This window comes from Chrysemys picta, chromosome 14 (assembly GCF_011386835.1).
Source record: "Chrysemys picta bellii isolate R12L10 chromosome 14, ASM1138683v2, whole genome shotgun sequence".
NCBI lineage: Eukaryota > Metazoa > Chordata > Testudines > Emydidae > Chrysemys > Chrysemys picta.
The window spans coordinates 25,905,474-26,313,270 of record NC_088804.1 but is presented as its reverse complement, the minus strand read 5'-3'; the positions used below and the strand labels follow the sequence as shown (position 1 = coordinate 26,313,270).

General features: G+C 41.8%; 2 protein-coding genes and 1 long non-coding RNA gene across 9 annotated transcripts; 1 reads left to right on the top strand and 2 right to left on the bottom strand.

The window, feature by feature from the left end:
• The first annotated feature begins 6,144 nt into the window (after positions 1 to 6,144).
• On the top strand, positions 6,145 to 122,373 carry LOC135975623 (uncharacterized). 2 transcript variants are annotated; one of them, XR_010592593.1, is made up of 4 exons: positions 6,145 to 6,219; positions 10,666 to 10,768; positions 106,507 to 107,032; positions 119,114 to 122,373. It is a non-coding gene; the product is annotated as an uncharacterized LOC135975623 (long non-coding RNA). The 2 variants fall into 2 exon arrangements; XR_010592594.1 differs by having other exon boundaries at positions 6,154 to 6,204.
• CHST8 (carbohydrate sulfotransferase 8) lies at positions 43,177 to 321,251 on the bottom strand. Of its 6 annotated transcripts, XM_065567190.1 has the most exons (5): positions 320,713 to 321,251; positions 261,467 to 261,694; positions 68,345 to 68,471; positions 49,078 to 49,115; positions 43,177 to 44,800 (listed from the first exon to the last, which is right to left on the bottom strand). In XM_065567190.1, exons 4-5 carry the CDS (start codon positions 49,099 to 49,101, stop codon positions 43,649 to 43,651), a joined length of 1,176 nt encoding a protein of 391 aa, XP_065423262.1. In that variant the 5' UTR covers positions 49,102 to 49,115; positions 68,345 to 68,471; positions 261,467 to 261,694; positions 320,713 to 321,251; the 3' UTR covers positions 43,177 to 43,648. The 6 variants fall into 6 exon arrangements, with proteins under 6 accessions (XP_065423262.1, XP_005289976.1, XP_023959922.1 ...); XM_005289919.5 differs by lacking the exon at positions 68,345 to 68,471; XM_024104154.3 differs by lacking the exon at positions 68,345 to 68,471 and having other exon boundaries at positions 43,177 to 44,797; positions 320,713 to 321,247.
• Positions 183,321 to 186,156, bottom strand: LOC135975622 (mediator of RNA polymerase II transcription subunit 15-like). Its single transcript, XM_065567193.1, has 2 exons — positions 184,513 to 186,156; positions 183,321 to 183,966 (listed from the first exon to the last, which is right to left on the bottom strand). The coding sequence occupies exons 1-2, from the start codon at positions 185,051 to 185,053 to the stop codon at positions 183,464 to 183,466; spliced, it is 1,044 nt and encodes a 347-aa protein (XP_065423265.1). The 5' UTR covers positions 185,054 to 186,156; the 3' UTR covers positions 183,321 to 183,463.
• Positions 321,252 to 407,797: the final 86,546 nt, after the last annotated feature.

Here is a 407,797-nt window from a genome sequence, read left to right as displayed (position 1 = left end):
GTTATTGTATGCTTTGTCCTGTGTCATAATTTACCTCTGTACTTGTTGCCCTGTTGTATTATGTCTGAAATTAGGTTCCAATCCTGCCTTTACTAAAGTCAATGGTAACACGCCAGGTAGGATCAAATCCATAAATTATACATTTCTGGGGTAGGCGCCTTGCCTTTTCATGTTTCTGTAAAGTGTCTAGAACACTTTGGGATATTTTTAATAATAATAAATAATAACAATAAGTAAAACAGATCACTTGTGATTTTTTTTAAAAAAAACAAGAATGAAACAGTGAAGGATTGAGAGCTAGATGTCTGTCCCTTTAAAACTAATGTCTCCATACAGAATTATATTTCTTCCTACTCATGGCTAAGAAACCATTACATTGTGGGTGCAGTTTTGCCTGAGGGGAAAGTTAGAGAGCTGAGCAAGTACCTTGTGAACCAGTGCTTCAAAAATAATTGTTGGACCCAAGTGTGTCCTCAATCAATTAAACCTTGGTGTCTTTGATGAGTTTTCATTGGTATGGCTGAGGGTAGAATTTTGCCTTCTGTCAGGGTAAATAAGGCCAAACACAGAAATGAATAAGGAACAAGACACATCTCCTGGTGAAGAAAGTATAGATGCCAGGGGACTTGTAACCAGCACTAATGCTTCAACTGGTGAGAATGAGATGGAACCAAAAGATGTGAAGAGGATGCCAGTTCAGAGAAAGTTTTATATGGAAGATGTGCTGCGTATGTGGAGAAGCAGTTATTTTAGTAAGATACTTCAAAATATAAGTATCAGAGGGGTAGCCGTATTAGTCTGGATCTGTAAAAAGCAACAAAGAGTCCCGTGGCACCTTATAGACAGACGTATTGGAGCATAAGCTTTTGTGGGTGAATACCCACTTCGTCAAATGCATGTTGCATCTGACGAAGTGGGTATAAGGTGCCACAGGACTCTTTGTTGCTTTTTTCAAAAGATTAAAATACCTGGACATCCCAGTACTTCTGGTTTCTGTCAGCTGGCCTGATGTGAGAAAAGAAAGAATTAAGGGCATCAGTTCAAGCAGGTCAAACAGCGACATGAACTGGGTTTAAAGCAAACTGCAGTGCTGGTCATTCTGTAATAAGGAGTCCAACGTGGTGTTTGCCAGTTAACTGACATTACATACTATAGTTTGACATTGGCTGGCTGAGGAGGGTTGTCCTGGGAGCCTCAACTGTGGCCACACAAATTAGAAAATCTGCAAAAGAGAAAATCTCTTCCTTGGGTATTCTGCAGTTCTCTTTAGTAAAACTGTCTATCTGCTGAATGAATTTACAAGCCATTACTTTATTAAAATGTCTAAATACAGTTAGATTTTTTTAAATTACCCAGCATACAACTTCCAGTTTACAGCTGTAAACAAACTTCACAACACCAGCATTATATATGACGTAATCTTCAGTAGAGACTGCAGGGTCCAAACATTTTAGGCAAACTAAATTTAGGCTGGAAATACAATCTGGATTAAATGTTTGCCCACTTCTCATCTTCTGGTCCTGACTGTTACAAGCCAAAAAAAGTACCCAAAATACAATTTTGTTGATCGATATGTACTGCACCATTTTGGCATACAATATTTCTCAGATTTTGTACTTTGCCATTCTGTTATGTTCTCTGACACTTTTTACTGAAACAATTAATATTAAGAGTATTTTTAACTTACATGGGTAAATTGCATTTAATTAGTCTTTTGTTACTTATTAAATAAATAATATCCATATTATATATGTCACAGATGAAAAACCACTTCTGTTGATGATTGTAAACCATTCTCTGGTTTATTATAGACACAAAGTCCTCCAGGAAGTGTCACAAAGCCACATGGTGTTCCTGAGTGCTTGATTTTGCATTTGGATCACTGAATTAACTGAATGATGTGTAAAATCCAGGGTAGCAGACAGCTCCCTATTAAATACACATGTAAGAGAGGTTGTATGTGTTGCTTATTCCAGCGAAGGTCTGCAATAAGTTATACTCAGAAAAATGATTCCTGAATGATAGGATACAAAGAACTGGTGAAAAAGGCTACAGGCTCTATTTTGATTCAAATCATGATCCATTTTCAGAATCTTTGGGCATAGGCATATCTGGAATGGAACCCAAGATGCATCTTAGTGCTCTCTTCTTTGGGCAAATAATGGATCGATTAATGCAGTAGTTCTCAAACTGTTGTGACCTCTTTTGGGGTAGCAGTCCAAGAAGTCAGATTCGGCCTGCAAGACAATGCTGTCTACCCCCAAATGTGTCCTGACCTGCTCCATAAATGCTGTGCCAGGAAGCTGCCATTTTCATCTACAAATTGTCAGCCTTCACACACCGAGACTTTTCACATATGGTGTGTTCTAGGACACTGTGAAGGCCACCATTTTGTAGATCAAAATGGAGGCCTTCTCACAGCATGACCTTACGCTTGCAATACTTGTGAGGTCATATTGCATGGAGACTGCCATTTTTCCTGGCTTGGATTTTTTGGAACAGGTCCGGAGACACTCACTGTTCAGATGCCATTTTGCCATTTTCACCATCCAGCTGTGCAAACATACGGGTGAGAGACTTGAATCCAGAAGATCCTTATCTGTGGGCAGCAGCCTTATTAATAGAGAATCCTCTGCCTTAGCTGGTAGGAGGCTGTACTAGCCTTTTCTGAGATGGGAAAGCAGTGGCTTGTAAGCACCTTAAGTCAGGGCCCATATTTTCTTTTATGCTACCCTGAGTACCCTGTTGGCAGATGATAAAGAATCATGGTAAGTCACAGGTGATGGCTGAGCATCTCAGCCCGATGGAGGAACAGTTTGCATCTTTTTCCCTCTGTTGGACATGGCAAAGTATGATTGGGTAAAAAACCGCTTTCAGTGCAAGCCTGATACCATGGATTTGCCAGCAGCTGAAATGGAAATAACTCATAAAAATTTCCTGCAACCAATTCTTGCGAGGATCAAAGGCCTAACTTACTGTCCTGGAGTTTTGGGTCACTGTCAAGAATGAATATCCTGCACTCTCAACATGTGCCTTGAAACTGATGGTGCCTTTTGTGAGCGCATATTTGTATGTAGCTGGATTCAGTGCACTTGTGTTCATTAAGTCTCAGTATCCATCTGCTGTTGATGTCACATCAGAGATTAGATATGCAATTTCTACCACATCACCAGATTTTGAGAAACTGTGCTGCAATACAAAAGCCCATGTGCCACATTACAGAGCATTAGATAACATATTTAAGATGTAAATTCCGGAGATTCCTTGTTCACTATGTTGCTTCATTGCTGTCTGGGGTCACAAAGTCTCAAAATGGTTGTCACATAGGCAAAAAGTTTGGGAAGGGCTGGATTAATCGTTTTACTGGCTTTTGTGTGGTCCGGACCCTACATGAGAGATCCGTAGCTCTGCTGAGGCTCGCTGACAATGCCATAAAAATGAAAAACAAATTATTTCTTCCAGGGTTGAAGGCCGTTAGTGATGCAGGAAGTGGGGTAGGGCAGCCAATGGGAAAGGAAGGCAAGACTTGATGTAGGTGGCAGCAACTGAAGCGGTTTCCTCCTAAAATCAATGTTAAATGAGATCAGTTCTAAAATAAATGATTTACAAAGTGTTGTGACCCCTTTGGACACTCTGTATAGTCTTAGCACAAGGGTATAATTTCTTAGACAGATGATATAGTGAATTCTCAACTATTAAAGCGGAGCATGAATTTCACAGCATGTGAGCAAAAAGTTAAACACACATCTATGTTGTGTAATGAGAGATAACAAAACACTGAACTGGAGTGAAGAATACCTCAACATTAAATAATTTAGTAGGGAAAGGAGGTGAATAGTGAAGTGTGGCTGGTTATGTTGGGACCGAGGATGACCTGCTGTGGCAACTGTCCAAAGAGGTGAGGGTGGAACATGTTGTGCTGCACTCATCAACAGCTAGCATGTGGTCTCTTGGGGGCCATTGCCAGCTGGGATCTAATGTATATTGGTCCTGAAAATCAGGAAGCCTTTACTGGCTTCTCGATGGCCCTTCTCTTCTGCTGTGCTGAGTTCCACATAGCAAATAATCTGGGCCTTTAATTTTTCCTGACCTGGATCCATAGACCCATGCACAGACATGTGCTTCATTTGTGGTTAAGGCAGAGGCAAGTATTCTGCACATGCTAAATTTAAAGTAAAAATTCAGTGAGCTACATACCTGAGGATCCTATATCTGCACAATTTTTGACATGTCTAGCACCACTATAAATGCATTAGATTAGATGAATAAAGCAGACATCCAAAACTCTGAGAGTTTGCAAACAATTAAAGAAATGCATATGTGTGCTAACATGCATTTGGAGGATACATGTGCTGCAGTATCACAAGCAGGTCCAGCTCCAGGCACCAGTCTGGCAAGCAGGTGCTTGGGGCGGCCACTCCGGAGAGGGGCGGCACGTCCAGCTATTCAGCGGCAATTCGGTGGACGGTCCCTCACTCCCGCTCGGAGCGAAGGACCTCCCGCTGAATTGCCACTGCAGATCACGATCGCGGCTTTTTTTTTTTTGGCTGCTTGGGGTGGCCAAAACCCTGGAGCCGGCCCTGATCACAAGATGTACTGATAGCTCCTCAAACATTGTTATGCCACTTTTTGAGTCATGTGTAGCTTCTCATCTGAAGTCAGAATCTTGCTCTGAACAGAATGCCTATGCTCTTGTGGGTATGAATGAATCCCTTAACTTTATGTAAATTAAGGGTCTTATTCTTATTTTGATACATGTACTGATTCTTCTTGACATAAAAGGGAGATGTACATCAAGAAGAGAATAAATGCCACAGTTTCTGGAGATGATTCATGTAATTATTCAGCTTTCTTGCTCAAACCTTTTTATTTATTTTACTATAATGTCACTATTTTTGCAATCTTGTCAGTCAAAATCCTCAGTCTGGAAAGTTATTGAGGGAAAGCAATATTACATTTTAATATTCAGCTTTTGATCCATAATCAATTTTTGAACTGTGGAATTTGCAGAAAGAATCTGTAAACAGACCAGGTAAATTTAGTTTGAAATAAAAATGATGTGGTGTTACTGGACGTGGTATAGTGCACTTATTAACATAGTTTATAGTAACAATTACACTGTTATGTTTCTGTCCATTATAAGCTCACTTCAATGTGGTGGAGAGAAAATTAATATTCAGTGAAAACAATTATTCAATCAGTTTAACTTCCTGCTGTTGGTACTTCCTGTGAGCTAGGAGTGGAAACTGATTTTCCAACATAAAATGTTCCATTGTGAATAGGTGTATTTAACATGCTCTAGTGTCACATTGATTTTTGTCTGTTTGCCATATTCAGTTTTTATTGTTGCCCACCGAATCCTGGCAATAGCCAATGATTGCCCATTTGCCTGCTTCTCTCCCAAAGGTCTTGGCTTAGGAAGTCCCTCCCTGAATTACTCTGCTAAACCACTAACTTTTTTTCTCAAATCCTTCCTTAAGCCACACCTCAGCTGTAGTGCCCATAAGAAATCAGCCAATCAATGATGGGTAGATTGAGTGGCAATCAGGAATTGCTGATTTTATTTAAATAAATAAACATGTAAAAACAAACATCTAAGATGATTTAGAACCATCAAGTTGTGCCATAGCTAATTTACATAATCATATCACTTTATATAATCTATATTATCACATCACCTGTAGCCTCCATTCCTTCCTTTCCTCCTTCCATTTGTTTATCACACTCACTTATTGCATCTTATTTCAAATTATATTGCAAATTCTTTTGTCAACTGCCCTCTTCCTATGTTTTTATGCAGGAGCCTAGCACAATGGCAGCCTGATCCTGGCTGGACCTTCTAGATGCTACAATACTCATATTAATACCACTTATCTTTGGTATCAGCTGTGTATGTTCCTTTGCTTTAACTTCAGGCCTTGCCACTGATTGACTTTTTATCAACTCTTCATATTTTATCTGATATCCCTTTAAAGCCTGTTATCAAGTAAGAAATTTTAAATGGTAGGCAGCATTTGCCTGAAACTTCCACTATCAGCAGTGGGGATCCTGCTGACAAAGGGTTAACTGGGTTCTGCTCATTGAAGCAGGTGGTGACTTACCCCACCTGTATATAAGGGGGATGGGTGGGGCTTTTTGGGAGAAAGGATTTGAGGTGTAGGCTGAGCAGTTCTGGAGATGGGGGTCTTAGGAACACCTACATCAGTAAGAAGGCTTATGGTGAACTTTCTTACCTTATTTTTAATTGTTTGTTAATAAAGGTAAACTTCAGCAAGAGGGTGAGTTCTGATTGTACCCCATGTGCAGACTTTGTTGTGAGGTCCCAGTCTTTCACCTTTGAAGCTTATCATTCACTTCAGTTGCAGCAGGATAGGCCCCTGAGAGCAGAATTTGATCTCTGGGCCAGATATTCAGTTAGTGTAAATCAATGCAGCTCCATTCGCTTCGAACCTTCTAAATGTGGGTTCCTAAAGTCACAGTGTATTTTACCTGTAAAGACACAACTTGTCCAATGGGGTTACACAGGCAACCTTTAAATAACTCAGCCAAAATAAAAAGAGGGTATAAATGAGATGATGTGTGTAACAAGGCTATGCTGTAGCAAAGATCTCTGTATATGGGAAGGGGGGGGGGAGCTGATGGCCATCTTTTTTTCCCTATGAATGGACATACCCTAAGTTTCCTTCCCAAATGATCTTATGTCTACATTGCAATAAAATAACTCTTGCATGGCTGTGACTAGCCCTGGCTCAAGTAACTTGGGCGCCTGAGGATAAAAATTGCAGTGTAGATGTTTGGGGTGGAGCCCAGGCTCTGAAACTCTTGAAGGGGGGCGGGTCTCAGAGCATAGGCAGCAGGCCGAGCCCCAACTGTGTACGATGCAATTTTTAACCCCACAGCCTAAGCCCCTGAACCCAAGTCAGTTGCCCTGGCCTCTGAGGGTCTGTGCTGTAGTTTTCTTTATTGTAGTGTAGTACTTCTATCCGGACACCTCTTTCATGGACACACTGTGTGTTAACAGAGAATTCTCTATCGTTTTATTCTATTGTTTCACAGTCCTTTTCTGCTGAAAATAGTGAGATTCTATCTCTCCTCTCACTTCGGTTTTACATCAATAAATGAGAGGAGCATTATTGACTTCATTGGAGTTCCTCCTGGTTTAGAGGTGTCAGTGAAATCAGAATCAGGCTCATAGCCTCCTTCTAAAAAGTGAATTACCAAACACAGTTTAAATGAATCTTGAATTGCTCTTGAGAAAAATGTTTTTAATGACTAACAAGGCAATGGTTCTTATTTTGGTGGTGTTTTTGTAAATAACATTCAGGGTATGAATAATGCAAGTGTTGTGACTCCCTTTTCTTATTCTTGTTTTAAAATATGGGACTTCTTGGTGAACAGGTAGAAGAACACCAAGACAGAAAGAAAAGTTTGTTATCTCATTGTATAAATAGCTTATGCAGAAAGTGCAACAACAAAGGCTGTCCATGTTACTCACAGCAGAGCCTTTTAGACTCTTTGCTTACAGCTGCGTAGAAATGTCTGCAACACTGTATCAGTCTTGTAAGAATTAAATGCTTTTGTGATGAGAGGTACCTTTGGAGGCTCAATGAGGAAACCCTTTTGGGCCAGAGGTATCCCCTTACCCCAGTTTTTCCTCTGAGGTAACACCTCTCCCTTCCCCCATCAGCTGTATAAATGATATAAGAATGTTTTCAGGCCACCAGTGGTTGCCTAGGAAACCAGCTGCTGCTCCCAGGGGACCTATGGGGATTGGTTTTGAATCAGGATCGTAGACCGTTCTTGTGGGCCCCAGGACTGGTGCTCCTGAAGATGGTCTGGCCAGGAGTTTCTTCCTCCAAAGCTTGTCTGGGGTGAGGATAAGCAGTTGTGCTAGTCAGAGCAGGTTGACCTTGTAACCCTTATAACCATTACAGGAGAAACCTTTTTTTCATTAGGGGACAGACTGGGAGTATCTGTGGGGAGAGGAGAAGGCTCAGGAGATTGCTCAGTGTGTGTGCAGTCAGGTGTAGCTCAGACTGGCTTGTGGTGTTTATATTAAACTATCTGCTAGCTGCATAAGGAGGAATATTGTACTGTAACACTTGAATAGTGACTCACAAGAAACCAATACACAAAAGTCCTGGCTGGGAAGGGGTATTTTGCCCAGGGTCCTATGACCCCTAGCTGTTCAGTGGCACTAAGCATGGCCTTTCAGGAGGGCATTGTTTCTTATTTGTAATTAATACACCTAGATAAAGCTCTACTTTATACATCTGTAACAACATATAGATTAATTTACAGTATTTCTTGTGTGTTCTCATTAATACTTAAGAGCAGCCAAACTACATCTTAGGATTCAACTAACTGGAAACCATTTTGTGTTATATAATAATCCTCATATACCTGAAGAAGAGCTCTATTTAGCTTGAAATCTTGTCTCTTGCACCAACTGAAGTTGGTTCAATAAAAGATGTTATCTCACCCACCTTGTCCCCCATATGCCAACTACTCATCCTCCCATTATATTAATGTCATTAATTCTGCATTAGGGATGGTTTCACCTCTAGTTCCTAATTCGCATACTGGAAGAAATTATAAATAGACTCCAGACAATAATGAATAAGGGCCCATCTACACTGCAAATATAATTGTCAGAGACCTCATTACAGCACTGTCATCCCCTGACTTGGTTATAAGATAAAGTTTATAGTGGGCCTAAAGCCCTGGCTGTCCAGGTGATGTGCTTAGGTTCTGCCTCAGCCCACATTCTAAATGTTAACCATTGTTGATAGACACAGAAAGTGAATGAACTTAGGGCAGGTCTACACTAGAAACACTACATCGGTGCAGCTGCACTGGTGTAGTATGTCTTGTGAAGATGCTGTATGCTGATGGGAGAGTGCTTCCCCTGTCGGCATAATTAGTCCACCTCTGTGAGAGGCAGAAGCTATGTCAGCGGGAGAAAATCTCCTGCCGACATAGTGCCGGTGTGGATAACTCTTAGGTCGCTGTAACTTGCGTCGCTCAGAGGGTGTCGTTTTCACACCCATGAGCGACGTACATTAGATCGACTTAAGTGGTAGCGTAGATCTGCCCTTAGTGTTTATTACTGGGTATTGCATGTTATGGTAACTAATTTTTGTTTAATCTCAAAAATATACTTAATCACACTTGTTGGAAAATTGATTATCATCATAATTAAAAAATAAATTCTCAGGCAATAGAGGCAGGGTATTGAAAGAGTGATGGATAGCCATGTTTATAGTGACAGCCTGGTTCTCACTTAACACCAATAATTAGTCTGGTAAAGTAACCTCTTACCTGGATGAAAAGTGCTGTAGAGTGGGCATGAATGACTGTAAAGTTGTGCAGACTGGGCTAATGTTAAGAGGTTTTCTGAATCCTTTGAGTGAGTTCCATTTTGAGATTAATAATAAAATATTTTGGTTTCTCTCAAAAGTCAGATCCAGAAGAATACTTAGTTTGGGAATTGGATTTAGCATGTATAATAGTGAAAGAAACTCAATCACCTTGACAGCAGTAAGCTCCCAAATTTCACACTGCATTGCAAAGTATGGCAAGCCTTTTTTAACTGTTGAATTTCTCAGGAGTGCTTTGCAAGTAGTACTGACACTTGGATTTCCAGAAATAGATGTTTAATCAAAGTGTCTGGAATCATGAATTCAGATGGCTATTTATTTAGGTGCTTCAAAAAATATGATCTGATTTTAAATGAGTGATGAAATAGTGTTTCTCTTCCTCTCCCCGTCTGGATGATGAAAGATAAAATAATAAATAAAAGAAAATAAAGAGTTATTCAAAACACGAATTAAGTGGCACTCACATTACAAACACTTTATATTTTTGAATTTCTCTATTTCAGAACAAGGCACCGCAACCAGTTCACCCACCCCAAAATTCTTCTCTCCAATTTGGCAAGATGCTTTTTTTTTTTTTTTTTTTTAAATAAATCTTGTGTAGATAACACAGCTGCAGTTCTCTTCATCATGTACAATTTGAATTATTATGTTCCTTAAAGTGTTTATCCAAAGCATTAGGATGAAGGAAATGCATCACTATCCAATACAATGGAAATTTCTGCTTTTAAACAGCAACAGGAATATTGCCCCTAGAACTTGTTAGAATGCACTTGTGCCATCTGGATGTAGAGCAACCAAATGCATAGTGGCAGATAAGCTCTTCGAATAGGACTCTTGTCCAGAACTGGAGAGAGATGGCATGAGCCATCTTTCTCATCAGACCTTTGTTTTAATCCAAAAGGTACTAGGGTTTTACTGCAACCACGATGTCTTGATTTTTGGTATCTTTCTTTCACAAATGCACAATCTATTCCACGCTGGCTGATGCGCGGCAGGAACACCTCTCATTGAAAATACTGCAATGTGCTAATTTCACACCAGCCTGAAGATGATACTGAATAGCTGACAGAATTGTTAAAAGTGGCTGTCTTCTGTCTCGATGAAAATACTTATTTAATGATTTAAGATTGTCTCATGTGCTTTTGGTAGAAAACAGTAGCTACTAAAGAGAACATGAGGGAGATAAAGCTATAATGCAGTATTTGAAACTTCTCACGCTCTCCTTTACAAAGGTAGTCTCAGTGATTGCTGATTGTGTTTCATGGTTGGTTTGTACCTTTTTCAGGAACTGACATATGTGGTCATCCAGTTTTGCTGCTTGTCTCATCAGAAGGCTTCTTCCCTGAGAGGAAGACATTGCTCAAGCGCATCTTGGCTTCATGTCTAAGGTAAGACATCTTCACTTCCAGGCACTCTTTGAAATACTTCCATCACAGCACTTGTCTTTATTGGGGTACTGAATTGCTGCATTGCATATTTAAATGAGCTAATGCAAATGCCCCTTCAGCACTGCTGTCAAGCCAAAAGGTTTGGCAGGTTCCTTGCCACGTTTGGTCAATAGTTTGATGGGGAGATCCATGTTTAAACATCCAAATCCTTGGGTGGTAAGAGCAGAGTCCATTCTGAATAGTTATATTTGTATGTTAATGCCGTATTTGGTATCTAGATGCTAAGGTGCCTTTATGAATGTATTGGATGGCACTAACTTTGCCATTAAGGTTTAATTTGCCAGGAACAACTGCCTGCCTTGGCAAGGCTTGCTGCCCTTGACCCACCAATTACAGCGTATTGTCTCTGATTTCCGTGTTAGTGAGGCAAAGATGTGCCTGTTTGAAGTTCATAGATAGCAATGGGTTTTGCAGATGTAGAAGTTCCAGGAGCCCTAATTTTTTCACTATTTCATAATCAGAAAATTTGCTTTTTGGATAAAAGAGTTATTTAATCCTTAATCTCTCAATGAACAGCTATAATATGGGGTGTGTGAATATATATGTGATGTGTGAATTGAAATATGCTGTACACAGATAATTTGTAACTATTCTTTTATATCAGAAGTGATATTTTTTAGGGCCAAAACCTATTGCCAGCTTTGGGAGCTACTGCCATGAAAATATTAATTTGTTTTGCCTGTTAGATTCATGTGCTTAATAAAATATTAGTCTGTACAAATCAGACATGTCTGTTTTGTGGTCAAAATATTTCTATTTACAATATAGATTCAGCCTTTTGCTCAATAATTCTTCTTTTGCTTGACCTGTTATTCCCAGGGTCTGGTCTGTGGTGAATATGCCCTAAAGTTTAACTCATTAGAAAGAAAACTTGCCTTTATTTAATAATCTAGGGAGGAGATATCAGGTGAGTACTAAACACACTATCACCCATAGTATGAGATTATTAAGGGGAACTATAAACTATACTTGCACGGGGATGGATTTAGTGATCCTGTATGTAACTTCTACCTGAACATCCAGGACCTTGTGAGCCAACATCTGGCCTGATGTACACCCTTGTGCATCCCCAATAAACTCAGTGCTAGAATTTAGCCCATGTATTTTTCTTGTGCACTGATGATCATGGTAATGTAGTGATAACTTCCTGATAGGTAAATATTTATAACGTTAATCACAAAGCTGTCATTAATTTTAGCTCTATTGTGTTCGAGGTTTGGGTATGCTGTTTATTGAGCAGAAAGTTAGATACTATATAAAACCCTTCAATATGAAAAATGTTACATTTCTGAGCAGACAGTGAGAAAATTACCTTTTAGAGGTCAAAACTCCCCGTGCCTCTGGCAACATGGCCTCAGATGTCATTTGACAAGGTGGAAACACAAGCCCTTCATGGAGCAAACAGTTCATTTTGTTAGGAGGTCTGTCTTACCATTGCTCAGTGATATTTATTATGTAGAGTAATGAAATCTGCTCTGTATTTATTAAAAAAAATCTTTCTTATGCAGTCTGTCTTGCATCTGATGTTAACTAGCTAAATAATAACTTCTCCTTTCTGCAGAATTAGCAGAGAAAGTAGTAAGTGAATCCCATGACATTTCATGTGCCCTGGTGACACCTGAACCTCTTAGAGATGGAGGGAGGGAGGTGAGAAAGTGTTGGCACCTGGTTAGCGGAACATTCTCTTCCTGTCTCCCTCCTTCCGTACCTTTTTAAGGCTGTCTGTTTGGAAATGCTCAGCTGTTTTGTGATGTGCAATTCTTAGAGAAGAAACATGGCAGAGACCAGCAGACATTCATTTGAAATGATCTTCATTCACTGTATTCTGGAATGGACTTGAAAGCAGGTCTCAGAGGCAACTTGTATGTACCAGTTTGTCTTTCATATTTATTTATGACAGACTTGAATCTTCAGGATGGCTTTCTATCAAGTGACATACCCGTTCAGTGTGATATGTGTCTAAAAAGAGGTCATTGTAAAGAACAGGAAAGAAATTATATCAAGTTATAAACTAAACCTTTGTAGTGGAATATTAACAGCACATTTGTCCATCTGAAACTGAGACAATGAGGTAGTGTGTTGGATATTCAAATTAGTGCTTCATGTGGATTAATTTTTAGCATATTAGACATTTTTTATTTAAAATAGAAAAAAGCTGGCTGCAGACTGTTCAGGTGGCTTCTTTTAGAGATACTGATTACTTTTGCATAGAACGCATGAAAAGATTTTGAAAATGGCTAAAATCTTCCAATATGTGGGATAATAGGACTAATGGACCCAGTTCTGCTCTGTTACACAGGTATAAATCGCAAACATTTCATTGACTTAAAATGAAACAAACACAGAAACACTGTCTTCCATATTTTGAAAATCACACCTCTTATGTAGGTGCTTAAATAAGGATTTAGGCACTCGGTTTTAAAAATGTTATCCCTGGTCCATAGAATCATAGGACTGGAAGGGACCTTGAGAGGTCATCTAGTCCAGTGCCCTGCACTCATGGCAGGCTCTTGATTAATAAGAACTGAATAATTAAATTCCTCCTGCTTTGGAATAAATATTGTGTATCTAGCTGAAAATAAAACCACTAAGAAATATGGGCCTTAACTATAGTATGTCAGTAGGGGTGGGGGATTAAGAGAGGGAGTTTTGGCTGTTCTGATCTCCCATTCACACTCATATTTAAGGATCCTTGGAAACAAACTGTCTAAAGGATCAGAATGCAAATTAATTCAAATGACTTGATGCCCAGCTATAAGTTTAGTACTTCAGGATGCTGGAAATATTAAATTGCTTTTCTGGTTGTGATACAGTTCAATAGCTCCTATTTAAATTAGGCTGGGAATCGAGGTATGCACTATAAAAATACCTTCTAATGTCTACCTTAAGGTTTATTACGACTGCCAAATTAGAGTGACTGATATCTGAGGATTTATTCGGGAGGTTTGCAGTAAGAGATGAATAAATTGAGAATGATTGTGCACAGATTGTGCATGGGGGGAGGGATAGCTCAGTGGTTTGAGCATTGGCCTGCTAAACCCAGGGTTGTGAGTTCAATCCTTGAGGGGGCCACTTGGGGATCTGGGGCAAAATAAGTACTTGGTCCTGCTAGTGAAGGCAGGGGGCTGGACTTGATGACCTTTCAAGGTCCCTTCCAGTTCTAGGAGATATCTCCATTAATAAAATAAATAAATAAATAAAGATGTTTGTGTGCTTTTAAAAAAAAATTCTGTTAATGTGATCTGAAGTTAAACCTATGTAAAAACTGGCAAGAAATAAAAGGGAAGTGTGACATCTGGTGGAAAGATGATCTCATTGGCGTGCAGGAGTTCTGCAAACAATAAGCAGGGATTTCTTGTAAAATTTGAAATTTACACTTTTGAATATCATGCCTTAAGCATAAATATCAGTATTTTAGCAATGAAGTTGATGTGAGATTCTTCCCTTCCAGCCTCTAATTCATATTATCCTAGCTAATAAAATATTGAAAGATTAATATATTCTTAATGAATGGTGGAAAAATATTCTGATAAATAAAACTTCTGTAATATCTTTTTTTCCAAGGATCTTAAAGCCCTTACAAACATTAAGTCTCAGAACACCACATGAGATACAGAATTCAGCCATTTCAGATATGTAACAGTTCACAATGGTTTAGGACAAAAGTAGAAATTACTCTACATTTCCTAACTTGTTTCTAGAGCAGTTATAATGCAATATAATCTGGCCAGGACACCAGGGTTAACATCATTATTTACTCTTGTGAAAAGTACCATGGAGTCTAAAGGATGATAAATGATCAGGACTTTAGCTTTCTTTAAAAACATCACCTGCAGCACAGTACCACTGTTTCTCAAATGCGGCCACTGTGGCTGCATGCGGCCACCAGGGGCTTTTCTTGCGGCCACAGCCTCCTGGGCTGTGGGTGTTGGGGGGCAAAGAAGCAGCCCCTCCCCCTCTCTGTTGCTCCTGGATGCACTGCCTTGGTGTTGGTTGCTGCGGCCACCAGCAGAGATTGGGGCCTGCCCCCCTCTAGAGACACCTGGGGCACAACGCTGAAGGAGCAGGCAGCTGGTGAGTTCCCCACCTTCCCAGAGGCAGTGGGACTCAGGCTTTGGGCTTCAGCCCTGGAGTAGAGGGGAGGCAGACTCTGACCATGGGACTTTGGGCGCATGGCGGTGGGCCCCAGGCTCCGGCTGTGTAGCTTTGGGGTCTGTCCTCGGGCTCCGTCTCCCCATAGCCTGCCCTGGCCACCCATCCCCATTGCCCCTGAGCCCCGCTGCCTCCCCCATCCAGGGCTTAATTTGTCCCCAAGTTTGCTGGGGCTGAGCAAGACTTGCTAGCAATACATAAATTACAATGATTTGGACATGTATATGTGCATATTTATTGTTTTTTCCTAAAGCTAATTAAGTATTTTAGGAAAGTGTGAGAGTGGCCACCAGCAAGAGCCGGTGGCTGCACTCTGAGGCCACTAAATAATTTGTCCCAAAATCCCTATACGATGAGAGGTGCTGGCTCAAAGGAAGGAGTGGTACCTATTGAATGAGCAGTGCCTCTTGGAAGCACCTTGGTCTCTCATTCAACTAATACCTATCTTATCTTGGAAGGTATGGCTCCAGATATACTAAAGAACAGCAGTCTCTGAAATGGCATTGCCTTATGCTTCCAAACTGAGAAAATGTTCAGATTATCTGATATTTAATGAATGTATATTCCTGTTTATAGAGCATGTTGAATAAACACACCAATGCTCACTTCTGCATTTAGCACCCTTGACTGGTGGAGAATGGAAGGTGGAAGAAAGAGAGAGCAGGAGCCCTACAGAAAGAAGAGGTGGGGAGATTAGTTGCCCGTTGGTTAGTGTCTTTAAATGCCTCAGATAAAAGATCGTGCAGTCTTTATGCCAGCAAAACTCCCCTTGAAACCAAGATAGGCTTGGAGCCAAAGTCTCCAAAAGTAAAAAATACTCTGCAGAAGAAATGCCCAATGAATGCAGCATTGTGGCCTTTTCAAATTGTTATATGCAGAGCTTGAGGGAGATTCTTAACAGCCAAGAGCAGGTAGAAAAACTAATGAAAAAGCAAGGTGAGTCACTTACACCACTGCTGTAAAATCTCTTATCTGATCCTTGTGTTGTATTCTCTCCATATGGTATTACTAATTCCTTGATATTTTAAGATTTGCCCATTTATCACTTTTCTGTTGTCCATTGCATTATCCTATGATCCAGTATGGGCCAAATTATACTTTCTAGGTCAAGCCCATCTCCGGTAAATACCCTTACCCTTCCTTTTACATTGGGATTTTCAAAAGCGCATATGTGCCTTAGATGTACAAGTCCTATAGGCTTTTAATAGGACTTGTGCTCCTAAATCACACTGGTGCTCATATTTCATTTTTGTTGCATACACAACACTGGGAGTTTAAATGCACCATTTTCCCTTTAGATGATGGATGCTGTAACCTGAGCAAGTTTGTGTTTGTCTGTCTGCTAACTTATGTTCCCAGAGTCAAATTGACAAAAAAGAGTTGTGAAAAACATGACATTCAAACTTCCTGTTTGCTTTCTGCTATACCTAGATTGACAGAGTTTGAGCAGCTGGATGTGCAACACATCTTGTAAGCAGCAGTGTCACCGATCTCCTTCTCAGGTTCCTCAATCAGTGGGTGTGGGGGAGGCAGGAGCTGTTTCCTGAACACCTCAGAAGCCAGGAAGGGGGGTTCATGGGAAATGAGGTATTGGAGGGGGGAGGGGTTGTTGTTGGAGGGAGAATCTAGAAGAGGATTTGTTGGACGGGGGGAAGGAGCCTGCTGGTGGTTGCAGCAGAGGGAGGGTTATTGTGGGCGAGTGGGAATTGCTGGGGATTTGAGGGGCAGTGCTCCTACTTTTTCCTGCCCCCAATCTCCTTGCCTTGCTGCCAGCAGCAGCTCCCTGTTCTGCCACTGCTGCCTCCCTGGTGCCCAGACTCCATGCTGGTCAGTGCCAGCAGGGGGAGCAGCGGCCACCTCGCTGTTTGGAACAATGCACCAATGTTGCCCTCCATGGGCAGGAGGAGCAAGTGCAGCTGTCTGTCTGCAGCCCTGCCAAATGCACGAGGCCTTGAATGGGTTGCCAGATGTGAGTGTCACTCCAGATGGCAGATGATTGGCAGCTCTATACAAGTGCACAGATAAAGCCAATGATGAAGGCTGGCCTTGTTGTGGCTAAGGACCTGGACTGGGACTCAGGATAATTCCCTGCTACAACACAGACTTTCAGGGTGACCAGGGGTATGTTACTTAATCAATCTGTTCCTCAGTTTCCGCTCTGTAAACTAGAAACATTATTCTCCCAGCTTCTGTCTTGTCTATGTAGACAGTATGATGTGCAGAGCAGGGCCTGTCTCTTACTGTCTGAAAGTATGCTATGAACCGAGGCCTCAGTCAAGGCACTGCTATTATGCAAATAGTGATGTAACTGAGTGATCGGTTTTGCTGCTTGGGAAGGACCACGACTGTTAAAGAGGTAGCTGCTGCGGGTAGAATGAGACACATCTGGGTTGCTCTTGGGTTTGACCTGCAGTGTAGAATAGGAAGCTTGCTTTTGCTGGAAAATGTTTTCTAGAGGTCTGCCTCTACCTGTCATGGGAAGATATAAAAGATTGGTGGGGAGAGTTGGTATCTTGGAAAGAAATGTTTCAGTGGAATTTTTATCTCCATGTTCCTGTTCTCAATTTGATTTGCTCCTTGGAAATCAAGCTTCAGCATCTGTCGTGGAAGATGTTGTCTTGAAGATCTGTTTCCTCCTTTTCTAAGCCCTACAGGTTAGGACTGGCATGCATAAATGCAAGGTCACAGAAGCTCTGTTGCTCCCCCTGTAGGAGAAATGGAGGGAACAGAAGGCACATTTAGTAACTAGCAAGCTAAATTCACATACCTATCATTTGCTTCAATATAGTTTAATAAACTTTATTTGGAATTTCTTTGTTAAATTGGCCATGACAACATTAAAAGGATTGCTACAGGGAAAGTGGGCCATCCTGTTCTGACTGTCAGTGGACTCAGGTTAGGTAGTTCAACCAAAGTAGACGAGAGAAAGTTTTTAAGTTGTGCTGATCTCCCAGTTGATGTGAAGCTCCAACCCAGAGTATTGGACTCCATTGCAGAAACAGATTCAAGTGTCCTATTGGAGCTGGCAGCACTGGACAGGGACACACCTGGTTAAGTAGTGGTTATGAGCTGAAAGAAGCCATCCACCTCCTTTCTCCAACCCATTTGACTACAATGCTGTTGAACTGAATTAATGAGTGAGGTTGAGGAGGGTATTGATTTGGGGGCCTCAATGAGTAATAATAAAGACTGGAGTGTGTTCAATAGCTCACATACATGTTTTTTTCTTGAGCCTTATAGTTATACCACTATATAACAAGTTATACCACTATCACTGTACCGGTATAGTTAGCTGTACAGTCTTCTAGTGTCAGCACAGTTATACTGTTATAACTTATTCCTATATATGAAACTGATTAAGTTATACAGAGGCAGCCACACTACGGATTATACTGGTATATCAGTAAAAAACCATACCTCTAATGGACATAGCTACACTAGAACAAATACTGGGTATAGGTCAGGCCTCAGTTTCTTACTAAAAGAAATGCTTTTTCCTTTCCTAGATAAGATATATAAGCAGGTTCTCAGATAAAAGGTAGCTAGGTAATTAGGTTCCCAAAGACTCCTTTGGGGTGGCTGAATGGGATTGGAACACTGGTAAAGATGACCAAGGGGGTTAGTTTTAACTTCCTAGAATCCATAAGTGTGAATACGCTTCTAAGTAGGGGCTCAAGACAAGCATTTCCTTTATTTAGAAAGACTCCCATAAATATAATCTATATATCAAGTGCACTTTAACCCAGTCCTTTTTACTGTTCTTTGCCTCTGGCACAAGAGCTCCATATGAAATTAATTTATGCCTATTTACTTAACAGTTCCCTCTTTCATTGTATAGTTGGCTGACATGAATACTTTGAGAAACTTAAAGGTGCTGTGTAATTACAAAGCGCTTTACAAACATTAATGAAGCCTCCATATACCTGCAAAGTAGGAACTATCATTTTACAGTTGAAGGAACTCAGGCACAGAAGTAAACTGATTGACCAGCCCAAAGAAAACATAGTGAGTCACTGGCTAAAGTGGGAGCTGGACATGTGGGTCTTGGTTCTCTGTTCTGTTTTAATCACTAGACACTGCTCCCTCTCTCATTCCCTCTATTATGATGATAGATATTTGTGAAGTTTGACTCATCTGTTTATGCTACTGATACTGTCACAGAAAGCTTTTTGGCTGGTGTCTTATTTCAAGTGTGAGTTCACAGTCCTGAAAATCTACATTTATAAAAAAAAATCCATATGCAAGACTAATGTTACATTTAATGTCTGTTCTGTTCCCTGTTTTGGCAATGATAAAAGGGCAGCAAAAAATGATGTGTGTTCACATAGCGATATATAGAAACGTATGTTCAAATTGTTAATTGCATCTAAGTATATTCCTGATATAACAGTTGATTTACTGTCACTAAAATCAGCGTTTCTCAAATGCAGCCACCATGGCTGCATGCGGCCACCAGGGGCTTTTCTTGCGGCTGCAACCTCCTGGACTGTGATTGAGGGGGTAAAGTAGTGGCTCCTCCCCTCCCTGTTGCTCCTGGATGCACCGCCTTGGAGTTGGTTTCTGGGGCCACCAGCAGGGGTTTGGCCCTGCCCCCCTCCGGAGACACCTGGGGCACAATGCTGGAGGAGCCGGCAGCCAGTGATTTCCCTACCTTCCCAGGGGCGGTGGGGCTCAGGCTTTGCGGTTCAGCCCTGGGGTGGTAGGGCGGTAGACTCTGTCTGTGGGGCTTCGGGCTTCATCCCCAGACTCCGGCTGCATGGTGGCAGATCCCAGACTCCAGCCACATGGCTTCGGGCTCCAACCCCAGGTCCTTGTCCCCTGGCCATGGGGCTTCAGGCTTCAGCCCCCTGCTGCTTCCCTGCCCCCCCCCCCCACCCATTCCCATCGTCCCTGGCCCCTGCTGCTGCTCTCAACCCCCTATCCGGGGCTTAATTTGTCCATAGGCTTACCAGGGCTGAGTACGTCTGCTGTGAAAAGTGATACTTTTGTGTTTGTTAATATCACTTTTCACAACAGACTTACTAGCTAGCAATAAATAAATTACAATGATTTGGACATGTGTATGTACATATTTATTTGTTTTTCTTAAAGCCAGGGCCGGCTCCAGGCACCAGCCCATCAAGGGGCGGCACCTGGAGGGGGGTGGTGCGGCACGGCGCTCCGGCTCCGGCCGCCAGGGAGAGCGGAGCCGCGACCAGGCTAGCCGCCCTCCCGCCGGCGCTCTGGCCGCCGGGGAGAGCGGAGCCCCAGCCGGGCTCTCTGCCCTCCTCCCGGGGCTCCGGCCGCCAGTGGAGCCGTGGCGGGCTCACCGCCCTCCCCCCTGCGCTCCGGCCGGTCGGGGAGAGTGGCCCCCGGCCGGGCTTGGCGCCCTCCCCTGCCGCTCTGGGGGGAGGATGGGGGCGGCGGGAGGCTTTTTTGCCTGGGGCGGCAAAAAAGCCAGAGCCGGCCCTGCCTAAAGCTAATTAAGTATTTTAGAAAGAAGTGTGAGAGCGGCTACCAAAAAGAGTTGGTGGCCGCACTCTGAGGCCACCAAAAAATTTGTCCTGAGAACTCCTGCACCAAATGATCAGGAGACAGGAGAGTAACCCGAAGAGGGCCTAACTGAACAGTACAGACCTGGAAATGTATCTGCTGCCATCTTGTGGACTTAAGTGTAAAAAACAGCTGAAGGGCCAGGAGACAGACTTAAGGACCCCAAAAAGCAAGTTTATTCTCTGATAGCTGGAAGAGAGAACTCAGACAGCAGGGTTTCAAATTTCTGAAAATAAATAACTTGAGAAAATGTTCAAATCTAACTTCATCCAGTTTGCCCATACATTTCAAAGGTACCTCAACCTAGCTTCCAAACTTGCAAAGATAATTTTAAATGCACACCTATTTGTGCAAGACCAAATTTGCATGCGAATCATAGAAATATAGGATTGGAAGGGACCTCAGTAGGTCACCTAGTCCAGTCCCCTGCACCGAGGCAGGTTTAAGTATTCGTGTAAATAGCTTTCTAACTAGCTAACAGATGCACATACTGTATTAGTTCTGCTGACACACACTCTCTTTTCCTGGTGCTAATGACTGCATGGGTGCTGGAACAATTTGTATAGTGGGGGTGCTGAGAGCCATTGAACCAAACTTCAAATCCTGTATATGATGGAAACCACTTAAAGCTGGGGGTGCGGTAGCACCCGTAGTTCCCAGCACCTATGTATGACTGTGTCCAAAAGTGAGTGCATATTGGAAAAACAGTTTTGGAAAATTTGCTCCATAGAATATTCTGATGGATGGCATGTTTAGTGATATTTTTATGCAATATTCTTCTATAGAAATATACCACTGGATGCCACTGTTGGTTCATACAATAGCATACAAAAATAGCAGTGCATCTGCCTTTTTTTTTTTTTCTGGTTTCCCTCTCACAACTTCTCAGCGTCTTTCTTTCTTTAATTATTGTTCATATCAAAGGAAAGGAAAAAAATCATGCCCCACTTATTCTCTCCAGCCATGACGATACAGTTCCCACATCTACAAGTGACAAATTGTCACAGAAAAAAAAAGGGGGGAAAGCTTTGGGGGTGACACAGGTTTCTCTTTCCAGATGTAAAATCTTCCTGAGAAGACACGGATTTGGATGAAAGAGTAGCTAAATTTACTTTTAACTAACTTGCTTCTTTCTGGCTCTAACTCCCATGTTAATCACTCTGAGATAAGTGTGCAAAGGCTTTTATCCTCTTACTATAAAGGGGATACAAGGCTGGGAGAGAGGTCGCTTTCCCGAGTAAAAACAATTTTGTGTCTGAAAGAATGTATTTTGCTTAGCACAAACAATTTGTGTCCCCCTGGGGTGAGGTGGGGGGACAGTTGAAGGTTATAAGGTAAGTTTTGATGGCTATAATGTATTTTCATAAACTCACTTGTATTCACCTGATCAGCTGCTGTGAATTTATGGGAAGACAGGTTATGGGTGTCTTAGGAGGCGATTTATGAGAAATACTCCCCAAAATGCTGTAAGTGCAGAAATCTGCTCCCTCTTTCCACTTTTCCCCTAATTTTTCACTTAATTCATATTTTTTGTATTCTGACCATTATATTTTTATCAACTCTTAAGTGCTGGGGAATGGGGGCAGAGAGGTGGACAGGTGGTGGGAGTGAGGGACTTGGAATGCTTCTGGTGTTGTCCCTTAAGCCTAATAGTTGGCTTGTGCAAGCTCTTCAGAGCAGGAACTGTGTCCTGTGTACTTGCACAGCACAATAGGGCCTCAGTGTTTGCTAGGGCTTGAAGGTGCTAGCATACTGCTAATGATAACAGAAATGTGGAAAAGGCATGGGACCCTCATGGAAAGGAATTGTTCAAAGGGGTTAGAGACAATCATGAAGATTGTAAAAAGCAAGTTTATTCTCTGATAGTTGGAAGAGAGAACTCGGATAGCAGGGCTTCAGCCTAAAGGCCTTGGCAGTGCCATGGAAACTGTGTGTCAGGAGCAACATTTCCCTCAGGCTACCAAGTCCTCATGGTTTTATTGGGGATTTAGTAGGAGCAGCATCCACATGACCTACATTAAATGGTTGCGGAACAGAGAGGGTTAAAATGTACATCTGTTCTGACCTGTCCACCCCCAATTAGCTTCTGAGGTGAAGTGAAAGGAGGGGGAGGGAGACAGACAGAATAGCAGCTGCAGCCTGCTCCCCTGCTCTGAATGTAGAACAGCCAGAGTTAATTAAGCTACTGGCTGTAGATGGTGTTAGTTTCATTGCTGGGACCTGGGATGAAGCTTTGTCTAAACCAGGGGTCGGCAACGTTCGGCACGCGGCTCGCCAGGGTAAGCACCCTAGCGGGCCGGGCCAGTTTATTTACCTGCTGACGCGGCAGGTTCGGCCGATTGTGGCCCCCACTCGCCGTGGTTTGCCGTCCCAGGCCAATGGGGGCGGCAAGAAGCGGCGCGGGCTGAGGGATGTGCTGGCCGCGGCTTCCCGCCGCCCCCATTGGCCTGGGATGGCAAACCACAGCGAGTGGGGGCCGCGATCAGCCGAACCTGCCACATCAGCAGGTAAATAAACTGGCCCAGCCCGCTAGGGTGCTTACCCCGGTGAGCCGCGTGCCGAACGTTGCCGACCCCTGGTCTAAACTAAGCATTGTCTCTACCATGTCCAGTTAGTAAAACTGTCTCTAATAAGGTGGTGTGATAAGCAGCGAAATCTTCCAGCAGGGAGGGCAAATGATACTAGCATTGATGCTGCATAAACTTGTAACAATGACCCAGATAACATTGTGTAGAGTGACCAGAAGCAAATGTGAAAAATTGGGACAGCGGGTGGGGTGTGGGGGGGTAATAGGAGCCTATATAAGAAAAAGTCCCAAAAATCAGGACTGTCGTTATAAAATCAGGACATCTGGTCACCCTAAGCATTGTGACTGACCAGGAAGTTAGTGTATTGTATTAATTTATATCAGTGGCTCTCAACCAGAAGTCTGGGGCCCTCTAGGGGGGCTGCAAGCAGAGTTCGGGGAGGTCAACCAAGCAGGGCTGGCATTAGATTCACTGGGGTCCAGGGCAAAAGCTGAAGCCCTGTCATGCAGTGCTGAAGCCCCAGACCCTGCCACCTGGAGCTGAAGACAAAGCCTGAGCAATTTAGCCCCGGGCACTTGTCTTGCTTGCTACCCCATAACCCCATCCCTGGCTTTTATATATAGAAAAACAGTAGTTGTGGCACTGGTGGGCCATGGAGTTTTTAGAGCATTTTGGGAGGAGGGCTCAGAAAGAAAAAGGTTGAGAACCCCTGATTTAGAGGGAATATGTGGGCTAAAGGTGTTAATATAACTCTGTTACTGTCTCATATTTAACAGTGTTAAAAAGGATTTGGAGTTTGGTATACAGACTTCAGCCTGCTTAGTACTATGGCAAACATTATTAAAAATTCTTTAAACTTTTGTTATTAAAGATAAAAGAAGGAAAAACAGTTAAAGCATTTAAAATGTAAAGTATTAAATAAGGCTTTCATTAAAACAACATTTCTTCTTTCCTTTTCCTTTAGCTGGAAATCATTTTAAGAAGGAAAAACACCCTTGTTTGGCAGTATTTTAGATGGTAATAACTTTTTACCCAAAAGGACAGAAGTTAGTTGAGATGAGCTGAAGCTGTTAAAGTCTGATTCTGTTTCATTTTAGGTGGTGGTTGGGATTCAGCTGGAGCTGGTAGGGGTGACGTTGTTATCATACATCTGCTTGGCCTGGCCTGGTCAGGACATCTCTCAGGATTAGGATGACAAAGGCCTGGGGCCCAGTGGGGGTAGCTAGTGAAGCTTGCTCCAGTAGCTTAATCTGTTCTTCTGTCTTCCCTCACACGAGTCTCTTTAAGGACTCAAAAACGGGAGCGGTGGGTGGAATAGCCCATCCCCTTTTGATTTTGTCTGCTAATTAGACCTAGTTTTGACACAGCAATTTTGGTTTACTTATTTTTGGACTCACATTTTTTGTTTACTAAGCATGATTTTAACACAATCTTTGAATTATGTTTAGACAAATTCACTTTTTCTCTCTCCCTTTTGTATTTTTCCCATCAACATATTATAGTTTATTGGGACACTTTATGAACTTTTATACACTTTTTTCCGTTGAACTCACAATTAGGGTAAATTTGTTGGCCCAGTTATTACAAGTGTCTGTGGAAATGACTGTCCTGGGCTATGGTGTCTGCCCTTATGCCCCATCTACACTTGGAAACTGACTCACTGCTACAACACTGGGGACTTTGACCAGTGCTTTGAGGTTTATAAGCTAGTTATTTCAAATAGCCTCAGAGAATATGTACATGAAATTGCTCACCTACTTTATGGGTGAGCTCTCTGTGATGGTTAATTGGGCTCTGTCACCACCTACCTTTTAAGAATTCCATCACCTAATGTCTGAACCTCTTGCTGTAATGGCCTCTTGGGTATGGAACTTGTACGCCCTCTGACTGCCCCATGAGCCTATCAGTCTTAACTTAAACAATATACTAACACCTCCAAACACACATGACCCTTGCCATGGCCCCACCCCCAAAGAGAGAAAACCCTCTTCAGTGACTTTCTTTTAATCATTAAACATTGGTGTCCCCAAAGACAGGACTTCTCCTCTTTCCCTTCTGTTTTCCTGTTTTGTTGGGCCTTTACATTTTATGGACTCAACACGCCAAAGTGCAGCCACCTGTTGGTTGATTCTTGGTGGTGTTGTATCTCTAACTTGCCGTCCCCGTACCCAGGAAACTGTTATAGTCTTCCTGCTCTTCATCATAGAAATATAAGACTGGAAGGAACCTCGATAGGTCATCTAGTCCAGTTCCATGCACTGAGGCAGGTCTCTTTATTATATAGACCAGACGTGGGCAAACTATGGCCCGTGGGCCACATCCGGCCCATGGGACCATCCTGCCTGGCCCCTGAGCTCACGGCCGGGGAGCCTAGTCCCCGGCCCCTCCCCCACTGACCCCCCCTGCAGCCACACCGCTGTGCGGGCCGCGCTCTGGCCCGCCGCTCCCACTGGGCAGTGTGGGGAGTGCAGCTGGCTCTGGCCGGGTGTTGTGGCTGTGAGCTCCTGCTGCTGGTAAAGGGGAGGAGTGGGGGGGGGGGTTGAGTAAGGGAGCGGGCGGTCCTGGGGGGCAGTTAGGGAGGATGGGGCGGTCAGGGGGTGGGAAACAGGGAGGGTTGGGAGTGGGAGTCCTGGGGGGCCTGTCAGGGGGCGGGGACGTGGATGGGGTTGGGAGGGCAGTCAGGGGACAGGGAGTGGGGAGGGTTGGATAAGGGGGTGGGATCCTGGGCGGTAGTTAGGGGCGGAGGTTCCCAGGAAGGGGTGATCAGGGGACGAGGAGCAGACCGCGGTTGGATGGGGGTGGGAGTCCCGGGGGGGCTGTCAGGGGGCGGGGCTGTGGATAGGAGTTGGGGCAGTCAGGGGACAAGGAGCAGGGGTGGTTGGATGGGTTGGGGGCTCTGAAGGGGGCAGTCAGGAGGCGGGAAGTGGGAGGGGGCAGATAGGGGATGGGGGCCAGGCTGTTTGGGGAGGACAGCCTTCCCCACCCGGTCCTCCATACAGTTGCACAACCCCGATGTGGTCTTCGGGCCAAAAAGTTCGCCCACCCCTAATCTAGACCATCCTTGACCAGGTGTTTGTGTAACCTGCTCTTAAAAACCTTCAATGACAGAGATTCCACAACATCCTAGGTATTGGGTAATTTTTGCTACTTCCCATGGGGAAGGGAAAAGCACACAGCCCTCTTACTCCACCCTCTTTACCATGTGGGAGGGCCAATGTTTCCCAATAGTCATCAGTAGTTGATCTCTGTGCAGTCGAGATGCCGAGGTGTGGCTCCTTTCCTGTTTTGAGAGACATTGCTGTTTGCTTCCCCGTCTCTGCATTAACTCCCCCGATGATTAAGACCCTTAGTGCTTCTTTCTGCTACATGACTAAAATGGGAAGAAATTTCTTTCTATTTTGCTTGCAGCAGGATGACTGCAGATTGACAGAAATGAGCACAACTGTGCACTAAATTCTTATTTTGTACAAAATAATAGTTCCGAATCCAAATTTTAAGAAAGGGGTAACATCATGTTGTGGGCATGCACTATTGACCTCTGAGGCTGGAGTAAGTCAAATCTCAAATGCATTGGACAGCATAGCTTCAGGGTGGGAGTGGGGAGCTAGGAATTCCTGTGTCCACCACATAGTCTCTGGCTTTGAGCAAGAGCCTTAATCCCTCATCTTCCTCATCAGTAAAATGGGGACATAACATTTTTCCTGGGAAGAAGAATTAGTGCAGCTTGATCCTGCACTTCAGAGGGGCTGAGTTTTGCAAATATTAGCACAAAATTTAAAACATTGAACAGGACAGAGTGCAGGAGAACCCAGGCCTGTGTTAACGAAGGTGCTGCTGTGTGGCTAACAAGCTACTCCTGCTTGGTACCAAGGATAAAACCAGAGAGAACCTCTGATCAGATAAGAACCTCATTTGCATGTTGAGAATCATGTTTACGTCAATGTCTGCCTAGACACATCTGTTCTTAATGTACACTCCACCCCTTCTTACCTTTTAAGTGAGTGGATACACACGCAGCTCAAGCCGAGCACACTGGATTACACGTAGGCTTTACCCTTACTTACACACATACGTAGCCGCTGCTCACACTTGTGCTGCAACAGCCTTGAGTTTGTGCTGAGTATTGCACAAGGATGCGCAGGATCCAGCCCCTGATGAGTCTAAAGCATTTTGAAGATGAACATTCATTATTGGTTTGTAGCTGTCTCCTCTTCCGTTGCCTTGGAGTCTGTAAAATATATATCTGCTGTAAGCCCTACTACCAGTGATCTCTAATATCTAGAGATCAGGAGAATCTGAGATAGTAGAGGAGGAGCAGATGTGTTTCTGGAGGAGAGGATATGAGTTCTCTTCTCTGTGCTGCAGGCATGCAGTTGGCAGAGGGGTGTGTGTGGGGGTGTTTGTGTAGCCATGGTTTATTAGAGCAGGGGTTGGCAACCTTTCAGAAGTGGTGTGCTGAGTCTTTATTTATTCACTCTAATTTAAGGTTTCGCGTGCCAGTCATACATTTTAATGTTTTTAGAAGGTCTCTTTCTATAAGTCTGTAATATATAACTAAACTATTGTTGTATGTAAAGTAAATAAGGCTTTTAAAATGTTTAAGAAGCTTCATTTAAAATTAAATTAAAATGCAGAGCCCCCCGGACCGGTGGCCAGGACTCAGGCAGCGTGAATGCCACTGAAAATCAGCTTGCGTGCTGCAGGTTGCCTACCCCTGTATTAGAGCATGATCCAGTTGTTATGCCATGTGAGCCTCTATTCGTCTGTCTGCTTGAAAGCCACAACTTATTCCCTTGCTTTTTCTTTGTGACCTTCATGATTTAATGTCAGTATAAATTTTACAGGTGACATCCTTACACTGTAGCTGCTCTTCGCTCCACAGTTGTGGAGCATAATTGTTTGTAGTATCTTCACTGTAGGCAATCCCTGTAACCTCAGTTCCTAATAGGGATGACACCAACTCCAGGCATATGGATTGTACCTTCAGTACAGAAATGTTTATGGCTCTTTCCTGCCATATTATTGGATCCCTGTGTTACTCCAACATGAGCCTTCTTCCCAGGTATTAGGATGACAAGATATTTTCAACAGGTCCTGGGCTGTAACCAACCATTCTTAAATCCTAATTCTGCTCCTTAAGTCACTAATTCTGCTTCTACAGGTCCAGTTCCAGGTGAGCAGATTCACTTAGGCCTTGATCCTATGAAATAAGGCACAGCTTGGTGTTGTTGGCACTTCCACAGGCAGATCCATAGGCAGTATCTTCCCCTCCAGTCAGTGCTGAATGTATGGGGTAAAGGGTCACTGGAGGTGGCATCACATGGAGAGGATGTAAAACTGGCATTAAGGGGTGGGATTTCAAAAGTGCCTGGCTGACTTAAGAGCACAAATTCCATTGAAAGTCTGGTACTCCTAAGTCACTTTTAAAAATCCCACCCTAGATGGGTCACTTTAGACGAGTAAGGGTTTGGTGCTTCCTGTACCATACCTGCATTTGCCCTGAGGTTTCAGTTATATATGGTATTGTTTTTCCTAGACTATCCTAAATTATCATAGTTAAACAGTTCCTGTATTTGTTCCAGAAAGGGCAGCATTTCAGCAGTAGATGAAATGATTTCAGTACTGCAAAATGTCTCGGGACAAAAAGCACTAGGCAAATGCATGAGATGATGGGAGAGAAGTACAGTAGGACTACATGACATTATTAAGAAATAATAATAATTTAGTGTAAGTCTGTGTGCAGAGTGTCATTTTAAAAGCTTTCCGGGGGTAGTTTTAAATTATGCACAGATTTTAAAAAAGGGGTCAAGTTCTTGATTCAGATAAAACATATGCACTGCCCACTGAATGCAATGGGAAGTGGGTGAAAATAACTGAACAGAAATTGGACATAGTGATTTTAGAAGGGAGAACATAGAGCTGGTTGGAAAAACTTCGATGGAGTCATTTTCCATCAAAAAATGCAGTTCTGTTAAAATCTAAATGCTTCCCGGAATTGTTGATTTCACAAACTTAATTTTGGAAAAAAACCTGGGTTTGTGTGGGGATAGGGGGTGATGGAGGAGTGCATGTGGTATAATTCAATATCCTGTCAAATTGAAACAATGTTTAGATTGATCCAAAATGAAGATTTGTTTGGAATTTTCTTTCATGGAAGATTTTGAAATTGTTGGGTTTTGTTCCGATTCAAAACAAAGCCAAACTTAAAAATGTTTGACATGGAATTTCCATCCTCTGCACGGCTCCAGGAGCATGAATGTAACTTGCTCAGTGTGTCACTGCTCCCCTTTAGAATACTGGGGTGGTTGAAAGAGTGAGACGTGTCCTAAGGGACCAGAATTTTTTAGTGTGTAGAAGGCCTTATAAACTGAATGAGATGCATTACTATGCTGCTTATTTAAAGTACATAATGATTTAGAATCAAAGATGTACAAAGGCACCAACTAGTGCCCTAAATATCCTCACTATGATATCAGATTGCTGCTTTGAGGAGAAAAGCGCATCCTTTGAATTGGTAAAGAGCAGTTGTATTATTATATTTAGGCTGAGAATGATTATATTTTTATTGGTAAATGTAAAATGTCAATTTTGGTTTGCACACAGAAGAGAAAATATTTCCATCCAATGTAATCAAAATTCACAGATAGGCAAAGTAAGAAAAATGCTGCTTTAGTTTGATTGAAGGATGTTTACTTTGTATATTTTGATATGTTGATATTTTTTTAAGTTATAAAGCTTTAACTCTTTCAACTCTTTGAATCTCACCGTCTGTCCTTAAATGATTGCCTGACTTCCTTATTGTCTGCCCCCATAACTTCCCACAGCTGTGAAGATTTAACTAGATAAAAATAAAAAAAAGTTTAAACATCTATATTATCCATCAAAATTATTAAAAAAAAAAAACCAAAATGAATCTGCCAAGCCTAATTATATTGCATACTTACTATGTTGAACACCATTAAAGTAAAGCTTCAGATTTTAAAATGTTCAGTTCTTACTATCCTCATTATTAACATCCATATTCTACATTAACGCTGCTGGCAAGAGGTAAAAGGCATCCAGGGTGAAAAGAAATTAGTTTCATTATGCAGTAATTATAGGAAAAATTGTGTTCGCTGGCTTTAGTCACCCTCTCAAGTTATTCCAGCGCTCCTGGTTAAAAAGATCCTGATCTATGATGTTCAGCTAATGATCAACAGTTTTAGAAATGACATTTTCTAGCAGCACAGTTTCTGTATTATTGGGATACCATTTTCTGTTAGGCAGCTGCTAGATTGTTCAACACTGCTAGGAAGTTTATGAAGGGTGTTTTTATTTTTGATGTTGCGATCTCTTGGGATGAAAAATAATGGCCATTTCCTTTGAAAATCGAGAACATTTCCTTCAAGACAGATATCTAAACTTAATATCAATCTAAGACCAAGTAGAAAAAAAATGGTTGTTAGTGCCTTAATACCTTCAGAACAAGGTAAAGGAAGATGAGAGAGAATCCAGAGAAAGAAATGGGAGAGGCAGAACTGGGTGTTAATGTCGCAGTTGGCTGACAGTACAGTAAGCTCAGTATGGATTCAAACAGGAAAACACAGCTGACAAACTAAATACCCAGCTGAGAGAAGGAAGAAGTCAGCTCACCAGGCAATGCTGAATGAGAATGGGAGGGTTGTGTTTTGAGGCACTTACCCTGGAGGAAAGAGAATTTACCACCAATGAAAATTATGAGGATCTGGCTCATTTAAGTTTCACCTGGTAAATCATCACCCTTATGGACCTGCTTTTTATTTAGTCCAGTGGATAGGATGCAGGGCCTGGAACAAAGCTGCATACTATACCTTATACCTAGAACCTTGCACATCAATGAGATGAAATTGTATGCCTAATTTTCATGAACAATTACTGTATGTACATAAATTGGATATTAGCAAGTGCAAATGAACAGTTATGGGTTCAAGTGGTCTTTAAGTGTCTCAGTGACCATTTATACATGGAAATGTTCTATTTGCACATGAAATCATAGTAAACTGTGTACTTATTGTCCATACAATCTTGCAGATACAAGCATGCTTTTTTTGGGAGGGGCAGGGGTGTGTTTGATTTTTCTAATAAGAACCAGGAAGAACAGCGATGGGGTGGGAGTATAGGGCTACTATAGAGTATAGGAAGGTGTATATGCCAGAGGATTTGGAGAAAAATACATCTTCTGAGCCTAGTGCATGGCTTTGCCAGGCACCTCCCATGTCTCCACTACCATGGTGGGGACTTAGGGCATCTGGTTCCTCAATGTTTTTCTATCCTACTCACTGTGGTTTCAGGATTCATACATATTTACACCACGCTCATCCCTGATCTCTATATTGTTTCACCTTGGATTAATTAGAGGGATGGTGGGGGGAGTAACATCTGGTGCTATGGAGTAACAGTGGTCTCTTGAACTGGCGGGGGGGGAGGAGAATCATGAAGTAACATATATAGCGTATCTTGACTCTTGGGCAGTCTCGGTCATGCAACTAATGCGCTCGGTTACACATTAGTGCTATTAGTTCTTACAGTTATAATTTGCTCTCACCTCATCTTTGAAGCAGTTCCATATGTATGAACTAGAGCTCTTTCAGGTGGTTCTTAGTAATGTGCTACCAGATGAGGGCAGCATCCTCTAACACCACTCAAATTTATTAAAAGAATAGATAGTAAAAGCCTTGCAATTTCTTTTGTATAATAATCCTATTAAATACCTGTAGCATGAAGAGTTATAATTTAAATGCTCTTGGTTTAGCAACTTAATTAGATTTTTAGAACCTTATTTCCATACTTCATCTTCCTCAAAATAAGAACATTGGACTTTGAAGACATTAAAACTGCAGCAAGATATTTTACATGAATAGTTTCTATCTTCTGTTACCAATCAAGCCAGTAGAATGTCCAGATTCTTTCAGGCATTTGGATACCATAGAAATGATTCCAGAACAAGTTACATGGGATTTGCCATAGAGCATCGGGCCACTGCTCTATCTAGTCTGGAATCCTGCCTCTAGCAGTAACCAATATCGAATACTTCAGGGGAGAGCAAATATGAAAACCCTTCATAATACACCTAGCAATTGTGCTATGCTGTGTGTGTGTTGGGGAGAAGTTCCTTCCTAATCCCCACACAAGCAATCATTTTATGTCTTGAGGCATGAGCTTTGATTTCTTCTCATTATCTTAGCTGGCTAGCTACAAGTGCCTACTGCTGGAAAATTATTCAAACCTTTATTATTTTTTTTTAAGTGAGTGTCTGGCTGTGGTGGCAGTGAATTACACAGCTGACCAAACAATGTGCACAGTAGTATTTCCTTTTTTGTGCTAAATTTATAGCCTTTCATCATAAGCTCTCGCATTCCTGTAGCATGGGATAAAGTAAAAGGCAAGAGTCAACTGGTTTTCACTGCATCCTTTGTAATTCTTCTTTAAGTTGTTGTTGCAGAGTCATCTCTGGCCAGTCAGTGCTTGCGCCAAGCATTGTTAGTCAAAAAATAAATGCCCTGACGCGCACAAAGTGACTATCTACCACTGGTGTCCTAGGGAAGCAGCATGAACTTCAAGCAGTCCACATGGGGCGCTTGTTCCCTACTCGGAGGTAGAAATACCCTCTCTAATGTTGGATGCCTGTTTCCCTGGCTGGAGTGTGTGACTTCCCCTAGCACAGTGAATTCCCTGAACTCCTAACTTGGAGTACTTTCCACTTCCTACCAAGTTCACCTCTGTCTTACAGAGGGTAAATAAGCTTGATCCAACTGCATTTCATCCAGGTACTTATTTCTTTTAATATCCAGGCCAACTGGGTGATGGCTGTCTCTCTTTTGATGAAGAAGATATATAGCAAGGTGTCATCAGTATATTGCTGACATTTGTCATCTGTAGCAGTCATGCTGAAATTTAAATGTGCAATAATTGTGTTCCTAATTAGATTCTAAATTTCACTTAGGGTCATCCACAGAGCGTTTTTTTCTCCCTTTGTAATCAAATCTACGGAGTCTCAGGATGGTGCATATTATCCTGTATACTTTTAGCTCTGTTAAAATCAATTCACTTTCTGCTCCCGTTGGTTCATGGTTCTTCCTGATCTGCGTACTTGTCCAGATCGGGCCAAGCTTTTCTATTGATTCCTGAGTGTTGATTTTTAAAAAGATTAGTGATCGGGGTAGTGTTAGTTGGTTTAAAACTTATTTTGAAAGAACTCCAAAGATAAACCACTTTTTTTGACTAACATCTGCTGCTCCATGCTCCCTTGGAGTACAATATACACCTGGCATTCAGTTTTCTTTGGGATGAGCTAATGATCTCAGACATATTTCAGATAATTAAAAAAGCCCTGCTTTGTTGCAGAGACAAATATGGATAAACTGTCAAATTCATAATACAGCTCATATTATATCTGCAAAATTTTCCACCCTACTTGAAATGGTCATTGTGTGCATGATTTATAGAGAGAATATCACCTTGAGTGCACTGTCATTTTGGCAGGATTTGTCTGTATGGATTTCAGTGCAGAAATCTAGCACCAGGCTATATAAATATTATGCCTCTTTCTCCTCCATGTCTTCTTTCCATTGTTCAAAGACTGGTGAGGTCATGGTGACTAACAGTGGTGCTTTGTGTTTGGCATTGATCTGTGTCCTTTTTCTAAAAGGGAAAAGTAAGATCTCACTGAAAAAAAGTTTCCATAAAAGCGAAACCCCTTTTATCTGTCCTTATGTATTACTGGGGATGAATAATACTTTGAGATCATCAGATGAAAGGCGCCGTTGAAATGTAAAGCACTTTAAAAACACTATTTAAGCCTTACCATAGCTCTGTGAAGGATGGAAGTATTCTCCCCATACTGCAGGTGGAGGACTCAAGCACATTGTGTCCAAGGCCCCATAGTGATTCAGTGGAGCCTAGGAGGTCTGATGTCTAGTACCATGCCCTAAAGGCTAAATAAAACATTCATTTGTGATTGACTGCAGTGACACTCTTTGGTAAGAGTTACTCAAAGACTGCAGAATTAAACCGACAATTTGTTCTGACCATTATCATCATACAAGCCATCTACAAAGGTGCCTTTCACGGTCTTCATCAGTATTTGACTTGTATGTGTAAGTACGCTGATATTCACAGGAGTTCTGTGTGTGGCTACATCATAGGTTACATTGACTAAATGGCCTTGAGTGCACACGTAAAACAATGGCAAAATTATTTTTTTGATCATATATTAAATTCATAAATCTGAAGGTGAATGGTAGCCTGGACAATTCATTTGTTAGCTAAGAAGCGGTCTCCATTAGTGCGGCATGGATTGGTGCAGGCTGTAACAGTGTAGTCTTGTGTCGCGGCTGCATATGCTGATGCATCAACTACTAGAAATTAATCTTAACACCCTCTGCCAATGCATGTGTTTGGGTGTTTATGGGAGGGAAGAGAAAACTGAATTTTCATGCCCCAAATAGGGATGGGTCTGGACAAATCCCAGATCAGAGCACCCATAAACTCTGGAAAAATTTGGCTGTGGATCAGAACTTGGCTGTTCAGGCTCATCTCTAATTTCATATCTTGACAATCTCACTTTAAGTCCTTGCACACAGGGCTGCCCGGTGGGGGGGGGGGGGGGGGGAACAATTGGGGCAATTTGCACCCGGTCCCTGGGCCCTGCAGGGGCCCCCACGAGAATATAGTATTCTATAGCATTGCAACTTTTTTGTATGGAAGTGGCCCTCGAAATTGCTTTGCCCCAGGCCCCCTCAATCCTCTGGGCGGCCCTGCTTGCACAATTGGGATATCTACAGAAAATATCACTGATCACTTGTGAAAGTGAATCCTATGTAGCTGAGTAGGGAACACAGTCCAGGACTCCTGCAGTGGTAGAATCAGAACAGAGAGGAACCCAAACATCAAAGATGGGTTGCTTTTATGTGGTATGAATTTAATGGAATTACATTAGAGACAAATTTGTTCAATTAAGTGCTCAAGAAGAGAGTCAATAGCATAAATGGAAATGGGTGGCAGATGCGTAAGGAAGAGCTTATTTGTCTGTTCCACTGGATAAAATTAATTAAACAAATCACTGTAATATAAAGTCTTCTTGGGTAATGTTGTCAAAGATCAGGCTATGCAGGAGGTATTGGCTGCATATATATTTATCATCTGTGTTAATTTTTCAGTAGCAGCTGTATGCACACACTGGGCTTCGAAAGATTTTTTTTTTAAACTAATTAGCTGGTGTTCTCATTACAGCCAATTCACAAAATATTTCTGAAGAACTGCTCCCATCAGATTGGCCCCAACAGCAGCAGTGCAATTTATGTGACTTGCATTTATGAGGCAGCTGATGTGCTTAAACTTGATTTTGAGAAGAGAATATTTCTTCACTGCGTTGATTATCCAGATGGATTGTCAGCTTCAAATATGACCCATGTGACGGTCTTCCCTATCAATGTTGTTGCCTTCTGTAACACTTGGCACTGACCTAGTTTCTTGCTTTAAAATCCCTGAAAGAACTTGGCAAATGCTAATTAAGCTGCCCCTGTGGTCACTTCAGTGGATAAACTCAAGCAAGGAGGTCAAACTGCTGCTGGCCTTTGAAAATATGGAATCCATGAGATCCAGGCCAAATCAGTGGGAGATGTGAGTGCTTGGCACTTCTGAAATTCAGGCCCAATATGTCTCAGGCTGGAAACTCAAAAATAGAGGCACCCAGAATCTATGGCCACTCTGGAAAACTTTGGCCTAACATGATTTACTCAGGACACTCAGCAGACAGAGCTAGAAATAGGCCTGGCTTGAGTGTCCATTCTAAACATTAGACCAGATCTCCTCACCCATACTTGTGGGAGCCAATATGAACAAATTCTGATTGTTTCTTATGCTTGAGTTTCGATACATCCTCCTTAAAGTACAGCCTTGGAGTTTGTTCAAGATACAGAAATATTTATTTACAGGTCTGCCTGCTCGGCTCAGTTGCTTTATCCTAATGGATAAGAGTTAAGGGACCTTCTTCACCAATAGCTCCCCCTTTGGGAAGAAAACAAATTGTACGCATCTTGCCATATGAAGCCTGAGACACTTGTTCAAGTCTCAGCTTTGAAGTCACCACAAATAGCATCATCAACACAAAAATAATCTCTTAATGCAATATGAACATGAACAAACTGTGCCGTTACTTGTCTCCCACACTGGGCTGTGGAAATAAACTACTGTGGCTGCCTGCAAATGTTACTGCTTTGATATTGATGGAGTATTAAGTGTAGAGGCCAGGTTAGGATTTGTGTTATTCCTTTATTTAGTTATACCTCTTTTCCATGTGGCCAACAAAATTCTGTCCAGATACCTATGCAATTGGTCGGTTTTGGGGGAAGGAAAAAAATGACTCCAAGCAAATTGCATAAAAGAATAATAATGATAGTAAAAAAAAGAGCCTGTAAGATTTGGCATAATACCTTAGGATAACATGGCAAGCAAGGGCATGCCTTGAGCTATCGCTACACAATAAATATGAATGAATAACCAAGAAAAACACTCAAATTATTGTACAGCTGACTTAAGTATTCTCCCAAAGATAATTAATAAAGTTAATGAAAGGAAGACTTTTTTTCTGGAGCATCTGTGAATGCTGATATTGAATATTGATCTCTGTTTATAGTGTACACATGGTGAAGGCAGTCCTTTGTACTGGCTTTATCATGCACATCAGACTTGCATACATCTATTATAAATATCCATAGGTTCACATATAGAGTGAATAATGTGTATACACACTTGTAAATCACTAACTCCATTAAAGTTAGTTACATCAGTGTAAACTAGCAGAAGAGATTCCAGTGTTAGATGCAGGTGTGCTGTGTGTGTACATAGCTATACGTGGGAATAGATATTGAAAACATGAAAGGCAGTGCATTAAACACTATAGGTCTGTCTTGACTAGTTAGGTATGATTGGAGTATCAACAAAGAAGCCTTAAATGTGAAGACTTTTAGTTCAATAGACACTCTTCCACGTTGTTATTGTCATTATTTTTACTCATTTTTATTTTAAAGAAAACATGAAGGTGTCTGAGGGGGAGATCTGAATGTAGCTTTTGTTACCTTCTCTTCATTCAGATCCCTCCTAAAAACCTCCATCGGGCCTTTGAAAAATGACTTGCATCAAAATGGGAGGAACTAAACAAAACGACGAAAAGAAAGTTATCTCCTCATGTGGATTTCCTATCTTTAGACAGTAAGCTCTTTAGGACAGGAAGGGACTGTCTTTATTTTTTGCATATTGTGTTGGGCTGAGCACATTGCTGATGATAAATAATAATGTCTCAAAACTGGTATGCACTGTACAGACGTATAGGAGAACAGAGTTTGCTAGGAGCCTAGAAATGATGCTAATTACAAAAGACCGTAGGCATTAAAAAAGATAAGCAAGCTCCCTCTCCCACCATTTCTCCTGTTTGTACCTTTGTTTATATTGCTAGATTACAATATTTCTACATTTTTATAAATGACAATGAGCCATAGGGCCAACTTTATTAAGCATGCATTTTTGATTCAGCAAGACCAAAGTAGTACATTACATTGTTTTATTATATTGTTTCTCAAACACTTATGCACTTTTCTAAGGGAACAGAATTTGTCTTTTACATTTTATAATGAGTTTGAGATTCAGCAAATCTTAAAATATTTCAGAAATGCTTAATTTATATACATTGCTGGTAAATTACCCATTAAATAGTACAGAAGGATTGTCAAGGGCTATTAATTTACAGCTTTTACTACCTAGCTTTGAGAATGCAGCTTTATAAAATGCACCTTTTAAGGGCAAGAAACCATCTGGCACAAACCTTTAAGTGGAGATATAAGCAGCACTAGATCTTCAGCTTGACTGAATTCCTAACTAGAGACATTACAAAAAATGGGATCTTCCTTTGATGGAAATTTTGACACTTCAAAATTACTTTTCATTCCCAACCAGGAGAAAAAGCTGCAATATTGGAAATGTTTTTTCAAAATGAAAAATTCTGAAAGTTTGAATTGGAAATGTCAAAACTGAAAACTTAAACATTTTTCCATAAGAAGATTCTGACGTGTCAAAGTGGAATTTTTCATTTCAAATCACCCAACTGGAAAATAAACAATAGTTAAAATTGACATTCTCATGAAACACTTTAATTTACATGAAACCACATTTTCCAGCAGGTACATTTATTTTGGTCAAAAATGTTGACCAAATAGACTCTTACCTCAGACTGAGCTTCTGATCAAATTCATTGGGCTCTTTAACTGGGGTGAGAGCTAGGACTGGCCGATCAGTTTTATATTTCCCTGGTTCCACCCCTTATTGGCTTTGGCCAATCAGCTTTCTCCATTTCTTCATACAGTTCCCCCTCCCCTCCTTTCTTGGCATGTGTATGTGTATGTATATTTCCTTGCCCATTAGAACACTCTCCCACCACACTGCTTATGGTCAGTTAGAAGTAAGAGGCCCCAACCAACAAACCACCCACAGCTAACAAACCTATATTAAAACAAACCAGCCATCTAATATATAGCAGAGTCCATGCTATGGGGAGATGCCATTTTTGAAATATCATATTAATTATCAGTTGGTGCTGTGTACAGTTGGTCATTTTTTTTTTAATTTTCCTTGAATGGCCTCTTGTTTTTAAACAACATTTTTCACAAAAAAATTGACGTCAAAGATTTCATTTTTTGTGGAAATTCCCCCCCCCCTTTTTTATTGAAATGGTTAATGTTTTTTTTTGGAGGGGGTGGGGGAGGGGAATGGGTGGGAGGGGATACTAGTAAAAGGTATGACTTTTTAGGTGATAAATGGGTCCACCTTGTATGCTTCAAAATATAAGCAACTTCAAAATTTAGAAGTTTTTCATAAAATAGGTTTTAATTTTTCGACCAATTCTACTGGTATATAAATAGCAGTTCTTGCAGGTCCCTTCGCATGACCCAAATCAGCACAGCAGCAAATGCTGCCTTCCCTTGAGGCCAGAGAAAGTTTTACCAAGTGTTGCTCTAAGGTAAGGATGCCCAAATCTCTATTCTCTCAGGTCTTGTCTACACTCAAAAATTGTACCAATCTAGATATACTGGTATAGTAAAGTCGGTACAACCCCCCCCCCACACACACACAGTCTGGATGCAATTATACCAGAATAAGACACTTATAACAATACAATATATCCCCATATGGGAAGCGGAATAAGCTATACTGGTATAACTGTGTTGAATGAAGCTACAAGCCCAATGCTTCTCTCAATGAGAACGTGCTCCCATTCAGGTAAGCGGGTAGGGTTCAGCACTATGCAGAAGTGTATCTGGAGGAGCAGCTGTGACGTTGTGCAGTCTATATGGTTTTATAAAAACTTGATAATCAATATAATGTAACTGAGCTGGTTTTAGAGAAAATACGGTAATAAGTGAATGTAACGTAACTGGGATATGCTTCATGCAAAAGGTCTCTTGTAAGGTATCATTACAAAGCTTATAATCTACTGAGTATGATCATCTGATTGGTATAAATGTACCACTCTTGTATCTAAAACTAGAAATATAAAATGTAACTCTGAGGGCCTATTGTAATTGTGTAAAGTGTGGACCATTAATGATGGTTTGGAATCTTGATGACTCCCATTGTCTGCAGATGGCTGTATTTACCTGTGAGTCTTCCTGTATATGTGTGTGCTGGCAAGTGAGTAATGAAGTCTTGCAGTGACATGTGATCATGTCACCTGAACTGGAATCCATCTTTAACCTGGTGCTTTTCCAGTGAGGGGGGGTGGAAACCCAGAGAGACAAAGAGTTCCCGCCTTATGCAAAAGATATATAAAGGGGGGAAGAGAAGAGAGAGGGAAAGAAGCCATCATGAAGAATCCCCTAGCTACCACCTGAGCTGCAACAAGAGCTGTACCAGGGGAAAGAATTGTGCCCAGGCCTGGAAAATGTCCAGTCTGAGAAAAACTTACTGAGGCATCTCTGAGGGTGAGATTATCTGTATTTAGTTTGATTAGGCATAGATTTGCGCATTTTATTTTATTTTGCTTGGTGACTTACTTTGTTCTGTCTGTTACTACTTTGAACCACTTAAATCCTACTGTCTGTATTTAATAAAATCACTTTTTATGTAGTAATTTACTCAGAGTATGTATTAATACCTGGGGGAGCAAACAGCTGTGCATATCTCTCTATCAGTGTTATAGAGGGCGAACAATTTATGAGTTTGCCCTGCATAAGCTTTATGCAGGGTAAAATGGATTTATCTGGGTTTAGACCCTATTGGGAGTTGGGCATCTGAGTGCTAAAGACAAGCACGCTACTGCGAGCTGTTTTCAGGTAAACTTGCAGCTTTGGGACAAGTGATTCAGACCCTGGGTCTGTGTCTGGAGCCAGACGGGAGTGTCTGGCTCAGCAAGACAGGGTGCTGGAGTCCTGAGCTGGCAGGGAAAACAGAAGCAGGGGTAGTCTTTGCACATCGGGTGGCAGCTCCCAAGGGGGTTTCTGTGATCCAACCCGTCACAGGGTTCAGCACTATGCAGAAGTGTATCTGGAGGGGCAGCAATCACATGTTGAGTGCTCTGGTTCTTTGTGATCCTTTTGGCAGCTTGCCGGGTCAAATCCAAAATGAGTAAATTACATTCATTTAGAGAAAATGAGCTCAGACCTTATCACATCCTCTTTGTGTTTCTCAGTGACTCCTCCAGATTTCCTCTAGTTATAGCCAAACATAATCATGTTGATTAGAAAGACACCTCTTTTTTTTTTTGGCATGGACTGAATTCCAAGGAAGGTGTAATAATGAAGAACGACATTTTCAACTACATTGCTGCCTAAAATTACTATTGCCTAGACCAAAACTTGCAGTGTCTCTGATTTTAAATTCGGGAATTTACATGCATAGATTTTTGTAGTATCCACTGCATAAAACACCTCTATCTGTGCTCAGTCCTGCTGAGCACTTTAGCCCAGATCCAGCAAAACACTTAAGAATGTGTTTAACTTTTAAAAACCTGACCTTCAATCCTGATTTTCCCATTGACTTCAATAGGGTATTCAATGTGTGTATACAAAATTTGTTTCTGCATCCAACCTGTGGTCCGCAGATATAAAAAGGATATACGCAGATTTGCAGGGCTCTGTCAATAGGATGCTAGACACACACATACCTGTAAAACTTTTTCTGAGTGAAAAACATTCAAGGAACTTCTTTAAAGTATATTCTGTTTTTAATGGCAGACATTTTAGAAATCATATGTTATATACAATATTGTATTCCTATTTATCCTTTTGTTAAAAAAAATTAAGATAGAGTTAAAATACGATGATTTTAGTGGGACTCTAATGGAAATAGTTGTAGTGTGTAAAAATATGCATGTATGTAAATGTTTGCAGGATTGAGTCCTAAAATTGTAAGCTCTTTGGAGCAAAGAATGTCTTATACTGGGTTTGTTAAGCTAAGTCTACACTAGGGAGGGGGGTCGACCTAAGATATGCAACTTCAGCTACGTGAATAGCGTAGCTGAAGTCGGCGTATCTTAGGTCGATTTACCTGGCCATGCGGACGGCCGCAAGTCGACCGCTGCCGCTCCCCGTTGACTCCGCTTCCGCCTCTTGCTGCGGTGGAGTTCCGGAGTTGACAGCAGAGCGATCGGTGATCGATCACTACCTGCCGATCTGGCGGGTAGCGTAGATATACCCTTAGAGCAGGGGTCGGCAACGTTTGGCACGCGACTTGCCAGGGTAAGCACCCTGGCGGGCTGGGCCAGTTTATTTACCTGCTGACGCGACAGGTTCGGCCGATCATGGCCCCCACTGGCCGCGGTTCACCATCCCGGGCCAATGGGGGCGGTGGGAAGCTGCGGCCAGCACATCCCTTGCCCGCCCTGCTTCCCGACGCCCCCATTGGCCCAGGACAGTGAACCGCAGCCAGTGTGGGTTGCGATCGGCCGAACCTGCCACGTCAGCAGGTAAATAAACTGGCCCGGCCCGCCAGGGTGCTTACCCTGGCAAGCCGCGTACCAAACGTTGCCGACCCCTGCCTTAGAGAGAGAGAGAGAGTGGATGAGGTAATCCTTTTATTCGACCAACTTCTGCTGGTGAGAGACGCAAGCTTTCCAGTTTACACAGAGCTCTTCTTGAGGTCTGCATTATCCAATGTTTATACAGCACCTAATTACAGAACCTAGAACCTGAGTTGTAACTGAGGCTTACAATTTTTGGATTGACTAATGGAGACTGATTCAAATGTGCTCACCTAACTGAAAATAGCATTGACTTCAAAACCAGTACAGCTGGTTAACTGGCCACACATAGACAGCAATAGTTTATATAAAGTTAACATGGATGTTCTGCTGCTGTTGTAACTCTCCAACATTTGAACCTCATGGAAGTTTCTACTTGAGAGAAAACATAGCAAAACTACAGTTAAATATAGAAAATAATGAACAAAATGAAACAACAAACAAATATGCTCTGCTTGTTGCTGTGAACTGACATCTGATTTTAACCAAAATAAATCCTGATGGGCAGGAAGTTGAATTTACATTTATTTGTCACGTTAAAGGAAACATTTGATATTCCTGGTCACTATACAAACTAAATTAAAGATTTGTTAATGCAAAGGATTAAAAGAATCTTAATAACATGCATAAAGATGTAAATATTCTCTTGCATTTTATTTTCTTGAAGATCAATGTGGCATAAGGGGAATATGGAAGGGAGACCATACATTCTCACTCTATGAATTGCAACATCTGCTTTAACACTGCACTCACATGGTTACTAAGTATTAATGTTTTCACTAGAACATGTTTCAACATTGTACTGTAATTGTAATGCATTTTCTCTTATTCTAATTAATTTGGTAATCACAGAAAGTAATTAGAAATCTGTGTCCAGCTTCAAATTTATAAGGCCTTCCTGGTGTATGGTTGCATGCATTGCAGATTGCAAGAAACTGTAAAGCTGTTAATGAAACAGCACTTTTTTTTCTTATGGTATTTTAAAGAGCTCATCATAACAGGAATTTAATAGACTATTGGATCCACCACAGGATTTCAGCTGCTTTCCCCACCTCTTCACCCACTCTGCTTGGCACCCTCCAATGCAAACACAAATAACCACCAGAATGGAAAATCATGTGCTTTATTTAGGAGCCTTGATGTATATTGTTATCACATGGAGAAACCGTAGAAAAATTATGATTTAAAGGAGGAAGTTAAGGGGCAGATGTAAACGTCACTAATTGTAAATCATTTATGCTCTGCTACTTATTTTTTGCTGCTGTGGAAATGCTCTTTAACTGACCCTTTGCTAAACAGACGGTAACATCTAGGAGACACCACATGGAGGCATAAGGACTTTGTATTTCCCGTTTTTCTTTGATATTTCAGGCCAAATGTAAAAGTCAATTTTTGTTATTTATGGTAAATTTTCTAAAATGAGATTTTGTACATGAAAAGCTATCAGTTTTACTATGTCGCATGAATCCACTGATTATTCTTAGAAAATATAATAGTGATGTGCTTCTAGAGCATCAGTGTACCAAGACCAGTATCTATTATGTAATTCAGCTGATATGAAATAGAAGTGTCTCTTACTTTCTAATACAAATCTTCAAAAGGTTTTGAATAGTTAAACATCAAATAATCCATATAATAAAAATCATAACTGTGTTGTCTTTGAGCAGGTGAAAGCTGTGCAAAATAGCTCTGTGTAATTTTAGTGGTGGTTCGTTCTTCATTGGAATGTCTGTCTTTAAACCTAGGGAAAGTTAAATTTTGTGGAGCACCAATTAAATGCAGGAAAAAATTTGCATCTTCTTCCATGCTTTCAAATTTCCCTACAAAGTCATAGTCTATTAAACATGGGCTGCAAAGCCTGTTGACATGATCCCAGTGAATGTCCATGCCCACTGGTCTATGTACATCTAGAAGATATTGAATGAACTCTTTAAATTTGACTCCGGAACCTGTCCTTAATGCTTCTTTGGAGGCATTGACACGGTATCTCGAAATAATAGCTTTTCCAAAAACAGGGTGGTAGTAATTGTTCGGATGCTCAAACTTGTCCCGAAATGCGGATACCAACTTTTCAAAGGGTTCGCGAATGAAAAGCATCTTGGTGTAAGTGTTGAGCCTGTGATAAATCCCTTTGCGATCAAACCCATCCAACCTTTTTAAATAATTTCCATAATGCACTGTGTTGTGCTGTATATCTTTTGTGGAGGAAGCCAACCCATTGAGAACCATGAGCACTCGTTTCCAGTTAGAACAGCCAGCTTTTGGAACTTCACAGTATAGAATTCTGTATTTATCTTCTACAAATATTCTGGAAACGTGATAAGGAGTGATTATCCGTCTGTTATTACTCTTGTATTTGGAACAAGTATCTCTCATTATTCTCTTTCTTTCTCTTTGGATCTGATAAAGACTTTTCCAGTTGTTGTTGTTTCTGTCCTCAGATTTAAGCATAGGCAGGTTGAGAGAAGAACTGTTCATAGCAATCAGTATAGGACTCTTCTTAATGATAAATCTCCTTCGCCGTTTGTGGAGCCCGATAGGATTAACTTCTGCATCTTTTTTTTGATGGTCTTTCATCACAAACATTATATTTTGTTTTCTGTCTGTACTTTGAAGCTTAGTAGGTGCATTCACAGGTGAATATAATGAACTTCTCTGGTTTCCCATTGCTAATTCCTCTGCAGAATATTTTCTTATTCTTACGTCATGATTGTTGCTAGAAGTGCAGTCCTGCTGGAAGAAAAGACCCAAGAAATGAGATAGTATTTATCACTATTGATAACGTGTACAGTTTAGTGGCAGATCTATTCATTGACTCAGTTCAGCTAAATTATAAAATGATGTGTATTGCAGCATGTCTGAGACTCTGCTCCTGCACTAGACTTTTCCATTTCCTTCTCTTTCTGTTTTAGGTGTGTTTACATAGACATCAAACCTAGAGGTGAGCCTGAGCTGGCAGATGGAATGTTCCCATAGTTTGGGGGCTATCTGTAGCCAGGATTCTGGTATGGATCCGTCTCTGAACTATCTATCTGTAGCATGAATAACTCTTGTACTCATTGGAAATGGAGGGGCAGGCGGAGGAATTAATTAGCTGTATGGAGCAAGAACTAACACTCAATGTGTTGCTGTTTCTCTGTCTAGTGTGATAACTTTGGAATGCAGTGTAGCAATTCCTAAATTGCAGGGAATGTTCTAGGCATCATGGGCACAAGCCTATTGATTTTTGTGCAAACTGAATAACCAGAAAAGCCTGATTAACAGGAATATCCAGGCCCTCAGACTGCATGGTGCTGCAGGCAGAGGAATCTCTGTCTGCCCCTTGCTGCTACCTTAACTTGTTGCATGAGAACACAGGGAGGATTTATCAGGGAAGCTGCAGTGCTTAAAGTCAGTGTGTGCACATGTGCACTGAGGGGGGTTGCATGCCCCTCCATTTAAAAATCAAGCTGAGTCTCTGAGGAGCACACGGTAAGCACTGTCTCATCAAAGCTGCCGCTCCCACACTTTTTTCCAGACCACTGTAAGCACTGGACAACAGGGATGCAGGTGTGGGGAGGAGCCCTGAATGAGGGTAGGAGGGAAGCAGCAAGTATCAGAGGGATGGGAGGGGCAGGAACCTGGGGCTAAATCGGGGGTTGGGGGCAGGGGCAAAGCAGGGACTGAGACAGTAGATTTCTAAGTAGACTGCACTGGTTAATTCCCTTCCAGTCCCCAGCATAGGCAAATTAAGTTCCTTCCTACCATTTTGACACACCTAAACTAAATTTCTGTCTGTCTCTCTAGGGGTGAAATTTGCTCTTGTAAAGAGATGCTACATCATTCAAGTTCCACATCAGCCTTGTTTTGAAGGCTTAAGTAGGGCAACGACCAGTACAGGCTACCTGCATGGGGGTGAATGTCACCCAGGGAGAAGTCATTTTCCAGCTACTAGCTAGAGCCTGATGCTCTGGCCCCTAGAAAATGAGCCATCTGCCTTAGAACATGTTCTGGGAGATGGCATCTTATACCCATTCTCACTCTGCAACAATTTGTGCCATTCCTTGCACTCCGCAAGATCTTGCTGTCTTTAAAAATATGCAGGGCCGGCTCTAGCATATTTGCTGCCCCAAGCAGCAATTAAAAAAAAAAAAAAGTTTCGATCGGCGGCAGCTCCACCGCCACTTCATTCTACGGTGGCAATTCAGCGGCATGTCCTTCGCTCCGAGAGGGAGTGACGGCCCCGCCGCTGAACGGCCAGACGTGCTGGCCCCCTCTTCATTGGCCGCCCCAAGCACCTGCTTGCTACGCTGGTGCCTGGAGCCGGCCCTGAAATATGCATATTCATATTACAAGAGGAACACAACATAGGTTATCCAGGTGAGCCTGAAAATGATGACCCAGATAGGTTACAGTTCTGGCACACAATCATTATTCAGCATAAAATACTACTTTTTATTATAGCTATTAATGGAGGCTTGAAATAATGTCACCTTTCAATGATTTCACACACTAGGCTTTTCAGGAAGAAGGAGAATCCCACACTTCCTCACTTTGACTTGTTTGCTCATTAGCCATTGGAGTGTGTTTCAAAGTGAACGTTTATAAAAAAATTAACATTATAGCTCTCATTATGGCCCCAAGCCAAAGGTCAATGAAGTCAATGAGAATCTTTCCACTGACTTTAATGAGCTTTGGATCTGGATTTGGAGTGAAAAATGGTGAAGCGGTTGCAAAGCAAAGACAGTAGCCAAAAATGATGGCAAGCCAATGGAGGTTAGGCAGCTATTATACCCACAGAGGAAAGTTCCACCTGTTGTTGCCATTTTCAAATAAGCCTTTGTACAGAGATCTCTAATAGCAGCTTGTACAGGTCAAAATGGTCCTAAATTTAGAAGGGGAAAGATAGATTACATCATACTGCCTCTGATTGTTGTGGATGTAATATGCGTCTGGGAGGCTGGAACGCCTGAATTTTTATCCTAGCTCTACCTGTGACTCTTGTTGACCATTTTCCTATCTCACCGAGGTGGGGTTAGGGGCGAATTATATGTAGTAATTAAATAATATGTTTGCATTATCATAGAAAAGCTATGTCTTCTGCTTTGACTAAAATTTTGTTTAACTGGTTTATTATTGATGTGGTTTTCCAAAGATTATAGTTCAGATGGAAGAAGGAATGGGAGGGCAGGGAATATGCACATATAGCTGTTCAGTTGGTGAATACTTTAGCTGAAAATACTTTAACTATTAGAGGTAAACTGTGATGCAAATCACAAACTCTTCTATATTTGCCTTTCACCTGCTCCTTGATGATGTTAAAGATGTCCCAAACTTAAAAAAGCAGCTTTAGATTTGAAATGAGTATTCTCTTTCTTCTTCATGGTGAAGCATTTTTACGGATTATCATAGTGATGTCACAACTCTTCCTCTGCTCATCTGAGAGAACAGGCAGGAATCTGCAGTTTGGGCTTGATCCAATCCCCTTGAAGGCAATGAAAAAACATCCAGTTGACTTCAATGGGAGTTAGATTAGCCTCTCTGTGGCCCAATAGAAATCTTCACAGGGCTTTAGATTAGGCTGTCAAAGAATAACAACAAGCTTTTTCTGCCATTCAGTTACAAAGGGGAAGCTGCAACTCAGGCTACATCCCCATGTGGCATCACTACTGATTTTCTATATCTTGCCAATTTCCTTCTTCAAAGGAGAATGGATTTTTCTTTTTCTCTTTTTTTCTGGAAAAAGTTGATTCAATATTCATCATAAAAAAGTAATGAGCAAAAATCCAAATCGTGCTAGTAACCTATTAAGTTGTGTTCAAAAATAAAATAGAACTTATCAGTATTAAACAAATTATAAAAGCGGCTGTGCATAATAGAGGAACAAGGGTGAGGTGGAACACAGTCTGGGTTGTCCCTTCACTTCTCTGTATACAGTACGCTGACTAAGACCCAAACAGAATAAGATGTTCTTTACACTTGCTTCCTTTTGTAACTGTTCAGAAAAAGTTATACTTTTTTCTAGAATGACTTGTGTTAAGTTTTTACTACTGCCTTGCTATTACTATTACCATGTGATATAGGCTGACTTGGAAAAACTCATTCTGGTACTCCCGTGTATAGTTGCCTGGGTATATCCTAAACTGATGGGACTATGCAAGTATTTGATTGCTATTCAGTTGAGAAGCTTACCCTGATTTAAATGCATCAAATGTATATTTCGGTCATCTTGTATATGTAAATGGCCAGTTGTTTTATTCTATTTACTACATATTGCTCTTTACTGAGTGATGTAGCAATCATATGAGGAAATCAGACTGTTTGATATTTCATACTTATTCCATGCTAGGGTACAGTCTCCCCCTTCCCCCCCAAAAAAACCCCCAACACCCCACATTGCTGATGATGAATCTAAAACTACCATTTCCATCATAAGCAAATGTCATAATTTGAATATCCTCTGTGGACAAAATTCCTATTCACTGCCATTCAAAAGGTAAATTGAACCTGCAGAGATGGAGCGATATGAACTACATCTCACTAAGTTCCCCCTGGAATTTGGATAAATAGCTGATAAATTCTAGCATTCTTTCAAGTAGTCGCATTCATCCCTTAAACTTCAAAGAAGTAAATGAGATATAGTCACAGCTACTATGAATGACCTAGTAGCCACTAGGTGGCACAATAATACCAGTATTTTTCTTTCTAATATTCTATGTGATACTCAACCAATTCTTTTAGCAATAAAATTTTATACCAAATATGAATATGCAAATCTTTCAAGTTTACAGTATCTTTTAGGAATATCTAGTCTAGCAAACAACCATAAAACTAAATTTTCATGGATTACCAAATTCGTATTGTAATAAAAAAAAATTTGCACTCCAGGGAAAAGCTTTAATGCTTCATTCCTGTTTGATACTTTTACTTCCAGTCAAATGGTTTGCTCTGAGCCTTCTCCCCCTCATCCCACATTCTGTATTGCAAATATGTCATGCTCTATTTTCTTGCATTTTTTCTGAAGAACTTACTTTTTTGGGTTGTTGGGGTCCCATGTTATATTTTATCCCTAAAGAAAGAAAAGGAAAATTACAATAATATTTGGTAAATACACGTGACATGCTTATCTTGCACCACTGAGATCAACAAGAGTTCTACCTTTAACTAGAATGTGAGTAGGAGCAGTTCCTATTAGAACAATGATATTAAATAGACCTGCAATGTTTTATATCCATGGATAGCCCATAGTAATAATACTTAGCTCTTGTATAGCTCTTATACCTGTAGATCTCAAAATGCTTTACAGAGTAGGTCAATATCATTATTCCCATGGGGCTAATGGGGAAACTGAGGCAGAGGTGAAATCATACAATCATAGAAGATTAGGGTTGGAAGAGACCTCAGGAGGTTATCTAGTCCAACCCCCTGCTCAAAGCAGGACCAACCCCAACTAAATCATCCCAGCCAGGGTTTTGTCAAGCAGGGCCTTAAAAACCTCTAAGGAAGGAGATTCCACCACCTCCCTAGGTAACCCATTCCAGTGCTTCACCCCCCAGTGAAATAGTTTTTCCTAATATCCAACCTAGACCTCTGCCACTGCAACTTGAGACCATTGCTCCTTGTTCTATCATCTGCCACCACTGAGAACAGCCTAGCTCCATCCTCTTTGGAACCCCCTTTCAGGTAATTGAAGGCTGCTACCAAATCTCCCCTCACTCTTCTCTTCTGCAGACTAAATAAGCCCAATTCCCTCAGCCTCTCCTCATAAGTCATGTGCCCCAGCCACCTAACATTTTCGTTGTCCTCCGCTGGACTCTCTCCAATTTGTCCACATCCTTTCTGTAGTGGGGGTCCCAAAACTGGTCACAATACTCCAGATATGGCCTCACCAGAGCCCAATAGAGGGGAATAATCCCTTCCCTCGATCTGCTGGCAATGCTCCTACTAATGCAGCCCAATATGCCATTAGCCTTCTTGGCAACGAGGGCACATTGTTGATTCATATCCAGCTTCTTGTCCACTGTAATCCCCAGGTCCTTTTCTGCAGAACTGCTGCTTAGCCAGTCGGTCCGCAGCCTGTAGCAGTGCATGGGATTCTTTCGTCCTAAGTGCAGGACTCTGCACTTGTCCTTGTTGAACCGCATCACATTTCTTTTGGCCCAACCCTCCAATTTGTCTAGGTCACTCTGGACCCTATCCCTACACTCCACTGTATCTATCTCTCCCCACAGCTCAGTGTCAAACACAAACCTGCTGAGGGTGCAATCCATCCCATCATCCAGATCATTAATGAAGATGTTGAACAAAACTGGCCCCAGGACCGACCCATGGGGCACTCCGCTTGATACCGGCTGCCAACTAGACATCGAGCAATTGATCACTACCCGTTGAGCCCGACAATCTATGACTCGCTCAAGGTCACACAGCGGGCCAGTTGCAGAACCAGGAATAGAACCCACGTCTCCCAAGTCCCAGGCCAGTGCTGTACCCACTAGGCCAAAATACCATCTCATAAATGCATGTATTTAAGTTAACTAAAAATTGCTGTTAATTGTGCCCACTTTGGACAGCATGATAGTTCTGAATGTTTACCAGTCGGCATGCATGCAGTATTGTCCTATAACCCTTCCCCCCGGTGCGTAATGTATATAGGAGGTAATATTTGTAGAACATTTTGAACATACTATGGAAAGCACATATCACTTTTACAAGTATTATGCCACATGCTCTTAACTTTTAAAGAGGAATCCAATCAGGAATATAATGATAAAGGTGTGAGTGACTCTTAAGACTAAACTAAGAGAGCTTTGCAATCGCTTATAGTTTGTTGTATGAAGTGGTATTGTAGCCATGTTGCCCCCAGGATATTAGAGAGCTGAGGTGGGGAGAGGTAATTTTTTTTATTGGACCAACTTCTGCTTGTGAGAGAGAGAAGCTTTTGAGCTTACACAGAGCTCTTCTTCAAGTCTGGAAAATGTACTCAGCATCTGTACTTTGAGTACATTTTCCAGACCCAAAGAAGAGCTTGGTATAAGCTCAAAAAGCTTGTCTCTCTCACCAACAGAAGTTGGCCCAATAAAAGAGATTCCCTCACCCACCTTGTCTCACTTATAATTTATGACTACTGTTGCAGTTAAGCTAATGTGTATGCTATTGAAAACACTATTTTGTTTATGCAATCAGTTGAGATTTTTGGTGCATCCCTGTGATTTGGATAGTGCCACTTGTCACTGTCAGTGCTGCCTAAAAAGATTTCAGTTTAATTAATGGGGCTACATTACAAATCTGCAGCCATTGACAAGGACAATTGCAGGTCAGCATACCACTTTACAGTACCTTTGTACTACAAATTGAAGCACCACCGGAGAAGCTCAGTCCCATCAGATTAATTTTCATTACATTATTAAGGTTCTCATGAATACTGTGTGTGTTTAAAGTTATTCTATCAGTCCCCTGACTATATACCATTTACATTAATGAGTTTCTTGCAGCTATAGCACCTACTCCAACAAGCTGATCTTTGGTTATTTTTTCAGAAGTATGAACAGATATTAAGGGTTGAACCTATTTCTGCTGTGTTGCTATGGCTATGTGTACATGTTCCATACCAGCAATTTGTTAGCAGTAGGCATGAGTTAATGTAGTACTATGCTGCAAGGGCATGAGAGGATGCTGCGTATGTGTCTGATTCTGCCCCATTAAAGTTAAAGGGACTTTTGCCATTAACTTCAATGGGAGCAAAATCAAGCTGTACTAGAGGTGCCTTGTTTTTGATGAGATGCAAGTCCAAAGTCCCCTCTTACTCAGTTCTAATACAGTACCTGTTCAGCTGGAAGTGGAGATCTTAAGGGTTTTTTGTTTTAAACTCAGAAGAGTGGACACTTAACTTGCGGAGTCCTGGCCAGGATTCCTAAGTAACAAAACTGGTTCTGGTGTCCATGACTGAGCGAGGCTGTTGAGTTATTATTGGCGGCTACATTTGTTGATGCGGTCAGTGTAATACAAGCATTTAATCCATGGTTTTGTAAAATGCTGTGGAATAGTGAGTATGAAAACTACTATGCAAAGAGAGGCCTGGAATTCCAGAGTTCTAATCCACTTGTATAAGAAATATGCTTTAACCTATAGAGACATCATGGTAGTCAGCAGGAAACCATGATCTCTGGCTCTGAAGGCACAACTTTATACCATTTGAGATAGACCTCTATTAGTTGCTTGGGCACCACCCTGTAGTGAACCCATAGCCCAGAGGTGGGCAAACTATGGCCCACGGGCCACATCCGGCCCACGGGACTGTCCTGCCTGGCCCTGGCCCCTTCCCTGCTGTTCCCCCCCCACCTCCCCCGCAGCCACGTGGGCAGTGCTCTGGGCGATGGGGTTGTGCACTCCTGCCGAGCAGCATGGCAGCGTGTCTGGCTCTGGCCGGGTGGCGCGGCAGCCAGACATGCTGCTCTGAGCGGCATGGTAAGGGGGCCAGGCCGGGGGGCTGGATAAGGGGCGGCGGGTCCCGGGGGGCAATCAGGGGACAAGGAGCAGGGGGCAGTTGGATGGGGCGGAAGTTCTGGGAGGCGGTCAGGGGATGGGGGTGGGGTTGGATAGGCGTGGGAGTCCCGGGGGGCCCTGTCAAGGGGCAGTGGTGTGGATAGGAGTCGGGGCAGTGAGGAGGGGTTGGATGGGGATGGGGTCCTGGGGGTGGTTAGGGGTGGGGGGTCCCGGGAGGGGGTGGTTAGGGAACAAGGAGGGGGGGGGGTTGGATGGGTCAGAGGTTCTGGGGAGGGCAGTCAGGGGACGGGAAGTGGGAGGGGTTGGATAGGTGGTGGGGGCCAGGCTGTTTGGGGAAGCACAGCATTCCCTACCTGGCCTCCATACAGTTTTGCAACCCCAATGTAGCCCTCGGGCCAAAAGGTTTGCCCACCCCTGCCATAGACACTACTAATATATTTGCCTTTAAACTGGCAATAGTTGCTCAACTGTATAGATACAGCCTGTGGAATAGCACCTAAGGCTGTTCTCTCCAGAGACAGTCGCTTGAGTACCCCTTTTGACCTCTGCTGCAGCTAAGCACTAGAGGATGATATAGTCTCACACATTAATCATAACATTATACAGGCTTTGCATTGACTCCCTTTGTGGCCTTTGGCAAGTTTGTACCTCTGCCTCAGTTTCACCATCTGTAACCTAGGGTTAATAGCTACCTCCCTTCATTTTGAAAGCCTTTGCTGTGGTAAGTAAGTAGTTCAGGATTAAAGTACCGTAAAGTGCTATAAATGGCAAATATTATTAAATCAGATTTTTTTTACCCTCTCTAACTATGGTGCCCTATGGAGGGGAGGAATATTTGGAGCGAATGAGCCCTAGTCTGTTGTATGATTCTTCTGATCACTCCTGTAAAATGGGTTTCCTGGTAGCATAGATACAGGTTGAATCCTCCAGAAAGCTTGAATGTTCTTTTCCTTATCAATTCAGAATGTTGTAATGAAATCCCTTTTCGGTGTGGGGGGGGGGGAGAGGAGGCAGAAATTTTATATATTGAATACTGAAAAGTCAAATGTTTAATTAAAAGAAATCTGTGGATTGGGGGGTTAGGCAATTTGCTTGTTTTACATGGAAATGTTTGGTTTCTCATGTATAATTGCCAACATGCATTTAGTAATTTCCTTGTGTAATAGCATCATTACAGGCAATAGTCTGTTCAGAGTCACCAGTGTTATTTCTCTGCTTTATACTTCAGCTTTGGGCTTCATTATTTTTTAATATCAGATTCAGCTTCTTAAATCACTTCTCATCCTCTGTCACAGATACCAGAGATTTACTTTGGCTGTCAATACTGTCAACATGTATAGGCAAGAATTTACATATTTAAATATTTATCCTTGCGTGAACTAGTTATGCCTATCAATGTAAGACAGGAGAGTGGTTGTGTAACCTACTTCCCCCCCCTGAAATTATAAGATGTAATAACATCCAAGGGTGGTTTAACATTTTCAATACCATGGGTTGGATGCTAGTTTTGGGACAGTTCTGTGGGCCACACGCGCACACACATAATTCCTGATTCTAGAACCGGATCACTGTTTTTTTTTTAGGATTTATAATATAAGCACATTTTCTCTCTGTATCCCCTCCCTGAAAGCCTTCAAGCTTTCACAATTGAAAACAAGACTAGTTAAGAGAACTTGGTCACTCACCAAAATGCAAACCAGTATTTAGACAGACTTGGATACAATTTTTTAAAAATTTCTTTTGCCAAGATTGTAATGAAAGACTTAGGAGGTGGTTTCAAAAGAGCCTCTGAAGCACCTGGCATTGGCCACTGTCAGGAGACAGGATACTGGGCTTGATGGACCATTGGTCTGACCTGCTATGCCTGTTCTATTGTTCTTATGGGCATAATTTCAATGGTAGCAGAGGTGGACCATTGCTGGGAGCTTTTGAAAATCCCTTTCATAATGTGTAATTACCTATTTAACTTTCCTGAAAGAAGTAAGGATTGTTCTTCTACAAAAAAGATGAAGGTATCATAAATGCTGTCTGAGCTATCTGTTCTTAAATTATAAAAGAAAAGGAATTAATGATGAGTAATTCACACTTTTGTTGCTAACTACTTCAAAAGGTGACTTGTTTTTTAATAGAGTGGATATCTTGTATTTTTGTGTTGTACTTCAGTTATTATGTCTAATAAAGAAATTCCATTAGCTGGAGGGAAGAATGTGTATCAGAATTGAGACTTCAATTATTGGTGCTAACATGGTCAGAACAACAGCTAAGAGTACATTTTGAATGGAAGATGTATGATGGAGCTGGTTGCTAGTCACTTGAATGTTTTTTGAGGCATATGACTTCTAAATTTTGTCTCCTCTCAGCTCTCTCTCTCACCAGCAGCAATCTGTCACATCAGATTTAAACCTACATGGAGAAAACCATTCTTAGGTGCAGTGAACTCAGCCAGTAAAAACACATTGCACAGTTGTGCTCAACTAATCAGATCTAAGTTTAATGTGATGCTACACCCATGGTATTTTTGGCACTACTAGCTCCTAGACGGTAACCAAAATAGCAATGTAATGTACCTTTGTGCCATAGGTTGGACACTTGTGCCAACTATATAACTGAAATTGGTGATACTAAGGAATAACTTTAAAATGTGGTGCTAGCCACCACAGCAACAGACATCTTAGCAACACATAGATAAGTAGGAAATCAGATAGTGTCACTTCATTGTATGCACAACACTTCTGTTGGTTCTCTCTTTTTCTGCATGAACTTGACCTTCAAAGACCCTGCAGGGGCCTGACACTGATCTCTCTGTTCTTCTTGTCTTTTATTATGGCCAGCTCCACTCAGTCTTCTAATCTAACTGCTCCCTTTCCCTTCTTGTTCTGGGAATTGTTTTTTTAATGCCATTTACAATACACAAAGGAGCCTCTCTGCTGCACACCACCTCTTTTTCAAATCCCTCCTGGCTAGCCCTTTAACCCTGTTCTCTCCTCTGACACAGTACAGGGACTGGGCTTAAATAGAAGTTGATTTCACTTCTGTATGTGTGCCCCTTAATGTGCTTCAATGAGCAATGTTTGTTTGCTTGTTTTTTTACTGCAATATCACTGCAAAGGGAGAGTATCAATACTTGTGCAATTACATATTTGCAGAAATGGATACTTCAGAAGTGTTGTGAACACTTGTGCAAATATGTTCATGTCACAAATGACTTATTCAATGACTCCAGATTGTTTTTTATAATAGCTTGTCAACCAATCAGGCAGTGGGAATGATAACATTTGACTGAAGTGGCCAATCACAGCACCAATAGCAAATTATGTTAGTGAATTTTCCAAACAATAGTTTTGTGAGTAGCATTCAGGTTAAAATTTTTTTGCATAAAAATATTGGCAAACAACTTTGAAAAATGTAACTCAGCTGGTGGATGATTTATTAACAGAAAAAGGGGTTAAACTTTTTGACTAAGTTGTTTACTATGAATAGATTGCCAAGCCTGGTCTGCACCTAATCCTGTGCATAATCTTTTATCATGTATAGTATATTTGAGTTAAATTGCAAGCTCTTTCAAGCAGGAAATGATTAAGTATTTGCAAAGTGCTGTTACCATCTATGTTACTGCCACATATCTCATTCTAAATTAGAAATAATAAATTGTACATTTAAGAAAAAACTCCTTGTAAAAAGACTGACAAGATTTTTATTTTGAGATCATGGCCTAATCAATGTCATAAACTATATATATATTTTGTCCTTCAGTAATTTCTTATCTCTAAACTGATGTCTTATTTGACAATAACAAACCTTAATAGCCCCATCTCGGCCACATATACAGTTCCCAGTTTTAATACACAGAAAATTAATGAGATGAAGCAAGCAAGGTTTAATGAAAGCATAGAGTGCCTTGCATAAAGTTGCCATCAAGAAATAAGTGAATCTGTACAATGAATCTCTTGAGTTCTCAGAGAAGATGCAAATACTCAGTGACATTTTCCACAGATGAGAACTTTTACAGTGAATGTTTTGGATGAAGTGCCTAGCTCCGTTGAAGAAGAGTCAAAGTTAGATATCTCTTGGTGTCAAGATCCTGAGCATATTCTTTAGAGAGAGTCCTTGGACAGTATATCCATCTGACACTGCAGTGGCAAAGATGTCATAGTATGTATTTATGCTAATCTCTATGAATGGTAGCTATTACAAGGAAGACCTTGAGCTTCCTGATCTTTTAAGAACATATCTCTCCCTCTTCATATGAAATGTAGCCAAAGGCAAACAGTCACTATACTGCCTTGTATCATATATAGCACCTTCTTTTATTTGGTGATTGACTAATTATACACAAAGCAAGAATGACTCTGTGTCAATTGCAAGAGAAAGTGAATTATAAGAGAACTCATTTGTAATATACAGTTTTCCCCCAGAAACTGCAGGATTAGATGGTGAAAATAATTAATTCTACATGTCATTGCTACAGTACTTACACAGTGATTCCCCCCTCCCCCTCCCCCCCCCACACCTTAGATCACAAAGTGCTGCACAAATATGGTTCATAATTATTCCAGTTTTACAGCTGGGAGGCAGGAGAGGTTACAAGCCAAACTTTCAAGTGTGGTCTGACTTTGGGTGGTCATATTTTTGATTACCTTAATACTTAAGCTGGGCATCTTAAACTAGTCACCTAACAAGTGAGGAACCCCAAATCAGTGGTCAGATTTTAGGCTGAAATCCTAAGACAAGGATCATGTAGAAGGTTGGTGTTAGAGTCTAGACAAGAAACCAGGTGTCCTGACTCCTATCTTGTGTTCAGTCCTCAAGATCACAGCTGCCTGTCTACTAACTAGGTGCAGTTAATTAATGTGAGTCTTGCATTTGGATTACAACATTACAGACGTGCTTCTCTTTAGAATCATTGGACAAGAGCTGTGCAATGACATGCTACTCAGGCACTTGAATGATGTATACATGCTGCATGTCAGACGTTGGTGGGATCCAGGTTGGAAACCCTTCCAGCAAATCTGCCCCAGAGGCTGGCTCATGATGGGATGGGACCCAGCTGGACGGGAGACGCACTTTTCAGTGAGCTGCTACTTTCTGGAAGAACCCTGTGGCGTGGGAGGGAGAGCGGCAGTATCGCTGGCTCTCACCTGACTGATGCCTCCAGTGTGGCTGCTTCGGCCAGCATGGCTGCTTCTGTCCTGTGACCCTGGAGGTGAATCTGCCCTGATGCCTTGCAAAGACACTTCCACTTCTACAGATAATTAGCTGCTCCTTCCTAGAATTTAACAACCACCTGATCTCTATTAGGTTAACGTCTGACAGCTCCTTCATTTGTATCTTCCCCACCTCTCAATATTCATCCTTCCATTCCTCCTGTTCACTCCCTTTATCTTTCTCTGAAGGTTCCTCGGCTTCTGGTCTCAAGCTCTTCATGATCCAGTGTTTTCACAGTACAATGGAAACTGAACACATTAACATTCCTGTAATCAGGATGTGTGCATTTTATTAACTCCATTTTAGTTGGTCTGCCTGAAGTGGTGCCAGCTGAAGTTTTGTTATCTTCCTACTGTTCTTGGAGCTGTCAGTACTGAAAACTTCTTACACAACAGACAAAATTACTGGGATATTTCACATTCTGCAGAGACGTCAAGAACAAAATCTGACACAAATTGCATTTCTTCTAATAAGGAACCACACTCTAGTTAAAAATTAGTTATAGAAAACAAATTTCTTTGCTTCCTTTTTAAATAGAAAACATAAAAAAAACTATTTTCACTATTTACTTCTTTGCATTTCTCTTTTTGGACAATCACAATAGACTAAGTCAGTTTCATTTTTTGGCTGTCATGCCCTTTCATAATACTGCAATGTTTGGATTGCAAACGCTACACGGGAGTGCATTTTTTGTCATTTCTTTATAAATAATTGATTCCTCTGGAATGTAATTCATGGGAACATTTTTATTTAAATTTTGTAGAAGCTTTTTTCTTAAACCTCAATTTTAAACTTCATTTGTTTCTTCAGTCTTCATTTACATGGCTTCATTTACATTTGAGGCCCTCACTCAGAAATGGTGTGGATTGTTTCAGAACACAATGCATGGTTTTACAATACATTACTACTTTCACTGCCAAAAAGGTACAAGTGACAGGTAATCTTTCACATATCCACGGAATACTCACATTAAAGAGAAGGGGCCTGATTTTTGTCTCCACCCCACTGACCCAAACAGGCTGGAAACCCAGCAGATCTGGTCAGATGGGAATTTCCTCTGCAGACATGGATAGAGTTAAGGAAAGGGACATGAACAGGACATCTCTGGTGATTTCCAAACCTCCAGAACTTTGGTCAGTAGTCAGGCATGACCTGCAGCGGCCTTGATCTAAGTTATGATTAATGATAGACTGGGGAATGGCAATGCCACGAATGTCTAAGAAGTAGGCCTGTCGATTAATCATAGTTAACTCACGCAATTAACTCAAAAAGATTAATCACAATTAATCGCAGCATTAATTGCACCGTTAAACAATATAATACCAATTGAAATGTATTACATATTTTGGATGTTTTTCTAAATTTTCATATATATTGTATTCTGTGTTGTAATTGAAATCAAAGTATATATTATTTTTTGCTACAAATATTTGCACTGTAAAAATGATAAATGAAAATAGTATTTTTCAATTCACCTCATACAAGTATGGTAGTGCAATCTCTTTGTCATGTAAGTGCAACTTACAAATGTAGATTTTTTTTGTTACATAACTGTACTCAAAAAGAAAACCATGTACAACTTTAGAGCCTACAAGTCCACTCAGTCCTACTTCCTGTGCAGCCAATCACTAAGACAAACAAGTTTGTTTACATTTACGTGAGATACTGCTGCCCGCTTCTTATTTACAATGTCACCTGAAAGTGAGAACAGGTGTTTGCATGGTACTTTTGTAACCGGCATTGCAAGATATTTACGTGCCAGATATGCTAAACATTCGTATGCCCCTTTGTGCTTTGGCCACTGTTCCAGAGGACATGCTTCCATGCTGATGATGCTCGTTAAAAAAAAAATTAATTAAATTTGTGACTGAACTCCTTGGGGAGAATTGAATGTCTCCTACACTGTTTTACCTGCATTCTGTCATATATTTCATGTTATAGCAATCTCAGATGATGACTCAGCACATGTTGTTCATTTTAAGAACACTTTCATTGCAGATTTGACAAAACACAAAGAAGGTACTAATGTGACATTTCTAAAGATAGCTACAGCACTCAACCCAAGGTTTAAGACTCTGAAGTGCCTTCCAAAATCTGAGAGGGACAAGGTGTGAAGCATGCTTTCAGAAGTCTTAAAAGAGCAACACCCCAGTGCAGAAACTACAGAACCCAAACCACCAAAAGAGAAAATCAACCTTCTGCTGGTGGCATCTGACTCAGATAATAAATATGCGTCGCTCCACACGGCTTTGTATGGTTATTGAGCAGAACCTGTTATCATCATTGACGCATGTCCTCTGGAATGGTGTCCGAAGCATGAAGGGACATCTGAATCTTTAGTGCATCTGACACATAAATATCTTGCGATGCCGGCTACAACAGTGCCATGCGAATGCCTGTTCTCATTTTCAGGTGACATTGTAAACAAGCAGTGGGCAGCATTATCTCCTGCACATGTAAATAAACTTGTTTGTCTGAGCGATTGGCTGAACAAGAAGTAGGACTGAGTGGACTTGTAGGCTCTAAAGTTTTACATTGTTTAGTTTTTTTAATGCAGTTACTTTTTGTACATAATTCTACACTTGTAAGTTCAACTTTCATGATAAAGAGATTGCACTACAGTACTTGTATTAGGTGAATTGAAAAATACTATTTCTTTTGTTTTTTACAGTGCAAATATCTAATCAAAAATAAAGTGAGCACTGTACACTTTGTATTCTGTGTTGTAATTGAAATCAGTATATTTGAAAATGTAGAAAATATCCAAAACTATTTAAATACGTGGTATTGTATTATTGTTTAACAGTGTGATTAATCACGATTCATTTTTTTAATCACTTAACAGCCCTACTAAGAAGGGTAAAGATTGTGGTTGATCAATTTAGCAGAGTAGTTGGCCTCCTGTGAGAGCCCACTTGTTTTAAAATGGGAAGGGGAGGGAGCAGTGTGTAGCTAAAAGTACAAAAGAGGGTATCCTCTTGTTCCTGGCTCTTCCATGTACTGTAAAAATGTGGATATCTCTGGGGTTTGTGTAGCCTGAATTTACTAAAGCTTGGAAGGTATTTTTTAATAGAAGGCTCTATTAAAATGCAAAGTAGTATTTATTGCATTCAAAAGAAATCAGTTCTCCAGTTAACCTCCTCCTGTTTGACTAACAAACCAGCTTGGTGATGCATCCACTACCAAGCTTATGCCGGGTGCTTATTTAGACTCAAGAGAATGCAAATTTGTGCATGCTGCTCTTATCTTGCACAAAAATTACTGTTCACTTACTGTTACACTATCTCCATTACACCCATTTTGCCGACTGATGTGCCACCACTTCACTACCAGTGGACTTAGCCCTATGTATAGCTAAAGGGCTAACAAGAGCCTCCATTCAAAAATACAGTTGGATCTGAGGTATTGCTTTGCTAAAAAAGCAAAATAAGGAGGGAGATGCACACCAATATACTTGAGCTCCAAGACTCTTGGTAAAGTACTATTTATATTGCGAGAGTGCCAAGGAGTTCCAATCATGGATCAGAATCCCATTATGTTAGGCACTGTACAGACACATAACAAAAATGTTCCCTTCCACCCAAAAGCTTGCAATCCAAGTATAAGACAACAGCTGGATACAGACAGACAGATGAGGGAGCACAAAGAAACAATGAGACAATATTGATCATCAGGAGAGATAGCTGCCTCATCACATCAACTCCTAATCATTGTCAATTTTTTTGTAGGTATCATGCCAAAGGAATGCTTTAAGGAGAGATCTGAAGGACAATGAGATGGTTTTGCCCTATTGTTTCCTGGAGGGGGGAGTTTCTTGGTATCATATGAGGGTTGGGTCTTGTTCATTCTATGATGAATGAACTAGTCTCACTTTTCAACACCCACACGTCCGCCTTCCTTCCCAGTGCATCTTGCCAATGGTTCTGAAAATTGGTTAGCCCCCTCAGAGTTATGAAAATAGGCCCTACATTTTTTTTTCTTGTGACTTTAATTATTTTTAGAAATGCCCCCAAACAGGCACTTGTTTCCAATTCTTCCTTCCCAAACATAGCTGTACTTTGCAAATGGGTCCTCTCTAACTGTATTGAATGGAAAATCCAAAAATAAAAAAGGCAAAGGAAACTCAAAATGTTTGCTGTGGAAGCATGTTATGAATATTTTTGGAAAAGCTATAATTGTCCCCTCTAGCTGCTATCATGAAATTATCAAATTGATATAGTTTGTTGCTGTTACTGAAGACGACATTTCCAGAGTTAGCAGGAACCCGGGAAATAATAAAGCTCCAATTTTTATAAAAAACAACGTGTGGATACTGTTCCTTCAAACACTGATACTGAGAGCAGTTTATTTTTTATTTAAATCCCATCTACATATATTTTAATTTCCATTTCCGGAGTGGTTTCCCTGCACTGTTCTCCACACTACCCAAAATAATTCGTTAAGAATCCATGAGAGAAATATTTCACCCCACCCACTAAGAAATGGTTGTTTTCCATTTTGAAAGCGATTACATTAATAGTTAAGCAGAATTACAGACACTAAGGTATAATACAAGTATATGCCAATGATAATAAATAAGATACGAAATACTTTGGTCTGCCCTAATGTACTGCAGCTCTCATCTACTGCTGTTTTCCTTCAGAGTAAGTTATTTAAATGTTTCCTATTTATCAACTGAATAGAGATAGCTACTGAAGGGTATATATTCTGCTTTTTTACTAATCCTCATGGAGATTTTTTTTATTGCATTCGTGCTGTGAGAAGCTAGGGAAGAGTTTTTAAAGACTGGTTAGCATTTACTTAACATGGAATAGTGAAACGTTAGCACTTGCTACTGTCATGCCAATTTACAGCCTGCAGAAGTAGGTGGTATTTTATTGGAAGGGATTTTGAATACAGGCACCAAAGAAACTCTGAATAAATTCCAAGAGGCATTAGTGTAGGGGGATGTTGTATTTCATGTTCAGAACATATGCTTTAATTATGCTGGCCTTTTAGTACCTAACTAATCATTAAGAATGACAGGCCCAGTGCACTTTAAGGGCCAGATTCTCAATGGTGTAAGTTGGTGTAACTTCACTGAAATCAATGGATTAATTTATACCAATTGACGCTCTGACTCTCACAATGAAAATCACGCCAGCATGGAGGGTGTCTGCAAAGCCATTGTTCAGCTGATGCCTTGCATTTGCTCTCTAGGATGCAGGAACCTCAGAGTTAGTGGCCATAGAAGGGGGTCTGTGCCTCCTATGGACTTGCATTGGACCCATATGGGGGGGCATTGGGTCCGAGATGGACAAATGAAAGTGTGATTATAGATCAGGTGACCTGGAGGCAGTGTCTGCAACCCACAGGTTGGAATAGTGGCAATGGAGGATCTGCACTGCAGTATGGGTTGTGTACTCTAACCAATTATAGTACAATTTCTCCGGCTTTCAGTGACTGAAATGACATTGCAGCTTAATGAAGTATGGGAGTCTTTGGTCAGGAGTACAGTACCTGGGGAAAGTAATGCTATTCTGAAGGACATACAAAAATAATTGAGACACCAGGCTAATCCATTAAAATGAGCATGAAAAATTTACAAGTGAAGAAAGTCAACACAGAGATCAGCCGACATTCTTAAGGTAGCTGTTTGAATTGAGAAAATTGAAGACTTTCCCATTGTTAAAGAATTCAGATTTCATTCATAATAGAAGTGTCCAGTCCTGTCCTCATCACTCAGGAACCACTCCCAGAGAAGTGCAGGGCTGGACCACACTATGCTGCCATGTGGCACTGCACTTGCCCCATCTAGGGTAACCAGAGGTCCCGATAAAATCGGGACCGTCCTGATATTCAGTCGCTTGTCCCCGTCCCGACGGATATATGGTCGGGATGCCACTTATTCTGGCTTGGGGCTTTTGGGGGGGGGGGGGGGTTGTTGCTTCGGCGGCGCTCCAGACCTGCCCCCCCATGTGTCCCGATATTTTGTTCATGTAATTTGGTCACCCTAGCCCCATCTCAGTTCAACTTTTGGTTCTCCTGTTAACTCACTCATAGCCAGGAGTTTAGCATAACATTCCCCCTCTTGGAGTCTAATTTATTAAGTCCCCACAACAAACAAGGTTTTGCTTCCAGTTTCAACCTTCTTCTTCCTCAGGCTTTCCAATTTTCTTATTGCAGGACTTCAGACTCCAGCTCTTTCAGCTCCCTGGTTCATCTCTGCCAGCTCTGCACAGCTCTTCCCTTAGGTCTCATAGTAAGCCTCAGCCCCTGAGTTCAAACGTCTTCTATGCTATCTCCTTTGTGGGTTTTTTTAAGTTAAATATAGTAAAATTTCTAAATGAATCATCTTTTGAAAAGAAAAGTCAAAAACATTTCAGCTTTCTCTGAATTTGTATTTCTGTTTTTATTCAGCTGAAACTATTTGCCAAATTTGACCTGAATTTGCAGATAGTTGCATTTGACCAAGAAATACATTTTTCTGCAAATAGCCTATTCACCCCCCAAAATTTGCTGAGCTCTACTCCTGAGTCTGACTCTAGGCTTCCTCTCTGAGCTAAGAGCACTTCTTTTTAATCCTCAGCAGGGGATCACATGACTCCATTCTCTCTCCCCACGTCTAAAGCTGGTCTGGCAACCTGCCCTAAACTACCTATTCTCCAAGGCGACATGCCTTGGAATGGTGTTGGCCCAGGCTCCCACTGCCCTTAAAAGGGACAGACTACCCTGTTACAAGGAGTCTTGGATATGCAAGGACCACTGGTCCAGTGAGTGCTGCTTCTCACTGCTGGTGCCTGTTGAGTGTAGTGATCAGAACTGTACACAGTGGTTTCAGAGAAGCATGGAAAGGCAGCAGTGGTCACCTGAGTTCTACGTGCAGCTCTGCCAAGGGGTTATTCTGTGGCCTTGGACAAATCACTTCCTATCTGTGTCTCACTTTACTGGTTAGAAAAATGGGGATAATACTTACCCCTTTGTAAAGTGCACTTGTTAGCAAACTCCTAACCATGTAGAGCTTACCTAGTTTTCGGTTTCACTACCAGCATTAAGCTCAGACCATTGTTTGTTAAAAGGCCCCCTAGCCTATGGATTGTCTTTTGGTCATGTGAAACTCCTGTGTGTTTTTAAAATGTTCTTTCATGTGTTTCTACACCCATTCAGGTGGAAGTGGTTATTTCAATTACATTTTGCTTTGCATTTTGGCGGTTCAGTGGAACCTCAGAATCAAAGCAAAAGAGAAGATCTCAGCAAACTTATATGGATCAAAAGAAAAAGAAAATGCTGCTAGGAATCCCGGCCAAATGAAAGCCTCATGTATTACAGATCTGCAGTAACTTTGGCCAGCTATACCTCCTGAATGCACAAATTCTACTCATCTCATAAAATGACTTAAGCTATATTCAAACCTTGTAATAAAATATATATAAGACTTCCCATCTCTTACACTCTAAACAGACAAGATAGGGCCAACTTTTTGGAGAAGGAACTGTATGGAGAGTGCCTAGCACAATGGGGCCCTGATCTCAGTTTGAATCTCTGTTCTACCTTAATAAAAACAGACATGAGCTTGTGACTGTCATAATAACCCCATGTTCTAAAATATCCCAAACTCATCGACTCCATTCTACACACTTGCAATTTTTAAAATCAGTGTATTTCCTTGATAACCAATAAAGAGAAGGAAGGAACATAATACCTTTTTAGTGCAAACTTAATTGATTTAATACAAGAAGCTGCTGCTTGCAAATTTATCATGAGGAAGGTAGAACTACTTGTTTGCTTTGTCTTCTCTGAGCTAGTTAGGCATCCTAATTAGGGAGTGACATTTTCTGCACTTAATTTATATTCAATAAGAATTCTACAAAGAAAGCAGAAAAGCCAAGTCTGTGCTGTTGCATTTCCCATTCCTGTTATGGACCTATCCATGGGACTATCATTAATTAGCGTCATTAGCTTTCAGGCACTGTCAGCAGTTACTTGCAATTTCTACTTAGCACCTTTCAGTTATTCTCCATTGTCACATTTAATATTTGCATGAAGGCAGCCTTCATACACAGCCTGACTTTGACAAGGACGCTAGACTTTGTTCAGTTTTATTAAAAAATAAAAGCTAAGGTTTAAAAATATAACAATGCATTTATAATTAGTCACCTGCAGGAATGATCTTGGTATCCAAAAGAACAGTAATGAATTTCAGGCAAGCGCTATCTGCGATTCTTGCACGCAGCAGGGAAACAGTCACCCAAAATAATGCACCTAGTGTCCAAACCATTTCAGGAAATTGGATACACAGTACATTACATGAAGCTACTGTGCGCTGTCTATTTCTGCCTAATGCAGCAGAAAATGTCTGGGCTACTTTCATGTGGCTCCACTTCTGAAGATACTACTTTCCTTTCCAGAAGAAGAGAGATTGAAAGAGAGGAGAAGGCAGCAAGTAACACTCGTGTTGGTAAAAATGCAGCTTTATGCAGTGTTTTCTGGAACACTTTTTTCCTCCTCCCAGTGGATATAAATACTCATAGGGTACTGTCCATGTTGGCAGCTGACTACATGTGTTAAGTGGTAGTTCAAGAAAAGTCCTGTATAGCACACTTGGGAAGAGAGGTATAAAGATCATCAGCTGGGTAAATTGGTGCAACTCCACTGAAGTAAAGTAAAGTATGCTCATTTACTCCAGCTAAGAATCTGGCCCTTTGTCTTTATCTCCAAAATCCTGCTTAAGTTATACCCTCCCTGTGTTAGTGACCACCTCCCCTTTTTGCTCCCTCCAACTTTGGCTACATTCAGTGGGGCTGCTTTAGCTGACAGGTTTGAAATCCTGACTGTCAGGGAAAGGATCTCGTTGGAGGGGATAGTGTTGTTAGGGAGTGGTCTGTCATTGTGTTATCCTGGTGTGCTTTATGTGGCTTCAACTTTATCTTCTAAAAGATGCGGACTAAATCACCATATTCTCCTGCCCGCAGCTTCTAGACAGGGAAGCTATATCTATGGTACTTTCTCCAGCCCTCCACCGAACCTCGAATTTCATCACCTTTTAGAGCATGATGAAAGATACTTTAAATGGATGTTGCCTCAAGAAATATGTCAAAGGTACCCAGCATGGCTATCTGAAAAACATCCCCATGCCACCTGATCACTGCAACAAATGTGCAGAAAGGAGGGGCAGAAGAGAGTTCTTCCCTCTGGAAGTAATTGGTATAACTTTAATCTGGTGAAGCGCCTAGATGCTACTGTGATGGGCACTTTAAAAAAGTCATATACTAATATCCAGTAAGGGGAGCAAAGCCAAAGTGCAACCTAAGGAAAGTGACCTTGGGCCCTATGAATAAAATATGAAAGGAGAAGAGAATGACGGAGATCAGTCTAAGTCCTTGGAGGATTCCTTCCAGGTTATAGATAGAGAACATGAAGCCATGAACATGAACAGAGAACAAGTAAACAAGAGAACAGTCATGCCTCTTCCTGACAAAACAGTGCCAGCAAGAAAAAGAAACAGTCAGATATTGTTATTGCTAGTTGGGGCCACCAGGCATATCAGCAGGCAGCTCTCTGTCAGCAAGGTGGCAGTTTCCTGCCTCAACAGCACCTTGTGTGTTTGTATTTTTTACTTGGACATGTACATATCAGTAGAATACTGGCAGACACCTGGACACCCAAGCTTTAAAGTTAACTAGAGGACAATATCTCTCTCCCGCCTACCTACACATTTAGGAGAATGTTTGGGGTAGAAAAAGGGTAAATAAGGGTTTTTTAAAGAAAAAAAAAAGCTATTGCATGTATGGGATTTGGACGGAGGCAGCTACATTAGGGCAGACAGAGTCCACTTTGGTGTGGCTCCCTGGGAAAGTCAACCATTGAGTCTAGGGGACAGAAGAATCCCACAAGAATTGGGGAAAATGGACTTCCCTTGCTATAACCGGGCTATCAAAAGAAGGGATGTGGGAGTCAAAATCACCAAACCTCTGTCTGGGATAAATTTCTCCATTAACCCACCTAGAACTATGTGTCAGGATTGCCTGCTCTCCTTCAGATATTGCCAACCTCCACTGGCTTTTGAAAGCAGAAAGCTGGCTTGTTACGCAAGGTGAGGTTTTCTGTTCTCAGAATCCCCGTTCTTACTAGGGGATGACAACCTATTCAGCACTGAAAGGTTACATTTTCTATGCAAACCTATCTGAAATTGGATGGGAGTTGATGGCTTTCAATACTTTACAGGATTAGATACTGTATTAAATTGATCTATAAAAGATGGGGCCTCATTCTTTTTAAAGTCAACTGTTGTCAGAGGCTACCGGTGTGCTGGGGCAGCACACAGAGGGAACACACGCACGCAGCCGAGTGATATCAACAGGAGAAAGCAGAAGCACCACACCGGTAACCCGGGCAGTCGAGCACTGGAAAGCCCAAGCTCTGTTAGCACGGCAACAGGCGGTCCAAACTCTTTTTAAAATTCATATGGACCCCCCTTACTGGCAATCTAGTGGGTCCAACAATCATCAAACTCCGTGGGGATCATAAGGGAGGGGATAAGGGGGTTCCCTAGCTCGAGGTTTACTGCCATGTTAGATAGCGATTCTTACCACGGCAGTTTTGCTTACTCACCAGATCAGCGGTCGGGGTCACCAGTGTTGTCAGAGGCTACCGGTGTGGTGCTTCTGCTTTCTCCTGTTGATATCACTCGGCTGCGTGCGTGTGTTCCCTCTGTGTGCTGCCCCAGCTCTGCAGATAGCTGACACAGCAAACCCGATGAGAACCCCCAATAACCACAGAGTCTAGTAAGGTACAAAGGCACCTCGGCCAGGTTTATTGCGACCCTGACACAATTTCAGTTCCCCGTAGATTACTTAGTCTACCGGGCATACTGCTAGAAAGTGCCGCTCGGCAATGGATTCAGCTCAGTGGCGGGACTTTCCACTGCCCCCTCAGCCGGACAAAGACACCACCCCAGGGATACATTCTTATACACAGGTACAAACAAGTTACACATCACTCCTGATGTACTGAGGTGCAACCCCTCTACGTAGCAAGGTACAACCCCTCTACGTGGTAAGGTGCCGCCTCTCACCTTGTACATGTTGGTTCGATCAAAACAACTCTATCCATCATTTTACCCTTTTGCCCCTGTCATTGAGATGGGTCGGCCTGTTCCATGTTATCTGTGGAATGTTCCGGTATGGTATGTCTTGGTACCATGTTTATACTGTAACTATGCTAAATGAATATGTATTTCTGCAACATCAGCCCTTTCCTTGCCAGCTTCTGTGAGCAGGGCCTGCCTCTTGCTCACAGCTTAACTTTGCTTTTTGTTAGCAAAGTCTTGACCATTACTTTAGTTTGGTTCAGGCCTCAGGCCTCATACTGGGCCTTCATTAGGCCTTCACTTACTACATCAACTTTTGGGTGCCTGCCTCTTTTTGTTTCAATAAGTCCATGCTACATTTTAAAGGTACGCGAGAGCACAGTGTCAAACTAGGCAGGCTTATTTTGTGGAGGTTCATGCAAACATTTTCTTACATCCCATGACTTTGTGAAACTCATTTCAAACTGTGGCGTTTCACTGAGTTTTGTTATGTGAAACCCTGTAAATCCATGTGGTTTTCTTCTAGTTATGGTAACACATTAATCCAAAGGTAGCTCAAAACTTTGTTTGAAAGTTTTGCAAAACATGGCAAGCTGTTTAATTAAGCAAGCTGTGTTTTGAATTTGTAACAAAGCCCCAAACAGGTAATTTTCACATGCTTTGGGGTTTCATTGTGAACATTTTGTGGAGATTCTAATGTACCTTGCAGAGGGTGACGTGCACAATTTCTTGAGAACTAAATGGCTCCATCATCCAGGAATACTATTTATTAGAATGGTCTGGGAATTTTTCATGGAATGTTTTTCTGTTGGAAAATGCCAATGCATAGAAATGGAAACTTTTGTACAGAAACTTATCACTTTCAATAAAACTTCTATTAGGAAAGTTTCTCAGGTTCAGAATGGATTTTCTTGTGAGCACGGAAGAGAGAGAGACCTATTTACCCAGAATAGTTGATAGCCCAATGGTTAGAAAACTTCCCTGGGACATAGGAAGCCCTGGTTCAAGACTTGGGTTTTCTATGTCCTAGGGGAGTCCCCTAACCACCAGGTAATTGGCTTTTCTGTGGTGGCTCTCTCTTTATGAAAAATTTCATTCCAATGTAGAGTGTAAACAAACTTCAAAACCTGGAAATATTTTCTGAAAGAGTTCTTGTTCTGCATCCAGCCCTAGTAATTTACTTGCTGAAGGAGAGTCTTACAGAAGTTTCATTGTCCAAATGAAAGGATCCGGCCTTTCCGCTAAATTCTCATGGTTTATGCCCGTGGCTGCAGTTTTTGTTTAGTTCAATATTAATTGATTACTAGCTCATAGCTTGTCTTTCTTCTGGCACCCCTACCAAACCATTCATTTCAGTGACAAACATAAGACTAAGCAGCAAACTCTGAATAAATATGTTGGTCAAGTGATATGAAAAACAGGCCCATTTATATCTGGACACTCCAGTATGCTAGATTTCTTTTCCATTTAAACATATAGTATAGATACCCATGTAGTGAATATCTGGATTAGACGTGTTCTGCATATTAAATTAATGGTAACTTTAATACAAGTAGGGGAAAAATCTTTAATCAGTGTTTTAGGTTGGGATTTTCATAGGTTGTAATTGTAGATTTATTTTTTGTTTAAATTCATAAAACTGCAATGTAGGGCTGTAGTAGCCAGACAATCATAAACAAACATACATAGATCTCAGATCAAAAAGACCCGTACGTCCATGGAGAATCCTGGTCTACCCCTCCTGGTGCCCTATCCAGAAAAGCCTACCAATCACAATAAACCATGCAACCTGCCCCCAAAGCTGCTAAATCCAGGCTCTGTCAGACAAAAAGGAGAAGCAAATTCCAGAGTAGAGTGATCCTTCACTGATAACACGGTTCTACCAAACCAGTCCCATTAATACCACGAACCCAATGGCTCAAGTGAATGAATTACCATGACATCCCAGGGGAAGAGATGTATGCTCTGTTAAGTAGCTCAGACCATATAACTTAATAGGTTACACTCAAAATCAACACCTTTCACTTCAGCCAGAAAGCAAGGTATAGCCAAATTATTGTTGGCTAATAATAATAATTATTAGTTAGGAGTTTAACATATACTTCACCAGCTGAGAGATTAAGCCACTTGTTTTAATGTCGTCAAAACATTTCAGAAAAAGAGATAAGGTTTCTATTTTAACACAGAGCGTTACTCAGATTTCACTGTCATCGGAATGATCATAAAGTATTTAATCTGAGTTCAGAGGGATGTTATTAGTGCTTCCTTAGAAGTTCATTAACATTCTGTATGTGCTGAACATCAGTTAATGGACATCTAAAGTAAAGTGTTGACACTTTGTATTATATTACAGTTCAGATATTCTTCTGAGGCATTCAATTTATAACTGTAGATATTTTCTAAAAGATGAAACACTCCATTAGCTGACTGTATATTTTACACAAAATAATTCAATATTGCTAAAACTGTTTCCTGATGTATCTACCTGAATGTTGATTAAAACTTCAGGGCTGAAGCAGAAAACTGTGTGCATCCAAGACTCCACAAATATGGCCACTACTCATTGGCTAATTAGAGATTTACCTGAAATCCAGTATGGATGAGGTAAAAGTGTCAACAGACTCATGGGACCAAGTTATGAGCTAGGCACAAATGGATGCAACTCTAATTGATGTCCTGGATAGTTGTGCAAAATTGCACCAGGCGTCCACATAGGAATTTGTTTTGCAAAGTCTTGTGTAACATTATTTCCTACTTCTTCTACTTCTAAATCACTGCTTATGATTTTGGTGTGCTTTGCCCTAATTTTGCAACTCCAACCCCCTATAAGTGGAATGCCCATTGACTTTAATGTGTGTCTTGCAACAACTGACTTCTTAAGTTCTCATTGCAAATACATCTAGGTTAGAGTCTGTGTAAACAATAGATGTGACTTACTTTAAATGGTGCAAGAGGAATTTAACAGGAGATTTAACTGCAGAAGATGAACTTGTTTATCTGAATCTTTAATGTTTCTTCACTGACATACATCAATTAGGTTTATTGATGTGTGACGTTGTGCAGTCTATATGGTTTCATAAAAACTTGATGATAAGTCAATATAATGTAACTGAGATAGTTTTAGAGAAAATACGGTAATAAGTGAATGTAACGTAACTGGGATATGCTTCATGCAAAAGGTCTCTTGTAAGGTATCATTACAAAGCTTATAATCTACTGAGTATGATCATCTGATTTGTATAAATGTACCACTCTTGTATCTAAAACTAGAAATATAAAATGTAACTCTGAGGGCCTATTGTAATTGTGTAAAGTGTGGACCATTAATGATGGTTTGGAATCTTGATGACTCCCATTGTCTGCAGATGGCTGTATTTACCTGTGAGTCTTCCTGTATATGTGTGTGCTGGCAAGTGAGTAATGAAGTCTTGCAGTGACATGTGATCATGTCACCTGAACTGGAATCCATCTTTAACCTGGTGCTTTTCCAGTGAGGGGGGGTGGAAACCCAGAGAGACAAAGGGTTCCCGCCTTATGCAAAAGATATATAAAGGGGGGAAGAGAACAGAGAGAGAGAGGAGCCATCATGAAGAATCCCCTAGCTATCACCTGAGCTGCAACAAGAGCTGTACCAGGGGAAAGAATTGTACCCAGGCCTGGAAGGTGTCCAGTCTGAGAGAAAACTTACTGAAGCATCTCTGAGGGTGAGATTATCTGTATTCAGTTTGATTAGGCATAGATTTGCGCATTTTATTTTATTTTGCTTGGTGACTTTGTTCTGTCTGTTACTACTTTGAACCACTTAAATCCTACTGTCTGTATTTAATAAAATCACTTTTTATTTAGTAATTTACTCAGAGTATGTATTAATACCTGGGGGAGCAAACAACTGTGCATATCTCTCTATCAGTGTTATAGAGGGCGAACAATTTATGAGTTTGCCCTGCATAAGCTTTATGCAGGGTAAAACGGATTTATCTGGGTTTAGACCTCATTGGGAGTTGGGCATCTGTGTGCTAAAGACAAGCGCACTACTGTGAGCTGTTTTCAGGTAAACTTGCAGCTTTGGGACAAGTGATTCAGACCCTGGATCTGTGTTAGAGCCAGACGGGAGTGGCTGGCTCAGCAAGACAGGGTGCTGGAGTCCTGAGCTGGCAGGGAAAACAGAAGCAGGGGTAGTCTTTGCACATCTGTTGGCAGCTCCCAAGGGGGTTTCTGTGATCCAACCCGTCACATGATGAATATTTTCTCCAACTAGTTTAGGTAAGACAGTGCCTTCGGTCTCCTGATTTCTTGTTTTGCTCCTTTGGTCAACATAATTTCTGTCTTTAAAGTTGTTACTCTACTGCAGCTGCAAGTTAATATTAAATTTAAAGTGGATATTATTTTTCAGAAGCAAACATTTTACTGTTTGCAAACCAGATTTTACTCCCTTTCATGTAGCAATTGATACTCAACTCTTCACTTGATGACTGAGTTCCTTAAAAAATGTATTTTGCTCACAATTCATAAATGAAACATGTAATGACTGTAATCATAGCTATCTAGACAGTCGCTCCTCCAAGAGTCAGACGTGAAAGTTTAAAAAAAAATATTTTTGGTATGGTGGTGTAGCTTTTAATATTTAAACATTAGTTATTTGACTCCTCTTTGCTCTCCTTCATGGCCTAATCCTGCACTACGGGAACCTTGCCATTGACTTCAGCAGGATCAGAACCTTTATGAGCCAGTAGTAATGGTAACATGATGTTGCAAGGAATGATCACCTTCACTAAGCTTCTCAGCCACTTGCTCTGATAGCTGACTGTTCAGTTCCATAACACATATGGGTTGGTGGCTTAAATAAAAATGAATAGTCTACTGAATAGTCCTTTTTTATTCATTAGACTTGCTTTCAAATACTTTCTTGATGTTTTTCAACTATTCCAGTTGGAGGCAAGGGGGGCAGAAAGGTGTGCGTCTTTTTTTTTGTTTTGTTTTTTTGTCCCTTTATTTAAAAAAGAAGTACTGAAAATCCAAAAACTGAAAATGGAAAACTGTTATTTTTTTGGTTTCCAAAACTATAGCAAAAGAACACCAACTCAAAATGAAACAAAGATTTTTGTTCACAATCAACATTTGAAAACGGAATATTTTGTTTTAAATGTCCAGAGAGGAAAATAAAAACATTTAATCAAAATTGACATTTTCTCATGGAAAAATGTCAATTTTGACAAAATCACATTTCATGATGAAGCTCTAGTCTTCTACCTACAGAGTTCCTTCTTCTCGGGCCTAAAGAGGCTAAGATAACCAGTGTGGAATTACTTTCACACTATTCACTCTTTCTATCTCCTAAGTCACTTTGTTTTTGATCCATACTCACTGTCTTCCAATTTCCACAAACACTTAAAGCTTTCAGTGAGGCTGAGATTAATCGAAATTTAGGGGCATTTTATGCTATTTCAAAGCAGCTATTATGTATATAGTACTATACAGCATCACCACGGTCCATTTATTTTGAAACAAATATTGTAATCTTGGCATTGAACTTTAATATATATAAAATATATTCATAATATATGCAAAATATAAAATCAAAAGGCCTTATGTGCCAAAATATCCTGGATTACACACTGACATTAGAAAAAGCCCCTATTTTGATTGGTAAATAGGTCTGGTGATTAGGTGGTCCAATTAGTGTTCGTGAGTGAGGAAGAATCCATTTTACACATGGTATCAAGTCATTCAAATCATAGCAGTCTTGTCCTGATCTACTCTGACTACCTCTGAAATCTGAATGCACAGCATAGTTTTACTAGCAAACAAATGGGACTTCAGACTGCTCATTTACATCATGTGCCTTTTTCTTCCCATTAAGGAAGGTGGTAATTGCCAAACTGTTGTCAGTGAGTGCTGGAAAAAGCAATATGAGTGATTTCCTTGGTGACTGTCAGGATCTTCAGATGAGGCTGTTGAACTACATTCTTAATAACTGAAATACACTGTGGGAAAAGACGGATGACAGGGTCTTTAGCAAGCTTGTTTCATGTCGATACGCCCAGGATGCTCTTCCAACTCCCAGCCCTTGCAGCATGGTGCCAGTGTGTGAGCTTGGGGAACAAGCTGGAAAGCTTGTGTGTTCTGAATGATGTGCTGAACTCCTAATACATCTCATGGAAAGAGGTAGTAACATCCTTTTAAAAGACTAGACATTTGAGAGCCTGGATCCCAGTGAATTTGTGATCTTCTCCTAAAGGATTAATTATGTATTTTTGAAACAAGGTTAAATGTATCCAGGGCCGATGAGGGGAGGGGGAAGCTGGTACAAATTACTGGGGCCCGGCGGTCCGGAAGGGGGCCCGGGGCCTGGCTTCCCTGGCTTCCCCCCACCTCGTAGGCCCTGTTTAGCCGGTCCGCCCTCGCTGGCCTGAACCCACTCTTGGCGGCCCTGAATGTATCTATACAGGTCTCCAAAATTAAATCAGAAAGCAGCATTTTTCTGGTCTGAGTTTTCCTTCCTGAAGCAAAGTAATAGAAGGAATAATTGTGAGTTCTTAGACAACTGCTTTTGATAAGAGGCTAAAAATGTTGCAAAAATATCTTCTTACCACAAACTGTTTTCATGTCTCACCTTTTTCTATTTTTAGTGGGCTAAATTTTCAAAAGTTTTGAAGGCTAGTAGGTTTGAAACCCTTTGTGGTATAAAGCCATGAGCTCAGGGAGACCATCTCACCATGTGTATCGGGCAACCCATTGAACCTCTCTGTGAAAAGGGGGTAACATTTGCCTTCCTCAAAGCGGGGGGTTGGGTATTAATTGCTTAATAAGAACACAGATGTTGCCATGCCAAATCACACCAATGATCCATCTAGTCCAGTATCCCATCTCTGAGAGTGGCAAGGCCTTTGGAAGAATGTGTAGGAAATTCCATAATTTCTTCCTAAATGCTTTCAGATTGAGGTTGGTTTATGGCCTGAGGCATGTCACTCTCGCTCCCTTAGGGGTTCTTACATGGTTTATATTTAGCCTTTTTATCTAAGATTGGTGGTCAGATTCTCTGTTGACATGGCCATTTCTGCCAATATTCATGCATTGCACACTAATTTGATATTTTGAGTTTGTTTCCATTTACTATGAGCCGATGTTTTTAGCTGTGCAGTCTCTCTCTTTGGTCACACAGGGCTAAATCCTGAATGGAATTTTGCCTAAGGAGGTAGAAAAAGAGTAAGAATTTGAGGCTTGAGCCCCAGCTCGTTATGTTCCAGTCATATGCAAACACTCTATAGAATGCTGGAGCTTATTATGCAGTTGGGCCTCACTCAAAATTTCCATTGATCGCAGTGGGAGTTCTATGTGCAAGGTAGTTGCTGGCTCTGGAATATAGAGATTTTCACATTGTTGTTTGGGCTGAATGACTTCAGAAGATAAATAAGCCTAATATTATTTAAGTGACTGATTCTGGTTTTCTGAAATCATGCCTATACTTTTCAGACACGTTGCTATATATAGGCACTCAAATCAAGTTTTGCATGCTATGGCTAAATACCTTGCACAAGCCAGACTTGTGTGTATACAAGTTAGGTACACAACAGTTTAAACAGGTGCCGTTAGATTGATTTCTGATTAATCTATTTTTTGGGTTTACATAGTGTTCCTAAGCACTTTACTGGGTAAATTAGATGTCCAGTAATCAAATCAGCTTCTGAATATTTTTGAAGTATTGGCTTCTACTTGTACGCTCTTAAACCCTTCCAGAATAACTGCTTAAAATGAACTAGCTGCTGAAATGGTGAGTGGTGATTTCACTTCCACCCATCAGATAAGACAAAGTTCCTGCATGTTAGTTTTGGATCTCTGCAATCTTAATCAATCTGTCTAATATCTTTGTTTAAGTGATCTACCTTTATTAGCCTCCAGCAAGGAATTATTCTGAATTCCTATGCATCATTTGTCCCCATAGAACACTACCTGGTTCTTCTTTTGAGGGTCTTCTTTCTTCTCTACCAACACCCTAAAGGTATCATAGCAGCTAAAATGAATATACTGGAACATTTTGAGAAGGTAGAAATCCTTATTAGGATTTCTGATGTTCTGAACATTTTCTGCCTTCCCTTATTTGCATAAGGCTTTGTATAACCAACAAACCTTCACATAATTAGAAATACAACTAGGGACTTCTGCCGCCTAGAAACACAGCTAGGGTTTCTGATCCCTAATTCGCTTGATAGAAAGGATGTAGAGAAACTGGAAAGGATCCAGAGGCAAGCAACCAGAATGATCCAAGGGATGGAATGCAAGCTATCTGAGCAAAGGCTGAAGGAACTGGGTATGTTTAATTTGGAAAAGAGGAGATTAAGTGGGGGCATGATAGTGGTCTTCAAATACTTGAAAGGCTGCCATAAAAAAAAAGATGGAAAAAAATTGTTCTCTCTTGCCACATAGGGCAGGACAAGAGGCAATGGGTTCAAACTACAGCATAGCATATTTAGATTAAATCTCAGGAAAAACTTCCTAATTGTAAGAACAGTAGGACAATGGAACATACTGCCTAGGGAAGTCATGGAATCTCCTTCACTGGAGATTTTCAAAAAGAGGCTAGATAGCCATCTGCCTTGATGGATTAGACACAACAAATCCTGCATGTTGGCAGGGTTTTAGACTGGATGACCCTTGCAGTCCTTTCTAGCCCTATGGTTCTATGATTCTGTGATAGTGAATCAGAAGATTCCTTAATACTTGACAAAAGTAACAAAACAACCCTGGATCAATTGATGAACCCCATCCTTTGTTTCAATTTGATATACAGTCTGGTATATTTCCTTCAATATGAGTGTTTTAGAGAATCAAGTGATTTTTATTCACCAAATTGCCTGCTACAGGTCCAAACTATTAAGAAAAACCTGCTGTTCCATATAGAAACCTTTTATTTTATTGAAGGGAATACTGAGCTGCCAATGAAATATGGTATCCATTAGTGTACTTAAAGGGCACTGCCAATTTAATTTGGCAAATTTAATATTTTAAAAACATTTTGTAAAATTTAAGACTGCTTGGTGTTTAAACAATTTTTCTCCTGAAGTGTGAAACTGGAGGTCAGACTAGATGATCAAGATGGTCCCTTTTGGCCTTAAAGTCTGAGTCTAGGAAACCCACACAGTACAGCACTGAGCTCCTCAGTGGGAAATAGAATTTGAACAAAACGGAAAAGGACTTCACTGATATTTTTTATTGTCCAAGGTAAGAGAAATGAAAAAAGTAAACACAGAGTATAAATAGTGACCATCTAGATTTTGTATCATTCTTTCACTTTTGCATCTAAAGTATTATCTATAACATAAATAAATGTAGTTACTGACAGAATGTATTTTTTAATTTGATAGTGTACCTTTAAGACTCTCACACAATTCCTAGGCGCCATTCAGAGTCTGTAAAGAAACCTGAACCCTCCTTCCCTCTTCATGTTTTGTATGGTCTGGTTTCTAAAGGAAAGTTTACATTGCACTTATTGTTACTTCTGTTAACCTGGATACAGATGTTTTGTTGTAAGAATTGCCCATGTCACAACACAGACATGAAGATGTAAGTCTTGTAACATTTTCACTCAAGAGTCACAGCCCATTATTTATTTGTTTGATATTTACAGGTCTATAACTCTTCTTAAAGCATGCTATAAGATATACAATGGAAAATGCTGATGATGGCTCTTCAAACCCATAAAACTATCTTTATGATCTCTTGTAAAAGTATGTGCAGGTGGAGTCTCATCTTTATTCAACCCGTGAACCATATGCAGTGACAGCCTGTTTCACACGGACAAACCCTAGAATCCTTTGAACCAGTTTCCAAGGTGCCCCACTCACCCAGACCTATTTTGCCAAATGTAATTTCCTGCAAGCTTCAGGTTTTCCACCAAGCAAAATAGAAATGTTAAGTGGGCAGATGTGCATGCCTCATGGTGACCAATGGTGGAGGCCACTGCCAACTCATGGAAAAGGAACAAAGCGTCCCTGTCTGCTTCCTTACATCACAGCAGCTAATTCAGTAAATATGATTTTTCATCACCTACATTACTATAAATTTTGGTTTAATATTGATTTCAGATGTTCTAGATAAATCCTTAACCTTTCAGCTAGTGTCTCTCATAATCCCATATCACTGATGACTCCAGGCAGTGACAATTGGCACTGCTAAACTCTGCAGCTTCTCTCTCTCATTCCCTCTCCCCTCCCCCCCCATACTACTTCTTTGGAGGAAGGTGGGAATTGGGGGAAAGCCAGTGTTCCCCAAAGGCCACTCTTCACAAATAACATCCTCCTCCCATCTTAGAGTGGGAAAGCTGGTCTGTGAAAACCAGAAGCCACACTTGCAGCAAAATGGACGGACTTTGCTGTAGTCAGTTTATCAAAATTTGTTTTTCTAAGTCCGGTAGAGCACTTAGATACAACGGTGTAGCATTCTGTAGAGAAATGCCTGAGCTGGATGGATAGCAGTCTAAGGCAGGAACCAACTGTCATCATGAATAAACTGTGAAATGGATGTTATATTTTCAAAGGCTACCGACGGGTTTGGCCAAGTAGCAAAATGAACCTGGCAATATTTCTAAGCACAAACAGAAGGACCAGAAATATTTTTTTTTAAGACTTCCAACCCCATACTGCAAACCCATAAGGTTTATATAGGTATCAAATAAGTTGCTGAAGAGTAGAGTGTTCATGAAATGAACTTGAGCTTGCTACTGAAATTGAACTTGAGTTTGCTACTGACCCCACCCACTGCAAGTCAAGAGGGACCAAACAGGCATGACAAAAAAAAATCAACCCTAAGCCCATGGTGATGTTGGTGCTAAAGCCAGCAAGAAGGTAAATATGGCTAACAGTGGCCTTGTCTTCACTACCAAAACCAGTGTGTTCTGAATTCAGGTTAACTAAAATGAGTTACAATCCTAGTAAAGGCAAGGCACCTTGTAGTTTTCACACAAGTTAGCAGGCTAAGGGTATGTCTACACTACGAAATTAGGTCGAATTTATAGAAGTTGATTTTTTAGAAATCGATTTTATACAGTCGATTGTGTCTCCCCCCACATAATATCATTAAGACTATTAAGTCGGCGGAGTGCATCCACAGTACTGAGGCTAGCGTCAACTTTCAGAGCGTTGCACTGTGGGTAACTGCTCCACTGCCCATTGGAATTCTGGGTTGAGCTCCCAATGCCTGATGGGGCAAAAACTTTGTCGCGGGTGGTTCTCGGTACATGTCGTCAGCCCAAACGGCAGACAATCGTTTTGCGCCTTTTTTCCAGGGTCTCCGTCCACTGGACCCACTCAGCCCGCTGTCTGCTTGGATGATCGGAACCCCAGGCAGGCAGTGGGCTGAGCGGGTCGGCGGACGGAGCCCCAGACCGGCAGCAGGGTGAGCGGTTCAGCTCGCTGCCGGTCTGGGGCTCCGTCCGCCGGCTCCAGCCAGCCGGGGTCCTGCTCAGCCCCGCTCAGCTGGCAGACCTCCGTGAGGTCGATCAGGGGTGCCTGGACAGACATGGCTATCCTCCTCTTAGAGCACCGAATGGGAGTGACTCCAGATCATTCTCTTCTTTAAGTTTCGTCTCATGGAGATTCAGTCCTGCCTGGAATATCATGCGAGCTGGAGGCTTCTGCCTCAGGCTGCTCTTCCAGCCGGCATTACCGCGCGGTCGCACCTACCCCAGCCTACCCCTTGCTCCCATGTTTCATGAAGCCTGGACAGTAGTAAGGAGAGTTCAACTTGTGGAATGACAAATCCAGAACGAAGGATTGCACTCTATGGGTCATGTTAAGATTATTTCAGAGTCCTAGATAGCATTAGTCCCTATAAAAGGCTTCATGAAAATGTCCCCCCCGCCCCTAACAAAAATGTTAATTTATCTGAGCAGCTGAAAGGGTAAGGAACCCGGGACTATAACTGAGAGAGAGCTTCCATATTATTTAACTCATAATTGATATAATTCAAATTAAAATTTCACAGCACGGTCTGTTCTAAGACTAAAAATGCAAGAGGGGAGTCAGAAAAAGGAACAGTGACCTATTTCCACCCGGTTTCGAACTGGTGACATTTAATGCGTTAGGTGAACATGATCACCACTACACTACAGGTCTTTTGTGTGTTAGGTGAATGTGATAACCACTACACTATGGGGCTTCTCTTTTTTTACCACAGACTTTGCTGAATGCACAGGAATGTTTTCTCTAGCTACAGAAGTTACCTAATGCAATGCCTATATCTATGGCTTCCTGCTCACAAAATGGTCATGTCCTCGCCCAAGGCTGACACAGCGACCTGGCTTGGGCAGGATTGCTAGCAAGGCATGATACTTTTGCAGTTAAGCACACACAGCAATTCTTTCCTGGCCTCTGCCACTGAATGCCTCCATGCATTACGCTGTGCCATATCAGTGCGGGAGGACTGCATGAGCTCGGAAAACATGTCATCGCCAGTGCGTTTTTTGTCTTCTAATCTGAGATAACCTCAGGGACGGAGATGATAGGGTGAACGTAGAAACATTCTGGGGGGACTGCATGGTCACCTGTGCTGCTGAGTGCTGCTGAGTTCACCACGCTGGCCAAACAGGAAATGAAATTCAAAAGTTCCCGGGGCTTTTACTGTGTACCTAGCTAGTGCATCTGAGTTCAAAGTGCTGTCCAGAGCTGTCACAATGGAGCACTCTGGGATAGCTCCTGGAGGGCAATACCGTCGAATTGCGTCCACACTACCCCAAATTCGACCCGGCGATGTCGATTTCAGCGCTAATCCCTTCATCAGGGGAGGAGTACAGAAATTGATTTTAAGAGCCCTTTAAGTCGAAAAAAACAACTTCATCGTGTGGATGGGTGCAGGGTTAAATCGATGTAACGCTGCTAAATTCAACCTAAACTCATAGCGTAGACCAGGGCTAAGTTAAAACTTGGCTCATCCATCGTCTTTAACTTGATCTGCTGACTGATGTACACATTGTCTTGTCTTAACTAAAATGAGTTGCAATCCTCGTAAACTCGGATTAAAGGAGAGTGTTTTTTTAAGTGACGACAAGGCCAGTGTCATGCCCTTGCCAACCCACAATGACCCAGCATGGTGAAATTTTGGCCAAATCATTCAACCCCAATGGATGCAAGGACTGCTGAAGAGGTCTTTCTGCTGTAGTGAGTAGGAAGAGATGATTTGAATGGAGGGTCATTCAGCCGAATGAATGAAACAGCTCCATGTCATGAAGACAAGCATTCAGCAAGTAAAAGGCCTAATCTTCTAAAGTGCTTTGTGTTCTCAACTCCCAACAACCTTCAGTAGAGCTGAGAGCAATCAGTACCTTGCATGATCAGGCTCAGTCTCTAAATTTTCATGACGGTATTCAGCTGAGCCTTGTTTTCAATTAGCTGTAAAATGGGTATAATTATTCTTAATGACCTCTCAGGGATGTCATGAAAGTTAACATTTGCAAAGTGCTTTGAGATCCTCTGTTGAAAGGTACTCTGTAAGTATAAAGCTTCATTATTTTAATAATATAATTTTGTTTCTCTCAGAAACTATTCATTCTATTACATCACTAAGAATCACTGCAGAGATTTTGTGCTATTTATTAATTTATTTAGATTAGATGCTAAAGTGAAAGCTTAAACATACTGTCATCTTCAGACACTCAGGCAATTAGAGTGCAGCTTGTATTATAGTTTTATAATTCAAATTGAAGAAGCTTACTGAAGTAATAAATTAAGAAACTCATTAAATTCTCAATTGTGTTAATAGGAAAATTCAACTTATTAAATTCTTCACTAAAACCTAATAATGAAGTATTGAAAATGTCTTTATTTTTTTTCCCCATCCTCATTCATTCTTGCTGCCCAGATAGTTCTGAAACATTTTCCCTGCTCACAATTCGGCAAAAAGTAATAAATAAAACAACAGGACTAGAAATTGCATAACAGAATTTGGTTACGTAGATTTTTAATCAGTTACCCTGTGTGTCACATTTTAAACATTTGTTAAAAATTCCGGGTGTTTGAGAGCCTGCCCAATAAATGGCTGTAGGCATTTAGGCTGTAAGGTACCATTGTCTTTGTACTCTGTGCACCGTACTGCCCTGTTTACAGCAGGATGTTGAATTAATGACTGATCACACTTCTTTTGTTTAGCAGTACACGATACAGAATTTAATGCTATAAATCATGTTGTTGAAAGAAAAAAATATTTTAATATATCAGTATTTCCAGTAACTGGAATTTGAGCACGTATGTACTAGTGAAGGTCATAGGAATGGGGAGAACATTATTCCACTCAATAGGCCAAATCCAGCCCTGGTGAAAATGGATGCATATCTGTTAAAAGTCAAAGGGCAGATCCACACCTGCTGTAAATTGGCACAGCTCCATTGACTTCAATGAAATTGTCATTTAACACCTGCTGATAATTTTGGGTCCTAAGTTTTTTTTTAAGTCAGTGGAGTTGCACCCACTTACATCAGGGCAGAATTTGGCCCAAGGTGTTTGCTTGCATTTAATACATTTTTCATGAGCCCTGCATCAGTGCTCATTTCAGAGATATTTTTCACTCCCTTTGTCATTAAATTGCTGAAACTTGGTGGTGGAAACAATTACTAGCAGTATCTAGTGCAGGGGTTGGCAATGTTTGGCACGCAGCCGGGCCAGTTTATTTACCTGCTGACACGGCAGGTTTGGCCGATCGCGGCCCCCACTCGCCGTGGTTCGCCGTCCCGGGCCAATGGGGGCGGCGAGAAGCGGCGTGGGCGAGGGATGTGCTGGCCGTGGCTTCCCTCCACCCCCATTGGCCCAGGACAGCGAACCGCGGCCAGTGGGGGCCACGATTGGCCGAACCTGCCTCATCAGCAGGTAAATAAACTGGCCCGGCCCGCCAGGGTGCTTACCCTGGCGAGCCACGTGCCAAATGTTGCTGACCCCTGCATTATCACATGTAGCTATCCAGTTTGTGCACACAAACAGTGTGCACATAAACAGCGGTGTGTGCACATTTCCTCTTTTCAGATGCAATGGATATGCAGACAAACACATGGCCTGGACCAATAAAATCTATCTGTAGAGATGTACGAGCCCTATCCAATGCCCACTGAAGTCAACAGGGTCCTTAGTCAGGGACCCCATCAGATTATCAGCAGCTAGGATTTGTTTCTGCAGAACATGAGGTACTTACTCTTCATCCATATGTGATACGCCACATTTAATGAAGTATTATCCTTTAAATGCCCCTGTCCTTGTTAGCGGCATTGACATGCCTCACTGCCTCTGTTCCTTCTTACAGGCCAGCTAGTTGTTTTCTGGTTTTCTCCGGTGGAAGGTAATACTGTTGAGTGTGCAGAGTGTGTGCATTTGCTACCAATATTGAATGTGACGTGTCTCAGAAAGTTTTGGAACCTTAATGCAGTGTGTCAAATGGAAAAGATAGGTAGGTTTTGATTTGCTTTTATAAGTTAAGCCTCATATCTGCTTCATTTGTAACTTCGGCGCAACGGCTTGCAGTGAAATCCAGGATCTTGAAGAGGATCCAGTGGAAATGTTAGGATCAAATCATGATCCATGGTACACACATGAGCAGGAGGGTATTAGTATTGTGGACAACAGAGTAGCGGGACAGATGCCTCTAAAGGGCTGTTTTTTCCCATCCCATGCGTGTGGGCAGGGAGTGGTTTGGGAAGGGTGGAATGTGGGCAGTGGCTTGACTCCACCCATCTTCATGCCCAGCTGACCTGCTTCAAAGGGGGGAGGGGGAGGGCGGTTGGCTTACAGGGAAATAGAGTGAACCAAGGGGGCAGGTTTTCATCAAGGAGAAACAAACAGAACTTTCACACTGTAGTCTGGCCAGTCATGAAACTGGTTTTTAAAGCTTCTCTGATGCACAGCGCGCCCTGCTGCGCTCTTCTAACTGCCCTGGTGTCTGGCTGCCCTTAATCATTTTGTCTTTTAGAACGGAGTTCTGTTAGCACGGATTCATCTCCCCATACAGCGATCAGATCCAGTACCTCCCGTTCGATCCATGCTGGAGGTCTTTTGCGATTCTGGGGCTCCATGGTCACCTGTGCTGATGAGCTCTGCATGGTCACCTGTGCTGATCAGCTTGCCACGGTGGCCAAACAGGAAATGAAATTCAAAAGTTTGCGGGGCTTTTCCTGTCTACCTAGCTATTGTATCTGAGTTGAGAATGCTGTCCAGAGCTGTCACAATGAAGCACTCTGGGATAGCTCCCGGAGGCCAATACCGTCGAATTGCGTCCATGCTACTCCAAATTCGACCCAGCAGGGTCGATTTCAGCGCTAATCCCCTCATCGGGGAGGAGTACAGAAATTGATTTTAAGAGCCCTTTAAGTTGACAAAAATGGCTTTGTCGTGTGGATGGGTGCAGGGTTAAATCGATCTAACGCTGCTATATTCGACCTAAACTCGTAGTGTAGACCAGGGCTAACATGCACAGATACAGGCCCCAGGAAATCACTGAAATGTGTGCTTTGCTTCGAACGTTAGTGCTGAAGTGAAACATATGCTTAAGGGTTTTCCTGAATAAGGATACTTGAATCAGGTCTCGGTGCAGAGTGATCTCCTTTGTTTTGCATTAATGATTGTTTTATCTTAATTCTATGATGTGTAGAGTCATACTGAACTCTTCAGTTAAAGTAAGTGTGGTACTATGCATTGATTATAAGATGTGACAGCCTTTCTTTAAAGGCAGAGCAGTAGCCTTCATGTCTGACTTTTCTTCCTTTGTTATAAGAACATAAGAATAGCCATACTGGGTCAGACAAATCATTCATCTAGCCCAATATCCTGTATGAGAGTCACCACTGCCAGATGCTTTTGGCACTTGGAATGTAAGGGACATCCGGAGCATGGCATTGTGTCCCTGACCATCTTGGCTTATAGCCAGTATCCTCCATGAATTTACCTAGTTCTTTTTTCACCCCATTTATACTTTTTGTCTTCGCAACATCCCATGGGAACAAGTTCTACAGGTTGGCCATGCATTTTGTGAAGTGCTTCCATTAGCTGATTTTACACCTGCTGCCTATTCATTTCATTGGGTGACCTCTAGTTCCTGTATTACATGAAGGAGTAAATAACACTCCCCTATGCACTTTCTCCATATCAATCATGATTTTATAGACCTCTATTATACACTTAGTCAGTAGGTGTGGTACAATTTAAAATACGTTTTGGGTAGATCTTTGAAAAATGTGGATACAGTTATTATTATTCAATAATTTCACTAACCTTGGCCCATCCTTGCAATAAGAGTCGTTTTAATTGGCTAAGCGTAGTACAGATGTGAGATCAAGGATTACTGCACTCTGCCAATCTACAGGCAATGTGCCATTTTTAACGTGACAGCTGTATTCCAACAATCAAGGGTTACAGCTTCTGGCAGCACGAAATTCTCATTATGCCATTTCTGCTCTTCAGTAAAATAATTATTTCAAAGCAAGCTGCTTCCGTCTCACTCCCCACCTCAGTACAGAAGACTTCCTGTTTATTGTTTTGTGACTTTTCATCTAATTATCATCTACTGCAGGTGTATTCATGATTAAAAAGTTACAATGTTCTCTTAGGGTGGCCTAGGGTACATCGCTGATTAGTTATTTTTTTTAAGCACCACAATATCACTTCCCAAATGCATTGCTTCCTCAAGAAAATAAACTGAGAATAGGCTAAAAATCTTGGAGATAATTTACACCAGTTTAATTGTGTTGTACAAAAATTATTTTCACAAACCTATCTGTCTGCTAGCACGTGTGCTATCAAAAAGAGAGCTGTCTAACATGATCTCATCTAGGGAAGTTTAAAATAAAAGCCATGAATATATCTGTCTTTAGCAGTGGCCACAGCAGAAAGCGGAGTCGGCTTGATTAATTTCACTTGGTGTGTTAAAAAAGGAGATATTTTTAGTAGAGGCAGGGAGCTGCCCTTGCTTTTTTTCATGGGATACAGTACATTTCCTTTAAAAACCAAAGGGCACATGGACACACAAAGTGAACTGTTGAGAAATGCTGTGTAGTAGCAGAATAAAATATACTTCCAACTGTGAAAGTCAAAATCGTCAGTCAAGCTTTTGAAGTTTTTTTATATAGATTCTGAAATTGTTGGGGGCGATGTGTGTGTGTGTGTGTGAGAGAGAGAGAGAGAGAGACACACACACACACATTTCAGAGAATATGAAGCTTGTTTTTCTTAACCAAAAAAAAAGTGTGTGAGAATAGTCTTAAACAATTCTTGAAGTACTAGTGCATGATCAAAAACAGAGAATCAAGTTCCCTGATCTAATGAATGCAATGATTGGTGGTAGCTTGAATGGAAATTAGAGCAGCATCTTGCAGAGAACTACATTTCATCAGTACATGATTTTAAATAAAGCAGTGTTGAATTTTAATGTTTATTTGTTTCCTTAATGTGCTCACCTCAAGTATAACTGAGAAATCAATATCTTGGAATCTTCATTTAACTTTTGCCTTTTCTACTTTAAAGACCATATTTTGATTCAAATAACTGCAAATTTTTAACATTTTGCAATAATTTAGGAATTGTCTCTGGCTCAGAGAATAATATGGTAACAGTGCCCTTTGGCAACAAAGTATTTTGTTACATTACTCTTATATAGCAGAACGCATCTTATTAACAGTCTTATTAGTGAGCCACTTACTTGCAGGAAAATTGCAAGTAAACTGTAGCTTTACTCTCTGCCAAGCTTTTCTGTCTGTCTTCTGGCAATATGTCATTTTTTTAATGTGACAGAAATGTTCCAACAATCAAGGGTTAGAATCCTAACAGCATGGAGTCCTCATTACATGATTTCTGCACTACTGCAAAATAATGATTGTGAAGCAAGCTGTTCTCCATGTAACACAGCATAACTCATAAGACTACCCATTTACCAGCTTCTGGTTATGGATTCAATTACTTCATGCCTCAGGTTTGTGGATGTTGGAATCATGTCATGCATCTGTCTTGAACTGCACCATAAAAAGCATTCAAAGTGAATAAATTACAGGTGATGTTCCCTAGTAGCACTGTGAAGATTTTGCTTTTCCCCAAGCCACTGAAGGCCCTGTCTTCGGAAACTTTAATGAAGGTTTCACAAACCATAAAAAGCCCCCCATCCCCCGAATGTCATGATCTTATTTCAGTTTCTGATATTGAGCAAATCTGTTTTCTGCAATTAACAAGGAGAAGAGAATTGTACCTGAGAGACATCATTTAAATGCTACTTTTATGCTCCCAAATACATATTAAACCGAATGGAAGAGGTAAATAAACAATAATTCATATGAGTGAGAAGAACTCAAAGGGGTACTTTAGTTTCCTGATAATAGGCCTTTGTATCACAGGGCCCATTTTTACACTACATATTTAAAGAGAGAAACTGATCAAAAAGATTAATTGATAAATATATAATTCGATATAGAAGTTGATTTATGTAAAAGTAGAGTGGTCATGCATAAAAATGTCACAGTAGATAATTTTGTAGATAAAGCTATCTCAGTATTCTGTAGACGTATAGGGAATACTGCAAATAATGAGCTATTGTCAATTGCCTTAGATAACCAAATAACAAGTTTTAAGCCAGCCCACTGTATAAACCGTATCACAGTTACAGCTCAATTATTGATCACACTCTTATAAGAAATTTAGCATTAGCTGTTGGTTGCTCTCTGCTGCCCTGGAGAATGCAAAAATATGCTTATTTGAAAAAGGAAATAATGACTCCGGTTAGAGTCTAATTTTACTTTGTTCTTTTTTTCAGCAATGCCCTGTGGAATTTCACTGAGAATGAGGTATTAAATCTTCTAAAAATAATCTTAACTCTGGTCTCCATACCATCCAGTTAGTGTTTATATGCCGCATAGCCACATTTGTGCTCTTGGCTCAGACTTTGCCTTGCAATTCCACAGAGCTGATCAACAGTGCTAGGAGGCAACTACAGTGTCACATATTTCCATGACTTCCCAAGCACTGTGAAGGATATGACTGAAAATTAAGTTTGGCATGGTAAGCCTATTTCGATGTGACGGTAAGGGGGAATTCTGCACTGAGTTCTTAACCATTTCAGGAAATTGGCATATTGCAACAGGGTGCCAAATATTAACTAAAGAACTTAAAGGCAGTTTCCTGCCTCAGACGCCTGCCAAAGGTATCTGTCCCGTGCAATGGCAGTGCTGTAAAATAGGGCCAAGCGGCTAGAATAAGATTCTTATGTATGGAAGTAGCTCTTCCCATTCTTCTTCTGCTCTACAAAAGCACTTTTTTTGTGTCTCAGAAAATGAAGAATGGATTCCCAATGGGTGAAATTATGAGGGAATCTTTAGAACTAAACACATTCTCTCAAACTGTTGCAGCTATCTGGTAAATTTAATTTGTGGCCAGTGAACATGATGAAAGGATACTAACAAGGAATTCCCTTCATCTATACTCTCAACTAATAGGCACTTTTCAGTTTCAAAAGTGCTAATCAATCTGCATGACATTTCTGCTAGCTGGGTATTATCCTCATTACAAAGAGAGGTAACTGAGGCAAAGAAGAGAACTTGCTGAATACAAGACAGCAAATCAGTGGTAGAAGGAATAGAATCCAGGATTCTTGGCTTCTGAGCCTTGCTCAGACTAGTAGGTGTGTAACTTTACAAAGATATCATAGTTAAATATTTTTTTATTATTTTCCTCCCCAAATAAATTATTTTGGCAGCTTTCCAATTCTCCCTCTTTTCTGTTGTTTTGTATGATGTCCCTGACTTGCAGCACGAATCAGAGCTAAAAGAGATATGGTTTCATGTAATTAATTCCTTATAACCTTGGCATTTATACCATGCTTTGATTTTACTTCTTCATGCATTCAGCTTGACAAAAGATCAAGGATCATAAAAACCTAGGGATGCTGTATTAAAACAATTTCATTTCAGAAATTTCACTTATGCATACTTGTGTCCCTGAGAGGGCTTGAAGTGATTACTTGAATTTTGTATGCATCTAGCTAACATCCATGTGCCAGCTGTCTGCATATAAATGATGATGCAATATTTTACAGGACAACAGGAATGATGTTATCCCTACCTTTTGGCTATGCTAATATAATTAGTGGAAAACTGGTCATGTATGTTTGTGCATGAGGGCAACATACTGTAACCTTATCACCCACAAAATCATGATGCTGCAATGAGCTAAGAGTATGCCAATTGTCTGTCAGGTGTCAGAATAGCAAGCATTTGTTACTCTAAAATAAAGAGTACCTAGGGTACACTATTCCACATTCAGTACATATTGCATACATCCAGAAGATTGTAATTTATTTGCTAACATGCATAGAAATGCACAGGCCTTGTTCTTTTTAATATAGAAAATCATAAAAACAGTATATGTAAAGTGAAAATGAAGATCCCACAGACAGAGGACATGCATAAAATTGAATTAAGCTACTTTGGATGGATAGACATGGAGGATAGGTGACGTCCCTAAGGACTGGAGAAGGGCAAACAGGGTACTTATCTTTAAAAAGGGGAACAAAGAGGACCCGTGGAATTATAGACCAGTCAGCCTAACTTCAATACCTGGAAAGATACTGGAACAGATTATTAAGCAATCAATTTGTAAGCACCTAGAGGATAATAAAGTTATAAGGAAGCATGGATTTATCAAGAACAAATTATGCCAAACCAGCCTAATTTCTTTCTTTGACAGGGCTAGTGGCCTAGTAGATGGGGAGAAACAGTAGACGTAATATATCTTGATTTTAGTAAGGCTTTTGACAAAGTCCCACATGACATTCTCATAAGCAAACTAGGGAAATGTGATCTAGATGAAATTAATGTAAGGTGGGTGCACAACTGGTTGAAAGACCATACTCAAAGAGCAGTTGTCAAACTGGGAGGGTATAACTGGTGGATTCTATAGGCGTCATTGCTGGGTCCAGTACTAGTCATTTTCATAAATGACTTAGATAATGGAGTGAAGCAGACGACAGTAAGAGGGAGGGGTTGCAAGCACTTTGGAGGAAAGGATTAGTATTCAAAATGACCTTGACAAATTCGAGAATTGGTCTGAAGTCGACAGGATAATATTCAATAAGTGCAGACTACTATGATTAGGAAGGAATAATCAAATGAACAATTATAAAATGAGAAATAACTGGCTACGCGGTAGTACTGCTGAAAAGGATCTGGGGGTTATGGTGAATCACAGCTTGAATGAGTGAACAATGTGATGTAGTTGTGATAAAGACTAATAATTTTTAGTGTATTAACAGGAGTGTTGCATGTAAGACAATGGAGGTAAATGTCCCTCTTTACTTGGCACTGGTGAGGCCTCAGTTGGAGGTTTGGTCCAGTTCTTGGTGCCACACTTCAAGAAAGATGTGGACAAATTGGAGAGAATCCAGAGGAGAGCAACAAAAATGATAAAAGGTTTAAAAAAGCGATGATTAGTCTTGAGAAAAAAAGATTGAAGAGGGACCTGATAAGAGTCTTCAAATATGTTAAGGGCTGTTATAAAGAGGATGGGGATCAATTGTTCTCCATGTCCATTGGAGGTAGGGGCATAATCTGTGGCAAGGGAGCTTTAGGTTAGATATTAGAAAAAACTTTCTAACTATAAATGTAGTTAAGATCTGGAATAGATTTCCAAGGGAGGTGGTTGAATTCCCATCATTGGATTAAGATTGTTTTTAAGAACAAGTTGGACAGCCAGGAATGGTCAAGGTTCACTTGGTCCTGCTTCAGCCCAGGGGGCTGGATTTGATAACTTGGTTCCAGCCCTACATTTCTATGATTCTATGCCTGGGTTGTCCCAGTTTGGGATCTGAATCTAACCTTTAAAAAAAAGTCCTATATAAATTAATAGGAAATATCCCTCCCATAACTTGAGAGGTTTGGGCTGGATAGGGCAGGGGTTAGGGGAGAGTCCCTTAGCCCCTTGTTGAGCATTGAGCATCCTTCCCTTCCCCCATAAGGCTCCTGAGTGTTCCATGGTTGTGTGTGAATGTAAGAGGTTTATGAGAATGGATAAGGCCAGGTGTGGTGCTTCCCCCTCCACAAACTTTTATTGGCTTTTTGGAGGAGGGTATGGAGTTCTTAATCGATCTCCCGACCCCTTGTGGTTACCTAAGTCTCATCCTGGGCATGGGCTGCCATTTTTGGCACACCTTTTTTACTCCATCCACTCAGTCTATATCATCTTGATGGGAGGGGCTGCTGGATCTCCCAATGTGCTGGGGACTTGTTTGAGTGCAGTGTGGGTCTAGAAGTAATGGTTCCATGAGACAGACCTGGCAATGACAGTAAAAGTTCTTACTCTTCTCTCTTCCTACTGCTTCAGTAGCTCTGTCTTGGGGTGGGGGGTGGTAATCTGTTGCAATTTTTGGCAATGTAGTTCAGTGCAGACTGCAAGTTAGCAGGGGGCAGTTTAGGGACCATTTAATTCAAAGAGTGAGTGAGCCAGACAAGCACTGGATTTGGGCCTCTATTTTAGGGCAGGGATGTAGATTCAGTGTCTTGCACAACTTGAGACACTTACCTGGTCCCTTAGGCCTCACGTGAGATATGGGTATCAGGATGACAGCGGGGTTGGCGGATGGGGTTATATCCCTTTAGTTCTAGAGGGACTGCTAAGGATACCCCTACCCCCTTTTTTTGTGGGACACTTGGAAAAGCAACTGCTGGGTAGATGCGTGGATGTTGTTTATTTGGTTAAGCTGTTTATTTAAGTTAATAAAGGAGCAGCTTCTACTTATAGTCTTGTGTCTGTGCTTAATTCTCCTGCATCCAAGTCAATAGTCTTCTAGTAGTTTTTAGAACCATCCTATAGACTTCAGTAGAGAATCAATATCCCTGCTATAGAAACTTATAGGATGGGTCAAAAAAGGAAATGCTAGAGGTTTCTACAGTAATTTCTATGAAATTGCTGTAGAACTCTATTGGTTTCCTCATTACATAGGACTCCAACACTAGGAGTATGGTTGGCTGGAGGGGTGAAATCCTGTCTCTTTTGAAGTCAATGGTGGTCTTGCCATTGAGTTGAGTGGGGCCAGGATTTCACCCTAGATGTTTTAAACTGGTTTCTCAGACTGGTAAACTGCACGTGTATCTGCACATGAAGGGTACTGATTATATGAGAGACCCCCTGCCACTAAGCCAAGTATTGTAGGTCAAACTACTTTATGCAGCTGGCTAGTATGTCAAAAAGAAACAAAAACATTAAAATAAATGGGCCATTAATTGTAATGGGGTCAAAAGACAGAACAGTGAAACTACCTAACCTTTTAAAAAAGTCCCAATCTACTATAATCGAATATCTCTCATATCTCCTAGAAATCTCAGGACTTTCCTTTGTACCACTTCCTACCATCACTCAGCTTTTTCTGTTTCCTATCCTTTAAAAGGGAAAAACCATTTACTTGCTTGGATGCACAAGTGGATGCATCCTGGAGCATGAGTCTCAGATTCAGATATGTTATCACACATGTGGCGCACATTCTCACTGTCTGTACAAGTTATATACCTGCGGTTAGTTGGCACTTCACTGTAATGTGAAAAATGCCAGGGTTCAAAATTAGTCTTGTATCTTTGTTGTCACAGACAATACTTTCCTTCTAGCTTATTAAACAAGCTCTCTACAATCCTGTAATTATTAGTAGCACTTAAACCCCACAGTGATTTTTATCATAATACTGTGAATTTGTACATTGCTTCCACACATGGATTTCAAAGTGCCCTTGCATGCTTTATTCTACAGCTGAGCTTGCTAACTGTTAGTGTTAAGCCACTCCAGATATGGAAGGAAATGAGATATGCTGAGAGCTATTGAACACAGAATTTTCACAGTGGATCAGCACAAATTTATTTAGCAGAGGTGTCTCTGTAACTGATGCACTGTGAATTGTTCCATGGCACTCAGTGTGACACTTTCACCTAAGTGGTGTAAAGGGCAAAAGCAGGAACACTAAACTGGAACACAAAATGTAACAACATCTGAACTCACTCCTGGAGTTTGCTTTCCAGGCTACTTTGCTTGTTGACGGGTGGTTAGTTGCTTCTCTTAACAGAAAAAGCATTCATTTTTAAAAATGTCAAAATAGATTTTGCAAGACTAGTTTGAATAGGGAACCTCCAGTACTGTCACCAGTTTTCTGGGATGGGGATATAATGTGGTATATATAAACCACTACATAAATAAATACATTAGTCACTTTCCATGTCTTAGTATTCACTCTAAAAAGTAGCAAGTTTCAAATAGAAATATTGTGCTAAATTTGTATAAAATTAGGTGCACTGTGGTGCTTCAAACTGTTTGCACCATGACAGTGATTGGTTGGACAATTGTGGCCATTGTGTGCACAAATCACCACTTGCATGTCTTGACAAAACCCTTGTGTTTGGTACTCACTTTTCTGAATGGGGTGGGCTTACTCAGTGTAGCCCTATTACCACCACCTATCCAGTTCCATCCTGTTTGATCTCAAAGGTGGAGGATAAACTGCTGTTTGGTTAAAGTTATTCCTAAATGCATACACATAGTGTATTACCATTTAATTTAAAATACTGTGTATTACTAGTAAAAAAAACAAACACTTCCCCCCCTCCACATCTCGAAGGTTTGCAAAAGGCACCAGTGATGATGATATCTTATACACCAATGAAGAGGAATCAGATGGTCTAGGGCAGGCACATGCATACAGGTAGGTGCTGCCATAATTCCTTAGATATATTTTCAGAGAAGACCCAAAATTTACCACTTGTGGCAATTAAGGGCCCAATTATCAACCTTGCTGAATACTAGGTCTGGCTGAAATTTTCTCTCCAAACTGTTTTTGAGAAGACAGAATTTTTCATGAAAAGTTTCTGATTCTCTTGGGAAATGTTGACTTTTTGTCAAAAACCCGAATGGCTCAAATCCCAAAAATTTTGATTTGAAATACTGTTGCATTTCCTCATGGGAGCAATAGTTCAGGTACCTTATGCCCCCAATCTTCTCTGAGCTGGGTTCCCCAGCTGGACTAAATCTCCCCATGATTTATTTTGGCCAGACACTCCCATGATGCACCACAGTGACTCAACAAGAGGGGAGACCCTGGTGCATTATAGGAGATACATCCCAGCCAGGGAGCCTGGCCCATATAGGAGAGTAGGGGCATGAGATGCCTGATTTACAACTCCCATGAGGCACTATGGCAACATTTCCAAAGAATTTTGACTTTTCAGTTGAAAGTTTTTAACCAAAAATGTTTAGGTTTTGGTTTTTGTGCCGAAACTTTGAAATTTTCCGACTCTATCCTTCCCATTCTACTGATCACCCTTAGCTGTCACTAAGGCCTGGTCTACACTACGGGTTTAGGTCGACTTTAGCGGCGTTAAACCGAATTAAGCCTGGACACGTCCACACAACGAAGCCCTTTCTTTCGACTTAAAGGGTCCATTAAACCGGTTTCTTTACACCACCTCTGACGAGGGGATTAGCGATAAAACCGGTCTTTGCGGGTCGGAATTGGGGTAGTGTGGACGGAATTCGACGTTATTGGCCTCCGGGAGCTATCCCACAGTGCTTCATTGTGACCGCTCTGGACAGCACTCTCAACTCAGATGCACTGACCAGGTAGACAGGAAAAGACCCGCGAAGGTTTGAATTTCATTTCCTGTTTGCCCAGCGTGGAGAGCACAGGTGACCCCGCAGAGCTCATCAGCACAGGTAACCGTGATGGAGTCCTCCCAGGATCGCAAAAGAGCTCCAGCATGGACCGAACGGGAGGTACGAGATCTGCTCGCCATATGGGGAGATGAAGCAGTGATAGCTGAACTCCGTAGCAGTAAAAGAAATGGAAAAGTATTAGAAAAGATCTCCAAGGCCATGAAGGACCGAGGCCATAACAGGGACACACAGCAGTGCCGCGTGAAAATTAAGGAGCTACGGCAAGCTTACCACAAAGCCAGAGAAGCAAACGGAAGGTCCGGGGCAGAGCCGCAAACTTGCCGCTACTACGCGGAGCTGCATGCGATCCTAGGGGGTGCAGCCACCACTACCCCAACCGTGTGCTATGACTCTCTCACTGGAGAAACACACAGGGAAGACGGTTCGGGGAACGAGGAGGATGATGACGATGGAGGTACTGTAGGTAGCTCACAGCAGCAAGGAAGCGGAGAAACCGGTTTCCCCAACAGCCAGGATATGTTTGTGACCCTGGACCTGGAACCAGTAACCCCCGAACTCACCCAAGACCCTCAGGGCACACAGGAGACCTCTGGTGAGTGTAACTTTGTAACTATTTGTAAACATTACAAAAAAAAAGCAAGCGTGTTTAATGATTACTTTGCCCTGGCAATCGCGGCCAGTACATCTACTGGAAAAGTCTGTTAACGTGTATGGGGATGGAGCGGAAATCCTCCAGGGACATCTCCAGAAAGCTCTCCTGGTTGAAATGGGGTGATTTTATTAAGGGGACATTCAGAGGCGCCCGTTCCTGCTCTTCTGACCAGAAATGTTCCCCGCTGTTAACCACGCGGTGGGGGGAGGGGTGAAGTGATCATCCCAGAGAATCGTGTGTGTGTGTGTGTGGGGGGGGTTTACTTGTGTTTGTGCCGCATGTTAACCGGGAAACCGCAGCCACTCCTTTTACATTGAAACCCCATTTTAAATGGACAACCCAATTCATCCTTGATATGGGAAATGCGCTGCTGTTTGCAACCTTTCCCGCATGTTAAGAAGGTTAAAAAAGCCAAAACACTGTGGCCTACGATGGCTGCCTGCAAGCCGAAATATGCGACCTTGTAATGAAAGAGTGTACCCATTGTTCTCTAAAATGTGTCTTTTTTAACCACCTCTCCCTTCTCCTCCGCCAGCTGCAAATGTTTCTCCTTCGCAGAGGCTCGTGAACATTAGAAAGAGAAAACGTAGGACGAGGGACGAGATGTTCACGGAGCTGCAGATGTCTGCCCAGGCTGATAGAGCACAGCAGAATGCGTGGAGGCAGTCAATGACGGAGATGAGAAAAGCCCAATATGAACGAGAGGAGAGGTGGCGGGCTGAATCGCGGGAAGAACAGAGCAAGTGGCGGGCTGAAGACGATAGGTGGCGTCAGCTTGCAGACAGACGGCAAGAGGCAATGCTCCGTCTGCTGGAGCATCAAACTGATATGCTCGAGCGTATGGTTGAGTTGCAGGAAAGGCAGCAGGAGCAGAGACCGCCGCTACAGCCCCTGTGTAACCAACAGCCCTCCTCCCCAAGTTCCATAGCCTCCTCACCCAGACGCCCAAGAACACGGTGGGGGGGCCTCCGTCCACCCAGTCACTCCACCCCAGATGATCGCCCAAGCATCAGAAGGCTGGCCTTCAATAAGAGTTAAAGTTTTAAAATGCAGTGTGTCCTTTTCCATCCCTCCTCCCCCACCCATCCCAGGCTACCTTGGCAATTATCCCCCTACCTCTGTAAGGAACTAATAAAGAATGCATGAATGTTAAAAAAAAATGACTTTATTGCCTCTGCAAGCGGGAGGGGAGGGTGGGGTGGGGTGGTTGGTTTACAGGGAAGTAGAGTGAACCGGGTCGGTGGGGGGGGTTTGGAGGGTTCATCAAGGAGAAACAAACAGAAGTTTCACACAGTAGCCTGGCCAGTCACAAAACTCGTTTTCAAAGCTTCTCTGATGCGCACCGCGCCCTGCTGTGCTCCTCTAACCGCCCTGGTGTCTGGCTGCGCGTAATCAGCGGCCAGGCGAGTTGCCTCAACCTCCCACCCCGCCATAAAGGTCTCCCCCTTACTCTCACAGATATTGTGGAGCGCACAGCAAGTAGCAATAACAATGGGGATATTCTTTTCGCTGAGGTCTGAGCGAGTCAGTAAGCTGCGCCAGCGCGCTTTTAAACGTCCAAATGCACATTCCACCACCATTCGGCACTTGCTCAGCCTGTAGTTGAACAGGTCCTGACTCCTGTCCAGGCTGCCTGTGTACGGCTTCATGAGCCATGGCATTAAGGGGTAGGCTGGGTCCCCAAGGATCACGATAGGCATTTCAACATCCCCAATGGTCACTTTCTGGTCCGGGAAGAAAGTCCCTTCCTCCAGCTTTCGAAACAGAGCAGAGTTCCTGAAGACGCGAGCATCATGTACCTTTCCCGGCCATCCCACGTTGATGTTGGTGAAACGTCCCTTGTGATCCACCAGGGCTTGCAGCAGCATTGAAAAGTACCCCTTGCGGTTTATGTAGTCGGTGGCTTGGTGCTCCGGTGACAAGATAGGGATATGGGTTCCGTCTATGGCCCCGCCACAGTTTGGGAATCCCATTTCAGCAAAACCATCCACTATTGACTGCACGTTGCCCAGAGTCACTACCCTTGCTATCACCAGGTCTTTCATTGCCCTGGCAAATTGGATCACAGCAGCCCCCACTGTAGATTTGCCCACTCCAAATTGATTCCCGACTGACCGGTAGCTGTCTGGCGTTGCAAGCTTCCACAGGGCTATCGCCACTCGCTTCTCAACTGTGAGGGCTGCTCTCATCTTGGTATCCTGGCGTTTCAGGGCAGGGGACAGCAAGTCACAAAGTTCCATGAAAGTGCCCTTACGCATGCGAAAGTTTCGCAGCCACTGGGAATCGTCCCATACCTGCAGCACGATGCGGTCCCACCAGTCTGTGCTTGTTTCCCGGGCCCAGAATCGGCGTTCCACGGCATCAACCTGCCCCAGTGACACCATGATTTCCACATTGCTGGTGCCTGTGCCTTGTGAGAGGTCTATGTCCATGTCAATTTCCTCATCACTCTCGTCGCCGCGCTGCAATCGCCTCCTCGCCTGGTCCGGGTTTCGCCTTGGCATGTCCTGGCTCTGCATATACTCCAGGACAATGCGCGTGGTGTTCATAGTGCTCATAATTGCCGCGGTGATCTGAGCGGGCTCCATGATCCCAGTGCTAGCTATGGCGCCTGGTCAGAAAAAAGGCGCGAAAGTAGTATCTGATGGACCAGGAGAAGGAGGGAGGGCGGGAGGGAGGGAGGGCCGAGTGACGACATGGCGTACAGGTACAGGAACAGGGAGAAACACAAACAACTGTCACACAGAATGGTCCCCCCAAAGATTAAAATGAAAACCCTGGGCTTAGCAGGCCATTGATTTCACGGAGGAAGGGGAAGCATATGAATACAGAACAAATCTATTTTTTACATCTTAAGGTGGCAGCCGACGGTGCAGCATGAGTGACAGCCATACCAGTACGACGATGACGGATACCAATCATAAAATACCATCATCTGCCAAAAGGCAAGGGGCTGCTGCTGTGTAGCAATGCAGCCCCACGTCTGCCAGCCCCACGTCCGCCAGCACCCAGCATCGCCCTCGGCCTCTTCTGGGTGCTTAGCAGACAATACTGGGCAATTGGCAGAAAATAGTATATTACGACTGGTAGCCATCATCATCGAAACAGTAGCATGTCTGCCCAGGTGGCCATGATTGACAGCCACACCAATACGATGACGACGGATACCAGTCATAATATACCATCGCCTGGCAAGGGGCTGGTGCAATGCAGCCCTACGGCTGCCAGCCCCATGGCTATCACTCATGCTACACCGTCTACCGCCAAAAGGCAGTTAGCAGCTGCTGCTGTGTAGCAATGCAGTCCCACGTCTGCCAGCACCCAGAGGACATATGGTGACGGTGAGCTCAGCTGAGCTGAGCGGGCTCCATGCTTGCCGTGGTATGTTGTCTGCACAGGTAACCCAGGTAAAAAGGCGCGAATCTATTGTCTGCGTTGCTGTGACGAGGGGGGAGGGGCCTGACGACATGTACCCAGAACCGCCCGCGACACTGTTTTGCATCATCCGGGCATTGGGATCTCAACCCAGAATTCAAAGAAAAGGCGCGAACCGCTTCTCGGCTCTCTGAGCTGTGGCGCAAACGTAGTATCTGACGGACTAGGGGAAGGAGGGAGGGGGGCCGAGTGACGACATGGCGTACAGGCACAGGGAATTAAAATCAAGAACGGTGGCTGTGCATCAGGGAGAAACACAAACAACTGTCACACAGAATGTTCCCCCCAAAGATTAAACTGAAAACCCTGGGCTTAGCAGGCCGTTGATTTGACGGAGGGAGGGGGAAGCAAATGAATACAGAGCAAATCTATTTTTTACATCTTAAGACGACGGTGCAGCGTGACTGATAGCCCTCGGCATCTTTCTGGGTGCTTGGCAGCAAATACGGGGCGGCGTATGACGATGGTCTTCAGGCCTATTGCACAATCGGCTGCTCGGGGAAGACTCTGCTAATGTGCGATGACCCGACTTGTAATAGGACGGCTAATAGTCGTAATACACCATTTACTGCCAAAAGGCAAGCCCCACGGCTGCCAGCACCCAGATCGCCGATGAAGGCTACCAGTCTACTGCACCGTCTACCGCCAAAAGGCAGTTAGCAGCTGCTGCTGTGCAGCAATGCAGTCCCACGTCTGCCGACACCCAGAGGACATATGGTGACGGTGAGCTCAGCTGAGCGGGCTCCATGTTGTCTGCACAGGTAACTCAGGTAACCCAGGTAAAGAGGCGCGAATCTATTGTCTGCCGTTGCTGTGACGGGGGAGGGAGGGGCCTGACGACATGTACCCAGAACCGCCCGCGACACTGTTTTGCATCATCCGGGCATTGGGATCTCAACCCAGAATTCAAAGGGGCGGCGGAGACTGCGGGAACTGTGGGATAGCTGTGGGATAGCTACCCATAGTGCAATGCTCTGGAAGTCGACGCTAGCCTTGTACTGTGGACGCGGTCCGCCGACTAGAGCACCTAGAGCATTTTATTGTGTGGACACACACAATCGGCTGTATACAACCGATTTCAATAAAACCGGCTTCTATAAATTCGAACTAATTTCGTAGTGTAGACGTACCCTAACTCTAAATGGAGTTGTGGGTGCTCAGAACTTCTGAAAATCAGATCTCCTGTAGGAGTTTTCTGATGAAATAGGAATGATAACATTGGTGTCTGGCTGCCAGCTGAATTTCACTTTGGGTAATTATATTTTGGTTACCTCAATTTCTTCTGCAGTTTCAGTTGCATATGATATTTCAGTGTTGTCCTAAAACAGCATTACAGTGTGATGTTAAAACAGCTCTCTGGATCCTACAGGCAGCTGAATTTTGGTGAACCGCTTTTTTAAAAGTAACAGATTAAGGGAAAACCTCTTGTTTCCTGGGACTGGAATTCTCCTCCCCCACTTCACTGTGTCCAACTGGAGATCTGGGGTGCAGCCTTTCAGGCCAGGGGCACCTGGTTTCTTGTCTCAGGATTGACAGAGGAGGACAGTCACTCTCCTCCCCCACTATATTATAAAGCAACAAACATTAACAAGTTCTAACCTTTGCTGAGGTCTATCCAGTATTTATGGGGTCTCCCTGACTGTCTCTCCTGGATGTTTTGAAATACCATAGTTTATTTGGGATACCAGGAACCCTTTGCCTGAGGTCTAAAATGTCATCAAATATTTGTGCGGGTCTTAAAAACTATTCATTTTCTATGTAAGTCTCTGTCTACAACACAGTGAAAGGGAAAACAGGCAAGGCAATGCAAAAACAAAATACAAGGTGACTGTAAATAATTGAAACCAAAATGAGGGTCAGAACCGAAACAGAGTATCCAGTGTTGTGATAAATGTTCCTAGACCAATGAAAATTACTTAGTATCACAGATCTTCTAGTACCAACATTCTCTTTCTGGGCATTCACAGGAATAGAAAGGAGATCTTACCACTTGATGGCTGACTACCCAAAGTGAGCTAATTGCCATGGTGCTTTTGTATTGCAGACACTTGCACTAGGAATGAGAGTGAAACCACGCAAATAATTTCACTGAGACCACTGAACCTCTATCTGACGGTAATGACTTTTGGTTACTACAGACCTGTGTTAGAATCAAACCAATGACCTATAGATGAAAGGCTCCATATCCCATTACTATCCCCTGGGTTAGCCAATCTTGGCTTGTTTTTATACTCCTCTGCAAGCAAAGGAATGAGGGAATCCTATTGCCTCCAGAATTACTGACTGAAACAAGCAGTAAAGAAAAGATTCTGTTGCTTGTATTTACACTTGGGTTCAGTGATCAGAAATAAACGTGCTGAGCTAACAGGGCCTTTCTGCTTTTCTTAAATGTTTGCCATGATATAAATGTTACAAAAGTAGCAATTAAACTTAAACAACAGTACGAGCAGAGAGGGGCTGCTGTGTGAGCACAGGATAGGAATGCATTGCTACTGAGCTCCACACTGTATTTTTAAAAAAAAAAATCTATTTCAGCAACTTCCATAACAAAGCACATCTAGTTTTCTTCTCCTCATGTAATTCTAATTCCCATGCTTCAGACACTGAACCTGAACCGCTGCCGGGGTATAGTCAGTGGGTACATACCACTTTTAATTTCACTGGACTGACATCTTGTTTTTCATCAGACTTATTACTCTAACTCTGTCCATAGATAAGGGACACCTGGTGTCATAATGACACCTGCAGTGCAAATGATCATGTTCTGACCTGGTTCTGATCATCTTAAACAAATGGCTCAATCAAAGTCAACAGCACTAGTTGTTTGAGTTTGTACCTGTATTATTTTGAGAGCTATGGCACTGGAGTGGGACTCAGGAGATCGGAAATAAATTCTTAGTTCTGCCACAGACCTCCCGTGTGACCTCAGCTAAACTTTTCCTATTTTATAAGTGGGGAATTGAGGCATTTTATTTTTTTTGTATCCTGTCTGTAAAATGGGAATAACAATACTTCTTTTCTCCCACACGTTGTCTTAGCTATTTAGATTCTAAACGCTTTGGGGCAGGGTTTTTCTCTTACTGTGTGTCTTTATAGTGCAGGGGTAGGCAACCTATGTCACGCGTGCCGAAGGCAGCACACAAGCTGATTTTCAGTGGCACTCACACTGCCCGGGTCCTGGCCACTGGGCTCTGCATTTTAATTTAATTTTAAATGAAGCTTCTTAAACATTTTAAAAACCTTATTTACTTTACATACAACAATAGTTTAGTTATATATTATAGACTTATAGAAAGAGACCTTCTAAAAACATTAAAATGGCACGTGAAACCTTAAATTAGAGTGAATAAATGAAGACTTGGCACACCACTTCTGAAAGGTTGCCAATCTCTGATATACATATACATAGTGGGCCCTGATCTCAGTTGGGGCTTTAGACGCTACTGTAATACACATAAATAATAGTATTGTAATACATCTGGGACGTGGCTCATTGTGTGTAAAGGTATGTCTATTTTGGGAGACTGGGTACATACACATATCTACGTGGATAGCCTCAAGTGGTATAGTGCACTGGGTTCAAATTTGTGGTTGCTGGTAGCTCCATTCAGCAACGGTTTAAGGTAAAACATATTTCTCACATTTAGCAGAGCCCTTTCAGTGCTGCAGATGGTGCGCTAGTAAAATGTAGTTTTCACTTAGCTATAACTTGGTTGGCTCGGGATGTTAGTCTTCCCCTTGGATAGGTTTGTTTGGCCCCTTAGTTTTGTGCTATAGATGGAAATGACCTCCAACAGGGCACAATCAAAACCTGAGAGTTCCTTATGCAATTCCTTTGACCATAAAGAGCTGACCTAGCTGGCAGACTCATAGATTTTAAGGTCAGAAGGGACTATCATAATCATCTAGTCTGACCTCTTGCACATTGCAGGCCAAAGAATCTCACCCACCCACTCCTGAAATGGACTCCTAACCTCTGGCTGAGTTACTGAAGTCCGCAAATCATGGTTTAAAGATTTCAATTTACAGAGAATTCACCATTTTCTCAGCCCATATACCATGGCCTTCTGTCACGCATGTGCAAACTGGCCAAAAGAAAGCAAGTTTTATTAAGGCTGTTGTAAAAGTAAATGGTTTACTATACAAGTGCTGCTGAGTCACTGGTAGAGATTAATCTGACTTCCTATGTTTGAAAGGCTATAGCTCATTATGTTGATTTTAATAACTGAAAGTTTATATTTGGAAGCAGGGTTGTTCCAGGGATAAAATGAAAAACAACTTCTGTATTTACTCAGGCTCTTTTTGTTGTCTGAGTCCCTTTACGGGTACATGAGAGAGAGTCTGATGAAATGAATTATAGATATAAAAATAGCAAGAGTAACATGCATTTCAGATTTTTCTATTTGGTAAAGGGAGCCTTGGGAGTTTAGCTTGACAAAAATTCATTTTGTTATTGTTGCCTTTGTGTGAAATTGAGATGAGGACAAAGAATGCTATTAAAAACTAATTTTCCTGACTCAGAATAGGAAAGCTTGTGAGGTAGCAGGACAACCTGTGCTCTGCAAAAATTGTGTAGCAATCAATAATAATGAAATTTTGAACTGTAAATCATTTTACAAGCTGTACATCAGCAGGATAGTAATCTGGAGAATGCTTATGTAGCTTTCAAACAGCTGGTCATGTTCAAAAGTCTCCATTAACTAAAACTTAATTAATACTAATTGCCAGGGTATTCCTCCTGAAGAACATGCATGCCACCAAAATTCATGAGGTTGCAATGCATTCAAAGCTGTAGCTCTTAAAGTGCTACTGAGTAATACAGGGAGAATAGTAAACAAATACTGAAAACACAAGACTTTTGGTTTTTATTTATTACATATACCTTATTTAATAGCTTTACAGGTACTCATAATGGCTGACTTTGCAGTGGGTAATGACTCAGAAAAAACGTAAAGTATGCAGATGTAACCTAGAAGTGCAATTCTCCTGTAGTAGCAAAGAAAAATAAATGGACATAAAAGCTTTTAAAAGTCCATTTAGAGAAAGAGTGAGTCACTATTACATGATTAAAACATTTCCATTTGCTACAATATGTGATTAGGTAAGAAGTAGTATTATCTTTGCACTGTTGACTGAGCGGGTATTTTGAACATTCTAAAGGGCAATTTCTCCTTAAATACATTTTCCTCTAAAGTTCAAATTCTTTACAAAATGTGGACTGTGAGGAATCAAGTACAATTGTTTCAAACAAGGGGTGTCTGCAGGTTTTCTGGGGATGTAACTATCAAGTTAAACATAACACGGAGTCAACGTTCATTTATGTATAGCTAAGGAAAATGCAATACTCCTACACAAAGCAAAAGGAAAAAAAGAACCAAACCAACATGAAACAAAAAGTTTGAAGCAAACAAGCGGTGTGGTTTGATTAATGTTTGAGAGAACAGTTGGATAATGGTGCTCAGCTGATTATAAGCATCTCTAAAGAAGTAATTTTTCTCTGTAAAGTATGCATCTCCTTGGATTTGCAATACGATTTGTTTTATTTTTCACTGACATCTTGCTTATAATACAGAGTGGTCTTCTGCAGGAAAGAAATGCTTGGAAAAATTGGTAATGTATTGGTGTTGTGCAATTCATTTAAATATATTTCAAAGATTTTTATTAAGCTGTGTGAATGTTTGGGGCCAAAATCCCAAGTCATATTTCAGGTTTCATTCCCAAAATTAATCTCTTCCAGGTTGACATGAGCAGAACCCCATTTTCCTGCTGGCTCTGTTCTTCATACACTCTAATTGTAATCCTGCGCCAGACACCCACATTTGCCTTTTTCACTCTTCTGGGGCCTGATCTAATAGTATCTACTATTTCATTCTCAAAAGTTTTTTGGTAGTGATTAACTGGACAATATTTGGAGCTTTGGGGTTGTCAGCTGGTAGCCCATCCTATTCAGTATCTTTGGGTGGGCTGCCAGGAAATTCTGTTACTCTACAATTTGGACAAGGTATTCAGAAGAGTAGACTTCCCCCTCATCTGCTCAGTTAGCTGAAGTGGAACCAGGAAATGGTCTGGCCCTTTGGCTACTTCTGTCAGTACCCCTGACTTCAGTCTGAAGGCTGAGAAACGCCAGATAACAATGCAGTAATGAAAACATCCACCTGTGACTGAAGTATAATTTGAGGTAAAGGATGTTAGGAGGCAGCAGTGATAGCAGACAAGGATTTCCTGGTCTGCTCACACCTTATTGCCCTGAAGATCCTTCCTGTGGACTGTGAGCAGCAGCTAGCCTGTTTGCTAGCTTGTTTGCTTGCCTGCCTTAGATGCCAAATTGGGGAGCAAGTCAACTGGCTATCCATCAAAACATTAAGGGGAGGAGGTGCGATAAAGAGCCCTTCAGGACTGCAAAAATGAGTGGGGGGAATAGGGAAAGGACTTCTAGCATAAGATGGGGTCCTGTGAAGCTGTCAACGTTGGCAATGTTTGCTGCAATGCTCCATGATTTTGTCTAGGTTTTTTAGGTTTGTGTGAACTACAAACTTGGATAACTGGCTGTGAACTCACTCTGGTGGATTTTCCAGAACCTTGTTTGTTTACACACTCAAGAGTTCAAAATGTACATACATCTAGGTTAGGCTAGAAGATGGCAGTACAGGTTACCACAAGATGACCATTCTGTAAGACATCCAGTAGTTAACACCTTTGAACCTGTCCTGCCAGTTTTCTTCACATCTCCCTGCCTTGAGATTCCTTTTCTGCCTCTCCCCGTTTTTCTTTCCTTTCTCTCTTATTTTTTAAAGTTCTCCCACATCCATGCAGTTGGAGTAGGGTGTTGGCCAGAACTGCAGTCACGTTGATGCAGTTGTAGTAACAGTCTGTTTATTCTGGCATAATAGCCAAAATGAAAGTATTATGGCAAAGGATTATAATCCAAACTGCTTTCCTTTCACAGCTTTTCATCCTGGGAGAAAGCATTGCATGGGAGAGTTCAACTGCATTAGTTACCCTTCAGTCTGCAACATCTGCTAAGATGGTAGACTACACGCTCCTGACATGCTGTGTCTTCCAGTAAACAGGAGATATTGGATCTCCTGAGTCAGTGGGGAGAAGAGGCTGTGCAAGCACAGGTACAGACCAGCCATAGAAAGTTGGACATCTATGAACAGATTGTATGGGGGATAAATGGTCATGACCGGGATCAGCAGCAGTGCACTGTTAAAACAAAGGAACTGCAGCAGGCATATCCAAAGGTCAGGGAGGCTATCAGTTGATCAGGTGCCAAACCACAGACCTGTTGCTTTTACAAAAAGCTGCATGCCATGCTTGGTGGAGACCCTGCACCCAACCCCGGATGCCTCCCAGGAGCTCCTGTCACAGATCCGGGGGTCCGGCTATGCCACAAGTCAGGACTCCATCATAGACCAGTCAGTGGCAGCAGTGGAGCACAGACAAGCCCGATGCAGGGGAACGAACCTCAGGTAAGTGTGCAAATTAATTTCCCATTACAGTGATGGTGCCTACCAACTTAGTAGGATACAGCTAGTGATTTTTTTTAATTTACTTATACTAGGAGAGCTAGCAGTACAACAGAGAGGTGCAGTTATCTGCTTTTCATTCCCCTGTACAGTTAGGAGAGGGGTTCATGTGGAGCAGTTAGTTTATGTACACAGAGAGATTCCTTGAATCCTCCTGAGAGAACTTGATGACGCTTTCATGGAGGTACTCTGCAACCCCCCCCTAAAGTTTTCTAAGGATGGCAGCCTTATTTCTTCCTCTGTGGTAGGATACTTTCCCACACCAGTCAGTGATAACTTCAGCAGGCACCATTGCAGTATGCAGGATACCAGCATATGGGCCCAGGTGGCTTTGGGATGCCAGCAGCAGTTATGGTTTCTCTGCCTTTGTTAATCTTGGGAGTGGGATTTCAGCTGCCTATGAAAAATGGTGCCAGTATTCAGTGCCATTGCCCTATACTCAGTTTCATGCCACTGAGCAATTCCCTTGTCATTTCCTGCATGGTTCATGGAATTTTCAAAATAGGCATGAAATCAGTGGGATAGAGATGCCATTATGGGGTGGAGAAAGTTGCATGATGGGAAGTTGACCCCTTGCTCCCAGTCATCCCTGCACAACGCATTTCTCAATTCATGTATTGCCAAAATTTCCCAAAAGACAGTGCGCAGGTTGCACACTGGGATACTTCCCATGATGGTTCACTGTGCTATACAACGACACAACAATCCTGGTGAGTATGTGCAGCGCCAATGTAAGTTGTCAAGCGTGCATGCACATAAGCGATATACTAACCGTGGTGGCTTTATGCCAATGTAACTTGCGTTGACAAAAGTTTGTAGTGTAGACATGCCCTAGACTGAAGTGGGGAGGGATGAGGGTGGGTGACTAGGATGAGAGTGAGAAGGGAGAGCTAGGTGTCACAGTTCAGGGCAACTGCACCTGTATTCCTCCTCCCTTGACGGCACCAACTGCAGGTCCCCGTTATCTCTGGGGCAGAGACCTGTGTGTCTGTCCCTCCTCACTGGGTCTTTTCCAGGCAGCACAGTTCTCTGCCTACTCTATAATATTCCCAGCGTTAAACAGGCCAGTGTTTGCACTTTGCTGTCTCTCACCAGAGGCTATAAGGAGCATAATTGCACACAGTTATAAGTTACCACACAGCTCTTTCTATGCAAGCACATTTATTTTTAAGGTGAAAGCATTATAGAGAGAACAGATTTAAAAATTTTATTAAAGATAATGTTAAAAAAAGTATATCCCTGCATGCATGCTAACAAGCTTCCCAGAAATCATTGACTCCAGCAGGGGCTCTGGTAAAACCCCACAAAGGGGTTTTTCTGTGGTTACAGGTTCATAAGAGGTTTAGCTCAGAATGAGCACACCCATGCATAGTTTGTCTTTTCTTTATACAGCTTGGGCCTTTGATCTTCAGAGTGTGGGAACACAATGGTCCCCTCCTCAGGCCATAGCTCCAAAAGGCTGGGCTTTTGTATAACTGAAGGTGGGAATTTGCATTCACCTCTCCCTTGTGGTCTCCCAGGCAAACTGCATCATTTCAATGAAAGTGCAGATTACTACAGAGAAAAGTAGGAGGGCAGTGGTGCTCCATGACCAACTGGGTGGGGACAGTGAAAGTAGGAAAAATCCTACCGTAACTGTGAGTCAACAGAACTCAAATAACCTTTTCCCTGTAGAATGAACAGGGTGGGGTGTTTCAAGCATATCCTGGTAGCCTGTTATAGTGCCTCTAAATATCATTACAGACCATTTAGTCATCATCACTGCATAACAATGTGCTCATTAACTCGAAGTAGGGATTGCTAAGTAGATTTAAGTACTGTAAAATATGATTTTGCAAATTTTTTCAACTATCAGGTACTTAAAATAGTCCAATGTATTCCAGTGCAGTCTGTTTACAGTTACTGTGTAAAATAACCAACATTAAAAGTATCCTCTTTACTTTTCTGGAGGGTCACAACATTTATGGCTTCTGATTTTCTACTGAGAACTTTGTTATATTCATTATATAGTAAGCAACTCCCTTTAAACACTAGATATTACTTGAATTTCTGGAGTACCAAAATAGTGTGCGGCTCTTTATACATATTTAAAGATGGAATCCTGCTCTAAAGAACTTACAATCTGAGACATCACAGAGACAGTAGAACAGGTGAAAGGCTACAATACTTCATTTTTGTATCCAAAACCAACATAGAAGTTGAATTATGATAAAGAATTGCCAGTAGTTTTTAAAGCTCTAGCTATTCCTTTAAGGATTATATTTTCCTTTACCCTCTACCATAAAATCTCCAGCAAAATCCTGAAAATAGGAATCAGTCTGCTTTGCAAATACAATGTCAGTCCAGTTTCATGGCTAGATATCTGTACAGCGGGAGGTCTTAATAGAGTGGAATAAAAAAGAGACAACCAATACTGTTATCCAGTTTCCTTTGAAGTACAAAACACACTGCAGCTGTCAAAATAATACAATATGATCTCAAAAACAGAGCAGATAAAGCTAAGAAAGCTTTCTGTTTTTGAGAAATTAAGATACCATTACTTACTGAGGATGTCTGATTATAGAATGCATTTTCCTGGTTACCAATATTTTCATTGGGTCTGTTAACAAACAGGAAAAAAGTAAACTAACACTTTTAAGGTCTAAGTTAACATATCTTTTTTTCATTGATGCATTCACTGTAACTGGTTTCAATTATGAATTAAATCTATGATGAGTAGAAAAATGCAGTATATTGTCTTCTCTACCAGTAATGATTCTCCAGTTAAGTGTAAACCATTCAACCTAACAAAACATTCCCCCTGGGATTAAATGTCATCGCTTCTAATGACTTGATTTATATCCATTGGCTTTACAGTACTAAACAAAATGTAGTGATGACTATTATAAATCATTGTGGGGATGTTTACAACAGAGATTAGCATATTTTCTGTTTTAGAGACAATTATGGAACAAGGGATCCTAAATCATAAAGTTCAAAGATTCAATCCTTCAAACCCTTACTTATGTGACTAGTACAATAGGATGGAAAATGGAAATTCCATTTCATGGAGGCTTTCAAAATTGGTTTTAATTCCAATTTGAAACAAAGCCTGAAAATTTTGACATTCTCCTCAAAACATTTTTTTTGGAAAAACATTTCAGTTTGATCAAAGCATTTCAATTTCAGCTTTCAAAAAATGTTGTATTATGCATTATGAAACAAAAGTTTAAAAAATGCAAAACAAACTCCTTTTGAAAGAAATTAAAACATTTTGTTCTGAAAATGCCGGAACAGGATGTTTTGACATTGTCAGAATTTCTTCTTCTTTTCTCTGAAATAAAATATTAGCAGAATAGACATGAGTTCGCAACGTATTTCAATTCTGAGGGAACTGCGTTTCCCAACAGAAAACCCTTCTGTCAACATTTTTCTGAACAGCTGTAGTAAGTAGTTCTACTGAAGTCAGTTGGATTACCTTGTATGAAAAGGGTTTGAAGAACTAGGCCTCATCTATTTGATGGTGGCAGAAATGGGAGTCTTGAGATAAAACCTTCGACCTTCCATGCTCTGTTTGCTGCTAGTGAATGGTGCTGTAGGGTGCCATGTTTACATTACATCAATGTGGACCAAAGTATTTTAACGTTTTAAGTTAGAAATAAAATACGTGTCTTACTCTCTAAAACTGTGATAAATTAAAACATGTCAGCATTAATTGTAAAATGACATTATACAGTTTTTATCTTAGCTGTTATAGGTCTTACAAGCTAAAATCATCAGTATTTAACATTTCATTACTGGCTTTCTGTGTTCTAGTCTTCTGCTTTTGAATGACTCAAGTTATGATAGTGTTTGTGATTATTAAATGCTGAAGTATGAATTACATTTCATAGCTAAAAATACTATAAATGTTATCATAAATTTGGAACAGATCTAGAGGTCTCAGAAAAGAAAGATGTTCTCTCAACCCTGCAGCAGATGTGTGGTCATTTGCCTCTAATTACCACTCACAGAGCAAAGTTGCTGTGTGTAAGATTTATCAATTAGGGCATTTCTCACCCAAAACCTTTAGCCAGTTCAGATAACTACACTGGATCATGTTTATGGGTTGGCTGCTGACTACCTGATCTGATTTTTGTCAACCACTTAAGTGAAGCAATTTTGATGTAAACCATTGAAATTAATGGAAGTTTTGCCATTGACTTCAATGGAGCCAGAATTTCAACCACTGTTGAATAAGGCTCATTATTAAATATGTAATATTAAAATACAAATGCACCAGAAAACCAATGATATACTTGTGATACATCGACGATATTTTCTTTCTCTGGATGGATGACTTAAACTCCCTCATAGATTTCCACAACTTCAATAACCACCACCCGTCCATTAAACTCTCTCTGGAACATACCCACAGTAGCATCAACTTCCTGGACATAACTCTCAGCTTCAATAATGGAACCCTACAGACAACTATATACAAGAGACCCATGGATCCCCACACTTACCTTCATAGATCCAGTAACCACGCAAACAGACCAAGAAATCTGTTATCTGTAGTCAGGCTCTCAAATACCACAGAATATGCTCTGAGGTGAAAGCCCAGGACATATGACTTTAACACACTCAAAAACGCCTTCACCAAACAAGGACATTCCACCAGAGAAGTAGATCGCGTCATGGAATGGGCCACCCAAATTTCATGAGAGAACCTGCTTCAAATACAGAAAAAAATTCCCTCCATCTGCATTCTCCTAGTTGTCACCTACCCCCTCCCCATACATATAAATTGGTGAGGTGTAAATTAGCTGTAACCACTCAAGAAAAAGAGCTTGGAGTCACTGTGAATATATCTCTGAAAACATCCACTCAATGTGCAGTGGCAGTCAAAAAAGTGAACAGAATGTTGGGAATCATTAGGAAAGGGATAGATAATAAGATGGAAAATACCATATTGCCTTTATATAAATCCATGGTACACCCACATCTTGAATACTGCGTGCAGATCTGGTTGCCCCATCTCAAAAAAGATATATTGGAATTGGAAAAGGTACAGAAAAGGGCAATGAAAATGATTAGCGGTATGGAACAGCTTCCATATGTGGAGAGACTGGAACTTCTCAGCTTGGAAAAGAAATGACTAAGTGCAGATATGATAAAATCATGACTGATATGGAGAAAGTAAATAAGGAAGTATTATTTACTCCTCATACTACAAGAACTAGGAGTCACCGAATGAAATTAGTAGGCAGCAGGTTTAAAACAAAAGGAAGTATTTCTTCACACAATGCACAGTCAACCTGTGGAACTCTTTGCCAGAGGATGTTTTGAAGGTCAAGAGTATAACAAGGTTCAAAAAAGAACTAGATAAGTTCCTGGAGGGTAGGTCCATCAATGGCTACTAGCCAGGATGGGCAGGAATGGTGTCCCTAGCCTCTGTTTGCCAGAAGCTGAGAATGGGTGATAGGGGATGGATCACTTCATGAGTACCTGTTCTGTTCATTCCCTCTGGGGCACCTGGCATTGGCCACTGTTGGAAGACAGGATAGTGGGCTAGATGGACCTTTGGTCTGACCCAGTATGGTCATTCTGATGTTCATAGAGAATATCATCAAACAACTACAACACATACTCATTGGGGACCCCCTCCAGAAATAAATCTTTCCTGAACCCTGTCTTCTGGCCTTCAAGGTTCAAAAAAGAACTAGATAAGTTCATGGAGGATAGGTCCATCAATGGCTTCAAACAACCTTCCAAACTTTTCATCAGATCAAGCTCCCCACAGACCAGGACATACCAACTGAAAGCAGCACCAGGTCCTGCCAAAACAACAGTTGTAAAATCCACAGACATGTCTCCACTGCTACCCACAACACCCCCTTCAAGATCTATGGGTCCTACACATGCATATCACATGTGGTGTACCTCATGCAGTGCACTAAATGCCTCAAGAGCAACTAGGTGGGTGAAACCAGACAATCACTATGCTCTTGAATGAACTCTCACAGGAAAATGATAAACGACAAAAACACCCCATTACCTGTGGGTGAATACTTTTCACAAAGCGATCACTCAGTATCTGACCTATCAGTCCTCAACCTCAAAGGAAGTATGCACAACACTTTCAAAAGATGAGCCTGGGATCTTAATTTCATAACTTTGCTAGACACTAAAAATCATGGACTGAATAGGGACACTCGATGTATGGCTTACTACAGCAGTTTACAACCCACTACCAACCCTGCCCCTACAGCTGCCTTCCTCCTCCCCCCATTCCTTCCCCCTATGACTGAAGGGGTGTTAACGGGCTGCTTCACCTTGAATGGTCCCTTGACATATATGTTAACTACTTATGCTAAACAATCTGTTCCACCTTGTATTTAGCGGTGACACTAAGGGCTTGTCTACACTAGAAGCTCTACAGCAGTGCAGCTGCACCAATAAAACCACCTCTGCAAGAGGCGGTAGCAGCATTGGCAGGAGAAGCTCTCCCAGCTCTCCTTAGCGCTGTCCACACCAGTGCTTGTCGTTCGGGGGGGGGGGGGTGGATTTTCTGATTGACATAAATTATGCTGACATAAGCTGTAGTATAGACATACCCTGAGGGTTAGTCTACACTAGGAAATTATGTCAGCATAATTACGTCACTCACAGGTGTGGATTTTCCACCCTCCTGAGTGACATTGTTATACTGACCTAACCCTCCAGTGAAGACAGTGCCATGTCCTGTTGATCTAGCTACCGCCTCTTGGAGAGGTGGAGTACCTATGCTGACGGAGAAATTACGTGCTATTAAATACCTTGTAGGAGACTATGCAAGCTGGATGGCATTCAATTAAAGAAATATCTTGTTGGCATTTAAAAATACGGGTAACAAATTACACACAGTTGTTTCAGTGACAACACAAATGAAAGGAATCATTATGCTGTAGGTCACAGAATACAGCCTATTAAAACTGACTTTCCTTTTTGATGTGCAGTGCCAAACATTTTAAGCCTTTCAAATGTGTTAGCTCTGACGGGTAGAAGGGCCTTGTGCAGTATTTTATTAATATGAATGGAACTATCAGTAAAAAGGAATTTTATCTTAGCTCACAAATGGTTTAGAATTTGAGTTCTTTTTAGACAAGTATCCACAGTTTTAGCAGTTTATTTGAGCTTTTGAGAATACTTCTCCAGGTTATGTGAGCAACCTTCCTGACACACAACAACTCATCCCTGTGGCTATTCTTGGACAGATGTAGGGAATTTTATGATGCCTCAGGGTTTAAACTACAGCGTGCATTAAAAATGGTAAAGGTTGAAAACAGCCCAGCAAAAGGGCTATGAGATTTTGCACTTGACAACATTGTTGGTTCTGATTTGTACGGTTTCACACAACTGCGGTTTTCCTTAAAGCCTCAAACGCATTTGAAGCAAAGATGGCATAGGTGAAAACTTTAATAATCTAACATGTTGCCTATGGATTTGTTTGATAATAGCTGAATCTGGAAATTCTGTGCAGAGGAGATATCGAACATGCATGCATGTGCTGCAGGGTATAGGCCTTGAGGAGGAAAAATGGGAAAGAAGTAGGTCAGTAACCATCTCCACCCAGAATAATAACAACTAGCACTTACACAGCCCATTGTTTTTGCAAAGGGCTGTACACCAATCAATTACTTAACCCTCACAATAGTCATGTGAAGGCAGGAGTAAGGGGGTTATTACTCCCATTTTCTAGATAAGGAAACTGAATTGGGAAGTCAAGTGATGTGCTCGGTCTGGTCTGAGAAACTCTATAACCACTCCACACACACTGCCACCAAATGAGACAGACTTTGAACTGGAATTAGAACTCGGGTGCTTCCTGTCCTGTGCTTCCTTCTTCAGATCATACTGCTTCCCCAAAAGCAGCTAAAATTGGGTAGGATAATTGGGTGGAGAAAAGATAACCCCTTCCAGGTCAGGCAGCTTCTGAGTCTAGATCCCAGCACAGGCAGCGAGCTCTGGCCCTCTAGTAGGCTCCCAGAAAAGAGAGCCATCTTGGAGTACAATGGGTGGCCTCAGAGATCCAGGGAAAGAAGCTAAAATGAATTTGCGTGGGAGAACAGGATTTCCCAATACCCTGTTGCACTCTGGGCCATCTCAGCCTCACAAGAACCCAAAGAAAGGAGAGGCGATTTTTGTCTGTTAGGAAAACAGATAAATACAAATCTTCAGCACCAATTGAACTCAATCTCAGAAAAGGAGGACAGGATCTGTTGGTGAGGACAGTGCAGGTGAAGGGAGAATAAAATGCTGGGAATGCCTTTTAGATGGAGGCAGGAGCAGAACAGTAAGCACATGCAATGCACACAGACTTTCACACCAGTTCTGTACAATTATTTCCTGTGGTTAGGAGTAGAAAGGTGGTGTCTGGGAGTTCTTCTCCCTTCTACTGTACATGCTTATTCTCCTCTGGCATAAGGATGAATTGAAGTTAGAGTCAGCCATTTGGAATAGCCTCATCGGTATAAGGTTGGCCTTTGGGCCCAACAGAGATGAAACTTCCCTCTAGCTCCTCCGATCAGCCCCAGTAGAAGAGCAAAGCAGGCAGCTTGCTTCCCGCCCCCCCGGACAAGTCACTCCTTCAGCATTGCAACAGCAGCAGTGCCTGGGCCCCTTCCACAGGTGAGTATAGGTCTGGGGGAACTCTTGAGCTCTACTTATAAATGGGTCCGGTGGCTGCTTTTAGATAGTCAATGCAGCGGCAGAAAATACACTCCAGCGCCGGAAACCTCCCTGCTCTGCTCTTAATCCCAATTAAAGGTTCAGTAGCAGCTCCTCTAATGGCAAACACCCTTCTCCCCCACCTAAGCACTACCATTGGGGGGGGGGGGAGGAGAGGGGAAATCACAGCTCTGTGAGGCCAAGTAGCCCTGAGGCAAAGCTAAGAAGAGGCTGCTGTTCACCTAAACAGGCCACAGTGAGCCTGTCCTATTGATAGACATACCAGTTATTGATTCTCTCATATATTTGCCAACAGTATGAGTCTAGCTGGGACTGTAATCCTGGGCTTTGCTGATTCATCCTGGGTGGCTTCAGTCCTGGCTGGTATCCCAGTGTTGGCCTACTGTCACTAGAATCATAGAATATCAGGGTTGGAAGGGACCTCAAGAGGTCATCTAGTCCAACCCTCTGCTCAAAGCAGGACCAATCCCCAGAAAGATTTTTGCCCCAGATCCCTAAATGGCCCCCTCAAGGATTGAACTCACAACCCTGGGTTTAGCAGGCCAATGCTCAAACCACTGAGCTATCCTCCCCAATCCACTAGGATCTGCTTTGTAGAGTGGGTGGGTGGTGAGCTGCTGGGCTCAGCTGCACTTGCTGTCTGTCATGGCCTATTCCTCCCACCTGCAACCCTACTAGTATGGGGAGGAAGGGATCAACTTTGAGAGGCAGAAAGGTGGAAGACAGCAGCACCTTGCAACGGACACCCAACCTCAGCAGCCTGATATTTGTCAGCTTGGGGGAAAAGAACCCACCTTTCCTAAATTGAATCGAGAGTGCAACCAGTGAAAGCTGGCCACTGTTAGATTGGGGAGCATTTTGACTGCAGTCACAAGTGTGCCAGCTGAAGCCTTGGGTGGCAGGAGGAGGGGAGACTAAGGAGACCTCTAGGAAGGATGCTACAGTCTGGGGCTTGGGCCTCCATTGGCAGAAAATAGGCAGAAATTGTTTTTTTTTAAATAATGAATTGTGATTTCATCTCACTCCGGTGACCACAGAAGCATGGGAAAGGGAATGCAAAACTGCTTGAGAACACATGCATGGCCTACAGGGGGCTAAGTAGCAGGCCTGTGGCCTATTGGAAGTACTATCCCTAGAAAAATTTTTCCAATATTGGCACGTACTCTTCCAGAGGCCCCCATCATGATCACTTTAGCAATATCACTTGCAAATGCATATACAAAAAGCAGACCCTCTGATCTACGTGAATATTCTCTATTAAGGGAAATTTGGCTTCTTGATGGTGAACTTGAGCAATATTGCCTATAGATATAGACCAATCTCAATACATGGATGCCTTCTCTAGACCCACCTTCTGCCATGGCACCTACAAGAAATCAGCCAGTGTTTCAATAACTACGCTCTGGAAAACCAATGTGTGTATTTATATTTGTTTATTAACTATTTATTAAAGATAAAATTGTTGACAGTACGCATTTTTTCATAAGTATTAAGAGGATGACAAATGCAAAAGCTAATGGAATACAGTAGAATTGAGACAGTATAGATTGTTGTTTTGGATGTAATTTATCCCCAAACATATACTCCAGCCTGCTTATGTTGCTTATCTGCTTGGATTGTAAATTGCTTTGGCATAGACTGTACCTGCCTCTGCATGGCATCTAGCACAATCCTGATCAGAGCCTCTGGGTACTACTACATTACAAATGTTAAATAATAATAGCTCCTCATACCTATCATTAATCCAGGAGTGAATAGTACTAATCCTGTACTTCATCAGTGCAGTGGTATCAGTGTCGTCTAGAGTATGGTCAGTGGTGCAAGTAGAAATCATTTCTTGACCGTACGCTGCACTCATGGGGGGGAGGCAAGTGACCTCCCCATTCAACCCCCACGTGACTCCTTCCTGCCCCACCTCCAGCCTGGGGCCCCCGTAGTCTCCCCATCCCCTCTCCATGATCCACATCCATCCCACATTATCTGGGAGGGGACCTCTGTCCTTCTCCTGCTGCACCGGAGACTTCTGCTGTACAGACCCCAGGCAGGAGGACTCCGGAGATGCAACTGTGTGGCCGGGCTGGGGGCGGTACAGCTGCGCTGGAGGAGCTGCCGGCGTGGGGCCGCTGAGCGGTTCAGGGCTCTCCTGGGAACTGCAGTGGGGAAAGGAGCAGCATGTGGGGTCGCCGGGCAACCCCTCGTCAGCAGCTCCTCTGGCGCAGTTGCTGTACTGTCCCCAGCCCTCCCCCCATCCTCCCGCGGGGCTGCTGAATAGACCCCAGGCAGGAGGACTCAGGAGATGCAGCTGTGTGGAAGGGCTGGGGGTGGGCTTCTCCTCTGTCTTTCTAGTTTGCCATACCTGCTATAAATATCTTACTGGTACACTGTACCGGACTGTACCACCGTACTTGCATCACTGAGTATGTTGTGGGGAATTATATATTTGAAGGGCAAAAATTGAACCATTTTTATCAGGTTGTTTAAAATAGTTGTTCTGTGAAGTTAACTACGTGGAATCGCAGGGGTAATTTCAGTGAGATGGATTAATGGTCAGAGTGCAGGTGAAACTTTCAGAGGTGCATGAGAAATGTAATTTATCATAGAATTCTGCAGTCACAAATATGGTGTGTGCGCTTTATGGATAATTTACAAACATTCATACCTGTCAGAGCTGGGAAGAATGAGGGGTTTGTAACATGGTGCTTCCTTCTGCATTCTGTGACATGACCTACTTGGCCATTTTCAATGTATTTCAGTCTTGTTCTTGCTTTATACAAAAGATAAAAACACTGTTTTTCTTTACATACCCCATTATGTCTGAACCTTCCTCTTAAAATATATCCCTGACAACTGTCCCCATTTCTCATGTTATGAAAAGAAAGTGGTTATATTTCCCAACCTCACTTTGCACAATTTGAAAATAAAAAGATATTGCTTCTGTCAAACGTTGAAAGAAATCTTCCTTCCTTGAAAACAAAATAAATTGTCTTGCTGGGATTAAACAAGGGCAAAAAGTGAAGCATTTGTTTGTTTTATGAAGTCTGGTGAATTTTGATAATGAGTCCTTTAAAATATGATACTGAAGCCTTTCTAATTCAAGACAGATAAGAAATAATGGTTACATATTTCAACTTCAAAGACAAAAGTAACCTTTTATCACCTAATATAGCTATCTTCTTAGGAAAATGTGTTAGAAGAATGTGAAAAGTTAGTTAAATAATAAAAAAGCACCGTCTTTGAATAGCACTTTTTTTTAATTGCCATAATCAAAGTCCAAACACATTTCTGTACCAGCTTTAAATAGATCTTCCTAATGACAGTTTTTTTCTTAATTAGGACAAGAACAGAGGGAAATCTGAAAAATTTTGGTGTGACTTTGGAATGACTGAAGTTTTGAGTTTGACAGCCCCCCACTTGGAGAGAATGAAAACTGGAAATTTTATGTTTAATATGCAGCAACAAACTGATAGTTTGCATTTTTAAATATTAACAACTTAACATATACTTTTAGTAACAACAAAAGCTAAAGAAATCTTATTATACTGTAGGTCACAGAGAAAGGCATATTAAATCAGACTTCCTTTTGGTACGTGATACAAGCTTTTTAAGCTTTTTTAAAGTGTCATCTTTGCAGAGTATGATCTTTTGCATGAATTTTGTAAGTGATAAACATCATAGGTGGGCTGTAGTTCTGTATGAATACGAATTGCACTATTCATGGAAAGGTATTGGAACTGAATTCATGTTTCATTATTAATTCCAGTTCCACATTTTCATTAAAGTTCCCCAGCAATTTGTTTTAATAGTCAAAGTTATGTTAACATCACTAAAAATATTAAATTTAGATAACTAGTGTGTACCAAATGTATCATGGTTTAATGAAAAAAAAAAGAAAGTGTGTAATGTCATAGTTAATGCTGACTAGAATTTGCTGTTGTAGACAGTAGACAAGGTAGAAAATGTCACTTGTTGGATTACTATGTATTGTATATTTCAATACACAAGTTTTTGGGGACAGTTGTATAGATGGATCTGTCTGGAAAAGCCCTATAGACTAAAATAGAAAATGATGATCTAATTAATAATACCTAATAAATAATTAAAATGACACAAAATTACAGAACAAGAATACAATTTTTCATTAAATAATATGGGGAGGGGAGTTAGAGTAACTTTGATAGGACCCAATTTGATTTTTATAGAACCCAATTGATTCCATCCCACTTAAGTGCAGTAAAGTTTCAAGTTATTTATTTATTTATTTATTTATTGGAAAGAAAAGTTTCTAGCTGTCATGGTTACAAAGAAAAGCACAAAAATGTGACTTGTGTCTATAAGGTGTTGTCTACATTTGGAAATTTACCAGCAGAACTATACTGGTATAATTATACCACTATTGTTATACCAGTTTAACTTCTCACACAGAAACTTTTATTCTGGAATTAGTGTGTCCACATAAGGAATATCTGTACTGACATAACTATAGCAATATAATTATACTGGTATAGTTCTGCTGGTAAATTTCCCTATGTAGGAAAGCCATAACCAAAGCAGTAATGTCTGCCTGAGTTTGCAAATTGCCTGAAAGAATAGCTCTGAGAGGTGTGAACTGCCTCATCCATCCCAGTATGTTGTTAACTCCAAAACCCACTGCTCTCTTCTATAGCCCCTCCCCCAACAGCACCCCGGTAGAGGACTTTTCGCATAGAATGGTAAGAAGAGAAAAAAAATAATACATTGGGGTCAGGGACTCTGCTTTTGTGGCTTCTGGGTTTCTGAGCCTTTAGGTTACATTTGCTAGAAACTCATATTTTTAAATGAAGCCGAGATACTCCTGAAACCTCTTGCTTCCCGCAGCTGGGCCTTTAAGAAAGCCAGAACTTATCCTGATAAAATTGTCAGAGTTGGTGACATTGAGTGGAGCAGGCTCTGCTCATGCGCCTATCCAGCTAGACTGCCCCCTGCTGTCATCCACTCCCAGGCCAGAGGGAGACCTACTGCTGCTTCCGAAGGGTGGGGAGACCTGAGGGGAAGAAGGGAAGAAAACTCCAGGCTCTCTAGGAGGGCTATCCCAATTCCAGGTGGGCAGTACAGGGCCCCAGATTGCTGTAATCTAACCCTGGTCCTGATCCTGCAGTTCTCACTCTGGCAAAGTTCCCATTGAAATCAGTATTAAGGTTATTCTTTTACCTTTTTATATTGTAGCACCTACAGGCCACAACCAGGTAGGACCTGTTGTGCTAGGAGCTGTACAGACATAACAAATGATAGGCCCTGCTGCAAAGACTTCATCTATGCTGCAAGCTCGGGGGTGATTCCCAGCTCATGCAGACATACTTGTGCTAGCTCTTATCTGAGCTAGCATGCTAAAAATAGTAACGTGGGCAGTGGCAGCAGCAGCAGCCTGGGGCTAACCATGCTGAATACAAACCTGCTTGAATCCCCTGGAGATGTACATGGCTATTCTCATGTTGCTGCCACCACTGGCTGTGCTATTCCAGCCATGCTACTATTTTTTAGCACGCTAGCTCAAATAAGAGTTAGCACGGGTATCTATGTGATCTGGGAATCTCATCCTTAGCTTGTAGAGTAGATGTAACCTAAAAGACAAGATATAATAGGTCGATGAGACAAATGAGTGGGCTGGGTTTCTGGGTAGGATGACAGGGTGACAAGCACAACAGGATGTGTGCAATTCTTAGCCACTCAAGGAGTTACTCTTGAGAAAAGACTTCAGGCCAAAAGTTATAGTTAGAGAAGGATGGAGAGGTTTTAGTTCTGAGATGGAGAGGAAAGTTTGCATGCCCCTATCAGGAGAGCTGTGTTCATCTCTATAGGAACAAATCCCTCCAAATGCAATTACAATTCTAAGAAACAGTAATTATTTTAGTTGCACTTGTAAGTCTGAGGATCCTTCACTTTCAATTTAATTGGAAGAAAAATGGCTACCAGTTATTGAACAGCAGGGATTTTTTTATTTTACACTTCCTCCACGCATAACGAAGCTATGAATCACCAAAACATATGGGTAGATACTAAAAAGAAGCATGGGTGTCATCTGAAATTTAAATGAGGCAAAGGGCTGGGGAACCTATTCTTCCCTCCAGCCAGCCCCGCCAGTGTCATCTGCTGGAAAGGTTACTTTGCAGAATTGCTTGTTTAAAAATCTTTTTCATTTTGCTCCATTTTCTACGAGCAGCATCTGTTGTGAGAAAACAAACTGCACGATGAACCTGGATTCATTATTAAAAGAAGAGATTATAATTTCCACATCATTCTCTCCATTCCCCACTTCCCCCTCCTTGCCAGTGTTTGATAATAATCTAGTCTCATAATGAAATTCATGAAGCCGCAACAACAAAGGAGCTCATGGAAGAGAACAGGAGCTTGTCAGATGGTATAGATTTGCATACTAATGAAGATTATGATGTTATTAATATTGCAAAAACTTAGTGTCCAAATGCCACTGAAATGTGGAATGACAGATCACGATTAAACTCTGAAAACAAATTAGAGTGTATTTTATGATACAGTTATATCTCCCAACTGCTGAAGACACAAGTAAATCCATTGCTTGTAACTGAATTGTTTTATGATTTGTGTGTGCTACAAGAAGGTTAATAAATGTAGACTTGCAATATGTTTTATTAGCTGTACTTTATTGGAGGAAAAAGTATTGAAAACTGTAATTTTCTAAAGTTACGAAGGCTGATCAAAAAAATCAAATAATGTGAAAACTGTGTGCTGCATATGGGATTGTGGTTCAGAGGAATCCTGTTTTTTTTGGCTTCTTGTAGAAAAGACAATCTTGAGGTTAAGGCAGAAGGATGAGCTTTAGGAACTGAGTTTTATTCCTGCCTCTGCCACACGCTTCCTTGGGCAAGTCTCTTAATCTCTCTGTGCCTCTATTTCCACATTTTTAAATTTGTATTGTAATATTTAATTACCTCAGAGGGTGTTGACAAGGCTCATTCAGTGTTTATAGTGTGCATTGAGATCAGCTGATGGCAGACACATAGAAGTCTATGCTTTATAATATTGGATAGTAGAGGAGAATAAAGTATCAGCAGTTGGTCAAATCATAGGTGAAGCTCTGCACTACTCCTTAGCTGCATGTGGGCTCACTAATTAAGAGCAATTTTGAAAGTACTCCTTAGTCTTTGCTCTATGACATCCCTGTGCTGCTGCTTTAGTAGGACATGTGCTGTGAAGTGTTTGCCCCACTAGATCCTCAGTCAGTGGGCCTGATCTGGTGGGCTATAAAAGTGAATATTAATAGGCTACAAAAGAAATTCCATCCAGTTGAAATGGTTATGGATCCTGGGAAAAAAGTGTTTGGACCTTTTCTTCAGGACTGCAGAGCCTTTTTCTGTATTCTCTAGTGGTTGCTAATACCTAATCATGTTTTCTTGTCCAGCATCACAAAATTTTCCTTTAACTTCCTATCTCCAGTTCCAGTACTTTAAATTTTTCACTTGTCAGTTTGATTTCCTGTCTTTCTGCCGTACACTTAAGCCATTTATAAGGCATGCTTTCTGTCTTCCATCTCTTCAGAATAGCCAAAGGTCTTGGATTGCTCCAAAAAAGTGCTTCAGGATTTCTCAGTTGTCATGTCAAATACATTAAGCTAAAGATACAGATCTGATTCTTCACTGCCTTGCATCTTATGTGGCCATTGATGTCTGTGCAAAGTGGGTGTTTTAAACTATCAGAATGGTGGTATTTTGCACCCACCTACTTTGCACAGGTTTAAACGACTGTTAAAGTATACAGCAGTGGAGAATTAAGCCAGCGGTCTCAGCCTGACAATTGATGTGGGGTAATGAGCTAATACTTTTTGGTTTTGGCCACCTTTGGACAAGACCCTGCTGCCACAATCCAGAACATGCCAGCTGAAGATCTGTAAAAGGGGGGGAGGTCAGTACAGTATTTGGCTGTATTAAGAGGCTTATCTTCAAGTTCTAAGTACGTAACTATTTGAATCCTCTGTTGGTCGAGAAGAGAGGTAGAAGCCATTTTGCACGGAAATGATTGAAAGGGGTGATGTCTGAGCAGATTTCAATGACATTTAGTGACCATGAAGAACTTCAGTGACATTTAATGTTTATTGAGTTGTATGAGCCTAACAAAGCAGTTTATGCTTCACGGTTATGTCTTGCCACGTATCATGCTCATTTTAAATCTAGCTGAAAGTTACTACCTTGACAATGAAATTGTTGAGGAGACCAAAATCCTGTGGAAAATAAGGGTTGTGTAAGGCCCAGAAGGCAGTTGAGCTGGTATAGTTCGGCCATGCTCACTGTGGGAGCAGAACAGAGCAAAACATGCACAGGAGTTGTGCAAGCTGCATGCACCAAGAAGCTTAGATTTGTCTTAAGGCAGGTAGGGGTGTGTGTGTGTGTATGCGCATGTGCGCAGTGTTATGGGGCTGAGCCAAGTTAGGTGAACCCATTTCCTATCCCTGTCTGTTGGCCAACCTCACAACCCATGAAGATGGGGGGGATGAGGAGGTAGGCTGAGGATAGGAAGCTCCCCGGTGCACAGGCAGTTTCCTCAGGCTGTGTGCGCAGGGGGATAGGTCTTGGCTTAGTACACAAGTGCTTTTGTACAGAGAGGCATAGATTCATGTTCAAATATTTTAAAGTGTCTCTCTGTTAAGATTTAGCCCTAGGCAGAAGGTCTGTCACTTACATGGAATTTTAAATAATGTAAAAGTTTCAGAATAAGCTTTGCAGTTCACCTTAGAAATAGTCTGGCTCTTTCTAGAGGTTGAGATGGCTGCATCATCACATTAATGTTCTACAGCTGGTAGCCTCCCTTAGTCTGCAAGGTTTTCATCGCTGATTTTGATGCTCCCTCACCAACCGAAAGATTTCAGTTCATATTTAACACGGATTAATAAATCTGTGTGAAATAATACAACATGGAAAAAATGACAGATCTGGCAGCCTAAACTTGTACTCTTTTTTGACATTTTCTCTGAGGGATTGGGACTTGAGCAACACCTTGTATCATTGCTTTAGGTGATCAAAATCATTTCACATTTTGAAAGAATAATAGTGTGGGAAAAGACAGATAGCTTGTCTAGTCTCTCTCACCTTCCACACAGGATTGTTCCTCATTGAACACTTACTCGTGTCTGGTCTCCTCACATACATTAAGTAGGACAATGGTAGGGCCATGGCATTCTGTCCATGTAGTGGCTTTAACAGTGATGCTGTTTACTTTTGGAATGATAGCAGGCCATGCCAGAATCACTTGAATGACAGGTAATAGAACATTTACTTAGAGCTGGAAAAATCCTGCTGGGATAGGAGTTGTATGGGTTAACAAGGTCTGTTTGCAGGGGCTGGTATCTGCTTTGGCAAGAAGGAACCCACTGCTCTGAGTAACCCCTTAGATGTTCTCTTCCCTCAGGCACCAGGCATGCACTCACCTGACCTTAGATTTTTTCACTGGGGACCTTTCCCAGTTTGCTGCTACTGAGCAGGAAGGGTCTAAGTCACTGCCCCCTGAATACATATGAAGTAGGGTGGACGGTCTCTCTGGGGTCTGGAACAAGGGCACAGCTGGGAAGGTAGGAATGATGTGCTCTGTTGGAGAAAGGACTAGGTCTGTGCAAAAACAATCATCCCAGCTTTGAGACTGTTTTCCAAATGTAGGCTTATGGTTTTAAATGACTCCTGAATCCACTTTCATGTCAGGTCGATTACAAACTCTGCACATGGCCCCAACTTCGATTGTTCTCTTAGGCCTGGTCTACACTGGAGCGAGCTAAGTCGGTCTAAGTTTTGCAACTTCAGCGAAGAAAATAGTGTAGCTGAAGTCGACGTACTTAGAGCTACTTACCACTGTGTCTTCACTGTGGTAGTTGACTGCTGATGCTCCCCCATCAACTCCGCCTACGCTTCTCGCTCTGGTGGAGTACCGGAGTTGACAGGAGAGCGTTCGGCGGTTGATTTATCGCATCTTCACTAGATGTGATAAATCGACCCCCGCTGGATTGATCGCTCCGGAGGTAGGTGTAGACATGCCCTTACTGTTGTTCATAAAATTGAATATCTGAGATTGTCAAGTACTTGGACCTTTATCATGTAAAATCCACCACACATCAGTTTCTATTTTTTATTGTTTTATGGAGACAATGGCAAATAGATGCTTCAACTAACTTATTACAAATCCCATCAAACTTGATGACTTACAGAACTGATTGGAATTAGATTTTTGCCCCTGTATTAACAAGTGCTAAAATCCACATAGTGCCCAAAAGCTAGTCTGTGTATTAGTGGCTTTCATAAGGGCATGTAGCAGCCCAGTGTCTACAAGCACACAATATTTTGTACTACACTGTCATTACAGAGTCTTTAACGGAGAACTCGGTGAAAATAGATGGTAGGGACTCTCCAACAATACATATTCATCGCTTTTATGTTAAAGTAGGATTCCTCCTGAACATTGTATTTCCAAGGAATTAGTATTTAATACATGAAGGCAGACTTCTTTGCCTTAGTAATATTTATTTCTAATTTATCTTTTGTTCTCATTTTCTTGAGCAAAGTGCAATTACTGTATACTTTGGGACTGGGAATTGGGCTTAAAAACTCGCAATTTCCTTCCCTATCACTTCTCCCATCCCAGCCTTAGCAATATCTGCCTACCCTATTTCTCTGTTTACAGGAGTATGGTGATACTGCTGAGATTTAACTACCAGGGTTGGTGCTAATGCATTGTATATCTGTGCAGCATGCCAATAAATCTGCATTTCTGTGTACAAATTCAAATGTAGTGTAAATGGCTCCCTGGCAAGAATGGAAACTGCACTTGCTGATACCAGGGCTGAATCTGGCCCCTAGAATCAGAAATAATAAGGGATATTGTGAACACTTGACATCTGCTTCTATCAGGTTGGGCAGGGACCTTCCCCTTCACAAAACAAGGAATGTATATACATAATATCTCATGCACTGCAGTGAAAATCTATCCCATGGCAGATCCTTTATCTGTGAAAGAACCAACTGCTGCAAAACTGAACCACTTGGGATCAAAACCTCTTCCAATTTGCTGTCCTTTCTTTCAAACAAACATACAAGTTATAAGTCAACAAGGTGCAGTTTTCAGCCTCCCTGACCCACTATAATCTGGAGTTATGTGCAAATATGTTGTGATAACTCCACTCCATCTGATGCAGAGCTATGAAGGTGATCCATACTGTCTTCCCTTCGGAAGAACCACAGCAGGTCTGAACATGGCTTATAATAAGTAGGTGCAACTCCTCTGAATTCATGGAGTTGCACCCACTGACTGCTAGGTCTGGATCTTTCCTGATGTGCCAGACTGATTTACAGAAGTCAGAAATCTTTATTTCTGCTTTGGCTGGGGAGGGGGAAAGGGGTAGAATGGTTAGTGGGAAAGAGTTTGCTTATGGTTCAATTCTATAAGCATTATCTCGAATGTATGACTGCTAACAGAGTTTGGCACATCATTATTTTCATCTATATTTACGTCTATATTTTCCACCAGGTAATGCTAGCTGTAAGAATGACCCCCACACCCCAGCATTCTTACTTTGTCTCCCCTCTATACGTATTAAGGTTCCTGTGACTCTTCCTCTGATCCCCACAAAAATTAAAATATTGTTTTTTTCCCCAATAAACTTCAAAAGTCATTTCAACAAAAATCTAGCTGTGTATTGTAGCTTGGGGAGGATGGGCAAGAAAAAACACGAGATCAATTTAGAGAAAAATGTTGTACTGTGGTACATAAGGGGTGATGGCTCTGAATCATTGCTTCCCACCTTGTTTCTGTATGATCATGACTTAAATTACCCGTCTGCCTTTACCTTTCCGAAAGAACTTCACTTACAGGTGCTGCCTATGGCTGTGTTCTGCAGAGCCAAAGTTCTGATATGAAGTCCAACTGATTTCCCCTTTAGTTTAAAGGGAAAGCTCCAGGATACCAAATATCAATGTGTGACATTGCAGATGTTGGACAGCTAGTGTTAAATGCATTGTACGTTTGAATCCCTTCCTGTGGTTTCCCCTTTACTTGGGTGCCTTTTGTAATTTCTGAAACCTCTTCTCTCCCGTCAGTCCCATTTCCCTTTTAATTCTTCTTCTTGTAGAACGTCCTCTTTTTTTCTTTACAAATTTACTTCAAACCATCTCATCTGCTGCATATCATTATCATATCTCTGTTTTAAAAGTCTGTCTCTTGCCTCCTAAAACATTTGCCTCTTCATTTCAGAGGTACTTGTGTATTTAACAGCTAATCAGTTTTTCACCTTCTGGTCTCTGCTGCCCTCCTCCATGTACAGCCAGACTCCTTTTTCACTGCACCTCCCATATTTTGTTCACCATTTAGGTTTTGTATCATTCTGCCCTTTTTTGTCTCTCTGTGCTGTGTATATTCCACTCCAGATTCTCTTCTGTCCAATTAACTTTTTTCTATTTCCTCTGTTCTTTGAAGAAAACTTCACTGATGAAATATTTCACTTAATCTAATTCCCTTCACTGGTGTGTGCACTTTCAGTTATTTTTAAAAAAATGTTGCAGTATCTGAGCCTGATTCAGCTTCCACTGAAGTCAATGGCATAGCTCCCATTGGCCACAGCGGTGCAAGATCAAGCTGTAAGTGTGATGCCGTGGTGTGGCATTTTGTGCAATAATCCATCAATTACACTGATCCATGTGATCTTTTACCCAGCATGGCTAAAGATGAGAAATGAAAGGCAGATCAGTTAAAATGGATTAGATGGGCCTCATCAGGAAAACCTTTAGAGCTGTAAGGATATTAATAAACAGCGGTGTGCTGCTGACTGTATTTTAATAAGGAACCTTCCCCCAGCATACGAGGGGCCTGTGTGCATGAAGAAAGGGGAGGAAAATCATCCAAGTTTACCTTCAAGTATGGTGACAGAATTTTAACAAAGGGGCCTTCAAATCCTCTCCATCACATCAGTGATAATTAGTCCACCTTTACTTTGCTGTAGAGCATCCAAACTGGAACACTGGAGCCAGGCATCACCCATCCTTGAATGCTGGGAACAATCTGGGCCTCTCTCTGTAACAGATCTGGGCTGTGGCGTGTTGAAAACTGTATTAAAACTGTATCACTTGAAATGCTTTGGGGCTTATTCTGTTCCTGCTGGCAGGCTAGGGAAGCATGTGATCTGGGTCTAGAGTAGTCAGTCTGCAGAAAGTCAGCCTAGAGTAAGGTGGGTTGACTTGTGTGTTTCTGTTTTAGGGAGCAACTTGCTTTCTCTCTTTGTTTTTGAGTTCTTATGTGTTATCATTCTGAATTCAAAGAAATAAAGTAGTGTTACATTGCAACCTTCCAGCAAGAGTATTTTATGTTTTTATCTAACTTCTCCCTGTGTATGCTCAGAGCATAATATGGATCAACAGTTCTAGCCCCATATCTATCCCCCCGAACTGTGGGGAAATTCTGAATCAGGGTCTGAACTTTTCAACTTGAGCCCACCTCCAATGAAAGTCTGTACCTCACCGACACTATCCCTTGCTCCCTTGTGCTAGAAATTCAGAGAATGTCTGTACAAATAGAACCAGACCCTGAAAGTAAGGCAAGTTTCAACATTTTTAGATGCTTATTTACTAATTACTAAGATCCTGATCTTGAACTGGGATCTGTGTGGCACATCCATATGGATTTCCTGTGAAGTAGTTAGATCTTCGTTAGAGCTCATCTTAACTGCAAAGTTAGCTTGAGTTATAACTTGAGTGTTGCCCCTAATTTGAATCTCATCCATACACAGAAACACTTACCTTGAATGTAGTGATGCTTTTAACTCAAGTGGGCTGGCCCATCAGGAGTTGTAGGTTAAAGCTCAGGTTAGCACAACCCATTAGCTACTAACATGACCACTCTGTAATGTGGATGCAGATTAGCTCCACTCAAGAGCCATTAATCCTCCAATACCTTTCCATAATCCCCTCCATGTTCCTAGAAAGGACAGACAAATTCTTTCCCAATTCAATGGTAAAGAATTCATAAAGTGGCAAAGCTTACTGCAACTCAAAGAACCTTGAGATATGTCCCCAGAAGTCTTAGTGTCACACATGAATAAATGCAGTGTCAGTGCCGTAACAGCAACTCAAGTGTTATTTAGTAGTATGGCTGTTCTCACTTGAGCTAGGCTAACTTGAGAGAAGTAACTCAAATATAGATAACTTGAGTTAACTCTGCAGTGAAGACATGGCCTTGGGGCTTAATGGTCTCCCGATGCAAATCCCTTTGTTGGACCTGGGCCTAATGTCTTGCATACATGAGAAAGTTGCATTAAATTGTTTTTTAAGCCAACTTAATTAAATTAGTGTGAACCCTTGTGTGGACATGCTTAATTTGGTTTATCTTAAGCAGATTCCTAAGTGATGTAAACTAAATCAAAATAAATCTGGTTTAAATTGAAACGAGTGTCCACACAGAGCTTTTTGCATGGGTTCACGATATAGGTTTAAAAATAAAGTTAAACCAGTGCAACTTTCTTGCGTAGATAAGCCCTAAAGCTGTCCATTTGTCGTGCTCATGACTTTTAAGAGTTTTCTTTCAGTCCCCCTCCCCCTCCAAACCTGGGACCTAATTCTCGTCTCACTTTGAGACTGATCTAAAACCCATGGAGCCAATGGAAAGATGCCTATTGATTTAAATGAGATTTGTATAAGGCCCTTATAACAGTTTTATAACTTTTATAATCCCATTATTTTCTAAGGAATAACTCCTCATTTATAAATGCAAACAGAATTGGGCCTAAGCCAATTCTTATCCCGATCATGGAGCGAATGAGCATTCTTTTGCTCTGACAGATGCATAACTTTAGCCAGTTTTTGCCATGACAAATAACAAGCCTTACTTGCCTTTGTACTAATAGCCTATAGCCAGACCGGTGCAAGGATATTTTGTGCCTTAGGCAAAACTTCCACCTTGCCCTTCCCCCCACCTGCACATCGGTTCATTGAGAGGCAAATCCCAACGAGCCTTTATAGACCCTAGGGGCCAGCCTGCCCAGGGCCCAGCCGTGCCCAGGGGCTGCTCCCCAGACCAGGTTCCCCCCCTCCACACACCCAGAACTCCCCTGGAGGGTGCACAGCCCCCCCCCCCCAAGTCCTTCTCACCCCACCCTGCCCCGAGTCCACCCACTGGCTTTGCCGGGCTTGGGCCGCTGCAGCAGTTAGGCAGGTAGGAGCCGCCTTCTGGAAGCACGGGAGAGCCAAAGAATCGGCTTGCGGTGGGGGCGGCGAGCCCCAGCCATGGAGGAGCCGGCGCGGCGCAGGAGGGCAGCAGCCCTGCAAAAGCGGTGATGCGGCTAGCAGGGAGCAACTGTGCCCCCCCCGCCCCTCCTGCCCAGGCTGCGGCCGGGCACCCCCCTGGGGGCTCCTACAGGCTGCAGCGCATGCAGGCTCCCCATGCGCCCCCTGGCTGCCCCCTCATCATGCTCGGGCTCTGCGGCTCCCGGGCATGTGAACCACCGCTGGGGCGCAGGGCCCTGAGCCTGTTCCGGGAGGGGCAGCGGCGGCTCACACGCCTGGAAGCCGCAAAACCTGAGCGTGGTAAGGGGTAAGCCAGGGGTGCGCCTGCAGTGGATGCAGGCACCCCCCAGGGGCTCCTGCAGTGGATGCATGTGGGTGGCAGCCCCTGTGCGCCTCCCAGCTCCCCCCCTGCCACGTTCGGGCACTGTGGATCCTGGGAGTGTGAGCCTCCACTGCCACTGGCCCTCCCAGAGTAGGCTCAGGGTCCTGCACCCTGGTAGTTCACATGCCTGGGAGCTGCAGAGCCCGAGAACGGTGAGGGGGGAGCCAGGGGGTGCATGGGGGCCGCCGACTACATGCAACTGCTGCAGCCTGCAGGAGCCCCTAGGGTGCGGGAGGCGGGAGGGGGGGAGGGCGCGCCAGGCCACAGCCTGGGCAGGAGGGCTGGGGGCATGGCTGCTCCCTGCTAGTAGTGCCACCGCCTTTGCAGGGCTGCTGCCCCCCTGTGCCACGCTGGCTCCTCCATGGCTGGGGCTCACCACCCCCGCAAGCCGACGCTCTGGCTCTCCGGTGCCTCCGGAAGGCAGCTCCTCCCTGCCAAGCCAGGGCACCGTTTTTTTAGGGTTACCATATTTCAACAATCAAAAAATAGGATGGGGGGGAGAGCCCCATCCACTCCCTCCCACTTCCCGCCCCCCCCGAATGTCCAATCCCCCCCCGCTCCTTGTCTCCTGGCTGCCCCCTCCTGGGACCCTCCCACCCTATCTGCCCCCCTAGCACCCTACCCCCTACCTGTCCCCTGGCTGCCCCAAACCTTATCCACACCCCCACCCCCAGACAGACCCCCGGGACTCCCACGCCCCATCCAACCACTCCCCGCCCCCTCAGAGACCTCCCCCCCAGAACTCCCGACCCATCCAACCCTCCCCCGCCCCCGGACAGCCCCCCCAGGACTCCCCTTACCACCATGCCGCTCCAGCCACTGGCTCCACATGGAGCCAAAACAAACAGGCTGCGGAGCACACAGCCCCTCCCCTGCAGCGTGCTGGCGACGTGCCGCTGAGGCAAGGGGGGGGGGAGCTGGGGAGGGACTCTGCCTGCTGGAGGCCAATGGGAGCAGCTAAATCAGGTCAGGCGCCCAAGGAGCCACGCCGCACTCTGTGTGAGGGGAAGGGAGGAGAGGGAGGAAAAATCTTGGACGCCCCCAACCACTTGGCACCCTAGGCGACCGCCTAGTTCGCCTAGTGGTTGCACCAGCCCTGCCTATAGTCATCTGTTGGTTAAGGCCCCTATGTAGTCCAGTATGAGTATAAATAGAGTAATGAACTGGGTAGTAGAATTATCTAGTTGTAGCATAATAAACTTCTAAATAGACTCAAATAAAATTAAAAATCTGCACACTTAAAAGAACGAAACAGCCACATAATGAACTGTGGGTGCTGCAGCAATCTTATATATTTTTCATTGAAATAAAACCCACAAAACAAGCTTTGGTGTGAGTAGTAAGTAAGGCTCAACCATTTTGGTCCTCCAGGATAATTCTGCACCATCTGGATTATCAGATTTCACATATGTATATTAGCAGTCAAAATGTTGAATTAAATTTTAAAAAATTGCTGAAACAACACTGAGGAACATATGCCTTCTCAAAAAATCTTAATTATAATTACACTGCTTTATGTCTTTAGTCTGCTGGGGTGAAGGGAAGCATAGAAATCTAGAGAACTCGTGCACCCCAAAATAGTGTTGTGAGGAGAAAAGTTTTGTCCAGTGGTATGGAGGTAAATTGCTACCATGAAATCCTAACCCCACTGAAGTCAATGACAAAACTCCCATTGATTTCAATGGGGCCCAGACATCACCTTTAACCTTCCAAAAAGAGTCATTGGGTTTGTTGGGCTTGATTTTTAATGGACCTTCAACAGAACATCTATTTTGGGGTCTGAGATTTTTTGGGGAGGCAAATAAGATTTAAATGCCTTCCCACCAGATCTGCAAATTCAATTACGCAATTAGATGTCTAATTGATTTTTGCAACTACAAATTTTGTTGCTGTACAAATAGAGACTGGGTTTAAAATTCAGTTCCACAGTAATTATGTATAGATAAAAGGACTTTGGTTTTTAATATAGTTGGTGTAGTGCTCAGTTTACCTGCTAAGGAATGGTAGATAACCCTGCTGGCCTTCAAACATGGGATTCCAGAGAGCGTAAGGGCCAGATTTCTCCCTTCAGGCACTGGTGTGAATCTTTGCACCAATAGTGGCAGCGTTGCTAATGGGGGGAGTCACCCAGGAGTGAGGAGAACATAGTAACTAGAACTGGTTGGGAATTTTCCAGTGAGACCTTTTTTTTCATCAGAAAATCCCATTTGTCAAAACTGAACCTGTGGTTTCAACAAATTTCCAAATTTGAAAAAAATGTTGGCGGGTGGGGGGGAAGTTTTTAAACAGAACTTTTGACATTTTCTAAACAAAATCGTTTTATTTTTCAGTTTGAAATTACTTTTTGTTTTGAAATTTTAGAAAACGTATACTAAAAATAGGTATAAAAAATTAAGGATCAATATCAGAATAAAATGTTTTGAAATTATCAAAATGAAACATTTCAATTCACCCAATCAGAAATTTTTTTTGGATTAGTGGTTTGTGAAAATTTTTGAGACTTTGAATTTTTGTTCCCATTCAGGACCGGAATTTTTTTTTTTGATATCTCAAAAATTCTCAAAGGATGGGAAAATCAGTTCCTGCTGAGTTCTAGTAACACTATACTAGTAACACTGCTCAACCCCAACTTCAGAATCTGTCTGGGCTTTCCCAGGAGCTGGCAGTACAGGTGCCCAGGAGATGCTTTGAATCAGCACATCCTCCGGCTGTCTCTGCCCCCTGGGGTTATGGGTGGTTTGTATTTTTGTATCTCCTCAACTGGCATGGTTCTAAATCAGAGGCTTTGTGGAGAGGGATACAAATAACCTGTGACTATTTCCTTGCCATTGCTTGTTTTTAAAAGATATTGCTTTCTGTCCCTCTCTTCCTGCTTGCCCAAAGTCTGAAACTAGAGTTAAGATTTTTTAAATTGCCCTGAGAAGCAGGGCAGGGATGTGTAACCATATGATCTTAATAACATATTTATTTGGTGCAATTTTATGAAAGTCTGAAATAACTGATAGGTTACAAAGTAGCTGAGTGCTCTTCTCTTCTCCATCTTTTCTCTTTTAATCTGTGACTTGCCAGTGACTGAGTGCAAACTCTCTGTGGTTTTGGGCAGAGAGCATGCAGCAAGCTTTAAGTGCAGATAAGCCTACCATGGATCAAGACTTAAAACTCGGACTTTCTAGTAAACTGTCAGGGATTTCTGTTGGGCTGTTACTGAATCACCACTTTTTTTTGTTATGCATAAAATAATAACTGCACAGAGCATATTATTTTGGACTGTTTTGTATTCTAAATATTATAGGAGCTCTCTATCTCAGGCAGTTTTTGTGTTCAAGCCAAGCAATCATATCTTATAATAGATTGCAGATGCTAACATTAGTAGAATTTTATATCTTCAGAACATCAGTCTATGAAATACTGTTTTAAGAGTAAATTCATCTGCACAATTTTGTTTTATTCTTGCTTGGCCAAGGTGGATGCTTAGTTGGATACACAATCCTCATATGCTGCCTTCTGGCACTCCTTGAGAAAGTTCTCTGCAGAGCAATATGGAATGCACCATATTAATTCAAGGATGTTTCTCAAAATAACCAGAAAGAAATTTGTTCAAGGACTCTTGGATGTGCATGTAATTAGGCTGTGTGTGTTGCAATGCTTGAAGTTCTGAGAAAATGGCTGTTGGTCTTGTGTGTCATACTAGAAGCCATAGCAAGGTTTTTTTTACCTGATCACAGTTTAAAATAGTAAATGTCAGGCAATAGAACAATGAACCTTTAATGAAAAGTTATCAGTTCTATATTTAGAACAGTAGACAGCTAAAAACATAGTAAGAGAGATTCACAAGCTCCTGAGATATTTAGGAGAAAACTTCCAAGTTATTGGGGCTTGTGCTGATAGGCATTTTTGAAAATGTCCCCCTTATAGCCCAAATGGCAAAACATAGTTTACACAGAGTTTCAGAAAAGATTTCCCCCCCATTTTCTGTTAGTAAAATCAGCCTCCTTTAGACCAAACAGCATTACTTAAAAAAAAAAAAAGTGTCCTGGAATCCCCCACCCTCTGCAAAAAACAACTACCACCACCTTTAAATGAATTGCATGCTGGGTTTTTTAAGTTCATAGTGCAATGTACTCCAGCATGCCACTGGGCAGGCTGCCTTATACTCTGAATTCTTTTCATAGTGACTATGACCCTTTTGGTAGCTAAGCTGTGATTAGATGCTTTTGCCTTTCACTTCCTGAAATCAGCTTTCTTTCGGAGTTAGCAATGCACATTGAGCCAGAAACTCATTTCAAATGCTGACTTGACCAGTTCAGATTTGTGCTAAAGAATAATAAAATGGGTTTTGAAAGATAGAATGGTCCTTATAAACCTTTGGGAATGATACTCCTCTGTTGCTGGAAGGATTCTGGCATTTAATTTTTAAAAGGCAGATTTAAAATTGTACTTTGAAATAAGTATATAAATGAATCATTGCCCTTTACCTACTAATTTGTTCAGCTCACATCTTTCTGAAGGCAAAAGGAAAAGGACTGTTCCTTTTTGTGTTTGGGCTAAATAGAATTTATAATATTGTCTTATGTGCTTGAGGGTAATAGGAGTGTAATAGTTAATGACAGGGTCTGATGGGTCATGTAGAGGAAAGACAGAGAGATCGTATCTAGTATTGCAGTCGTGCTGCCAATCAATTGTGGCACCAAAGAAGGAAATAGAGAAAAATCTGAAAACTAGATAGAAAAGGAACCCCTCCTTCCCCCGCCAACAATTAGATCAAAGATCATTATGAGTGTGAGCTTGATGAAATTTAAATTTGGGTAATGAGGTGTCACTAGAGTGAAGATCACAAAATGTAACTACAAAAGAAAGAAGCCTGCCAGGCATTATTAAACCTATCCCTTTGACTACAGTCTGAAGATTATCCTGAATCCTTTATGCAATGAAAATTTAAAACAATGTGATTAACCTTAACTATGTCATTAATGTAATAATGGATCTGTAAGATGGTGCCTTACAATCTCCACTGCACTTTCTTTGTCAATTTCATACTTGGCATTGACTAATGTGTATAATCAGACACAAAAGATACCCTTCAATCATTTGGATTCTCTCTCTCTCACGCGCACACACACACACACACACACACACACACACACACACACACACACACACGTACGCTCTTTCTGCTAGAGGAACATTCACACAAAGAAATAACTGTGAATTACTATTCTTGGAGTTATTAGGTTGGAAAATAGTGTCTAGCCATAAAGATTCTAGTTGCTAACCTGTAACATCAGAAGTCAGCACTGTGAAAAATTGGAACTCATAAATAATTCATGGTTCAGAGTCCATATAGAATTTTTTTCAAGTATCAGTTTTTGCACAGTTTTAAACATATTTAATATTTGAGTTATCAATAGATTTTAATCAAATGGGAAGACATATTCTGGTTCCAATACTGCTTTAATTTAATAATACAACATTATTTGAAAAATTAAAATAGTTCCCTTCCCATTTTTATTGGATTGAAGCTATTCTGGGCATTCTTGGGTTTTTTTCCTCCTCTCTGGGAGTTTAGCTGAGCTTGTTACCCATAGACCACTGGTAGATGGAAGACTCGAATGCATTTTTCAGGTTGCAATAGTATCCTTATCAGTTACTCCAACTGAAGGCCGGTTTGCTTTTCCCTTCTCATATAATTATTTTAATATTAATAATACATATAGTTATTATGGAGTTGATAGTATAATATATTTTGATGTTACATACTGCCTTTATTTGTTTTACAAAGCTGGGTGGTGGTATTCCTGTTTTACAGATGGGGAAACTTTTAGACACAGCGATTAAGTGACTTACCTAAGCTCAGACAGCTGGTGCCCTCAGTCAGAAGTCCAGGGTTCTATTCTTGTCTACCACTTCTGCATTCCAGCTGCTGGGCAATGATACTCCTATCATATAACCTCACAATTTCATTTATATAAAACATCACCCAGACCTGCATAGTTCAGTTCCATATCCAAATTTTTCCAAATATCTCAGGTGTGCAGATCCAAGGTCGAGCATCCCATAAAATAAAGTCCAGTCCCGTCTGGAGTTGAACTCTTCCAAAGCTTGGAAATGCTTGTATCTGGGGTTTTGGTTTGGGCCTATTGCTGGCTTAAATTTTGTATTGCCTATGCAGTAGGAGTAGTGGGCTAAAGCTCAGGATGGATAAACTAGCGTAGGTATTATGAAGAATGTTTTGGTAGTAAGGTCAGTCAGAAATTGTAGTGAGATTGTGAGAGCACAATTACTAGATGTCCTTAGGGAAAGTTTAAAAAAAGCTTATGGAAAGAGGTCCTTTCTACATGAATTAGGTGGTTGGGCTACATGATCAAAGAGATCTACCCACCCCCATCATATCAGATCTGCCATCAGTAAATATTTGTTATTTAGGCGAAACATGTCCAAGGTAGCACTGATTTTGCTGCTCAAATTGGAGACCATGTCTGAAAATATTGGCTTTCATCTTTTCTTATCACACTGAAATGTGGGTAGGTTTAAATGGTGACTTTTGTTCATCTGAAGGTTGCCTACCAAGCTAACCTTTGTTTACTGCATGGTCAGCGTGATGAGTTTCCTGATGTTACTTTTCAGCCTTTCTTTTGTTATATTTTACTTTGGTTTTTTTTCTGGGACTGTTAACAGGAAAAATAATACATGTTCACTTTTCTTTGCTCTTCATACTGGCAATTGTACACTGCTCTCAAAAGTATTCCACAGATTTTATAGAAGACTTCCATAAACCTTTCTCCAAGCTTATGAGAGTCACATGGTCAATAGGTTTTCACATTCATGTAGAGATTGATCCATTGTCACAGGATTTTAGATTGTTCATGAGATCATTTAGTTTTACTCAACATGCTGCATATTTCACTCACTTTAAATGATCAGCTCTTGGTTTGATTTTATTCTTTCTTTTCTCATCATGGAAGTTTTATCAGTCACTTCATAATGACTTTTACTTTCTTCTCCATTTCTGTCTCTGTTTTTATTTTATTTGGATGCTTTCTGCTAATACCCCATCCCATGCATGTAATGATTAAAATGAGACAAATTGGTAGCAGAAAATGTCAATCCAGACTTGACCAAAACTCCAGGTATTGGTGAGCCAGAACTAGTAGGCTTGTTTTTGTTGGCGAAGAGAGAGAGAGAGAATTAGAGAGAGAGAGAGAGCTAGGAAAATGTGAGGGGGGATCCAGGTTTCAATGAGTGCAAAGGAGGTGAAAAGAATGGGAATGAAAATGTTGTAGATGGCAGTGGTCTTTTTAAGGATGGGGCAAGTGTCCCTGAAGGAGTAGGGGAAGTATGGGGATGGTGGACATGGTGTCAGAAAAGGATTAGGGAGGTGGAAAGGATGAGGATGGAAGGATGACCAACGTTAGTGCCAAAGTCACCGGAGGCAAGAGAAGGTGGAGGCTAGAGGTGAAAAAAACAAGGAGGACTGGGAACAAGAAGGAGAAAAGTAGTGGCAGAATTGATAGTAGCAGCAAAAGGAGGGATGTAGGTGACAGGAGGTGTATGAGTGGAGGACACAATGAGGAGTAAGAGAATGGGTGGCAACAATGAGGGATTGTAATCATAGTGGGATTGTTTGAAGTACTGTTGTACCCATGTTGGTCCCAGGATATGAGAGAGACAAAGTGGGTGAAGTAATATCTTTTATTGGATCAACTTCTATTGGTGGAAGATTCAAACTTTTGAGATCCACGGAGCTCTTCTTGAGAAAAACCTGTGCCTTCCACCAACAGACGTTGATCCGCTAAGAAGTATTACCTCAGCTACCTGGTCTTTAGTTATTTTTGTCTGGTTTAGGTGGTCACTCTCATTCTGTGACAACAAAGCTTTGCACCAAGATTTTCAATAATAGAAGCACAAAGTTAGGCTCCTAGATCCATACTTGGCTTCTAAATAGGTTAAATGTTTTCAAAAGTGCCGGGCAACTAACAGCTCCCACTAAAGCCAACAGTGCTCAGCATTTTTGAAAATCAGGTCACTTATGTACAAGTCTAAATTTGGATTTAGAGCAGAGGTGGATAAACTTTTTGGCCTGAGGGCCACATCTGGGTATGGAAATTGTATGGCAGGACATGAATGTTTGGAGGGCAGGAGGGGGATCAGGGCTGGGGCAGAGGGTTGGGGTGCAGGAGTGAGTCAAGGGTGCAGGCTCTGGGCGGCACTTACCTCAAGCAGCTCCCAGAAGCAGCAGCATGCCCCCTCTCTGGCTTCTACAAGGATGCGCGGTCAGTCAGCTTTGTGCACTGCCCCGTCCGCAGGCACCACCCCTGTAGCTCCCATGGGTCATGGCTCCCGGCCAATGGGAGCTGTGGGGACAGCGTGCGGAGCCCCTTGGCTCCCCCTACATGTAGGAGCCGGAGGGGGGACATGCCACTGCTTCTGGGAGCCGTGCGGAGCGGGGCAAGCCCCCAACCCCACTCCCCAGCGGGAGCTCAAGGGCCAGATTAAAACATCGGGCCAGATTAAGGGCCAAATTAAAACATCTGGCCAGATGCGGTCCCCGGACCGTAGTTTGCCTGCCCCTGATTTAGAGGTTTAAGTTTAGGCTGTTAATGTTGACATTATTGGCCCTAATCCTTCAAATCTGTTGACCCATGTTATGAAGGAACCACTGATGGTCAGTGTTTAGGTGATGTTTCAGGATACCCCCAATTCTTAATGCCATGAAAGCTGCTATTTATCTTGATTGTATGATAATTTCTTGTCTGAGTGAATCTGGTTGTCCAGTTAATAGGAGATATCACTGTGTCAAGAATTTTTCTTATTATTGTATTTTATTATAATTACACATCAGTAACGTCAATAAACTGATCTTAACTGTAAAAGACTGGCAGTATTGTGACTGTATCTCTGAGAGAAGCCTTCCAGTAATTCTTGTTCCAATATTAGAACTCGTATTAACTCTGAAATATTTCCAGAGAAACAGGATATATTACATTGACTTTAATGCAACACACTTGGTGCCATAAATCAAGAGCTACATTTAATGAAAGTTTTTGCAGGGCATATAACTATATGAAAATAAATGACACAGGTATTTTCAGGTACGTAAACTAATTATTATAATTTTGCTTTCCACATGCTCTCTCTCCTTTTTTAGCTAAAGTAATGATCTGTGTTATCACAAAAGTGCCTCCACTAAATCTTTTGAAATGTCAGAAGAGAACTAATATTTACATCAGAATAATAACTACAATTACTTACCCACTTTCCAATTCATTTGGAGTCAATTATTCTTTAGTACTGAGAGAAATGGAACTTTACTGTAATACTGAAATGAGTTTAATTAATCCTGTTCCATATACAGCAGGCTGATAAATGAAATTCAGCCTGTAATTTAAGAGCTTGGGGAAATAGTGTGATATTAAGGGTGCTTTGAGTGATTGACAGTTTAATTTATTACAAAGAACAGCATTCTGTTTTAGCTTAGAGTTTATTCCAGTTCTCCAATTAATGATTTCAACTAGGGAACAGATCCTAGTTCTATGACGACTTTTCAAACAGAATTTTTATGGACTTTTTGGCACTGCCTATTAGTTATTACACACCTGTGGCCCTTTGTTTCATAAAAAATGACTGATAAAGAAGAGAATGCAAAACACCAAAAGTGGTGTTGAAAAGTTTTTAGGAGCCGGGGGATAAGATATATTTGTCTAGTAGAATTTTCCACAGGTTGAGATCATATTCTCATCAGGAAAGGAAAAGGGTAATTGGATTTAAATGTCAAGATGCTCCTCATGTAGGTTTGAAGTCACATAACTATTTTCTCAGCTACATTTTTGTGTTTGTGATTATGAAAACTGCAACCACTTGTCGCTGAAGATGATAGCAAGGAATTCTCCAGGACTGAGTTAAATACTGAATTATAGCCTGAAGGTTTAACACACAGTCAACAGAAAAAGCAACACAACACCACTGGAAAAGGAGAGACATAAATTGCTCTGCTGGATTAGGTATATAGTAGTGAGGTAGCAATTCAACCAAGAAGCATATCAGATAAAGTTAAGATACTGTTATCCAGACAGATTCCTTATTCATGCAGAAACAAGTTCAAATGTTACAGAGATGTGGAGGAGTAGCTTAGTGGAGGAAAATGGATTTGCCTCCAGCCTAGCATCTTGAAAATTTTCACGTACTTTGACATTCTGGTTATTTTAAATTTAGAAGCAAGTTCAGATTCTTAACAATGCAACAACTTCCCTAGTTTGTCGCATGTAGATCCTTTTATAAAAAATAACAAAAGAGCATTAAATGAAAGACATGGAGATGTGCAAATTCCACAAAGCCATTGGTGGAAATTTTATTCCAGGCTTTTAAAATCAGGCTCTTACTAGTCAACAATCCAGTAGGTTTGATCTTTCCGTACCTCTACCCAAATCACACATAAGGAGTAATGTAAATTTGGCAAAACCAGACAAATAAGAACATTATCTCTCTTCATATTGTGTACACAAGTAGTGTCTGGGCTAAATTCTGCTATCATTTACAGATAAATGAAAAGCAAAGGAAGGGAAGCAAGAAAAACCTCTGGAGCCAGGGCTTATTTTCAGGACTGCTACAGGAGAAGAGTAGGAAAAGAAAGTTTTGATATTCCACAAAGCTTCAGCACCAGCCGGATGGACAGTCTTCTGGAGAGAATTCCTCCTCCTCTTCCCAGTTCAGTTATAATTGTGCTGGTGCTGCAAAGCTGCATTTTCTTTTTGGAGCCCTTATTTGGGCAGTTACCATTTTTCTAAATAATCCCTGGTTTTTGAGTTGCCTAACGAGCACAATTAATAAAGAATACTGTGGGGTTTAACTGACCATATCAAATCAATTTGCTCATGTTTGATACAGAATTGGATAGTATCTTAGCATCTTCTGGCTTCAACAATTCCAAAGCCCTGGACAACTATAGAAATGTAACAGCCCTGCAGTTCAGTCACTTCTTGGGTGGACGTAGCAACCAACTGGCACCACAGGGGTGTGGGAATAAACTTTAGCCACAAACATTGGACCGAGTTCCAACCCTTCCAATATGCTCTGTCTATGCAGAGCAGAGACATAGCTTCAGTTTTTAAAGTTTCCTTCAGAAAACTCAAACCCAATAAACTGTTTTTCTGAGCCAGAAGGATGAAAGCCTACATCAGCCCTGCTTGGATTTGAACTTTCATTCCAGAGAGACTGTTGCCTTCAAAGCTGAAGCAGAATCTCTTATCCATAGACAGACTGGCTTTCTCAATAAAATACTGTATATTCCCAAAATTTGAGTGCATTGACTTTAGTTTCTATTTATCCATCTTGCATAACACTACCTAAGTCCATGATAAGTTACCATTCACTTGTTTGCTACTTCCCTTGCTGCTACTCAAGATAAATTGTCGCCTGTGCATCTGTAGCTAACTGGACAAGAGCTCTAGGGTCCACTCTTTTGATATATGAATGCCAAAAAAATTAAACTTCTCTCATTTTTTTCCTGTTTGGACTGACTGGTGCCTTTTGAAATGATCTTTCTGCACATTGCCAAATTTTGATACTGTACATCACATTCATAAATACTTAATTCGGTCCCTGAAGCTAGATGTTAGGATCCACCAGTTCTGAACAGGCAGTAAAATGCCCGTCCCACTGTCTCCCATCAGTGCTCTCATGTAGGTTTGTGTTAGTATGCACAGTAAATATGATGGATTTACAAAAACATTCTCTGCATCATTGCTTCTGTGAGATCCAGTTTGAAAATGAAAAATATTAGGGTTATCCTTAAGTTAAGTTTAGAAGAACAATCAACCGATTAAAATTGACTGGGAGCCTTTTAAATACTCATCTACACACTGGAGTTGTGAGAAATTCTGTTTTTTGTAGGATATTCCTTCTTTTCTCTGGTAGTGGTAAGTGCCCATATTAAGGCTGCTAGGTAGGAAAGAAGAGAGAGAAAGAAAAACAAAATGAATCTAGGCTGAGCCTGGAGAAAATATCAGAGCATAAAGCCAAGAGGACCGAGACATAACCCATTAAAGAGAACAATCAGGTAAAAATCATTTGCTGCAGTCACGCTGCTATTGAGTATTGTTGCCATAAGTGAAGTTTCTTTACTCAGGTAGAACAGAAAGAGTCAGTCATGGAGATTTAACCTGCATCATGGTTCAGTGGTCCAAGAAATTCTGACAGGAACTCATTGCAGCTAGGTAGGCCTGGATAGAGGTTCATTTGTTTGGATTTCAGTAAATTAGTGCCTTAAGCATTATGCCCAAGAGTGTGCTCAGTTCCTCCTGGCACAGATAGGAAAATATAGTCCCAAGATGTTAATCTCATTTCTGACAGGAAAGGGTGATCGGGGTCAGAGCTATAAGATTAGAGTTACTCAGCACAGGCCTGTACACAACATGCTGGTGCAGGGTTTCAGATATTTTTTAATGAAGAAAAATGATTATGTTAGTGTTGACTCATTTATAGTGGGTGTTGTGGTGAGATTGTGTCTTCGGAATGGATGTGAAGGAGGAGATTGCCTCTGCTATAACTGGTTGAAATCCTATAGCCTGTATTGTACTAGATGATATAATGGTCACTTCTGGCATTAGAATCTGTGACAGAGCAGTGGCCTTGCACACTAGCTCAAGGAGTACAGTCTGTGCAGAAAGGGAAGAGGTGGGGATGGGGAGGGAGCATGGGACCAACACAATAAAAGACTAGGTTGTGTAAGTAGGCAGGGGTGGAGGTATGTAGATCTTAAAGGTGAGGAGGACAAGTGTGATGTGGCGGAGATGAAGGAGCTAGTGGTGGGATTTGAAGAAGTGGTGCCTTAGTCAGAATGATGGGCCAAGAAAATATTCTTGGCAATTGCGTTTTATATAGATCGGAGTGGGGCAATGTGGAGGAGTCTGCGGTAGTGAAAACAGGAGATGAGGAGGACATGGGCAAGAATTTTAGCTGTATGGACATAAAGAAAAGGTTGGATCTCAGAAATATGGTAGAGGGAAAAGGGGCAGGATTTGGAGGTGGACGGGATGTGGGCAGAAGGAGAGAAGAGTCAAAGATGATTCCTAGGTTTCTGGCCTGAGTGATGGGTGGGGGTATGGGGAGAACATTAGTATGGTCACAGAAAATGGGGGTTGGGGCGCTGGAGCGGGTTTCAGAGGAAAAATCAGGAGATAAACTTTACATGACCAAAACTGAAGCCTTTGGTGAGCCATTCAGAGGCTCATCTGTCAGAGAGGCTGGGATGCAGCAGCACTAGATTCAGTGAGACAAGTCAGGAGTGTAGAGGCAAGTCTATGAGTAGTCAGCATAGAGGTAATAGTACAACGAAGAAGTCCAAGAGAAGAACTTTACCTTCTTGGGGCCATGCTTTACCTCAACAATATGGGGCTCTATTTACAGGTGGAAGCAAAGGCACACAAGATCAAATTTCCCTCTCTGGTAGTGGGGCTAAATCCCCAATCCAAAATTCATGCTTGAGACCCTGAAAATTATCAGGTAATTCCTGGAAAGATGAGAGATAATTTAGAAGACTCTATAGGGCTCGAGGCTCAGAGCAGGCCTGAATGTAAGGAGGTTGTGATGGGCTTAAATCTACAGAGGCGAACCAACACAGCAGCTATAGCAGCAGGATCAAGAGGGAGGAAGGTGCCAGAGAGAGCAACTCAGCATAATTAACTATTAAGTTGTAGAAGGCCTATGGATCATATGTAATACTGTATTTTTCAGTGCATCCAATATTTGATGTTTTTAATACTTATTACAAAATATACAAGCATTTAGGACGTGATGTAAAGCCTCATGCTTCAGGGCATAACCCAATGTCTAACTATTGGGGGATAGGAGAAAACTTGCCATGACAGTATGTTATCCCATACCCGCCTGCAGCAAGGTTTCTTACACCTTCCTCTGAAAATGCTAGAGCTGGCGACAAGTTATATCAATGTATATATTACCTTCTAGGATGAAATTTTGCATAGTTAATTTGGTTCCAAAGAATTAATTTTTTGAAAGGCTGAGAAAAATCCCCATAGGATTTTGGAGTTATGAGAAGGTAAAAAAATATTTCCCCCCATTTCACAAATGTGCAATACATCTTTTTTAAAGAGCCTATTACTAAAAATGTCTTTATTTATGAACATTCAAATTTGGTATTTAAAGAGGGTGCACTAAATAGTATATGATTTTCTGAATTTAGAAACAAATGTTGAAGTTATGATCATTTGAAAATTTTTGATTGAGCCAACATGGTAGAAAAATCCATTAAATGGTTAGGTGGGCATTTAAAATGGATTCTGTGCACAGACAGCTAACTGCACAGCTGTTTTTATAGGGAAATTTACAAGCTCAGCAAATGAAGCAGGAGGAGATAAGCTCAGAAGGCTTATTAACTTTGGAACAAGGAGTTCAGAGCTTGGTAGTGCAGCAAGCTGCAAAGCCTGCAGAGCTTGTAAGCTACACAAGCCAAATAGCTCTGTTTTTTCCCTTTTTGTTAAAAACAAACAAACAAAAACCACCCAGGAAAATGTAATGAAATAAAATAGCGTGTATGCAACATTAGTGGTGTGAAATCAAGTACTGACGTCAGGAAATTCCAAAAATAAAGGTTTTCCTACAGTGTTAACTTGGCCACATTGTTGAATGTACAGCGTGCTGTGTTTTCTATTCCTGGTGTCTTTGCTCAACATATAATGTTCACGTGATATCGACTCTCGCATGCCACAAAATATATAGGATGCCCAACATGACCTAACTTACAGATTCTTTAATATCTGATTTTGCAACCTTAATATTTGCAGGAATGCTAGAGTTTTTTCCCTTTTTAAATTATAGTCCTACAGAATAATTACACAGCCTGAAGTAAATGGTTGATACTGCAGCAAATGTTGAAATAAATATTTCAGCTCCTTTTAGAATTTTTATGCCATCAGCATTTTGACTGACAGCTCATTTATTAATACTGATGCTGGATAGACGGGCATGTCATAGTTCAAATTTAAGATATTGATCTTCACTTGTTCAGTGATGATGGCTTGCCATAATTCACAAGTGGCTGAACCGTTGCTTGTGCTCTGACGTCATCTGTTAACGTGTGAAGCAAATTTACGTAATCTGAGCTACACTGATGCACCAGACTGTTCTTTATTACACTTGTGGTGGATTTGCAGTACTGAAACACAGGATAATTTGGCCCAGGGTAGGCCTATCCTTCTTGGAGAAGAAATCCCATTGGCTAGCGGCTGCATGTAACTGAGAGCAGAATTTGGGCTACTGCTTATATTTATGTGGCTTGGAAGACATATTTTTTGAGAAATTAAAATCTGCAGTTGATTTTTTTTTTTAAAGAACAGAATCCTTTGCCAAAGGCTGCTTCACAAACAATAAGTATCAAGAAATAGCAAAGGCCATGAAGCAGGACCGTCAATCTGAATTTGCTCAAGCATTAATATTGACAACAACAAAAATCACAGAAATTTTTTAAAATAAAAAATACACAAAGGATGAAATTCTGGCTCAACTGAAGTCAATGGCAAAGTTTCCATTGACTTCAGCAGGGCCAGATTTTCACCCTAGTTGTTTTAAATCACTATTCTTTAGATTTTTTTGGATTGACTTTTAAAGGGAATATGCCTTCCTTTTCTGAGTACTAACTGGAACCTTTCCTGATGATATCTACAACTGGACATACTCTGCTTTTTGCAGGATTGAGAGACAGTAGGCCTGTGTGGTTAGTGGCTATGTTCTTGCTACTGCCTCACCTGCCTTTACACTCCCAGGGAACAAACCTTGATTTCTCAGCTTCCTAGCCTCATGTGCAGGGATTCAATGGTAATTCCATAGGCCTTACTGGTTGTTCGTGCTTGCATGAATAAGATGAACACCGTAGTGTGAGAATTCCATAGCCATAGAGGGACTAAGAGAATTTAGCTATGTATTAGTACATGAAGAAAAAAAAATTCTGGGTTGTAGTAGTGATTTAAAAAAAAAAGAAAATACTGTTGTGATGTTTCTTGTATTTAAGTTTTAATACTAAATTTTACTTAGAGATTTTTGTCTGAGAAGTTGTCTTGACTATGTGGCTAATGGTTTTATTGCCCTTTGCCCTCTGAGTAATATCTTTTCTTTGTTTGTAGAAGCATGGTTAAGTTTTGTATTATAGTGATAATGTTCTTAGCTAGAATTAGCAGAGGCAGCACATTTTTGTTGTTGGGTTATCTTTGATGTGATTTCTGTAGTTCATTACATAGTTCTTCTCTCCTCTCCCCTCCCCCATAATTTTTCAGTACACGATAAATTGTCCCCTGCATGTTTTTTTCAGCTTCTACCATACTGTAAAGTATACAGTTGCTGATTACCCATTAATCTCGTACTCTGCAATCATAGATTGTAAAACAATTCATACTTTTTATCTCTAAGTAAACTGGATTAATGCAGGTGAGAGGATGGATATATGGTTAGATATGGAAATGCTATCCAAAAGACTTATTTCCAGTTGATACCTCTGAAAACCAAGGCACTACAAAGAAAGAAATTAAAACCATATCTTTCCCTGAGTTGGAGCTGTTGCGTAATCAAAAGAACATGTAATCTCTATTTGCATGCTTCAAATGCTGTGTAGTTTCAAACATTAGATTAATAATTGTTGAGTCCTAGCATATAAGAAGGTGAGGTTGAATTTGTCTCTGATCTATTTATGAAAATACCAAGGCTGCAATGCAATCTCCTTCTAAAACAATTAAGTTCCCACCCCTGAGTAATAAAGTAGTTGAAATTTCCTTGATCAAAGGTTTTTATGTACCAATTGCACTACTGTACATTCATTACAGTATATTGCTGCCAAGTGGAAATTGCTGGGCATTGAGAAGATGGCTTGGAATGAGGGAGCAGATTCTCTTTTATAGCCATGCATACCTGATGGTCAGTGGATTAGAGATGTTTTAATTGCTCTTTGCTTGCATAACGTAATCCTTTTATATTCCGAGCAATATATGTAGCTGAGTCATGAAACAGTGATGTGCTAGTGGCATCTCATAGGACTTGAGGGAGATCCACGTTGAAATTTCAACATTTGGCTGAACGTTGGGGTGATTTCCCTTCCACTGATGGATTTTGACTGACTCTGGGTATGGCTATATCATACCCTCCAGGGATGATTTGTATCCCTAGGGATCATAAGTACTTCTGGAGAGCTAGTTTTCTTTGGAATGCACTAGATGGCACCAGGACTCAGTGTTCTCTAGCCCCCGAGGAAAGGCTAGTATACACTGAATCAAAAATGGTGGTTTTGAATGAATTAGGACTAGAAAAAAAGCCAAAAGGTGAGAATCTCCCCTCCCGCTCTTCCTCCCCCCTCCTCACACAGTAAGAGATCTAACCAGAATTCATCTAGCATTCAGTTCTAGATGTCACGTGTGCTGTACTTATGGTCCTGATCCTCCTTTTCTTTTCATTACTGTAAATCTGCAGTAACTCTCTTGGCTTCAGTGGAGTGTCACCACTTTTACATGAGTGGAAGTGAGAGGAAAATCAGCCCCTATGTTTTTACCCAATGTAACTAAGGTAAATTGATATGCAGCTCCCAGCAATGAAATATCTACTTAAAATTCACAAGTGTGTTCTTGAGAATCTACTCTTTAAAAATATAAAAATGATGATAGCATTTGTCCTTTATATCCAGTAACCATGGGAATTAGCATGCTATTGTGACTTTTTCTATAGGCAGGTAAGAAGCAAGGTTGTCATGATGTCCACTACTCCAGTTCCCCAGGGTAAATAATGCAGGACCCCCTCTTGACCCAACAGGTTACAAACAATGCATGTTTCGGATAACACTAGTTGCATGAACTACCACGCAGGTTCTAGTCACAGGGTCTTTGCACCCAACCAGCCCCTTCTGCTCCATGTGGAGGTCTGGGTTCCATGCGGTTTAAGGACTCCCCACCAACCCTCACTCAGCTATCCCATAATGCCCTTCCTGGTTATCCTGGGGTGGTGGATGCCCTTATCTTGGATTCTATAGGAGCACCAAATGGTGGTTCATGTTACCAGAATCTTTGAAGGTAAGACTGAAGTAAGGGCCACTTTAGCAAAATTTGTACAGGTGCACCACAAAAGCCCGCCCGTAGCCCCCAGTAGAGCAGTGAGATTTGAATAATACTTCCACTGCCACTTGTCTTTTCTCAGCTCCTGCTGGTATTCTCCAAATAATCTCATGGATTTGTGGGAGAGGGCAGGAACTGTGCCCTGGTATTCACTCCTCCTTCTCCAAGACTAGAGTATAGGGGAGCAGTCATCCGACATCACTGAAGACTAGGTGGTCTCCTACTGCACATCAGGAGAAGGATCAAGTCACTAGCAACCTAGAAGACACCTAACATAGGCTTGGTATTTGCTATGGAGAAGCCCGGTTTAATATAGATGAACCCAAGAGGGTTCTATAGACATTTTTATACAATTTAATACAGAATAATATCATTTTTGTAGGTGTTTTAAATTCTCCTATATTATTCTATGGAATAGAATCCCTTCTATGGAAGGGATACAATCTCTATTACAATTCTATAGAGTGGTTAGAGAAGCCTGTAGAAAGATTAGCAATTTCTGTTAAATTCCACACAGATATCACCATTCCAGGTTCACAAAGGTTTCACGTACATGGGCTGACTTTCTTGGATCACATTAGATTACCCTCCCCACAACCCCCACCCTCAGTGTGGGTGGGCTTCTGATTCTAGGTGAACCTTTTGCACAGCCTTTGTACTTATATGTTCCTGAACATCAGAAGCAATACTATGACCCTGAAATTGCTAAATGCTTTTCTTGTCTGGGGAGAAGCAGTAGGAGCTTCAGACTTCAAGAGGTACTGCAACTTGAATTCATTGAGAGTCATATTAATGAGCAATGGATTCTAATTTTATATCTGCAGTTTTCTACCCTAATCAATTAAAAGATGCAAATTCAAAGAGCAGTAAATAATAGTCCCTGGCACCCATAATTTATTATTTGTAGCTCCAGTTTTAGGCCTGCAATTGGTTTTTGGGTGAAAAATAAGAGGCTGAGTTGGGCCCATTTAAAATGTAGGGCCTTGAGATTTTCTTACCTGAATGATTATACACTAAAATTGTTGATCATAATTCTTCATGAAGAAAATGACTCCACACAAATCAATAAGTGGCAGTAATCACTGTAATCATATCAAAATGAGATGTTTAATTCTTCAGAGAGGGCCAAGTTTAATAGTAATTGCATTTGCAATGTAATCAATATGCTTATTAGAGGGACAGAGTTTTCCCAAGATTTTACTTTAATTTTGTTTGTTAGATGTGACACAAATTTAAGTCGAATTTCCAATATGGACTGTAAAGGTATTGGCTGTGCTGAATTTGTTGGCAGAAAAAAACCCCCATCACATCACTTTTTATTGGAATTGAGTCTGAATTGATTAAGCCAGCTGATCACATATGCCACCTCAGAGCAGAGCACACTGGAGACAGAAGAAACCTCTTTTGTAATAAACAACTGAACGATGTCATCTATATACATGAATATTTTGCATTTCACATTTAGACTGTCTAGGTTATTGATATTAAGACTGAAAAGACCTGACTCTATCACTGACCCCTGAGAAACTCCTACAGATGGGAAAAGTGGTTCTGACATGGAGCTCTGCAATGAAGTTCTTTGAAAATAATGCCAAAGAGAGAAAGAGAAACATGACAAAGAAACAACATAAAGGCCAGGCATTTTGGATTTAGAGAGTAAAGTGGAGCAGATGACTGTGTCAAAAGCTCCCTTAACAAAGACAGGCAGACCTGTAAAATGACCTTTACCCAGAGCGGAGTAGATGTGATCAGTAAATTCAAGAAGAGCTGAGGCATTGTATGGTAGTTTAATGAGCTTCATGAAAAGGGCAAACATGAAATTAAGAGATGAATTAGTTTATTGTAATTTAGATATTTGTTGACCTGGTCAGGAAGGATGTTTTCAATTATTTTCGACAGGAGAGATGAGATTAGCCAACAATTTTAAAAATCAAATGCACATAGCAGTAAGGGAAAGATGTAATATATAACCTTTTCTATTCAGCTGAGATTGTGCTGCTGGAGAGAGGTAGATAATGAGCCAATGAATGAAAAGCGGTAATGAAAGCTGTGTGTGGAGGGGTGTGTGTGGAGGGGGAAGGGGATAAAGTGAGATGGTTAGAGCAGAGATTTTTCTGTAACTACTAAATCACAGTCAGATGCGGGCATTCTGAGATGTCACTGTTCTGCAAGAAAACCATACATGACTAATGCATATGAGATACTATGTGGCTCCCTTTAGTTATAGTCTTTATTTCTTAATTTAAAGGACTTTATGTGCAAGGCAAAAGAGAACAAAGGATGAGACAGTAATTTACAGGTGTGTAATTTTTCACTTGCATGTGTATTGTAAATCCAATGAAAGTAGCCTTTCAGTATTGTCTTTGAAAACTGACTGGCCCAGGTACAATAACTGCTGCCTAGCTTAAAAACTATAACATTAAATTTAAAAAAATTACTCCACTTGAGTGAGCGTTTATCCTGATTGGGGATTAAATTCAGTTAGCTCAATATGTGCCAACCCCTGTAGGGCTTACCCACACTCAGAAGTCAGCATGGTGCAGCTGCACTGGCTGCTGGCAACAGATTATTGAATCGAGGCTACTCCTGAATGTAGACAAGGCCTCAGTCACACCAGTACAAATCTGGAGTGACTCTGATGTTAATAGAATAGGAGTACTTGTGGCATCTTAGAGACTAACAAATTTATTTGAGCATAAGCTTTCGCGGGCTACAGCCCACTTCTTCGGATGCATAGAATGGAACATATATTGAGGAGATATATATACACACATATAGAGAGCATGAAAAGGTGGGAGTTGTCTTACCAACTCTGAGAGGCCAATTAAGTAAGAGAAAAAAAACTTTTGAAGTGATAATCAAGATAGCCCAGTACAGACAGTTTGATAAGAAGTGTGAGAATACTTACATGGGGAGATAGTCAATGTTTGTAATGGCTCAGCCATTCCCAGTCTCGATTCAAGCCTAAATTGGTTGTATCTATACAATTTGTTAGTCTCTTAAGGTGTCACAAGTACTCCTGTTTTTTTTGCGGATACAGACTAACACGGCTGCTACTCTGAAAGCTGATGTTAATGGAGTTACTTGAGTTACTATGCTGCTGTAACTGAAAGAAGAACGTAGTCCAGTAAACGATGTGTTTTTTCATATAGTTATTTTTTCAGACTAAAGCCCCACTTTAAATCAGTCACCAGTCAGATTTGATTGGCTGGAATATCTCTGAAGCTGGCTAAAATGGGCTGGCACTTGAGTTAAATTACATGAACAAATGTCCTCCTGCTAAACCAATCAGGATTAGAGTCCCCAGGAACAGGAATTTCTGATATGGGATTATAGATTCTAGGAGTCACTTAACATTAGAAATACAATTAGCTGAGTTATAGAAAACACTATCAACAACACCTGTTAAATTACAAGCGAGAAAATTATTTTACAGGTTTTCCTGACAATTAGGAAGGAAGGTCTGCATTTTTTATGGACTGCCTGTAATTTTACAACCCTGGCAGGGAGATTATAAATAAAACCGGCAATAAGCAATAAACAAGTAACTGATAATATGATATGTCAGCTGCACAGCAATTCATTTTGTTTTAAAATACATAAAACAATAAATAATATCTTGTGGCTTTATTTTACTGAATTAACAATATGTTCCTATTTCTTGGGAGGGCAAAAAAGAATTTGAAGAACAGCTAGCCAAAGACTCAAAAAGTAATAGCAAATATTTTTTAAAGTATATCAGAAGCAGGAAGCCTGCTAAACAACCAGTAGGGCCACTGGGAAATCCAAATGCTAAAGGAGCACTCAAGGACGATAAGGCCTTTGCGGAGAAACTAAGTTAATTCTTTGCCCTGGTCTTCACGGCTGAGGATGTGAGGGAGATTCCCAAACCTGAGCCATTCATTTTAGGTGACAAATCTGAGGAACTGTTCCAGATTGAGGTGTCAGTAAAGGAGGTTTTGGAACAAATTGATAAACTAAACAGTAGTAAGTCACCAGGACCAGATGGTATTCACCCAAGAGTTCTGAAGGAACTCAAATGTGAAATTGCAGAACTACTAACTGTAGTTTGTAACCTATCATTTAAATCAGCTGCTGTACCAAATGACTGGAGGATAGCTAATGTGACACCAATTTTTAAAAAGATGATCCCAGCAATTAGAGGCCAGTAAGCCTGACTTCAATACCGGGCAAACTGGTTGAAACTATAGTAAAGAACAAAATTGTCAGACACATAGATGAACATAATTTGTTGGGGAAAAGTCAACATGGTTTTTGTAAAGGGAAATCATGCCTCACTAATCTACTACAATTCTTTGTAGGGGTCAACAAGCATGTGGACAAGGGGATCCAGTGAAGATAATGTACCTAGATTTTCAGAAAGCCTTTGACAAGGTCCCTCACCAAAAGCTCTTAAGCAAAGTAAGCTGTCATGGGATAAGAGGGAAGGTCCTCTCATGGATTGGTAACTGATTAAAAGATAGGAAACAAAGAATAGGAATAAATGGTCACTTTTCAGAATGGAGAGAGGTAATTAGTGTGTCCCCTAGGGGTCTGTACTGGGATCAATCCTATTCAACATATTCATAAATGATCTGGAAAAAGGGGTAAACAGTGAGGTGGCAAAATTTACAGATGATACGAAACTACTCAAGATAGTTAAGTCCCAACAGACTGCGAAGAGCTACAAAAGGATCTCACAAAACTGGGTGACTGGTCAACAAAATGGCAGATGAAATTCAGTGCTGATAAGTGCAAAGTAATGCACATTGGACAACATAATCCCAACTATACATATAAAATGATGGGGTCTAAATTAGCTGTTACCACTTAAGAAAGAGATCTTAGAGTCATTGTGGATAGTTGTCTGAAAACATCCACTCAATGTGCAGTGGCAGTCAAAAAAGTGAACAGAATGTTGTGAATCATTAAGAAAGGGATAGATAATAAGATGGAAAATATCATACTGCCTCTATATAAATCCATGGTACGCCCACATCGTGAATACTGAAGGCAGATTTGGTTACCCAATCTCAAAAAAATATATTGGAATTGGAAAAGGTTCAGAAAAGGGCAACAAAAATGATTAGGGGTATGGAACGGCTACCATATGAGGAGAGATTAATAAGACTGGGACTTTTCAGCTTGGAAAAGAGATGACTAACGGGGGATATGATAAGGAAGTGTTCTTTACTCCTCCTCATAACACAAGAACTAGGGGTCACCAAATGAAATTAATAGGCAGCAGGTTTAAAACAAACAAAAGGAAGTATTTTTTTCATACAATGCAAAGTCAACCTGTGGAATTCCTTGCCAGAGGATGTTGTGAAGGCCAAGACTACAACAGGGTTCAAAAAAGAACTAGATAAGTTCCTGGAGGATAGGTCCATGAATGGCTACTAGCCAGGATGGGCAGGGATGGTGTCCCTATCCTCTGTTTGTCAAAAGCTGGGAATGGGCGACAAGGGATGGATCACTTGATGATTACCTGTTCTGTTCATTCCCTCTGAAAAACTGGGCATTGGCCTCTGTCGGAAGACATGATACTGGGCTAGATGGACCTTTGGTCTGACCCAGTATGGCCGTTCTTATGTTGGCACTTTTTCTTTTTAATTAGGAAGGTGACTAAGGGTGAGCGAGTTTTAGATCTTAAACATTTAAATGCTACCCCCTCCCACCCCCAAAAAAAAGTTTAGAAAGAGCACTAGTTTCTTTTGCACCAGCTGATGCTACAGCTCAACCACACTACTGCTCTCTCTCTCTCTCTCTCTCTCTGTGTTTTTGTATTTTTCCCCTCATCATGGAATCAAGATCTGGAAAACCTCATATCTTACATCATGGTTATTTTCCCCCCTGGTCTGTGGTAGTCTTTGAAAGTCTGTTATGAGTCTACTTTTTGCTAATTTGCTATTGAATTATTAGGCCTTTAGCCAGAAGCCTAAGGCAGTATAGAATTCAGTATCAGATAAAAACCTATTCAGTTGTCATTGACATTCGCTCCCCATGCTGCATAAGGTTCATTTATTTTTAAGCTGTGATTTCCCCTGTGCTTGTATTACCCAGCAATACTGTAAGTGCATGAAGGAACATCACTAGTAAGCATTGATCAAAGTGTCCAACCAAACGTACTTTAAGACAAAAGTAAAAACTTGCTTTAAAAGATGTTAAACTTCAAATTAAGGCATTCTATCTTGAAAAACACTATCTAAAATTCAGGATCTACTGTTTGTTTTCTCTTTGTGGTGGTCCCGAGCAGCTGAAAGCTCTAATCAAGGATAAGCTCCTTATTTTGTGTCTATACTGTAAATATGTTCAGTACACTAAAATGCTCCAAAGGAGTGTGTCATACTTGCATGTTGGTGAAAAAAATTATCCCAGAAAATGGATGACATATTGTCAGAATCACTACTTAGCAGTTAGCACAAAAACACACACATTAACCCTCAACTGTTACAAAAGAGCACTCGTTAATAACAGGACACTGCTGAGTAATTTCTGGGGTGAAATTCCCATTATTTGAATAACTTTTCCCTTCCTGTTTTTGTCCACTTAGCAGCTGTTACTTTCTTTACCTTTTTTTATCCACAACAGTGTTTCTGACAGACGTGCAATTAACTTGGCACATCTTCATCCCAGTACTCCTGTTAAAATCAATGACTAAACTCCCACTGATGAAGTGAGAGAAAGATCAGGCATGTTCTTGTGCTTATGGTGCATGAATTAAATGAAAGCCGAGGTCACAGCGCCGTCTACTATTTTGTAAGATTATGGCTGTCCCAGTGTGGGTGCAGTGGTTCTGGAGAAGACATGACATGGTTGGCTGCACTTCCTGAATACAAGCGGGGCCCTGGCAGTGTGTGGGCTTGATCATTGCTACATCTTGTGCAAGCAGCTGTGGAGTGGAACACAGTCTGCTCTGACAGTGACTGCTGCTAGTGAGTGTGTCCTACACAACAGTGCCTCTGTAGGAATAATACTTCAGATTCCGATATTTAGGTGGTTCATCTTCTGTTCCCCCTACTTTTCGGAATGGTTCAGGCTTTTACAATCATAGCAGAATCCCAAGGATATGGAAGATTATTTAGGATGGGTCAAGACATGTCTATTGACATTGGGATATAAAATTAAGACATGGCAAATTTATTCTGGATACTAGAGAAACTAGCAGAGATGAAATGGTTGTCGTTGGCAAATAGTAGAAACAGCACCCCTCGGTACTAGCACGTGTGTTGTCAGAAACAATCCAGGATCTTCAGCGTAATGGGTTAGATGACCTACGGATCGTAGACCTTTTATTTCTCTAATTTCCACACATCTTTGATGCTGGTAAAGGGATGGGAAATTTAATAAACTGTTGCGATAGAGCCAGCATTTGTGTTATATTAGTGCCACAAAAGGAGCTCTTGGTGCAAAAAATACCAAGAAGTGTCTCTCAATGCAGTAGTGGATTTATTGAATGAAACAGAAATGCTAATGGTGGCTGACATTCCTCACCAAATTACAGCTATTTTAAAATAGATCAAATTTGGGGGCCAACCCAGTTGGCAGTATTTTTGTATAGGAAGCAAGTGTGAGTGTGTGTGTGTGTGTGTGTGTGTGTGTGTGTGATATTGATTTTTGAGGTATGCTCAGTGCTGGTGAACTCTGCCCCCATGGAACTTAGAGAGTTTTGCTGTTGACTTCCAAAGGCACAGAGCTGCTGCAAACTCCTCACAGTGTTGTAAGCTGACGTATTCTTAGAGTTTTACATTTGGTTTGCACATCCTTTGTACAGGAATTCATGCTAACTACTTGTCAGTGGAGTTGCCAGAAATAAAATACTGTTTGAACCAAGAAATATTTCTTACTAATGATCCATAGGATGGATAATGCCCACAAAGTATTGGTGCACTGGTATTTGGGTGGAGATTGCCATAGATAAGTTAGATTTAATAAATAGCCAAATCTAACTTTATTGTTTAAAAAACACTAGGGATGAGGCAAGGCACACCATTAAAATAAGTGGATAATATATTGTAGGAGGTCAAAAAACAGCTGCATAGTCAGGACCTTTTGCACCGAAAAATTTTGAATTAGATTCCTACCTTTTTAGGGTAAGAGAGCTCCTTTCTGTTGGGAAGTTAATTGGATAGCTTGTCAGCTGTGCTGAAGTGAATCATGTTACTTGGTAATGAGGATAACTGCTAAATAAAATGTGTGGGAATAATTACACTTCAAAATTATATAGGATGGTGATAGCTGGTTCTGATTAGAATTAACATGGGGGAAACAAAACACATTTAAGGTCTTATCAGTGGGTGATGGTAATAACAGGGAGACCATGTTAGAGATTCTGGGATGACAGAATTTTCCTGCAACAATCAATAAAATAAGACCCCCAAAATTAGATGCAGCCATTCAGTGTGACTGTGCACAGGTTTTCCTTTTCGACTTTATATCCACCATCCAAGCTTATGCTGTGTGTTATGCTTCACCTGCTTGGAGACAGTCCACTAACAAGACTGAAATTCTCCAGTGAGATTAGTTCTCTAGCAGCAAAATTCCTCAAGAACATTAATGGGAAGGTCTCTGGATTGGGTGAATATGAAACTTCAGAGAAAATGCAATTTATAGTTGAAAACAAATCACCCTTTTTCTTTCAGCTTTATATTCATCATCACAGCCCAAGCAGTAATGTAGCTGCAGGTGCATGTAAATTTCCACAAATAGAGTTCATGGGTTAAAACACTGTAATGTAAACTATATGCTTGGTACCAGCTGAATGGCTCCTAGAGTCTGTAGATATTGTAGTTGTTGAAGGGTTGATGGATATGCTAGACAAGAGATGTGTGAAATGGTAAAAATGAAAGACAAAACTACACCAAATTCTAGGTTCCTCCCCCCAACACACACATATCGTGATGAATTTGAAAGTAGGCCTGTTTTCACATGAAGTATTGTTAAGGTGTATGAATAGTTAGACTAAAAATAGACCCAATAAAATGGGGACATGTTTCCGAACCCATTTGTCAAGCAAAGATGGCTTTCCTTTCAAAAATGTGGTTTATGCTTTCAGGGCAAACAATAATTATGTTGCTGAAGTTACAGCCCAATATTTTAGTTTGTGTGAGAACAGATAAAATGAAACCACAAAAAAAGTTTGTACAAGAAACTAAACCAAAGATCCTAAATTTCTCATATCTCTAAGTTGTAGTCTTTCCATAAGTCCAGGAGCCAATGCTCCCAGAATCTTACTTCATGGGTAGTCCCATTGGACTTACTTGGGGTGAGTAAAGGTATTGGAATCCATCCCACGGATAGAAAGGAGAAAATTGAAGGAAGGGGGAATGCAGAGTTATGCAGCATTGTTAGATTATCTCTGATAAGATTTTGTAAGCATCTGACATTGCCTGCTCTTTCCAAAAGAAGATGAACATATAGGCTATCCTCAAAGGAAAGCGTTGCATAACAACTTCCCTGGGAGATTGCTAAAGCAGAAACAATCTCTGTTATGGATGGTCCCTTTTCTTGGGATCCTTGAGAAGACATAATGGGGAAGTAACATTATATTTTGGATTATTGGAGTCCATCCAGAACATTAGAAACTGCATTCACTACAGTGGCCACCTCTGAAGTGGTATATTATCAATCATCTACATTAGTATACTATACAATATTTATTTTTGTTTTTTAGGACGGGATAGAAAAACCTCAATTAATATATTCAGGATGGAATTACCCAAGTTAGAATTTAGGCAAGACACAGGCTGAGCAATCATAATCATGTGAAAAGTTCCAAAATCTTTAATGACTACAAATATTCATGATCTCATTGTTGCATCTCTTGAAATACTGCACCTCAAGAAGCACAGCATGTCTTAACGTTAGTGATACTGCTAGTATTACTACAGTGCTGGAAATAACCATCTCTGGTGCTCTGTTACCTCCAGAAATGCCATTTTCCTTGGTGATGCTTCCAGGAATCATGTTTGAATGCAACAGATTGGGTACGGGATTTTAGTTTCTAATGTTGTATTAAAGGTAAACTATTTGACATTTGCTTGCCCAAGCAGTAAAAGAGAGAGTTTCAGATATACAAGGTAAGGGAGAGTTAAGACAGGATAAATTATAGCTTGCAGCAAGTTTGCATATAGTTATAAAAGTTGAATCAATGATGTGTTTTAACCAGCTTATCCCTGTTGGCCCATCGTTTGTCAAACAATTCAGTTGTTAATCTAATACAGGATGTAAGTCATCCCATTTCTCTTGGCAACCGTATTGCTATCGTGGGTATTTATTTTTTCAGACCTAGTTCTGAAACATATTTACTGGCTGCAGTTAAAAGGATTTTACACAGTATCTGTCTTAATTATAATAAATCAGGACATTTCCCTAACATAATACTCATAGGCTATTGAGGATGTATGATGGGCATAACTCTTGCTTCAATTTGCCATCACAGCACAAGCCTTTCAATGTAAGACATGAAGTGCTGGAGGGAATGCCGTCACATGAGCCACAAGATGTTGAGGAAAACCACAGGTAGGTGCGCATGAGTTTCTCAGTACAATTATACTGTTGACCTACTCGTTACAGATACATGGGCTTTAGCATGCCTTTTAAAGCAATCGTCTCACAAAAAAGAGGGGGGAGTTCAACAGTGATAGGTGCTGGAGATTGTACTGGCTGTCCCAGGGCAGAATGTCTCTGGGGATGGGTGTCCTTCTCCCAGGGGTGAAAGTAACTTAAAGGACTTAACAGTAAGCCGGAGTCCTGAGCGGGGGCATGGCCTCAACCAGAAGAGGCGTGGCCTCAACCGGAAGAGGCGGGGCCTTTCAAGATTTAAAGGCCCTGGGGCTCCGGCTATGGCTGGGAGCCCCAGGGCCTTTAAATCACCCTGGAGCTACCAGCTGCATAGGCGTTTGGGAGCTCAGGGGCGAATTAAAAGGCCCGGGGCTCTGGCTGCCACGGAGCTCCAGGCCCTTTAAATCACCGCGAGAGCCCTGCCACTGCTACCCCGGGGCAGTAGGGTTCGGGTGGGGATTTAAAGGGCCTGGTGATCCTGCCACTGCGGGGTAGCAGCTGCAGGGCTCCGGCGGTGATTTAAAGGGCCCGGGTGGTGATTTAAAGGGCCCGGGGCTCCCTGCAGTTGCAGGAGAACCGGGCCCTTTAAATCCCTGCCCGAGCCTGGCTGCCGGAGCCCCAGGGCTCCAGCAGCGATTTAAAGGGCCAGAGGCTCCGGCCGCTGCGGGGAGCCCCAGGCCCTTTAAAGTGCCGCCAGAGCTCCGGCAGCGGGGCTCGGATGGTGCTTTAAAGGGCCCGTAGCTCCCCGCAGGGGCCGGTGCACTGGACCCGTTAAATCATCACTGGAGAAGCCGGTCCAGTCCAGCACGGTGTACCGGCTCTTGCCAGTACGCTGTACCGGCTTACTTTCACCTCTGCCTTCTCCCCTACCCTGGCCTGACACCTGATGCACAAGAGCACTGAGCCCAGCTGTGGCCACCTTGGAGAGCTTAGCACCATCTTTGTGGGCCCTGAGCCAAAGCTTGGGATTGGACCTGCATGATGAGCCTGGAAGGGTGTGAGCATATGTCTTTCTTATTACTCTGGTCAATGCCAGCCACAATCTGGGCCGAGTAATTTGTTCTACTTTAGCAGATGTGACGAGTAAACATAGTTAACATAAAATAGACCATTTGTTTAGGGAGGGAGTGTTTTCTAGTGGTGAGCGACAGGACTCCTGGATTCTATTCCACGCTCTTCTAATGAATCACTGCATGAGCTTGGGCAAGTCAGTTAACCGCTGTGCTTCAGTTTACCCATCTGCAAAACAGAGACAATACTTATCTACCCGGCTGAAGTGATACAGGACCCAATTAATACTTGCAAAGTACTTTGAGATCCTTGGAAGGAAGCTGTTTTAATAAATATATAATAAAGATATACTTAGAGAGGTTGTGGAATCTCCGTGGTAGCAGGTTGTTAAGAACAGATTAGACAATCCCCTGTCAAGAATGGTCTAGATAATAATTAGTCCTGCCTCAGTGCATGGGACTGGACTAGAAGACCTTTCGAGGTTCCTTCCAGTACTACATTTCTATGATTCGATTATATGAATGCAAATTGTTAGTAGTATTTGTAATGTCATATGTGTAATAAAATCCTAAAATTAACTTTATTAGGGACAAACAACTGCATAATTTTAATTATACACAAATGTGATGGGGTATATAAACCCCACACTAGAGCTGAAGGGATGCTAAGGGGCAGTTCTGGCCCAAGTGACTCCACCCCCCTGAACCTGTAGAACATGCTCCAGCTGGAGGAAAGGAGCCAAACAACTCAGATGGGGGTAGATGGGGGAACAGAGCAGATCTACCCTGACAGCTCCTGAGCAAAGCTGCCACAGAAACATTCCCCTGGGGAGGAAGCTGAGCTGAAGGTTCAGTTACCTTTTTCTCCCCTCTGCTATCTCAAGTTGGACTTTGAGACCTAGGAGTGGGGAAGATGGGTAGGATGTGGCCCAGGGAGGCAGGCTTGAGTTACACCGAGGTGCCTGACAATGTTTGCCTTTCATAGGGCCCTGGGTAGGACCCTGGTGGAGTGGGAGGGCCCAGTTCTCTCACCAAACACGTTTCCCATATAGGGACATAAACCTCACTTCCTCCCCTCCCAGGAGTAAAGAGAAGTCAGACACATTGAAAGTCTCAGGGCAGGGATGAACCACCTACAGAAGCCAGGCGATAGACTGAGGGTTTTCCTTGTCATAAGGACACAGAGCCTTCTACAATTTGTTGGACACTGCTAAAGGGGGATTGATCTAAACTGGTGGCCCAGCTGGAGGGCCGAGGTCTCCACCCATCAAAAGGTGGGCCATCTCAGTGCTGGAGGAGCTGCTGACAGGAGGCATGAGAGATTGAGAGGATGAAATTGGGGGCCCAATGACTTAACTGCTAAGTGACACCACCGGGAAGCCTGGCATCCTATCATAACAGATCACAATAAAAGAAAATAGAAGTTTAAAAAATCCTTATGGTACACATACAGAAAATGTATTCAGTTCAGATGGCACTAAAATTACCGATGGTATAATATAGTCTAGAAGCCTTCATCTTAAAAGTATAAAACATTTTTGAATAAAGAAAGCTAACGTTCCCAGGAAAGAAAATTTGTGAAGTTATTCAGTAAAAGTTACTTTCTGCATCAGCTCCTGAGTTTAAAGCTATCTGACAGACTAAAAGCATTCAAAGCAGCTCATACCTAATTCCATCTGCCAGTAACAGCTTCTTCATTATAAAGAAAAGGAGAGAAGAAAACACAAAGGAAGCCTAATGTAATAAACCTATATATTTGCCACCTCGTTTTCTGTCACATATAATTGCAGTTATCAGTCTCCATTTATAATCCAATAATTCTCTTAGCAAATGTTTGTGTAACTCAGGCTTTGCCTGATAGTGAGGTCTATAGATTCTGATTGAAGACCTGAAGCTATACATTTTGGTCTAATTTTTTGGGTGTTTTTGAAACCCAATTTTTGTAAATGGATTTTACACCTACGTTTTCCAAGAGCTGCACAGGATTTAACCAGGTACATTTTGATGGGAACTGTGTGCTTAGAAGGGACTGCATTCTCTAGGAAGTGGTTTGAAAATTTAGGGGTACATGTCATTTCTCAAGTAGATGTTATTTAGGTGTCTTTCATGGCAATCTGTCTATGGGCCTGTCCAAAATTCTCTGATACTGCCAATTGTATTTCATGCCCTGTACTTATGACTCACAAAAAAGAAGAACTGTAAGTGTAATAACCTTTTACAGCACAGTTATCTTTGGCGATATGTAAGTTAGAATAATAGAACTAATCTAGGCTAAATTTATTTTTGACTTTCTTGTACAGTAATGATTAGAATGAAAATGTTGCATGATTTATTGAAGTAAGAAATCTATGGAGCGAGATTCTTAGGTTCAACACCAATCTGACACCGCTCAGGAGGATTTGTGACCCCGGACATAAGTAAGAACAACTTTATGCCAGATGCACATGGACCCAAGGGGCTATTCCAGAAGCTGAGGATTGGCACGATGAAGGGATGGACGGACCACACCCTTTATTCCCCAGCAACTGGGAGCAAGGATGGCATAGGAGCTGCCATAGTGGCTCTTATGCCATGAGAAATTGCCCCAGGTAAGGGAAATACACAAGTGGTTTGATAAGCTTGTTTTATTATGCATTGGAGGATTAGGGTCAGAGACAACAGCGAATTTAGAAAAAATGCATTTTTCAGTAGGAAAAACATGCACACGATAACTCTTTTTCTGAAAGATTTATTTTCAAGATTTGAAACCCTTATAGAAAAATAATTCGATCTCATTAACACTGTGATCTTCTATTGCTTCTTTAGAGGGAGCTCCACTAACTAAGTAAATGTCCTTTGTAAAGGCAGATAAATTTACTGGAGGACTGGATTAAGACTAAGACCTTGACTGTTGCATTTCACAACTTCTGATAACATTGCTACAACTGCACAAAGTTAAACTTCTGGGCTCAGAATTCCAAAAATGTGTACGTACAAATGTATGTGTATTGTTTGTCAGCAACTGAAGTAAATGCATGTGTAAATGACCAGTTAGATATCTAACTGGCAGTTTGCATGCACAGTCATTGGAATTACGGACACAGCTTCACATATACCATATATGCAACAATCATTGAAAAGCCAAGCCCAAATAAGAATGAATCCATAGGTACGTAACTTTTTTGAATTATGGTTTTTAGTGTGAATGGGTGAAGAACTGCACTCTTGAGGTGAGGCTAGCATTACACCCGTAGAGGAGAGGAAGGAATTCTGGAGGAAGCATCACAGCCCTAACATAGCACTTCTGGAGACACCAAACTTCTGTTTCCTCACTCCCAAGCACCCACTAATAGAGGATTGAGAGCAGGCTGCTCCTCTGACCTTACGGTGCAGACCAGAGGCCAAAACATCTCTCACATTCCTTTCCATGTGTGGTCTATATAAAATGCTATCCACCAACACACTGCAGGGATTCACACTATCACCCTAGCACTATTGGGGAAAGATCACATACACTTGAGAATGGCCACTAATTGACTTTTCCCATGTCACTCATGGATGTCTGAGCCACAAACACCAAATGTCCTACAACACCCTCTCTGTACCTTTTCTATTCTGGAGGGCAGATGCATTGTACAATGCATTGCAATTCCAATTCATAGCAGAGAAGAAGGTATGTTTCTTACACTTCCCAATTAGTGGTAGTTATTCCACCAGTAAGAGAAAGATGAAGATTGGAGTTGGAACCTACTAGTACAAATGTCTAATTTTCTGATTCTCCATTTTTTAATAACTACAATGTTATAATAATGTTTTAAATAAACAGACTTCTATCCTCAAACGTAATTCTGCCTAAAGGGCTTTTTGGGGGGGCAGTCGCCAAATATTCTATACGGGGCAGGACAAGTCTGCTACCAACAGAATATTTAGCAATACGAAAGCCAGAAATATACAGTGCATGCTGTTATTGGAACCCAGAAGAAAACTTGGAAGTGCTGCCTTCTGGGAAAACCCAACATAACTAACCTGATTTGCAGACACGTGGGGGTGGGGATTTTAAAAAGCACTGATGTGACTGACTTAGGAGCACAAATCTCACTGATTTGAAAGTCAGATATTTTTGAAAATCTCCCTCACAACCAGATAATTAGGACTTGTCTAGATGAACACTTCATTCTTGGGAAGCTGGAGTGTAATTCTACCCCGCTCTAGCCTACGTGACAAAGTACTCCTGTACCCCACTGGTCTGGGTCTGCTCCTCACACTCGCACCACAAACTGAAGTGAGTTCCTTTTTAAAGCCCAGGTGCCAGGTGATTAGCCTGCCTTAATTGATTCTAGCAGCTTCTTCTTAATTGGCTCCTGGTGTCCTAATTAGCCTGCCTGCCTTAACTGGTTCTAGCAGGTTCCTGATTACTCTAGTGGAGGCCCTGCTCTGGTCACTCAGGGAACAGAAAACTACTCATCCAGTGACTAGTATATTTGCCCTCTACCAGACTCCTGTACCCCACTGGTCTGGGTCTGTCACACCTGCCACAGACTCAGTGTCCATATATACCCTATTGCTGGGCACTAAAAGTTTCTTAGTGCTCTTTGATTTACCCCACTTTCAAACAGAAGTAGATTAAAGCATGGTAGGGAACTTTTAGTGCCCCGCAACAGGGTCCATATGGACACTGAGTGTGTGGCAGACTACAGCAGGGTAGATTTACATCCCAGCTTGCCAAAAATGAGGCATTGATCTAGACAAGCCCTTAGTTTCTAACATGTAAATTATTTGCCATCAGTAAGTGCAATTTTGTGTTTGCCGTTGACTGTAGGTACAAAACAGGCCTTGACCCTGCAATTGGATCTGCTGACATGGACCCCTTTACTCATGTGGACTTGTTTGGGGTTCAGCAAGGTCCCTGGTAGCCGATCTGCACTGACGCCTTACAGCCAACTTTAAAAATCGAAACCAAATAGTTTCAACAGGAGACAATGTTCACCGGCTGTGTGGCGACATTTCAGTATGCCCAAGTTAAAGTCACAGGAGTGTGAAAGAAAAAGATATTTACTGCTTCTGAATGCTTGTTTTTTTAATTTCTTCTGCAAATACCAAACGGTCTTGTTTTCTCACATGAAATTTAGATCCCACACATTTTGCACCCTCCACTAGCCCATTACGCCAGTGCACCCGCTCCCCTTTCTTTTCGGCTTTGGTTGATAAAACACAACATATTTTCCGTGGGTGTTTTTAGTCAGCAGTCATGTAAAGTACACAACAGGACAGTGTGAAAGGCAGCTCTTAATAAATGATTCTGCTGGAAGCTAGTCCTAAGCCCATCCATCTTTTAACCAACAAAACCTTTTTTAAGCTGGACATTAAAGGGCCCCGGTAGTGCACTAGACCAGCTCACTGTCTTGCCTCTCCAAATCCCTTCCTTCCTCGTGTGGGTGTGGGAAGAAGGGCTGTTCTGATGCCACTTTATTATAATAAGCAATGTGTCTTCTCTTCCTGGGCTGCTGCTTTTCCTTCTCTGCTCTCACGTGCCATCACAGATGAACAAAGATGGCACAGCGAGAGAGGATCACCTGCCCCGTCATGCTTTGCGAGAGCATTCCCATTTCTGCCCCCTAACTGCTCGGGGTTATGTATAGACATTTCAGCTGGTATCTTAACAAATTTTCTTTCTGTATCCATAAACATAGGTGTCATGCTCCTTAGTGAGCTACCGCAGCTGAGTCCCAAAGAGAAAAGAACGCTGTGTGGAGTGACGTGGGCTGAGGATAGCATTTCACTCTTAACCCATAGACCTCTCAAAATGAGATCCTCATCCTCTGGGCTCAAAGCTGAGGGACTAGATTATGTTCATTTCCAGTCTCTCTTGCCCAGCAGGAACTCTACTCATGTTCCCACCATCAGTTGTCTGACAAAATCCATCTAACCTCTCTAATCATCTCCTAACACCCCCACACTAAGGAGCCTGCATCCTCCTCCTCCTGGTGCTGCTACTGCACATTGTTATTCATCTGCTGCTCCTTCTTTCTACTGTGTGTGGAAGAGGCTGGCCAGAGGGGAGTTAAGGTTTATAGGTGGCAGGAGGCCTAGATGTTCTTCTAGCACTTATATGGGGAAATGGAGGGTCATGGTGGTGGAAAGGGTCTCTCATCTGCTGGGAGAGAGGAAAAGGAGTGGGAAGGTGGGGACTGGGAGGAAAGAGAGGAAGAAACTGTTTTCTAAGATCCCAGCCCTCCCCTTATAATTCTAAGGATTTGTAAACAATTCCATTGGTTCTTAAGGGTTAACAAACCCTTTTAACTGTTGGTTGAACACAGGTGCTTTGTTTTATGGCTTGGTAGCTCTAAATGTGACAGGTGTATAATCATGTACTCTATCAATACTCTGCAATAGTGTTAGAAGAGCACGGGAAAGCTCAGATGTAAGTGGTCGGTGACATTTTCTATCGGCCCCAATAAATCTGTTAGCTTAAGAAAAAATTGTTTGAAAATGAAGACATGCATGGCTGATACTGAAGCAGAACTTGTTTGTGCCTAATACATTGGAGTGTTTGTTCAAGAACAGTTAGTTCATCCTTGTGAAAATATTACCCTTGCCATATTGCCAAGGTCACTATCTGCTTAGGTTATCCAGTGCACTGGGACACATTTCTAAATCAGGGAAGTCCTTGGAAAGGTTTATTTAAATGGCTGGACTTCAGCTTTGCTGTTATACACCAGTACAGTAAATGTTTCTTATTATTCTTAATACAAATAGAGAAATATCCTTGCTCATTTGGGTCAGCAGCATACAAATGAATTACTACCATGTACCACAAGGAGAGCAAACAATTAAGTTACAAAGAAAAAACTATCCCAGTGTTGAGCTACTTCCTTCATGCTGCAGAATAGAAGGCAGACATGTCATATCTGTCTGTGGTCTCAAAGCACAAGGTGGTTGTTTGCTAGTGTAACCCACACCAGGAGAGTGTGCACCTTTGTCTGTCTTAAAGGGCCTTGCCCACATAAGAGACTTATGCACTTGCCACTGCTTCAAGCTAAGTCTTTTAGGTCAAATGGTACATGCTTTTAGTGTGTAAGGTCCTGGGTTCAAATCCTACTGTTGGTCCAAGTGAGGTTGGCTATGCCAGCACAGCTAGCATAGATCAACCTTCCTAGAGGTAACACGCCTGAGTATCATGTGGGCCTGACTAGCAAACAGCTGCCAGACTACCTTGGGGGCATGCACACTACCTGTTCTACAGGCATAGTAACTGCTGCTGGCAAGTTTACCCTTGGAGGTATTGAGTCTGCTTGTGGCCTAGACCCTCCCATCTAGTGTCCCATCCCTGGTTGTTGGAGATATTTGCTACGAACGGTCACAGATCTGTTACATGCCATTGTAGGAATCTCATCATACCATCTCCTCCATAAACATAATTAAACCTTAATAGGAAAGCATAACATTAGTATAGTAGAATTCTCTTAATTGGGATACCACAGTGGATCCATTATCTTGCTTGAAGGGCAAGTAATTTAATTCTTAGAGCTATGTATGTGTGTCAGTTGCATGTAGTACAAAGAATTCAGGGGTGGTGGTGAAGTCTAAAAGGAAAAAAATGCTGTACTGGTTAAAATACATAATGAAATGTAGTGTTTTTTTCCCTTCATTTATAGTCTTTATATGGCAGCTTCTCTATCGAAAGATCAGAACTAAGCATTTCATACCTCTTCAACACCTAGTAAAACACCTCTTAACTTCTTGGAATTAGCCAAATATGTCTCCATTAGGTAGAATATTTGCCTGTCTTCATTAAGCAGCAGTTATCACTATTCAGTATCATAAATCTAATTTGTTTTTCTAGAAAAAATCTCAATAAAATAGCCATTCCAATTAAGAGCATCTTGATTAAGTGGCAAAGAATGTACTGTACTCCCAATATTTTTGACAACTCTCAGGAGATTCCTCTGATGCAACATCCATACCCAAAGAATTTTAGAAATACAGGAAAACCATGAAAGATGACTGAATTTTTTCATATGTAAACCACAACTTATACTTTAATTAAAAACAACTCCCAGCAATCTACAATACCTTCAGCATTGCCAGTAGGGGAAACTACACCACAAGACTAAACCTGACTGACAGGAGATTTATAGTAAGAGAATATTTAGGTGTCCAAATGCATAATTATTTATGTATTTAGATTTATGAACATGTATATTGGTGCCCACTCCATGCTCTGGACCCCCACCCTATAAATGCAAAATACAATGTAAAGGACTTTACATTCCACCTTGATACATTCAATTATCCACTATCTAACAAGAGGGTAATAAAATAAGTCCAGTCTGTCTGATTTGTGCAGACAATACCATGATACAGTATTTCATATAGTAATTGAATGTGGAAATTAGATCCACAGATGCAAGAGAATTTTGACACATACATTGGCAAGCCTAAATATACTATCAGGACTGATAGTATATTCCATAATTCTGAGCTACAGAAAGACTAAAATATACATGAGCTCTCAACAGCTCACTCTCTGACCTTCACAATGAAAAATTCAGATTTTGTACCTTCTAAATTGTATTTTTTCATTTCAAACATGGTTTGATAGGGGAGTTAAACAGTTGATATTGGGTAGAAAACCAACCTCGTATGGTGAATTTAAAACTTATTTCAATCTCCTGCAGTATTCTCTGTTTGCTTATTACCAAAATCCACATTATCTGCCAGCAATACAAAGGGGGAACGTGACTAACCACCCACTTCCTTGGAACAAGTGGTATCTTGATTCATCTAATTTAGAACATCTAAAGCTGTCAACTACTTACCATCTGCTGAGGGTACCTGCTGGAGTCTGAGATGTCATGTTAGCTATAGACTGGTCCAGAGATCTCAGATAAAAATCTCTCAGGTTTCCTGATCTGCATTTTGAGAACACATTTACTGGTTTCAATGTGTCCAGCTAAGAACTATGCAACATAAATTACTGCAAAAACTGTAACTATACTGCTCTCCAAATCAAATCTATAAGACCCCTTATATAACCGGTCACAATATCTGTAGTGAAGAACAGGAGCATACAATGGTGTGTGTGTGTGTGTGTGTGTGTGTGTGTGTGTATTTGCTTATTTCAGTGTTGGATATATTCAGTTCCCTTCCTGGGGAACTTTCCATTCTGCAGATTGATCTGTAAGAGAGACCCTCCAAGGGACCCACTAACTTTTCTAGCACCCCAATTTCCTTCTCCTTGGTTCCCAAACTACTGTGTATCACTAGTGTTCCATGGAATACAGTTTGAGAGTCATTGCCATATGAGATAGAACATCTGCACCTGCAAAGAAATGCAGTTGTTTCCCCCTAAGTCTTCATGATTTAGTATTTTCTTCTCAGTGATAAAGTGTCCACCTGACAAAAACAGCCATCCCAATTGCCATCCAGTACAACTAGAAAAAACAAGTGTGGCCATGGAGGCTCTAGAAGTGGTTCATATGGGTCATGGATGAGGCATAATTAATGGGACCGTGTGATAGTTTAGACTATTTGCCATCCTGTACCTAGTATGTGGATAAAGAGAGGACTTAAGTTATCCAGTGAGGCAACCTAGCACCTTTCATGGGCACTGTTTAACATTAAAACATAATTTACTGTTGTCTGTTTTAAATCAGATTCTGCTTTAAATCAGATTCCATCCCCCCCACTAAAATGGTTCTAATAGGTTAAAACTCTGTTAGCGGTAGAATAACAAATGAAAGCTGAAACCAAATTCTAATGCCTTTTGCCATGCTCTATGGAGGAAAGGCAAAATGATATCACTGTTAAATGGGAAATGTAGCATAAAAAACTACATAAAAATAACATTAAGGCTCAGACTGAAGCCAACAAAGACAAAGAAACTCTGAGTTATGATTATCATTGCATTCTTAATTTAGCCCGATTGTACCAAATCACTGTAGATACCCAGTGACATGATCCAAAGCCCATGGAAGCCAATGAGAGTTTTTCCATTGACTTCAGTGGTCTTTGGCTCCGGTGCCAGGGTCTTATCTGTGTAAAAAATACAGACTTAACTTTAGATTTTGTTGCCAGTTGGTTTATCATAGCTAGATACAAGTGAATTTTTCATTTTATAATCTGAAACCATGCAAAACTTGGAAGGTTTGGGGTTCTAACGTGTAAACAAAACTAGATTCATGAATGTTTAGGAGTCAGGAGTCTATTCCCAAACTCTGGGCCTGTATATGACAGTGCAGCATGTTGAGAAAGAGACTAAAATACTCTGGAAATCCTACTGAGAATGTAGAATATTTTCAAAAGCACCTAAGTTATTTAGGAGCACAAGTCACTGGCACTGGAGAATACATATTTTATTTGTTTCAAATCTGTCTACTATTTTGTGTTTTGGGGCAGAAACTACCTTTTTGGTCTGATTCTTCCGCTCTTTTGACTTGTGCAGCCTTAAGGAAAATAGGCATAGGCATTTGTGCATGGTTCAGTAGGGATAGGCATTTGGGCATGGTTCAGTAGGACTTTATTTACAGCAAAGTAACAAACTTTGCTCAGTTTTTGTAGCTTCCAGAACTCCTTAAAAATCTGCCCTTTTAAAACTATACTGTGGCTGTTCAGAATACTTCCATAATGCGAAGGGTCAGGTTAAGAGCTAAGCTTTTGGTTTTTTCACTGCCCTGGGTGGTAAAGTCCTGTATTCTCAGAGCCAGTGCAGAATGGGCAAAGGCTGTGCTAGATTTTGTATCATGCCCCAGGGAAGTGCTTCAACCTGGACCCAGAGGGACAATCTCTAAGCATGAGAGAATACTTTAGTCTCTTGGCCTTCTCATCTGAGACTGTCAGCAAAGATGCAAACTGTAGCAATACTTTAGTCCAGTAGGAATGGGACTGATTCACCGTATAGGCTATTAAACAGGCATTGGATGGATGTTGTTTTCAGTCATTACTACAGTCACTGCTAGAGGTGGGCCTGAACAAAAGCTACTACAAATGATTATGAACATCTCTCATATTTGGAGAATATCAGAATTGGAAGCTGATTCAAATTTCACCACCTCTCTATATCATGGACCAAATGAACACCCTGGATCCAGTCACCCATGAACTTTGCGAAGTTCAAACTTTGGGTCCCTCTCTGGCCACTTATTGATATGTGGTGGATGGAAACAGTGCTGTGGAAGTGGAAGTCTTTATGGTCTGTTACCAATACCTTGAGACAGCCACTTCCCTGGGTTAGGCTGTAAGCTGTGTTTTCAATTATGCTGAGATAAAAGAGAAGCTGGGTAATAAATGTAAGTGAGAAAATGCTGCTTGACTTCTAAACAAATACCTTAGTGTTATCCCAGCATTTTGGAAGGAGAGTGTTGTGGTTAAGGCACTGGACTGGAACTCTGGAGTTCTGAATTCCATTCACAGTTCTGACCAAACTTCCAGCATGACCTTGGGCAAGTTACTTAATTTCTCTGAGCCTCAGCTCTCCAACTGTAAAATGAGGATAAAAACTTCCTTTCTCCCTCCCTTTGTCTTGTCTATTTAGAATGAAAGCTCTTCAGGGTAGAGAATCTCTCTGTGTATTTATACAACCCCTTGCACAAAGGGGGCCCAATCAAGATCTAGTCCCTATTGTAATACAAATAAAAAATAATTAGGCTCAAACCAAAACCAAAATAAGGAACAGCCCATCAGAGATTTTCATTCTCCTCTGCTCTGTCTCCATCTTTTCCCCTCAGCAAAACAAAGAGTAAAAGGTCCAAAAATTATTATTTTTGAACAAATAATAAACCTGGAATCCAGATCACACTTCACTGGGTCAGTTGATGATATTAATGGAGTTTTGTTTTTAAGTAAGCATCCAGGGGATTCCAAAGCTAGTCATCAGCACGGGGCTGTCATTGCAAGCACTGGAGCAAAACTACAGAAAGAAAGGGAACGGGAGAAAAACAAAAATTTTCTTATGGTGAAATAGAAATAGTAGGGGCACGAGTCATCACTCTCTGATTCCAGTTCTATGCCAGTGAAATTCCATTGATTTCAATGGAGTTATGCTGTAATAAAATTGGAGTAATGCAGTAAAGCATCAGCTCTTTTGTTTCAACTTGGGTGGCCGTGCTAGGTGGCCTGAACTACTTCAGTTCACCATTCCAGAGTGCACACAGCTCGATTTCTCTTAGTTTAACAAAGCACAGTGTTTGACAGACTGTTACAAAATATTTCTCTTTTTCACAGAGTGCTGTCTGTTTGCTTGTAATGAATTCATCATTTTGATAACAGGCTGTAAAATCATTCCTTAAATAGAAACATTTATCCTTATTCTATCAGTAAAAATGTCTGGCTAGGAGATTTGGAACTAGTCAAATGATTCATATTGCAGGTAAATTTTATCATTTTCAGAGTGAGGAAGAAAGTAATTTCCATTTCTTTTTAAAGCGCAGTGAGACAATTTGCCATGAGGCAGCTCTGTAGGGTAAATTGTGATGTGTCACACTGCACACTTAGTTTTGGAAGAGGAAGGAAGGGAGAGTTTAAATGCTTGGCTGAAGGCAGAAGTTCTGTTCTCTCACATTTTCGTTCTCTCACACTGTCAGTGGTACATATGACACCTTTTTTCAATCAATCTGCAATATCTCTCTTACACCATTTTTATTGCTTACATAATATATTAGACACAGTTTAATCACTGTCTGAATGCACACATCTCCCTTCTGCCTCTGCAAAGCCTTTGTAAAACTAGTACCTTTAGTAGAGTGACTAGATGTCCCAATTTTATAGAGACAGTCCCGAGATTTGGGGCTTTTTCTTAGATAGGTGTCTATTACCCCTTGCCCAATTTTTTCACACTTGCTATCTGATCACCCTAACCTTTAGATTTGTGTGCGGGGAAGAGGGGGCAGGCGGGAGGAGGGAATGCTGATATCTGTATATTTCTTTGCAGTAGGACATGAAACCGTCAATATTGAGTCAAGCTTGTATTTAGGTTTGTTTTTCTTTTCTTTTAAAGCAGTGGTTTTCATTTCTGAAAGTGGCATGCATGCCAGGACTGTATTTTTGTTTCGAAATTTTCCACTTTAGGAGCAGTGGGGGAACCAGACATTGCTAAATGAAAATTCTCAATATCCTATTTTTACAGACACCTTCACAACAGACTTTCCTCTGACTCCTGCTGTCTGAAATTGTACTGTTCCCATAACTAGTGCCTTTCAATAACTGTTCTCATGTCAGTTGGATATATTTGCTGACCATGTCAATTTTTTATTTAAAATGGCCCATATGGACTGTGCACAAAGGCAGTCACTTTGCTTATGGGCCTTAAGTTAAAGTGACACTGTCAAAGTTAGTCAAGCTCAAAATGTGACCTGCCTTTAAAAAACAACAAAAAAAAAAGACTGCAAAATCCATGTAATTCTGCATGTGTATTCCCCTTTCTGCCTCCTTCCCCCTCTCCCAAGAAATCCTTCAGGGCTCTTTTTCTAAAGGAAAAAAATCAATTCCAACAAAAAAGTGCCCACGAAGAGTTGTATAATACACCAAAGTGATGGTTTAGACTGAAGTGGTGGAGAGGAGAGTTATTTGGGGGCACGATATTAAAGAAATGGACCTTGGTTTCCAACTTCCAAGGGGTTACTATAATAAATGAAAAAAAAATAACTGGCTACTCTCTTTTTTTAAAGGCGATATTAGAACATTGAGTGGATCCAGCAATAATAATTCCTAATGTTTGTTAATATACTAGTGCTTCCTTATCGAAACATTTCTTCTCCATCATATTTTTATGCCATTTAATGGTCAATAGCTGTTCTTTGCTTATAGCCTTCACATATACTTGTAGCCATTTGATATGAATTAGAAAAATATAAAATCACACTAAAATACAATATAATTTTAGAAAAATCATAACATTTTCTTGTGCTTAGAGTGATGCAAAGTTGTAGAAGCAAAAGTCCAAACGGCTTTAAACTCACCTGCGTACAGCTTTTATTACTAAGTCAAAATTTGGTCAGGTTTCTTTGAAAGGTTCACAGATTAGGGTGAATTGTTAAGTGTACCTGGAGGTGATTTATGACTTCAAGTGGAAACTAGATGCCTTTGCAAAGTTGTGACATGAAATGAGGTACATTTGATGCTGTCAGCTACTTTTGTTTGGGATTTGGGGTTCACTCTATACTCAAAGCAAATCTTAGTGAACCTGTGTAAACCAAAATAAAAGTTTGCTCAAACCCCTGTGAACAAAAACCATTGAATGTTGCACATCTCTATTTCCGGAGAATCCTTTTTGTACTATTATGAATGATGTCCATGAACAAAATGCCAGGTATTATAGTCTTCTGACATTATTTCCACAAAGAGAAATGGCTGCATCCTATTATTGTTGTATCACTTAGCCTAGCTGCTCAGATCGCTTACTTTCTGCAGTGAAGAAGTGGCACTTTATTAATCTGTTTCATCAATATCATGTTACCTTGCACATACAGGGAAAGATTATCATTTCCGAAATGGATCTCATCTAATGTGATCACAATTGTTTATATGCATTCATCATTGGTGTTCAATCTACAGTGGCAGTGTCTAACCCATTTAGATTTAGTTCAGTTATTTCATCAATGTGGCATGCAATAAATTTAGCTATCTTTATTCCCCTCCCCCGCATAAATGCATCTCAATATACTAACAGGTTTTTGGTTCTCAAGACATTAAACCCCCCCCCACAAAACTTAATTTCAATGCAGAATCTTTTATTCTCATAAATGACTATTATTGTGTGGATTAGAGGGCAGAGAGAACCCTTTTTGAATACTATATGTGTAAATGTTTAACAAGTAACTATGGATTTAAGCGCACCTGAAGCACCAGGTTCTAAGGAGTTCTTCCTTTATATGAATATATTCTTGTTTTCTTGTGACTTTGGTGCCTTTCATTCATTATATGTAAAGCACAATTCTTTCAAGTACAACTTGTTTATATGCAGAGGTAAATAATATAGAATCCATATTCTGGAGATTGTAGTATTTATGATCGGGTGCAAGGAATGTTATACTATATTTCTGATTCATACTTTTGGCACCTCTTAAGATTCAGTACACGAACCATTTATTCTTTTTCAATAAGTTGCTTCTGAGCCCCTTGAAAGCTGGTCAAATTTAATAATATTATATGATAGGAGACTTTCATGAAAATTAACTCCATAATCTCTCCTCATTAGTGAGGGAAGGGGCAGGAGAAAGAGTTCTACAATTGGTCTGTCTGTAGAAATATTTTATGTTTGTTTTTTAATTACAATTTAGTACTTTATAAAAGTTCATTAATCACTGTGATTGAAAATGCAGTGTTGTTGTAGCCATGTCGGTCCCAGGCTATTAAAGAGAGAAAGTGGGTGAGGCAATATCTTTTATTGGACCAACTTCTGTTGATGAGAGAGAGACATTTTTGACCTTACACAGAACTCTGATTAAGTTTCCCAGACCAAAAGAAGAGCTTGAAAGATTGTCTCTCTCACCAACAGAAGTTGGTCTAATGAAAGATATTACCTCACACACCTTTTCTCTCTTGATTGAAAAGTTATTTAGGCCAATTTTATTATATTTGTTCTGCCAATGGTGTAATCCACTGAAAAAAAGATGGTCCTTTTTAACAGTACCGAGGGATTTCTGGTTTAACTGAGCTCTACTTTAAATGCGGGACTCATCGTGTTTTAGATTCATAGCAGATTCTCTCACGATTTGGATTTCAGTATTGGCAGTCAGGGTCTTATCATAGAAATTAAAGACGAGAAAGGACTTTTTAGGTCGTTTAATCTCCCCTTCCTTCCACATAGGATTATTATCTACAGGGAATACTCCAATGCTTTTTCTGTCTTGTTTTAAACTCCTCAAGCGACAAGTCTTCCAGAATGTCCTTTGGGATACTAAACCACATTTGGAAGAGCTCAATGTCAGGGATAAGGCTGGGTTTTTCAAAGGAATTAGGTACCTGAATCCCATTATATTTGGGCACCTAACTCTCCTTTTAAATCCAAGCCTATACCTTGATATTTATCCTGAATTTTCTTTTGCCTAATTTCATCCCTTTCCTTTTAATTACACCCCTTTTACCACCCTTAACAATTCCTCTCAATCCTTTTGTTCACTCCTTTCAAATGCCTGTAATTAATAATCCCACCCTCCCTTAGTTACCATTTGGCCAGGCTATAAATGTTTAGTTGCTTTAAACATCCCTTATTCATTTCTGTTGCTCTTCTCTGAATTTTCACTGATGTCACTAGCATGCTTCAAGCTATATGCACCATCCTGGATATAGTCTCTACAATACCATGTCTGAGAAGCTATGTTGTCTCTCTAGTTTGTGATATGAATGTGCTTTTGGATGTTAGGTACAACACACACGTAATACCATAATTAAAATATCAGCCTCTGAATGTTGCCCAAAATTATAAAAGCCAAAGAAAACTGCTTTCTCAGGGAATGTAGAAATCCAGGTCTCCTTTTTACTAAATTCTTATGTTTCCCTTTTGCCTTTTTCCCTTGCTGCTATCAATGGTATTGTCTATAAGGCAGGCTTCAGTTACCAGCACTGGAAAAAGAAGGATTAAACCAATCAGAAGCAGGGAGTATAGGAGACAAAACATACATTTAGAAGACAGTAAATCTCCAGAAGTGCCTAATAAAAGCAGTGTGATTGACACAGTCAACCTTCACCCACCCAAGTGAACGGAAATTCCTTGTTATCTCAGACAGATGCTGAAACATTTCTAGCACCTTTTATAAAGCCGTTGTTGATGCTGGCCACTAAAGTGAATCTTTATGAAATGTAACGTTGTGCTATGATACCTGCCATTTTGCTTCATGGAAAATGATAATTTCCCCATCAAACAAAATATGCCTCACTAACAGATCTTTCGGTCTCCATTGTCTATGATCACATTTGCTGTTGACTATTGTCCCTCGTCATCTTTTCTCATTATTATATTGACTTACTGTACAAGTATACCACCTTCCAATGTATATTTGTATTTTGTGTTATCTATCCCTTTCAATAAAAAATCTTCTCCATTTTCTTCTTTCCTTATTTCTAGCCCCTTTAGGTCCCTTGTCATTTATCCTACCTACCCTTACTGATGATCATAACATCCTTTACTTTCATATTGACTGATTTCTCAGCTGACCCAGGAGAGATAAATATCACCCCAGAAGAGTCCAGTCAGATATATGAATTTTTATGGCCCCTTTTATATTTATAAGATTGACAGGGGGTTGGCTTAGCAAAGAGGCAATGGGACTCAATTCCCAAAACTAAGGAGGAGTATTTGCTCTTCAAACTGCTATAAAGCTAAAGAATATGTCAATAAAAAAGGAATAAAATCAATGGACCATACTCTTCAGAATAGGAATTAACTCTTTCTTTTACGACTAACTAGAAGGAGGTAGTCGATCAGGATGCTCAAACACAATATTATATTACTGTCTTTTCACTGCCAGTCAGAGTACTTGTAAGGATGTGATGGAATATTTTAATGCATCATGTACTGTCAAACAGAATTATGTATCATGCTTTTGTGCTGCATTTTAAATGTAAGGCATTAGAAGGGATGGAAAAATCATTAATAAATGTAAATGATACATACTGTACTTAGCATGTAAAAAATTACATGGGTAAAATACAGAGACGCTGAATACCCAGATCTGAGGGAATTTAGGGACCACATTTCTGCTCTTCCTTCAAAAAAATCCTAACCTATACAGTGGTCTCAAGAGATCGGTACAGACAGGACACAGCTTTTGTCTTTTTATAAAAATAGACTATCATTAATACCATCCATGACAAAACTCATCGCCATCAGATGTTCAGCCAGGTAGAAGGAGAAGCCGTTGTTCTTTCTGTAAACCGCTCATACAGTTAGGGTGCACAGAGGACATTCATGACTTACTTTTGTATCCATTGCAAATAATTGATTTATTGGGAATTATGTCTGGAACTGAGCTCCCTCTATCATTTATTAATGTATCATCACTACTTTTTTCCTGTATTTCAAGGTGACCTGTGCACTAGGGAAAATGGACACTTCACCACAGGGAATGCTGGTTTGCTGGCATTGCAAAGGTCATTTTTGGAAATTCTGTGGCTAAGGACTAGTATGTTCAGGCATCATGATTCATCGCCTCGAGCATCTGAGAATGTTTGGTGGCTGTGCAGTGAAGCAAATAGTTAAATATACCAACCCCAGGAGTACACAGGTGGCTCTGTTTTTAAGGGCGGTACTAAAACTGAATTTTTCTATTTGATAAAGCACTACCAGAATGTTATGCACAGCATCAACTACCCACTCCTCTCCCTTTAAAAAAAGGTCCCCTCCCCCACAAACCTACGCCAATAAGATATTTCTATAATCTTATAAAGAAAAAGGGCCAGATAATGCATGAAGTCGCCCACTAGAGAACTTGTTATGGCCAATATATTACATGGAAGGTGCTCAGATACTGTGGTTATGAGCCACAGTAGGAAACCTTAAGGTAGATAAATAGATGGATTGTTAGAATTTCTGCAGATTGTACATGCCAGACACATCGCTAAAGAAGGTAAACAGGAGCAGTAAATGCTCTCTGTACTACATATTTATTGCATGACAAGTGCAAATTAAAACTGAAGAGCATTTCAAACAAATAATGTCAAACTGGAATAATTTCAAGTATAACTTACTCAGTGATACCACAACTTGTATCTATTTAGGCTGATGCACGTCTTTTGTTAGGAAAGAAACTAAACAATACAGAGCAGTTTCATAAGTATGCATGCAGATTTGTAATGTACTTTCCACAGCTGCTGGCCCTGCATCCCTTGCACACTCAGGGTATGTCTACACTACGAAATTAGTTCGAATTTATAGAAGCCGGTTTTATTGAAATCGGTTGTATACAGCCGATTGTGTGTGTCCACACAATAAAATGCTCTAGGTGCTCTAGTCGGCAGACCGCGTCCACAGTACGAGGCTAGCGTCGACTTCCGGAGCATTGCACTATGGGTAGCTATCCCACAGCTATCCCACAGTTCCCGCAGTCTCTGCCGCCCCTTGGAATTCTGGGTTGAGATCCCAATGCCCGGATGATGCAAAACAGTGTCGCGGGCGGTTCTGGGTACATGTCGTCAGGCCCCTCCCTCCCCCGTCACAGCAACGGCAGACAATAGATTCGCGCCTTTTTACCTGGGTTACCTGGGTTACCTGTGCAGACAACATGGAGCCCGCTCACCTCAGCTGAGCTCACCATCACCATATGTCCTCTGGGTGCCGGCAGACGTGGGACTGCATTGCTACACAGCAGCAGCTGCTAACTGCCTTTTGGCGGTAGACGGTGCAGTAGACTGGTAGCCTTCATCGGCGATCTGGGTGCTGGCAGCCGTGGGGCTTGCCTTTTGGCAGTAAATGGTGTATTACGACTGTTAGCCATCCTATTACAAGTCGGGTCATCGTACATTAGCAGAGTCTTTCCTGAGCAGCCGATTGTGCAATAGGCCTGAAGACCATCGTCATACACCGCCCGTATTTGCTGCCAAGCACCCAGAAAGATGCCGAGGGCTATCAGTCACGCTGCACCGTCGTCTTAAGATGTAAAAAAATAGATTTGCTCTGTATTCATTTGCTTCCCTTTGCTCTGTATTCATTTGCTTCCCCCTCCCTCCGTCAAATCAACGGCCTGCTAAACCCAGGGTTTTCAGTTTAATCTTTGGGGGGGACCAGTCTGTGACAGTTGTTTGTGTCTCTCCCTGATGCACAGCCACCGTTCTTTAGTTTAATTCCCTGTGCCTGTACGCCATGTCGTCACTCGGCCCCCCTCCCTCCTTCCCCTAGTCCGTCAGATACTACGTTTGCGCCACAGCTCAGGGAGCCGAGAAGCGGTTCGCGCCTTTTCTTTGAATTCTGGGTTGAGATCCCAATGCCCGGATGATGCAAAACAGTGTCGCGGGCGGTGCTGGGTACATGTCGTCAGGCCCCTCCCCCCTCGTCACAGCAACGGCAGACAATACATTCGCGCCTTTTTACCTGGGTTACCTGTGCAGACAACATACCACGGCAAGCATGGAGCCCGCTCAGCTCAGCTGAGCTCACCGTCACCATATGTTCTCTGGGTGCCGGCAGACGTGGGACTGCATTGCTACACAGCAGCAGCTGCTAACTGCCTTTTGGCGGTAGACGGTGTAGCATGAGTGATAGCCGTGGGGCTGGCAGCCGTAGGGCTGCATTGCACCAGCCCCTTGCAGGCGATGGTATATTATGACTGGTACCCGTCATCGTCATACTGGTATGGCTGTCAATCATGGCCACCTGGGCAGACATGCTACTGTTTTGATGATGATGGTTACCAGTCGTAATATACTATTTTCTGCCAATTGCCCAGTATTGTCTGCTAAGCACCCAGAAGAGGCCGAGGGCGATGCTGGGTGCTGGCGGACGTGGGGCTGGCAGACGTGGGGCTGCATTGCTACACAGCAGCAGTCCCTTGCCTTTTGGCAGATGATGGTATATTATGATTGGTACCCATCGTCGTCATACTGGTATGGCTGTCACTCATGCTGCACCGTCGGCTGCCAGCTTAAGATGTAAAAAATAGATTTGTTCTGTGTTCATTTGCTTCCCCTTCCTCCGTGAAATCAACGGCCTGCTAAGCCCAGGGTTTCCAGTTTAATCTTTGGGGGGGACCATTCTGTGTGACAGTTGTTTGTGTTTCTCCCTGTTCCTGTACCTGTACGCCATGTCGTCACTCGGCCCTCCCTCCCTCCCTCCCTCCTTCTCCTGGTCCATCAGATACTACTTTCGCGCCTTTTTTCTGACCAGGCGCCATAGCTAGCACTGGGATCATGGAGCCCGCTCAGATCACCGCGGCAATTATGAGCACTATGAACACCACGCGCATTGTCCTGGAGTATATGCAGAGCCAGAACATGCCAAGGCGAAACCCGGACCAGGCGAGGAGGCGATTGCAGCACGGCGACGAGAGTGATGAGGAAATTGACATGGACATAGACCTCTCACAAGGCACAGGCCCCAGCAATGTGGAAATCATGGTGTCACTGGGGCAGGTTGATGCCGTGGAACGCCGATTCTGGGCCCGGGAAACAAGCACAGACTGGTGGGATCGCATCGTGCTGCAGGTATGGGACGATTCCCAGTGGCTGCGAAACTTTCGCATGCGTAAGGCCACTTTCATGGAACTTTGTGACTTGCTTTCCCCTGCCCTGAAACGCCAGGATACCAAGATGAGAGCAGCCCTCACAGTTGAGAAGCGAGTGGCGATAGCCCTGTGGAAGCTTGCAACGCCAGACAGCTACCGGTCAGTCGGGAATCAATTTGGAGTGGGCAAATCTACGGTGGGGGCTGCTGTGATCCAATTTGCCAGGGCAATGAAAGACCTGGTGATAGCAAGGGTAGTGACTCTGGGAAACGTGCAGTCAATAGTGGATGGTTTTGCTGAAATGGGATTCCCAAACTGTGGCGGGGCCATAGACGGAACCCATATCCCTATCTTGTCACCGGAGCACCAAGCCACCGACTACGTAAACCGCAAGGGGTACTTTTCAATGCTGCTGCAAGCCCTGGTGGATCACAAGGGACGTTTCACCAACATCAACGTGGGATGGCCGGGAAAGGTACATGATGCTCGCGTCTTCAGGAACTCTGCTCTGTTTCGAAAGCTGGAGGAAGGGACTTTCTTCCCGGACCAGAAAGTGACCATTGGGGATGTTGAAATGCCTATCGTGATCCTTGGGGACCCAGCCTACCCCTTAATGCCATGGCTCATGAAGCCATACACAGGCAGCCTGGACAGGAGTCAGGACCTGTTCAACTACAGGCTGAGCAAGTGCCGAATGGTGGTGGAATGTGCATTTGGACGTTTAAAAGCGCGCTGGCGCAGCTTACTGACTCGCTCAGACCTCAGCGAAAAGAATATCCCCATTGTTATTGCTGCTTGCTGTGCGCTCCACAATATCTGTGAGAGTAAGGGGGAGACATTTATGGCGGGGTGGGAGGTTGAGGCAACTCGCCTGGCCGCTGATTACGCGCAGCCAGACACCAGGGCGGTTAGAGGAGCACAGCAGGGCGCGGTGCGCATCAGAGAAGCTTTGAAAACGAGTTTTGTGACTGGCCAGGCTACTGTGTGAAACTTCTGTTTGTTTCTCCTTGATGAACCCTCCAACCCCTCCCCCCCGACCCGGTTCACTCTACTTCCCTGTAAACCAGCCACCCCACCCCACCCTCCCCTCCCGCTTGCAGAGGCAATAAAGTCATTGTTTTTTCACATTCATGCATTCTTTATTAGTTCCTTACAGAGGTAGGGGGATAATTGCCAAGGTAGCCTGGGATGGGTGGGGGAGGAGGGATGGAAAAGGACACACTGCATTTTAAAACTTTAACTCTTATTGAAGGCCAGCCTTCTGATGCTTGGGCGATCATCTGGGGTGGAGTGACTGGGTGGACGGAGGCCCCCCCACCGTGTTCTTGGGCGTCTTGGTGAGGAGGCTATGGAACTTGGGGAGGAGGGCTGTTGGTTACACAGGGGCTGTAGCGGCGGTCTCTGCTCCTGCTGCCTTTCCTGCAACTCAACCATACGCTCGAGCATATCAGTTTGATGCTCCAGCAGACGGAGCATTGCCTCTTGCCGTCTGTCTGCAAGCTGACGCCACCTATCGTCTTCAGCCCGCCACTTGCTCTGTTCTTCGCGCGATTCAGCCCACCACCTCTCCTCTTGTTCATATTGGGCTATTCTCATCTCCGACATTGACTGCCTCCACGCATTCTGCTGTGCTCTATCAGCCTGGGCGGACATCTGCAGCTCCGTGAACATCTCGTCCCTTGTCTTACGTTTTCTCTTTCTAATGTTCACGAGCCTCTGCGAAGGAGAAACATTTGCAGCTGGCGGAGGAGAAGGGAGAGGTGGTTAAAAAAGACACATTTTAGGGAACAATGGGTACACTCTTTCATTACAAGATCGCATATTTCGGCTTGCAGGCAGCCATCGTAGGCCACAGTGTTTTGGCTTTTTTAACCTTCTTAACATGCGGGAAAGGTTGCAAACAGCAGCGCATTTCCCATATCAAGGATGAATTGGGTTGTCCATTTAAAATGGGGTTTCAATGTAAAAGGAGGGGGCTGCGGTTTCCCGGTTAACATGCGGCACAAACACAAGTAAACCACCCCCCCCACACACACACACACGATTCTCTGGGATGATCACTACACCCCTCCCCCCACCGCGTGGTTAACAGCGGGGAACATTTCTGGTCAGAAGAGCAGGAACGGGCGCCTCTGAATGTCCCCCTTAATAAAATCACCCCATTTCAACTAGGAGAGCTTTCTGGAGATGTCCCTGGAGGATTTCCGCTCCATCCCCATACACGTTAACAGACTTGCTTGCTTTTTTTTTGTAATGTTTACAAATATTTACAAAGTTACACTCACCAGAGGTCTCCTGTGTGCCCTGAGGGTCTTGGGTGAGTTCGGGGGTTACTGGTTCCAGGTCCAGGGTCACAAACATATCCTGGCTGTTGGGGAAACCGGTTTCTCCGCTTCCTTGCTGCTGTGAGCTACCTACAGTACCTCCATCGTCATCTTCCTCGTTCCCTGAACCGTCTTCCCTGTGTGTTTCTCCAGTGAGAGAGTCATAGCACACGGTTGGGGTAGTGGTGGCTGCACCCCCTAGGATCGCATGCAGCTCCGCGTAGTAGCGGCAAGTTTGCAGCTCTGCCCCGGACCTTCCGTTTGCTTCTCTGGCTTTGTGGTAAGCTTGCCGTAGCTCCTTAATTTTCACGCGGCACTGCTGTGTGTCCCTGTTATGGCCTCGGTCCTTCATGGCCTTGGAGATCTTTTCTAATACTTTTCCATTTCTTTTACTGCTACGGAGTTCAGCTATCACTGCTTCATCTCCCCATATGGCGAGCAGATCTCGTACCTCCCGTTCGGTCCATGCTGGAGCTCTTTTGCGATCCTGGGAGGACTCCATCACGGTTACCTGTGCTGATGAGCTCTGCGGGGTCACCTGTGCTCTCCACGCTGGGCAAACAGGAAATGAAATTCAAACCTTCACGGGTCTTTTCCTGTCTACCTGGTCAGTGCATCTGAGTTGAGAGCGCTGTCCAGAGCGGTCACAATGAAGCACTGTGGGATAGCTCCCGGAGGCCAATAACATCGAATTCCGTCCACACTACCCCAATTCCGACCCGCAAAGGCCGGTTTTATCGCTAATCCCCTCGTCGGAGGTGGTGTAAAGAAACCGGTTTAAAGGGCCCTTTAAGTCGAAAGAAAGGGCTTCGTTGTGTGGACGTGTCCAGGCTTAATTCGGTTTAACGCTGCTAAAGTCGACCTAAACCCGTAGTGTAGACCAGGCCTCAGTGTTCCTGGGGACTTTAGTGGCAGTTTTGGGAGTGTAAGGAATGCAAGCTTGGAATTTCCTCTTGGAATTCCACTATGAAGCTGGAATGGAAAGCAAATATGGGCAGGCCTATTTTTAAAGTGATAGATGGCACTTTTATTTCTATGGGGCACTTCCTGGAGCCAGTTGAAATTTCTCTTCTAAAATAAGAACAGTAACATATGCAGAATCACAACAGCAGAAGTGCCTCTGAAATAACAAGCTGCGTGATTTACCCAGTCACAACGTAGTTCACTTAAAATAGAGGACAAATTCTTTGCTGGGGCAACCCAACTGATGTCTCTGGTATTGTGCAGGGTGTATGTCACTTCAGTACTTGGCCCAGCATTTCCATCAGGATACTAAATATGGAGGCCCAGATTTTCAAAAGCAGAAGCCTGAAGTTAGACACTTAAGTAAGTGGACTGATTTTTCAAATAGTGAGCACTTAGCAACTCCCACTGCCTTCAGTGAGAGTTTCTGAGTGCTCAGCAGTGTCGAAAATCAGCCACCTTTTAAGAACCTAAGTCAGGAGTTACAACCCTGACTTTTAGACCAAGATATTCAAGGGGGCTTCAGGGATTCAGGCACCCAATTCCCACTGAACTTTCTTAGACCCCTTTAAAAATCACAACCCTGGTGTTGGGAATCTTAGCTAAAATCTTAAACCTGTATCACAAAACTGGCATCATCTGAGTATTGTTAAAAGTCTCTACAATAAAAGTAGTCAGACTAATTTTTTAAAAAATTCTCCAGTTTAACTGTGGCTAGCAATATCTGAAATAAACTATTCACATTTCTCAAGAATCTGTGCCATACTTACAAATGATTGATAGTGTTATAACATATTCTGCATAACACAAGCTTATTTCATAGTTCATTCATCTGAGAATGTGTCCTAAGAAGAGCGCATTTTATTGCAGTACATTACAGTAAACTGCCCACTCAGTAAATACAAGAAAATACAATGCAATGGAAAGAGAATCCTATTGTATTGCCCATCCATATTGGCTTGTGAACTGTCTTTCAAATACTATGACTGCTTTAGTTACTGTCCACCTGAAAATCTGAATAAGAACTTATACCAGGGGTCGGCAACCTTTCAGAAGTGGTGTGTCGAGTCTTCATTTATTCACTCTAATTTAAGGTTTCTCCTGCCGTTAATACGTTATAACGTTTTTAGAAGGTCTCTTTCTATAAGTCTATAATATATAACTAAACTATTGTATGTAAAGTAAATAAGGTTTTTAAAATGTTTAAGAAGCTTCATTTAAAATTAAATTAAAATGCAGAGCCCCCTGGACCAGTGGCCAGGACCTGGGCAGTGTGAATGCCACTGAAAATCAGCTCACGTGCCGCCTTTGGCAAGTGTGCCATAGGCTGCCTACCCCTGACCTATACCTACTGATGCATTTACCAAGAAAGCATAAAGAAGGAGACGCACTGCATTAGGAGAAATAGAAATATTTCAACATGCATTTCATAGTTATCATCCATAGTCACCTTTCAATCATTTTTTCTGATGCTTGTTATCCATGATAATGCAGACATGACTGCGTAGTGCTGACATGGTACTGAAAACAGGGGCACGTCTATTGAGACTGAAAATACAAAGCAGCACAAGAAGCCGCTTTTCTGCATATGTCAGTGGTGTTACCAGTGACAATGTGACACCACAGCATATTGCAAAAGGCGGTGAAGTATTTAAAATCTGAATTTAGATTTGTCAGGGATGCTCTACAGCAGCTATTCTTAGACTTCATTGCACTGCAACCCTTTCTGACAACAAAAATTACTACATGACCCCAAGCCACAGGGGGCCCCACGAAGCTAAGTTGCTCAAACTTGGGCTTAAGCCCTGTGACGGGTTGGATCACAGAAACCCCCTTGGGGCTGCCAACTGATGTGCCAAGACTACTTCTGCCCCTGCTTTCCCTGCCAGCTTGGGACTCCAGAGCCCTGCCTGGCTGTGCCAGACATGCTTACTGGCCACAAATACAGACCCAGGTCTGAACCATGTCCCACAAACTGCAAGCTTAACTGAAAGCAGCTTAAGAAGTGTTCCTGTCTTTAACACTCAGACGCCCAACTCCCAATAGGGTCCAAACCCCAAATAAATCTGTTTTACCCTGTATAAAGCTTATACAGAGTAAACTCATAAATTGTTTGCCCTCTATAACACTGATAGAGACATGCACAGCTGTTTCCCCCCTCCCCCCGGTATCAATGCATACTCTGGGTTAAATAATAAGTAACCAGTGATTTTATTAAATACAGAAATTATGATTTAAGTGGTTCCAAGTAGTAACAGACAGAACAAAGTGAATTACCAAGTAAAATAAAACAAAACATGCAAGTCTATGCCCAATTCAGTAAGAAAATTGAATACTGATAAAACCTCACCCTCAGAGGTGTTCCAGTAAGCTTCCTTTTACAGACTAGTCTCCTTCTAGTCTGGGTCCAGCAATCACTCACACCCCCTGTGGTTACTGTCCTTTGTTCCAGTTTCTTTCAGGTATCCTTTGGGGTGGAGCTGCTATCTCTTGAGCCAGCTGAAGACAAAATGGAGGGGTCTCCCAGGGGTTTAAATAGACTTCCTCTTGTGGGTGGATACCCCTCCCTCTCCCTGTGTATAATTCCAGCTACAAGATGGAGTTTTGGAGTCACATGGGCAAGTCACATGACCATGCATGACTCAGAACTTACAGGTGGCAGCGATGGTTCACATGCTACCTTGAATGTCCTCATACAGACTTCTTGTGTGGATTGGAGCCTTCCAAGATCCATTGTCCATTACATGCTTCTTGATTGGGCACTTAACTTGCAAATTCCTTTCTAAAGAAGCTGACCAAAAGCCTTACTAAGGCTATTTAAAATCAAACAAGTAAACAGCCAATATTCATAACTTCGAATACAATAATGACACATGCATACAAATAGGATGAATATATTCAGTAGATCATAACCTTTACATAGATATGTTACATGACATATGTAGCATAAAACATATTCCAGTTATGTCATATATACATTCATAAGCATATTTCCATAAAGCCTTATGCGATGCAACGTGTCACAAGCCTCACATGGCAGGGCTCAGGCTTCTGCAAAGCCGGCATTAAACTCGCTGGATCCTAGTGCAGAAAGCCCAAGCAAGCGCCCTCCTGAGCTCGAGCCCCATGGAGACGAAGCCCTGGGCCCCAGAGAGTCTAATGCCAGCCCTGGCAACCCCTTTAAAATGAACTCGCGACCCACTTTAGGATCCTGACCCACAGTTTGAGAACCGCTGTTCTACAGAATTCTGATGGGCAATCTTGGGATTTTTGTGTGTACTGTTCTAACAGATTTAGGTATCTCCAAGCATATCCATCAGTGGTGAGTGGCCAATTGGGGATAAGAAAGAGAACTCAAGTTTTCCCACCATTTCACAGTGCAATCTTTTTATTACTGTATTTCCTTTTCTTCACCCTTTTTTCTAATATCTAATCTGCATCTCCCTTATTGCAGATTAAGCCTGTTACTACTTATCCTATCTTCAGTAGACATAGAAAAGAATTGATCACTGTCCTTTTTGTACATTTTTGAAGACAGTAATCAGATGTCCCCTCAGTCTTCTTTTCTCAAGACTAAACATGGGCACTTTTTTTAAACCTTTCCTCATAGGTTGGGTTTTCTAAACCTTTTATTATTTTTGTCGCTCTTCTCTGTACTCCCTCCAATATGTCCAGATCTTTCCTAAAGTGTGACACCCAGAATGGTACATAGTTACTCCAGATGAGGCCTCAGTGCTTAGCAGTGATGGACAATTACCACCTGTGTCACACATACAACACTCCTGTTAATACACCTCAGAATGATATTAACCTTTTTCACAACTGCATCACATTGTTGACTCATATTCAATTTGTGATCCACTATAACCCCCAGATCCTTTTCAGTAATACTACCACCAATGTAGTTATTCTCCATTTTGCAGTTGTTCATTTGATTTTTTCCTTCCTAAGTGAAGTAGTATGCACTTGTCTTTATTGAATTCCATCTTGTTGAATTCAGACCAATTCTATAATTTGTCAAGCTCATTTCGAATTCTAATCCTGTCCTCCAAAGTGTTGGCAACCCCTCCCAGCTTGATGTCATCGAAAATTTTATGAGCACGCTCACCGCTCCATTATCCAAGTCATTACTAAAAATATTGAATAGTACTGGACCTAGGATTGAACCCTGCAGGCAGGGCCGGTGCAACCACTAGGCGATCTAGGCAGCCGCCTAGGGCGGCAAGTGGTTGGGGGCGCCCAGGGCCCGGCAGCTGGGTAGGGCACCTGAAAATTTGGGGCACCACTGTGTCTTAGTGTCCACCCAACTGGTTTTCCTATCCCTGTTCTGATCCTTCCTGCAGGCTCTGAGTCTTCCTGGGAAGGGGATCTAGTAGTTAAAAGAGAAAAAGCCTCCAGCCTGCCAGACCTATTAGCACAACACTGAAACTGTTCAAGAGCCATTCAAGGGGTAATGAAGCCATTTAATAGGCATTTGCCAACCCCCAGGTATCTACTGTCAGTTTCTGAATGTACTGACAAAAACAGTTGTGCATGACTGTAATATTTACTCAGAACATGTTAGTCTACAGGACCTTAGTTTAAAATCTGCTTTAAAAATATTTAAAAATATTTAAAATAGTGAGTTGGTGAAGATTATAAAATCACATCTCTAAAAAATCCTTGCATAGATTTTTAGATGCACAATCATCTTTAGCCTTAAATGCTTGGATCTTCAGACACATGGTTTTTTAAATAAATTCTTCAAAAGACCACCCTTATCTAAAATACACATTTTAATTACTATAGTAAAAAAACTTACTTCCAAAGTCTTCGTGTCCTTTCTGTCCACTCCCTTCACCGTCCCCTTCCGCCCCCCCCCGCATTGAAGAGAGCCCTTAAAGGGACAACAGCCCTTTGCTTCCAGATAGCTGGACAAAGAGTTTCCCTTTCTTTACTTCTGACTATCTGATGAACTAGTTTTAAGCAAAATCAGTACTTTAGTAAGATATAAAATCCTTTGTTATGCCTAAAATCTTTGGAAACATATTTTTTAAAGTTGGTGAAATTTCATAAACATGTTTATTGTTATGGAGATCACACACAGTAAATTAGTGTTCCCTTTTTCTAAAAGCAATGAACATTGTTATGAACACACTAAACCTCTGTGACTGATTAATTTAACATAATGTCTGTTTCAGTGAGTTAAATATGTAGTAATCTGGAATGATAACTTTATGAAGGCTTAAGAGTACATTTAAAATATAAAATCAGCTTAGAAATACTGATTAAGAAAATGTAAAACAGAGAAGAGCTGCATCATGTATTCCATAATATTTAATGTTGTTTTCAGCAAGACAGCTGGCTTGCCCTTACTACAAAGTTTTTGCAAATAAATGTCTGACAAACTTCAGGGCGTATCAAAAAACCTGTGACCGACACAGGGGCCCTGAGCCTGCTCCGGGAGGGGGAGCGGAGGCAGCTCACACTCCCGGGAGCAGCAGAGCCCGAGTGTGGCGATGAGGAGCCGGGGGGGTGCACGGGGGCCTCTGCCCACATGCATCTGCTGCAGGAGCCCCCAGAAGGCAGCTCCTCCCTGCCGAGCTGCTGCAGTGGCCCAAGCCCAGCAAAGCCAGTAAGTGGACTTGGGGCGGGGGCCGTCGGGCTGGGGTGGGGAGGGCTCATGGGGGGACTGTGCACCCTCCAGGGGAGTTCAGAGGGCAGGGAGGGGAGAACCTGGTCTGGGGAGCAGCGCCTGGGCACGGCTGGCCCCTGAGCAGGCTGGAGTCTATAGAGGCTCGTTGGGATTTGCCCCTCAATGAACCGATGTGCCGGGGGTGGGGCGCAAGGTGGAAGTTTTGCCTAGGGTGCAAAATATCCTTGCACCGGTCCTGCCTGCAGGGCCCCACTAGATACACACTTCCAGTTCGACAGTAAACCATTGACAACTACTCTTTGAGTATGGTCTTTGAACCAGTTGTGCACACACCTTATAATCATTTCATCTAGACCACATTCCCCTATGATGGTGTTGCCTAAAAAGTTTTATCAGTACAAGTCTGTGAGGGATATGGACTCATGAGTGACCTATTATCAGTTGGATGGGATTTTCAGTAATGCCTATGGGTGTTGGGAGCACAAGTCCCATAACAAATTCATACCCACATTCTCATTGAATTCTGTATATCACGTATATTGTACAGACAAATTGTACAACAGAAACGCTTAAAATGTTTTCTTGGTTCTGTTTGTCATATGCCTCTGCCACTAAAACCAGGCCTCGCCACCATTAGTCCAACTGTAAAGGCCTCAGAACAGTGAAATTATAACAAATACACTATAGAGACCTCTAAACACCATCTAAGTTAGAGCTCTTTTAGGCATGACCGCTGTAAATGAATATTTTCTGCGAAATGGTGTTCCCGTTAGCCAGGTTAGAAGAGATGATAACTGAAGTATTGGTGACCATGGGGACTTGAGAGTGTGAGGTGCAAAACACAAATATTCTCAGAATTTAAACAAGGATGCAGAGAACGACCTGGAGAACAAATAGGCACTGTGGTTTCTTCATCTTTGCAAGTGGTGTAATGCACCAGGTGAAACGTGTTTGCTTGTAGGACAGTCCGATTTGCCAGCCTATTCCATGCTGTGCTTTTGAATGCAGATGTAAAACCCTGAGCCCCACACTTCACCTCACCTCACCTGCTATACTTCTCACATCGCAACAGTCTCTCTCTCGCTCTAGTTTTGGTGACATGGGTGTGCCAAAATTTAATAAAATTGCTACAAAACTTGATTTTAATTGAGAAAATTGGAAAATTGCAAGACTGACCTCCACATCCCTTCCAAGAGGCAGAGGTTACACCCTGCTCTAACAGGTCCTTTATAATGTATAGTATTTCAGTTCCCGTAGGATGCAGTGTCAATTTAGACCCGGAGCAGACAGTGACAGCCACTCACACCATGTGCCATCATGTGGGATGTGGCACGGCAAGTGCCCTGCTGTTTCCCTATTCAAATAAATGAGGAACCTGTGGGTAAATTACAACTTGTGGCGCATGATCACGGACATTGTAAGTGGATGCACTGCAGTTGTCTTAGCAACTACCACATCCCAGGAGTTAAAGAACAGCTTCTTAACTCACACACTGAGATAGAGACACACTGACATTTTGTCTCCACATGGACAAACACCTGTACAGTGTCTCATCCGTTGCTCCTGTATATTAGAAAGGAGAAGCCTGTGATAGACTAGTGGATATACATTTACTATTATAGACGATTAGCTTGTATTCATTCACACATTCCTCAGTTTCTTCTACAGAACATGTTGCCAAGAGGACACATGCACATTAAACTTGCAAAAGAGCAAACTTCCCCCATGTATTCTATTTGGCCTGGGAGTGGGGACACATGGCAACAGCAGAAGAAATCATGCCAGAAGCATGATTAATCATGACAGAGAGTGAGCATAGGGGATTAGGGGCTATGGGCCTGATCCAAAATCTACTGAAGGAGATGGAAAGATTCCAGTTGACTATAATGGGCTTTGGTTCTGGGCCTATATATTAAAACATACAGAATACGCTCCCAGAGTATGTCCCTTGTGGCTAGATCTGCAAATGTGAACATCATAGTTTTTGGGAGTTGGCACAAAACCTGAGCCTTCCAATTCCTTATCTGGATTAAATGTATTGGTTGTGTGAGTATGTGTGGTCTGAGTCCTGAATCTGGCCCATGAGACACATAGCTATTGGTTCAATGTAGCTGGCATGATGTAGCAATGGTTATTTGCTGTGCCTCTATTTTGTGCTGACACAGAAAGTCTCTATCATGATTGGATAATTTACCAAGATTTTACTGGGGATTATTAGTTTTACCACTCTAATTAGCATATAATTAAACAATGCCTCTGTATTGTTGGATCCTATTGTGCTTTTTCCACAATAGATTTACATGCTGTCAGTAAATGTTGAAACTGTGAAGCTGTAATTAAGATTTGCATAAATCTTCTGTGGGAAAGGGACAGGGGATTGCTACTGTAGGATTTAGTCGCAGCGTTGTACTAGCATGGAGCGGTTTGAATGTGACTGAAGAAGGTAACCCTTGGTTTGTTGATAACACTAGCCCCCAAATTATTGAGTTAGTTCTGAGTTCAGCCTCCAGTATAGCACAGTCTGCAGTTTCAAAGGGAAGAAGAGCCCTTCTAAAAGGATGGGACAGCATTCACTGATACAAGCCAAAGCAAATGAACATCTAATCTAAAATCTAAGAGATAACCTTGAAGCATGAGAACATATTTGGGAGCTGCTCTTCTCATACTAGGATGTTACAGCTCTATTCAGTCTGACATGTCCTGAATTGCCAGATGCATTCCACCAAAAAGCTTGAGCCGAGATGTTCAGAACTGACATTTTAGTTTAAGCTCTGCATACTTCATAAGAGGTGATTAACCTTTTTTTCAGAAAAAGAGCATTAAATTATCATTTACAATGTACTGCTTACCAATGTTCTGGGGATTTTACTCATAAAAATGCAGCTCATAACAAATAAAATATTCTTGTTAGTTCATAGTAAGGGCTAATTATCCCTCCCCAATTCAGACCGTGTGAATTTTCTTAGCAGCAGAATCCAGCGAAGCAGTGTAGTGAATGTTTATAAATTACAGTCTCATGTTGATTATTTCTTTTTTCCATCTATGACTGAGAATGAGAGAGAACAGAAAAACTGAACTAAGCCTCTGACAGCAGTGTGAAATCCCTGAGGAAGACAGTCTCTATCATCATATCTGAAGTAATGATAACTGTGCTTCTAAATTACAGAAGAGGCAACTGCTAATGGGTGTGGTTATACCGCTAAGAAATAATTGTGGACTCCTTGGGCCAGGGATCGTCTGTCTGTTCTGTGTTTGTACAGCACCTAGCACAGTGGAGTCCTGCTCCACAACTAGGGTTCCTGGATGCTACTGTCATAGAAATAATAAATAATAAAGTGGCCAGGCTAAAGAGATGGCCACTGATTCTCCATGTCGGACAAGCTGAGCATGTTTAACTGGCCCTGCATGGAGGTGTGCTATGGATAAAAACATTAATTAAAATAAGCTGTCAGTTATTACCGGTTTCCAGTGATAATCTTGTAAACAGGTAGCTACACAATATATAATTACCAAACAGAAATAAAATATTTTTAAAGCTACACATTGTCAGTGCAACCAGATGAAAGAACCCTTGCAATTTTTTTATACTGTAATGAACAATGTTTTCTCTTGTCATTCCATATATGTTTAGTATGATTTTAATATAATGTCAGGATGAATAAACTACTGTTTACAGCATAAGATACTTTAATTATCTATTCAGTGCAGTGACACTTCTTGTATAGTATAGTAATGCTATCTTTCAGTTACAACATCTGGTTTAACGAAATACTGAAATACTGGATTGGTTTATCTTCTCATTGTTTTTTTCTATGGTGAATGTATTTGCTAACAACAAGTATGAAATGAAGAATTCTGAATCAACCATAATAATACAAATAATGTCCTGAAAGACTGAGAACCTCAATTCTCCAGAGCAATAAACATGTGAATAGTCCCAGTGGCTTCTATAGCAGGGGTGGCCAAATTTACTGACCCTCCGAACCGCATATGACTATCTTCAGAAGTTCGAAAGCTGGGGCACACCTGCTGGGGCTGAGCCCTGAGACACTCTCCCCCTCCCCGCTGCCAAAGGTGATGCATGGAGGTCACCTTTCCTCCCAGATTTTTGCCAGGGTCTGCTGACCCCGCTTGGTCACATGGTGTTGCCAGATCCCCTCCCTGCATGGCAGCTGCTGGGGCCGGCATGCTGGGAGCTGAAGCCACGGGGAGAGGCAGCAGCAAACAGCTGGGAGCTGCAGGGAGAGGTGCTGCTTTTGCCGCTGCCTCTCCTCAGGGAGCTAAGCAGCAACCTCTCCCTGCAGTTCCCGGATGTTTGCTGCTGCCTCTCCACTGGTGCTAACACCTGGGAGCTGCAGGGAGGGGCTGCTATAGGGTAAGAGGGGGTGCATGCCTAGGTGGGCGTAACTCAAGCTTTTGGCTGGTCCAAACTTTTAAATTGTGCCCCCAATCTCAGCAGGCACCAGTGATCTCTGGCAGATGCTTCTAGCCCCACCACTCTGCTGCGGAGCAGAAGCCCCGAGCTCGCCCTCCAGTCTGGTAGGTGGGGTGTGGGGGGACTCATTAGCCACAGTTTAGCCACCCCTGTTCTATAGGATTACTCATATATGTAAGGTTAAGAGCATGTGTTGGTCTTTGCGGAATGGTTGGCTAAAATTTGATTTGTACATAGGGTTGGATTGATGGCTGTTAATTATAATGTTGTTTGGTTGGCTCTTTGTTGGAAAATAGGTGGTTATGACTCTCTCATATTTCTGAAATACAACTTCTTGCTGATAGCCTCTCAGTTAATAGACACAAACAAGTGAAACAGAAACAGAGACTGATACAAGGAAAAGTGAGCAATGGAGAAAATACAAAGGAAAATTAGAAAGCCCTTACATTTACTTAGCTTTGATTTCTGAATCATGCTGTAATAATAAGCACCCAAATAACTAGGCTTATTACTACAGAAATTTTCATTCCCCCCCCCCAAACATTAAGGTCTCCATTATAAGATAATTCAACTCTTCGTTTTTATTGAATTAGGCTGCTTTTAAAAATATTTTATAGGTGGCTCTTTGATAAGTCCATAGAGCAAATTATATAATTATTAAGTTATGCTAAAAATATGGGTTTATACTAATTATATTCTATATTCAGTCTCTGGAATCTTGCCATAATACATGCAAGATTATAGGTCCCCTGGGAGTTGAATCACTTGGCACCTGATTGAACTAATTATTGATGAACTTTAAAACCTTTAATGCGGTGAAAATTCAAATATTTAACATTCCCTGATATTTGCAGGATAAAAAGATGAAATTTACACAGAAATATGATCTCCACTTTCTTTACATAATAATAAAAGTATCTGTGTTAACTCATAAATATTTAGTACAGTTATGAATGGAGGAATTTGATACTATGATTATAATCAATCATGCTTTAGGTCTAGGTCAGTTTTACTGCTCTTGCTCATTCTTCATAAAACTTCATGATGGAAAAAAAGGAAACAATCAACTATGCTAACTTATTTACAGAGTTAGTTGTGAAAGAAGGAGTAATGTGACTTTCCAACATTGTCAGTGGGTTGTCTTAGTAATTTATCTATTCCTATTAACACTACGATGAGTTATTAACTCCTGTGATGAATTGTATGTTGTTAAATAAATGTCATTGACAGTTAATACCATGCATAACAGTGTGCAACCTTTGAACTTGACAATCAAGCTGGTAGTTTTTTAAACATAGTGTATTTATATGAAATATACTTAAAGCCTTTAGACCAGGGGTCGGCAACGTTTGGCACGCGGCTCACCAGGGTAAGCACCCTGGCGGGTCCGGCTAGTTTATTTACCTGCTGATGCGGCAGGTTGGGCCAATCACGGCCCCCACTTGCCGCGGTTCGCCATGCCGGGCCAATGGGGGTGGCGTGAAGCGGCGCGGGCGAGGGATGTGCTGGCCGCAGCTTCCCGCCACCCTCATTGGCCCGGGACGGCGAACCGCGGCCAGTGGGGGCCGCGATCGGCTGAACCTGCCACGTCAGCAGGTAAATAAACTGGCCTGGCCTGCTAGGGTGCTTACCCAGGCGAGCCGCGCGCCAAACGTTGCCAACCCCTGGCTTAGAATGTCCTTTCATGTCAGGGTATGGGAGAACATTTTGCTCTAATGATTGAGATTAGTTCTATCTAAGGCATGGGGATGAATGTCTAGTTGGATTTTTTTTAATTCCTTGGATCAGTTGTCTGCAGTAGGATCAAACATTAAGCTTTTCCTAAACCTCACTAAGTTTCCACTTGGTATTCTGCCTTTTTGAACTTGGTGTTGTACTCCTGCTGTTAAATCATTTCAGTGTTCAACCTTATCCACATGCTTGTTGACACCCGCAAAGATTTCTAATGCATGGTTTCCCTTTACAAAAGCCAGGATGACTCTTCCCCAACAAATTGTATTTATCTATGTGTCTGATAATAATTCTGTTCTTTAATATTTTTCTACTGCTTTGCCTAGTACTGAAGTTAGGCTCACCAGCCTGAAATTGCCAGGATCTCCTCTGGAGCCCTTTTTAAAAATCAGCATTACATTATCTACTATCCAGTCGTCCGTACAGAGGTTTGTTTCAGCGATAGTCCGAATCAGGGGTGGCCAACCTGAGCCTGAGAAGGAGCCAGAATTTACCAATGTACATTGCCAAAGAGCCACAGTAATACATCAGCAGCCCCCCAGCAGCTCCCTCCCCGCTCCCAGTGCCTCCTACCCACTGGCAGCCCCGCCGATCAGCACCTTCCCCTCCCTCCCCGCACCTCCCGATCAGCTGTTTCGTGGTATGCAGGAGGCTATGGGGCAGGGAGGGGGTGGAGCGAGGACATGGTGGCTCAGGGGAAGGGGTGGAAAGGGGTGGAGTGGGGGCAAGGCCTGTGGCAGAGCCAGGGGTTGAGTAGTGAACACTCCCCCGGCACATTGGAAAGTTGGTGCCTGTAGCTCCAGCCCTGGAGTCGGCGCCTAATCAAGGAGCCGCATATTAACTTATGAAGAGCTGCATGTGGCTCTGGAGCCACAGGTTGGCCACCCCTGGTCCACATCATGAAGTATAACAGGCCCAGTGTGAGCACTTTGATTGATGCACTAGTTCATAGAGTACCACTGGAAAATTCACTTCTACTCCTGTTTACTTTGGTTAGGCTATTCTGCAGTACTCCCTCTTTCTGCACTAGAGATAGGAAGAAGAATGCTGAAATATTATGTGGTGTGAACCTCTCCCGCTTGTCAGTGTTCCCTTCCCATTAGCCACTGGCTCCTTACTCTACCTCCTGCCAAAGTGGAGGGCCGACTTACTATTGCACATGTACTATATGCGCCGGCTCTTTATTCTTCTCTGACTTCACCACACAGGGCAAATTGAATCACTCTGAAGAGAGAGACAGAGCGTCTGAATGTGTATGTGTGTGGGGGAGGGGTTGCTTTAAAAAAAGTTCTTTTCAGGCTGCTTTCCAGCCTTTCCTTCCCTGTTTTATGACCCTTTCAAAAATTTCCCATGAAATTCTTAGATTAGATTTACCCAAGCTTATTAGGCTATTCTAACTCCTTTACTTTAAAATATTCATGACAGCTTCACATTGCTAGATGCACTGAACCAATTTCAGGCAAAACTTCATCAACTTCACTAAGTAGAGACTGCAGGGTAGACTCTAATTGTCTACAGCATGGACGCTGCAGCTTTGGTAGCTGTATTCCAAAGCAGGCACTGATTCTGATAGCACTTCATTGTACGTTCTGCTCAGTTGGCTGAGTGGGGGACAGGGAGGTTAGTTGTGTTTATTTTTTTATTGCCCCAAATTTTTAAAGCAAATTGCAAGGAATTGTTGACTAAAATTTCAATCCAAGAAGGTTTTTCACATCAGCTACACATAAAAATTTATTAGAATTACATCTTTCAAAGTACAGTAACGCACACATCGCTGAATAAAAAAATGGTGCAGATTTATAGCTTTCTGGTTTATTTTGATATTTTTACTATGGCCTGGGATGCAGTGAAATGGTGACTTGATTTGTCTACGTGGTGGGAAGGATATCTTTACATATGAAGTGCCTTTTAGCTCAGTCACACTGCTTTTTAGCTTCATTCAACTACAAAGGGCTGGTTCTGGCAGGTCGAGAGTCATCTTCTCTCTCCACACACCAGCAGGGAGAGGTGTGAGTTGCTTAGCCTCCTACTGGAGGCTCATGGAGTGTTCGACATGGGCCCTCAGTGGCAGAATGGACGTTTCCCCACATTAGCCTCCAGTGAGAGAGGAGAGGAAGGAGATTTTGGGGGGTAGTGAAGGTGCTCCCAAGGGAAGGAGAGCTTTCTTTAGGCCCTGCCTCCCACATAGAATCATAGGACTGGAAGGGACCTCGAGAGGTCATCTAGTTCAGTCCCTTGCACTCTTGGCAGGACTAAGTATTAACTAGACCATTCCTGACAGGTGTTTGTCTAACCTGCTCTTAAAAATCTCCAATGATGGAGATTCCACAACCTCCCTAGGCAATTTATTCCAGTGCTTAACCACCCTGACAGGAAGTTTTTCCTAATATCCAACCTAAACCTCCCTTGCTGCAATTTAAGCCGATTGCTTCTTGTCCTATCCTCAGAGTTTAAGAAGAATTATTTTCTCCCTCCTCCTTGCAACAACCTTTTACGTACTTGAAAAATGTTATCATGTTCCCCTTTCAGTCTTCTCTTTTCCAGACTAAACAAACCCATTTTTTTCAGTCTTCCCTCATAGGTCATGTTTTCTAGATCTTTAATCATCTTTGTTGCTCTTCTCTGGGCTTTCTCCAATTTGTCCACATCTTTCCTGAAATGTGGCGCCCAGAACTAGACACAGTACTCCAGCTGAGGCCTAATCAGCGTAGAGTTGAGCAGAAGAATTACTTCTCATGTCTTGCTTACAACACTCCTGCTATACATCCCAGGATGATGTTTGCTTTTTTTTGCAACAGTGTTACACTGTTGAGTCATATTTAGCTTGTGGTCCACTATGACCCCCAGATCCCTTTCCACAGTACTCCTTTCTAGGCAGTCATTTCCCATTTTATGTGTGCAACTGATTGTTCCTTCCTAAATGGAGTACTTTGCATTTGTCCTTATGAATTTCATCCTATTTACTTCAGACCATTTCTCTAGTTTGTCCAGATCATTTTGAATTTTAATCCTATCCTCCAAAGTTCTTGCAACCCCTCCCAGCTTGGTATCGTCCGTAAACTTTATAAGTGTACTCTGTATGCCATTATCTAAATCGTTGATGGGTGATGGTTCCTCAGCAGGGTAGTCTTCCAAAGGCTGAGGTGCATGAAATCAAGTGTGTCCATGGTGGGCCTGCAGTGTGCATGAACCAGCCCTCCATACAAAGGATGAACAATGACTTATCCACAGGGGAAGGGGTTCAGTTGTATTATGAGGAAGGCAGAAGGGATAAAGGTGCAACTTGTAGAAGCATCTGCTGGAAGAACATTAGAAAGAGCATTGGTCTCCCCTTTTTCCTGTCCAAAGGACATGTTTGTCTTAATGGGTGGGAAAGAAAAAGTTGGCGGAAAACAAATGACTGGATTCCCATGATCTGTGGCTATAGGTGGAATAGGATGTTCTCTGGAAAGTGGATTATTGTTCTTTGACAGTAAACAGAAATACATTTTAGGTAATTAAAATGGGAGCAATAAGCTGAGATTTCTCTCTCAATTTTATTTGAAAGCATTGTATTGAGCTACTGCACTTTACATACCATAATGGCCTCCAATAACAGTCCAGTGCAGCAGGCATCGCTGTAGTATAGCACATAGTGTTGCCGTCATTCCTATAGTATGTGCTAGTTCAGTGGTGCAAAGTGCCTATAATTCCCTCCTTATTACTTCCTCCCTTTAACTACTTTCTCCAGACAAAGTGCTCCCGCCAAGTGAGTCAACATCCAGAAATGTGCTGCTAAGTACTGGACAATAATTCCTATTCCCAGTCTAATGAAATACCAAGATTTGAAACAAAGTCTCGGGAGCATAGTAGGATCTAAAATGTCTCCTGCTCGTAAAATTCATTATTGTAGCAACTGCACTGTGCTTGGACAGTTAAGACTGTTTAAAATATATGACACTACTTTAAATGAATCAGATTTTGTTGTCCATTCTTTGATTTCAAATGAAATAAATGTCCGTCTTTTTTTAAAGCTACTGAAGCAAAAATGTTACAGATCAGGTTTTCCAGAGGTTTTCAACAGTGTTGCCAGAAAAATGGAACATGTTCTCCTTTTACTCACAAACACATGTATTTTAATGCAAGTGTGCATTTACAGGTAGCCACATGCACAAATGAGCAACTAGATACATAATTACTGCTTTGCGTATGAGCGCAGGTTTGCATGGATACAAAAGGTGTACATAATTTTTGCAGGCATGTGCAATGCACGCTCCTTTGTAAATGTGTCCCTCTCCGTTATGAAAATGTTACAGAATGCTTATGGGGCAAAATTCAGGATGGCCTCTTGATAAGTGTAACTGAGGTGTGACTAATCTGATTTGCTCCTGCCCGTCATTCTACAGGTGCAAAATATTCAGGCCTAACCTGAAAATACTTTTTATACCTCCAAAGGGCTGTGAAATTTAATGTCACCCACTGTACTCTTTCATATACCAACAGGTGGGTTACATGTACGTACAGGTTTGTTTGTCTTTTTAGCATTCCTGGCTATTAGTAATGGTACTATTAGGAATCTTGTTCACTGACTACATTCCAATTTGCATGTTTAGTCTTATGTCTGACAGTCTGAGGTCACTTAGCTATTTTCAAGCTGCAAATCTTAAAATAACTGGTGGTATTTCACTTTTTGAAACTTGTTCTAACTTTTGCATTCTCTCATATGAAAAAGTCTTGATTTGAAGGCTTCAGATTTGTTTTAAATATTTATCTTCACTGAAAACTATTGTTTTACTGCTTTATTTTGTTTGTAAAACATGCTGGATTTTGGTATTTTCCATTAACATTAAATTATCTATGTTCCCCTGCACAGCTTATAAACTCTGTGCAGGAGGAGTTTGTGAACACTGTAGTCTCTGAGAGCTCCTCTGAGAGTGGCGAAAGGGAGAGCTTGGCACATGAGATTGCAACCTCTTGCGGACAGGGAATCTTTTGTTTCTACAACAGCTGTCATAGTGGGGTCCTGCTCCATGACTAGGGCTCCTAGGTGCTACAGTAATACAAATAATAATTAATAACTACAGGGTTCAAGGGCACATAAGGAGAAGGTTCTGAACAATACAAGATTTTGACCCAAGAGTGTGGGTGAATTACTATGTGGGTCTTATAGGAGTCTTTGCTGAGGAGGTTATAAGCCCTGCTGTGGTATTTAGAGTGACAGTCCATTGACTCCAGTGCTTTTTATAAACTCTGCATGTCACTTAGAGATAGGATGACCAGATGTCCCGATATTAGGGCCATATACAACCATACACCCACAACTTCCGAAAAAAAAAGTCCTGATTTTTCACACTTGATATCTGGTCACCCTACTTAGAAATGAAAAAAAGAGTAATCTTAATTCCAAGAAATGGCCAATGGTCTGCAGTTTACAGAGAGAGTCTAGTGGAGACGAAGCATTTCACTCACGAATGGCCGCCCTGGCTGAGCTGTCCAGGGATAACAGAGGTGATGGGCCCCAGCTGTGCAGTATTTTATTCCATCATTGTTTTGTCTTGTGTGATGTTTCATTGACTAACATATCACTTTATATCACATTTCTCATGACAGAAAAATAATTTTTCTATATTAGAAGAAAATATAACAATCAATATCATTAGTAATATTTTAAATAACAATACCCCTCCTAAGGAAACTTCCAGGCCAAAAAAAACCCCTTCAAGGTAAGATTCTGGTTACATCAAGTGATGGGTGGTGGTGGAAGGGACTGAGGGAGGCTGAGTAGCAGAGGGAAGGTGGTGTAGATGATTGTGGAGGGGTGAATGCAAGGGGGATGAATAGGAGAGTGTGTGTTGAGAGGTCTCTTTGTTTTGTGGGGGGGGGATGACTGTGCGGGGTGAGTGTAACAGTATGTGAGATGGCTCTGAGGGATGAGTAGTATGTGACAGAAAGATATACTAAAAATGGGTAGGGATACTACTGGGTCAATCGAAGAGTTGGGTAGACAGAATAAGGAGGGAGGCAGTGGCAGTGAGGAGTGGGTATATGAGAGGTGTGCACACACAGTAATGCTGTGTACCATTTTCTTCAGTGTCTGGAGAACCATACAGAAACACAGACACCCTGGGTCCATGTTGCTTCTCTCTCATGATGCTATCCCAAACTAAGGTACCTACTTACTTGGCTCCTGTGCTGAACCTAGCTCCCTTGGGAGCTGTCAGATAAGAAAAATGTAAACTCAAGAATAAAAAAAAAAGATATGCTTTATAGACATATTTTAAAATAAAGTGTATTTGCTAAGTCCAACAAGTGGTTTAAAGAAAGAAAGAAAAAGAAAAGGAGGAAGGAATGGGGGACTGGAGACAACACAGGTGAGGAAAACAGCAGGAGGGAGTTGGTGAAAACCTGGACTAGGAAAACCCATTTTGTTCCAAGCTCTGTAAATCTCAAGTGCAGGCCTGAATATGGTGTCTATAAATAACTCACATTTTATGTGTGTGAGCAGGGGGAGCAGAGAGCAGAGGGGTGGAAATACAGTTATTAACTTTTGATAAAATGTTCTGCCTGTTCCTCACCTTTCCTGAATTAAACAGTGAGATTGCAAGAAATGTGTGGTACTTTCAGTGAGAGACACCACTCTTTGGCAGCCTAGAAAGATTCTTGTGCCGTTTTATCCCAGCAATTAGAAGGCAAGGATGTTTTGATGTGATTTCATGCATTGATTTTCTGTCACAGAGGCTTGGCATTTGTTACAGAGAACGGCCCTTATCTGGACTTTGAGTGCCCCATTATTTTACACACATAATCAGTTTTGGGCACCAAATTTGGCACTTAGGATGTGTAACTACCTGAATTATGGGTCAAGGAGTTGAACCAGCTAAATTTTATCAGTGTGCCTGCAACAGTTTTATTCTGATAGTCCATTGAAGGTAACTATTGGAGGGTGTGCTGGGTCTTTGTTTTTTTAAATTGGATGTAGGAATTTATGAAGAAATATATTTAGTTATGTAGTCCCCAAAGTATAACACATGAATAAGATCATTGGCTTAGAAGTTGAGTGCAAGCACAACTATAAATGAACATGTAAGAGAGGTAGCTCTGATGTTATCTTTTCACTTTCTAACATCTACTTGAAAGAAAAGGTGATCTTATCTGTGGAAGACTGAACATTGGCTAAGCAATGATTACTTGTCACTCATATAACTTGATTAATGCTGGAACACCCTTCCTTGTGTTACTCTTGGCACAAAGACGGACACATTATTGATCTATTTAGCATTTTGGTATCAGCAAACACATATGTCTGAAAGAAGCTGTCCAAAATGCAAACAGAGAATTCAAAGATTTGTATGGGTGACATAGGACGGGCAAACATTCTTAGCTAACAGAACATGTCTGACTGACGTATCAGTAATTAGACCATATGGCAGGAACTTTCTTTTGCAAAAAATAAACTTTTCTGAACAAATATTTTCCAATACGAAACTAGAAGGAACATTTGTTTGTAAAGCCAGTGAGCTAGGACAATGGGCCCTTGACTCTAAAAAACACACTAGCAATTTTTGATATCAAAATGTGTTTGACAAGTGAAGCAGTAATATTTGGCATTATTGAATGATTTGCTCATTTTACCATTAGCTAGAAGTTATGACTATTTACTGCATTTAAACAGTGAGTTAACAAAAGACAAAAACATCCATCTGGGAGCAAAGTGGAGAAAACAAAATTATGCATTTGAAATTGTATTTAATGTGAATTTATACTAAGCCAAGTGTAACAAACAACAATTGCCCATATTTCATCCTCCCTTGTAGCATTTTCTTGTAAACTGAAATCACATCTGCTGTTACTTCTTCAAACAACACAATCAACCTGTGGAACTTATTGCCAGGGGATATTGTGAAGGCCAAAACTGTAGCAGGGGTTAAAAAAGAATTAGATCATGGAGAATAGGTCCATCAATGGCTATTATTCAAGTTATTCAGGGATGCAACCCCATGGTCTGTGTGTCTGTGGGAGTGGATGACAGGGGATGGATCACTAGATGATTACCTGTTCTGGTCATTCCCTCTGAAGCACTTGGCATTGGTTATTGTTGGCAAACAGAATACTGGACTAGATGGACCATGGTCTGACCCAGTATGGCCATTCTTATGTTATATTAGTATTTGTAATAACTATACTTGTGACAAATGATCATATTGAATGAGAATTGCTTCTGCTAATGTTCACAAGAATGGATGCACAACAAAGCTACCTGCGCCTTAATTTATGAAAAGTGATTTGTTGTCAGTACAATGCACACAAAAGTCAGCAGCTCTTCAGAACAACAAACTGTTGTAGTAACAACAGAATAGTGAAACAGTTAGCAGCAGATTAAAAAGCTCCCTGAAAGATCTCCTTTCAGAATATGATAGGACTGCAAGTATGATGTATTTTTATGTGATTTTGGGGCAGTAGCTCATTTATAACTTTTTACCACAAGTCATTTTACCACCTACGCATCAAAGGCAAAATAGAAGACAACAATAACAACAAACAAATAAGAAGAGAGAACGACAGAAATAAAGATGTGCTGATCTTTTTTAGAATGAAATCAGTCACTTTCTTAGAGCCAGCAACCTTTTACACTGTACTTATTCTTTATACAATTGGTGGCTGCAATTTTGTTTAATGAAATAATACTTATATATATCAGAACATTTGCAAAGAGCGTATTTCATTTAATATACTCTCTTGAATTCCTTTAATACTATTCCTCTATTTCTTTAATAGATTTGTTTTCTTAAGAAACTAGGGTTCCTGTGTGCTAAGCATTGAGTTAGTTGTTTGGTTAAATTTGTATTTCTGTACTACATAGAATACTGCAAACCATATTGCTAGCAACAAAATAATCTTGTTATGCTTGTAGATAATGTCAGTGTCACAATATATTGCCCAATCTCACACTCCCGTTTATTTTACTTCCCAATAATTTAAGATTCCCATATCTACATTCCTTGTAACCTGTAAATAAAAACATAATTCCTCAAACTGAAATTTTTTGGGACATTTTAGTCCTTCCAGTAAGCCCCATTATATCACACACAAAAACAGTCTGTATTCCTATTATAGATATATATTCCTTTGATCCTCTGATATCCAGAATGACTGCTTTTCCAGCACATTTCCCTTTCCACCAGTGTATCACTTCAGAGAATTCTGTGTATATAAAACTGCAGAGAAAATGAACAAGGCTAACACATGTATTCAGTGGGCCAGATTGTGATCTGTCAGACCAGTTTAAACTCCGTAATTTACGGTGGGGATCAGAATCAGTGTACATTATGCCATCATCCAGAAAGTTGATGTATACACTAATTGATCCATTTATAGTGGAGGTCCTGTATAATCAATGCAGCCTGGTAGTTCAGGCACCTATCATTTAAGGGCTCTAACCGCATCATAATAGCAAAGCTTAACAGCTGATGCCTGAACCCCAAGATGTTCACAATATAAAGCCTTGGAAAGCTTCTTTATATTTTATATATAGCTATGTCCTTTCAACTGGCACACTCTGGTAGAAAGAGAAATGTGCTAATTAAGAAATCACCCTGGCTATCCAAGGCTCCTAGGAATACAATGTGCTGTGAAAGATTCAATTTTATATCTTTCTATTGTATTTCTAATGCAGTATCTAGGTGCCATATGCAAGAGAGAATTACATTGATTTCATGAATTGCTTCAAAAATAAACATATTACAAGACATTAGAATGATGTACAAATGGTCAAAGCAAGACTGACTAATTTAGCAGCTATTCTAGAACAGGGAAGCATCATGCAGTGAACAAAGGACCACACAGCAGGACATTTATAGTAGCAAACACCAATTCACATCTGTTAACCGCTGTGTTGAGGCTTGCAGATAACACCAGGCATGCCATTTCAATGGACTATGGCTATGCTATTTATCCATTGTTCAAAGTCACTGAAATGCAATGCACAAAATCTATGCACTGGCAATTGTGCAAACTAAGCAGGCGTGTTATTTTTCAGAGTACTGATGAAATGCATTCTGCTCTAATGCTTTCAGATATAAAAGGTCTTTAATTCCAACTTACAAATTGTATTTGTGTACGTGTGCGCACCCACATAAATGTATCAATTGGCTCTACAATGTATGTCATGGATAGCACACGTATATATTTGGGTGATAACCCTACATCATATGGACCTATGCGATAAATTATTTATTATTCATTTTTGGTTGCTTCTTTCCTTTAACCCATATGCTCAGGATTTATTCTGACCTTCCACTTAGTCACTTCAAACAACCAACTTTATATTTTAAAATTAACCAGTTTTCTCCTCTCTCAAATGTGAAATTTTATGCCAAAATTACAGCAGCATCAAACCGAAGAAAGAGAAGATTCAGTCCTGTAGCAGTGACTACTTTTGCACATCTTTAAATGTTATGAAATCAATGTCTGATATCTCACAACCCTTTAGGGCTTGAAATGGAGCTTTATAACTAGGGCTTCTGGTTTTAGGTTTTAACCAATAAAACACCCCGGATTAAAAAAATTAAATTCTGTGTTTATCATATACTCATTTTGTGCTGCTGTCACCCCTTTCCCAGTACAGTGTATTGATATAGGCAATGTTCCTGCTCCTTGGCTTGTATCTAATAGCTTGTCTACATTAATGTAATGTGTAGGGTGTGGGGTGATTTCTAAAGTGCACTAATGTGTTGCACATTAATTGGTTTATATAGATCCTGCTAGTGCCCGCTGTAGGTTTGCTAGTGTGCTTTAACATAGTGCTGTTTGACATCTATATAGCACTTTTTGATATCTATATAGAACTCAAAAATTGCTAAAAATAACCCCCCAAAATGAAATTAATAAATAGAAAGGGATGGCAGCGTGTTTCTGGAACCATCTAACAGTGTTACTGTTTCAGCTCAAGAGACAGAGGCATTACTAAAGGCCCTAGATTTAAACCCTGTTGTTGACCCATGAGGTTACATATAAAATGACTTTTTGTATAACTTCAATTCACTTTTGGTTTCACTGCTCACATGGTGATGTCCATCCCCACACATAGAGGGAAGAATATTCATATGATAGTGGACTACTGTATCCAATCTTTTCTATCTGATTCGATAGGTGAAACCTGCATTTTGTTGCCAGATTTCCATATAGCAGGCGGTGCAGGTTATGGACTGAGAATTCCACAGGTGAGTTAATTAGTTTGGTGATAGTTGGCAATATTGGACAGCTGCCAGATGGCATTGTGTCTTTTCTTTGGGAAGAGATGTGAAATGACTGATTGATAGGAGACTTCAGAAGCATTGAGTTCATTTTGGGACTTCTCATTACTGTTTACTTTGGTTTTTGTAGCTTACATTTTTGGGACCATTGTTATCCCTAGCACAGTACATATGATTATAGAATACTTCAACAGAGTACATACTGGGTCTGATGTGGTATTCCTTGGGCATTGGACTTCAGAGGAGTTTTGTTGCATGGAATCTAGAATTGAGACTGCGCTCTCAGAAGTATTGTCAATCATTTGGTAAGGGCCTTATGTAGTCCATTGTTCTATGGAAAGTATATATATTAGGAGCCTGATTCTGTGAGCTTCTAACTATTCTAAACTCACATTGATTTAAACCCTTAGAGTCCAAACAACAAACAAATTCAATGGGAGTCCAGTGGCTAAATATGGGTGGTTTTTCATGGGAACAGCAACAAGCACTTCTCCAGCCTCCAACTTTCAAGTTCCTCTCCCAAAGCTTGGACACCTCTAGAACTCTTCAAAGTAATGGCTGGGCACAATGTTCAACACTGGCAAAATGACTCCCCTCCCCTTCCCCCCATATCATTCTTGGAAATGGCTGAACCATTTTTTTGCTGAGACTTAAAAAAAAATTCAGCCTGAGGCAGACATGGCATCCCCCCATCACTTGACGTAACCAGCATGGAAACTTTCAGCCTAAATGCTTAAAGTGTGGCAGACTTTTATTAGCAACTCAGTACAAGGTGTCATAATGGAAAAAGTTAGACAACTTTAACTATAGGCATCTCTACCAGCTCTGCATATGATTCAGTTTTACAGAAGACTAATAAGTGCACCAAAGGGTCAGTTCTTCCAAATTAACTCGCAGTCTAGTTCAGGGTACAGGAGATTAAGATCTCAACTCTTCACTTATCCAGATAATTCACGATAATTTGCCCAGTCTTCTAAGATCAGAAAACAATAGAAGAAACTTAGGGGAGTAAAGATCTCCTGGAGGTATAGGAACAACAGTAAGAGCCTGGAGTTCCTAGGTACTATTCCTGCTTTTGCCATAAATGTTCTGAGTGAAATTGGGCAATTTGGTGAACCTCACTTCCTTCATTGGTAACTATGGGGACACTCGCAGGGTGTTTTGAGGCTTAATTCATATTTGTAAAGGACTTTGACACTCAGACTGAAAGTGATGTAAGCACAAAGTACTAGTATTAATAATTAAATCATAATTGAACTCTGAGGAGGCTTTACTCCTGGCACCTGCATATCCAGGAATTGTGAGAAGGGGAAGTTTCTGAGTTTGGCTGTTTGGTTAGTGTGGCCTTTGTGGGCATGCTCATGAAAATGAGGGCAAATTTTGGCCCTAAGAGTAAAATTTTCAAAAAACTTAAGTTCCACTGAAAATCAATGAGTCTTAAGTCCTCGGTACATTTGAAAATTTCACTCCACGTCACATTGACTTCAATGGAACTTGGGTTCCCAAGTCTCTTAGACACTTCCATAAATTTTGCTCCTAGTCTTCCATTGATGAATAAGCAATTAATATATTTATGCTACTGACAGTAACTCCCTCTGCATTAACAGGAGAACAGATCTGAGCTCTTCACTGTATCTCCTGCCTCAGGTAATGCAGGGGAAATAATAAGGAAAATGATACCTTTAATCAGATTTTTTTTTAAAACCCAAACAATTTAACCTATATATAAAAAACATCTTTCACCTTTCCAGTATGGTTTGCCAGTTTTTAATGGAATAGTTCAGGAACGTATCAGATTATTCTACACAACTTTAGTTCTGATTTTTGTTCAGAAAATGAGAAAATCAGTTACTGGAGTTCCATGGATGCCTCAGTTTCTCTCTTTGTAAAATGGAGATAAAAGCACTTGTATTACAGATATGTTAGGAAGCTGAATTTCATTAAAATTTCGACAGCATTTTCAGCTTCTCAGCTGGAAGGTGCTATAATAGGGCAAATTTATATTTAAAATTTTGATTGATGAAATCTTGACTTTTTTTCCCAATTATTAGCCCCTGACTTGCTGAATAGCTTGTGACACTTGGAAAACATATTTTATTTCCTTTCTACAACAAAATAAACAGGCAAAATTGACCCACATTTCCAATGTGTTCGTTATGTACATGTCAGTGTGTTCTGATTACTTTCTGCCTTGTATTCTCCCTCTGCACTGCCATTCTACTTCAGAGTAATTTTCAGGTTGGGGGGGATGGGGGCAGATTGTCTTTTTGTTTCACTATTAGTATAGGGCCCAGCACAATGAGACTCCAATGTGTCTACACTACTATTCCTGCTCAGTCAGTGAGAGTTGAGGTACTTCTTAGGGTGAGAACCAGTGTTTTAAAACTGCTGCACAGTTAGAGTGTTGATAAGTGTCTTCTAGAGAGATGTAGAATACTAATACTTGCAGTTTAGACTCTGCAGTAGGTTGTATCAAGTAGGAATGTTGTTGGGTTCAATTTAGCAGACGTGCTAATGGGCAGAAATGTGCATATACCTCTTAAAAGAATTGTAATGCAGATTTCCCCCCCACTTTGGCTTTTTGATGCTGCCCACCCTTCTGGAACAACTTTCTGACATTAGAGCCTTCTAATGTTTTTAAATGTTGCTGACTGAGAAAACAAACAACACTGTCACATTTGGAAAGTCAAAGCAGAAAAGTGTCTCATTTGTAGAGCGATTCATTTCGATTTTCATCTTGCTGCTGTCACTGAGGATACATGAACAACAGCAGTTGGTATTATCAGGAGACCTAAGCAGACCTGTTTCGTCGGCTGACTTGACAGCTGTTCCGTGAAAGAGATTCATGCTCACAAAATCAAAAAAGTATGAAGACCAGATTTTCTTTTTAACCCTTAATTTGGTGAACTGTACCTGGCTAACACTTTCCAGTGGGATCCAGGAATAGGTCACTATGCAAAACTGTGGAAAAATTTAGTTTAGGGAATTGCCTTGCCAGCCTCTGTGTAATGCTCTTCTTAAAACAATGTCTGACCTTGTTTACACCAGCATGGTTGTCACTGGGGAAAGTAAACATTGTTACATATTTCCCCTGTCACCACCAACAGTAGGTAGCAAGGGAGACATGTTCTTCCTTTGAGTGCTTGATTTCTTAGGTGATCTGGATCTATTTGGCAAGCTGTGTCTCTTTCCTTTAAATCAGGAGTTCTCAAATTTCATTGCACCGTGACCCCTTTCTGGCAACAAAAATTACTACATGACCCCAGAAGGGGGAACTGAATCTTGAGCCCTCTGGAGCCCCGCTGCCCTGGGTGGAGTGTGGGGCCAAAACTGAAGCCCAAGGGCTTCAGCCCCAGGCAAGGGGCCTGTAACCTGATCACCACCACCCACGGCTTCAGCTTTGGCCTCGGGCCCCAGCAAGCCTAAGCCAGCACTGGTGACCCCATTAAAACAGGGTCCCGACCCACTTTGGGGTCCCGACCCACAGGTTGAGATCTGCTGCTTTAAATCAACAAAAGTATACATCAATTTTTAAATTGTTTTATGTATTTATTTATTTTGAGGCCTGACAATTTAAAAAGCAGATGTGATTTCAGCAGAGAGTTCTTGGGAACTGCTACAGTACTTCTCAACCAGTTATACCAGTCGTGTTTTACATACAGTACATACCCAACTAGTATGGCTGTTGTGGTTTTGGGCCCTGACCCTGAATCTCTCTCTCCATGTGGATGGACCACTAAAGTCAATGGGGTCTGTGTGGTGCAGGGATTCACTCATGCTGAGACAGTTACAGCCTTAATGTCTGTCTGTATAATACTGGTGATGCTGAATGCTTCAGGCCTGCTGCACCAGACCACCAATGTGACACCACTTCATTTAATTCTGGCCACAAAAATCCCCCAGTGAGTTGATCGTACATTAACATGAGTTATTGCTATCGTGAGCCATTATGTCCAATGGAAATAATAGGTTGTGGAACCCAGCCTCCTGGAAAATATCAAAGTTGGTGTAAAACTAACCTCTGTCACTAATGTAGTAGCCTAACTGATTACAATAAAGAAACTAGAGCCAAGTCCAAGGAAAATTTGAATGGGCTTGGCTGAGTAAGGGCCACTGGATTTGATCCATTCTTTGTTGAAAATGTTTAAAAACTGTGGTGTTTGAACCAAATTAGGGCAACTGGTCCAAACTAGTCCTATTTGTTGTCCTTCAGTGAGCTTCCCAAAGCTACCTTTTTTTTTTACTAAGGCTTTGAAAGGTATTGCCTGAGGAGTTATATGTGGGGCTCTGTGGTAGTCTTTGTTTTCAGGTGCAAGCTGTGAGGACGAGGTCAGCTATTGCTGGTATCTGATGGAGTCTATTTTGTTATGATTAGTCATTTTAAATGAATGTCAAGTGCACCTTGGATTAATGCTTTTTTTTCTCTATTTATATACATCTAAAGATTTTTTTTTAAATCCCAGTCGTTGTCCTTTAAAGTCATGATATATTTAAGTATAGAAAAGCTCTTTAAGGGCATTTTTAGAGGTTTTTATGATCCCCTTTGACCTTGTACAGGGGGGGCTCACGGTAACTACGGCTGGCTTTAAAGGTAGAGAGAAATGAAAATAGTCCCAGTACATTTTTTTCTAAAGCCATTTAAGGGGCAATCCCTGATACATGCACTTAAACTCGGGTATTACATAGTGCTCAGATACTATGGTGATGAGTGCGGCATAAGAACCTATAAAATAGAGTCACTTCACATGGGAATAATCTCACTGAAGTCCATGGGACTGTTCTAGTTAGTGAGCAGTATTCTTAAGAATAGTAAGAATTTGCAGAACAGATACAGAACATTTACAAATAACTGTGTTTCTGTATCATATGTAGCCTCTACACACATAGTGGTTTGGTATAAAGACTTTCTGGGCACTTTTTTGAAATGATGTACATCATTCACTTACAAATTCATCATTCATGAATAATGCAGCCACCCAAACTCATGCCAAATACCACCCACGCCATTGTGTATTCCCTATGTGTGTGTGTGTGTGTGGGGGGGGTGTAAATAGATAATTAAAAACGTTTACATTTTTTCATGTGATTGGGAACATGACAAAAGTTGGTCAGCCTAAATCCAGGGCTCATATTGGTTGAATTGCTATAGGTGGGTAGGTTTTTAGTACATAGTAAGTGGTTATGCCATACCCCTATTCCCAACCGCTGCTAGTAGAAAGAACTGTTGCAAATTGGGCATCATCTCTCTTACCAGTTCATGCACTATGCAGGTATAAGGAAGGTTTTCTTGGCAACAATACAACCTGATTCTTGTAACTCACAACAGCCGCAGACAGGGAGGTATTTTTGCTCTACATGTGAGTATTAGGTGCTGTTCTGGCTCCTCTTACACTTCTACTACCAAGCAGGCACACCAGATAAGTGATTAGCCCTTAAAGGTCTTGATCCTGAGAGGTGCTGAGCACCTAGAACTTCCCTCATTTACCATATTGTTTGGTGTATAAAATCAATTTAAACCATTTTCATTGTTCATGTTTTTGGATCTGGAAAGTATTTTGTGCTACAAGGCCTGACGTTGAGCCTGATATGAGAGGGAAACAGGAGAGATGCAAAACCAGCCTCTGACATTAGAAATATGTCCTAGTAAGCACTTCAGAGTTAGCCTCAATTCAATTTGTGTAGTTTTTACTACCTGTAGACATTGCTTTTGTGACTAGCTCCATTTAAGCCATGTAGAGGCTGCATGCTGTATGGCTCCAACCAAGCAAACCACTTAAGCATGTACTTAAAATTTAAGCATCTGACTAGTCATACTGACTTCTATGAGACTAATCACGTGTTTAACGTTACGGATGTACTGATGTGCTTTGTTGGATTGGGGTTGATAACCCCTTCTTAATAAACCTTAAATGTTGCATTTATGTCCCTAGTTAGATTTAACTAGAGTTCATCCAGGGCCCTTCAGCCATAGTTTCCCACAGCTCTTTTCTCCCACAAGAATCCAGCACAACTGGCAAGTATTTAACGGCTTGTTGCACTGCTGCAGAGGGAGGGGAAGGTTTGGCCACAGATGCAGAGCATGCCTCTAATCTTATGATCACTGCCAAGAGGCTGTCATCGAAGTACAGACACAACCCTCTCATTTTAAATTCAGTTTAAATTAAAACACATGCACATACACAGACAATAACTGGCACGTACTCAGGTTACCTGCTTGGGAGAATGAAGGAATGAATTATTTTGCTGGGATTTTAACCGACAGTTGCAGTGAAGTCTGGGCATTTAAAATGTGATGCTAAACCATCCCCTCCAGCAATGGGATTGATTTCTTAATAAATTATGTGCCGATTAATTATGTGTTTTTCCCCTCTCCTCTTGAAAAAATACCTACCTCAGTCAATTGTTTAAGCATCCTTCAAAGAATTACTGTATTCCCCTGAACAGCTAATTTGAGACCGAGCCTCTGACATTTTGTGAACTATGAAAAAGAGGCTGAGATTAAATAGGGTAGATGCATGTCTTTTTTCCTTGAAAATATGATCTACTTATGCAGGGCGCTTGGGTTAGACCAGTAGGAGGCCGGGGTAGTATAAAATTAGGTTATTTTTCTGAGATTTTAAATGAGATTTAAAACAAGAGAGAGCGCTAAAATTTTCTATAATATCCTCTATATCACATTATACTCATATTTGCCCATAATTTATCAGTTTTCCTTGCTAAAATGGACATCTTTATGGGCCAATTCTGCAAACCCCATGGTGATTAATGCTTACTCAAATGAGTAAGTATTACTCAGTGTAAGCAAGGGCTGCAGAATTCAGCAATGATAAGAAGAAAAGAAAAAAAATGATCAAAAATTAGCTGGAAAATTAACAGAAAGTTCAGGATAAACAGTACTGTTTTTACATTTCTGTAAAGTATTTACTTAATTCCTCTACTGCATATAACAACTAGGGATTCGTAATGCTGCATTTCTTTCTGTGAAAGAAAACCAGTTCAATATAGTTATTTGCTAATGTTCTATGCTTTCTATGGATATTTTGTTTTGTTTCTTTTTTTTCTGTGCTACTGTATAATTACGACTGATATAAGACAATGGTATAATATACATAGATTCTCTTTTAGGGATGAGGCAACAGTATATGAACAGCTATAGTATATCTACAGTATATGAACTAGAGTGTATCTAGTGTGAGCATTTCTCATTCCTGCTTCATTGCCATTTAGCTGTAATTGTTAGAAAGTTGTAAAATAGCAACAGCTTGCACTTTGGTGAGTAAGACACCAAGCTAATTGTGGCTGGGAACATTTCATCGACCTATTATAAACAGCTACAAATGTTTCAACATCAGGGTGACCGAAAGCAGGGGTGCATTGATGAAAGCAAAATCAAAATGTGCCTGTGAAGTACTGTCCAAATGACACAATTTTTGGAGTATCAGGCCTGGATGGTGTCACATAAAGCCATCTGGCTGCTTCAAAATGGGGATGTAAAGGGCTCCCTGCAATCCTGCTCTTCTATTGCTAGGACGAGAGGCATTTGCACACTCTGTGTGGAAATGACACCTTCTCTGGGATTCCCTCTTCCTGGAAATGGCCAGGGCAGCACAGCAGAATTGGGTAGCAATGATAGAATCATTAAACAGCACCTTTAAAAAAGGGGGGACTGTATGACTTTATCTCCAGCACCTCATAATATTGAAACCTTTTCCTTCCTCACATAGAACTTCTGGGAGCTTCTTCATGTCCCCTTTTATTGCACTGACAGGCTGCATGGGTATCAGGCAATTATTTGGGGGGATGAGACAAGCGTATTAATCAAATCATGACTTCTGCATAAAAGCTCAGTGAAAAATGCCAAGCATATCATTTTATGTGGAATGGAACAATGGGCGTTTGAGGTGGACTTCCATCAACATTCTTAGCCCCTTTGTTTTCGGAGGCTCTGCCAAGTAAATTGTCAAGCTCTCCGAGTGAGTCTTGCTGTTTGATTTTGTACTGTTCACATTCTTAGTTTTCTGAATTAAATGGACACAAAATGCAGCTACCAAGTGAAAGCTGAAACATCGCTTCACATTACTGTGAGAGGAAACACTGGAAATTAGATTTTTATTCCTTTGCCGTGCAGGAACAACCTTCATAACCACACACTGGTGCACTGCAATCATGCTAATGGAGGTGAAGTGCTGTGTTGTGGGAATGGCAGGGGTGAGGGCACTGACTGCACCATTCCTAGTTAATCCACAGAAGGGTCTGGACAACAATCATTTCCAAAGGTGCATGTTAGCCTTCTTCCTGTATGAGGGATGGTGGCCTGCCGCAATGCCAGGGAGCAGGATGAGGGAAACCTTGACTAATATTGCCCCTTTAAATGAGGGATTGGCATTGTCCTTCTCAAATGCCTGCAAAGACTCTTGAGTGGGAGAAAAACAATACTCCTCCCCTCCTGCCAAAAGTGCCCCAGTCAGAACTAATCACCCTTTAATGAGTAAATGCATCATATTCAATTTGCCAAAATTCAAAGTCCTGCTGGAGTGGCAGGGAAATGCAGTAGTTTAGTGGGCTGGCAGGGGCTGGAGGGGCCAGGGAATACATAACTTACCAATTACACCTCTTGCTGATGTCACAACTATGTCTAGGAAAGAAGAGCAGCAAAGGGTTTTTTACATGTATAAAATTTGATATGAATCTATTTCTAAACCTTCAGCTCTCCCAGAAAGTTCCATGCATGTTTAAAAGGTAGGATGCAACACTTGCATCTGAAGAAGTGAGGTTCTTACCCACGAAAGCTTATGCTCCCAATACTTCTGTTAGTCTTAAAGGTGCCACAGGACCCTCTGTTGCTTTTAGCAATATTAATTGTTAACCCAGTTGTTCTGGATGATTTCTTAATATGTAGGTGAGAGATTCTTGCTTTCAAACCCAGGAGAAGATGGCTATTTAATAATGTTTATATTCTTAAACTATTACCAAAGATTAAAGGCATGCTGAAGAAAGTGATAATACAAACATGCTCAAATAGTCAAAACTAAGTGGAGGGGAAAGCCCTGTGTTTAACTACAATTCAAAATACTAGGTGTTTATCAGGTGAAATACAAGTTACCAGTAAAACTTATAGGATACCAGGGCAGTAAATGGAGAGCAGGTGGGAAAAGATATCCTACATCTGATGATTACTCACGTTATAGTAGCAGTTCAGAGATTACTTTAATAACAGACAAAGCTGCCGCCTACTGAGCAGATGTATGATGCTATGTCCTTGACTATTCACAGAACATGTCTTGGCATCTTGTAGCAGTTGTGAGTTTTACCCAAGGACAGGCTATAAAACCATAGGAAACAGCAGAACTAAAATATTAATATATATTCTGGGATAAGATGGTGACTCCACATGTGGTAGGTAGAAGGCAACTTATAAAATCACTGAAGATGAAGAGAGTTAATTCTAATATTGCCACCTAAATATGCAGAAACCTATTTTCAGTGACCAGACAATCGCATCTTGCCTGGTTCAGGAGGACAGTCTCTGAAACTGAACTGACAGGCTGCCGTAGAGAAGTGCATTGCAGTCATTTTTGGGTTTGAGCCAGGCATATCAATTGAATCATGACTCTGACATAGCAGCTCAGTGAAAGAAATGCAGAACGAGCATGTCATTTTATATTGAACAGAAGGCTAAGAGTTTAATGGCTGTTCTGGGACCTCAAGCAAGACTTCCATCAACATAGTTAGCCACTGTTGTTTTCAAAGGAGCCATGAAATAAACACTAAAGCTGTGAAAACTTACTATGGGTCCCTTGGCCCACGTGAAGGCTGTCTGGCTGCCTACATGTGCTGTTTGTTAAGCGCAGTAGAATTCCTTTCTTTTGCACCACTTTTGGCTCTGGGAGTCTTCAAGGGGCTAAGAGGTCCCTCCCCAATTACATTAATCTTAATGTTTGGAAGGTCTCCTAATGCTACTCAGTAACACCTCCTAGGTCTCCCCACATTTGCCTAAATGCAGACTTCTGTGGGATTTCTAATGACCTCAAGACTGCCACCAAAATTGCTGGACTCTCAGCTGTGTAGCATAGATGCCAAGTCCTATCTGTGTAGCTCCTCGAGTGACATGATGGAGTGAATTGAGAGAGAGATTTCCGATCAGATCTGTCTTTTTCTCCATCTATTTTTATCCTTAGCCTTTTCTCCCTTCCTTGTCCCTTTTTCTGTCCTAATCTGTTGCCCTCCTCCTTTTAGGCTCCACCAATGCCACCTTATCCATTACTTCTCTATGTCCACACAATAAGTTCTGTCCATCCCGATTGGCCCTCTCTCCATCCCCTCCCTACTCCTCTCCTTCATTGCCCCCTTCTGCTCCCATATACTTTCCCCACATTTGTCCTATTTCTTCTAATTCCCTTTGCTCCTCTGTCCCAATTGATCGCTTCTATATAGCCACGCATGCACGTGCTGCTGCGACTGGTGGTCGTGGGTGGGCTGGTGCTAGCTGCTTCCTCCCTACTGCTGCACTAAGACACAATGGGGAGTGAAGGAGATAGCAAGGGAGCAATGAGAGCGGAGGAGGAGGGAGAGGTAATTTTCACTCCCTTCTCAGTAGCTCCAAGAATAGCCACCAGCAGTTAGGAGGAGGGTCAGCAGGAGAAGCCCTGCTCTCTCTCTCTGCATCCTTGCTGTTGAGTGGCATTTCAGCAGGGCATGAATGGCGGAGTGTTGGAGGGGACAAGTATGTGAGTAACACTTTCAACTGTAGGTGGAGGTCATGAGCACTGTAAGGTTCATGGCTGCAGGTGCTGCAATTATGGAAGTGAGAGCTCAGAATGGAGGTGGAATTGATAGATATGTGCACATCGAAAAGAAGACAGTCCTCTAGATACATGCACACACTGTGTGTGTGTGTGTAATACACATGTAGTCAAGTCCTGAAACTCTACGCTGTGCAAAGGTTGAATGTATGTCCTGAGCACTGACTGTGGAGGAGCTTCAGTCCTGCACACAGCAAATCCCAAAGCCTGTTTGACAAGTTCCCATGATTATTTGAAATCCTAATGATCTAAGGGTTTGCCTACATAGAAATCAAAAGATGTGATGTTAATGTACAAAAGATACAATGAATTACATCCATGTATGGATGCTCTCATTCGGAAGTAAAGAGACCTTAGTTCATTGTACGTTAAACCTTTAAAGAAAAGCTCTAAAGGTTTTAAGACACCCCCACCACACCACACCCCAAAACCCACCTTCAGGTAATCTGGACCATACTGTATAGGGATCATGTCATTTCATCCGGCACCAAACTGGAACCTCTAGATGGAATGCCACCATCAAAAACAAACTAGGAAGAGGAAGTGAAAAATACTATATCTAATTAAAGCAATGGGGGAAAGGGAAAGACAAAGAATATTCTTATTGAGGGATGTACAAGAGGTTTGCTGAAGTCTTCTGGACTAACTCAAGCAGGAAACAGATGTACAGTGACCCATATCAAATGCACAGCTTAAAAATGTATGGAAACCAAATATTTAGAATAGGACCATATAAAGTTATTATTGTGATGAACACACTAACTCCCGTCACCCCAATTATCTGTTGCCCCCCATAATACTGGTAGATGTCATGAACAACAGTCTTAACTTTAGAACTAAAAGACTTAACCACCTATTTATTTCTTGTGCCATTGTTATGAGGTGATTATCACATCTATTAATGTTTTCACTTCCACAAATATTTGGTATAGCAAATATGTTTGATTTCTCTTCTTTTAAAAAACATAAATCTGTTTGAAAAGGAATCAGTAGTCCTACAGGCTAAATGCCCTAGGGTCTAATGTATGATACAAGAGACTTGCATATAATCAACTGTGCAAACATTGTTTCTGGGACCAATGCTATATAGTCCTAGTCAACGTCTCTCTTCCATTAAGATATGATTTGAAGATCCTGTTAAATTTTTAAAGGGTCATACTTGGGTACAATTTACAATTAACTTGCATAATGTCTTTCTTTTGTTCCAGTAAATTATTCAATCTGCAGAGTGATCACCCCACAGGGGAAATGACTGGCTTGTTTTACCTCACCTGCTGTGTTAGGCCCACATTTTTCGGAGTAATAAAACCTCATTCTAGCTATTTTAACTTTGCTACATACTGAATTAGAGGTGTGCCAAATGGTTTAGAAATAATTCAGCTAACTCTGAACAACATGAGGATACTTGTCAGTTGCAAGCATAGTATGATATATTAAATTAATGGAAATATCCTCTCTCCTAGAACTGGAAGGGACCTTGAGAGGTCATTAAGTCCAGCCCCCTGTCTTCACTAGCAGGACTAAGTACTGATTTTGTCTCAGATCCCTAAGTGGCCCCCTCAAGGATTGAACTCATAACCCTGGGTTTAGCAAGCCAGTGCTTAAACCACTGAGCTGTCCCTGTGTGTGTAATACACATGTTTCAGATTATTAGGACAATGTGAAGTGCCACCCATACATATCTCTGCCTGTCCTGTTTAAGAAGTAACAGCTATCTGAATGAAAAAAGCTGACCTTTTCTCTTGGGGAATTGGGCAGGAAATGGGTTGTCAGACTGGAGATACGGGTTTTTTTGTTTTGTTTTATGATCATGATAAACATTGAGCGGGTTTGTTATGTTGTGGGACTATTCACCATCTATCAGAGCTTTTAATTTCTGTGTTACATATCTGTTAGTCTGTTTTCTGTGACGCACCTTGAATGTTAGATAGGCACTGAAAGTCTCAATAAAATATATAGAGATTATTAACAGAATTTCCATGGCTTGTGATGCCGCTCTCTTCACATCTAGGTCCATGCATACAAAGGCATTACTTTGTGTGATGGGATGAGCGACCATTTATATTAAAAATCTGAACCCAGCCAATCAATCTACAGTAGCCTATTTATTCCCTACCAATTACGGCCTAGATTTTAAAAAGCGACTAGTGGTTTCAGTTGACTCAATTTTTTGGTCTGTGTAAATCAAGCCCTGGGCACCCAAACACTACTATTTAGTTCTGAAAATTAGGCTTGTCTCTCTGGAATGTGCATGTGTGGCCCCAGAAAAGGAAATGTTTGTATATTAGAAATAACCTATTATTCCTATCTGCCTCCCTCACACCCTCACCCTGACCTGCTGCTTCTCCATGAAAGATCCGAGTGGCTTTTTCAGCTTTGCTTCTAATTTTATGTCTTCTTCATCTTGGTGTTGAGCCAAAGCCTCTTAAAATGAATGGAAAGTTTCTCATTGACTTCAATAGGCATTGGGTCAGGTCCCCAGTTGGAAAATAGTATTCCTGCTACCAGCCCTCCTCCTATGGCAGGATCAGGATGCCATTTAAGAAGGGACAGCATGGTTGCAGGAGAGGACACTGCAGCTGCAGAGACACAGCAGGCCAAGAGTCTGAGCTCAGGACTCGGGGACAGGCCCAGGGAACAGCCTGAGCGTATGGACCTGCTGAGACAGGAGGGGCCATCAAGAGTGGTTATTATTGGGAGGGAGGAAGCATTTCTTTTAGGCATTTTGGATTTATGTCCTACCCCAATTTGCAATGACACTGTGGTTCAATCCATGCTAATCAAGGTGTTCAGATAGATGTGTGCATTTGAATGCTTCCTGGGTAAATTCCTGCCTTCCCAAGGGTGCTAAGAGTTCTGAATAACCCAGCAGAGACAGGAGCCTACTTTCACATGTCATCTACTTCTACTGGTCTCATCTAGACACAGAGCGTTTGCATATCCCTATTTCCTGTAAATGCAGGACAGATGGTGGTTGTTGTGATGTGATGAAGGGTGTCAGGGAGTTCTTCGTTTGGCCTTGACAACAACATACCTGAGAACAGTCCAGCATTTCAAATTGCATTTGTGCAAGCAATTAATTGCCAAAACAAAACACACAAACAAAATCAATCACTATTCTAATCGGCGCAGGTTTTGGAACAGTTCATTGATCGAGAAGTGTGAATGGCCAGGGTCACATTTCTGAAATGAAAAAGCGAAGACATCCTTGTGGTCATGACAATATCCCAGAGCAGTTTGTGAACTGCCCTGTATGCATCCCTCTTAGACAAGCCTAGAGATGTTTGCTTAGTGCAAGAACCAAATAAACAAAACCTATGCAGAGGATTATTTTTACCTTCTCTCTCTCTCTCTCTCTCTCTCTTTTTAGCTGAAGATTTTGTATCCTTGGGCCAGTACCATAAACTATAGCAACTAAAAGACACTCACTGTTCCCATTCTAAGCAAGTTCTATAGTATGTTTAACACAGACATAAATGTCTCTAGTGGGTTACAAGTGCATAATACTAACAACTCTGCTGTGTTGCTCCTTTGTTCAGTATGACAGGGACCTGCTCAGCAAAATAACACACTGTATTCCTGTGGTAATCAAAGGAATCACTTAATCCAGGAAATATCAACACTAGCTATATCCTCAACTGGTGTAAATGGTGTATCGCCATTGGCTTATACCAACAGAGGGTCTGGCCCTATGTCTATTAGATAAGTCTTAATACCTACATTTTCCAAGCTCTGTGCAAGAGGGGAGCTGTGTATAATGCATGTACATCCATTGCACCAGAAAAACCTTGTGTCTGCACGCAAACAAGTATCTGAAAGTAGAAACTGGCTAACTGCACATACAAATTGGGCAAGTGTGTGAAATTGTCTCGTGTGCATGTGGAAATGGGGTGGTGTGGGCATATTGTGTGCCTCACCAGTTGTGTAGGCTTCTTTTGCTTCTTAATGGAAAGTGGATTGAACACTGTATTTCTGTGACAATGCCCACAGACAAATACATTAGCATTAGAAGTGAGCCTGGGCAGCACCCACCAGACCAGTGTCTAAACTGCTACCAAGCTGCACAGTTTTCAGATTTGGGGTTTTGTTTTGTGCTTATCTCCTTGATCGACATTTCTGGATGATTCCCTGGCTGTGGCACAGCCAGCCATGCGGATAGACAATACAGATTGATAATTTTTTGAATTTTATTTTAAAACCAGCAAATCACCTTAGTTTCATGCTGATGCACCTGGTTAGATTCTGGTGGGCCAGGGTGTTATTCAACTGTTGATCATTTTGGACTGAACCACTTCAGAGGATGTCAGAGTTTGGCCAGATAATGACAAAACGGGGGAGAGTTCTTTTTAATAACTGTTTAACAGCTTCTTGCAAAGCTAACAGTAGCATTTCAGTTCTTTTCGTCTCTTCATGAAAAGATAATTTAACAACTCAGGGTTTCATCCTACAGGGTTGTGGCTGTGCATTGTGAGGGAATAGTGATGGGCTGCAGGTAGCCTTTAAAATTTATTGGTAGTTTAATTACACAGTGGCCTTTGTTATTCTTCAAATGAAGGCACCTAAATCAAAGTGGTCTGATTTTCAAAGTTCCTGCAGTTCCTATTGTCTTCCATGAGAGCTGTCGGTGCTCTGCTCCTCTGAAAATCAGGACAAAGCTTATCTAAAGGCCCAACTTTAGGCACAGCTGTTTGAAAATGTTGCTTTTGTTGAAAGAAGAAAACCGTGAGTAGGACTGGAAATAGGAAGTGCACTCAATAATTCCTTTTGGAGTCCTTCACCTTCATTCGTGTGCACACACAAGAATAAACGTAGAAAGATGGAGAAGCTGAAATAGAGATGGTCACCAAAAGAGATGGAATAATTTTCTGATTGCTGGGAAAAGTCCTGAACTAGTTACACAAATCTCTCTTTCTAGCCGCCTCCAGCTGCTGTTTGTTTAGCAGTAGTAGTTATTGCAATTCTGCTTCAATTTCTCTCTCTCTTATAATGCTCATCCATTTTATATGTGGCAAATGAACCTTACTGTCCTTGCCTTACTACTAAATACTATATAAATATTCATTTATTTCTGTTGTCTTGAGTAGGAGTACACACATGATTGAAGCTAAACGTGTATGAAAGTGTTTGCAGGATCACGGCTTAAGTCAAACCTTTTCCAAAAAGTCCCTCCAAAAGATACTGATTTATAGATGTGCTGGGCATGTTAGAAGGTATGGAAATGGATTTGGATGCTCATTAAAAATACATCACATTCTCTGACCTGTTAACCTGGTGGTTAACAAAATATACTAGGTTGGTAGGCAAATAACACATGTGTAGACAGATGAGTTCTCACCAGCTTGATGCTACAAGAGGTTATTGGAACCATTCATGTAGAATATATACAGACTATTTTGTCATAAGTAAGTGACATGGGGAGCTCCCAGAGCCAGGTGCTTTTTGGCAAGGGGTTAAAAAAAAATTATGACAGCAACACTGCATGTGTCAGGGATTTCATTGCTATTTCATAAATACAAGTGAACGCTGATGAAAAAGATGGTGTTCATAGGTACCGATGGGACACAGTTTTCATGCACATTTAATCTTGATCATCTTTCAGCAATGGTGCCGTTTGAATTGTGTTTGCTGAATGTATGTAATCAGGCTGCAGTCCAGTTGGAACTGAGCTAAGTCCACCACAGGATGGTAAATCAGGTGTTATGGTCAGTTGGACGGTCTGGAATACTCAGTATTACAGACTAAATTCTGCACGGACATATACACTGTGCAGTACCATTAAAGTCATGGTCAGATGTATTTAATGTTTGTTATGCTTTCCATTTTTATAGTTGTACTGAAATTGCGAACATTATGCACCCAAGTGCAAAACCAAAACTACAGAATATCCATTATCAATGTAGAGGTGTCTTGCTTGAATATCCAAGAGAATAGTTATTACATGTGAAAAAAGAAAAAAAGACTAATATATGAAATGGATGATATTCCATCCTCAAGCTTATGTCCAACTCCCATCGACTTTGGTAAATTCAAAGGAAGCAGCGTATATGATGGCCATGATGTGGCACTATGGCCCAGATCCTCAAAGGTATTTAGGCATCCTCAAAGGTATTTGAAATTAATGGGACTTAGGCTTCTAATCTGGGCCTCTGTCTCATAAATAGAAGATGTTAGTAATATTTGAAGATTTAGGGCTATTATACAAAAGACATATACACTCTGTGGGCCTTATTCTCACTTATAGTAAGGCCCCTTCATTCCATTCTGGCTGTATAAATGGGCTTTAAAATGGATGCAAATTACAGCATAAAAGAGCTCTAGTGTAAATGAGAATCAGGCCCTGTGATAGAGAAAGGAAGAACTGACCGACCCAAACATGGTTGCTGCATTAACCAATACACTTCTGTTTGCACTTGAACATCTTTTCTTCTTGCTGTAAGAACATAAGAACAGTCACACTAGTCTAGTATCCTGTCTTCTGACAGTGGCCAATGCCAAATGCCCCAGAGGGAATGAACAGAGCACAACAACTTATCAAGTGATCCATCCCCTGTTGTCCAGTTACAGGTTTAGGGTCACCCAGAGCATGAGTTGCATCCCGAACCATCTTGGCTAGTAGCCATTGGTGGTCCTACCCTCCTGAACTTCTGATTCCTTTTCTGAGCCCAGTATTATGGTGTTTTGTTTTATTTTACAGAACATAGACTGAAGAGATCATATTTAGATTTTCTTATGCATCCTAGCCAGAGATATTGTGTCTTGGCTTTCTTCCAAAAGCCTTTTCTCCATCTTCAGGAAATAAACATGACTCTACGTGCATCTTAATTTCACAGATATTCACAAAGAGTGCTTAGATTGCAAATCTGAGATCCAAGACATGAATGAAACATGCTGCACTGTCCTGTCACTCATGAAGTCCTATAAAATCCAGAGAAGTGGCAATAATATTAAAAAATCAATTTCAATTATCAAAGAGCTGTTCTCTGGCAGACCTTACAATGGGCTTGTGGAAAACCAAAAGTTAATGGAAGTCTAAGGTTTATTATAAATTTAGTCTCTTTTTTATTTTAGAAAATGATTTTATTTGTTTACAATACATGAAGTGATGCATTAGATGCAAATATTCCAGTACAAATAATGTGTTCAAAAATGAAGTAAATAGTATGTCTAGAGTTAAATCATCAGGAAGAATGTTTTCAGTGCTGTTACAGACTCCTTTTGTGTGCGCAATGGGGAGTGCTGTGTCCCAGTCTGTCATTTCCATCCCCAATAGCTTTCTATGCTTAGATTAACTCTATCGTGTCACTTGGAATGTCACAAAGGAACAGGTACATTCTCAACTCACTTAGAATAGATTAATGCAACATTTTTGTCTCTAGAACCTCTGCAAGTAAGATCACTGCATTAGAAGTTCCCCACAGTACATTCAAAGTATTTGGTCATTAGGCTGGAAGTATGTCATTGCAGATTTCACATAACAAGGTGCAGATTCCAGGGTTCGCTTTTCTTTTTTAACTAAAGAAACCATGCAGTTGGTGAAATATCCCTGAATTTTTCAAACACTTGCATACCTAAGCATGCTTACACATTTGTGTGTTAATTTCTATGGTAGGCAAATCCTCAGAATTCATCTGCTGGTTAGGTTGTTCACATATATACCTTTATGCTTGCAATTTTGACTTTCATAAACACACATTTACTGGCTTAAATGTAATACTTGTATGTGAAAGTACATATGCATTTGTGCTTTTACAATACATTTGGCCAATATATGCCATTCTCATGAAGAAAGTTACTATGTAAAAGTCATTATCATTAAAATAGTAGTTTTCTGAAAAGATCATTGTGGTAGAATTACTAAAATTCATAAGGAATTTGGAGCTGAACACAATCTGCCCATTATAACACTTTTTATGCCGCCTTTACAAATCGTTTCATCCAAGACACTTGTGTTCATAGAATCATAGAAGATTAGGGTTGGACCAACCCCAACTAAAGCAGGACCAACTAAAGCCGGTCCTCAAAGCAGGACCAACCCCAACTAAATCATCCCAGCCAGGGCTTTGTCAGGCCAGGCCTTAAAAACCTCTAAGGATGGAGATTCCACCACCTCCCTAGGTAACCCATTCTAGTGCTTCACCACCCTCCTAGTGAAATAGTTTTTCCTAATCTCCAACCTATACCTCCCCCACTGCAACTTGAGATCATTGCTTCTTGTTCTGTCATCTGCCATCACTGAGAACAGCCTAGCTCCATCCTCTTTGGAACCCCCCTTCAGGTAGTTGAAGGCTGCTATCAAATTCCCCCTCACTCTTATCTTCTGCAGACTAAATAAGCCCACTTCCCTCAGTCTCTCCTCATAAGTCATGCGCCCCAGACCCCTAATAATTTTCATTGCCTTCCACTAGACTCTCTCCAATTTGTCCACATCCTTTCTGTAGTGAGGGCCCCAAAACTGGATGCAATACTCCAGATGTGACCTCAACAATGCCAAATAGAGGGGAATAATCACTTCCCTCGATCTGCTGGCAATGCTCCTACTAATGCAGCCCAATATGCTGTCAGCCTTCTTGGCAACAAGGGCACACTCCTGACTCATATCTAGCTTCTTGTTCACTGTAATCCCCAGGTCCTTTTCTGCAAAACTTCCGCTTAGCCAGTCAGTCCCCTGCCTGTAGCAGTGCATGGGATTCTTTTGTCCTAAGTGCAGGACTCTGCACTTGTCCTTGTTGAACCTAGTCAGATTTCTTTTGGCCCAATTCTCCAATTGGTCTAAGTCACTCTGGACCCTTTCCCTACCCTCCAGTGTATCTACCTCTCCCCCCAGCTTAGTTTCATCCATGAACTTGCTGAGGGTGCAATTCATCCCATCATCCAGATCCTTAATGAAGATGTTGAACAAAACTGGCCCCTGCACCAACTCCTGGGGCACTCTACTTGATACCGGCTGCCAACTAGACATCGAGCCATTGATCACTACCCGTTGAGCCCAACGATCTAGCCAGCTTTCTATCCACCTTATAGTCCATTCATCCAGCCCATATTACTTTAACTTGCTGGCAAGAATACTGTGGGAGACCCTATCAAAAACTTTGCTAAATTCAAGATATATCATGTCCACCACTTTCCCAACATCCACAGAGCCAGTTATCTCATCATAGAAGGGAATCAGGTTGGTCAGGCATGACTTGCCCTTGGTGAATCCAAGTTAACTGTTCCTGATCATCATCTTCTCCAAGTGCTTCAAAATGGATTCCTTGAGGACCTGCTCCATGATTTTTCCAGGCACTGAGGTGAGGCTGACCGATCTGTAGTTCCCCAGATTCTCCTTCTTCCCTTTTTTAAAGATGGGCACAATATTCGCCTTTTTCCAATCATTCACGACCTCCTCCAATCGCCACAAATTTTCAAAGATAATGGCCAGTGGCTCTGCAATCACATCAGCCAACTCCCTCAGCACCCTCGGATGCATTAGATCTGCACCCATGGACTTGTGCATGCCCAGCTTTTCTAAATAGTCCTTAACCTGCTCTTTCACCACTGAGGGCTGCTCACCTCCTTTAAACCATGAGAAACAGTAATCCAAATTCACTCCATAACAGTCAGACTTTTCAAAGTTGTGTGCATGCAATAGTATGCAAATATTTACATGTGCCTAATTCAGATGTGCAAATACAGAGTGAAGGATAGGTACTTGCACATGCGTATGCCGCACTGTCACATGGACATGCAAATACATGATTTGTGCCCATATATACACACAATGTTTATTTGAATGCAAATGTGTGCATGCAATTTTGAGTGCCTAATTTTGAAAATCTAGCCCATAATGCCCATGGCAGGGTTAGTAGTTATTGTTCTGTAATTGAAACCTCTCAGTCATGCATTACTTAAAAAAACCCAGCAAAGGACACCCATGAACTCTAAAAAATAAAGGGGCATATTCTAAATGCCTCCTGCATGCTGGAGTCCCTCTGACATTTGACTACAACATGCCAACAGTTCCCAGCAGAACTGAATCAGTGGAGAGTTCTGCTTAAAAACGGGCACAATACAGTGTATTATTATGAATAAACTATTTTACAACCAGCCTGCCTAAAGTTAGAATTTTCAGTCCTTATGTAGGTACCTGATTTTCAAAAGTGCTGGATACCCAGCAACCCCTATTCAGTTCAATGGGAACTATTGGGTGGTCAGGCCTAGAAGTTTTCACAAAACATATTTGATTTTGTTTGAGGAAAATTAATTTATTTTATTTTAACTTTGTAAACATTTTAGAATATTCATCAAAAAGCCAAAAACTAAAACTTTGCAGCTTTTGACAACTACAAACTGAAAAATTTTGGTTTTCAGTTGTTGGAAGCCAAAAAGTTTCTGTTCTAGCTAAAAAAGTATTCTCTGTGTGTGTGTCTCTCTCTCTCTCTTATATATAATATAATAAATTGTTTTAACCACTTCTATTCAGCACTTTTAAAAATCCAATACAGTAAAAGCTATGTTATCTGGCACTTTATCAACTGGAAAACTCTATTAACCGGCATTTCTGATCTCTCCCAATACAAATCTTCAATCTAGTAACCGGGACTAGAATATTGCCCAGAAGGATATGCAATTGCACATTCTGCACTCTACTTTTATGCAAAAGGGGCAGAAGACAAGTAAGCAAGCTGATATCAGGGATTTATTCAAAAGAGCAGCTTCTAGGGTGTGTCATGGGGTCATTACAGATTCAGCCCAATCTCCTACACCTTCTAATCGACAATGATAATAGATGTAGATAATGATGACCCTGAGGCACTGCAAGATCCTGAAGTGCCTTCTGACTCATCAAAGAAAGATTAAATTATGTTCAGTATAGGTTTAGCGTTAAGTGTATTTTTAGTGATATGTGTGTTCGCCATGCACTGCCCATAGTGATATGTACCTACTGTATAGAAAACATTACCCGTATACACCTAAGGGCTTCAAGAAACCAACCACTCTGCAGTGCAGTACTACTACTGGTTCGGTGAGTACCTGTCTACTATTTTATACTTTATTCATTTTATTGTATTCTAATTCTTTGAAAATTGGTATTCCATTGGTAAGTATAACTCTTAGTTAACCGAATTTTTTGATTAACCAGCACCCCCTATTCCCCAACATGCCGGATAACCAAACTTTTACCGTAATTTGCTTTACCCAAATAAGGATTTGAAAGTCTAACTTTACGCAGCCAGATTTGAAAAAATCTTCATAAGATATTTGACAATTTTTTTTACTCACCACTTCTCTTCCCACAGGATCCCACAGAACTCAGCAGACATTATATGCTGCCTGCTGAGGTAGTTATTCTCTCTCTAGTGCTAAAGACAACTAAGGTGATTTAGGCAATTATTTGTACAAATTAAAAAGCAAATCTTCATAGAGACCTTTAACATGGTTTTGCCATTAAAATGACAGAGTTATAAATCCCTGGGAAATGAGGTTTATTATTGAAATACCAAAAGAATTTTAGGGGCATTGTAGCACCTACAATTATAGTGGTGTTTAGCATGTAAATTGCTCTTATGTTAAAGAAAGGTTAATGGCTCATGTAAATGCATTAGCCTTCCACTCCTGTATGTGAGATACTGTACACGAGGCTCAATGCTGCGAGGCATCAAGTGCCTTCTGCAAGGTGATGACCCACCTCCACTCCTATAGAACAGGATTGGACCGCGAAAGAAGAGCCAGTGATGAAATATTTAGCCATGTTGTTTTAAAGAAATGCTTGTAAGTTACGTCCAACAAACTGAGTCAGGTCCATCTAATGGGCTGCAGTGCCAGGCTGCTCCCCACTCATGGAACATGACTGTACAAACTCTACAGCCTGCAAAGTGTCTGACAAGTGTTTTCATGTTAACATTCATTAGATGACTCGGTCAAACAATTCATGCTTGATTAATTGATTATCTCATGGTGACAGTTCATTTTTCGAAATAGCTGCCAACCTGAGAAGGAGCAGGACAGTCAGAGCAATGACAAAAGACACTGACAGACAAACGCTAGACTTATTGAATAACTGCTAGAGTGACAGACCAGCATCTACAGAATGTAATCAATGCTTCAAAGACATGACAGAACTATAAAGCTTCTTTATTTCTCCTTTGTGCATTTATGAATTGTTAATGTAGTCAATACATATTAGCTTCATTTGTTGTTCGGTTAAAAAGCAGTTTGAATGTTCTAAGTTAGAATTGCCTGAGTATCAGTTTTTGCACAGTGAAATTTTTGAGTACTTAGAGATTTATAAGGTTTTATTGATGACTAAAAAGCAAAGCATAATTCCCAGCTTTGTTTTCCAGCATTACAGAGTTAGTAGAGTTGACACTGCAGTGCTTATTGAACAAATTCATTTTCCTGACACGGGGGTGTTTTGAATTTTCTGAGTTAGGGGTGGATAAACTGGATGCACCCGTGCAAGCTAGCAAATAGCAATTGCACTGAAAGAGGATTTCAGGCTAGAGCAGTGCAGGGAGCAAACTATCAGCCAGAGTGAATTATCTGCAGAAAATAAACGTACTGGGAAACATCATCCCTGGCGTAATTCTGCTGAAGTCGATTGGATTGCCCCACTGCAGAGCTTGGCCCAATATCCATTTGTAGAGGATGCTTGATCCACTAATTATTGGAAAGAATTTGAGAGAATATAATTACCAGATACCACAGCCTGCTGCTTTCAGGTTTTTCTTCCAGATTTAGAAACCATAATACAAGAGGAGCTTAAAGACACAAGGTCAATTTTCTGAAGGATTGCCTCTTCTTGTGAGTGTCAAGATGTGAGTGCTTAGACTTGCACCCCCAATCAGTTCCAGATTGCATCTGCACAAGCGAGGCCAGGACTCATCTCACCTGTAAACTTGCTCCATGGACTTGGCCTTGTTTCCACAAAAAATGGGAGTTTTGCCATTCAATAGAAGCTGGATCAGCTCCCCTAAGGCCCACTGTTGCATCATAGTGAATTTTGAAAAGCTTTCTGGGCTTAACCCAAAGTCCATTGAATTCAATGGAAATATTTTGGAGAGGATTCTTCTACATGTACACCTCTACCCCAATATAATGCGACCTGATATAACACGAATTCGGCTATAACGCAGTAAAGCAGCACTCGGGGGTGGGCTGCGCGGTCCAGCGGTTCAAAACAAGTTCGATATAACGCGGTAAGGTTTTTTGGCTCCCGAGGACAGTGTTCTATCGGGGTAGAGGTGTATCTCATTTTCTGTATTTCACTCTTATAAATCTTGTTTTGCTTAAGAGTTCATCAGCTCCTGGTGCTTATTCCTCACCAAAAGTTCTAATCTGCTCTGAATAACCACATAGTTAGTGTTCTGGAAATAATTATGATGCTACACACAAAGGTTCAGGTCTTCAAATGAGGAATAAGCAGTAGGCACTGATGAAGCATCACATCTGCTTCCTTAAAGAAAAGGGATTTTTACCCTAAACAGAAAACTGGGCATTCTCAGACACTAAATATTCACAATTTAAGTTGTTTTTGGTATGTACACTATTGAGCTAAAAAAACGAAAGAAGATTTTGTTTCCATGAGGATCTCCTTCACAATTAGCAAAACTCCCAATTAGCAGCATAGGAAATGATGTTTAAACAGACTGGAGGCATCAGAATATACCTCCCAATTGTGCCTTACTAGAAGGGGATAGGAATGGGTGATAAGAATGATTCAGGCAGAAAAGCTCTTGTGTGAAGAGAGATCAAAATGATTGGGAGTGTTTACATCACAGAGGAGATGAATAAAATGGAACATGATAAAAGTGTGAAAAATGATGGCTGGTATAAAAAAGGTAGATCAGGAGCTTCTATTCATCCTTCTCATAATATAAGAGAAAGCAGACATAAGTTGAAATAGAAAACTGTCCCACACACTGAAAACCCGATAACTTTTGCAGCCTGTGGAACTCATTGCCAGAGGATGTCATCAAAGGCAAGAGTTTAGCTGGACTCAAAACACAAAAACATGTATATGTATAATGAAGATACCCAGGGTATTAATAGTATATTATGAGACAAGGCTGAGCTTTGAAAGGGATATTAACCCTAATGCTTCAGGGCATAAGCCAGTCTCTTCTACAGGGAGGAAGGAGGAAACTTTCCCTAAGAGCAGATTATTCCATAACTGTCTACTGCAGGGTTTCTTGCATTTTCCTCTGAAGCATGTACAACTGACCACTGTCAGGCTACTGTCCTAGATTGACCACAGTGGCAACATCTGTGCTCCTATTAAGAGGGATGCTAACTAGATTTGGTGAAACTTTCCCAATGAATAGTTTGTTCGCTGAAAAAGGCAGTTTGGGGTTGACTAAAATTAGGCATGTACTCATGTCACATTTGATGAATGGGTTGGCCAAAAAAATTTGGGGGGAGATAGGAGATCTGGGGGAGAGTTTTTCCTAGCCATGTGCTCCTTGGAGAAAAGGAGTACCTGGAACCTAAGGGGTTTGCCCTTGTTTTTCAGGTATGCTCGTGGCACGTAGCCTCTCCTCTCTTTTTTGCCTCTCTTTCTGTTTTTCTTGGGCTTCTGCTTCTCGGGCTATGCGCTTTTTGTCTTCCAGCTCCAGGTCTCTGGTGTGCTGCTATTTCTGCTACCTGTTTTTGCTTCCCTGCTTCCAACTTTTGCTTATCAGCTTCTATTTCCAGATTTTTGGTCCGCTTCACTATCTCCAGCTTCTGAACCTCCATCTCAGCTAGTTTGCATGGCTGCCTCACTGCGAATTGTGTCATATTGTTCTTCTAAGCCTGTTCTACCCTTGTGCTCAGTCCCTTTTGGTAGATCAGTCTGATTTCTTTGCCATCTATCTTGCTTACTCATACTTCCCTGTGTTATGTTTCCCTTACCCAAAATAAACAAACAGAAAATAACTGTAACCTTTTCTTTGTCTGTTACCAACCTTCTCACTTGTGAATTTCCCAGAATCTAGTGGATATGTGCTTGGAGTTAGCCAACCAGCAAACTGAGTGCCAGGCCCTGCCTATGCCACTGTGACACTCCCCAGAAGTACCCCAGGTTCTGAGGCCCCTCATCACTACCTGCCCTTAGCATGACGCAGTCTTGTTTGTACCTAGTGTGATTCAGCTCCCTGAAACCACCAGCCTCTGGCAGCACTAGCACTACTTTCCAGGTAAGCATAGGCCAAACCCCGAGACCTTGGAGCATTCCCTGCAGTGTTCAGCCCCTTATCAACTGAACACTCGCAGAATTACCAGGCCTGCTATTCCCAAGGGAACAGTGCACACCAGCTTGTAAGATTCAGCTCAGAACCAGCACTTTGCTTAACTCCACAGCACTTGCATATATTTACAGTGAAAACAAGAATACGTTTATTATCAAAGAACAGATGCAAGTAATAGTGAGTAAAAATATTGGAAACTAACGGTTACATATACAACTGAATTATAACACTCTCTTTAGAGACTAAACTTAACTAACAAGTTAGGATCTTTCCTACTGCAGTTTGTCTCACCCAAAGTTATCTCCAGGGTTTTCACCCAAACTGGTTGAGGCCCCTTTTTCATGAAGCAAAAGTACCATCTTTTGACTTCCTCAGTGAAGGGTGACAGGTTGTCTTTGCCCCCCAAATACAGTAAACCAAATCTTTGAAGTTTATCTTCAGATAAGATTCTCTCTCCCCTACTGTTTTCCCTTCTGAATTCACCACAATTCTTCATTTGCATTCAGTTCAGACTGGTTGCAGTAGCCCCATGCTCAATTTGGGTGTGAACAGATAGATGGTTAAACATCTCTCATCTAACAGAAAACCTTTTTTTCACTATACTGGGGCCCAATCCCCATACACAAACTTTAGGAACATAGTTTTTATATATATATATATGTATGTATGTAACTCCTTAGTTACATAGTATCTGTACACTCATTTCACAATCATATTGATGACCAGTATCACACCGGCTTTCATTTGAGACCTCACATGAGATTCTTTGGTGAACTAAAATGTACATATGAGAATCAGGAGATTCCTGTAACCCCTCTGCACCCCCTTGTTAATTGTCATTAAAGAGGTTCTTGGGTCAGAGAGACCCAGGTTTAAGTCCTACTCCAAATCAGGCAGATGGGGATTTAAAGCTGGGTCTGTCACTTCCCAGGTGAGTACTTTAATCCCAGGGCTATAAGGGGGACAGCAGCAGCAGCACCACCTCCTCCTTCTTCAGTGGTTTTGTGAATCGCATTTCCAAATTGCCTTTGCTTTTTTAAAAAAATTGGTTAAAAATGATCTGAAATCACAACAAAATGTTTTGTTTGACTCAAAAACCATTTGTGGGGGGAGGTCTGTTTTTTCACTGAGAAATCAAAACAAAAATTGGGGTCTATTAAAACAGTATTTTATGATTTGCATAGCTCTACTGCTAATTCATTTTAATAGCAAATCCTGTTACAGTAATACATTCACATCGTCCTCAGCTCTGGTATATATCTGCTATGATAAGCATTTAACTATTCCAGGCTACGTACATCTTGTACAGAAAATAAAGTGCTTGTATCTGGAGATTTCCGTTAAAAATCAGGTGTTATACATCTGCCACTTTAAAATTGTTACTCCAAACCTTTTAATTGTAATAACTGAAGTTCTGTGCTGTTCAGAGTGGCTTTTTTACAACTTGTGGTAATGTAGAAGAGCTAGTGAGGTCGAATGTGTCACTAGCAATTTTCCTCTCTACTGCATTTTTTAACTTGTTTACTATAGTAGAAAGCAAGAAAAAGATACTTTGAGAGAGTGCACCAGGTACATTATCCACTCAGTGGTTTGATCCTTTTAAACTTGTTCATTAGGTGTAGCAGAAAGAGAGAGAGAGAGAGAGTCGGAGGGAGAATGAGTGAGATCCAGGGTTGCACACTATAATGCACCCAGCCATTACACGGTCCATCATAGTGCTAAAAATCCTCTTTTATGTGTATTTCCATACAGTGTGAGCTGAAAAGTGGCTTGGCAATGGCTAAAAATAAGTAAATCCATTTCTCTGTTCAACAAAGCCACAACTACACTCTTGTTTTTAATAATAGAAAAAAAAAGCTAACTCTGAGGAATAGTCAAGTTAAAATATCAGATGAAAGGTACTTTTTTGTGGACAGGAAATGGGGATAATTTCCATAAAGTATAGTGGTATAGTCCTTAGATTTGTCCTTTTTGCTTCCACATAAATTGTGTCTATCTGGGAGTTTGCCTTTGCTGTATGCTCTTTCACCTTCTTTTCATCCCAAAGCATCTTTGCAGACCCAGGGAACAGTACAGCATTGCCATTCATTCCTGTCCATGGCTTGTTGCTCCATTAAGCCCATGTCATATACTTGTGTACGACGTCCTGCCTAGTTGCGGGTCGGCCTCTAGGTCTGACTGACCTTGGTTGGGTTTGCATTATTTTCTTTGGCATCCGACCATCTTTTTGACTTCTGCGGTGTCCCCACCATCATAAGCTTTTTGATTGTGGCCAGTCCAGTGCCCTGATTTACCACCTTACCCTCCTTCTAACTTCATTTGTCTTAAACTCATTCCATTTACAACTGCCATCTTTTGACGCACTCTCCTCTCTACTGCCACCGGCCTTATTATTCAAATCACTACATTTCTTAGCTAGATCTTCCTCATATGACTTACATGCTACACCTCTTAAATACAATGGGTGGAATTTTCAAAAGTGCTTAGCTCTGCTTCCATTAAAGTCAACCATAAAACTGTAATAGGAGCAGAGTTAGACCAGTGCTGATTGCTTTGGAAAATACTGCTCAATCGACCTGGTTCAGCCTTCAATTACATAAGTGTAACTGACGGCAGTGTATGGCTCCAAAAAGATGCACTGCAGAAAACTGTAATGCAAATTGCTACAATGCTACCAATTAAAATGTTAGCTTCCATAAAATTTTTAATAAAATGTTTATACTCATTTCTTTCCCCTTAGATAGGAGAGTTGGAGCCTCAGTCACAGCTCTGATATGAAAATGATACTTCCAAATCCTCAGCTTTACTTATTGCCTGGATTGTCTTCATTGTGAGTTAGGGTGCTCAGTGTCTCGGGCCCTCTGTTGGGCTGATCAGCCTTTCAAGTGAGCAGAGCTGGGCACTGCCACCAAGTCAGCCAGGGAAATCACTAGCCGAGAGAGCTGAACATTTTCAAAATTTCAATGTTTTGTTTGTTGAAATTTCAATACAAAAATTCTCAAAAAGTTTGCAAAAATGTTCCATTTTTTGAGTAGCTTTGGTCAGTAAAAGATTGTCCTTATTCCTGCCTCTCAACATGCACATATTTGTTTGGGCCATGCTTTCAATTACCAGTACCCGCACCATGATCCTTTGTGGACGAGGATTTTGCTACCTCTAAACCCTCAATCTATTCCTCTCATGTTATCTTTAACATTTTTGTAACAACCACCATAACAGAAAAAGATCGTCTTTCTATGCAGGATAGTAGAGTTTGGATAGAGGCTACAAGGTGTGTTATATAAAGGAGCATTCTCCTTAGCAAAGAAGGATAAACATCAGAAACATCCATGGGGAAACATTTGACTTCAAAGTGCTGTAGTGTGAATGCAAATTTAATAGACAACAGGAAAAAAGTAGAGGAGTATGTCCTATAGGAATCTGAGTTAAACCCTGCTGCAGCACAAGGGGCTTAGCAATTGATAATCTTTTACGGGCTGATCCAAAGCCCATTGAAATTAATGGAAGGACTCCCAATGACTTCCAAGGTTTTTTGGATCAGGCTGTTAAGGACTTGTTTATTGAAATATTAAAGTCTGCAAATTTTCACACACTAATATGTGTATAGTTTGCACAGTAGTTTGGGCAAGTATGATATCTGTGTGTATGTGAAAGACCAGTTAAATCCATTAGTCATGGAAAACTTATTTGGCACAATTTTGGTAGTCTTGGGGAGATTTTAAAAGACATAACTGGGAGTTAGCTGCCTAACTCCCATTGACTTTCTCATCGATCTAACTGCCCTTTGTCTTTGAAAATCTCCCCTTTTGTATATTTGCTACGGTGCAACCATTTTTGCAGGGTTAAACTTTGAAGAGGATGAGGCTATGAATGCCTTCACCTACCAATATTAAATTAAAAAATTAATGGAGATATCCTGTCTCCTAGAACTGGAAGGGACCTTGAAAGGTCATTGAGTCCAGCCCCCTGCTTCACTAGCAGGACCAAGTACTGATTTTGCCCCAGATCCCTAAGTGGCTCCCTCAAGGACTGAACTCACAACCTTGGGTTTAGCAGGCCAATGCTCAAACCACTGAGCTATCCCTCCCCAAAAATATAATTTTCTTTGCAAGCAGTCATTTAGTTTCTGAAGATTAAGATGACCCAGAGTGGCACAAATGTCTTACTACAGTGGACATTTTGCTCTGGTGCTACTCTGCCCCAGAGTCGGGGCATGTAGGTAGAGCAGATAGTGGAAGGAGAAAGCTGCTGCAGGCGAGCAGCTCAGGAACTGGTTTTAGTGGATGTCGGATATTGTGTTAATATAGCACTTTTCATCCCAAACCTTCTCCAAATACTTTAAAAAGTAATTACTGATCTGTGAAATCTAGGGATCACTTTCCCAGCTTCTGAATGCAGTGACCACTGGGATGAAACACAGCAGCCATTCAACTGTATAAACCAACTCTGCCCAGGGTTTTAGAACTGGGAGAGACCAATACAGAATTCTGCTGAAACTGCAGGTGGGATTTAAGTAGAAAGTTAGGGTTTGGACAAGACACTGTGGTTAGCACCCCATATCTTATGGAAAGTACCTGATATCTTTATAACCACTTGCAGTTCAATTGGCGACTGACAGTAGCAAAAATCCCCAATGCTGGAGCCTGGACACTAAGTGGGGAGGGCTCTGAGTTACTACAGAGAATTCTTTCCCAAGTATCTGCCAGGGGATCTTGCCCACATGCTCAGGGTCTAACTGATCACCATATTTGGGGTTGGGAAGGAATTTTCATCCGGGTCAAATTGGCAGAGACCCTGGGGGCTTTTCTCCTTCTTCTGCAGCGTGGAGCTTGGGTCACCTTGCAGATTTAAACTAGTGTAAATGGTGGATTCTCTGTAACTTGAAGTCTTTAAATTCTAATTTGAGGACTTCAGTAACTCAGCCAGAGATTAGGGGCCTATTACAGGAGTGGATGGGTGAGGTTCTGTGGCCTGCAATGTGCAGGAGGTCAGACTAGATTATCATGATGGTCCCTTCTGACCTTAAAGTCTATGAGTCTCTGAGTGTTATGGACAAATAGGGCCACATTCTGTTTTTTTTTTTTTGGCAAAACATCAGTTGGAAAACTAAAACAAGGAGTGTTTAGACCCCTGAACCAAACCACTGATCTTTGGGGTAGGAGGCAGGGCACTGGCTTGAACAAAATCTCCAGGCTCTGGCTCCTCTCTAGTTTTAAATCTCATCTGAAAGTCAGAGTAAATAGTACAGAGATTGCTGTGTGTCCAGGATGGGACTGTTGGAGCAGGAACATGAATATGAGATGTTAGAGGATAGCGGACTCTTTAAAAGGGAGTTGGGCTGAGGCCCTGGGCACCCCCCATTATACCCTGACTAATTATTCGTCTCCTAGCTGATGCTATTAAGGGATGGGTCATATGATAGCCTGACAAATATAAAAGCCAGCAAGTAGCTCAGTTGAGCTGGAAGAGCTGCAAGGGAGTAGGAAGGCTCTTGCAGGAGTCCCTGTATCAAGCCAAGAGCCCGGCTGACATGCAACTCCCAGATGGAAGGCCTGTGGAGTGTAATTCTGCAAGGAACTAGAGAATTGGAGAGAGTAGATAGACTTCTAGAGCAGACCTTGGGTGATGGGCAAAGGGCATGACTGATAGGTTGAACTTGTGTTATTCTGAAGATATAAACTGAATCCCTGAAGAAAAGGGACTGGAATCCTGTAGCTGGTGCACAGAACTGGCGACTGAGCTCACCAGCTTACACAAGCTGGTTACTTAAAATTATGACAAGCTGAACTTCAATGGTAGTTTAGCTGCAGCTGCAGTTTCTCCAGGGAACTGCTTCTCTGCTGGACTGATGAGGATTCTCCCTCTCCTGTTCCTACTTCCTCCTCCAAGGCCTTGTGTTATGGCCATCATCATTTGGGCAGAAGGGAACCAGACAGGGTTTTCTGTGGAACTTTGAAATGCTTGCCCTAGCTTGGCTGCTGGAGTCACTGCTGGGTGACATAAGCGTTTGTCCTCCAGAGGATACATATGCTGTTTTGGGCAGCTTTCTTTTGTGATTATGACTTTTAATCACAAGCTTGGGACTGTGACGTCTGTGCTCATGTCCCCAGATAATTTTTTCCTTTCTATTTTTATTTAAATAAATGAATAAGCAGTAGGGGAAAAGAGTTGAAAAATCTACATTTGCTAGGAGAGTTAAGTGGCGATTGCGGAGAACAGCTGGAGTGTATCTAATGTTCTGGTCTCTTTATCTGGCCTCTATGGAATTGCACACAAAGCACTGCTTACTCATACCTTGATGAATAAGCAATGTGCAGCAACCAAAGGGAAAGGAAGAAGATAGCTACATAAAGAGTTGTTATCAAAAGGCCCCCAAATAAAGCCAAAACAAATATTGTGAGTGCAATTTTCCAAGGGATGGAGCAAGTTCTTCTCTTGAACCTAGTTGGAGTTGGGAGAAGGACAGAAAGCATACATGCATTAACCACAGATATATTCCTAAGCTGGCCCAACAAGATAGTGAAATATTTTATCTACATGGTTGTAGTTCTATAGTCTCTGCTGCTGAGCATTTAGAGTTTATTACACCTTCTTGAAAGATTGTGGCTTGCTTCAGTTTCTTTTCAAAGAGATCTCTAGAAGTTTTGTACAATTGTATCTCTGGCTGCACTACATAAGGTCCAAACCAAAAACTGTTCGAATAAAAGCCAGCCGAAGGGCCCAGCCCATTCTGTGAATGGAACGAGAATGTCCGTGCAACTTCACTAGAACAATTGCTGGATTAGGCCCAAAGTCAATGTGAATTTTGCCTAAGTGAAAACTTCAGGGTTGGGCTACGGGACTCTGTGGATTCTCAGTGCTGAATTTAAGCACATGATAGCTAAGACTCAAATCCACACTGTTCAGCCTGAGCGTAGAACACTAGGCATGTTCATGGGGGAAGGAAAAAGAGTATTTTCCCATTCTCAGGTCACAGAGTAGTAGTGCATCTGCTCCATGGATGCTACTCCAGTTGACTATATGGGCCCCAAAGCATCCCCCTAAATTGTGGTAGAGAGCATGGACCTGTGGAACCAGTAGTATCTCCTGTACATACAGACACACTCTGGCAGGTCCCCTCCAAACTGATCTCCATGTTTCTGGGTTATTTTTGGTGAAAGTAAGTTTAGCAAATACACATACATCTACGAGGGTTTGTACAAGATTATTTATGCATTGCCTCCTTGTCAGGGTTTGCAGAAAACTTACATTGACTCATCATACTGCACATCTAAGAGATTGATGGCTAAAGGCCATATAGTTTTAGATGAAGAATTAAGTCTTTAATGTGCACCCACTGCATAGTAATGCTTCATTCTGAGAAACAGTATCTATTGATCCCTTAAGTTCTATAGCTGGTGTGCCATTTGTTTGCCATGGCCAGTGAGACAGCAGCTGTCATACATTTCAATTTTAGTGTCTTTAAATAACCTTTCCAAATGCTAATTTTCTTATAATGCTTCTCTTACAAGTCTAAATAAGGCAATGTAAACAGCATGCAATTTGCAGTTTTTCTTCTTTAAAGGCATCCGATCAGGGGTGTTTTCATAATTACTACATTTTAAAATAGGTATCTGGTTTACAACCCATGTTATTCCAATCACAGTAACACTCCATTTGCATGAGCCCTTTTCATATAACTCAAAACCAGTTGGTGTCTAGTAAATTTCTGACCAATTTTTAGTTTGGATTCTGACAGTTATTTAATTGCTTTGTTAATGAGAATCATTTGATCTTTTATCAAATTAAATAGCAGTCTTGGTGACAGTACACTTTTGCAATATGCTGTGCTGAGAGCAGCATATAAGTAAACTGAATTGGGAATTATTTTATGAAATACAGTTTTCATTACCATACTGTGTTGTATAGTACTTTCAAGAATTCTGTTTTCAGTTCTATGAATTTTTGGATAATACTAGTAGATAGGAAACTGACCAAAAAGGCACTTACTCAATTTCTCTTGCCAAGTTAGTTCTGCTAAATTTGGATAAGCCTTTTGAATTTTATCTTTTTTGCTGTTTTTCACAAAATGAAATGAAATTCTAGCATGAAAATGGCAACAATCCTACATTAAAAGAAAATTGTCAAAGTCAAAACCAATATGTATAAGGGAGCTCTCTACAGGGAGATTTTCCCAGCTCTGTATTGCAATGATATGTGGACACCTCAAAGGACTTCACCATTTTCTGCTGGAGAGCACCTATAAAGCAGTGAGACCAGACTGTTCTTCAAGCTGGGTCCAGCAAAAGTGGTGGAATCCTTCTGAAATACTGAGGTGCCATTGAAATGCCACCTAGTCATAAGTGACATGCCTGGTAAATTGGGCTGCACCATAGATATGTTTTGCCCAACATAATAGGCACGTGAAGTTGCAACAAAGACAATTATAAACCTTATTTATTAGGTCTCTTACTGGCAAGTCAGTAAACCTTCTGATGTACCTTCTTCCTGGTTTAGTTATCCTGCACAAAACCTGCAACAGAGCTGGGTGGATAACACATGAACAAGTTAATGACATCTCTTTTTTTATCATGAATTGTCTGTGAACAGATCACAATTTTCTTTAATATTTTCACCATTTAAAATTCTTCACTGAGTGCTGTTTTTGAGTAACTCTTGCTCCTTAGTTCATTTGTTGAGCAGTTTGATTTGCACTGTTTTGATTGTACATATTGGTGACCCAGTATGTTTCTATTCCTTAACTGGATAAAAATCACTCTTAAAATCAGGTTTCTGGTGAAAATACCCTCACTTGTGAATTCAACAGCTGACTTCCTGAGGATATGCTTGAGTATTCCCTTAAAATTTGCTCTTTCTGTGAACAGTCCTGCCAGCAAACTCCTTCACTAGAGTAAATGTGGAAAAGAAAACACAAAAGAGGCATGAAAAGAGTCTAAATGAACTCATTTAAAAAACTGAAATGAATCCAAGTAGACTTCTTTTTTCAGTATTTGCCTAGGGTTCTCACACAGCTTGCAATCCATTATGAAAGCTGAGTTTCGGAGCTACCTGTCTTCTTTATGTGACTTTCTTCTATCAGTGCTGTTCACCATAAAATTGTATTCACCACCGCCAGAGTATCATTAGTTTGTTACAGCCCTGTGGAAAATTAAAGTGATTATAGCCCCAATTCAGTGATCAGGTCAACCCATAAAGATCTGATTACTGGGTCAGAGCCTATGATTACAACTGCCTTTTCACTGGGTAAAGCATTGATCATCTATTTATTCCATTGGTGCGTACAGTAACAGAACTGCTCATGGATTCTGACTGGCATTCATTACAATTGGCACAAGCTTGGGGATACTGGTTAAGAATATACAGCAAATCTGCTGCAGTGGTAAATTCTGACCCACCCGGGCAACCCAATGAGGAGAATTATATGTCCTTTACATACAATAGACATAATGAAAGCAAACTAGTTAATGATTACAAGTTATATAAAAATGTGGACTAATTTTACATCCATTAGATCTCCGTTTTTAAAAGAATATGAAACCTGTTTTACTCAGTCTAGCGAGCTAAAAGTACAGAAAGTATAAAAATAGCTTCTTAGGAAAAATAAGGCTGTAAAGAAAGAAAGAAAGAACATATTGCATTCACCATTTTGAAGTATCCTGCGGAGAGTGGCTGTCTTGTCAAGTAATACTTGTGACAAAGACAGCATGGTGGCCCAGTGTAAGAATGCATATCAGCTTCCAGTTGGCTTTGATTCTTTTATTACACTGAAAAGAAAAAACTTTAGGCCCAGATTGTTTTAGAATTGTGCACAGTGAATTGTTAAATCAGGGGCAAAGAAAACCAACCAAAAAAGTCAGTCATAGCCCTTCAGTGATTACAATATTGTATCTTGGTATATGCCCTAGTATGGCAGTGGAGATGGAGGCATGTGGAACAGGAAAAACACTGTTTCCATCTGCTGCTGCCACACTGTCACCTATTGTGATTTATTTATATGTAATTATGCTAAATGGCATTGGCCAGCAGCACAACTCATGGGAGTGTGGTCATTCGGGTCCCATAACTACAATCTCCTGCTGGTTGCAATGGCCATGGGCAAACCATAAGTCGTAAGGGTTCACTTGACAGTGAAGAGTTTATAGTATTTGTAGAGCTGTAGGTCAATTCTATTTCTCCCTTCACTGTACCACAGGAAGTATTAGCAAAATTAAAGAAAGAGCCTCTGGATCTCTGCATTCTGATATCCCCTCTGGATGTCACCTCACATCATGATTCCAATCGGTCCTACAATTCCTGGTATGTTACCACATAGTCCTGGAGAAAATGCAGGAGGGTCAACTGTACAGTGAACACTCTTGGGGTGCAAATTTGCTGTCAAAGAATCCTTTGCAACATGCAGGCTTACAGAAACAGAATGACCAGCTCCTGCCTTTAGCAATCATTAAATCCTACAACAGGGCTTATAAGAACTTGTTTAATGGACAAAGTCAAAGACAGGAAATAAAATTTTCCTTTCAGGAGTTAAGCCTATATTTCTGAATTACTTGGCCAATGAGATTAGATGGTAAATCTTCTGTCACTACTACAAGCTAGCCAGGGGTCGGCAACGTTCGGCACGCGGCTCGCCAGGGTAAGCACCTTAGTGGGCCGGGCCAGTTTATTTACCTGCTGACATGGCAGGTTTGGCCAATCGTGGCCCCCACTGGCCGCGGTTTGCCGTCCCGGGCCAATAGGGGCGATGGGAAGCTGTGGCCAGCACATCCCTCACCCACGCCGCTTCCTGCTGCGCCCATTGGCCCAGGACGGCGAACCGCAGCGAGTGGGGGCCGCGATCAGCCGAACCTGCCGCATCAGCAGGTAAATAAACTGGCCCGGCCCGCTAGGGTACTTACCCTGGTGAGCCACATGCCGAACGTTGCCAACCCCTGAGCTAGGCCCTAGCTTCCATTTTGAATAAGTAACAAGGGAGTTTGACATGCTAGTTAGAGCAGTCCCCCTAGCCAGAACAGTAAAACCCAACAGGATTCCTTGGTAGAGCTGGTCAGGAAAGTTTCGACAAAATGTATTTTTGTCAAAAAATTTAAAAAAAAAATGCTGATTCATCAGAATATATCTGTTTCAATGAACATTTCATTGCGAATGTTTCTCATGTCGGGGAGAAGAGAGAGAGATGCACAGACACAGTCCCCCTAGAATAGCCAATAGCCTGTTGGCTAGGCACTCACTTGGCCTGGAGGAGAACCACATTCAAGTCAGGCAGAGCAGGACTCTAGTGTCCCACCAGCCTAGTGAGTGCCCCTTGGCTAGGCTGGGGTGGGTGTCCCTTCTGGGATTTTTCAAGAAACATTTTGAAAGGTCTCTGTTTTGTTCTGATGCAAAACAAACACAAATTCTAAGACTTTGACATTTTTCATAAAACAGAATTCATGTTTTCTAACCAGCCTACTCCTCTGGGAATATTAACCATTTCACAAGGCATTTGTCCTCCACTGAAAAATCTTATTACATGCTCATTGGTTTGGTTGCTAAAATGGTTTTACCATTTTGGATGAAGAATAATTCAGAAGCATGCAAATTGAAAAGAGGACTGAAACTCAGCTAGATTCCAAAAATACCCTGATTTCTTTTAAATGTTGCCACTATGGAATTTTATTATACATAGTCTAAATGAATATATCATTTATTTATTATTGCAGCATCACATAAAGGTCCCGATTAGGCACAATTGCGCTAGGTATTTTATAGACATATATTGAGACATGGCGTAAAATCCTGGCTTCACTGAAGTCAATAGCAAAACTCCCATTGACTTCAGTGAGACCAGGATTTCATTATTGTCCCTGCCCTGAGGAATTCACGATCTAATCTGGAATAAGTTGCAATAAGTGAGTATAGAAACAAAGAGGCAGGAGGATGATATAATTACAGGAGTTGGATTAACAACTTGGGTGGCTCTAAAGCAGTTGAAAGCATCTTTCTCCCTTTTATGAGTGGCCCAAATCCATATTGGATCTGATCCTAATACCTCTGCTGTCAATGCTAAAACACCTGGTTAATTTAAATGGGGCAGGATCAGGCCTCTGGACTCTGGGCTTGAGTAGTGAGAACACCTCTTCCAACTGTCACTTGAATTCACTTGGAGCAAAGAAGAGAATAACCAGAATTGGTTACTTGAAATGGACTGTGGTATTTATATCACCATGACTAATATGAAGGGTAAATCAAGTACAGTTCAACCTCTGAAGTGGGGTGGGGGGAAGTAAAATTCTTCTATATTGTAGGTGTCCAATTTCAAATCTGTGATTTCATGGAGGAAAGAAATTGTGTGACTGGTCTCCATTTAGGGCAGGGGTGGGCAAACTTTTTAGCCCGAGGGCCACATCTGGGTATGAACATTGTGTGGCGGGCTATGAATGCTCACAAAATTGGGGGTTGGGGTGCGGGAGGGGTGAGGGCTCTGGCTGGAGGTGCGGGCTCTGGGGTGGGGCTGGGTATGAGGGGATGGAGGTGCAGGAGGGTGCTCTGGGCTGGGACCGAGGGGTATGGAGGGTTGGAGGAATCAGGGCTGGGGCAGGGATTAGGGAGGGGGTCAGGGGTTCAGGCTCTGGGTGGTGCTTACTTCAAGCAACTCCTGGAAGCAGCAGCATGTCCCCCCTCTGGTTCCTATGCGGAGGCATGGCCAGGCCCCTCTGTGCACTACCCCATCCACAGGCACCACCCCCGCAGCTCCCATTGGCCTCAGTTCCAGCCAATGGGAGCTGTGGGGGTGGCGCTTGGGGCAGGGGCAGCGCGCGGAACCCCTTGGCTGCCCCTACATGTAGGAGCTGGAGCGGGGACATGCTGCTGCTTCTGGGAGCCACGGCACACGCGGAGCAGGACAAGCCCTGACCCTGCTCCCTGACTGGAGCGGGACAAGCCCCATACCCCGCTACCCAGCAGGAGCTCGAGGGCTGATTAAAACGTCTGAAGGGCCGGATGCGGCCCTGGGCCGGAGTTTGCCTACCCCTGATTTAGGGGGCTGTGTGCTTGGCTTATTAGCTTGCTATAAATACTTTTGCATTTCTTAACAAACAATAAAATGGGAATGTGTTGGGAGAGGGGGGTATAATTTCAGAAAATGCTTTAGTTACCTATTTTATCTTCTGAAACATCACCTAGGAGATATTCTTTCTCTGTGATGCAGCTCGATACTTCATGTAGCAAACGGCAGCACTCTTCCATAGTTCATTAAATTATGTTGTGGTGATCTTATCTCCACTGGGTCTCAATTAAGAAATGAAGCTAGTGCCTTTAGAGGAAATGACAGAGTACAATCAGAATATACTGAATATATAATTTGATCTGTGGAACCAAGCAAGAGGAAAAATGTAGTTGGCAAATGTGTAGACATGAAGAATGTGTCATCTCTCCAAGATGCACATGCCATAGTACCTAATTAGATTGTTATATTGTTTAAGAACATTTATTGCATTTTAAAATTGAAGTTGACTTGTTTAAATTCATTAACCACTGTTCTATAATAGTGAATATTATTTCCTTCCTGCTCCCCTTGTCTCCATTTTCTCACCCCTGGGAACTTTTAGCATACCGATTCTGGGCCCACAGTCTATTAACACTAATTTTGAAATTGCAGCAATTTGATTTTTGTGTTCTAATTTAATTAAACATTTTGCTCTTGGTTTTAAATATGTTTGTTTTTCCTTTTAACGTATTTTAATGTGCCTATCAGAAGTAATTTCCATGAATGTTTTTCTGCATAAAAAACAAACAAGGCTCACTTGCTAAATAATAACAAATGTGAAGGAGTAGAATTGGAAGAGTTACATATTGCAGATTAGAGCCACAGTCCTGCAATGAATTCAGCATAGGTAGACTCCTCTGCATGTCTATAGTTCCACTGACCACAGAGCCTGTGTGATTCATTGCACGGCCGGGGCCTAAGGATGTCAAAAATTAGTTGGTACTATGAGATCTAATGAAAAGCATCAACCTATTTACATAGAAATGAATGCTGGATGCCACCTACTTTACTAAGTGCAGACGTGGGCTCCACTTATGTATATTTCTTCATGTTTCATAGATTTTGAAGGCCAGAAAGGACAATTATGATGATCTAATCTAACCTTTTGCATAACACAGGCCCTAGACTCCCACCTGGTACTTCCTGTGTCAAGTTCATAATTTCTGGTTCAACTAGAGTATGCATTTCAAATTGAGATTTCTACATCTGTTCCCGGCTCATCTTTGTTTTTCTTGCCATACTAGCTACTCTTTTTCCTTGATATTCATGATAGAATTTAGTTCTCCTAGTGTTTTGCATAAAATTTAATAATTCCTTTGTACAGCACTATGACTGCATTTATTGCAATTTCATAGAGATAAAAAAAAGCCATAATGGACCAAATTTATATGTGGTGTAACTCCACGGAACTCAGTGGAGTTATCCCATTGGAGCTGGGATTGTCCTGAATGTTCTGTTGTACAGCACTGAACACATCAGCAGCATATAATAAATAATATCTGACTTTGTATGCTCTGGAGTAGCTTAATTGCATAGCTTAATTGCCATCAATAGCATGAGAATGAGCTGTTTATATATGCAGAACTTGCTGTGTCCCAGTTTTAATTAGGTAACAACTCGAGGGTGCTTCCTGTTTACAAGGTAATAACCATATCCTGAGCTAAATAAATGGAGACTATAAGACAAGGTACAGCTTTTAGTTTAATAGGTTATTAAAATAAATATACCTTGATTAATATTTGAGACAAAGCTGATTATTCATAACATTTGAATGGGTTCTTGGCTGGAGCTCCAGCCCTGCAGGGTATACTTAAGTGAGAATCCCATTGACCTCAATGGGAGTTTTGCCTGAACAAGGTTCTGCAGGATCGGGCCTTAAACAATTGCAGTGAACTACCATAAAATTGCAAGTCAATACGCTCTACAATATTCTTGTTCTGTGACTGGCTCTAACTTCAGTACAACACATAGATCACAGTATTTGTCCACAGACAAAAAAAAATCACCTTCATGAATATTTTAATGTACTTCTTTTTTAATAATCTGTAATTGTGCAGTGAGATTAATTCATTTCCCTGCATAATATAAACAGCCTATTTTTCCTTCATATTATTGTCTAAATACTGAAATAACTGCATGTAGAACTGCAAATGTGCATGTGTTGTTACATAAAGATAACACGAAGGGGTGAAGGTTACTCTGACTGCGGCCTCTAATTTTTTCCTCCCTGTGGCTAAACTTACGGGCATTATGCTACGCAAAAGTTTAACAAATCCCAGAACTAGGAAGACAATGTTCCTGGTTTCATTACAGCTAGAAATTGGCAAGAAACAACAGACAGTCTCATTCTTCTGGGGGACTGGCAAGGAAGGAGGTGTGGCCAAAGCTTCTGTGAGGTATGGTGAGCTAGTAAATCTTTTCAGCAACCTCAGCCAGCAGAGGTCATGTGGAGATGCAGATAAAAGGAAAGCAGCTCTTGACAGGTGAAACCCTGAGGAAGGGTGTCTTCCCTCAAGGTGAATTCCCTTCTCCAGTTTAAGGGTCCAGGCAGGAGAGATGTAAATTACACACATCCTTGCACCAGCATGGGGGCATCTGGCCCTTTGTGTACTATAGACAAAGCCAAATAACTAGGCCAATTGCTGTAAACAAGCTAATTATCTACCAGCTGAGAGATGATAAACAATTGTGTCTCCTCTTCCCCCTTGCCATGTAGACTTTTTGATATCTGCTTCTCTCCCCTGTCCCCCAACAAGTAGGGTTAGAAAATTACCTCATCTAGGCTTTGATTCAGTAAAGCACTTAAGCACATGCTTGAGACCCACTGCAGTTAATGTTTAAATCAGCACAGGCTTAAGTACTTTGCTGAATCAAGGTCCAATTTAACATGCTGTTCCCCACTCGTTTGCAGGGCACATCTTCATTAGATTTCTAAATGCTCTTTTTAATTAATGGGAACTTTGGGTGTACCAGGAATTCTGAATCAGACCTTCCATCCACGGAACCTTAAACAGACTAAATTCTTGGGATAACTGTCTAATTGTCACCACTGGAATTCAAGTGGGTCACAAGCCAAATCATGACAGTTTGGGCAGTTAAAGCTTTTTCCTTTCCTCATATTTTCAGCTCTAGGTTTCCAGTCTCATAAGGAGTTATTACATTACTAAATTAAAATAATAAATCCTAGATTGTCCCACGCAGTAAACAATGTCCAGTGCCTATGGGTAATGGCCAGACATTGTCATGCAATGCACCAATGAAAAGATAAAAGTAACCTGATTAGAAAATAGAACCACTTAAGAAAAGGAACAAGCCATTTCAACATGAGGATGGGAAATTTCACCCCAGCCTCTCCACTTCGCCATTCAAGTCATTCATTGCTCCTAAAAGGAACTTGGTGGCTCTTGGATTCATTAGAGTCTTAGCTCCTGGAGCAGACACCTGACTTCACTGTTGCCCCTGAATATGTACATCAGCTGCCCAGCATGCTTAACCTTCATCATTTTGAGGGACCCACAGTCTGAACTTGGGGTGCTCAACTAATGTGCTGCCAAGAGCAAAAGCACCACAAAGCCAGCCTCTGACAAGAGTTTAAAATTAAATGTGTCGTTTTCAATTGCGAGCCCTTGGGAAGCAGGCTCAGAAGCCCAACAGAGTTGACTTTGTGAAGATTTTAATAGACAGATTTTATCTGCTTTGAAGAAGAGGGAAGAAAATTTAGTGAGTTTCTGAACAGAACCAGCACAAAATAGTATAATGGCCACGCTCTAGCAAGTCTCCTCTGAATCACCACCAGCACCTCCTGCAGTGATTCATTACAAAATGGGACAAAGATAGGGTTCCGTCCTGCAAGGTGCTGAGTATTCTGACCTTGATCCTGCAAAAGACTTTAAGCACATGAGTAGTCCCAATTAACCAATTAAGCTTATCCCCTGCTATAGAACAAGCTGCCCCCCTTAAAAGAGATGGAACTAACATGCCATTTGCTGCCATCACATAGTTCAGTCTGCTTGGGTGTTCTACCCCTTCTCCCACCTTGCATCTGTCCTGTCTATTTAGAGTATTTTGGGGGCAGGGACCATGTACTGCTCTGAGTTCGTACAGTGCCTAGCACAATTGGACCTCATTCTTGGCTGGCTCTTCAGCACTATTGTAATAATAATTCAATGGGACTACTCATGTGCTTAAAGTTAAACCCAGGCTCAAGCACTCTGCTGGGCTGAGGCTAGAATGTTCAGCAGCTTGCAGGATCGAGCCTGTAGAAAATACAAGTGGAGACAATTCAATGTATTGTATAAATCAATTAGAGACTTACCCACTGAAGTTGGGTTTTAGATCCAGCCCTAGGGAGTAATAAATCATTATTAACTTCCAAATGAAAATCTACTATTTAGTTAGACAAAATGACAATCGGCCATAACCACTACTGATGTAGGACCTACACAAAATCAATTATTTGGCCTCTTCTGCTCCCCTCATTGGTGCTAAAGCAATAGTTAATCGAGACTGACGATCCAGGTGTACAAACAAAACAGTAATAGAAAAAAAGAGCCGCTTTAATTTCAAGCTCCACTAGAAACGTGAAGGGAAAATGAATGTTTATCAAATGAGAAAGGGTGACCCTGATGGAGGGATAAGGTTTTGTTGAAGCTTTTAGGAGAAAGTTAAGAGCACTGAGAAATGGAAACAATATAAAAAAAATGAAAATGGCACAATTAGAAATACACTTGAAAATGTTTTTAATTTAGTTACGATTGTTTAAAATTATGTCCACATGTGAAACACAGCTGAATTCATTAACTGCGGACAAATGGGAGGAAACTTCCTTTCACTACCACATTGTTTATGCAAATTATACAAACTCTTTTTTTAAAAATAAAAATGTAATAGAGTGAAAATTAAGGACTGTTGATCAGCTTTTGTAATTTTCTGTAACTTCTCTTGAAATCTTTGGAAAGGGTCTTTAGAGGATGCCGGGGGATTGTTTAGAAACCTGCTTTCATAAAGCCGTCATTCTTACATTTTTCTGACACATCACAGCATTGTCGATTTTGCCTGTGTCATGTTGCCAAGCACCATAACTGAATGCAGCTCAACTATGGCAGGTCGCTTTTGATTTTACCCGACATAACAAAGAGGTGTCAATTGCTGAAGGCTTATAAAAAACCAAACCTTTAACAAGTCAGTTTCTAGGAGTCAGTACGCACAGCAAATGGCGGCGGGGGGGAACCTGCGGAAGCTGCAAGTTGAGGGCTTCAGCTCAGTTCCAGCATACTGGCTCTCCAAGAGCTAAGCCGTATTTGATAGAAAATTACAAAAATATTAAGCACTTTCCTGAGATCACATTATGAGTAACTGCTGTAGTTGTCACAGGGTGGTTATGGAATCAGGACTGAGAGGAGGTGACCAAGTGACCATGAAGGTGAAGGCAAGTGGTCTATGAGACAATTTCTCTATTGTGTTCCACACAATGAAAACAATTGGGAATGCCTGCTCTGGGCTCTAGCCTGCATATCTCCTGTTTAAAAACTCTACTGTCAAAAAGTATCAAAAAGATACTTACTTTGTATCTATTTAACCAACTTTATGACCCTATTGTAGATAGCAGCTGTGTGGGAACTGGCACAACTTTGCTTCAACATCTAAACGGGGTCATAGTCAGTCAAAACCAGAACCATTGCTAGAATCAAGGAAAGAAGATGAATCATATCCACAATGGTGTGTAGACTACAGCATTGCCAGGACTAGTGTTTCACCTCAATGCTGATGCGTGTAGGTCTTTCTCTTTCAATCAGAATAATAGCAAACTGATTGGAACAAGATTTAAAGGCAGAAAGGAAGAAGCTTCTTACTATGGGAAAATCTCAGTCAAAGATGACTAAGGCAGAGAGAAGAAGAATGGCAAATGTGGCTGTATAAGGTGCATCCATTCCTTGAACTAATTCCATATATTTACTATTACTGCCTCTTCTGGTTAAAAAATGTAGCCTGGAGTACATTCATCTGATATACAGTCACCAGATTATTTTGCATATGGTTTGGATGGATGCTGTTAGTATAGAGGCAGGTTAAATTTATACCAGAGAAAAGTTGTAAACTGCAGCCACATTAGTTTTGAAATTATATTTTATTTTCAATTGCATTGTCATGGATAAAAAAATTTCTAGTATGACTAACAAGTAGTGCAATGTACAGTAGGATAATATTATGGAAATGCACAGTTATCATGGAGTGATATATGCAGGACTGTAATTTGTAAGTAACAAGGTGTAGGTGTGTGTGTGTGTGTGTGTGTTCTGAATAAGTGATTAAGAAAGAGAGAATTACAATGCGGCGGCAATATTGGTCTTTGCTCTAAGGCTGCCGTGATATATAGTCAGACTGCTGCACTATGGCTCCCCTGTGCACTGATTTTTATTATAACAATTACCCTCTCATCTTCCCCCCTCTCTTTTCCCCTATCTCCACTGGTGAAGCAGAAAATGAAAATAAGGCAGTATTGTGTTGTAAGATTTGACTGGATGAAGCAATGACAGTACAGTTACTGCACAGACTCAACGATTCTGCCAAGTTGTATGGTTCTTGGGCTTGTTTTTGGTAGTTTGTGCCTGGTAGCTATATTAACTAACTATAGTTAATAGTGCACAGCAGTTTTCATTCTACCCCCCATTTGCACATCTTGGTAACTTTTTGGGATGAATTTTCCACACTCAATCTGTTTCTAAAGGTGTTTGTCTTCTGACTTCACTTTCCAGAGGAAAAAGCTTTCCATAAAGTCATAGATGCAGTAGTTGGTTCAACTTTACAGCAGTGGTCCTAGTATTGATTACCATAGTTCTGTCGCCAGGCCATTGACTGGCTCTTCCAGAGTTCACAAATTTTTAGCCCAGTCCTAAATTTTTAGCCTCAGTTTCATTTAGATTAACTGCATTGACTCTCACGTGACACAACAACTTAGTTTTTCCTAGTTATGCTTTCCCGTACCGCACTATCACAGCTGTCCCAGATTTGAGTTCTGACTAGTTTTAAGGGTCTGAAATAAACATTGTGTGCCGGCACTAACCACAGTGTTAAGGTGGCATTATATCAGCTTCTTCATTATAAATCCCAGTCTTTGGGGAGCATGTCATTTTCTGAAGAGGTTTACTGCTGAGTACAGTAATGATGGATAGGCCGTCCTGCTGGCTCATTGTAAGGCTCCAAGACAATGAGAGCAGTGGCAATTACTGAATATTTCACACAAATGTAAAATCTTTCAGTGTTTAATCCCCCATCATGGGCAGGGGATTTATATTTGTAAGTCTTGCTAGCAGTCAGGGGAATTTAACATATAACTTGCTTGTGCACCACTAGGAAAATGTATCTAGATTTACTCCAAAGTTTCCTTTCTGCTAGCAAGAGTCATAAAGGCACCCTTTAACTGTTTAATAATAATAATAACAAGGGCCGTTGATTAATTGTAGTGAACTCATGTGATTAAAAAAGTTAATCGAGATTAAAAAAATAATCACGATTAATCATAGTTTTAATCGCACTGTTAAATAAGAGAATACCAATTGAAATTTATTAAATATTTTGGATTTTTTCTACATTTTCATAGCTATTGTATTCTGTGTTGTAACTGAAATCAAAGTGTATATTATTTTTTATTACAAATATTTGCACTGTAAAAATGATCAAAGAAATAGTATTTTTCAATTCACCTCATATAAGTACTATAGTGCAATCTCTGTCGTGAAAGTGCAACTTACAAATGTAGATATTTTTGTTACATAACTGCACTCAAAAACAAAACAATGTAAAACTTCAGCGCCTACAAGTCCACTCAGTCCTACTTCTCGCTCAGCCAATCAGTAAGACAATTTATAGGAGATAATGCTGCTCCCTCTTGTTTACAATGTTACCTGAAAGTGAGAACAGGCATTTGCATGGCACTTTTGTAGCCAACATTGCAAGGTATTTATGTGCCAGATATGCTAAACGTTTCTATGTCCCTTCATGCTCTGGCCACCATTCCAGAGGACATGTTTCTATGTTGATGACGCTTGTTTAAAAAAAATGTGTTAATTAAATTTGTGACTGAACTCCTTGGGGGAGAACTGTATGTCCCCTGCTCTGTTTTATCCACATTCTGCCATATATTTCATGTTATAGCAGTCTCGGATGATGACCCAGCACGTTGTTCATTTTAAGAATACTTTCACTGCAGATTTGACAAAACGCAAAGAAGATACCAATGTGAGATTTCTAAAGATAGCTACAGCACTCGACCCAAGATTTAAGAATCTGAAGTGCCTTCCAAAATCTGAGAGGGACAAGGTGTGGAGCATGCTTTCAGACGTCTTAAAAGAGCAACACTACAGAACTCGAACCACAAAATAATAAAATCAACCTTCTGCTGGTGGCATTTGACTCAGATGATGAAAACATGCGTCGGTCCGCATTGCTTTGGATTGTTATCAAGCAAAATCCGTCATCAGCATGGATGCACGTCCCCTGGAATGGTGGTTGAAGCAGGAAGGGACATATGAATCTTTAGCACATCTGGTACATAAATATCTTGCGATGCTGGCTACAACAGTGCCATGAGAACACCTGTTCTCACTTTCAGATGACATTGTAAACAAGCAGCGGGCAGCATTATCTCCTGGAAATGTAAACAAACTTGTTTGTCTGAGCAATTGGCTGAACAAGAAGTGGGACTGAGTGGACTTGCAGGGTCTAAAATTTTATACTGTTTTATTTTTGAATGCAGGTTTTTTTTTACATAATTCTACATTTGTAAGGTTTCAGAGTAGCAGCCGTGTTAGTCTTTGTACATTTGTAAGTTCAAAGAGATTGCACTACAGTACTTGTATTAGGGGAATTGACAAATACTATTTCTTTTGTTTTTTTATAGTGCAAATACTTGTAATCAGAAAGAAATATAAAGTGAGCACTGTACAGTTTGTATTCTGTGTTGTAATTGAAATCAATATTTGAAAATGTAGAAAACATCCAAAAATATTTTTAAAAATGGTATTCTATTATTGTTTAACAGTGCAATTAATTGTGATTTTTTTTTATTGCTTGACAGTCCTATATTAATAATTAATAATGTAATTGCACTTATATATAGTTCCTATCAGCAGAAGTTCTCTAGATGTATAGAAGGTTTGCAGAGATTCCATGACAGGGCATTACATTTCTTTACTTCCTCCATGACCATCTAATTTTCATACCAATTCTCAATACAGGGCCCCCTGCACCTGACGTTCAGCATAATAACACTCTCCATAAAAGCCCATTAAGTGTCTATCATAAGTGAAGTTACTGTCTCTGTAATGACCAGAGAAATATGTATTGAATTCAGTGTATTGGCTTGGGAAATCTGTTTTGTCCACGATAAATGGCTGTCTGTCACAGCCATGTCTGTTCAGAGTGAAGTGCATTACATAAATATAACTATACAGACAGAATATTTGTCAATCAGCAAAAAAGGCTATATACCCACTATCCAGGGCACATATACTTTGTAAGCATTGGTTTCCAATAGATAAATGTAATCAAGGTTTATATGTTCACAGAAGCCAACAGGATGGGATTGTTTCACTCGAAAGATCAGAAGAAAATTGTAACTAATGTTGTGGAAAATTACTTTGATATTGCTTTCTCAGTACAGCATCACAATTAGGTAGCAATGTGAAGCACGGGGAAAGAATAAATGAATAGTAACAAATCAACACAAACAGCTACTGTCAGGCGTACTTTGCTCAGTGAAAGTAATGTAAGCATTACTTAAAGTTTTATGACTGTAGTTTTATACTGGTTTAAATAGTACATCAAGGTTTTGCCATCATGCTTGCTTGGACTAAAACAATAAAGAACAATTTCTGGAAGAGACAGATAAAACTAAAGTACCAACATATTTTTATTAATCTTGTTTCTGAAGTTACACTATTCCAAATTAAAGACGACTGAACATATTAGCAGTGAGAAATGTCTGCTTGGTCAATGCAAAATTCTACGGTGCTTCTTTTTTTGGGTGAAAAAATGTTCTTTATTGAATTTCACACAGCATTGCAGATGAGATTGTAAATGCATTCAGCTACATAGTAACTACCTGGGAAATACAAAAGCAAAGACCAATAAACAAAACTTTGTCATATAGAATCTGTTGGCCTAAATAATATAACGACACATACATTTATTCAGTTCTATTGAGGGACCAATTATGTAAGCAAATTACAGCAATATCCTGTCTCTAAAAGAAACTAATATTTTTAAGAGCTATTCTGAGGGAGGGAGGGAAAACATCGTTTTAAGCACACCTGGTGTTTCTCTCTTGACTGATTTCCATAGAACACAGTGCACAATAAGGAAACATGGTGATTCCTCTTTTAATGAAATGAACAGTGTCTTTTCTATGTTCTACCAAGTGCTTATTGTGCTTTAGGGACAATTGCCCTGATTTTCAGTGGAGCTGGACATGTGAAGCTCCTGAGTCTAGTGGCAGCTGAAGATGCCCTGCATTTCTGAAAATCAAACCATGTAACTATTTTATAAATATCTTTCTCTCAGGGGGTATGCTCTTCTCTCCATCTAACGTCCATTAATGTAAATGGGAGTTGGGTGTGTGAATCAAGCAAGAGATTAGACAATTTTGGAAGTAACAGCCCCCCTTAGAATAGTCTATTTTACTACAGCAGGGCCAGCTTTAGCAGGTGCGGGGGCCCCACCCCGGGACGCGAATTGTCTCGCGTCCCAACCCCACCCCGACTCCGCCCCCTCCCTGCCCCATTGGATTCCTCCCCAAATCTCTGCCCTGGCCCTGTCCCAGCCCCGCCCCTCCCTGTCCCATTGGATCCCTCCCCAAATCCCCGCCCTGGCCCCGCCTCTTCCCCAGCACGTCGCATTCCTCCTCCTCCCCTGTCCCTCCTAGGCTTGCACTGATCAGCTGTATGGTGGCACAAGTGCTGGAGGGAGGGGGGAGAAGCAGGACGCGGCTTTTTTTTTTTTTTCCTGCTCCGCCAGCAGCCCCGGACGTTGCGGGGCCCTCTTAGGTGCGGAGCCCCATTCCAGGGAATCAGCTGAATCAGCTTAAAGCCGGCCCTGATACACAGGACCCTGCCCATGAAAATCTAGTAAATTATTGAGATAGTTTCATCTCTGAGGATGCTTCTGTTCAAACCTTGATTGGTATCTCAAGTGTAAACGGGTTGGGCCTCATCCTGTTCTTTATGTCTACCTCAAAAATCATTTCATAGTTGGTCACAATCAGCAGTCAGTGCTTGAGAAGCTCATGATTGGAAGAACAATGATCCAACAGGTCAGGACTAAGAGGCAATGGTAGAGAAGCGTGGGAAAGCTTACACAGGGCTAGTTGAAGCCAGTGCTGTACAGTTCTTGACTTTCATAAGTAGAACGCAAACCAACAATTTTTTTTTTAATTATGAAATTCTGATGTCCAACAGGCATCAAGAGCAGATCAATACTGCAGGTGTAACTCCCACCTAGTGTGCTTGTTGCATCTATTTTTGTGTGTGCAAATAAAACCCCATATTTGCTAGAGTCAAAACTTTTCCACCTGGAACGTTATATTGTACACCCGAGGATTGAATTTAATCCCAACAGGCTACAGAAGAAGAAAATTTTCTTTTATTTTAGAGGGAGTTGTCCAGGGTTATTGTGGAATTAATTTTCATGCACCTACATATTCTTTCGAAATATTTCATGCTTAACACGAGTTCTGTTTATTTAAGGAAAAGTTAATTACAAATGTGAATACTTTTCACAGGGGATTTTGTTATTGTCGTAGTACAGAATGAAAGCAGAGCCTTGCTACTTAACAACCCTATTTTGCAGACATGATCTAAGTCTTAGAGAACTGTGTGATGAACATTGCCATTTGATTGGAGAGTATGCTGCTGTGATGGGTTAGTTCCCTGGCCACAAACCCTTTCACCCTTGAGCCATCTCCTCCACATCTCCAGAGCTTAATCCCATGGAGGTCCTTCCACAGGGAAAAGGAGAAACATTGCCATGTCGGAGATGCTGTCCCACTGCTATATCTGCTGTGGTTTTGGCTCATCCTCCATTTGCAGAGATGACATGACCCAGAATTAGAGTTTGTTACACAGACTTCTTTTTTAATTCATATAATATTAGGAAATAACTATAGCATATCTGGTTTTCTCCTATATTACTAACAACAGTGGGTCATCTACTTTCACTGTAAAAACCAAAACATATTATTAGGTGAAGAATACAAGCCCTTGATAAGCTACTTTGTGTCTAGGTATTGCAGGTCTGCAAAAACTGTGGGCCAGTTCCTACATTCTGTGTATCCCCAACTAATCCAGAGAGCTGGGCTATTACAACGAGCACATGTCATAATCTGTTTCAAATGTTTCTTCTTATTGCCCTGTTCTCTTTCAGATGTGTACACGCAGCTTTCATTAACTTCAAATGGATTTATAGGCACATATCTTAGAGCAGAATTTAGCCCATTATGTCAGTTCAATGTGTAAGTTGTTTTGCATGTAAATATACAAAATTATATTAAAAAAAAAAAAAGTGACGTGACTGGCAAATCCTCCACTTTCAATCAATTGCACAGTTTTGATTCATTATTTCCACAGTTTCGGCTGAGTGGCTGCTTTCAAAATTAGAGTGCAATTGGTCTAAATAACAAATATATTAATGTTTAAGTATGTTTGATGATACAGAGACAAGCACTTAATAAGCCTGGATGCAGAGGGTAGCACTTAATGTAATGACAATTACAGGATTCTGTGTGTCAGGGTGCAGCTCCTTTAACATGATAGCAGTATTTTGCCTTTAAAATACACAAAATATTACCAACTGCACATTAATTGTGACAAGCAAACAGAAATAATATTTAATCAAATGAACACAGTATAAAAGAACACAATGGACCAAACTCGGCCCTCTGTTATACCAGAGTGAATCTAGAGTAACTCCATTGGCATCCCTCTGTCTAGGATTTTATACGGCTTACTGTATGCTCACCAGTGAGGTATCATATGTAACTGAGGGCTTGTCTAAATGGCTCCATAGTGCAGGTTACAGGGGTTCAAGCTGCAGCACATATTAAAGTATTGCTCTGTAACTTCCCCAGGTAGACCCTGCTAGTGCTAGTTAAAATGTACCTACTTCACATTAACATAGTTCCGACTGGTGGATGTTTTAGTTCACACTAACAGGGTCTACAATGGGGCAGTTACAGAGAAACACTTCAGTGCATGCTGCAGCTCTACATGGGGGCATATGGGGCAATGTAGACAAGCCCTTTGTCAACATGAATCCCATGCTTATATCTGTGCATACCTGTCAACTGTCCCTCATTGTGAAGGACATCACTCATTTTAGTCCCAAAGTTACCTACTTTCCACAGAGATATGGACTCCTCAAAGTCTCATTGTTGAAAATTATTACATCAGAAATAACGAATCATGAGTTATTCACACTAAAGTACTGAATCGCACAACATTTTCAGTTTCTTGAGTAACTAATTTTCATGTGTCCCTCATTTTGGGTCTGTCTCTCACAATGCACCCCACTGGGCAATGGCAAGTTGGGAGGCATGTATCTGTATGGGTGAAGTGAGTGGAGTTATTGTGGATCTACACCAGTGTAACTGAGAGCAGAATTTGCCCCAACTCAAGCTGACATCCTTGACAAAGCAAAGATTCTTGCATAACCTGCCATTCTTTATTGAGTCTGATTTTTAAGCAAGATTTATTTGAGCAAATATTTAGTCCCACGGTTGGCTTATAAAAAATGAAATATTAGTCCCAGAGAACATTTATGCTCACATCACTTTTGTAACGTATGTAAAGAGTGTCAAAGATACAGGACAAAATTACTGGATAGAAATTGGAATGCTAACCTGGTGTCTGCTGATGAACTATGTCTTCTGGATCCTGCAGATGAATGAAGACGACAAGTCCCGCTGCTCCAAACAGCAAGATGAAGGAGAACATACACGTCAGCCTCATAATTATTGTTCTCAAACCAATCCACTTTTGACCCAGGAAAATGAACTGCATGCAATCTCCAAGACACACTCTTCACTCATAGTCTCATCTTCTCAGCTGCCATTCCATTATAATACCATCTACAAGAGGTAAAAAAATAATACACCCACATACAACATTTATTTTTCCATATCCCTTTGTAAAGGCAGGTTGATTTTTTTTATTGAGAGCTAATAGTTGATCTACATATCACCCCAGTGAATCTAATTGCACGTATCTGGTCAATTTCTTCCCCATTAGTTTGTTTTTAATAAGGTATGTATCACTTTGTGTTTTCCTCTTGTTTAGAGGAAAATGTGGAATATAAAAAAAAGTATAATTTGGGGAAAATGATCATACACTGGAATGTACTTGCACAGAAACCCCCTTTTAACAGCCTGTTTGCTCCAACTGAAGCATGTGTCACTTTTTATTTTTCACTTGTTAAACAATATGAAAACATAAAGGGTGACAGTGTGGGGAAAATGATCGCATGAGCTGCATCTTGCATAGAAAACATGGAGAGAATGACAGAAACAGTTTGCAGGTTTCTGCATCATTCAATAGGAAAATGAGTTTTCTAAAACAGCCTGTACTGTAGACCAAATATGCATCCCATTTATAAATCTAGGTGGGCATATTGACCTAAGGAAGCTGTGTGTCCTAAGAGAAGTAATGACCCAGGTGCTTGGGTCATCTTTAACTGGCTTGGACAAAACACCCAGCTTGGACCTGGCTGGCATTGGCAGGACCGTGGACTATATGAACTATTAGCTCATTCCTTCTCTAAGATCTATGAGAGAGTTTATGGGCTCAGCTCTGTAAATACTACCAGGCATAGCACTTATTACTGTATGTAATCCCAGTGAAATTTGGAATGGGGCTAGTCACAGAACACACTACAGTTGGTACTAAAGCCCCAATTCAACAAAGCACATAGGTAAAAGACTGAAATCAATGGTACTACTTGTGCTTAATGATAAGCACAAGATTAAGTGTCTTGTTATTTCAGCATTTAAGCATCTGCAGATTCAGACACCATGATCCTGCCTAATATATATATAGTTAAATAGTGATGATAGCTGGGTGAGACAGGGATTGTAGCTTGGCGATTTACCTAAAATTTCAACCAGAAAGACTAAATGGAAATGTTTACACTAAAACTAAAAAAAAATGGGAGGGAGGGGAGAGAAGATCCAAAAGAATGCTGTTGCATGACTAAACTCCAGGGACAGAGGACGAATACACTAGTGGTGTTATTTGTAGAATGGTCTTCAGCATTGTTATATTTCTTAGAATAGATCTCTTTCTTAGGAATGTTGTTTTAATTTTAGATTCCCATTGTATTATTTAGGGAGCATGTCATAACCCAGTGTTTCTCAAACTGGGGTCGCCGCTTGTGTAGGGAAAGCCCCTGGCGGGACGGGACGGTTTGTTTACCTGCCCCATCTGCAGGTCCGTCCGATCATGGCTCCCACTGGCCGCGGTTCACTGCTCCAGGCCAATGGGAGCTGCTGGAAGCGGCGCGGGCCGAGGGACTTAGTGGCCGCCTCTTCCAGCAGCTCCCATTGGCCTGGAGTGGCAAACCGCGGCCAGTGGGAGCCGTGATCGGACGGACCTGCACATGGGGCAGGTAAACAAACCGGCCCGGCCCGCCAGGGGCTTTCCCTACACAAGCGGCGACCCCAGTTTGAGAAACACTGTCATAACCAGTAACGTTTTATCCTTTCCTGATTCTGCTGGGGACAGTTTAAGAGAACACACAGTTATCTCTATTAGGATTTACAACACAATGGTGTGCCTAAATTTGAGTTTTACAAATCCCATTTTGAGCAGAATGAGAAAGCCCTTAGCAAATGCTGACTTCCAAAACAACTAGAACCTTGTTAAAAAAAAGATAAATCTAGATCCCGCTCCATTTTTTTCTGATTTGTTTAAAAGTTGTTATTCAAACTAAAAACAGAGTCAAAAGTCATAAAGGACATCTCAACATTCCTGTGAATACACCTATCTTATTAATATTATTTAATAATTACATTATATCATATATCCCAGAGGCCCTGTTCAGGATCAGGACTCCATCGGGTCACATCACACATTGTCCTCTCAATATGCAACGTTTAATGAAAGCTACAAGCGACATGCACATATACTGAAGGGAAAATAGACCCTGATGATTATTTTATCCCAATGAAGGTCTGTTAAATTCACCATAAGCGAATAAAGAGGGAGCCAGGGAAAAGGGGGAAAAAAGAGTAAACCACCTCTCAACAAAAACATAAACCTCAAAAGGTTCTAAATTATGGGTTTGGGCTTCTCCCATCTTTACTTTCCTGTAATTATTTTTTCACTCAGTTGACTTTAATTAACTTGCTGTAGGCTTGTAAGCTTGGTGAATGAGAACAATTTTTTATACATGGTAGCAAACGGGAGATTGAAAGGGAGAGAAGAAAATCCCCCTGCTGAACTAAAAAAGTGTGAGTACTAATCTTGGGGTGAGTGAGCTTGTTTGACTGTGGTTTTTTTCTCTTTCAGGTTATTTTAAATGTACAGGGTCAGCTGGGATTGTGTGTTTGGGGACTATTTGAGCCTTGTTCGATCATCTTTGATCAGCCCAGTGATCACCCTCCCCCTATGCGATTAATGAGGGAGTCAGGCTGGCAAGGAGAGGCCTTAAAAGCCAGAGGCTAAGTGACCAAGAGGAGTCAGCGAACAGAAGAGTCCGTAAGAGAGAGTCATAATATAATTGCTATGGTTAGGAAAGACTGCATCGCTAGTGCCAATGCTGCTCCTGTCTCCTCCACCTGTATCCAGACAGAGAACCTGACCATGGATGCCTCTACCCAGATTCTGGTGTGGATTTGCAGAGACTGTGGCCTGCATTTCCCACTCTCAGAAAGCCAGGTTGCAGGGACCAGCCAGCGTGAGAGGTACCTGCTGGTGGAATTTCTTAGGAAGCAGATGGGAGAGCTACAGGTGGAGATGGCTAGGCTGAGGAGCATCTGTGCCCATGAGGAATTCATTGAGAATATTCATATGGAGATGTCCAAGGCTGAGGAAGCTATCCAGCTAGAGGGAATTGCTGTCACGCCCCCAGGGGAGGAGAATATGGCTCTGTCACAGGGAGGACACTGGCTACTGGTTACTTCTGGCAGTAGGCGGTGTTTAACCTCTACTCCCAACCCACCCACCATAGTGGTGAAGAACCATTATGCTGCCCTGGAAATTCCACATTGCTTGTGGAGCATGAGTTATGCTCCACAAGCAATGTGGAATTGCCCCCAAAAGGTGGAGGAGAAGCCATGTACCCCCAAGGCTGGAAAGATTGTAGCCGCCACTCCCAGGAGGAAATGTAGGGTAGTGGTGGTTGGTGACTGTCTTCTGAGGGGGACGGAGGCACCCATCTGTCTCCCTGACATGGCATCCCAAGAGGAATGCTGCCTGTCAGGGGCCCATATCCGAGAAATCACATAGGAACTGTTGAGGATCATCTGGCCCTCTGACTACTACTCCATGCTACTCATCCATGTGGACTTTAATGATACTGCGAGGTATGACCGTGAGCAGATCAGAAGTGACTACAGGGCTCTGGGAGTAAGGTTGAAGGAGTGGGGGGCTCAGGTGTTCTCTTCAATCCTTCCAGTCAAAGGTAGGGGCCCAGGCAGAGACAGATGAATCCTGGAGGTGAATGCCTGGCTGCAAGGTCATGGTGTCGCCAGGAGGGCTTTGGCTTACTTGATCAATGGGATGCAGATCAGGGAAGAGGGGCTGCTAAGTAGAGATGGGGTCCACCTATCAAGGAAGGGGAAGAGCATATTTGGATACAGACTGGCTAATTTAATGAGGAGGGCTTTAAATTAGGTTCAAAAGGGGCAGGAGACAAAAGACCACAGGTAAGTCAAAAACATGGAGTCCTGGGAGAAGGGTTAGAATCTGGGAAAAGCATGGGTTGCTATAGCAAGGATAAGGGAGAGACAAGAGAGAATATATGGGGAAATCAAATCAGTATCTTAACACAAAAAGTATGGGGTATAGGAGTAATGGTCTCAAGTTGCAGTGGTGGAGGTTTAGGTTGGATATTAGGAAAAACTTTTTCACTAGGAGGGTGGTGAAGCACTGGAATGGGTTACCTAGGAAGGTGGTGGAATCTCCTTCCTTAGAGGTTTTTAAGGTCAGGCTTGACAAAGCCCTGGCTGGGATGATTTAGTTGGGAATTGGTCCTGCTTTGAGCAGGGGGTTGGACTAGATGACCTCCTGAGGTCCCTTCCAATCCTGATATTCTATGATAAGCAGGAAGAACTAGAAATGCTAGTCACTAAACACAACTATGACATGCTTGGCATCACAGAGACTTGGTGGGATAATACACATGACTGGTACATTGGTATAGAAAGGTACAGCTTGCTCAGGAAGGGCAGGCTGGGAAAAAAGGCTAGGTGTTGCTTTATATATCAGAAATGTACACACTTGGACTGCGTTTGAGATGGAAATAGGAGACAGACTTGTTGAAAGTCTCTGGGTAAGGATAAAAGGGGTAAAAAACAAGAGTGATGTCATGGTAGGAGTCTACTGCAGACCACCTAACCAGGAAGAGAAGGTGGATGAGGCTTTTTATAAACAACTAACAAATCATCCAAAGCACAGGACTTGGTGGTGATGGGGGATTTCAACTACGCAGACATCTGTTGGGAAAATAATACAGCAGGGTACAGATTATTCAACCAGTTCTTAGAGTGTATTGGAGACAGTTTTTTATTTCAGAAGGTGGAGAAAGTCACTAGGGGAGAGGCTGTTCTAGATTTGATTTTGACCAATAGTGAAGAACTGGTGGAGAATTTGAAAGTGGAAGGCATCTTGGGTGAAAGTGATCATAAAATGATGAGAGTTCATGATTCTAAGGAATGGTAAGAGGGAAAACTTCACAATAAAGAAAATGGATTTCAAGAAGGCAGCCTTTAGCAGACTCAGGGAGCTGGTAGGTAAGATCCCATGGGAAGCAAGTCTAAGGGGAAAAACAGTTCAAGAAAATTGGCAGTTTTTCAGAGACACATTATTAAGGGCACGAGAACAAACCATCCTACTGCGTAGGACAGATGGGAAGTATGGCAAGAGACCACCCTGGTTTAACTAGGAGATCTTCAATGATTTGAAACTCAAAAAAGAATCCTATAAAAAGTGGAAACTAAGTCAAATTACAAAAGATGACTATAAACAAATAACACAGGTATGTAGGGACAAACTTAGAAAGGCCATGGCACAAAATGAGATTAACCTAGCTAGAGGCATAAAGGGTAACAATCATGGTTGGTGGGTATAATAGGCCAGGGAAGGCGAGGCTGCTGCCGCCAGCGGACACCTGTGCTGCGGTGGCTTCACCCCTTCCCCGAGGCCCCTGCTGCTACTACTGCCCACCCTCCATCTCCACCCCAGGTCCCCACTGCTCACTACGTTGATACTTCTCGGGGGCGGGATGCAGACATGGTGAGCAAGCGGTGGGCACGGGGATCTGGCAGGGAAGTGTGGCAGCTCAGACGGGCACTGGGGCCACTGGCTCTACCCAGCACTCAGGCAGGGGGCAGTTTGGCCTGGCACTGGGGCTGGCCCAGTGCTCCAGGGATGGCTCGGCTCAGCCTGGCCTGGCCCAGGGCCAGCCCAGCACTCAGGCAGCGGGAAGCGGTGCGGTGCTGGGGCCAGACCGGCACTCAGGCTGGGGGGGGGGGGGGGAGTTGACCCGGTGCTGGGACCAGCCTGGTGCTCGGGGGGAGGGAGGGGCTGGTCTGGGGTGGGCAATCCAGGGCTCCTCTGGTCATGGGGGGGAGGCCCCTCAGGGCTCTTCCTGTTATGGGTGGTGCCTCGGGCACAAGGGGCGGGGCCGGCATGCTAGCCTCCCCAAAGTGGGGATCACCTGCCACCCATGGTAACAAGCAAACATTCTACAAATACAGTAGAAGCAAGAGGACGACCAAGGACAGGGTAGGCCTGTTAAGGGGTGGGGGGAACAATAACAGAAAATGTGGAAATGCTGAAGTGCTAAATGACTTTAGTTTCAGTTTTCACCAAATTAAGCAATCAATTTGCAAACATCTAGAAGATAATAAGGTGATAAGTAACAGTCAGCATGGATTTGTCAAAAACAAATTGTGTCAAACCAACCTGATAGCTTTCTTTGACAGGATAACAAGCCTTGTGGATAGGGAGGAAGTGATAGATGTGTATATCTTGACTTTAGTAAGGCTTTTGATACTGTCTCATATGACCGTCTCATAAACAAACTAGAGAAATACAAACTAGATGGAGTTACTATAAGGTGGGTGCATAACTGGTTGGAAAATCGTTCCCAGAGAGTAGTTATCAGTGGTTTACAGTCAAGCTGGAAGGGCATATCAAGTGGGGTCCCACAGGGATCGGTTCTGCATGTGGTTCTATTCAATATCTTCAGTGATTTAGATAATGGCATAGAGCATGGGTCGGCAACGTTCGGCACGCGGCTCACCATGGTAAGCACCCTAGCGGGCCCGGCCAGTTTATTTACCTGCTGACGTGGCAGGTTTGGCCAATCGTGGCCCCCACTCGCCGCGGTTCGCCATCCCGGGCCAATGGGGGCAGCGGGAAGTGGCGCGGGCCGAGGGATGTGCTGGTCACAGCTTCCCACCGTTGCCGACCCCTGGCATAGAGAGTACACGTATAAAGATTGTGGACGATACCAAGCTGGGAGGGGTCAGAAGTGCTTTGTAGGATAGGATTAAAATTCAAAACGACCTGGACAAACTGGAGAAATGGTCTGAAATAAATAGGATGAAATTCAATAAGGACAAATGCAAAGTACTCAATTTAGGAAGGAACAATCAGTTGCACACATACAAAATGGGAAATGACTGCCTAAGAAGGAGTACTGCGGAAAGGGATCTGGGGGTCATAGTGGAGCACAAGCTAAATATGAGTCAACAGTGTAAACATGACCTATGACCTATGAGGGAAGATTGAAAAAAATTGGGTTTGTTTAGTCTGAAGAAGGGAAGACTGAGGGGGGGACATGATAACAGTTTTCAAGTGCATAAAAAGGTGTTACAAGGAGGAGGGAGAAAAATTGTTCTCCTTCATCTCTGAGGATAGGACAAGAAGCAACTGGCTTAAATTGCAGCAAAGACAGTTTAGGTTGGACATTAGAAAAAACTTCCTGTCAGGGTGGTTAAGCACTGAAATAAATTGCCTAGGGAGGTTGTGGAGTCTCCATCATTGGACATTTTTAAGAGCAGGTTAGACAAACACCTGTCAGGAATGGTCTAGATAATACTTAGTCCTGCCTTGAGTGCAGGGAACTGGATGGGAAGACCTCTCGAGGTCCCTTCCAGTCCTACGATTCTATGCTAGATATGCATTCCCTAGGCCTTTCTAAATCCAGTGTTTAAGTTGCGGAAGCACAAACTCTGAAACCAGTTATACACACAAATGAAATATACTTGTTGGAAAAATACCAAGGAGAGGTTATTAAAAGACTCTAATCATATGTCATTTGTAAACTGGTCAATAAGATAAAATCAGTATTGGGACTATACAGTATTATTGCAGCTGCAGTGGATAAGGCTGCACAAAGTTTTCCATTCTAACTTCCATTGTCAAGCTGACCATAACTTTCTAGACGACATAGGAATTATATCTCACAAAGTGGCTCACTCAGAACAGGCAAAAATGCAGTGAAATATATGTAACTTATACTCTCACTACACTTTTTCTGGTGGCTAAACCCCTTTCTCCCAATCAAGTTTGTATATGGTTGCCCTGTCACAATAAAATGCCCCCGCCATGGGATCCCCTGGGTCAGCACCAGCGTTGTCTATTGCTAATGCCTTTATATGCATTGGAAAGTATCTTGGGAAGGGTTGAAGGTGTGAGTCTGGAGTGGAAGATTCCTTTGCAGGTTATAAGAGGCTGGAGCGGGAGGAAGGGAGAAAGGAACAGATTAACTCGACGATCCAGCTAGGCCCAAAGATAAGGAACGAAACTGCAGCCCAAGGCCAGAGCACACAAACAAGCTCTCTGCTGCCAAACAGCCAGAAGCCTGTATCTCAACCCTGGCCAGCCATGAGAAAGGAGAACTAAGCCAGACAGAACTGAAGGAGTTGCAAACCTAGTAAGATTGCGAAGGTCAGTGAGTTAAAAAACAACAGTCTCGCGACCTTGAAACCGGAGTGTTTTGGGGAAACTAAGGGAGCCACGGAAGGCCAGTTCGGACTGGTACTGAGAGCATGGGAGAGGAGGGTCCCTGGACGAAAACGTCCCCGGAAGAACCCAGGGCTTAAAACCCTCCCGAGAACTGAAGCGAGCCGAAGATTTACAGCAGACCCTAGACGACCTGTGCTCAGGGCAAAACTCTCGTCTACCCTTCCCCCCCTCTTCTTCTTACGTTACACCCATTGTGCGTGTGTAAGTATAAAAGTGGGTTAGGGTTCAGGCACTAACACTTTCTTCCTCCCTCTGAGTGACGTGGGGCGTGCCCAGCACTCACCGCTGTTATTTGGTTAATAAAGCTTTAAACTTAGTCACTTGGTGTGCTCCTTCATCTCCTCTCCTAAAGATCCTAAGGCTTCAGCCTGATCACCTGAAGCCCCTGGCAAATTGGTAACATAAATCTGACACAGCCCCTCACCGTGGTATCTGAGCACTCTGTCCTTGAAAGCAGCAGGAGTATGTGCATATGATGATAATTAGCACCTTCCTGATATTAATTAATTGCTATAACACCTGTGAGGAAGATAAGTATTAGTATGATATTAGGGGAAAGGTGTTATTGTATCATTAAAAACAGGGCTGGCTCTAGCATTTTTGCCGCCCCAAGCAGGGGGGGTGGGGGGAGAAGCTGCGATCGCAAGCAGCAGCAGCTCTTCATTCTATGGCGGCAATTCGGCGGCAGGACCTTTGCTCCAAGAGGGAGTGATGGCCCCGCCGCTGAACGGCCGGATGTGCCGCCTCCCTCTTCATTGGCTGCCCCAGGCACCTGCTTGCTAGGCTGGTGCCTGGAGCCGGCCCTGATTAAAAAACAAACATTTAAAGAAAGGTGTGCTGTGGTTGGAGGTAAAAACATGAACTATGATTGCATGAATATTTTAGCAGAATTTTCAGACATCAAACCCTTTATTTGCAAAGATACAAGTAGACATAATTCCTTCATGCTCCCAGGTGACATTGAAAGCAAATTAGAATGGCAGAAATGACATTGCAAAGTAACATGATGGGAAAGCCATATTGCATTAGCTGTTCTACAGGAGATGAACTAGTTTAGTATAACTGTAGAGTGAGACGCTGCTGAAAATGAGTTACCTGCAGTGTGACACACAAAGTGCTAGGTCATAGAGGGAGGGCCTCAGTCTTTTGACAGACAGCAGTTTTCATTTTAAATGAAAATGAAAATGAACATTTTATTGAAAGTGCCTGGAAGGTGTGCCACTGAATTATAGTTGTGCTTTTCAGCAACCATCTTCTGGAATCTTATGGACTGAACATATTACTGTGAATGATCTGACATTACAATAATGCATCAATCCAAGAAATACAAAAAGAGACAGTTTGTTGAAAACTGCTGTGAAAAGACAAATGTTTCTTTTGCTTGAAATTCTTTGGCAGAAATGCATAAACCAATCTACATTCATGTGCCTGATAACATGGGTTTGTTTACTGATTCATGATAATGGCTTTCCCCCCAGCCCTCTTGTTTATCCACCAAGAAATCTGACACTTCATTAAGTTGATACGTGTGTAAACTAGGCTTCTGCCTGTGATCTAATTCTTCAAGTAGACACCTAGGAACTGCCATTCTGGAAGAGACCAGTGGTCCATCTAGACCAGTGTCTTGTCGCTGACAGTGACCAGTATTAGTTGCTTCACAGGAAGATGGAGGAAACCCTGCTGAAGACAGTCATGGCATAACATGGCCACAAGGAAAGTTCTTTCTGCCTTTAGTTAGAGGCTGGCTTATGTTTGTGCACACCTAGTATCTCTGGCATGTAATGTTTTGGAAAACATAGTTGAAGGGACATGACTTAAACAGCAGTACAAACAATTGTTTTCCAAGGGCTCCATCACTCACAGAGGAAGTGGGGGCCTAAGGAACATTCTTTACACCCTTGTGTGGGCTACTCCAATTGCCAGACCCTGTGTACTGGGGAACAGTAGCTGCCAAAAGGCTACTACCCCATCTCCTGTGCAGATTGGTGGGGTAGGGTAGTGGGCACAGCCATGGCTCCTCCCCACCCCCTCACTGGTTTGGTCGGCACAGCTGAGCCAGAGTGGAAGGTGAAGGGCTGCTGCAGCTTACTTCCCCTAAAGAGCAAAAGTGACGCAAAATCAGATGGTGACTCTAAGGCTTTGCTGTGTGCTCCTTGGACAGTGCAGCTACGCACTGGCCCTTGCTCAGGCTGGATTGCAGGATGCCTGTCTAGCCCCAAGTGAAGAAATGCACATAGACTAGTGTTGATATCTGGTTGATATTAACGCGTACATCAGCGAGTCAAGGAAATGCTCAGATTGTTTACAAACACTTACTGATTACTAAATTAGACAATTACAGATCACACAGAAATCAATGTAAATGTCTAGTTCACATGCACAACATAAACCTCATTTTTCATGCCACGTGAGCTGCTGTAGCTTGAACCAAATCCTCTGGTTGACAGCAGGCTCCAAACATAGAGGACTCAAAGCCTCACAGCTTTATTCAAACAGCTGCAATAGCATGCATGTATCTGCATCTTTCCAAGGCTGGGACTGCTGCTTACTCTACAAGATACACCATGTTCTATTGCATGAGCATGTATATCTTTGTCCTGTTTGTTCTTGCTCCTCTTATCTTTTCTGCCTGCAGAAGTGTGGGTACCGATTATTGAATATCACACTCCCCAGTTTAAAGCTGCACGCTAGGAACATTTTAAAGTAGTAGTTGAGGAGACTCACCCAGTCAAATTGATCCCCAGTGCTAGTGCAGAGATGTATTTTTATCATGTATGACATCTATAACGAAATCAGGAAATGAAAACAAAACAGTGGAAACATACTAAGGAGTTGGGCAGCCGAGTTGGAAGATGATGTTTGGGGTTGAAAAGTTATTGTAGGATGTCTGTGTCTTCTCTTGAATGTTGTGTGGGTGGTGTGGGCCTGAGTGGCACCCAAGTTGGATGTTTTATTAAAACCATTTTATTTCAGTTCTGTAGCATGGTTAAAGACTAGGATAGGTACGGTAACAAATAAGGGAATGTGAGGAAGAGAAAGAAACTGCTATTATTACTAGAGTTTCATCATTACTAGGCACACCAAGTTGGAGAGGGAAGGGGAATTCTGTCTCTGATACCTGAGGTTAAGCCAGACTCCTTTACCTCAGACTGCTTCCAGGGTACCAAGTCCTCCCATCTTCCAGGTATCCACTCTCTGCTTTACACCTGACCTGCAGTGTCTATTAGACTTGCCATGACACTCATCTAAGAAGAGGGATGTACAAACATGTATCTCTCTCCACTATATGTATTCTCTGTTAAGGCTGGATTTCAAACACAGATATTGAATCAGACGGGAAGAGATTACAAATCTCTCATTTGGTCACTCTCAGCTTTTTCCTTTGAGGTTAGGAAACAAAAAATAAACCCAACCATTAAGGCCAAAGTTCTTTACCTTCTGTAGCATGGAGAGAAAGTGGGAAACCATTAGTCCCCTTGGTGAGCGGCTTTCCACACACCAAGAATGCACCTTTGGGTAGTAACTTGTCACACATCCTTCTCTTCTTGCCCATGCATTTACTACATATTCTGATGGAAATTTTTGTTTCTTTCAAAATTTCCCATAGAAAAAAAATTGTTTCCAGTTGACACTTCAAAACAAAACAGAGGTTTTATTTTGACTTAGAATGTTTCATTGTTTTTTGAAACTACAAAACCAAAAAAAAAAAAACACAAAAAAACCCCAGTCTGTTGTGTTAAGTGAAAAGGAAATGAACATTTTCAGTTTGAAATTTCCCCCTGGAAAACCAAATTTTTTCACCTGAAAATTTTCAATTCAAGATTTTTCATTCAACATTTCTTGTGGGGAAAATGGTTTTCTTATCAGCTGTATGACAGGGAAAATACATAATGGGGCTTGAAATTGGGGCTTGCATTGACTCTGGAAACCTAAGTAGATGGAAGTCATAAGTGGACTATCCAGGTTGTACCAAGAAGTCACTGCTCACTGTAATGAATGGGGAAGTTATAGCTCTCCCGTCTCTCTAAAATTCCAGTGTCGAGGATCTTAACACCTGCCATAGAACACCAAAGGGCATTTATTTTTTAACAAAGTATTTTTGATTTAGTCCCTCATCACAATATGGCTTAGGTACAGACATTCTGATTGGCCTGGTCAGCTCTGTTGGACATTATAACCAACCTAGCAGTTGGAATTCAAGGAGTGAGAGAGAGAGAGAGAGAGAGAGAGAGAGAGCATACCTGTCTTGCCTGTTTTATGATTTTATTCATCCTTCTTTTAACCTCTCAGCTTTGTCAAAAGTCACTTGAGCAGGTAGAAATTGAGGTTTCAATGAATTGGAATTTGTGACTGTAGCTGATGATCTGGCACCCATTTCTCTGTGCAGCTAGAGGTGCTGCTAGGTCTCAGTGAAATTGCTCACCTGACCACATATGTTATGTGCCACCGATAACATGTCTTCAATGTTATTTTAAATAATGCAGAACCTATTGACTTTTACTGGCTCTGTTCTCCAGTCATTTATGCCGTTATGCATCTTGACTTTCTCAGTCTCTTAAAACCAAACATTCCAATTATGCAAAATGGGTGTTTCTGCCATTATGAAAATTCTGTGCTTTACAGGGGCTTCTTTTAACTTGCATTAGGGCAAATCCACACACCACAAATCCACACAACAACAATAAAAATCATAACTGTGATAGAAGGCAGTTATTTGGATTTCCCCTATTCTTGTGGAAACCTTGAGTTTGTCAAAGATCAGGGTCAAATTCTGTTACACCTGAGCAGCCTCTTCCCATCAGTTTTAGAGCTGTCCCTAGATAACACTAATAGGTGTATTCATCCACGTTTGAACTCATTGCTGAGGTTTGACATAACTATATAAGACGACAAAATTGTTCTACGGGATTGGAACTGAAGAACAGGGTGTCAACACTTGAAAAACACAAAACCCGCCTATCCAATTCCCATCACATATTGCAACAAGAAGCAGGCATTTCTGATTTCTGCCTTTGTATATTATTAAAGCCAAAGAAGGCACAGCACTCAGTAAACAACCCAAATAGTCCTTTTCAAAGTCAGAAAAATTTTCTTCTCTAAGTTTCAGGGTACAAATTACTGCAGGAGCCATGTGCTACTAATCTCCTCAAAACTACACGAAGTCATTAACAAGTTAACACACACTTTCTCAAGAACATTTGTAGGACAAAAAAAATCGCTCTAAAGCATTTTAAATTTGAAATGAAAAAGCCTTCTTTACTTTGTTTCAAATTAACATCTCACTGGAGCCATATAGTGACAGCGTAAATAGTGAATTTTTCAGCCTTCTGGCTTCCTTCAGCACCAGAATAACAATGATGCAAATACTCTAATTCAGATGCTTAGACCCACTAGGTTCAAGGAAAGCCTCTCTCCCATACTGGGTTTGGCAGCGTAATTTAAAGGACATTGTCCCACTTACAGTATTGCAGAAGCATGTCCTGAATGTGATAGGGCTTGGTTCTAAAAGCTAGTCGAAATGCTCTGAAATTTCCCAAGCTCACAATGGTAAGTCAGTGGCCAGTCAGAAAGAGACCATTACAAATTGGGAAGCCATTGCTCCCTCTGCCCAGTTGGATGTTTAAACAAAGATCAAGTTTTCAGGAGTGTTTTTTGTGGATTCTCAGAGCCATGATTCCAGCTCACACACAGAATTGTATTTCACTGAGATACCCCCTTCACCTGATTACCAACCTCACAAAAGAAGATCCAGGCTTTAACCTGCCCTGAAACAATGGTCAGCACTGAACCATTTCAGAACATTACAGGGCAGCTGCTGTCATCTCTTACGTCTCCGAGAGATGAAAGACAACTTGTGACTCTGGACATCAGTTGCGAACTATGGACCATATTGTAAATCAGTGTCCACTTGTTGGTGGCATCTTAGACTTACACCAAGTCACTTCCAAAACTACTCCCCGGCTCACTTATCTAGCCTTGGTTATTTGGATGTTGCTAATCGCTTCTCTTGCCATGGAAAAGAAGACCCCTTTCACCAACTCCCCTAAATGTGCTTCAGGCCTCCCCTGCAGAAATCTGAAAGCTCCAACTCAAAATTCCCTCAGCAAGTAAGCTTGGGATGGAGGAGGCTGGACCTGTTCCCTTCCCCTCAAGACATCCAAGGTTTAGGAGGCCAATATGCCTCCCCTCCAAGATGTCAGTGCAGTGTACATAGAGATGGAGAAATGGGATTTTTGTGGGGGCTGTTGAGGGGAGGGGAGAATGAAGCAGGGGCCACAAGGCTGCTGAGGTCCTTCATACATGTGGATTCAAATAATTTGCCCTTAACTGATGGATAAATATCCAAATTGAATTCCAAACCTCCTGACATCACTGGGTTTTGTCTGTGTATTTACAATAGTGATTTTGCAACACCGGGGGTGAGAGTTGAGGGATTTTGTGTATGGTTTGTTTTGCTACAATGATGCTGGTTTGCTGCATGCCCTTATATAATTTTGCTCCTTAAACTGGGGTTTGCATTTCTTAAATTGTATCCCCTTGTTCTAGAAGCAAAAATTATTTTAAAGTAGAGAATAACAATTCTGTTTGTGAGTCACAAATAAACAGGTGAAAAATGAGAACTGTAAAATGCTCCATGCTCCTGTAGGCTGTGAATCCAAATCCCTATCAAAACCAGAGGTGGTTTTAATTCTGCACTTGAGAAAACAAAACACAACAACAGAGCTTCTGCGAAGGCAAAGGGAAAACTATCTCCGGCTCATCCTGGCACTCGTTCATTGTGACGCTACTATGGTAACTTCAGGAAGAAAAGAAAATAGCCTTCATAACCTTGAAATGGGAGCATTGTGTTGTGGCAGCTGAGTAGCTTTCTTTATTAACCCAAGCAACTTTCATAACAGTGTACGTCTGGCTATTTTCACTTAATACTAGTCCTTTTAATCTTTCTAGCCATGATGACTAATTTGTTTTTTACTGAAACATTTCAAACACTTCCTTCCTAATGAGAATGATCTCCATCTGTTTTGTCAAGGTACTTGTTCACTTCCTCTATAAACATTTCTTAAAGATAAGTTATTTCCCTTGATATGGGCAGTCAGAATGAAGCAGCTAATTCAAAAGACAATTATAATATAAGTAGAGCTGGTTGGAAAATTGTTCTTGCTTAAATTCCTGTTAAAAAATTTTCAGTGAAAATATTTGTTTCCCATGGGAGATTTCAAAACAAATTGAAACAAATATTTTCATTTTGTTCTGAAGTGTCATAAAATAAAATGAAAATTTTTGGTTTCGACCTACAATGTATTTTGGTTGTTTTTCAAGACTAAAAAATACTGGTGATTTTTTGCTGATGGAGAGAAGATTTTGGTTGAAAAAATATGAGCCGCTCTAATTAGCAGCACTGGAGGAAGCACGTCCTCTTAGGGTACGTCTACACAGTCAGGGGCAAGGAGCCTCTCAACCCCAGTTGGGGGCTCCCGTAGTTAGCACTCTGAAAATAGCTGTGTAGACAGCACTTTGAAGTTGCAGCTCGGGCTGTTGCTGAGGCTCTGAAACCTAGGGAGGGAGGTCTCTGAGCCTCCCAGACGGAGCCACAACTTCAAAGCTCTGTCTGCACAGCTATTTTTAGAGCACTAGTGCGAGCCCCACCAGCTGAAGTCTGTTGAGCTGGGCTGAGAGACTTGCTGACGTGAGCTGTATAGATATAACCTTAATTTTCATTCATCGCCTCCTCACTGGTCATTCAGAAACCAGAGTTTCTAAACTCTGGAGAACTCTTATGGTGCTAAGAGCAAAGCAGGAGTGCAATTGAAACTTGTGTACAGACAAGCCCATCTGTGGTCCTGGGCCTGAACTATATTCCCTATTCTCCAGTTACAGGAGGGAGCTGGCCCTGTAAGCTTATGTCTACACTGAACCTTGGAGGTATGATTCCCAGTACAGACAGACACAGTTTGTTTTAGCACACTAAAAATAGCAATCTGGATGCTGCAGCACAGCCAGCGGTTCAAGCCAGCTCCCTGTACTTGGACCCAGGAGGTTGGACGGACTCGGACTCGGACTTGGGCAGCTTTCCTGAGCTACCACCTATGCCACAGTGTCCACAATGCTATTTTTAGTGCACTAGCTGGAGCTGGGCTACTGCGAGTCTGTCTATCTACACTAAAAGAACAGGAGTACTTGTGGCACCTTAGCTCTAATAAATTTGTTAGTCTCTAAGGTGCCACAAGTACTCCTGTTCTTTTTGTGGATACAGACTAACACGGCTGCTACTCTGAAATCTATCTACACTGGGGATCTCACCTCCCAGCTGCAGTGCAGACATAACCTAAGAGGGTTCAGCGCTCTCCTGTGACATGATCTCTGCCAAACACAAAGAGACTCTGAGACTTGTAGTCCAGCAACTCTGGGAACTGTAGGCAGCTAACAAAGTATACTGGATATAAAAAATAGCTTGATTTCCTCAGTCTAGGAATGATCAGAGAGAAGGGTAGAATCTGCTATGGGTCTCTCTACCAAGAGGGACATCAGGCAAAATCAGTGCGCCTATGCTTCTCAAGGGACAGGTGTTAAGGCAGAAACTTGCCAAAGAAGCTTGAGAGGAAGTCTTGAAAGGCCGTAGACAAAGAACCATTTGGGGAACAGTAACAGACATGGACATTTTGCTCTTGTTAGTAATGGAACCAGGATGGCATCCAATTGTTCCTGTGCTGAGAAGATGTTGGTTGGAACAGTAGCCTGGGCCCAGAATGAGCAATGCAGTTCTTGAATTACCTGGGATCTTTCTCTTTAAAACCTGTTTTATAATGTTGGTAAAGTGGGAGAATTTTACCACTTGATTTGTTGTTACTAAACTCTTTTCAAGCATGTTTTTGTCAGATTTAATAATAAAAACATATACAAAATAAATGCAACCATCTGTTGGACATACTTGCTTTTGTGTTGATAATATTGGAGAGACCATTACACATCACCTGGAAAGTTCTCTTTGTTACACGGATACAGAGTAAAAACCTATGTCAAATCAACATTAGACTCTGTTATGTAACTGCAGCTCTTCCTGACTTCCTATATCTGCTGAGCTACAGGTAGTCTAGAAACTCTGATGCAGATGTGTCTGGTACTGTTCTGGAAGGTAGATCCCTACTTTGTCAAAGGAGTTAAAGATGTGACCGAGTCTAGCTGGTGAGGGGAAAGAGACTCAAGCATAAAAGCAGTTTTTCCTCCACCTTTACCAAGGAATTGACTGAGACATTGCAGGACATTTGCCAGGGCTAATAAGAACTTTAATTGCAGCAAGTGCTAATGTTAAGGTAACATAAAATTGGAGCTTCATTATAACCCTCTCCTTTGACATGTACATCAATATCTTAAATAGGATTCTTCTCAGCGCAAATGTTCCATCCCAGCTCTTGGCTTAGAATTGAACATTTTTAAATTTCAGCAAAGTCTTGTCTGCCCTTCTCAAGTTGTGTAAAAGTGAAAGAGCATATACTTTTCCAAAAGCAGGGATGTTCTCACTCAGACAGATCAAAATGGCTGAACTTTACAATATGACATTTTCAGGTTGGCTTGTCCTCACTGAACACAAGGAGTGAGAGTCTATGATACACCCCTAGAACGCACAGCCCAGGGGAAAGGGGGGACTATGGTGGGTTAAAGCCATTTTTGTGCTCTCCACATCCTGGGCTGCCCTGGGGGCGGGAAGAGGGCCCTGGCATAATCTAGACCTGCACTGAAGGCTGTTGATTAAAGCAGCTTCCTCAGGCTGCCCTATGTAGCAGTGTTGTGCAGAATTCCACAGTCCTGCATGCTGCAGCTGTGCCCTGCAGGGCAAGTTTTAAGGGGAGGGCAAGCAGGGCAGTTGCCACATCACAGTGCCACTCTGTGTTTTGGTGTTTGCTCCACTGATCTGATTGACCAGACAAGGAGGGTGGGGGGCACTGAAAATGCCTGGAGCTGCCCCTGCTGCCCTGAAACACCCCTCCCCTAGCCCTACCACCAAATTGTCCCCTGTTCCAAGACTTGTTAAGGGGTCCTGAGAAGGCAACCTTATGGCTGTCTTCTACAGTTCCTATGCTGGAGGAATTCTCCCCTGGTCAGGACCAGGGCTTCTTTACGTGTCTATTTCTGTGGTGCTTTTTAAATGTATATTATTACATTAACATTCATGAGCCTGCTCCTGCAAAGCCTTGCCCTCTCGTGTGTGTGTAGGATGACTGAGCTTAACAGATAGCAAGGAACTTAATTACTAAAAATAACACTAGGGGAAATTATTTTAAGGAAAACTTGACATATTTTTAATATTTCTTGTTTTCAAGTTTTTATTAAGCATTTGCTGTATACTAGAATAGTATATATACTCTTAATGTCACGTTTGTGTTACATTTGTGAGTATTACATACATCCCTTTCAATTGTAATACAGAGCACCTGACATGTAGCTGAGTATTTTTACAACAGCAGAATACAATTAATTCATAAGAACAACAGCTAAAAGAACTCATGTTGACAGAAAAGGGAAAATAGGGTAAACATAACCTTTGTCTAGGGAACAATCATATGATTCATGGAGTGACCTTGAAACACAGTTCATACCAGTTAAGCGTTTGTACCAGACGTTTACTATGGGGGTGGGAGGTGTTACTGCAAGGAATGAAATCTACATTCACTACTAAAATACAGACAGTTACATTCAGGATCTGATGCAGGCCCACTGAAGTTCATGTGAGTCAATGAGAACCTTTCTATGCAATTCCCATTCAGTAGGCTCTGGATCAGGCTCAAACAAAGCAAGGTTATGAATGTCAATGAGTTGCCTAAATACCTTTGAGGATCTGGGTCTTGGCCACTAACATGTGCTGATTCTATTATAAATAGAATCTAAATAAAATTTGTCTTAGGTACTCATGTAACCACCATCACCATAGTATCTGAGTGCCTCACAATCTATAATATAGTTATCTTTCCCTGGTGAGAAAATGAAATGCTATTATCTCCATTTTACAGATGAGTAACTGAGGCACAAGGTCACACAGGAAGTCTGGTCAAGCAGAGCAACTGAACCCCAGTGTCTTAGGGTATATCTACCCTGCAATAAAACATCCATGGCTGGCTCGTGCCAGCTCAGGCTGAGGGGCTCTAAAACTGCAGTGTTGACATTTGAGTTTGGCCTGGAGTCCAGGATCTGGGATGCAGGAGGGCGAGGAGGGTCCCAGAGCCTGGGCTCCACCCAAGCTCAAATGTCTACACTGCAATTTTATAGCCCCGCAGCCCAAGCCCCACAAGCCTGAGTCCCCTGACATGGGCCAGCAGCAAGTGTTTAATTGCAGTGGAGACTAGTACCTGAACCACTGAACCTTCAATCATCTGATTCTCTTTTATAGTTTTGTATGAGGATCTGTACACAGATTTGTCTGCTTTAAAAAATAAATAAATAAAAATAAAACCATACACTGTGAAATACTAGCTCCTCTGAAGTAAATGGCAAAACTCCCATTAACTCCACTGGAGTCAGGATTTCACCATACACTCTAAATTCAAAGACGCCTTAAGGGTATCAAACAAACAAGCAAATGCTATTCAAAAGGAAATGTGAAATACAAGGACACTAATTTCAGTGTGCTAAGAATAATGGGGAACTGTGATTGCTGGAGTCTGTCAGAGATAGCAGGGCCGCCGGGGGGGGGGGGGGGGGGTAAGGGGGGGGAAGTGGGGCAATTTGCCCTAGGCCCCACAGGGGCCCTCATGAGAATATAGTATTCTATGGTATTGCAACTTTTTTTTAATGGAAGGGGCCCCCAAAATTGCTTTGCCCCAGGCCCCCTGAATCATCTGGGCAGCCCTGAGAGATAGGCACCTCCTGCAAGTAGTTGAGCACCCTCAGCTCCTATTGAAATGAAGAGATACTAAATGCCCTCCATTTTGCCTAAAGTTTGGAGAAGATGTGGTTCATTTTTGTACACAGCCTGGGGTTTTGGGTCTTCCTTGAAAAACATTTTCTATCTCGTTTGTATTTTAGTTTTCTGCTATATTTTCTTATGCCCATTCATACCCCCTGGATTTCAATGAGCAGATATGCTCCTAAAGTTCTTATGTAGTTTTTGAGTGTATGTTTTGTTTTGTTTGATTTCATTTTTACAACACAGTTTTGGATGGATAAACTGTAAATATTTGAAGCTTTGGTTGTATCAGTAGCATCAAGCTCTTTGGGCAGGGCATATCTCTGCTATAAGCTTGTACAATAGAGCTGAACAAAAATATTTCATCAAAACTTTTTTTTCCCTCCTGATGGAAAATGGCATTTTGAATAAATGGAAATGTTCGTAAGAATTTCTATTTTCATCAAAAATGTTCAGGGTTTTTTTTAAGATTTTTAATTATTTTTTGAAGAAAATAAAATTTGTTACCCATTTTCCCCTAGCAGTGTTATGTACAGCCCTTGGTGAAAGTGGCCAGGTGCTTCCTGGTGCTATTATAATATAAATAATAAATAACTGTTTCCCCTTTTATTATTTATTATGTCAATCAATGAGAATGGGGTCAAATCCTGATCCCATTAAACTCCATTTTGCCACTGACTTCAGTGGGTCTAGAAATTGGCATAAAGTGTGGTCTATGAATTGACATTTTTTAAAAAATACATGTTGATCTATCACAAAGGCTCCACATAAAGCAGGTCTACTGCTCATTTGGAAAATGATGCCTGCTCACCCAAACCTTAGTGGCAGGAAAAAACCTATAATGTTTACTTTTGATCATTGACACTACTTGGGTTATCCAGCAGAGCTTTATGGTTTCACTCATACATTTTATAAGCTAAGTATTTTGCAGTGTAGCAAATCAAAAGATTCACATTTGTAAACTACTATGCAATTTCTGCTATACGTGCTGAGAGGCACCCCTCCTACCACCGAATCTCAAGAATTAACCTTGGCTAATGTGTATGTGAACTTAGCCATTATGAACACTCCAAGAACTGAAAGAAATTGGCAGGCACCCATTGTAAATATTTGTATGAAACTATTCAATTTTAAAATCAAGACCTTAAAAACTAAAATAGTTACTGACCTTTTAGCTCATGTATAATTAAAACAGGTTCTAATGTTGTGCATATAAATAATAGATAGCTATTTTCTCAGATCAATGCCTTCTCCTGTTTTATAAGAAACATTTTTAAGTAAAATTATTCTGCCTTTAAGTTTAATAGGAAAATTTGACGTGCTAGCAACTACTGGTTGATCTTTATACATTTTTCAATTGCAAATTGCACTTTAAAAATGCAAACAATTATTAATATTGATTTGGACTAAAACAATATTGAATTTCAATATATTTCTGGCTCTTTTATGAATTACCCTGCACAGCCAGAGTGATTATGATGAAAGAGTATTTGCACGCTCAATTTCTTTTCAGCAAGAAACCTTGAAGAGTGCTAGTTGTGTTCATGCTGATAATGATAAACCCATACATTCAAGAAAATAAGACTATTTTAAAAGTTCTCAGCTGAAAGCATAATACATTAACATTTCATTCAATATATAGAGCCCCTATATCATACGAGCTGAACTTTTGCTGTTGGTTTTCTAACAAATATTTGATATTTTAGTTACAGTACAAACCTCTGCAACAAACCTGCATTTTGGTCATGCATCAAATGCAATTATAAAATCTTTCAATCCATCATTGCAGTTTCCTAACACTAAGTACAGTGCAGAATAGATTCATGGCCTGGAATGTTGTTATATGTCAATTTATTTAAATTCCATTATGGTGTAGGTTTCTGTTTCATAGTCGTACTTTCAAACAGTTCATAGCTTTATTGGTTTAGGTGTTTTGAATTTTTCCTCCATTCTCAACCATTATCTCTGGGTCTGCTCGCTAATTGCTTATTCATGTGTCCTTGCATCACATCAAAGGACCTATCTGAAGGTTTGCCACTCTCCCCATGCCATACTGCCACAGCTGTGGTCACCAGGCGTATCCAAGCTGGATCCACCTCATTATAAAAGAGAGGGGGAGACTGGCAGGGCTCCTTGATTCTGGGACTTGCTCCCTCAGTTCAGAGAATTTTCAATAGTTTATTTGGTAATTTTCTGGCCACACTATGAAAGCTACCTGTTTGATATGGTCTCTGCAGCAGGGTTCAAGTCATGCCACAACACTGTTCTGGCACTTTGGTGGGGGAGCATTCTGGCACTTCTTTTAGGACTGGAGCACTGCTCTGGAGAAGGCTGAGGGCATGTTTCCTAAATGATGAGGGGCCAAGCTCCTGTGATTTTAGTGCTGCTGAGGTTTAATTTAGTTATATTTATTATATTATTAATTATGTTGGGGCACAACGAGCCTTGAATAGGTGTCTTTATTTATATAGATTAAAATTTATAACGGTGATAGTAATTAACATTGGAACAATTTACAAAGGGTTTTGGTGGATTCTCCATCACTGACAATTTTTTAAGATTGGATGTTTTTCTAAAAGATATGCTCTAGCAATTATTTTAGGGGAGTTCTATGCCCTGTGTTATACAGGAGGTCTGACTAGATAATCACAATGATCCCTTGTGGGTTTGGAATCTATGAAAATAAAAGGCATAAAGTAATTATTTTAAAAAATCGTGCGGATTTTAAAGTCAATCTCATGATATTGCGGGGGTCTGACTCATGATTTTTGAATGCTTAAGGGTGTATACATTTTACATAGTTGGTAAACTAACAGAATGAAATGAAACACGATTTTCCTATGAAATGTACGTGACATTGGTATTCACATAGCTTCATCCTTCTATAGGACAGTGATTCTCAAAGCTGGTCCTCCACTTGTTCAGGGAATGCCACTGGCAGGCCGGGACGGTTTGTTTACCTGCTGCCAGGGCCGGCTCTGGCTTTTTGGCCGCCCCGAGCAAAAAAAAAAAAAAGAAAAACGAGGCGGCCAGAACGGCAAAGCAAAAAAAAAACCTGCGGCGCGGCTGGAGCCCAAGTGTAGCCAAGGCCTCAGTGAAGTCCCATTACTCTCAAAGTCCTAGTGGCTATAGGCTGGGAACAAACCTCAGGCTGACTCACTAAGGAAATAGCTGGCCAGTGAGACTAACAACTCTGATCTTAAAGGCCATACTTTTGCTGCCATTACCTGTATTGCTGTTGTTGCTCTATTCAATTCCACTGGAGTAGTGTGAAACAAATCCTCCTAAAGAACAAGTTTATGAGTCCCAGTATATTCCAAATCAATTCTTTGCTTAGTGCCAGTCCCAAGACTCTTGCTGCTACCACCAAAATGCTCATTTGAAGTTCATTGGGAGCAGTTTCTCTTCTTCCAGACAGTATGCATCTCCTCTTATTGGGGCATGAGTGAACTCTCTATAGGCACTAAATCTGGCACTCTCTGATGGCTTTGTATGCATGCAGTCTTGCTCCAGATGACAGATTGTGGCCTGGTTTTCAATATGAATCCAATAGATCAGAAGAAGAGCTAACATTTTAGAATAATATTTTTTAAAAGCCAAATCATTCTGCATATGATTTCTGACCCACTTGCTGTGAGTAATACGTGGGTTGCCCATTAGTAATATGCAATGGAGGGACTGGAACTTAGCTGTACCGTGCAGGGTGTCACATGTTGCTGTAAAAGTTTAATGTACCAAACTGTGGAAGCCATTAAGGCAACCCCTGTGGTTCTAGATAGTAATGTTTCATCTCTGCAGCCTTCGTGACAGGGGGTAACAATGACTGGAGTTCACACACATTCACCACCCGTGAAAATTACTGCTTTGTCTTTAAGCTCACTTCTTGGGTGTGCCTATGGATGGCAGGACCACTGTGGGGAGATCCCAAAATAGCGAGTAATAACATTGGGGTTAAGTGCAGCATTTCAGACTTCGCTCTCAACTTCCCAGCTTTGAACCAGACTGTCCCATTATCTGACTATTTAGGTGGATAAATTTTTAATGTTTTTTGCAGTAATAGCTTCAATGTGTTAGTAAATGTCATATTAACATGCAGTGGAATCTGAGGCTCCTACAAACTGTAATGTGTAGTTGAGATGCATTCACAGCTCACAGTATGTGAGAAGAGGATTGAAGAGATCCATTACGGGCTATGCTGTGACTGCTGTCACATCTGTACCACATAACTAACGCATATGCAAATCATGCACCTGATGGTTAACAATAAGATGCATTTGTGTATTAGGGGTCTTCTGGCTGGTACCCATGAAAAATTGTTGTTAGGGCTGTGACATCAGGGGTAACTCCCCTGCCTCCTCCCATCTACTTTCCTCTTCTTCCCTTTGCCTCCTCTTCCCCCCCCCCCCCACACTCTGCACTGCTGTGGGATGAGTAGTTCATTGTTGTGGTATTTTAATGTCATAAGTAGGTGGTAACATGGGAGGCTGGGGAAGATGCAGATGTACTGGTGATGCTGTTACAGAGAGAGAATGATGACTGTGTAGGGAAAGCCTTTCTGAAGTGCTGATACTGCACATTAGCAATGTCATCAAAACTTCCCTGTGTCAACTGTTCTTAACTGAGCTGCAGCACAGGAGACAGCTCTCTCTTTTGGTGATGTCAGGTGAACAAATTCCTCAACGCCCAAGTGCTGGCTTGCCCCATTTGCTTGGTAAGCTCTTCCCCATCTGACCTAAGCAACACCAACACCAAACCTATTACAATCCTCATCATCGTGATGCAGGAGAAATTCACAGCTTTGCAAATGAGCTACTGAAATATAAGGTAACACTGAGTATGAGTTACTAAAGAATGATCTTCTTCCAAACTGGATTGTTGAATGTGAGATATGCCTTAGGGTAACTGGTAAGAGCATCTCACGGAATGAGAGAGGAAAAGAATTAGCAACTGCTTTTATAATATTCTGGGCGGCTGACTATGGAGTTGCTGCCCTTCAGAATGATATGACTAATATATAATGGCTTCCTTCTCTCCAGACATTCAACTTTTCACTAGCTTGAGACCAAAAAAAAAAAAAAAAGGCATTATGAATCTGTCTCTGGATCTGGGTCTCTAGGCATGTAACCTTTAATGCTAGCATTAGTTGTCTAGTCTGCACAGCATTTATCAGTCCTCATTTGCTGTGTGTATTTCAGTATCGTAACATGAAAACATAAATACAAAACTAAATGGGAACAGTATATCTTTGGGAAGCAGCTTAAAAGGGCTAGGTGATACTTTGCACTGCATTTATTTTCTTTGCCCTTTTTCTATCATTAGTGTATTTTGCAACAGACCTCAGGAGATTTGAAACTAATTTCCCACCATCATTAGTGAGAATCTTACCCCTGTGCTACCTTTCATTAAAACCTAACACAGGAATAAGAAGAAATGCTGTATATTCACTCTCTTTTTAACTTGCTGTAGCCATATGCAAATAATTAAACAAGTCATGGAAGCAATAGTTAAAAATTCTGCAAAACTTCCTCATTAAACGAAGCAATTATCTCCAAGAAGAGAGATCTGAGTTCTCTCTCTCCACATACATGATAACACCCTCCACCATATCTTGCAGATGTTTAATTGTTGCCCATGAGGAAAAAAAGCACATTTAATTGCCATTGAGGGCTAAGAAAGCAAGGTGGGGAACACAGTAAGTGATATTCAGTTTGTAGCAGTCACAGAGGAGAGTGTGACTTTGCAGGTGGTTTGTTTGGATGCTGTATGCAGAGTCACATATGTAGGCAAAAACTGCATGAATATTAACTTACAGACTTTAAGTTGTGTCATATGATATTGTTCAGGAGACTGACTCATGAAACTCTACCCTGAGAGCCAAAGACAGTAAAATTCAGTTAGACATCTAACTATAGTTTCAAAAGAAATATTTAAAAAAAACCCTCTGTTTTCTAATCCTGTGATATAAATTATCTGTCTATCTTAGGTACTGATGTGACCCCTATCGCCTTAGGATCTGAGCTTCTCACAGTCTTTAATAATTGATGTAGGGAAGTGCTATTATTCCCATTTTACAGATGGGGAACTGAGGCACAGAGAGAGACTAAAGGTATATCTATATTGGAGCTGGAAGTGTAATTTCCAGCTCAAGCAGACATACCCTCATTAGCTCTGATCTAGTCAGCACACTGAAAATAGCAGTGCAGTGGTGTGAGCAATGGGATACGCTAGTTGCCCTGAATACATCCTCTCTGAGATGTTAGGCACATTCTTGGGATGGCTAGCCACTCCCACCACTCATGCTGCCACAGCTATGTTTCTATTTTTAATGTGCTAACTCCATCAAGGTCACACAGGAAGTCTGCGGCAGAGAAGAAATTGAAATTAGGTCTTCCACACCACAGGCTTGTGCTCTAACCACTGGACTCTCCTTCCTCTCCCAATCTTAGTTATGTGTCAGATGTGAAATTGGATGCACAGGTCAGAAATAGGGATCAGAATTAAAAAAAGAAAACGTACACACAGCAGACCTGTAAATCTGCCATTGAGAACTTTATCTACACAACTGTTTTTCACTAGATACGATGTACGTTAGTGACTTTCAGCATATAAATGGATAATTAACAGAACCTCTTCTCTTCTTGCTGACAAAGTAAAATCACAGAAAAGGAGAGAAAGGAATCACATGGGACTTGTACAACATCCTTCAGGACTCCTGGTGTAATATACATAGATTTAAATTGCGTGAGGCACTTCAGTGCTAATGAAAAGGTGCTGGATTGACAGCCCTGAAGTCTTATATTTCCATTGAAAAGGGAAGTGACGGTTTACAAGTGTCTTCTCCCAGGCCCCTCATCCCTCTAGGAAACAACCAGTTTTGGGGTGAGGGGTAAGTTCACTCTCCACACTTATTAAGTCTTCCTTTCTGCTAAGATTGCCTACAACAGTGTCAGTTCTGATAGTGTGTTTGGTGATACGGACTAATAGGGAACTGAACAGAGACTGCCAAATTTCACAGAGGCCACTGACTAGCCATTTGTGTGCAGGTGAGGTGGGCAGTCACAGAAGTATAAGTGCACTAAGTCATGCCTGTGCAGTATGTTGCATGGATATCATCACTGTATATGAAGGGTGTGTGTGTGATTTTTACACACATGCACATACGTAGCATCTAGCTTGAAAAATCTTTGAAGATTCAGTGAGAACCGTACATGAGGGGTGTAACTCTAGGAGTAAAGAGGAGATTGCCTTGCAGGCTCCTTCTCCTTCCCTCTTCAGCAACAGCTGATAATAAAAATCACTAGGTTTATGTGTTCGTTTTCTTTAATGGCCTGATACCATTGCAATCAATGTGATACGAAGGCACATGGCACCTTCCATGAAGGGTTCAACACCTCCCATGATCAGGACCTTGATGGTTATTTTGTGAGGAGCAACGTCATATCTTTAGGATACCAGCAATTTTAAAGTATTTGGTGTGTGCTTGGATGTGGGGTGTAAAGTGTGTGTAAAAAGACTTGCTGAGGTTTCCGTTGCTTTAGCTTTGATTGCCAAATAAGTTATCCGTAAACTCTGCCATCATTAACATTTTCAATACCAATAACGACACCTTCTCTAGAACATTTTGTTGAAGCTTGCAAATGGAATTATCTGCTGTGACCACTCTTTGAGCAGTGTAAATTTTCAATAACAGTCCAAAATAAACCGATGATGTACAGTGCATGGAACACCTATTTTTATAAATCTCTCGGGAGTAAAATGCTAGAGGTAAGAAGAATAAATTACAAGTGCAAAAATGTGATTTTAAAATGTACTTTAACCCTGGCCTTGCTCCCATTCTCTTCTTGCACTGTACATTAACTTAGTTTCACACCACTGTTGGAAAGGCAAAGGTCATAGCTTTATTTACAAAGCACAAACTTTTATAAATAGCAAGCATTAAACAAGTAAACCTTTGCAGAAGAGCTGCATGAACAAGAAATAATAATGCTGACCTCACGGGCAGAAAGATCTCACCACTGGGGAATAATATGCCAGTCTAACTGAGATGTACAAACATTACAATTTTATTAAGATGATGTTAAAAAAAATTGTGAACAGAGTTTGAGCATAGAAGTTTCTGGTTATCAGGGAATAACATACAGATTATCGAGGGTGCAAAGTTTGTCTTAAGATCAGGTGGCATGAGGAATACATAATCTGCAATATCCCCGATTGGGCGTAAAAGGTTGATGGGTCAAAGTACAGACATTGAGATATGAGGGTATGAAGTTCATAGAGTGATTGTGTTCGGGTGTGGAGTATAATGAGTGGATATGATGATGAGGATGGATTGACTCTCATTTGGTGAGATTTAATGTTTAGGGAGTTTATGGTTCCAGTACATATGATCCAACGGAGAAGGTCACTTGGTCCCTTTCTCGTAGTGGGAGAATGATGTCACTCTGGCTCACGCCTCCTGGTACTATCGGTGGCCGGTGATGTGCTTGATGTAGATGTCCCTGGACCATCGGATGGCATCTGAGACCATGAGGCGCCGCATGAGACGTGCGTAGCGTCGACCGATCCCGCAGGTCCGCAGCACACGCTCGTTGCAGGGGTCCCAGGCACCCAGGGCTCCGACAATCAGGGCGTCCATCTGCACCTCGTAGCCCTTCGCTCTCAGGGTGTCAGCCAGGGGGGCGTACTTTTCCAGCTTATGAGCTCGGGCTTCGCAAAATGCCGGAGTTCTGTTCTCAAAGGAGACCGTGACGTCAACGAGGATGATCTTTTTCTGGGCCTCGTCGGTGACGACCACATCAGGTCGTACCTGGCTGTCGGTACCGGGGATGGTGCAGTTCACGGAGATCTCCCCCAGGCGTGGTGCGATGGTTTTCACCAGGCACTTCTGGATGGCGTTGTGGCACAGCTGCCAGGCTCTGGAGTGGGGTTAGCAGTTGCACAGGACGTGGGGCAGCGTCTCGTTGGGGTAGCCGCACTTCCTGCAACACTTGTCTCGATTCCCGTGGCAGACGGCTCCGTTAAGCGGGACGCAGTTGAGCCGGGCACGGTGGATGAACCGCCAGTTGGCGAAACGAGTGAAGCCACCCCCGGCGAGGAAGTGGTTGCTGGCGTCCCACTTGCTGGTCAACTAAACGGCTTTACCCTGGTCTGGTTTACGCTTCAGGGTTTCCACGTACAGCGAGCGGATGGCGGCCTTCAGAGTCCTCTCCAGCAAGCCCCTGGCCGTCGGGGTGACGATGGTGTTGTTGTCCGACCTGATCTGCGGCACCCGGACTCCCAGCTCCTGGCGCTCCTCGCACCACTCCCAGCGGCAGCCGATGCGCTTCTCCAGGTGACGCGTGGCGTTGCGAGTGCAGGACCACAGTGAAGCGATGTCGTGCCCGTCCCGTCTGAATTCCCCATCCAGGGAGCCGCTCAGGAAGGTGGCGATGTCTTGGTTCGAGGGGGCTCTGCCGATCCGCTTCTCTGTTGCATCACGCAGGGCGTTCGCCGCAATGTTCCTCATCGTGGTGTCGGGACATGTCAGCAGATGGAAGGCGTGGGTGATCACCACGATGTCACACAGGTCACCCATGAGGGGGAAGTTGGAGCCACCGTGCCTGTGGGTGATGTAGACCAGCTCGTTGCTGCCTCTCTGGGGAAGGAACAGCCACTTCTTCACCAGCTTCCGGATGATCTTGTCTGCCTTATTGAGGGGCACCTTCGCCACGGCGGATCCCCTTAGGGTGAACGAGATGCGTGGGATCAGGAAGGTGTTCAGGGCGTTTATCTTCTGCCACGGTGCCAGCAGGGAGGCATCAATCTTGGCGGCGTCCTGCAAAATCTCCTGGATGATGTCCTCAGGTGTCTGCCAGACATGGAACCCTGTTGGTGTGCCTGCCCCTCTGCCAGGGGGATGACGGCTCATCCTGGATCTGGAACCCCGTTGTCTGCACCGAGTCCCTTTTGCTGCCGTCAACGTGCAGAGTTGTGCACTTCTTCGCATTGAAGCGGAGCCCAGTCAGTAGCTCGGCTTGTGGGATCTAGCATACCTTGGAGGATCTCTGGGTTGTCCGCGGTCAGGACCAGATCGTCCGCGTAGGCCAGAAGGCTGAGTTTCTTGCTGTGCAGGTCGAAGCCGGTCGGGCTGCTGGAGATGGCTCGGATGAGCGGTTCCATGGCCAGGTTGAAGATGATGGGGCTAAGGGGGCATCCTTGTTTCACGCCACGGCGGATGGGGATGGCGTCTGTCTCTCCATCTGTGGCACGGATGGTGGTGGTGCAGTCCTTGTAGAGGTCCCGGAGGATCTGGATGAAGGTTTCTGGCATCCCGAACTCTCCCAGGGTGGCAAAGATGTGATGGTGGGGTATGGACCCAAAGGTGTTGGTCAGGTCAAGCCATGCTACTGCACACTGCCTCTTGGACTTCCTGGATGGCTGTCTGAAGGAGGAAGTTGTGCTCATAGCATCCCTCGCAGGACATGAAACCCTTCTGCACTGAGCTGACGGCGCCCCCGCACACTGACCAGTCTGTGATCCTTGCCGCGAGGAAGCTGGCATACAGCTTGTAGATGGTGGAGCAGAGAGAGATGGGCCTCCAGTTGCCGGGGTCGTCTCGTTCGCCTTTTTTGTGGATGAGCACGGTCATGGACTTTTTCCAGGAGCAGGGAACGCGATGGAACTGCTTGCATTTGTTGAAAATGGCAGCGAGCACCAAGCAGCCGGGGTCTCGCTTCTTCAGCAGGGGGTAGCGGATGCCATCTTTTCCAGGAGCGGTGTTTTTGGTCCTCGACAGCCTCGCCTGCACCTCCTGCGGGGAAAAATCTCACTCCAAGTCCTCCATGAGGTCGATCCGGGGTAGAAGGGAAAGGCACTCTGGACGTCGCAAGTTGGTCTGGGCCTCGTGATCAAACATATCCTTGAAGTAGGAGTAGAGCCTCTCGGGCTGGATGGCACAGTAGGAGGAGGTCCTGTTGAGGATCTCCCTCATGGCTTTCGTCCGGTTCATCCTGTATAGTTTCTGAATACGGGATGAAGCCGCCGGATCGTAGCGGCGGCCGACGTCCCCTCTCCTGCCTTCTCTGGCGGTGTTGTTACGGCTCGGCGCAGGGAATCTGCAAGTGGCCCGTGCGGCTTCCTGGGGTTCTCTCCTTCTGGCCGTAATTTCTGCAGACAGTTCTGCAGTCAGTCTGTCCATCAGGGTGTTGAAGTTCTCAAAGTCCTCAGCCTTTGCCAGCTCCTCCATCCAGGCGGATTGCCATGGCGTGGCGACCCTCGCTCGTGGCCGTCGCTCCTCCTGCTGCGTTGTCTCTGCAGGTTCACGTGCTGTGGGGACGGTTTGCAGCCTTGTTGTCCCTCGGACTGTGGAGCGGTGTTCAGGTGGGTCTTGAGGTGGGGGTCCTGGTGTGGTGGGGAGGGCAGCTCTCGGTGTCTCCGAGGCAGCACTGGATCTTTCGGGAGGGAGTGGGGTTCTGGAAGCACCGGTGCTGGGCTTTGTCGAGGCGCGGTCGTGTTTGGAAGCACTGGGGATAGTTCTGGTTCTTCTGCGGGCGGCATCCGGCTGGTGGGTCCTCGGTGGGGCATGGGGTTTTTGGCAGTCAGAGGCTCTTTGGGTAACCTTGGAGGAGGTGTTGGGTCTCCCGGGGGCGGGGTCTGGCTGTGGGATCTGGGGGCTACGGGAGGCTCCTCCGTTGGCTGGATCTCGCCATGCAGCCTGGGGGACGATGCAAGTTGCTCATACGGCAGGGCGGCATGAGGTTACCTGTGGGGGAGCGCTGTAGCATCTCGTGTCCGTGTTGTGCTGGATGGTTTTTATGAGGTCGCTGAGGCGTCTGGTGAGGTTGTTGACCTGAGAGGTGGCGGTGGTCCCCCTCACAGCAGGGTCCAGCATGGGGATTCTGGAGATGGGACTGGTCCTTTTGGTGGCATCGTCAGTCCTCAAGGCGGGGGTTACGCTTCCCTCAGTTGGCGGTTGGTTCCCCCCCTTATCTGCTGTGACTCTGGGGATGCTGGCTGGGGTGCTGAAGCCAGATCATCAGTGGGGGTCAGGGAACCCGGAGGATGTCAGTGGGATTCACCTTCGCGGTCGTGGGGGGTCCCCTGCACGTGGCTTGAAGAACTTACATTTCTTTTGGGTCTCGAAGGGGAGATGGCAGCGACTACACCGGAAAGAAATCCGTTTGTTGTAGGTCTTACGAACGTGTTTGCTGAGGGCCGCGAGGGTCTGGACTCCATGGATGGGGAGACAGAAGCGGCAGAGGAGGAGACCCGTAGGGAGCGGGTACTGGAGGTAGATGCGGTCTTCTTCCCATGTCTCACTCTCCGTGGGGCGGATCTCTGTTGTGCCTGCAGACTCGCCAGGTGATTCCTCTGGGTCTGGCAGAGAAGCTTGGGGAGGTGAAGTCGTTTTTGGGGGGGCGCTGGACTCACTGGCCACGTTGTCTCTTTGCCCAGAAGGGCAGCATGCGGCATCGAGATCTTGGGCTCTGAGGTGCATTCCCCTTCGAGCGGCCCTCCTCATGGCAGCCGGGTGGTAAGTAGTTTTGGGGTCTGGGGTTGAGGAGGTGGTTCCTTCCGGAGCATCCCTCTCTGGAGCAGCGGGCAGCAATCAGCATCCTGGTCCTGGGTCATCGGGGGGGATCCTCTGATGGCATCCTTCCCGGCGGGGCGGCACTCAGCATCCTGGTCCAGAGTTGTCGGGAGGGCTCCCGCGGTGGCGTCCTTCCCGGCGGGGCGGCACTCAGCATCCTGGTCCTGGGTCGTCGGGGGGGCTCCCGCGGTGGCATCCTTCCCGGCGGGGCGGCACTCAGCATCCTGGTCCTGGGAAGTGGGCAGGGTTCTCCGGGGGTCCTCTTCCTGAAAAGCTGTTGAGATGTCCTTGCTTCTGGATGTGAAGTCCCGAAGAGCTGTCCTTCTGGAGGCAGGTCTCCCTGCAGAGGTATCCACGGGGGGTTTCTTCAGCCAGCTGCTAATGTTTTGGTTCTTGCAGGTGGTCCGGGTCTTCCGTGAGGCACCAAGGGCGGTCTTCAGGATAGGTTTTTGCTGAGCTTTCTGGGAAGCAGGAACAGCAGCAGCCGATGACAGAATAGCTGAAGCTGAAAAAGAGTTTTCTTCCAAAACAGGAGAAGTGGAGTATATCTTTAAAGCAACCACCTGAATGTGGTAGAAAGACTGGTTCTGCCATTGGGGAAATAATATCCCATTGCAACTGAGGGACACCAAATTTCTCTCACTCAATTATATTTGTGTCTTAATTAGAATATGACTAAGTCTCAAAAAGGCTAGTGCCCTAATCTGGTCCACTTCTCCATGCTTGGCTTCACCAGATCCTCTTCTTCCCTAGCTAAGGGTGATTCTTTCATCTGCATGCCCCATCTTGCCGCAGCTTTTGTACTGTGGAATGGACTAGATTATCTCAAATACCATTACCACCTCTAACTGCTCTGATTCTGAGAGTAGGCAGTGTGTTTGAGCAGACAGTTCAGTCTAGCATTTCTGTCCTCTTTCTCCCCAACCCAGATCATCATCATCTCCCTCTACTTATCTTTTGATCACTTTTTGGATAATAGAAGCAGTGAAGATGGAAGCAACTAAAAAATCTGTCTATATGCAGCATTTAAATTCTAGGACTCTATTAGAAAATAGATAATAAGTATAATGGTCTTATTCACAATAAACAGTTGAATATAAACTGTCCATAAGAGATTTGTAGCAATAAACCATGCATGTTGGTAAACGAGCAACATATACTGAGCTGATCATATAACGATGCATGCTATTCTACAGAAACCAGAAATAATGGAGACCAGGTATGATAAACTCAAGTATGTGGTGGTATGCTTGCATCATCTTCTGTTCGTCTGGAAGATTACCTGTATCACCACTGCAAAATAACATCTATGATTGCTACACTAGCTATTGGCAGGAGGAAATACACAGCTTTTTAGGTACTGAGCATGGTGAAGGATGATTGGGAAGCAATATAGAATTCATTTGCAGGATCACCTTCTACTCCCACCAAATGAGAAGTACATATGGATGTTTTAATTTTTCATACTATACTGGGGTCCCATGTGGCCCAGGCTTTGTAACTAGTGTCAGTTCAACAATCAGTTGGTATTCATTACACCAGAAACAGAACAAGAAATTTCTAAAGACCTGTAGGAAAGCATTTTTCATGCTTGAGAAAAACTTTGGAAGAATCTCAAGTGTGGAAGGAAAATGGGATAAGAAACTTTGTTTTTCAATGAGGCATATCTGCACATACACATTTCCTGTTACCAGATTTTAAAGAGACTTCTGAAACTGGTGAGACGTAACAACACTCCACCCCCCCCCCCAATTTCTCAGAGAGAGACTGTAGCTCCAATTCTCTCTATATTACCATTATGGTAATGATGCTCACATTATGTATTATGTTTTGTTATATAAGTTGCATGCCACACTTAAACGATCTAGCCCAGAAGCAATATTCTAGCCTGGTCCTATGGTGGTTATGGTGGTGAAGATGCCATCTTTGGAATTATGTGGAAAACAGAAATCCTGACCTCTCATGGTCATTAAAGACCCATGAAGACTTCTGAAAGAGTTGGGGGTATTAATTAATCTTGGAATGCTGCAGGCCCCTCACTGCAGGATGCAGTTGGGTGCACTCTCTCTCCACTCACTCCTCACAGCCCTCGGTTCCCCAGGCTTGGCTCAGTTCCCATCAGTGAACATTCAAAATCCTTGCAAATCTGTAAGGGCCATTGCCCTTTCACTGTGACATGCTGCCGCAGGCTCCTCTCTCATTTTCCTTATGCTGGTGTTTGCCTGTCTCGGTTCTGGAAGTACCTAGGCTGGAGACAGAGTAGAATGGAGCAGGGAAAGAGACACCTTCTAGCTGGGTGGGGAGCACTTCAGAAGGGCCCTTCCCAAACTAGGGTGTTTGGGAGGCAGGATGGAGGTGGCTGTAGGTACGTAGGTGAAAGACAGGAGTCCTGCATCCAGTTTCCTATTGGGGGGGGCGGGGTGCACCAGCTGGGAAAGTCTGCTGGAGACCAAAGGTGCAGTAATGATGGGGACATGGAATGAAAAGGTTGAGATTGTAAAGAGAAGATGAGGAGAGACATCCCAATGTGAGGTGGAAAAGAGGGTTTCTTCCCCCATGAATCTCCAAGTGTGGGGGTGGGAGCAGAGAGACCCTGGAGGAAAGGAACCAGGAGAAAAGAGACATGCAGGGGTTAACTACTCACCCCAGAATGGAAAGGAGAGACTTGAGGGGTAGACAGAGAGAGGGGGAGAAACTGCAGCAGGAGGTGTAAGGGAGTGAAAGCTATGGGTTTGGTATGTTGGCCAGGTTCCAGCTGGTAAAGCACATTCCCTGTTCTAATTCTACCCCACACTCCCCTTAAATTGATTGGATATTATATTTTTTACATCCTGTCCTAGCCAGTTCTGTAGTGTTGAGTGCTGTCAGAGAGTTGCCATATTTCTCCTCAAATGTGACTGCATTCCAGTGATGGATGAAACGCTCCCTGATAGTTTGTATACAAGTCTCTTCAGTTTGGAAAGCACTTTGGGATACTTTGGGATGTAAGGTACTATCCAAAAGGGCTGATATATTATTATCTGTTAAAAGGATAGGATTGAAAGAATCAATACTATAAGCCAACCTCTTCAGGGCAGAGGAAAGTATTAGTGATGGACCCACTGTATCAGTCTTTACTCATGTAAAATCCATAGGATCATGCTCCATGTTTGTAAAGCATGTGTAAATTAATGAGTGTATTCATCATTAATAATTATACAGAAATAAGGTAAAGCCTTTAAATAAATACCTGATAAACCTTATAGCAGATTAAGCTCCAAGTGCAGCAAATGGCAAAATGCAGTAGTATAACTGTGGCTTATAGAAACAAATATTTTAAACGAATATTTTCAGTGCACTGAACTAAAATATAATTCATACTTTGACAGGTTTCCAACAGCACAGCCCCTAAAATACCTGTACCTGTACAAGCAACATGTTTTGGTACAGATAGGCTTCTTCTACATATTAAAATCAATATGCATAAGTACATGGATCATTTTACTTATCAAGCTTTTCCAAAGGACTATCCCAAGTATTTCTAATCACAACCATCAGATTTCCATTATTTTCACCTCCTTTTACATTGGCTAGATCAATGATACCTGATGTCATAATTTATCAACCTCCAGTGAGAAGGTTATTGATTTTACTTGTGCATGCTTGCTGGAAAAAAATTATATGGTGAATTCAACTTGTAGCCTTTCCAAATTTAAATTAAGCTGCATTCTGTACTTGTCTGAGGGATACCTGCACTATATGTAAAGCAAATAATTGTAGCTGAAATGACTGAAATGGACATTTTATTTGTCCCGTCTATCCAGGTATTTTTATAGCCCTGTCTCTGTAGTATCTGTTCTTCATACTCTAATTGCTTTGTGAAATCTCTCCCTCTACGTCTGCCTATTCCCATCTCCTGTTCTGGTGCATGCAGAGTACAGCAATGCAATTTGACACTTTTCATTTTGCCTCTTGGGGAGGCTGAACTTGAGGCCAACTGGATATTTTATTAAGTTGAGAGATGTACTGTATACATAGAAACCTTTCAAGTAAATCCTCTATGTTCAGAGAGTGATCAAAAGCTTTAATGTTTGATATGACATGGGGTGGGATAAAATTTGGACTGTACATTTTTAGGTGTGGGGATTACGGAAAGTAATATATAGAGAGGCTGTGAAGAAAAGCAGGACTTTCATATTTTCTATCTTGCTGTTAGTACAGTGCCCAAGAACTGACAACCCCAATCCCTTTGCAATAATCAGACATAGGGAAATTGGGCTAATTTTATTCTTCAATAGCTCCATAGTAATAATATCTTGGGGAGAGAAAATCAAAATACTAGAAAAATGCTGAGTCATGAAGATGAATGAAACACTGAATCATTCTTTCCTCCAGCAGCTATAATCAAAAACCTACCATCCAATTACGTATCTAATGTATATGTTGTAATAGCCCATTGTAGTTTCTTTTTTCATACTCTATTGTTTTAGGATGAGATGAAGGGACTTAAAAAATTGCAAATGTTTCTCCCCCTAGATGCAAGAGCATAAATCACTGGTAACACTGAGCTCTCTGCCTCATATTGATTCTTTCGTGAACTGAGCCAGATGGGTTCAGATATGAGCATGATCTAATATTCCCCTTAGCTTGATTTATAGATTTCTTTGTGCATTACCTGACCATAAATGAGTCTTGCATTACTTCTTGTGTGCCTGTCAAATTAAAGAAAAATATTCTTGTTGACCTTTAAACTTGGAAGAAAAAAAAATGAGCTGCAGACATTTGACTGCATGTATTACAGTGATCAGAACTCTTACATGCCAATTAAGAGTGTGTGATTATGAAAGAGGTCTAGTAATTTGTGTTGTGTGTAATGATTTCATTTTCCTGTAAAACACGCAATAGATATAGGGAGAGCAGCATAAACCACACTGCAAATAATCCTGAAAGAGGGAACAATTTGGCACAATTTATTCCTTAATTTACAAAAATGAGCACTGATTGCAAGAACTGAATGTTTTTCTAGAAGGAAATAATGTTCTTTAAAACACAGGCACAGCAAGAAGAAAACACAGAAATGACTGCAGTTTCTGAAGGTGTTAATAATGTTAGCTAAAGTATTGTGAATCACATGCTGACCCCAGAGACCTCTTCTGTGAATAAAACAAGTTTAGTGTGTATGAAAAGGAATAAGGAATGTGTTCTGAAACTGATCATTAAGGCCCAATCCTGCACTCATGACTCATGGCCAGACTCCAGCTGAACACTGCATTTTGCCTGAGCAGAGAGCACAGGATCAGACCACAGAGACTGATTTAAAAATAAAGACCCAGTTCATCTTATTTCAGTTTTAATCTATAGACTATGGAGTCCATTCTCCCCTCTCTCACTGTGTGTATGTAATTAACAGTTATGGGTGTACTGTTCCTGCTTCAGGAGGGAGAACACCTCCATTATATACATTCCAGGTCTCTGACTAGGCTAAATATAATGAATACACTCCCAAACGCCTCAACAAACCCAGCATCTATCAGAGCATCTGTTCTATTAGAAGATTACATTTTCAGCAAGATGATGTTGATGTCTGTCTACTAGAGTACGCACACACAGACATGCGTGCGCACAGAAGCACTGTGTGTATATACTCAAAGACACTCCTAGAGAGTATGTATATGTATTTATGAAAGAGGTACATAAATGATGATATTCTAATAATGATAATTGATAATACTTTGTGCTTTTTATTATTACGTATTTGTATTACAGTCATATGCGCTGTCAGGGGGTGCTCAACTCCTGCTCTGCCTCAGGCCTCACCCCCTCTATCCCGTCCCCCAAGCCCTCACCCCTGCTCTGACCCTGCCCTGCCCCATTCCGTCCCTCCCCGAGGGCACCCCGCCCTCACTCCTCTCCATCCCCACCAGCGCCTCCTGCATGCCGCTGAACAGCTGATCCACAGCGGGCAGTAGGTTCTGGGAGGGAGAGGGATGAGCTGATTGCAGGGACTGCAGGTGCATGCTGAGCACCCACTATTTTTTTGCCATGGGTGCTCCAGCCCCGGAGCACCCACAGAGTCGGCACCTATGATTACAATAACTAAGATCTGTAATTCTCCCTAGGATTTCAGCATTCCTCAGGTTTACAGTGACCATAAATAATGCAGTTCTATAGATTTCCTCAAAACATCTCTCCTCACTCTATCCTCTAGTGCTGGCAATGGTGGCACTCACAGAACAGTAGGTGTAAAGAACTCGATGTCAGCATTAATTATCTCCACCGAACGTTGCAGATAAGTAAAAAGCCTGGAATGCTTCTTCAGAACTCCAAACACAGTCCTCCTTTACAGTTCATGTAGAGATTTGAAACCCTACCCTTCGGCTATAAATACCAGGACCTTGCACTCTAGGATGATGTCCTTCAAGGACAATACTTTATGCTCTACAGGTCAGCTGTACATAGGCCATAAATAAAGCCCTTTTACCAGACATAACATACTGTCCATCGTAATGCACTGAAGTATAGGTCTGTGTAACTTAGATGTTTCTATGGCATCCATCACTTCAGTAATAAGCGTTAGATCCTTCTTCTTGTTCCAAGGTTTTTCCTTAATAGAAACACAGATACTAGTGATGGAAAAAATCATGTGGGTCAATGGGCTTAACCTTCTCCTTTAGAATGGTTATTCTTTGCATTTGGTGCCTTTACAGACAATATCTTATCCAAAATTACTAGTCCTGTCCCAGGGTTTGACTGCGAGACCTTGTGTTATTAAGATACACCCTGATCAGCTTCTCTACGTGCCAGTTGTGTTAAAGAATGAAGATTGGAAGAGGGGACAGCCTGAAGATGACAAAGGGAGAGACAATGCCATGTGCCTCTCTCTCCTTCTGCCCTAGCAGAATACTACTGCAGGTGAGAAGACGGATGGGAGGCGGGGAAGAGAAAGCCTTTTGAGGGGGCGGCTGCCTAGTGGGATGGTATCTGGGAGAAGTGCTGGGATATTGTAATACTTGCTACTCTGATCATTACACTATGCACCCCTCACCACTTTGAGATGAAGGGAGTGCCAGTGGGTCTCTAAATGGACTTGGGGAGTCTTCTTCTCTTCCCTATTCCCAGAGGAGTCAGTGGAAGAGAATTGGGAGTCCTTTTCTTTTCCTTCCCCTTCCCTATGGAGCCCAACAGAGAAGGTGCACTGGGTCTTTGTGGATTCATCTCTCTCCCACCTTTCCTCAGCTGTAAGGAAGGGTGGAGAGAGAGATAGAGGCAGGAATATGGTCTTCACCCCCAAACAAAGGGGCACACATGAAACCCTTGTGAGACCAAGTGGGTGGGGGGCACCCATTTGCACCACCTGTCAAAGATTTCATTTTACAGTCTTGATGTTGGTGTTGCACATGATTTCATATGTGAATTTGCAACATGGGCTTTGTGTACATTTCATTGTGCATTTATTTTTATAATAATGAGGCTGGTGTTAGATCAAAACCTGGAGCAATTAACATGGTCAGGCAAGTCCTCTCCATGCTTCCACCATGCATGGGCCAGGCATGGATGATAGGTAAAATACTCTGCCCTGTCCACCCTATGATTAAGGCCCTACCAAATTCACAGTCCATTTTGGTCAATTTCATGGTCATAGGATTTTAAAATTATAAATTTCATGATTTCAGCTATTTACATCTGAAATTTCATGGTGTTATAATTGTAGGGATCCTGACCCAAAAAGGAGTTGTGGGGAGGTCACAAGTTTATTGTAGGGGGGTTCTGGTACTGCTACCCTTACTTCTGCCTTCAGAGCTGGGCAGCCGGAGAGCACTGGCTGCTGGCCAGGAGCCCAGCTCTGAAGGCAGAGCTGCCGCCAGCAGCAGCGCAGAAGTAAGGATGGCCTGGGATGGTATTGCCACCCTTACTTCTGTGCTGCAGCCTGCAGAGCTGGGCCCTCACTCAGCAGCCACCACTCTCTGGCGCCCAGCTCTGAAGGCAGCAGTGCAGAAGTAAGGGTGGCATGGTAGGTATTGCCACCCTTACTACTGCGCTGCTGTTGGTGGGGTGCTGCCTTCGGAGCTGGTCATCTGGCCAACAGCCACCGCTCTCCAGCCACCCAGCTCTGAAGGCAGCAGAGAAGTAAGGGAGACAATAGTGCGACCCCCCTGCAACTCCCTTTTGGGTCAGGATCCCCAATTTGAGAAACTCTGGTCTTCCCTGTAAAATCTATATAGTATAGGGTAAAAGCACACAAAAGACCAGATTTCACAGGGGGAGACCAGATTTAATGGTCCGGGACATGTTTTTCATGGCTGTGAATTTGATAGGGCCCTACCTATGATGGTGTGGAGAGCTCTACAGCACGACTTTGTTGGGGAGACTATAGGCAAACTAGAGCGTGGCCTGTGCAAATTTTGGATCCTCTGGCCAAATATACTGCATGGGTCAGAGGGAGCAGCAGGCTGCAACAGCCACTCCTGCTATGCTCTCTATTAGCAACTTCAGACTAGCTGCACGGATGCCTCAACTGGTGAGGGCTGAGGATTCTGGAACAAAGCCCCATGATGCTTTTATATCGAGCAAAGTCCTGTTACTTGGACTTTCAGTTGGTTTACCAGGATTTGGCACTGCATGTGATTATACATAGTCTTGCATTGCTGGTGTTAGTTTTGCATAGGTTTTTAAAAATTTATTCCCCAGTTTGGATACGAGAGGCTTTCATTCAGATAGGTTTTCTTATTTGCAAATCCCCCAAACTCTTCCCAGTTCTCCCAGCCTTTTTTTCTGTCTATCTCCTATTCTGTTTCTTGGATTACATTTCATCCTGTAGTTCTTGTGTACATTTGTTCTTTGCATACACTTTCTCTGTTCACCTCCTTCCTTTCTCTCCCTGGATTCTTCTCTAAGAAGTCTTTCTTTTTCTTCTCTACTTTTCCCCTCCTAATGACACCGACATGCAGTTCTCCTGGTGTCACCCAGCATGGTTCTTTTCACTACACTGTTCAACTCTTCCTCTGAAATTTGCACTTTCCCCTCTCATGTCTCACCCAGGCCTCTCTTCCCTGTTGCCTAATATGTTGGATCTGTTACCTCATCCAATCCTCTTTTTTCAGTATAGCACTAATGTCTCCTCTTTTCCCTCAAAGTAGTTGTGGATTGTGCCATCCTCTTCTGAGTGTCTGTTTTGTGATTTTTTTAAGTGAGTTTAGTGCTAGTGAAAGATATTGAATTGAAAACCCTAGGATCTGATGGCTTCTGTTTAATCACCGGTAAAACACAACAACTTAGTAAAGCATCTTTCCCTGCACCACATTCTTGCTATGCCTTGCCCCTTTTTGGGAGAGACCACCTGTGGAGCAGTTCACCCCCCAGGCCTTCAGTCCTTCGCTGACTTTGCCAAAGAGGGTGCCAAGGTTTGTTTATATTCATGCTTGTCTGGTAGAAGCCCAGTCTAAAACTATCAATCATTCCATGCAGGCTGACAAATAGCATTTTAGATTCAAACCAATGAGAGGTTCGTTAACCCAAATGAGCTACTTGAACATGAGCTACAAACCAAGAATTAATTATTCACTGAAAATCTTTGGCAAATAATTTTAAATAACAATTGAAATGAGGAAATAATGATCAATTCAAGAACAGAAAAATCAGTGAAAATAAAGTGTTAATTAGGGATTATTTCCCCAGTTTTCTTTACATCTTTTCCTTTCTCATCTAGTCTTCTGTTTTGCCTATACACTATCCTAGCCTTTCTCCCTCTCTCTTTTCTGTATGTTATCCATACTGTATATTGTGACAAAAGCAGCTGTTGTTTGAAATATCTTTGTATTTAGAAACAGAAGAAAAAATAGAATTCAAGTAATACACAGAATGTAGTAAACACTATGGGAAAGAACCACAGAGAGAAGGGAACACTTTTTGCCCTATTAAACACTGGGCAGAGATCCCACAAGCAATGCGAGCGATGAGCTGCTATTTAGAAACTGACAAATTTGTAAGGATCAATGATGATTAAAAAGAAAATGTCATTAATGAGGGTAGTGCAATCCAATATGCATCCAGTAGCTGCTGGTGTCTCTGCTGAGAAAATTAAAGGAAAGTCATTTTTGAAGCATATATTAAATATTTTGAGTTTACTAATGCCTCTGTATTTAGTTAATAATTAATCTATTTCCATGGTAAGGTTTAGGCATTACAAACCATCAATTGTTTGAGAGACAGGGAATTATAAGAATTTGGAATTGTTCATCTTGCAGTGATGTGCACGGGAGATGTTTGTAGTCTGTTTCATATTGCCTTACTACGCCTGCCATGTATATGTTTGAAGTGTAGTGAGGTGAAGCAGTGGTAAAGTAGACCATGTTGCTAAGCATGAATATTTTGTTTCACATTGACTAGGTGTGACACTGATGGTTGTTGTTACTGTTATTATTATGGATACTTTTGGTTCCAGCAGATCCAAGGGGGGATTGAGAATTATACAAAATGATCCTGGGTGCAGAAGTAAAAAGAATGAAAGGAAAATTATTATTATATATTATTATTATTTGTATTGTGGTAGCACCTAGAATCCCTAGTCATGGACCTGGACCCCACTTTGCTAGATGTTATATAAACACAGAAGAAAAAGACAGTCCTTGACTGAAAGAGCTTACAATCTAACTAGAAGACAAGAGAGAACAGATGGATACAGATAGACAGATGAGGGAGGACAAGGAGACAGTGAGACAAGATTGGTCACATGATAGGCAGTAGTCTCAGCACACCAGTGGCCTGACAATTGTCAATTTTTTTGCAGGGGTCATGGCAAAGGAGAGTTTTACTGCAGTGTGACCCTGGTTAATATCTCAGAAGAGTATATGGAGTTGTAGGGTTCATTTTTCTATTTTCCAGAATTAAAAAAATAACAGTTCTGTACCAAAGTACCTAGGATCAGTTTATCGTTAGAGCTGGTCTGAAGATTTAAAAAAAAAAAAATTTCCTGTCAGAAATGGGATTTTCATGAAAATCAACATTGTCCACAGGAAAAAATAATCTATTTTTGGTAAAATTGGGAAAATCTAATTGAAGCATTGTTTTTTGGTTAGAAATATTGATCTGACCCAAATTAACAGATTTAGTCTCAGAATCTCTCTCCTCTCCTGAGCCATCATGGCACTTCATGGGAATTGTAGGTTCATGTCTCTCCTGCCTCCATCTTCCCTACAGGCTGTGCTCCTTGCTACTATGATGAACTGTGTTATATCCCAGACTTGGCTATGCTTCCGTGATGCCTCATGGGAGTTGTAGATTCTGAAAAAAAAAAATCAAGACCGGACAGGAAGTCTCATGAAGCACTGCCGTAGCTCAGCCACAGAGACTCCACAGTGCGGCATAGGAGATGGAGTCTGGCCTGGCAGAAGGATGACAGGAACTACAACTCCCTTGAGGTGCCATGGTGGTTCAGGTAAAGGGAGAGAGTCCAAGACAAAATGTGCCCATTTGGGAAAGTTGTAATGTTTTGTTTGTCAACCATGTCAAAGTGGAACATTTCAACATTCCCAAACTGAAATTTTTCACCACTTTGTATTCCACAAAAAAAAATTAAATAATTTAACTTTTCATCTCGAATTCTGACGAAAACAAATATTGGAATTTCCCCTGGGATGGAAATTCCATTTTCCAATCACTCTAATAATAATAATAATAGAATTTCACCAATGCATACTAAACAGAGGTGTCAACAGGGGTGCTAGTTACATATTCCCAAGTGCCAGTGCAAGTGGTATTATGCAAGTCCCTTGCCTGTATTCTTGGTGCAAGGGAACACCCAGGAATAGGGTAGCAGTACTGATGCTGATTCCTCCTCCTCCTTCTCCGGAAGGGGAAGCTGAGATATGAAAGGAGCCCTACTCTAGGGCAGACAAGTGAGCTGAAAATAGAACTCAAGAGTCTTTGTTTCCAGTTCCATGGTCTAGCCTCACTTCCTTCTATTTGTACCTTGGAAACAAAGTAGAGCGCACCCTAATATATTTTCATTTGCAATGTTTAGTTGAGAGAAGAAAGAGGTGTCACAAAGTAACCAGTCACAAACAAAAATAGTGTCTTATGATAAGAAAATGCAGATAACAGGGGGAACTGCATATACATCTAGAAAAGTAATTTTGCCATACAGAGTCCTGGTGCAAACACACTTGGAAATACTGTATGTATTTCTAGTCCCCATACGTCAGAAGAAGAAAATGAAAAACAAAGGAGGGCAATAGTGATGGATGTATTAGAGGACAAGGTACATACGAAGAGGCTGAGGAAGCTAAATTCATAGAGTTTGGCAAAAGAGAAGAGGTAACATGGTCACAGTCTATAAATACCTTCAAGGTAACAATAGAAATGAAGGAAGGGAATTATTCACAGTCTCAGAAAATTGTAAGACAGGGAGCAATGGCCTGAAGCTAAGAAAGAAAAAGTTTTGCTAGATATTAGAACAAAGTTCTGAACAAAAAAAGAGCAACGGAGTAGTTTAATAGGCTGTCAGAGGAATTGGTCAATGCACCATACATGCCACTCTTATACAACCAGCTAGATATGATATCCCTGAGAAAGACGCAGTGAGTGGTATAGTAAAATACAAAAGGCCCAGGTTGGATTAATCAAGCAACCTTTTCTGGCCTTACAGTCTATGATCCAAAAGGTGTCACACAGATGTTATTAACTGGAATCAGGAAGCAGATCCACTTTTCAGAACCAGACCAGCTCCTTTCTTGTATACCTCTCTTTTATGTTCCTTATCCATCAATTACACCCTCAGTCTCCAAATGCGGATAAATACTAAATTGTCCCTCTTCACGCTGATTTGCTTTCCTATTCATTTGAAAGAGATGTCAGGAGAATCAGAGGAGCTAGTATGGGAATGGTTGTTACTACACATTAGTTGAGCCAAGAGAATAGCTGATGCAGAGGATTGTAGGACTCAATCTCAAAATCACTACCAGTGAACAAATGGGCATTTACATGAGTATATAAAGAAAATGTTCAAATACTGAAGAAGTTAAAGGAACCTACTTTTCTTATAACACTTTAGAAGCCAACTCCTCCTATATACTCTAATTCAAGGAATAGGGACCATTCCGAGACAGAAATTTAGTTTGGAGAAAGCTTCCTACTTGGAGAAAGTGAGTAGTATCTTTCAAACTCAAATCCAGAGTCTTCATTTTACAAATTGTTCTTGATAGCTCTATTCAGTCCTTAGAAATGAAGTGGAATCTGTTCAGCCAGATCTATGGCACAGCTAGATTGACTCTCAGATAGGTGAGCTAGTGAACTCATAAAACATTGCCTGTGGGTTATGCAGATAATAATTTCATATTCCACAAGGTACCCAAGAGGCAGTATTCAGTTGCTACTGAGGGAGGAACTAGGCAAGCATTGCTACACATGGGAGTATCCAACTCACTATGCACAATGACACTCAGGTAACCAATCAAAGATGCCTCTCTCATTGGCATCTAGCCAAACTCTTGTGTAAAGGGCAGCCAATAATCAGATGGTTTATAGCACAATTACAGAGCAAGTGCCAAAGCAAATGCCTAGTGTATAGCACACAGACATACCCTTCACCACTACCCAGGAACAGCAGTCAGTAGAATGGCTGCACATCTGGCCCAAGGGTGATATGCACTCCAGCTATCTGACTGATGGCATTAGAGCAGTGCTTTTTTTCCTATTTCACTTTGGGCAAGTGCCCCTAGCACTCATGGGAAGAAGAGACCTGTGACTGGTTTCTCATTGACACTCCTTTACTGGCCTGTCCCTGAAAAGGGTTTCTGCAAAGAGATGCATTATTCCTGCTCTAAAACTGGAGTGACTTGTTAGCCCGCTGAACAACTTTTGAGGTCTGAAACCTAGCTCACTGGCCTAGAAGGCAGAACATGCCCACCCTTCCCTTCCAGCCCATATGTTCTTGTGCCCGCATGCACTAGAGTGCTTTCAGATCTATTGGAGCTGCATGAGAGGAGCACAGCTGTGTAATAACAATTACTCCAGCTTTTGTCAGGAGACATGCATGGAAGTAGTATGCTTCCGACTGCCTCTAGGGATATGCAGGGACTTTGCCTGCACATCTCAGTAGTGAATTGCGGTCTAGATGGCCTACTAGGTCTTCCCATTGCCACATCATATCATTTTATGAATTCCACCAGTTTGTTTCTTTACGGTATGTTTTAAAATGGGAAATACCTGAGATTTTAAATGTGATTCCACTGTATCTTTAAAATTATTAAGGAAAATTCATTAAAGTACCATCCTTGTGTGTCTAAACCATGACATTAATTTGTATTGCCCTTAGACAAGTTAGGTTGATGATCAAATAAAAAAGTTAGTAATAACATGAAAAATGCCCAGTGGAGCGATGCTGATTTGGGCCTACTATGTCTCATCTTGAGAGGTGCTGAGCACCCTTTGAGCGGTACTTAAATGAACACTTGCACAATCCGATTTTAAGCATCTAATTTGTTGATAAAGATCTTGTTAACATAGCAAAGCTCTAATATCCTCACAGTACACAATGCAGATAAGATTTTCAAAAGCGCTCCAACTGAATCACTAGTAAAACTCTTACAGAGTTCAGTGGACACAGGGTTAGATAATGCTGAGTATTTTGAAAAACCTGCTCTATTTTTTTAAAGGCTGAAGAAATGGCAAATGTTGACTTTTTGTGGTCTTAAAACTGATCTTTGTAATGTCTGGTGTGGAAATCACTGATAATTCCCTTGGCCAAGAAACAAAGCATGAAAGTTGTTTTTTTTAAAATGCATCACTCTTTTCTGCCTAGTTTGCTTTAAAATATCCTCAGTCTGGAGGAATCAAGATAAATACTTCCAGAATTTATATTCTTGAAAATCTGGAATGAATTAAAAGAACAGAAAAGCACCATGGATCTACTCCACTTTTATAGAAGTTGTTACTTGCATTCAGTAACTGTTAAAACAATCTACAGTTATATTCAACAGCTCAAATCATCATATTTCAGAATAGCTATTTAACTGATGTAATCATAGTTATTTTAAATACGTATCTATTAGCACTTATAACGAATGTAATCTTCAATGGGAAATAACTTCTCTCAGATACATGATTTTTCTGTTCAGATATGTCATATGTTGTTGTCTTAGTTGTAAGCTCCTCTGGCATGGACTCACTCTTTCATTTTTTTGTAAAGCATCTTGTACACATTATAAAATAATAACTATAATAATAACAATGTTACATTATAATTTAACTATTTTTTAAAATTACATATTTTTTCTTTCAAGTGATTTCTCAGCATAAGCACATCAGTAAGAGCAGCTGATTGGAGATCTGCAATGATAGCTGTTTTGTAGATATCTCTGTAGAAAATGCCTTTAACTAGTAAAATTTAAATCTCTTTATAAATGCATTCTATCTTTTGAAATTAGCTAATTGTTTTTGGTCATTTAGCAGCAATGTTATTTACTGGCTAACAGTTGCTTTAGTGAAAAAGTCAGAGAAAATGAATCATCTTCTAGCAACCTGCTACCCACCTGCCCATATGGTAACAGCTGTATTAATCTGATTTGGTTTGTTTATTGGGAAATATCCTTTTATTATTATTTGCAAGCCAGAGAATTGGGAGAGGATTCCATGATGGCAGTTATACAAAGAATAAGCCCAGTGCTTGAACTTAAGAAATCTACCCAGAGTTAAGGTTCCAAGGTCAGATCCAGAATCAGGAAGGAGAACTATAAATTACAAAGCATTGGACTGCAGCCAAGCCCATGGGAAGCTACATTTAGCATATCATTCTCTAAGCAGCAGGATGAAACCTTAACTCCATTTCAGACAGCATTTGAATGGAATTTGTTATAAGAACATTTTGATTGAAATATCATCAATTGACTTTCCAAGACAACTCTGAAACGGATTGCAATCACACGTAGGGGGAGAGGACAGCCTTGTCAACCAGCCCAAAATGATGATGAGGATGATATAGCCCCATAAAATATTTATGAAAACCAGCCGAATCTCTGTGCTAGCAACATGCTGATATTATAACAGAGACTTCAAATAAACTCTTGACATTAGCCTAAGCTCAGATTTCTCCCAACATAAACCAAAGGTTGAACAACAACTTGACACGTGTATTTCTAAGTAAAAATTGCTGCACAGGTTATTATTACTAAGATAATTAAAACAGTGTGAATAATGTGATTATTATGTTTTATTTGTATGACAATAGTGCATAGAGCCCACAGTAAGGATTGTTCTAGATGCTGTACTTCCATACAATAGGACTTAATTGGAATGTAAGCTCTTTGAGGCAAGGGCTGTAATTTTGTGTGGGCATACAGAGCCTAGTACAATGGGACTCTGATCCCTGATTGGGGCCCATAAGAGCGATCACAATGTAAATAAAAACAATAAAGACAAAATATAAAATAAAAACTTGTGAAATGTTAATCTCTTTTTATGGGGAAAATAATGGTTACTTTAATGGATAGGAAAATTACATTATACTTAAGGATGCCTTCCCTTTTCTTAATTCTTTCTTAACCAAATAAATAACTAAAACAACTCACACCAATCCATGTTACTTTTTTTTTGGCTTATATGTAAAAGCTCTGCCTGCAGGCAGACCTGACAGACTGTTCCATTAACTCACAGACCCATATTTAAAGACATGAGAAAATATTGTCAGACTCTGTGGGGAAAAGAGTCAGCTCGAAAGCAGGTCCTTACCCCCTGCCTGCAAAAGAACAGCATTGGCATCAAGTGCTGAGACAGCTGCCGTCCTTCCATTTTGGCAAGAAAAAAAGGTGAGGGAAAGCAACTGAATAAATGCAAGTGGATTTGGGGAGGGTAGGAAGGCGACAGATTAATAGTTTATTGGACAATAGTTGAATCAGATTGAGCTTACATCTGTAACTAATAAGTAGGTGTGGACCGCTTTTCTAGTAAATTATAACTGATCATCTAAAATACTGTCCACATGCATTTCGTGAATATGGAAACTAACACGGCTGCTACTCTGAAACCTAATATTATCAGACAATCTTAATTCTGTGGTGGTGTATATCAGAATCACTGTTGTTAACAAAGACAATTAAATGGTTGGGGTTGCAGATCAGCTGCTGTTGTAGGAGATTTTTTCCTACAAGTTTGATTTAAGTATTTCTTTTTGACACATCTGGAAAAGAATGTTCCCATGGCACAGGAATGAACTTGTGCCTAGTTCTGTTGGATGTTGAAACCTGTGTTGGATGGGATGAGCACCTGCCGTCTGGAGTGACAGACATAAATGCTTTATGTGGAGTAATCTAAATATACTTGTGGTCACTTGATAACCTGCTGAAGTAAGTAGGTTTCAATCACAGCAATCTGGAATGGAATCGTCAATCAAACTAATTTGAAAAATCGTAAATACATTTTCACTACCTAACAATTTAAAGTTTTGTTGTATGGTGGTGTTTTTGTTTGTTTGTTTGTTTGTTTTGTGTGGGGCTAAATGAAAGAAATAATTGCACTCTAAACTGCAACACAAAGATCAGATTCATGGTGTCCTAACCTTTATGTGTCTAGAGGCTCATATGTTTTATTGGCCTGGACTCTACTTTGCAATTTCGTTCATTGTTTTATGGATTATTATTGTTTCCTAAATGAATTTTGTGACTCCTGAGAAATAAGTTATCCAAAGTTTCAGAGATCAAAGCTCTTTATTTTCTTGCCAAATGAAATAAATGCAAGTGCACTTTGACTTCATGGACGGCTCCATTTTATGCATTGGTTTAACTTTCTTTTACTGGTATATTTTGGGTTTCTAAAATTATTATTTTACTAATGCAGTTCACATACTGCATGGTAGGTCTAAGGCTGGTTGTGTGAAAAACTATGATTAAATACTATAGTAAAAGATGGTGATTTGCATTTGTATATGTCTTCCATCAGAAGATCTAAACATAGTAAAAAAAAATTACTGAATTTAGTTTAACCAAGTTAAGTGGATAATATTATCGCCATTTTACAGATACCAAAACTGAGACACATTGGCTCAAATTTTCAAATTTGGATGACTAACGTTAGGCACCTAACTATGACCCTGATCCTGCAAACTCATATGTGGGTAACTTTATATGCATGAACAATCACACTGAACAAAATGAAACTACTAACATATGTAAAGATACTGACGTGTAAGTATCAGCAGGATCAAAAGTAGCCTGATTTGATGGATCTGGCCCATCTGCAGCTCACACTGAAGTTAATGAGAGCTGAAAAACGGGTATTTTTATTTAGGTACTTAAATGTAGATTTGGTATCTAACCATAGGCATCCAAGTTTGAAAATTGTGCTCAGAAAGTTTAAGTACCTGATCCTGCAACCCCTACTCATATGAATCATTACTACTATCTCAAGTAGTCTCATTTACTTAAATTAACTTACTTCCATGAGGTTGGTTGTTGTGTGAACAAGAATTGGAAGACTGAGCCCTAAGAGACTTTACCGAGATCACGGAGGTCTTTTGGCAGCACTGGAAGCTGAAAGCATGTCTCCTGGTTCACAGCCTTGTGTCTTAATCACAAGAGCATCCTCTATCCCTTTCTCCCAGAACAAGGATTTGGACTTTATAGTAAGCCCGGGTTCTTTGTGATTAAGAGTGAAAGGCCATTTCTGGAGGTTTTGAAAAACATTTCAAATGAGGTATTTTAAGGGATGTGGTGTAATTGTCGAGTTTGCATATTTAATAGACATTTGGCTATAAACATTCTAAGAAAAGTGCCTAGTTAATATCAGTTTGACAGTAAATTGGCACAATGCTGAGCTCCTATGCATCAAATTAGCATTGATCTGCAAAATGTTTCTGAAAGGTTTCTTAAGTCTGCCAACTTTTCAAATCAATTCTGGAGAAAAGGGCTTGGGCTGGTTTTTGAAGTTTGATAAACTTTTCAAATTGTCTATCATGAGACTGCAGCCCTTTCCAATCTTTGCTTTTGAAATGCTAATTCTTTTCAAACGTTGTTGTTTTTCCCCATCCTCATTCAATAATAATCAATTTTGTTTTGTTTGTTCTCTGTATGTACAGTTTTAAAGCCTCTCTCTCTCTCTGTGAGTTCACAGAGTCAGACCTTCCAAGTGAACAGGTCCCTGCATAGATACTCATTCAGCAGGGCTTTGTGTAGCGAGCACATACGGAACATGCTGGAATGCTGGTGCTTGGTAGCCTACTCTGGTGCATAATAGTTTCCAGGTGGAATGTAAGGAACTGGCTTTGACCCATAAAGTTGTAAATGGTTTTGATTCTGGCTGCCTAAGAGATTGCTCCTCTTCCTGTGTGATACTAATACAGTTGTGATTAACAGAGGCAATAAAGCTCAAACTCCCTCAATTAATACAAGAAGGCTGACAGCAGAGCATGCTCTGTGAAGGGTTCATGGCTATGGAACTTGCTCCTGTTCTGCTGTGGCCTGCCAGAGACTGGCTTTTGTAATCCTCCTGGCATACTGTAAAGTCAACATTTCTCTTGGGCTTTCTATTGGGGGTAGGTTGAGGTTGGTGTAAGTGGGTGGTGTCTGAATGAGGTTAATCTGGGAAGAGGAGGGATTATTCCAGGTTTTACGTTCCTGGTTGGTTTCAGTGAACTTGGTTGGTTGTATTTTGCTATATTGATTTTTAATTATGATTTTTCATTCTTGACAGCACCCAGAGCTATGGACCGGAGCTGTGCAATCTGAAGTAAAATAAATAAGACAAAATGCTGACATTTTTCTGCATAGTTTTAGATAGAAATCTAGATAGAAATACAAGTGATGAATAATGTAGCTTCACCAGATTACTGAACCTTTTGCCTAAAATGAGCTAGAACAGCTACCCAAGTGCCCTGCCAGTGGCATTCATGTATGAACACAGGCTACAGAGGTGTATGAACACAGGATACAGAGGTTCATGAACTAGAGCCCTCTCCCCTCAAGCAGTGGAAATTGCATGTGTTTTGAGGGGAAACGTATCTGAACGGGCTGTTTTAATGATTGCTTATAATTATGGGCTGGATTATTTGAGCAGCTTTGGGAGCTCTCCCGCCAATACAAAGTGGCTCTAAAACCAATATAGCTAGCCGCAGAAGGCTCACCCCAGGGTAAGGGGTGGAACAGTGTCAGTGAGGCATCTCTGAGACCATCCCCTCCCAGCTATCTTATTCTCCTTTGAGCTTTGGTGGATTTATGCTGGGGACCAGATTGATGTACAATCAGCCCATGATGGAGGAAGTGGAAAGGTGCCATTAATGACACTTTGCACCCCCTTCCTTGTTGTGCTACATTCTCCTCAGCTGAAGCTGTGGATCTGGGTTTCAATGGTACTAAGACGTATCTTTGCAGTTGCAATGAGGCCCAGCCTCCTTGTTTGTTCCTGCAAAATGAGTTTTGGTTGAAAATCAGACTACCTATTGTTCTACCTTCTCTCAAAACTTCCAGTGATGTCTGTGTGAGTGCTGCATGCTCAAGGAATGCACTTGTGAATAACCTCACCAAAGGCCCTGTGAGGATTAAGGAAAAAAGTAGGTAGAAACCATGTTGTTTCTTTAGCTCACGTGAATTCAAAGAGAAATATCAGCTCCTGTCTGATGATGTAGGTTCACATGTTTCTGATTTCTATCAGTTAGAACTCTGTTAATCACTTTGTGCTGTTTCATCCTTTAACATGAATTCACTTGGAGCTGTGAAATTCACCATTTTTGCCATGACTAATTTGTGAAATCCGTCACCTTCCTTTGTGGTTTGAATTGTGCCCTAGTTAAACATCGTTATGTTGATTAGAAAAATCTGTGGTTTGTTTCTTACAGTTAAACTTTATTTCTCTTCTGTCCTCAATCACCTTAAAAGGTGTGATTCCATAGTCACTTATCTTTTGTGACTAATGAAAAATGACTTGCAAGCCGGCTTTGGCTGGATTTGCAAAACCGGTGCTTTTAGCTTTTGCTCTTTTACTTTAGCTCAGAGTAGACATTGGGCCAGGGCCGGCTCTAGGCACCAGAAAACCAAGCACATGCTTGGGGCAGCACATTTTCAGGGGCAGCATTCCAGCCATCGTTTTTTGTTTTTTTTTGCTTAGGGTGGCAAAAGCCTAGAGCCAGCCCTGCCAGCAGCAGCGCGGGGGGGCCTGGGACCGCTGTGGTTCGTGTCGGGGAGCAGCGCCCGCACCTTGTGGCTGGGTTGAGCGGGCTCCAAGCGTGGGACACTTGGGCTCGGGGCCACGGGCGGGGGGAGCTGCCTGCAGGTTCCGCAGGGCGGCCGCGCCCCAGCGCCGCAGCCGGGGCTGGGCGAAGCGGCCCGAGCCGCCTAGGGACTGCGGCAGGGCGGCCAGGAGCAGCAGCGGGGCCATAGTGGGGACCGCTGCCCGGGGCGCTGCCATGTGGGGCCTGCGTCCCGCTCTCCGGGGCTCTGCTCTCTCTGGGGCTACCCTGCCCCAGCTCCTCAGTCCCCTGCTGTGGCAGTCCCCCAGCTCTGCCCTCCTTGATCCAGCCAGTCCTGGAGGCAGGAGCCCTGGCTGGAGGGACCCTGGGCTGAGGCGTGGCCCGGGAGCCCCACTGCTTACTCCAACCCTGCCAGCGCCAGACCGGCTGGAGGCGAGGGGGGGGCGGGCGGAGTCAGCACTGGTGGGGGGGAGCCCAGAGCTGGGGAGGCAGGGGTGTGTGGGGGGCAGCCAAAAATTTTTTTGCTTGGGGCGGCAAAAAACCTAGAGCTGGCCCTGCATTGGGCTGACTCCGCTCCAGTGAAAGTCAGTGGAAGCTTTGATGTTAGCTTCAGTTAAAGCAAATTTGGTCACATATTGAGGCTGGGCAGAATATATTTTTTATTTTTTTTATAATTGACAGATAATAGCAATGTTTTTAAGCATTTCCCCCCAATTTTTATCAATTTAAAGGTTCACAGTTGTGAGAAATTATGGAGGGTCAGGCAATGGGGGAGTCAGACAATTCTTTAATGATAGTAGATCTGAGAATCAAAAAGTTAAAGCTTTAAATCATTAAAACACAAGTCGTCAAAAGGTCACATGTCAAAATATACCAAGTAGATGTTCTTAAATCAAACTCTAATAAATAATCAACATCATTTTTCTTACTTTGCCTATCTGTAAATTCTGCCTGTTAGTAATGGAATTATTTTTCATCTTTGTGTGTATGGTGAAATCAATGTTTACCAACATTTACTGATAAATATCTAATCCTTCCAAGCCTAATTACTTTGCATTTACCATCTTAATATATTTCTCCCAGCACTTGCCACAATGGTGTGAAAGATAGAAAAGCATATTTCACAATGTATGTACCCTCTACTGATTATATTTTAAACCGGTGGTAAAACTAAATACAAAATAATTATAATACATAGTGTATACCCTATATATACACTAAATATTCTGGCAGTATTGATCTCATATATAAGCAGTAGTATTAATCTTTTGTTTTTCATATATTATAAACAATATCCTGTGGGCACTCCACAAGAGGAACTCCTGCTTAGGATTGGGCCCTAAATTCCAATATGTTCAGTGGTTTGGTTAAAGTGCCACAGATTTTTACAGCTTCTTAATATGTTAATTGCTCATTGATGATATGTCTCGTTCATCCATACTCTTATCCATATTGTTCATCCACCCTGTGTAATTCACAGCCTCCAACAAATCTAGTAAACCATTATTTCAGTATTTCTGTCACCAAAAAAAACAATGATGATAAATGGTCTTATTTTTAAGATCAGTAAGAATATTGTAATGGAGTATAATAGAGTTTATTGGCAGCACCTGCCAAAGTGGAATTCAGCTATTGATGTTACTGGGCCTAGAATTTGGCCTTAACACTCTTGCCCCTTAGCACAGTACCCTTACAGGGTAAATCCAATGATTTTAATGATGTAGAGGATCTCATGATATTAGGAGGGGAGTTAAATTTAACATAGTTTGAGCATCTCCCTCTCTACCCATTTTTACTTTAACTTTCCTTCTCACCTCTCTGCTCCTATGGTGTTCTGTTTTCTTGCTAATTTCAGACTCTTCCTCATTTAAATTCCTCATGTTCTGTTTGAAGTAATCAACTAAACAGACAAGATCAGGAGCATTTCTACTGACAGGAGGGTGGGCAACTCCAAGTTTCTTGCTGTAATTTAACCCATCATCATAAACCAGAAAGAGACTATTCAGGATTATCTAAAGTGGATCTTCAGTACTACTTTCCTTCCAGTCATCTAACCCAATCCTGCTCCCACTGAAGTAACTGGTAAAATTCCTTTGGACGTCTGTGGGAGTAGGAGTGGGTCCTGATGCCATTGTAAGGCAACCTCTGCCCCTTACTATATACAATGCATTAAACTCTGAAGTATTGAAGCCATCTTATTACAAGCTATTTACTTACCACTACTATGTACTAATCACCAGATAGCAATAAAAGCTTTTACAGTCCCATCCTCTCTGATCAGCAGAAACATAAAAAGCATATTAGCCAATTGATTTTTGGCATTAATTGTGAGCCAGGAGCAGTGCATTGAGTACATAGACATTTTTCAAGCAGGAAAATTCAATTTTAGTTTTTAAACGTGATTTTGGAAGATACTCAAACACGCCCAATAGACACACTTTTCAATAGTGTAACGCAAAAAGTAGTTCTTAGCTTACATAAACATAAAGATTTGAATAAATGTAAAAAGCCAAATTCTCCTGATATTCCATAATCTGTAAATAATTACAAATGCAGCAAATATGCATGACATTTCCCAACAGACATTTTGGTTACAAAATCAAATCCTCAATCATATGTAGCCCATATAAAACTTTCACAGATTCCAGAGATCAATCAGTTGCGACTTGCACCTTTCATGTCCCATTTCAGTAAGTAGCAAAAGAAAATCAGAACTCACTGTTTTATTTTACAGCTCTGGTGATATATAAATAAATCATCAACACATGCTTATTGATGTCACCATACAAATAATTAAGTCTTGACCTTCTGTTATGACACTTTCTAAATTCTTTCGGTGCTTGAAACTAGTGCTCAGAGAATATCCTTCACACTTATAAACAAGGATGTTTCAAGAGTGGGTGGGAGGGGTCCAGTTCACTTTCACTTATTTTTTTCTACATTTGATTCTGCCAGGTATACTGAGTTGTTATTGATTACCAATCTCTGTAGCAGTCTACACTATGGGTTGGATTGTTACATGTAATTGCTGTTGAAAGTTTGCTTCATTAGAAGTAAACTTGGATTAGGTCTCCAGAAGCTACATTTTCACAGTGCTGCTCCATATGGTGGTGTAATCTAGCCTGAGTAGTGAATATCTATTTTTTTTATATTTACTTTGCTCAGTAGCAGAACTCCAATAACCCTGGTGACTGCTGTCTTTGTGTTCAACTGGGCTAGGTAGCAGGTGTCAGCAAAAAGTTTAATTTGGAAGCTCATGAATTCCAAAGAGGAGCTTAACTGTTATCCCCAACACTGAGAGCTTCTGTGACCTACTCCTGGAAAAAAGCAAATCCCGTGAACATGAAAGGAATTTATGAGATGCCAGTCATCTGACAAAATGAAATCTTTTCAGGATAAACAAGGGATGGCTGTATTTATCCAATAATGAGAATAATTAATAAACAAATTAGACTACATTTCTAATTTGTGAGAATTCCTTATATGAGACCATTAGTGTTTACTATTCAACTTCCTAACTGGCAATGTAGCCGGAGTTCTTTAAAACTGTAACGTTTAAATCTTGAAACAAAATACATCATGGTACCCTTCTGACAGAAATAACGTGCATCTCTTTTATAAACAGATTAAGGTTAAACTGTACACATTTCCATCTGAAGATAACTAGTTACAGGAAGAAAGCTACATTAAACTGACTTCATGGGGCTTCCTAAACCCTCAGAAGCCAAAAAATTGGACTTGAGGCTATAACCTTGCTTTTTTACACCTAGTTATGTCACTACAGATATCAAAGAATCCTAGACATTAGAGATGGAAAATGGCTGATAGACATTTAGCTCCTTCACCTGCCAATGCAACATTGTCCACTATACTGCATTTTCCACTGCTTTGTTTAGCCAAGTTTTAAATGGCTCAAGTGGCATGGTACAGTACTGTACAGTCTGAGTGGTCTAATCTGAGTTAGACAAAAATCAAGACTAATATAGATTATGATCAGAAATTATTTTCTTCTAGATTAAATGAATGTAATTTTACCTACAAAATGAGAAAATTAGACAGTGAGTTAGCTCCCTTTAGTATGCGTTTATAGTTTGAGCCGGAACACAGAGGGTGAGTTAGAAGTAGGAATAGAATTGCAACCTATTGTGATTATTTTTTACCAATGTATAATCAAGGGATTTTGTATCAAAATATGTTCAAAGAAGAAAAATATATCTTGTGAAAGAGCGTTCATTTATTTGAAACTTAATTTAAAGCATGTATTAACCCCTTAAAGTGTATAGTATAAGGACTTATGAGCATCTTTTGAAATGCACACTATCCTGCAAAGACAGAGGAATTAGTGGAATTGTGGATTATCCCATCAGTGTGTATTCAGGAATTGTCCCAGGGTAATTTTTTGACCGGCTAGACTGTAGCAGCTCATTCAGAGTTGTTATGGTCTGTCATGTCAATGAGGATTTAGGATACTCAAGCCCACAAGTCTCTCAGCGGCAGAGCAATGTGAACTACATTTGCCTGCTAAAAATCCTTACACTGTTCTCCCGGGGGGGGGGGGGGGGGGGAGGGAAATTGATGCACATATGCAAGAAGCTGCATTGCTAAAATACAACTGCAGTGAGAACAGAAATCAAACAGTGCCAAACCGCTGGGTCACCCGATGGACTAATCAATGAACCATTGCCACTGGAGTGGGGGTCGGGGAAGGGGGAAATTTGAGGCCAACGTTTGCAGTTACTCAATCAAAACTCCCAGTAACTTCAGGATGGGGTCCTGAGCACACAGAGCAGGAGTTGGCGCCCAGACTCCGCAGCAGACAAGATGTTTTTTTTTTAAAAAACAGCCTGGTAGTTTAGGAAGCAGGTGCCAGCCCGAGTTCCCTGCTTTTCAAAGCCGCTCTCCCCACTAGGGAGAGAGGGGCGCTTAAAACGGCTGCCCCGAGCCGGTCCCAAGTTTGTTTGTTCGATTATTTCCCAATTGCCCCCCGCCCCGCCCGCAGCGAGTCCCTCGGGGCCCAGGCCAGCCCCAGGGGCCGGGGCCGCGCCCGTGGGCGTCCTGTCCGCCGCGGGCTCCGCCGGAGCCGCCCCAGCCGCGCTGCCCCGAAGTCCCGGGAAAGTTTCCCCGCGCCGCTCGCGAGCGGGACTTTCCCGAAGTCGGGGCGTGGCAGGGCGGCCCCCGCCCCCGAGCGGCTGGCGCGCCGGGACCCCGGAGGCTGCTCCGCGCCCGCCCGCCCGTGACCCCTCCCCGGGGCCGCGCTGGGGGCGGACCTGCGCGCACTGACCTGGCCGAGCGGGAGCAGCGCCCCCTCCTCTGGGGCGGCTCAGCGCATCCTCCCGCCGGGGGGCTCCGCGCCGGCACGCTGGGCTCCCTCCGGGCACTTCGGCGCCTCCCCGCCGGCAGGACGCAGGGAGCTAGGCTGGGAGGAGAAAAGTGGGACAATCAGCCCGGAGCTCGCAGCCCGGAGCTCGCAGGCGGCTGCCTTCCCCCGCTCCCCGCCGCCTCCTGCCGCCGCGCCGGGCTCCCTGCACTGGCCGGGGAGGCTCCCAGGGAAGTGATGCTCCTGCCTCCCGGCAAGGCTGGGCAGCGCGGGCTCTGAAGGGCTGAGCTGAGAGCCGGTTCCCCTTCCCCTCGCCTCTCCTCCGCCTCCTCCTCCGCCATGGCAACACGGGAGGCAGCCTGCCAGCCCCTTGCCCTGCTCTGCCACCGCTCGGAGCCGGCGTCCCCAGCCCCGGGAGCTGGGAAACAGACCCCTTCTTTGTCACTTGCCTCTTGGCCAGAGGCGGGGGCGGTGGGGGGAGAGGATGTCACGGCGGCTCCACTGGGCTCGGTGCTCTGCGATTTGTCTGAGCAAGGGGGCTTGCTCGCGCTTATTAATGCAAATCTAATGAAGTAAAGTCAGAGCTCCCTGGGGTAAGGGGAAGCAGGTGCTGGTTTGTTTCAGGCAGGGAAATTAATGTGGAGGCACGGTTATTTATTTTTTTCTAAGTATCTAATCACTCTCAATTTCCGAAGGATGAAAGTACATGTGGAGACATTTCAATGCCTTCACATTTCCACGGGTGGTATTTCCCTTTAAAGTTTTACATGCATCCTCCCCCCCACCCCCCACCACAAAGCTGCTGAATTATGCATTGTCTGCAGGGGAAATTAATTTTGATCAAAACAGGGGAGTTTGTTTAAAAATATATCTACACATATTGTTTGCCACTAAACTGCATAATAACCCTGATCATTTTGAATATTTGACTAAGACATTTCAAATCCTAAAGGAAAAGTTGCAGAAAAAGGAAATCCCAACCAGCTGCAAGATTCCTTAGGTCTTCAGGAGAGAAAAATTCCTTTTTGGGGTGGGGGGAGAATCTTTTTATATATATATTTGTACTTTATTCCAGAAATAAACGTATATGTTTGTACTTTATTTCAGAAATTAAATCTTGGGCTGTAAAGAAGAAGCATGGCCCAAGTTTGCCCTCCAAAAGGTTCTGATTGTGAGTAATAATCCAAAGGGGGTAAGTGCTAGAAGTAACTGGAAGGAAACTGAAATGATGTAGATCTTGAACTGTACAACAGAACTAGATGTGTTATGACCTGTGCATGTGCACCAAGGAGCTTTGTCTGGAAGCTAGAATGCCAGGTGTATAATTCATAGAAGGTCGCTCTTGCACTCTCTACTGGCAGACGCTACTTTTCCAAGCCTAGAAAATGACAGCTTTTTCCTGCACAATTGCACTGCAGAATAAACAATCAGAAATTCCATGCGGAAATACTACACAGGAATGCTCTGTGGCATATGTTCCAGTTGCTTGGCCTAATAAAGTGTGGCCACCTGGATGAAATCATAATCAGGAACAGTCAGACTAAATAATACCCCCAGAGCACTGCATCAGCTAGATGGCATTCTGCTCTCCTGGCCCTCTCCTCAGCATGTAGAATGGAGGAAACCAAGGGCAAACCTTTATATCAGGTTGGCCTTGCAGCAGAGTGGCATGTAGAGCTCCAGAGATGTGGAGAGAGTGGCAATATCCCAAGAGGACATGATTGTGACCATTGGAACTTTTGCAAATAGGCCCTTCAGGCATGATAAATGAGCAAAGGAAAAGAAGGTTTGTTAAAGAAACATCTGGAAAATAAGGACTGTAGAGAGTTCCGTTAATGCCACTTATATAAATATATTGTATCTTTCTTAATTTACACATTAATCCCAGAGGAAACAAAAATGCCAACGAACTGCTCTTCTTGAGTATCAGATGCTCAAAGGAATACATTATAGTGGGATATTGTAGATGATGTTTCCTGAATTGCTTTAAGAAATAAGCACGTTACAAAATAAACATTTTCTAAAAGCTACATTGAACTCTCTGTCTCATGTAGCATCTTTATTAAAGTGCTACACAATGAAAAATGTATACCAAGACCAATTCACACCTGTTAGCTAGGAATAAACTTCTAATTAGTTCCAGGTATGTCTAATAAAAGAACTAGGTATGCTATTTATCCATTGGTTAGAATTACTGAAATACATTGCACCAGATCTGTTTCCTGGCAATCAATTATTTGCATTAAACAGGTGTTATTTATTAAAATATTGAGTAAGGTTCCAATTCTGCCATCTTTTTCAGGCAATGCTCTCAACACAAAATGGGAGATTTGGCTGATTAAGGATTGTAGGATCAGATGTCATGTAGACCAATTACATTAGATAAATAAAGCACATATATTCAAGTTTTCTAGTGCGGCAGAGTTTATATGGTGTTAAGAAAACCAACAACAAATACATTTCTCGTGAGATATGAGAAATCTATCAATTTAGTGTTTTACCTCCGCTATCCCACCACATTCCTTGTGCAGCAGGAGGCATAGATTTTAACAGCAACATAACATAAGAACATAAGAATGGCCATACTGGGTCAGACCAAAGGTCCATCTAGCCCAGTATTCTGTCTACAAACAGTGGCCAATGCCAGGTGCCCCAGAGGGAGTGAACGCAACAGGCAATGATCAAGTGATCTCTCTCCTGCCATCCATCTCCACCCTCTGACAAACAGAGACTAGGGACACCCTTCCTTACCCATCCTGGCTAATATCCATTAATGGACTTAACCTCCATGAATGTATCCATTTCTCTTTTAAATGCTGTTATAGTCCTAGCCTTCACAACCTCCTCAGGCAAGGAGTTCCACAAGTTGACTGTGTGCTGTGTGAAGAAGAACTTCCTTTTATTTGTTTTAAACCTGATGCCCATTAATTTCATTTGGTGGCCCCTAGTTCTTGTATTATGGGAACAAGTAAATAACTTTTCCTTATTTACTTTCTCTACATCACTCATGATTGTATATACCTCTATCATATCCCCCTTAGCAGGAATAAATAAATCTAACTGGAGAAAGCGTATGGATTATATACAACATATAAAGCATTCTTTGATGTCTGTTACTATTGTGAATGACCTTAGAGAGTATGATATTCTGGAAGATTAAATCCTGTTTACTTCATTCATGCAAGCTGTCCCATTGAAATCAAGGAGTACCCCTGTGAGTAAGATAAGCAGGTTTTGGCCTTGGGTCATTTACTTGTATTTAATCTGAAAACCTTTTAAATAGAAGATTTCAGTGAGAACAAAGGCTAAAAAACAATCCTACTGCTAGCTACTGATTGACATCAACTCTGTGCCCTATTGTTGGTTACATTTACAAGGGCTGTCAACTACTTTTTCTTAGTGAGGAATTCAGTTTAATCTCCATTGTTTGCAATATGTTCTTAGAAGGTTGAAAATAAAATATCTTTCACCACTGATTTTGTGGGGCTTATTATTCCAGTTGGAAAAAATTATTTTTCCCCATGTCTGTAATGAAACACAAGGCAACATGGACCCCCTTAGTTTTCTTCCCTGTTTCTTCACCTGAATGCTTAATGCTGTTAGCAGACATGTGCCTGGCTCTGGGACCAGTGTTTTTGGTTAATTGCTACTGCAAAGCTAGTGGAAGCAGCACAAGAACACAAAACATTTTTTCTGAGATGACAGAACAAAAGAAATAGCAAAAATAATCAAAACTGGTTAGACTGTTTTACTTAGCAAGGGAAAAAATGGTTGATAGGCAGCTATAACAACAACAACAAAAAGTTTTATCCAGCTCTTTCTATAAAATGAGCACAGTCTTTGTTAGTGTGAGGAAGAAACATTTTGAAATGATTGCAATATTTATTGAGTGTTTACTTTTTCAGTGATCTTTTGTATGCTTCAGAATTTGATTATACATTATAATGTGTGCTCTTGCTCACTCTGTATATATAAATACAGTAGTATAAAATAATATTAGTATACATACCATAATGTGTGATAATGGGTTGAGGATTCTTGGCTGTTTCATATCACAAATTGTCACCTAGAATCCTATTTTTAATCCTGTTTTCATTGAAACTAGTAGCAATTATTAACTGGTTCATCTATAAGTCAAATAAAATATATATATATTTTTAAACTTTACGTTTTTTGTTGTGGAGAAATAAAAGTTCCTTCTAGTTATTTAAAAAAAAAAAAATATTTGCAGGAAATTAATTGTGAAGGTGCTTTGAAATCCTTAAAACATTTCAATTGGAAACGTGTAGAAGTTATTTTTTCTCGGGCTTTGGAGGCTAACCTTTTCCATAATAATAATATCTGTTGTGCTGAGTGCTTCTGTAAATTATGGGTTCCCCTCTTGTGGTTTGCATGAAGCCAAAGTCTGTTTTTCTATGAATGACGTGGAGGTTCATTTTATAGTGTATCTTTATTCATTTCTCAGAAAACAGCACAGAGAAAAATGAACAGAACATATGGTGCCTTCTATCAGTCATCATTACTGTTTCTTCAGCTATGTCAACACCCCACAAATAGAAAAATGAGTGTGAATTTCTTCCTACTGAAAGAGTAAAGAAGAAATGGTTAGTGTATCAAAGTAAAAATTAATAAATATTAAAATAACCATCAAGTGGAAGATGTAATAAATTATTAAAGCATTCACAAGAATGCAGAGAAAAGGCCTTAACTGTCAAACAATAATATCAAACCGGCAAACGTAGGGCTGGAAGAAGAACTCATGAATTTCTCTTGATTTGATAACTAAGCCTGAAATATTGATGGGACACAGTCTCTCTTGCCTATTCTTTATGAATGATTCTGTACTATTTGCGGTGCTCATACAGACAATACTCAAATAAGAACTGTGAGGAATGGATTGTAATAGTTTGTCTCAGGGGCATCCATAAAATCCTGAATTTCCTTTTAAGCAGACATCTAGAAAAATATAATTTTATTTAATTCCCTGTTGCTCCTATTACATTGCTAGTGGAAAGGTTGCAATCCAAACCTTATCTGCAAAGCCTCTGCCATTCTTAAAGTCTCTTGCAAAGAAAGATATGAGAAAGCAGCTTTGGCGATAGTTACCAAAGGAACTTAATAAAACCCAATACTGGAAATGTGTATCCCAGCTTTGGAAAGGGATATTTCAAAACTAACCTACTACAGAAGAAGCAGAGGCAGTTGAGGTTTATGAAAGAAATTAATACGTGCAACTTGCTAGGTTTCCTGAGATCAAGAGTTCTCTGAGGGTAAATCCTTAGGCATCTGAAAAAGCTGAAATCCAGTTCTCTCTCTCTCTCTCTCTCTCTCTCAAATCCATTAAAGACACACAGGTAGAACCTGTGAAAAATGTACTCCTTGTGGTATACCCACAATAAAACAAAATATTAAAGACCTATATGCAGAAGTCAAAAGCAAACCAAGGCCTGTTTATCTCCCAGGTCTTTAATGGTCTGACAAAGCCTTATTCTTTGCTCAAAATCAAGACAAAACAAAACAGGATGTTAATGTATTTGGAATTGTGCCCTGTGAATACTCTTGGAAGCAATAGCCTATTCCTTGCAAGCCCACTTTATTTAGCTATCTGTCTGAAATAGACGCATGCAAGGTGATTAATAAAACTGTATTTGAATGCTATTGTTTGAACAACCATCTGGAATCATAGTGATGCTTGAATTGGAGTCAAATATCTTCTTCTACCAGTCTCAATATCCCAGATAACCTTCCTGGGTTGTTGTGGGGTTTTTTTTGTTTGTTTTGTTTTTTTTGTACCCACAGCTGACTAAACAAACAGTCCTCCAAAGAACATTCTCTCAAAAATACGTATACAGTAAAATGCAAATGAAGGAGAACAAGTCAGATTAGCTGGATAGACAAATGGGTAGAATCCATGCAAGAAGGAAAAGTACCTGGATTTTGAAATATGAAATATTAGGAACATGAGTACCAGGAGTATTATCACTCAGAGTGAAAGAGAAAATCCTTGGGGAGTTAGGCCAAAGTGAGACATGCGGAGCATCTCTATGGATTCTGGCTCTGGAAAAATGCTTCTGTAAGTGTAATATCTAGATTAATCATAGAAATCTTAGATGAGAGAATTGGAAAAGGACTATAAGATCATCAGGTTCATCCTTCTGAAGAGGCAGAATGTAGTTCCCTAGAGAGAAGACACTAGTTATTGAACAGATCATAGCCAAAAGGCCAACAAGAAACATTCTGTCTTATAGATGGAAGGCTGCAGAAGCTTCTAATTCAGTGTCACAGAGTTGTCTAGGCCCAGAGGCCCTTGGCTGGAGGCCTCAGTGTCCTGCCACACCCCTCACAGGAAAAGCGCAGTAGAGGAGGAGTCCTCCAATGAGGCCTAGCATGGTTGCAGGGGAAGAAGCTAGTCAGAGAAGTTGCAGGGAGCAGCCAATCAGGGCCCAGGAGGACCACATAAAAGGAGCTACAAGGAGGTCAGTTCCTTGCTGGAGCGAGAGGAGTACAGCGCAGCTCCTGAATTGCAGCACCATGGACAGCTCAGTGCTGGCAGGGCTCAGAGAGCGAGAAAGAGCTCCTGGCTGGCTGCTGAGCCTGAACTTAGATGAGTCTTGAGGTAAGGGTAAAGCTTTGGCAAAGGCTGGGATTATGGAGAAGTGGCCCAGGGAATTGAAAGCAGTGTAGTTAAGGGGACATGGTGGCACCTGGCTGCTATTCTTAGGGTCCCTGGGCTGGGACCCGGAGTAGTGGGTGGGCCTGGGGTTCCCCCCAACACATCCCGTAGGCCACTGTGGAGCTGACCTACAATCAGGCAGTGATAAACCCCCAGAAGGGGAACTGAACTACTTAGTGGCCCAGCTAAAGAGCTGTGACCAGAATAGACCTAGAGGGTGAAACCATTGCCTCCAGGGAGGAAGTCGTGGGGGTGAGGTACCAGGGTTGGAACTATTTAAAGACTGCAGACACAGCCAGCCAGAAAGGGTGCTTGCGAGGGGTGGGTGCCACACTGTTATATTAAATCTAGATAGAAAGGAAGCTAGATCTGCCACACCTGGTAAGCGACCCTGCTACTTTAGTCATATGGGGTTTTATGCCATGCTTTAGGGGACACCACTTAAAAATAAGCAAAATTAATCACTATTGTTAACTATGCCTATTTTATTGTTTACAAAAATAATCAAAACACACAATAAAGAACGGTTATTTCAGATACAATCTCTTCTGTAAGTCCCTCTGTGGAGAGCCTAGAAAGGGCTGCTGGTGGGCAGGAAGACGGTGCTTGATTGGGACAGACTATGCCTGGGGAGGTAATGCCACAGTGGAGTGGAGATAAATCTGGTGTAAGGTCCCCTGGAGCAAGGGGCCAAGGGCTCTGGGAGACAGCCCTGAGACTGCTGTCCCAGAGCAGGGATAGCCCTGGCAAGAACTGGAAAGCTGCCAGATGCCTCTGAGGGTACATCTACAGAGGGATAAAAGATCTGCGGCATGGCCATGGCTGGTCAGCTGATTCGGGCTCAGTCTGCAGGGCTAAAAATTGCTATATAGATGGTTGGGCTCAGGCTGGCCCCGAGCTCTGGTACACTCAACCCTCTCAGGGTCCCAGAGCTCAGGTTCCAGCCCAAGCCTGACTGTCTAGACAGCAATTCTTCTGCCAGAACCTGAGCCCCACGGGCCCAAGCCAGCTGTTTGTTTACATGCTTCTACTCAGAAAATAAACCTGCTTTAAAAAAATTGGGTGTGGCGGTGCATATCTTGGAGCTGGGGAGAAACTCTGCTGAAGTGACAATTCAGAGGAATTTATAACTGTCTCTTTCCATATCTCCATGGAAGGAAGAAACACACTTCTTTCAGGCTTGGCTGAATTCCAAATTAGCTGTTGTCATCCTTTCGTTGGCTTAGCACCTTTGTGGGTTTGTCTTGTGAGCAGTTTCAGGTTATCGGCTTCTACGTATACATAGAGTTGTAAATTTTGTCCAATTTGATGATTATATTGCCTGCAGCTTTGCATGGAGAAATTCTCAGAACATCTTTAAAAATTAGAGTTTTAACTTTTTCTTTTATTCAGTGAATTTTCTGAGATATCCCTCTAATTTCATCATGGCATAATAAGAGTTGAAATTCTGTTTCAAATGAGTCCAAATACCTTTACTTTTTACAGAAATAGATTTTCAGTTCTCAAAATAAACTTATTTCTTAAAGAGTGTCTAAATTTAAATGGCAATTAGAGAAGGTAATGTCTCTTCTTAATCTTTGGAGAGGTGGCTCATGTCTTTCTGAGTTGGATAAGGAAGTTGCTTGAGCGTTGCCAGATAAATAACCCCCAATTAATAGTAATATTTGTATACTCAGATGGCTTCTTACATTAGTAACCAGTCTAACAAGGTCATTGGATTCCATGTTGGTACACGAAGCATTTTATCATTTACAGAGCAATGATAATAGGAAGTTCTTACATTAGCAACTTTGCATTTTGATAATATAGTTCCAAATATTTATCTTATGAGAAGCTAGTGCCATCTTCAAACATTTAAGGAATAAACAGGAAACATGAGTTAGATAGAAGTAACCAGCATCTTCTATAAAACATTCTTCAGCCCTCCATTTTTTCGTGAAGTACTTATAGAGTATAATACTTTCAATAAGAAATTTGTAGGAGTATAACTGAGGTTTGTCTCTATGAAAGGTGGTGGGGATGGGAGGGGGGGAAGCCTACGTTTATGACTTAGTTTTATAACTCTGATAACACATCCCTACATTCTTCTTTGCTCCTAAACAAACATCAGGACTCTTTCTAGAGTATAAATATCTTACAAAGTCCCCCACCCACTTAGGTAAGATCATATCAATACCAACTGGTATCTTATATAAAATATGTGTCCTGTTCTTTGATAAAACCTTCTTGAGATTTGTTTGGTTTTTGACCAAAATGGTCCTTGGATTTATGATCTGCCATTTGCAGAATGTTTACAACTTGCAACTAAAGACTTCTATTAAATATTTTATACAAGGCATGATAACTAATGCTTATATATATTTTCAAAACGTAGCATAAAAGAAAATAGTATAGAAACTTCAATCAAGACAGAAGTTATAAAAGCTTAATTTTAGAGTCTGTATAAACACACTTGGGTGTTTTCTCCTTTGACATGAGACTTGTCCCTGAATGACAGAAAGCAGAAACATGGAATTTCTGTAATTAGCTTGCATATCTCAGTTAATAAAATAACCAATCAAAACCATAAGCATATGATGTTATATTCTCCAGGCATTGTGGGTATAAAATAGAGTATCTCTTAAATTCAGTAAAGGTGCAGACAAGCTTGTAATGACCTAACATTATAAGAATAAATTATAATACTCTTATTAATAACAATTTTGCATAAATATTGATGTTTCCTCCCTACAGCTGTATTGTCCATAGTAAAAAAAAATGCCAATCCAGATCTGGTTATTTCAAAAATTCTTTCTGATAAGACTCTTAAAAAGTTGAATCTAGTTTTTTATGTGAGAATGCCTCTTTAAAAGATTATCTTCTTGGTAATCTATTCTCCAGGCCTCCATTGGATATTTGCAAATTATTATTATTTATATTATCCTAGTTCCTAGCAGCCTCAGTTATAGACTAGGGCCCCATTTTCTGGCCACTGAAGATAGGCCTATTTAGGAATCATATGACTATCCTGAGTTATCTTACTTTGTATTTTTGGAGAGTCTAGTCATGCTAAAGCTTTTGGAAAATCACTTGTATGAGCCTTGTTATCTTTGGGTGTTTGGACAGGGAAATGAATCCAGATGCTCTGCACTGAAGTATATAGAGCAATACCATTAGGCCCCTGAGATGACTCTAAATATATTTGTTAGATGTTTTAAAGGACTTGAGGCACACTACCTTATCACAAGGAAAGATACATTGGATAAAAATATGCATAATGTTAGTCAAAAAATGTGATCTGCTACTGGAAGGATCACTCCATCATTAAAGAAATGGGTCACAGCTCTTTCATATGCTGGCACTCCAAAACAAGTTCTCTTAAGTACGAGGGAACATGGATAGATAGCTTGACCTTTGGAATCCTTTACTTGATTTTATGAATATTTGAAACTCATTGTAAGCTGGTAGGATGGCTGAGCAGAAAAAAAATACAAGTTAGGCAGTAAAGCTGCTCATCGAGAGAGAGAGAAACCAAACAAGACAACACGAGCAAAGAGAGTCACAATAAAACTTCCTCCGCCTTAGCTGGGCCAAGCACAATCTCGCCCTTCCCCAGGTATACTCCTTATTTCAGCCCTTTTTCCTTTTTGTGCAGATGTTCAGGGGAAGAGAAAGGGAAGCTGGAATTAACACATTACATACTGGGGACCAGGCTGTGTCCCTGCATACTATCTCATACAACTCTTTGTTTTGTGGAATGCATGCTCCATTGAGCAGTATCATATCAACAAACCTCCACTATATCACCTCTCCTCCTTTTTAATTTACCTCTTCTTTCTTTTCCCTCTTATGTGAGCATTACTAGTCCAACTTTTATGTTGCATAGAATGCGAATAATGTAGATGGCTTACAGAGGGAGGGACTGAATCTGTAAAAGGAGCAAATATTCCTTGTTTTATTCTACTATCTTTCTATTTTTCTCTTGTTTTCAATAAACAAAATAAACACAAGTATTGTGGCTAATTGGGTTTTTACTTACTCCATATGCTTGAATATCTGTTGTAACGAATGGGAATGACTACATGTGATACAAAAGTTTGGTGACTTTTGGTTTCTTATTTTGCACCAATACCCTTCCCTCATGTAAAACACTGTGATGAGAAGAACCGGGGTAGATTTCGTTCCCGTTTTGCGAAGTCTTGTTCACTGGGTTTTTGGTTTTGCAAATCCAAAGATTTAGGACCCATTTATCTGAATCCCCCTGTAGAGGTAAGGGGTATATGTGTGTGTGTGTGCAACAGCGAAATGGTTCAGATTATGATCCATCTCTATTTCAAATAGTAATGGGGAAAATTTTGTGCGTTTGCTGTTGCAAAACTTCGTTGATTTAATTTTTGTTTTGCAAAACCAGGAGTAGTTTCAGTCTGGGTGCCATGTATCCAAGCACTGAGAAGTTGAGGGGAATTCAGATATACAATTTCAGTTTGGCCTGCCTCTACAAGAAAGGCAATCAAGTCAACAAATTTTAAAGAGGAAAACTATACATGGCCTTTAGTATTTTTTCCCTATCCTTTCCTTAGATGTGGATGTGTTTCCATGCCCAGAGTGGAATTACTAGTAGATGCAATCCCTGACCCTGAAACCTGTGTGTATGTACCTACGTTGGAAGAGGTTTGCTCTGCCATAAAGAAACTGGGAGTGCTGCTGGAGCCAATGGCATACTGCCCAAACTGCTCATAGCATTACACCAACTTTTTGTCCAGGCTTGGACTACTTGGAAGGTACCAATGGAATTGAAGTAAAGGACAGTCATCCCATTATAAGGGGAAAGGCCAACCACTAAGTGCAACACCTACAGGCCAATCACTCCTTCTGTTCCAGGAAAAGCTTTTACATGTGCCCTACTCACTCAGCTCCAGTCTCTCCTTATGAAACACTGTCACCCAGAGCATTTGGGCTTCATTGCTGGGTGATCTACAATGGACGCTACACTGGATCTTTGCCTTTTATCTACAATCCATCACAAATTCAGTTGTCCTTTGACAGCAGCATATTTAGATCTAAAGGCAGCTCTAGCAACAGAATCAAAAGGTGCCCTGTGGGAGGCCCTACAAGGAACTGGAGTTCCTGTCATCCTCTTGAGGTTAATTCAAGATCTACATAATGACTCAGGGACATGGATGCAATGAGGGAACCCATAAGTCCTACAGGTTTTACACTAGATCTGGGGTGAAGCAAAGATGTATCCTGGCCCCAGCCCTGTTATGCAACGCTATGGATTGGCTCCTCAAACATAACTTTGTAAATATTGATATAACTGTTGCTTCGACTTCTTTACCAACCTGGATTACGCGGATGATGTCATTTTCTTCAGACAGGATTCAAATGACCTTAAAGACATATTAGAGAGCTTCCAGCACGTGGCACCTGCCCCAGGGCTAAGGGTTTCTTGGGTAAAAACAAAAATCCAGAGTGTCTGTGCAAAAGTTGCACTACAAGACATTTGTGCTGTTGGACAAGCCATGGAAGTAGTGGATAATTTCATCTATCTAGGCAGTGATGTGTCATCAAATGGGCACAGACAACCTAAGGAGAATCAGTTTAGAAGCCTCAGCCATGAAGGACCTGCTTAGGGTCTGGAGCCCAAAAGAAGTGAAATTACATACAAAAGTATGGATTTATCAAACACATGCATTTCTGATCCTCTCATATGGATCTGAAAAATAGTATCATAGAATCATAGAACTGGAAGGAAACTTGAGAGGTCATCTAGTCCAGTCCCCTGCACTCAAGGCAGGACTAAGTATTATCTAGACCATCCCTGACAGGTGTTTGTCCAACCTGCTCTTAAAAATTCCCAGTAATGGAGATTCCACCACCTCCCTAGGCAATTTATTCCTGTGCTTAACCACTCTGACAGTTAGGAAGTTTTTCCTAATGTCCAACCTAAACCGCCCTTGCTGCAATTTAAGCCCATTGCTTCTTGTCCTATCCTCAGAGGTTAAGAAGGACAATTTTTCTCCCTTCTCCTTGTAATAACCTTTTATGTATTTGAAAACTGTTATCATGTCCTCTCTCAGTCTTCTCTTCTCCAGACTAAACAAATCCATTTTTTTCAATCTTCCCTCATAGGTCATGTTTTCTAGACCTTTAATCATTTTTATTGCTCTTCTCTGGACTTTCTCCAATTTGTCAACATCTTTCCTGAAATATGGCACCCAGAACGGGACACAGTACTCCAGTTGAGGCCTAATCAATGCAGAGTAGAGTGGAAGAATTACTCCTGCTAATGCATCCCAGAAAGAGGTCTGCTTTTTTTGCAACAGCGTTACACTGTTGACTCATATTTAGCTTGTGATCCACTAGGACCCCCCAGCATCCCTTGGATGCTGCTTAAACAAGACATCAGGAGGCTGGAGGTATTCCATATGCGTTGCCTGTGGTGACTATTGGACATAAGAGAGTTTTATTTTTATCAGTAATAAGGAGAACTGGCCTTGAGAGGATTGAAGTCCTCATTGGTCACTGCCAACTAGCACTTCTTGGTCCTATAGCTTGCCTCGGAGATAAAGTCCACATACTTTGAGCATTGAAGATCAGATTTAAGGTTAGAAGGGGACATTGCCTGGTGATAGCCACACAGCCTCCGTGATTAACGTGGCTGAACCCGATCGGTAATAATCCTGTAGAGCTCTTAGATGTCTGGAATAAAACCATACAGCGTGGCTATGAACATTTAGCATTACGGACCCTCACAGTCTAAGTGTGCTGTTTGTTTCCTCACAGTTTTCATTTCTAATCAGTCATCACTATCTAGCAACATTAAATATAATAAAATATGAAGAATAGAAAGTCAAAAATCATAGCTATAGACATATGCAGTGCAAACTAGCTTGTTGTTGTTGAATTAGGGATTGAGGAAATCTGTAGCAGGTATCTTGTCAACTGGGGAAAGAGTGTGCTGTTGTGCTTTTAAAACCAAATGCTGCCTAAGTGCATTGTTTTCCTTAGTGCTAAAGCAGTGATGCTTTCAGAATCGTACTTATGTTCTGTCCTCAACTCCAAGGTCACTTCCTGGAATACCTTTAGATTTTCATCACTTTTGACCATCTGGACTAGATGAGCAAGGTGGTATCAGTAAAGTCCTTTGTGAACAACTATCCATATGACAAAGGAATGAATGTCTTTAACAATGTTGAAAAGGAAAAGCAAAAGCTCAGGACTGAATCCTGATTTTAGCTTGATTTTTGATCAAAGTAGGGCAACCTTTCAGATTGAGACTGACCTTCTTCTGTGACAGTCCCTAGTTTTGTTTTATTAGTTTGGGTGACTTTTTTACTTGCCTCGGGTAAAATAGATTCTTAGATCTCTTAGGGCCCAACCTTGCCAACCCTTACTCATGTGAGTAATCCCATGAATAAAGGCTAGTTTTGGGAACAAAGATTTATTAGATCATTCCTTAGAAAGCAGAGAGAGGTAATATCTATGTATTTTAATCCTAACGGTTTATTCATTCTGAAAATGAGAGAGAGAACACAAGCAAATTCATTAGTGTGATTACTCTAAAATAGCAACTTGTGTTTGCATTTTGACTTTCCACTGTGGGTATTTCTATCCTGCAGCTGGGAGTGTACTTCCCAGGACAAGTAGACAGACATGCACTAGCTCTGCTCAAGCCAGCATGCTAAAAGTAGCAGGGATTGCACAGGCGGTGGCTCAGGCTAGCTACCTGAGTACATGCACAGGGGTCCGGGTGGGTTTGTCTCAGGCAGCAAGCTGTCACCTGTGCTACCTAAGCTACACTGCTATTTTTAGCGCACTAGCTTGAGCTGAGCTTACGCATTATCTGTCTACCTGTGCTGGGACACATGGTCCCAGCTTCTGTGTAGACATACCCTAGGTGGATGCTGGCTGTGCAGGCATAAGCATAGTATCAAAACACCGTGAGAACCTGATTTATTGTGAGCCCAGAACCTGTGTCCTAGAGAGTCAAAAAGTAAGCACAAGCTTCTCTCCTAGTGTGGTTGCCAGCTTTGGGGCATCAATCTGTGGCATGGGGAGTTTACCATGTTCTGACAATTTCAGAAGAGGAGTATATTCAGGAATAAGAGAGAGGCAAATAACTTCTTTTTCTGATGCTTCAATATATTTCTCCTTCTTAAAGTTAAAATGATCAGTGGCCCTTTCAATGTTAAAGTGCACTAATACAGTGCATGGAAACTCATCATTCTGTCACACACAGCCTGATTCTGCCCCCTTTGCTCACGTTGGGTAATATCTCGCCATGCAATCAGACCTGTTAACCCCAGAGTAAGCCTAGTAAGGTGCTATTCAATTTGAGTTAGGGAGGCAGAATCGAGCCCTTTACAAACTCATAATGGGTTTCTACCATGTAATCTCACAATCTTCTCTCTAGTTAATTTACCCTGATCCCTGGTAACTCTGTTTCAGTGCTGAAATTAGTTTACTTTCTCAAAGGGGTGAAGACATTACTTTTAGTTTGTCATTTCCAGTATAGATTCTACTGCACAACTTCATCACCTAGTGTCAATCAGGAAAACAGTAGTTCATTGGACATGCTAATAACAAAGCTTCTCTTTAAGACACTATGTATCTTACTGATGGACCTAAAGCGGTTTAGTGGATCAAAACCACAGCTGGATTCTGGGGAGTTCCGATTAGGAGCTGAATATAGATCAGCACTTCAAAACTCAGGCCCTCTCTAATAAGTAGGATACTGAATTATCTGACCTTTTACACAGAAGAAAGCATAGAATGTCGATACCTGTAGAATAATAATAATAAATAACCCTTTTTGATAAAGAATGGATAACTTTTGTCATATCTCCTCCTCTGGTGCTGCCAGAATAGATTAAACTTCTTGTTTAATCCCCTGGGATCTGTTATTTCATTACAGAGTATAATATCTCATAATAGAAAACAGGTAATGGTATACCAATAGCAAGGAAGCAGGTATTTTTTATGAAAAGAAAATTCAATTTTAATTAATCTTTCCAAAGTAATTCAATTGAGTCTTCACAGGGATATGTTTCTGCTTTCCCCCACAGTTTTCTACATTGTTTCTGCATATTTAAAATCTATAATTCAGTAGTCAGAGAGTACATGTAAACACAAAGTGAGACACGCATGTTAGGCCACATCTTGGGAGATTTGCTTGTGTGTCAGGGCAGTATTTTTCCCCCCATGCATTGAATTGCTGCCGTTTGAAGGCATTAAGAGAGTCCTGGTGTTTTTTCTCAATGTATGTAAATATTGATTTGATTTGCCATTTAGTTATTTTGGGGTGGGAGTAGAGCTTTCCTCCTCTGATTTTAATTTAAATGCAACATGAGAGTCACATCTTTCTTTATCTCTTCTGCCTCCGTTTAGCAGTGCAAAAAAGAATTGTGTCAGCTTTGTGTGCGTCTGTGGTATATGTGTGTGTAGTCCCTGTCTATTTCTACAACCTATTGAGCTTGATGTAGTAATTCATGAACGGATGACAGCCAGTTTAGAAACGATCCACTATAAAACAGAGAGAAAATACACAGAATATATAAACGTGTAGTCTATCTCCTTTTTAGCTAGCTTTTTTTTTTGTCATTACTATTTTCAACATTTATATTTTGATCAGCCTTATGGTTGCAGAAATGTATCTCTTTGCATTGGTCTGATTTTCCAAACACGTTGCTTTTAATTAAAATGCTCCTTTTACAACTGACTTTTTGTTGATTTATGATAGAGGAAAGTGCTGCACTGACATACACCCCATGGGGTAATCTGGACTTCATTGAAGATACTTGGTGTAAGTTAGGGAAGAATTGAGCTCATTGGAGGTGTGAAATGCATGAAAATCATATAAAACCAGAGTAGCTCATGCTTATTGACACCCACTTTATGTGTAAGTAACTAATGGATTATTACCAAACTGAGGGTTGAGCAGCTGAGTGTGTGAAGAAAGGCACAGTCTGTTCCACAGAGTAAAGTGTAGGTATCAACAGGAAGCAGAGAACATAGCTCTTTAACTGTAGTGTGGTTTACAATACACAATTAATTAACATTTGTTTTAATCTCCAGCAAGAGCAATGCATATTGCCTCACTAGCATTACAGGTGGTCCGTATCCCCTCTGAAAGAAAGGGGAAATGCAGATGCAATAGAGACACCTTTGCAGAATAAAGGTGTGATCCTAAAAGGCTGTAAATGGAGTATTTTAATAAAAGCAACATATCTGGAAAAATCAGACTGATACAAAAAACAACTTTCCACAGCCCTGAGGAGGATCAATATATAAATTTTGAAATGAGAGGAAGCTGTGTGCGCCTGTGGGATCAGGTATTAAGTGCATGGATTTCTTTTCAGTTTAATTCTCCTTTGTTTTATTTTTAAATTGTTTTGATTACGTAAGACTTTTTGGATTCTGGGAAAATAAAGGAATGTTGGGCAGAGGGAGGAGAGAGAACCAAGATTTTGTATTTCTTATATGTATATAGTGCTTCTGGTAGGGAGTACAGCTTGTATTCAGATGTGGGCTTCTCCTCACTGCAGTGAGTAGTACATCAACATGATGAGCTTCCATGAGACAGGTACAGGAGATAGAAGAGAAGCTAAGAGTTGGAGGGGGGGGGGAAGGCATAGAGAGAAGATAGAGGAGAGCAGAAAAGAAGTGAAACAGACGAAGGGGAGAAGAGAAAAGGAAGGATGGAGTAACTCAGAAGAGTGGGATGAAGACATAAAGAAACCCCATCTTTGCAAGAAACTTGTATCAGTTACAGCAAGGGTGAGCACTGCCTCACAGAGTTGGTTCAGGCATCAATAAATGAGAGGAGTAATAGGGAAGCCTGAATAATAAAAGGAGAAGGAAAAATCCTTTGTAAGGAAGTAGTGTTGGTAACACACAAGGTGGTGCCACTATATTCAGGTGTTGAAACAAATGGGGGAGTTCATTAGCTGAGGGCTGTAACAGATAGAAATGTAATGCTGTACCACTAGAACTCCAACTTCTTCAAGGAACACGTGAAAAAAACATGACTATCTAGTATGTATAGGCTATTCTTCTGACATGCTGTAAAAACTTGCTCTTCATTATGTGAAGGAAGAAAGTGAATCTGAGATAACAAAATGTCTTCTCCTCAGCATCTGTAATGAAGAAGTCATACTAAAGCACAGAAAGCAGAAGAGTGCATGTATCAGAAACATGACAATAGTTGCCATTGTATCAGTGGGTAATTCTAGGCCTTGATGGCATAACAGATGGGCAACAACACAAAAATAAGTGACTTCAGTCTGATAAAGACATAACTATTATGACTTCTCTTTTAGACACTGGATCACTTCAAGAAGTAATAAGAGGGCTTTTAGGACTTTATCCCATATATTTTTCTAATGCTGCTGACTAGTTCAGAGTTGGGTTCGTATGAGTATCTAGAGTTTCAAGACTTATGTGAACTATTTGGACTGCTAGAGCAGACATTATCTAAGCTTTTCTGAACTTCAGAAGAAGGTTGGTTAGAGTTTCAAACAATGGATAAACTCTGGCAGCCATTCTAGAGTCCTCAATTAGGGATCAAAGCCCGTTATGCAGGGTGCTATACAGACATGGAGGACAGATGCTCCCAGATCTTAGTCATGTTTATGAGATGATGTACCAGATGGATAAAACAAACAGATGGTTGTGGGTGGGGGGAAGGATGAGGGAACAGCAATTACAGAGTATGGTCACAAATTGGCTTGTTCAGCCTATTTTTCCTTTCAGGTAACTTCTTTTTTTTATTCACTCACACTTTCATTTTTGTTGACTTTTATTCAAACTCTAGTTCCTAGATTAATATCATGTGTAATCCATGACTGTCACATTTTCTTCTACCAGTATTGAAAGTGAAAAATAGGCCTGCAGCATATCAGGCAGCACAAGGCACTGTAGTACAAAGAGACATCTCCAGACACTCGCCCTTCACCAGTAGCAGGAATAAAAGGAGCAACAGCTGAGGATGAGCAGTTGAAAAGAAAGGCGAGCAGCACCTGGAGAAGAAATGCAGCATTGTTCTGTATTAAAAATAGACATCACATATTGACATTGAAAGTATGCTGAATATTAGTGAGGACACAGACAGTAGCAGAGTATTAAAGAATAATGCTTTAAAGTACAAAACGCTGCACAACCATTAATTTTCCCATGGTGAGGTGGGGAAGGCTTGTCTCCATTTTATTATGGGGAAACTGAGGGATAGAGGAACTGTGACTTCCCCACAGTCAGAGTCAGTGGCAAAGCCCAGCTTCAAATTCAGGAGCTCCTGTCATCCAGCCCCTTTTGTTCAATCAACTAGACAGGTTGTCTCTCCTAGGGTCCCATCCAGTAAGGTCCTGCATTCCTTCTGTAAGATGGTGAGGCCTTCAATTCCAACTGGCAGTCACTAGGGCTGACAGTGCTCAGCATCTCATAGGATCAGGCCCTAATCTCTATAAATATTGGCGTGTAGTTCTTTAAATGCCAGGGGATTTGGAAAGACTTTCTTTATCTGAAAAAGCATTGAGTATTAACTTTACTGCTCTAGGGGAGACACCCCGTTCACTCAGCTGTAACCTGGTTTATTAAAAGAGGTGGATAAACGTGTTCCTAGGAATGAACACACTCCATCGTATCTGTGAAGTGCTGGACTTCTCTTAGAATGGGCAATGTGAAAACCAGACGGATTTGCCTCTGCTGTTCCCTAGGATACCTGCAGGATGTATCTATTTGTCCTGATGACACTCCTACACACTAACTAATACCTGACTGCTGCATGCAAACAATGTTCTGCTCACGCATTCTGGACTTGCACAGTGTCAGCACTAGGGTATCTAAATTAGCTGCTGTCCATGGAATTGTTCTGAATTCAGAATGCTATCGAGGGGCTTCAGCTAGATTTTAGCCACTCCTCCTCTGCTGCACAGAATGTGACTCACTCGTATTAGCCATTCTGTTTCCCAGGCAGTGCTTCCTACCTGTGGTTTGTAGACCCCAGCTCAAACATGCATAGTAAGGGGAGTGAAGCAAAGTTGTCCGTATAGAGCGTGTCTACATTAGCAAAAAAGTGAATGATGTAAAAACAAACACATTGAAATATCCTAGTGTACTATTAATAATACCTCTTATATAGCGCTTATCTGTTGATCTCAAAGTGCTTTAGTTCGATTTTGACTTAACTGAGCATTAGTTTCCTGCCCGAGCTAATTCAAGAAAATACTTACATTTGCCCGGTCTACTCTAGCATTTTATGGCATGTTAGTTATCACATAAATAGCACCGCTTTTTTCCTGGTGTACAGGTACCCATCCATTACTGTATCCATAGGGTAGGTTATGGCGCTGCAGAAAGAGCCAATGTTGCTATACGTAGAGTACTGCAAAAGTTATGGTGCAACCGATGTCAGCGCAGGGCAAATGTCTTCAGCATTTTCTGAATGAAGAGTCCCATTTCTAGCAAAACAAATTAGTTCAGGTATGGATAGTGCATTCAGTTGCCTTAATTCATCTGGGAATGCTGGAATCTATAAAAACCAAGGATTAAATAAACCCAGGGGAAAGATTTTAAAGCTTACAAAACCTATTTAAACCTGTAAATGAATAATAAGGAAATCAAAGGAAAATCCAACAAAACTGATGAAAATTAAGAACTTCTCTAGCATTAGGTATTAACAGCAATACCTTAAAGGAACCCGTCCTTGTTTCTTGAAGGGGAAGTATTAGCAGTAATTTTATTAGACTTTATACCATGACAAAAGAAAGAGAAATGAAAACATCTGAGCATTTCTCTTGTAGCCCTGACCTTCTCTTTGTTAAGAAACATTGTCCAGCTATAATATGTCTTAGTGTAACTATTTTCTCATATGTGATTTGAATTCAGTTAGAGAAGAGGAGTGAAACAAACAGCCTCAGGCACAAATGGCCTTTGTATCAAAATGTGGGGCCAAAATTTCCTGTATAATTAACTGTCCATGGAAACTTCACGTTGGTACACTACCTTGAGATTCCAAGTTATGAAAATGTGGCCATGAAGGCGAAGGGTCTCAAATTATCCCACTGACGTGAATGGCCCAAATTCATCCCAGGGGGCTCAATGGCAATGGATTTGCACGAGGGATGAATTTGGCCCAGTGGGTGTGGACCGAAATCTAGTGCCACTGAAGTCACTGGAGTTTTGCAATTGATTTTGATAGGCGCAGACTCGGATCCAAAGAGATCTACTTCACTGCACATTCGCTTTGTAAAGTGGGTATGAAATGGTGAAATAGTGTCTGGTCTTTCATTACTGCATAATAGTGAGTTGATTATTTGTTCCATCTGGCAAGTACCTGGCTTAAAACTGAACGTGACTTATTTGCTGTTGAGAGTGCAGCTAGCTGGTCAGCAGCTAAAGCTTTTGCTAGAAAGGATTTTTGCTTTAGAATCACTCTGTGAGCACATGCAGCCTGTGTCAGGGCTGAGATATCGGCTTGCTGGCTGCTTCGGGAGCTCCTCTCTCCCTTCCACAGACTTTGCCTGGGGCTTCATAACTATTTTGTTTGCCTGTGTTTCTTGGAGTATGAACTGCCAGGCTTGTGCCTTGGGTTGTCAGCCCAGGCTGTGAACTGTGACAATTAAACCAAATTCCCTATTTGTATAACTGCCTCAATCTCTCCATCTACCTTGGGGTTCACTGACATGTGAACATCCCATGCGGACTCTCTGAGAGGATGAGCAATCTCGTAATGCACTTCCCATTAACAATCCTACTTCAAGGATGTGCTGGGTGGATAGATGAGAGAGGTGTCTAAATGTCATAGGTAGAGTAAGCATGTCAGGTGCAATCATCCACACTGCCATGAGCAGATGCAATGATGGGATCAAAGGTCTAAATCTCAAGCAAATGGAAAAGAACAACAGATAGTGACTAAAATAAAATGTCTTAGCCGCAACCTAATGTCTTTGTTCCTCTTTTTTACTTTCCCCTGTTGTGGTTTGGTTTTTCACTCCCTCCATTTCCTTCTTTCACTCTCTCCTGGCTCATCCAAAGATATTTAATATTCTTATTTAAACTTAGGGGTTTTAACAATAAGCCATTTAAATCCAAAGCTTTGTGTTGTGCCCAGTATTGAATAAAGCCTGACCGATTTCCCTGCTGAAGACATCGCGTTCTCCTCTGCACTGACACAGCTCACAGATATGGTGTCCTTTGCTGGGAACACAAAGCTTTTCAGTCTGGGAACTCAAAGCTTTGAATTAACTCTGTGGAAAATTTCTTTTATTCTGGCCTCTTTTGAAACCTTTAGGATTGCCATCTCCCCCAAAAGAACTATTAGCAGGCCCAGGGATGTCATTACACCATGGCATGGTTTCAAGATTGTAAACTCTTTAGGGCACAGACTCTGTCGTCCTATACTTTCGTAAAGTATCTAGCTCGAGTATATCTGAAAGCTATTCCCATGCCAACTGGTTCTACCCCTCAGCCATTTTGCTGTGAAGCTGTTCCAAAAATGAGAGCAAGGAATGGGGAAAGTATCATTTTCCACTCTCTTCACTCTCCAAAGCTGAATGATTTTTTCCCCTCAAAATGTCAAAAAATAAATAACATTAAAAAATTGTCACCTTTGAGGCGGAAACTAAGCCTTGAACATTTCAGGCTGTATGGGGACTATTTCAGCTGAAATGCAGCTAAAAAGAAGGATTCAGAATGGAGGCAGTTGATCGTAACACTGGTTCCTGCTCCAGCTATATTGTTTGTGACTCTGCTGAAGCTGGTACCTGAATGGAACAAAAATAGTTGGGGTAAATGGACATCGTTGGACAGCAGGAGCAGGAAAGAAGAAACTGCCTGAAGTTGTGTGTCACAGCTGTCTAGAGTAGAACCAAGCCTGTGGAGTCTACAGGCTTCATGCAGAATGGAGTCTTCCAGTGCTGGTTGTACTGAATGCTCTTCAGAGAACAGGTTTTTCTCTCACAAATGTGAGAGAAATGCCAATGTGGCAAAGGTACAAGTGGTGTTTCTACACAAGGGGACAACTGCTGCTGCTGGAATTGCAGGAGCCAAACCTTTGTGATGAAACAACAGTTCCTTGCACAAACCCAGAGAAAAAGGTGGTCTGGAAACACATACTTGCATAATACCGTATTTCAAAATGACAAAAGGCTTTTGAAGCTGTCAAGAATAAGGTTTTGTCCATCTCTCATCTTTCAACAGTGCAGGCAGGCAACATGAGTGATGGCCAATGAGACAGGCACTTCAAGTGGAGAGAGTGGAAAAGACATTGCTAATATTTTGTAATTGCTGTATGTAGTGCCACCAATATGCCTCATTTAGTTTACATAACTCATTTAAGAAAAAAAAGTATTTATTTAGGAGCTATTAAGAGGTTTACAATTCCTTGCCATGTAACCATCAGAAACAAAACAGTTGTTACAACAGTGAGCTTTTGTTTAAGGAGACATTATACAGTAAAATAGTCATCTGATCGCCCTATTTACCATACTGTAAAGTGAGCACCATTACAACACCCATGACGTGGCGTTTCTAGTGATTTTATTAAATTGAGTGAACCCTCTGATTTACACATAGTTAACAGACCAGGTCTGTCTATCAAAAATATTAATATTCAAAAAAATTGGACAGGTGTGCTTGGTTTTTTGCAGTTGAATGTACTTTGAGTATTGAGTAAAAGGTAACCAAATATCTAAGTAGCTATTTGTCCCCTGTCCATTTTGCAGGATATGTATTTGATCTGTTAATTTTTTCATAACGACAACCTCTCATATGCTTTGAACCATTCCTCAATGGTTGGACTATTTTTTTTCCAATGGGAGACTGTCAGATGCCAAGTAGCTACTAGCAGATGAGGGATTAATTCTTTATTTCCTTTTGTATGACCATTTCATCTAAGAAACCCCAGGAGAATGGCCAAACAATTGTTTGGTAATAAATATCCAACAGGCTGTGATATGTCATTATGGATTAATCACATTGCAATAGTGTCTAATGACTGGACATGACCACTATATATGCATAAAATCTCTTTCACAACAATTTCTCCATTTATCCCCATTCAGTCTCTCTCTATTTTTTAACCTGACTGGTGTGAGGTACCAATGAAACAGTATCTAAAAGAAAATTGAGGTTGCTGATCACCTTTTCTAGATCAAAACCCATTCCCCTGGGGTAATTTTGTCTATCCAGGTCCTTTTCCCATCATGTCATATATGGACACTTGTTATGAAAGTTGTCTGTAAAGTCTGATATAAATGAGTTTATATATATATATAGTGGGTGTATATGTTTCCTAATTGACCAGATGCCATCGCTTCTATTAAAGTTAGCTTTCTGTATAAAACAATTTTGCTGGAAAGCTGAGATACATAATACCTAACTTGAAACTACTGGGAGAGTGAGCCAGGTAAAGTTAGTTTTGATCCCTAAATAAGTTAGAAAAGTTTCCTTACTGAATAGATGGCCAATGTATTTCATGGCTCTCCCAAACTTTAAAGAATGCTCTCTGGTTCATAATTTGGGTTGAGGTCTGGATTATTTGCAATGGATGTCACTGCTAAGGGAAAAGAACTTTCAAAATTGAATACAAACATAAATCAGTGCAACTTCATATAATCTCCCTATTTTACAGATGGAGAAACTGAGGCACAGAAAACACAAGTGACTTGGAGTGTCACTGTCAGAGCTGGGAAGAAATTCCAGGAGTAGAGTCCCCTGCAGTATCCACTGGACATCTCCCTTGTGCAGGTCTGCATATCTGCATATTTTTTGGAATCAGGTGGTGTTTTCAGTGTGGCATATCATGTAATTGTGTTGAGTATATCTGGAATGTTAAACACTTATTTTGAGTTGTAAGCCTTTTGACCCAGTGCCAATAATTATGTGCTATTGGGAGGCAGGTTTAGAGAGAGAATTAATGATAATAATTATTAACAATGAGATTTGCCTAAATTTTAAAGCTGTCATTAAATTGTTTTGCCCTTTCTTTACTGGTATCTAATTTTTGCTCACTATATTTCCAATATATTTTACTAAGATATAATACATGTGGAGTTTATATTGGAATATGTCAAAAATCACAATTTCCCTTGCATTCCATGTCTGCTTGGAAACACTGACTTAAATACAACTGCTCGAGTTTCGGCATGTTTAAATGTACCTTCTTGAATGAAGAAAAACTGCACAGCCAATGAAAAGAGGTAAATGCAATTGAGAAATAATCCCTGCAGCAGATCATATTGTTTGGTAACCTTTTGCACAAGTCTCCTGATATTATATCGCATTAACAAAGCATACATGCAAATGGACAGTGTTGTTATTTATTACTGTATTGAAGAAAGTTATGCCTATAGTTATTGAGGTGGGTTGTGTGTACCCTGAATGATAGTCTCCAAAATTCCCCAGTAAGAAACATTTCAGGCTGAATTTATTGAAAATAATTCAGATAATGATATCTCTCGCTTACTCGCTCTCAACGTTTGTGTACCTCCTATCTCAGCAAAAGTGAAATGGTTCCTTTGGAAGTAGAATTCCAGCCCCCACCCACTCTTAAAGTACATAGTGAACAGTAGCAGCTCTATGGGATAACAGATAAGTTGTGAGCCTGATCAGAATGGATCAATATACCAGAAGAGTCAGCAATACTAAAGACTTCCCATGAAACTGAATGACTCTTAGATAAAAGTAGCCACAGCAGATAACAAATGGCCACATTCTACACTGAGTTACACCAGTGCATGTCAGGAATGGCTTCACTGAAGTCAATCAAGTCACGCCAGTGTAACTCAGAGCAGAATTTGGCCCCTAGGTTTGCTTACATGTTTGAACTGAAGGTGTATGTCTGTAATCGCTGATTGATTTAAGTCTGATCCCTTTCAGATCAAGGCTGCGTGGGCGTGGGGGGGGAGAGAGGTGACTGTTTTCATCTTTGTTTAGTTTTTAATAACTCTGGGTTTTAGAACCTACACTTATTATTGAAGCAGCTGACAAGGGACCTACTGCAAAATCCACTTTTATTGAAGCTGAAAAGGTCAGTTTTGTTGAGCGTTTCCATGGTGAAAATAATAAATTGAACATATTCAGACTTCTCATGTTATTCAGATCTGCCGGTTGGGCTGACCAATGGAAAGATTTTTCTGGTAGTTATTTTAGTGGCATCTTGTTGTAGAGCTTTCTCCTGGACTTTCTGTTATCAAAGACCAATTGTCCAGTTCCTTAAGCAGGGTTAATTAGTCCTATTATTGCCACAGTATTGCCTAATGACGAGATGTTATCGCCTGCATTGAGGAGCATTTCAGATGGGTTGTGTAGAGGCAGAATCCAAGTAGATATGTTCCTATTTTCTCACCGAGAGCCTGATCCTACTCCAAATGAACCCAGTGGAAAGACTCCTAGTGACTCAAGTGCACTACACAGGTGAGCAAACAGTCTGCCCCTACATTTTTATTACCTGGGCTAGTTTAAGACCCGAGCCATCTCCCACTGAAGTCAATGGGAGCTTTGCATTTTCAGTGGGAGTTGGATGAGGCACTTAGTGGGATTGATTTCAGTGGGATTCTTCAGGTGACTAATTGCTTACCCATGTGTATAAGAGCTTTATAATCTGCCCCATAGTCTTTTACCATTTGAGTACTATGTGGATACCAGTAAGTAAACAGCCAGAGCCTTAGAATTCTGTTATCTGTGTACTGCACCTTTAAATGTGAGGAGTCTTTCTCCTTGCCTACTGGTATAGACAGGGCCGGCTCCAGCTTTTTTGCCTCCCCAAGCGGCGAAGAAAAAATAAATAAATAAAAAGATAAAGCCGCGATCGGCGGCACTTCGGCGGCAGATCTACCGCGTCGCTTCATTCTTCGGCGGCAATTTGGCAGCCGGTCCTTCCCTCCGAGAGGGACTGAGGGACCCGCCGCTGAATTGCCGCCGAAGACCCGGACGTACTCCCCCTTTCCATTGGCCGCCCCACGCACCTGCTTCCTGTGCTGGTGCCTGGAGCCAGCCCTGGGTATAGACCAGCAGAAAATTACTACCTGTTCCCCAACAAGGAGAGAGCAGAGAGGAATGGTGACTTGGAGGGCTGCCTCCAGGGACCACTTGTAAGGATGTTTCAGGACCACCAATCCAGCCTACAGATTACCTTATGAACCTAGCAAAGCAGACAACCACTACTTGCTATAGCAGACAAAAACCCCTGCTAACCCTGAGGCCTGGTCCACACTAAGCCCCCAGTTCGAACTAAGATACACAACTTCAGCTACATGAATAACGTAGCTGAAGTCGAAGTACCTTAGTTCGAACTTAAAAATACTTACCGCGGGTCCACACGCGGCAGGCAGGCTCCTCCGTCGACTCCGCCTACTCCTATCGCAGAGCGGGATTACCGGCGTCGATGGCGAGCACTTTTGGGATCGATTGCTGGCCGCCGAACCAGCGGGTAAGTATAGACGTACCCTGAGTTTAAGTCCAGGGAAGAGGTTTATACCCCAGTGATCAGCTGGCATGGAACAGGCCAATGAGTTGGCTGCATGTAGACACACCAAAAGCTGTATGTAAACAAAGGCAAAGTTTAAGTCTCAGTACAATCTTTTTATTCCCAAGATAACACCCTCCTCTCATTCCTTATATAATAAGTAGTAATATTTATGACCAAATATGATATTTTGCGTTACACGCTAGATTAATTTATATTACATGTTTCTTTACTTATTCCCAATAACAATTGACTGGGACTTTTGGGACTCTCCTTGTTTATCCTGATTATATCTGGCAGGTTACAGTAACCTCGTCCTTGAGCTCTACCTAGATCAGAGTACTGAATAACAGGATATCTAGTAAGCCAAAAAGGCTTTATTTGCACTCCTTCCGAGAAAAGTTATTTAAAAATCTTATTAACCACACTAAACACTAGGCCAAAGATTATGTTGCTTATGCATTTGCTTAGATATTACTTGCTAATATGCAATATGTATAATCTATTAAATATATGTAGACCTGTACCATTCTAAATGAGGTAAGTTCACCTCATCACAGTTTCATTTCCTTACACCACTTCTTGGATGGAGCAGCTTACCCACCATGCCTAGTCCTGGGCTGTCACATCTAATGGCACAATCTACCTCTATTGTGTTTAAAAACAAGTTTTATATTTCACATACTTTCTCTATTTATTTTCCTCTTTCATTATGACTACGTGCCAGAGACGTGAAAATAGGGTCTTCCTTTCTTAAGAGTCTGTCTGCTTCTGCCACTCATTTCATTTTTAATTGGCTCTTCCTTTGCACATTCTTGATCTCCTCCTACAGCTCTCTCTTGATTACAGTGTACTGTGGTGTCTCATATGGGGTTTCTTGGTTTCCTTAATATCAAGCACTGTGATTGCAAAAACCTTTACAACCTCATTAAGGGTACCTGTTATAACCTTCCCTTTGCTAACATGTACACTTTGTAGGATTGAGTCTATATTTAAATTATTTAATATATACAGGAAAAAATCTCATTGCCAGATAATGGGGAGAAAGCTCTATTTCACAGTCAGAATATAATCTGGCCCTATATTTGATGGCAGTGAGTCCAGAGTGATGATATCAGTGAACTATTATCAAAATTCTGAACAGCTTTTACAGCATTTTAACTAATAGGATTGAAGTATGCAAATTAACCACATGGTTAGCTATTATATCATGTCACAATCCCACCACACATCTGAGCTCCGTAAATTACATTTAATAAATATCAACAGTGTTTTTTCCCTACCTTTCACTACCAGAATCTTGCAAACAGGAGACACACGAGAGAGAGTGGTAGTGAAGTCAATGGGAGTTTCCCTGAATAGTGAAGGAAGATCAGATTCTAAATTATTTGATTTTAAAACAGGTGTGTGTTGTTCACATTTTGGGATAATCTTTGAATATATAAAACTAATACATAGAAAATTGTCTAAGCTGTTTGCCCCCACACTGCAGGATTCTAGTGACATAATGAACACTTCAGTCTTCTGGCTAATATGCTGTCATCAAAGCTGCTGCCCATACTGTGCCTGTAGACTACACAACAGGCAATTGTGAATTATAGACCTATGCTGTAATTCCATCAAGAGGTGGTAACACCATAAGCAGGAGGCTGAACCTTTCAGCATTTTGTATAGTCATCAGGACCTTGAGGCTGAAATTCTGTCATATTAATTCAAAATCTGCCTGTTCTAAAATTTATATTCTTGGATCTGTGCCCTTTATGGCATGCTCTCCACTCTGTTCTCACTACTGCTGCCTCCGCTCCAGCTTGCATTGCTGCTCACCCCCGAGTGACCTTCCCTACCTCTCTAGAGGCTTTTCTCTAACCAGCACAAGAGCACAAGTGGTGGATGCAGGGAATTGCTGAATCTCACATTTCACCTGCAAGATGCAACCACATGTGAACTAAGGGTATTGGGGTTTTTTTTATGTACAGTAGTTTGTACTGTGTTTAACATTGTAATCCTTATGGCTTTTATATCTTCCAGTTCTCCTATATCCTTATACCTGCCAATTTCTCTGTGTGTGAAGGATATGGCAGAGTATAGTTCAAAAGCAATAACATAATACTCCTCCCCCGTCTATCTCCCCCCAACCCAATCTTGCAGTCCATTCTGAGTCCTTCCTCAGTCAAGTTTTGCTTGCATTTTATGTGAATCTTTAAAAAAATCAAATCAAATAGCTTTTAGCTATTATTGCTGACTTCAGAGGTATTTTTTCAGTCTACATAGCTGAAAGTGGTTTCATTTTTGCATCCAATGAAATGTGAATTGACAACTGAAGAACTATATGGCAGCTAGATTTCAAATTTCAAATTACTCACCACCAGTTAGAGTTTATACAAATATGAAAACACACACACACACCTCAGCACAGTTGTGTATTACTCTGTGCAGAATAGTTTTGTTAAAAGCAAAAGAATTCACAAGTTGGAAAAAATAATGTTATTTTGCCATTTTCCAATGACATAAGAACCAAGCCAATGTAAATGCAACCAGTTTAAATGAACAGCTAAACTAATTTTAAAAGATCAAATGCAGTTCTAGATCAAGTTAACATAAAGTCCCAGTTAGTATGGAACCCCATGGTTCCTAAAAGAGTATGGAGACGTGTACACAACATAAATGATATGAAATTAGATTCCTGCCCCCTTCTCCTGCAACATAAGCCCAGCCTAAATTGCCAGAATATTACTGTGCTGTATGTTACAATCTGAACAGGAAAGGACATGATCTATAAGGAGCAACTATATATAGAGAAAAATATAAATGTATTGATTATTATTTACATTATGGTGGCACCTGGAGGTCCTGTTGTGCTAGGTACTGTACAATCACATAGGAAGAGACAGCTTCTGCCCTGAGGAGCTTACAATCAAAATAGACAACCCAGAGAAAGGGTAGGAGAAAGAGAGTATTACCAGCCCCATTCAGTGGATCTTGAAGCGCAAAAGAGAAAGATTAAGTGACTTGCTCCCTTTATAGCTCCGTATTTCTTTCTGTGGGTTTTTTGTAACCTTCCCCCCCTCCTGACCCAGTTCTCCTGCCCCAGTTCTCCTGCCTTTCTGAGCAAACGTAATGTACAGCTCCATGTAAATATCAAACATTAAGTAATTACTGGGTTATTTCAGCTGCAATGCTGCTAATAATGCATCATATCTGAGAACTACAGCTTCAAATGTCAGTATGCTGTGTTAGCCATTCTAATACCATTCTGACTGCAAAGTGAACTCGCCCCATTACAGCTATATCACTGAATTATTGCTCACTCACCCCAGGAAACAGAGGGGTGTCCCTGAGGTTAACATAGTTAGTAAAGCAATTTGAGGAAGCTGGGCTTATATCTGTTTACAGCGCACCGATATTTGAACAGCGGATTTCAATCTCCTGGTCTATTCTGTAGACTCTTACTGTTGTAACAACCAGGCAAGGTACCAACAAACTTCAACAGGACTTTATTTTTACAGTGGGAACCTCTTTACCAAGCTGCAGCTGCACCCTCTGTAACTCTCACTCAGCCTCCTCAACTCCTCCCCCCTCCTTCCTGTTTCCTGTCCTTTCAGACTCCCAACAGCCAGTGCTCCCAGTTCTAATAATTACAGCAGCATCTAAACACCATACTTACATCCCTGTCTTTCTTCTCTAATCACTGCAAATGTTTTGCTGAAACAAGAAACAGTAGTTCTGAGAATTTGGTACGTACCAAATTCCTAAGGCAAACCATGTAGGAGGACAGATGTCAGTGTGGTGCTTTTGAGCAGGGAAGGCATGTGCCGATCCATAGATGGACGACGTTACTGCCATTGTTTGGAGTGGTGACAAACTGTTACAATTATTATAGAGTGAGTCAGTAAAATTAAGACCCCTGAATTTGTTTGGTTCCCCCGCTCCCGTTGCAGAATGCTAAAGGCCTGATGGGGATAGTGCACATAGCCCTGAGGAAGAGGCAGGACACCACCCATCATGCTTGGGAGTGGGGTAGATCTAGGAGGAATTGTGCCTTTCAGGTCCCTGGCATGAAGGGGGTGCACAGCCTGCCCCCCCTCCTTTGGACAGTGTGGGATGGTCCCACAGGTCAACTCCATGGACCAGAAAGGAAGGAGAGGGAGGCTGTCATCCTGTCACTTCCCTATCCCCTTTGGGATGCTTGGTGCCCTGGGGAAATAGGAGGGGACAAGCACAGGCACTATTTTTGTTCCTGGCCCTAGCCCAGGGACTATCACGAGGAGGAAAAGGGCTGGAAAATGTTTATGCTTTCCTCCCTACCTTGCTACAGGACTGGGCACAACCTGGCTCTATGGCTAGTGATGACTTTCAGTGAAAGCCTTGGATCCAAATGCCCTGAGTTCCCCCACTCCTGAATTGCTCTGAATGTCAGCTTTGCAGTTCAGGCCCTTAGTAACATAGTAACGATAGCCAGTAATAATAGCCATAATAATCTGGCAGCCCTACAATATCTCATGAACACTTGCCATTGACTGAGATGAAAACGGTGGGTTTTTTTGAGGCACATAATATATCCATATGCATGTGATTAACACTGACATAAAATGTGTCTCTGTCACCAGCTGAGAAGTTCAGTGCATTGGCCTGGTTCCATTCATGATGCATACAGTGTATTTGGAGGTGTTAAATTTTTTAATAAGTGCCGGAGGCAGATTGGCAGGCCAGTGTGGGGGAAGACTGTGCTGCCTGAGTTATACCTGTTGAGTGGATAAACAGAGAGTCAATCTCCTGAGATGTCAATCCTTCCCCTTCAACCAGTACTAGAGTCACTGAAAAAATTATCGAAAGACACAAAATAAAGGTACAAATGTGTTTTCTCTTGTCAGAATAGGGAATTCAAGATGGCATCATGTACTGGGAAAGGCCCTTTCTACAATTGATATGCTGTTTCACACACCCATGAACAAATAATCTTCTAAATTTCTGCATCTTATTTGGTAAAATATTAAAACCAACAAGATATGGTTACTAGTTGGTTGGTTTCACAGTGTCTCCTAGGCAATATGTCAGCTTTGGTTTTTGCAAATTACTATACTCTATACTAATTATTTTTTTTCTTTAATAGAATTTGTTTTGAATAGAAACATCATTTTCAATCATAAATGGCTCCTTTATCATTCTTAAAGGCATGCTTTGCATTGTGGAGTCAGTGCTCTCAACTGATGTTGGAAAAAGGTAAGACTGGCATAGTGGATACAGGTTTGGATGGCAGCTCTAGAACTTTTTTTCTTGCAGTGATAAATGAGTCTATACTGATGGATTTTTTTGCTGGCCTTTTTCTGGCATTTGGCTCACAGCTGAGCTAGTTGTCATAGCAGTAATGGGACTGCATGCGATCCTGATAAGGGGTCAGTTTACTGACAGATATTGTGCCCTTTCCTTTTTTCCATTGAATGTGAAAAATGTGCTGCTTATTTTTCAGAGAAAGACCTAATCCTCAAAATGCAGATTCAGATTTCAGACCCATCAACATTTGGGTGTTTATTTGTGGCATTTAGATATGGCCCATGATAGAAAGAGGGGTGTATCATGAAATGGATCTGGGTTTAAACTCTGAGCCTCTTTTAAAATTTGGTGTTTTGGTTCAAACTCATATTTCATTTCTATAGATACAAGAGTAAAACCCTCTAATAATTCATCTTAAGGTCTGTGGGTTTAAAAAAAAACACAAAAGGAGACTTTTTCATATTCAGGTTTGTTTGATCTAGAAACAGCATTAGAAATCATGATCACTGACTTTTCTCTCCCCATATGCTCCCATTTCAGAAACAATACTTGTATTTCATATACATATATTACTAAACCAGACTGAATGTAGATGTGATTTAGAGGGCTTTTTCTTCAATAGTTTTGTCCTGAGTGGAATGGATGGCCCAGAGCATTGGGAGATGAGTAGTGGGATATGGCTTATTATCTCTGTTACTAGGATGAATTTATCTCAGGTTGCTAGTGACCAAGTGTCATTCCCATTTGACTTCTGTGCATGAATTTGGTGGCCATAGTCTGATTCTTTGTGGACAAGTCAAGATTAACACTACTTGTCAGCCTATAGAGAGGCCCACAGAGTGTAAGCTACTTTCTTCCCCTAGGGGTACATCTACATTTGAGCTAGGAAGTGTGATTCCCAGTTCATAGAGATGTATCCATGCTACCTTTGCCTGAGGGAGTGCACTATAACAAATAGTGTAACCATGGTAGCACAGGCTGCAGCTCTGTATGTACCGGCCCAGACTCCTAGATACCTATGCAGGAAGCTAGCCAGAACTGTTGCCTGGGCTATTCTGACTACATTGCTATTTCTGCCATGCTAGCTTGAGCAGAGCTAGCACAGACACATCTGTGCAAGCTGGAAACACCTCCCAGGTCAAATGTAGACATACCCTAAGGTCAGGGTAAGGCACATTAGCAGTGTGAGGTATAGAAGGGGTCGGAGCAGCCACTGCCAGTGAGCTGCTTGTTTTGCAAACACACAAAAGATTCTAGAACCTGACCGTCATCAAGCCTGTACTTTTCTTGAGCTTTACAATTTACAATTCAATACATTTTAAAAAGCAGTGATCAGGATTTCCTCACACTATTCTCTCTCTCACTGATATATATATATATAATATCCTGAGCATGCTTAGTAGATACAGTTGAAAGTCTTCATTCTTGAGGAGCTCATTAGTAAATAGTATATTGGCTTGGAAAGTGCAGTTTTCCCCACTGAACATTTTGACTCTTCATTGAATGATCAAGAACCCCAAACCTGAAAATTTTGAGATGACAACTGCTCTGGTGAAAACTCAGAACTTTTCAAGGAAAGCAGATACTTTCACACACTTTTTGTTGGTGAAAAACACAATTAACCCAACAACAACAAAGATTAGATGGAAAATTTTGGAGCTGCCTTCATAAATACTAGTACAGGGGTCAGCAACATTCAGCATGCGGCTCGCCAGGGTAAGCACCCTAGCGGGCCAGGCCAGTTTATTTACCTGCTGATGCGGCAGGTTCGGTCGATCGCGGCCCCCACTCGCCGCGGTTCGCCGTCCCGGGCCAATGGGGGCGGCGGGAAGCGGCACGGGCCGAGGGATGTGCTGGCCACGGCTTCCCGCCGCCCCCGTTGGCCCAGGATGGCGAACGACGGCCAGTGGGGGCCGCGATCGGCCGAACCTGCCGCGTCAGCAGGTAAATAAACTGGCCCGGCCCACTAGAGTGCTTACCCTGGCAAGCCACGTGCCGAACGTTGCCGACCCCTGTACTAATCTAACCTTCACCAGCACTCACATTCCAGTAGAATAAAACCCCATTCTTCCAGGAGAGGGTGACCCAGCCATGGCTCTTTTAATTAATTGTAACCAGGAACATCAATTTGTGATCCATTGGCTAAACTCTGTAATCAATAGGCTTAGATATCAATAGTACTGTGAAGAAGAGAGACCTCGAGCAGATAGACTTCCCCTTGTGTTTTGTAATAAGAATTAAATCCTTATTTATTAGATTACCCTAAAATCCCCTGTCAGGGCCAATCCTATCATCTTTATTTAGACTTTACTGGGAGTTTTAATAAAGGAACTTAAGAACATAAAAATGGCCATATTGGTTCAGACCAAAGGTCCATCTAACCCAGTATCCTGTCTTCTGACAGTGTCCAATGTCAGGTGCCCCAGAGGGAATGAATAGAACAGGTAATCAAGTGATCTATCTTCTGTCGCTCATTCCCAGCTTCTGGCAAACAGAGACTAGGGACACAATCCATGCCCATCCCAGCTAAATGCCATGGAATTGAGCCTTGGAATTGAGCAATTCATTGGTGCAACAATAGTAGGCTGTGAACATTAAAGTGTATTACGGTGCTATAGCTGGTTTGTATGTTGCAGGTTTATAAACTCTATGGAGATCAGATGGTGTAGTTTTACTACTGAGTGCAATTTCATAAAAATCTATTTAGTATTCTGGCACTTTGCTAGATAAAAATCCAAACATGCTTAGGGGCAAATTTTCAGCTTGGTGCATAGGGACTTACACACCCAACTCTAGTTATTATGTGTTATAACTCACTGCATTGAAAATTTACTCCTTAATATCTTGAGATTATAATGAAAAGATAATTTTCTACATAAGCTTCTGGTTCTCTGCTTCTTTAGAGCTCACCTTTATAAATAAGAGAGTGATAACAAAGTTTGTAATGCAGAAGGAAGGGAAACAAATACATTGTTGAATTAATCAAGGGTTGTTGAAATAGACTTTTACTGGCTGCCAGTATTACCATATTTGGGAAATAAAATGGTAATTGAATCTAATGTTTGTGCTGAAAGCTGAATGCATTTCAGATGAGTGAGTTAAAACTATGTAATGCAGAGCAGTGGTAGCTGCTCCATAATTAAGGTTGACGTTAGCTTCCTATTATAACTCTAGCTTTCAACACACCCACAACCATCTCCCTTCCCTCCCCCCCGAAAAAAATCCAGATCACCTGAAATGTCACAGGCAGCATCTCATCACAAAGTATAATTTTTCTCAGGATTCTGAAAACAAATCCAAAAAGGAGGTTTAAAATGACAGGACCAGATTTTCCAGAAGACCAATGATATGGGGAGCAAAAGGTGACTTTTGACCACCTTTGTGGTCAATTTATTCTCACCTGTTTCAGCACTGGGCCGGTCTCTTGGTGTAGATCAAAACAATCTAAAACCTGCTATAAACTGCACCAATTAATAGTGGTCCACAGCATAGCTAGCACAAAGAAACAGTAGGACACCAGTGAATTGGGCCCCAGAGTCTGATGGATAAAAATAAAGATACAGAAAAGGTGTGACATAAAGCAATGATGAGAGAAAGAGACAAAATTCAGTGATATCAAGGTTGAGAGGAATTAAATTCTGGATCTGTCTCCAAAATTGTGTTAATTAGAGCTGAGTGGAAATTCAAATATACTTTATGGATTTAGACATTGACTGAGACATGGATAATTTAAGATGATAGTTGTCCCTGTGTTGTAGATTTCTTTGTTAATTTTGATTTTCTGACTGCTCTTTGTAGTGCAGATAAAGGTGTTGGTGAGCTGCAGTTATTATTTACTATTGAAATTGAAATAGTCTCAGATTTCCATGAGTTCTTATATTTTTTAAACTTTTTCTCCTAGTCCTTAAATTACTAATTATGTTTATAGTTGTAATAATACAGAAGCTTCCTAAACACTTCAGATATTTCTGGAGCTCTGCTATCCTAACCTGCCCAAATACCGACATAAATATACAAAATATTCACCACCATTACACTAAAATATAAAGAAAACAGAAGCAAAAACTACTTTTATTTGATCACCATAAAGGCAACAGAGAAAAAATGAGGAAGGAGCACATTCAAAAAGATCTAGTTTTAAAACTAAACTCCATGTAAGAGTGTTTGGAGAATATAATGCCAACATCACAATACTTACCATGCTTATGATGGGATGGAATGTTTTGAAAGAATGGGGCAACCCTAGGTATAGAACATTCAGGGGGTAGAGAAGATGTTACAAGTAGAAGTTACAAGTAGAACAGTGTAAAATGGATGTTTAACTTCACAGGGTCCAGTGCTAACATTTTCTATGGTGGGCTTACACATCACTGGGCTACAGTAAGAGTTTCAGGTTTGAACAAACATAAAAACTAAAAAGGAAACTCTCATTTGATTTTGAGACCGAACTGAATTCCATGCGACTTTAACACACCATTATAGATTGGGTCAGGTTCACTCAACTGGTTCATGGTAGAGAATCACTTGAAAACATTTGTCTGAGTTTAGAGTTTGTAATAAAACCTGCAACCAGGCAAATTTCACATGGTTTTGTGTTCTATTGGGAACCTTCCTCAAAGTGAGACAATTTCTCTTGATACAAATTACTCACTTTACCGGAATCAAATCGCTGTTGGGAATGAGAAAAGCATGGGAGTTTTTATAGGGTGAATATTGGCAGCCTGGCTGTAACCAACAATGAGACAAAGTGGTGCTGCAGCTGGCTTCATTGGGCTTACACCAGGGATGAATCTGGCTCATTATGTTTGCAATATGTTTAGTACATTTCAGTAATTTTGATTGTTTAGAAGAATCTGAGGGGTTCTGTGATGTTATTAAAGGGCTCTTGTTCTTAAGACCCTGATCCAAAGTTGATTGAAATTAAGGCTCCTACTGATTTCAGTGGACTATGGAATATAGACCCTGTGTGCTTAATGCAAAAGTTTAAAGTGGGCTGGGCTTCCCAGGACTGCAAACCCAAACAAGCAAAGCCAGACAGTTGAGGTGAGTTTGAACTAGATAGGTCACTGGCATGGGGGAATTTTAAGTGCATTTAAACAAGCTGTCTGATCCTAAAATTTGATTAGGAATTAATAAAATTCTACTGCTGGGCAATGAAAAACTTCTCTGAGACCACTTTAAGCCCTGCCTAAGGCACTCAGTGCATATTTAATGTGATGACCGCTCTAATAATATTGCAATCACTTAAACTTACTTCACTTTCTCCATTCTGCAGACAGGACATATTCTTTTTTTTTTTTCCTGTTTGATTGGCACCCCTTGAAGTTGACTACTCAGTTGTTAATACTTGCTGATCATTGCATGCTGATCTCCATCTTGCCGTTCTCATCATTGGATGCCATATAAGCACCTGATCACTGCTTTCAGATTATATCTCAGAATTGCTTCTTTGCCCCCGTTCATGTTGTCTAAATTAACTGACCCTGATTTGTCTTGTAAAGCAAGAAATGGTGGAATTCCTGAAGAGAGAGATGTTTCAGTGTCCCCAAAAGGATGTTAGGGTAGGAGGGATCTCTGTCTCCTCAGCAGTCCAACAGCTGTAGGATTTTCATGAATACATTCTGACATGTGACAAGCAGATCTGAAAGCTGTTTGTTGTGGGTTAGTTGCTGTGGCATGATGCGGTGGGCATAAAGGAAGGATGATCTTGTGGTTAGAACACTGGGCTAGATCATTTGTGATGTTATATGTTTTGAGGCAGAATTCCCTTCACTTTTACAAGCAATTTTAGATTGGCTCAGGTTCACTCAACCAATTCATGGTAGATGATCACTTGAGAATGTTTGTCTGAGTTTAGAGTTTGTCGAAAAACCTACAACCAGGCAAGTGTCATGTGGTTTTGTGTTTCATTGGAAACACTCTTCAAAGCAGCACACAGATATTGCATCTGAATTCCATTCCCAGCATTGCCCTGGATATCCTTTGAGATATCCACTGGCAAATCACCAAGGGCTTGAATTTTCACATATGCTGAGCCCCCAGAATTCCATCACTGAGCTGCAAGCACTCAACGCTTCTGAAAATCAGGCCTTTAACTTCTGTGCCTCCTCTGTAAAATGGGGATATTAATCCTTCCTGCCTCACAAGAAGGTTGTGAGGTTCAATTCATGGAAGTTTGTTCCTTTGATTGCAGGTGTTAGACAAGGGCAAATCATTCTGATAGAAGGGGCAAGGAGAAGGTGCACACGTTCTCCCCTACTAGCAGCAGATCTTCCTGCCTTCCCTAACGTGTATCTCTGGGCAGAATACAGAATTGGTAGTTAATTTTCTTCATTGTAGTCACCTTGGCATACCCTGTCTTTGACAGAGTAACAAGGAGTTGAGAGGGAATTTCTATATCACGGTAAATGGGGCAGTCCACTGAGGCCCTTTCCCTTCTTCTTCATCATCAGCTGGGGCTTGCTAAGTGACATGCAGTAAGTTTACCACAAGGGCTATGTAGTTTTGCTGTTTTTACGGGGGTGGCTTGTTGGCAACAACATTTTTGACTCTGGTGTATTTTTGTCAAGATGCAGTTGGTGATGTCCCTGAGGGTGTTGGTAAAGCTGGTCACAAAGTTGCAGCCAGTGGCCTTAAACCAGAGACAGGTGAATGTGTGGGGCAGATCATGCACGCTGCTCCGGAAGGGCAAAAAACCATAAAGGTCACAGATCTGGCTCCCTGAGGATTCTCCCTTTCGTGAGATAATCCTTGAGTGGCACAGAGCAACCATACAGCTCCTCCGCCACCCACCCTGCCTCCCCAGAACATAGCAGAAATCCACTAAATGGTAGCTTGGAACAGCTCCAGAATCAGGTGAGAACAAAGTTGGCTGAAACCTCTTTTGCCTCTGTCCCAGTCCTGTGCTGTGCCCAGCTGGGATTTAGTAGATGATCAAGCTGTTTACTTCAACCATATAGGAGGAGGCACATGGCAACTGGTAAATATCACAAATGATCTAGCTCTGATACATACTCATTCTATTGCATTTGATCTTATGCTGATACACAGAGGAGCCTAGGGACAGCAGCTGAGAGGAAATTGCAGACAATGAAAGACCTCTGGCCTAACCATTCATTTTGATATATGGAAGAATCATGTTAATTTATATAAAGTGGCTTTGGCTAAGGCTGCTTCTACTTGAATTTGATTTTGAAAAGGAGAAATTATTCTGCCTCCTTACTCCAAACTTAATAATGCTCTTTTGTATCCTTCTATTGGGTCACTCACTGTATCTGAAGCATCCTAGTGCTGTTATGTTGCAGATAAAATAGAAGATATTACAGCCTGGTATTTCTCCAGATTGGCAACTTGTTCAGCACTGACCCCTCCTCTTACACCTGTCAGTCCACGTCACTCTGGTAATTCAGTTTCCATGGGTTCAGGCAGCTTGCAGTGTGCTTTCTCTTGAGGATTTAAATGAGACAATCTTGAAGGTTTTGTCATCCACTCTAATTTCGATCCTTGGCCTCCCACAATTGTGGCAGACCATTTCCTTTAGTATCTAATACATTCTGATTAATCTTTCTGTCAGCAAATCTGCCAGGCTAACCTCCCACCATCCTGTTATTGAAATTAAGTTCACCAGAGGGCATCTTTGCTAATTACTGCCCTATCTCCAGCCTCCTGCAGTTACCTAAGATTGTTAAGAAAGTACTGTAGGGAGAGTCCAATCTGAGGTATGTTTGAACCATCCTCAGATTTATAATAAATTTCCATCAGGATTCCTTTTATACCACCAAGACTGCAATGATCACTTGGTCCTTAATGAGTCAGGGGGGAGGGATGTTCTCATTTATTCTAGTTTTTGACATCTTAACTTGATGTGTGCTCTGGTTCTCTGGAATTGCTTTGACTTGGTTTCCTATTTTAGGCAGCACACTCAATTTGCATTCATCATAGAGCTCCAATGATATTCATTGTACAGCAGTGCCTCTCTTTATGGGATAACCCAGAGCTCAATACTAGGCCAGATTCTGGTTTTGATTTATATGTTGCCATGAGCAGGCATTAGATAGACAGAATTTGCCCCACACAATGTGTTCCTCTCCAGGGGAGGGTTTGCCTAGAGCAGCCACAAACTTCTTAGTAGGGCCCAAAGACTTTCTTGCAGCCGGATGGAGTTCTCCCTGGGATCCACTATAAACTCCCCACCTTAGGAAATTTATTCCCTTCCTCTGTACTCATGGTCTTTCTGGACTTCCCAGTCCTTTTGTCCCTTTGACCTTTGTCCCTTTCCCTAACTCTCACTCTTGTTTTTTCAGTGCCTCTCTGCTACTACTCTGGATCCATGTTATAAAGACTGTTAGGTCCTTGGCTCCTAATAAAACATCGATAATGAGCTCTGCACGTTCCTCCCTCCCCCAGATCTTAGCTGTGACTTTCCTACCTGAAATTCTTTCTCTATTTCTTCTACCACTCCTGTAATCTCAAACATTCTGTAATGAGATTTAGCTCAGGAAATCTACCCTTGTGGATCCAAGTCAGGCTTTTACTTTAATTTAGGCTAATGAGGTTACTACATTGAGCATAAGGACTGCAAACTCTTTGTGACAGCAAAGACCCAACTCCTAAACCTTGTACATGGGAGGAAGAGGGGGTCCATAAATTCTGTAGCACATTAGTGGGTGGGTGAGTCCTTAATTATGCATGTTTGTGTCAGTATTACAAAGTGTTGCAAGGGAGGGGCTGAGTTCTGAAAATCACCCAACTATATGTTACGTAATTCATGGACAGTCTCAGAGGAGAATCCACTGAGAGAAAGCACTAATGGTTCTCAGGCACCGGCAAAGGATCAAGAAGGAAATCCTTTCTACAGTTAACCATCTCTAGAAACAGATTTATGTAGCACCTGTCAGTGCTTGAATTAGGAGGATGCTATATTCCCCCTTCTTTGGGTAAAAGATGGGGAGACTTGAGGAAAAAAGAGAAATTGCATATGGGCACTGTGTTGTTCTCCAAGTTGAACACTAGTGACTGTTATCCTAAAGAATCCATCCTAAAGCCTTTGACAAATTGCAACATACAGTTTGTGTATTTACCTAGACATATAGGAGTCATTTCACCTGTTACTGAATTCAGTCATCTCTGGGATGGATGCCAACAGCTCTTTAACAGCACACATCAACACTGTGTACTGTCTTCCATAGAGTAAATCCAGACACAAATACACAGAGTCAGGTCTAACATGTCTGTTTTAATGACAGATCTCCACAAGCCTTCACTCTCTTAATAGCTTTTGCACTACTATTTGATTCTACCATGGTACTGGGGTCCCGAGGTTACTGGTGTATGGTAGCATGAAAAGAACACACTATTATATACTACACCAGATATACACTGTAATACACTACTAGGGCGTGATTCTCACTTACACTAAGGCCCCTTTATACTGTCTGGTGGTGTAAAGGAGCCTTAAAGAGAGGATACATGTAATTTACATCTTCTTTACGGTAGCTTAGAAAGGAGACTTAAGAGAGCCTGATGAATGGGATAGAAAAGGTAAATCGGGTGTGCTCCTACTTACCCTGTTTCATAAAACTAGAACATGGGAATGTTAAATGAAATTGAAAAGCAACAATTTTCAAACCTATAAAAGGAAATAGTTATTTACACAATGAATAATTAGCCTACAGAACTCACCGCCTCAACATATCATGTCCAAAAGTTGAGTGGGATTAGAAAGAAAAAGAACAATATTTATTTATGTAGATAATGAGAATATCTGCCATTAAATTAATAGGAGTATATATTATAAATATCTTATATATAAGAGAGCGAAACCCCCTGGCTTCAGGTCATAAACCAATTGCTGATGGATGAGAGCGAGGAAGAAACTTCCCCTATGGGTAAGTTATTTTATATCTGTCCACCACATGATTTCTTGCATCTTCCTCTGAGGCATCTGGTACCAGGCATTGGAGACAGAAAACTGGACTAGGGCCTGATCTGGTATGGCAGATCCTGACACAAGAGTTTGAGAGAGAGAGAGAGAGAGAGAGAGAGAGAGAGAGAGAGAGTTGAAACTGCAAAGGGCATTTAGCCAGTCTGATTATATTTATCTGTGTTAGCTTTTACCCAGCACAGTAGGACTAACACGTCTGCATTTCAAAAAAGCACTATGTGATCTGTTAATGAGAACAAGTGGCCAGATGGATGTTAGTTTTATAAAGCTTCTTTTTATAATAAAATGTAACATAAGGCTGAGCAGTGCATTTCAGCTTCTCTTTCACCCTGTGCACCATTGAATTATTCTGCTTCACGTATTTAAAGCCTGAAAGATATTGCATTGAACATCCCTCTGAAGGTTTTTCTCCCAAAAATATATAGAGAAATTTTCTTCCTAGAGGGATTTTTGTTTTAATTTTTTATTCCAACATTAGTCAACAATATTTTTCTCACCATTCTGCAGTTGATTACCTCTCTAGAACTGACTTTAACAAGTAAAAGAGCTCCACAAACAACAATGTAAGCTTGTAATTGACTAGTATAGAATGATACGATATATATGTGGGGAAATAATCAGAACATAGAAACTGGCAATAGTGATAATAGTAAGCACTTATCCTCAAAGTGCTTCACAGGCATGAATGAAACAACTGCCTTGTGAGGCAGCAAAGTACTAATATCCCCATTTTACAGATGGGCAAAGGAGAGAGATCACAGCCACAGAGGGAGTCAATGTCAAAGCAAGGAGTGGAACTTAGGAGTTCCTGTCGCTCAGGTCACTGTTTTCCATCACTAGGCCAATCTCTGTCTCACTATCGTTATCTTGCTCTGTCTCAGGCAATGTGAGAGAGACAAAAACAGGATTACAAGGCAAGCAAACAAGGTGTTAGTGACATTCTTGCTGTTGGATTTTAACTGGAAATCCTAGCCTACAGCAACAAAATACTAAGATGACATGATCCATATGCAACTTTTAGAGGAAGTTGGGGAACCAAAGTGAACTGGTGGCACCTGTGGAAAAGAGGAAGGATTATTTTATTTATTTATTGTTTGTGTTACCATCGCACCCAGGAGCCCCAGTGCTAGACCAGGACTCCGTTGAAGAAGGTGCTGTACAAACAAAGAACAAAAAGATGGTCCCAGTCCCAAAGAAATTACTATCTAAGGTTAAGACAAGAGACAACAGATAGACAGACTGATTGGGAGTACAATGAAACAATATTGGTCCTATGATAGATTGTGGTATTGGCACACCAGTGGCTCAGCCATTGTTGAGTTTTTTGTAGACATCATGGCGTTAAAGGGTCAGTGTATAATAAAGTAATGTATTTGGCTATATAGGGATATAGCTAGCATGGCACAGTACATGTCAGTAATATGAGAGCGAGATATTGTAACCATTTGATAAATAACTACAGTAAATAAGAGATAAGATATTGTGATACAGAGGCAGATAGGTGAGATATGTTAGCAAGAAAGCAAGTTAGATAGCTTTATAAATCACTCAAGGAGTTATTCAATACAATGCTTAACAGTAAACTAGACAAGCTAATGAAGAGAGCTGGCAACACCAAAAGTCAGGATAAGCAGGGCGATCTGGTAAGGAGGATAGGAGTTAAGTTTGGAAAGGTACTGTAGAATGATAAAATAAGAAGGCCTTACTATAAATACATCATTTTGATCTGGCAGGTTTAGCCAGAGCTGGATTCCAGCTATTCTCTCCAGCTTCTCCATCATTAAGAAAAGGAGCTAGTTGGAAAGCAAGGAGAAAAATGGTCAGTAAGGGCCTCATCCAAAGCGAATTACAGTCAATGCAAAGACTCCATTGACTTCAGTGGGCTTTGGAGAAGGCCCCTCATTCTGATTACCTTTTTTCTTGAAAATGCTTGTGTCTGGACAGTTTTTTTTTTTATCAGCTTCATCTGGAATCATCCTTCCTGTTCTCGTGAATTGGGGAAGTTCCAATGTGTGTGTGCGTCAGAGATTTCATCAATTGCAAGGCACAACAGAGCTTCTAGTAGTGGGGGCTGCAAACTAGAAACTAGAATAGAATCCTCTTCAGGGGGAGATAAAAAAAAATCATCCATTTGTGGGTGTTGTCAGGGTGTCTGAAACTCTTAGGGTATGTCTACACTACGGGATTAATCCGAATTTATATAATTCGAATTTTGGAAACAGATTGTATAAAGTCGAATGTATGCGGCCACACTAAGCACATTAATTCGGTGGTGTGCGTCCATGTACCGGGGCTAGCGTTGATTCCTGGAGCATTGCACTGTGAGTAGCTATCCCATAGCTATCCCATAGTTCCCGCAGTCTCCTCCGCCCATTGGAATTCTGGGTTGAGATCCCAATGCCTGATGGGGCCAAAACCATTTTCGCGGGTGGTTCTGGGTATATCCTCCCCCCTCTCCAGGGAAGCAACGGCAGACAACCGTTTCGCGCCTTTTTCCTGGGTGAACAGTGCAGACGCCATACCACAGCAAGCATGGAGCCTGCTCAGCTCAAGACCGCAGTCGTGAACATTGTAAACACCTTGCGTGTTATCGTGCAGTTTATGCTGAACCAGAACCTGCAAAACCAGGCGGCAAGTAGTAGGCTACGGCAGCGCGGTGGCAAGAGTGATGAGGATATGGACATGGAATTCTATCAAACCGCGGGACCCAGTGCTTTGGAGATAATGCTGTTGATGGGGCAGGTTATAGCCATGGAACGCCAATTCTGGGCCCGGGAAACAAGCACAGACTGGTTGGACTGCATAGTGTTGCAGGTGTGGGATGATGCCCAGTGGCTGCGAAATTTTCGCATGCATAAGGGCACTTTCTTGGAACTTTGTGACTTGCTTTCCCCTGCCCTGAAGCACCAGAATACCAAGATGAGAGCAGCCCTCACAGTTGAGAAGCGAGTGGCGATAGCCCTGTGGAAGCTTGCAATGCCAGACAGCTACTGGTCAGTCGGGAATCACTTTGGAGTGGGCAAATCTACTGTGGGGGCTGCTGTGATGCAAGTAGCCAAAGCAATCACTGAGCTGCTGCTACGAAAGGTAGTGACTCTGGGAAATGTGCAGGTCATAGTGGATGGCTTTGCTGCAATGGGATTCCCTAACTGTAGTGGGGCGATAGATGGAACCCATATCCCTATCTTGGCACCGGAGCACCAGGGTACCCAGTACATAAACCGCAAGGGGTACTTTTCAATGGTGCTGCAAGCACTTGTGGGTCACAAGGGACGTTTCACCAACATCAACGTGGGCTGGCCGGAAAGGGTTCATGACGCTCGCGTCTTCAGGAACACTAATCTGTTTAAATGGCTGCAGCAAGGGACTTACTTCCCGGGCCAGAAAATAACCGTTGGGGATGTTGAAATGCCAATAGTTATTCTTGGGGACCCAGCCTACCCCTTAATGCCATGGCTCATGAAGCCATACACAGGCAGCCTGGACAGGAGTCAGGAGCTGTTCAACTACAGGCTGAGCAAGTGCAGAATGGTGGTAGAATGTGCATTTGGCCGTTTAAAAGGTCGCTGGCGATCGTTACTGACTCGCTCAGACCTCAGCCACACCAATATCCCCATTGTTATTTCTGCTTGCTGTGTGCTCCACAATCTCTCTGAAAGTAAGGGGGAGACCTTTATGGCGGGGTGGGAGGCTGAGGCAAATCGCCTGGCTGCTGATTACGCGCAGTCAGACACCAGGGCGATTAGAAGAGCACACCAGGAAGCGCTGTGCATCAGAGAAGCTTTGAAAACCAGTTTCATGATTGGCCAGGCTACAGTGTGAAATTTCTGTTTGTTTCTCCTTCATGAAAACCCGCCCCCTTTATTGACTCATTCTCTGTAAGGAACCCACCCTCCCCCTTCCCCCAGCTTGCTTTCAAAGGAAATAAAGTCACTATCGTTTAAAAATCATGTATTCTTTATTAATTGATTATAAACATAGGGAGAGAACCGATAAGGTAATCTGGGTGAGGTTTGGGAGGAGGATAGGAGGGAAGTAAATGGCCACTGAAAAAATTCAATATAATGACAGCCTTTTGGTTGGGCTGTCCACTGGGGTGGAGTGGGAGGGTGCACGGAGCCTCCCTCCCCCCCCCCCACGTTCTTACACGTCTGGGTGAGGAGGATATAGAACATGGTGAGGGGGGAGAGAGGTTATACAGCGGCTGCAGCGGCAGTCTGTTATCCTGCTGCCGTTCCTGAAGCTCCACCAGACGCCGGAGCATGTCCGTTTGATCACGCAGCAGCCCCAGCGTTGCAGCCTGCCACCTCTCATCTCGAGCGTCCCTCATGACCTCATGTTCACTGGCATCTTTCCTAAATTTAGATACCGTGTCCTTCCACTCATTCAAATGAGCTCTTTCATTGCGGGTGCATTCCATTATTTCCGTGAACATCTCGTCTCGCGTCCTCTTTCTCCAACGCCTTATCTGAGATAGCCTTCGGGACAGAGGAGGGAGGCTTGAAAAATTTGCAGCTGCTGGAGGGAGGGTTGAAAAAAAGGAGAGAAGTTTTTAAAATGATACATTTTACAGAACAATGCTTATACTCTTTCACGGTGAGCAACACTATTCACGTTACATAGCACATGTGATTTCAGTACAAGGTCACATTTTCCATCTTAATATTGAGTGCCTGTGGCTTTGGTATTAGAGATCACAGACGCAGGTCCGGGCAACAGAATTCAGCTTGCATGCGGCCATGGTAAGCCATTGTCTTTCGGCTTCTGCGCCCTCCTTTCCCACATACCAAGCAAAGCCCAATGACTGCTGCATTTTTCCTGTTAACCTTCAGCAGCAGAAAACAAACTAACCCCCCCCCCTACATCCAATTCTCTGGGATGATCGCTTTATCCCTCCCCCCACCGCGTGGCTGGTATCAGGGAAGATCCCTGCAGAAACCAAACTAACCTCCCCCGCTCCCGCCATGAATTATCTGGGATGATCGCTGTACCCCTCCCCCCACCGCGTGGCTGGTAACAGGGAAGATCCCTGTTAGCCAAACGCGAAAAGCTCAGGGCCAATTCCCCCCCACACCCCTGCGCTTGGCTAACTGCAGGGAAAGATTTCTTTTCAGCCACAGGCAAACAGCCCAGTAGGAATGGCCACCTCTGTCCCCTTAATTAAATTCCCGTATTTCAACTAGGTTACCATGAGTGATATCACTCTCCTGAGGATTACACAGCGAGATAAAGAATGGATGTTGCTTGAATGCCAGCAAACACTGGGACCATACGCTGCCAGGCTTTGTCATGCAATGATACCAGATTACTTGCTGCAAGCATGGCGTGGTCAAGTGTCCTACCATGGAGGACGGAATAAGGCTGCACTGCCCAGAAACCTTGTGGCAAGGCTTTTGGAGTACCTCCAGGAGAGCTTCATGGCGATGTCCCTGGAGGATTTCCGCTCCATCCCCAGACACGTTAACAGACTTTTCCAGTAGCTGTACTGGCCGCGAATGCATCCCAAGTCCTCAGGGCAAAGTAATCATTAAAAAACGCTTGCTTTTAAAACAAGTTTTATATTTTAAAAGGTAAATTCACGTGAGCTGCCTTCCATGGGGTCATGGTCTTGGATACTGGCTTGGGAGGGTTGGAAGGGTACTTCAGTCAGGTTGAGAAAAAGATCCTGGCTGTTGGGGAGAACGGAGTGCTGGGTGCTCTCCGTAAGCTCGTCCTCCTCCTCTTCCCCGTCCGCAGAATCCTCAGGTGTAGCTGATGAGATTATCCCAGCCTCGGAATCCATGGTCAGAGGTGGGGTAGTGGTGGCGGCCCCCCCTAGAACTGCATGCAGCTCGGCGTAGAAGCGGCATGTCCGCGGCTCTGACCTGGAGCGACCGTTTGCCTCCTTTGTTTTTTGATAGGCTTGTCTGAGCTCCTTGACTTTCATGCGGCACTGATCTGAGTCCCTATTGTGGCCTCTATCCATCATGCCCTTGGAGATTTTTTCAAAAGTTTTGGCATTTCATCTTTTCGAACGAAGTGAATCCTCTCCCTATAACGATCAGATCCAGTACCTCCCGTATGGGCCATGCTGGTGCTCTTTTTCGATTATCGGCCTGCATGGTTACCTGTGCTGATGAGCTGAGCTATCTGTGGTTACCTGTGCTCTCCACGCTGGCCAAACAGGAAATGAAATTCAAATGTTCGCGGGGCTTTTCCTGTCTACCTGGCCAGTGCATCCGAGTTCAGATTGCTGTCCAGAGCGGTCACAATGGTGCACTGTGGGACAGCTCCTGGAGGCCAATACCATCGAATTGCGGCCACACTAACCCTAATTCGAAATGACAATATCGATTTTGGCGCTACTCCGCTCGTTGGGGTGGAGTACAGAAATCGATTTTAAGAGCCCTTTATTTCTAAATAAATGGCTTCGTTGTGTGGACGGGTGCAGGGTTAATTCGATTTAACGCTGCTAAATCCGAATTAAAGTCATAGTGTAGACCAGGCCTTAGATCCCATGTGTTTCTGTCTACTTTATAGTTTTCTAGAGCTAAATGACACATTGATCAACTGTCTAGGATGAATTGTGTTTTCCAGACATTAGTAGACAGTGGTGAGTTTTTTCAAAGATTCTTTGTCACCATTTAAAACCAAAAAAGTTTGTAACCAGTGAAATGGGAGGAAAAAGGCTTTCTTGAGATTGCAGAGTGGATTTAAGTACCCCATTGTTTAGTTAACATGTTTTGACAGATGTAGTTTCAAGATGTATAAAAGTCATAGATAGATAGATAGAGTGAGTGAGTGGGTGGAGGGATAGCTCAGTGGTTTGAGCACTGGCCTGCTAAACCCAAGGTTGTGAGTTCAATCCTTGAGGGGGCCATTTAGGGATCTGGGGCAAAAATCCGTCTGGGGATTGGTCTTGCTTTGAGCAGGAGGTTTGGACTAGATGATCTCCTGAGGTCCCTTCCAACCCTGATATTCTATGAAACTAAGATAGAAACCTGATCAGCTGAGGATTGGAATTTAGATTTACTTCTTACTGAACAGTTATTGTGTTGTACCATGAAGCTGGTGAAAATGCATACCCATAACATTGTTTGGATTTAAAACACTATATACCAGGTGGACTTACCAGTGATCAGAATACTAAATGTCACTGGTGGTTTACAAAGACACTGAGAGATTATTTGTTTTAGGAAGAAAGATGGGTAGGCATAATGTAAGAGTGTAAAGAATCTATGATTGGAGGACACACGATGTACAGGTCTAACATTTCATTATGATTAAGTGACATCAAGCACTGAAAGTTAGATTGCTTATTACAGTTATGCTATTGCTCCCTTCATGTCTTGGAGAGTTAATTTGTGCTTCCAGCTCAGGAGTATTTGGGGGATGAATTTTGACATTTGGAATATGCTTTATCGTTTATCCCCTTCTCCGATTTCTTTATTTTAAATTACCTATCTGCGTCAGAACTCAGTCAATCTGTTACGTCGATTTAGGGACAAATCCTGAGAAGAGGCTCAAATGGAAGTAAAAGACCTTTGCTCTAAGAACAACACTGTGCTGAAGCTAAGGAAAGGAAACTACATTCCCAACATGAATCCGGGCATGCACAACTGCCATCCTCTGGACCTGTAGGCAGCAACTGCAGGATACTGGCTAAGTAGCAGCTGGAGCCTGCAACTCCCACTCTAGTGCCAGCTCTCCTTTCTCTATCATGCAGCACAGAAAATTGTCTCAAAAGCCTTCTCCGTGATATATGTGGGGATGATTCCCACTATGTGGATTCTTCCCTGTCTGAACTTTCCGTGCAGCACCAAGTTTGGGCCTAAGTCTTCATTGTCTTGCACAGTGCGCAGACATTTACCTTGGGCAAACCAAGTGTAAAGTGCCACCATTCTGATATGGTCGCCTATTACCCTTACTTTGCAGCAATGTAAATGCCCACACAAAGTGCTATGCAGCATAGAATCAGGCCAATGGTATTCACAACGGGCCAGGTGATACAAATATTTAGGGTCAAACACTGAGGTTCTTTCTCAGTCCTCAGTCAGGAAAAACTCCCAGTGGCTTCAATGAATGGTGGATTCTGCCCTCACCCTGCCATGGGCACGGAACATGGCAATTCCTTGACCACGTGATGGGATAGCCAGTGTGACTGGTGGGATTCTGCAGTTCAGCTGGGGCAAGAAGCAAGATGCAGGGAGCCCATGCAGGGTGTGCACACCTCTGGCACACACTGCAGTGGCTCCCTATAGCTCAGTGCATGAAGGAAAGGATGGTTGAGGGTATCTGGGTGAGAGGCTGTGGCAGAGTTTGTTCCACAATGCAGTACATTATGGGCATCTGAGTTGTTTCCAGGTAGGGTTTTTTTGTTTCTCGGGTTGGTCCTCTATCAGCAGGGTATTCCACACAAAAAATGAATATCCTTTGTTATATCATCTGGGGGTAGAGGGCTTTCTTCTGCTGTACTTTCTTCAGATCAGACTCATTTTTGCAAGGACACACAGTTTTATCAGGCTCCTGGGTGAAAGGCAGAGTTTCAAAAAGAACACGACAAGGTCTCCACCAGTCCAGAGCAGGGGCTTTGATAGGTTAGCTACTACAGCAGAGGTCAGCAACGTTTGGCATGCGTTTGGTAAGCACCCTAGCGAGCTGGGCCAGTTTATTTACCTGCTGACGCAGCAGGTTCGGCCGATCGTGGCCCCCACTGGCCACAGTTCGCCGTCCTGGGCCAACGGGGGCGGAGGGAAGCCGTGGCCAGCACATCCCTCGCCCGAGCTGCTTCCCGCTGCCCCCATTGGCCCGGGACGGCGAACCGCGGCCAGTGGGACTGCGATTGGCCGAACCTGCCACGTCAGCAGGTAAATGAACTGGCCTTACCCAGGGTGCTTACCCTGGCGAGCCGCGTGCCAAACGTTGCCGACCCCTGTACTACAGTCTGATTTGTACTATCCTGAAAGATTGTGTTATATCTTTCTAAGTAATTCATTTGGGACTGTACCATCACTAATATCCCAGCTTCTGCTCTCTTAACTTTGTTGCCTGCTGAGGAAAGAGTACTGTGTGTGTTGCCTGACTTGGAGTCTATCATTTCCAGTTTGTCACAAACAGTTTGAGATGAACTTCCCAGCACGCAAAGAAAAGAGATGATGACACTGATGCTGAGTCACAGGATGACATGTAGGCAAGAGATTTCTTGAGGAAACAAGCTTACTAGCACAGCTTGGCCAGGAGGGGCTCCCTGCTGGCACATCTGGAAGGGCTGTTACCCTTGAACTACAAGGCTCCTGACTGTGGGTCCGAGCTGCAGCTGCAGACAGGTGGTACACACCTTTAGCAGACTACAGCCCTAGCACAAGCAGGTCTGACTACTGACTTTGATGGAATTGTACTTGCTTACACCCAGGCCCTATAACTTGGCCCTGTAAGTCCAGCTACTGGATTTTGGCCTCTGCTAATCAGATGTGTCTGCACTATTTTCAGGCCACCAGCAGGCAGAGACAATGTTGCAGGCATCTGGGGCCTACAGAAATCTTGTTGGTCTCTTTCTTCAGCTACCTACGAACAGCTAGTGTCATGACCTGCCACTTTACTGAATGGATACCAAAAGAACCGAGCAAATCAAAGACAGCCAGGAAACAACAGAGCAGCAATGCTGGAGCTCAGAAAACAGGCAACCTCTGACCCAAAAAATGCATTGTAAAAATCACACTACTTGTTCTGATTTAAAACAAAGCAACAATAAAATAAAGAAACAGTTTTAGCTATTTATAGGCTTCAAAGCCTGGCTCTTAGTAGATTATGCATCTGTATATATCAATAATGCATTGATCTGGCTGGGGAGTTTGTATATGGGGGTAGGAGGGGATGTTGGGAATGCCCCATAGTGGGTAGAAGCAGAACTGCTCAATTCTGGGCCATAGACTGTTTCAGCTAATGGACATTCTTCATCAGCTCAAGGGGCAGAGTCCTGTATTTTTTGCAACAGGCGGATCTGAGTCCTGTACCTCTTAGTTCTGTGAATGCTCAGTGGAGTAGCGTGGTGTGAAGCAGAGCTGGGAGAATAGCAAAAAGAAAAAACGTTAAATGTGGTGTTTGACCGATTTCTCAAAAGTATTTCTAATAAAGTATTCAATGAATATATTCACTAATTATTCACCCAGTTCTATAAAATAATATAAAATAACGATTTGGAGGAGAGGAGAAAGGGAATCATTAAATGCCTTATTCACAGTAAATCACAATATTCATCAGATCAATTATTCGACAAATCTGATTCAACCAGAAGCCACAGATTTATTAGTGTTAAATTCTTGATCACTGGCATGTGTTATTTTAGCTTTGTAAATGCATGAAGCAAGTTATTAAATTGCTTAGATTCTGTAGGTATTTGTTTGCACTAAATGCTATACTTGGCTTTGTTTTGCCAGACATCGAATCAGACGTATGTCATTTGTTGTTTTTATTCCTGACGTGTTTGATTTACTTTATGCCCTTGACAGACCCTTCATAACAGAAGTTGACTAAAGAATAATTTCTATGAAAACCTCCCATTTGCTTCCATTTACTGTAGCTGATCCTTGAACAGTGTCTGTTCCTTCATTTCCTTGTTTAGTCCATTCGATTTAGTTATTAGCCTGTGATATTTCCTGAGAACTTAAAAATCTTTTCCTGGTGGAGTGATGGCTCATTATTAATAGAAATAGCTTTTCAGAACTCATTTGTATGTTTTGTTGGTACGTTCATTCTATTCTGTAGAGTTCATGTCCTTTCTAATTTGAGAAAAGACTTTGATTCTTAATTTTTTATCCAAATGCTGCAATCCAAGCTGACAGCATCTCCTTACTTTCCTTTCCATTTCAATATATACAGTGTTTAGAGCCAAATCAGGCAAAATCACTCATTGACTCATTAACTATTAACTTCAGTGGGAGTTCTGCTTGACTAAGGACTGAAGGAATTAGCTAATTATACATTTGGTGCAGCAGGAATACCTTAAATAGATTATTCTATTTTAGATCTGTGAATAAGGAAAACACTCACACTACCCACAAACACTAGTGTAAATGACAATGCTTTGAAATATCATTGATATCTAACAAAGAAACCTATGCTAAAAGAACACTAAGGTTGCAAAGATGTCAAGAGCCAAGGATGGGGGGTGGATAGGAGCAGACGAGGGTGGGGGATAGGAGCCAGGGGGTAGCAGTGGTGGGGAAGGATACAGAAGTGAGTTGTGGGAGGGTATGGAGAGGATCAGAGGTGGCTGGGGGTACACAGGTGTAGAGAGGGAGATGGGCAGTTTCTGGGGTGGGACATCTGGATAGGAGCAGAGGGCAGGAGGCAGTATGCTGGGATACAGGAGCTAGGCTGGGGCAAATAGGAGCGGAAGGGGATAGAGACAGGCTAGTGGTACAGAGGCAGAAGAATCTATAACCAGTAGACACACTCTTCTCTAAAACATGGACTTGAACCCAGGAGTTCTCAGTCTCTACATTATTTGTTAACAGCAAATAACTGTGAAACCCACTGGCAAAGTGTTTGTGTGTGTCTCATCCCCCTCTAGTGACTGGGCCACGTAGAGGATAACAGCCTACTACTGCTACTAGTTACTCCATTAACTCGAGTGGTAGAGGTCTGTGCTGTGGCTCTAATGGTGCAAACCCTGCTGAGAGAACCCAAGTTGGAGGTCAGCTTGGACCTGAGAGCAGATTTCCACATGATGGTATTTCTGTTTTCTCTGTTTGTTTTTTAAGATCTTGGTTATTTTGTTTAACCAGCTAAAAGTTGAAGTAATTTTGCACTGGTGATAAAGAAGCAGAGAGAATGTGCTAAATTCAGCTATTATCATTCTCACTGTTACCACAGCATACACCGTGGAATGTCAAACAAGCTTTGCTGAATTCAGCTGCAGGTTGCATAGTATGGACCATGCCTTAACTCAGTGTAATCATCTCCATAACTGTGTACAGAAGAACAAAATTATTGCACAATATCACCTTCAGGAAGAGCTTATTTTTTTATGTGACTTTCAAATAATTTAGAGCCACGTATATGCAATATTTGATGACTTAGGCAGAAAAAAAGTCAATTTTAAGAACTAATCTTTGCATTACACATTGAATCCATTATGGATTTTTCTACTTTAATGAGCAGCCAGGGTGAATGACTGAAAAAAGAAGAAATAGAAATTGTATCATAAAAAGGACTGAGTCTGTTGGCTGAAAATGACTGACCCTGAATATATTGCTGTAAATACTGTATCAGTAGAATAAACAGTGATAATCAATGGGACTACTCAAAGAGTAAGATACTACTCAACGTGAGTAAGGGTGGCATAATTTGAGCCTATGTTTCCTGGCCCCTATGTGCGTGTTTCCAAAGCAGAGGGCAATATTGCCATAGAATTTTACAAATGTTTCCAGTTTTCATAAACTAAAGTGATGTTTGTTACATAGGAGCAATGTATGACTTTAAACCTGACAGTTTCCCTTTAAGGGAGAACACTAAGGACAATAAAGTTCAGAGGCATGTCCTGAAAATAAACTTAGATCAAGGATTTACAGCCAATAAGTAAGAGGTCATTTTTGATGGAGCTGAAACATGAGAAGGTACCGGAAAGTCTTTCATGAGTGGATTATAAAGCTATTGCATTGTACTGTGGTACGTTTCAGGGTATCATAACCTCAGGAAGGGCCATTTGAGTGACACTTCACAAGGTTCTTGTGTAAGTGATGTTCTAGGTATAAGAAAGGAAGAGAGTAATATATTAATCTTGTCCCAGTGCATGTCCATTGTACCAAGTTGTTATTCTTTTCAGATAACAACCCTGTGCTGTGCAGCTCCGCACTGTCCAGAACAGAAGAGGGTGGCTGTCAATGAAGGACTGAATTAATTGTGTCTGGATTACGGTTAAATTGCAGCTTTGCTTTGGTAGTCATGCTCGGATTTTATTTACTCTTAATAATGCCGGCATGTTATACTGGTGAATGGATGGAACTTGGATAGTGGAAGATGTGGCCTTGGAGGATTGTAATACGTGTATCATGTCTTCATTTTTTTTGTTTCCTTTCCTAAAATCTATTGGATTGTAAAAATGGTGTCTTGTTGTCCATTGCCATCACCAATATGTTTTTCCTGCTTACTACAAAAATTTGCCTTTTTTCCTTAACAGCGAGAATAGTGTGAACTAAGTGAAACTCCAGTTTGTTTCTATGGTAAGTGGACAGGTACTTTAGCCGAGGAGATTGAGTATGTAGAGTGCAATGGCCAGGTTTTAATTTATTTCCCAGAGACAGACTTAGGTGGTTCATTATCATCTTGTATTTGGAAGATCATTTTCATTGTGAACGTTCTACACTATTTACCCCCTTAAAAATATATTTCATCCAAGCCTGTACGTAGCATGTTGTCCTGGGTACATATGCTTATGCATGAACGCCATAAAAACAGAGCTTAAACAAATCAGATATACATGGACAAAACTCTCTTTGCCAGCACAAGAGCTGCGTTTGGGCTCAGCATCCCTCTGCACTCTATGCAGCTGCTTATTTAATTAAATGCAGTAACATGGAGCCATATGCCCCTTCCTCTTCAAAAACCCACAGGAGGGGGAAACTACATCAATACAGCTGCAGCTTTCAAGCTCTGTGTAAGCTGGGCCATTCTCTCCTCAGAAAATAAGGAGTGGCCCTTTGAATTCCATGGGGAATCCTGGCCCTAATCCTGCAGATCTTGGGACATCTGCTCACTCAGTGCTAACGCATCTGTGGAACAGTCCCTCCACTACCAACACATATGCACACTCATGGCATCATGACTGACTTTTTGCCATTGGCCACTGGGTATCTCCCTCTTAACTATTCCCCACACCACATCTCCTCAGGGAAATAGAAGCAGCAGATTGGAAGTAAACGTTCCAAGGTGCAGTATTAACATCGTATGGATTCCTGCTGGACAATCCACTAGGGATATAGACTGCCTAGACCAGATGCCCCAAGTCCATACACTCTCTGCATGGGGTTATGCAGATTATGGGTTGGGTTGAGCAAACCCATAATCTGCACAACCCCGTGTTGAGAAGATACTGAGGGCCCTCAAATTGGGGTGGGGTGGGCTCACAAGAGTACACTAATACTGGCTCTGCTCTGTGTCTTCCTCAGCTTTTATGACATTTTTTCGTGACTTAGCATGTGTTTGCTCCCCTCAATGGCATGGAACGCAGTATAACGTTATTAGCTTCATCTTTTCAACAGAAATAACAAATTGTGTTGCACCCTTGGGGAGTGACAGAGAGCTTGTCTTTGAGTTTCCAAATTCTATCTATACACACACGTATACAGAGAGTGAGAATGAAAAAGAGAATGGAGAGAAAAGAAGCTTGTGAGGAATATAAATAACACAAAGAATAATGGATCCTGACTGCACACCATAAATAGACTTGGCAGAATTAGATGTTTATTTTTTTATAATTTTGATAATAGCAATGTTTATAATTAAGCATTTTTCTATTTTTAGCAATTTAAGTTTTCACAGTTGTGGGAAATTGAGGGTCAGAAAATAATTATTTAATTCAAAAAGTTAAAGCTTTATAACCATTACAGCAAAACTTGTCAACATCATATGTAAAAATGGCCTTAAATCAAATTCTACTAAGTTCTCAAGCAGTATTTTCCTTACTATGCCTGTCTGTAAATTTCACTTGTTATTGTTGGAATATGTAAGGGTTAAATAAAGACATGGAAAACCACTGGTGTGTTGGCATGGTATCAGGACGTAGGCACAGGCATGCGCTCTTTTTTCACTTGATAGATAGTGTTACCCCTTTCCCCTCCCTTTTCCTTGTTAAGAATTGAGAAGTGTTGCAGCTGTATAAGAACTGTGGGGATCTAAAGGATACCTTTTGGGTAAAGAAGTGTTTTCTCTTCCTCCCTTCCTTTCCCAGCTACATAAGCGAGCCCTGGGTCCTGGCCCCTTCTTCCTGCCCCTAAAAACTGCCGATGAGGGAGATTTATGGCAACAGATTGTTGCAAAGAAATGTATTTTCAAGGTTAAAATGCCTGTATGACATGTGTAATGCATAATGCTGTGAATAATAGAGAGGGGTGGGCATACTAACAGTATGGGTGTTTCTATTACTTAATAAGGGTTTCTGGGGTGTTGTAATGGATGTAGGCATGTACATGCTAACCCAAACAAAAAGAGTGTGCTGTAACTAATTCGGGGTTTACTTGACAATTGGGTCAAGGGGAACAAGCACTGCAATAAAGGATTCCATCTACTCAATCCGCCTCTGGGTCAACCTGCTCCTCCTCCTAACAGTTATCAATGAAAATCTTTTTTCTTCAGTTTGTATGTGTATGGTATAGGTATCAGCCTATACCAATAACAATCTAATCCTTCCAAGCCTAACAATAAAACTCTAATTCCTTTGAAGGAGTATCTAGTGAGATCAAAAACAAGACAGCCCAGCACAAACTCTTTGCTCTTGCCATTGGAACCTAAGGTGGAATTATTGTCTGAATTTATGTGCATTTTGAGGAACATTATTTAATATAATTGGGGTATATCAACTCCACACTGAGCCAGCCAGGGCTAACAAGCTGCTGTGAACCCACTCACCCCTGTCCCACTACACCGGACTTCTCACTGTCAGGTAATGAAGGGGCAGCTAAAAAAGATAGTTCAGTGGCTGTGTGACTAGGGAAGGAAACAGACCTTCTAGGCTTTGCTTCCTGAGGAAAGAACCAGGCAAGAACCTCTGAACAGACTGCTGGCTGCTGGAGCCCTTCCAGGGGAAGGTAGGTCTGGCACAGGACTAGAGTTTGTTTTCTTAATGGGACTATTTCTTTGCTTTACTCCGAAAGACTATTCGGCTCCGTGTGCTGCCTGGGATGGGTCTGGGGGCCTGGCAAGACTGTTGCAGGGAAGCCCTCTCTGGGTGGCTGGGAGTGGGGAACTGCCTCAGTAAACTTTGGACTTTTGCATCCTCCTCAAGTTTGACCCTGAAGAGCACAGTCCCAATAATACATGGTTATAAAGCACCGTCTCCCCTAATTTCCCTTACCTCTCCTCCTCCTTCTGTATCTCAGTCTTCACCTTCTTCCTCAGCTTTCTTGTCCTTCTCCACACTCACATTTTGCCTAGCATCGTCTCCCCATCCTGACAGTTTAAAGTGCAGTTATTATTTACATTCTATGACATAAGTGAGAATTTGATTGTGTACTTTTCTGGCTGTGCTGCCTTGTTATGGGATTTTTTTTTCCTGTCACTTTCTTATTATATCAATGTCTGAACAATAATAAGGTTGTAAAAGCCATTGTATAACCCTAATACAGGCTCCCAAGTTTTATGGAAACATTAACATTATTTCATTACTGTAATAAAAACTCCACAAATTTAGTATGTATAGTGGAATGCAGGTTAGAAACTTACAGTTTAGAGTTCATATTTTTACTAAGTTCAATGGGTAAGTAAGCACATAAAACACCATACAGTATGTATACTGTGTGTTACTGGGAAATATGTCACTTCTGTAATTTATAAACTCTGGTTCAATGTTCTACCAACCTCTCTAATTACACCCCCAAAAGCTGAGGTGGTATTTGAATAACTACAAGCTCAAATCAGCATCTGCACATGTATTTACCTATCTGTCATGGGCGTATTGTTATGCCATTAATAAGCATAGGCCCAGTTAAGGGAGCCCTATTAAGATTTGGCCCCCCAAAGTTTGGGGGCCATTTTGAATGACAAAACATTGTATCACAGCTAGAGATATAAGATCTGTTCAGGAATATCTCCACTGAAATCTCTAGGTCATATCATCATATCAGTTATTACGTGGCTTTCCCCACAATGGAATTGCTTTCACAGTTTGATGCTGAAGTAGAATTGGTCACTAAGCCTTTTAATCATCTTTGTCACCCTACACTGTACCTTTCCTATTTTTTCAGTCTCTGTTCATCAGTACAGCATCCAACTAAGGGTTATGTTCCGTAAGACTTGTTAAAATTTTTGTACATTTCCAAAAAATCCTCAGCTGATTTATGCTCAGTTCCCCTATTTACAAATCCAAGAACCTTACAAACTTTCCTTTATGAAAGCTATTTGTTAAGGCTCGTGCACATAGCTAATGCATACAACACATTATTATTACAGTCAAATAATAAGACATAAAGATACAAATACAAATTTTGATCTATACATAAGGTGCTAACATATCAGTTGAGCAGAACTGGTATGTAATACATAAAACATTAAAATCAAGTAATAAAGTAAAATAAGTGTTAGGAGTTTCTTCACTGCTGCTTATTGCCAATTCTGTTCAAACTGTCACCCATGCTAAAATTTCCATTGACTTTACTGGGAGTAGGAGCAGGTCCATTGTGTTAAATGTTTCATTTTTCTGTTAGGCTATGTCCACACTTGAGAGTGTGTACTACTAGCTATATGTGCTGGGCATGGGTATACGCTGGGTACACACATATACCTGTGTCCACACTGCCCTTCGTTGGCATACGACATTAATGCTTCCATTTCAGGGGTGATATCCCAGAGTTCTCTGCATCACAGGAGACACTCTAGGAACCGCCTTGCTGCATGTTGCTGAAACTGTCCTCTGCCTTCATACATTTGGCGACAGCAGCTGCCACTTACCTCTCCCTTCTGCTAGAAGATGTGGACCAACTCATTCATTATCTCCAAGAGAAGGTGAAGAGACACTTTGAAAGGCAAAGGAGGACTACAAAAGGCATGTGGACTAATGCAGACAACAGGTTCCTGCCTACTCTCTGGGAAAAAAAAGGTTTGGCTTTCAACCGCACACCTCCCCCTGGAGAGACCCTCATGGAAACTAGACTATCAGTTCCTTGGCGGTGGACTGGACGGTTGCTCTGGGAACATGATTCATGTTCACCTGCGCTAACCAAAGTGTAGCAGAAAACTGTTCTGAAGTGGTCAGCATTGCTTGCTACTATGGCTGATAAGGGGGGGCCAGATCTTTAGACATTGGGTGAGAGTCTGGCAGGAAAGAATCCATTGCATTGTGGGAATGGACCTGGAGGACTACTGAAACTCAGGACCTTGCCCCCGCTCATACTGCACTATAGCACGGATACGGAACCATGCTTCAGTGGAGGCATGCACATACCAACACCTTTCATGTGTGCTAGCTTTTTCGCCGTGCAATCGCCTGCACACATATGCTTCAGGGGTTCATATGCAGACAGTAGGGGGATTACACAACAATGTCCATATATGCACATACAGTTGCTAGTGTAAATGTAGTTTTAGTTACTAAATAGTGGCCTCCAGAATTGTCTTTTAAATCTGTTTTTGCGGCATATAACCACATTGAAGGTATGATCCCTATGTCAAATCTTCAGTCCCTTACATTTTTCCATGTTGAACTGGATTAGCCACTTGCCTTCCCATGTCACTAGTCTGTTCTGGTCCTTTTCTTCTGATTGCCAAATTCGGTACTGTCTGTTCCCTCAAATCATCTACTAAATTTGATATCCCTCTGCTATGTATGATATGATCTATCTAGAATGTACTTATCTTATTACCAACAATTCTGTAAATCTAAGGCTCTTACAATGATTTTCCATATAAGAGAACACATGGTAGTACCATCTCCTCTTATTGTCACATACTATCTGTATATACACCATGGTTGTGATGGGATAACTGTAATCTAAACCATAAAATGTTTTGAGGAGTCTTCCTGCAAACCCAAAGAAGTCCTTGATGTGACAATTGCATTTTCTGAATCTGTTCATCTTCAGGGCATGATAAGACCCATTGCTTTTTTCAGGTTTTTTGCCTGACTTGAGGTAGTAGTTTATTTTGCAGGGCAGGAGTCTTAAAAGGCCCAGTTTCTAAAAGACAAGTTACATGAATTTATGTACAAAAATGTGCAATTAATCTGTGTGCACAACTACTTAGTCTATTTAGGCAAACTATTTGCCTATGCAAATTACCAGATAGACACAGAATTATCTGTTTGTGGACACTCAGTTGTAATTGTGCATGGAAATTAGGTGCATAAATATGTGCCTATTTTCTGTGCATGCATTTGTATGCCTACAACTTCTGAAACACAGAGCCTTTGTGTGGACAATTGTTTGAACAATTAAGTGTGTTTTAATATTTTGTATCTAACCTAGATACATCTTATTATTCGGTTTGTAAATATCCTCAGGTTTTACATTCTTGGATTGACCCAGCTCATTGATATAATGAATATATTTTTTAATGGAAGGAATTCTTAGGAGTCATATTATTATAGCTTCCTAATGAGAAGATTGATGTACAACCTGCCTTACACTGAGCAATAAATGCACATATAATTAAATGCCTTTCTATTGTTTCAGACAGGGATTTCTTTCAAAATCTTCCTAACTGGCAAGGTTTGGAGGAAGCAGCTGTAATTTTTCAGTCAGATTAATTTTTTATCCAGAAATTTATCTAATACTGTACTTTTGCAAACAATTGGAAAGAGGGTTTTTATTTGATGTGTGTTTGTTTGTTTGTTTTAGCTAATTTAAAGTATTTAACGTGTGATCTGGGTTAAAATAATTAATTCCTTTGTATCTGTCTGCATTTAACATTCTTTCAATACTGTGGTAGTGGCCACAAGGACATACCTAGTTATGTAAAGAAAAACAGGATGATTTTTTTTTTTTTACTACCGACCATATCTAATTGGGCATAAAGATGAGATATAAATGCATGTATTGTGCTGCATGTGTGAGCTAAGGTCAGAATAATAGCTTTAATATAAGAAATCATGCTTTTTCAACAGCTCATGCTGTATTTTTGGTAGCTCTGACAGGAAACCTAGGTATTGAGAACAAATCCTTTTTCCTATCCAAAAAGACTATTCAAATGAAAATTGTAATTTAGAAGCAAAGACCATGATTTGAAATAATCTGTACAAGTTGTAACAGAAGAATGTGTTCTAAATAAAACATTGATCTTTGCATTCTTTGTCAATGTTAACATGATTTTCATTGGCAAAGCAAAAGCCATCTTCAGGTCTGATTTAAAGCAATAAAGCTGGATGAGGAGGTTCACAATCTTCCAGAATTTCACTAGGTTTGGGGGAAACACACTAGCTGGCCTAAATGTAAAGGGAAACTAAACAGGGAGATAGCATTGAAATGTGATTTTTATTATAAATCAGTTATTATTGATTTAGAATTTTGATGATTATGTTCTGAGACTTGATGGAGAATTTATCTGAGCCAAGAACTCCCATATTCAATATGAGCAATCTTGTATCTTTTTCATACTCAGTTACTTCCACATCCAAAATATTTTCATTCCCTTCAGAGAGTTGGAGACTGGTTTAAATTAACCAGGAAGTCCTTTGATTGCTATTTTTATACTTCTGAATAATCATCAAAGATAGGATTAATCTTGGGCAGATCATGAGTTATGGAAGAGTTTGTGATGTTAATTGTGTGTATCAGATGGCTAACAACTTTCTGAGCCTTTCAGGCTAGATGTTTGTCTCTTCCTCTTGGTTTCTGCACACAGCCATAGCTATGCTAGCATGCTGAATAAAATCACACACACACACACTCACTTGCTCTCCACCCCCACCCCCACTCAATTAAGTGGGAGGTTTACCTGACTAAAGACTGCAGAATGAGTCCTTGATACAGGATATATTTATATTCCTATTATCTCGTTATTTGGCTAGTGCCCTGCAAACTGTATATAAATAACTACAAACTGCACTGGAACTAAAGTATATTTTTTGCATGGTCAGAATTGCTTCAGGATTTGCATTAGCATTGGGCCCATGCTGCAAAATTCAGATCTGGATTTCAAACTTAGACGTGTTCAGGACCACTGCCAGCTTTTCTGCTGCCCTAGGCGGCAGAAAGTCCCGCCCCAAAATGCCCCCCCCCAGAGGTGGCGGAAGGTCCCGCCGCGGAAATACTGCGGCGGTCGCCGCCCCCCAAATCGCAGCGCCCTAGGTAACCGCCTAGGTCGCCTAATGGGTGTGCCAGCCTTGGACATGTTCAGTTAATATCTGTGAAGTGCTTTGAGAGCTTCAGCAGATGAAAGGTGCCATATAAGTGCAAAGTGTTAGAAGGTGAAAGGTTTCTGTCCATATGAACAAGATTTATTTACTGTGGGATTTAGGATTCTACATTGGGCCAAATTATGAAGTCTTTACACGTTTCTTGAACAGGCAAACTCCCAATAAAATCAAGTGCAAAACAGTTCTGCCATCCTTACCCATTGTTAGCAATACCCCACTATGTGAATAGTGCCATTGCAATTAACATGGGTAAACGTGGCATAACTGGTAAATAAGGGTCTCATGATTTGGCCCCATAAGTCTCCTGTTCACATAAGACAATTTGGGCTCTACCTTGTCTCTTCTATAACATCCAGGTGCATGACTATGACTCCTCGGCACTATGGTAATACAAATAAATCCTCCCCCCCCCCCCATTAGTAAGGGCATCCGCTATCAGTTCACGTGCTCTGCAGTTGTGAGTTCCTCTGACTACCCAGCGCTATTAGATGCCCAAATAATCACAGCAGCAAAAATACTTCTATCAGTGACTGGTCAGAGGATTGCACTCTATTCTATCAGACACAGGTCTGACAGTGATCCATGCATTTTTGTCCTCTGGGCTGGATTGCAGAAAATCATTATATCTAGGTATGAAACCACACGTGCTGGAAAAGCACCAGCTGGTGAAAAATGCAGAGCTGCTGCTCCCGCAGGTTACTATGAACCAACATATCACCCTGTGCTTTGCTCTCTGTGCTGGATCCCTTTTGATTGGAGCCTATTTCTAAATCTCTGTCCAGATATCGAAAGCCCTCCATGGGTATGGCCCTAGCTACCAGACTATCATTGGGAGTTTGCCTGGCATCATCTCTCTCTCTCTCAACAATTATGTCCTTTTACAACAGCTGCAGTGGAACCAGGAAACTGACCAATATAGCGAGGCTCAGGAGGGCAGGAGACAGAACTTTCACAGGGGCTAGATTGGGGAACTCACTACTGCAAGAGGTAAGAATGACTACAGATCTTGCCTTAAACTAAATGCAAAACTCATCTCTACAGCTTAGCTTTTCCAGTTCTTTATACATGCACATACACCAGCTTTTGAACTAATCAAGCTATTTCTTCTACAATCTTGGACATGAGAGAGACTGCTATTGTTGTTTCCATATATAAATGCTTGGGAGGCAGTCACATAGCACTACGACAGAGAGCTAGGAAGATGTATCATGCCACCAATTTTTTAACAGAATTCCATTTCACCTGGGACTTCTGTTTAACAGTCAATGACATGATATAGTCCTTTGTTTGCATATATTGAAGAATAGATAGAGTTCTAGAAAGCGCACACATTTCTGTGGAAAATGGATCACAATGAAACACCTTTTTAATAATTTCAGTGAGTTAACAAAATGGCAATATCCTGTAGGTAAGATTAACTGGTAGAGATTAACTGATGTTTCCTTATCAGCTGTGAAAGTTAGTTTAATATTACCTTTCATTAAGCATTCAAACTGAAATTCGGACATGGTTACACTGAATTATATTATGACCAGTACCCAGTTGTTATGCGGTGATGCAGTGTGACATTGTTGCGACATTCTTTGATAACTTCTATTCTCCAAAATGTAGAGATCAATACTGGTTATACATTAGGAATTTTAAAATAAACATTTTAGTCTAAGAAACAGAAATGAGTAAATATATAGAGTCACAAACATCTAACGGGGGACTCGTATGGTAAAATTACCAGACCTGTTATCTCTGCAGTGTTCCCTTAGCAATTTGATTCCGCATTTTTCATTTTATATGTACGTTGGCTGAAAACCTTAACAATATTGCATTCTAAGTCTTAGCTATCTTACTGTGGTAGAACGCTACAGTGCTTTTCCTTATAATAACTATTTCTTTTTTAGGTTCTTTTGCTCTGACTTAAAAGTCTTCATTTATCTGCTGTTTTCATCTATTAGTCCAAAAGCATAATCAGTTTAACACATTTACTTTATAAGAAATGGATTTGATGTCTTCTGTAATTTAATCTCATCTGCAAACTTTGAAATATAGCTCCATCAGTCATGTCATTTATATAAAATACAGCAACAGAAAGATAGAGTTCAAAGGTTCATACACGTAGCCTACTGGTAACCTCTCTTTGAGTTATCAACAATTTCTGTTTTCTACTCTCACCCCCTTTTTAAGTACCAGTTTTATGTTCGCTCCGTTCCCATGTACAGGAATTCTATTTTTTTGAATTGTCAGCTTGTGAAAATGTTTTCTAAAAATATAATCAGCTTTTTTCCCCTCCTTTTTTCAGCATTCTGATATTTATAGTCTGAAACTAGCTCTTGTCAAATTAAACAGTCCTAATTTTTTTTTTTGGTATATTTAATTTCTAGAGCCACAATATCTGCTTCCTCCCCAGTTCTTCACAAGCACCCAGAACTCACAAAAGGTATGCTATATAAATAAATAGCACAAAACTTCCATTCCCAGAAGTCTAATCTCTGGTTAGGAATATATCACCATCTCAATTCCTGCCCTGCCTGCATGGCATATCAGCCAACTATAAAGATCATTACTAAGCATGGTTTACATTCGATTGTGTCCAAATGGTGCTGTAACATGATTTGGACAGCCATTGTAGGAAAGGCCAAACCATCTGAGACTAGAAAAATGTTCAAAAACTGTGCTCTCAAATGGATCGCTAACTATGGCATGCTACAGCATGATTATTCTAATATAGCTTGATAGGCTACATTGTGTGGAACTCTGTTTATCCACAATCATGTGTAAAGCACCCTTCAGCACCGTTTTAAAACTCATTTGTTGAATCAGTGGAAATGGGCCCTTAAATAAAAGATGTTTTATTTACTTGTTTTCAACATCTGAGATATCCAGCAATATTTGTAGATACCGAGCAATAGTTGTAGTTTAGAGATAAATTAAAACTCTGTTTATCAAACATATTTTTCACAGACATCCTGCTTAGAAGTGAGCCTCCTAAACAAGGGCCTGATCCAAAGCCAATTTCAGTCTTTGGGAGTCTTTCCATCAACTGCAATGGGCTTTGAATCAGGCCTGAAAAAGAAGTGAAAGTAGTTAGGGGGTGACTCATCCTGGGGGTACCCAGATTTGTAAGGCACCTGCTTCAGAATAAGGAAGTCTTGTCCGTACCTGCTATGTATCAGCTCCCCAACTCCTCCAGCCACGGGGAACAGAAACACTCTCCTCTAGGCCTCGCAGACCCTGCTGTCACTCTGTAGGTTAGCAATTGGCACACCCCAACCCTTGAGCCCTCTTTCTCTCTGGAGTGTCCATCCCTTTATCTGTTGGACACTTGCAGTATTCACAGATTCACTGCTTCTACAGAAACAATACTCCCCACCTTACCAGTTCCACCTCAGTTTACCGCTCTGCTTAACACACAGTACTTAGTGTGACATAAATGTTTATAGTGCCATAAATAAGTTTATTTAACAAAGCATAGAGATTCAAGTAGAAGTATTGGAAACAAAGGGTTACATATAAAATAAAATCATAACATGCGTTCTAGAGCCAAGACCTAGTTAACAAGACACTCTCATGTCTTGTAGAGTTGTGCACCCCAAATCCATGCAGTACGTTACAACTAGGCTCTGAGACTTGTTGCTATGTGCTGACACTTGCTGTGTAGCTGTGCCCTAACAGTCCTCTAGCCCCTGTCCTACAATGCCTCAGTTCCTGTGACAGTGGTCTGGGTCACAACTTTGAAGTCCAGTGCCTGGGATCACAGACGCCAGAAGTTGTGTCACTCTTTAAAATTCCCCCTGTGTTTTTGAAATACCTTTTCTTGATTGCCCATCTTGGCGAGCATACCCACTAGCCCACGTTTGTTGTGTGCATCTGACCACACCAGCTCCACACACACAGGGTTTATCTACACTGCAAATAAAATCCTGCAATAGCAAGTCTCAGAGCCCAAGCTCTATAGCAGGGGTGGGCAAACTTTTTGGCCCGAGGGCCACATCTGGTGGGGAAATTGCATGTAGGGCTGGGGCAGGGGGTTGGGGTGTGGGAGGGAGTGCGGAGTGCAGAAGGGGGACCAGGGCAGGAGGTTGAGGTGCAGGAGCAGTGCAGCAGGGGGCTGGGATGCAGGAGAGGTGTGGGGTGCAACGGGGGCTCAGGGCAGGAGGTTGGGGTGCAGAAGGGGTGTGGCAGGGGGTTAGGGTACAGGAGGGGTGCGGCAGAGGGTTCAGGGCAGGAGGTTGCGGTGTAGGAGGGGTTTGGGTTGCGGGCTCCAGCCCTGCGCTACTTACCTCAAGCAACTCCGGGGTGGCAGCGGTATGCAGCAGAGCTAAGGCAGGCTCCCTGCCTGCCCTGGCCCCGCGCCACTCCTGGAAGCAGCCAGTGGTGCGGCCCCCGGGGGTGGGGGGCAGAGTGCTCCGCATCAATCCCGTGGGCCGAATCCAAAGCCATGATGGGCCGGATCTGACCCGTGGGCCGTAGTTTGCCCACCTCTGCTCTATTGACTTGGGCTCACGCTATGACACAAAGAAGAGCTGCATGTAGATATCCCTGCTTGGTTTGGGCTCTGAGACACCGCTGCCCCACCAGATTTCAGAGCTGAAACTGCAGGAATGTCTATTTAGCTATTTTTAGTGCCATAGCATGAGCCCGAGTTTGTATATCGGGGCTCTGAGACTCGCTCTCATAGGTGGGGTTTTTTCAGTGTGTAGATATACCCCCCAGAGAGCTGTTAGATGTGCTCCTTGCTGGAGTAGGAAAGAAGTCATGGATCTCAGCCTGTGGGGAAAAGAGGCTGCGTAAGCCCAGCTAAAGAGTCTCTGAAGAAATACAGACATCTACGTGCAGATTGTACAGGGGATGCTAAATCTGAGGCACAACAGGGATGAGCTGCAATGCTGCATGAAAGCAAAGGAACTTTGGCAAAAGATGATCAAGGGCAACAACAAATCTGGTTCTGCCCCACAGACCTGCTGCTTCTACAACATATTGCATGCCATACTTGGTGGGGATCCCATGTGCATCCTAAAAGTGACTGGACATTTTGTGAGAGCCTGGCACAGAGACCCCTGCTGTGCATGAGAAGGTGGGAGAGGGGCATGTAAGACAAAACAAACCATGTGATGAGCCAGGAGCTGTTTGAAACTCAGCCAGAGTCAAACTAGTCCCATGAGGTGAGCACAGAGAAACCTGGTGATGAAGGGGAGGGGAGTTCGGGTAAGTGTATACATGCATTATTCCTTATAAGCATTGTTTTACCTTTTTGTTCCCCATAACCTACCTTTCCTCCCCCCATCCTTCTTCTGTATTTAAAAATGACTCCCCTCCCATCCACTTCATTAGAGAACAAAGGCATTGACTTTTGATTGCACACTTAGCTTCTAAAATAATAGAAAATAAATTCAAAAAAATTAGGGCAGTTCAAATTACACATTCCACAAAAGACGAGTGTCCTATACTCGGCTAGAGGTAGAAGGAACAGGCAGAGGCAACATCCATTTTTCCTTTCTTTGGCTTGTTGGGCTAGGCAGGGGAGAGGGGTGCAGTTCTCCCCATGTGGCGTACTTTGTTTATCTGAACAAAGATGTTCCTTTTATCCACTGGAACAATGTCAATGAATCTTTCTTGGAGATACTTTTCATTCCTCTCCCATGTGTTTCAATGGAGGGTTGCCTTGTTTCTTCCCCCATGAAAGAAAGCATTTCCTTGCTACTCTGTGGTGAGTTCTGCTGGTAACACTGTAGTAAACAGGCTAGCAACATATGCAGGGCCGGCTCTAGGCACCAGCAAACCAAGCACGTGCTTGGGGCAGCACATTTTCAGGGGCAGCATTCTGGCCATCGGTTTTTTTTTTTTTTTTTTTTTTTTTGCTTAGGGTGGTAAAAGCCTAGAGCCAGCCCTGCCAGCAGCAGCGCAGGGGGGGTGCCCTGGGACTGCTGTGGTTCGTGTCGGGAAGCAGCGCCCGCACCTTGTGGCTGGGTTGAGCGGGCTCTGAGCGTGGGACACTCGGGCTGGGGGCCACTGGGCGGGGGGAGCTGCCTGCAGGTGCCGCAGGGCGGCCGGCCCCCAGCGCCGCAGCCGGGGCTGGGCGAAGCGGCCCGAGCTGCCTAGGGACTGCGGCAGGGCAGCCAGGAGCAGCAGCAGCAGCGGGGCCATAGTGGGGACCGGTGGCCTGGGCACTGGCATGTGGGGCCTGCGTCCCACTCTCTGGGGCTCCACTCCCTCTGGGGCTACCCTGCCCCAGCTCCTCAGTCCCCTGCCGTGGCAGTCCCCCAGCTCTGCCCTCCTGGATCCAGCCGGTCCTGGAGGCATGAGCCCTGGCTGGAAGGGCCCTGGGCTGAGGCGTGGCCCGGGAGCCCCGCTGCTTACTCCAACCCTGCCAGCGCCAGACCGGCTGGAGGCGAGGGGGGAGCGGGTGGAGTCAGCACTGGTTGGGGGGAGCCCAGAGCTGGGGAGGCAGGGGTTTGTGGGGGGCTGCAAAAAACCTAGAGCCGGCCCTGAACATATGGGCCTGGGCAGCCCTGGGATACCCAGTAGCAGCTGTGTTCTCTGGGCCTTTGTCATCCTCAAGAGTGAGAAATGAGCCAAAATCACCACTGCCTGTGAAAAAATTGGCAATATTTACTGCTCTTTCCCTATACTCAGACCCAGGGTCGCCCAGCATCTAAAGCCTTCATGCAGCAGTCATCAGCCCTAGCTAGTCCATATTCACCATGGCTTGAGCTGCAGAGTGGTGCTGTAACAAGGTGCTCCAAAACAAAAGTGATCATTAGCATTTCTTGTTAAAGGCAGTTATGGCAATAATGTAAAGAAGTTTTGAGATTTACCTTTCCCGCTCCATTGTGACAATAAAACTACTGCTGTATCTGTCTGTTTGAATCAGCAACCTCTGGTCAGGTGGCCTCAAGAGGTGCCCCTCCAGGCCTGCTGAACATCTGACTTGGATCAGGGGAAAAAAGAAGTGGATCAAGGAGGATATGTTCTGCAAGATCCTCCAGCTCTCTAGAGCTGCTGACTGTGAAGACAGGAATTGAAAGGGCCGAATGTCCAACACCAGGGTGAAGGGCTAAGAATGGAGAGAGCAGTTGCTGCAGGAGAGGCAAAGGGACAGGGAGGTGTAGCAGGAAGTGCATCAAGACATTATGACTTTGCTCAGGCAAACACCAATGTTGCATTATTGAGGTACAGGCCCAAAGACTCTGGTCATAATGGTCTTTCTAGTCCATGAAAAACTCCATGCTGCTCTCTATATTTCCCAGTATGACTTGTGGCAGCATGTCATGAACACTTACCTCTACCAGTCTACACCATTGAAAAACCAGGAGAACCATGACTACACCCACACTAACCTGTGATGAGCTCCAGATAAGCCACCAAGCACAATGTATTACATTCAAATATGTTTTACTCCTGTGGGAATTCTGTGCCATTGTGCGTGTGCATAATTAATGAGCTGTGAATATTTTTAATTTTTTTGCACAGAAAGAAGCTTCTGCTGAAAAGTTGCTGCAGTTCTGCTTTTTGTCCACCAGAGGGTGCTGTGGTGCTAGAACACAGCAGCCCGCTCCCAGCCAGCTAGGGAAGAGAAAGAGCCTGCAGAGCTTTCTTCATAGCGCCTGTCTGGCCAGGTCAGGAGACGGGGGCTATGGGGAGAGAGACAGTGTGGGGTTGCTGGGGGGTCAGAGAGGGGCTCATAAGGGCTAGTGGGGGAGGACAGACTGGGAAGGGGCTGAATGGGAGTGGAGGCGCAGTGGGGGAGGACAGACATGGGGCCAGGGAGAGGGTCCAGGGCCACAAAGAGATGGGGGGGGTGGCTGAGGGGTCACAGAGACATATTGGGACAGGTGGAGGGGGTGCAGGGACACATGGGGATAGGAGAGTGGGTATCTGAGTGGGAGTGGAGGGGGTGGAGAGGCTAGGGGTCAGCCATTGTCTGAGTGGGGAAAGTTCCCTAACAATCCCTCCTCGCCCCCCCCCAAAAACCTGTTCTATATTTTTCCCACCCATACCCAACAACCCAGCAAGTTTACACCCAGGCTCCTTCCCAGCAATTATTTCCCTCTCCCTCAGCTCTTCCATTACCCCTGACTCCCCACAGCCTTTGAACTGCTTATAGGGGGTGCAGGAAATATGGTTCTGTATTGTAGTTTACATGAATTATTAGTCAGAGTTCCATATAAATATGCTGGTAAGGAATCTATTTGTCAAAAAACATTTTCTGAATCTTTTTTGTTGTCTGTATTGTTCCAGACATACTTGCTGGCAGGTATTTTGAAATAAATGACCAAAAATAATTGTGTTATTTTGACAAATAAAATATGCAGAATTTTGCAGAATTTGAAAATATTGTGCGCAGAATTCCCCCAGGAGTAACGTTTTTAATATGTAATATGTATTTATTCAATACACTTTTATAGTACAATAATAGATTATGAAATCAGTTAGTTCAACTGTTCATTTTCAGGGTTTAAACCTTCCATTCTCCCTTTGGGGTGTCTGGACCCTGATTGGCAAACTACTTACTGGAAAAAGGACAGGGCATATGTCAAAGGTGATTATATATTAATAATGTCAGCAAGCTGGTATTTTCCCATTTCTTAGCAAAGCTTCAAAGCGTTATGTTAGTTTTCCTCATAGATGAGCTATTACGCCTTACAAGGATATGGCCTATAGGTCAACACCCACCAAAATTACTTAAAGGCTTTGATTCTGCATTTGATTGCATGTGGATGGAATGCTGGGTCTCCACAGATCCCCACTGATTTTGCTGAAATCAGTGGAACTATTCATGGGCCTTGTAGGATTGGGGCTAATTCACTATAGTTGAAGTTGTTTTTAAAATTCTTAATTTTAATTGTCTGATACATGGTTCAAAAAGACCATGTTAAATTTTAATATAAGTAACGCACTCAGTCAAGACTCTCTGTCAGACAAGAGAAGGAAAAGTATCAATTGTTATCGTTAATAAATGCCTGTATTTTGTCTTCCGATGATGTGTTGTCATTCATCATCTAACCTTTGGGAAATCACAGGTACTCCGATGATATAAGAGGCCAATAAAAAAGAAAATGATTTCAGTAAAATTGTAACTAGAGATATGCAAAACGAAAATGCCCAAGGGTGACAAAAATTACCCAAGCATAATGGCTGTGAATGTATTGAGAAAACTGTATACAGCATGCTATATCAATTAATCTACTGTATATATCTTCTCAGAAGGTTATGGTTTAAAATGACTGTGGAAGAGGAAATAGTCACAATAGGCGGTCAAGCCCAAAGGCAAAGGGCTGAAACAGAGTAATTGCTAACTGCTGATACACTTTTTGCAAGCTGCCCCTAATGCTCTTGCCTTTCTCACTACTGCTGTCTTTTGTAGAACTCAGGCACAATATACCTATTCCACGACCCAATCCTGCTCCCATTGAAATCAATGGCAAATTCTTCCCAATCTTCAGCCTCTTCTCTTTCTCATTAGACTCTAGCACACTTCCAGTGTATAGTGCTGTACCAATCAAATGCATTTGTTTTCTCTCTTCAGTTTTCCATAGTATCTGTACAGCTCTCCTTTGGAAACATTTTTTGTTACTTATTGAGTTGGTTACTAAAGCTTTATGAAACTTCCTAATGTATAGATATTCGGTCTCTGCAGTTTGTTCTATTTTTAAAGCATAATTTTTTTCTTCTTCCTTGTCTTAATGAACCACGATTCTAAATATTCTGAATAGTAAGATAGAGTCTCTTACAAAAGACCACACACCTGATAGAACACTGTCTTTATTGGTTGTGAGCTGGTTACAGTTTATTACTGATTTTCATTTTACTTGTTTGTTGTATTTTTAGCTTGTTGGCTATCAAACTACAGACAAGGCTGACTCTAGGGTTATTGCTGCCCTAAGCAAATGGGAAAAGGTCCACCCCCATCGCCAGCAGTTACTCACACAATAAACATTTCACTGTCTTGGGCAATTGCCTGTTCAAACTAAGACTAATCCTGGCAAGTGAGAGAGACATGCAAAAACCATATGAACATAAGATTGGCCATCTAGCCCAGTATCCTGTCTTCTGACAGTGGACGGTGCCAGATGCTTCTGAAGGAATGAACAGAGCAGGGCAATTATCGAGTGATCCATCTCATCCAGTCCCAGGGTACGTCTATACTTACTTCCTGGTCCGGATGTAAGCGATCGATCTTCTGGGATCGATTTATCGCATCTTGTCTAGACGCGATAAATCGATCCCGGAAGTGCTCGCCGTCGATGCCGGTACTCCAGCTCAGCAAGAGGAGTACGCGACATCGACGGGGGAGCCTGCCTGCCGCGTCTGGACCCGCGGTAAGTTCGGACTAAGGTACTTCGAATTCAGCTACGTTATTAACGTAGCTGAATTTGCGTACCTTAGTCCGAAGTGGGGGGTTAGTGTGGACCAGGTCCCAGTTTCTTGCAGTCAGAGGCTTAGGGATACTCAGACCATTGGGTTGCATCCCTGACCATCTTGGCTAATAACCATTTATGGACCTATCCTCCATGAACTTATCTAGTTCTTTTTTGAACCCAGTTATACTTTTGGGCATCACAACATCCCATGACAATGAGTTCCACAAGTTGACTGAGCATGTTGTGAGACGTATTTCCGTATGTGTGTATTAAACTCACTGCCTATTAACTTCACTGGGTGACACCTAAACTGAACAATCCCAGTATTTTTAATCTCTCATATGGAAGCTGTTCCGCATCCCTAATCAGTTTTATTGCCCCTTTCTGAACTTTTTCCAATTCTAATCTATCTTTTTTTGAGATGGAACGACCAGAACTGCATGCAGTATTCAAGGTGTGGGCATACCATGCATTTATATAATGGCATTATGATATTTTCTGTTGTATTATCTATCCCTTTTCTAATATTTTCTAGCATTCTGTTAGCTTTTTTGACTGCTGCTGCACATTGAGCAGATGTTTTCAGAGTACTAACTATGATAACTCCAAGATCTCTTTCTTGGAGTAGTAACAGCTAATTTGGACACCATCATTTTATATGTACAGTTGGGATTGTTTTCCAATGTGCATTACTTTGCACTTTTCAGCATTTCATCTGCCATTTTGTTGCGCCGTCACCCAGTTTAGTAAGATCCCTTTGTGACTCTTTGCACTCTGCTTTGAGCTTAACTATTTTGAGTAATTTTTTATTCTCTGCAGACTTTGCCACCTCACTGTTCATCCCCCTTTCCAGATCAGTTATGAATATATTGAACAGCACAGATCCTTTGGGGACCCCACTATTTACCTCTTTCCATTGTGAAAAATGACCATTTATTCCTACCCTTTGTTTCTTATCTTTTAAACAGTTACTAATCCATGAACTTTCCCTCTTAGCCACTGACTGCTTACTCCAAGTCACTCCAATAAGGAATTATTACAAATGAGAGACTTTCTGCCAACCAGCTGTTCTGTTGCAAATGGGACTGGGTCCCTGTCACCACGGCCATTGCTTCTCTCTGGCTCCAAAACATGCGTTGCCATGCCCAGTCTCAGTCAAGGTGGTGTATTTTCATAACAGAGGTTAACAAATAGAACACAGTCTGAACTCAATCCTTGGTCTCATGCTTCAGGCATCCCGCCCCCTCCCAAGGGTCTCTGGCACTCCAGGGGGCTGCTTCCCTGAGCCCCTGGCCCCTTGCTCCAGAGACCCACCACAGGGGTTAGCTCCACTCCGAGTGCTCCTCAGGGCTCATCTTCTCTCGTTTTCCCTCTCCCCAGCTACCTACCAGCAGCCCTTTATCGGCCCAGGGGTAGCCCAGCCCTCTTTAACTAGTTGGATTGGGCTTACCAGTTCCAGTCCAGTGAAGCTGATCTTAGTCTATCCATAGAGACCAGTTCCCCTGTGACAGTCCCTGATCTTTGACACCAAAGTTAGTTTTTCCAGTAGACCTTTTTAGGCGATGTAAAGGTGCGGGACTCACCCCCGCTGGTCTTCTCAGGGAATTAGCTCTTTTCCAGCCTGGGCGCCCTCTGCAGGCTGGTGTCCCGCTTGTAACTGTCCCTATGTTCCTCCTGGACCCCGGTGCCCCTTTACCCTGGGGCTGCCCCCTGGCAATACCCCTTCCAGTCTCTATGGGTCTCCCCTCTCTGGGAAACCCCCACCCCTCCTTGCCTCAGTCTGGGCTACTGCCAGTCATCACCACACCCCTGCTCCCTAGGGCAGACTGCAGTGTAAAAGCCACTCATCATAGGCAAGGGGGTTTGAACCTGCTGCCTTCCTCTGCCTCCTAGTACCTCTAGGGGCCTTGAACCAGGCCCCTCAGCCTCGGGAGTTGCCAGCCTGGAGCTCCCCTGGCCTTACCCTAGCCCTGCTTCACTCCCAGTACCCTTTCTGCAGGCAGCCAGGTCCTGCACTCTCCCAGCCTGGAGACAGACTTCTCTTGGGCCTCTGGCTCATAGCCTTTTTATAAGGGCCAGCTGGGCCCTCATTAAGCCAGCCACAGCTGTGGCTACTTTCCAATCAGCCCAGCCTTTCCCCTGCCACAGCCCTCTCCCAGGCCCACTACTGGACACAACTCCTCTAGCAGATACAATTCTGATTCCCAGAAGAACCGGTGACTCTTTAGAGGAGCTCTCCTCTTTTCCGTCTGACATTTTCTATTTGAGGTAAGTAAAAAAGAAATTCACAGTAAAGGCCTGATCACTCCCACTAAAGACACCAGAATTACTGACCCACTGGCTCCCTCTTGTCCACCACACCAAATTTAAGCTTCTTCTCTTCAGCTATGTAGCTTCCCCTCTGGGCAATCAAGTCTTCCACCTGTGATAGTGCTACAGAATCAAGTCCTTCAAATGTATCTATTATGATTTTAAAAGGCTTAGCTAATCCTGTTGATGCAAATAGTCAATCAGAGTCTAAGTTAGTAACAAATTTACTTTCTTTTTCCAGCTGATTTTATTCCAGCTGCAGCAGCTGTTTATATATAAAAATCAAACAAAAAAGACCTAGTGGGTTGTTAATTCCGTAATTCTTCAGAAAGTACACCTCTACCCCGATATAACACGACCCGATATAACATGAATTCAGATATAATGCGGTAAAGCAGTGCTCCAGGGGAACAGGGCTGCGCACTCCAGTGGATCAAAGCAAGTTCGATAGAACGCGGTTTCACCTATAACACGGTAAGATTTTTTGGCTCCCGAAGATAGCGTTATATCGAGGTAGAGGTGTATTTCCTAAACCTCTGCTGACAAATTTCTGACAAGATTTTAATCTCTGTAATTTTTATTGGTTATTGTAAAATCTGCCTTAAATCAGCCTGTCCTCCGTCCTGCCTCATGGTTGTATCTCAGAGACATACACTCCCATGGTCATTGTAGAAAAGGGAAACTTTTCAAAGAACTTTTACAAGGATGGAAGTGCTTGGAGCCAACTGTGGGATTTAGCCACAGCCTTGACTGGCTGTACTGCCTTAAGCTTTCTAAGTATATTAGGGGGAAAAGAATCCTAACAGTAGTATTGGTCCAGTCCTAGATGGAAATGGTAGAATTATGAATAATAATGAAGAAAAGGAAGACATGTTTAATAAACATTTCTGTTCTGTATTTGGGGGGAAAAAAGCAGATGATGTATCCATATCATCTGATAACATTCTTTCCATTCAGCGGTTCTCAAACTCATTGCACCATGACCCCCTTCTGATAACAAAAATTACTACACGACCACAGGAGTGGGGACCGAAGCCTGAGCCTGCTCGAGCCCCACCGCCCCACACAGGGGGGCCAAAGCCGAAGCCCAAGTGCTTCAGCCCTGGGTGGTGGTGCTCAGGCTTCGGTTTCAGCCCCAGGGCCCAGCAAGTATAACGCCAGCCCTGGCGACCCAATTAAAACAAGGTCAAAACCCACTTTGGGGTCCCAACCCACAGTTTGAGAACCGCTTTATATCTCAGAAGGATGTTAAAAGGTAGCTACTAATGTTAAACATTTTAAAGTCAGCAGATCTGGAGTTTTAAACTGAAGAGCTCACTGGATCATTGTTTATTTTCAATAATACTTTCAGAAGACTGAAAGAAAACTATTTAAAAAGGGTAAAGAGGATGACACAAGTAATTATAGGCCTGTCTGTCTGACATCTATCCAGGCAAAATAATGGAGTGACTGATACAGGACTCAATTCATAAAGAATTAAAGGAGGGTGCAGTGGGGTGTACCAACTCCACGCAAGGTCAACAGGGACAGACCAATCACTGTGGGCCCAGGAGGCCACACCCCTTCGCCCCTGCTGTGCATGCTTCAGGTGGAAGGGACAGATAAAAGGAGGCAGCACAGCTCAGTCTGGGCTGGCTGAGGAGGAGGAATGACAGCTGTCACAAGATCCTGCAGAGACGCCAGAGACTCCCCGAGCAGTGGCAACCATAGACCTGGAATATGCTGCGAATGACCAGATGACTGCAGAGATTGATGGGGATGGTGAGCTGCTGCCAGCTGAGGAGATTCATGAGATGCAGCTTGCGGTAGGAAGTGACCCAGGGAATGTAGGAGAACCCGATGCTTAATCCCATAATGGGGAATTACCTGGCTTTAGAGGGCCCTGTGCCAGAACCTGCTGGAGCAGGGTGGGCCTGGGTTCCCCTACCCCCCGACTTGCCAGTAGGGTGCCTATGGTTTGTTTGCTCTGCCCTGCCCGGAGGGTATGAACTAACTGCTTGTTCTGCCATGCCCAGAGAGTTAGAACCCCAGGGGCTGTTTGCCTCCCCCAGCCAGGGGTCCTGTGACCATATTGTGGCAAATATTTGATCCCTCAAGGAGTCCAGGTGACTGTGTGATGGGGTATACTAACACTGCACTGGGCCAACGGGGTGGTCCTGCTTGACAAACAGGACTCCCTTATCACAGAGGGTAATATAATTAATGTCAATCAACATGGGTGCTATGGAAAATAGATCCTGTCAAACTAACTTGATATCTTTTTGTGATGAGATTACAAGTTGGGTTGATAAAGGTAAAAGTGTTGACATAATATACGTAGACTTCTGTGAGGGATTTAATTTGGTACTGCATGACATTTTGATTAAAAAACTAGAATGATATAAAATTAACATGGCACACGTTAAATGGATTAAAAACTAGCTAGCAGATTGGTCTAAAGCTGTAATTGTAAATGGGAAATCATAATTGAATGGGTGTTTTTCTAGTGGGGTCCTCCAGGAATCAATTCTTGTACCTACATGATTTAACATTTTTATTAATGACCTGGAAGAAAACAAATCACTGACAAAGTTTGCAGATGACACAAAAATTGCAGGAGTGGTAAATAATGAAGAGGACAAGTGACTTGGTAAACTGGGTGCAAGCAAACAATATACATTTTAATATGGCTAGATGTAAATGTTTACCTCTGGAAACAACAGATGTAGACCATACTTATACAATGGGAGACTCTATTCTGGGAAGCAGTGACTCTGAAAAAGTTTTGGGAGTTGTTGTGGATAATTAGCTGAATGTGAGGTCCCAGTATGATGCTGTGGCCAAAAGGGTTAATGCAATCCTTGGCTGCATAAACGGAAATCTCAAGTAGGAGTAGAGAGGTTATTTTACCTCTGCATTTGGCACTGATGTGTCCACAGTGCAAAAGGATATTGATAAATTGGAGATGGTTCAGAGAAGAGCCACAAGAATGATTAAAATATTAGAAAACATACCTTACAGTGATAGACTCAAGGAGCTCAATCTGGCAGAGAAAAATACAACATGATCCAATGTTAGAAGTTGAAGCAAGATAAATTCAGACAGGAAATAAAGTGTAAATTTTTAACAATGAGAATAATAAACCATTGGAACAACTTACCAAGGGTTGTGGTGAATTCTCCATCACTGGACAATTTTTAAATCAAGATTGGATGTTTTCCTAAAAAATATGCTCTAGATATTTTGGGGAAGTTCTATGGCCTTGATTATACAAGTGGTCAGACTAGATGATCACAGTGATCCCTTCTGGCCTTGGAATCTATGGAAATATGGGGAGCTTCAGGAAGGACTGTGCCTCAGAGAGGCCCCTCTTTCTCTCTGTGCCCTTTGAGATTATTCTTCTCTCTAGACAGGGCCGGCTTTAGGCCAATTCCACCAATTCCCCCGAATCGGGCCCCGCGCCTAAGAGGGCCCCGCGCCCAGTGGCAGGGCCGCCCAGAGTGGGGGGCAAGTGGCAGAGAATCCCTTCCCTGGCTAGAGGCACCTTTTTAATTTTTACTCACCTGGAGGCACTCCGGGTCTTTGGTGGCACTTTGGCGGCGGGTCCTTCAGTGCCGCCGAAGACCCGGAGTGAGTGACGGACCCACCGCCAAAGACTAGGAGCGTGGCCAGGTGAGTACAAGCCCCACGTGTTTTTTTAATGTGGTTTTTTTTAGTCATCCCTGTCGGGGCCCCGTCAAAACTGTTCAAATTGGGCCCCGCACTTCCTAAAGCCGGCCCTGTCTCTAGACATCATGGAAGGAGCACCCCACCCCCTGTGGTCCCTTGAAAGCAGCAGGGGCAATTGTTCCTGCCCCTTTTGTTCCTGCAATTGTTCAAGGAGGGGAATGGCTGTACAGTGATGGGGAACTGCACATTTAAGACAAATTGATAAAGAATAATTATTATTAACATTTCAGAAAATGCACAGGGACAGATCCTAAATTGGCATAGGTCCATTGATTTGCCAGCTGAAGATCTGGTCCACAAGGTAAAGCAACCAAAATACAACTTCGTTTAAAAATAAAAGAGAGGAAAAAAGTGTGTGTGCACAAAGAGATGGGAAGTCTTGCACAGGGATGGAGAATAAAGTTGCTACCTGCTATGTGCATGTAGCCTACATATGAGGGGGGACCCAGCCCTTTACTCCTATTTAACATGTCCCCAATTTTGGAATTGTCACAGAGAATGTACATTCTTTCCTGAAGCTGAATTCTTTATCTCTGGCTGTCATATGACACCACCTTTGAGTAGAAGAATTGTGGCTGTCTGCAATAATAGCAGCAAAAGAGTTACATCTTCTGCAAACAAACAAATTCATCTCTCTTTTATCCTGCAGGATAAAAAGCAAGGACACCAGGCAACAGTTCAAACAGCCTACAAACAAACAAACAAAGCTGTCAGGGCTGATGTGGGGGCAGGGAGGAGAAAGAGAATGGCACAGCTGTAGCATCACATTGGTGAAATTGTATGTACCTTTTTATTTTTAAAGATAGAGACAGCTGCCACCTGAAATAGATGATGCTCAGAAATACCACACCTGCAAAAAATTAAAAGCCACAAATATTCTCCAATTTTCTTTTCCAAAACCTCCTCAACGCTAATTAAATTAATGCTATGAGTGTCAATGGAAAACCCTTGACTGGCAAGTGAAGCTGTTCTCACAATACTTTAAGCTGGCATAGGTCTGAAGTGTAACCTAAGAAAAAGGAAGAGGGGGGGTCAGACTGTTAAATAACTGTCTCTTAGAAATTCCTTCCAGATTCTTAACCAGGATTTAGGAATAACTAAAGAAAAGACTGGAGACTTTCCCACATTTACAGTGTATCCCAGCTCAGACAGGTTTCAGAGTGGTAGCCGTGTTAGTCTGTATCAGCAAAAAGGAGACCTTGTGGCACCTTAAAGACTAACAAATTTATTTAAGCATAAGCTTTCGTGGGCTAAAACACACTTCATCGGATGCATGTAGTGGAAAATACAGTAGGAAGATATATATATACACAGAACATGAAAAAATGGGTGTTGCCATGCCAACTATAATGAGTGTAATCAGTTAAGGTGGGCTATTGTCAGCAGGAGAAAAAAAACTTTTGTAGTGATAATCAGGTTGGCCCATTTCCAACAATTGACAAGAAGGTGTGAGTAGCAGGAATAGTTCTACTTTGTATAATGACCCCCAGTGTTGTAGTTTTGTTTTGTTGTAGTATTCAGTCTCCATGGTCACTCAGTTACAGACCTAAAAGTGGCAATACTACAACAACAACAAAACTTCAAAAACAGACTCCAATGAGAAACTGCTGAATTGGAATTAATTTGCAAATTAGACACCATTAAATTAGGCTTGAATAAAGACTGGGAGTGGATGGGTCATTACACAAAGTAGAACTATTCCCCCTACTGTTACTCACACCTTCTTGTCAATTGTTGGAAATGGGCCATGCTGATTATCACTACAAACGCGTTTTTTCTCCTGACAATAGCCCACCTTAACTGATTACACTCATTATAGTTGGTATGGCAACACCCATTTTTTCATGTTCTCTGTGTGTGTATATATATATATATATATACACAATCTTCCTACTGTATTTTCCACTGAATGCATCCGATGAAGTGGGTTTTAGCCCATGAAACCTTATGCTTAAATAAATTTGTTAGTCTCTAAGGTGCCACAAGTACTCCTCGTTCTTCCAGCTCAGACTGGAAGCTTTGGCAGCAGTGGATACTGATTTTAGATATCAGATTTTGGATGCTCAACTATACAGTCCTATTCAGCCTAAGTTTCAAGCATGCTCACAAGATGGGTTTGTATGTAGATGTGTTCAGAACTCATTGGCTTGTGTATGTGCGTAGAATTTTGCATGTTGTCACAGATCCAAAGGAACTGTGCTACACCCAGCTTTTTAACAATCCCTTGAAGGAACCTCTTCTGTGTGCCAGACCCACAAGGGGTCCCACTCTTCTACTAAAGGTAGGCCTCTTAGCACAATCCCTCGGAGACTGAGCCTCTTGGCTCACTGTGAGCTCTGTCCAGCAAGTTGAACTGGCACAAACTCCTGTTCAGAGACTTTTGCTCGCTTCAGGGATCAGTGCATCTCCACAAGTGTCTGCGTTGACACCAGGCAGCCTTTTCAAAACAACATAGGATTTACTAGTTAAGTGGAACACAGCATCAGAGACATTGAGAAGCAGAAACTAAGATGTAGTCCATACAGTCCGAGTCAGGGCTCCCTTACGCCATGCTGCTGAGTGTAGCCTAACTGATGGATTTGTGTATTGATTATTAATTTCTTAGACCACTGTGGTTGATAGGGGGTTGGTTTCCTGTGTGGCTACAGCATCAGGAAGATTATTACCAATATTATTAGAATGAGGGACCTGAGGACCGCACGGGAAACAACTGCAATTTATCACTAGTCCAGAGGGTCAGTCATTATCTTCCTCATCATCATCTTCAATGTCATCATTATCAAGTGTGGTTATTGTCCTGGCATCTCCCAAGGCATGTGGGCCAGGATACAGCTTTTATAATGTGAAATGCTGACACACCCTGTATCTTTGCACACTTATGATAGTTTCAGCTCCTTTTCCTTATTTAAACTTCCACACCCCACTTCAAGTTGGGGTTCCCAATCTCTATAGCAGGGTGGCCAAACTTACAGACCCTCTGAGCCGCATACAACAATCCTCAGAAGTTAACATAAGAACGGCCGTACTGGGTCAGACCAAAGGTCCATCTAGCCCAGTATCCTGTCTACCGACAGTGGCCAGTGCCAGGTGCCCCAAGGGAATAAACAGCACAGGTAATCATCAAGTGATCCATCCCCTGTCGCCCATTCCCAGCTTCTGGCAAACAGAGACTAGAGACACCGTTCCTGCCCATCCTTGCTAATAATTGCCATTGATGGACTTAACCTCCATGAATTTATCTAGTTCTTTTTTGAACCCTGTTCAAAACCCTGTTAGGGTTCAAAAAAGTTCAAGAGCCAGGGCGCTCCTGCCAGGACTTGAGCCTCGTGGGGCACACCTGCCAGGGTTCAGGACTTCAGCCCTGCAGGAGGTGCCTGCTGGGGCTTGGGGCTTCAGCCCTGGGGGGATGCTCTCAGGGCTTCAGTCTCTCCTGTTGAGGCCCCGAGCCCTAGCAGGTAAGCCCCGTGGGGCTGAAGCTCGGAGTCTCCCTCCCCAGTGGGCAGAAGCTAGAGACGATGTATGGGGTCATATGCCTCTTCTCTCTCCCCCGACCCCCTGATCTTTTGTCAGGGTTTGTTGGCCCTGCTCTGTCACATGGTGACGGAGCTGCAGCCATGGGGAGAAGCTGAGGCAAACACCCGGGAGCTGTAGGGAGAACCACTGCTTTTGCTGCTGCTTCAGGGGCTGTTGAGAGTAAGAGGGGGTGCATGCCTGGGGGGGGCAGGACTCAAGTTGTTAGGTGGGGCTGAACCTTTAAATTGTCCCCTCCCCCCACTCTCTCTGGCAGAAGCCCCGGCCTTGCCCCACACCCTGCCACAAGGCAGAAGCCCCAAGCTCCACACCTCTGCAGTTTGTTAGACTCTGCAAGCCACACTTTAGCTGTAAAAATGCCCATACAGCTCACAAGCTACGGTTCGGCCACCCCTGCTCTATGGGTTACTTTAACCATGTACATCATACTCATTAGCATTTCTGACAATTGATTGCTGTAGCATTATTGTGGTCACATCTTTTAACTTTCAGTTACATATATTCCTTAAAATATCAGTAACCCGTGTTTGTGGCTTCTCACTTCACAACCATCAGCACTTAGCACATCTTATGGCGCAAGCATCTTGTGACTTAAGGTCAATTATTGGTTACTTACTTGTGTCAACATAAATTTTTAGGCCTCAATCAGTTTGGCTAACTATCTTACAATCTTGGTCTCTCTACTTGTGTTACGAGCTTTAATCAATACTTATGCTTACCTATAAATCTATACGGCTGGCTACAAGTGGAACCATCTTGGTTTCCTCTCTGTCCCTTTGTCTTGCGGTCCCAGATGAGCTCCTGTGTCTCTCCAAAGGTCACCTATTATCCTAGCATCCTTTGTCTTCCTCCTGCAGACCCATACTGAGTTCAGAAGTCCTGCCTGCTAGAGTTTCCCAAGCATAGGCATCAAATTTTCAATAACTGGGGTTCCCGTTGTCTTTCTGGATCTTTCATTGATATAGGTTGGTTTCCACCAGATCTTTAAGGACCCATTCATACCATTCCAGACAGCTACTTGACATAAACATCTCATGTCTCCTGCTCTGCCCCAGAAGCAGCTTTTTAACCCTTTTGCACACCGTAGGTAGCAATCCCTAGTCAAGTAAGTCACTGGCAGGCATATCATTCATAAAAGTATTACAGAAAATTCCCACTTAGTCACACGTGTGCAAGACAGGTGAATACAGAATTGCATATGCACAGACATTTCTGAAAATATGGGCAGAATGTCATTGTAAATAACCAAAAAATGCTATTTGCACATGCTCTTTATGGCTGGGTCTTGCCAAATAGCAAGTCTTTGGACAAATATGTTTGCATGTCTAATCTTTTGTACAAACAGGAGCTATTCTAAAAGACCAGAAAATCTGGAGCATTTTATCCCTTTGTTTGGGATGGAGGCCTGCTTTTTACACTTTGCCATAATTTTTATTGTCTAGATGAAATATTCTGATATTTTGCCATTAAGGATACTAGGGTAAAACAGCCATTTTTATAGGGCAAAAAATAATTGAATCCCCTGATCCATAAGGATTTCTTTTAGCATCACTACTATATAGCAAATATTTACACTAACTCCTCCGCTGCCTTTCGGGCTACCACGTTACAGCTTTCTCAAGGGAATGGTCTTTGGATACCTGGTAGCATAATTGCTTCGGACCAAGATGGAACGGTTTCTCTCGTCACAAAATATAAAATATGATGAGATGGTATTATGAACCAATTGCTTGCCACTTTGTTTTTAAACGGAAGCCAGGAGACAGCTGAGTTAAATTTTCAGTCAGAAGTAGAGGGGATTAGATGTGTGATTTACATTAATAGGAAGTTGTATATCTAATCTGCTGCCGTAAGCACTAAAAACTAACCCTTGTTTTCATAGTGGGGCTGGAACACTCATGACTTTTGGCCAGGAACTGATGCGCTAAGGGGTTCACATTATGTAGCAACCATATGAATCCATGGCAACCACAGTGTCATTCTGAAGTCTTAGACCTACTGTAGCCATAGACTGGAATAATGTAAGAAAACAAAAGCAGAAGAATTGTTTGTATCAATCTTCAGCAATATTTTAAAAAGTAGATTTTTTTTGCCATTAAAGAGATTATTTGCATTTCATATATAAACAATGGAAATGGTAACTTCACAAGGATTGCCTAAATGTTTTAAATTAAAATTTTCTATCTGTATAAATTAACTTGAAGAATTAAGTTTAAAGATTAGCAGTCTGTAAAAAGCATGCTGCAGCAAATGAAATATTAAATATATTTTCAAATTATCAGATTTTCTTTTAAAATACCACAATATGTATATGCAAGAGGGCATGATTTTTTCCTCATCAGCAAATAAGAGAGCTTTATAAACCAGTGGCTTAAAATTTTAATGTAAGTGCTGGAAGTGGAAAATACTTTCCATATAAACAGTAAATAATTAAAAAGGATTTTCTCACAAAAAAAGTGGAAAATCTGACTTTAAATCAGTGTGAAAATATGAATCATGATCTGCATGAACCTGAGGGCATTACTCTTTTGAGAAAATATTTACATAAGCATATTTATGAGCCTGTTTTGGGATTTGTTATGCATTAGATGGAGAGTATACTATGCAGCAAGTAGTATAAGAAAATTAATACATGTAAACATGTTTTGCACTATAAACTATTCTATATATTGGTGGGGTTGAGGTGAGTTTATAGTTGCTTGGGGGAACTGACATGGGGAAATACCATATACCCACTATACGATTGACCACATATTCATAAATGCAGGTTACATAAACTCATCTGTCACATAGCACGGTAATTTCAATAGCCTATCCTCACATTTCCACTGCACATCTAACCACCATTTGCATTATGCAGTCTTCTCTATTCAAAATGTAGTCAATCTGTCTTTTCTCTTTTTTGGCCATACATTTTAAAATGGAAAATGCCAAAAAAATATATTGTGTAACATAAAATTTTGTTTCAAAATAACCCACAATACCTGAAGACATAGGGGAATAATCTACTTGCTAAAATCATTTTTTTAAAAGACCCTGAAAATATCAGTACAAAAATTAATGTAATACATTATCTTAATTTATTTTTGATTTAGAATAAATAAAAAGTACTTATATGCCCTACCAGCTATTTAAAAATACAAAAAACCCACCCCAAAACCCCAATACAATCAGTTTGCCCCCTTTACCAAGCAGCAGGCCATACTCATATAATATCCACATTATAATCAGCATTTTTTTTTAGATGTGTAAGGTTACAAAACATGTAACACAAACACACTGCATGACTTGGAAGTTGTGATACTGTACACTGTATGAAGGACACACAGCCAGATGTAAACTACGCTCTCACTTCTATCGTTTACAAAAGAAGCCACTGTAACTTATGTGAACAAACACATTGAAAAGTCTCCTTTCACTACAGCAACACAATATGTTGCATTACCTAGTGCACTGATTTCCTGCAAGTTACCCAAAGGTATTAGGGAAATGTAACAATGATCTCCATCACAGACAAAAGGCCTTAACAAATAAAAGTAGTCTGAGTAGCTTTGATAGCACTATTATGAAACACCCTTCATATGAGATAATGCTTCTTTTTATGCAGTAACTTATAAATATGGAGGGATGGATCCTCAGCTGGCATAAATCATCATACCTCCATTGACTCAAATGGCACTATGATAATTTACACCATCTGAAGATTTGCCCCAAAGAGTCTCAATAAGAACAAAAATAACCACAGAAAACAAACAAGAGACTGAGAATCTTC

Coding starts and splice junctions, on each gene's coding strand:
- LOC135975622 (XM_065567193.1), bottom strand. CDS start 185,053: ATGGAGTCCTCCCAGGATCGCAAAAGAGCTCCAGCATGGACCGAACGG. Junction 183,967..184,512: donor GGGCACACAGGAGACCTCTG/GTGAGTGTAACT, acceptor CTCCTCCGCCAG/CTGCAAATGTTTCTCCTTCG.
- CHST8 (XM_005289919.5), bottom strand. CDS start 261,626: ATGCAGTTCATTTTCCTGGGTCAAAAGTGGATTGGTTTGAGAACAATA. Junction 49,116..261,466: donor AGTTCATCAGCAGACACCAG/GTTAGCATTCCA, acceptor TTCTTTCTTTAG/GGATAAAATATAACATGGGA. Junction 44,801..49,077: donor GACCCCAACAACCCAAAAAA/GTAAGTTCTTCA, acceptor CTTTTCTTCCAG/CAGGACTGCACTTCTAGCAA.